This window comes from Molossus molossus, unplaced genomic scaffold (genome assembly GCF_014108415.1).
Source record: "Molossus molossus isolate mMolMol1 unplaced genomic scaffold, mMolMol1.p scaffold_m16_p_21, whole genome shotgun sequence".
Lineage (NCBI taxonomy): Eukaryota > Metazoa > Chordata > Mammalia > Chiroptera > Molossidae > Molossus > Molossus molossus.
Genome location: NW_023425357.1, coordinates 48,797,592 through 49,262,912, shown reverse-complemented (window position 1 = coordinate 49,262,912; position 465,321 = coordinate 48,797,592). Strand labels below are relative to the sequence as shown.

General features: G+C 51.6%; 6 protein-coding genes across 24 annotated transcripts; 2 read left to right on the top strand and 4 right to left on the bottom strand.

Annotated features, from left to right (window-relative positions):
- Positions 1-550: 550 nt before the first annotated feature.
- On the bottom strand, positions 551-10,510 carry LOC118639474 (histone-lysine N-methyltransferase SETMAR-like). 2 transcript variants are annotated; one of them, XM_036275922.1, is made up of 3 exons: positions 10,394-10,510; positions 6,815-6,905; positions 551-1,498 (listed from the first exon to the last, which is right to left on the bottom strand). In XM_036275922.1, the coding sequence occupies exons 1-3, from the start codon at positions 10,457-10,459 to the stop codon at positions 1,122-1,124; spliced, it is 534 nt and encodes a 177-aa protein (XP_036131815.1). In that variant the 5' UTR covers positions 10,460-10,510; the 3' UTR covers positions 551-1,121. The 2 variants fall into 2 exon arrangements, 1 of the variants encoding a protein (XP_036131815.1); XR_004961179.1 differs by lacking the exon at positions 10,394-10,510 and adding an exon at positions 2,143-2,263 and having other exon boundaries at positions 1,435-1,498; positions 6,815-6,906.
- Positions 10,511-22,250: 11,740 nt separating this feature from the next.
- Positions 22,251-47,282, top strand: GPT2 (glutamic--pyruvic transaminase 2). Of its 3 annotated transcripts, none has more exons than XM_036274366.1 (11): positions 22,251-22,747; positions 33,927-34,016; positions 35,737-35,845; positions 37,694-37,827; positions 38,822-39,065; positions 40,829-40,908; positions 42,188-42,324; positions 43,404-43,578; positions 43,973-44,128; positions 45,423-45,535; positions 45,695-46,427. In XM_036274366.1, exons 2-11 carry the CDS (start codon positions 33,984-33,986, stop codon positions 45,933-45,935), a joined length of 1,422 nt encoding a protein of 473 aa, XP_036130259.1. In that variant the 5' UTR covers positions 22,251-22,747; positions 33,927-33,983; the 3' UTR covers positions 45,936-46,427. The 3 variants fall into 3 exon arrangements, with proteins under 3 accessions (XP_036130259.1, XP_036130258.1, XP_036130257.1); XM_036274365.1 differs by lacking the exons at positions 22,251-22,747; positions 45,695-46,427 and adding exons at positions 25,922-26,182; positions 46,610-47,282; XM_036274364.1 differs by lacking the exon at positions 22,251-22,747 and adding an exon at positions 25,922-26,182 and having other exon boundaries at positions 45,695-46,428.
- A 7,817-nt stretch (positions 47,283-55,099) lies between these two features.
- Positions 55,100-68,685, bottom strand: DNAJA2 (DnaJ heat shock protein family (Hsp40) member A2). Its single transcript, XM_036275576.1, has 9 exons — positions 68,531-68,685; positions 67,082-67,141; positions 66,565-66,788; positions 64,065-64,145; positions 63,690-63,823; positions 61,261-61,457; positions 57,018-57,162; positions 56,742-56,869; positions 55,100-55,897 (listed from the first exon to the last, which is right to left on the bottom strand). The coding sequence occupies exons 1-9, from the start codon at positions 68,606-68,608 to the stop codon at positions 55,706-55,708; spliced, it is 1,239 nt and encodes a 412-aa protein (XP_036131469.1). The 5' UTR covers positions 68,609-68,685; the 3' UTR covers positions 55,100-55,705.
- A 35,051-nt stretch (positions 68,686-103,736) lies between these two features.
- On the bottom strand, positions 103,737-122,710 carry NETO2 (neuropilin and tolloid like 2). The gene is made up of 7 exons (XM_036275387.1): positions 122,660-122,710; positions 119,767-119,907; positions 118,666-118,914; positions 114,693-114,820; positions 111,323-111,551; positions 106,317-106,430; positions 103,737-104,495 (listed from the first exon to the last, which is right to left on the bottom strand). The coding sequence occupies exons 2-7, from the start codon at positions 119,879-119,881 to the stop codon at positions 103,915-103,917; spliced, it is 1,416 nt and encodes a 471-aa protein (XP_036131280.1). The 5' UTR covers positions 119,882-119,907; positions 122,660-122,710; the 3' UTR covers positions 103,737-103,914.
- Positions 122,711-143,657: 20,947 nt separating this feature from the next.
- On the bottom strand, positions 143,658-239,343 carry ITFG1 (integrin alpha FG-GAP repeat containing 1). 2 transcript variants are annotated; one of them, XM_036275034.1, is made up of 18 exons: positions 239,148-239,343; positions 237,023-237,095; positions 236,239-236,384; positions 234,789-234,846; positions 233,310-233,384; positions 222,815-222,909; positions 204,583-204,644; positions 192,871-192,952; positions 181,059-181,153; positions 178,612-178,784; positions 167,625-167,775; positions 165,989-166,097; positions 160,079-160,122; positions 152,539-152,617; positions 150,379-150,503; positions 149,744-149,826; positions 146,371-146,488; positions 143,658-143,863 (listed from the first exon to the last, which is right to left on the bottom strand). In XM_036275034.1, exons 1-18 carry the CDS (start codon positions 239,341-239,343, stop codon positions 143,804-143,806), a joined length of 1,824 nt encoding a protein of 607 aa, XP_036130927.1. In that variant the 3' UTR covers positions 143,658-143,803. The 2 variants fall into 2 exon arrangements, with proteins under 2 accessions (XP_036130927.1, XP_036130928.1); XM_036275035.1 differs by lacking the exon at positions 239,148-239,343 and adding an exon at positions 238,081-238,114.
- Positions 239,344-239,623: 280 nt separating this feature from the next.
- On the top strand, positions 239,624-343,841 carry PHKB (phosphorylase kinase regulatory subunit beta). 15 transcript variants are annotated; one of them, XM_036274193.1, is made up of 32 exons: positions 239,625-239,709; positions 241,791-241,903; positions 254,777-254,866; positions 255,732-255,870; positions 263,180-263,279; positions 268,041-268,148; positions 268,616-268,696; positions 272,907-273,022; positions 287,332-287,395; positions 292,606-292,701; positions 293,462-293,659; positions 295,735-295,792; positions 296,339-296,416; positions 298,261-298,419; positions 307,458-307,552; positions 315,878-315,933; positions 316,407-316,500; positions 319,229-319,312; positions 319,737-319,841; positions 321,093-321,175; positions 321,353-321,443; positions 323,507-323,568; positions 323,653-323,815; positions 324,767-324,848; positions 327,922-327,979; positions 330,016-330,106; positions 333,354-333,556; positions 338,600-338,734; positions 339,552-339,681; positions 340,929-341,036; positions 342,474-342,614; positions 343,149-343,835. In XM_036274193.1, exons 2-32 carry the CDS (start codon positions 241,849-241,851, stop codon positions 343,287-343,289), a joined length of 3,264 nt encoding a protein of 1,087 aa, XP_036130086.1. In that variant the 5' UTR covers positions 239,625-239,709; positions 241,791-241,848; the 3' UTR covers positions 343,290-343,835. The 15 variants fall into 15 exon arrangements, with proteins under 15 accessions (XP_036130083.1, XP_036130084.1, XP_036130089.1 ...); XM_036274194.1 differs by lacking the exon at positions 239,625-239,709 and adding an exon at positions 251,688-251,795 and having other exon boundaries at positions 241,794-241,903; XM_036274190.1 differs by lacking the exon at positions 241,791-241,903 and having other exon boundaries at positions 239,624-239,709.
- The last annotated feature ends 121,480 nt before the right edge of the window (positions 343,842-465,321 follow it).

Below are 465,321 nucleotides of genomic sequence, written 5' to 3'. Positions count from 1 at the left end.
CACCTAGCTTTTGATCTAGCAATCCCATCCCTAAGAATTTAAAGAAAAGATATCTGCACCAAAATCCATGTGTGCAAAGGTGTTGCACTTTGCAGCATTCCTTGTCAGAGCAAAATCAGAAACAGCCCAGGTGTGCACCAACAAATTGCTTGGGGAAACTAAGGTATGCATACAACAGAATATCATTGCAGCTCCGCCAAAGAATGAGATAGGCCTATATAAAGTGATAAAATGACCTTATATAATTCTAGAAAAATAAGGTACAGAACACTGAAGGGAAAAGAGGAAGACTTGTTTTTCATTCCACATCCTATTGTATTATTTGAATTTTCTACTAGGTCAACCTCAGGAGCAGATGGTTATTTTTAGTATCTGAGATACTTTTCAGTCTTCCTGTTCTGCCGGGGTCTGGGAAATTACCAGGTTGAACATATGCCTTTTTGTAGGCCAAAATTAAAATGTTTTATTTTTGAGAAAAACAACTTTATTCAAACAAAATATGCACTATTAGCATTAACGGCTTTCCCAAAATGATAAATATCCCCAAATATTAAATGATATATACCATATTTATAAAATTAAGTAATGTTAAAATATCCCCAAATCATTCAATTACTACTTCTTAGTTGGAGAATGTTCTGTTTCGTAAAGGTACCAATGACAATAAAACGTGGTAATCTGTTGAAAAAGTCAGATGAGTATGATGAACATGCTAAATGTCTTCGTCCAATTCAGTTATCTTCCCCACAGTGGTCTATGGTCAACTGCTGTCCTGGAAAAGCACAGGTCCACGGCTGCTGACCAATGCAAAGTGCTTTTGAGAGATCTGGGTACGTGATTTCAACTGCTCGATAATGCCACTGTTAGTTTTAAAACAGCAAAAGTACTTTGGGTTAAAAAGCAGTAATGAAATACCCTTTTTGCACACCACCAACAGTTACCAGATCCTTTTTTGGTTGAACGATGGTTTCAACACATTTGGGAACTTCATCAACATTCAACCATTGTCCAGATCACTTTCAGTTCCATTTTTTGTCACAGCTTATGAAGCTCTCGTAAGGTCTCTGGTCTTTCAAATCTTCTTGAGGGATGAGCATATCACTAACCATCTCAGCTTATGATCAACCATCACCTGGTGTTACCCACTTGTCCAATTTTTTCACCTTTCCTATTGCAGCCAGGTGTCGAGAAATTGTTGTAGCAGAAACTCCTAAGTCTGCCGCAAGGCCTCGGATTGCTGTTTTGGGGTTAGCTTCCACCATGGCTCTCAATTCATCTTCATTTAAAACAGACCTGGGTCTCCCTCGAGGCTCGTTTTTCAGGCTCAGATCCCCAGAACGAAATTTTTCAAACCACCACCGGATAGTCCTTTCACTAACAGAGCCTTCTCCAAAGACAGAAATGATGTTTCTACTTGCCATGGCTGCACTATGTCCTAGTTTAAATTCATATAAAAAAAGTATTCGCAGATCTTTCAAAGACACGGTGTGGTTCACTTCTGTGGAGAAAATAAACATAAAACTCAAATCATCAGAGAAAACGGAAGAGCATATCATCATTACAAATACTAAGCAACACAACTGAAAGCAGACCTGACATCAACTTGACCATCACAGTTACGTTTCAACTGGTCAGGTATCAGCAATCTCATTTGGAGGATGTGTTTGGATCACTGTCCTCTGCTGCCATCAGTATCTATCAGGTGGATGTTACTATTAAGTCTTTGGCTTTCCAATAGACAACTGCCAGTAATTTTATAAGCATCTACCACAGAAAAAATACTTTTGAAATAAAATGAGTTGTGCTTTTATTTTTTTAATGTTTTTATTGATTTTTTAGAGAGGAAGGAAGGGAGAGATAGATTGAAACATTGATGTGAGAAACATCAATCAGCTTGCCTCCTGCACGCCCCCCCACCAGAGATGGAGTCTGCAACCCTGGCATGTGCCCTGACTGGAAATTGAACCAGGGCCTCTCAGTCCATGGGACAACACTCAATCCACTGAACCACACCGGTTGGGCGAGTTGTGCTTTTAAAATCCAGGAACTCAATGCCTACCAATTTTTTCAGTGCTATCAAATTAAGATCTCAGATCAATTTGATGCTTGGAAAAAAATTCTCCCATAATGGGTTGAAAATACCTGTTTCTTAAGTTTTCTGACAGTGTTTTTAGGTCTTCCTCTTCCTTGTCTCATAATCTGAATGACTGCTACTTCATGACCTCTTTGTCTTCTGTGCCTTTTCACTGCTGTTGGCTTCATTCTTAATTTTGGTGTAGATGAATAAAAATAATATATTATAGGGATGTGAAAAAACTGTCTGCCTAAGACTGTATTCTACATGGCACTAGAGCCCAGTGACTAGTGTATTGTTCAAAACACAACCATAGCCCTAGCTGGTTTGGCTTAGCGGTACAGTGTTGGCCCATGGACCAACGAGTCACGCTTTATTTCCAGTCAAGGGCATGTACCTCGGCTGCAGTTCACCCCCGCCCTGGTCAGGGTTGTGCAGGAGGCAACCAGTCAATGTGTCCCTCTCACGTCGATGTTTCTCTCTCTCCCTTTCTCTCCCTCCCACTCTATCTGAAGATAAATAGAAAATATCCTCAGGTGAAGATTTAAAAAAAACCACGATAAACATGTTTCCTAAATCCACCAAAGGTTTTTTGTTTTTTTTAAAGGGAGAGATTCAGCAGAATTCAATTCTGGACAATGTTTGGGGTAAATTGGGGGGCAGTAAGGGACAGGGCTTTTCTTCCAAAAGCTTTAATTCCAGCCCCTTATAAGTACATATCCCTCTGCAGCAACTATTCTTCCTTTGTCCTCCCCTCTGCTTCCAAGATGGTCAAGTACCCTTAGTTAAATTCTAAATCAAGCCATTTATATAAGTCAATAATTAATTTTCTATTACAAGAGTAGAAAAAAACCTGACCTCAACCATAATTTATTGTTACCAAAAAAACCAAAAATATAATTTGCAATATAAGATAATATTAGGAAAGTTAGTAGCTTTATTTTAGTCCCTAATGTACGAAAAGCAATTTACCCTGCTGTTCCTAAATGGAATAGAAATTAGGAAAAAGTGTTTCCTGTAGCTATAGATTTAATTGGTGCAAGAAGCCACCTCTTGCCCTGGCCGGTTTGGCTCAGCGGTTAGAGCATCGGCCTGCGGTCTGAGAGACCCGGGTTCGGTTCCCACTAAGGGCATGTACCTTGGTTACAGTTTGTCCCCGGCCCTGGTTGGGTTGTGCGGGTGGCAGCCACACAGGGATGTGTCCCTTTCATGTTGATGTTTCTCCCTCTCCCTCTCCCCCTCCCTCCCACTCTATCTGAACAAAAAATGGAAAAATGTCCTCAGGTGAGGATAGAAAAAAAAAAAGCCACCTCTTCCCCTTCAAATAAACATGCCAGTTAAGATACAACCAAAAGACAAGACTTGTTTTTTTTGTTTTGTTTTGTTTTGTTTTTTTAATCCTCACCCGAGGACATTTTTCCATTTTTTTGTTCAGAGTAGGAGAGAGTGAGAGGGAGAGAGAGGAACAGAGAGAGAGAGAGAAACATCGAGGTGAAAGGGACACATTGAGTGGCTGCCACCCGCATGACCAACCAGGGCCGGGGACAAACTGCAACCGAGGTACGTGCCCTTAGCGGGAACCAAACCCGGGTCTCTCCAGACCGCAGGCCGACGCTCTAACCGCTGAGCCAAACCGGCCAGGGCAAGACTTGTTTTAAAACAGAGCTAAATCAAAAAGCAAAAGTCCCTGGCCGGTTTGGCTCAGCGGTTAGAGCGTCGGCCTGCGGTCTGGAGAGACCCGGGTTCGGTTCCCGCTAAGGGCACGTACCTCGGTTGCAGTTTGTCCCCGGCCCTGGTCGGTCATGCGGGTGGCAGCCACTCGATGTGTCCCTTTCACGTCGATGTTTCTCTCCTCTCTCTCTGTTCCTCTCTTTCCCTCCCACTCTACCTGAACAAAAAATGGAAACTCAGGTGAGGATAAAAAAAAAAAAAAAAAAAAAAAAAAAAAAAGCAAAAGAATTTCTCAAACGCATAAGGGCGGGGGGGGGGTGCTCAAAGCCACTGTGGTGAAGGGAACACAGGAATAGAATTCATACCTCAGACAACATACAAATAATGGAACAATCTAAAACAGAGACATTTTAAGACAAGTTAAAATAAAACATTATAAACCATGGCTTAAAAGTTCAGAGACAGCCCTGGCCAGTTTGGCTCAGTGGTAGCAGGCCAAAGGGTCTCGAGTTTGATTCCTGGTCAAGGTCATGTGCCTGGGTTGCAGGTACAATCCCTGGCCCCAGTCTGGGTCTTGGGGGAAGCAACCAATAGATGTGTCTCTCTCACATCGATGTTTCTCTCTCTCTCCCTCCCTCCCAATCTATCTAAATATCCTCAGGTGAAAAATAACAACAACAAAAACATACAAAGAGAACACAGATTCCATTAGGCAAAAACAGGCCACTGTGAAAGAAAGAAACCCCGCACTGTAGTTTCTTGCCCGGTCTCCGTGGTCTCCTCCAATCTCTAACAGTGCCTGTCTTCCCTTATCTTCCATGACCTTGACTTTTATGCAGAACACCGATTGGTTGGTTCTTTTGTCTTTTGTCAAATGTACCTCATTTGAATTTGGCTGTTTTCTTTCTATTTCTTTATTATTTTTTAGCTGATGTTTTCTAATGACTGGACTAATATTATGCATTTTGGGTAAGAATACACAAAACTGATGTGCATATCACAAGTTTTATGATGTCAATATGTTTTATTATTGTGATGTTCACCTTGATCCCTCATTAAGGCATGTTTTGACAGGTTTCATCCCTGTAAAGTTTTTAGCTTTCCCTTTGTAGTTAATGGAGATCTAAGGGAAATACTTTTTTTTTTTTTTAATCCTCACCCAAGGACATTTTTGCATTTATCTTCAGATAAAGCAGGAGGGAGAGGGGTGGGGAGAGAGAGAGAGAAACATCAATGTGAGAAAGACACATCGACTGGTTGCCACCCACATGACCCCAACTGGGGCTGGGGACAAACTGCAACCGAGGTACATGCCCTTAGCACAGCAGTTCTCAACCTGTGGGTCGCGACCCCTTTGGGGGTCGAACGACCTTTCACAGGGGTCGCCTAAGACCATTGGAAAACACATATTTCCGACAGTCTTAGGAACCAAGATACTGCTCCTCAATCCATCTCCAGGCAGGTCTGCCCACATGCAGATACGCCCACATACAACATGAGGAACTGTATTAAAGGGTTGTGACAATAGGAAGGTTGAGAACCACTGTCTAGCAGGAACTGAACCTGGGATTCTCTGGTCCGCAGGCCGTCGCTCTAACCGCTGAGCCAAACCGGCCAGGGCAGAATACTTTAATTCTATACAAATTTCATTTCTCCTCAAATTTTCACTCGTCAATTTTACCATCCATCAGATCATGCCTGCAACATTTATTACTGTTTAACTAAAGCTTATTTTCTATTACCCTCAATCCTTCCACAGTAATTCATTGAAATTCTACCGTAGGGAAGAATTGTCCCAGCCCTGGCTGGTGTGACTCAGTTGGTTGAGTACTGTCCCCTGTACCAAAAGGTTGTCGGTTCAATTCCCAGTCAGAGCACATGACTGGGTTGCAAGTTCGACCCCAGGTCAGGGCATATACAGAAAGCAATTAATCAATGTTTCTCTCTCACATCGATCTTTCACTTTCTCCCTCTCTCTCTCCTTCTTCTTTCTAAGCATGTTCTCAGGCAAGAATTAAAATTAATTAATTAAATAAAGATAAATATGTATATATACTTACTGAATAAATCTAGATTTGTCAACTTTAAAGAGAAAGCTACAAAGTCAAACAAAATTAAAACCAGCAATTTTCTAGATAAATCTAAATTAGTGAATTGAACAAAATAACCAGTACTTTAGCCCAACCGGTGTGGCTCAGTGACTGAACATCAGCCCATGCACCAAGAGGTCGCTGGTTCGATTCCCAGTCAGGGCACATGCCCAGGTTGTGGGCCCAATCCCCAGTGGGGGCATGCAGGAGGTGGCCAGTTGATATTCTCTATCATTAATGTTTCTATCTCTCTGAAATCAATAAAGAAAAAAAATTTTTTTTAAATAAAGAAAAAATATAACCAGTACTTTAAAATTTATATGAAGCCCTGGCTGGGTGGCTCAGTTGGCTGGAGTGCCGTCCCCATACACCAAAAGGCTGGGGGTTTGATTCCTGGTCATGGCACATACCTAGGCTGCAGGTTTGATCCCAGGTTGAGGCACATATGGGAGGCAACCAATTTGATGTTTCTCTCTCACACAGATGTTTCTCTCTCTCTTCCCCTCTTCCTCTTTTTCTAACATTAATAAAAATATATCCTCTGCCTTGGCTGGTGTGGCTCAGTTGGTTGAGCATCATCTCATGGATCAAGAGGTCACCAGTTCGATTCCTAGTCAGGGTACATGCCCGGGTCACAGGCTCGATCCCCAGTGGGGTGTGCAGGAGGCAGCTGACTGATGTGTCCCTCTCACATGGATGTTTCTCTCTCTCTGTGAAAAAAAAAAAACATGTAGCTATATATATATATATATATCTATAGATAACAATATTTAGAAGGAGTTAACGTTTAAATTGGACAAAGAACAAATCAATGTCATAAATTGACTTATTGTATCTAATAAAAGCCAAAAATGTACTTACATAGATTTTAATATTATAATTTCACCAGAAAATAAGTTTAACTCACAAAAATTAATTTTTAATCTATATACAGTAATAGAAACCTTAAAAGATGGAAAGATGGTAAACTTGCAATTACCTGTAAAAGGTGATGATTTCTCTGAAGTTTTTAGAAGTTTCCTATTAATGAATATATAACCACAGGGGCAAGATTTACATGCAACAGGAACCTAGAGGGAGAAAAAAGAGAAAAAATACATTACATTTTGCTTTTATTAAACTTTTCAAGTGTTTCTGTGCTCTCAACTATACAATAAGTAACTTGAAGAAATCATGTTTATATTTAAACTCCATTTCCTCATACAAATTGAGATAAGAATCATATCTATTCTCCTAGTCCTTTATAATTCCATGCATAGAGCAAATGTTATAATACTAAGTGCAGTCCTAGCCAGTTTGGCTCAACAGTTAGAGAGTCAGCCTGTGGACCAGAGGGTCGCAGGTTCGATTCCTGGTCAAGGGCACATACCTAGGTTGCAAGTTCCATCCCCCATCCTGGTTGGGGTTGTGGGGGGAGGCAACTAATAGGTGTATCTCCCTCATATCAATGTTTCTCTCTCTCTCCCCCCACTCCCTTCTTCCCTTCCACTCTATCTAAATATCAATGGAAAAATATCCTCGGGTGAGGATTAACAAATAATAACAATAATTATATATTTTTTAAATGCGAAGCACAAAAATCATTTTCTAAAATGTCAGTGTCAGAATAGTTACAACATGGATTAGAAGAAAGGAAATGGTTTAGGAAATTATTACATGAATTCCAGGATGAGAGGCTGTTGGCCTGTTTTGCCATGTTAGTAGGGAGAATGTATTTTTTTTTAGGTATACATTTGACAGACATTTCAAAGGAAGGAAAGAATAAGACTCGGACACAAACGGATTACTGATGATAAAACAGAACTGAAAATGAGCCTAAAAGTTCAAACAGAAGAGCAGACGAGGGCCAGACACTAACAGGTTGAAAGAAAAAAAATAAAAAGAAACACCATCATGGGATAATGTAAATAAACAAATAAGTAAATAAATATCTGTCCCCGTTTCTGGCACAGAACTCCTATAAGTCTTGCAATTTCCTAAGTGATAAGAGCGCTGGGAGCATCCTCTGTCCAATACTGGGTCTTCGATCCCAATTCCTGACAGAGTTCCTACATCCCTTTGGCATTTCCTGAGTCTTTCACCTTTCATGATAAAACACTGAAATGAGAAATCAGAAATGGAAGGGAACTTCCTCAATATAAAATGCACTTAGAAAAACCCACAATAACATCATACTCCATAGGAAAGACCGAAAGCTCTCTTCCCAAGACCAGGAACAAGACGTGCATATCTGCTTCTGCTGCTTTCACTCAACACCGCAATGGACAGGCAGAAAAATTAGGCAAGGAAAAGGAAATCAAAGGCATTCAAATTGAAAAAGAGAAGTGAATCTATCTCTGTTTGCAGGTCACATGACTTTATATATAAAAAATCCTTGCCCTGGCCGGTTTGGTTCAGCAGTTAGAGCATCGGCCTGTGGTCCTGAGAGACCCGGGTTTGGTTCCCGCTAAGGGCATGTATCTCGGTTGCAGTTTGTCCCCGGCCCTGGTTGGGTCGTGTGGGTGGCAACCACTCGATGTGTCCCTTTCACATCGATGTTTCTCTCTCTCTCTCCCCCTCCCACTCTATCTGAACAAAATATGGAAAAATGTCCTCGGGTGAGGATAAAAAAAAAAGAAAATAATTCTATGTATATGACCATCAAAAAATAAAATAATCGGAATAAATTTAACCAAAAAGATGCAAGGCTTGTACACTGAAAACTATAAATCATTGCTGAAAAATTAGAGACCTAAATTAATGAAAAGACAACAATGTTCATGAATTGGAGGACTTAATATTGTTAAGATGATAATACTTCCCAAATCGAGCTACAGATTCGATGCAATACTTATCAAAATTTCAATGACCTTTTTTTCCTGGAAATAGAAAAGCTAATTCTAAAACTCACATGGATTTGCAAGGTACTCTGAAAAGCAAAAACAATCTTAAATAGTGTGGGGAACAATATAGTGTGGGGAACAAATAGTGTGAGTGTTGGAACACTCATTTCCTGATTTCAAAACTTACTACAGAGATACAGTAATCAAACAGCTGAGCACTTGTGATTTCCAGTTCCAGATGGAGGGGAACATGAAAGTCACCACTTTCATACAGAACAAACTGAAAAGTCAGTAATTCTTCTTAGCTCTGTAAGAGAAGTGTGGTCCCAGGGCAAACCACGGCCCCCCAAATTAGTCAGACACGTGAAGATAGATATTTTCGACCTACCAAGGCAGAAATTCAGGGTCAGGGTAGGAAAAACTCAACTATAGCTGACAAATTGCTGGAGGCTCAGTGTGGACAAGTCTGAGAGTTAAAACTCCGGGGGGACCCAGTCATAGGATGTCCCCCACACTTTTGTGAGTTTCACCTCCAGAAGCTCAACCGGGTCCCCCCAGTAGTGTCAGGGGAAAAGGAACCGCTTGGAAATACACGAGAACACTCTATTAAGGTTAACCGAAAGGTGAACAGAAATCCTCCGTAAGAAAGGCCTCTGGTTAACCTCCCGGCACTCTGGGCCGGCCAGCCCCACTTCCGTGGAGTGTCAGCTGTGTTACTTAGGAGACACTATTTATGGTAACCACGACCCCTGCTGGCATCTCACCTGGTGACAAGCCCTGGCTCTGGACTTCCTAGGCACAGTATCATCACTCCGTTCATTCCCTGCAGAACCTGGGAAGCCACAGGCTTGCTCATGCGCGGAAACACCACCTTTCTCAGCCAGTCGCTCTTGCTACACTAGCAGCATGGTTAACGTGTCTTCCACCTGAGCTGTGCTTTGCAGAGGCAGACAAAGCCTCGGATGCTCTGAGCATCCTGGAGACCCCTTCGGAAGCTGCTCGGCCCGCAGGCAGTGTTTTCTGTCACCTCGGAGCCCTCCTCAGGCTGAACCCTGGACACTGGTGGCCATAAAGCCACTGATGGCCCGAGGACTTAGGTTCAGAAAGGAGACATTAATTCACGAAGACGCATCTCGGCAGGAGTGGCCAGTTCCTCTTTTAAAAAGGTACAGCAATACACAGCATTTAGAGAAAGTGCCTAGAAAAACAGAGCTTAAATGGGAACTTAGTACTCATTACTGTTCTACCCCAAATTGACACCCACTTAAGAATTATTTGAGTATGAAAATTATTAGAAAGCATATTCATATCGGCAAGTTACTGACGTTTAAGAGGAAAACGTCATTCCACTGGGCCCGTCGGTCACACGTGGGCGTCCGCCAGGGCGCGGCGGGGACAGTCGGGCCCCTGCACGTCTGGTGGGAACAAAGCCACCCTGAGGCGCAGACGGGGCGCCCGGGGCCAGGACCCGGCTCCCGGCCGCCACGCGCGCACGCCCGACGGGGCCCGAGGGGCTGCGGGGCCGGACCCCGCCGCTGTCACCGGAGCCGGCCGCCGCCGCGGGGCCAGCCCACGCCCCCTTCCGCGCCGCCGGCCACAGGACGGACACCCGCCGTCTCTCCGCCGCCAGGTGCGCGCCGCCCGGCCGCGGCCCCCGCGCTCCCCGGACACCCTGGCTCGGCGCGGACCCGGCGACGCGGCCTCCCCCAGCCCACCGCCGCCGGCCCGCCGCCCACCTGTTGGTCGCACTCGGGGCACGATTTGGTGGCCATCTTCACTTTCTTGGCTCGACTCGCGGACATGCTCCCCGGCGGCGACGGCGGCGGCTCGGGCCCCTCCCCTTGCACCTCAGCGGCCCGGCCTCCGCCCGCCAGGTCCCGCTGTCCAGACCGAGATGCTGACCGGTGCTCGCGCGCGTGCGCCAGGGCGGGCGGAGCCAGCGTGCGAGGGGGCGGGGCGCGGCGTGCGCCTGCTCGGTGGGACAGGACGGCGCTCCCACCCACCTCGTGCGGGCCCCGGAGCGCGTCCGGATTCTCACGTGAGCGGACCGGCGGGCGCACGCGCAAGACAGTGGCCACGCCCCCTCTCGGCTCGGCGGAGGGTGGGGGCGTGGCTACGGCGGGACGGGCGTTGGGCTCGACCAGTGCGTGCACGGGATGCAGAGAGGTGCACAGCACGCCCCCTGCGGGAGGGAGGAGAGCCCGAGTGTGAGAGGGGTGCGGGCGAAGCTCCCGGGACAGGTCCTGGCGTTTAGTTAACTTCAGTAACCACAGCAAGTCTACTCAGACCGGGAATGGAACCAGCAGTTGTGGCCCAGTTGGTTGGGCCTTGCTCCATGCACCAGGGCGTTGCCAGTTTGATTCCTAACCAGGACACATGCCCACGTTGCAGGCTTTACCCCGGGTAGGGGTTGTGCTGCAGGCAGCTGATCTGTTTCTCTGTCATCCATGTTTCTATCTCTCCCTCTCCCTTCCTCTGAAATCCATAAGAAACATATTTTTTTTAAAAAAGGAAACTGTAGCCTTGGCCAGTTTGGCTCGGCGGTTAGAGCGTCGCCCATGGACCAAAGAATCGTGGGTTCCATTCTGGTCAAGGGCACGGACCTTGGTTGCGGTTTGATCCCGGCCCTGCCCTGGTCCAATCTTGGCTGTGTGGGAGGCAACCAATGGATGTGTCTCTCTCACATCAACGTTTCTCTCTCTCTCTCTCTCTCTCTCTCTCTCTCTCTGTCTGAAAATAAATGGAAAAATATCCTCGAGTGAGGATTTTTTTTTAAGTTAAGTAAATAAAAATAAAAAGGAAACTGTACACTTTGCTCAGAGAAAACGTGCCCATCAGTGTTTATGACAGACAATGGCTATTACACTGGTAACTTGTTCTACCATTGTAACTAAAACATAGGTATGAATGACATTTCTATTGTGTATATTAAATGCCTGTAAGCACATTTGGAATGAATACAAGGTATATAAATATGTAAAACTTTCAATGTGATAAATGAGATTGTTCCTTCTTTGGTCATTTATCTAAACTAGGTTGGATTGATAAGTTACTTTGCAGAGGAAAATTTATGTCTAAACTATTTCTAAGTTCTCATTATCAATGAAAGAACATCCAAACCTATAGAAAAGTTTCATGAGTTTATTGGAGCCAAGTTTTTGAGGACATGCCCAGAATTTAAGATCTCAAAGGATCGCTAAAATGCTCCGGAAAATGACAGTTTTGCATTTTGAATCAGAAGAGAAAACGTAAGAAAGGTACATGACATCTATTGGTGGTATATTAAGGAGGTAGGAGGAAGTCAAACAGGGAAAACTCTAGGATTAGATCAAAGGCAAAATGGAGAAACACATATTTCTTTTACATCAGCGGTATAGGATAGTTAATAGTGAACATTTACAGCACATAGAGATAGCATGAGAAAAACAAGATAACAATGAGGGGTTCTGTGGTCTCATGGTCTCATGGTCTTGTGCCATGGTGCCTGTGGCTGTGCCTTCAAGGGATCTGAAAAAGAAAATTACTCTGGCATTCCAAAGGTGTGTTATCCTAGATGCACAAGAAAAATGGACAAGGAGCCCTGGCCTGGTTGGTCAGTTGGTTAGAGCATCATCCAGATATGCCAAGGTTGAGGGTTCAGTCTCCAGTCAGGACACATACAAGAATCAACCAGTGAATGTATATAAATGGAACAACAAGTCGATGTTTCTCTCGCTTCTTTCCTCTCTGTCTCTAAAATCAATCAATCAATAAAAAACAATGGACAGGTTTGCTTTTTATTATTTTTTTTTCTTTATTGATTTGAGAGAGAGAAAGAGAGATGAAAGCATCGATGAGAGGGAACATCAATTGGCCGCCTCCTGCATGCTCCCCACTGGGGATGGAGCCCACAACCTGGGCACGTGCCCTGACTGGAAATAGAACCAGCGACCTCTTGGTGTGTGGGCTGATGCTCAATCACTGAGCCACACCGGCTGGGCAAATCTGTGGATATATTTAAAAAGCTCCACACTGATGATGGTGGGAGGCCTCAGTTCCTCACCACGTAGGCCTCTCCGGAGGACTGCTTGAGTGGCCTTATGACATGTCCGCTGGCCTCCCACAGGGCAAATGATCCCAGAGAGCATAAGACAGAATTCACAATGTCTTTTATGACCTAACTTCAAAAGTATACTCGTTTCTACAACATTGTACTGGTCACACAGGTCAGCTTCATTGAGAGCGGGAAGGGACTAAGTCAGGCATGTATCGCAGGAAGCAGGGGTACCTGGGGGTCATCCTGAACGCTGGCCACCACAAGCACTCAAAAGAAGCAATAACTCATTCTGCCAGGGCATGCTGGGGAGGGCTCCACAAGGAAAGTGACTGAGAGAGGGTTTTTGGGGTCCCACATACCCTGAGAAAATTGAGAATGTTCCCCAGAGACCAGAAGACAAAAAGAAAGAACCGGGACAGGCCACAGGCTTCTGATGCTGTTTCTGAGCGTGCTCCTGTCCCGCGCACTGCTGCAGGTGCGCCATTCTCACGAGGAGAAATCAGACCAGGCGGGAGCTTCTTTAATAGCAGCTTGATGGACCACAATGGCTATTCAAACCTCTGCTGAGCTCCCTGTAATCAGATGTGAGCTTCGCAGGGAGACAGACCTCAGCTACAGCAGCCCCGCCTCTCCTCCGGTCGTTTTAACATTCAGAACACCAAGTCTCCACCGAGAGCCCTTTGAAATGTTTACATTTTGGTGGGAGAAGAGAAGAACAGTGGGAAGCTCAGCAGATCTGTAAATTAACACATTTCCCATTTCTCTCAGAAAACCAAAAATAGCTCAAGTTACAAATTAGAGGTCTTTGTTCTTTCTTGTTTTTTTTTTTTTTTTCTTTTTTGTTTTGCTTTTTTCCCCAAAAACTTTGGAATCGTCAAGAAGGAAGAGCCCGACTGCAGAACGTACAGAAATGAGGGGCGTGGAGAAACGTAGCCAGGTGGCCCACGTGACCGTGTGCCTGAAGCCCATCGTGTGCTTGGCTGTTTTGGTTACATGGGCCAATGTGAGAACGCAGATCTGGTTGTGTGCTGAGTCTCTCCCCTTTTTCTTCCTTCCTTCCTTCCTTCCTTCCTTCCTTCCTTCCTTCCTTCCTTCCTTCCCTCCCTCCCTCCCTTCCTTCCTTCCTTTCTTTCATCTTCACCCAAGAACATTTTTCCACTTTTGTTCAGATAGAGTGGGAGGGGGAGAGAGAGAGAGAGAAACATCGACAGGAAAGGGACACATCAAGTGGCTGCCTCCTGCAGGACCCAACCAGGGCTGGGGACTAATCGAAACCCAGGTTTGTGCCCTTGACAGGAATTGAACCCGTGACTCATTTGTCCTTGGGCGGCCAACGCGCTCACTGCTGAGCCAAACCGGCCAGGGCTCCCCTTTATCTTTCACGGGTTTACCTTTATGTCCTGGAAATAAACCTCTTGTACTCCATCACAGGAGTCACTGACACAGCCCCTCGCACCGGCTCCGGTCCCCGCGTGAAGTGCACGTCCTTCTGCAGCCAGATCCCTTTGGGCCTGTTTGTACTGATTCCCAGGGTGCTCTTCGCACACCAGCACCTCGCTCGTGCTCAGGGACGGCTCTCAGAGCCCTGGGATTAGCCCAGGCTGCAGCCGAACGAACGTTCGCAAAGGCCAGGCTCGGGTTCGGCCCCCTCTTCCCACCTGAGCAGGACTGGCAGGTTGAGAATCACAATGCCAAGCTCCTCGCCATCTGAGACACAACCTACCTTCCCAAGTTCTCCTGCGGGGTCAGACCGAAGCTGCCCTCCACAGGGCTTGCCGGAGACACACCTGTCCCGGCTTCCTTCCCTTCTCTGTCCTGCTTCTCCCACTCCACTTCCCGCTGGCCCTGCCCTGGGAGCACTTCCTCAACAGATCTCCTGCAGCGACCCTCCTCCAGGGACCCACCAGGAGCCAGCACCTGGGGCCACAGCACCCTCAGGTGGCGTCTCCTGCAGAACAGCTCCTGCCGTGTCCTGCTCCTCCCTTTGCTCCACCAGGCCTGTGGCGGTAGCTGCTTCCTACTGCCACTAAGTCCGGCACGCTTCCTGGGTCCCTTCCCACTCCACTGCAAGTAGCCCTTGCATTAAACAGCCGCCAGCCACCCCTCTGGACTGTGCTACTGTTTCCTGCCAGAGTCCTGAGTCATAAACATCACCATTATAGGATTTTTCAAATTTTCTATCTCTATCTAATTCAGAGGGCCCCAGTGGTTTAGAATGAGACACAAGTTTAGCTTCATGAAATGAACACCCTTTCCCCATCCTGTCAATGTGGCGCTGGGAACTGTGTGTATAATAATTCAAAATAGAGATGACATCAAAAGTCTGATTTTGAGCCCTGGCCGGTTTGGCTCAGCGGTTAGAGCGTCGGCCTGCGGTCCCGAGAGACCCGGGTTCGGTTCCCGCTAAGGGCACGTACTTCGGTTGCAGTTTGTCCCCGGCCCTGGTTGGTCGTGCGGGTGGTAGCCACTCGATGTGTCCCTTCACGTCGATGTTTCTCTCTCTCTCTCCCTTCCTCTCTCTCCCTCCCGCTCTATCTGTACAAAAAATGGAAAAATATCCTCGGGTGAGGATAAAAAAAAAAAAAGTCTGATTTTGAGGTTCTCCCTCATGTGAAGGCAGAGGTGACGGCCTCCTCCCTCCAGTGGGCCCTCAAAGGCCCTAACCAGTAAACAACTTGCAAAAGGTGACACCTGGCACTAGATGGCAGCCTTGACAAGCCGCTGCCCTTGCTCCCAGAAGCCATTGCAAGTTCCAGCCTGCCTGGCTCTTGTCTCAGGTTTCACAGTCGAGCAAAGCCGGCTCTCCACTCCCAAATCAGGGCTGTCCCACATTCCTCCACACAAAACCTGGGGCACCGGGGCCCCCTGCCCTGCCAGGGCCACAGAACGCTCCTTTGTGCCTCCGGCTACTGGCCCTCCTCAGTGCACCTGTTGCTAGACACCCATGCAGACCCAAGGGTCTGGGTCTCTGGGGAAGAGGCTGTAGAGGCTTAGGAGGAATTTTCCTGGCACAAGAAATACTGGTGTGTTTGGGCTGCCCCTCTCTCTTGCTAGAAGACCGACCTCCACAATTGCTTTAACTGGTGTCCCCACCGCCTTTGGCTTTAGCAGAAGAGTGACATGAATTAGAGTCACTGTATTAATGAAGGCACTTTTCGTTGCAAGTAACCAGAGCCCTTTGAAAATGAGCTTAAGCCAAATAAAAAAATGGGAGAATTGTTAGTCAGTAGCTTTAAAGGTCATATATAGTATTTGAATTTAGACACAATTATATCCACGTGAGTTTCAGGCAAAGCTGGATCCAGGTGCTGGAAGAAAATCACGAGACATCTATTTGTCTCCACCCATCTCTTCCTTTTCTCTTGAGCACAAACTCCCAAGTCCTGAAAGAAATCCATGTCTTTCTTCATTGTTCTGGGAGTCTTTCTTCTAAGACTCCCAGACCTGACTAGGGTCCAAAGTCATCCCTAGACGAACACACGGGAAGAGGCCTGAGAGACGACACGTTCAACTTGGCTGGGTTAAGTGCCCGTTGCTGGAAAGAGGCACAGGTCAGGAGGAGACGGGGAGGCTTGGCTCCTCAAGAAAAATGACCAGGGTACCGTCGCCTGAAGAAGGGACCGAGGACAAGCCAAGTCAGGAGATGCCTACTTTCCCGTCCACTCACTCACCTATCTACTGACTCCTGGCCAGCGGTGACCTCCCCGCCCACCTGTGGAAGAGACTGGTCCATGACACACCACTGTCTCTCCACAACGGGACCTGGGCTGGGACGGAGGGACTTTCTGAGAACCCCCCTCAACAACTGTCTGATCTTAACTGACGTTCATTCTGATTTGAATTAGTCCTCCTCCCTGCTTCCTGCTGTGGTTTCTGGAACAGGCTGTCGGTGCAGAATAAAACACACTGGGCTTCGCATGCCACTGGCTGCCAGGCTCTGCGATTGTCACTGAGAAAGGGGGGTGGGGAGCTGGTGAGGGCAGCCGGATGCCAGGCCGAGACAGGGGCACCGGGAATTCAACATTTTGGGGATTTGAAAAGAAGGCCTAGAACACAAACCTTGTCTGTTCCTCAGGCTTCTGTTAATGACCATGTTTGAGACCTGGGATTTATGAAGACAGCGCTATTCAGAAGGACAGTCCCTGCTTTGTTGTAAAGAAAGTTCAGTCAGGGTCCCCGCCTCCCCCCGCCGGGGACCTGGTCACGTGTGGCCTGGCGGTGGCGAGGAGAGCCATAAATAGTTCACACGTAAATCAGCGCCTCTTCACAGGCTGGTAGGGGAGTCTCGGATCACAGTCTAAAGTTCTAGGACCATGTTAGTGGGTCAAACGTCATAATGAATGGGTGGTCCTCATGCCATTCAGCAGCGCTGACCTCACCCCAGAGACCCCCAGTGGGAACCACACCAGGCCGGCAAATGCACAGGGCCTGGGAGCACCTGTCCCCACAGACCGGACCGGGGCTGAGCTGGGGAGCTGACTGAGCCTTAGGCAAAGAAGCCCTCCACTCACTAGGAGTGTCTTCGGCAGGCTCTCCTGAGGACATACATCTCGTTTGGATAATCCTCACCGGAGGATATTTCCCACTGATTTTTCTTTAACAGAGTGGAAAGGAGGAAAGGGGAGAAAGAGAGAGCGAGACATCGATGTGAGAGACACATGGATTGGTTGCCTCCCACGTGACACATCGGGGTCAGGGATCAAACCTGCAACCCAGGCATGTGCCCTGACCAGGAACTGAACCCGAGACCCTTCGGTCTGAGAGCAGACACTGTAACCGCTGAGCCACACTGGCCAGGCAGACTCTACATCTTTCAATAATGACAGAGACTCACCCAGACCTCGCCCCACACCAGTCACTGTGCTCTGTGCATACGAATCAGGTTTATGTCACAACAATCGTATGGGGGTACTATCAGTCCCCACTTTTCAGGTGAGGACGCTGCGGCCCAGATGAGGCAGGGCAGGACAAGGCCAGGACAATTCCTTGGCAAGTGGAATAGGGAAACTGAGACAGAGCCAAACACACTGGCCGAGCAATTGACAGCCAGAGACAGAAGGTCACCTCCCCAGAGATGACATCCAGGCCTCAGCTGTTTCAGCTCCAGGCCCAGAAAAGCAGCAAAATCAGGTGGACAACCAGTGACCCCTGCTCGGATGCTGACCGATCAGTGGAGAGCAGGACCCCAAAGGACCACACCTGAAGAGCTGACGAGCACGCTGCGGAAACCCTCCCGAGACTCCTCTAGGACTCCTGCCTGCGAGAGAGAGAAAAGCCTCCAGACAAAGCGCCCCACAGGGCCTGGCCGGTGTGGCTCAGTGGCTGAGGGTCGACCCATGTACCCATGTACCCTGTACCAAGAGGTTGCCAGTTCAAGTCCTGGTCACGGCACACGCCTGGGTTGCGGGCTTGATCCCCAGTAGGGGGCGTGCAGGAGGTGGGCCATCTACGGTTCTCTCTCATCGATGTTTCTATCACTTTCTCTTTCTCCCTTCCTCTCTCTAAAAATCAATAAAAATATTGTTTTTAAATATCAAAACAAAGAACCCTGCAGGAGCTCTTTCTCCGGGGAGCGGGCCCAAGCCTCCCTTTCCCCATCTTCTTCCCCCAGAGGCCTGCATCTTCTAAACTCTAAGGGACCCCACGAGACTTGCAGCCAGGGGAGCAGTGGGCAGCGACAGCTCATCCTGGGCGTACCCCCTGAACCTGTCTCCAAGGCCCCCTGTTCTCTGACCCCCCCAGTGAGCTAGGCAGCCCAGCCGGGCTCTCCTGCTGCTTCCTCTACGCTAAGCCCTTCCTTGTTTCGCGTCCCCGGGTGTATCAAACGTACTCTCTGTTTTCTGGACTCATACTGTGGAATCGGTCCTACACGACGGTAAGAACCCACCCACGACCAGCAGGCCTGAGGCAGACCCACTCAGGGCCAGGTCCCCTGTCCAGTAACACAGAGGTTTGGTGACTTGCCCAAGGTCATACAGCCCTTAAGTAATAAAGCCAATCTTATTTTTTAAAAAAATTTTTTTTTCTTTATTGATTTTAGAGAGTGAGAAAGGGAGATGGAGAGAGAGAGAGAGACAGAAACATCGATGAGAGAGAACATAGACTGGCTGCCTCCCACATGCCCCCGAATGGGAATTTGACCCACAACCTGTGCGTGTGCCCTGACCAGGAATTGAACCGGCGACCTCTTGGTGCATGGGTCGCTGCTCAACCGCTGAGCTACACTGGCCGGGCAGTAAAGCCAACATCAGAACGAAGGTCAGGGGCTCTGAAGCACTCTGACACGCTGCCTTGCCTCGCAGGGGCCTCTAAGCCAGGCTGGGTGCCCCGCTCTGCCAGCTGTGCCCGACTCCCTGCATCCTCCTCGTTCTGGAGGTCCTGACCAGGCACGAGCCCGTCAGCACACCAACATTCCCCTGACCTCAGTCACTGGCCCAGGCTGGCCTGCGACCCAGTCAGAACCAGTGAGTCGAGATGGACTTTCCCTGGGACTTCCAGGACAGAGAGGTCCTCTGTTCTCTCCTGGTTTTGGTGATGGAAGGAGGTGATGGGAGACCACAGAGGGGAGTCAACAGCAGAGACAGCGGCACGAAGATGGGGACCCCCAGCACTGGGCACTGCCAGGGTGCACAGTGTTGGGCTCATCCATACAGTACAACAGGGCCCCCGGGAGTGGGCCAAGGCGGACCACCTGGCCTGATCCGAGCCCAGAATCACCAAGTACCTCCATGCCGCTTGGTGCCATGAGCCAATATATCCTTTGTTTCAAAAAATATTTTATCTTTGTCCAGCCGGTGTGGCTCAGCAATTGAGCACCGACCCTGCACCAAGAAGAGGTCATCAATTCGATTCCCGGTCAGGAAATCGAGAGAGACATCGATTGGCTGCCTCCTACATGCCCCCCACTAGGGATCAGGCCTACAACCTGGACATGTGTCCTGACCAGGAATCGAACTGGCTACCTCTTGGTGCAGGGTCGACGCTCAACCACTGAGCCACACCGGCGGGACCTATATATCCCTTTTAAAAGCCAACCTGAACTTTGGCCGGTTTTGCTCAGTGGTTAGAGCATTAGCCTGCAGTCCAGAGAGACCCAGGTTCGGTTCCGGCTAAGGGCACGTACCTCAGTTGCGGTTTGTCCCTGGCCCTGGTTGGGTCGTGCAGGTGGCGACCACCTGATGTGTCCCTTTCACATCGATGTTTTTCTCTCTCTCCCTCCTTCCCTTCCACTCCATCTGAACAAAATATCAAAAACATCCCTGGGTGCCGTGACCCAGCCCTCGCCACACCGCAGAACCGACACCGGGCCCGTGGCTCAGATCCTCAGCTGCCTCCACTTCGACACTTGGTGGAGACTGAGGGCGCCAGTAGCACAGCCGCCCCCACAGTGGCTGCTGGTGGGTCCACGCTCACCCGACATCTGACTGGTTAATGTCAAGGTGACCCGGAGTGCTCACTCAGCAGGCAGAGGGTCAGGAGCCAGGGTGTGGGAGATGGGCAGAGTCAGCCAGGCATCAGAAAATCCCCAGGTCACCGGAGTGGCCAGGGAGGACTTTAATCTCATCTCTGTGTTACTCTCTTAGAAAGGACTAAATCTGTAAATTATTCACATAATTAAAAATTAGCTTTAAAATGGTTAGGGTGAAATGACAAGTCATGTAGTTACACTATCTTAGATGAGTGTTGGCATTCTCTCTTTTTTTTTTATCCTCACCCAAGGACATTTTTCGATATTTTGTTCAGACAGAGTGGGACGGAGAGAGAGAGAGAGAGAAACATCGACGTGAAAGGGACACATCGAGTGGTTGCCACCCAGGGCCCGGGACAAACTGCAACCGAGGCACGTGCCCTTAGTGGGAACTGAACCTGGGTCTCTCTGGACCGCAGGCCGACGCTCTAACCGCTGAGCCAAACCGGCCAGGGCTCTTTCTTTTTTTTTTTAACTTCACCTGAGGATCTTTTTTCCATTGCTTTTTAGATCGAATAGAAGGGAGAGAGGGCCCTGGCCAGTTTGGCTCAGCGGTTAGAGCACTGGCCTGCGGTCCGGAGAGACCCGGGTTCGGTTCCCGCTAAGGACACGTACCTCGGTTGCAGATTGTCCCCAGTCCTGGTTGGGTTGTGCGGGTGGCAACCACTCGATGTGTCCCTTTCACATCGATGTTTCTCTCTCTCTCTCTCCCTCCCACTCAATCTGAACAAAAAATGGAAAAAATGTCCTCGGGTGAGGATTAAAAAAAACAACAAAAACAAAAACAAAAAAAAGATAGAGTGGGAGGGAGAGAGAAAGACAGAGAGAAACATCGATGTGATAGAGCTATATGAACTGGTTGCCTCCCGTATGACATGACCAGGGCTGGGGACAAACCACAACGGAGGTACGTGCCCTTGACTGGAATTGAACCCATGACTCTTTGGTTCACGGGACAACGCTGTAACTGCTGAGTCAAACCGGCCAGGGTAACAACATGGACTCTTGAAGCTAATGGACCAAGTTCCATTCCACAGATCTATGAACAGTATAAACTGGTATTTCAACGCCAGCTAAAAGACATTTCAAAAGATAAAAGATATCCAAGATTCACATACATTAGAACTAGAAAAACATGGCAATTAAGCAATGAAACTCCATAAAAAATTAGGAGTAAATTAGTTATTTCAGAAATGAAACTAAACCAGAAAGACAACAAAAGTGAATATATGCGCCCTGGCCGGTTTGGCTCAGCGGTTAGAGCGTCAGCCTGCGGTCCAGAGAGACCCGGGTTCGGTTCCTGCTAAGGGCATGTACCTCGGTTGCAGTTTGTCCCCGGCCCTGGTTGGGTCGTGCGGGTGGCAGCCACTCGATGTGTCCCTTTCATGTCAATGTTTCTCTCTCTCTGTCCTTCCCACTCTATCTGAACAAAAAATGGAAAAATGTCCTCGGGTAAGGATAAAAAAAAAGGTGAATACATGCTACAGGTACTTCCTAATGGGAAATAGGTTTTAAAATTAAAAATAAAGAAATATGCTCGGTGGTAGAGTGTCAGCCTGCAGACCAATGAGTCGTGGGTTTGATTCCGGCCAAGGGCACGTACCTCGGTTTCTGTTTGTCCCCGGCCCTGGTCAGGTCAGTCGGGAGACAACCAGTTTGATGTGTCCCTCTCACATCGATGTTTCTCTCTCTCGCCCTCTCTCCCTCCTGCTCTATCTGAAGATAAATGGAAAAATATCCTTGGGGGAGAGAGAGAGAAGCGAGGTTCCTGTAACATTAGTTGCTCTACGTAACCCCAGGGAAACCACAAAGAGAACAGCTCCACAGGCCAGCACAGTGACTGTAGTTAACATACTGGACTGTGCACCTGAGAGTTGCTAAGACACACAAAGAGGTAGTTATGTGAGGTGCCGGATGTGACAACTATGTTGTAATCACCCGAGGATATGTCTTCATTGATTGTGCACCTGAGAGTTGCTAAGACACACAAAGAGGTAGTTATATGAGGTGCCGGATGTGCTAACTATGTTGTAATCACCCGCGGATATGTCTTCATTGATTGTAGAGAAAGGGGAAGCGGGGAGAGAGAGAGAAAGTAAGAGAAATATTGATTGTTTGCCTCCCTGCCTGGGAATCGAACCTGCCAACTTTTGGTGCACAGGACAATGCTCCAACCAGCTGAGCCACCAGCAAAGCAACACAAAGCCTGGCTTGTCTGTCCTAACACCGCTCACCTCTGACCTGTGTCCCAGTGCTGTCTGTCGGTCTGTCTGCCCTGTCGTCACCTACAGCCTTCTGGGAGCTCCTCAGACCTCTGGGCCTGAACTGAGATGGATGTCAGGGAACCGGTCCTGTGAGAGGAGGTGGGAGGAAGCACGCCCAGCAGGAAGGACTGACGGCGGCCTGGCTGTCCTGGGAAGCCCTGGGGCAAGTACTGCACGCTGATGTCCGGAGTCTTGCTCGGTCGCTGAGCAGACTTCTCCAGGCATGGTGGCCCTGCGCAGGTGACTCAGACTCTGCTCGCACTGACAGGCGGAGACCGCCTACCGACTGCACTACGGTTGAAGGCAAGTCCTCCCTTGACAGGTGAGAGCACGGTCCCTTGACCGTACTGCTGTCCCACGTCATCCGGCCAGGTCTCGGGACAGCGAGTGCAACCCTTTCTGAGGGAAACCTTTGCGCAGACCTCTGGCTTCTTGGCTGTCGTAAAACTTGGCTCTTCTCCCCCCAGCAGTGATCACAGTAATCACACATTTGCATGTGCGATGATCTACATGCTATCTGATTATCTACATGCTATCTGTCGTCCCTAAGAAACTGTATGTTCTGTGCAGGCCCAGAGCTCAGCCTGGTACCTCGAACATGGCAGGTGCCCAGTGAAGATTTGTTAAGGAGCTCTGGCCAGTTTGGCTCAGCAGTTAGAGCATCGGCCCGTGGACCAGAGAGTCCTGGGTTCGGTTCCCGCTAAGGGCATGTATCTCGGTTGCAGTTTGTGCCTGGCCCTGGCAGGGGTCATGTGGGTGGCAATCACTTGATGTGTCTCTCTCGCATGGCTGTTTCTCTCTCTCTCTTCCTCTCTCTCTCCCTCTTGTTCTTTTTTTTATCCTCAACTGAGGACATTTTTCCATTTTTTGTTCAGACAGAGTGGGAGGGAGAGAGAGGAAGAGAGAGAGAAAAACATCGACGTGAAAGCGACAAATCAAGTGGCTGCCTCCTGCACGACCCAACCAGGGCCAGGGACAAACTGCAATCGAGGTACGTGCCCTTAGTGGGAATCGAACCCGGGTCTCTCTAGACCGCGGGCTGAAGCTCTAACCGCTGAGCCAAACCGGCCAGGGCTCTCCCTCCTGTTCTATATGAAGAAAATACAAAAATGTCCTCTGGTGAGGATTAAAAAAAAAAAGATTTGCTAAGGAGCGCAGATTGGTGGCACGTCTATGAACATATGACTCTCCGAACTGTATGCAGCATCAGGAGCTTGCTATGTGCTTGGAGCTGTCATTCAGTTCCCAGGGAGGGCATTCATGATCCTTTCCATCCGGTGTTATCTTTAATGTTAGGAGCCTACTCCTGCCCCACCCTTACCTGTTCTAGAGGGCCAAAAAGGGACAAAGTTGACACTATTACCACCACCCATTACCACAGCTACCACCCAAAAGCCTTTCAAGGGCTCAGCATTACAACACACAACTCAAATTTCCCAACCCAGGGAGTTGCTCAAGCCTGGTCCCTGAGCATAAGGCCTGCAGCCCTGGGCTCGGAATGGTGGTCCCCGCTCCACACTTAACTGTGCCACTCGAACAAATCACTCCATCTCTTTGAGCCTCATCTGTAAAACGGGGATGATGCCTGCCTTTTCTTCTTCACTGACGTCCGTCAGGTTCAAATGCAGTGAGAGGCAAGACAGTGCTTTGCAGACGGTAACATGTATTTCACAAGAAAGCAAGGAAACTTTCTTTTCGTGCAACCGTGACAGGTTGGCAAAGGACACTACTGGGGCAGGAACTGGTTTTCTACAGTGATGACGTGGGAGCCCATGCAGATGGGCTGTGTGCTGCTCACTGTTTCTCCCAGTTGTGCAAATAAATGTGTACTCAAGTGTCTCAGCCCGCCCTGCCTCCCAGCTCCTTGGCCCCTTCCGATCAGATCAGGCCTAGCGTAGCAGGAAGTGCACGGACCCTCGGGTGAACAGTGAGGGACTGTGCTTCCGTCATATGCAGGTCAAGGCTAAGTGTGTTTTGGAGGTGGAGGTGGAGGGAGGTGTCTGGATGTGCGTCTCCCTAACAGGGCAAGGTGGGGGAGACCATGACACTGAAGGCAGTGGAGTCCTTAGAAAGCTAAGGCCCCTGGGAAGACTCACCCTGAGGCTGAATTCCTGGCCACTGAGAAAGAGGCTGGGAATGAACTGGTATTGACACAGAATTTCCAAGACAGGAAGGGCCCTTAAAGGTCCTCTATGCAATCTGCCTTGCAGATAGAGTCTGAGGCCGACAGGTAATCCCTCCCACGTCCTTTCGTGGATTTGAGCTTCTCAGACCGGGTGTCTTCCACGCCTCTTCTTCTCTCTGTACTCGCTCTGCGCGAGCCAGGAAGCCTTTACCTGTCGAGACCTTTGCGAAAAACAATAGCCACCCTGTGTTAAGCATTCATTCTTCGGCCAATCTTTACTGAGTGGCCACTCTGTGCTGGAACCCCTTCGAGGAGCTGTGAATGACATGGAGGAACACGCTGCCCTGCCCTTCTGGGCTTCCATGGGGATGGACGGTAAACCCGCGAAGAGAATCTGAACGAGGTCATTTCAGACACTTGGAGGGAAATATAAAGAGGTCATGGAGGTGGGGCAAAGCCTCCACGGAACGGCCAGGACAAGGTCCACCACGTGCTATGCCAGGGGCTGGTCCTTCAATCTCACAACCCCCCTTTGAGGCTGGGGGCAGGTCTCCGTTTTGCAAACCACGTTCAGAAGGGGTAAGAGTGGCAGTCAAGTCCCGAACTCTGAACCCCACTTCCTACCAGCCCTTGCTGAGCAGCCGCGGCCACCGGGATGATGAAACTCGGGTCCAGTACTGCACCATCTTTCAGCCTGCGTCCTTGCGGGGGGGAAGGGGGCGGAACACGCCTCCCGGGGAAGCTGCAAACAGCTTTTAATGCCAAGAAGGCTGAGAGCACGGCCCCCGCCAGGCCCCCGCCAGGCCCCCGCCAGGCCCCCGCGGGGCCGAGCCAGACCCCGGCTCCCGCCTGCTCAGCCTGGGCAGAGCCAGACTCTCTCCCGCCTCCGCCCCGCCCCGCCCCCGATCGGGCCGGCGCGGAGCACTATGGGACTTGTAGTTCAGCCCGCCCGCCACACGCGCTCCAGAAACAGACTGCGGAACTACAAGTCCCAGGGGCCAGCGGGCTGCCCTGGGCGGGCCCACCGGCTGGGGGTGTGCGCGTGCTGAGCGCCCGGTGGTGCGGGCGCCTGGCGCTGGGCTGCGGCCGCGGGCGCCGGAGCCGAGGAGCAGCGCGGGGCGAGCGCGCTAGCCCGCCGGGCAGGGCGGCCGGGCGGCGACAGGCACGTTGCGTGCAGGCGTGCGCCGCGCACGGCCTGGGCAGCCCCCACCGTGCGGAGCTGCGGCCCCGCGGCGGCGCGGCGGAGGGTCGGGTCGCGGCGCCGGGGGATGGGCACCCAGCCCGGAGCCCTTGGCCGGGCGTGGGGCAGGCGCGTGGGCGCCCTCCGTGGGCTGTGCGCGACGTGTTTCCCTTTCTCTGTGTGCCCAGGTGTCCCCGGGCGGGTGCGCGATGCAGCGAGCGGCGGCGTTGGTCCGGAGGGGCTGCTGCCCCCGGACCCCGGGACCCTGGGGGCGTCGTCAGAGCAGCGCGGCCGCCGAGGCCCCGGCCGTGCTCCAAGTGCGGCGCGAGCCGAGCCGGCGCGAGCGCATCCTGACGCTGGAGTCCATGAACCCGCAGGTGAAGGCGGTGGAGTATGCCGTGCGGGGGCCCATCGTGCTCAAGGCCGGCGAGATCGAGCTGGAGCTGCAGCGGGTGAGCGCGGGCCGGCGGCGCCGGACTTCCTTCCACCCGCGTGGCGGCGGCTGCGTTCGGCCAGGCTGGACTTGAACAGCACGGTGCCCTCCTCCCACCCCTTCGCCCGCCCGGGCCCGGCATGGAGTCCGGCCCTCAGACGCGGGTCACCTGTTGAGTGCCCTGTAGTGCCTGGCGCTGTCTTCCCAGCCTGGAACCCGTACCTTGCGGGGCGGTGGGGCGGGGAGGGCAGGGAGACCGTTTGCGGTGAAGAGATCAGGACAACCTCAGAGGTGAATAAGTCCTTTGAAGAAAGTAAAATGGAGGGGCAGGGGGATGGGGTGCTGGGTGGCAGTGGAGGGAAGGTGATCGCTAGGGAGGAGGGGGGTTTGTACCCCAAGCCTTTTCTCTTTATGTCTGAGACCTTTCGGGTGCCAGTAATGAGTTCTTGACAAGAGTAGGAGCCAGGAGATCCCTACCTAGTTCCTTCCTTTAGGCCCCTCTGGAACCTTGATTGACAGCTGCATTTTGTTCCTTCTGGGGACACAGCCACCCCTCAGTACGTTGTGGGGGAGACTTGGGCCTTTGGGGCCTTGGTAGAGACTTTCTTCCTCTTGGTGGCCAGCTGGCTGAGATCTTGGCTTGAGTTCATAGCTGCCTGCAAAGTGACCACACACCCAGGTGTGATATCTACCTCCCGACAAGCAAGAACAAGCAACTTATCTGGCAAGGGCTGAGAGGCCCCTGGAGGGCTTCTCACCTGGTGAGCTGTGGGAGGTGGAGTCAAGAGGGCAATGTCTAAAGGTAAACACTCCTAAGACTTTAAGAACTGATTAGAGAGTTTAAGATGCTTGACCCAGCTGGTGTGGCTCAGTGGCTTGAACGTCTGGGCAATGGACTGAGAGGTCCCGGTGCGATCCCGGGTTTGGGGCTGGATCCCCGTGGGGGGCATGCAGGAGGCAGCTGATGGATGTTTCTCTCTCACATCGATGTTTCTGTTTCTCTCCCTCTCTCTAAAAAAATCAATGAAAACATATTTTTTAAAAAGTTAGTTGAACAATGTTGCTCAAGATAGTTCTGACCCAGAATGGGGGTGGGGGAGGTTCAGAACTGGACTTCTCGGTGAGGTGGTCACGCAGTGTCCGAGAATGCATGGAAGGAAGCCATGGTGGGACCCAGCCACTTGTCCCCGTTCCCACAGGGACTTTGAGGGTTTGATGAGCTCGTGGCCGGCAGACAGCTCATCGGGACACCCAGTTCTGCTGACTCAAAACAGTGAGCTGGACAAGTCCGAGTCCAGTGTCTCCTCCTGGCTCCTTGCAGGGCTATGTTTAAAGCTTGGCTCGGAGGTGGGCCCGGGGAACCCGGTTTGCGCTGCTCTGTTCCTTGTTGATGTTGGGCAGGCTGGCGCTGGCTCAGCTGAGACAACAAACAGTCTCCTTGTTACAACAAAGCTGAGGTTAAATTGTTCCCGGTTTATCACTTTTCAGCTGATTTCTCTGGTTCCAGAGCTGAGCAGAGGTCAGGGGTTATCTCTCCATTTTGCTCAATAGCAGCTTGGGTGTGGGCTCCTTGAAGCGCGAGGGTGATCAGGGCCAGGAGGGACACTGCTTTGCCTTCGGGGAGCTGACTGTCCTGTTCTCTGGGTCTGAGCCTCCTCTTCCCTGTTCTTTAAGATCAGTGCGAGTTCTCAGCAGGCAGAGAAAATGAGAGAGCAGGGCTGTGGGCAAAGACGGGAGGTGGCATGTTAAGGGCATTTGGGGAGGGGGATTGATGCTGTCTGGAGACCGCGTCGGGTGGAGGGTCACAAACCGGGGGAGACGGAAAGACGAATGAGAGATTTATATGCAGGGCTCAGGATCTTAAGGTGCAAATTTTGGATGTGAAAGTGGGGAACCAGGAAGGATCTCCAGCAGGGTACGGCTCTCTGATTGCAGGTGAACAATCAGTTGAGCCAGAAACACGCTATGATTTCTGGGACAGATGTCCCACGCACCGTGCCCTACCTGGGTGAGCTGAGATGTTCTTTCTGCCCACCTACCTCCTCTGGTGCTCTCAGGCTCATTCCTTCTTGTTCGCCCTGTGCCTTTGTCAGGTTCTAGGACCTGGCTGTTGGCGCTGAAGAGACAGCCCTGGCCAGGCCAGCTGGAGAGAGGCCTCTCCGAGCCTGTTGCTCCGGGGACAGTCTCTGCACTGTGCTGCCTTCAACAGTGCCCCCCTCAGAGAGCCTTGGATTTTCCGTCCTTTTTTTTTTTTTGGTTTGGCTTGGCCCAGCTTTGGTTTCTGTACCACTGTTTTGAAATGTAGCAATCAAAACTGGACTTCTATTATAAGGAGTTCAGTTTGGTTCTAGATGGGATGGGCGAGAATTTGCAGGGAGTGGGGTGACTTGGGGTGAATCTCGCTTCCTTGTGTGTAAAAAGAGAGGTGTCTGGGGGACCTGAGAGGGCCCTTGGTGGTACCAAGACCTTTATGCTGCCTCAGTCACCAGGTGCTTTGCAGACAGTAATGGCGTTTGGCTGGACAGGGGGCTCTGTGTTCAGCTGTGGGGTGGCTGGCCCAGCGAGTCCTGTCCTTCCTGTTTCTGTGATAGGCGCTGGAGAATGCTCTGGAGAGCTGAGGAGGAGGAGGGGGGCTAAGCGGGCGTGAAAGGGGCCATTCTCCTCCAGCCCGGTCTGGGCTCGCTCAGGAATCCCTGTTTCTCCTTTCTCCCTGAGTAGCACTTAAAAATAAGCTGCAACCCTGGCCTGTTTTGCTCCGTGGTTAGAGTGTCAGCCCTTGGTCCGAAGAGTCGCAGGTTTGATTCCTGGTCATGGGCATGTACCCCGGTTGCAGTTTCGATCCCTGGCCTCGTTCGGGGTCGGGGTCACAGGGTTGTGCAGGAGGAAGCCAGTAGATGTGTATGTGTGTGTGCCCCCCCCCCCAATCCCATCTAAAGATCAGTGGAATCATTCCTCAGGTGAGGATTAAAAAAAAGGTGCATTTAGCAGGAGTTTGAAAAGATATCAGTTCTTTCTCAACCTACTTTTCCCTGCTTTCCCGGGAGGGGGGGTGGAAGTTGGCACCCGAGGAATGGCCTTGTTCTGTTGTTTGTCGGGTCCACACAGTTGGGGCAAAACATTCCTAGCTGGAGGGAAGAGCTGATCACTGCTGTCAATACAAGTAACCACAGAGGTGGCATCGCAATCTGAGAACCAAGATGGGGAGGCCTGGGTGGGCCAGGCCCAGGTGATGAAATCTGATTGGCCGTTTCCTTTAGAGTTTAGATGCTACTTTAAAAGAAAGACATTTGGCCCTGGCCAGTTTTGCTCAGTGGTTAGAGCGTCGGCCTGTGGTCCTGAGAGACCCGGGTTCGGTTCCCGCTAAGGGCACGTACCTCGGTTGCAGTTTGTCCCCGGCCCTGGTCGGTTGTGTGGGTGGCAGCCACTCGATGTGTTCCTTTCACATCGATGTTTCTCTCTCTCTCTCTGTTCCTCTCTCTCCCTCCCACTCTACCTGAACAAAAAATGGAAAAATGGAGGATAAAAAAAGAAAAAAGAAAGACATTTGTGCCCTGGCTGGTTTGGCTCAGTGGTTACAGCGTCGGCCTGCGGACCAGGTTTGGTTCCTGGTCAAGGGCATGTGCCTAGGTTGCAGGTTTGATCTCCGGCCCCGGTGGGGGTAGTGCAGGAAGCAAAGAGTTGATGTGTCTCTCTCACATCAATGTTTTTCTCTTTCTCTTTCTCCCTTCTACTCTATGTATCTAAAAATCAATGGAAAAATATCCTCAGGTGAAGATTAAACAGTAAATAAATAAATTGCCCAGCTGGTATGGCTCAGTGGTTGAGCATTGACCCGTGCACCAAGAGGTTGCCGGTTCAATTCCTGGTCAGGGCACATGTCCAGGTTGTGGGCCCGATCACCAGTGAGGGGTATGCAGGAGGCGGCCAGTCAGTGTTCTCTCTCATCGATGTTTCTCTCTCTGTCTCCCTTCCTCTCTCTTTAAAATCAATAAAGAAAATAAATAAAAGAAATTCAGCCCTGGCCGGTTTGGCTCAGTGGTTGCAGCATTGGCCTGCGGACCGGAGAGTCCTGGGTTCGGTTCCCACTAGGGGCATGTACCAAAAAAAAAGAAGAAATTGGTCCCCTTGACCCTCGTGTGATGCTGGGCCAGTGAGAAGGACCTTGGTACCTCCCCACTGACACTCTCTGAAAGCCTCTATCCTCAGAGTCCACACCCTGCTCCCCCATCCCTACTTGAGCCCAGTGGTGGGAAGGGAACCCGTTGGGCAGGAGCTCATCTGAGTGCCCCACAGGGAGTCAGCTCGGGGAGGATGTGTGCAGGTGGATCACACGGTGGCTCGGATGCGGGGAGGGGACAAGGATGCTGTGTGCTGACCCGGGAGGATGTGTGCAGGTGGATCACACGGTGGCTCGGATGTGGTGAGGGGACAAGGATGCTGCGTGCTGACCTGAGAGGCCTCTGGGCTGGGCTGAGGCCAGGCCACCCTTGGTTGTACCTGCCAGGCCTGGAGGAGTCCGTGTGGGCGGGAGTCTGTCCAGAATAGTCTCCTCTGTACCGTGGCAGGCTGGACCCTGTCATTCAAGAGAGCCAGCTTCCCCCGTCCCAGCCCGTCTGTCATGGCAGCCAGGCCCGAGAAAGGAGAGAAAGGAGGTGCTCGGTGTCCCCAGCTCCTGTGGGCGGGCCCTGAGCGGCGCAGGGGAGGGCCCAGCACAGGGAGCTCCGGACCCTGCTGCAGGCCTGCGCTGGCCCCTGGCTCTCAGATGTGACAGATGTGTCCCTGCCAAAGAGTGGACGGTGCCCAGGCCATGGAAGTCCTGCATCGGCTGGCCAGGCTGACAGAGACTGTTCCAGGGCCCAGGCCAGGCCAAGGGTGTGTCAGGCCCGCCCCTCCACACCTCTTGGCTCCCACCTGTGAGCCGAGCCCTGAGGCTGCGCTCCCCTGGCCTGTCTCCAGGTGCCTCTCACCCGGCCTAGTCCCAGAGCAGTGGGCAGCACCACCCTGCCTTGGCCTTTAGGACACTTTGGCCCCTTCTCCCTGCCCCCGGGACTGCTTTCTGTGTTGGCCAGCCCTGAAGAACTCGGCCGGAGGGCAGGAGGCAATTGAAAGGCCTCTTTCCCCCCGAAACAGCTTTTGGAGACTTATCAGGCCCTGTTGATGAAGGTCCAGGCCATTTCTGGGGTACCCTCTTCAGCCCCCCATGCTTCCTCCAAAAGCAGGTGAATGTCTATGGGGGAGGGGCCGAGGGGTGGAAAGGAGAGCCAGGGACACTTGATTGGCAGCTGAATGTCTACGGGGGAGGGGCCGAGGGGTGGAAAGGAGAGCCAGGGACACTTGATTGGCAGCTGAATGTCTACGGGGGAGGGGCCGAGGGGTGGAAAGGAGAGCCAGGGACACTTGATTGGCAGCTGCTTTCATCCCTTAAGCCCACTGGCTTTTACTCCAGGTGTATGTCACCGATTGAAAAAGGGAGAGTTGCCCTGGCCAGTCTGACTCAGCGGTTAGAGTGTCCTGTGGACTGAAGGGTCATGGGTTCAATTCCCAGTCAAGGGCATGTACCTGTGTTGCAGGTTTGATCCGTGGCCTCGGTCAGGGTCCTGTGGGAGGCAACCGATGATGTCTCTCTCACACTGATGTTTCTCTCCTCTCCTCTCCTCTCCCTCCCACTTTACCTAAAAAAGCAATAGAAAAATGTCATCAGGTGAGGATTAATTAAAAATAAAAAAGTTGCCCTGGCCGGTTTGGCTCAGCGGTTAGAGCGTCGGCCTGCGGTCCAGAGAGACCCGGGTTCGGTCCCCGCTAAGGGCATGTACCTCGGTTGCAGTTTGTCCCCGGCCCTGGTTGGTCGTGCGGGTGGCAGCCACTCGATATGTCTCTTTCATGTCGATGTTTCTCTCTCTCTCTCTCTCTCTCTCTCTTCCTCTCCCTCCCTCCCACTCTATCTCTACAAAAAATGGAAAAATGTCCTCGGGTGAGGATAAAATAAAAAATAAAATAAAAAATAAAAAAATAAAAAATAAAATAAAATAAAAATAAAAAAGTTAATGCCCTGGCCGGTTTGGCTCAGCAGTTAGAATGTCGGCCCGCGGACCAGTGAGTCTTGGGTTCGATTCTGGTCAAGGGATGTACGTCGGTTGCAGTTCGTCCCTTGCCCTGGTCGGGTCTTACCGGAGGCAACCAGTCGATGTGGCTCTATCACATCGATGTTTCTCTCTGTCTCTCTCTCCCCCTCCCTCCCACTCTGTCTGATATAAGTAGAAAAATATCCTTGGGTGAGGAATTAAAAAAGACAAAAGTAATAAAAAATAAAAAAGATGAAAAAGGGAAAGTTTTCTAAAGCTGATTTTTTCCTTTTTTTTATAAACACAATTGGTACTTTATTTATTTATTTATTTTTACCCTCATCTGAGGACATTTTTCCATATTTTGTTCAGATAGAGTGGGAGGAAGAGAGAGAGAGAAACATCAATGTGAAAGGGTCGCATTGAGTGGCTGCCACCCGCGCGACCCAACCAGGGCCGGGGACAAACTGCAACCGAGGTACAAGCCCTTAGCGGGAACTGAACCCGGGTCCCTCTGGTCTGCAGGCCGACGCTCTAACCACTGAGCCAAACCGGCCAGGGCTAAAGTTGATTTTCTCCACACATTGTGAGAAATGGAGAAAAAAGCTAGTGTTGAAATGATGGAACCCCATCTTTCCAGTTTCTATGGGTGCCTTGGGGGAAAGGGCAGCCTGAGATGGGGTGGTGGCCGGGTGGCCCTTTGGTGCTGCCGCCGCCTTCCTCCTCCACCGTGGCCCTGGCGGCCGCGATCTCGGTCCGGCTTTGTAAGATGATGATGTCTGAGCTCTGCCAAGTGGTTCTCACACTGTTTATCTCAGATAATCCTTCCAGCTGCCCCAGGAGGTGCTTGGATCTGTTTGTTGATTCTAACTCTTCCACCGGCCATGTCTGGATTTATCAGGGAGCTGGGTGTACTTCCCGCGTTTCCTGATCCCCACCGCCCCCCACCCAAACCCGGGTGTCCTTGTCCCCTCTCCAGTGGTGTCGTCACTGGGGCCTCTGATTTCTCTGCTCTCCGGCATCTCTTTTCTGTGCTCTGGCCGTGGCCTCGATTTTGCTCTCGCCAGTCTTCTCCTCCCTGATGCTGTTTGTTTTGATGTTACAATCGGCCCCTAGTCTGCATTCTGCAAGGCCAAGGCTGCGGGAACAGTCCTGAGAGGTCCCTGCTGATGGGCGTTTCCTGGGAGGCGGGTCGCGGTCCCCTGGCCATTTACTCGGGCCGCCCAGGCAGAGCGGTCCTGGGGTGGGAGCGGGGCCGTGGGACCCTCTCCCTGCTGACCTTGGCCTCCCTCCGCCCGTCGGCCCCGACCCTCACTCAGACGTTGCTCTGAGGCTGCCCCGGTGCCCTGGCAGAACGGGGGGTGCTTCCGGCCTTTTCGGGAGGAGCGGTTCCGAATGCTCTCGGGGCCTGGCTTCCAGCCTCAGCACTCGTCTTCACTGTGCGTGTGGCCTTGGGCAGGTGTCTCTGCCCGTTGAGGCCTCACCGCCCGCACCTGTGAAATGGGACTCTCCCTAATTCCTCCTCGTGGGGTTGTGAAGGTTCAGTGGGACCAGGCACGTCAAGGGCTTGGCCCTGTGCCCAGCACCTGGCGGGGCTCAAACAGGGCTGCGTGTTGACATCCTGTGGGATCCTTGCTGGTCTCCGGAATCCAGGGTCTGGGAGCCGCGGGTGTAACCAGCTGTTGCCTTCTCTCTGCCCAGGGTATCAAGAAACCGTTCACTGAGGTCATCCGTGCCAACATCGGAGATGCCCAGGCCATGGGCCAACAGCCAATCACCTTCCTCCGCCAGGTGAGCTGGCCTCGGGAGCCGCGGCCACGGGGAGGCAGGGAGTGAGGCGGCCTCCTTGCCTCTCCAGCCGCTCAGGCCACGGCAGGCACGCAGACCCCGCAGGGAGGCGCCCCTCAAGCAGCACCCTCTCCAGTGCCCGATGCCCCTGGCTCTCTCCCTGAGCCTCCTCCCCTTTCTAAGTTGTCTACGATTTCCGAACCCATGGTGTGTGCTCCAGTGGACGAAGCCCCAGGAAGGCCCTGCCATGGTGTTTGGTCCTGGGGTGGGTTCGGAGCTTGGCTGGCGAGGGCGCTGGAGAGAGAGGTGGGTAGCGGAGGCTTCCCAGCTGAGTGTTGGTCCAGGTGGCGCGGGGGGCGTGAAGGCCTGGCGCTGCCCAGCAGAACACGCAGCGGCCGGCCTCTGCCCTCCCGCTGCCTTGCTGGTGCGACCCAGCCTGTCCTGCCCTCTCGGGAGGCCGGCTTCAGGGTTCAGTGTGAGCACCAGCTGTAAAGGTGCTGTGTGGGCCACATCTGTGGGGTTGGCGGGTGGGGCAGAAGCCAGAGGGCCTCCCGAACAGCGGCTGCGGACAAGCTGGGGTGGAGGCTTTTCCCCATGAGGACTTGGGGCCTGTCTGGGAGCAAACAGTGTTCCCTGTGTGGCCCGGGGAGCAGGTTGAGGGAGGCAGGGAAGCAGAACACCCCGGCTCCCTCTACCCTGCCCGCTGTCCGAGGGGCCAGGGGCAGGGGCTCCGCCTGCAGGGGGTGTCACAGGGCGCGGAGTAGAACAGACAGGGCTGGCACTGACCTCGGGAGCAGGCCAGCTGCCCATGCACACAGCTGGGCCGGGATGAGAAACGGATCAGACCGAACTGGGCGGCTCCGCCCGGGAGGTGGAGGCTGGAGGTCAGAGGGCTCTGGTTGTCCTGGAAGCGTGGCCTCTGTCAGCAGCCCCCCCCCCACGCCTGGGGCCCCAGCATGAATAGGCTCCTGTTGCCTCAGCCATTCTGGTTGGCTGACATTTCCAGCGCTGGCCTGCCATGGCCGGGGGCCACCGGGTGCTGGCCTCCTGCAGCCCCCGCCCCCTCTTCTGACCGGCAAAGGGCCCCTGGGAGGGGGGAGGCTGGGGCACTGCCCGCTGTGCAGAGGGAGAAAAGCCGGCGGGGAGGCACCCCGCGGGGTCAGAGCCGTGAGCCCCAGCCCCCAGCGCCCCTGTCTTAGCCCTGAGCTGCCAGTTTAGACTTGTCTGGAGAGCTGGGGCTGACTGGCACTTGTGCAAACATTTTCTTGCTTAATCCTCTTAATTTGTGGGGTTAGGGTGATTTTCTGTTACCGAGATGGGAACGCTGAGCTGGTCCTCAGTTCTGGCCAGGGAATGGGTGATGGGCGGGAGGTCCGCTGGGAGTCTGCCCTCTCAGCCCCGGCCCCTGCCCAGGAGACCCCGGGCTCCGTGAGCCTTTACGGGGAGTCGGGCCTGGGGGCTGAGCAGCACCTCCTTCAGTTCCCAGGCTCCCCCTGTGGCAACCCACTCCTGGGCTCCAAGCCCAAGCACCCCACCTGTCCTGTCTCTCCTGTCTCCCCTTCTGCTGCAGGGAGCCCAGTGCCCTCCTCCCCACCCCTCCCCAGCGCCCATGGGCCTCAGAGTTGTCACCTTCATACCATGTCCTGCCCAGGGTTCCCTGTGCCCCTCCAGGCGCTTCGGGGTGGAGGGTGCTGGGAACCCAGCCTCTGCCCCTGTCCCCCAGGTGATGGCACTCTGCACGTACCCTAATCTGCTGGACAGCCCCAGCTTCCCAGAAGATGCTAAGAAGCGAGCCCGGCGGATCCTACAGGCCTGTGGTGGGAACAGCCTGGGTGAGGCCCCAGCGCCAGGTCCCAGAGGGTGGGCAAGGACCCTGGGCAAGGACTCTGGGCCTGGGCCTGGGCCTGCTGCCCGCGGGGAGTGTATGGGGGGGTTGCGGCCGGCGTGCAGAGTGGTGCGGACAGTGTTCCCGTCGGCTGTCCGCCTCCTGTCTGCTGAGCCCGTGGGGTCAGTGCCACGTCTGGTGGGTTGGGAGCCTGGAGGTGCAGCGCCCGCCTCGCTGGATCGGGGTTTGCCTCGGGAACTGGCTTGGACAAGCCCTCTGCCAGGAGACGGTTTAACCAGTGCCCGGCCTCGGCCACAGTGGGCAAAGTGGAAGCTCCGTGCCCAGTTCTGTCCATCTCTGCGGCCCCAGCTTGTCCCATGTGGCCTGGGGAAGGGTAGGACTGTCATAGGCCTCTGGCCCCCTTTGGTGGCTTCAGCGTTCCCAGCATGCCACCCACCCTTCCGCTCCAGTGTGTCCCCGGCCCCCCGGAGCAGCCCTGTAGATGCCCCGCTGTGTAGATGTGTTCACCCTCCCTCCCCGCGGAGACGGGTTTCCAGCCCCTGGGCCTCTGCTCTTTGTTCTCATCTCCTGTTTGTCTGTTTTCCTGTTTATTTTTGCCCAGCGCTACACAGGCGACCAGGCCTCCCTCTGGGAGGAAAAACAGTTGCTCCTGGAGCTTTGCTAGGAGCTGTGCCCCAGTGTTCCGGAAAGTGGGGCAGGGATTCTTGCGGCTCGCCCAGCAGGGGCTCCGCCGCCTCTCCTCCCCCTTCTTCTGTCCCTTTATCCGAAGCCCCATGCTCACCTTCCTGGCTGTGGTCACCCCACCAGCCCTGAGTCCTGAGTGGCGGCCCTCTCGGGAGGGCGGGCCCAGCAGGGGACAGGTGCTCACGCCGCACTGCACAGAGCAGGCAAAGGTCCCTGCCCTCGAGGAGCTTACGGGCAGCATGTCAGCGGGAGCGGCAGGCTCCCTGCGTGTAAGATGCAGAACCTGGGGGAGGAGCAGCCCGGAGAGAGGCCGGGGGGCCTGTGTCTTTAGCAGAGACCCGGAGAGACTAGAGTGAGCTCTGGGGGTCAGTGTGGTTGGGAGCCCGACAAGGTCTAAAGGCAGAGGCCAGAAGGTCTGGCCTGCAGGACAGGGAGCTGCCCTGGGCAAGGGCCTGGGGATTCCTGGCGGCGGGGAGCCAGAGGCGGGAAGACAGCTCCTTTGTGCCCCACCCCAGCCGTCCACTGTGCTAACATCCAGCACAGCCAGTGGCGGTCCGGATTTTATCCTAAATGGCCGCCTGAGGGTAGTGTTGACACGGGCTGGGGAGTAGGTCATGCCCTGCAGCCCCAGGGGCCTGTGCTTGGTTTCGGGCAGGGCTGCAGACTTGGGGCGGGCAGGCGGTGCGTTGTGGGGCGACCCCTTCTGCAGTGTGGTGGACCGTGTGTAGGCCCCCGTGATGAAGCAGCAGTCCCAGCCGTCGTGGTCTCTGCTGTCAGAGGACCCAAGCCCCAGGGAGGAAGAGGACGCTGGATGGGCACCAGTTAACTGGTTGGAAGCCAAGGCCTAGAATCATGCTTGACACTGGGTTGCGAGTGAATACTGGGTGAATGAGTGGATGAGTGGGTGGCTGGGTGGGTAGGCGAACAGATGGGTGGGCAGGCAGGTGAGCGGGTGGATGGGTGGATGAAGCCCAGGTAGGCGGTTAAACAGTTGGCCCAATTCCAGAGCTGAGTGGTGGGACGTGGGCCCTGCTGAGACCTCCCAAACCCCCTCTGTTCAGCCCATGTGTGGATGTCACCGACGGTGCAGCGGGACGCCCTTCCTCTGGTCACCCAGCCTCCGGTCACTGTCTCGCTCGCTGTCCTCCAGGGTCTTACAGTGCCAGCCAGGGCGTTAACTGCATCCGTGAGGACGTTGCTGCCTACATCACCCAGAGGGATGGCGGCGTGCCTGCGGACCCGGACAACGTATACCTGACTACTGGGGCGAGCGACGGCATCTCTGTGCGTGTGCGGGCTGCCCGGGGACCCACGTGCAGGGCAGCCTTGCCTGTTAGGGCGAGCGTGTGAGCTCGCTGGCAGGGAGACAGGCCTGGAGGTGGGGTGGGTCCCCCTGGTCCCTGCTGTTCTACCCATCCTGGGAGCCTGTGTCCTGCCCACGGCCAGTCTTCAGGAGCCCGCACGCTGCTCGGCCTCAGTTTCCCAGGAACTGGACGGCGCGGAGGCGCTGCCGGGCCCTGCAGGATGTCCAGGGGACACTGGCCTCTGTCCCCCTCAGCACGCACCATGACCTCCTCTGCCAGGCCCTGCGCTGGGGGCATGGAAGCATTTATTTGCTTATTCTTTTTTTCTTCTTTTTTCCCTTTATTGATGTTAGAGAGTCGGGAAGTGAGAGGGAGAGAGAGATAGAAACATCGATGAGAGAGAACATCGACTGGCCGCCTCCTGCAGGCCCCCCACTGGGGATTTGGCCCACAACCTGGGCATGTGCCCTGACTGGGAATCGAACTGGCGACCTCCCAGTGCATGGGTCAACGCTCAACCACCGAGCCACACTGGCCGGACTTTTTTTTTAATCCTCACCCAAGGATATTTTTATGTTTATCTTGAAACAGAGTGGGAGAGAGAGAGAGAAACATCGATGTGAAAGAGACACATCGAGTGGCTGCCACCCACACAACCCCAACCAGGGCCGGGACAAACCGCAACCGAGGTACGTGTCCTTGGCCAGAATCGAACCTGGGACTCTTTGGTCCGCAGGCCGACGCTCTAACTGCTGAGCCAAACCGGCCAGGGCTGTTTGCTTATTCTTCACAGCAAACCTCAATCCGCAGATGAGGACAGACAGTGGGACTGGGGAAGTGACAGTCACACCGGTTTCACCGGAGGCCGGCGGGCGGCTGCGGAGAGGCTGGGCATGGGCCCTGGGCTCTGGCTGCCTGGCAGCCCCAGGCTGGCTGAGGCGGTGGCCCTGCAACACGTGGCGTCTCTGTCGCAGACCATCCTGAAGATCCTGGTGTCCGGAGGCGGCAAGTCGAGGACGGGGGTGATGATCCCCATCCCGCAGTACCCCCTCTACTCGGCGGTCATCTCCGAGCTCGATGCCGTCCAGGTGAACTATTACCTGGACGAGGAAAACTGCTGGGCCCTGAACGTGAACGAGCTCCGGCGGGCCGTGCGGGAGGCCAAAGAGCACTGTGACCCCAAGGTGCTGTGCATCATCAATCCCGGGAACCCCACAGGTGTGCGCTCCCTTCCCTGGGGGGCGGGGTGCTGAGAGTGAGGGGAGCCCCTCTGCTCTGGCCCGGTCCCAGTCCAGCTCTGCCAGCGTGAGAGCCCAGCTGGCCGCTGCCGCCGCCCTCCAGCCTGGTGGCTGTGGGCGAGGTCAGCTGTCCTCCCGTTCCTGCATCTGCCTCTCCTGGACTCGCCCCTCATCGCGGGCCTCCGGCCCGGTTTCTGAACCAGGCCCCAGAACGCCGGCGTGTGTGCGTGTTTCTAGACACAGCACGGCTGTGGACCTGGAGACCCAAAAACTAAATGCCATATTTAAAAAGGCAAAGGAACCCAAAAACTATTCACTCTGAATTTTGCATATTTTTCTTAAAAACAAACAAGCAGCCCTGGCCAGTTTGGCTCAGCGGTTAGAGCGTCGGCCTGCGGTCCGGAGAGACCCGGGTTCGGTTCCCGCTAAGGGCACGTACTTCGGTTGCAGTTTGTCCCCGGCCCTGGTTGGTCGTGCGGGTGGCAGCCACTCGATGTGTCCCTTCATGTCGATGTTTCTCACTCTCTCTCCCTTCCTCTCTCTCCCTCCCACTCTATCTGTACAAAAAATGGAAAAATATCCTCGGGTGAGGATAAAAAAAACAACAAAAAAAACCAAAAAAAAACAAACAAACAAGCAAACAAACCCAGTCCTGCCTGTTTCGGCCTCTGGGTGGCTGGCTTCGCAGGTCCTGATGCTGTTTGGATGCCGAGAACCAGGGCTGCTCTGTCCTTTGTTGGGATGGATTGGGTCAGGGCCAGAACACGCTGGCGTGACTGGAATCCGCCGGCATCAGCTGCGAGCCCGTCAGCGGCGAGCGCCCCCTGGGCCGCGGAGCCCAGAGGACTGGCAGCGGCTGCAGTGGGCGTGCGCGGGCATTCTAGCCAGCAGCTGGAGGGAAATGACCGGAGCCAGCTTCTGCATCCTGGTCGCGCATCAGAATCACAAAGGGGCTCTTTAGAAAGGCCAGGCTGCACCCAGAATCCGGGAGGAGAACCAGTGTTCTCAGCTTGTGTGGAAACAAGCCCCTGCTGGGCTGGGCTGGGCTGGGCTGGGCTTCGGTGGACTGGGCTGGGTGGGCTGGGCTGGGCTGGGCTGGGCTGCGGTGGGCTGGGCTGGGCTGTGCTGGGCGGGCTGGGCTGGGTGGGCTGTGGTGGGCTGGGCTGGGCTGGGCTGGGCTGGGCTGGGCATCTCTGACAAGCTCCAGCTCCGGCCGCTGGTCCCTCCCTGGGAGCTGCAAGTCCTGCACTTTAGGAAATTCTCTGCGTAGCAGTTTATGTTATAGGGGCGGAACTCCTCGGCCAGGTGTATACACAGACCTGCACCTGGCTGTCTGGGAAGAACGTTTTTTTTTTACCCTCACCTGAGGACATTTTTTTAAAAATTTATCTTCAGATAGAGCAGGGGGGAAGGGGGGTAGAAACATGGACGTGAAAGGGACACATCCAGTGGCTGCCACCCACATGACCCCAACCAGGGCCGGGGACAAACTGCAACCGAGGTATGTGCCCTCAGCGGGAACCGAACCCACGTCTCTCTGGTCCGCGGGCCGATGCTCTAACCACTGAGCAACTGGCCAGGGTGAAATAACTGTTTCTTAGGGAAAAAAACAGGAAAGACATACCCATCAGGCACAGACACGAGGAAAGGGGTCCTTACGGTCACCTGGTCGCTGGGGTGAGGTTCTTCCTTGGGGACAGTGCAACAGCGGAGCGCCAACACCCCAGCTCTCGGGCATTTCAGGGCAGGTGCAGAGCAGAAAGTGCATAGAAGACGTGATCCACTTCGCGTGGGAAGAACAGCTCTTCCTCCTGGCTGACGAGGTAAGTGCGTGACCTCTGGCTGCACTTCCCAGGTTGGGAGGAGAGAGCCCACCCGAGGCGAGGATGTGCAGGGTCACCACCGCTGAGACTGTGACCTAAGTCACCCCACCCTGGTTACAAATTCCAGAAATCTAACCCAAACCGCTTAAACTTTCAAGAGAAAAGGTGCTGGGCTTCCAGGCGGGGGCTGGATCCGGGGGCTCAGCACTGGTGCAGTGGGGGTCACACCCATCGCTGACCCACTCCCTGTGGTCGGCTGGTGCGAAGTGACCCAGCCCTGAGCCGGCCGTGGGGCCTCCGCCCTGCCCTCCAGACCTCCAGGGCGCGCCGGGCTCTTTCTCAAGCAGGGAGAGCGGGTGCTGGGTGGGCACAGCACTGCCATGCTGTCCCCACGGTGTCCTGTGGGAGAGGGTCTTAATGACCCCAGCTCTGGAGCCAAGGCCGGCTGTTCTTTTCCTGCTTGGCACGGAGGAGATGGATGTCCTGGCCAGTCCTGTTCTGCATCTTCATTTCTGAGTGATTTCTGGTCAGAGCATCCGGCACACTAGCTTTCTCTGTCCTCAGTCCCTCCATTCACACTCGCGTGCACACTTGCACACACACGCTTGCCACTCAGCTGTGGCCACGGTTAGTAGCAGATGGGCCTGCGATCTTCATCTCTAAGAGGGGGCAGCAGACTGCCCGTGGGCTCCCTCTGCACCCCTCCCCTCCCCTCTGCACCCCTCCCCTCCCCTCCTCTCCCCTCCCCTCCGCACCCCTCCGCTCCCCTCCGCACTGGGTCTGGGAAGAGGAGACGGGTGGGAAGACTTGCCAGCTTGTTGAGGGTGCAGCCGGCCTGGCCTCCGCCGGCCCCCAGGGCTCCCAAGGGGTTGGCAGGTGCATCTGCGGGGCAGAGTGGGTGCTTGTGTGCCGAGGGCCACAGGCCAGGAGAGGGGTGGAGCTGCTCTGGGGGGCGGGGGCGAACGTGGACGGAAAGGACAGGTCTCCCTGGGTGGGTGTTGAGGCCGAGGGAGCGGCCGGGACAGGCACAGGCCCTGCTCTCGGTACCTTACGAAGGACGGAAACGTCACTTCCGAAGGAGCAGCTGCTGGGGCACAGGAGGTCGGAAGGTGTGGGGACTGTGCGGGTGCACGTGGGAGACGTCAGTCTGCCCGGCCCGAGGCCTCTCCTGCTGGAAGGTCCGCTCGGGCACCACGGCTCATCCCTGGTCGTGGCCTCGGAACCGGGGCTTCCCGCACCCCCGGCTGCGGTGGAGCCTGAGCGCCTGTCCCCTCCGCAGGTGTACCAGGACAACGTGTACTCCCCGGACTGCAGGTTCCACTCCTTCAAGAAGGTGCTCTCCGAGATGGGGCCCGAGTACTCCAGCAACGTGGAGCTCGCCTCCTTCCACTCCACCTCCAAGGGCTACATGGGCGAGTACGTGGTTCCGCCTCCCCCGGCTGCGCTGTCCCCGGGAGCCCAGCGTGAGGACAGCTGGGCCGGGCTCGTCGGAAGCCGGTCCAGCCTGCAGACAGATGGCGACGAACACGAGGCCGGGCTGTCTGCTCGCTCTGGGGCGTCCAGTCCAGGGGTCAGACGGGAACCTGCCTTTGCCGTTGATGCTACCGAGGCGCGATTTATTGAGGGTGTCGTCACACCGGCGCTCAGGTTGAGGTGTGGGGGGCAGAGAGGACGGTGAGACCAGGTTCGGGCCTCGGGCACCTGCTGGCGAGCAGGCGTTAGTCTGAACCTGTCAGTCACGGCTCGGACGGAGGCACAACCCAGAAAGTACCTGTCGGAGCTCCTGGTTCTGACAGTGTGTGTTTTCACGCATGTATGTTGCAGCGTATTTGCATGATTCCACTTTACACCGCCCTGCATGCTTTTAGCAGTAACAGGAACCCATCCATTTCAGGAGGAAGTCCGGGAGCGAGGCTGGCTGGGCTTTGAGAAGGCGGCGGGACCCTGTCTCTGCCCTTCCTTCGCCTCCTTTCTCAGCTCTGCTGGGTTGACTTTGTTTTCAGGCAGCAAAGTCCTCGGGCAGATGCTCCAGTGAACTGGCCAGCCTGGCGCAGGGGGTGCCAGGCCTGAGTCTGTGCCCCTTTGGGGCAAGGCTAGTGTATTAGTTGGGGTTCAGGCTCAGCTACTATAACAAAGAGTCCCCAGATACAGCCGCACAGACGTGAAAATGACAGAGTCCCAGGTAGGGGAGTCCAGGGCAGGCTGTGCCCCTCGAGGCCCCTCAAGGACGGGCGGTGGGGCGGCCCGCCTTCCCAGCGTGGGCATCCGTCTCTGGCTCTGCGGCAGCTGCTCCAGTGTCTCCGTTTCTCGGGAAGTGAGAGGAAAGAGACAGGAGAGAGCTGCTCCCTTGTGAGGGGGTCACGTGGGGCTTGCACCTTCCACTGGCAAGAATCGGCCGCACCTGGCCACTCAGTGTCGGCGTGGGGTGCTTACAGCAGCTCTGGCTGACCGACCGCACGCTGCTGAGGTCTCCCGCCCCCTCTCCAACCCTCCAGGTGTGGCTACAGGGGAGGCTACATGGAGGTGGTCAACCTGCACCCTGAGATCAAAGGCCAGCTGGTGAAGCTGCTCTCGGTCCGCCTGTGCCCACCCGTGTCTGGGCAGGCCGCCATGGACGTTGTCGTGAACCCCCCGGTGCCAGGAGAGGAGTCCTTCGAGCAGTTCATCAGGGTGCGTCTGTGTCCGTGGCCCGTCTGCATCGCTGCCCAGCCAGGGGCACCGTCTCGGTGTGTTCGGGGTCTCCATGGCCAGCCTCTCCAGGTGGCCTCCAGGGGGCGCTCTTGGTTCCTCGGGTACCTGAAGCCCCCAGGAGGTGAAGTGAGGACGCCCTGGGCGGGGGTGGGAGTGGGAGGGCCGTGGCGGCTTTTCCTCTTCCTCGCCTGTGGGCCCCGCGGCCGGGCACCCGGAGCACAGGGCTTCTGTGTGGCCCTTCTCCCAGCGGGCTGCACGCACGCAGGAAGCTGGCCTTTGTCTCGTGACCGGTGTCAAAGGGACCGCGTCCAGTGGCCGCCGCCGTGCCCTGACCTCCGGAGATGCTGACTCTGAGCTCTCTCTGTCCTCTCAGGAGAAGGAGTCTGTCCTGAGTAATCTGGCCAAAAAAGCTAAGCTGACGGAAGACCTGTTTAACCAAGTCCCGGGAATTCACTGCAACCCCTTGCAGGGGGCCATGTACGCCTTCCCTCGCATCTTCATCCCGCCCAAAGCCGTGGCTGCCGCTCAGGTCAGGGCTGGGGGCTGCTGCGCGCCTGGGGGCCCCGAACGTGGTGGGCCCTGCCCGCTGTGCCGATGGGCAGTGGGGGCAGCGCCGGGCCCGCGGTGCCCTGGAGGCAGGTGCCAGGAACGCGATGCCGTTAGGGCTGAGCACAGGCTGCGGAGCCACAGGAGCCAAGGCCGGTCCCCTTACCCCCTCTGCCCGGCCGCTGCCCCGGAGTTCCACTTCTCCAGCTGTGACACTGCTTTGGACCAGGAAGTCTGCCGGGGCCGATTCCGTGTTTCTAACAATGTCTCAGGCGATGCCACAGACCCTGCTTGAGAAGCAAGCGTTTCTGGGTGTTGTCCTCACCGCCCCACAGACCTCCCCGGTACCTTGTAAACATTGTCTGCCCCTACCCAGACCTACTGAATCGGAATCCGGGCTGGGGCCCGAGAACCACCCAGCAGGTGCCCCAAGTTGTGCAAACTGAGGAGCAGGAAGCGCTGACGACAGTGCCCCAGCAGCGTGTTCCCTCACAGCCCCTGGGTGCAGACCTCGGCCCCGGACACAGGGCTATGTGGCGGGGTGGGTGGGAGGCCACCGCAGTCAGCTCCTGCCTGGGGTGGGCCCAGAGGTCAGCTGGCCCTCCGTCTCGAGGATCAGACGGTGCCCAGCGCATGGCTGTCCTGTCGCCGTTCAGGGTCCTTGTGTTCTGCACCAGCTACAGCAGCGTCCAGTGTCCGGCCAGTCCTCATAGAAAGGGGACAGGAGCCCTGGCCAGTTTGGCGCAGCAGTTAGAGTGTCGGCCCGGGGACCAAAGAGTCTCGGGTTCAATTCCGGTCAAGGGCATGTACCTCGGTTGTGGTTTGGTCCCGGCCCTGGTCCGGGTCATATGGGAGGCAACCAGTTGATGTGTCTTTCACGTCGATGTTCCTCCCTCCCTCCCTCCCTCCCTCCCTCCCTCCCTCCCTCCCTCCCTCCCTCCCTCCCTCCCTCCCTCCCTCCCTCCCTCCCTCCCTCCCTCCCTCCCTCCCTCCCTCCCTCCCTCCCTCCCTCCCTCCCTCCCTCCCTCCCTCCCTCCCTCCCTCCCTCCCTCCCTCCCCTCCCTCCCTCCCTCCCTCCCTCCCTCCCTCCTCCCTCCCTCCCTCCCTCCCTCCCTCCCGTCTGAAGAGAAATGGCAAAGTGCCCTCGGGGGAGGACCGGGAAGGAGAGGGTGGAAGGCCTTGTGGGAAAGAACCTGTTCCCACTGTGCTTGCTCGAGTTTTCAGTGGAGTGTGTGCAAAGCTGGGTGTGAACCCCGCGTCCTGCCCTGTTCCCGCAGGCCCATAACATGGCCCCCGACATGTTCTACTGCATGAAGCTCCTGGAGGAGACTGGCATCTGCGTCGTGCCCGGCAGTGGCTTTGGGCAGAGGGAAGGCACCTACCACTTCAGGTACCACCTCTCCGCACCAGGGGCTGCGCCCAGGCTTGTCTTGGGAACCAGGGCTCCTGAGCATAGGGCACAGTCTGGCTTCAGTGACGTAGATGTAGGCAGTGCCCAGCTCCCCCTCGGTCACCACTGCCCCCGCCGCGCCCCCATTCTGTCCTCCAGAGCCAAGCCGAGACCCTGTGTAGGGTCGTTTCCTCGGCCACTGGGTCCCCTCCGCTGCCTCCATCCCTCACGTACCATCTGGAATGTGGCCGGTGGTGCGCTTCCTTCATCTCCGTTCCTCCTCCAGCCTCCGCGGGCTCAGCTTGTCCACTGCCCCACAAGCCTGCTGAGGTCCTGCATCCAAACTCTGAAGGAACCAGCTGTCCCTTATGACGGGAACTCGGGGGACGAGCGAGCTTGAGGCCAGAGCTGTTCAGCACAGCACCTTCTCCACGCAGGGCCTTCTCAGCTGTCCCCTGCGCAGACACTAAATAAAGAAACGTCATGAGTTTAGTCAGCACTGGGAGCCAAGTGTTGACTCGGTCAAGGTCGCGGGCAGCGTGCCCCAGTGGACAACATGGACGGCTGGCCACTCCGCCCTCCGGGGCTCACCTCGCCGTTCGGGGGTTCCTTCAGGCCTGGGAATCATGCTGAGTGTTGGGGAGGACTTGGGGATTCCGCAGAGGGACAGCTGTGACCGGAGGCGCTCACTGTACGGGCCCCCCGGGCGGGGTCGGAAAGGCCTGTCCAGGCAGAGTGCAGTCTTCGTGTCTGGGAAACACGGACAGCGCGCCCCGCCAGGCGGGCCGTCTGCCATGACGGCCGAGGGTGCTTGGCCTGATCGCTGCCACCGGCTCGTTGCTTTTGCTCACGTGTCACGTGGGTGAACAATTATGTGTGGAGGACAGAACAGTGGTCCGAGAGCCAGGTGTGTCGGGGCTGGAGCCGTGGCCGTGGCCAAGGCAGGCCCGTCCACCCTGCAGCTGGCCCACACCGCCTCGTCCCCACGGCTGCAGGGGCACCGAGCCGGGGGGTCACCCTCGCCCTTTCTGCAGTGATTTGTGTCCAGGCTGATGCCGCTCTCTTTCCTGACAGAATGACCATCCTCCCCCCCCTGGAGAAGCTGAAGACGGTCCTGCAGAAGGTGAAGGACTTCCACTTACAGTTCCTGGAGAAGTACAAATGAGGAGCCCCGGGGCCCCAAGGGAGCCTGGTCCTCAGCCTTCCTGATGCCCCGGACGGAACCCGCCCCCCCAGCGACTCTGCCTCAGGCCTCACAAGGGCCACTGGTCGCTGTCGTCACTCTGCCCCAGGACACTTCTTCCTTGTGCCTTGAAGTTGGGAGCACTTCTCTTCCGAGCCAGTGTGAACTGGGGATGTCTCAGAAGCCTGTTTGTTATTTTGATGCAACCAAAGTAGAGGGTCTTGGCCAGCCTGCGGCGGCGCGCTCTGAATCTGCGGCTGCGCTCTTGGACAGTTCGTCTTGGGGTCACAGCAGCACGGCTGTGCTGGGGGAAGGCTGCAGATCTGGAGAAACACGATGTTGGGAAATATGGCTTAACCCTGGATTGGCCTGGAAATCCCCGAATCAGCACGTGATCTGTGAAATAAAACGCTTGGTGCAGAAACCTAGCCTTCCCAGGAGCGCCCGGAGCCCACTGCCAGCTCAGAGGGCCGCCCTCCGGGCCCGGAGGCAGACAGCTCTCAGGCCAGGTGGTGAGGCGGGGCGCACAGGTCGCATGGATGCCAGGCTGGGTGGCGGTGGGCAGTGGGGGGGGGGGGGGCGCCAATGTTCTTGCCTTCTGCAGGGGACAAGCAGGTGTGAGCCAGGCTCTGAGTGAACCAGGCAGTGAGGATCCGGGCACACATGAGGGCTTTGGGGGGGTCCCTTTGAGCAGGAGTAGGCTGGGACGGAGGGCACAGCCCAGCAATACCTCAGTCACCTGGAGGGATGCTGCCTGGTGGCACGTGGATCCCTCCGGCTTTTCCCAACAGTGGTTCTCAAGGGCTTGATTGAACCTTCGCACACACCGCCCTCTGCTGGCGACAGCAGGAACAGCGGAACAGAAAATGTCCTAAGGACAGAAGAGCCTCCTCAAGACTTGACAGTCACCCCTGCCCCCAATGTCTGCTGAGTCTTTCAAACTGCATCTGGTCCATTTCCTACCCGTTAGTTGGCCCAAGTGCCTGGCAGCTCGGCTGCTGTGGAGAGTACACGTATCGATTTGAAGTGTGTCAAACTTGAACCTAATACAGTTTTCTGCCTCCACACTTGCTGCTGCTCCCCTCCCGGACTACAGACGTGTCCTATAGCATCTCCCCTCGCCAGGCCGGGGGGTTCTCCCCCAGCGTGCCGCTCCCCTGGCTTAGCACACCTGGCTGCCCCCCCAGAAAGCGAGTGCTATGGGCAGGAGCAGGTAGGGAACCCAGGCCAGCTCGGGAGTCTGGAGACCCAGCAAGTCCCAGAATGAAACGGAAGGAGCCAGGGAGAGAGAGACAGTAAACTTGGGAAGCAGCCTCCTGTGCTCAGCCCTCCGTGCAGGAGATGCTATAGCAGAGTTCCAGCTGTCACCAGTCACTGGCATCCCAGTGCCTACGAAGAAGGCAGCCAGTGTCGAGTAACGATATCTGGGAACTTGTCTTCCTTAACAAGACAGACGCGCTTGGTCACACCGAATGGTACGTAAGCCAGATGTGTCCCAGAGCTGAGATTTCCGGTGAAACGGTGGAGGCTAGTCTATTTTTTATATTTTTGTAACAACTGCTTTTTTCATGGGTGGAGGGGTGGGCTAGTATTTATAGTCTTAACAAGTCCAGTAGTTTTTTAAAAATAAATCTCTTCTGATTATAACTAACCCCCAAAACTGCAATGTTTACACGGTTTTTAAAAAGATGCCATATACTCTTGGTTTGCTTTTAAAATAAGTGAATAAAATCAAAAGGCGCGCCAGTGTAGGAGGGTCGCTTCAGGTAGGGCTGCTTGCTGATGACGATGGATCCTTTCTGCGGAGTCCGTCCTGGGGTCTTTCTGGGCACCAGGGGAACGCTGTGGGCCATGCGGGGTCGCACTGGAAATGGACACCTGTGAGGACTCCCGTCCTGTTTAGATCTGTACGCGGGGGAGACGGAGCTCACCCTGGGTTGCCCATCCCCTCACACCCGGAGGCAGGGCTGGTTGTCCCGTGTGTGGGTTTGAGGAGGAGCCGATAGGCCGGCCTGTTTTCCAGTCTGGATTCTCACAGGTGTCTCCTGAGCAAGGTACCTCATGATGATGGCTCTGCTGGAAGTTTCAAAATAAAATACGTGTCAAAAATGGTCACCGAGCTCTGCTTTCCTTGCGGTCGAGATTGAACCACCGAGCGGAAGGCTGATTGTCCACCTCCCTCTGTAAGTTACATCTCTAGCATGACGAGCACTTCCCCCAAGTACTGGGACAAGGATGTATAGAGATGGGAACATTTTAAATTTTATTTATTTATTTTGGTACGTGTCCCTAGTGGGAACCGAACTTGGGACTTTCTGGTCTGCAGGCTGGCGCTCCAACCGCTGAGCCAAACCAACCAGGGCATGATGGAAACATTTTTAAACAACCACAGACCTCAAACGCAGAGGAAATCATTATTTTCAACTTAGTGTGCATGCTCTCAGCATAGTTGTGCAGGCATAGATCTTAAAAATAGCAGCATATTGAACACATCTATTATATAATTAGCACATGTAAGACACTCTTTACAACATTGTTTCTTAACAACCACACAGTATGCACTGACAGCGTGGTGAAATGTAACGGGGATGTTTGGGTCATTTCCCCTCCCCCCTCCTGACGATCATAATCCATCCTTCAGGGGGATTCTGGTACTGAGCCTGGTTTTGCACAGTCATTGTGTCCCTGAGATGAAGGGAGTTTCCAGATGGAAAAATGCTTAAGCACCAGGGGAGCTGGTCACCTACGGGATCCTCACCAGCAGTGTTATTTAAATTAAAATTTTTTTTATTTTATTTTAGAGACAGAGAGAAACATTGTTTGTTGTTCCACTTATTTATGCATTCATTGGTTGATTCTTTTTTCTTTATTGATTTTTAGAGAGGAAAGGAGAGGGAGAGAGAAACATCGATGAGAGAGAACATGGACTGGCCGCCTCCTGCATGCCCCCCACTGGGGATCAGGCCCACACCCTGGGCAGGTGTCCTGACTGGGAATAGAACTGGAGACCTCTTGGTGCAGGGTCTACGCAACCCCTGAGCCACACTGGCCAGGCCATTGGTTGATTCCTGTCTGTGCCCCCAGGGATCGAACCTGCACCCTAGGTGTACTGGGATGACTCGGCCAGGGCTTGGCAGTGTTTTATTTAAAAGCAAACCCACGCCCTCTAACTTAGCAACCAAGCCCATCTCAAATGTTTTTCAGCTTCGTAATGACACCTGGTCACACAGCTCCTAAACAGGGCCTGGTACCCAGCACCTCTTAGTAAGACAAGGTGGATTACACAGACATTATGCACATGTGCCAATTACATGATTATAGACTCTGCGCATGGCCAGGGCGGGTGGGGGAGGGTGGACACGCACCAGAGTGCAGGCGGGAGCACGGCCTCACCTCTGGATACTCACCGGGCAGGCTTCCGAGGTCAGGTGATGGTCCTGCTACAGTCTCACTTGGCACCCAGCTGGTGGTGGTGACCCTGTGGCTGGGGGACTTGAGAGCGCTGTCAGGCTCCTTCCCCAGGTGGCAGGGAAAGAGGAACATAACGAGCAGCTGACTTGCCCCAGAGGTTAAGATACTAAATCAGGGGTCCTCAGGGCTGCGGCTGCCCCACATTTGTCAGCAAGGGTGCCCTGGGGACACCCTCCTAACACTCCTGCTGGTCAAAGATGACAGTGGAAATCAACAGAAGCACCAAGGCCAGGACTAGAGGCGACACCCACTCCCCGCACCCCCCATGTCCACAATGGATGTTTCTCAAACAAAATGCTATATGGCCTTCCTTCCAATCCATAGCCCCTTCTACATGGAAATGGGGGCACCACCCGGTCATGTCATTTGGTGAGAATGGCCCTCCTTCTGGGCTCATGGATGGGCACGTGCTCTGGGCCTGGTGACCCCTCGCCAGCGACTGCTTCAAGGATGGTGTGCTGACTGACACTAGGCCAGTGAGATTCCACGCAGGGCTGCTGCGGGAAGTGTGGAGAAAGGAGCAGCTTTGACGGGGGCTGCTGAGGTGGTTGTGTAGCATCTAGCATCGAGGTGAAGAATGTGGCCCTGGGGGCTTGGGCTTGCATTGGAATCCTCTCTCCCTCAGTCAGTGGCCACGTGAGGTTTCTGGAATGCCTTCATGTTGCTGACACTGGCTTCCTTATCTGTGAACTGGGGCAATAAGCAGGGCGTGGTTTTCTTAATGATGTAACTCATGTAAACACTCAGCCTGGCACATGTCGGTCACACCGGCCTGGCTGCTGCCCCGAGCCGTGGGGACAGCCAGCTTCGTCATCCCGTCAGTCCACAGCACTCTCTCACAGATATCAGGAGTGTGTATGACCGCCCCGCTGGTGCTGCTCAGTGGGTGGAGCATCATCCCCGGGACTGAGAGGTGCCAGTTCCACTCCTGGTCAGGGCACAGGCCCAGGGTTGCCGGCGGGATCCCCAGTAGGGGGCGTGCAGGAGGCAGCCGATCAATGTTTCTCTCTCACATGGATGTTTCTCTCTCTCCCTCTCTCTAAAAAAATCTAAAATAAGCCCTGGCCAGTTTGGCTCAGCGGTTAGAGCATTGGCCTGCGATCCAGAGAGACCTGGGTTCGGTTCCCGCTAAGGGCACGTACCTCGGTTGCAGTTTGTCCCCGGCCCTGGTTGGGTTGTGTGGGTGGCAGCCACTCGATGTGTCCCTTTCATGTCAATGTTTCTCTCTCTCCCCCTCCCCCTCTATCTGAACTAAATAAATAAATCAACAAAACGTGTTTAAAAAAAAAACCAGAGTGGGTATAATCAGTACCTGGGACAAAATACCCAAGTCCTGATGATACAACTGTCGAACAGTAACTCCACGTGGCCTTCCCAAGTAAAGCATCAGGTACCAGACGGGGATTACAATGTCCTACCTACTCCCCAGAGACAGTTGACTCTTGTTTGTAAAAAAGCAACAACTATACCACAATGAACATCGGTACCTTTTCCTGTGTTATACATTTTGGTTAAAATTCTTTATATGACACCAAAAGCATAAGGAACAAAAGAAAGATTAAAAAAATAAAAGATAAATTGGATTTCCTCAAAAATTTAGAAAACATTTGTGCTTCAAAGGACACCATCAAGAAAGACCACCCATAGAATGGGAGAAATATTTGCAAATCAAACATACAAGGAATAAATAAACCACAGAGTAAAATCTTAGGAAAAGGTATGGGTGAATCTTAAAGGTATATTGCTAAATGACAGCTACATACTATCTGATTCTAATTCTATGAAATCTGGAAAAGGCAAAACAGTAAGGAGTGGTCGTCATGGGTTCAGGAGAGGAAGAGGAGAGGTGACTAGATGAAGCACAGGCAATTTTTGGGGTGCTGACACTATTCTTTACGACTGTGATAGTGGGTACAAGACACTGCATTGGTCAGAACACACTGAATCGAAAGCACCAAGAGGGACCCTTAAGGTATGCAGATTGTTAGAAATCATTTAGGAGATGGTAGCGTGGTTTCCTGGGGTGGATACAGAATGCAATAGCACAATGCAACTCTATTAAAACACATCCAACAGGCTCCCTGGAGGGGGTTGGGGGAAGGTCCCGACCTAGGTGACTTGGGAAATGAGTCTGTGAACTTAAAGGTGTGAGACACTGTACTTAGCACTGGTCTGGCCAGCTGCTCCACTCGGGCGTGGGTTAGCAACGCTCTCACTGGGACGGACAACTGCACTAATGGCCGGCAGGTGCCGAGGACAAGGCTTCTTGGTTTCACTGCTCTGATTCACTCGGGTGGGACTGGCAGAAACAACTTTTTTGTTTTTATTGAGTTTTTAGGGAAAGAGAGAAAAACATCCATCAGCTGCCTCCTGCACGCCCCACACTGGGGATCGAGCCCACAACCTGGGCATGTGCCTTGACTGGGAATTGAACTGGGACCTTGGTCCATGGGAACAACACTCAATCCACTGAGCCCCCCAGCCGGGCTAGAAACAACTCTTACCCATGTAGTATTAGTAGGGGGCATTCTATAAAGTACCTGATGGGTATTCCTCAAATTGTCTAGGCCATCCAAAACAGAGTGAGAAATACGCCAGCCAAGATGAGCCCCACGCAGATAAGATTAAGTGTAGTATGGTCTCCTGGAAGAGAAAAAGGTAAAAACTAAGGATATCGGAGTCAAGGATTTGAACAGACCGGTCTCCAAAGACACACGAATGGCCAGTGAGAGCGGAAAAAGATGCTTAACGTCCTTAGTCGTCAGGGAAATGCAAACCACAACACCTCATACCCACCATGGTGGCTGTAATAAGACGTCCGTGTCGGCAGCTGTAGATGAAAACCCTCCTACACTGCTGGTAGGGTTGTAAAATGGTGTAGCCATCCGGTAAGTCTTAAAAAAACTAAACGGTTACCGTGAGACCCAGTCATTTCACTCCTAGGCGTACGCCCGGAACTGAAAGTAACATCCACACAAAAATCTATGCATGGATGTCCACAGATTACCCCAAACAGAAGAACCCCCGTGTCCACCAGCTGACGGACAGGGACACCGATGTGTGGCGTATTTGCAATGATAGCGTTTGGCGGAAATGGAATACTGGTACACGCTACCACAGGGGTGAGCCTCGAACACAGAGTAAGTGAACACAAAAGGCCACGTATTGTTAGAATTTTACACCAAAGTACAACATGGGCAAACCCTTAGAAACAGACACCATTCGTGACTGCACTAGAGGAACGGAACGGGGAGGGAATGCTAAGTGGGTCTGGGGTTCCTTTCCTGAGGTGATGAAAACGTCCCGGATAGTGGTGATGGTTATTAACTCTGAATATACTAACCCTCCCAAATAGTACACCTTTTGGAAAGGGTATCTTTAATGCCATATATACATTATATTACAGTGAGGCTCTTTGTGCTGGTGACACTACAGATGCTTACTCTCACAGGGGCGCCACTAGCAGAACAAGTAGACCACAGGGCTACCAGATCCTACAAGGTCTTAGTCCCTCCCCCTCCATATGGTTTATTAAAAAACCCTGGGTATAGGAACGGAAAGAAAGACTACACTGAACAGCTGTTTCATAAACCTTTATTGGAAAGGATTTTCTTACGCTCAAAGTGGTTGTGGGGACGTCACCTTGGGTACAAAACTACTCCACTGTGGACTTGCCCAGGCTTCTGTAAAATGTTTTTGTACAACGGAGGCAAAGTGGATAGGACAGTAATTTAAACCTCGCAGGCTGCGATTCATGCCGGGACACGTTTTTCCGTTCAGGTTCTAGACGACCTGGAAATAAACTACAAGTATTATGTTTAAGTCAGAGATAGCATAACACATTTAAAAACTTTCATTTTCAGTCCCCACATTTGCTCTTTTACAAATGCAAAACGCACAGCCGAGGTCTCTCCTCCTAAGTGAAGTGTGTCCTGCAAGCGCCCACTCTGGGGTGGAAAGGTCAGCGAGAAGTTGGAAAGAGCACACGTCCTTTACACAGTAGTTCCGCCTGATTTTTCCTACCAGTCAAGTCTCGCTTTTCTCTAAAACATCAGTAATAATCAATGCTTTCCCCAATCTCAAATATTCCATTTAATAAAGACAGAGAATCTTTAACTTAACATTTAATGAAAACAGAGCGTTTTAACAGGTTCTATGCAGACATGGTTCTAATATTGATTTGCTGTTTCCTTCCGTTTAAAAAGGGGTGTTGGGGCGGAGATACAGAAGCTATGTCACCCCAGGGCCCAGGGTCGTAACGGAGTTCATATAACTGAAGATGTCCTTGACTTTACAGAGCATCAATTGAAGCCAATAAAGCCTGTTTCTACCAACACATCCAACTTTCGTTTGCCTTTTAAAACTATCCAATGGGCAGGTGCCTGAGGCATCAGCTTCAGGACAATGGGTTTTTAAGGGCTGTTTAAGAACCAGAACTAAGAATACACCTTCCAGTTTAAGGACACATTTTACAGTTCAAGATATATTCTTCCTCCTGCCCTGGCCAGTGTGGCTCAGTTGGTTGGAGCGTGTTCCCTACACCAAAAGGTGGTGGGTTCGATTTCCGGTCAGGACACATACCCAGATTGCAGGCTTGATTACCGGTTGGTGCATGTGCAGGAGGCAACTGATCAATGACTGATGTTTCTCTCTCCCTCTAAAATAATTTCGCTGTATTGATTTTAGAGAGTAAGGGAGAGAGATAAAGACATCGATGAGAGAGAACATCAATTGGCAGCCTCCTGCATGCCCCCCCACTGGGGATCAGGCCCACAACCCTGGCATGTGCCCTAACCCCAGCGACCTCTTGGTGCAGGGGTCGATGCTCATGGGCTGAGCCAAACTAGCTGGGCTTTAAAATCAAGTTTAAAAGAAAATGTGTTCTTCCTCCTAAAAATGTGACACAAAAATAATTTACATCAACTGCATTTTATTATTGAGTTTTGAAACCTTTCACAAGATGATAAAAAAAAAGGGAAAAAAAACAAAACCCAACCTGACAACCACAGCTGATGTAACTTCCCATTGTTCCCAGTCAGCTCCAAACCCACTGTGTGCAAAGCCCATTTCCATGCACCTAAACAAGATACAGGCTCTGAAATTCTTTATTCTATTTGTAGCAGCTTATTATGCAGGTGCAGCCAAACACAAAGCTTCAGGACAAATTGTACACAAACTTTACAATGTGGGCTTTGAATTGCAAATATGAAACAAAAAAATCTACACAAAACTGATAAAAACCGAGCACAGACCCAGGACTGAAACTTGTAACTCATGTGTGAGAGTCCTGCCTCCTGTCAAGTGCTTTACTCTGCTACAGAACAGTCAGGATGAAGACGTAGAGCTTTGTGGTTAGTTTAAATTATACACTCTGTAGATACTACACCGATTTTAAAAGTTACACACAGACCAAGAAATGTCCATCAGTTCGTTCGGATTGATCAGACCCTCCAGCTGGATCGCTGAAAATAAACCAGGAAACGTGGAGAGAGTCCACCTGTGCGACGGGGTGCAGTTTACTGATGGGCACACTGCACTCCTGGTCCGTGGTGGCTGCTGCTTTCTTCATCCGAGCTGTCATTATAGGCCTCACGCCTCTGCCCACCTCCTGAGCCCCGAGTGCTGTCAAATTCTTGAAGCTCTACCTCCTCTGTGTCTCCAATTATGTTCGGGACTTCTGGTCTAGATGGCAGAAGATCTTCTAGTTCCTTCATTAAAACAAAAAAGGTTAGCTGTAAAATACCTTCATTAACTTCCCTTTTCATACTACAATCCAAGGTGCATACTTCTTCGAAATTAAAATTGGTGTCTTTAGCCCTGGCTGGTTTGGCCCTGGCTGGTTAGAGTGCCGGCCTCCGGTCCAGAGAGTCCTGGTTCGGTTCCTGCTAAGGGCACATAACTCGGTTGCAGTGTGTCCCCGGCCCTGGTTGGGTCGTGCGGGTGGCAACCACTCGATGTGTCCCTTTCACGTCGATGTTTCTCTCTCTCTCTCTCCCTCCCTCCCCCTCTATCTGAACAAAAAATGAAAAAGTGTCCTTGGGTGAGGATAAAAATATATAAATAAATAAATTGATGCCTTTGCACTTTAAGCCAGAGACCAAAACTGACAACCCACAGGCCAACCCTACATACATCTTTTGTGCAACCCATCCATCGCGTAGGAAAAACAAAACAGCTGCCCGCTGTGAAACACTGGAAATGTGACGGCAGACATGCCTTCCTGCTGGGAGAGCCGGATGCTAGGTGGGGAACGGGGGAGGGGTGCGTTGGCCTCCTTCAGGCAAGGGACCTGCTCCCCGGGAGCCCACCTCACCACGCACACCACAGTCGCTCTACTCCTTTACTGCCTTCCCCCTGACCCCATAAACACGGACACCAGCAACCCTCGTTTCAATAACAAGGATAGCCCACTGATCACTCAAAATACTTAAACAGCAAAACTTTATATATTGTGATCTAATCTTGGCACCATAAACAAATGGAAGGTGACAAACACAATTATTATTCAACTCAAGGTCAGTCACCTGTTGCTTAAATGGAGGAGAAACTTACAGAAAGCTTATCTGGGTTGATCCAGTTGTTTTCAGGAAACTGCACATCAAACTTGATGTAAAGATCACCTTTTTCAAAGGGATTACGATACTGCGGCATTCCTTCACCTCGAACCACACGGACACACCCTAGTACGTGAGTAAGTCATGGGGGAAGTATTAAAAATGTTATCCAACAAGAAAAGTGCTCAATAGTATTACTTTAAGAATCACCTACTATAAAAAACACATTATAAACAAGCACATGGAATCCCGGACCAGAGAAAACAAGGCGCACCTGGTTCGATGACTTTGCCGGGGGGGTATCTCACCACAATCTGCCGCCCATCCAGGTGCTTAAACGTGAACTGGAAGCCACAGAGGGCTTCGACAAGTCCTATCTTATATGTCATGTGCAAGTCATTGCCGTCCCTCTGGAACACCTGCAAAGCAAGCACATGAGACACATTTAAAAAAAAAAAGACTGCGGAGTTACACTCTTGTGCTTTGTTCCTTGAATCCACTTTAAACCTTAACTTTACCATTCACCGCAAAAGCCAAACTGCCACCATCCGTAAATCCCTAAATTTATGTAAGAAAACCTAGCTATCCTCAAGTTAATACGCCAGAAACTTCTATCAGGCAAACACTAGAACTGGGAAAACAATGGCTCACACACGAGTCATAGCTGAGGCTCCAGAAACAGACACAGGTACACTCTACTCTACAGGCCCATTTCCGGACCTTGCCTTGGAGCAGAAAGGTGCAGAAGGCCCAAGGGGATTCTGCAGAACCGACTCACCCTTGGAGTGTTCCCCAGATGTGATCCTAACAAGGGCAAGGGTTAGAGGGCCAAAGTTCAACCAGCAATGCTCAACCACCGAAGGAGCTTAAGTCCCAAGCTTCACACATGTATAAACGAGCTTCATCTCACCTAAAATTCCAAACCTGCTTAGAGGAATGCAAATCACACAGAGTAAACCCGTGGACTACACAATACAAAGGTTATTCAATAAACATCAAGAATGTCTCCAAGCTTTCAATGCACAGAAAAAAATACATCCAACTTCACACGTCTGACTTGTAATTTTGGCTTATGAGAGCTTACAAATATCATACCCATAACTTTTGAAATTTAAGATAAAATTAACGGTAGTAAAAGGTCACCCAGATTTTTAAAAATATAAGTCTCTCTTCCAAAGAATGTTGGATAGTTCACTTGGAGAAAAGAGAAAACCTGAAAGATATTCTCTTTCCCCAAATTATCCTCCTAAATCTACCCATGAAGAAAAGTTCATCTCTAACCATCATCTTGACCAATGGTCCTGGACCAGCAGCCCCAGCAGCCCCAGGAAACTCCAACCATTTGAAACCAAACCTCCTTTAGTTAAAGCTGTGTTAGTGCCCTCTCCCTCCCGGGAGCTCGCCCATGCCTTTCTTCCCTCCTAGGCCTGCATCTCCTAAATCTAAAGGACCCCACAAGACTTACAACCAGGGGACCAATAAGCAGCGACAACTTGTCCCTGACTAACCCCCTGAACCTGTCTCCAAGGCCCCCCTTCTCTGATTTTCCAGTGAGCTAAAGCAGCCTTGCCTAGGCTCTCTCCTGTTGCTTCTTCTGTCCTAAGCCCTTCCTTGTTTTACTGTCCCCAACTTTAATAAACATGCTGTCAAAAACAAAACAAAAAAAGTTATGCTAGAAGTAGGAAACAAGAAGGGTCCCATGTTCTTGGATTGGTGATTCCAATAAAAAATGTTACCCTGGCCAGTTTGGCTCAGTGGTTAGAGCGTCCGCCTGAAGTCTAGTGAGACCTGGGTTTGGTTTCCGCTAAGGGCACGTACCTCAGTTGCAGAGTGTCCCCGGCTCTGGTTGGGTCGTGCGAGAGGCAGCCACTAGATGTGTCCCTTTCACGTCGATGTTTCTCTCCCTCTTCCCCTCTCTCCCTCCCACTCTAGCTGAACAAAAAATGAAAAAAAATGTCCTCAGGTGAGGATAAAAAAAAAAATGTTATCAGGCCCTGGACAGTTTGACTCAGTGGCTAGAGTGTCAGCCTGTGGCCCATCCCTGGCCCCAGTTGGGGGTGTACAAGAAGCAACCAATCAATGTGTCTCTCTCACATAATGTTTCTCTCTTTCTCTCTTCCTCCTTCCTTCCCTCCTTCCCTTCCACTCTATCTGAAAATAAATGAAAAAATATGGTCAGGTAAGGATTAACAACAACAACTGTTTTTGGGGTGGTGGTTAGCTAGCAAACCACTTAAAAGCTACATAATTTCTGAAAAACAAATGCAGAGTATAGAGGAGGGACTAGTATTACCAGGTCCTTTGGTCCTTTGTGCACAAATGCACTGTGGCAGCCAGACCACCAGCACACGTACACAGGCATGCACTGAAAGATGAGTACATGCGATATACCACACTCCCCAAATTCAATGCTTTTCGTCAGAAGATTTATCTACTGTTTCGGGTAAGCACCCACCCTAATCTCACGGCCTTACAGTCACTTCAGCACAAGTGCTGGGAGCGAAAGCAAAACAAAACAAAATACAAGATGTTTCATGATCTAGTTCAAACTAGTCAAGTTTTCTTCAGAAGCTTCAGAATATTTTCAGTGGTATAAATTAAACAATTACCTAAACCTCATCTTGAGCTTAAATTTACTTTACTGGTCATAATAAAACCAAGAAGGAACAACCCTGACCTCTTCCTAGATGAACTTCCATGCTGACTTTTATTTACTATTTCCTACTTTCTACTTTAGACAACCAGTGACATCTACTGTCAGAAATCCCATGCAATTCCACAGCTGCCAACAACTTATAGTGACTTATCTCCAAACCCACCACGGCCCACGAAAGCAAAGCAGCATCACCTCATCTGACTCAGCAATGGCCTTCTGAGAGGACCGGCTTTGGTTTAGTTAGGCCAAGCCCAAGGGAGGCCAAAGCTGGTGAATGGGAACCTAGGTCCTTTGCCAAAACACCAAAACCATGATTTCTACTCTCCTCTGACTTCCTCACCACCCTTCCACTGCTGCACTGCTAGACACCATGGGATAACCATCCCCAAACCCCACCCCCCGAGATGTGTCCACGAGAGTACCCACACGGCTCATAGGGCTTGCTCTATGCCCAGGCGGACTAAACACCTCAATGCCTTGGCTGTGTCTCCTTCTGCCTTTGCTGCCCTGTATGGTGCCCTGTGCTGTGCATGGAAGGCAAAGCTGAACAAATGAGGGAGTGGCTCGGCGCCAGTTCACAGAGAATCTTGTCAAAGTTAAATATTTTAACATATAAGACCCTAAGGCAGAATTCTAGAAATTACTATTTTTCAGCAATCTAAGAGACCCTTGCTTTTCACAGGATTGGCAATATCCACAGACAGCCAAGATACATACAGTAATTTACATACAGCTTCGCTGAGGCACGAAGTTTAACCAGTACACCCTGAGAAAGGCTAGGGCAGGACAGCAACTCGTAACCCAGTGAGGGAATGAACACAATCAAATTCCCAGATTCTGCATCTTGATGTGAATTCATCCTACTGAGTTCTTGAAGTGATTTTAAACACTTTATTTGTAGAAATCACCATCAAATGGGAGAATGTTTTCATGTAAACTAAGAAGGTGATGCCCAGCCAGTGTGGCTCAGTGGACTGTACATTGTCCCATGGACTGAGAGGTCGTGGTTCGATTCCCGGTCAGGGCACATGCCCGGGTTGCAGGATCATTCCCCAGTAGGGGGCGTGCAGGAGGCAGCTGATAGATGTTTCTCTCTCCCTCTCTTTCTAAAAAGTAAATAAATAAAAATATATTTTAAAAACAGGTGGTTGACCTGTAATATGAAGACTTTCAGAGGAACTTGAGTCAACGTGACCAAGGACAAAGCCAGAGCCCTGTCAACTGCGCCTATATTCAAGGATTTGGGTGATTACTAAAGGGCTGTTACATGAATAGCTCCATATATTCTGCACGAAAAGGTCTACAGTATACTATAGAAGCACCTTAAATACAGGTACAATGGTACAAAGTAACACACACTAGACCACACCATTGGACCAGTTAATTCTGCCTGTACACACTCAATGTAGTACATACTCAATGCAATACACACTCATTAAGAAGTTTAAAACGAAACAAACAAACAAATCTAAAACTGCAGAATCTTTTAAGAAAAGTTCGCCTGGATACCCAGTGTGTAAAGCAAACCAACAGATCAGCTGAGGACTGAAGCCATGTCCACCCACCACCCATCAAAGGAATGCCACGGTGAAAATAAGCTGCCCTGAATCATCTGGTCCAGAGACAAGACTACACAGGGTTACAGTGCTGGTCAATGGCCAAGTTGGGACTAAATCTGACCCCTGCAGTGCTTCTGACTATACCTGCCTTCTGGTCTACCAAACAAGTCAGCTCTATGGACTCAGCCAGACCACTTAACTTCATTCTATGCTCAGTGTTGCTCCAGGAAACCCAAACACATCTAACCTGTATCTTGCACACAACACACATTTCTAAATAAAACAAACATAAAGGAAATTACCTCATGTTCTTTTTCTTGTAGCAAAAGAACGATGTCTCCTGGTTCCACTCCTGGGGCCTGGTCTGCTTCCCCAGTGAATGTAATTCTCTGTCCATGTTTCATGCCTTTGTCTACGTGGACTTCGAGAATCTTGACTTCTTTAATCACCTTCTTCCCTTCACATTTTTTACAGCGGTCCTTTTCATTAATGACCTCTCCTGGAAAAAGAGGTCATTCAAACTTCCAGTGAGACTACTTGACTAAACTCTTCAGGAAGACAGTTCTTGCTATGCCTTTATTAACTAACTACATTCTCTGAACTTCCTTTAATGGCTATCTAAGGTTTGTTTCGCCCTGGCCGGTTTGGCTCAGCGGTTAGAGCGTCGGCCTGCAGTCTGGAGAGACCCGGGTTCGGTTCCCGCTAAGGGCGCGTGCCTCGGTTGCAGTTTGTCCCCAACCCTGGTCGGTCGTGCAGGTGGCAGCCACTTGATGTGTCCCTTTCACGTCGATGTTTCTCTCTTCCTCTCTCTCCCTCCCAGTCTATCTGAACAAAAAATAGAAAAATGTCCTCAGGTGAAAATCAAAAAAAAAAAAAAAAAGGTTTGTTTCAAGTATCATTCTTAATTAACAAAAACTCACATCTTACTTATGGTTACCTGAGGGACTGAGCTACCCGTCTCCTCTATTTCAGAGTATGATGAATCTTAAAATACTCTCTTGGCTCCTGACTCTAGTTCCTAAAGCGAAAACAAAGCCCGAGGGTCATGGAAACAAAATGGGTGGTCAGATGCTGGACTTGTTCTTCATTTTTTGTTTTCAGTCTGTCTTATGAGTTTAACCACTGAACAGAGAACCCAAATAATTTCAGTATCATGGCTCGTTATTGCATTGTACAGTTGGCAGTGGATTTTATATATTTCCAGACCCCAAACTGCTCAAGTGCCCTGCTATGGACCCGCTGGCTGAGGTTCACTCTCACTGACAATTTCTGACCCGCGGGCGAGGGCAGAGTCACCCAGCACCAAGGACCTCCACACCGTGTTCAGAACATTGTAGTTTTTCTCCCCTATGCATTCTTCCGAAATGTTTGGTTAGTGTCTAATAAAATAAAATTTAAACTGTATATAATAGATTGTAAAAAATGTCGATTTCTAATGGCTGATTATTGGAACACTTTAATATTTAGGATATGTATAATCAATAACTTCGGAGACTGTTTCTGAACACTGATGGCAAAATACCAGTTACTCAAAATAGCATTGGTACTTGGGAAGATCTGGCAACTTTGGGTTTCTGGATAGTGAAACTGCCAGGGACTATGATAACATAAAATGCACTGAGACCCTTTAGCAAAGAACTGTAATACGCAGCTCCTCCAAATTATCCCATCATTTCCAGAAGCAACCTGGGGAAGGATGTTCTAAAACTGTGTTATCCAACATGGCAGCCACTAGCAAGCCGTGGCTATTTAGGTTGGAATGCAGTAGTTAGAACGTAGTTCCTCAGTCACACTAGCCACATTCCAAGGACTCAGCAGCTACCAGAGGCTTGTGGCTACTGTTCTAGACATCGCATATGCAAAACATTCCCGTCATAGAAAAATTCTTTTGGATCGCACTGCTCTAAGGCCCGCAGGCCAAACTGGGCATGCCCTTGTTTACGTAAGTTATGTTTACCTGGAAGAGAGCCATGCCCAGTGACTTCCCTATTATCTCTGACTAGAAGAGCACTAGCGGGCAGAGGTGAGCAGCAGTTTCAGAAACCATTCAAAGCTCGAAATATTTACTTCTGTGAGATGTTCAATTCCAGTATCTAGCCTCAAAAGCTAAAGCTTACAGTAAAACCGCCCATCAGAATGGTAACTAAACAGTTTGATGTTTCCTTCTTTATCAAATATAACCTTTTATTTCATTTTATTTTTTTTAATCCTCAACCGAGGACATTTTTCCATTTTTTGTTCAGATAGAGCGGGAGGGAGAGAGAGGAAGAGAGAGAGAGGAAGAGAGAGAGAGAGAAACATCGATGTGAAGGGACACATCGAGTGGCTGCCACCCGCACGACCAACCAGGGCCGGGGACAAACTGCAACCGAGGTATGTACCCTTAGCGGGAACCGAACCCGGGTCTCTCCAGACCGCAGGCCGACGCTCCAACCGCTGAGCCAAACCGGCCAGGGCTCAAATATAACCTTTTAAATCAGAAGGGACAAAACACTTTGTCCATCTTTTTGTTGTTAGAAAAGAGGAACACTTCACTGAACATAATACAAATTTACTGTTCACCTGTGTTCACCGGGCCTATGGTGGAACAAGTATTTTCACATTTCTCGTTTAGAATTCTCTGTAGCTTTTCTTTAATCAGATGACACAAACATGCTGAGAAACAAACGCCGCATGCCCCTCCCATCTCTGTGCTCCCGCCTGTTCCAGCCCGACAGCCTGGCACACGCACCTTCTCCGTTGCAGTCGGAACACACAGACTGCATCTGCTGTACCATCCCCGGAGCCAGCTGTCTGATCATGATGCGGACACCTCGACCCCGACAGGCACTACACTTCTGAACAGCCCCTGACTTTCCACCTTGGCTAAATCAAGCAAAAGCATCAATTAGATTTTTGCCCACAGACCACGATAAACAGGAACTGTGCTTTTCAGCTTCAGCTTCCACCCCTCGATGACTGCTCATTAAACTCATTTTCGGAGAGATCAGAAAATGCTCTCTGTTGGGCAGTGAGTTTTACATTGTGAACAACGTGTACCTGAGATAGACACAATGTGCCACTGAAAGAGCAGAGGAAGTTCATTTCATAAACAACACACACTCACCCGCTGCATGCGCTGCAGAGCACGTTCTTGCTGAGTTGTAGTTTGGTTGTCTTGCCATTATACAGGTCTTCTAAAGACACTCTGGGGAGACAAGAATGAGGTTCAACACAATTTTGCCAAGTTCTGTTAGATACACGACATAAATGATAGTCCAAACAGTATATTCCACTATAACCTTTTCAAACAAAGATTTAAAAAATACCTTTCATTAAGCCAACTGACTGAGGTTTTATTTTGGGGTTCAAATTAGCAGAAAGACTTGATGGCTGTGGACAGTACAGATGGCACTCAAAGCCAGAACCTACAGGACCAACAGTTTGCTGTGCTGCATTTCCTGACAGACTCAAGTGCCACCACCTTTTTCGGGCCTCAGGCAGGAGCCCTTCACCTCATCTAGTCCTCAGGAGGAGGCACCCCCATTATACAAGACAGAACAGGCACAGAGAGGTTAAGCAAGGCCACGTTCCCTCCACGGACAATTTAGAAAGGCTACAGTACTAAGTCCTATTATAACTTACGGGAGGCAGAGTGCGTGTTTCAGAAAAGAAAGTGGCCTTATCTACAGTGTGACAGAGGAGGAAAAGGACAGGTTTTTAACAGAGAGCCTACAACAATGTTTAAAGCTCTGAAGAACCCAGTGAATTATAAGCAAAATTGTATAAACAATTCTTACCAAATTTTCAGAAGTCTATAACCCAAAAAAGATCAAGTTAAAGTCTCTTAAAAATATACAACTGATAAAGGCCACCTTGCCTTTATTCATATAGCATACATGAATCACAGGACATTCGTTTCCAAAGTAACCTCAAAACCCCTACACATGCCATGTCTCAAACCACTCTTCATGCATTTAGTTTGGTCTTATCCTAACTATGTTTGAAAATCTCCTTCAGTAGTACAGATTTAGTTTAAAATAGAAAAGCAAAAAATAGTTGGAAGTATTTTGCAAAGAACATTATCTTTTGTGGTATTTAAACTTTCTCAAAATTGTTATATTGAACTAAAACTTTATACGTTCTAGGCAGTACAAAAACAAAACACTAATGGACTTACCAGCACTGCCAAGTAATGCCATACCTACAGATTCACTTTGGACAAAAACACCTGGTTACACCTTTTATATTTCGTAAAAACCTTTAACCATTTACAGAAAACAAACAGGTAGGTCTTTTCCTCTGACAAATTAAATTATACTTAGTATGCAAAACCACTATCTAAGAGGCCAGAAAAATCCTCAAGTCAACAAACATGGCCAAGAAAGGAAAAACGTGGGTAATGGTCCGGCGAAGCTGGAACCCTGTACCAGCGGGACTCAACTGGCACAATTTCTACAAGGAAACTGAGGTGTATTTATCTGCCTCAAAACACTGATGCTTGCCTGGGAACCTCTGCCAAAGAGACAGCTGCATATAGATACTCACAGCAGCATTACTGAGTGTAGGAAAAAACTGGCAACATCCGATAGGAAAGGTAAATGATTGATTAACCATGGAACGAAATATCATAAAGCCATCCAAAAAGAAATGCTCCCTTAACAGGGAAAATAAAACAGTACGAAATAAAACTGCATTTACTGCATAGTATGAAACCAAATTTTTAAAGGAGATATAAAGAACTATAAGGTACAGCAAACACTCTTGATCCTATTCACTTTAGACCATTTCTTTGTCAAGAAAAATATGTCAAAATAAACCCACACGAGTATTACTGCATGAAATTATACCGCATAAAATGTTATATCCAAATGATCACTTATTTCTGAGAGCAAATTCTTTTAAAATACAAATTTAAGAACGAGGCTCAAACAATGTAACAGATTATGCTTTACGTCTGCTAATCTGCTCAAATGAATAATATGAAGTATTTCAAATATTTGAAATTCAGCCTCTAGCATTTGCTGATAAAACCATTACTAGTTTATGAAAAGTTAACAGGATACACGAATTCACAAATTTTACAAAGTACAAAAGCTATTTTCAAATTGAGGCAGGCTCATAAAATCAGTCTAAGATCAAGGTCAGACACCATTCATATGTTGGCAGGTTAATGTCAGGCTTGAAGCCAGCAAGCTCCATGGAAACCAATCAGAGAGTTCTTGCTGAGGATCAAGTAATGAGTGACTATAATATGTAAACAAACTATCCAGGTAGTCACTAAATTTGTATGTCTTTATATAAAAGGTAACTTGGAAGATTTAAATACTTCAAAAAAGAGAAACTTCATAATTGAAAATTCAAGCCATACAGTATGCCTCAGAAGCATATCAACAAAACCATCTTCCTACTCAGTAAAAACACCTTTTAAGATTTGTAGGAAAATGCAAACACCCAGGTTATCAAATTCAACTTAGTCACCGAATGAGAATAGTAAGGCTAATGGAAGGCTTTATTTTCTGATGAAGACTAAAACATTTTTTGATACCTTTTCTCTCCTATTGAGAATTACTACTTGAAAATAAAAGTACTTAATTTTTTTCTTTTTAAAGAAAAAAGATATTCACTTGAGTGGATGCATCATGTCTTCTCCTCTTCTTCTGCCATTTCGACTTCTACTCTGATTGCCCATGAAGCCAAACAGCCCCCCACCAAAAATGTGAGAGAAGATATCATCCATGCCACCGCCTCCGCCACTGCCTTCCCGCAGGCCTTGCTCTCCATATCGGTCATACAGCTCGCGTTTCTCAGGATTTGATAGCACTTCATACGCAAAACTTATTTCTTTGAACTGTAAAGAAAAAGGAAAACATTGGATTTTCAAACAGAAGAGGGGGGAAAGGCTACGGGACTCCAGAGCCCACTTCATTCTGAAAGCTGCACCTTGCCTTTGGGTTGCTTCCTGCCCTATTTATCACCTACCACTGCCCCGAATGTTAGTATTCCTGTTACAAAACCAAAACACTTAACATGAAAACCTGGGTCAGGGGCATAAACGGACTTTTCTTACAACATTCGTTTTATCAAGGAGGGCAACTAAGTTTTAAACTGAAACCTCAGGGGGGGACGTCTCAAATAACTTACTTTGTCACCAGCATTTGGGTTCTTATCAGGATGGTATTCCTTGGCTAACTTCCTGTATGCCTTCAATAAAGAATAAAAAAAGGGGGGAGTTATATACAAAAACCAGTCTACAGATTTCTGAATATTAACTTAATAACCACTTTTCTGAGAAACAATGCTCTACGTTCATAACCTTCCCCCAAAAGCTTTTATTATTCACTGGGATGATTGGTGTTTTCCACCTTAACACTGTTCATTCCCTAATTTAATACAATAAAGCAGACAGCAGTTACACTTAAAAACAGGTTATACTGAAGCCAGACACAAACAATGAAACAATGACACAGAAAGAAAAAAAAAAAATACTGAAAAACTCTGTATTTTCACTACTGTCAAATGTCTTTGATGGCCAGCAACGGGGTCAAGAGGACTCCAATGAACCCGACCCAGAAATGCTTGTTAAGGTTTACAAACTGCAGGACGTTATTGGTAAAAACCCGGCCAAGGTAACAAGCCCGGCTCACAATGGCGCCTCTAATTGTAACATCAGGAAAAAGCCAAGAGGGGCTCCCCGGTCACGTTCCACTTCCACGCGGGAGGGCCAACCCGGGGTCGTCGTGACGGGTGACCCCGGCCTCCCAAGGGAGGGGGCGTACACGGAGGGGGCCGAGCTCCCCTGCACCCCGGGCTCCACTCACCGGCGTGCATTACATAATAGGCCGGCATTTCCGGTAAGGCAACAGGAAGTCCCTTTGCCTCTCCGCGGTCCCCGTCCCGCCGCCCAGGGAGCGGGTCCGGGTGCTCTGGGCCCCGGAGGAGGCCGCGGGGGCGTCGTCGGGCGCCGGGGCCCTGCGCCCCCAAGCTCCCCGCGCTGCGCCGCGCGCCCCGAGGCCTCGCGTTTATTTTTAGTCGGCGGACACTCAGGTGTTTGGCCGGGACCCACGCTCCTTCCGGAAGCGGGTGCGGACCCGCCGGGCTACCTGTCCAGACCACACGCCCGTACGCAGGCCCCCGCCGCCCGGGTCGCCGCGCAGGGGGAGGACGTGCGGCGCGGCCGCGGCGCCCACGAACAGCCGCCTGCCCCGCGGCCCCGGCGGCGGCGCGACCCTCCCTCCGGCCTCCCTCCCGCCGGGCCCGGGCCCGCCCGACGCGGGTGGACGGCTCTCCCGGCCGGGTGCGCGGGCGCCTCGGTCCAACCTGTTTTTCCAGGCTGGTGACCCGGGCCCGCGGCGGGAGGAGGGAGCGCCCCGTGTGCGCGCAGCGGTGGGCTGGGTGCTGCGGCGCGGGCGGGCGGGGCGGCGGCCAAGGTCAGGCGAGGCCGGGGCGCGCGGCCCGCAGCAGCCGGGCTGGCCGCCGCCGCCCCCGGCCTGGGCCCGGCGCCGGCTCGCGGGCCCCCGGAGCGCGGCCTGGCCGCCCCGCCGCGCAGGCCCGCGCCCCGCACTCCGCGCCCGGCCGCTCGCTCCCCGGTACCTTCTTCAGCTCGTTCTCGCTGGCGCCGGGCGGCACCCCCAGGATGTCGTACAGCTTCGTGTCCACCACATTCGCCATGGCGGCCGGCCGGGCAGCGTTCGGGCAGCGAGGCGGCGGAGCGGACGGAGCGGCGTCGCGGCAGCGCAGGCCGAGGAGACAGCGAGGAAGAGGCGGGGGCGGGGCTCAACTTTGACCCGGCGCACGGCGCGCCGTGACGTCACCGCGCGGGGCCCGCCCCCGGCGCGCGTCGGGTGGTGACGCAGCGGGCGGGGCGCTCGCCCACCTCCGGGGCTGTTCCGCGGCCGGGGTCGGGCCGACCCGAGCCCTGGGCTCCCGCGAAGGGCGTTCGGGGCCGCTCCGGCGGGGAACCTCGGAACCGCAGGCCCCGGCGGCCCCTCGGGTCCGGTTCCCTCGGGGCTACGGCGAAAAGCGGCAGCTGGGGGCGCGTGGCCGTGGGCTTCGCATCAGGGCATTTGCAGACGTTCAACACGGGAGAGCACAGCGGTCACGTGCTACCAGTTGCGATTGCTCGACCCCCCACATTTCCTCCCCTCCCGTGTGTTGAGGGAAACCCTTTCATTTCTAAACACCCTCCGAGCGTGCACCGCACGGATGACGTTTGAGGCGCAGCCGCCTCCCCGCTTGATGAAATGACCTCCTGCAGCCCTGGTCCTCGCTCGGGTCCCCCCAGGGGTCTCGGGTCCTTCGCGACCGTTCGCGCCGCTAGGGCCCCCCCCAGTCCCCCCCTTGGACCCGGGTCATGGGTTTCAGCCCCTCACTTGGCAGATTTAGAGTAAGCAGACCCCGGAGGTCTAGGGGTACGAAGCAGCCTGGCTGCCACACCGTCACCCGTGTCGATGCCCGTTGGTTCACGCTGGCAGCAGGAAATGTGTGCTGTGCCCCCGCCACGTGCTAAGATGAGCAGCCGCCTGGACTGGGGGAGGGAGGGAGTGTTACAGAAGAACAAGCCAGGCAGTGCCTGCCTTCACCCCTTCGGAGAGACGCGGACGCACAAGACACAAGATGTTCCGATGCTTTGATACCTGCACGAGGAGTAAGACTCCGGCATCAGCGTCTCCGGACACTCCCTCCTCCTTGGCACTCCCTAAGGCGCAGCTGCGGAGGGCCTTGAGCACCTGCCAAGGAGTTTGCACGTGTATCCTGGGGACCCTGGGGAGTAGCGGATGGGAAACTGGGGCACTCCTTCCCCCAATGTCTTCCCCTTCCCACAAATCCACTCTGAAATGTTGCTCCTTCCGTGACATCTTCCTGGGTTCCACAGCCCGGTGGGTGCTGCTGTCTCATGTGAGGCCGCACGACCCTTGGCTTGTGCCTTTTGGAGACACGCCTGCCGTGCAATTTCGATGGTATTTTTTAAAAATAGGTTATTATGGCCCTGGCCAGTTTGGCTCAGCGGTTAGAGCGTGGGCCTGCGGTCCTGAGAGACCCGGGTTCGGTTCCCGCTAAGGGCACGTACCTCAGTTGCAGTTTGTCCCCGGCCCTGGTTGGTCGTGCGGGTGGCAGCCACTCGATGTGTCCCTTCACGTGATGTTTCTCTCTCTCTCTCCCTTCCTCTCTCTCCCTCCCACTCTATCTGTACAAAAAATGGAAAAATATCCTCGGGTGAGGATAAAAAAAATAATAATAAAAAATAAAAATAGGTTATTATTGATTTTCAGAGGGAGAGAAAGGAAGACCGAGAGATAGAAACATCGTGAGGGCGAAACGTTGATAGGCTGCCTCCTGCACATCCCCTGCTGGGGATTGAGCCCAAACCCTGGGTGTGTGCCCTGACCAGGAATCGAACTGGCAGCTTCTCAGTGGACCAATGGCGAAACGTTGATAGGCTGCCTCCTGCACATCCCCTGCTGGGGGTTGAGCCCAAACCCTGGGTGTGTGCCCTGACCAGGAATCGAACTGGCAGCTTCTCAGTGGACCAATGCTCAAACAACTGAGCCACACCAGCCAGGGCTTAATGGTATTTTGCCGTGAGTCTGGACTCCATGATTAGACTTTAGGTTTCCTGGGGGAAATTCTGTGTCCCACACGATCTGGATTTGAGTGCAGTGACGCCGCAATCATTTCTGTCTCCCCACTTCCTTTTCACGTTTTGAGATGTTCACAAGAGGCGGTGTTAAGTGTGGTGGAGTTAGAGTGTGTGGGTTGCTGGCCTGACTCAGCAGTTTATTAACAACGGGCTTTGAGCAAGTTACTCTCCCAAGGCTGTTTCCTCATGTGTAACGTGGGATTTACTAGTATTTATTTCACTGGCATGTTTTGAGGATTCAAACGCTTAATACGTACCGAGTAGCTAAAACTGGGTAAGAATGAGCGATTTTGTTTTCTGTCCATGTGCCTATATAGGCTGTCTTCACATCTTTGTTCATTGTCTTTATTTATGGCTTCCTTAGTGGGATTTCCCAGTTTCCTCTACTGCTGTGTGGACTGCCCTTCCATCCTTTTTCATGATGTCACCTCTCAAGGTCTCCATGCTTGTCACTGACCATATTCTCCTCCTCCATCAGGTCTTTGAGTCCTATCCAGCATGTTGCTCTTTCAGCGACCTTCACATAGTTTATCTTGTTTTCTTTCTGCCCCACAGAGTCAAAAAGAACTGGACTTTTCTCATTTGTTTCAGTTTTACTTTTTTTTTTTTTGCAAAGGGAAAAACCCTCACATGTTTCAATTTTGGCTCCTGATATCCTAGTGAAGAGTAGCTGGATAAATTCCATCCTGCCTGGCTGGTGTGGCTCAGTGGATTGAGCATCATCCCATGACTGAGGGGGTCCTGGTTCAATCCCCAGTCAGGGCATATGCCTGGGTGGTGGGCTCGATCCCCAGAAGGGTGTGCAGGAGGCGGCCGATCGATGTTTCTGTCTATCTCTCCCTTCTTCTCTCTAAAAAAATCAATAAAGACATATTTTAAAAAAAATTCCATCCCTAACTCGTAAGTTTGTTTCCCCCTGACTCTATACCAGTCACCACAGTTCATATTTTTATTGTTTTCATTTATTTACAATGCTTTCTCCATTTCTGAGTGTAGGTGTAGTCAGCATTGTTCTTGGCCGGTTTCATGGGTCAACAAGTTATTTCAGAACATTCCCTGTGCTTCGGTGACACATCCCCTCCTCCCATCCTACCTGTCACCAAACACTGAGTCAAACCTGTGTCACTGTGAGCACTGTGGTACTTCAGTTACCAACTTCATGTTTTAAAGGAAGCTCGTTTATTTTACTCCACATTTAGCTCATGCCATGGAGGAGCAAGACCATTATCTCATTTCCTGGCTCAGGCGCCACAAAATGCTGAGTCACAGTGCTTCTGAGGGCTGCCCTCCCGGGCCAGTGATTTCAGTTTGAGGCTGGAGTGATTTCAGATTCCTGCCAGGCTTATGTTGTTCTTCAATTCCTTTATAAATACTTAGTGTTTTTGTGTAACTGTTGGGGTGGAGGTGGAGAGGAGGTGGAGGAGGACTAGGGAGGGAGGGGATGAGCTATAATATCTTTAAGGATGTTCCTTCCAACTGTTCACCATGAACAGTACAGACCCCTGCAGTCTGTTGGTTTAGCCAGCCCTGTGTATATGATGCAGGTGGGTCCGGCAGTGGTTCTGCTTCCTGCCTTTTGTATAGCTCATCTGGAACGGACAGTGTCAGCAGTGAAAGTATTTTTCAGGGGGTGCAGGAGGAGGTGCTACGGCTCTTGTCCTGAGGATATTAGGGCCACAGAAGTGAAGTGCTGGTGCTCTGGGAAGAAAGAAATGTGGGGTTTGGATGACTGGAAAATCTCTAACTTCCTTGCCATTTCTGAACGCGGTTGTTCAGCGATGGGCAGCATGGTTGTGTAGTGTGTAGCCTGCTGTTAACCTGTCCGACCTCCTACGTCAATGGAAGGCAGGGTAGTAGGAAGCGAGGAAATTCCTGGGCAGGCGGAATGGGGACACTAGGATAAGATAATTAAACAAGGCCAAACAATGTGAACAACTCACAGCCAGCTAGTGGGTCACAAGACCTTATCTTTCCCCCCAAGGACACTTGAGCGCAAATGGTTTGCACCTCTCCTCCCTAACCAGAGAACGCATCGCTTAAATCACCCTGGCTGGGAACATCGAGAACAGAGACCCAGTGAGTGCCATCTGTGCCAGCCAACCCCAAGGACGGATAGAGTCAGGGGAACAAATAACAGAAACCTGACTAGAGCCAGACCCAAGATAAAAGTAAAACTGTGAGGCTGACCGGGGAGTAACCCATACTCCCCTAAACGCTCATTTTGATGCTTCAGCATATTAAAAACGCAGCTGGAAAGCTGATGATATTCTGCTGAATCCCCACCCCCGCTAAGGTTCTCACCCCCAGAAGGGAGAGAAAACCCTGGAGACAGAGGATACGGGCAAGGCTTGCTTTATTTATTTCTTTATTTTAAATTTTCTTTTTGTTGATTTTTAGGGAGAGAAGGGAGTGGGAGAGAGAGATAGAAACATCGATGAGAGAGAACATCAATTGGCTGCCTCCTGCGTGCCCCCCACTGGGGATCGGGCCCACAACCTGAGCATGTGCCCTGACCGGGAATGGAACTGGCGACCTCTTGGTGCAGGGGTCGACGCTCAACCACTGAGCCCACCAGCTGGGCAAGACTCACATTAGAGCACAGCCATGCCCCTTCTCAGGCATGAACTTTGTATTTCCTTCTAAACTCTAAGAGCCCCAACAAGACTTGCAACCAGGGGCGGTGGGCAGCGGCAGCCCCCCCAGGGCTGACGCCCTGATCCCGTCTCCCTCTCCAGTGAGCTCACAGCAGCCCCTTGGCTCACTTTCCGGGACCATTTCTGGGGAGCAAAGCAGAGCACTGCGTAGGCTCCCCCGTTGCTGCTTCTGCCCTGAGGCCTTCCTGTGTCACTGTCCCTAGTTTTAGTAAACATACTCTCCAAACCCCCTGGACTCGTGTTGTGAGCTCTTTCCTGCACAAAGTCAAGGACCCACAGACTGCAGGCCGGTCCCCGTCTGGTGACAAACCGGCACGTCGTAAAGGTTCAGTTTGCTCGTAAGTTGCAGTGCTATAGTACGCAGAGAAGGTGGCTGGATTCAGTTAGTTATCTGACCTTTGTGTGGGGAAGAGTGGAGGAAGTATGTCTATATGTCCATTTATTCAAGAAATGATGGGCCCACCGTGCGCCAGGCACTACTCGAGGCTGGGGTACGGGCATAAAACAAACCCCTGCTCTCGCAGGACTTACATCCTAGTGGGGAACACAGGCAGGACGCGAACAGGCAGGTACGTAACAGGTCAGGAGTAGTGTGCTCCGGAGAAAAAGGAGAGGGGTAGGGGGCATTGGGGTTGATCCGGTTTTTATTTAGGAGTTGGGAAAGACTTCATGGATGAAGTGACATTTCAGCGTCAGTCTAAGGGACGTGAGGGAGTTAGCCACGAGGGCGTCTGGGGGGACCCCCCAGGCAGGGGGCCGCAAGGCCATGAGGCAAACATCCCGGCTTGGTACACGGGGAGGCCGGCGGGGCTGGGTAACCAAGTCAGGGTGCAAGTGGAGGGAGGGTTGTGAAGTCAGTTCTGGAAGACACACTAGGTCCGTTTAATTTTCTTATCGGTCTTGCCTTTCCAGTGAATTTCATTAGGTTAAAACAGCAGTTTTCAACCTTTTCGGTCTCAGAGCGGACAAACGAATTACAGAAATTCTGTGGCACACCAAAAAATATATTTTTTGCTGATCTGACCAAACAGTAGGGAGGCATACTTTTGATTTATTCACGCTGGGTGGCTATTGCTGTGTTGGCTGCTGTCATTTTTTAATTTTATTTGACAATCTAAGAAAAAAGAGGTGCGTACCCTTACCTAAATAGTCAGGTATTACATGTTTTATTATTATTATTATTTATAATCCTCACCCAAGGATATTTTTACATTTATCTTCAGACAGAGTGGGAGGGGGAGAGAGAGAGAGAGAAACATCGATGTGAGAGAGAGAGACACCAACTGGCTGCCATCCACACGACCCCAACTGGGACCAGGGGTGAACTGCAACCGAAGTATGTGCCCTTGGCTGGACTTGAACCCAGGACTCCTTGGTCTGCGGGCTGATGCTCTATCTGCTGAGCAAACTGGTCAAGGCTTTATGACTTTTTCATCGGCAAGCTCTCCTTCCTCCCGTTCACTGACTTCCACCTCCCTTCCCACCCCCTTTAACACGGACACCAGCCAGCTTTCAACCTCACCAGACTGGACTTAGCAAAGCGGATGCGTAGTGAGGGGGCGCGAGGGCCATGGGGGAGTGCAGGGCAGAGATGAGGGTGCTGAGCAGTGGGGTCAGTGAGAAGGTGGCACTGCCACCCATCCTGGTCCTGTAGCGCTCGGCCCCAGATTGGATGTGGCTACTGGAAAGAAGGGGAACATCAAGGTGATGTCTAGATTTTAAAACATTATTCTTTCTTTCTTTATTTTAGACAGGAAGGAAGGGAGGGAAAGAGAGAGAGAGAAAGATCAATTTGTCGTTCCACCTATCCATACATTCATCGGTTGCTTCTTGCATGTGCCCTGACCAGGGACTGAACCCTCAACCATGGCATATCGGGACGATGCTCTAACCAACTGGACCGCCCTGCCAGGGTAAAATAACTTCTAGATTTTTGACTTGAGGCACTAAGCTGGGGGCAGAGTCATTGACAGAGATGAAAAAGACAGAAAAGAGCCGACTGGGTGTTTGCGCGAATCAATAATTTATTCTGGCAGAATAACATTAGAAATTCCAGCCCTGGCCGGTTTGGCTCAGTGGTTGGAGCGTTGGCCTGTGGACCAGAGAGTCCTGGGTTTGGTTCCCGCTAGGGACACGTACCAAAAAAAGAAAAGAAAAGAAAAGAGAAAAGAGAAGAAAAGAAAGAAATTCCAGAAGCTAACTAGAGATGTCGACTCAGACCTACGCACTTGGGGCTCAGGGACGAGGCCAGGGCTGGGATAGGAATTCTGCAGTAGTTACTCCGGGGTGGCATTCAAAGCTGGGGATGGGTTGGAGTCACCTGCAGGCCCAGGGATAAGGGGAGATAGAGCCACAGCGAGAGAGGGCTGTACGTTTCCATTCGAACAGGACAGCAAAAGGAATGTTCAGAGAAGAGTTAAGGCTATGGGATTTTTGATGGACCGTGAATTCCAGGAGGCACAGAAGAAGAATTTCAGGCTTATGATAACTCTGGACCCAAATCACAGAAGTTTAAACTTCTAGTACCAGTCAGCATTGCTCTGTTTTGGATCTGGTGTGGTCTGGCTGCATAAATCCTAGGATAATTTATTGCAGAACTTTATGTTGAAAGGTATCAGATATTTTCCCAACTCTAGCTGAATCAAGAGACCTAATGCTTTCTCTCTAAATTTCTGGATCTGAGGGGTTGACCAGTATCTTGAATGGAAAAGGGGAAAAAAGAGCTTGATTTAGTCTACCTTAGAAAAATTCCGCTAAATGACTTTCGAAACCAACTTATCATTCACAGTTCTAGCAATCTCCACTTGAATATTTGTTAGACCTATGAATGTAGACATCTTACTTACAAGAAAATTAAGATTAAAAATATTTTTATTGCTCCGCCCGTGTGGCTCAGCGGTTGAGCATCGACCCATGCACCAAGAGGTCGTTGGTTCGATTCCCAGGTTGTGAGCCAAATCCCCAGTGGGGGGCGTGCAGGAGGCAGCCTATCAATGTTTTGCTCTCATCGATGTTTCTCTCTCTCTCTAAAAAAAAATCAATAGAAACACACAAAACATATTTGTATTAATACATTTGTTATTCAAAATTATACAAATTATACAAAGAAATCTTGCTTCCAGCCCCCATCCATTCTAATTCTGTTTACCTCACCCCCATCACCTATATTTCTTTATTATCCTTTTGTTTTGTTAATTCTCACTCGAGGATATTTTTCCATTGATTTGGAAAAATATAGGTAGAGTTGAAGGGAGGAGGGGAGAGAGAGAGAGAAAGAGAGAAAGATCGATGTGAGAGAGACACATTGATTTGTTGCCTCCCAGATGATCCCAAATGGGGCTGGGGATCGAACCTACATACCCTTGATGGGGAATCGAACCCAGGACCCTTTGGTCCTTGGGCCGACGCTCTAACCCCTGAGTCAAACCAGCCAGGGCTATCCTTTTATTTTTTCATGCAAGTCAAGCAAATACAAATTTATATTCTTATCTCCACTCTTTGTTAATAGAAAAAGTAGGATACTATATGCACTGCTCTGTACTGGCTTTGGTGAGCTAATAAATCCTGAAAATCTGCCTCAGTGCATAGATTTTCCTCATTCTTCTTTTTTCATTCCTTACCTAAGGATATTTTTCTACTTATTATCAGATAGAGTGGGAGGGAGGAAGGGAGAGAGAAACATCCATGTGATAGAGCCACATCGACAGGTTGCCTCCCGCACAACCTGACCAGGGCCAGAACGAACTGCAACCGAGGGACATGCTGTTAACCAGGATCAAACCTGCGACTCATTGGTCCGCAGGCTGACGCTTCAACTGCTGAGCCAAACCGGCCATGGCTCGTTCGTTCTTTTTTTTTTTTTGTAAACGTTTTATTGAAATATAGCTACATTCATTGAGAGGGTGGACCATGATTCATTTAATCAGTTCTTTACTGATGGACAGTTGACTGGCTGTCTGGTAATTAAGATATGTATCTATGCCAGAAAAGAAAATGCCTTAGGGATCATTCTTGAGAAAAGAGGATCCGATTCTTCAGGGGCATTCGGCAAGGCTGAATCAAGTTCTGAATTTATTTTTGATAGCTTAATATTTTTTTTTAAATTTCTTTCATTGAAAGAAAGATGTACATTTTCCTTCGTACAAAGGGCATTCATTGTAAGTATCCTGAGATGAAACAGCGCAGGGGACTACAGAAAGCATCAGCATTTGCCATTTGAGCTCAGCGTCAGCGTCCTCCTATGATTCGGGGAACGATACCTCGAAATCGCACCATGAACAGTAGCTTTGAGTTACAGTTTCTAGGTCAGTGTAATGGAGACATGACTTCAGTTGCGGCTGAGCTGTGTGGACTTGGCGAGCAGATTTTCCCTACGAAAGAAACAAGCTGCTCAGGTCTGCCTGGAAAAATACACGGAAGAAATTCAGGGGGCTGTTGGCCTTGGCGAGGGAAGCCCTCTTCCCCTCTAAAAGAAACCCGGTAAGGTACCTTCAGGGAGATCTCCTTGAGCGATGGAACTCACCGAGAGGGCTGTGTTGCGAGTCAGTCTCCTTGGAAAGAAGACCCCGTTCTGAACATTCCTCTCAGCAATCCACTCGAATACTTTTTCCCTGGCGGAGGAGCGGACTGGCGGACCGAGAAGGGCCATGGCTGAGTGGCCCTCCTGATTACACAGCCATCACCTCGGTGGTGGCCCGCAGGCGGTGCTCAGCTCTCACCTCCTGAGTCCTCTGTCTCTTCTTAGCAGGACGGACGCGGCTCTACAGGGTAGCTGGGCCCGCTCCTCTCGAGGCTGCTCCGGCCAAGGCCACGGTGTGGCTCCGTGGTTTGCTGAGGGGTCACCGGGAATAGCTACCATCTGCGGGCGCTCGGTCTGGCCGGCCTCTCTCCTGGGAGACCTTGCGGTGACCCAGCTGCAGCACCGCCCGTTGCCCGGCACTGGGTCCGAATGTGCTTCGCCACCGTTACGGAGGATTTCGTTACTGCTTTTCGGAGATGCTTTCCTTCCTCTCGTTTCAGAAGTGCTTTAGAGCTGGTGGGAAAGAAAAGACCCTCCAGTGGCGCTTGGTAAAGCGCAGCAAGGAAGACTGGACTGGAGGCGGGACTGTTGGGAACGGTTGGGGACCTCCGGGGTGGGATTTATGGGCTCTCGCAGTGAGGGAGACAGAGTGGGCTCCCGGTGGGGAAAAAACCTCCTTGAGGAGCTGAAACCTACTCTGCACAAGGATGTGGAGCTCGAGTTTACTCTTCCTGCCAGCTGCGGGACCAGAGAGCCGATGACTCAACGTGAAAGCTAGTCACAGACAGGAAACTGTTTGAGTCTTTAGGACACGCCAACTCTGACCTGCTCTACAGGGCCGTTTCCACAGCCAGAGCTCACAGGACACATGCGTGTGCACGCTCTCTCTCTCTTTCTCACACACACGTGCACACGCACACGCACACGCCTGGGAGAGGTGAGCTCACGTGGGTGAAATGGATACACCGTTGGAGGCTATCAGCAGACACGGTCCTGAAAGAATCAGTAGCTCCGAGGATTTGAGATGATTGAGCAATGTCAAACGGTCCTACCAAAAAAGAAGAGACTTCATGATCTGTGCATCTGGGTCTCCTCTGGCCTGCACAGGACACCGGGCTGACATGAGAGGAAAGATCAGAGGAGCTGAAATGGGCACTGGGCGGAGGGACAGCTGCTGGCACTGACACTCATGGGTCACCGTACGGAGGAACAAATAGAAGGGCTCCCTGTCGCCATAGCCCAGGATCTGTTGCAGGACCCATCTGCTGGGGAGAAGACGTTTGTCAGGAGAGAGAGCTCAATAGCACAGGCTCAGAAGCATATAATGTCACTGTGCGTCACTTAGCTGGTTGATCTGTCCCTGGGACACTGACCCGCCACTTGTTTTCTTAGTCATCCTTCACAACGTGGCTGCAAAGTGTCCTCTTGGTGAGACCTCTCTGCCTGACCCCACCCCAGGCTTGACTGTGCTCCTTCCTCAATGTGCCTTTGGTTCCTGTCCATAGAGAGTCTGTCTAGTAACCCCAACGAAAAGGCTACAGTGGCTAAGTCACTGGACAATGACCCAGGGTCTGGCCTCTGGGGCCAAATAATGGGATGTCCAGACAAGTGAGGTGACCACACCTCGCACATTATCCCTCCTGACTTGTGCACAGGGACTAAGTCGATTGTAAGAAGCTGATACACACACAGTCTTGATGCCAAAGAGGCAAATACAATGAATTTATTAAGAAAAACCTCTGGGTTGCAGGTTCTATCCCCAGCCCCATTGGTGTCATGTGGGAGGCAGCCAGTTGATGTGTGTCTCTCTCATCAATGTTTCTCTCTCTCTCTCTCCCCCTCCTTCCCTCCCAGTCTCTCTAAAAATCAATGGAAAATCAAACAAATGATGGCGAGAGTGTGGAGTAAAGGGGACTCTAGCACACTACTGGTGGGAATGCAGACTGGGGCAGCCGCTATGGAAAACAATTTGGTGTTTTCTCAAAAAATTAAAAATGGAACTGCCATTTGACCCAGTGATCCCACTTCTAGGCATATACCCTAAGAGGCCGAAACACCAATCAGGAAGAATATATGTACCCCCATGTTCATAGCAGCACTACTTACAATAGCTAAGACCTGGAAAGAGCCCAAGTGTCCATCAGTAGACGAATGGATAAAAAAGCTGTGGTACATATACACAATAGAGTACTATGCAGCTGTAGGAAAGAAAGATCTCTTATCCTTTGAGACGACATGGAGGGACCTGGAGAGTATCACGCTGAGCGAAATAAGCCAGTCAGAGACAAGTACCACATAATCTCACTTATTTAGGAAACGTCATGAAAAAATAAGCTGTAGACCAAAATATGTCCGGAATCATGGAAGTGGGGAACTGATTGACAAACCTCAGATGGATGAGGGGTGGGAGGGGTGGGAAGAGATAAACGAAATAACTTATATGCATCTATGCACAACCAATGGACACGGGCATTAGGTTGGGGAAAGCAGGAGGGGGGTGGGAGCAGGGAGGAGGGGGACAATGGGGAGAAAAGGGGGACATCTGTAATGCTTTCAATAAAATCAATAGCCCTGGCCGGTTTGGCTCAGCGGTTAGAGCGTCGGCCTGCGGTCCTGAGAGACCGGGGTTCGGTTCCCGCTAAGGGCACGTATCTCGGTTGCAGTTTGTCCCCATCCCTGGTTGGGTTGTGCAGGTGGCAGCCACTCGATGTGTCCTTTTCGCGTCGATGTTTCTCTCTCTCTCCCTCCCACTCTATCTGAACAAAATATCGAAAGATATCCTCGGGTGAGGATAAAAAAAAAAATCAATCAATAAATATCAATGGGAAAATATCCTCAGGTGAGGATTAACAAAAAATCCCCACACTTCCCTAGGAACAGAGCCTAGCCCCGTTGTCTTGCGGTGGCGTAGAGAAGACGTCATTGACTGCTCTGCTCTCTGATGTTGTGATACCCTTCCCACTGTCCCAGTCATTGAATCTGCCTTTCCCAGCAGTTTTTAAAAAAATTCTGTGGGACGTTTCTATTTTGTTTTGGCCAACTCTGAAGGAGAGACTCGTTAGGAGAGCCAGGAGTCTCTCCCTGAGTGTGAAGCTGGGCTGTAGGCTAACACGGATTTCAACGTTCTCTTCGCTGTTCCGTTAGTTCTGCTGCTGCGGCTCGCGGGGATCGCGGGGCGGTGCAGAGGGTCGTCCGGGCTCGGCGGAGACACGGCTGCACGGATGAAGCAAGCCGCTGTCAGGACGGGCTCCTGGCCTGGTAGAAGTGTTCTCATTGTGAACCCAGCTTTCGAATGGGGAAAGGCGTTTGTTAGAAGCAAAGTCGAGCACGCTCCAGTGTTGAAATCAGAAGCAGGGCAAGAAATTCATAAAACACCCGGTGATCAGCCCTGGAGAGTCCTGTTCACCAGCAGCATCGCCCTCCCAGATGCGCTCGGGCTCCGCACCGGCGGCAGAGATGGCTCTGCTGTGGGGAGCCCCTGTGATTCCAGTCTGTGGGTGCCCCCAGACTGCAGCTCTGGGCCGACTCTTCCCGCCGGAGGGAGCCCGCAGCACCCGGGAGCCAGAACTGTTGCCGCGACATTGGAAAATGAACGCCTTTTCCTATCAGGCCACGTGTGCTGGGTGAGGTGAAGGACGCTCAGTCCCTGCCTCTCGGAGGGTGCAGTGCGAGGGGGCACAGGACGAGAGGGGTCCACAGTGCACGTGATCATGGAGACAGATTTAATCATCGGGACAGAGATTTAATCAGTAAATAAAGGACTTTATATATTGGGATGTTAAAAGTCTTGATTTCAAGTAAGACAGGCATGACTTAAAATAGACTGGTAACTCATTGTTTAAAGAGAGTGGTGAGCCCTGGCCAGTTTCTCAGTGGTTAGAGCACTGGCCCGAGGACCAAAGAGTTGCGGTTCGATTGCTGGTCAAGGGCACGTACCTCGGTTGCAGATCCCCAGCCCCAGGGTTGTGTAGGAGCCAACCAATAGATGTGTCTCTCTCACATCGATGTTTCTCTCTCTCTCCAGCCCTCCCTCCCACTCTGTCTACAAATGAATGGAAAAATATCCTTGGGTGAGGATTCAAAAAAAAAGCACATGGTGAAATTGGGCCGTGCTCACAAATGGAGCCTCATGGGGCCATTCTGCTTGGATTTGGGAATACGGCTGCTCTGTATAAATGGATCTTCACTCTCACCCAGGCCCCAGACTGACTGAATTACAGCGGTAGAGGGTGGGGCCCAAGAATTTTGAATTTGAGAACTGCTGGATCTTGGAGAAAATGTTCAGGCTTAGGGCCAGGCAGATCTGGTTTTGAATCTTTTTTTTTTTTTAAACTTATCTTTATTGTTGACTGTATTATAGATGTTCCTCATTTTTCCCCCTTGACCACCTCCCCCCATTCCCGGCCCCCTCCTGCCTTTCCCCACGCTGTTGTCTGTGTACATTGGTTATGCATATGTACATATAAGTCCTTTGGTTTATTTCTTCCCACCCTCCAAGCCCCCCTTCCCTTTGAGGTTTGTCAGTCTAACAACCAATTTATACTTCTTAATCCCTTCACCTTTTTCACCCATTCCCTCAACCCCCCTCCCATCTGGCAACAAACAAAATTTCTCTGTATCTATGAGTATGTTTCTGTTCTGCCTGTTCATTTTGTTTGTAGACTCAATTGTCGATAGATATGTATTCATTGCTATTTTGTTTGTTCATATTTTTTATCTTTTTCTTCAAGAAGACCCCTCAACATTTCATATAATAATGGTTTGGTGGTGATGAACTCTTTATATGGCCATTGATTCTAAATGACAGCTTTGCAGGATAGAGGAATCTTGGTTGTAGATTCTTGCTTTTCATCACTCTGAATATTTCTTGTCATTCCCTTCTGGCCTGCAAAGTTTCTTTTGAGAAAACAGCTGACAGTCTTATGGGAGCTCCCTTGTAGATAACTAACTGCTTTTCTCTTGCTGCTTTTAAGGTTCTCTCTTTGTCTTGAACTTTTGCATTTTGATGATGATGTGTCTTGGTGTGGGCCTCTTGGGATTCATCTTGTTTGGGACTCTCTGTGCTTCCTGGACTTGTATGTCTGTTTCCTTCACCAAGTTAGGGAAGTTTTCTGCCATTATTGTTTCAAATAGGTTTTTGATTTCTTGTTCTCTCTCTTCTCTTTTTGGCACCCCCAAGATGCGAATGTTGGCACGCTTGAAGTTGTCCCAGAGGCTTCTTATACTATTCTCATTTTTTTGGATTTTTTTTTTCTTTTTGCTGTTCTGATTGGGTGTCTTTTGCTTCCTTATATTCCAAGTTGATGTTTTGCTTCTTGGCTTTATCTACTCTACTATTGAATCTGTGTAAATTATTATTTATTTCAGTTAGTGCCTCCTTCATTTCTGACTGTGCATCCTTCATTTCTGACTGGTCCTTTTTAATGCTCTTGAGGCCCTCACTAAGTTCGCTGAGGTTCTCACTAAGTCCATTGAGCATCCTTATAAGCAGTGTTTTGAACTCTGCATCTGTTAGGTTGCTTATCTCCATTTCGCTTAGTTCTTTGCCTGGAGTTTTGTTCTGTTCTTTCATTTGGGACCTGTTACAGTGATACCTCGGTTCTCGAACGCCTCGGTTTTCGACCAAATCGGTATTCGACCAGGAGATTCGAGAAACTTTTGTCTCGGAATCCGAACAAATATTTGGAACTCGAACTTCCGAGATGAGCCGAGTTGAGCCAAATGGCGTTCATTCGGCCCAGCGCGCCTTGCTTGCGTCATCAGTGTGAGTGCAGAGAGAGAGTCACGCTTTGTGGAGTCACGCTTTCCTATTGGTTTCATTGCTTCGGTTCTCGAACAATTCGGTTCTCGACCGTCCTCCTGGAACGAATTATGTTCGAGAACCGAGGTATCACTGTACTTTGTCTCCTCATTTTGGCTGCCTCCCTGTGTTTGTTTCTGTGTATTACTTAATGAGAGGTACGGGGCTAGCTGAGACCAGATGCTGCTTGTTTGAAGGAATTTAGGAAAACCTGAAGCAGGATCTAAAACAGGCAATCTCGCCCTGGCCGGTTTGGCTCAGCGGTTAGAGCGTCGGCCTGTGGTCCAGAGAGACCCGGGTTCGGTTCCCGCTAAGGGCATGTACCTTGGTTGCAGTTTGTCCCCGGCCCTGGTCGGTCGTGCAGGTGGCAGCCACTTGATGTGTCCCTTTCACATCGATGTTTCTCTCTCTCTCTCTCTCTCTCTCTCTTCCTCTCTCTCCCTCCCACTCTACCTGAACAAAAAATGGAAAAATGTCCTCGGGTGAGGATTAAAAAAAAAAAAACAACTAAATTAAAACAGGCAATCTCATGGTAAAGCAACTGGCAACCAGCTTGGGTGGGCCTGAAAGTTGGGTGGGGCGGGGCCTCAGGGAGTCACCAGGGCGGGGCTACCAGTGTGAGCCAGGTTGCTGGAGTCCCAGGCGGCTGTCTGCTGTCCCAGGGAAGGGCTCACCAAAGGAACAAAGGCTCTGAGAGAGCACGTCTGTCCAGGAGAAAGCCCCCTCTCCAGCCCTCATCTCGAGGCCAAACAGCTCAGTTCTTCCCTGTATGTCTTTGGTGCCTTTCAAGCTGCCTCCCCCACATGGGAGCCTGGAGGGTGCGAGTCCAAGTAAGTCCGTGCGCGGGCCCTTTAAGAGGAGCTGCCTGGGGCTCCAGCAGCCTCAGCCTCCCTCAGCCTCAGTTCCCGCTGGTTTTCCAGCCAGAAGTGATGGGGACTCTCTTCCTGGCACTGGAACCCTGAGCTGGGTGTGGGATGGGGACCTCTCAGTACTCAGAGAGGACCTTCCCAGCCAAGGTGTCCTCCTGATTTTTATCCGCCACACGTGGGTGTGGGACCAGCCCGTCCGCCTCCGCCCTCCTACCAGTCTCGATGTGGCTGCTGCTTTAATGTCTTAGTTGTAGGACTTCCATTCAGCTCGGTGTCAGGCGGTTCTGAATGATGGTTGTTCTGCAGTTTAGTTGTAACTTTGATGTGGTTGTGGGAGGAGGTGAGCCTGCATTTCTCTACGTGTCACCTTGACCTCTGGTTTTGAATCTTGCCAGTGTGACCTTGAACAGGTTTCTAGACTCTTCTTTTTTTTTTTTAATCCTCACCTGAGGACATTTTTGCATTTATCTTCAGATAGAGCGGGAGAGTGATGGGGGGGAGAGAGAGAGAGAGAAATCAATGTGAGAGAGACACATCGAGTGGTTGCCAGCCACACGACCCCAACCAGAGCTGGGGACAAACCACAACTGAGGTACGTGCTCTTAGTGGGAACCGAACCTAGGACTCTCTGGTCTGCAGGTCAATGCTGTAACCACTGAGCCAAACTGGCCAGTGTGGTTTCTAGACTTTTCTGAGCTTCATAACCTCTAGGAAGAGTAATTGTAGGATGAATCAATGAGATGCCAAAAGTCTCAAAGAGTTGGCACCGAGGCTGGACATTATTGGGCATTTGGCTACTGTCTGAGTTCATTTGGGTTGCTATGACAAAAATATTGTATGTGCCCTGGCCGGTTGGCTCAGTGGTTAGAGTGTTGGCCTGTGGTCCAGAGAGACCCGGGTTCGGTCCCCGCTAAGGGCACGTACCTCGGTTGCAGTTTGTCCCCGGCCCTGGTTGGGTCGTGCGGGTGGCGACCACTCGATGTGTCCCTTTCACATTGATGTTTCTCTCTCTCTCTCTCTCTCTTATTCTCTCTCCCTCCCACTCTATCTGAACAAAGAAAAAAAAAAAAGGAAAAAATGTCCTTGGGTGAGGATAAAAAATGTATCTATGTTGTATGCCAGGTGTGCAAAACAACAGATGTCTGCTTCTCCGGCTCTGGGTGCTGGGAAGCCTGAGATCGAGTTGCTGCGGATTTGGTGTTCAGTGAGAGCTCTCATCCTGGCTCCTAGGAGGTTCTTCTTGCTGCATCCGCACATGGCCAAAGGGACAAGGAGCCCTGGGGTCTCTGTCAAGGCAGATCCCATTTATGAGGCTTCACCCTCGCGACCTGATCACCTCCCAGCGGCCTCACCTCTAATACCTTCACGTTGGGAATTAGGATCCCAACATAATAATACTTTTTTTCTCTCCAATTTTTATTTTTTAAAAATTTTATTATTTTTTTATCCTCACCTGAGGACATTTTTGCATTTATCTTCAGATAGAGGGGGAGGGAGAGAGGGAGGAAGAGAGAGAGAGAGAAACATCGATGTGAGAGAGACATATTGACTGGTCGCCACCCACACGACCCCAACTGGGGCTGGGGACAAACTGCAACTGAGGTACGTGCCCTTAGTGGAAACTGAACCCGGGACTCTCTGGTCTGCAGGCTGATGCTCTAACCACTGAACCAAACCGGCCAGGGCTTCTCCAATTTTTATTAATTTATTTTTGTTACAGATGTTTCTCCTTTTCCCCCCCTAGACACCTTCCTCCTCATCCTGTTCCCCTAGCATTGTTGTCTATGTCCATTGGTTACACATACATGCATATAAGTTCTTTGGTTTATCTCATCCAACCCCCCTGCTCCCCCCCAACCTAATAATTCTACGGGGATACAACCGTTCAGTCCACAACAGTAACTGTGGGCTGCCCATGCCTTCCTAAGTCTAGTACACGGGGCTCCTTGGAATTTCTGTGGACATGTTGGTGCCCAATTAAACCACAATCTGATGGCCACATAGCAGGTCAAGCAGCCGGCCAAATCGCAGAGAGGAGGTGCTTGATGCCCTGGTTAATTCTGATAACCTCAGGTTGAACCTGATTCAGTGTGTGGCTGCCAACAGCCAGATGGAACCCGTTGAACAGGTTGGCACAGCCTCAGGACTTCTGATCCACTGACGGACGTCACCTGTCTTGGGTTCCCAAGCATTTGATTATCACGCTTCACGCTCACAGGCCCTTGAGATCTTCAAGGTTCACTTGATTTTCACCGTAATTGTGTGAGGATGCTCTGTGGGAAATGGTCTCCTGACAGCACCTTTTTTGGGTTCAGAAGACAAGGGAATGCAGGGGCATTTGGAGCCACAGGACAAACATACCGTCCGGCCTGTGTGGCTCAGTGGTTGAGCATCGACCCTGCACCAAGAGGTCACCAGTTTGATTCCTGGTCAGGGCACATGCCCAGGTTGTGGGCCTGATCCCCAGTGGGGGACATGCAGGAGGCGGCCAGTCGATGTTCTCGCTCATCCATGGTTCCCTCTCACTTCCTCTCTTTTTAAAATCAATAAAGGGGGGTAAAAAGAGACCAACATGCCTAGATTTCCCTGATTGTCAAATTTATTCAAATCCTGGAGGAAGCAGCACTGTTTTCACACTGTTTAGTGTTGGCTTTGTGCCAGGCACATTTCTCCTACTAACAGTTCTATGAGGGAACCCTATGAAGTAGGTGCTATTACCACCCTCGTTTTACAGATGAGGAAAAACCAAGAAACAGAGATGAGGTAACTAGACAAAGAGGTATGAGAGTGGAGTGAGGAGTGTGAGGAGAGAAGGCAATCTTGGTGGCGGACACAGCATGTGCAAAGGCCCTGAGGCTGAAAGAAACAGTGATGCTGAGGACAAGAAAGCTAGGACAGCAGGTGTGTAGAGAGCACCGCCAGATCACGCAGGGCTCAGGGCCGCAGTGATTTTGTCTGTAATAAAAGTAATGCGAAGCAACTGAGATTGCTTTTTTTTTTTTTCTAATCCTCACCTGAGGATATTTTTCCATTTATCTTTAGACAGATTAGGAGGGAGGGAGAGAGAGAAAGAGAGGGAGAAAGAGAAACATCGATGCCAGAGAGACACATTTACTGGTTGCCTCCCGCACGATCCCAACCAGGGTCAGGGACAAACCGCAATCGAGGTACGTGCCCTCGACTGAAATCGAACCCGGGTCTCACTGGTCCGCAGGCCGACATGCTAACCACTGAACATACTGGCCAGAGCTGAGATTTCATTTTTTTTTTTTATCTTCACCTGAGGACATTTTTCCATTTTTTCTTCAGATAGAATGGGAGGAAGACAGAGAGAGCGAAACATCGACGTGAAAGGGACACATCGAGTGGTTGCCACCCACACGACCCAGCCAGGGCCAGGGACAAACTGCAACTGAGGTACGTGCCCTTAGTGGGAACCGAACCTGGGTCTCTCTGGACCTCAGGCCGATGCTCTAACTGCTGAGCCATACCAGCCAGGGCTGAGATTTCATTTTTAATTAGCTTTCATGATGGAACTTTTGTGTATGTGCATGTGATAAGAAGATGAGAGACCCAAGGCACCATCACCCAACTTTAACAATCAGCCATTGAAATGTTTCAAGAAGGAAAGTAACATGATTGCCTTTATGTTCCAACAACCACCCACCCACCCACCCTCCCTGTGCTCCTGTGGAGAAGGAAGTGGAGGGAGGAGGGCTGACATGGAGAGGATGTTTGGGAGGTCACTGCAGTGGTCTAAGCAAGAGTGGACACCTGCCCTAAAGCCCTCCCGGTCTGTGTCATCTCCGGGAAGGCAGGGCCGCCACCCTCCCTGGGCTCCTGGAGACAGCCTCCTGCCCGGCCTTGGTGGGATGGAAGCAGAGCAGATGGCCTAACCCACGGATGTCAGGCTGACCTCTTGCCGCCCCCACGCCCACTCCCCCAGCCCGGCAGAGAGAGAGAGAGAGAGATTCTAAAGTCACCTGAAGTCGTTTTCCATCCCCATCTCCAGTTTCTGTTTCAACAGTTTTCTCTGTGAAAATAAGACCCTAAGTTTACCGGTGGATATTAAAACAATGAATCCCCCCAAATGGAGACAGGAAGTGGCTGGAGCTTTGTCACCGGGGCACTCGAAGTCAGCGGGGAGCAGTGGGCCGCGGAGGCGGGCCTTCTAGCATATTTCCACGTCTATTTACGGCAAGGTGCCTGGGCTCCCCTGGAGCCAGGCAGCCTCTGGAAGACACTGTTTCTCACCGTGAAAGTCAAGCCAAGTTTCCAAACACAGGCAGATGAATGAATTAGACCTGCCAGGCACAGAGCCCTGGGCTCCTCAGCCCAGTGACTGCTTCCTTGCTGTGCGTTCTCATTAGACAGGGGCGAAGGAATCACGCGGCACCACTGCTCTCGAGAGAGGAACCCCGCAGGGGCCCTGGGGACAGCGGAGGGACCCAGGAGCCCGCCGCAGGGGGAGCCGGGCAGGCTCGGGCTGTGGGTCAGTGCTGCCTGGTCACGGCCTGACTTCGCACCTTCCTGGGCAGAGCCTTTCTCCTTGTCTCGTGGGTACAGAAGGGACGCGCGTTGAGCCCCATCCGGCTCTTGGTGCTGAACCAGGGCGTGTCTGCCGTGGGGCAGGTGTGGGGAGAGCGGAAAACATAGCAGAATGTGGCTTTCATTATGGTGGGAAATCAAGCGTCTGGCCAGGGAATTCAGTTTACACGTCTTTTTTTTTTTTTTTTATCTTCACCCGTGGACATTTTCCCATTTTTGTTCAGAGAGAGCAGGAGAGAGAGAAACATTGACGTGAAAGGGACACATCAAGTGGCTGCCACCTGCACGACCCAACCAGGGCCAGGAACAAACTGCAACCGAGGTACGTGCCCTTAGCGGGAACCGAACCCGGGTCTCTGGACCACAGGCCGATGCTCTGACCGCTGAGCCAAACCGGCCAGGGCCATTTTTCACTTCTTTAACCCACCTGTTTTGCATGGTGAAGTCACAGACTGAGAGATTCTGATTTTCTACAATCTCAGGGCTGTCTCATTGAGGGGTGATGGCCAAGTATTGAGCCTCAGGGTGCGCATGAGCCCCAGCCCCAAAGGGCCAGGATGTGGTACTGATGTGTGCCAGTGGCCGGGGGACGGTCTCGCCTGTCCTATTTGCCCTGCAGGGAGGGGGAGGGGAGAACACTGAGTGGAGATGGCATTTCCCTCCATCCTAGTGTCTTGCTGTAAGCAGGGGGTGAAGAAGCTGAGGGTCCCCGGGCATCCCCAGGAATTTAACTCCCGGGGGTGGCGCCTGCTGGCTGCCACCTCCGGCTGTCCTGCTGCCGGAGCAGAACACCAAGGACTCGGAGTCCGAGATGGACAGTCTGATATCGAAAACGACTAAATTGGTTCCAAACGCAAGGGCCTTGCGAAACGGTGCTGGTGCCGATGGCCTCGCGCGGCCCCACGCCCCACGTTTTCCGGCCACGTGCGCAGGACGGTGGCCATGCAGCCCTGTCCGGCGTGGCTCCCGCACATCCCCGCCGACGCGTCCTAGCAGCGCTGGAAAGACACCAGCCCCGGGCACGGCGAGTGGGGTGGCCCCACGTCCGGTCGTGGGCTCCCCGGAAGCCCTGCTCAGGAGGTGGCGGAGGCTCCCACAGGTTGTGTGGTCGTCTCGGCGCCGTGGGAGAGGGAGAACGCAGGAGCGCAAAGCCGCCGCGGGAAACACCGGTGGCCACAGCTACCAGCGGGCAGCGTCGGGGCATGCGCACCGCAGGAGCCCCATTTCTCCGGCGACTGCTGCCGGCCTCATGCTTGGGCCCTGACGTCAATGGACGACGTCTCAGGTAGGCTGGGTCACTGTCCCCATTTTACCACTAAGTGCAGGCAGGCATGACCCACGACAGCTTGTCCTCGTCAAACCCATTCTGCTGAGACCATACCTTCCCGGTGCCACGGAGGAGACACAGGAGAGCCGGCTTCTGCCCTAAGGATGTGGGACGTGGTGCTGTGCCCTGCAGACTCAGGGGACACTGGAGGGAGGCCCCTTGTGGTGGAGGGGCCCCAGGGAAGAAGGGGGAAGGGGGCGCTTGAGCAGGGCCTTGAGAACAGGTGAGCTTCTCTCCTCGTTCCCAACCCCTCATACCCCAGGGTGTGAACGTAAGTTCCAGGCAAACATGGGGCTTGCATTGCTGTTCTGTGTGGTCCCCAGACTGTCTGCCCTGCCCCAGCCTCTCTGGGACCTCCTTGCCCAGCCCCCCCAGCCCTACCCCGCACCGTGCCCAGAGGGGCTCCTTACTCCCTTTGGGTGGGCAGGCAGCTTCAGGGTGTCAGTTAGGTTCCGATTTCTGATAAACAACAGGAAAAAATTCTTTAAGTATTACCATTCAATATTTGGAACATATACTAATTTTTTTTTTAGTTGTTGTTTATCTGAAATTAAAATTGATCTGGGCTGTCTAGTGTTTCACCCAGCAACCCAATGCCAGCCTCTGGGTGGCCCCTCAGCGCTGCGGGCCCGCGGCCAGGCCCCGCGGCCAGGCCCCGCACCCAGGCCCGCCTGGTGATGCCTTCCCTGCTTTGCCTGAAATGAGTTGATCTGTTCTTCAGAAGTGAATGGAGCACCCACCCTGCAGACAGCTCTGTGCTCTCTGGGGGTGAGACTACTGGCAGGGTCCCCCCGGAGAATCTCCTGCTCAGTAGGAGGGGGACACGTCTGTTAGCAACATGTCACAGAATGGGACGTGCCGCGTACCACCCGGGACACCGAGTGGAAGTGGGCTGGGGTGGAAGGTTTGGGAAGAGGTGGACCTGGGGGAACCTTGAGGGAGGGGTTGTACCTGGTGGCCAGGGAGGGGGAGGGCAGGTCAGTGCTCGGGGCTGGGCTCGGCGTGTTGTAGCCTCCTGAGCACATGCCTTCCTGGGCTGCACTGGGCCCGGTTTTGAGTGGAAATAAACACAGCTGGTCCCTGACTCTGGCCACCAGAGGGCGGGCTGGCTTGTGAAATGATTTTCCTCCACCTCCCCCGGCCCCGCCCCGCCCGGCCCAGTCCCACCGGGGAGGAAACCCCACTGAGTTGCACCAGGGCCGGAGAGAGATTCCCTTTTCCTTTGCTCTGAAACCAAGTCAAAGAGGAGAAGCCCAGGGCCCACTCTGCTCTCAGACAGCAGGGTCTGCCCGACAGGTGCGTGGGAGCAAGGGCTGCCTCCTGCCCCCTGCTACACGCTAGAGAGACCCAGGGCTTTACTTTCTTACTTCCAGTGAGACGCTTTATTCATGATCCAACAAGGGACCTGAGCCCACAGGTTCGGCCCGCCCAGAGGGGACATTCCAGTGGGCCCAGCCTGCACACCGCCAGGTCCCCTGGGGTGGCTGACTCTCCCTGGTTATTTTTATCCTCACCCGAGGGCATTTTTGCATTTATCTTCAGACAGAGCAGGAGGGAGAGAGGGGGGAAGAGACGGAGAGAAACATCCATGTGAGAGAGACACATTGACTGGTTGCCACCCACATGACCCCAACTGGGGCCGGGGACAAACCACAACCGAGGTACGTGCCCTTAGCAGGAACCGAACCCGGGTCTCTCTGGTCCTTGGGCTGACGCTCTAACCGCTGAGCCAAACCGGCCAGGGCTCTCCCTGTATTTTTGACGACAGCCTCACGGGCCTTGTGTGGTTGGTTGGGCCCGGCAGGGCAAACCTTTGCCCCGCCCCATTTCCCGTCTCAGCTCCTCACCTGTACAGGGGTGCTGGGCGTGTGGGGGGCAGGGCTGAGCCGCAGGTTGGGGTCAGCGCTGAGCAGACACAGAACAGTGTGGCAGTGACCTGAGTCTCCCTCATTCAAGCCGGAGACGCCAGCAAGGGCAGGAGGTGGTCCCTGAAGGCAGCCAGCCCCCAGGCATTGTGGGAGGGACAAAACTGATTTCACAAGGACCCCAAGGTGCCAACCGATTTAACTCAAATTTCAAAGAACAGCATGACTGTCGCTGGCATCTGGGTTATCTGCACAATCGCGAGAGATGGGGTGAAGGGTCTGTGACCCCTCTCTTCATAGGATAAATTGACCCCAGAGAGATTAAGACACTTGCCCAAGGTCTCACAGTGAGCGTGGTCCTGTGGGATTTGAACCACCTGGTCTAAAATCACCCTGAGAGGATTTGTCCTCCCCAGATGTAGTTCCTGGCCTCGGGGTCCCCAGGCTGCCCTGGCTCCTGTCCCTTCCAAGGCTGGGGGTGTCTGTTCGGCTCTGTATCTTCATCTGGGAGCTGCCTGGTGAAACACCTTCTGTGGCCTACATCAGCGAGGTGTCTCTTAGCTGTTGAGGAAGCAGCTCAATGGACGGGAGGTGTGAGGCCTACCCGATGCCCTGCCGTGGCCGGCCATGGGCACGCAGACCCAGCCCCTCTCCTGGGTGCGCTCAGAGTCAAGGGAAGAAACAGCTCTGCTCAGAAGGAAGCTGATGGGAGGGGTATGGGCTGCCCAAGGCCTCCGTGACCATCGTCCTCAAGGAGCTGGGCCGGAGCGGTGGGGAAGGGGGAGGAGGGACACGGGCCGAATTCCCCATGGGACTTGGATCAATAAATAGCCATCAGAAATAGAGACGGAGGGACAAAGGGAGGAAGGGAGAGGGAGAGACGTCACTGGTCTCTCTTACGAGAATTCCGCCGTGGCCTTTTCTTCCGTCCGAGACCAGCTACTTGAGTCTATTCAAACGGAGAAAACAAAGCCCACCTTGAACTACCGAGGGACCCGTGTGGCCCCCATGCCTCCCGGGACGGCCGCAGGGTATGGAGGAGGACCGTGGGCACCAGGCCCCCTTCTCCCTCGACAGGCACCACACACGAATCAGCGCCAGCAGCAGAGGGGCCACATTTGTCGGCAGCTCTGGCTTTGCCTCATTCAGTCGCTGGCACCGGCCAACGAGGTCTGCCCGGCGCCCCTCGCTGAGACGGCCAGTGGAACACAGCCAGAGTGTTTCGGAGGCGACGATTCACAACGTCCACGCACGAGACCTCGGCTGCCCTCCGGCTCCCGGTGACCCTTCTCTCTCAGCGCTGAGGCAAGCGGGTTCGATCCCTGTGCCCTGCCTGCACTGGCAGGTGCGGACCACTGGGGGGCGCTCCTGGCAGCTTCCTGTCTGTCTGCCTACCTGGCGTGCCCACGTGGTGGACTCGGGGTCAGTGAGGGACCTGGGGAAACCCGGGTCAGGCAGGACCCACAGCCGAGCCCCACTTGGCCACAGCCTGCTCAGGGCAACAAGATTGGATCCAGATGTCAAAGAAGGGAAAAGACAAGTCCAGCTCGGGGACACACGGAGCGTGCCACCTGGAGGGCCCCGAGACTCGCCGCCTGACTGCAGAGTGTGCCCAGCAGGTGACTCCTGCTTCCTCCGCGGAGCTGCCTTGCCCAGGCCTTGCCCCTCCCCGGGCAGTACCAGGAGGGCTGATCCAGGAGGGCTTGAAATCCCATCGGCTGCGCACAGGACCCCCTCAAGGGCAGTTCTCCCTCCAGAGCTTCCCCACCAGGGAGACTGCGGCTCTATGGGCAGCTGAAGGCTTCCTCTCCCAGTCCTGTTTCCTGCTGCTCCCAGTCACAAGGGAGGGTACACCCCCGCCTCCATCTCCCCGCGTTCCTGCGAACCCAGCCTGCGACACCCCCTGTAAAGGACAGTGTGGGCATAGGGGACTTCGTTGCTGTATCTATCTGTAGGGACCTCTCTAAATAGACACCTGTGTATCCAGGTACAGAGGCGATGTGTCTCCATCTGGATGAAAACAGAGAAACCTACATATGTTGGGGACAGAGAGAGACAGACAAAATAAATATGGCAAAATGATACAGTTTGTGCATCTCGGGGAAATGTTGACAGATGAGCATTCTACTATGTCTTCAACTTACTGTGGTTTTGTAACTTTTCAAAATAAAAGTTGAGGGGGAGAAATAAATCTGTGTGGTGCCCAGGGCTCCAGAAAGGGGCTCAGTAGTCAGTAAGTAATCTAGGCTGGGCCCACTGGGTCTCTTTTTGGGACTTTTTAATTTTGTCTTTAAAATGAAGGTTCTGGAAGGATGCAAACATGCACGAGCCTGAAGAAGCCCGCGTGCAGAGAGAGCAGACAGGAGCAACACCAAGAGGAGCAGACATGTGCAGAGACAAGCCGGGGGGGGGGGGGGGTGCCACGCTCCAGGGTCCAGCCCTGCTCCTGCAGGACTTCCGATGACACCAGTTTTCCCAGTATTCTTTTTTCTTTTTTAAAAAAATATGTTTTTATTGATTTTACAGAGAGATGAAGGGAGAGTGAGAGAGAGAGAGAATCATCATCGATTGGCTGCCTCCTGCACGCCCCCCACTAGGGATCGAGCCCGAAACCCAGGCATGTGCCCTGACCAGGAATCACACCCGTGACCTCTCGCCCTGGCTGGTTTGGCTCAGTGGTTAGAGCGTCGGCTTGTGGACCGAAGAACCTCAGGTTTGGTTCCCGGTCAAGGGCACATACCTCAGTTGCAGGTTGGGTCCACCATATATGATGTTTCTCTCTCTCTCTCTCCCCCCCTCCCTCTCACTTTATCTAAAAATCAATGAAAAAACATCCTCTGGCCCAGCCGGAGTGGCTCAGTGGTTGAGCGACGACCCTGCACCAAGAAGTCGCTGGTTTGATTCCCAGTCAGGGCACATGCCCAGGTTGTGGGCCCGATCCCCAGTGGGGGGCGTGCAGGAGGCGGCCAATCCATGTTCTTGCTCATCAATGTTTCTATCTCTGTCTCCCTCTCCCTTCCTCTCTGTCTAAAATCATTAAAGGAAAAATATTTAAAGAAAAGAAAAAAGAAAAATATCCTCGGGTGAGGATTAACAAAAAACAAAAACAAATAAACAAAAACACCCAGCCCCCTTTTGGTACATGGGATGATGCCCAAGCAACTGAGCCACACCGGCCAGGTCAAGTCCAAGAGCCTTGATCAATACAAACGCTTTGTGCGCGAAGGCGGGAGGTGTACAACCATCGTTAATTGTGTCCTGTCTCTGACGAGAAGGCACTTTCTCCCCAAGGGGCGGCCCCCCGCACACCCAGCAAGGTCCAGGGCTTGCTGATTTCCCACGCCAGGCTCCCTGGGGCCGGCCCGTGTCTCTGCGGTGACGTGATCCGCACCGTTCGCTCCATCAAGCAGAATTCTGGCGTCTGGAGTCTGGGAGCTGTTTGAAGAAACAGGCGCGTTCATCCTCTGGTTACCGGGAGCTGGTTCTGCTCTTTCATCCCCAGCTCGGCGCCGCGCGAAGGGGCCGTGGCGTGAGGGCCCCGAGGACGGGCGCGCGCGCACAGGCATGTTCTGGGTGTCAGAATAATCGCGTGGACCCACATCCTACTGTCTTGGTCATCACAGGCTTGCTTGCTTTTTGGAGCACACCTGGGTGGATGGGACTTCCCCAGGGGAGGCCTGTGCTACACTCCCCGTCTGGTCGGAGAGCTGGTCACATGCGGTCAGACACACGACAAGCTCCCAGTTTATTGTTGGCCGGTGGGACGCCCTGTGACGGAGTGTTCCTGTCGTTGGGGAAGTCTGCCGAGTCCTCATCGGGTGTCCTCACCTCCTTCAGGAAAGGGCTCAGAACACTCGGAAAGTCTGGGTCCCCTTCAGGGCCCGTGCACCCAGCAGAGGTGTTCCTAACATGCGCCCTATAACACCATCGAGCCCTGTGCCTTTCGTGGGGGCACGAACCTGTCCTCCGACTTCCTTTCAGGACATCACAGAAGTAAAAGGGGCTGCAGGGTGGTCTAAGAGCTGGCGCGGGGCCTGCTCCACTGTCAAGGTGAGGATGGGGGGGACCCACCTCGTGGCGTGTGATTTCGTGGGTAGAAAGGCTGAGAGCTGTGACCGATTTTGGGTTTTCAATTTCACAAAATTCGTAGGACTTCACAGGGATCTTCTCTACTCTCCATTTCACTGGGCTCTAACCTGGATGTCTATGTCCTCCAGCTTTGGGTTCAGTCTGTTCTTCCTCGAGATGTCAAGTGAGCCGATCTGAGATATTTTTAACGTGTTTTTGGCTACACACGTCCGTTAGCACGGCTTTCGCCGCACCCCGAAAGTTTTGGTAGGTGGTGTTTTTATTTTCATTTGTCTCAATTTCCATGTGACTTCTTGGGCCCGTTGGCTGTCCAGTGTGCTGTTCACTTTCCACATTTCCGTGGATTCCCGCATCTCCTTCTGCTGTGGATTTGTTTCCTTCTGTGGTGGTTGGAAAGGCTGCACGATTTCACCCCTCCCAGATTTAAGGATCGCCCATCCTGGAGAACTGCGCGGGGGGAACGCGCGGTTCCTTGACTCGACTGGGGTCAGGTGCCGAAGTCTAGTCCTTCGCCTTGGTGCTGCCCTGCTCCGGCCTGCATCGCCCAGTGGCAGCAAGAATCTTGCTAAGCCAGTTTGGAGAGAATTTGCCCCCCCCCCATCTGATCGCCCTCAGCCTCTGATCAATTTCCCACCCACCATCCCCCGCGATGTCTGGCTTGATGCCTGCATGAGAAAATGGGCAGGTCAGCCACCAAACTAAGACATCGGGTGCTGGCATATCACTTCTGACCAGTGCACACCTGGGGGCGGTCAACACCCCGTTCAGGGCCCTGGGGCAGGCGGGGAGGAGGGAGGTGAAAGCGGAAGGGGGGGGGTCTCTGCGCCACGTTACCTTCGGCTGGGAATTCCCGCTTCTGGTCGCTTGGGCTCTCGGTGGAGCATCTCAGGACGGGCAGTGGCTTCCCTCTGGGCAGGGAAGCATTACTCAAGAGCTAGCAAGACGGGAGCGAGTCTCCTCACCTTCTCTCCGAAGTGACAGGTCACTTGGGCTGTCCTCTGTTCACTAGCAGCAGGTCACTAGGGCTGGCGCACTCAGGGGTAGGGGCTGGCACACGGTGGCGAATCCGGAGGCAGGATGACCAGGAGCCACCTCGGGGCCCTCCTGCCACCGCTGCCTTCTCTGTAGTACTGGCTGGGAAGTGAGGCTGCTGCCGCGACCCGGCGACGTGGGAGGCGGAGCCCGGGCACGTCAGCCCCGTGCAGTGGCACTTGTGCGGTGTTCACAGCTAAATGGTCTTTTGAGATGTTATACATAACAGTGAAAAATAACCCGAGGATAGAAAAAATGCTCTCCCCTACAATTCACCTATTTCTTGGTTCAAAATGCGTGCTACTTCTCTGATACACCCCTTCATACAACAGACCAGGGCACCGGGGGAGGTGCAGCCCGCCTCGAGAAGCGTGGCTCAGTACCCCGAGTCGCGAAGGAACGCCCTGTGGCCACCAGCAGTTCTCACGTGTCACTGTGTAGGCTCAGTGGCCCAGAGTCTGACAAAGCTGGGACAGCGAGAGCACGTTTAGATAAAAGCTGTTTCTTCATCTGAAACAACAAAGTAAGATTTATCTGAAACTATCTGCAGACAGACCCGTGCTCAGTACCTTCTCCTCGCCTCTTCCTTTGCTCCGTGATCCACGTGATGGTAAATCTCAGGAGCTGTTCACCTTCTGTGCTTCCTCCTTGGAGGACACCTTTTATGTGGGCCACTCATCAGTCCTGATCAGTGGCTGTGACCGATGCCCTCTGCACTTCAAAGGGTCAGCGTGTTGTGACAGCCACTCACTCTGGGACCCCACTCCAGTGAGCGGATGTGGCAGACTGCACCCTGCAGAACCTGAAGACTAGTTTTTAAAATGTATTTATTTAAAGAATTTAAAAAGGTGTTTACATTATTATTTTTTAGAGAGTGGGAAGGAGGGAGGGTGAGAGAGAAACATTGTTTGGCTGCCTCCTGCATGACCCCAATCTGGGCAGGGGACTGAACCTGCAACCCAGGTACGTGACCTTGACCAGAATCGAACCCAATACTCAAGGGCTGACACTCTAACTGCTGAGCCAAACTGGCCAGGGCTAAAGTAGTTTCTTTTTTAAAAAAAATTCTTTATTGATTTTGAGAGAGAGGAAGGGAGAGGGAGAGATAGAAACATTGATGAGAGAACATCGATTGGCTGCCTCCTGCATGCCCCCCACTGGGGATCAGGCCCACAACCTGGGCATGTGCCCTGACTGGGAACCGAATCGGTGACCTCTTGGTGCAGGGTTGACTCAACCACTGAGCCACACCAGCCGGGCAGCAGTTTCTTTTTATAAAGTTCATCTTTACTTGAAGATTAATGTGAAACTTTCAAATGGTTTTAAGTGTAATAGCCTGAGGCTGCTTTAAAAAATATATATAGCCCTGGCCGGTTTGGCTCAGCGGTTGGAACGTTGGCCTGTGGTCCAGAGAGACCCGGGTTCGGTTCCCGCTAAGGGCAGGTACCTCAGTTGCAGTTTGTCCCCGGCCCTGGTTGGTCGTGCGGGTGGCAGCCACTCGATGTGTCCCTTTCACATCGATGTTTCTCTTTCTCTCTCCCTCCCACTCTGTCTGAACAAAAAATGGAGGAATGTCCTCGGGTAAGGATATGTTAATATATATACACGTATATAATGATTATTTTACTTTGGAAGCTCTGGAAATTGAGGCAAGCAAGACAATCAAAATACAAGTTTTTCGTTCAGGTTCAGAGGTCAAATTCTTTACTGTGAAATGTCAAATCCAAGATTAGCACATGAGAATTCTCATGTGGTCTGAAAGTTCGTCTCTAAAAGGAAAATCCATTGTTTTAAAAAAAAAATTTACTCAGGATAGTACACACTAAACTCATCCCCTAGTCATTCGTTTCTGGGGCTTCTGGAGCCATCAAGCCAATCCCAAATATATACGGGAACGCTACTAAAGAAAGGCAGGTTCCGAATCTTGAATGTTGCTGGCAGAGGTGTAAGGAACACGGGCAGTGGGTGTTGCTGGAAAAGATAACCACAGCCCACCTGTCCTTCGTAATGGCTCCGGACTCAGCTCCTTCTCCACGCTCGAGAGATACAGCACACAGACGTTTCATTGCCAGAGGACACATTGTTTCCTTCAGATGTCAAAACGACCACCAAAGCAGAACACTGAAGCTCTTTGTGTCAAACTTATACATTATTAACAAACACTGTTTACTGAGGAGTCACAGTAATTGTCTGTGAGTTTGTAGGTGCCAAGAAATCATGGCACCAAAACTGCAGAACGACATAATTTATATAGATAAAGACAAAACATATAAGATACAATGCTGTGAAAGAAACAGACGGTTGGAAGGTCAATGACGTTTTCAATCAAATGATGAGCTTCCATGGACTGTGGGGACGGCTGCTGTTTAAAGCGGCGTGGCCCGATCGATATTTCTATCTCCTTCTCCCTTCCTCTCTCTCTCTCAAAAAATAAATAAAAACATGTTTTAAAAATAAAACTGCTTAGCTCTGAGAATTCAGAGCACGGGAGCAGAACCAAGGGCAGTGCGGGGCGAGTCCGGAGACGCGGTGCCCGCTTCTCTGGCTTCGGTCTCAGGCACAGAGCTGGACCACGTGACCTTGGTTGGCTCTTACAAAATCCAAGACTCGAAGTTCCCTCTAGTCAGTCTGCTGAGTCGGGTCCGAGACACAGTATCTTCAGCACCTGAAATAAAGTAACATGAGCTGCGCAGCAGACACCTCCTTGCAAGGGGACAGCCTTCCTGACCACGAATCCCTCTCGAACGGCCACCGGGCACTTGCTGTCCCGGCTCCTGGAGGGCACACCCAGACGAGAAGGCACCGGACACCAGCGGGGCTCCGGGGCAGACCCCCAGGAGGCTCCTTCAATGCCTGTCCATCGTGTGAAACATGACTTGTGACGGGAAATGTGGACAGTCCTTTGCTTGTGGTCACACCGTTAGGCTGAACGCTTCCCTCACAAGAGGCACTGCACACTGTCACCACGCACTCCCGACGTCGGGGCTACAGGCTTCCTGCCACACTGTGGGCTCCGCTGTCAGGGGAAGACGAGAGGACTCCAAGGCCGCGCAGGCCCGAAGGTGTCCCCGATCGGCATTCCCTCTTGTAGGAACACTGGACACCGCGCCTCGACGGGGTACGGACCCCCCAGCATGGCTCCATTTCGTCTCCCGTTACTAAGACACGGCTTTTACCTTCATCAACGGTGCAGTCTTCTCACTGACCTGGAAGACGCCAGTCGAGCGAAGAGCATTGTGCTGAAATAACGCCTAGTGCCTCAGTCCCAGCCTCCCCTTCCTGTCACGGCTGCCACGTGTCTGATCACAAATCCACGAGAACGAATGCCCGTCTCCAGTTTGGTGACGGCACGTGGCACGCGGTGGGCTCAGGCTGGCTTGGCTGGCAGTCACCTGGTTCTCCAGCTCTGTCCCTGCAGAGAATGACCAGAAACCAGTGTCCCCAGGCCACGCTAAGCCGTGCTTCACTGGGCTCAGTACCATCACGACCTCCCTCTGCCTTGGGCGTCTTTTTTAAGTTCTGGGGCAGTGGCACCTGGACAAAGACCCCCCTCTTTATTTAGGCGAAGAGAAACCAGCACCTGTAGGCGTCTGGCTTTTGTACTGTGAAGAATAAACGCGATTTCATTGGTTCTAGAAGCCAGACGATTTAGAACCTAATCTGTTGTCCAAGCTGTACTTGCTGCCTTGTGCTGTTTAAATGTTAAATGTGTTTGCCCTGGCCGGTTTGGCTCAGCGGTTAGAACGTCGGCCTGCGGTCCAGAGAGACCTGGGTTCGGTTCCCGCTAAGGGCACGCACCTCGGTTGCAGTTTGTCCCCGGCCCTGGTTGGGTTGTGCGGGTGGCAGCCACTCGATGTGTCTCTTTCACGTCGATGTTTCTCTCTATCTCTCTCTCCCCCTCCCACTCTATCTGAACAAAAAATGGAAAAATATCCTCGGGTGAGGATAAAAAAAAAAAGACTGTATTGTATAGGCCTCTTCATGCCCTTTGAAAATGATACACATTTCAAAAATAAAGTTACAGTGACTATAGATAAGGTAGTCCAGCACACTGTATTATTTTCGACTATATTTTAGATGTTAAAGATGAATAGCACTGTTTTCACAATGGATATGATTTTACAAAGCAAACACACGAGTTTTCCTTTCATCATCGTGAAGAATGAGATGAGCTATTATTGTATTAAGTATCTACTGTGTTCTTCAAATGCTGGCTGGCAAGTTACCTATTAAAAGACCTATTCAACACAGCGATGGAAAGAATTTAGATGCCTAATCTGGCTCTGGATCACTAGTTCATTGAATGCTACATTCATTAGTCTTTTTACCTTCCCAAGTTGTATTTTTAAAACAAGAAATTATGGTGACTTAAAAAAATTAAATCATGAGCCAGGCCGGTGTAGCTCAGTGGACTGAGCATCGACCCATGGACTGAGAGGTCCCACAGGGCACATGCCCGGGTTGTGGGCTCAATTCCCAGTAGGGGGCGTGCGGGAGGCAGCCGACTGATGTTTCTCAGATGGATGTTTCTATCTCTCTCTCCCTTCTTCTCTCTCTAAAAAAATCAATAAAAACATATTTAAAAAATTAAATCATGAATACATACTACGTGTAAGTTTTCTTACCTTCTGGATATTATGTACTTAAAAAAAAATAAAAATAATGTGATCCAAGACTCATTTTGAAGGAGTATTATATATATATCATTTAAGGACACAGTTTTCACTAGTCTGAGATGTGATATTTAAAAGAATGAACAAAATCCATTCTAGTAAAACTTCAATTTCTCATTTCATTGAGAATTTACTATAAAAAACAAAACAAAAACCACATAGGAAATGAGAATCTACCTTGTTTGAATGGCATGTCTGTATTGGTTATCATTCAATAAATGGATTCCTTCCCATGTCTACGATCCCCAAACTCAACGCCATAAATAACGTGACTGAGGAATCCTGTAACAATGTATAGTTTAATACAAGACTTGTGTAGTGATTTAGAACAATAAATATCACAGAGTGAAAAGTTTTATCATATACCAAAGGCAATAACCAAAGGAAACAAAAAGCGTATGTACACATTACCAAGGTCTTTACAATAAATTACAATGTGTCCCTGGCCAGTTTGGCTCAGCAGTTAGAGCACTGGCCCAAGGACCAAAGGAAGGGTCGCAGGTTCGATTCCCAGTCAAGGGCACGTACCTGGGTCGCAGAGAAACACTGATGTTTCTCTCTCTGTCCACCTCCCTCCCTCCCTTCCACTCTCTCTAAAAATCAATGCAAAAAATATTCTCGGGTAAGAACTAACAAAACCAAATAAATTACAGTGCACCTTGTCCCCTCAGGGCATATTTGTTTACAGAGCTGCTAATGTGAGACCTGTCATGTAGGTCTTCAATCTCCATTTAATAAACTTCGTACAGTATCAAATAATTATCAAAAGTCTAAAAAAAAAATGAGTTTTTGTATCATGTTTATAAATTACTATTTTTATACCATTAAAAAAAAAAGGTCAAAAGTGCATTGGAAAAGAAAAAGTGGAAATTGTTATTCTCGGTAGGAACTAGAAAAAAGGCGTGTCCCAAGTAAGATGCGATCTAACAGCTGCTACAGTTCCTTAGTTTTCCGTTAAGTCTCGCAACCGTGGTCACCACGTGCTGTAAGATGAGCTGATACAAAGGGAGCTAAATACGCTTTTCATAAAAATAATGGGCAACACATCTGGGGATGAGAAACACTGCGAATAAAATTACAGGCTCTTCAAAAGGAAGGCAATGACTCTGCTCACAGGGATGAATGGGTTACCACCGAATGTGATCAAATTTGGGAAATTTCAAAGGATTTTCTAGACGTTTTCATCTTTTTCAAGGTTTTAGTCAGAACTGGCAATGGTTCATACACCCCAGAGTTATGAACTTTTGTATAAGAACATCACTAAGACAGCATGACGTACAGATGATAAGTGATACCATGTCATCTGCTTCTTACAGAAAATAAAGGCGGAGGATCCAGTGACTAAAACGCAGGAAGAAATTAGTCGGGAAGAAACAGATGGGTGAAGTATAACTCCGGGAATTAATCGACACTCACCACAGTAACAATCGGGTTTTGGCAAAGCCTAGAACAAAGGCCCACGTTGAAGTATGTGCAGTACTTTAACCTCGTGTATTTATGGAAGAAAATGAAATGGTAAAATTACTGGCTTACACAACAAATAATTTAAAGAAAAAAATTAAAAGGAATGTAAAGAAAAATCTTATCTTTAAACTTCTCGTGGGATCAAAATAGCGACAGACAGAGCTGTCGATGAAGGGCAGGGTCCCGCGGCTACCCGAGCAGGTGGCCCGCCGCTCCCCTGCCCGCGGCCCCTTCCAGTGCCATCCCACTGGGCTCCGTGTGTCACACCGAGCAATAGATGGGGATGACCCTTCCCGCCGCATGGAGTAAGTTCCTTGGTTGGCTCAACATACACAACTGCCTGAGATCATAAAAACGTCACTGTTACAACAGGTGGCCGGGACGTGAAAGGCTCTGCAGATTGGACAGGAGCAAAGGGCTGGCCGCTGAAGACGCTGGGTGCCCTGGAGGCTGCGGACACACGTCCTTGGCGACCGGGGGTCGTCTGCAGGGGGAGGTTAGAAGTCGATGGAGATGGACGCCTGTGCGGAATCTTCTCGGCCCCGGACGTAGATTTCGCACGGGATCTCCTCCATCACTCTGTCTTCCAGGGCCTGCTCGGGGCACTCGTGCGCCTGCTTGAACGTGTAGCTACTCTTTTTGAAGGTGCTGTTGAACGTTTTCATGGGCTGTGGTTGTGCAAAGTCGTTGCGGAAGGGCAGCTCCACGGAGGCGAGGTTGGTCCGGCTCTGCTTGCCGCTGGCGGCCTGCGACCCGCAGTGATGGTCGTGCACGCAGCGGGAGGCGGAGGACGAGCGGCGCAGCTTCTGGTAGCCGTCCAGCTCCTCCGACAGGTCGGCCAGGTCCGAGGACAGCTCCTTGTCCCGCAGGGAGAACAGCTCGTAGTGCGGCGGGTCGAACACCTCCTGGAACCCAGTCTTATTGAAGGCAGCTTTGCAAGCCATGACCTTCTTCCGAGGCTGCTTCACTTGCACTAGAATAGAAATGATGAGAAGGACCAAGACGACCCCCGACGTGATGCCGATGATTGTCCCGTGAGTCCGAGTGAGTTGTTCAAATAGTCCTGCCTTTTTCTTTTCTGCGGGAAGAGAGAGAAATGCACAGGCTTTCAATGCCCATTAAGGACCCGTCACGGATGGGGCAGGCGCCTCCCGCTGACGCAGGGCGATGCGTGAGTGAAACACTGCAGATAATACAATTTAAAATGAGTGGCTTTGGGTCAATCCTCACCCGAGGATATTTTTTCCATTGATTTTTTTTCAGAGAGGTAAAGGGAGGGAAGGAGAGGGAAAGAAAGAGAGACAAGAGAAACATCAATGGGAGAGAGACACATGGATTGGCTGCCTCCTGCTGACCCCAACCGGGGCCAGAAATTGAACCTGCAACCCAGGTATGTATGTGCTCTTGACTGGGAATCGAACCCAAGACCCTTCGGTGCACAGGCCGATGCTCTGATCACTGAGCCAAACTGGCCAGGGATAAAATTAGGTTTTAAACTCCTGAAAACAGAATAATACTATTATGATTTATGATTGTAATAAGTAACCAATCATTGAGCTAGACAGATTACAAAAATGAAAAAGAACTCGGTTCTTTGCTCAGAAGGCACAGGAAGGCACACAATCTGCAAATCGAATTAAATATGCGCACACAGAAAACGCCAAAACAAATGCTTAGTTCAGTCCTGACCAGCCTTCTGCTCTAGGGCAGGTCTGGAGACTCAGTTTTTCCTTTTCTTTCTGTTTTTTGGTTAATCCTCACCTGAGGATGTTTTTCAATTGATTTGTTTTTGGAGTGGAAGGGAAGAGAAAAACATCATTTTGAGAGAGACACAGGATTTGTTTGCCTCCAGCATGACCTTGACAAGGGCTAGGGATCGAACCTGCAACCCAGGTACGTGCCCTCGACCAGGAATCGAACACACGACCCTTCGGTCCATGGGCCGACATGCTAACCGCTGAGTCAAACCAGCCGGGCCCATTCCCAGGTTTTTCTACAGAGGGCCACCTCATGAGAGAACTAAGATGACCAGGCTAACCCACAAGGTCTGTGCTATGGTTTTTGACAGAATGATCACCCGAAAATGCTTTATGTCAAGTATTTAAAACAGCCATGTCAGATTCCATTCACTTTTCATAGTGAGATATTTACTGAACCTTTGGAGAGTAAAAGGTAGAAAAACTGTAGGACTGAGCCAGTGATCTGATAACCAGCTGTGGACACTCAACTATGACCACAGCCGTATGTATCTTTTGGGGAATACACAGTGGAAAGAAGATGCAGGGGATTTTATGAACTGAACACAAGCAGTTCTTTTATTCTTTAACATTTTTTAACTGATTTTTTTAGAGAGGGAAAGAGAGAAGAAACACTGATGTAAGAGCAGAACATCCATCAGCTGCCTCCTGCATTACCCCCACACCCCAGGATCGAGCCGGCAACCCAGGCCGGGAATCGAACTGGCAACCTTTCGGTGCCTGGGACGACACCCATCCAACTGAGCCACACTAGCCGGGGCAACATGCAGTTTTTATAAGTAGTCTGCTTTACATTGTAAGACTGAATCCGTCAGTTGATTTTTATTAAATAGTGTTGCCATATAATTAAAAAAATACTACGACTTTAGGTCACTTTAAAATAGTTTTCAGAAGAAGGGTATCTCCAATGACTAAAAGAATAAGGGCAAAAATCTGATGAGCTTCTGCGCAACTGGAGATAAAAACCATAGTTGGAGAAGTGGTGTATTTCTTCGTGTTCACACCCGAGGTGTAAGATTCACTTCAAAGGGCGCAGATATTGTACGTCTGCAGTTCTGCCGAAGCAGCTGCCAGGCGCAGGGGCAGCCGGGCACGCGAGGCCGCCCTCCTCCCCAACGGCTTGGCCCTCGCTGGGGACTCACCTTTGCAGTGGTTTTCGTCCCAGGGGTACGCGCAGTTCTGCACCCCGTTGCAGACCAAGGAGTTGTTGATGCACATGTTGCTGTGGCAGAAGAAAGTGCTGCCCGTGCAGGGAGCTGCGGAGAGAGGACACGTTGTTGCCAGGAACGGACAGTACACAGACTGAGTTTATTCTGGTGGACTCCGCACTCGCCGTTAGGAAGTGACTATGTTGCCTTGGAGGCCTTCCCTGCCCCGGAATACCCTTCTCGGACTCGTGCCAACTGTTCTTACACTGATTCCAAAAGGTTGCTGCCAACGTGATGCCAATATGAATCTATTCCCAGGGTTGTTCTGAAACTGGTACATAGCCTGGTAAATGTTTTCAGAAGGCACGAAAGGGTCACTACTGTACCATCCCACATACATGAGGTGCCGAGAGCAGCCAAGATCATACAGAAAACCGGATCGAGGCTATCGGGGAGCAGGGTGAGGGGTGGATGGGGACGGGTTCAGTGGGGACAATTTTGGCTCGGGAGGATGGGAAGTCCTGGAGATGGCTGTCCAGTGTGCATGGGCTTCGTGACAGCAACTTGGACACCTGCCACAGTAAGTTTTAGGTTACACAGATTTGACCATAAGAAAAAGAGAAAAATAAAACACTCTTGGGAATTTCTAATTTTTTTTTTTAAATGTTTATATACCACATACTTGTATATGCTGTTCTTTGTCTGAAACATCTGCCTCCTCCTCCTGGGGACCAGACTCCTCTGCCGGGGCCGCCCCACACGCTGTCCTCTCTGTGAAGAGGCCCCTCAGCTCCCTACAGTCAGAGACCCCTGCACGACCCTGCCCCGCTCGGTTCCCCTCTACTTATCTGGCCTGGGACGGCAGCCCCGGTTTGCTAGCCTGCGGTGCGGGGGGCTTGCTTCTCTCAGGAGGCAAGTCCTGGGTGGAGGCCAAGGCACCGATCCGGGACCCCCTGGATTTCCGGGACACCCGCAAATCCAGAAGTGGGCAGCTTACTCCCCCACCTAGGCAGGCGTATGACAGCCTCCAGTCAACAAACACTGACTCCCAGAATGTAATCACACAAAATGTATTTCCTGCCTAAAAATTCTACTTTTTTTTTGCTAATCCTCACCTAAAATCATATTGGTTTTTAGTGAGTGAAAGGGAGAGAGGGAGCGAGAGGGAGGGAGAGAGAGAAACATCAATGTGAGAGAGACACACCCACTGGTTGCCCACCCCCACATGCCCGACCAGGGCCGGGGATCAAACTCGAAACCCTTTGGTCTTCGAGCCGACGCTCTAACTGCTGAGCCAAACTGCCAGGCACACTCTACGTTTTTTATTTTCAGAAAGTCCCTGTTTCACCCAGAAGGAAAGCGGAGGTTCTGCTGCGAGGCAGGAACTGGAACCATCGATGGACAGTACCGAGCAGACACCGGGCCGGGGGCGAGCGGTCCACCTGGAGTTGATACCCTCCTCCTGGGCCTCGGCTCCGTGGACACGAGTGGCTGGGGTGCAGCTGCTCGGACCCGGGCTAAGAGCTGACGGGGCTGTTACATGACCCAGAAAGGCTGGTCTCCTGCTCCGTCCACGTGTACCAAGACGGCACACCCAGAGGGCAAGTCCCCAGACACCACCAACCTGTCAGAATCCTATCATCTAGACAAAAAAATATATATACTTTTTGCCAGTCTGACAAAAATATAGGTATAATTTTGATTAATTCACACCAGACGGCTATTGTGTTCGCTGTACTCATTTCTTCCTTAAATCCTCACCGGAGGCTACTCCTTCCGTTTGTCTTCAGATAGAGGGGAGGGAGGGAGGGAAGGAGAAGGAGAGTCACTGAAGTGAGAGAGACACAGCGACTGGCTGCCTCCCACCCGGCCATGACCAGGGCCAGGGACCGAATCGCAACCGAGGGACGTGCCCTTGACCAGAACCGAACCCGAGACTCATTGGTCTGAGGGCCGACGTGCCAACCACTGAGCCAAACCGGCCAGGGCAGCTGTTCTCATTTTTCCCCCTCGTTTTATTTATTTATTTTTCTTTATTGATTTTAGAGAGAGGAAGGGAGAGGGAGAGAGAGAGAGAGAAACATGGATGAGAGAGAATATCGATGGGCCGCCTCCTGCGTGCCCCTCACTGGGGATCAGGCCCACAACCTGGGCACGTGCCCTGACTGAGAACAAACTGATGACGTCTTGGTGCAGGGTCGTCGCTCAGCCACTGAGCCACACCGGCAGGGCTGTTCTCTCTTTTATTTGACAGTCTCAGGGAAAAGAGGTCAGTGCCCCTGGCTAAATAGTCAGGTACTGCATGTGTTAAAAATTCTCGCAGTACAGCGGTTGAAAATCGCTGATTTGAACTACTAAAATAAGAATTTCATGATTCTTAAAAAATGCTTGGTTTTAGAGCTCCTCATAAGGCTACATATAAGCCATTGGACTGAGGACAGGAGGCCAATGAAGATGCATGGTGGCATTTTAAGTATGGAATTAGCTAGTGTACCCACCTCGGTTGTGCTATGTAATAAAAAACCGTAGTACCTGAATGTGTGCACTTGAGAATGTAAGAACACAAAGCCTTTTTTTTTAATCCTCATCTGAGGATATTTTTCTGTTTATCAGGAGATTAAGTGGGAGGAAGGGAGGGAGACAGAGAGAGAGAGAGAAATATCGATGTGAGAAGGACACATCGATTGGTTGCCTCCCGCACAACCTGGTGACCCACAACCGAGGTACATGCCCTTGACTGGTATTGAACCCACGACTCATTGGTCTGCGGGCTGACACTCTAACCACTGAGCCAAACCGGCCAGGCCCACAACGCCATTTTGAATTCATTTCTAAAAGCTGGAGTTTTGTTTCTGTATCATACATGCTTCTGTTTCCCACTGTATCGTGTTACAGTGGAATTCTAATTTTCCCTACAGTATCCAGTGCACAGATGGGGACACGGAACAGAAGCCAGGGAGGTTGTCAACAGCACTGCAGCTTCTAGCTACTCCGATTTTCTGAGTCAAACTATCATCAGTTCTTCAGGTTTATCCACGATACGTTATGTGACTGCTCTTACAGTTTCAAAAGTGGCAAAAAAAAAAAAAGGGGCAGGCCTTCTGCTCAGGGTCTCTCGTGGAGTGACGGGGAGCAGCCGGCTGGTTCCAGAGCCCTGACCACGGCTGTCCACGTGGAAGGACTCTAGGGAGCGGCCACGACCCGGGCCGGTTCCGCAGAAATGCGAGCTTCTTTCTAATCACGAAGGTCCCGGCTGTGCGGGCTGGGACGGACGAGCACAGTGCGGCCCGGCCACCAGCCGCGGGCAGAAGGCTAAGGCCACGCCGGCACTGGGAAGTACGGGGGCACAGAGGGCGCTGCCGTGCCAGGCGGGAGCGGGGACTCGGCCGAGGCTCTCCGTCCCCCTGCGCCGCGGCCGTGGCTGGGCCGGACTGTCCTCGCCGCCCGCAGGCCGCGGGTCACGGAAACCCGTTACGGGGTCACTCCGACAAAAACGTGTCCCCCCGCGTTCACACCTCCAGCCCTCGAAATCGCGGCCCTAGAACCACGAACCACGCCCTTGCCTAGACCGAGGGGCGCATTATGGTCAGCGCCCGGGGAGAAGGACGCGTTCTGCTGGCTGTTCTGCTGCAGGACTGGAGCGAGTGGGGCCACTTTAGTCTGGTCCCTGCAGAGAACCCTCTCCTGCGACGCTGGCCGAACCACGGAGAGAGCAGGTGGCTGACAGTTAGAACAGAACGCAAGAAGAGACTCAACAACAGGCAAACTGAAGAGGTGCCGGAGGCCGGAAGGGGTCTCACGCCAAAGCAGGGACTGTGAGCAACAATGATTGCTCCGGAATAATATAACTTACAGGTTGTATAAATGAATAACAGACTCACTCACGAGCAAACAAACAGCTCTCCTCTACAGCGGGGCTATAATCAAGACGTGTGGAAGGAAGGAGGGGAGCGGAACCCCTCCCAGTGAACAGCACAGCACTGACCATCAGGGCAGAAACTGGCTGACTGAGATCACCAAGCACAAAGATACTGGCGAAGTCTCAGAGACACTAATTATTCATCAGGAAAACGTTCCCGAGTCGGTGGCGGGGAGCCCCGGCAGACGCGAGGCACAGGCGCCCCCCACCTCACTCACAGGGGAGGAGAACGGAGAGAGGGATCCGGATTCCTGGGCATCTGGGACAGAAGTACGTGAGCTCCTTAAACCCATGAGAAACTATCAGACAAACCTAAACTGACGGACCAAACGACTGGGCAGTTCCCTTCAAACGCATACAGGTCACGGGAGGCTCAGAAGTGTCACAGGTGGGACCCTGGAGCAGGAGGGACATTCATGGGCAGCCAGGGACATCGAGTGAGGTCTGCATGGTTGGTCAGTAATATGATGTCAGTGGTAATAGTTTCGCAAGATGTCAACATTCAGGGAATCTGAGGGAAGGGCTTACGGGAACTCTACTATTTTTACACCTTTCCATAAGCTGAAATTATTTAAGAATAAAAAGTAAAAAAAAGAGTCCCCGGCCCTGGTTGGTCGTGCGAGTAGCAGCCACTCGATGGGTCCCTTTCACGTCGAGGTTTCTTCCTCTCTCTCCCTCCCACTCTGTCTGAACCAAAAATGGAAAATGTCCTCAGGTGAGGATTAAAAAAAATAAAAACAAAAAGTAAAAAAAAGAAAAAGAAAACATAGCCAATCTAAATCTTCAGTGATCACAGTTTACTGGATTCATAATTATTTATCAAGCAGAATCACTACCACTGATCATTCTTTTTAATTTTCAAAATCTTGAGAGAAGACTACCCTGCCTGGTCTCCCTACCCTGCGGTAGCTACTCACGAACCAACATCGCTGTTCCACTCACGAGAATCAGGTTCGTGGGAAGAGGGACCAAGACGCAGTCATTTCTACACCCTGTGACTTGCAGTCTTTGTCTCAATCACTGTTCTGCATGAACGAAAATGATGTAAAAGATCTCATGTCGGCAGGGATTGTTTACTTACGCTCCACAAAGGAGGTGAAGAGCATTCTGAACCTGCTGAGCCGGCTGCCTTCGTCCGCCCACATGCGGACCACGCCGACTCCTGTTTTGAGCATGACGTCATTGGCCACCGTGCTGCAGAACTTGGCCTTCAGGTTTTCAATGGAACTGCTTCCGTCATAGACGGCGACGAAGTTTCTCTTGCACTCGTTGGAGTGCTCCATCTGATAGTCTAGGAACCTCAAATAGATCTGCGGTGTTGAAACAAAGAAAAACACTGCTTTTAAAAAGACAGCCAGGCCCTGGCGGAGCTCAGAGGGTAGGGCATCACCCCGATATGCCAAGGTTACGCGTTCGATCCCCAGTCAGGGCACATACAGGAATCTACCAAAAAATGTATAAGGGGAACAACAAATCAATGTTTTTCTCTCTCTCTCTCTTTCAAATCAATGAATACAAATTTAAAAAATGAAAAGATACATCGGCTTGAATGTTCAGTTCTATTGCCCATCTACAATGTCGACTGAACTGAGTCATGACAGCTGACAGATAAACAGTAAAGGGGAGGCTGCTTCTTTAAAAAAAAATTTTTTTTTTCTTTATTGGTTTTAGAGACAGAGGAAGGAAGAGACAGAAACACTGATGAGAGAGAACACTGACTGGCTGCCTCCTGCATGCCCCCCACTGGGGATCGGGCCCACAACGTGCGCATGGGCCCTGACCGGGAATCAAACCGGCGACCTTTTGGTGCAGGGTCGCCGCTCAACCACTGAGCCACCCCGGCCGGGCGAGGCTGACTTCTAAGTGGTGAAAGCACTCAGACTGTTTCTTTGGTTAACACACGGGAACCAAGCATTAAGGACCCCAGAGATTGTGTTTCTCCATAGAGAAGAGACGCTGGCCCCATGAGGCATCGCTGTCGTACACGTTGTCCTTGTAAAAGCAGTCTCATGGAGACTGAGTGCGGGAGAAAGAACCTCCGCCATGCCCACCTCCACTGCCTCGGCCCCAGCGCGCACTCTGGGTCGTGTTCTCAGGCCTGTCTTTCATGACGGTGCCGTTCACTTGTCGAAGCTCCCGCTGCTTATTTTACAGGGCGCCCGGCCGTTCTCCTTGCAGGACACTTAGGGACCCCCGTCCACAGAGGGGCTGTCACACCCGCTCTCACTCCAGATGGGGTCCATGTAGTGCGTTCTCATTTAGGCTGTGGGCTCACGCTCGGTGTGTCATCTACAGTGACCCTGTGGCCTCCAGTCAGTGACGTGGTCTTTGTTTTTGCCAGGCGCCGCAAAGGTGTTAGGAGCTCAGCATCAGTTTGTGAATTTTGGGGCACGTGGCTCCTGGCTTGAGCGGGGAATGTCAGTTCACATCTCAGATTGTCCATCAAGACAGGTTTCTAGGTATATAGGTTTAGGGGAGACCCCAGACGCCCCCCATCCTGAGACTGAGCCCAGAAAGGTAAACTTGTCTTCCACCTGTGCTGGTGGGAGGGTGGTCCGCTCTGCCCTCACGGTGACCCCCTCTGCAGGTGCCGGTCCACGTGGGAGGCGGCAGAGAGGTCACACGAACCCCGGGCCTTCCCGCTTCTGTCTCAGTGTGGCTGCGAACACCCCTCCGGCCGGCCGGGTCCGCCCCGAGGCATCGGTCACTAAAGTAGCACTGGCGTCTCCACCTCAATTTCAGCCGCCAGTTTATTGCTCCAGGTTACAGTTCTCTCTCTCCATTTCTGTTCCATAAGAACGACCTCCTTGCGCTGGCCGGTTTGGCTCTGCGGTTACAGCGTCGGCCCGCAGACCAAAGAGTTGTGGGTTCGGTTCCGGCCAAGGGCACGTACTTCGGTTGTGGTTTGGCCCTGGCCCTGGTCGGGGTTGTGCAGGAGGCAACCAGTCGATGTGTCCCTCTCACATCGATGTTTCTCTCTCTCTGTTCCTCCCTCCCTCCCACTCTACCTGAAGATAAATGGAAAAATACCCTCACGTGAGGATTAAAAAGAGAACTACCTCCTTTTGGGGAGCTTAGCAATGCTTAAAAACAGAACAAAACAAAAACCTGTTACATTTACCCAGCGTCTCCAGGTGTTTTGTCACAGGTGGGTTTTAGGTTACCGAATTTGACATATTACCTAACTGTAAATTGGGTTTTCATAATTTATTCCATTTTTCTTTATTGATTTTAGAAAGAGGGAGGGAGAGAGAGAGAGAAACACTGACGACAGAGAACATCGATTGGCACCTCCTGCACGCCCCCCACTGGGGATTTTGGCCCACAACCAGGGCATGTGTCCTGACCGGGAATCGAACTAGCGACCTCAACCCCTGAGCCACACCGGCTGGGTGGGTTTTCATAATTTCTTAAAGGTTTGTTCTCCCACCATACTCTCTCTTTGACTCTTTTTACATATGTACAAGTTGAGTATACTTTTAACTGCTGAACGTCCTAGAAGCAGAAAGCAGGCGTCGTTAGCAGCCGATCTCAATCTGTCAGTCACTTCGAAACCCCCTTTCCCGCGGTGCTTTCTGGGAAAAGCTGTGACTAGCGGGGGAGAGCGGAGCAAGAACACAGAACTGAGACTCAGTGTGCTGGGTCTGGCTTGACGCTGCCGCGGCCAACTCTGACCTTTAACAAGACGCTTTAACTTCTTGTGACCCATTTTCCCTCCTCCTACAACGTAAACGTTTTTTAATCTTCACCTGATATTTTTTCCATTGAATTTTTTTAGAAAGAGTAGAAAAGAAAGGGGAGAAAGAGAAAAACATCGATGTGAGAGAGACACATAGATAGGTTGCCTCCTGCACAAGCCCCACCCGGGGCCAGGGATCGAACCTGCAACCCAGATGGTACATGCCCTTGACAGGAATTGAACCCGAGACTCTCCGGTACATGGGCCTGACGCTCTAACCACTGAGCAATGCCAGCCAGGGCCCAAGGATATGTTTTTATTGATTTTAGAGGGGGAGAGAGACAGACAGACAGACGTCACATCGATCAGTTGCCTCCAGCAGGGTCCTGACTGGAATGGAATTGGCAACCTTTCGGTGCACGGGATGACGCTCCAACCAACTTAGCCACTTGGCCAGGGAAGTAAAACATTTTTAATGAATCTATGATCATCCTGATCAACACTTGCACTCTTCAATTAGGAATCCACAGATTTTAAGAACCTTAAAATTCTTAAAATAAGAATCTTCAAGTAGGTGTGATATTCCTGAAATTTACATTGTAACTTGTTTAACAGCAATGATGCTGAGATCTTAGGAGGTACTTTACAATGTAACCAAAAGAAAGTTGTAATATCAGTTTATAATCAGTAAGTACCTGCACAAACCAAACTAACACATTATACGAATCACGTCTTAGGTTCTTCTTCGAAGCGACTGCGCAGGTACTTGTACCTTGGCCTTCGGAGTAGCCCTGATTGTCCATATGCAGTCCACCGCTTGGCCGGGCTTCGTCTTCTCCTCCTGTTCCACCTGACTGGATCGCACTATCCCATCCGCTCCCGAGAGCTCGAACTGGCAATCTAGAAAGAACAGATGAGTATGTTCCAAGGGAAAGAAGACAGATCAAACAATGCCATGAGGAAAACAAGGGTAATATACTAAACCTGGGATGGGATTTAAAATACCTCCTAGGTAAGTAAAGTCTGGGTCTGTAACAGAAAAAAGAAGAATGTCATTGGCATTTTGAAACACAGTGGAGTCGCTTTAAGGCGTGACCTCTTAAGTTACGCCTGCCGGTACATTTCATAACAGTGCAAGAGAAAGCTCCCTGCTGCAGGCTAGGGATCACCGGTTATTTATGCGCACATTCAACGCCCACTGATAGGATCAGTGTCTTTAAGTGACAACATACATACTTTTGATCTCATCCTACGTTAATAACTTATTTGTGCTTCCTGAAAACTCATCACTGCCAGGAGCAGGAGGTAGCCCACTGACACATAAAGGGATACACAAAATGTTGTCACACAACACCATGGAGTGTTCCACAGCCTTGAAAAGGAATGAAATTCATCCACATGCTACAGTATGGATGAGCCTTGGAACACGGCTGAGTGAAATAAACCAGATGCGAAAGGGCAAATCTTGTGTGATTCCACCCCTATGAAGTATCTAGAATAGTCCAATTCGAGGCGGTAAGTAACAGGGGCTGGAGGGAGGGGGGATGGGAGCTGCTGAATGGGTCAGAGTTTCAGCTTCAAGGACAGTGGTGATGGTGGCACAACATAATGCATGTACTTAACACGTTGGCTTGTACACTTGAAAAGGGGTAAAATGATGAAAGTTCGGCTGTTTTTTCCCCCAGAGGCAGGAAAAGAGAGACGACCAGGGGGCATGCAGGTATTCTGCCCCAGGAAGCAGCTAGGGGAGACTGAAAACCACCAGTTTATGTCAAAATAACTGACTTCATTGAATCGCCAGAGTTTGATTTTTAGGAAGGATATCAATGAACTGAAGTAACCGATCCCTGAGCGTCAGAAAGGCAAGTTACAAAATCTTATCTACGAATCAGGTCTTTGCAAACAAGCAGAGGCATCAAAAGCAACCCTGTTCACTATCTGAATAATGTTTTAAAATATTAGAAAACAAGATCAGGCAACTTTATGTGGAAAGATTCTTATTCTGAAGAAAATTAGCTCTTTTTCTCTATTAGTTGTTTGTATCATGAGAGCAACCTTACGTGGCTTACAGATGAAATACAGCCAATTAGAGTAACGTGCTTGGGATTTCTCGACTATACCACCCCACATTTGCATTTTACAGTGCTTCTGACTCTTTGCGTACATCGTGTTTGATATCACGCTAATGAGAGCGGTGTCAGGAGGGTTAGGTCATATTCCGTTTTACAAACGAGGAAACTGAATCAGAGAGACTGTGGTTTCCTCAGGTCATATAACGGCAAGGCCAGGGCTCCGGTCCAATTCCCTACACAGTTTTTCTTACTTTACCGTGTGGGTGAGGATTCCACAGTTTTACCCCTATGAGAGAAGGAAAACAAACACAAAAACATGGCAAAATAAAGAGGCAACGCATAAGTAGCTCAATTATGACGGTGTCTAGTTATTTAAAGTCCTATTTATAACATACCTTTTATCTAGGAACTGGTAAATCTGGAAGAAGCCTACTAACAACGATGAAAAATTAGTATTTTTTAAAATGAAATTCTCTAAGCTACCGTGATATCTGTCGAGGCAGAGGCTCCTAACGACTGTTACTTCCTGTATGTAACAGGGATGATTCTGGAAGTTTTCGTGCAATGATGACAACACCCTAGAATTCTTGCCCCTACAGGAAGAAATTCTGATTTCTTTGCCAGATAACTCCTATGACTTTTACTCCAAAGCCGCGTAAGATCGAAATTTCTCTTTGACATTTATCCTCAGAAGAGCTGAAGTATCTTTGCCTCCCTCTAGTTGGGTTTGGTTTATTAAGCTAAAAATTTCCTTGCTACTTTTTTCAACTCATAATTTAATAACCATGATAAAGGATCTGGAGTTAAAAATAACTTTATCAAGAATCGAACACCCAGTTATATATAATAAACTGTGTCTTAAAGTAGGTGTTGAATGTTAACTAAAATTCTGAGACTTTTTTTTTAAGTTTTCTTTTCTTTTTTCTTTTTATGTTATTTTTAGAGAGAGAGAAAGGGAGAAGGGGAAAGAGATAGAAACACCAACGAGAGAGAACATCTATTGGCTGCCTCCTGCATGCCCCCTACTGGGGATTGGGCCCACAACCTGGGCATGTGTCCTGACCGGGAATTGAACCAGCGACCTCTTGGTGCAGGGTTGATGCTCAACCACTGAGCCACACCAGCCAGGCTCTGAGAGATTTTAGACTAGCAATTTATTGCAGTAAAATATATATAATGTCTACTCTTTTAGCCATTTTTAAGTGTACAGTTAAGTGGAATTAAGTATATTCACAATGTTGTATAAATATCACCACTACCCATTTACAAAATAAATTCAAAAAATTTTAGTATGATTCATCAATTGTGCTCCTTGGTTTTTTACCAAAATTTAAAAACTTCTCCACACAAAGATCTGAATATGAATGCTTATAGCAGGTTTATTCATAATTGTTAAAACCTGGAAGCAGCCAATAGAATAAATAAAATGCGGTGTATCCAGACAACGGATTGTTATTCAGGGTTAAAAAGAAATGAGTTTAAAGCTACTAAAAAACATGGAGGAACTTTAAATACACATTCCTAGGTGAAAGAAACCAGTCTGAAAAGACTGTATGATTCTAACTCTACGACATTCTGGAATAAGCAACACTATGGAGACGGTGAAAAATCATTGGTTGCCAGGGGCTGGGGCAGGAGGGATGAACAGATGTGCACAGAGGACTTTTAGGTCAGTGGAAATACTCTGTGTGCTAATGTAATGTAGACAAATGGTACATGTGTCCAAACCCATAGAACATGTGATGCCCAACAGTGGACCCTAATGAAAACCACGAACTTTGGGTGAAAGTGATTTGTCAATGCACGTTCATTGACTGTAACTACTGCACCGTCTGGTGGGGAGGTGCTGGTGTGCGAGGTGGCTGTGTATGTGTGCTTTGTGTTTATGTGTGTGGGGAGGTACATGGGAACTCTGTACTTTCTGCTCAGTTTTGCTGGGGCCCTAAAACTGTTCTAAAACCTATAGTCTAATTATGAGTAATGGTCCACTGTCTGGGTGGACCACCTTTTACCTATTTTATTGAAGGATATCTTGGTTGCTTCCTAGTTTTAACAATTACACATAAAACTGCTACGAATACCCACATGCAGGCTTTCTGTGGAGAAATCTATCAGATGAATTTAACATTTTGAAAAGTTAGCCTCTTTGCAGTTGAGAATCTAAATATCAGAGCAACACTAAAAAAATCCCCATGATGTTTAGTAATAGAGAAAAAAATGTTGACCAGGAAAAAAAAATGTTGACGATGCTGTTTGGGCAAAAAAAAGCAGGCAATAAAGCCGTGTGTACACAGACAAAAAATAAGTCGAAACAGAAAAACAGCCGACGGGATTCATGCCTGACCACTAACACTGGTTTTATGTCCAGGGCAGTAACACGGTGGACGCTTGCTTTTCATTCCGATACGAGTGCATTTATTTCAGTTAACAGATTTCTTGCAGGAAAACCGAAACAAAAGCAGAAGGACTGTACCCTCGTTCACTCCGTTACGGGGTCACCTTGCTGGTGTGCGGCTCCTTGAAGACAGAGCAGTGACATGCACCTGGTTCCCATCAGGGACCGAGAGGCTGTCAGTGGACAGCCCGCGGCCCCAGCGTCAGCGACCAGATGGCCTGTTCTCTACCTGCCGGTGCTAAGCAGAGGCGGGCCTCCTGAGCGAGAAGGCCTCCTACCTGGAATGAACGAGTACTTTGCTCGAAACCCCAGTCCTTCGAGCTCTTCGTCAGAACTGAACTTGACCCACATGAACCGCCCTGTGGATCTGATCAGCGGAGGGCTCTTCACGCCGCAGAACCGATCGATGAGCGGAGAGAAGCCAAACGGCCCGTCCCGAACTTCCAGGTGATCGAAGCGACATTCGAAAGACGGTTCTATGTAGAAGTGTTCGTCGAAGGTCAGCTCTACCCTCTGGCGGGGGGCAGCTGGAAGGTAAGAGCAGGCCGATCAGGGCCACGCGCCCCAGAAAAGGCACGAACGCCCGCTCACAGCGGAGCGTCCTCACCAGGACGGTACACATCAAATCCACACCGAACGCGTTTCCCACGCATAACGCTGCTTGTGGCCCTGGAGTCACCCTTCCCCCGGCCTAGCGACTTGGGAAATTAGTGAGACGCAGTCGTGGATTCTCCCTAGAGCCCAGAAGCTAACGCGTGGTCCACGAGACACAATGCCCACGAGCAGACAAACGGAAGAAACAACCAACCAAGGAACCACGGTCGTGAATTTGCATAAAGCCTAATAGGAGATGCCAGTTCGTTTAAGTTTCTTTTTTTTTTTTATCCTCACCCGAGGACATTTTTTTCATTTTTTGTTCAGATAGAGTGGGAGGGAGAGAGAGGAAGAGAGGGAGAGAGAAACATTGACGTGAAAGGGACACATCAAGTGGCTGCCACCCGCACGGCTGGGGACAAACTGCAACCGAGGGACACGCCCTTAGTAGGAACCAAACCCGGGTCTCTGTGGACCATAGGCCGATGCTCTAACCCCTGAGCCAAACTGACCAGGGCTCGTTTAAGTTTCTCATCAGAGAGATTTCTCATCCGCACTGGTGCATCCAGCGGAGTGCGTCTCAGGATATCCAAAACTCCGACATCGTTTCAACAATTATCTTGTTAATGTGTTTGGTATTCAGAAATACTTATAATTACCACAGCTCAATTCAAATGCATGTTCAATTTTGTTCAAACTGGCTTAGACGGGGCATTTTACCACTGGATTCAATTTTACAATAAAGTAGACAGTCACTGAATAAAAGAGAGAAATGGGTCAAATACCTTCCAAAATGTAGATGCATTCCTTGTTTGGCGGGTATGAGTCAGGATAATTTGGGGAAGCAAAGTGGCCCCCATTGCTGGTTCGAACCCAAATGCCGCACTGGGTGGCGGGCATGTGCTTGATTCCAATGTTCTGTCCACCTTGGGGGAAAAGAGCAGGTGACGACGTGAGTCACAGCAAAGGGGACCGGCATTCTCCTTCCCCGCAGCTCCCCAGCCATCGCCCTGCTCACGCATCCACCCAGGTAGGCACCACCGGCGGACGCAGCACACGCCGACCCCAGCAGAGCAGAAAGCCGAAGTCTGCAGCCGGCTGCAGAGAACCGTGGTGCTGCAGGGCAGGTCCACGTGGGAGCCAGCAGCGGAAAGAAACGCTTGGGTTCAGCAGGCAAACCCACGTGGGAGAAGCCGACCAATCAGCACCAGCATCAAGTTCCGACCAATCAGCACCAGCGTCAAGTTCCGACCAATCAGCACCAGCGTCAAGTTCCGACCAATCAGCACCAGCGTCAAGTTCCGACCAATCAGCACCAGCGTCAAGTTCCGACCAATCAGCACCAGCGTCAAGTTCCGACCAATCAGCACCAGCGTCAAGTTCCTCTGACGTAACACGGGAAGGATTCCGGGAGCCCCTCTGGCACGGGACCTCTGGACGCCGTGTATCAGTCAGTAGGACTCAAAGGGCTTTAAGACTGTAACTGGAACCCAATTACTCGTTCGCTCTCACTTTCTCACATCCCCGAGACAACAGTAAAGGTTTTCTTTCTTTCTTCTTTTTTTTTATCCTCCCTCGCCGGAGGGACCTTTTTTTCGTTTTTTTTTTTTTTGGTCAGATTAGAGCTGGAGGGAGAGGCAGGAGAGAGAGAGAGAAACATCGACGTGAAAGGGGACACATCGAGTGCAGCCTGCCACCCGCACAACCCAACCGGGGCCGGGGACAAACTGCAACCTAGGTACGCGCCCTTAGCGGGAACCAAACCTGGGTCTCTCTGGACCGCAGGCCGACGCTCTAACCGCTGAGCCAAACAAGCCAGGGCAAAGGTTTTCTTTAAAGGGCACAAACATCTCAGTCTAAGAGGCAGCGAGTGACACTCAGTGGTGACAGTGCCACAGGCACACCCCCCAGTGCTGATGTCTGGCCGTGTGTGTGTGGGGCAGGGGAGAAAGGAGGCTTCCTGAGAACACGAGGCTTGGTTAAAAGTCTATTTAGAATCAGTTTCTGTTCCAATGCCCTCCCCTACACCACAAATACTTGTAGCTGCTGCTCTATCAACCCATCAGAAGTGAGGGGATTTCTTCCGAGGGGATAAAACAGAGTAACCGGGCGGGAGGACACCAGGCATGACAGGGTGACCATGTCAACTTGCAACCAGGGAGGTGAGGTCAGTGTGAACACACCGAACGACCCTCCCTGTCTCTCCCTACAACTCCCCAAAGTCTCTGGTCAGAGGCGGGGTCTCCAGGCAGGAAACACAAAGTCCTTCTCTGGGGACTCCATGAGCCCACAGGAAAGACCTGGCGATGCAGACGAAGGGGCTGGTCCCCAAGGTCACTGCACTTGAAAGTTTGCGGCAAGCAGGCCCCGCCCACCCCCTGCCGCTGGTCAAGTTTGGTGTTTCTCTTGTAAACACAGCAGACAACAGTCACCGGACATTTGAGGAAAGCATCCGGACCAGCAGAGTGAAAACATCAAGCAAGCAACTGAGGAAATAAATTACATCAAACAAACAAACAGCGGTAACAGCCACTGAACAGACCTACCATCTCATCTCAGAGAAAAACCTCCCCGACCAAACAAGAACAAGGACAGAGGGGTACATCAGAAGCATTCGGAGAAACAAGAGAAAGCTGCTAACAGTGGAAGGGATGAAAGAACCAGAGGGGAGCTCAGCGCCGGGCCTGGCCGCTGCGGGACCACAGCGGTTCACTGGCCAGGCCCGTGTCCACCCACTGGGGACCGTCTGCTGCTCTCCCACTAGACAGCAGAGGACGGGGGAAGGGAAAGGGCCAGAACACTTTCCTACACTGAAGGAGAATTTTCACGGTGAAAACACTCGCCGAAGGGCCTAAGGTAAGTCCAAGCACGCATGTTACCAGATTGAGGGCGTGACTGTGGGAAAAGGGGGACAGACTGGAAGGGTCAGGTGCCCAGCCAGGGGCGGTGGGGCAGCGCCGGGAGAGCCAGCAGAGCCACATTCTCCCTTTCTGTGTGGGCAGCCACCACCTGATCCCCAGCCACGAGCTACTCTAGAAGTAACGGGAAGCATGGCGTTGAGCCAGGCAGGGAGGCAGAAGGGATCGGCCACGTAGCGGTGACAGCCACGGAGCCGGACGTGGCGCAGGGCGGGGTGGGGCTCGGGGTCCTCCTAACCGACGTCTGTTTAGAATACTTGGATTATTGTCATGTGCAGGTAAAACTCTGATGAGAATGAAAAATAAGTCAGGTCATGGAAGAAATGCATTCGGCTCTGACGTGACAATCTGAAGTGAAACCGCACCCGCTGATCTTTCGCGGACAAGGACAACCAGGAGGGCTCCGGACAAGGTATCGACGGGGTCTAAGGTATCATCGTTTGTCTAACACTGGGAAAACTGGTTTTATTTCTGCTTAGTGATACAGCAGGAACCCCATCTACCTTTTGGACACAACCCACAGCGCGCCAGGATCCTGGTGATGCCCATTCACACAATTTCTCAGGGCAACACTTCACGTCGACCATTTACTCTGGTCAACGGCAGCTCAACCCTGTTTAGTGGAGGCTGACAGCTTGACAGGAGCCTCGGGTCATCGGAGCACCGCGGAGGGTGACGAAAATGGTCCTCAGCACTTGTGATCCTTTAGGATGAGCCCCTTCCCCGCCGCATGTTTGGGTTGTCACGGTGACTACTTTACCTTGGGTCTTCTGGGCCACGGCGATCCCCTCCACCACCAGCACGGTTATTAACAACACTAGAGGAAAAACACAGAAGTTAAAATAGTGAACCTACTTTACATTTTACTCAGTTTATGAGGGAAATTGATTGACGACAAAGAGGCACTAAAACCACTGTTTCTTACTAACATCCACTCTCAAGATGTTTAAGGGTTCAACGTTCTGTCCTGATGAACCATCTGACACTGAAGACAACCTGGGAAAAAACATGCTCGACACTGTGCGCGTTTGTACAAGCCCTGAGGATACATGGCACTGAAAGCATCTTCCGATTTATGATGGATTAAAAGAACACATTAAAAAAAAAAAAGGTTTTTAATGATTTTCTAGAGAGAAAGGAAGGGAGCGAGAGAGAGAGAAACATTGACGTGAGAGAGAAACATCAATCAGCTGCCTCCTGTATGTTCCTTACTGGGGATCGAGCCCACAACCCAGGCATGTGCCCTGACCAGGAATCGAACCGGGACCTCTCAGTCCATGGGATGACGCCCAATCCACTGAGCCACACCAGCTGGGCCATAATTTTCTTTTTACAACAAATTTTGCTGACCCCAGTCATTCCCGTTTGGATTGTATTCTGTCTCAGAGCTCACATGCGTTACAGCTGACTCTGCGTGCATCATGCCAGCCACCATTCACCGAGATGATCCGACTTCAGAGACCATTCGTAACGACAGAAGGAAGGGGGCAGCAGCCTCCCAGAAACCAGCCCAGACATTGCACAGCTGTGCGGGACCGCGTCCCGGGTTACAGAGGCTGGTGTACTCGGAAATCGAAGCGCTTTTTCCCAAGTCGAACATTTCTGAGACAACATAATGAATTACTTTACGTTCTGAAGATTCTTTTAAACACCTTATTTTTATGAATGGTGCCTTGAAGCTTTCATGATCCCCTTTAATGGAAATCCCACCACCAGCTGGCCCCCAAGGCCCGTGTGGACTGGAGAGTTCATGACTCAGTCAACACACACTTACACAGGACCTACTGCAGGCCTCAGGGGTACACAACGAGGGAGGGGAAATATTGCAAAACAATTGAGGCTTCAGATGGATCTAGGATGGGGTTCAGGTTTTGCCATGTGCCAGCCATGGGCCTTTGAGCTCAGTTTTCTTTTCTTTTTTTTTAGTCCTCACCCGAGGACATTTTTTGATATTTTGTTCAGATAGAGTGGGAGGGAGAGAGAGAGAGAAACATCGACGCGAAAGGGACACATCGAGTGGTCGCTACCCACACGACCCCACCAGGGCTGGGGCCAAACTGCAACGGAGGTACGTGCCCTTAGCGGGAACCGAACCCGGGTCTCTCCGGACCGCAGGCTGATGCTCAACCGCTGAGCCAAACTGGCCAGGGCTGAGCTCAGTTTTCTTAATTTGCAAACTGGGGATGTTGTCCTAATAGCACCAAGCCCCTCAGGTTGCTGTGGAGATGGAGGAGGTGATGGGTGCAGCACTTTTTACGTGCTGCGCACGCTGCTGAAGAAAACAGATGTCCACACGCACAAGCCACTATCCTCAAGGAGTCAAGCTACTCCATCAAAGACAGTGCCCAGTACAAGGGGGGAGGGGCTCCGGGCCACACAGAATACAAAACAGAAGCAGAGGAGCCCTGGCCGGTTTGGCTCAGCGGTTAGAGCGTCGGCCTGCGGGCCAGAGAGACCCGGGTTCGGTTCCCGCTGGGGGCACGTATCTCAGTTGCAGTTTGTCCCCGGCCCTGGTTGGTCGTGTGGGTGGCAGCCACTCGATGTGTCCCTTTCACGTCGATGTTTCTCTCTCTCTTCCTCTCTCTCCCTCCCACTCTATCTGAACAAAAAATGGAAAAATGTCCTCGGGTGAGGATAAAAAAAAAAAAAAAGAAGCAGAGGAGGGAACATTCATTCTGCTATGGGCTGAGAGGAACAGAGTGAGAAAAAATTCAGAAAAAGAAGGTATGGTCTGGTGGGACCTTCCAGGTTGTCAGTCCAGGAGAGGGAAAGAGCTTAGACCAAATCATAGAGGCAAAGCCCTGTCTGCAGGGGGAGCGAGCGGCGGAGCGAGCAGTGCCCTTGGCGGGTGGAAGGCAGAGGTGTAACCAGGTTAGAGACGGTTGCTGAGCCCTGGCCAGTTTGGCTCAGCGGTGAGAGCGTCAGCCTGCGGACCAATGAGTTGCGGGTTTGATTCCGGTCAAGGCATGTGCCTCGGTCGGTCGTGGTTCATCCCTGGCCCTGGTCAGGGTCATCCTGGAGGCAGCCAGTCAATGTGTCTCTCTCTCCCTCCCTCCCTCCCTCCCACTCTATCTGAAGATAAAGAGAAAAATGTCCTCGGGTGAGCATTAAAAAGAAAGAAACAGTTGCTGAGACTGGAGTGTTGGATGCCACTCTAAGGAGAAGCCACTGTGGGTTTTTTAATTAGACTGACATTATCACATCTTTGTTTCAGACCAATAACCCTGAGAGCTGGGTGGAGTTCACACTGTTGAGGAGAAGAGAGGGCATTTTGAAAGCAAAGGCGACAAGGCCCTGGTGCGGGGCAGGGGCAAGAAGAGATGGGTAACATGTTTCCTAGGCAGAGGCCACTGGAATCGGGACAGGATGAGGAGCTGGGGGCGGAGGCATCGAAGAGGCTGATGGTCCGTCCTGCCGTGATTCACTCAACAGCATGTCCTGAGGGTCTACCACCCAGAGTCACTGGTGGACAAAGACAGTTCCTGCCACTCAGATGTTTACAGCTTATAACCTAATTATTTGACCCCTTCGTCTTTGGTCTCCTGTGTCCTTGCTGACCTCCATCTCCTCTCCTGTCTTCTCTTACCAACTTTAATCTCTCTCCCTCCCTCCCTCCCTCCCTCCTCCCTCCCTCCTTTGGTTGCTAGCAGGGAAGACGTCAGGTTTTGTAGGAATGATCCGTCCTTCAGACTCTTCACGTCTTTGCATTAGGCCAGAGTTAGAGGAATGGAATCCTGAAATATGTATTTTTTTTAGAAACAGAAGATTTATGATCAAGAAGAAAACCCAGGGTAGTGCTAGAGATCTGACAATCCATTTGTACCAATTTGTCTCATTAGAGAACATGATTTCCCAGGACGTGATACAATTTCCCATTCAGAGGACACAACACTGGTCTGAACTGTGCACTCAGAGCACCGTCCCTACCAAACGGCGGGCGTGGTAAGATACCGGTTTTCACATTCGTAATCCACAGCACAAAGCCAGGCAAACAACACAAAGCCAGGCAGACAGGGCAAGTAAGAAATCAACCCGCTGAAACCGGGAGAGCAATAGTGAAACTGGCAGAAAGATGAATCGTGCCAGAAATATCATATTCTGTAACGGCCAATACAACATTTTGGTTGTGTAAAACAACTGATTTACGAAATCTGCACAGAATCCACAATTAAGGTAGAACAAACATTGAAAAAATAAAGTGACAAGACCAAATAAGCCTATATTTTTGTCCTACTTTATATAGAGAGCTGCTCACAATTTTCTTTTATTTGAGTATAAATCAGGGGACAGGAAAAATAATTGATTTTTTTTTTCTTTTCAGAGACTCAGCTACTACTCTTGACTTTTCTCAAGCTGGCACGAGTTACCTTTGTTAGTCATTGAATGCGCCTCCACCTAAGCCTCCCTGTTGTGAGTGGAGAACATAAGGTGTGTGAAGTCTGTCGGGAGACGCCAGAATGTAACAGCCACCCACCTGGTCTGCTGCTACTTGCGAGTCTCCACAACGAAGCGGACGGAAGTCAGTTCCACGAGTCCACGTAGTACTGCTGGTCAGAGCAACGTGTATTCGATCAACTATGCTCCGAAGAGCAAAAAAGTACCCCGATTTAATCCAACTCAATTTTAAATGATTCGTTACGAAAGAAGATGGACTTTGGGGAACTTTGGGGTCACTCCAGCCTGTGTATGCCTATCACACTGCCAACCACTTTTACAAGACAGAGTAACTGTGCAGAATGTGCCAACTCCTCGTTAGCGCACGATCCTATGATGCTCTAATTACACAGGCGTCTTACTGAGCTGGCCACAGCAACTGCCATCCAATCTTACCATGACCAGCTCCCATTCTGGGGACTATCTGATACCTTCTCACTCACTAGGTGCAGAATGAAGCCAACATATTTTAATGTCACTTTGACTAGGAAGACTTGAACTTCCAGATAGTCCACACTGTAATTTTCTGACTGATATAACAAATAGATTAAAAAGTGGTGGTTTTACACAGCTGGTGTGGTTCAGTGGTTGAGCATCGACCCATGCATCAAGAGGTTGCCGGTTCGATTCCCGGTCAGGGCACATGCCCAGGTTGTGGGTGGGATCCCCAGTGGGGGGCGTGCAGGAGGCGGCCAATCGATGTTCTTTCTCATCGGTGTTTCTCTCTCTCTCTCCCTCTCCCTTTCTCTCTCTCTCAAATCAATAAAGAAAAAAATTTTTTTTTTTTTTTTTTTTATCCTCACCCGAGGATATTTTTCCATTTTTTGTACAGATAGAGTGGGAGGGAGAGAAAGAGGAAGGGAGAGAGAGAGAGAAACATCGACATGAAGGGACACATCGAGTGGCTGCCACCCGCACGACCAACCAGGGCCGGGGACAAACTACAACCAAAGTACATGCCCTTAGCGGGAACTGAACCCGGGTCTCTCCGGACCGCGGGCCGAGGCTCTAACCGCTGAGCCAAACTGGCCAGGGCAATAAAGAAAAAAAATTTTTTTAAAAAAAGTGGCAGTTTTTTGTGGCCACTTAGATGAGCCATTCGAGAGCAAGGCCTCACCAATTAGGGCAACCTCGCTCTCATCGGTTTTGTTTTTAGTACCCCTCACGTGGTTCCTCGGGGGGATTCGATCACTACTTCGGATTTCTCTTCCAACTCAAAGACCATAATAACCAGTATCTCCACGTGCCTCCGGGATTTTATATCGACAAGAGACTGTGCCCTGGGTAGTAATCAACAGCAGACCTCGGCGTATGTTTCAGGACCTCCGATAGGAAGGCCACGTGTAGGCCTTCCCGTGGGCTGCCGTGGCTCTGACCGGGCTCGTTTCGCGATGCGCACGTGTGTGTGTCACAGGACCGGACGTTTCCCATAACGGGAGCTTGGTCTCAAAACGTACGCGGACTGGATTTCGGTTTTGAGTTTACTATAATAAAGCTATCGTTTATTCTGACTTTCCAATGGACAGAATGTAAAAATTTTCTCCAACTCTTAGGAGAAAAAGCTGAAAAGTTAATTTTTAACAAGGTTGGCCCTGGCTGGTGTGGTTCAGTGGTGAGAGGTCCGCCCACACACCGACGGCTTGAGGGGCTCTATTCCTGGTCAAGGGCACTGATGGGGTTGAAGCTTTGATCCCCAGTCTAGGCACTTGTGGGAGACAGCCAATTGATGTGTTTCTCTTACATCAACGTTTCTCTCTCTCTCTCTCCTACTCTCTAAAAAATAAGTGGAGGAAAAATATCCTCAGGTGAGGATTAACAAGAAACAACATTTTTTTTTTTAGCAAACTGGATCCAGCAATACATTAAAAAGATCACATACCATGATCAAGTGGGATTTATTCTGGGGATGCAAGGTTGGTACAATATCTGCAAATTAATAAATGTGATACAGCACATGACCAACATGAATAAAAATCACATGATCATATCAATAGATGCAGAAAAAGCATCTGATACAATCCAGTACCCATTTATGATAAAAACTCTCCGCAAAGTGGGACTAGAAGGAACATATTTCAGTGTAATAAAGGCCATATATGACAAACCCACAGCCAACATCATACTCAGTGGGCAAAAACTAAAAGTGTTTCCTTTAAGATCAGGAACAAGACAAGAATGTTTGCTTTCACCACTCTTATGCAACATGGTGTTGGAAGCCCTCGCCATAGCAATCAGACAAGAAGAAGAAATAAAAGGCACCCAAATCAGAAAGAAAGAAATAAAACTGTCCCCCAGGGCACAGAAGTGTGCCACCCACAGGGACACCACCCCAGCTACGTTAGGCGTCAGTCTGTTACTGATTCTGGTTTTCCACACTGGCCAGAAGGAGTTTCAAGTTTGTTACTTTAGTTGTATGGAAAAGCTGGAGAGAAGAAATTCAAGAGGCGATATAGAGAACTGTGGAGAGGTAGACTTTTTTTTTTATACTGTTTTAAACTTTCAAATCTCCCTTGCAATACCCCTCAGCAAAACTGGGATCACCTTACATTTGAGTCCTAACACTACCCTGCATATAATGGGGCGATCTCTGAATCACATTATTTTGAACAACTCCGTGCAGTGTTGGGGTGGCGGCGTGGGAGGAAACACATATTAATTTCAAATAACACCAATCAATCCTACTTTCTGGGCTTCAAGGAGTCATGTGAAAAAGTCTGTTTAAAAAGAGAGGTCAGAAAGCCCTTCACTGGAGACTTGTGCCTGGAATAGACCTTCCTGTGGTAGCACCAGCAACGCATTAAAGCCCTGGTGACGACGATGTGCTCTGGAAACAGGTGACTCAGAAAGGTGTCCAAGACGAGTTTGAGAGTACTGGATACAATCGTTTTATAAAATATGAGTAGGAAAAAACCCAATATTTCTAGATATCCCAATGCTATTTAAAATGTTTATGTACTTCATTTAGTAAATTAAACACTTATAGCCATTTGAAAAAAAAGAAAAGAAATAAAACTGTCATTATTTGCTGATAACATGATTCTGGACATAGAGAACCCTAAAGATTCCACCAAAAAAAAAATACTAGAACTGATCAACGAATTCAGTAAAGTAGCAAGATACAAAATAAATATCTAGAAATCTGTTGCAGTTTTATACACCACTGATGAACTATTAAAGGGAAGCTAAGAAAACAATCTCATTCACAATTGCATCAATAAACAAAAATCTAGGAATACATTTAACCAAGGATGTAAAAGACCTGTACTCGAAAAAACTGGGAATCAAACCAGGACCTCTCAGTCCATGGGACGATGCTCAAGACACCGAAGAAAGAAAACTGAAGAAGACACAAGTAAGTGGAAGCATATATTGTGTTCATAGGTAGGAAGAATTAACATCATTAAAATGTCCACATTCCCCAAAGCAATCTATAGATTCAACACAATTCCTATCAAGATACCAATGGTATATTTCACAGAACTATAACAAATATTCCAAAAATTTATATGGAACCACAAAAGACTTCGAATAGCCACAGTAGTCTCTCTCTCTCTCTTTTTAAATCCTCACTTGAGAATATTTCTCCATTTATTTTCAGACAATGGGAGGGAAGTGAGGGTAGGGAGAGAGAGAGACATCGATGTGAGAGAGACATATTGACCAGTTGCCTCCTGCACAACCCTGACCAGGGACTGAACTGCAACTGAAGTATGTGCCCTTGACAGGACTCGAACCTGAGACTCTTTGGTCCACAGGTCCATGCTCTAACTGCTGAGCCAAACCAGCCAGGGCTTAATATGTTTTTATTGATTTTTTTTTTTTTTTTTAAGGGAGAGATAGAAACACCCATGTGAGAAAAAGCATTGATCAGCTGCCTCCTGCATGACCACCACTGGGGATCGAGCCCGCAACCCAGGCATGCACACCAACTGGGAATCAAATCAGGACCTCGCAGTCCATAGGACGATGCTCAATCCACTGAACAACACCAGCCGGGCACCACAGCAACCTTGAGAAAGAAGAACAAAGTTGGAAAAATCATGCTAACTGATATCAAACTATACTATAAGGCCATAGTAATCAAAACAGCATGGTACTGGCACAAGAACAGGCATATAGATCAATGGACGAGAATAGAGCCCAGAAATAAACCCACACCTTTACGGTCAATTAATATTAAATAAAGGAGGCAAGAAAATACAATGGGGTAAAGATAGTCTTCAATAAAAGCTATTTTGATAAATGGACATATATGTGCAAAAAAAACTAAACTAGGCCACTTTCTAACACCATACACAAGAATAAACTCAAAATGGATTAGACTTAAATCAAAACCATTAAAATCCTAGAAGAAAACACAAGCAGTAAAATATCAGACATTTCTCACACCAGTATTTTTTCTAAAATACCTCCTTGGGCAAGGGAAACAAAAGGAAAAATAAACACATGGAACTACATCAAACTAAAAAGATTTTGCACAGCAAAGGAAACCATCAACAAAATGAAAAGACAACCCACTGAATGGGAGAACATATTCACCAATGATACATCTGACAAGGGGTTAATATCCAAAATTTATAAAGAACTTACACAACTTGATACCAAAAAACCAAACAACCCAACTAAATAATGGGCAAACGACATGAACAGACACTTCTCCAAAGAGGACATACAGATAGCCAATAGACAAATGAAAAGATGCTCAATATCACTAATCATTAGAGAAATGCAAATTAAAATCACAATGAGGTATCATCTTACACCTGTCAGAGTGGCCACCATCAATAAATTAATAAATAACAAGTGGTGGCGAGGATGTGGAGAAAAGGGAACCCCTGTGCCCTGCGGGTGGGAATGCAGATTGGTGCAGCTACTGTGGAGAGCAATATGGAGTTACCTCAAAAACTAAAAAATAAAAAAAAAATAAAAAATAGAACTGCTTTATGACCCAATGATTCCACTTCTGGGAATATATCTGAAGAAACCCAAAACACTCATTTAAAAGAATATATGCACTCCTATGTTCATTGCAGCGTTATTTACAATAGCCAACATTTGGAAGCAGTCCAAGTGCCCATCAGTAGATGAGTAGATAAAATAGTTATGGTACAATTTACACAATGGAATACTACTTGGCCACGAAAAAGGAATCTTACCCTTTGCAACAGCATGGATGGACCTGGAGAGCATTATGCTAAGTAAAATAAGCTATTCAGAGAAAGACAAGTACCATATAATTTTACTCATATGTAGAATTTAATGAACAAACTGACCTAACAAATAAAAAAGAAACACACTCATAGATACAGAAAATAGACTCATAGTTGTCAGAAGGGAAGGGTTTGCGGGGCTGTGTGAAAAAGGTGAAGAGATTAAGCAAAGCAAAAAACTCCCCCAAACAAAAAACTCATAGACACAGACAACAGTATGGTGATTGGGGAAAAGGGGGAAGGGAGGAGGCAGAAGAGGGTAAAGGGGGGCTAAAGGGTGATGGAAGGAGACTTGACTTGGGGTGGTGAACACACAATACAATATACAGATGATGCATTATAGATGGTACACTTGAAACCGATATAATTTTATTAAACGATGTCACCCCAATAAATTCAATAAAAATAAAAAAAGAAATAGTTTTTCAATACTGTACTTATTTCTGTAGTGTTTGCTTTCTTAGATATGAGGCTTAAGAATAAAAGACAGGAATTGATATTCGTCATAGTCTCAAATATAGTGCCAAGGGATATTTATGCTTTATCACATGAAATTTAACCACAGTGCACAGATTTAAATATAACAAAGTCTAATAGGATTCTCCTGCAGCCAGTGTGCAGAATGAATAAAAACTGTAAAACAATGATTTATAATCCTGATACAACTATGATGCCTAACTATGAGGGTAAGTCAAATTTTATAAAGCCTGGAGTGATCACAAACAATTCAAAGTGAATTCTTTAGCTGTAACAATATGGGGAAGGTTTAAAAAGCCTAGAGTGTTCTTTTGTTCTCAGTGCTGAAAGTAGAACAGAAATCAATGACATCTTAAAGAAATCAGCTTCTACCTAAAAGCTCACACACTCATGATGGCTGATTTGTTGTCGTAGAAACTGACCACAACGTTCCAAACAGGGCTTTGAGTAGCTATGATTATGCAAATGTTAAGGGACCGTTACCAATAAGAACCTCTCCAGGTTGAAGTGATTCCCCTTACAGGATACTTACAAGGTACTTTTCCACGCCCTGGTGCACACTATGAATGGCAGCTCCGGAAAAAGCCAATATTTTAAAAGGTAATTTTTTAACTTTAAATATCAATTTTTGTATAGGTAACATCCATTGGGTAAAAAAAAAAAAAAAAAAAAATCAAGTGATACATATGGGTGTGCAGTGACATATCCATTCCAATCAGTAGGGGACAGTGAAGCCTTCACTGGGGGTCGGGAATAGGGTTTCTTTGGTCAGTTTCACAAGCAACTTTGTACCCCAGTCTTCACATCTCTGTATGTACATTTTAATGTAACATGGAATATACCTTTCACTCTTGTTTCTCAATGTTCGTTAGCAGCGTCTCTTCTCAGAATCCACTTTCCATTTCCCGAATCTTTCCAGACCGCTATTTACATCTTGACAATCACAGACACATACACTTCACAAGTCTTAAAAACAGCCCGCTTTCTGACTGGTAAGCCCACAACAACACCACTTTGGCTTAAGCATGTAAAAATAGTGCAGGTCGGGGAGCAGAAAAAATAAAAAAGAGAGCGGCAGAAAGTCCATCGTCTTCACTGGGGCTGTCCCTGGAGCCCCGCACAGAATTCCTTCCTGAAAGGCGCGCAGCCCCAGCTTCAGCACGCTGGCCAGAGAGGGCGGTGTGCACCCACGAGCCGGGCGAGGCTGCACCTTCCCCATCCAGGAGCCAGGAGACTCTGTCCTTCCCAGCCCCGTTCCTGCAAGTTCGCAGGCAAAGCCGGACCATCAAGCCAGGGACTTCTCCCCAGGGGCCACCCTCAGGGCTTCGCTGTCCCCTCCCGATGATGACGATGACGATAAACCCACCGACATCAGAGCAAAACGCCGGGGAACACTACCGGAAATCCTATTCTGCGTGTTGCTTTGAAAGAGTAAAACGAAATCTTCATCTCCAAGCAACGGCTCTGCAGCCGAGGAGTTACGAAGGGGGAAAACCACGGAATGCATCCCAGCGTTTTCCATTTTAATAGAACGTGGGAATCACTAAGAATTCACGGGGGGGGGGGGCGCTGAGAAACAGTCACTAGCTGGGAGGTACTGGGCTACCTTGGTGCAAACTGTACACAGAAGTGCCCAGCTGGGCAGTGCACCGCTTCACATTCAATTACTGAAATCTCAGTTATGAGTTTGGAAATAGCTCGAGTCGAATACTTATCCAACTAAGATTTAAACGCAAAATCACACTGGATTTTCTAATGCAAAAAATTCGAAAAAAGTGTGGGCATGGAGTAGGAAAAACACAACACCCCCTGTCACTGCACAGATACCGAGATACCAGGACAAGCGCTACACGACACGAATGCAATGCCGGCCTCCCCTCCTTCCCCGATATAAAAAAGGGGGAACGTTTCGTGTCACACACACACACAGCTATTCAACGGTCAATGCCAGTCGTCAGGGGAAGCCCTCACTGGTGGTCTGTTTTCCTCGGAGGACGGGAAACAGATTGATTCGGTAGGAGTTTCAGAAGCAACTTTGTATCTCCCCTTGGCGATGTGTCTCTCCGTACAATTGAGTGGAAAACGCCCCCAGCCCCGGGCGCGGAGCTGCCGCGGACGGAGGGCGGCAGCGCCCGCGCACCTGCCGGCCCACGACCAGCGGAGCCCCGCGGCGGCGGCAGGGCCGAGCGGGTGGCGGCCGCAGTGGTGCCGCAGCCTCCCGGCCGCTGCAGGGGGGACCTGGCCGGGCGCGCAGGCCGTCCCGCCGCCGCCCACCGCGGGCTCGTGGACCGGCTCGGCGACACCGCGGCGGGGCGGTCCGCGATCGCGGGCCCCGGCTCGGTCATACGTGCGGGGGAAGCCCGGCCTTCGCCGCACTGGCGCGCACCCCACAACTTTGCAGAGCGATGCCCGCCCCGGGTCCTGTCTGTCCCCCGGCCCCGGCCCCGCGCGCGGCGCCCACAGACAAAGGCGCGCGGGCGCCGGAGGGACGGAGCGCCGGCCTCGGCCCGCAGGGGGCGCCGTGCTCCGCGGCCCCGGGCGCTTACCTTTGAGGACCGAGCCGAGCTGCTCCAGGGCCATGTTCCCGGCGGCCCGGCGCTGGCGAGGGGCCCGGGCGGCGGCGAGGCGGCGGAGGCGCGGCGCTCACGGCCCGGGGCGGCGGCCCCGTTCCGTGCCCATCGTGGCCACCGGGCGGCCTCCCCCGGGCTGCGCTCAGGTCCCGCGGCGCGCCATCCCCCGAGCCCCCCGGCGGCCCCCGCGCTGCCCGAGCCCCCCGACGGGCGCCGCCTTCGGACCCCCGGCGCCCCGTCCCATCGACCGGCCCCGAGCCGAGCGGCGCGGCCGCGAGGGACGCACGGGCGCGGGCCCGACTCCAGTGGCGGCGGGCGCGGGGAGCCCCGGCTCATTTAAGCGGGGAGCGCGAGCGCCGCGTGCCGGCCGCGCCGCCTGCGCGCATGTCCCGCCCCGCCCCGCCCTCCCGCGCCCCTCGCGCCTTCCCGGCCAATCGCCCCCGGAGGGCGGCGCCTCCGGCCCGCGGCCGCTGCTCCGGGGTGCGGGCGGGGGCCCGGGGGTCGCGGGCCCCGCTGGGGGTCGGCCGCAACCCCGCTGCGGGAGGCTGGGGCCCAGGCAGAGGGGCAGCGGCTCCTCGGCCTCCTGGAACCCGAGTTCAAGGTCAGAACTGCCCAGCTCAGCCCTGTTCGCTGCCGGCCTCGGGCAGCTCGGGCCCCGCGGGCCTGGCCTGGCACCGCCCGTGGCGCCAGGTGAGTTACCCCGACCCGCCGAGTGGCCGCCCACACTGCGCGGACGCCTCCTGGGCTGCCGGGCGCGGGGCCGAACACGTGCCGTGTGAGCCGTGTGACCCTCGCACTCACCTCCCGCGGTCGGTGCTGGCACCGGGCGGAAGACGAGGCCAGAAAGGTTAAGTATCTGCCCGGAGCCACGCAGCCCTGAGCGAGGCCGGGCTGTGACCCCGGGGCAGCCGTCCCGGGACCCTGGCCTCTTAACCACTGAGCCAGGCTCTCGGGGCCCTTTGACTCGGGGTAAAAATCCCTGAATATGCAAACTGCTGCGTAGTGTTTGGTATCTTCTCCATAGTAATTTGATCGCGCTCTGAAATGACCTCGGGCATCTACTTATCATTTGTACTCCATTAATAGAAGCTGGTTGAAGGCAGGGAGGCTCATATAGTCACTCAACATACACTGTTAGCCATGTTCAGAAAGCGATGGTAGCTGCCGGCGAACAACCCTCCCGTAAGAAACAATATTTGTGCCTGTATCTGACACATAGTAGGAACTCCGTAAGCGTTTGTCTAACAAGGTGTAGTTAGGGGCAATGTCAGGCAACTGAAAACATCTTCCAGCGTTGTCAAGGTCTTCTCTCTTTCCTTCTCTCTCTCCAAGAAGGCACACAAGTAAATATCCACAGGGTTTACTAGTGAATACATAATTAACACCAATAAATATCAAAGTATTTAGCCCTTTACCATATGCTATGGGAGGTATCAAAGATGTATATGTGTGGGCTCATGCAAGTCACCTGTGGTTAAATTGAGATTGTACGCAGGAATCAAGTAGTAAGTAAAACAGTGGGGAGTCTTTTCCACAAATACAATAGTGACACATTGGGAGATCAGGACAGTAATAAGAGTGTTAACTCTATACGTCCCAGACAATGGTGGACAAAAATAATTGGGAGGGAGGAGCTGTCTCTGCTTCTGGAACATAATAGGTTCTTAATGCACAGTGTGATGTCATCAGGTAACGAATGCTCCGTGAAGGAGGTGACACACCAAGAAGGAAAAGGCTGCGGATGGCGAGTGGAGAGGAGAGGAGAAGGGGTGAGCACCCCGTTTGGGGCGGGTGTTGTGTGTAGTCGTAGCTGTTATGCCTGACTGTGGTGGGTTTTGATTTGGAGAGCTTCCCCTGAATATGGAGCAGAGGAGTCTGCTCTCGATCCACGAGGCCAGAGGTATAGTTCGTTGTTGTGTTTTAAAAATATTTTTTCTTTATTGATGTTAGAGAGAGGGGGGGGGGGGAGAGAGAGAGAGAGAGAGAGAGAAACATCGATGAGAGAGAACATTGATTGGCCGCCTCCTGCATGCCCCCCACTGGGAATCAGGCCCACAACCTGGGCATGTGCGGTGACCGGGAATCGAACTGGCTTCCTCTTGGTGCAGGGTCGACGCTCAGCCACTGAGCCACACCAGTGGCATAGGTTTTGACAGTGGAAGGTTAAGCTGGCAGTTGAGCTGAGGCTTAATAAGCAAGGAGAGATCAGAATAACGGCCGTGATTAAACATATACACACACAGCACGTTTTCATTCAGCCGAGAGCTCCTCCTGGTAGTACCATTTTGACGAGACCTAAAGCGTGTTTCTTCTCTGGTGTTTTGGCTGGGGAGTAGATTCCCGAGGAGTAGGTTGGGAATGTTCCTTTTGTGGCTCCCTTTGGAGACACCTATCTTTTGTATGGACTAGGGCGACCGTCGGGAGGGGAGTTTCCAAGGAATGTGGTAAAGCACAGGTCATGGCTGAGACTCCTGTGCGGCCATATGCTCAGGAAACCAACGGAAAGCAGTTTGCGTAGCTCTCCGCTGGGCGTTCTGTAGCTGAATCACCGTTTCTCCGGAAGACCACCCAGGAGCACACAGTCTGTTCCCAGATTACCTGCCAGCTCCCGCTGCTCTGGTTTCATTGGCTCCTGCCCCATCTCCCTGGCACGGGACTGGCCTCTCCAGCCCCTCCCAGGACCATGCCTGCAGGCTCACTTGGTTTTCTGGCCGAGTCCCTGGCGGCACCTGAGCAGTGATGCATGGCACTGACTTACTCTTGGAATAAATCATTTCGGAAATGCAGCATTTTATCTCAGTGCTTCGGCCCCAAACGGAGTTTTGTTTTCTCTCTTTTTTGCTAGCGCTTGGGAGGTGTCGCCCTTCATTAAATGACAGCATAGGAAGGCAGGTTGTTACGGGTGGAGATGGCGACGGACTGGGTGTGTTTCCCTCCGAACTCCTATGTGGAAGCCCTGTCCCAGTGCGATGGATTCGGAGATGGGGCCTCTTAAGGTGAAATGAAGTCATGAGTGGGGCACTGATCTGATTGGATTCGTGTCCTTCTAAGAAGAGCACCAGAGACACCAGCCTGGAGGAAAGGCCACCCGAGGCCAGGAGAAGGCAGCCGTCCAGCCAAGGAGCGCGCTCTCGGCGGAAGCAGATGGATGGGAGACTTGCTCTTGGACTTCCAGCGTCCGGACCGTGAGAACATCAGTGGTGCCTACGCCACCCCGTCTGCGGCGTTTTGTCACGGCAGCCGGAGCTGACTGATACAGAGAGATACCCGAGGAAGGAGGGGGGTTCCGCACAGCCAGACCGATGTGCAGAAACCCGTCTGTAGTGAAGTCCGATAGGGGTCCCACGCTGCTTCATTGCAGTGTGCTCCTGTGACAACAGGGACGGCGAACATTCAGTGGAGACAAAATGACAGAGGACCTCAGTGTGTGAGGATCTCGTTGTTGTTATACCGCTGTAGGCTTTTTTTTTTAGGGAAGGAAGAGAGGAAAATTATTAAGATTTTACTCATCATATCAATCTTTCGGGCCGCCATAACAAAATACATAGACTGAGTGGCTTAAACCACAGAAGTTTATTTTCTGGCCGTTCTGGAGGCTGGAAGCCCAAGGTCAAGGTGAGACCTCTCATCCAGGCTTGCAGACTGTAGGCTTCCTGCTGTGTCTTCACAGGGCCCATCCTGTGTGCCCCACACACTTCTCAAGCCTCTTCCAAAGGCACTCATCCTGTCGGGTTGGGTCCCATCCTTATGACCTCATTTAACCTTAATGACCTTGTTCGCCTTGTCTTCAAATATGGTCACACTGGGGTGAGAGCTTCAACATGGAATTTGGGGTGGGGAACAGTTCCGTCCGTATACTCACGAACTCTGTTCCTGTTGGAAAAGAGCTTCCTGCAGGAAGTCAAAACCAGTTCTCTGAGTAACTGTCACCTAGACGTGTTTCCAGATTTCTGCTGAGCGTCATTGTTGCTAGAAATGTTGAAAGGAATATTGCCTACTACCAGTGCTAAAGTATTTCGACTTTATAAAAAAAAAAAAAATTCGGGTCATCCAGTTGCTTTCACTTGATTGTAAAAATCTAGGACAAATGGTCCTAATTATATTTCTTAGAATAACATTGCTTACATATATGGGGTTTTTCTTAAAAGCCCAAATCCCGTTTTGAAAGGAGATCTATTTACTTTATGCTTAAACCTGTTTACTCTCAGCTTAAACGCATGCTCGTTAATTGGTACAATGTGAAACCATCATATTAAAGTGTAGAATTCTCTCCTTCTAATGGTGTCTGTGATGAACAGAAACTACTCATTTTAATGTACCCCAATACTTCAAAACGTTCCTTACAGATTGTGTTGTGACTTTAATAAGATGCCAATCCCTGTCACAGGGTCATGAAGTTATTTACATATCGAAATACTACAAGTTTATAAATTTGCATTACACATTTAGGTCTTTGATCCACCTGTCTCTTCACTGATTCTACACTGTCTTCATTATTGTCCCTTTATATTAAATTTTGATATCTGACAGCAATTTCTTGTTCTTTTTCAAGATTGTTTTGGCTGTTCTTGGCCCTTTGTATCCCTATATACATTTTAGAAACAACTTATCAAGTTCAGCAACAACAACAAAACCCACTGGGATACTGAGTGCAGTTGGGAGAGATTTGACACTGTCCATGAGCATGGTATAATGGTGCATTTATTGAAGATTTGTTTAATGTCTCTCAGAAGTTTTACAGTCGACCCAGCAGAGATGTGGTACGTTTTGTTTTCATATGTACATTTTCTGTGGTTATGTCTCTCTGTTCATTTCTGACATCGGTTATTTGTGCCCATTTTTCTCTCTCTTTTTGTAGTCATAGATACATCTAGTTAAAACATATTTTGCAAGCAGAATGGCATATAACAACCGTATGGCTAATAATTTACACGATCTGTAAATCATAGCTGAACTGGACATTTACTTTCTTGTAAAGAAATATGGCTATTTATGTAGTGATTGAGAAGAACTGTGTTACAGAAAAGGGAGCTTTATATTTTGATTATGTAGGTAAGCAGTGAAATTAAAGTGGTCCATAGTGATTGATGGCTAAGCATTCTGCGACGATGTAGACAGTCGTAGGTAATGTATGTTTGCTTATTTATTCCCAGGAAAACAGTTTTACAAGTGCCAGCCCTAGTGTTGGTATACTGTTGACTTATTTCAAATCCATCCCAAATCGGTGGAAACTATAGGTATGAGTAATTTTAAATTCTAAAATATGAGTGTTGCTCTCAGATTTTCCATCTAAGTTTAAATGTTGCAAATAGCATAGAAGACATTCCATTTTCGTCTGGCCGGTGTGGCTCAGTGGTTGAGCGTCGACCCCTGCACCAAGAGGTCGCCGGTTCGATTCCCGGATTCCCGGTCAGGGCACATGCCCTGGTTGTGGGCCCGATCCCCAGTGGGGGGCATGTAGGTGGCGGCCAGTCAGTGTTCTTTCTCATCGATGCTTCTGTCTCTCTCTCCTTCTCCCTTCTTCTCTCAAGTAAGTAAAGGAAAAAAAAACAAAACAAAACATTCCATTTTCTTTTTTCGATTGAGACACTTGGGGCCGCCTGTAGCCAATGGTCAGTGAGTCGGGGGTATAAAGGCCCAGCCTTCCTACCTTAACTTGGGACAGTTGGGAGACGGGGGAGCTCCTCCCATCTCAGAACTCCGTCGGCTTGTACCAGGCCCACTGAGAAGGTATCGCAACTCTTCCCCCTCAGCCCAGCCTCGCCTGCGTCCTTTCCCCTGCCCAGGTGTTGATCAAGCGCATGCCTTCGTTGACTGGTTTATTACTATCCGTCTTTTAGAAGAGCTGCCCGGTGCTGGAAAGCCAGCTGCAAGTCATCACAACCTTGGCTCCCTTAGTTCAGCTCCGTGTTGAGGAGTCGGCCCTAAGTGTGTAGCTGAGCCCTCAGTATACCTCGTGCTGTGGGACACAAGTCACGCTCTTCAGTTTCTTTTCTGAGTGGTTCTAACGATTTGTAACTGGTTTTATTCTTGCTTAGAGGTTTTCTAATAAACAAAAGAAATTTTTTAAAACGTGGAGTCAAACTCATTCTCTTGCAATGACCCTAAGAATCCACTGGACTCCTGTATACATCTAAGATTTATCCGACGAAGCCAAGGCCTGTTTCCCTGTGATGGTTTAGTAACCCCAGCCTGTGAGATGCTCTGCCTAGGTTTATAGGACTGTTTAGTAATGTGGGGGGGTGAATGCCGAGGTATCTCCAGATAATGGGTCCCCCCTTTTCCGTAGCAGGAGTGGGAGGGGGGAGGGAAGCATGGGTGAAGGTTGTGACCTTTAGTCCTGAGCGCTAGGACTAAGAGCTGTTTGGGGAATCAAGCTTTTGAAAACATATCGTTTTTTTGGCTGGTAGATGGAGAAAGATAAAGGGCTAGTCCAAATAAATGGTGTGTTAACAAGTATTTACAGTACAGTTGACCTTTAACAACATGAGGTTTAGGGGCATCAACCCTCACCCCCTTGCAGTTGAAAACCCTCATATAATGTAAAACATTTTTTTTTTTCTTTATTGATTTTTAGAGAGACAGGAAGGGAGAGGGAGAGAGAAACAGCGATGAGAGAGAACATCGATTGGCTCGCCTCCTGCATGCCCCCCCCCCATGGTGATTTAGTGCACAACCTGGGCATGTGCCTTGACCGGGAATTGAACTGGCGACCTCTTGGTGCATGGATCGATGCTCAAACACTGGGCCACACAGGCCGGCCTTCTCATATAACTTCTGACTACTAGCAGCCTACTGTTGATTGGAAGTCTCACTGACAGCATGAACAGTTGGTTAACACGTATTTTATGTTACATGTATTATATATTGTGTTCTTCCAATAAAGCCAGCTAGAGAAAATGTTATTAAGAAAATCATGAGAAAGTACACTGACAATATTTCTTGAAAAAATCCACAATAGACCCTCCAAGTTCAAACCTGTGTGAGCTGTATTACGGATACTGTCATTTTTACCTCAAAATGATTAAGACCTTCTTCTCCTAGCTCCCCAGAGGAGGAGGCTACAGAAGCGTAGACGAGCGGAGGAGTCAGAAAATGTCGTATGGTCACGGCAGTGGGAAGTGGGAGGGCAGGAAGGAGCCAGCAGGTACCATGCCCCTCTGTGCCATCTGCCCTGAGAGACCCAAGGCAGTCCTGCAGGGAGGTGGCACTCAGCCCGGTTTTACGGATGAAGCTCACAGAGGACAAGGACGGAATGAAAGTCTCAAAGTGGACAGTTAGGCCCTGAATCCAGATTTGTCTAACCTCGAAGTCTTGTGCTCTTTCCACTACAATATTCAAAATTAATACGAAAAGGTGTTTGTGTTGCCCTGGCCGGTTTGGCTCAGCGGGTAGAGCGTTGGCCTGCGGACCAGAGTCACGGGTTCGATTCTGGTTAAGGGCACGCACCTCGGTTGTGGTTTGGTCCCCGGCCCTGGTTGCAGTCGTGCGGGAGGCAACCAGATGTCGTGTCTCTGTCACATCGATGCTTCTCTCTCCCCTCCACCACCCCAGTCCCACTCTGTCTGAAGATGAATCCTCAGGTGAGGAATTTTAAAAAAAGGTGTTTGTATTTGAGTCTCCATGTTTTGCGCCTGCTGGCCCTTCATGACACTGACGTTGAGCTGGAGGTCAGTACCAGACTACGAGGTCACTGTGGCTGTACCTGTGACTGTCAGTAGCACCGGTCTGCCTGTAGCACTGTCCGGGCGGTGCCATGATGGACCCCGAGCCCCGCTGTCTCAGCTCAGCGCTGCGGCCGGGACCTGCCGTGGGTTGGACTGACCGCTGCACCCACGGCTGCCCGTCCGCCCTGGCCCCCGGGCCCCTGGGCCGTCCCTTCCCGTCTCAGCCCAGGCAGGGGAGACCCTAACCCCGCACGCCTCCTCAGGCTCCGGAGTAAGCACACACTCACCGAACGCCCTGGGAGTACAGGGTGTTTATTGACATCAACATGCTTAGACACCAGTGAACCGCTTCACGCATGCCGTTCTCAGTGAAATACAGAGCAGAACATAACAGGAGAACAAAAGTAATTGTTTTCGGTAATTTTTAGGTTTTAGAGCCGTCACATGGCCATTATTAACGCTGAGATGTAACCCCTCCCCCAGCTTAGTTACAAGTTGAAACAGCGCAGCCCCGAGGTGAGGTTCGAGGTGAGGTTCGTGGGCCCTGCACTGAGGCCCGAGTGCAGTTCCAGACCCCACGCTTCCAGGACAGGAATGTGGCTGCCGCTGCCCCTCCCCAGACCCCTCCCCACGTGGCCTGCACAGTCCCCACCCAGGAATTCGAATGCTCTTCATCACCACACGATGAGAATCCGGGTCCAAAGGACGTTTTGGGGCACACTAATTTTTGGAGGGTGCTATAGTATTTTTAGTTACAGTTAATATGCGCAAGTAATAAACCCTTCTGTAAGATTATCAACCACCAAGAAGCTAGGTTTTCCGAACACGATTCCCTAACCCCGAAAACGTTCTGTCCAGTCTGTCTCTTGAGTCCGCTGCAGGCGTCTGAAACCTCACCCGACAACAGTGAGGACAATGCGCACTTGCTCGGGCGCCACTCCGAGCTCAGCACTCACGCAGCTTCCCACTTGAGGCTCACAGGAGCTCGGCCGCTGACGAGCAAGGACACGGGCTCTCGTGGAGGCCAAGTGCTGGCCGCCCGCGTTCCCGCGGCCTGTGGTGGCACCGGGAGGGGAAGGCAAGCCCGTGGGACTCGGTCCCAAAGCCCGAGCTCCGGTCCTGGCACTGACCTGCCGCGAGGGAGGGGGGTTAGTAACTTCATCTGTGAGACAGTCACAAAGGTGTTACTGGCATCTTCAGGGTAAGAAGCAAGACCAGTTCTAGAGGGAGATCAGAAACCTGCTTGTTGGAATGTTTTATGGACAGTCTTCCCCATCACCGTTACCCTAACAGGTTAGAAACACACACACCTGAGCACAGGCACCACACCCACCGGGAGAAATGCACAGCGCAGCCGGACGGGGAGCCAAGTCTGTCTACAGAGGGCCTTACAAGACAGCTGCGACACATTCAGACCATATTTATTTGAATACTTTCCAGTAATTACCAAAGGATGCATAATTTATAAATAATATTCAAAATCCCCCAAATTTAGCATTTCAGTTAATCAAGCAAGTCGACGTTCCATAACATGATTAAAGGCAGGTCACATGGCGTCGAAGTGGAATCGGTGGGCTTCTTGTCGCTTCTCTCGGTCGTCTGCTTTCTGCAAGAGAATGTTGGACTCGTTTATAAATGACAGGAAATGTCAAGAAGAGACTCGTTTCTGAAATTAAAGTGGGTAATTAAAAAAAACCCTCAGCAACTCACCGCTAACGGGTGTGGCTTTGTAACAATTGTATCACTGTTTTTGACATTTACAGGACTGATTTTATAATTAATGACCCACTAAATTAAATCTAAAAACCAGCAAGAGATGCACTGATGTTAATAGCAGATCTGAATTAATTGTTTTAAACTGCATTCATTATGCTGGGTTACCCCACTGAGTTAGCAGATACTTATTGACTCTGCTGCCAGCAAAGCCCTGTGCTCGGCACTTGGAGGGACTACAAAGACCCTCCGCTCTGTGACTTGTTCTCAAGGGATTCAAAGCCTGGAGAGAAAAAGCCAAACACACGGAGCAGTGTTTCCGGAGGGAAAGTGGACGATGTTACCAGTGTTCTGAGAGAGACCCCTTTAGGCGGGTGAGGGGGGATGTCTGGAAAGGGGTGTTCCCGGAAGGGTAGGACGGCTGCAAGGGGGCCCTGGCGAAGACCCACAGGTCCCTGGTGGGTCCCCGAGGTCTGAGCAGAGGGGTGACACGAGGGAGGCTGGCTTCCCTGCGGAGGAGAGGAGAGGGGACAGGGCGGAAGGGGGGACCAGGTGGTGTGATGGGCCTGGGCAGAGGTTCCGAAGGAGCTGGAGTCAGGAGGGCAACTGGCCGAGGAAGGAGGAGAGACGAGAATCCTGGTTTAAGGGACTGGCAATGACCCAGGTGGAGAGGTCAGGGCGGAGCTGAGGTGGGGAAGAGCCTGCAGGGAGAGGGCTGGGCAGTCTGAGCTCCGGCCAGAGCTGGACTTGGGTGAGCGTGGCGGGAGGAGACCCACGGGGCGGGGCGGGAAGAGACCCACGGGGCGGGGCAGGAGGAGACCCACAGGAGGAGACCCACGGGGCGGGGCAGGAGGAGACCCACAGGAGGAGACCCACGGGGCGGGGCAGGAGGAGACCCACAGGAGGAGACCCACGGGGCGGGGCAGGAGGAGACCCACGGGGCGGGGCAGGAAGAGCCCCACAGGAGGAGACCCAGGGGGCGGGGCAGGAAGAGACCCACAGGAGGAGACCCACGGGGCGGGGCAGGAAGAGACCCACGGGGGCGGGCAGCACACACATTTGTATGTGAAACCTCAGTTTTTAGCCAGGCAGCATTATTGTGATAAGCCCACAATGATGAGAAATTAATGAAATTAATTTCCTTGATTTAGGCCTAGAGCTATGTAATATTTCAGACTATGATCTGACAGTTCTGGACAGATCTGACCTCCTGGTAAGGTCACCCTGGGTCTCACCTCTTAAGTTGATCTTAAAATGACCTGAGTATGTAATTTTGTTATCATATTGTTTTCTTTTTATTTTTTTAAATCCTCACCTGAGGATATTTCTCCCCATTGATCTTCAGACGGGGGGGGGGGGGGGGGGAGACAGAGAGACAGAGACAGAGAGAAGCATCGATGCAAAGAGACACATGAAATGGTTGCCTCCCGCACAACCCGGACCAGGGCCGGGGACCGAACCTCAACCGAGGTACATGCCCTTGACTGGAATCGAACCCAAGACTCGTTGGTCCTTGGGCTGATGCTCCAGCCACTGAGCCCAACCAGCCAGGACTTGTTAGCATATTTTTGATCGGAAAGGAGTGATATTTTTGGAGAGACAAACCCATGAACATTTATCAGAACAAGGAACATGTTCTTTTTCATACGTTAAAATAGCAAGGATAACACTGCCGGTGATTTCGGTTAAGAAGGGTTGTGACGAGCATGGCGGTGCCAAGGGAGCCGGTGTGGGAAAGAGACTTTCATGACACAAAGGAGCCCTTTGGGAAGACTGCTCAGACCTCCTAGTTGTGTGCTTCATGTTCACGTACGACTAGGAGTCAGCCTTCTCAACGTCCATCTGGACGGCAATACATTTACGGTGGCCTCTTTTCTCCTCACTAGTACGGTGTGAAAATCCACCTTTCTGGAGTTTTGGTTTTACTCTTTAGGGTGCTGCACTCGAGTGCAGACATCAGGCTACTGCAGAGTCCTTGGCAGGCGGCGAAGAGGGGTCACCTGCTGCTTCCCGCCTGGACCGAGACACGCTCCCTCTGCCGACTCGGCCGAGAGTGTCACCTCCCTCGAGGTCATGAACACACCCACTCAGAAATGAGTCTCATTTTTTCAGGCCATTATGAAATTGTTTCTAATTACATTTTTCTATAGGCCTGGTGCTTTTGGGGTGGTAACTTTACCACTGCTGTACAATATCAAAGTTTTAAAGTAAATGGTCTCCTGTGATTTATATGAACTGCTAGGAGACACAGTAACTTCAGGGGATAAAAGAAATGATCAGAATGGAGAGAACTAGAAACGTCAAGAAGTCTTACTCCTTCACAAAAGCTTAAACTGGGATGTTTGTACAGAGCAGTGTCACGCGACAAGCTAGCGACGCGGCGCTGACACGCGGACGCACCTTCTCCTGCCAGTGCAGGACTCCGATGATGGCCAGGATGAACACGCAGACGCCGACAAGCGCCACGGCCGTCAACAGGACGATGTTGCTCGGGGTCAGGTACAGTTTGGCACTCCAGCTGCGGGCGGAGACAGGGTCAAATGACAGCTTTGACTTAAAGACACAACTCCACGGACACCGAACGCAAAGCGGCTTGGCCACGGACGGTCCATCCGCTCAGGTCACTTGCCCACTACCCATTCGTTGGCAACGGGGCGAAAGCAGTTACGTGTACACAGGACTAGGTACCGATGAGCCCAGGGTTCAGATGTCCCCCCGCGACCGAAACAGGCCAGGGCTGTTGGTGAGACGCTGTGATATTTCTCCTCGACCCTGTGAGAATTATTCTTAGGTACCTTTACCAAGGGTACTTGGGACAATGTTAGACATTGTTCTCACATCCTGCTTGACTTAATCGGAAACCTTGAACTCTGCGGCTGTACAGCCAGATGATTTCGATAACATTTCTGTAGCATCTGTTTTTAACCCCCTGTTCACATATGTGCCGTGACTGACGACAACAGCCACACGTCCGGGTGGGTTAGAGAGATGGCCTGTCGTGGTGGAGGGTGGCCGGTCCCGCAGACCTGAGACCTCACAGAGCCGTGCGGAGTCCGTCTGTGGTGACGGCAACACACAGACTTTGTGAACAGAACCGGGCTGTCTTCTGAGCCAGCCCACGCTCCAGCGCGTGCGCCCGGGACGCCCACACGGGTCACCAGGACTGCAGGTGGTTCTGCACAGATCCCTCTTGTTCTCCCCAAAGAGAGGTAACGGGTGTACTTTCATTTTAGAAGTTCAATAAAGGTAAGATGAATTCTCACGAATGGCAAGTAACGATTGACTTATTTGGGGATAATTAAAATGTATTGATTCATGAGGTAGTCTCTAGTGAGTAAATCTCAAAATACGCCTCAACCTGAAATCAATTTGGCTTTTACTATGTACATAAATCTGAAAGAACGTTTCTTCAGAAAGAGCGAGAGAAACGTGACCAATGTTGGGACGGTGGAGGGAAGCCGGACAGAGTTCTCCAGGAAGTCAAGAGTAAGAAAACAGTGCTGCTGGTTAGCGGAGGCTAGCTAGTCTCAGCATCTACCGCACACTGCACAACAGTTCTTTCCTGAGGACTTTTTTGAAGTTTGACTTTTTAAAAAGTTTTTTTTTTCTTTATTGATTTTAGAGAGAGAGGAAGGGAGAAGGAGAGAGAGAGATAGAAACATCGATGAGAGAGAACATGGACTGGCCGCCTTCTGCACGCCCCCCACTGGGGGTCGGGCCCACAACCTGGGCATGTGCCCTGACCGGGAATCGAACCGGTGACCTCTTGGTGCAGGGTCGACGCTCAGCCACTGAGCCACACCGGCTCAGTTTGACTTTTTACATAGATTTAAAACCCCATGAATCCAGGAATGTTGGTAAGAAAACAGCAGAGGAAAGGCCACCCCTCGGGCCGACTAGGAGCAGGCTCCTTGGCAGCGCAGTGCAGCCCCGAGGCGCCGGACGGGACACGTGTGCAGCTGCCGGGAGCACCTCTGGCAGGGCTCAGGCCGGCCTCTGCGCTCCCCCTGCTCCTGCTCACCGTGCCGAGGACGCTCCGTGTCCTGCCCTCGCACCACACAGAAGCCCCGTCGTCGACACAGCTTCCCCTGCTCCTGCTCACCGTGCTGAGGACGCTCCGTGTCCTGCCCTCGCACCACACAGAAGCCCCGTCGTCGACACAGCTCCCCCTGCTCCTGCTCACCGTGCCGAGGACGCTCCGTGTCCTGCCCTCGCACCACACAGAAGCCCCGTCGTCGACACAGCTCCCCCTGCTCCTGCTCACCGTGCCGAGGACGCTCCGTGTCCTGACCTCGCACCACACAGAAGCCCCGTCGTCGACCCAGCTCCCCCTGCTCCTGCTCACCGTGCCGAGGACGCTCCATGTCCTGCCCTCGCACCACACAGAAGCCCCGTCGTCGACACAGCTCCCCCTGCTCCTGCTCACCGTGCCGAGGACGCTCCGTGTCCTGCCCTCGCACCACACAGAAGTCCCGTCGTCGACACAGCTCCCCCTGCTCCTGCTCACCGTGCCGAGGACGCTCCGTGTCCTGACCTCGCACCACACAGAAGCCCCGTCGTCGACACAGCTTCCCCTGCTCCTGCTCACCGTGCCGAGGACGCTCCGTGTCCTGACCTCGCACCACACAGAAGCCCCGTCGTCGACCCAGCTTCCCCTGCTCCTGCTCACCGTGCCGAGGACGCTCCGTGTCCTGACCTCGCACCACACAGAAGCCCCGTCGTCGACCCAGCTTCCCCTGCTCCTGCTCACCGTGCCGAGGACGCTCGTGTCCTGACCTCGCACCACACAGACGCCCCGTCGTCGACCCAGCTTCCCCTGCTCCTGCTCACCGTGCCGAGGACGCTCCGTGTCCTGACCTCGCACCACACAGACGCCCCGTCGTCGACCCAGCTTCCCCTGCTCCTGCTCACCGTGCCGAGGACGCTCCGTGTCCTGACCTCGCACCACACAGAAGCCCCGTCGTCGACCCAGCTTCCCCTGCTCCTGCTCACCGTGCCGAGGACGCTCCGTGTCCTGACCTCGCACCACACAGACGCCCCGTCGTCGACACAGCTTCCCCTGCTCCTGCTCACCGTGCCGAGGACGCTCCGTGTCCTGACCTCGCACCACACAGAAGCCCCGTCGTCGACACAGCTTCCGGCTCGGGGTGCAGGTTCTCTGGGTTTGTCACACGTTTTACGCACAGAAAGCTCACACACATCACGCAGATTTTGTGAAGAATGTGGCCTCGGACCGTTTCTAGCCGTTGACTGTGTCCCGCCTCGAAACGTAGCAAAGCACAGCCCAGCCCCATTCTGAGAAGAACCGTGACGTGCAGGACCCACTGGTCACGTTTCAGAGATGCGTTCTCCCATTTCTCTCTGGTTACTTATCACATGGATATCAGGCCAGCCTTAGAACGTGTCATGAATAAAAATCATGTTATGTTTTTCTACACAAAATTTAAATGTTAGTAAATACCTTTATCATATACTTTTTAAAAAGATGGAACTGCCCGGCCGGTGTGGCTCAGTGGCTGAGCGTCGACCCTGCACCAAGAGGTCGCCGGTTCGATTCCCGGTCAGGGCACATGCCCAGGTTGTGGGCCCGATGCCCAGTGGGGGGCGTGCAGGAGGCGGCCAGTCGATGTTCTCTCTCATCGATGTTTCTATCTCTCTCCCCCTCCCCTCCTCTCTCTCTAAAATCAATGAAGGAAAAAAGAAAAGGAAGAGAACAGATGCAGCCGCGCCTGTGACCCGGGGCCTCAGCGCCCCCCCCCCGGCCGGGCGTTACCTCCGAGGGACGTCGTGCGGGTACGGGATGACGATCAGCTGGGAGTTTGGGATGATCGCCGTCCACTCCTGCTTCCGCACAGACTGCAAACAGAGGTTAGGTACACTTAACACCGGACGCTCTGAAAACACAGCTGCTCTAAACAAATCAGGAAAAGACAAGTGCTCTTTGGATTAATGGAAATTCTGGGCAAGGATGAGGTTACATTTACGTATGTCAAGCCCCAAGCAGGGATCCTGTGCCCTGTTGCAGATGATTCTGATCTTTCAGGGAAGGGTTCCGATTCACCTCGGGGACGCCCTGATTCAGCAAACACTTCCTGAACACTCTTAGGCAGCAGTCACTGTTCACAGGTGAGGCAAGTGACAACTGGCAAATATGACAGCTTGTTAGACAGTGAGCAGCAGGAAGGGGCAACAGGCAGTCGGGAGGTTCACGGCAGAGGAGGCAGAAAACGACTCAAATTATGAAGTGCTCCGTGCGGGATAAAGCTCAGAGGTCACTGCCAGTCAATGTGCTTGGCTCTTTCCAGGGAAAAGAATGTTTGAATTACTGCAATTTAACTCAACTGAACTCAGATGTTTGAACAGTGAATATCAGGACAGAGTAATGGCGAGCGAAATCTCCCCACGCACCTTCTCTCCGGCTGGGCGGGGAATGCCGACGTAGAGGTGGTCCAGGAAGTTGGCGCTCCGACCTAAGCCGAGCACGTTGTACGGCAGCTGGAGAGCCAGATGCGCCGACTGGCTGAGCTGTCCGGCTGAAGGTGTTAAAGAAAAGAAAGGCGTCCTTGGCAACGTCGCTCTCATCACAGAGCAAGATGATAAACTGTCAGACATGTCAACGGCACTGCACGGAGCTCTTTGGTTCCTGTTGGCACTACAATTCCTAATGCTCCTTCTGTGACTTCCCAGAGTCTGTCTTTGGCTCATCTGCATCTGTGCAGATGGAGTTCTAATTGCTGAACAGCTGAAGAAGCTGCAACCTTTTAGAGTTTCTCAGACTTCCTGTATGTTTTATAATTCATTCATTCTTTCAGTCATTCGGTTTCTGTGATTGTATCAAGAGGAGGTACCAGCATCTCCCTCTCCCCTCCCTTTCCTTTCAGTGAGAAAAGTCACCATCACCAGCCGAGTCCCTCCCAACCCCCGTATCTGTCGATGGGCTTTCCTGTCCGATCCTAAGGGCAGCGGTTCTCAACCTTCCTGATGCCGCGACCCTTTACTACAGCTCCTCCTGTTGTGGGGACCCCCAACCATAAATTGTTTTTGTTGCTACTGCATAACTGTCATTTTGCTGCTGTGATGTCTCAGGCGACCCCTGTGAAGGGTCGTTCCACCCCAAAGGGGCCAGGACCCGCAGCTGGAGACCGCTGCTTCAGGGGAGGAGGAACTAAGGAAAGGGAAGATTCCTCCGGCGGAGAGTCCTGCTCTCAGGGAAGGGGACGCCGTGGATGTTCCGGGGGATGTACACTTCTTTCCATTTTACTTTACCGATTCGTGGCTTTCTTTGGACACAAAAATATGCCTGATCACTCTTTGCTCAAGCTAAAAAAGAGAGAACACCAGCTAGTCCTGAATTTGTTTTGTATGCTTTAACATGTATGTAAAGTACAATGGAAAGGGGTCATTAGTTCACATGGTCTGTATCCTTATTTGTTAGTTTCCTTGACGAACATCGCAGATCCCCCCTGGGGACAACTGAGTGGGTCAGTTCTCCTGGAACTGCCACAGCTCTCGTCTGCCGAAGCGGCAGCGGGGCCCAGTGCGGTCGTGCACAGTCGTGCGCAGTCGTGCGCAGTCGTGCACAGTCAGCTCAGGGGACACTCGCTCTGGTGCGTTTACGTGACGCCACTGCGTGAAACAGGAACGGCCACGCAGTGCGCTCTTCGTGTTTCTGGGTCCACAAAAGTGGAGAGTAAAGCAACTCTGTGTATACCTCATGGTTAGGACTCTGGGTGCCGCCGAGAAGCACGCTAACGTGTTTGGGTCCCTGTGGTGTTGCTGTGATCTGGGTGTCCTCCAAGGCACACAGCCTTGATTTCCTGCGTCTACACTGCATTTCCCTTTATTTATTCAGAAGTATAACCAGAGTTTTAATTTTTTTGTTAATTCTCACCTGAAGATATTTTCCCACTGATTCTAGACAGACCAGCAGGGAGGGAGGGATAGACAGAGAGAGAGAGAGAAACATTGATGTGAGACACACATCAATCAGTTGCCTCCCACAAGTGCCCCCAAAGGGGCCGGGGATCGAACCTGCAACCCAGGTATGTGCCCTTGACCAGAAATCGAACCCAAGACCCTTGGGGGGAGGGCCGGCACTCTAACCACTGAGCCACACTGGCCAGGGCTGGAGTCTTTCTTCACGATCATATATCAAAACGACCTCTATGTAATATTCCAGCTTCTATTCCACTAGGGAAAAAACTAGGATTACTTTAGGCTGTGGACTGGATTCCTAACTTTTACTTCTCTAAGATGAGCTTTGTCAGCTAGTTTACCACGCCACAGTTGGATCAAGATGTCATTTCTCTCTCTCTGCTTCTTCCATGGACAAACAGGGTAACGACTTGGCTCCGTCACAACAGGGACAGATGAGAAATTAATGCCAATGTACTTGTCATGAGGACCTTCTGTGATCTACTGATTAAGTCTACAGAGAGACCGAGTATAACATAGAAAGTGAAGACTGTGTAAAGGGTGTGAAAACACGGTGAGTTTGTCACCCAGTGCACCCTGCCAGTGTACCAAGGAAAGGTGTTCTGTGCATTGTGGGCACCGTGCGGGTCTTACCTGAGCCATTTTTCGGATATCCGTTGGCATCGACAGTGGTGTACATGATGTAAGGGCCAGGCTGGTTTACTCCGAAGGGCTGCAATGAACAAGGAACAGGTAAGCTTGGACAGCAAGGGAACCACTTTACGGGACATTTCTAAGATGTAACATGGTCTCTTATCGGAGGGTAAATGTTTTAAGCCATTCTCCCCAGAGAATGGTCACTGATGGACCGCCCCGAGAAGCTCCATTCTCAGCGTGTCTTTACTGCACAGACTGAGGTGCTCTGTGTGAGCAGCCCTGTCAAACTGGACTGTTCGTTGAAAACAATCTTTAGCAATTGTTTACGCTGAAGCTGCCTGAGGCTGTGCTATCAGTTTGGGCTAAGGAGAGGCTGACCAAAGGAAAAGGGCAAATGAGATGCTCAGAAGGGCTCTGAAACACTCCGACACGTTCCTGGGCATCTAACAGGCCACACACAGCGCAACTGTTTCCAGACCAAAGACACGAGAAGGCCCTGATGCTCACCTAATCATTCATTCCAGGCTAGGGTGGGGAATCTTTTCTCTGCCAACGGCCTTTTGGATATTTATAACATCATTTGCAGGCCATACAAAATTAGCAACTTAAAAATGAGCCTGCTACATTTGGTCAGGCTAACCTGGTGAGGCTGTGATGTCAGCTGGTATTTCACAGGCCTGGCCCATGGGCCAGACGTTCCCCACACGATCAAGAAAACCTCTTTCTGATCATCCCTGACCAGGAAGCTGAGGACAGATGTCAGTGGCCTCACACAGCAGTTCAGAATCCGTTCCGGAAAGTCGCTGCACAAAGAGCAGCAGCAACAACCAACAGCAGCCACAGAGCCGGGGACCATTCCAAGGGTTAACACGTGGTCTAAAATGCCCGTTTTCAACGGAAGATTACAACACACACAAACAGGAAAGTATGAGCCATGCAAAGGACAAAGAGAAAGTAGTCAATAGAAACTGGCCCCAAGGAACCCTAGATGTTTGACTTAGTAGGCCAAAACGAACTCGGCTGTTATAAATTTGTTCAAAGAACGAAAGGTTATCATGTTTGAAGACTGAAGGAAATTATGAGGACAGTGTCTCCCCAAAATAGAGTATCTATCACATGCACACAAACACCCCACTTCCAGAGTACAGTAAGTTAGAAATTCACTAGAGTGGCTCAACAGCCGATTTAAATCGGCAGAGGAAAGAAACAAACACGAAGATGACCCAGTCTGAGAAAGAGGAAAATGAAGAGCCCGGGCGACATGTGCTGGTGGGCTGGGGGCCCCTCTCTAAGACCCACTGATCTGCTGGGGCAACACTGTGTGCATTTTATACAAATGGGCAGCTTGGGAGAGTCTTTAGTGTCACTTAAACCTTTGTATAATAATTGGAATTGATGGAATACAAGAGAATAAAACCATTAATTCAGTTGAGTGCACAAAAAACAATAGAACACCTCTTTTCAGTTGCTTTTAGTGGTGCAAACTTTTGTTTTATTATTATTAGGGTTTTTTTTGCATTTAAAAAATTTAAATTTATTTTTATTATAGCTGTTTCTCCTTTTACCCCCATTGACACCCTCCTCCTGCCCCCCCCCCCAGCATTGTTGTCTATGTCCATGGGTTAGGCTAATATGTGTCAGTTCTTTGGTTTATCTCCCCCCCCCCCCGCCTCCTCTGAAGTTTGTCAATCTGAACCTACCTCTATGTCTCTAGGTCTATTTTGTTCATCACCTTAGTTTGTTCATTATATTCCACAAATAAATGAGATCACGTGATACTTGTCTTTCTCTGACTGGCTTATTTCACTATTATTGTTTTTAAAATGTTTTTATGAATTTTTAGAGACAAAGGAAGGGAGAGGGAGAGAGAGTCAGAATCATCAGTGAGAGAGAAACATAAATCGGTTGCCTCCTGCACACCCCCTACTGGGGATTGAGCATGCAACCCAGGCATGTGCCCTGACCGGGAATCAAACAGGTGGCCTCTTGGTACAGGGGCGGACACTCAACCACTGAGCCACACTGGCCGGGCAATGGTGCAGACATACATACATACATACATCATACATACATATATTTATTTATTTATTTTTGTTAATCCCCACCTGAGGATATTTTCCCATTGATTTTTATATAGAGTGGAAGGGAGGAAGAGAGGCACAGAGAGAAAAAGAAACATTGACATGAGAGAGAGACATCGATTAGTTGCCTTTAGCACAACCCCAACTGGGGCTGGGGATCGAACCCGAGACCGTTCAGTCTGTGGGTCCCTGCTCTAACCGCTGAGCCAAACTGGCCAGGGTGGCGCAGATTTCTTAGCAGTAGCAACGCTCCCTTGTCAGCCAACACAAGTACGAAGGGGTGAAATGAGAGCTCACAGCTGAGATTTTACAGAACTAAAAGGCAGAGAAGGATGAGCTGGGATCATTAAGAAGCCTTCTGAATTGTGATATAATCTGTAATGTTTAGATTTATTTATTTATTTAATTATTTATTTTTTATCCTCACCCGAGGACACTTCCATTTTTTGTTCAGATAGAGTGGGAGGGAGAGAGAATAAGAGAGAGAAACATCGATGTGAAAGGAACACATCGAGTGGCTGCCACCCGCACGACCAACCAGGGCCGGGGACAAACCGCAACCGAGGTGCGTGCCCTTAGCGGGAACCGAACCCGGGTCTCTCTGGACCACAGGCCGACGCTCTAACCGCTGAGCCAAACCAGCCAGGGTTGTTTAGATTTATTTTAATTTATTTAACTCTAAAAGGCATGATCTCTTTTTTTTAATCCTCACCCGAGGACATTTTTCCATTTATCTTCAGACAGAGTGGGAGGAAGAGAGGGAGAAAAGGGGAGAGAGAGAGAAACATCAGTGTGAGAGACACTGACTGGCCGCCTCCTGCACGACCCCGACCAGGGCCGCGAACGAACTGCAACAGGTGCGGGCCCCTGGCCAGAATGAGCCCCTGCCTCACTGGTCCGCAGGCCAGGGCTAAACGGTATGATCGTCAGGTACTCACTGTGTCTGCTTTTCACCCGGCCTAACTATGATGATATCAGCATTCTCAGTCTTTCATCCTTTATTGTAAAGGAAACTTGAGATTTTCCTCTTACAGGCGAACTGAGGTTGTCTGTCATGTAGGTATGTAAGTGACATTTGGGTGATAATGGAATGTGACTGGGGCAGAACTGCCTTGACCAGCGAAAAGGCACGTGGACTGCACCAGAAAATGTAGATCTTTCAGCATTAAGTGACCTATATAAAAACGTATAAGCACATTTTAATTTTCAAGGATAAATCAGATGAAGAGAATGGCCACAAAGAGGAAAGTGGTCTTACGGAGTATTTTCTGGAGTAAATACAGAGTATTTCAAACGACAGGACCCTCTGGTCTATGCAGTGCCACCAAAACCGTGCTGGAGGATTTGAGAGGACAGCTCGGAGAAGCACACTCGGGAGTCGTCGGCGCACAAGTGGCGAGAGGAAGCCGGGAGAGGGCTGGATGACGAGAGCACCGAGTGAGGGAGCCTCACGGCGAACCCCGAGGAGCACCGACGTCGACAGGCGATGGAAGAAAAGTGCGCAAGGAACCGGAAGGGCTCCAGAGGGGGAGGGGGAGGGGGGAGGGGCGTGAGTGCGCGCAGCCCCTGTTCTTTCCTTAGGGGACAAACGACAGCAGAGGAAGGGTCGGCCTCTGCCGGCGCGGTGACGAACAGTGAACACCGTCTGACTTCTGTCAGACAGACGGAAGACCCATCGTAAAGGTCTGTGTACCTCAGTGTCTTTACCCACTGCAGCACGCCTGGCCTTCAAGAAAAAGTGTTGAGGCTCGAAGGCAGACGAAGTCTGAACACAAAGCAACATCAGAGCGAGACTCAGACAGACATGCGGGATGTTGGAATGATCAGACCAGAAATGTAAAGTAATTGTAATTAATCTGTTAAGGGCTCTAATGGAAAAAAGTAGACAACATGCAAGAACAGACTGTTAATGTACGGAGAGAGAGGGAAACTCTAAGAATCAAAAGAAAATGGAAGAAAAAATTTTAAAAACCAACAGAAGTGAATGCTTTTGATGGGCTCATCAGTAAGCGAGCCAAAGCAGAGGAAAGAATCAGTGGACTTGAAGATAAAGTCATGGAGACTTCCAAAGGCAAAAAGAAATGAAAAGGCGCAGAGACAATTACCAGAGGTGTAAAGTGTGTCACGGGGCTACCCAAGGACAAGGAACGGAACAGAAGAAATATTTGTAATAATATAAGATTTCCTCCAAATCAGTGGCAGACACAAAACCACAGATCCAGGAAGCTTCGGGAACACCAAATGAGACAAATGCCTAAAAGCCTACAGCCCCGATGACCCTATTTAAGCAGTAGAAACGCAGAGGGAAATCCCGAAAGCAACCGCAGAGGAAGGGAGGGAAGAGGTCTAGGAGCCCGGAGACTGCGCTACAATCGAGAATGTGCATTTAGGGCGGAGAGTATGAGGGGGGTGCTGTGTGCTTTTCTTCAGAGATGCCCAGGAGCACGGGTTCCGAGGGAGAGACGGCTGGACGAGCACAGGGCGGTCAGAGGCGGGCAGTGGAGGCAGGGTTTAAAGTGAGCGGCAGACGTGATGGGTGACTCATGTAGGTAGCCGACTGAGGAGGGAGGTGGAGATGCGGGCGGGCTGGTCCGGGTCAAGAGCCCGATGGCGGGATCAGGCCCAGCTAGAGCGAGAGGAGAGACAGCTGGGGATGCAGGTGGTCAGGGAGCTGGAGAAAACCGGTCGCAGGTAAGGGCAGAGAAGGGCTGTGGGAGTGAGCTATGAAGCTGGATAAGGGCGAGACTCGGGGGCTTTCCAAATGAAGACGAAGGCATCTGGGTGGCATTGGCTGCAGTCCGGAGTAACCCTTCTTGTCCTCGGGTATCAGACAGGTTGCCGGGTCAGGTGGGTGGGAGAAGAGCCACTCAGGAAGGAGCTCGAGCAGGGAAGACACCGCGTGACGCGAGCCTCCCCTCTGGGGCGTGTGTGACAGAGCACTTCCCGTCATGATGTCACAGCAACATGAGGGATACCCACTCTCCCACGAAACAGGCCTTTCACAAGCAGGCGTGCGCCCGGCGCCCGGCGCGGGTCCCGGGCAGGGCGGTTGTCGTGCAGTGTGATCTGTTGCGTCAGCGGGGAAGGAAGATGACAGGGTGTGAACTCCCGAGGAAGGAATGGCGGGCGACCGGGAGGCGATGCACCCCTGCAGAGCAGCCGCAGTGCCGGGCGGGCCGAGTGTCGCTGCGGGAAGGGCTCTGCCGGCGGACTCTGAGCCTTCCGCAGTGACTGTTTTCCCTACGCCAGACGTGGCCTTTCAGACGAGGAGGCGGGGGCACTGTTGGTCTTAGAAGCACAACCTGCCTGAATCACAGTCTCTCCTGTCACACGTTCTGCTCGCACCCATGGGGAATGAGTGGGCTCGATCTCAGCTTCGCCACGTTCTTCACTTGACCAGTGCGGAGAGAGCTGCGTGGCAGCCGTGAGGGACAGGAAGAGGGACAGGGCCGGGCAGTCCACACACTGGGCGGACGAGACCCACACAACCGAGCTCTCTTCAGCCTCTGGCTAATCACGTCGCGCTCGAACTCTCTAAAAGCTGACTGTTTTGAGCAGTTTAGATTCGCCGCACAATGGAGGGGAGAGCAGAGAGCTCCCGGACACCGTCCGTGCGCACTGGCCTCCTCACAGCCCCCGCATGTCCACTTGTGATGAAGGAAGCAGGTGGCTGCCAGGCACTCACACACGTTCACAGGGCACATGCTGAGGCAACAGCCAGAGCTCCCCTCGGGGACGGAGACACTGAGTCCCTGACTGCTCCAAGCATGGGCTGCTGGGGGCTCTGTCGGGGGCCTGGCCTGTGCAGGCTGTGCCCCTTCCTGGGGATGCATGCATGCCCTGCTGGCTGGCACACAGCAAAGAGGCCTGGCCTGTGCAGGCTGTGCCCTCCCTGGGGATGCATGCATGCCCTGCTGGCCCGCACAGCAGCACAGGGGCCTGGCCTGTGCAGGCTGTGCCCTCCCTGGGGATGCATGCATGCCCTGCTGGCTGGCACACAGCAAAGAGGCCTGGCCTGTGCAGGCTGTGCCCTCCCTGGGGATGCATGCATGCCCTGCTGGCCCGCACAGCAGCACAGGGGCCTGGCCTGTGCAGGCTGTGCCCTCCCTGGGGATGCATGCATGCCCTGCTGGCTGGCACACAGCAAAGAGGCCTGGCCTGTGCAGGCTGTGCCCTCCCTGGGGATGCATGCATGCCCTGCTGGCCGGCACACAGCACAGGGGCCTGGCCTGTGCAGGCTGTGCCCTCCCTGGGGATGCATGCATGCCCTGCTGGCCGGCACAGCAGCACAGGGGCCTGGCCTGTGTAGGTTGTGCCCTCCCTGGGGATGCATGTATGCCCTGCTGGCTGGCACACAGCACAGGGGCCTGGCCTGTGCAGGTTGTGCCCTCCCTGGGGATGCATGCATGCCCTGCTGGCCGGCACACAGCACAGAGGCCTGGCCTGTGCAGGCTGTGCCCTCCCTGGGGATGCATGCATGCCCTGTTGGCCGGCACACAGCACAGGGGCCTGGCCCTCGGCCTCCACTGCAGCCAGCAGTGAAGGGCCATCCTGGCTCCAGTTCCCCCCGCATCCACCGTCGACTAGCTCCTCCCTCTGCGAACCTGCTTTCCTCACTAGTCAGAGTCCCTGCTCTCAGGTCGAGTCTGGACTAAATCTGCATGCAAACCCCGGGCCCAGGTCTGTTTCCACGTGTCTCAGACGTGGGAGGTTCCCGACCACGTGCGAGATGTTGGGAATGCAGCGCCTCAAGGGAACCCTGAGAGTACGAGGCCGGAGCCAGAGCACCTAGCTCTGTGTGCGTGTCCCGCTGCTAACAGCTCTGACCCTGGACCACCGAGTCTGCTGAGCCTCCGCTTCCTCGTCTTCACACGGGGGTGATTCCTTATAAAACCAGGGAAAACCAACACACACACACACCTACGCACACTTCCAAATACAACGTAACCTTGCAGTGGACATGAATAGGCCACTCCAAACACTAAGCCTAATTATCTTCACATTTCGTTGTTTCACTGAAACATCTCATTAGACAGCAAGTCAATATTAAGACTGAACAAAAAAATACATACAAATCCCTACGCTTGACGGTGCTATGTGCCAAGTATACAAGGAGGCCTGGCGCTTGGCCCCCAGGGGGCCAGTCCGGCGTGGCGAGGCGCATGAGATCAGCAGGTGCGCTGATCAAGCGGCACACGCGCTCAACGGCAGCAGCCAGAAGTGACGGAGGGCGGCCATTTCTCCAAGGACATGGGAGAGGCCTTCTGCAGGAGGGGACCTCAAGGTGACCAGTCTGTCAGGGAAGGTATTTCATTCCCAGAAAACTCTTCTTGAGCACTGAAGGATACTTTAAATCACTTCTAAAGAGTAATCATTTGATAATAACCAATAGCAACTATTTTGTGTGTATCTATCATGCAAAGAATGTTCTCAGAAATACTTGTGAGTTTACTTACCGTTATCTTACGAGGACAGTCATTAGAGCAGAGGCCACTAAGAACTGTGGAAAAACAAAGAAAAGGCTATTTATTATGACAGATACAATGTAAATTTATATTTAAAGTAAACTCTTACTGTTTACCTAAAATCTATTAATATGCTCTTTTGGTTCATGATCACAAGTAAAACCAGTTCAATTTCTTTAGATCTGAGTAAATTAAATTTCTGTTCTTCACTTTGTATAAATATTTTTTCCTTTAAAAAAAAACGTTTTATTGATTTTTAGAGAGGGGGAGGGGGAGAGAGAGAGAAACATCAATCAGCTGCCTCCTACACGCCCCCTACTGGGGATCAAGTCTGCAACCTGGGCATGTGCCCTGGCTGGGAATTGAACTGGTGACTTCTTGGTACCTGGGGTGATGCTCAACCACTGAGCCACACTGGCTGGACCACTTTGTACCAATATTCCAAAAGCCTCTGTTAGGCAGCCAACATGCTAATGTATAGGTGCGATAGTTACGGTTGCATCAAGCTGTATCTGCTGTTGGTCTTATTTCCCACCGGTCAGCTAAGCTTCAGGGATGGCTGAGAACCTGACAACAGTGCCAAGTGCAAACCAACTACAATGTAGACTGAGGGGCAAGCAGAGTGTTTAATACTTTATGTCTCACACTGGACTTGCCCCATGTACACAGGTAAAGTTCCTGGTCACGGAGGTGGAAATGTTTGATAACTGGTGCAGGTAACACAACTATAAAATAATTGATGAGTCTATAATAAATATACACTGATAATGACACATTTATTCTATAATCAAAAAAGCAAAGGCTGGATTGTCTGAGCAGACTTTACATAAGAATACGAGCTCCGAACAGCTCTCTCTGGCTACTGCGTGTGCGGTTACACCGTGAACGAAAGCAGACGCGAGGTGCTATTAAATGTCTCATATGTTACAATTGGAGAGCCGACAGTTCTGCTCAGTGTGCACGAATCATTTCAATAACAGTTGTGAATATGTGTCCGTTCAAATATACCCACGGGAAAGTGGCTTCTTCTATTTAGTTCTATTCTGTGATGATACATGACAATTGCTCCAACAGAATACACTCAGGAAGGGGTGACAACACAAAGGCGCTAAGAAATGAGCGTGACATGTTTCATCATGAAGGAAGAGAGCTGTCCATTCACACTAAATACACATGTAATTAAAGGTTTACATTAAACACGATTTGAGGAAACAGTGAAGTGAATGTTTTATATTTTGCAAAACAGTTTTTTTAAACAGCAGCATTTATTTTATTTACTTACTTTGTCGGTTTTTTAGAGAGGAAGGGAGAGAGAGAGAGAGAGACATTGAAGCGAGAAAGAAACGTCGATCAGCCGCCTCTTACATGCTCAAGCCTGCAACCTGGGCATGTGCCCTGACCGGGACTCAAACCAGCGACCTCTTGGTGCATGGGCCAACGCTCAACCACTGAGCACACCAGCTGGGCTCAAACCTGTGTTTCTAACCAGCAGGCAAGCTCTGCATTATTTTAGCATCTTCTCAGGGCCTACGCCAACGTATTTGCTCAATACACACTTGTTAAAGAAGGAAAATGATGGGTTACTCAATAGATGGTACTGGATAATTGGTTACATGGAGAAAAATGAAGTTAGACTTTAACTTATAACATAAAAATTACCTTTGGTAAGACCCAAATAATATAAAGAACTCTTACACTTCAATAACGAAAGGACAATAAATTTAAAAATGGGCAAACCATCTGAATAGGAATTTCTCCGAAGAAGATAGAGAGAGGCACAAATTCATGAAAAGATGCGCAACAGCATGAGCAATCAGGGCAATTCAAGCCCAAACCACAATGAAATGCGTGCTGTTCACAGTCTCCGAGAGGGGAAGCAACCCAGACAAAGGTCCCTCAACAGAGGGTCACACAGAACGAGGTCTGCACACGCCACGCGGTATCACGCAGCTTGCGAAGCAATCCTGCCACAGGCTACACCGCAGATGGACCCGGAGGACGAGATGCCGCGTGAAGGGAGCCAGGCACTAACGGACAGAGGCTGCACGACGCCCTGTGCGCGGAGCCCAGGGGGTCCCTGTGAGAGAGCGTAGGGCTGCGTTACACAGACTGGAGTTACTTCGGGCTCTGTCCTGGGCTCAGCGTGTGCAGCCACTGCACGAAGGGGCCCCATCTAGCAGGAGAATGTGCAGGCGAAGGGGGATTTCAAAGATGAGAATAAAATGGAGCGATGTTTACAGAGCCCTAGGCTGGCACAATTGGTGTTGACATGGGGGAAGAGAAAGGTATTTCAGCACATAGCAGTCCTCAGAAAGTGCACTAACCTCTACCTTTCCGAAAATAATGCGAGGGAGAGCCCACCACGAGAGGCAGATCAGGTGGAGGGAAACGCGCCTCGGAAGTAACACGGCGGCGGGCAGCTGACCGCCTGCCGGGGGGAGCAGTCACGGCTAACCTGCCTGAGAATCCCCGGGAAAGGGTCCGTAAAACGTGAGGCACGGGAGGCACACTCGTGTGGGAAGCAAACGGAAAATACTGCTCCAGTTTTAAAGTTCCAGGATAACCCGAGTTCATGCATGTTTGCTACAGGTCCGAGGTGAGTACCGGTACACCAGAACTGGGGTGCAGACCTCCAACTGCAGTTGACAAGAGTCAGCAAAAACATCACAGCTGAGAAGTGTGACTTAGAGAAGCCAAGGAGCCCCCCAGTTTTGCAATCCTCAGGTCCCCCGTCTTCACCCAGGGGCCTGGGAGGGTTCTCTGCGTCTCTGGTGTTGTGGGAACAGGCAGCATGTAGTTTTACCTGAAGTCTCCAAACTCCCTTACCTGAAAACATGGCATTTAGCACAGGCTGGTTTGAGCATCACTCACAATAGTTTTAGATCAGAAGCGACCCGGACGTGGAAGACGGCTCTGAAGGGTCACTGCAGACCAGACACTGAGACTGCAGGCCGACTGCCAGTAATCAGAGGAAAGGGGGGAGGGCGCCTCAAAACAGCCAGGTTACTTCCCCCCGTGATTGCTTCAAATCGGCATCTCATTTCCCATGACCTTTCTGTAGATCACGTTATTAATATTCATGTTAATAGCTTTAAGGCAAAGTTATCTTGTTTCCTAAAACAAAAACCTCGCGCACGGCCGTGGCTGGGCTCACAATGTCCGTTTTCTGCGGCCGCGGGAGCACCGAGATGGGGCCGCCCTGGTTCATGCAGAGAAGAGGGACTTCTCTAGAAAACTGTCAGAAAGCAAAATCACACGTTCCACCACTTCCATTTCTCGAATCTCCCAATACTCATTCACATTTCTGTTGCTTGCCTGTGTTGAGCTAATTATGACCGTTTCAAAGCTGTAATATTTATATGAAACACGTGTCATTTCGTTAAGAAATGACTGATGTAGCTGCCATGATGTCAACTATAATAATAACAATAACAATAACAGAAAAAGTTACCTTCTAACACCAATTCATGAAAAATCTCAGCAAACTGGCAACCTCCTGAGCACAACACAGAGCGTCTACAAAACCCACGCTCGGAGCGTAGCTCACGGTGGAAGACAGACTGCCTCCCCTAGGACCAGAAACAAGGCACCGACGTCCGCTCTCACCAACCTCAGCACAGGAGTGGAAATTCTAGCAAGAACAAAAACATGAAAGAGAAAAAAAAAAGGCATAGACTGGAAAGAAATAAAACTGTTCCCCTTTGCAGATGACATGACTGTTTGTGGAGAAAATCCCAGGGAATCTGAAAAAAAAAATGTGGAAACCAAACCTAATAACAAAAACATTTATAATCCCTGCAAAGAAAATAGCCTGGCCGGTGTGGCTCAGTGGTTGAGCATTGTCCCATGGACTTAGAGGTTCTGGTTCGATCCCCGGTCAGGGCACATGCCCAGGTCGTGAGCTCCATCTCCAGTAGGGGGCGTGCAGGAGGCAGCTGATCGATGTATCTCTCTCACATAGATGTTTCTCTCTCTCTCTCTCTAAAAAAAACTCAATAAAAAATATATTTAAAAAAAAATAAAAGAGGCCCTGGCCAGTTTGGCTCAGCGGTTAGAGCGTCGGCCTGCGGTCCGGAGAGACCCGGGTTCGGTTCCCGCTAAGGGCACGTACTTCGGTTGCAGTTTGTCCCCGGCTCTGGTTGGTCGTGTGGGTGGCAGCCACTCGATGTGTCCCTTCACGTCGATGTTTCTCTCTCTCTCTCTTCCTTCCTCTCTCTCCCTCCCACTCTATCTGTACAAAAAATGGAAAAAATCCTCGGGTGAGGATAAAAAAAAAATAAAAAAAAATAAAAAAAAATAAAAGAGCCCTGGCCAGTTTGGCTCAGTGGTTGAGCATCGGCGAGCGTCGGCCTGTGGACTAGAGAGTCTCGGGTTCGGTTCCCACTGAGGGCACGTACCACAAAATAAATAAATAAATAAATAAATAAATAAATAAATAAAAGAAAACACAGTACGTAGGCAGACACTAACAGAATGTGTACAGGATTTCTGTGATGAAGCTGGGTGTCAGGTGGAGGAGACAGCAGGCATCGGTGGGAACAGGTAACAGTAAACAAATACATATACTGAAGAAAACGGGGCTGAGTTTCCCACTGCTAGAGAAGATACCTGCAGACAGAAAGAGTAGAAAGAACCTTTGCAGTGTGTTGGATTATAAATGGAAGTCATGCCCTGGCCAGTTTGGCTCAGCGGTTAGAGCGTCGGTCTGCAGTCCAGAGAGACCTGGGTTTGGTTCCCGCTAAGGGCACGTACCTCGGTTGCAGTTTGTCCCCAGCCCTGGTTGGGTTGTGCGGGAGGCAGCCACTGGATGTGTCCCTTTCACGTCGATGTTTCTCTCTCTCTCTCTCTCTCTCTCTCTTTACCTCCCACTCTATCTGAACAAAAAATGGAAAAATGTCCTCAGGTGAGGATTAAAAAAAAAAAAGAAATGGAAGTCATGATATGAACTCATGATTTTATTATATATAGTTATATGTGTGCATATCTGTGTGCTGTGTGAAGCCACACTTGTATTTTCTAGCTCTGTCCATTGAGAGAACCTAGAAGAAATGACAACCCGGTAGCAACCAGCATACTGAGGACCAGAACTTGGTTTCTAAAGACCATCCTCTAGTAAAGGAACCAGGCTCCTTGGAGAAAGGTGAGGTTCTAGCGCAGGGCACCCCGCCAGGCCACGGCGATGTCCGAGACAAAGGAGACAGCCGGACGGCGCCCTCCCTGCTGCCCTACAGGGAACGTGAGCATGAAAAGAAACGACTTTGTTTTAGGTAAAACACCAACTCAGATCTGTGCTGGAAAGTGAACACGCGCAGACAGGACAGACGAGCAAGGTCTCCCGCGGCAGAATGCCAGCGAACCAACGCAGGGGCGCGGGAACAGCATCCTCGGCCGGCCCCGGGCAGGAGGCCGCGGGGCAGGCGCGGTGAATGGACAGCGGCTGGGGGCGGAGGCCTGGCAGGGAGCAGTCATTCAAGTATGTCAGCGTCCATCGCCCTCAAACAATCAGTTAAAGGGGGAACCCGTGACCCTGAGGTAGGAACACCTGGTGGTCATCAAGACGACCAGATGGTCAAGGTGGAGTCACGCCGCGTGGTTGCAGGCGGGCGCGAGGAGCGCACAGCGCGGGCCCCACCCCACGCGCGGTGTTTCCGCGGGGCGCGCACAGCCTGGGCTGGCAAGGGGGCAGGTGCGAGGGCTGCGTCCGGAAAGGAGGCTGCAGGGGACACGCGGCGGGCCTTCCCGACAGGCTCCGGGAACAGTCCCTGCTGGCAGCTGGGGAGCAGTCGGGCGCGGGCGGCAGCGGCTCCTGATGTGGACAGAGCCCGCGGATGGGCGCCGACGAAGAGAATACGAAATTAAATGTTAATACTCAATGATAAAACATACAAATCAAACACTCACCAATGACTTTGACAAAATAGGCATCTGCTTCGAAGTTGTTTTTTAATGCGTGGATGGCAAAGTTGTTCTTGGCGGGCCCTTTACTTAGTACCACGATGTCCAGGATCCCCTGGAAAAACACAAACAAAGCGGTAAGAACAAACCTCACTGGCTGAAAATGCTGGGCCAGGATAACACAGGTTCACGTGTGTTCAGAATGTTCGTCCTGTAAATGTAAACCTTATTTATTCAACTTGGTGTGCAAAAGAAAAATACCATTTGAATGATATATAACCTTGAATAGTAAAATACAAAACATTGGTAATGTTAATCTCTGCAGGTAACAGTTAGCAGTGTGGTACATTTGCATGGATTTCTGAAGGCCTACGATGTGGACCCGCATCGTCTCCAGGACTGGAGCGCCTTCACCCGCCCTGCCCGCCGCTGCCCCCTCGTCCGCCCCGCCCGCCGTGCCCACCGCTGCCCCCTCGTCCGCCCCGCCCGCCGTGCCCACCGCTGCCCCCTCGTCCGCCCCGCCCGCCGTGCCCACCGCTGCCCCCTCGTCCGCCCCGCCCGCCCTGCCCACCGCAGCCCCCTCGTCCGCCCTGCCCACTGCTGCCTCCTGTCACCTCTGCCCCCAGGAAAGGGGGCGCGTTGCTGATTCCCTGGAGGAAAGCAAAGTGTGCTCAGTTAAGCTTCCAGGTGCCGACTGAGGTGAGGCTGACCATTCACCATAATTTTCAGGTATCAGCCACCCGTGTTTTTCCTACAAATTGACTGTGTTCTGTTTCTTGAGAGGGAGCTTTGGGGATTTACATCTGTTTATACAAACACTTCGTACAGTAAGAATATTAATTATTTGATTCTTTCATAGCAAATTTATTTCCTAGATTTAAAAACAATTTTAAATTTCATTAATGGTGTTTTCTTTATGTACAGAAATAAAAAATTGATTTGTAGTCAATTCTCTTGGGATATTTTTGCCAGTTACTTTTATGCTTGAAAACTGCTAATAAAAATGCAATTTGACAGCAGAGATAGGAAAACAAGGACCTCGATAATTCCATAATTGAGAACCAGCCCCTTATAGAAAAACAAAAGCCAAAGGGGCGGGAGAGACAACTGTCCTGGCGGGCACTTCCTAGAACAAGGTACCGCGAGGGCATACGTGCCGCGTTCACTCTGGGCTTGAACACGCCTTTCAGAGCACATTCTCCTTCCGAGTGGTCAACGGGCTTCCCATAGGAGAAAGGAGGGAACGGGCCCCGAGTGCCTCCCGCGTGGACCTGCAACTGGAGACCAGCGCAAGAGCCTGGGCAGAGAGGCGCCCTCGAGCCCACGAGCGAGAGGAGAGGCTGAACTCACTCTCCACGCTCCTGGGTGGGCTCCGCGTCACCCGCGGGCTGTGCTCGTCGGCTGGTCTCAGAGCAGACTCTCTAGGGGCTTAAAGATGCAAACAATGAGGTAAAGGCGTATTCACACTCCACTGTCCTGAGCAGCCAGCGTCAGTGAGTCTGTCCCTCTGCATCGACACCAGGAGGGCCCTCTCCATGAACTCCTCGGGACCTCATCTACGTCCTCTGGCCAACGGGGCGGGGTGGGAGAGGGACGCGGTGGGGCCCCGAGACCCCGGCACACAGCAGCGCTCGGAACTCACGTCTTCGTAAATGTCGAAGAAGGTGGCGACCACGGCGTCTCTGATCGGACTCAGGCCCACCAGCTCCCAGTAGACCTTGAACATCCGATGCGCCCCCTCGCAGCTGGCGTTACTGCAGGGGACGTTCTCCAGTAGGAAGGCCTGCTGGCCGCTGTAAGACACAGAGCAGGCGTTTATGGGGCGGACACACCCGCGCAGCACGGTGACTGCGGCCCAGACCGCGCTGCGTCTCTGCTCGGACTCAGGCCCACCAGCTCCCAGCAGATCTGGAACATCCGACGCGCCCCCTCACAGCTGGCGCTAGTGCAGGGGACGTTCTCCAGTAGGAAGGCCTGCTGGCCGCTGTAAGACACAGAGCAGGCGTTTATGGGGCGGACACACCCGCACACCACGGTGACTGCGGCCGAGACCGCGCTGTGTCTTGACGCCGCCCTGAGAAGCAGAGCGTGGGTGGTCGTGCCCTGACAACAGCCATCAGACAATGGTAATTATGTGAGCTGAGTGTAACTAACCTTAATGTAGCAAACATTTCACTGTATACAGCTGTGGAGCTCACGACCTCGTACAACTTACACTTATACAATGTCATGTCTGTTATGTCTCATGAAACCGGAAAAATCATAACAGATATATGGCAAATCCCCAGATTTGAAAATTAAATGAAATACCATTAAATAACCTATGACTAAAAGAATGAATCAAAAGGGAAATTACAAAGTACTCTGAATGGAACAAAAATGAAGATATAGCATATTACTATTGGTGTTGTGTCACTAACGTAGTATTTAGAGGAAAATTTATAGCACCAAACATTTTATTAAGAAAGAAGAATAGCCCTGGCCGGTTTGGCTCAGCGGTTAGAGTGTTGGCCTGCGGTCCAGAGAGACCCGGGTTCAGTTCCCGCTAAGGGCACGTACCTCGGTTGCAGTTTGTCCCCGGCCCTGGTTGGGTTGTGCGGGTGGCAGCCACTCGATGTGTCCCTTTCACGTCGATGTTTCTCTCTCTCTCCCTCCCACTCTGTCTGAACAAAAAATGGAAAAATGTCCTCGGGTGAGGATAAAAAAAAAAAAAGGTCTCAAATCAATGACCTCAGTTTCTTCCTTATAAAGCTGGAAACAGAGGGGCAAGTAAAATATAAAATAAGCAGAAGAAAGGAAGTAAGACAGACGAAAGCAATGCAGTAGAAAACAGAAAAACAATATCTATAGAAAATCAATAGAACAAAAGCTGATTCTTTACGAGAAACAGTTTTAAAATGGACAAACCTTCGATCAGAACGGCCATTAAACACCACAACGAGAGAAGAGACACAGTAAGAGGAGCAGAAATGAGAGCGGGAATGTCACTGTAAGTCACTGGCGCTCAAGGGTACAAGGAATGCTGTAAGAGTGGCCCTGGCCGGTTTGGCTCAGCAACTGGGTGTCAGCCCGCGGACCAGAGAGTCCGGGTTCGGTTCCCACTGAGGGCACGTACCTTGGTTGCAGTTTGTCCCAGGCCCCAGTTGGGGTCATATGGGTGGCAACCACTTGATGTGTCTCTCTCACATCGATGTTTCTCTCTCTCTCTTCCTCCCTCTATTCCTCCTGCTCTATCTGAAGATAAATGCAAAAATGTCCTCGGGTGAGGATAAAATAAATAAAAACAAACAAACAGTGTCAATACAGTTAACAAGTTATATGAAATACATTTCTTGAAAGTCACAAACTACCAAAGCTCACTCAAGAAATATGTAAATTGAAATTGTACTTTTAAACCTCTTATAAAACCCAAAAAACTCCAGGCCCAAATGGCTTTACTGATGAATTCTACCAAATTTTTAGAGAAGAAATAACACTAATTTACACAGCCTCTTCAGAAAATAGACAGGAAGACATACTTCCTAACTCATTTGAAGAAGTCCCATCACACATCAAAATCAGACATTATAAGACAACTGCAGAACACGGATGCAAAACAAAATTCTGGTAAATCAAACCCAACAGTACAGTAAGAATTTGCTTTCCACTAAAAGGTATGCAGTCTGGAACCATGTCTCTGATCACGCAGAGAGGCTGTGGTCCTGAAGTGGACAGGTTTCAGTGGGCTAAGCGACTGCAGAGTGAAGACTTCAGGAACATGAAAAAGATAAAATCATGGCCAACTTGGGTTTATTGCAGGGACACAAAATAGCTTTCATATATTTTTTTTTTCATTAATCCTCACCCGAAGATATTTTTTCCATTGATTTTTAGACAGAGTGGAAGGGAGGGAGGGGGAGAGAGAGAAACATCAATGTGAGAGAGAAACATTGATTGGTTGCCTCCTGCATGACCCTGATGGGGGCTGGGATCGAACCTGCAACCCAGGCACGTGCCATTGACTGGGAATCAAACCCAAGACCCTTCAGTCCTCAGGCTGATGCTCTAACCGCTGAACCAAACTGGCCAGGGCTGCTTTCATATTTTAAAATGAGTGTAATTCACTAGATTAATAAACTAAAAAGGAAAACCATATGATCATCTCAATAAAGGTAGAAAAAATACTTGACAAAATCAAATACCCATTCTGATCCAAACTCTCAGCAAAGTAGGACTAGGAGGAACTTCGTCAACATGACAGAGGACATCCACAGACCCACGGTGAACATCACTCACAGCGAGATGGAACGCTGTCCTCCTGACAGCCTTGTTCCCTCAGGCAGGGGTGTCTCTCACCCCTTCCACACCACACGGCACCACAGGGTCCCGCAGGCAGGGGTGTCTCTCACCCCTTCCACACCACACGGCACCACAGGGTCCCGCAGGCAGGGGTGTCTCTCACCCCTTCCACACCACACGGCACCACAGGGTCCCGCAGGCAGGGGTGTCTCTCACCCCTTCCACACCACACGGCACCACAGGGTCCCGCAGGCAGGGGTGTCTCTCACCCCTTCCACACCACACGGCACCACAGGGTCCCGCAGGCAGGGGTGTCTCTCACCCCTTCCACACCACACGGCACCACAGGGTCTAGCCATTGTGAACACGTGAGAAAAAGAAAGGGTCTCTAGATTGGAAGGGAAGAAGTAAACTGTTTTTATTCATAAATTATTTCATCACCTGTTTAGAAAATCCAATAACATCTACAAAAAAACACATACAAAAAAATAACTACTAGAATGAATAAGTTGAACTAGGTGGCAGAATACAAGATTAATATACAAAGTCAATTGTATTTCTATGTACTAGCAAACAACAATCAGAAATTAAAATTACTACCAGTGATAATCGCATCAAAAAAGAAATACTTGGGTATTTGATAAAAGATGTACATTGAAAAACTATAATATGCTGCTGAGAAAAATGAAAGACCCAAGATAAAAGGACACACACACACACACTTTTAATGGGTCAGAAGACTCAATATTGTTAAAATGTCAATTATCCCCATATTGATTTAGATTCAATGGAATATTAATCAAGATCTCAGCACTTTCTTTTTGTAGAAATTGACAAACTGATGGTAAAAGTCTAAGGAAATGCCAAGAACCTAGACTGGATGGATAATACCGGGAGGGAATAAGTTGGAGGACTTACACTGTCTGAATTCACTCCTCATTATGAACCAACAGTAATGAAACATCGTGGTACTGCTGTGACTATGGAGACGAGGCCGTTAGAACAGAGTGGAGAGTGAAGGGATGGACCCACCGAGACACATAATTGGTTTTCACCAAACATCAAAGGCAATTGAGTGGAAAAAGGAAGTCTTTTCAACAAATGGTGTTGGAACAATTCACCAGAAAATGAACTTGGATACATATCTTGTACCACATAGAAATATTAACTCAAAATGGATCATAGACCCAAATGTAAAATGTAGAACTATAAAAATTCTAGGAGAAAGCATAGAAGAAAATCTTTGTGATTTAATTAGGTAAACGTTACTTAGAACACTAAAAATTACAGTCCATTAAAGAAAATTGATAAAGTGAACTTTTTCAAAATTAAGAGTTTCCGCCCTTTGAAAGACACTGTTCAGAGAATGAAAAGACAAGCCAGAGATCAGAAAAAAATATTTGCAAACAACATATCTAATAAAGGAGTTAGTTGTATATAAAGAACTCTCTAAACTCAATAAGAACACAAATAACCCAAATAAAATGTGGGCAAAAGACTTGAACAGACACTTCACCTACAAAGACATATGAAAGGCAAATGATCCATTAACAGATGCTCAAAACCCATCAGTTATTAGAGAAACTGAAATTAAAACTACATAGGGACAAACTACAAACAGAGTAGCTAAAATTTAAAAAGACTGACCAGCCCAGTTGGTGTGGCTCAATGGCTGAGCATCGACCACCTGCATCAAGAGGTCGCCAGTTCCATTCCTGGTCAGGGCACATGCCCAGGTTGTGGGCTCGATCCCCAGTGGGGGCCTGCAGGAGGCAGCCAATCCATGTACTCTCTCATCAGTGTTTCTATCTCTCTCTCTCTCCCTTCCTGTCTCTCTAAAATCAGTAATAATAATAATAATAAAAAAAAAGAAGACTGACCAGCCCTGGCCTGGTTGGGGTCGTGCAGGAAGCAACCAATTGATGTGTGTCTCTCTCACATCCATGTTTCTCTCTCTCTCTCTCCCTTCTACTCTGTCTAAAAAGTCAATGGAAAGAATTTCGTTATTGTTGTTAGTCCTCACCTAAGGATATACATATATTTTTTTCACTGATTTTAGATAGAGAGGGAGGGAGGCAGGGAGAGAGAGAAACATAGATGTGAGAGAGACACATCAAACGGTTACCTCCCACATGACCCCAACCAGGGCCTGGGGATCAAACCTGCAACCTAGGTACGTGCCCTTGACTAGGAATCGAACCCATGACCCTTTGGTCTACAGGCCAACACTAACTGCTGAGCCAAACCAGCCAGGGTGGAAAAATACTCTTGAATGAGGAGTAACAACAACAGAAAGACTGACCATACTAATGCTGAAGACGACGTGAAGCAACGGAACGTCGGGCACTGGCTTAGAGCTGAGCAGTGCCTTCGCAAGCCCCGCCTTTCCGCTCCTCAGTGTCCACCCACCAGCCCTGGAAGCGTGGGCCCCTGCTAAATGAGTGAACCGCATGACGTGTGAATTATCTCTCAATGAAGCTGTTAATGAAAGAAATAACTGCAGATCATCTGAACCCATTAAAAAAGCCCACGGGAAATGTTTAAGTGACATAAGATGTCAGTGTGCATGTCTAATGCCCCTTCTTGGAATGGGCCAATATTTATACAACCAGCTACTGGCTTTGGAGGCTGGCTGCAGCTTCTCTTCAAAGGCTGACTGACACTGGTGTTTCTCCACACTCACCGCTTGACGAAGTTTGGGTATTCTAGCTGTTAAAATGCTGCCTCCATCTGTCTTATTTTTCATTAAGAAAGGTAGCCGATGGTTCATTTAACTGAAGTTGGATTTTCTCCCTGGCAGCTCTAGGAGCCATGAGGCCACCTCAGCCGTTCCCACCACCATCAGGCCTGCGTGCGGAGCTGGCCCTGCGCGGAGCTGAGCTGGCCCTGTGCGGGGAGCTGGCCCTGCGCGGAGCTGAGCTGGCCCTGCGCGGAGCTGAGCTGGCCGTGTGCGGGGAGCTGGCCCTGCGCGGAGCTGAGCTGGCCCTGCGCGGAGAGCTGGCCGTGCGTGCGGAGCTGGCCCTGCGCGGAGCTGAGCTGGCCGTGTGCGGGGAGCTGGCCCTGCGCGGAGCTGAGCTGGCCCTGTGCGCGCGGAGCTGGCCGTGCACAGAGAGCTGGCCGTGTGTGCGGAGCTGGCCCTGCGCAGAGCTGAGCTGGCCGTGCACGGGGAGCTGGCCGTGTGTGCGGAGCTGGCCCTGCGCAGAGCTGAGCTGGCCGTGTGCGGGGAGCTGGCCGTGCGTGCGGAGCTGGCCCTGCGCAGAGCTGAGCTGGCCGTGCACGGGGAGCTGGCCGTGCGTGCGGAGCTGGCCCTGCGCGGAGCTGAGCTGGCCGTGTGCGGGGAGCTGGCCCTGCGCGGAGCTGAGCTGGCCGTGTGCGGGGAGCTGGCCCTGCGCGGAGCTGAGCTGGCTCTGTGCGGGGAGCTGGCCCTGTGCGGGGAGCTGGCCGTGCACACGGAGCTGGCCCTGCGCGGAGCTGAGCTGGCCCTGTGCGGGGAGCTGGCCGTGCACACGGAGCTGGCTCTGTGCGGAGCTGAGCTGGCCCTGTGCGCGCGGAGCTGGCCGTGCACACGGAGCTGGCCCTGCGCGGAGCTGAGCTGGCCCTGTGCGGGGAGCTGGCCGTGCGTGGGAGCTGGCCCTGTGCGCGCGGAGCTGGCCCTCAGCGCTCTTCCCCGACCCCAGCCTCATCCTCAGTCTGGGCTCGCGCGGAAGGAAGCTCTCTTCTGTCTTTCTGCATAAACCCCAAGAAAGGCAGTTCCTTTACACACAGAAGAAAAGCGAATTAAGAAGAAAAGTAAGTCCGTTAGGAATTCTTCCAAAGTCAAGTGATATTTTGGAGTCGCTGCTCTGAAACCTCTGCTCCCAGATGCTGGGCTAAGCAGACACAGTCGACCCGCCACTTGGCACTTCGACTCTCGGGCTTCACTCTGTCGCGGTTATGGAGGGTGAAGTGCGAAGTGGGAGGGACAACTGTGAACATAAAGAACCCTACTTCGCAGAAATCCCTGATGGCGGTGGCGTGGGGCACTGGGTGACCGGATAAACGCACTCGGAAATGTGAGCACCGACACGCGTCGGTAAGGCCGCTCGCTGACCATGAGGACGCTCCAGGGGCTCCGCGGCTCCGGAGCCCGACAGCGCCGCATCGGGACAGCCCGCGGTGCTGCGGGTGGCAGGAGGAGCGGCCGCGGGCGAGGCAGTGCACAGGCCGCTCAGTGACCGCGCCAGAAGTTCCCAGCCAGGGTCGGGGCCTTTGTCATGCGTCCTTCACCTCCACTCACAGGTGTTCTTTACATGGTGAACTTGGGCACGACGTCTACTGTCAAGGTTTTGTAACATCTGTGTTTCTATTATGTACAATGAGACATAATGGTCCCCGTGTCTGCTTGTGGTTAGCGGTGCGCAGGACCCGCTGAGGGAGGAAGCAGGACACAGCGCCCGACCGCGCAGGCCATGCCCGGGGAGCGCGGCCCCACCCACGTGGGTGTTTGAGAGACGGGCTGAGGGTGGCAGCGCCTGGCGCCCATGAAGGACAGGTTTGGGGTGCGATAGTTGAGTCCACCGGGCAGTGACACAGGCGTGAGGCCCCGTACAGGGAGTAGAAGTCCCAGGCTTGCCAGTGGTGACGAAAACGGCCACAGTGGAGGGCGGACACTCCGAGTGAGAGCAGAGGCCTGAGATGGAGCCCCCAGAAACAGCGACGTTGACACGGTCACGGGGAAGGGGTCCTCAGGGCAGGGCACAGGAAGCCAGAGAGGCCACAGGGGAGCCAGAGGAGTTGGAGTAAGCCACCAACCCCCGAAGGTGGGCAGGAAGCTGGCACCTGCGGACGAGGGCCGCCCATGGAGCCTGTCGGTGGAAGTCCGGGCACTGAGCCGCAGCGGGCAGTGTGGGCAGAGGCCGGGCGGGGGCCGGGCGGGGGCAGGGTCAGGTGGATTGGGGGTAACACAGTAGACAGCTGTCCAGAGGCACAGAAACGTGCTTCCAGGGTGGGGAGGCTCGCGCACGGTATTTACATACATCTCGGGGAAGAGGGGGAGTAAGATTCCTAAGGCAGGGCGAGGGCAGGAATCCTATACACAGAAGAGACAGGTGCCGTTGAGATGGAAGGACGTCAAATAGAGAAGAGACATCCACGAGGAACGGGGGACAGCTCAGGGCCAGGAGCAAGTGCGTGAGCGGGGTGGCGGGAGAAAGGACCAGAGAAGCTCGGAGCACACGGTGAAAGGCGGCACCTGCTGGGGGGGCGGTGTCAGAGGCAACTGCACTTCCCTCGGCCGACAGGACCTGGCCAGGACCAGGACGGCGCCTTGGCAGTCCGCGGGGAGATCACAGGAAGAGTCGGACTGAGAGGGGGGAGTTCCGTAGGCTGGGTCCTAAGGTGCGCTTGAGCAGGCGGGCAGACCCCAGTGTGGCTCAGGGGGCAGGTGAGGGGAAGGCCTGGGGGTACCCCCGAGCCCAGGCGGGCAGACCCCAGTGTGGCTCAGGGGACAGGTGAGGGGAAGGCCTGGGGGTACCCCCGAGCCCAGGCGGGCAGACCCCAGTGTGGCTCAGGGGACAGGTGAGGGGAAGGCCTGGGGGTACCCCCGAACCCAGGCGGGCAGAGCCCAGTGTGGCTAGGGGACAGGTGAGGGAAGGCCTGGGGGTACCCCCGAGCCCAGGCGGGCAGAGCCCAGTGTGGCTCAGGGGACAGGTGAGGGAAGGCCTGGGGGTACCCCCGAGCCCAGGCGGGCAGAGCCCAGTGTGGCTCAGGGGACAGGTGAGGGAAGGCCTGGGGGTACCCCCGAGCCCAGGCGGGCAGAGCCCAGAGTGGCTCAGGGGACAGGTGAGGGGAAGGCCTGGGGGTACCTCCGAGCCCAGGCGGGCAGACCCCAGTGTGCTCAGGGGACAGGTGAGGGGAAGGCCTGGGGGTACCCCCCGAGCCCAGGCGGGCAGACCCCAGTGTGGCTCAGGGGACAGGTGAGGGAAGGCCTGGGGGTACCCCCGAGCCCAGGCGGGCAGACCCCAGTGTGGCTCAGGGGACAGGTGAGGGAAGGCCTGGGGGTACCCCCGAGCCCAGGCGGGCAGACCCCAGTGTGGCTCAGGGGACAGGTGAGGGGAAGGCCTGGGGGTACCCCCCGAGCCCAGGCGGGCAGACCCCAGTGTGGCTCAGGGGACAGGTGAGGGGAAGGCCTGGGGGTACCCCCGAGCCCAGGCGGGCAGACCCCAGTGTGGCTCAGGGGACAGGTGAGGGGAAGGCCTGGGGGTACCCCCGAGCCCAGGCGGGCAGACCCCAGTGTGGCTCAGGGGACAGGTGAGGGGAAGGCCTGGGGGTACCCCCGAGCCCAGGCGGGCAGAGCCCAGTGTGGCTCAGGGGACAGGTGAGGGGAAGGCCTGGGGGTACCCCCGAGCCCAGGCGGGCAGACCCCAGTGTGGCTCAGGGGACAGGTGAGGGGAAGGCCTGGGGGTACCCCCGAGCCCAGGCGGGCAGAGCCCAGTGTGGCTCAGGGGACAGGTGAGGGAAGGCCTGGGGGTACCCCCGAGCCCAGGCGGGCAGACCCCAGTGTGGCTCAGGGGACAGGTGAGGGAAGGCCTGGGGGTACCCCCGAGCCCAGGCGGGCAGAGCCCAGTGTGGCTCGGGACAGGTGAGGGGAAGGCCTGGGGGTACCCCCGAGCCCAGGCGGCTGCGGGATCTGAGCGGAAGGCCGAGGGCAGACAGGCAGGAAGAAAAGCCAACAGCTCAGGCTTCCACGGTGGAGTGTGCTCAGGAGACAACAGATACAACTGAAATCCCCAGACCACCACCCAGAAGTGTGAGAGACACGCTCTTACAGCGGACGGGAGAGACCTGTCACCCACACCAGAGGAGTAATTTCTCTGTGTGAACAGCAGCCAAATGTGGCGCCTCCCCTTCTCCGAGTCCGGCGGTCACTCCCCACGGAGGTGGCTCTTTCAGAAGAACTCCAGAGCCCCGAGCACGAGTGAAGGGATGTCTGTCCTACCACGGTGACCCCTCCGGACGCCGAGTCATCCGTGTGGGTTATTTTTAGCTAAATGTCAGTCACATTCATTTACAGTTGGGGATATCAATGGAATTCAATCAAGGAATACACCTTTGTCCTGTCCCCAGCCACATTTTGTGTTTACACCATATTCTAAAGCCAATTTCTAGGAAATATTCATTATTTCATTAAAGGTAAGAAGTTCTATGTACTTGAATACCTGTGAGGCAAAAGAACTAACCACATTTAAATTTCAATTTTATCTTCTCGGGGAAAGTGTGACAACATGCTGAGTTAAGGTAATTATGTACCTTAAAGAAAGGGCATTATCCCATCAATGAAAATGCATTAAAACAAGATTAAACCAAGAATGTATACACAATCACCTATTAAACCCTTTATCGAACAGAGGACAAAACATTTAGATAATTAACTAACACAATTAATTAGTGCTTCTATGTCATGAAAAACTTCTCCCTTGTCAGGTCTTTCTTGGCCTTGAGTGACCCCGTGACCCCATTGAACATTCACCCTCATCATCCCAGGCTCCTTCCAACCCTTCCTGGGAGGTGAGGTAGAATTCTGAGCTCTGGAAATAATCATGACTTTACAACGCCACGTAATGGCGCACCTGTGATAATGCAACGTACAGCGAACATCACTAATAAAATGTGACTCCCAGGTTAGGGTAGTCATGGTAACGATGGAGCTGTTGAAGATATGGAGAGAAGTTCGGGGACTACATACATAAAGAAATAGGATCTGGCCCGGCCAGTGTGGCTCAGTGGTTGAGCATGGACCCTGCACCAAGAGGTCGCCAGTTTGATTCCCGGTCAGGGCAGATGCCCAGGTTGTGGGCCTGATCCCCAGTGGGGGGCGTGCAGGAGGCGGCCAGTCGATATTCTCTCTCATCGATGTTTCTCTCTCCCTCTTCCTCTCCCTTCCTCTCTCTCCTTTTTTTTTTTTTTTTTTTAATCCTCATCCGAGGACATTTTTCCATTTTTTGTACAGACAGAGTGGGAGGGAGAAAGAGGAAGAGAGAGAGAGGGAAACATCGACGTGAAACATCGAGTGGCCGTCACCTGCACGACCAACCAGGGCCGGGGACAAACTGCAACCGAGGTACATGCCCTTAGCGGGAACCGAACCCGGGTCTCTCCGGACCGCAGGCCGACGCTCTAACCGCTGAGCCAAACCGGCCAGGGCTCCCTTCCTCTCTCTCTAAAATCAATAAAAGAAATTAAAAAAAAAAAAGAAATAGGATCTGAGCTTGTCCTGTTTGCTAGTTAAGGGCTGTACCACATGTAGGTGCTTCAGTTACAAGTGTCGCAGTGACGCTACTTCACGAGCACTCCACCTGACCCCATTTCCGTACCTGCCGGAGGTGTTCCTCAGCACGGCGAGGGCGTCCGGGTAGCCGTCCATGTTGTAGTCTCCAATGTGCAGGGTTATTGGAACTGGTATTTCCGCTGGCCGCTGTTCACGCACAAATGGCACGAAGCCCCAGAGGGTACCCTTGTTGCTGAAATCCTGTAAGACTGGAACCCACTAGGAATGGGAGGAGAAAGTGAGATTTTACAAAAAAAATTCACCATTTGCAAAACAAGTGATCCATTACAAGTCCGCAAGATGAACATCATACTTAAGTTCTTCAAGTCTACACTGTGGTACGGAATTAGAATCGACTTGGTGAGTAGGTAGCTGATACTCTGGGGAAAAGTTCTCTTTACAATGTATCACTAGTCACATCGAGCCTTAGGCTTTTCACAGAATCACAGAAGCTTAGGATTAAAGTGTCGTTCATAGTTACATTGTTGAATTGCCCATCTTAAAATCTGTGTTGACTGGACATGTACCTCAAATAAATATTTAAAACTAGAGCAGACTGCTGTGTTCAGACGGACGCCCCTTCGCGAGGACCAGCGCGTTCCATCTGACACCTGTTCTCCGGCTGTGCGGCTCACACGACGAGGACCCGAGTCATCGTGTTCCGAGCCGACAGGCCAGCCCGGGAGGACGAGCTGTGTCACTGAAAGGGCCGGAAGCTCCAATCGCAGTGAATTCTTTATTTCTATACTAATTATAGTGAACGGAACAGAGAGAATGGGCTGATTTCGAAATGAGCTTTCGCACCCTGACACACACTAGAGATCGAAAACGGGAAAGATGCCGTTGGAACGAGAGACGTGCCCACAGTGAGCCAAGAGCAGGGACCCTGGCACGGACCTGGGGGCGCCCAGGCAGCAGCAGGCACAGCGGGCTCGAAATGGCAGGGGGCCGAACACGCCCCCAGAGGTTCTTTCTACAAGGGCGAACTACATTACAAATGGCTTCCTGCAAAGGCCGCAGCGCACGGCGCGGCGGGACGGTCTCCGGATCACCCCAAGAAAGCACGATTTGCCGGGGGACAGGAGAGAGACTTACAGGTCCGTTTATAGGAAACACGCTGTTTAAAAAACTTGTCTGCATCTTTAATCACTTTTTAAATCTTTTGTAAAGCACAAAAGTATTACATATCATCAAAATATTTTAATGTTTGATTTGACTGAAAAAAAAATTGGTTTTGTTTTGGAAGATGGAAAATTTGATAAAATGCCAAGTTATTACAAATTTCTGAAGAGGCTGCCAGTTTATTAATGAGGATGAAGTATTCCTGTTAAGATAGATGCATTAGGGTCTGAACAGTAGAAAGTCTTCCCATTAATGTGACATCCTTCACAGTCATCAAATAATTGTGACATTTGTCTTGCCAGAGACAGAGAGAGGGAGGACTGTATAATTTGAAAATATTCTTACAGTAGGCTGTCTGTAACTTGAAGACAAGCTATTATTATAGGTTTACTTATACCTATGAGTCAATGATGAGGTGTTATTTGACCTAATATCTTCGGTGATTCTACCTTAAAAAAAAAAGTTCAAGATAATAAAACTTATGAGTGCAATAGTTAAACGTTTTTAGAATGCTGACTGTATAAAGACTTGTTTTCTTTAGTGTCTTAGTATAAAATGTAATGTTTCTACTTATAAGGGCTATAAAGTCAATATGTTCTTCTATGCTTTTTATCCCCAAGTAGAAAAGAAAGCGGATCGCTTCCACTCAAGGACTGGCTTCTTGTCAGGTGCTGACCGCACGGAGCAGCTCCCAGCGTCACGAGCTGCCATCCCCGCATTACTCGGCTGTGACTACTGGCTTCTACGCGGTCCTCCTGCAGGCTGGGGAGGAGGCATCGGGAGAGAATGAAATCGATCCCGGTACCACAGACAGGAAGCAGATTAGCCTGGAAGGCAGATGATGTCCTCCCTTGTTAGAGTTACGGTGTGCTTCACCTTTTCCCCAGCACATAAAATGCTAAAAGATCATTTAATTACAGAATCAAGACGGGTTTCTTCACCAGAAAGTACTATAACAGCACTTTTCCCTCAATAAACCAATAAAAAATGGACTGAAATGCATTTCATTAAGTGAGGAAGTCAATAATTTATTTTTGGTTTCTCTCTGTTCCGATTCTTCAGCTTATCTTTTCTAACTTCTACAGATTGTTTTTCAAGAATGTGGTTCTAGGCCCAGCCAGAGTAACTCAGTGGCTGAGCGTCAACCCTGCTCCAAGAGGTCGCCGGTTCGATTCCCGGTCAGGGCACATGCCCAGGTTGTGGGCCTGATCCCCAGTGGGGGGCGTGCAGGAGGCGGCCAGTCAACGTTCTCTCTCATCGATGTTTCTCTCTCTCTCCCTCCCTCTCCCTTCCTCTCTCTCTAGAGAGGAACAATCCATTTGAAAAGAAGACGAGAACGCGCTTCCCCGCGGTGAGGTGGCGCCCACGCACCTGCTTTGCTCCATGTCTCGCTAAGTAGATGGCGCTCCTCTGGCAGCTGTCATCCTCACAGCCCGGGAGCAGGTGGTCCACGTGCCCGTCTCCATCTGCCACAAGAAACTTCGAGTCCATTAACAGCCACACATCGAGCGTTTTCGTATGGCAGATTACACTTCCTCTCTGCTCAGTGTCTACATCAACCTGGACAAACTAAAAAAGTGGACGCGTAACTCTGTAATAAATGGGGTTCAATTAAAAATTACGCTGGCTCTTGCTTCCTATTACCTGGACTGCTTCTTGCTTTAAATACTCATTTTCCGTGGTTAACTATTTATCCAGTGTTGGAAAAAAAGACCCCATTTCAGGCTCTAAGGTTAAAATCGCCAACTTTTAGAAGATGGGCTTCGACTCATTTGCATAATCACCAGCGCTGCCGCGGGAGAAAAGGAAGCCTGTCACGAGTCACCCCGACTAGAGGGCAGTTTTCAAGGGTGTTCACACCAGTTCATGTTCGCGTAGACGGCTCAGTGCCTTTTGTGCAGCAGGCGCTCTGTGGCGGAGCTCTGGCCCTGACTCCCAGCAGCAGCAGTACATTTCACCCGAACAAAGCAGGTGCAGGGAACGCAGACGGCACTTCCCGCCGCCGGGTTTTCCGAAACAGCGCCTGCCAGGACCTCCAGAGAGGGGGCTACTGAGGAACCTGGAGGCCCCCCAGCGCTCCCTCCCGCCTACCGTCCCGAGTCAGATGGGGGGCGGATTCTGATGCCCTGAGCTCACACTCCCTGCCGGGACACCCCTGTGCAGCGGTCCCCCAATCCGGAAGCTGGGCTGACCGTGCTGTTTTCATCACCGGGTGCTGATGCAGGGCTGTCGCTTGTCAGGATGGACCAGGAGGAACAGTAAAAGGATGTCCTTCCACCCTGGCCGGTTTGGCTCAGCGGTTAGAGCGTCGGCCCGCAGACCAGAGAGTCCCGGGTTCGGTTCCCGCTAAGGGCGTGTGCCTCAGTTGCAGTTTGTCTCTGGCCCTGGTTGGTCGTGTGGGTGGCAGCTAGTCGGTGTGTCTCTCTCACATCAATGTTTTTCTCTCTCTCTCCCCCTTCCTTTTCCCTCCCACTCTGTTTGAAGATGAATCCAAAAATATCCTCGGGTGAGGATTAAAAAAAAAAAAAATTATGCCCTGGCCTGTTTGGCTCATCGGTTAGAGTGTCAGCCCACGGTCCAGAGAGACCCAGGTTCGGTTCCCGCTAAGGGCATGTACCTCGGTTGCAGTTTGTCCCCGGCCCTGGTTGGTCGTGCGGGTGGCAGCCACTCGATGTGTCCCTTTCACGGCAATGTTTCTCTCTCTCTCTCTGCCTGCCTCTCTCTCCCTCCCACTCTGTCTGAACAAAGTATGGAAAACTGTCCTCAGGTTAGGATTAAAAAAAAAAAAGTAGGTTTACAGTTGTGAGTACACAAAACAGTTCATTCTTGTTTTATTGTATTATTGTATTTATTTGTATTACAGTTGTAAACCTACTTCTGCCCACCCCTGCATATTTCAATTTTGTCCACTGACCCTAATAATGTCCTTTACAGTCACATGTGCTCGTCGAACACAGGGTCCAGTCTAGGGTGGGAACTGCATTTGGCTATTTGTCTTTAGATAAATGTGGACTACTTTGATGGAGACTACTTTGATGGAGACTACTTTATTCTAGACACTTTGATAGAGACTACTTTGATCGAGTTGATCGATACTACTTTGATGGAGACTACTTTATTCTAGACTACTTTATTCTAGACTACTTTGATCGAGACTATTTTGATCGAGACTACTTTGATGGAGACTACTTTATTCTAGACTACTTTATTCTAGACTACTTTGATCAAGACTATTTTGATCGAGACTACTTTGATGGAGACTACTTAGATGGAGACTACTTTGATGGAGACTACTTTATTCTAGACACTTTGATGGAGACTACTTTGATCGAGTTGACCGAGACTACTTTGATGGAGACTACTTTGATGGAGACTACTTCCAGAGCTTTCTTTGTACTCCGCACTGTTTTTTACATCTCGGATCATAGGGACCTTCCCTTTCCCACCAGCCAGCCTAGGGAAGGCAGTGCTTGAGGACAATCAGTTTCACACGAATCAGAGGTCTGAGGCCGGGAACCAGAATGTGCCCCAGCAGACGTTGAGAAGTCACGTGACTTCGTCAGCAGCCTCTGAGAGGCCGAGCTGGTGGAGGCGCCACCTGACCCAGACCACGGTCCTTGCCCAGGTCCCAGGAATCAATGTCTTTGGACCGCCCTCTCCTGGGCACCACAGCACAGTCATTGCGAGTTTTCTCGAAGCTAAAAGTCCTTCTTAGAGACTGCACAACACTGTAACAGAAGAAAGGCCTTCTGCCCTGGCTGGTTTGGCTCAGTGGTTGGAGTGTCGGCCTGCGGTACAGAGAGACCCGGGTTCGGTTCCCGCTAAGGGCAGGTACCTCGGTTGCAGTTTGTCCCCGGCCCTGGTTGGTCATGCGGGTGGCAGCCACTCGATGTGTCCCTTCACATCGATGTTTCTCTCTCTCTCTCTTCCTCTCTCTCCCTCCCGCTCTATCTGAACAAAAAATGGAAAAATGTCCTCGGTTGAGGATTAAAAAAAAAAAGTACAGACAGAAGAAAGGCCTTCTGATGAGCTGGTATGACCTGCAGGGTAACAGCGGCCTCTGGGATGCCGATCATGAGACTGAAGTGCGAGGGAACAACCTTAAAGTCCGCCTGATGTTAACCGTGAGCCAGTTTCAATGAACTTCTTCTCTAACAGAGGCGTCATTGTACTGAAATAGATTTAACAACTCAAACCAACTTTCTGAAAAATTTTAATTTTGAAACCAAAATGACACTAATGTAGTTGGTATAAAAATGAATTAATAGCCCAGCTGGTGTGGCTCAGTGGTTGAGCGTTGACCCTGCACCAAGAGGTTGTTGGTTCGATTCCCGGTCAGGGCACATGCCCAGGTTGTGGGCCCGATCCCCAGTGGGGGGCGTGCAGGAGGCAGCCAATCCATGTTCTCTCTCATCGATGTCTATCTCCTCTCCCTCTCCCTTCCTCTCTCTAAAACCAATAAAGAAAAAAACATTTTTTTTTTTTATCCTCACCCGAGGACACTTTTTCATTCTTTGTTCAGATAGAGCAGGAGGGAGAGAGAGAGAGAAACATCGATGTGAAAGGGACACATCGAGTGGCTGCCACCCGCACGACCAACCAGGGCCGGGGACAAACTGCAACCGAGGTACATGCCCCTAGCGGGAACCGAACCCGGGTCTCTCCGGACCGCAGGCCAACGCTCTAACCGCTGAGCCAAACCGGCCAGGGCAGAAAAAAACATTTTAAAAAAGAATCTTAAAAAAAATGGGTTAATAATGAATTTCTGTATACTAGTTTTTCTGCTTTTAATTAAGCAGGAGACGAAGAAGACACACTTAATAAAGGGTCACATATATATTATTCTCTTAAGCATTCATATTTCCAGTCTCATGAAGTTAATGGATCTACAGTATTAAAGCAAATCACCACTCATTGTTCTGGCCCCAGATTATCAATCCAACTTTGTAAATCACAATTTCTCTAACGCAGCGATTCTTAAAGTGTGGTCCCGAGCCCCACAGCCTCGTACCACCGGGAGCGTGTTAGATACGTGACTTCTTAGTCCCCTGCACAGATCTACGGAATCAGAGCCTTTGAGGCTAAGCCCAGCAATCTCTACTTTCCTAATCCCTCTGACAAGTGCAAATGGTATTTCGCCATTGTTTTAATTTTTAGTTTTCTTATTAACAATGTTGTTGTTTTTCTTGCCAATTGTAGGAGTCCTTCCTACATTAAAAAAGTTATTCTCTTGTCTGTGATTTATTATTTTCCTTTATATCTTTTAAATCTGCTTTATAACTTAAAAGGGACTTCCCAATCACAGTACATGGGGACACTATTTCTATGTTTAGTCTTAGACTCACCTGGAATTTATTTTAGCTTATGATGTGAGTGAGGATCCTACTTTAATTTTCTTTTTCTTTATTGATTTTAGAGAGAGAAGAATGGAGAGGGAGAGAGAGAAACATGGATTGGCCACCTCCTGCATGCCCCACGCTGGGGATCAGGCCCACAACCTGGGCATGTGGCTTGACCAGGAATCAAACTGGCAACCTCTTGGTACATGGGTCGATGCTCAACCACTGAGCCACACCAGCTGGGCACCTACGTTACTTTTTACAGATGACGTATCTAGTTGTGCACACCACTTAGTGAATGGCCTACAGTTTTCAGAAAAGAATTCAATACCTCTTGCATTAGTTTATCTTTTTCTGTAAAATGACCAACAGGAACGAAATTTGGTTACTGCAAGGGGTCCGTCACCGTGAGGATTAATTGTACTGAGACTCCCCCACCACGGTGGCACGCTGCCACTCAGGACGGTGCACGCTGTGCCCAGCAGGCAGGCAACGGAATGAAAACGCGAACTCCCAGAAGCCCAGAGTGCTCCCGTTCAGGACCCGTGGACGCTCGGCCATGCGAAATGAAAGCGACAGGTTAGGTTTGACGAGTGCTGCTCCTCAGATGGAGGGGCACTGTAAGTAGGATGGTACACATTTGATCCGTAGCTCGGAGCTCTGAGTTCAATAATACAAATAAATGGAGTGATTTCTGAATCACAGCGCAGAACATGCCGCGACAGCCCAGACGGGGTAAGTCAGAGCGACTCCTCCCACACCTGGAACGTTCACTCGTGTGCGGCTGTGACACACCCACGATGGAAATACCACAAGTCACACGACTAATTGATGGTGGAAAGTTCCACACAGATTTCAAGGCCTTCTTTAAATTGTAACACGTGGGCCCTAAAGCTAGAAGATTTCCATACAGGATTTCTAAAACGGCATTTCTTGCCAAAACAGATGCAGAGTAAGGGGAGAAATAGCAGCTTTCCCATCATATTTGTCAAAAGACATGGGAGATATATGACTGGTAATATATTCACACATAAAACTACACTTTTTTTGTGGTTTATTATTAATAGAAGGCTGGAAATATACATACTAAAACATCATTTACTAAAAATCCTTTTTGTTTTTACTTCCACAGTAATAGATAAAGTGTATCACTTTATATTTTTCAGAAGCATACATCATTAACATGAGAGAAATTACTGGCACAGAAACAAATGGAATATGATGCAAAATTATTATATAATGGACGGATTAGATTTTCTTTTTAGGAAAACAAAATTCGGAATTTCAAAATAAACTTTTCATTTAGCAAAGTATATTAACTACAATAAGAAATGGGTAAATAACTCTGTAAGCTCATAAAGTAAGGCAGACGGGCGCTGGAATTCAAACCAAGGACCGTCTGGCTTCAGGACCACAGCAGGTCCCCTAGCCCCGGGCTGGTTTCCCGGTTCAGAGAACTGTGGCCTAAGGGACTGGCCCACTTTCCCTTGCTCTTCACGCAGGAAAACAAATGTCTTCTTCATGCTATTTGGGTATTTACTGAACAAAACACAATGACCCAACTTTAGATTTCACAAGTCAACAAGTGGTGAAGTCCAATCTGCATGGCTTCCCTATAGATCGCTCTGTGTCGCAGTAACTTAGACGTCACAATGGCAGTGAAGCACGGTGTTGTGAAGTGACAGTGTTACTATGTGACAGCTCTGAGTGGCGTCCGTTCGTCCGCTCACTCCCTGACTTTGCTACGTGCGGTGAAGCCACGAACGCCACTCCCACCCACGATGCTCCCCTCCACGCAGGGGCACCTGCTTCTTAGCTCCTTGGTAAACGAGGTTACTTCCTGGCAGGATGAGTTATCGTTACAGAAATTACATTTCGTTCCATATTAAATAAACACCTGAATCTAGGTGCAATGAACCCTTAAAAAATCCTAGAGCAAGTCATTTCAGATTTCTCCCCATGAATCATTCCTTGAAGCCTTGTTTCTGGGCAAACTGTCCATCTCTCTGTGGGTGAGTTTCCAATGCTGAAACTTGGGTCTACGTAACTTCAACCCCGACAACTAAGAAACTCCTGCAACCTCTTCCAAACACTGAGCTACAGCAAATCATCATGTCAACATTAGTGTGACCGGTTAACGAGTTCCATTTTATTTTTTATTTACTTTTGTTAATCCTCACCCAAGGATATTTTTTTTCACTGACTTTCTTTTTGGGAGAGAGAGAGAAATCAATGTGAAAGAGATACATCGATCGGATACTTCCTGCACGCACCCTGAATGGGGCCAGGGATCAAACACGCAACCCAGGTATGTGCCCTTGACCAGGAATTAAACCCTCCACCCTGAGGTGCAAGGGCCAGTGCTCTAACCACTGAACCATACTCGCCAGGGCTGAGTTCCATTTTATGATAGTACTTTCCCTACACACAAATATTATGATCAGAAAATAATCTAAGTAATAAAGTATTCTGAGTTGACCAAAAAATATATAGTTTTTAAAAACGTATTTGAAATAAACTTCAAGTGGATTATAGACCTAATTGTAAGAGGTAAAATCAGAAAATTTATGGAAGAAACACAGGAGAGAATCTTTCTGTCCTTGAGTTAGTCACTCGTCACAGTGGGTCAGCAGTGAACCGTGGCAGATGGTGGTCCTCAGGACTAGAAGGGAGCTGGGAGAGCCCCTCCTGTGACCTCGGGCCCGAGTGACACGTGGAGCAGCGCAGTGTGGCCGTCCCGGCGTGAGCAAACCTCCCGAGCTGCCAGTCACGGGAGCAGAGCGCGCAGTTACGTACAACACAATGCTCGATGATGAACCAGTGTTACCGGTTTATGTATTTACTACGCTACACTATTTTATTCTTTGTTAGTCCTCACCCAAGGGTATTTTTCCATTGAATTTTAGAGAGACTGGAAGGGAGGGAGAGGGAGAGGAGAGAGGGAAAGATCGATGTGAGAGACACACATCGATTGGTTGTCTCCTGCATGATTCCAACCAGGGCTGGGGATTGAACCTGCAACCCAGGTTACCTGCCCTTGACCTGAACTGAACCTGCGACCCTTCAGTCTGAGGGCTGAAGCTCTAACTGCTGATCCAAACCGGCCAGGGCCACTGTACTGTACTTTTAATCATTACTTAGTGCTTTCTTTCTACTCATACAAAAAGTTCCTTGTAGCGCCGTGTTGCACCAGCAGCTGTCTCGGACGCCTCGTGGTCACAGTGTCTCTGACGGCATCACTTTCTCCTGTGCTGGACTCAATCTTGCCATCTTGTAACTCCGGCGCAGCCTGAGTGTCAGGGTTCACGAACTCTACAGCAGTGCCTAGTGATGTCGAGGTCTTCACCACCCCACTCACGCGCCGCTCCCCAGAGCAGCCCGTCCTGCGGGCTCCATCGCCTACGTTTCATTCTGTATTTACACTTCTGGATACAGAAACACTCCCCCTGGTGTCACCACGCCTACAGAATTTAGAAACATGCTGCACACGTTCATGGCCTGGGTGTGCACACGGCGTTCACGCAGGGGTAGAGTCACCAGGCCGCACCCTTCACAGCATGTGTCCTGGGTGTGCACACGGCATTCACGCAGGGGTAGAGCCACCAGGCCACACCCTTCACAGCACGTGTCCTGGGTGTGCACACGGTATTCACGCAGGGGTAGAGTCACCAGGCCGCACCCTTCATGGCACGTGTCCTGGGTGTGCACACGGCATTCACGCAGGGGTAGAGTCACCAGGCCGCACCCTTCACAGCACGTGTCCTGGGTGTGCACACGGCGTTCACGCAGGGGTAGAGTCACCAGGCCGCACCCTTCACAGCACGTGTCCTGGGTGTGCACACGGCGTTCACGCAGAGGTAGAGTCACCAGGCCGCACCCTTCACAGCACGTGTCCTGGGTGTGCACACGGCGTTCACGCAGAGGTAGAGTCACCGGGCCGCACCCTTCACAGCACGTGTCCTGGGTGTGCACACGGCGTTCACGCAGGGGTAGAGTCACCGGGCCGCACCCTTCACAGCACGTGTCCTGGGTGTGCACACGGCGTTCACGCAGAGGTAGAGTCACCGGGCCGCACCCTTCACAGCACGTGTCCTGGGTGTGCACACGGCGTTCACGCAGGGGTAGAGTCACCAGGCCGCACCTTCACAGCACGTGTCCTGGGTGTGCACACGGCGTTCACGCAGAGGTAGAGTCACCGGGCCGCACCCTTCACAGCACGTGTCCTGGGTGTGCACACACGGCGTTCATGCAGGGGTAGAGTCACCGGGCCGCACCCTTCACAGCACGTGTCCTGGGTGTGCACACACGGTGTTCATGCAGGGGTAGAGTCACCGGGCCGCACCCTTCACAGCACGTGTCCTGGGTGTGCACACGGCGTTCACGCAGAGGTAGAGTCACCAGGCCGCACCTTCACAGCACGTGTCCTGGGTGTGCACACGGCGTTCACGCAGAGGTAGAGTCACCAGGCCGCACCTTCACAGCACGTGTCCCCGCTGGGAGCAGCGCAGCAGTTGCTTGCTTCCTTCATCCACTCAAGGTTCCTGATTGATTCCAAACCACGCTGCCCACCTCACTTTGGATACAGTGTCATTTTAAAGAAGATTTAAAGATATCTTTTTTTTTTTATCCTCACCCAAGGACATTTTTCCATATTTTGTTCAGATAGAGAGGGAGGGAGGGAGAGAGAAACATCGATGTGAAGGGACACATCGAGTGGCTGCCACCCGCACGACCAACCAGGACCGGGGACAAACTGCAACCGAGGTACGTGCCCTTAGCGGGAACCGAACCCGGGTCTCTCTGGACCGCAGGCCGACGCTCCAACCGCTGAGACAGACCGGCCAGGGCTGAAGACATCTGTTAACATCTGTGTCAGGAGCTAAGAGCGTCGCCATGGCTGGAGAACGTCTGTTCCTAGACAACCCGGATGAGCGGGCGCCGCTCCAGCCCCTGTCTGAACAGGAGTCTCCCTGGGAGCGACGGCGCTGACTTAGCATGTGCTTCTCCCTTCACCGAACGAATGCGAATTTCTGGAATCATGCCGACTTCCTGCCTGTCCGTCACTTCTCTTGACTTGGTTCAAAGGAAGTGGGAGGGGTGGAGGACGGGGGCAGGATGCATGTCACAGATTTATTCAAATGTATAGAAAAATGCGTATTTTGTATATATTAATATTCATAAACTTAGTGAATGCCATCTGCTTTTTTGGATTCATTAGCAGTCTTGCTTTTTTATAATACCCAACTACTAAGAATACATGAAGTTTTAATGATTTGTTTTTTTTTTTTAGAGAGAGAGGAAGGGAGAGGGAGATAGAAACAACTATGTGAGGAAGAAACAACGATCGGCCGCCTCCTGCATGCCCCCCACTGGGGATCGAGCCGGCTGCCCGGGCATGTGCCCTGACCGGGAATCGAACTGGGACCTCTCAGTCCATGGGATGACTGCTCAATCCACTGAGCCACACCGACAGGGCTACATGGACTTTTAAATACACATTGTGGGATATTTATCTAAAGTTTACTGATGCATTAAAAAAAGTTTACTGCCCTGGCCAGTTTGGCTCAGCAGTTATAGAGCGTCGGCCTGCGGTCCGGAGAGACCTGGGTTCAGTTCCCGCTAAGGGCACGTACTTCGGTTGCAGTTTGTCCCCGGCCCTGGTTGGTAGTGCGGGTGGCAGCCACTCGATGTGTCCCTTCACGTCGATGTTTCTCTCTCTCCCTTCCTCTCTCTCCCTCCCACTCTATCTGTACAAAAAATGGAGAAATATCCTCGAGTGAGGATAAAAAAAAAAAAAAAAGTTTACTCAGTCCAACCTATATCTCCCTCTCCCTCTAAAAAAAAAAATCAGGGGGTGGGGTGGGGGGTGCCAATGGGGTAAAAAGGTAAAATATCTGTAACAAAAAAATAAATAAATAAATAAAATTCAAAAAAAAAAAAAATCAATAAAAAAAATATTAAAAAAATGAAAAACTTACTTACATTTAAAGCTATTAAAAATAGGGGAGAAGGCCCTGGCCGGTTTGGCTCAGAGGTCAGAGCGTCGGCTCGCAGAACAGAGTCGTGGGTTCAATTCTGGTCAAGGGCAGGTACCTCGGTCGCGATTCGGTACCGGCCCTGGTCGGGGTCGTGTAGGAGGCAGCCAATCCATGTCTCTCTCACATCGGTGTTTGTTTCTCTCTCTCTCGCTCCCCCCGCCCCTTCCCACTCTATCTGAAGACAGATGGAAGAGAACCCTCAGGCGAGGATTTAAAAAAATAAAAAAAGGGGAGAAATACAGTTGTTTCTTCATTGACTATATCCTATACGCTGCACATTTTAAAAATAGCAACATGTAAATGTCTGTTTTTATAGTTAGTGCAATTAAAAAATTTAAAGTAAAGCTACTGATAATTTTGTTAAAAGCAAGGCACTTCATCATACAAAGTACACAGTCACAAGACAAAGACCTTTACCTTGGAGGTTCTCAGCCAGGTCAGGCTCGGGCGGCCCGGGCCCTGAGAAGCACGCGGCGCCTACACGCTTTCTGCTCTAGAGAGAGGCTTGCAGAGGGACCTGTCATTAATCCTGCTAATCAGGTCAATCAGCAAATTAAAACAAGCAATTCTGTGTGTGCTGTCGCTCGACTGTTTGCAGTGCAGGTTAAAATCAGGCTCGAAGCAGGCCCTAGACGTTTGCTCAAGATCAAGGTAACACTCAATGTCAGGACACCACACCCCAGCGCAGAACGGAGAGCGGCTGGGTTCCGTCCAGGGACACTGCGCACCTCCTGCGGGGGCTGCACCGGGACGCGTCGCTACGCCGACGCCTCCAGGCATCTAAGAGCTGCAGCAACAAGGCCGCCAGGCGAGTCCAGCGCATGGAACAAACCTGTCACGTCTCGTGCTCTTCCTACGTGCGGCTCTGCGTCACTCACAACAGCCTTGCGAGGTGGGCGTCGTCACCCCGTTTACAGAGGGGAGATGGAGGCTCTGGCGTGGTGACATGTCACCCGCACTATGAGGAAAGGTTGAGGTGTTTGTTGGCAGAGTGAAGGACAAGCAGGAAGCGTGAGCTTTCAAGTCGTAGGTGGTGGTCACCCAGACCACTTTCCCTCCTAATACCCAAATCCTTTGAATTATTTATTTAAATGTTTTAATCCTCACCCGAGGATATTTTTACATTTATCTTCAGACAGAGTGGGAGGCAGAGAGAGAGAAACATCGATGTGAGAGAGACACATCGAGTGGTCACCACCCACAGGACCCCAACCAGGGCCGGGGTGAACTGCAACCGAGGTACTTGCCCTTGGCTGGAATCAACCTGGGACTCTCTGGTCCACGGGCCGACGCTCTAACCACTGACCCCAACCAGCCAGGGATACCAAGTCCTTTCATTAGAACCATGAGAACTCACAAAAGAGCCGTATATGTTTTGGAAGTTCCTAACAATGTGAACTTGACTTATAGCATAGAATCTACAAAAAATGGAGACTCACATGTCCTCCGGTAGTGAATTCATAATGGATGTGACTCTTCTTTGGCACTAACGTGTAAATAAACATGGCTTTCAGCATGCACTTGTCCAGAGGTCAGGCTAACCCTTCCGCTATGAGCTGGCCCCACTATAACCCGGCTGTAGACTTCCCTGCAAACGGGTGCCCCTGGATTCAGCCATGACAGACACACGTGGCCCAGAGGGCTCTTCCCCGCGCCAGGAGTCGACCGCGCTCCGTCCACAACACTGGAATAGCATCTGTAAAATCTGCAGTAGTTCTGAAGACACTGGAGTCATGTCCTGATATGGGGAATTAATGTGACTAGGGCAGAGGGCGGGGAGAATGTGAAAGATGGAAACAATCTTACCAAAGTCTGCAAATGCTGACTGGCCAACCACCACCATATTTTGAGGTTTTTCAAATATAGTGCGGAGAGAGAAATTTCCATCCTGTGAGAGGCAGAAAATTTTGGATTAGACCATCATAATTCATTTGTCAAGTGTGAAAGAAAGCATTTTAACTAAAGCAGGGAAATAAATAATTTTAGGCTCTTGTACTGCACAAAAACCGTTCCAGTTTCCTGTTCCACTTTTACCACAAAACGGAGGAAGCGCTGTGAGTCGAAGACCCGCCTCGGACGGCCTCCCTGCTGTCGATCCAGTGCGCAGTCTCACCGAACCGTCACCCTGACCTCAGACACTGAGTGCCCTCTACCCCATGCACCATAGCAGACGCTGGAAACACCCAGAACTATAAAAAATAGCTCCTGCCCTCCAAGGGCTCACAGTCCCACTAGGAGACAGGACCTGACTCAGGAAAACAGGATTTCTGAAGGTGACCTACCAGAGGTACAGTCAGCAGCAAAGACACCATGTTCTACAGAGTTTGAGGGGAAAAGATTCTGTTGAGGGCAATTAAGAAAAGATATTCAGCCCTGGCCGGTTTGGCTCAGCGGTTAGAGCGTCGGCCTGCGGTCCCGAGAGACCCGGGTTCGGTTCCCGCTAAGGGCATGTACCTCGGTTGCAGTTTGTCCCCGGCTCTGGTCAGTCGTGCGGGTGGCAACCACTCGATGTGTCCCTTCACGTCGATGTTTCTCTCTCTCTCTCTGTTCCTCTCTCCCCCTCCTACTCTACCTGAACAAAAAATGGAAAAATGTCCTCGGGTGAGGATAAAAAAAAAAAAAAAAAAAAAAAAAAGAAAAGATATTCAAATGAGATGAGAATTATTGATTCTTAAAGGGCCCATTCATGCCCTGGCCGGTTTGGCTCAGCGGTTGGAGCATCGGCCTGCAGACCAGAGAGACCCGGATTCGGTTCCCACTAGGGGCACGTACCAAAAAAATAAAAAGGGCCCCTTCATGATCGGCTCCAGCTTCCGTACCGCGAGCGGGGAGGAAAGGCTCACACCCTGTCCCTGCTAACCAGAGGGGGTGAAGCTCAGGCGAAGGAGAACCCGCCAGAAACCCGCCGCTCAGCTCTCACCAAACGCGCTGGACGCGCTCAGACGACTGCCTCCCTTCACAGCAGTTCAGACCCCACACGAGGAAACGCGCCAGAACACACATCTGGGGTTCGAGCTCTGGGCCTTCCTGAGCTCTCTTCTTGCCACTTGATATACTGACTCCCGCACCCTTCACAGAGGTCACCTGTCTATTCCAGAGCGTTAAACACACAAGTGCTCTGCTCCTCCACAGATCTGTGCCTCTGCCGTCCCTGCAGGTGGGCTTCCTGCGGTTACCTGCGGTCACGGAGGAAGGAAGACCACCTGCTGGAGGACCACGAGCCAGTGCCTGGACCGCGCCTGCGACAGGCGGTCTCCAGCCGCGGTGGCCACCCTGTCCGCAAGTGGCAACGCGCTCCCCCACTGCCACTGAGGTGTCCGATGCGCTGTCTCAGTGGTTTCCCTACAGAATTCTTCTTTCCCAAACGGGGTCCCCGTCTTACAGAGTGCCTGAGAGGACAGCAGAGACGCCCAGAGTGGCCAGGCTTCTGACTGCAGAGTCATGTGTCTGGCATTCGGGAAAGGTCAGAGCACCGGGCCCAGAGGGGACACCATGATTCTAGAATGAACAGAAAATCTCTCTTAAACGGCATAAGCCTCATGGAACACAAAGCTGGATGCCAACCCCTTACAGTGACTCCAGTGAACATCCTGCCCACGAAGCTGCTGAACGTGGTCAGTACACCCAGGAAGGTTTCCACTATGACCATGACGCCGCCTCAGGAACCAGTGAGTCCTTCCCAGGTGCCGGCCTCCCTGAGATGCCTCCCTCCCTCCCGGGGCCTCAACGGGACCCTCCTGCAGCTGGAGGAAGAGACCGTTCTGCCAGCGAGGACGTGCGGGATGCATCACACACGACGTGACGGGGGCAGCACCCCGTGGGCCTGACCCTCCCATCGCCGTCACTGCGGTGATGACTCCGTTCTGCCAGCGAGGACGTGCGGAATGCATCACACACGACGTGACGGGGACAGCACCCTGTGGGCCTGACCCTCCCATCGCCGTCACTACGGTGATGACTCCGTTCTGCCAGCGAGGACGTGCGGAATGCATCACACACGACGTGACGGGGGACAGCACCCCGTGGGCCTGACCCTCCCATCGCCGTCACTGCGGTGATGACTCCGTTCTGCCAGCTGAGGACGTGCGGAATGCATCACACACGACGTGACGGGGACAGCACCCCGTGGGCCTGACCCTCCCATCGCCGTCACTGCGGTGATGACTCCGTTCTGCCAGCGAGGACGTGCGGAATGCATCACACACGACGTGACGGGGACAGCACCCCGTGGGCCTGACCCTCCCATCGCCGTCACTGCGGTGATGACTCCGTTCTGCCAGCGAGGACGTGCGGGATGCATCACACACGACGTGACGGGGACAGCACCCCGTGGGCCTGACCCTCCCATCGCCGTCACTGCGGTGATGACTCCGTTCTGCCAGCGAGGACGTGCGGGATGCATCACACACGACGTGACGGGGACAGCACCCCGTGGGCCTGACCCTCCCATCGCCGTCACTGCGGTGATGACTCCGTTCTGCCAGCGAGGACGTGCGGAATGCATCACACACGACGTGACGGGGACAGCACCCCGTGGGCCTGACCCTCCCATCGCCGTCACTGCGGTGATGACTCCGTTCGGCCGCCCACACCTACACAGTTCAACTCCGTTCAGTGAATGTCAATTACGAATTTAGTATTTGCTAAACATGACTCGACAAACTTCGTAATCAATGTTATTACTCTTAGTAGATACCACATTTTGGTGCATTTAAAACATTTTTTTCCTTTATTGATTTTAGGAAGTGAGAGGGAGAGAGAGATAGAAACATCGATGAGAGAGAATATCGACTGGCCGTCTCCTGCACACGCCCCACTGGGGATCGGGCTCACAACCTGGGCACGTGCCCTGACTGGGAATTGAACTGGGGACCTCTTGGTGCATGGGTCGACGCTTAACCATTGAGCCACACTGGCAGGACAATAGATACCACATTTTAAAGTGACATGTGACAGCACTTACTGTCAATATACCTACTGCACGTAGGAAAGGCACTGTGGTCAGTACTCCTGTACTGAGCGCATGGAAGTCTGGTGGAAGGGCCCTGGGCATCGAGTTAGAGGACACAGGCCTGCTCTCACGTGTAAGCTATATCACTGCGGATCAGCCACCTGCCGCTCTGGGTCTCGGTTCTCCGGCTGTTCGAGGGGAAATGAACTATTTGTGGAGTGATCGACTGGAAAGTGTTCTGCTACACGTGAACTTCCCACAGCAGTTCTGTGCTCATGAGTGGCAAGCGCTTTTCCCATGGGCTGCTGTGTGAAGCCTTCAGTCTGTCCCATCCTCTGCCACTGCCGTTCTGGCCTTCACTGTACTCCTGCAGCCCCTGCACCCCTCACTGGGGAGCTGCTGCAGCTGCACCCTGTGGCTTCCTTGGTCTGAAGGGCTGCACCGTGACTTCAGGGTAGAAGCTCTAGAGACCGACTTCTAGTTGAGCTCCCAGCTCCACTCTTTGCTTAGCCTGGAGGTCTGAATAAATTACTTCTCATCTAAGCATCCATATACTCATCTCTAAAACATATTTGTACAAGGCTTTTGTGGGGATCAGTGAGATGATGTGTATAAGGGGCTCACTAGCAAGTGCACGCAGCGTGCATTTTGTTAGCACCTCAATGGAACAGCAGTCACACCACCACCACCTCCACCTCCTCCACCACCACAAGCTCCATCTCCTTCACTTCCTCCACCACCACCTCCACCACCACAACCTCCATCTACTTCACCTCCTCCACCACCACCTCCTCCACCCCCACCACCTCCTCCACCTCCTCCTCCTCCACCACCTCCTCCTCCACCACCTTCTCCTCCACCTCCACCTCCTCCACCACAAGCTCCATCTCCTTCACTTCCTCCACCACCACAACCTCCATCTACTTCACCTCCTCCACCACCACCTCCTCCACCCCCACCACCTCCTCCACCTCCACCTCCTCCTCCTCCACCTCCTCCTCCACCCCCACCACCTCCTCCACCTCCACCTCCTCCTCCACCACAACCTCCATCTCCTTCACTTCCTCCACCACCACCTCCACCACCACAACCTCCATCTACTTCACCTCCTCCACCACCACCTCCTCCACCCCCACCACCTCCTCCACCTCCTCCTCCTCCACCACCTCCTCCTCCACCACAACCTCCATCTCCTTCACTTCCTCCACCACCACCTCCACCACCACAACCTCCATCTACTTCACCTCCTCCACCACCACCTCCTCCACCCCCACCACCTCCTCCTCCTGCACTACCTCCTCCTCCACCACCTTCTCCTCCACCTCCACCTCCACCTCCTCCTCCACCACAACCTCCATCTCCTTCACTTCCTCCACCACCACCTCCATCACCACAACCTCCATCTACTTCACCTCCTCCACCTCCTCCTCCTCCACCTCCTCCACCTCCACCTCCTCCTCCTCCACCTCCACCTCCTCCTCCACCAGCACTCAATCACTGCCCACAGCGACTGAGAGGTAGCCACCTGCATTTTCTGCTTGGACCCCACAGTGCTGTGCTGGAACAAGCACTGTTCCATAGCTGGCTGCCTGTGCTTGGGTTTGCATGCGTTAACATTTAAGATTAAACGCTACATTTATGATGTTAGAGAATGATAAGGAAGCACGCGAAATGACTGCCATCTGTCCACATCTTTATTCACGGGGTTGTTTTGTTCCCCAGGGGACGCGGGGCGATGTCCGGGACACGGCTGTCTCAGCGGGGAGATGGCCACTAGCACCAGGGAGCAGAGGGCAGGGTACGGAACAACCCGTAGTGCACAGGGCAGCTCCGCAGACCAGGCACGAGGCCTGATGCGGCGCCGGTGCCGAGAGCAGACGTCTGGCCCTGAGGGTGGCGGTGCTGCCAGGGTCTGGCTTTGCCTTTTCACTCTCCCGTCACAACACCCAGCCGCTCTCTTCCCTGAGCTCCAGTCCCACCTTCTAACTGTGCTCTTACTCTTTTATCTAAATTACTTTTCTTTCCTGGTCCAGCATACTTCCTTTTGTCTTTTCTGCTATTTGCCACCAGCATAAAACACATCAACGGTCATCCTGTCTTCTCACATCTATCCCTTCATGTGTCATTCACCCCTTCCCAGGCTGCAGGAGGCTCCCCCGAGCCACCCCCCACTCCCAGGTCTCCCACGCAGACCTATCTGGAACGCAGCGGCCACACGAATTCGATACGGAAAGCTCTAATCAGCTCACTCTCAGTCCCAAAACCTTTAAAGCTTATAAATAAAAATTTAAAAGATCAAATTTCTTAGTTTAGAAGTGAAGGCCTTTGCTGACCTTGTCAAAACCAATTCTTCTAATCTCACCTTCCAGCATCTTTCCGTGTCCTGGCCCCAAACCAGCCACTTCCTCCTCTTTGAACATGTCCCGTGTGCCCTGTGCACCTCCTGGCCCATCTCCTCCCTCTCCCCTCCGACCGTGAAACCCTGCTCCTCTGTTCCAGCTATTTCAAATGCCACACCGCTTTGAAGGCTTCCCTGATGCCCCTGGAGGGCCAACTGCTCTGTCTTTACCTCCTGCAGCAGCCAGCCGCCTACACTCACATGGTCGCCCAGCTCCTGGCCCACAGGTCTGTTCCCTGCATCCTCAGAGCGTCTTCCACGGTCGTGTGCACAACGAACACTGCCAAAGGATTTGTTGTAGCTCTTATTCTTCTACTAGCGAACATGGTTTCACAGGTGTGAGGGTTTTGGCCAATTCATGTATTACTGCAAATTGTTGCTCCAATCTCTAAAAACGATCCATTTTACAAAACTCGCTCTCTACCTGAACGGGTTAGTTTTGAGTCTGCATTTGCCTTTCTTCGCACAAATGGGTCCTAGGTACCGTACTGACCTAGCTGTTTCATTGCAAGATCCATCCTTACTGTCTATTGTCCAATAGCCAGTTTATTAGTGTTTTTTAAAAAGAAAACAAGAGTGAAGGGAAAGATCTCAATCAAAATCTAGTCTCTCCATGAAGATCTCCCACTGAGTTGCTTCACTTTATACCTTTAAGTCGGCCTAGGCTGAGAGACAGCAGTCCTCAGTGTTCCATGAATCATATATACCTTGTATCTATTTGCCAAGGCAGTCCTCAGTGTTCCATGATTTCATATATACCTTGTATCTATTTGCCAAGGCAGTCCTCAGTGTTCCATGATTTCATATATACCTAGTATCTATTTGCCAAGGCAGTCCTCAGTGTTCCATGATTTCATATATACCTTGTATCTATTTGCCACGGCAGTCCTCAGTGTTCCATGATTTCATATATACGTCATATCTATTTGCCACAGCAGTCCTCAGTGTTCCATGATTTCTCATATATATTGTATCTATTTGCCACAGCAGTCCTCAGTGTTCCATGATTTCATATATACCTTGTATCTATTTGCCAAGGCAGTCCTCAGTGTTCCATGATTTCATATATACCTTGTATCTATTTGCCACAGCAGTCCTCAGTGTTCCATGATTTCATATATACCTTGTATCTATTTGCCAAGGCAGTCCTCAGTGTTCCATGATTTCATATATACCTTGTATCTATTTGCCACGGCAGTCCTCAGTGTTCCATGATTTCATATATACGTCATATCTATTTGCCACAGCAGTCCTCAGTGTTCCATGATTTCATATATACCTTGTACCTATTTGCCACAGCAGTCCTCAGTGTTCCATGATTTCTCATATATATTGTATCTATTTGCCACAGCAGTCCTCAGTGTTCCATGATTTCATATATACCTTGTATCTATTTGCCAAGGCAGTCCTCAGTGTTCCATGATTTCATATATACCTTGTATCTATTTGCCACAGCAGTCCTCAGTGTTCCATGATTTCTCATATATACATTGTATCTATTTGCCACAGCAGTCCTCAGTGTTCCATGATTTCATATATACGTCGTATCTATTTGCCACAGAAGTCCTCAGTGTTCCATGATTTCTCATATATACATTGTATCTATTTGCCACAGCAGTCCTCAGTGTTCCATGATTTCATATATACGTCGTATCTATTTGCCACAGCAGTCCTCAGTGTTCCATGATTTCATATATACGTCGTATCTATTTGCCACAGCAGTCCTCAGTGTTCCATGATTTCATATATACCTTGTATCTACTTGCCAAGGCAGTCCTCAGTGTTCCATGATTTCATATATGCCTTGTATCTATTTGCCAAGGCAGTCCTCAGTGTTCCATGATTTAATATATACCTTGTATCTATTTGCCACAGCAGTCCTCAGTGTTCCATGATTTCATATATACATTGTATCTATTTGCCACAGCAGTCCTCAGTGTTCCATGATTTCATATATACCTTGTATCTATTTGCCAAGGCAGTCCTCAGTGTTCCATGATTTCATATATACCTTGTATCTGTTTGCCACGGCAGTCCTCAGTGTTCCATGATTTCATATATACCTTGTATCTATTTGCCACAGCAGTCCTCAGTGTTCCATGATTTCATATATACCTTGTATCTATTTGCCACAGCAGTCCTCAGTGTTCCATGATTTCTCATATATATTGTATCTATTTGCCACAGCAGTCCTCAGTGTTCCATGATTTCATATATACCTTGTATCTATTTGCCAAGGCAGTCCTCAGTGTTCCATGATTTCATATATACCTTGTATCTATTTGCCACGGCAGTCCTCAGTGTTCCATGATTTCTCATATATACATTGTATCTATTTGCCACAGCAGTCCTCAGTGTTCCATGATTTCATATATACGTCGTATCTATTTGCCACAGCAGTCCTCAGTGTTCCATGATTTCATATATACGTGGTATCTATTTGCCACAGCAGTCCTCAGTGTTCCATGATTTCTCATATATACATTGTATCTATTTGCCACAGCAGTCCTCAGTGTTCCATGATTTCATATATACGTCGTATCTATTTGCCACAGCAGTCCTCAGTGTTCCATGATTTCATATATACGTGGTATCTATTTGCCACAGCAGTCCTCAGTGTTCCATGATTTCATATATACCTTGTATCTACTTGCCAAGGCAGTCCTCAGTGTTCCATGATTTCATATATGCCTTGTATCTATTTGCCAAGGCAGTCCTCAGTGTTCCATGATTTCATATATACCTTGTATCTATTTGCCACAGCAGTCCTCAGTGTTCCATGATTTCTCATATATACATTGTATCTATTTGCCACAGCAGTCCTCAGTGTTCCATGATTTCATATATACCTTGTATCTATTTGCCAAGGCAGTCCTCAGTGTTCCATGATTTCATATATACCTTGTATCTATTTGCCACAGCAGTCCTCAGTGTTCCATGATTTCTCATATATACATTATATCTATTTGCCACAGCAGCCCTCAGTGTTCCATGATTTCATATATACATCGTATCTATTTGCCAAGGCAGTCCTCAGTGTTCCATGATTTCTCATATATACATTGTATCTATTTGCCACAGCAGTCCTCAGTGTTCCATGATTTCATATATACGTCATATCTATTTGCCACAGCAGTCCTCAGTGTTCCATGATTTCTCATATATACATTGTATCTATTTGCCACAGCAGTCCTCAGTGTTCCATGATTTCTCATATATACATTGTATCTATTTGCCACAGCAGTCCTCAGTGTTCCATGATTTCATATATACATTGTATCTATTTGCCACAGCAGTCCTCAGTGTTCCATGATTTCATATATACGTGGTATCTATTTGCCACAGCAGTCCTCAGTGTTCCATGATTTCATATATACCTTGTATCTATTTGCCAAGGCAGTCCTCAGTGTTCCATGATTTCTCATATATACATTGTATCTATTTGCCACAGCAGTCCTCAGTGTTCCATGATTTCATATATACCTTGTATCTATTTGCCAAGGCAGTCCTCAGTGTTCCATGATTTCATATATACCTTGTATCTATTTGCCACAGCAGTCCTCAGTGTTCCATGATTTCTCATATATACATTATATCTATTTGCCACAGCAGCCCTCAGTGTTCCATGATTTCATATATACATCGTATCTATTTGCCAAGGCAGTCCTCAGTGTTCCATGATTTCTCATATATACATTGTATCTATTTGCCACAGCAGTCCTCAGTGTTCCATGATTTCTCATATATACATTGTATCTATTTGCCACAGCAGTCCTCAGTGTTCCATGATTTCATATATACGTCATATCTATTTGCCACAGCAGTCCTCAGTGTTCCATGATTTCTCATATATACATTGTATCTATTTGCCACAGCAGTCCTCAGTGTTCCATGATTTCTCATATATACATTGTATCTATTTGCCACAGCAGTCCTCAGTGTTCCATGATTTCATATATACATTGTATCTATTTGCCACAGCAGTCCTCAGTGTTCCATGATTTCATATATACGTGGTATCTATTTGCCACAGCAGTCCTCAGTGTTCCATGATTTCATATATACCTTGTATCTATTTGCCAAGGCAGTCCTCAGTGTTCCATGATTTCTCATATATACATTGTATCTATTTGCCACAGCAGTCCTCAGTGTTTCATGATTTCATATATACGTCGTATCTATTTGCCACAGCAGTCCTCAGTGTTCCATGATTTCTCATATATACATTGTATCTATTTGCCACAGCAGTCCTCAGTGTTCCATGATTTCATATATATGTCGTATCTATTTGCCATAGCAGTCCTCAGTGTTCCATGATTTCATATATACGTGGTATCTATTTGTCACAGCAGTCCTCAGTGTTCCATGATTTCATATATACGTGGTATCTATTTGCCACAGCAGTCCTCAGTGTTCCATGATTTCATATATACGTGGTATCTATTTGCCACAGCAGTGCTCAGTGTTCCATGATTTCACATATACGTGGTATCTATTTGCCACAGCCGCTCCTCAGTGTTCCATGATTTCTCATATATACATTGTATCTATTTGCCACAGCAGTGCTCAGTGTTCCATGATTTCATATATACGTGGTATCTATTTGCCACAGCCGCTCCTCAGTGTTCCATGATTTCTCATATATACATTGTATCTATTTGCCACAGCAGTACTCAGTGTTCCATGATTTCATATATACGTCGTATCTATTTGCCACAGCAGTCCTCAGTGTTCCATGATTTCTTATATATACATTGTATCTATTTGCCACAGCAGTCCTCAGTGTTTCATGATTTCATATATACCTTGTATCTATTTGCAATGAAGCTTCCTTCACCCAAGGGATCAAGTTAATCAATCAAAATGATTGATTTTCTCACCTTTTAATACCTCAAAATTCACTTGAAGTATTATTTCCAAGGCCACCTGAAAACAAATATCCCCAGCAGGGGAAGATTTCATGTATAATAATCATTACGAATGTAACAACCACATTTCTATCATCAGAAAAACAAATATAATGATTTTTTAAAGTAGTACAATGAACAAAGGCAAGTCTTTGTGCTGTAAAGTCTCTCTTCCTTTCCCATGCCCCGTTTTAAACAAAGGACTGGCGGCTCGGCTCAGGAGTAAGCAGCCCCTAGGAGCTCAGACCCTGCGCACGCAAGCTCCGCCCTCGTCCGCGCCCTCCCTGGGGAAAGTGGACAGAGATGCTGACGATGAATCTCCTTCACAAACTTGTGCTTCACAGTTTCTAGCTCTCCTTATTTGTCATCAGTAATTTAATACAAATCTATAAATGTTATGGATTTAATGCAGATCGAATAAAAGACAGTCAAGAAGGTAACTGGAGATCAAGAGACCTAGAACTACAATCTGCCAGGTGCCTAGGTGTGCCAAGCATGCTACACACATTGTTTCCTTGATCTTCGCGAACATCCTGTGAAGGAGACCCTCATACACCCGGTTCCGCACGAGGAAAGGGAGGTCAATACCTGGCCCTGGCTTGGTGCGTGCCGGTCGGCCAGTCTGGCCTGTCCTCAAATCCTGTCCTCTACTAAAGTAGCTTGAAATTCAACCTTAAGATTTGGGTGATTTATTCTTCATTAATTACTCTTTCAGATAATCTATGTCAAGCTAAAAATAAAATAAAATACATCATGACATCAGTTTGGGAATCTTCTATTTGCAATAAAAAATATATATATATTGGGAAAGACTCCTTAATCTTGGTCAACTTGGCAATAAATTTAGTATCTGTTTTTTTATTGTTTTTATATAGATAAGCCTGAAGCCAAGGAGGAAAAAAATTAGTCTTTCAGAAAGGGTTTTCTTCGATAAATCATCATGCTGACAAATGAAATGACAGCGCCCTCCCTCCCCAGCTGACAGGCAGCCTGGCGGGGGCTGTGAACATGCGCTCGGGCAGGCTGACTGGTTTAATTGGCAGTCGTGCCTCAAACCTGTGGAGGAACTGATGCTGAACGAGTCGGCTCCTTCAGTGATATTCCGCAGTTTGAATGCAGCAATCCAACCAAAGGCTCTTAAAGTTGTTCTATTTATTGTTGAAACCAACCAACCAAGTGACTACTTCCCTTTTATTTTCTAAAATTGTGTGCTTTTACTGAAAGCCATCATTTAAACATGCTTCAAAGAAAAGATTTCTTACCAGATTTTCCCATATCTCAAACTGGGAGGTACCAGAGGCAGACACTGTCGTGAGGAATAAATCTAGAAGAAAAACAACCGCATTGTAAATTTTGTGGGCAATGTGTATACTTAAACACAGGAAAAAATGTACGTACAACGGTTATTCATACAGTTGTACGTAAACATGTTCTAAGTGATAGTTCAAGGAGCTTGATCCCATCAAAGAAGATGACCCTGTGCTGCTACAATGAAGGACATACAGTGAGGGGGGCGTTTGAGAGGGGTCTCCCGAAGCATCCGAGCACCAGTGAGGACGTCTCTGGCCGGTCCTCTCCATCCTCCACAGAAAGAGGAGGCTGTCCGAGAAATAAAAACCCTCCCCGTCTTAGATGCCCAGGCCCCCAAACAATCCTTTCTTTCCCTTTGCGACAGCTCCCTTGCCCCACCCTCCTCATGAAACCTCCCATTCTGCATGGCCCCTCGGAGGGCCCTTCCGGTTGCTGCCTGATTGGTGAGTCACTTGGGAAAGCAGTTAGATCTGCACATTTCCTCGGTGGGATTTTGTTCTACCAGAAGGCAGACTACATCTTAAGAGACGGCCTCCAGGCCATGAGCACACCCGCCTCCTGGCTCTGACAGCGGCCTGGACCTGCACGCCACCTCGGGCTCCGGCCTCACTCCCCGCCCGTGTGAGGACCCGGATCCCCACTCATGTTCAGTCAGCAGGGAGTCAGAGCCAAGTGTGAGCAGTGCGAAGGATCTCCATATACTCTAGCTAAAAGAAGGTGCTTAGTGAACAATACAATAACTTTGATGACATTAAAAACACAATAGGTTAACAGTGAATCAAACATCCTGTTCACGGGAAGGTCAGATGAGCTGCAAATCTCTCCAGGAGCAATGCGTATTCTCTGCACGATGGAAAATTCTGCTCAGTGAATAGGGGAAGGTTTAAATGATGAGCTGACTCATAGGAATATTAAAACGATATTATGCTTTTGTGCTTTAAAAAGTGAAAATTATTCAGTGATGTGAAGACCATGACTATTTTAAAGAAAAGGTATTTTCCCCCATTAAATATGTTTAGAAAACTGTCATTCATATTTTGTGCTTTCTGTAAAGATTTCATATAAATTTAATGAAGCTAATTTATGTAGTAATTACAATAAAGATTTTCCAAAAATCCCCAGGAAGCTAAGCAATTTGCTCATTTTTATTATTAGTTGAACTCAAAACTCCTGACTCGAGTAAGGTCACCCACCTGTGTCAGGGCCCACGGTCTGCACGCACTCTCACCACACTGAGAAACTCCTGCCGTGTCAGGTCACCCACCCGTGTCAGGGCCCACGGTCTGCACGCACTCTCACCACACTGAGCAACTCCTGCCGTGTCAGGTCACCCACCCGTGTCAGGGCCCACGGTCTGCAGGCACTCTCACCACACTGAGAAACTCCTGCCGTGTCAGGTCACCCACCCGTGTCAGGGCCCATGGTCTGCACGCACTCTCACCACACTGAGAAACTCCTGCCGTGTCAGGTCACCCACCCGTGTCAGGGCCCATGGTCTGCACGCACTCTCACCACACTGAGAAACTCCTGCCGTGTCAGGTCACCTGCCGTGTCAGGGCCCACGGTCTGCACGCACTCTCACCACACTGAGAAACTCCTGCCGTGTCAGGTCACCCACCCGTGTCAGGGCCCACGGTCTGCAGGCACTCTCACCACACTGAGAAACTCCTGCCGTGTCAGGTCACCCACCCGTGTCAGGGCCCATGGTCTGCACACACTCTCACCACACTGAGAAACTCCTGCCGTGTCAGGTCACCCACCCGTGTCAGGGCCCACGGTCTGCAGGCACTCTCACCACACTGAGAAACTCCTGCCGTGTCAGGTCACCCGCCTGTGTCAGGGCCCACGGTCTGCAGGCACTCTCACCACACTGAGAAACTCCTGCCGTGTCAGGTCACCCGCCTGTGTCAGGGCCCACGGTCTGCAGGCACTCTCACCACACTGAGAAACTCCTGCCGTGTCAGGTCACCCACCCGTGTCAGGGCCCACGGTCTGCACGCACTCTCACCACACTGAGAAACTCCTGCCGTGTCAGGTCACCCGCCTGTGTCAGGGCCCACGGTCTGCAGGCACTCTCACCACACTGAGAAACTCCTGCCGTGTCAGGTCACCGGCCTGTGTCAGGGCCCACGGTCTGCAGGCACTCTCACCACACTGAGAAACTCCTGCCGTGTCAGGGCCCACGGTCTGCACGCACTCTCACCACACTGAGCAACTCCTGCCGTGTCAGGTCACCCACCCGTGTCAGGGCCCACGGTCTGCAGGCACTCTCACCACACTGAGAAACTCCTGCCGTGTCAGGTCACCCGCCTGTGTCAGGGCCCACGGTCTGCAGGCACTCTCACCACACTGAGCAACTCCTGCCGTGTCAGGTCACCCACCCGTGTCAGGGCCCACGGTCTGCAGGCACTCTCACCACACTGAGAAACTCCTGCCGTGTCAGGTCACCCGCCTGTGTCAGGGCCCACGGTCTGCAGGCACTCTCACCACACTGAGAAACTCCTGCCGTGTCAGGTCACCCACCCGTGTCAGGGCCCACGGTCTGCACGCACTCTCACCACACTGAGCAACTCCTGCCGTGTCAGGTCACCCACCCGTGTCAGGGCCCACGGTCTGCACGCACTCTCACCACACTGAGCAACTCCTGCCGTGTCAGGTCACCCACCCGTGTCAGGGCCCACGGTCTGCAGGCACTCTCACCACACTGAGCAACTCCTGCCGTGTCAGGTCACCTGCCGTGTCAGGGCCCACGGTCTGCACGCACTCTCACCACACTGAGAAACTCCTGCCGTGTCAGGTCACCTGCCGTGTCAGGGCCCACGGTCTGCAGGCACTCTCACCACACTGAGCAACTCCTGCCGTGTCAGGTCACCCACCCGTGTCAGGGCCCACGGTCTGCACACACTCTCACCACACTGAGAAACTCCTGCCGTGTCAGGTCACCTGCCGTGTCACGGCCCACGGTCTGCACGCACTCTCACCACACTGAGAAACTCCTGCCGTGTCAGGTCACCCACCCGTGTCAGGGCCCACGGTCTGCACACACTCTCACCACACTGAGAAACTCCTGCCGTGTCAGGTCACCCACCCGTGTCAGGGCCCACGGTCTGCACACACTCTCACCACACTGAGAAACTCCTGCCGTGTCAGGTCACCCACCCGTGTCAGGGCCCACGGTCTGCAGGCACTCTCACCACACTGAGAAACTCCTGCCGTGTCAGGTCACCTGCCGTGTCAGGGCCCACGGTCTGCAGGCACTCTCACCACACTGAGCAACTCCTGCCGTGTCAGGTCACCCACCCGTGTCAGGGCCCACGGTCTGCACACACTCTCACCACACTGAGAAACTCCTGCCGTGTCAGGTCACCTGCCGTGTCACGGCCCACGGTCTGCACGCACTCTCACCACACTGAGAAACTCCTGCCGTGTCAGGTCACCCACCCGTGTCAGGGCCCACGGTCTGCACACACTCTCACCACACTGAGAAACTCCTGCCGTGTCAGGTCACCCACCCGTGTCAGGGCCCACGGTCTGCACACACTCTCACCACACTGAGAAACTCCTGCCGTGTCAGGTCACCCACCCGTGTCAGGGCCCACGGTCTGCAGGCACTCTCACCACACTGAGCAACTCCTGCCGTGTCAGGTCACCTGCCGTGTCAGGGCCCATGGTCTGCACACACTCTCACCACACTGAGAAACTCCTGCCGTGTCAGGTCACCCACCCGTGTCAGGGCCCACGGTCTGCAGGCACTCTCACCACACTGAGCAACTCCTGCCGTGTCAGGGCCCATGGTCTGCACGCACTCTCACCACACTGAGGATGCTTTACCCCTGGATACAGAACTGTGTCTTTTACAGAGACAGTCTCTTTACTCTGTCGAACGTCCACTCGCAGTGAAGTTTCCCTTCCAGAGGCCCCTGGGGAAACTCCCAAACGCAGCCTGAGACACGCGTGAGGACGTGTCCTTCTCCCAGGCGCCCTCCACGCTGCCACCAGCATGATCACAACACAGAAGTCAGATCTGATCTCTCCTTGTCTTCCAGGATGCAGGGCAGCCTGTCACCTGTCACGGAAGGCCTACCTGCCTGTTTCCAGGCTCACTTCCTGCTACTCCCTCCCGAGAACGTGCTCTCTGCAGAACCAGCCATCTGGTGAACAGAGTCTTGAAATTCAGCTCAAATGTCCGCACCCCTGCTGAGGCCTTTCCTCCCAGGCGAAGCTCCCCCTCCACTGTCACCACTGTCACGTCTCTGGTCATGGTGATCACTATATACCACGATGTTCTGTTTCATATCTGTCTTCCCTGAACTTCTTGGGGGAGGAGTCGTGCCTGCGTGAGCTCTGCATCTCTGTGGCTCCTACGTGCTTGGGGACAGCAGGTGCTCAGATGCTGTCGGACGACTGCGCACTATACACCCGCATCTGCCTGGCCTGCCTAAGGGTCGCTGCCTGCCTGCACCTTCCGACGGGGAGTCTTGGAAGGGCCTATGTCAAAGCACTTCATTAAAGTGAGTATTTTTACCAATTGCAGTGACTACTGTACCAGGATTATTTGAAAGCTGCTCCATTTTTACATGATCTGAAATGCGGATGATTCGCACAAGAGAGTGGTCAGAGGTGAACAGGCACAGAGTGCCGGAGAGCCACGGAGACCACGTCGATGCCAGTGCTGCACTGTGTGAAGCAGCCACGTGCAGAAGAGGGGCAACACTGCCAGTTCCGCCCGAGACGCAGGCGAACCTGCTCCGCGGAAACGTCATACCGCTGCAGTTGTCAGCCCGCTGGAGAACGCACCAGGGGGCGTCCTGGCGACAAGGGCGCACGGGCTCACGGACCGGTGAGCCAGTTAGCTTTACTGAATCCAAGAGCTTATTCTACTACCACGGATGGCCACGCAGAAACAGTGCGGGGAGTAGGGGCGGCCACCAGCAATCCCTCACCATTCCTGGAAAACAATGACATTCCTTTTTTCTGTTGATGTTGCATTAGCCTCCAAACATTTGCATAAAAGATGATGTATTATGAGCTTCCTACTGCCTCATTCAGTTAGAAACTGAAGAACTACCGCACACCATCTTTGCTGATCGCATCTTCATAGCTTCACTAGCTCTTTACGAAGGCTTTGGAAGTCAGTGACGCGAGATAAGGGAAGTACCCTGTAAAATTGATTTTAAAAATTCATTTCGCTATTCAATTATATACAGAGGTTATAGAAAATAAATGATTCATTATGTGGAGAAGTAAAAATAGAGACAATTAATTATTAACAATTCAATATGAACAATCGTGCCTCAGGCTTCGGATGACATGAGAATGGACGGACGAAACGTTCTGTCAACAGCAGTGCCGTCTGCCCCTCCCCCATGGTGACGGGCAGCTCCCACAGGAAGAGGAAGGACAGGGACCCGTGCGGCTGGAAGGGGGCTGTGACACCCACTGCTCCTGGGCAGGAACGAGGACCGACTCCCTCCGCAGCTGGAGATGCGCTGAGACAGCCCAAGTCCTTTCCGGATCAGCTCCGGCCGACAAGGACCACCTTGCCGAAGGCTGTCCCTGCGCTCGGCTGCATTCAATAAACAGTCAGTCCAGAGGAATCTGCGCTAGACCCCATCACAGCTCAGCGAGTCTGCAGGGCCTTTCCTTAAAAAAATTTTTTAATTGATTTTTTAGAGAGGAAGGGAGAGGGGGAAAACATCGGTGTGAACCCAGAGCAGTGTAGTGATCGATACTTCGAGTATGATACACCCCACAGCTGGGGAGAGACATCGGTGTGAACCCAGAGCGGTGCAGCGATCGATACTTAGAGTATGATACACCCCACAGCTGGGGAGAGACATCGGTGTGAACCCAGAGCAGTGTAGCGATCGATACTTCGAGTATGATACACCCCACTGCTGGGAGAGACATCGGTGTGAACCCAGAGCGGTGTAGTGATCGATACTTAGAGTATGATACACCCCACTGCTGGGAGAGACATCGGTGTGAACCCAGAGAGGTGCAGCGATCGATACTTCGAGTATGATACACCCCACTGCTAAGAGAGACATCGGTGTGAACCCAGAGAGGTGCAGCGATCGATACTTAGAGTATGATACACCCCACTGCTGGGGAGAGACATCGGTGTGAACCCAGAGCAGTGTAGCGATCGATACTTCGAGTATGATACACCCCACTGCTGGGAGAGACATCGGTGTGAACCCAGAGAGGTGCAGCGATCGATACTTAGAGTATGATACACCCCACTGCTGGGAGAGACATCGGTGTGAACCCAGAGAGGTGCAGCGATCGATACTTAGAGTATGATACACCCCACTGCTGGGAGAGACATCGGTGTGAACCCAGAGAGGTGCAGCGATCGATACTTAGAGTATGATACACCCCACTGCTGGGAGAGACATCGGTGTGAACCCAGAGCAGTGTAGTGATCGATACTTCGAGTATGATACACCCCACTGCTGGGGAGAGACATCGGTGTGAACCCAGAGCAGTGTAGTGATCGATACTTCGAGTATGATACACCCCACTGCTGGGGAGAGACATCGGTGTGAACCCAGAGAGGTGCAGCGATCGATACTTCGAGTATGATACACCCCACTGCTGGGGAGAGACATCGGTGTGAACCCAGAGCAGTGTAGTGATCGATACTTCGAGTATGATACACCCCACTGCTGGGGAGAGACATCGGTGTGAACCCAGAGCAGTGTAGTGATCGATACTTAGAGTATGATACACCCCACTGCTGGGGAGAGACATCGGTGTGAACCCAGAGCAGTGTAGTGATCGATACTTCGAGTATGATACACCCCACTGCTGGGGAGAGACATCGGTGTGAACCCAGAGCAGTGTAGTGATCGATACTTCGAGTATGATACACCCCACTGCTGGGGAGAGACATCGGTGTGAACCCAGAGCAGTGTAGCGATCGATACTTAGAGTATGATACACCCCACAGCTGGGAGAGACATCGGTGTGAACCCAGAGCAGTGTAGTGATCGATACTTCGAGTATGATACACCCCACAGCTGGGAGAGACATCGGTGTGAACCCAGAGCAGTGTAGTGATCGATACTTCGAGTATGATACACCCCACTGCTGGGAGAGACATCGGTGTGAACCCAGAGCAGTGTAGTGATCGATACTTCGAGTATGATACACCCCACTGCTGGGGAGAGACATCGGTGTGAACCCAGAGCAGTGTAGTGATCGATACTTAGAGTATGATACACCCCACAGCTGGGAGAGACATCGGTGTGAACCCAGAGCAGTGTAGTGATCGATACTTAGAGTATGATACACCCCACTGCTGGGAGAGACATCGGTGTGAACCCAGAGCAGTGTAGTGATCGATACTTAGAGTATGATACACCCCACTGCTGGGAGAGACATCGGTGTGAACCCAGAGAGGTGAAGTGATCGATACTTAGAGTATGATACACCCCACTGCTGGGGAGAGACATCGGTGTGAACCCAGAGAGGTGCAGCGATCGATACTTAGAGTATGATACACCCCACTGCTGGGGAGAGATATCAGTGTGAACCCAGAGAGGTGCAGCGATCGATACTTCGAGTATGATACACCCCACAGCTGGGAGAGACATCGGTGTGAACCCAGAGCAGTGTAGTGATCGATACTTAGAGTATGATACACCCCACAGCTGGGAGAGACATCGGTGTGAACCCAGAGCAGTGTAGTGATCGATACTTAGAGTATGATACACCCCACTGCTGGGAGAGACATTGGTGTGAACCCAGAGAGGTGAAGTGATCGATACTTAGAGTATGATACACCCCACTGCTGGGAGAGACATCGGTGTGAACCCAGAGAGGTGCAGCGATCGATACTTAGAGTATGATACACCCCACTGCTGGGGAGAGATATCAGTGTGAACCCAGAGAGGTGCAGCGATCGATACTTCGAGTATGATACACCCCACTGCTGGGAGAGACATCGGTGTGAACCCAGAGAGGTGAAGTGATCGATACTTAGAGTATGATACACCCCACTGCTGGGAGAGACATCGGTGTGAACCCAGAGAGGTGCAGCGATCGATACTTAGAGTATGATACACCCCACTGCTGGGGAGAGATATCAGTGTGAACCCAGAGAGGTGAAGCGATCGATACTTCGAGTATGATACACCCCACAGCTGGGAGAGACATCGGTGTGAACCCAGAGCAGTGTAGTGATCGATACTTAGAGTATGATACACCCCACTGCTGGGAGAGACATCGGTGTGAACCCAGAGCAGTGTAGTGATCGATACTTAGAGTATGATACACCCCACTGCTGGGAGAGACATCGGTGTGAACCCAGAGAGGTGAAGTGATCGATACTTAGAGTATGATACACCCCACTGCTGGGAGAGACATCGGTGTGAACCCAGAGAGGTGCAGCGATCGATACTTAGAGTATGATACACCCCACTGCTGGGGAGAGACATCGGTGTGAACCCAGAGAGGTGCAGCGATCGATACTTCGAGTATGATACACCCCACTGCTGGGAGAGACATCGGTGTGAACCCAGAGCAGTGTAGTGATTGATACTTAGAGTATGATACACCCCACTGCTGGGGAGAGACATCGGTGTGAACCCAGAGCAGTGTAGTGATCGATACTTCGAGTATGATACACCCACTGCTGGGAGAGACATCGGTGTGAACCCAGAGCAGTGTAGTGATCGATACTTAGAGTATGATACACCCCACTGCTGGGAGAGACATCGGTGTGAACCCAGAGCAGTGTAGTGATCGATACTTCGAGTATGATACATCCCACTGCTGGGAGAGACATCGGTGTGAACCCAGAGCAGTGTAGTGATCGATACTTCGAGTATGATACACCCCACTGCTGGGGAGAGACATCGGTGTGAACCCAGAGCAGTGTAGTGATCGATACTTCGAGTATGATACACCCCACTGCTGGGAGAGACATCGGTGTGAACCCAGAGAGGTGCAGCGATCGATACTTAGAGTATGATACACCCCACTGCTGGGAGAGACATCGGTGTGAACCCAGAGCAGTGTAGTGATCGATACTTCGAGTATGATACACCCCACTGCTGGGAGAGACATCGGTGTGAACCCAGAGCAGTGTAGTGATCGATACTTCGAGTATGATACACCCCACTGCTGGGAGAGACATCGGTGTGAACCCAGAGAGGTGCAGCGATCGATACTTAGAGTATGATACACCCCACTGCTGGGAGAGACATCGGTGTGAACCCAGAGCAGTGTAGTGATCGATACTTCGAGTATGATACACCCCACTGCTGGGAGAGACATCGGTGTGAACCCAGAGCAGTGTAGTGATCGATACTTCGAGTATGATACACCCCACTGCTGGGAGAGACATCGGTGTGAACCCAGAGAGGTGCAGCGATCGATACTTAGAGTATGATACACCCCACTGCTGGGGAGAGACATCGGTGTGAACCCAGAGAGGTGCAGCGATCGATACTTAGAGTATGATACACCCCACTGCTGGGAGAGACATCGGTGTGAACCCAGAGAGGTGTAGTGATCGATACTTCGAGTATGATACACCCCACTGCTGGGAGAGACATCGGTGTGAACCCAGAGAGGTGCAGCGATCGATACTTAGAGTATGATACACCCCACTGCTGGGGAGAGACATCGGTGTGAACCCAGAGAGGTGCAGCGATCGATACTTAGAGTATGATACACCCACTGCTGGGAGAGACATCAGTGTGAACCCAGAGAGGTGCAGCGATCGATACTTCGAGTATGATACACCCCACTGCTGGGAGAGACATCGGTGTGAACCCAGAGAGGTGAAGCGATCGATACTTAGAGTATGATACACCCCACTGCTGGGAGAGACATCGGTGTGAACCCAGAGAGGTGCAGCGATCGATACTTCGAGTATGATACACCCCACTGCTGGGAGAGACATCGGTGTGAACCCAGAGCAGTGTAGTGATCGATACTTAGAGTATGATACACCCCACTGCTGGGAGAGACATCGGTGTGAACCCAGAGCGGTGCAGCGATCGATACTTCGAGTATGATACACCCCACTGCTGGGAGAGACATCGGTGTGAACCCAGAGCGGTGCAGCGATCGATACTTAGAGTATGATACACCCCACTGCTGGGAGAGACATCGGTGTGAACCCAGAGAGGTGCAGCGATCGATACTTCGAGTATGATACACCCACTGCTGGGGAGAGTCTGGCTCCGCTGCCCTGCCGAGAAGGGCGTGGTAGACTGAGGGTCTTCACCACGTCCCTTCACACCACCCCGCGTTCAGCACCGTAGGCACCTCCTGTGCCCGCGCTCAGCCAGGTATCGGAGGGACAGTGAGGCGCGCCGTGCCCTGAAGGGACTTTCCGTCCCGGGGCACACGGACGTGGGGGCACCACGTGGCAGTGGCTGTGTGGAACTGTGGACACGACCGACGGGCTGAGAGGGCAGAGGGGCTCAGGGAGACGGCCACGTCTGTGCTGATCCGAAGCTTAAGAGTTAACTGCACAGTGTTAGCAGTTATGATACTGACATCAGGGAAACGCTGATACGCCCACCATGGGACATTTTATTGTGAATAAACTTTATAAACAGAATAAGTTAAAGCCAAATAATCAGATCATTAAGAAGCTTCAATTAAAATAGTAAGATATACTCATGGTCTCTAACTCACTCAAAAACAAGTATTAGGTAAAGCTTACTTTACTAATGTAATATACACACTACATACACTTGACAATTAAAAAACTGCTCGTGTACCTATCCAAACTGTACAAAGTCAGAGTCAACAATAATTCTGAGATGTAGATGTTTTCCTCAAGACTGCAGAGCTGATTAGTGTAGGGCCTCAGCCTCACGAAAGAAACTGCAAACATATTGCCATTGAAGCAGAAACCAGCACGAGAGTGATTAACATGAAGATTAAGTGTATATGAAAGGCATTGAAGCTTTCCTTCAAGCAGCTACATGGACTGACTTAAGGAACTTCATGTTAGCTCCAAAAGCATATCTCTAAGGTAGACAGTTGTAATATAAGTAGCAGCCCTTCTAGTGATGAGTAATCCTCTAGTTAACCTTCTCTTTACCGTCTTCGCTGCCTTGGAAGAGTCGAATGTAGCCTCTAAGAGCAGGATGCTATTTATAGGTCAGGTTAAGAGTATACGATGCAATGAGAAGAGATTTAACCTTTCTTTTTAATGTCAAAGGGCCTTACATGAGAATCCAACCATCATCTCTTACAACTCAAAACCTAAATAAAACACTGTAGCACAAATAAGAAAATGGCTTACTAAGCCAGATAGGAAAGTTCTAGATGCTTCGTAAATGTATCGTGTTTTACTTAAGCCATGTGGAATTTCAAGGATCCCCCAAATAGCCAAAACAATCTTAAAAAAGACACAGCAGGTCATGCATTCTGGTTCAGTTGAAGCACCAGGCAAAACGCTGCATTTGAGTCTGTGTTACAATCCAGAGTCATCAAAAAGCAGTAACAGTCAGAATGTCAGCACAATGTTTGTAATTATTGATAAAGATTGAAAGAAATTTTTAGGAGATTAACTCTAACTGTTTGGGGTATATTAGTACATGAAAACCACTATATAATAGAAGTAAAACATTCTATTTTTTATTATTATATAGTCAGTAAGAGCTGAGTATCTAAGGGAACCTAATGCTATTTAAAAATAAAGTTTCTCTTCTTGAGTTCTACTAATAATAAAAATACTCCATTTCAAAATGTTGTCAAAAAAGCTGAATTTCAAAAACTCCCTGCCATTCGCAGAAGAGAGTCTTGTTGCCGAGTGTCTGTGACCAGCAGCACGCGATCCCGGTGTCGGGTTAGAAACACATCTATATTCAGCAAGCAGGTATGAGAAATGTCAGACCTTGTAACATAACCCGCTACTCAATGTAACACCGGTGTCTTGGTCAACATCTGCCATGTTTTGATTCCCGATGACCCTGTTTACATCGACGCAGCGAGCCAGACTGCTCCCTTTAGTATACGTGATAGGAGCAGAAAACACATGGCCCCTTCCATTTTCTTAAGTACACGGGAGGTGGGGGAGGCTGCTGAGGTGGAGGCCCGCGTTTGCTTCCGAAGCACTGCGAGCGAATACACTGCTGCCCGCCCGGCGGGACGCCAGCCCGGCCGCTGGGGCCGCTGAGATGTGTGCCCTGCTTTCTTCTCCCAGGGTAGCGGGTGGGAGGGAGGAGAGGGGAGAGAAGGGGAAAAGGGGGGAAGGGAGTGAGATAGAGGCCCCGACACACATCAGGGCGAGAAGGGAGACTTCAATTTCAGTGACAAAATGAAGACGGAGCTCAGGAACTATGAGAGGGTGAGGCTGAGCTCAGACACCCCTCCTGGCCCAGTGGTTACAATGTGTTTCCTTCAGGCGGCTGGTATCCTAGGATCCGAGTGTCTGAGTGGGAGAGGATCAGGGAGGTTAGTCGGGAGACGGCAGTGAGGCCCGTGGTCAGGGAGAGAAGTGGAGAATGGAGGGGTGTGGGGCATAAAGCATGCCAGCTCCCCACAACAAAAGTACCCAGTTTGCAACGTCACTGGAGCACGGTGAGACCCCAGGTCGAGGAGACGGCAGGGGCCCGGGGAAGAGCAGGGGTCCGCGCAGCACAAGCGGTGCCAGTGGGAGCGGCCCGAGCCGCGCGTGCGGCCGAAGGAACAGCGTCCCGTTCAGGAGAACGAGGAGCCACGAAGGTCCCGAGCAAAGGGGCCCTGCGACCCTCTGAGCCGGGAGGCTGTGATGGGGGCCTCGCCCACACTCCGCAGTGGACAGCGCCTGCAGCAGGGCTTCCTCTCCCTGATGCTCACCGGCCCCTCGAACAGGAGCCAGGCCCCTGTCTGCTCCGCACAGGCTGGGCAGAGAACAGGAGCGAGGCCCCTGTCTGCTCCACACAGGCTGGGCAGAGAACAGGAGCGAGGCCCCTGTCTGCTCCGCACAGGCTGGGCTGAGAACAGGAGCGAGGCCTGTCTGCTCCGCACAGGCTGGGCAGAGAACAGGGGCGAGGCCCGTCTGCTCCGCACAGGCTGGGCAGAGAACAGGAGCGAGGCCCCTGTCTGCTCCGCACAGGCTGGGCAGAGAACAGGAGAGAGGCCTGTCTGCTCCGCACAGGCTGGGCAGAGAACAGGAGCCAGGCCCCGGACAGGCCTGTCTGCTCCGTACAGGCTGGACTGAGAACAGGAGCGAGGCCCCCGTCTGCTCCGCACAGGCTGGGCAGAGAACAGGAGCCAGGCCCCTGTCTGCTCCGCACAGGCTGGGCAGAGAACAGGAGCGAGGCCCGTCTGCTCCGCACAGGCTGGGCGGAGACTCGGGCCGGGGCTGCCCTGCTTTTCGTGCCACACCCGCAAGTACTCAGGTCCGAGAAGAGCGTGGGACCGTACCTCTCTCCTCACTCCTAGTGTCTGTTTAGAGGTGCTGGGGAACAAAGAAATGCCGGGAGCATGCGGCGGACAAGCATCTACATACTTCCTGAGAAATGGCCCCGCTCCATTCTGGGAATGTGACAGCCGGACGCGGGCCGCCTAAGCCCGGCTCAGGAGCGCGGCTCACACTCTGCGGGCTGTCCCGTCGGTCCGCTTGGCCCACTGCGGCTGGCAGGGACATCCGATGATGACGGGCACTTATAAAAGCCTGAACACAGCCAAGGCGATCTGTTTCTAAGAAAAAATATTAACTTGACTCAGGCTGCCTTCTCTGTTCCTCTCCCTGAAAATAAATTAGACACCAGGCAAGGTCACCAAGGCAATAATGCACCCAAATAAATCAGATCGTCTCTGACAGGGGGAGAATTCAATGCACCAGTAGGCATTCTGTTCGGAATGATAATCTGGACGGTGCCACTAGTTCCTTCTCCAGCGGAGCCCGTGGAGCCGCGGGGACACGAACAAGCTCACGGTCTCAGTGGTGCTCTCTGGACCCAGGGAGAGCTCACTCCCCAGACGGTATGGCAGTGAACAAACAGAGTGAGATGCCCAGCCCTCCGAAACACATGGCCGGGTCAGGGAGACAGGACCAGGACGGGAAGGCCCCTCACAGGAGGGGCATGGCTTCTCTCCCCAGCCCTCATCAGCTCGGGGGAGGCGCTCCCGTCTCTTCCCAGACCGGGTTTTGAGGGCCAGGGCAACTCCGACAGACTGCATGGGCACAGGAAACGCTACCCAGGTGCACGCCAATTAACTGGTCTCATCTATTAATAGATTATAAATTCAGTGAAAATAAGATAAAGGGTGAATGGAGCAATAGCATTAAGTGAATCTTCAGAGAACTACATTTTATTTTCCTTCTTTAAGAAAACACTTTAGCCCTGGCCGGTTTGGCTCAGCGGTTGGAGCGTCGGCCTGCGGTACAGAGAGACCTGGGTTCGGTTCCCGCTAAGGGCACGTACCTCGGTTGCAGTTTGTCCCTGGCCCTGGTTGGTTGTGTGGGTGGCAGCCACTCGATGTGTCCCTTCACATCGATGTTTCTCTCTCTCTCTCTCTTCCTCTCTCTCCCTCCCACTCTATCTGAATAAAAAATGGAAAAATGTCCTCGGGTGAGGATAAAAAAAAAAAAAAGAAAAGAAAAGAAAACACTTTAACAGATGGACCTTAGCAGCAGAAGTTTCCATCAGAAAAAGGTCAGAACCTCCCATCCGTTAACAGCTCTGATTAGGTCTCCCTCCACCTCCCACAGCGCACTCAAGTACGTTTCAACACTCGCGGCCAGGCTCCTGGTGCCCTGAACAAGTACAGATTTGGTTTGACCTCACGTGCTAATTATTTTTATCTATCTATCTGTGTGTGTGTGTGTGTGTGTGTGTGCATAGATAGATAGATAGATATTTTTAAGATAGAGTGGAAGGGAGGGAGGGGGAGAGAGAGAGAAAAACATCATGTGAGAGAGACACTTAATTGGTTGCCTCCCGCGTTCGCCCTGCCTGGGGCCAGGGATTGAACCTGCAAACCCAGGTATGTGCCCCAGACCAGGAATCAAACCCCAGACTCTTCGGTCCATGGGCCGATGCTCTAACTGCTGAGCCAAACCGGCCAGGACTGATACTTGTGTTTCTCTGGCTGGGCAGGCAGCTGCCTTCTCCAATGTTTCCAGGGGGCAGGGCTACATGTACTGGACGCCTCATAACCCCAATGTGAAGGAAGCAGGCTGTCAGTGAGGTCACGCGGGCCTCTGCACGTGTGTGCTCTTAACACCAAAAAGAACAGCGACGATCAGGTGCAATACTTGGACAGACTCTTTTGGGGGAGGGGCAAGGAAGGGGAGACACCCCTGGGCGAGGTCCACGTCCTGATAATAGGTACTGACAGTTAAGAAATAAGCAAGGGTCATGTCACCACAGCAGACTGATACCTCTGAAGTTTCTTTCAGATGTGTTTAGGACTAAACATGCACAAGTATCAGAGAAGTTGCAGGATGCTTACAAAAAACATTTCCTGTTACTTTGTCTCCCTGGCGCCCTGTCCTCATCAGAGAACAGGAGGATAACATCAGAAACACAACCATGGTTTTCAGTAAATAGGTCTCTTCATCTTTGCCGATACAGATCAGCTATTATTTACAACAGAATCTGAATCTTTTCAAATGGAATGCATTTAGAAGTGATTTATGATAACCTTACGATATCTTAAGGGTTGAAATGGTTTAATTTGTATTTTTTAGAAAAATGGACAGAATTCTTTTATTTTTAATCCTCACCCGAGGACATTCCTCCATTTTTTGTTCAGATACAGTGGGAGAGAGAGAGAGAGAGAAACATCGACGTGAAAGGGACACATCGAGTGGCTCCACCTGCACGACCAACCAGGGCCGGGGACAAACTGCAACCGAGGTACGTGCCCTTAGCGGGAACCGAACCCGGGTCTCTCTGGTCCGCAGGCCGCCGCTCTGACCGCTGAGCCAAACCGGCCAGGGCTCAGAGCGCACTTCTAAGTCCACTGCAGGCCTCAGTGAGAGATCGGTGCCGTCGAGTGAAGACACGAAGGAGGTGACGCGCAGCTGGAGAGAGAACCTGAAAGAGGCGACACAGGCACCTGACAGAGAACAGTCACTGGACCCTACCCCGAGACAGGGCTTCTCTTCGCAGTGTTCACGGAAACGGATGAATGGGTGAGAAGTGGGTGATGTTAAAGGAGTTTTCGGGTCACGCTGAAGCGCAACTCGAAAGCGCGCGGGTTAGAACGGCTGCGTGGAGAAGACAGAGACGGCAGGTGCGGGCGACGGTGTGCGGGTCAGGGACGCCTGCGCACTGCGGCGGCCACTACGGAAGGAAACTGTGCAGGCCCCTCGGAACCTGCCAACAGAGCTGCGTGACTAGAACCCCACGTCGGGGCTGCACCCGAAGGAACTGAAAGCCCATGTTGAGGTGCTGTCTGCACCCCACGTCCGCTGCAGCAGCATCCACAGCCAGGACACGGGAACGCCTGCGTGGAGTATGACCTGCGATGGAATACTGTTCAGAGGTCCTACCGGGTGAAGTCAGCCAGTCACAAAATAACAGACACAGTATGGTGTCACCTACTGGGGGTGCTCAGAGCCATTGAGATCAGGGCCGAAGAGAGGAGTGCTCGGCGGAGGTAACAGGTCTCTCGGTTTTACAGGATGAAGTCAGATGCCGGTCGGCGTTATGAACGTACTTCACACTACTGAACTGCTGGGAGGGCATCTTATGTGAGGTGTGTTTTACCACATATTTAAAAACGGGAACAAAATGGCAGAAGGATGGTGGAAAATCAAGCATTTAACCCGCCTGCCTCAGCTGTACCAGGGGACTGCAGAGATGATGATGGAAGTCCCCTTTTGTTAACAGCTGATTGTCCGTGCAGAGGACGGAGAGCTTTGGGTGCCACGTTCTGTGACTCCTGTGGACACAATGGACCCGACAATGGCCACCAGCAGCTGCTGAGACCGTGAGGAGACTGTTACAATGAACAGCGCTCCGGGAAGCCAGCTACCGATCACCCTCACGTCCCAGCAGAGAACCCCAGTCATGCGTCTCCCCGCGGGCCGAGACAGTAGCAACCGTAGGAGGTCTTCTTGACCAGCAGGTCTGATTCTGATCAGACTCCCATCTATCCACTGCTTTTGAGGAAGATGGGGGACAGGGTCACATGTCAGCACCATGGGGGCAGAACTGGCAAAGATTCAGACGCTGTGAAATTCTATAGCACAGATGATGCTTTTTCTGTGGATGGATGCAGCTTGTTTAGCTTCTGATTTGATAAAAACATTTAGGAGATAATTGGGGCATTCTGAGTAGTGAATAAGTATCTGATGATATTAAGAAATTGTTGCTGAATTTTTTTAGGTTTGAAAATGATCTTGTTGTAAAAAAAGTGCTTATCATTTACAGATACAGCTGAAAATTTTATAAATGAAATGACACAATGGTCAGGATGTTTCTGAAATGATCTGGGGTGGGAGGGACTCAGGGGTGGTTGAACAGGTCAGCCATGTATTGACGATCGTTGAAGCCATGTGATGATTAAATGTGTGTTACCATACCACTTTGTCTGCTTTTCTATGTTTAAAATTTCCCATAATAGACCTGGCCGGTTTGGCTCAGCGGTTGGAGCATCGGCCTGTGGTCCAGAGAGACCCGGGTTCGGTTCCCGCTAAGGGCACGTACCTCGGTTGCAGTTTGTCCCCTGCCCTGGTTGGTCGTGCAGGTGGCAGCCACTCGATGTGTCCCTTTCACATCGATGTTTCTCTCTCTCTCTCTTCCTCTCTCCCTCCTGCTGTATCTGAACAAAAAATGGAAAAATGTCCTCGGGAGAGGATAAAAAAAAAAAAAATTTCCCATAATAAAATGTTTTCAAAGCCTTTGAAAAATTTTAATATATGAGTTAAATATTTTTCTTATAATTAACTTTATAGCATTTATTAGTGAATAGTTTTTAAGTGAAAAGGGAAAGAAACATCAGGCAACATCTGTCTAAATTACCATGAATTCTCAGTAAGTGGAAAATTCAAATTTTCCTGTGGTCCACAAAGAATAATAGCAGTAAGTAGAAAATTATCCTATCTATACTTTTCCATGTATCCAATTATCAGTGACTTCCTCATAATTTTTAAACATTTTGGTTTTAAACATGCAATTTAAAAGAAAATATTTGCTAAGAACATAGTAAATAAAGTCTCATCATCTTTGGCCGTTCAAAAGAAATATTTTACATTTATGTGCAGCTCACCTGCTGTGAAATCTTCAGTCAGATCAATAAACGCGTGAGAATGTGGAAGTCTCATTTTATGTTTAGTGGTCAGCGCAAGGTGCCATGATAAATTCCTTAGAGAAAAAGAAAAGATTTTCTTAAGGCAAACATCAAGTGAACATTGTTTTAAAACAAAGCAAAACAAAATCTGTGTGTGCAAGGCATTTGTAACTTATTTATTTTTACTGAGCGGTTTACATCCCCTGAAATTCACCCTTTCAGAGTGCACAGTTTCGTGGTTTTTAGTTTGTTTATTGTGCAACCATACCACTGGCTAACTCCAAAACATTTTCCTCATCTCAAAAGAAACTCTGCATCTGTGAGTCATTTCTCATTTTCCCCTCCTCCAGCCTCCAGCCCCCACAACCCCTAATGCGCTTTCTGTTGCTACTGATTTCCCCTTTCTGGATGGACATTTCCTATCAATGGAATCATGCCACTTGGCATAATGTGTTTGGGTTCATCCATGCTAGCATGTATCAGTATTTCAGTTCTTTTCATGGCTGAGTAATATTCCACTGTATGGCTATACTTTTTGTTTATCCATTCATCTGTTGTTGGACATTTGGCATGTTTCCACTCTTGGCTATTACAAACAAAGCTGCTATATATATTCATGCGCAAGTTTCTAGGTGGACATACTTCTTGTGGGTACACACCTAGTAGTTGAATTGTTGGGTCTCATGGTCATTTTATACCTAATTTTCTGAGGAACTTTCAAACTGTGTTCTAAAGTGGCTTCACCACCTTCTATTCTCACTAGTGACGTAGGAGCGTTCCAGTATCTCCATTTCTTTGTCAATCCTTATTACTGTCCATCTGTTTAATTGGAACTATCCTAAAGGGTGGTTTAGAATTTCATGGCTTTGATTTGTAGTTTCCGAATGCTGAACATGTTTTCATGTGCGTATCGGCCATCTGTGTATCTTCTTTGGAGAAATGTCTACTCAAATCCTTTGTTTTAAAACTTTCATTTTTGAGTTGTAAGAGTTCCTTGTAGAGACTGAATACTAGATCTTTATCCAGTGTATGATTTGCCAGTGACTATTTTGCCTTTTGTTGCTTGTTCTTTCAATGTCATACGTGAGAGTTCATTTCCAAATCCAAGGTTATGAAGATTTACTGCTATGTTTTTTAAAAATGTTTTTATTGATTTTTAGGTAAAAAGGAAGGGAGAGGGAGAGGGAGCTAGAAACATCCATGGGCTGCCTCCTGCACGCCCCTTTCTGGGGATTATGCCCCCAACCCAGGCATGTGCCCTATTAGGAATCGAACCGGGACCTCTTGGTGCATGGGACGACACTCAACCCACTGAGCCACACCGGCCAGGCTCTTCTGAGAGTTTTATAGGTTTAGCTCTTATATTTATATATCTTTTTTAAGTCTAAGAGAAGATGATGAAATACTACGTTGTTTTCTAGACTGTAGAGAATGGTTATCTTTTATGAACATTAATTCCAAAGTCTGAGCTACGCAGAAGAATGCATTTTGACCCTACCACACACCCAGTAACAAAAATGAACTCAAAGTGGATCCAAGAGCTAAAGCTATAAAACTCTTAGAGAAAACAGTGACAAGTCTTCACGATCTCAGACTTGGAAATGGGTTCTTAGGTCTGACGCCAAAATAATAAGAATAAAAAATAAAAACAGAACTGGATACATTAAAATTAAAAAGTTTTGTACATCATAAGACAATAGTAAGAAAGTGAAACGACAACTCCACAGAATGGAAGAAAATCTTTGTAAATCTTATGTCTGACAAGGGTCTAGTATCCAGACCACATGAAGAACTTTTACAGCTCAACAACAAAAAGTCAAAGAGCCTGATTTTAACAGGCCAAGGACAGACACGTCGCCTAAGAATATAAACAAATGGCTACCAAGCACAACAAAAGGTGCTGAACATCACTGGTCACCGAGGCAGCGTGAACGAAAACCGCACGAGCGGCTACTCACACCGCCGGGAGGGCCATAATCAACAGCCAGGCAGCAACAGGTGCTGGGGACCACGCAGAGATGGAACTTGCCGTGGGACAGGAAATGGCACACCCGTGGACACGGCTGGGCAGACTTCCCACGGGAGCCTGCAGCCCACACGGAAGCACCCCCCCAGAACTGAAGGACGAGCAAGCTTAAGTAAGATCGCCCCCCACAATTCCTCGTCAGCAGGCATTCCCATGGATCAAGGCCCCGCTCAGATCCGCTTTCTCCAAGAGGCCTGCGGTCTCCTACTGTTTCCCGGGAGCACTTTCTCGACTACCAGCTCTTTGGTTTGCACTGACACCTCCGCGGAGCCACCTCTGAGAGCGCGAGCCCTCGGGATCAGCGAGGCGCAGCCGGGACCTGCCCGGCCCTGGCTGCTCGCGGGCTGGACGGAGTCGGTCTTCAGTAGCACCTGTTTTCTATTTCTAGTGAGAATTTGCCATTTCTTTCATAGTACTAGGGTCCCATCCCTTATGGAAGTATAGGCATGTCATCTCTGAGGAGCAATTTAAGGATAATTAAGTCCAAATTAACGATCCACCCAGTATCCAACGCTCTGTGTAGCAAACGAGTTTTATTTGTGAATTTAGTTTTGATGTATTTTGAAAGTGGAGAGAACAATTCACTAATTTGTCCTTGGCAGGCGGAATCTGGGGAAAAGAACAGGCATTCGTTAGGAGAGACTGTTCTCCACACAGACGGTCAGTGTTCTGCACAGAGAACTCCACCCTGACAGGCCCCTTGGACACGCCTTCCAGCACACACTGGGCCTCGCTGTAACCTGAACACAGCAGGAAAACAAAACCAAGCAGGCTCCGCACAACCCACCTTTATTACTTTCACCAACCCCATGCTATAAGGTCACGGTAAATACTAAAGTAAACTGAGAAATGGTGCTCAGCACTTGTCGTGGGTAACTCAGTGCCAGGCATCCATGCCTGCTCCTCCTTCCGACGGCACAGGTCAGACGTGCTTAAAATAATTTCCACTACGTTCAGTGTAACATGGCTGGTTCACTTCTTCTTAAGACAGGTCAGGCAGTCATCGGTTCTTACATCCTAAGCATGCATGTATTTTTAATTACTAATAAAATAATCAGACACAGGTTAGAGATTCCATGACAAGTTTAACCCAAAGTAATTTCAAAAGAGCTTCCTGGTGTTTCCAATGAGTTTGTCACTGTAGGCCAACGTGAGTTAGAACACACGCTTTCACCAAGTCAAGATGAATGGGGTTGTCATGCGGCTGTGTAACTGCACCAGGGCAGTTACTGAGCTCGCTCCCCGCAGAACTCTTTACAGGTCTGCTTTCAAATGAGTTGTAATAGAACTGTGGAAAACCTCCAACAACTGGTGATATTTGTCCTCGGAACTATTTGACAAGGATGCGTTTCAAATGAAGAGTCCAGGACAGCGACAGCAACAGTCACAGAGATGAGGCCCAGCGCAGCGGCAACATGTTTCACTTGACCCACACGCTGTTTTGTAAGTTTTGAATCCACTGCTAAAACTTAAATAAAAGTCTGAGCCTGCGGCTTCTCTGGAAACAGCGGAAGGTCTGGCACCCCGCTGGGCAGTGGTGGAGGCGGCCTCTGGTCTCCTTCGGCGGGGGGACCTCCCAGTTAGCAACTCTCAACAAAATACTCACTGTGACCTTGCTTTTCTGAACATTTCAAATCAACACTGAAGCTCATCGCAGTAAACATTTATACTTGCTGCCCGCACTTCGCTATTTTATTTATTTATTTTGTTAATCCTCACCCAAGGATATTTTTCCCATTGATTTTTTCAGAGAGAGTGAGAGGAACAGCAACGTGAGAGACACGTATTGACTGTTTGCCTCCCACACGTGCCCTGACAGGCTGGGGCTCGAACCTGCACCCAGGTACGTAGCCTTGACTGGGAACCGAACCCGCGACCCTTTGGTCCTCGGGCCGATGCTTTAACTACTGAACACTCTGGCCAGGGCTGTGCTCTGCTATTTTACATGAACACTTCTTAAAGGCAGTTAACTGATCCCTATATTTTATGCACAGTGTCTATTTACCCTTCTGATGTGTACCAAAGGTGTGGTGCATTTCAAGATAGCTGAAAACTGAATATACAGTTGTCTATCACAAATTGTTTAAAATGTTATAATTCAAAATAAAATTCATTTTTCCTTCTACATTTAATGTTGCTCTTGGTACATATCCTAGTTTTTCAATAATAAGAAGCAAACACCATATTTTTCAAGCGACTATGCTCATATAATCTATAATCTTCTCATACGTGCTCAACTCCATTTGAAGTCCAAGGTCACAAGTACAAAGTGTTCTGATTACAAAGGAAGACACAGCAGAGATGAAAAGTGGGCAGTTCCGAGCCGTGCTGAGTCTATTTGTTGACATTTCTTGACCTCTGTAGAAAATTCTAGTTATTAGCTCACTCCCCACCCCACACACAGGACACATAACTATGTCAAGGTGTTCTAATGTGTGGGCATCATTGCCCTTAACCTCGAAGAACAGCATTTACCAAAGAACAAACTTAAATGTAATTAATGTCAACTGTAGCTTCTAGTTGCCTATGGCAACTGCTGCTGAAATGACTCCTAACCCACCCACTTTCCGAGGATCAGCCTGTGCTGACTCACGACAGCCCAGGAGACGCGGTGGCAGGAAGGGGTCTGGCACGGACGGGGCGGCGTGCTTCTCCCTGCTGCCTGCTCCTTTGGTCCAGTGGTCCACACATTTCTGCTCGGGCTCTAAGAAAAGTCTGAAAATCTACGTGCCCCCGAACGCACTTAAATTCATTTCTAAGAATGTAACCTAAATGTTTTCATCAGCTTAAATAGCTACAAAATAGGTCATCTTCAACTCTATTAGAATTGTTGACATTTTAAAATAAAATGATCGCTCTTGAAAATGCAGCCAGTGGAATGTAAGGGCCACGCTGAGCTGTTGCTGGGTGCCCACACACAACCATGTCAAGCTCCTCTGCAACTGTCCGCCTTTCCCTTCACCCCTGAAGTTGTGCCTCTACCCCATTTCCTTATAGGGCTTCTTCATGACATAAAACTTTTCTGTATCTGAAGTCTTTTTAGTGATCACTCTATCATATGTCTGGAAAAAAACCGGTATGTAAACCAAAATTGGTATTTCAGTGATTTTGTTTACGTATCCATGTAGTTAAAAAAAAAACAACCCTATGAGTTTATTTTAACTACTAGTGTACAATTGATAAGAACACACATTAGATAGTTTGATCACTTATTAAACCAAAGGTAAAATTTTACTGGAAAAGCTTTTCTCAAAGGGATGAATAGGGCTTTAAGATGTATTAGTTTATTCGTCCTTATGACGTTGATAGAATGGGACAGGACTCAGCAGTCTGTTCCCACCCCCATCTTTGCTGGTCTAAGTGCTAAGAAACCTTGTTCATATACTCTATTAAAATCTCCCTGGAAATATAACACTAAGAAATTAGTCTTAATTTTTAGGCGTGATATATATGTATAGTGTTATGTGTTTCTTCAATCCTTCTGTTTCAGAGACATACGCTGACATATTTATGGGCTGAGAATGTCTGGGGGGCAGGAGGAGAACAGGGGTGGGATTGGGCCTTGCACTGGCAACCACAGCTGGGGGACCTGCACCGCAGGAATCCGGGCTCTGCTCTGCTCCTACCCGGGCTTACATTTCCATGATAAAAGCACAGAGATGAAGAGCTGCTGATTTAGCTGCTGGTTCAGTTCAGGCAAAACATCTGCCACACAATCCAATCCACAAAGCCAGGCCTCACTGTCAAAGCAGCCTCAAAATGGGAGTTATTTCTGTCAGAAAGAGTCTGACCTCATTTCTTCATTTCAAATAAATGTGTTAATATGTATCTCAAGGAACAGGATAAAAACTGGGGACAAAAGGACAGTATATGGTGTAGGGCAGGTTACTAAAGCAGTCAGTGTTAAAATAATGAAACTGATAAAAGGGGTTATCTATTTTTACTCAATAAAAAAAATTTTTTTTCTTTATTGATTCTTAGAGGGGAAAAAAAGGAGGAGAGATAGAAACATCAATGAGAGGGAACATCGACTGGCTGCCTCCTGCACGCCCCGCACTGGGGATCGGGCCCACGACCTGGGCATGTGCCCTGACCGAGAATCCAACCAGCAACCTCTTGGTGCAGGGTTGACGCCCAACCATTGAGCCACACCGGCCAGGTGGATTCATCTGTTTTCATAAACTAGGTTATACAAACAAGGTGGTAGAGCCACATGTTCACCACCGGTGAGCGTCTAGAGATGCCACGTACACAGCCACAGTCATTCCAAACAGGAAGTAACCGACAGGAGCTGTGCAGCCCTTCAGGGAATGTGCATGAATGCTGGCTTGATGTCTGGCTTTTGATACAATTAGATACAGCAGAACGGAAAAATGAGAAGTAATACCATTCCTTTCTTATTTCTCTAGATATCACAACACTTTCTTGTGACTTCAACATGGGAAGGGATATACTGCGGAAATTATTGGGCTCAGAAGCTAGCATGTCAACTTATTTCCTGTTAATAGGAGAGAGAAGATCGTAAATATTTCATAAGACAACATAAGGTGCTTGACTTTAAATGGAATTTTTTGGGACATGATTTGATAAAATAGGTTTTAGCTACGTTATGGAGAAATGCATACAAAATATGAAAGAAATTAAGTAAAAGTTTTAGCCACAGGTCTGGTTGTCCTAGAGAATATTCCAGTCCCATTCGAGACGCTCGCCTTCACCATCCGCACCACCCTGGTTGAAAGGCAGCTGCCCTCCTGCCAGCGGCCTGCCCTGGGAGCGGGTCCGAGGGCAGCGCAGGGGCCTGCTCTGCGCGTGGTCTCCGAGCCCTCCCCCCACAAGAACAGGCTCTTCGACACAGCGGGGGGAAGAGGCAAAGCCACCGAAACAAAAGCTGCCGTTACTGCACAACCCACTGCAGGCAACTGAAGCCAGGCTGCCGCAGGGGGCCAGCGCCTCCTGGGGCCCACAAGCTCCCTCCCAAGAGAAATAAGTGTGAGGAAAGAGAAAGACAGAAAATTCTGTCAGTTTGGCACATCTGTGTTTAGTGCCCTGCGGGTCTTCACTCCCTGGGAAATGCACCACTAGGAACACTCAGGGTGGGTGAAAAATGTGGCCTTGTCATGGGAGAGGGGTCAGGTCCAGCGGACACAGGCACATGCCCGGGCGCATCAATCTTGGCTTAGGTGGGAGCACCTGGGACCTGAGGGCCAGAGCAGTGGTCTCGGCCTTCCTGAGCCGCGGCCCCGTGACGCAGCTCCTCATGTTGTCTGTGGCGTATCTCGCGTGGGCGACCCGCCTGGAGACGGAGGGACAGTGTCTTGGTTCCTAAGACCATCGGAAATGTGTGTTTTCTGATGGTCTTAGGCGACCCCTGTGAAAGGGTCATTCAACCCCCAAAGGGGTCGCGACCCACAGGTTGAGGACTGCTGATCTAGAAGGTGATTCGCTGAAATGATCTGAGCTTACATATGCCTCTGTGAGTCTTTACTTTCAGTAAATAAACAGTCGGCTGTCTTGTTTCCAAAGACGGCCGTGCTATTTCCCATCTCACATGTTCTTTTGCCCTTTTTTGCCCTTTTTGTTTTTTTATCCTCACCTGAGGATACCAACCCCCCCCCCCCCAATTTATCCTCAGATAGAGTGGGAGAGAGAGAGAGAGAAACATTGATGTGAGAGGGACACACTGACTGGTTGCCTCCTGCACAATCCTGACCAGAGCCGGGGATAAACCGAAACCGAGGCACGTGCTCTTGACTGGAATCGAACCTGGGATTCATTGGTCCACGGGCCAATGCTCTAACAACTGAGCAAACTGGCCAGGGCCCTTTTGGCTGTTGATTTTGCCCAGATCAACAGGTAGCGTCTATAGTCCTGTAAGCCTGTGGGAGCATTTAGCACCCTATTTAAAGATCTTGCAGATTTTCCATAACATTGAGGTGCTGGCCAAATTTAAATAAATTTAAGATAATCTTGGGTCTGGCATAGGCATAAAGCACAATATTTACATTAAAAAAGGTAGTTTCGCTTTCTCAATGAGTGTGCCGAGGCTGCCCATCAGCGGTCCTGTGCCCAGTCTGGAGCGTCCATGGTGGCGGCTTCCCCACCTCTGCTCTGCACGGTCTGCGGCCGGGAAAGCTGCAGGGCCTGCGCGTTTCCCTCCGCTTGGTGAGGCCCAGTGCTTGTCCCCACAGGGCCACGCTCTGCGCTCGTGGCCTGGGTCGCGGCACTGCTGGGCTGCAGGCTTCCCGACCGTGCTGTGGACAGAAGCCCTTTGCTGCCGATTCACGCTTCTTCCCTCTTGCCACTGGCACCAGGACAAATCTTGGAAACAAGCTCGTAACTTACGATATGGTCAGCTACTGCTGCGGAATCTGCACTGACATTTAAATAAGAAATCGCACCCGAGCGCTGCTCCCGCATGCGGGAGCCCACCAGTCTAACATGCCAGAACCGAAAGTGAGCAGGTCTTTGGGCAGAACGAGTTTTCTTTCATTCATTCATTCATTCATTCATTTCCTCACCCGAGGACATTTTTCCATTTTTGTTCAGATAGAGTGGGGGGGGGGGGGAGAGAAACATCAATGTAAAAGGGACACATCAAGTGGACCCCAGCCAGGGCCGGGGGCAAATCGCAACCAAGGTGTGTGCCCTTGACCAGAATCAAACCTGTGACTCATTGGCCCATGGGCCGACCCTCTAACCACTGAGCCAAACTGGCCAGGGTAGAACGAGTTTTAAAAGCTACGGTTTCCAAGGATCATCAGAGAAGAGAGATCTCATACCGAATTCACAAGTAAACAAGCTGTGACGCTGCCACATGACATTCTGAGCAGGCTTCTTGTACACTAAGCAGAAACCCACAAAGATGGAGGCGGGGTTTCTGAGCAGTCCCAGCCCAGCGCAAACTCGAGGACCTCGCTGCGGCAGCAGCGGCCTGTGCGGTCCCCGCCCACCCACACGCGACTCCTAGCCACAAAGGCGACGCAGGACCTCGCCCAACTGGCCTCTGAAACAGGGTTCTCTTCCTGGTGCCTTTCAAAGTTTGGGAGAAAACAGTTTCCTCATTCAGGCTTCACAATCAGTCTTCCAAAGGTCACTATAAATAGCATCAAAACACCCAAACTCTTTATCACAAACCTTCAAAAAAAGTGATAGGAAATAGGAGTTTTCTTCAGAATACCTTAAATTTTGACAATGTACTCATCTGTGTGCCTGTGAGTCACATTTCAAAAACTAATCATAAAAATACACGACTTCTCCAAAGTGCGGAAGGAAAACTCATTAGCTTTCCAAGCACCTGGGGAAGAGACTGAGAAGGCGTGTGTCTGCCCCGGCTGGGAAATGAGTGTGCTCTGGGCTCCTGAACCGAAAATGTGCCTTATCAGACACAAAAGAGACAAACCGAGGAACGCACATGCACATATGCATGACCCATGCTCACCAACGACAGTGCAGTAAAGGCGGGGGGTGGGAGCAGGGAGGAGGGTGCCCATGGAGGAAAAAGGGGGACATCTGTAATACTTTCAACAATAAAGATACATTAAAAAAATTAATTAACAAAAAAAGAAATTAACCACGTTCAAGGTATCTGGTGACAAGTGTCTTGCCGTCACGAAGGCTCGCGTTAGGACAATTCTATTTTGAGCGAGAGGAATTGCGATGACGATACTGCAGGATCCCAGGTGGTCTCACCCGGGAATGGCAGGCCCGGACGGCCGGAGTCCTCACACATACTGGTCAAGTGTACAGTGTACACGGAGAAGCTTCCAGAGCCCAGGGAAGGAATGTTTACACTTACAATCACCGACTGCTCACTGAACAAATAAAAGAAGAAAGGGCCCTGGCCGGTTTGCTCAGCGGTTAGAGCGTCGACCTGCGGACCAGAGAGTCATGGGTTCGGTTCCCGCTGAGGGCACGTACCTCGGTTGCGATTTGTCCCCGGCCCCAGTTGGGGTCGTGTGGGTGGCAACCACTCGATGTGTCTCTTACATCGATGTTTCTCTCTCTCTCTCTTTCTCCCTCTCTCCCTCCTGCTCTATCTCAAGATAAATGCAAAAATGTCCTTGGGTGAGGATAAAAAAAATAAAAGAAGAAAGGAACGAAGCTTATCACTAAGAGTCTGGGAGCTACCACGGCTAAGGTGGACAGTCAATGCACAACGTCACAACCACCTAACGAGCCGACATTTCAATGGGGACCTGGACAGTCTGCATCTCTGGTTTCCAGAGGGACGGAGGGATTCGGCTGGCTCTCCACAGAGGTACTTGCAGATCACACCCAGACTGGGAAGCTCGCGTGGCCCAAACGCTCCCTCAAAAAGCTTTAAGAGCAAGGATTCCCAGTGCGCTGGGTTTCGCCACAATGTCCGAGCAAGCAGGTCGCACAGACACAGCCCCCGCGGCAGTAACACCTACAGTTCATCACATGGTCACACGCATATTCTTCACTCACCCTCCTAGTAGTATCTGCGGCTGGTTGGATTCACTGGTGACACCAAACACATCAGGAATTAAATCACCATTGAAGCTGAAAAGAAAACATTAAGCAGCTATTTTATTAAATTCTCTAACTCAGCTTCAAAGGAGGAAGGACCTTGAGGCAGTGTGGTGGACATTACAGTGCTCACAGTCTCTGCCGTGGTCATGAGACGTCAGCAGAGGTGACAGTCTCTTCCAGGCACAGTGTTGAGCTTTTGTAGCTGGGCCCCCAGCCTCTTTCCAGGGCAGAGAGAGGAGCAGGTGTCCCAGGGAGCCCAGCCCCACCGACGACCAGGCCTCTGACAGCCTGGCCCCCCGAGTGATGGCATAGGGGACACGGAGGGGGTGTAGCTGGGCCCCCAGCCTCTTTCCAGGGCAGAGAGAGGAGCAGGTGTCCCAGGGAGCCCAGCCCCACCGACGACCAGGCCTCTGACAGCCTGGCCCCCCGAGTGATGGCACAGGGGACACGGAGGGGTGTAGAGATAACCTTGTGTTCTAAAATTTGGGGGTTGTCTGTAACCTCCGCACAATCTAGCCCACCCATGAGTGATGAGGAGACATCACTGATTTCAGAATCATGATCCAACTTATTTGTTAGATGGACGTAGGATAAATGACCCACAAAAGTAATCCCCGTCTGGTACAGACACTCAAAGTGGCCGCTGAATGTTGCAATAACAATGAACTGTACACAATGAAAAGAATCACATTGAGTGCCTTTAAGAAGAGCAACCCATGAACATACAGACTTCTAATGGCCACTGACCTATTAACACTATGACTGAGATTTTAATAAATAAGAAAGGACAAGAATGGGGTCACACACCGCATGAGTCCCCCAGTGAACTCCACCTCTTTACCAGAAATCTGGACATTTGTACTAATTTTATCCTGGTATGAGCCTACATTGAGTAAATGAGTAATAAGATGAAGGGAGAGCTGTAAAACAGGACACAAGTTCCTCCTCAGTATGGAAATCTGTGCACATCGCTGGAGGAAACCCTGTACTCCTGATATCTGTCTATTAAGCACTCACAGTTTTACCCACAAGCAGTTTTCTGAATTCTCTGACTAATGACATGGCTGGAATCAACACAGATGCATAACAAGACACATTCAAAGCTACTGAAACGTAAACAAAATATAAACCTCTTCTTCTATCCAAAATACTGACTTTATTGTTTCTTTCCTGCATCATAGCAACTAAATATTGTATCACCATGAGCACAGGCCCTTAGCATCATAGCAACTAAATATGGTATCACCAAGAGTAAAGGCCCTTTGCATCATAGCAACTAAATATCGTATCACCAGGAGCACAGGCCCTTAGCAGCTTTAAAGGGAGAACGAGTTACGTGTCAACACTACTTAGCTAAGTAGATTTTTATGTGAAATTTTTTATTTCAGGCTTGTAAGTTTAAAACTACTCAAAGGGAAGCAAACACACACTTACTCCATAATTAGAGGTTCATCTTGAAAAGTCCTATTGAGTATGGTCATATTATTGGGATCTGTGAAGAGAGCACATACACAAATTACAGAAATTTTAAATTATTTTTGACATCACCCTTAGGGAAAAATATTATTTGATTCGTCTCTAACTAATTCCAACTATTAGCATTAATGAGACATTATAAATCTAAATCAAATGGACACCAAGTTCATAAAGACAAAACACTGGGGGAGTTCATTCTAAGTGAGGACCAGCATGATCTCCGTTTGCTTAGAGCCCCCTCTAAGAACCTCAGGTGCATCTTCTTTACATGCAAGTCAGCACCAGAGCAACTGACGATGAAGGTCTCTTGGCAGACAAGACAACATACGCAACACTACTCGACTCTGAAATGTCCGCTTTCCACGGTCCTCCTCTTGCAGATCTTTACTGCCTGCGGAAATCTGAAGTATTGCGAGGACTGCCTACCTTCCCAAATTACAGAAAACAAAGCGGTCCCCTCTGCAGACAAAGGTGTCTGTTTGGGTATGATTAATTCGTTGACTTTCAGATAAGATGTGGAGGTTTGCGAGTGGATGTGGCAGACTGACTCGCAACGCTTCACCCTCGCTACGCTCTCCTGGACCGCATGGCTCAGCCACCCGAGACTCCGAGTCCAGCGCCAGCCTTGCCCAGTGGATGCACCGAAGCAGGAGCGCGGTGACGCTGTGCTTCTGCCTCGCCTCCTCGGGTCTGACCACTGAGTCTCAAGAGGCAGGGGTAGGGCGTCCAGTTTGCTGGGAGAATCACCGTGGGCACGGTGGCATCCTGGCAGCTGCGCAGATGGCCACTTTCTGATAGTGACATTTTGGCTGTGGCTCCCCAGGAGGCTTTGGGGACGGTTTTAGAAAGTTCAACCTGGAGTCTGTTCTTCAGCCATCCAAACCCTTCAGTGACTCTCTCTCCTCCTCAAGACAGCCAGACTGAAGTTTGTTTTCTGAAACTGACCTCAGACCAGGTCTCGGTTGAAAATGAAAAATCAAAAAATGGACTTTCAAAAACATGTTTTACAGATAATTATTGACACTCAACGATTGAATTCTTTTTTTTTTATTCCCCACCTGAGGATATTTTTCTATTTATCATCAGATAGAGTGGGAAGGAGGGAAAGAGAGAGAGAAACAGAGAGAAACATCGATGTGATAGAGCCACATCAACTAGTTGCCTCCCACATGACCCAACTATGGCCAGGGATGAACCAAAATCCAGGCACGTGCCCTTGCCCGGAATCGAACCCATGATTCATTTGTCTGCGAGCCGACGCTCCATCCGCTGAGCCAAACCAGCCAGCACAACAAGTGCATTCTTTTAAAGTGGCTTCAGAGCAAAATTTTTGTTACATGAAAATATCAGGCACATTTTTCCTTTCCTATCCAATGACAAACATTAAAAGCTCCTAAGACAAACTCACTTAATGTTTGATTTTGTCCCCAGATGATCACAGCCCCTAATTCACCGCCAGCATGGTTTTGGGGCAGATACGTCAGGAGGACATCCATCTGAGAGTCTCCATCGTAGTCTCCCGGCACTACGCCCGTGATCAGTGCGCTCTGGTTCCTGCAGGAGACAAGCAGTTCGGAGGTCCAGCCGAGTTAGGGTAGAAAAGGACACCTCTATATCTGTACCACTCCAAAACAGTTCCAAGTTAACATTTCACACAACTGATTAACTTCATTCTCTTCTCAATATCTTATCATCCTTCACATACGTAGACCTGTTCGGTCTACAGGAGAATTCAGGGCGAATGCAAAGTTAGTCGTCTTAAGAAACAAGACCAAGCTGAAATATATCAAGGAAAACTTCAGTTTTAGGCTCAAGCATTGGCAACAGAGTGCTTTCACTTAGGTTTTTTTTTTTTTTTTTCGGTTAAGGGTACCAAGATATTTGGAAGGTGTTTATAACAAGTGGAGGCTTACAATCATTAAAGCAGCAGAGAGTATCACTGTCATTTATCAATTAATAACCCTTGTATTATTTATAAAAGATTTAATTTTGGATATTAAAATTTATTTTAGAGACAGAAGAAGGGAGAGGGGGAGGGAGGGAGGGAGTGGGAGAGAGAGATAAATGCAACTAGTGGTTTTATGTCAACACCATATTGGGTAAATTTTAATTTGAAGACAATCCACCTGGGTATTACATATCCCTCATTATGCTACTGACTGTTTTACAGAAACAAATACATTTGTACTTACTTCAAGGAAACCTTCACTTTGGGTTTAAAATAGGGTGCATTCTGGTCTGCCAAGAAGACGATTAAATCATTTCCTAAAAGAAGCAAATATATAATATTAGAATACAGTTGTCCCTCGCCACTTTGCGCTTCGACTTTTGCAGCTCCACTCTATCGTGTTTTTTTCAAATATATTCATTAAAAAGTTGATCGAGACAGTGAAAATGATACAGCATGCGCTCGGTTGTCTGAGTCAATTTCACACCCCTGTATTACAATTAAATTAGAATTACTGTATGTGTGGACTGTAGTCCTACGTATTCGAGCACCCTAGGAATCCTTCAACGCCAGGTGCAACCGCTAGAGTCTGGAATGGATTAACTGCAATAAACGAGGGCCGGCTGTAATGTTCCCTGGTAAGACACCCAATCAGTGTTTACAAGGATTTTCTGGGCACTGTTCTCAACAAGAAAACTTTTATTTTACTCTAATTCATGTGCCCTTCCAAAGCTACGCATCTGATGAAATGAAGATTGCTAGCAGTATTATCACCAAGTCAACATTCAAAAGGAAGGATGAACATGGACAATGTAGTTGGTCAAGACGAACTGAAGCAAAAGAACAGCTTCAGCCAGGAGTCAGATCAGTTGACTTAAAGGACATGCCTTGTGGCTCAGCAGTTGGAGCGTCAGCCCATGGATCAAGGAGTCTCGGGCTCGATTCCGGTCAAGGGCACGTACCTCGGTTGAGGTTGTGCGGGAGGTGACCGATCAATGTTTCTCTCTCTCTCCCTCCTGCTCTATCTGAAAAACCGGTGGAAAAATATCCTTGGGTGAGGAATAAAAAAGGAACATGTCTTATAACTATATGCCAAGCCCTGTCTTCCCCAAACCTGGAAGACTGTCTAGTTCATAAGATGCATCGCCCTAAGGACATGGGAACGCCTACAGTAGGTACCCAACTAAGAACATGACTTCGCATGTCAGCAGGAAAAGCTGAATCTGCTGAGACCCTCCTCTTGTGGCTCCTGTAGAACCTTCCCCCAGGTTGATGCATTCTTGGAACTCAATGAGCACTCACCGGAACAGACTTTTAGAATCATTTAATCAAACATAAGCCGCCTTTAACGTTAGAAGAGTCTCTGTGTCCAGTCTGGTGGGAGTAGCTACAGGTTTGGGAGTACGCACCCTTTTGGCAACATACGGAGTCATACAAAGAGAGGAAAATATAGCCAGGGTCCACAAGGGGCTCTGGGGGCTTTGCAAGGGCCCCAAGAAATCTGGGCCAGGATCCTGTCAGTCAAACTCTGTGTGAGTACTCACTCCTTCCTTTGTGGCCTTGACCTTAAACAGTACCTGGTGCTGTGGCTTCTCAAGAATGCCAAGACCCTCTAATGCCCATCGTCAGCATCAAGATGCACCAACAAAGTTTGCTTAGGATGGTTAAAGCAAGGAACTCGCAAACCTCAAGTTGGCAAAGAAGGCAGAGATATGGTAGTGACCAAAGCAAGGAAGGGTCAGCTGCATACAAGAGATGAGGCAGCTCAGGATGGGAGGAATCTGCAGGTGCAGAGTCCTTTCCCGAGTGTACTAGCGGCCCATGCAAAACAGCTCTGGGAGCTGTGGAGTGTAGGCGATGGGAGGGCCCAGAGGGCTGGGACCCTGACAAAGGAGGGGCAGGTGACTGAGGTGCAGGTGGAGGCTGGGAGAAGCCCTCTGAGAAGACGTCGTCAAGATGCACCTTTTCCAGTTCACTAAAGGGGAAGGAAAAGGGAGGGAGAAAGGCAGAAAGCAACGGAGGGGCCTTGGGAGGGGACGTGGCTCAAGACTCCTGTGAATCGGGAAGGGCTTTGGAAGGCAGGTGGTGCCACGGGGAGGAGGTGCCTGAGTGAAGGCCGCGGGCTCCTCAGGAAAAAACTGGGGTGCTTCCAGGGGACAGCTCCCCCTGGGGTGGCCAGGCCAGGACGGCGGGGGCACGGGGGAGATGGAGGAGACAGGCAAGCTGTCAAGGATGCTGGCGATAAAGAGAGGGATTCGGGGCTGAGAAAGGGGCCCGGCAACACAGGGGAGCCAACCCTCCGGGCAGGGGACGTGGGGGTCCCGGGAGGGGCACCGGGGCACGGCGGAGGGGGCCGGGCGAGCACTGACTTTCCCGCAGCACGAAGAGGTCCGTCTGCTTGTCGGAGTTGAGGTCTCCGAAGGCCGCCAGGGTGCCCCAGGCCTCGGCCCCAAAGAGCTCGGCCGTGACGTTGTGCAGCGCCCGCGCCGGGGCCGGCCCGCCGCCCAGCAGCGCCAGCAGCGCCAGCAGCCCCCAGCAGCTCGGCAGCCGGCCCGCCGCCGCCATGGCCGCCCTGGCCCCGCCCGCCGCCCGGCGCCGCGCTTGACGGCAGCCGGAAAGCACCGCGCCGCCGGCCCGCGGCCCAGCGCGCAGCCCGCCGCCCGGACGCCGGCTCCCTCGCCCTCGCCCCTCGGGCCGCTCCTCGGACGCTCCGGAGGCCGAGGCTCTGCGGGGGGAGGCGCGCGCGCTCACTTCCGGCCGGCGTCCTCGCGACAGTGTCGCGCGGGCGGGGCCGCCGGGCGGCATTGACAGGCGGCCCGGGGGCGGGGCGGCGGCCAGGCGGCGGCCCCGGCGCGATGGCGGGGGCGGCGGGGCTCATGGCCGAAGTGAGCCGGACGGTCTTGGAGCGGAGAGCCCGGGCCAAGCGCTCAGGTTTGGCAGGCCGGGGCGCCCCTAGCCCGAGCGCCAGGGGCGGGGGGCAGTGGGGTCCTGGAGCGAACTTGGGCCCGCGTGCGCCCCCTTAGAAAGCAGTCGGCGGGCCGACCTTCCGCCCGATGTCCCCCACCCCTAGAAATGAGGGGGTGCCCCCCACGTTATCCCGTGTGTGTCCCCCAGAAAGTAGGTGGTGACACCGACTTCACCCGAGACTTCCTCCTTAGAAATCGGGCGGCGACCACGTTCCTGCCAACCAGAGCCCTTCTGTGTGTCCCTCCCCAGAGTCAGGTGGCCTCACCCCTGGGTGTGACTGTGATCTGCTCGGGGCCTATGTCTCACCCCTTTTCCATTCCTCCCACATTCCGAGCCCCAGCCAGTTATCTCTGTGGCAGAAATGGAGGGGACAGGGCTCAGGCCGCGAAGGGGGCCCCGTGGAGCACAGTCGGGGCTCAGAAGGAAGTGGGTGCCTTCCCTAGACAAGCGGCCCCAGGGAGCCCAGTCTCCAGGTGTGGCCCCAACTCCAGGCCTCCGAGGTCCCCAAACGCCGAGCAGGCAGTCCTCATAGTTCAAGTGTCCTGAGCTGACTTCTTCAAACTGCAAAGTCACGACACCGACACCGAAGTTAGCCCTGGAGGCTGACAGCTCCTCCGAGAGCCAGGGTCAAAAGGTCTCCGAGGCCGGCTGGCTGGACAGAGTCTCGAGCCCAAAGTGTCCATAAACAAGAACAGAAAGTCTCCAGCTGAGAATCGTCCCCTCGGAGGGACTGATGTCACTATACGATATGTTGGGAGATGCTGATGCCCGTGTTGCTGGCAGAAGGGCAAGGCACAGCCCTAGGAAAATGAACCGCGTTTGCACTGATGTTAAGAATGTTTTTTTTTTCTCTCAGCTGATACGTTTCCATGTGCTTTGGGCTCTTCCCCTGTATGAAGTTCTTAGTTGTCTGTTGTGCATTCTCCTTTTTTTCGAAATTGAAATGATCTAATTTCCTAAGTCACACAGAAGAAATTTACTCAACCTTATTGCTAATTTCATTTTGTTTTTTAAATCTTAAAAAAAAGTTCTGTGCTTCCTAGGTAGGAGGATACCAAAACTACCAAGAAAGTAGGAGAGAAGTTCTCCAAAGTAGTCCTTAGGACATTTTAATTAATACAGTTCCTTGGAATAGTCACATATATTTTTGTTTCACACTTTTTCTTAAAAGCTTTGCGTTATGTTGAAGTATTGAGTTGACCACTAACTATGTATCTGGGTTATAAAGAGTGTTATTGGATTGATGATACAGTATCTGGTCACAGAGAGTGACTGCGGCTTCTTACAGGGCACTGAGCTCTGCCCTCAACATGTTTTAAAAGCATTTCTCTTTTCCCTTAATAAGCATAGGGTTTATTTTCTTCTCTAGTCTATTTCCTCTGAAGTGCATGTCACAATAACAAGCTTTGAAAACCTACCTTCTCTTCTTCAACTGAGAAAAAATTCAAATTTCATTTAATTTGTTGAATGTGGTCACTTTAATTCAGTTTCATGTGCAAAGTAGTTTAGTGCATAGTATAAATGTTGGATGTTCTCATATGTTTACATCATAGTAGTAAAAGAGATAATGTTGAAGTCATTACTCAAATTAATTGAGGTTGCAGATTCTTCTGTTAACTCTGAAGTATAGATTCTAAAGTTTCTTGAATGAATCATTGATGTCACGTGTCATTAAAATAATCAACCTGAGTTTTGTTACTTTTATAAGAATATACAAACTGAGCTTTGTTTGAAACTTGGGCTAACCTGACTGATATAGACGTCACTGCCAAGTTCTGAGCATTGTTACATAGTTGCATAATCACTTCACTGCTCAATAGAGGATGTTACTCTTAGCTAATTTTGAGAAGTGGATATTATGTATACGTTATCTATATAAGCAACTGTAACTTACCAAAGCAAAGTAAGTTTTCAAGTCATAAAAGGAAAATAAAATGATAATGAACCTTGATAATTATCTTTTTTGCACACTGCATCATGTTAATAACTGCTCACACTGCTTTCAATTAATCTAATCCTGATTGCTTCTAACCTTCACTAAACAGTTCTGAAAATTGCTGTAGTTTAGCCTGTGACGCTTATGATTAGAGCCAACAATTTGAAATGGCCAGCTCACCTGATGCAGTCGTCTCTTCTCCGCCAGCTTTCTTAAGGTCTGGTAAGTGTGGAGACCCCCAAAGGGGGTAATTTTAAATGCCTTTGTCTGAAGTTTGATGTTGCCATCTGACAGCATTTGGATTTTGTGCCTCTTGGGAGAGCCCGAGTCTGAACACCACTGTTCTGCGGCTGTTAGGCTTCAGTTTGCACTATATTTTGAATGTGACCTGTCATGTTGTTGTGCAGGCGTGAGAAGTGACAGTTGAGCCTCAGTTGTCAAATGGATACAAAGAAAGCTTCTTAAATGATTTTTGTTTTCCTGCATCATGGAAATAACTTTTATAAGTTGGGAACTTTTGGTCGGCATCTCACTGATTTACGCTTTATCAGCTCCCTGTGCCATAGGTATTTTTATACATGTTCATAGGCAGGAAGGGGAAGCTCACTTGGTGAAGAGATGAAGCAACTTGCCTCAGTCCCGGGACTTAAGTTTCAAAGCCATGTGCTTTGCCTTGTGTCCCATGGCTGCTTAGTGGAAGGGCGGCGGGAGGGTGGGCCTAGGGGCTCTGAGACTGTCTGCTGGTAAAACTCCTTGCAGGCGGGTGAAGGCTGTGGAGCTGCTCCTCCGGTGTGTGCCTGGAATGTTGAAAACGGGCTGGAGGAGGTTCATGCATCCGGGAAAGACCACGGGTGGATTCCCAAATTGCACCCGGGCCTTTGGATGTGTCCAGTCTCACTTTAGAGAAGAGAAGGGCTTGGTTCAGTGGCCAAGGAGCTGAAATGAAGACTGGAGTCTTTAGGGCTTTTTCCGTAGGTTGTGGCCACCTTGGGCCCCTCTGGGAGAAGCCTGTTGGCGAGAGGCTGCTTTGTCCCTAAGGTACTATAAGCAGCATGTTCCAGCCTCAGGACCCATTAACAGGTAGATGTGAGCTGAGCCAGCCAGAGTGGCAGCGAAAAGGTCCCTCACGGTTTCACCATCACCATTCATGTCCATTTAGATTTCAAGTCCTGTTTTGGCAAGATGGACGAGAAAAATCTCGAAGAAAAGAAATAAGAAAACAGCTCAGGGAAGAATCTTAAACAGGCGATAACAAAGCTTCTACTTTAAGGAACAAAAACGATGCGTGTCTTCAGTTGTCATCAGTTAAATGACAAAACAGTAGACGTAACATCACCACTTTTTGATTTCTGACTTAATTCTGAACTAAGAGAAAAGAGGACATGCAGCCTGGGCTGTGTTTCCCTGCCGTTCAGCACAGGCTCTGGTTCCCACCGCGGCAGGCCCCGTGGGCCCGGCGAGTCCCCCGCACCGGCAGGCATTTGGCAATCCCGGGAAGCAGAATGCTAATGATAAGATAAGCTTCCATGCTTCAGCAGCCCTGAGAATCTCAGCACCTCCGAACTGTGCTTTCACGGTACACAGCACTTGAAGGCACACACAGGAAGCTTTTCCAGCACCGTATCATTACACTGAAACAGAATGTGCCAAGAAACAAAATAGAAAAATACTGAACTTCGCCGTAAGCCATTTTAAAGACGGATTCCTTATAAATGACTTGCAGTATTTACACTATTTGGAGGTTCCTCTAACCAAAACTTAGCGATGACTCTAAAGAAACAGCGAAGACTTTTATCTATTAAAATAAATAATGAGAGGGGTTTGCATTTATAGGTTTTTGACTAATTTAGAATTACTGCATTTATGCTGGAAATTATTGTTTTTCCCGATTGTAGTGCCTTGGACATTATCGTTGTTGGAGAGTATTTTACGGAGTCCTTTTAACAGTCCGTTTAAAGCATGGGTTCGCAGCTGAGCTTTCCCTGGTGCGAGAAACTATTCAGTTGACCCCCCAAAAATGAAAGCCAGTGTCTTGCTTTTGGAAAATCAGTTTTCCACATACCTAGATTGTTTTATGTATTTTAATCTTGATTCCTCCTGAAATGGTGTCTGCAATTTTGCCTCTGTGTCTGCTCTTTGAATGGAGTGTGTGATGCCTGAGCTGTGCTCTGACTGCTGATGAGTCAGTGAGTCTGTGGTTAGGTGGCCTCACGTGGAAGCCAAGGCGAGCAACCTGGAACTCCAGAGCGGGTGTCCTGTGCGGCAGGAGGCTGCCACGCCGCAGGGGAGGGGACAGCTGTGCCCCACTGGGTGCCATTTCAAACCTTCATACTTCTCAATATGTTATTAAAAACAGTAATTTTAGAAATCTTATCTAAACAATTTTATTGGGTATTATGCTAGGCATTGGCAGACAGTATCAATCATTTCTACTGATAGTCTTTCCGCCTTGATGGGGATTTTTTCCCTTTCAGATTGAGCCCTTGTTAAATATGGCTCATCTAAGCTTGTTGATCTTAGACCTTGACCCCTCATTTGCAGTAAACATCTTTTAAATGGTCTGCTGAAAACAACGAAGTTTCTGCTAAATGTCTTTAAAATAGAGGTATTCAAAATAAGAGCTGTTTGTTGTTTTTTTTTTATCCTCACTCGAGGACATTTCTGCATTTATCCTCAGATAGAGCGGGAGGGAGAGAAATGGGAAGAGAGAGAGAGAAACATCGACGTGTGAGAGAGACACATTGAGGGGTTGCCACCCACCCGACCCCAGGCGGGGTTGGGAACAAACCTCAACCGAGGCACGTGCCCCTAGCGGGAACCGAACCCGGGACTCTCTGGTCCGCAGACCAACGCTCTAACCACTGAGGAAACCAGGCAGAGCAGAGCTGTTTCCCTAATTTACATATATTTCTGGGGGTAATTATCTTTGCTTTGTAGAGTCTTTCTTTAAGTTTTATCTTTGTTTCTATCAGTTCAGAGATCCTGGTGTTTGCTTGTTATCTTGTTTTCATGGAAATACACAGTGAAGCTCAATTAATTTTTTATACCCCCTTAATCCTAATTCTCAGTAGGCTTGTAGCTTTGATAATTATCATTTGTTCAGTAACCACAAGGATAAAAAGTTCTAGCAGGGTGTCATGTTAATTATCATAATTTCAAGGAATAAAACCTACTTGAGGATTAGACATGACCATTGGACTCTCTGCTGCTGTATCACGCTGTATTGCATTGGTATCTGTCCTAAGACCTGCACCCAGTGTAAGCCTGTCCTCAGGCTTATCTGTTCTGCCTTTCAAATCCTTCTTGACTAGGTCCCCCTCTCTGCACCCCTCTGTCCCTGTCTGAATTCAGGCCTTAGGGTGAATGTTACAACCACAGGACTCCTGTGCCGGCGGCTTAGCTTCTCCAGCAGGCCTTCTCTCGCTGAAGTGTGGGTCACGTGACGCCCTTACCCGAACCTTCCCACAGGACAGCATGCAGCACTGACCATTCTGCTCCGCCCTCTGCTGCTCCACGCACGGACCCCCTTCCAGCCTCCTCCCACCATGTTCTCTGCTGCGCGCTGCCCATCTGTGTGCGGCTCCCAGACGTGACGCTGTCCTTCTGGCTCACACCTTTGTCCCAGGCTCCCCCGGTGCAAAGAGCCTTTCTCGGGAAGCTGGTGCGTGTCCGCGTCTTCCATTCTGCTGCAGGGATCGCGCATCTTCATGTGCTTTCTGGCGAGCTGCTCCCTCTGCATCCCAGGTTCAGTTCCTTGCTCTGCTGGTTCCGTTTGGCTCTGACGTCATGGCACCGCTATCGGATAGGTGGCTCCTTTCTAGGCTATGAGATTCTTCAGGTCAGAGACTGAATCAGCTGTAGCTTTGAGTCAGTAGCCTGGATACAGGGCTCAGTGCTGGGGACTTAAAGTTGAATGAATGAATGAATCACACTAAAAAGAATTAGTGCAAATTTGGTACAGAATGAACTTTCCAGAACTCTATGTTGCCTATCACATTTTTATTTTGTAAATAAAATTTGGTGCATTTATTTTCTAGCTGTTTTTTTGTTTTTTTATCTTCACCCAAGGACATTTTTGCATTCATCTTCAGATAGAGCGAGATGGAGAGAGAGAGGAAGAGAGAGAGAGAGAAACATCGATGTGAGAGAGACACATCAATTGGCTGCCACCCACATGACCCCAACCGGGAACAAACCACAACTGAGGTACGTGCCCCTAGCAGGAACCGAACCCAGGTCTCCCTGGACTGCGGGCCGACACTCTAACCGCTCAGCCAAACTTGCCAGGGCCAGCTGTTCTTTAATAAGGACATTTTCATGCTAAATAGATATCCTCCACTAGTCAAGTCCAGAAAAATTCAAATTCAAAACAGAAATCGAGTAAGTGAAAGAAAATAGTGACCTTAGTGTAGAACAACTGTGATTTGGTGCGGGCACCCTTGATGTCCCTACCTGTGGGCAACCTCTCCAGGGCCAAACGGCTCCCCGGCTACCTTCCCTGGCTCAGCACCTTCAGCAGTCTGGGGTGCTGATTTTGGCTTTCCCTGAAGGGACTGGGGGGAGTCACACAGGTATTCCCCCCCTGCATGGTTGTCAAAGTGCATGTCATGAGGAGCATGTTTATTTCTTTACACCTAGAGAAGGTCCGCACTGTTCATTGGGCCTTGTCTATCCCGGTGTGGACTTTACCTAAGGTACCAAGAAATTTGGATTTGGCATTACATTTCAGAAATATGGTAAGGAGGGAGAGTAAAATGATGGGCTTTTAAATAAAGTGGGAAGAAATTAACTTCTTAAATTTTGCCGTTTAGAGTAAGCTCAAAATTTGTCAGAATAATGCCCTGACCGGTTTGGCTCAGCAGTTAGAACATCGGCCTGTGGACTGAAGCATCTCGGGTTCGATTCCTGGTCAAAGGCATGTACCTCGGTTGCAGGTTCGATCACGACTTCAGTTGGGGTTGTGTGGGAGGCAACCAATCAATGTCTCTCTCTCATCAATATTTCTCTTTTTCCCCTCCTCCTTCCCTTCCATTCTATCTAAACATCAATGGAAAAATATCCTCATGTGAGGATTAACAAAAGAAAAAGTCTGTCAGAATGAGAAATGATACATTTATGTCTGTACAAGTCCTAGACACAGTGAGAAGCAGCGCACTAGAGAAGAGTGTTTTCGCGTGAGGCTCTTCAGGTCAGAGCCCGGCGGTGACCGCGCATCTGACCTACAGGAGAGGCTCCTCTGCGTCAGGGTCACCTCGAACTAGCAGGAGTGAGGGACGTGAGAGCCCGGCAGAGGACAGGTGTGCCACGGGTGCGCGGCTGAAGCAGGGTAGTGACGTGGACCAGGGCGGTCAGTGCCAACGCTGCTTGGCAGAGAGCTCAGTGTTTGGGGGGAAATTGTTGTCAAAGCAGTATTTCTGATTTAATGTTAGTGTGGAAGCATATATTGCTGTGAATCTGTATTATTTTCATTTAAGAAATATATATATATTTTTTTATCCTCACTTGAGGACATTTTTGCATTCGTCTTCAGATAGAGCGGGAGAGAGAGAGAGAAACATCGATGTGAGAGAAACACACTGACTGGTCGCCACCCACACAACTCCAACTGGGGCCGGGGACAAACTGCAACCCAGGAACGTGTCCTTAGCGGGAACCTAACTCAGGTCTCTCTGGTCTACGGGCCGACGCTCTAACCGCTGAGCCAAACCAGCCAGGGCAAGAAATATAATTTTTAAGAGAAGACCAGAAACAATAACTTTATCCCTCCCCACCCCCCGAAACAACAACAACAAAGAAAACCCAAAACATACCTCAGTGTGAAGTCTTGGCTCTTCCGCTTGCTCACAGCACGGCCTTGGACAGAGCACCAAACCTCAGCTGCTCTCATCTGTAATGCGTGAATAGTAACAGTACCTGCACAACGGAGTCGTGGGGGTAGACGAAGTCAGGCATGTGATGCATGTAGCACAACACTTTGCACATGGCAGATGCAAAACACATGAGCTGTTTTATGATATGCTGGTAATAATGAGATTATTCTTTACCTTTCTTTGGCTAAAAGTGCTCACGTGTTGATTTTTACATTTACATGTTTACATTCAGCCTGACAACTCCCACTAAGAGTGCTGACTGGGTCAACATCCTTTTTCAAGACATAGAGGCCAAAATAATTAATGTAAAAAACAAACAAAAAAATCAGCCCCTGAAGAGGGAGTCAGAAGATCTTGTTTATAATGTAAAATAAAGGGCTTAGACCAGGTGCCTGTCCATGTTCCTTTCTGCCTTCAAGCATATGGCTCTGGACCAGGAGTGTCGGCAGTCTGTGGAGAGTATCTGTCGGGTCCAGGGCAGGACCTAGGCCAGTGATGTTGAGACAGATTTTGAAGGTGGGGAGCTGACAGTTGGGGTGGGTGTCACAGTGCTTCAGGTCTTGAGGCTCGGCTCAGTGGACGACGGTTAGTCTTGATGGTGAGCTCTTTCGTTGGTCATGGTCTCACCTTCTGGAAGTTGTAGGGTTGGATTCTTCTAAGAGGACAGTGCTGCAGTTTGATCTTGATCCTTTCTCCTTCCCCTCTCTCGTTTCTTATGAGATGGAGCCCTGGACCTCCTTAAAATGCAGCACAGACTCAGCAGGTCTGGGGTGGGGCCCAGGAGTTGCAGTTGGAACAGACTTCCAGGGGGGCCCTGGCGGTGCGGTCGGAGGCGGCTTCCAGGGGGGCCCTGGCGGTGCGGTCGGAGCGGACTTCCAGGGGGGCCCTGGCGGTGCGGTCGGAGGCGGCTTCCAGGGGGGCCCTGGCGGTGCGGTCGGAGCGGACTTCCAGGGGGGCCCTGGCGGTGCGGTCGGAGCGGACTTCCAGGGGGGCCCAGGAGTTGCAGTTGGAGCAGACTTCCAGGGGGGCCCTGGCGGTGCAGGGACCACTCCTGGAGGAGCACAGTTCTGTCTGTTCTGTCTGTCGCACCAGACTGGTCCCTTGTAACATCTTCATCTCTTGTGTTTCAGATTCTAGATCTCTGGCTCTGATGGAAGCATCCTTATATCCCAGTCCTTAACTTAGTCTTTGGGTAAATATGTTGTTATCAGCGTCCCTGGTCTCCTTAGGCTTTCCCCACAGATGCTGTGTGTGACCTTGGCTGTTTCTGCAGCCTCCTTTCTTGAGTGTGGCTCTCTGACTCTACTTGCTGGGCTCCTCTGGGCTTTGACTTCTGGCCTGGTTTACCTGCACCAAATCCTTGCACTCAGCCGAGCCAGTGCACTAGAGTTGGCAGTTCAGGACTTCCACTGTGAGGCCTTTGATGTACATTAATGACATAAGTGACATTTCCAGCAGATGTCATTGGAGTGACTGGGTGTCATTCGCATTTCCTTCTAGTCTCTACCGCGCGTGATCTCAGTAGTTACAGTTGGCGCCCTGCGTGCGAGATGGCGCAGTCCCCGTCCAGTGGGCAGCTCTGCCCTGGAGGTGATGACTGTCTCCGTCCTCGGAGGTCCAGCCGATGGAATGGAAATGACAGCCGTCATTGGTCAGTCCTAGAAGTTAAGCTGATTTTTCTGCCAGTCCAATTTGTTTCCCATGGTATTTCTTTGCAAAATTGAAGTGCTGATTGCTTAAAGACCTCTGGGGAGGCCCTGGGGGGCGGGGGTGGGGGCGGGACCAGGGAGTTGGCCTCTCCTCTGACTCGGGTGGCCGGGGGCATTGAGAGCAGACGGATCAGTAGGATCAGTACCGCTGGCGGGGTCTCCTCTGAGGCGCCCTGTAAGACAGGACTCAGCAGCCACAGACTGAACGTAAAAATGAGGGTAGGACTTCAAGTGATGGAATATCATTTGGTTTGAGAAGAAGAGGGAACAGCGAGCAGTCTTTAAATACACTACGAAAAACTAGCAGGTCCGAGGCTGAGTTCCATCGTGGTCCCATGTTACAGTAGGGGTGCACTTTCACTCGCAGTAGTATGAGCTGAATACCTTAAGCATCAGTCGCCGTGACTCCAGTTTTCATTTCAGTTTTTTGCTACAATAAAATCCTTATAACTAAATTGCAATGCTGATTAAAGTACAGCAAAATCTTAATAGTCTTAGCATTCGCTCAGTTTCATTCTTTCAGTTTTGCGTTCCATAAAAAACTAACAGCCCATAAAAAAATACGGTGAAGTTAAGCTGCGCTTGGAACAGACTTGCAGCCTTTTAAGCCCCCCCCCCCACCGGGTCGTCTGACTGGGTGCAGCTTGATGGAAGCAGGAGCACCCAGAGTTCCAGTGTCCTTGGGGCCAGTTCCGGAGCTTAAATGTGCGCCTTAGAAAGGGGGTTCATTTGCATTTTAATATAGTTCTTCAGCATGGTGTCCTACATTTCTTAATGAAAGATTTCATTCTGCTCCCAGGGGTCTTGCGTTCACCTTGTCTTCCCAGAGACAGAGTGACTTTCTGGAAAGCTTGACCGTTGGCCCTTATGGGACTTGGAGGTTGTTAGTGACTTGTTAGTGAAGTGAAGGTTAGCTCTGAATAGTCACGCTTCAGAAGTAGTTTACTTTGGTTCTGCAGTGTCACTGCAGACCTGTCAGCATCCCTCCTGCGTAGCGCAGGGCTGGATTTCGGGAGCTTGTCTGCCTCTTCCCCCAAGGCAGTGCTCCCTCCCTGGCTGGTCAGGGAGAAGGGCCAGCTTGGTTTCCTGCACTGGACCACGCGCAACCCGCGCGGCATTGCTGTCCCGTTACAGCTCAAATTCCACTCAGTCAACTCTTATGTTTCTTAAAAATTACTGATTGTTTCCGTTGCTGGTGTAAAATCACTGTGTGGGCACCCGCCTTGCACTGACCAAGAGGGTGCTGATGTGAACTGACAAACCAATTCTTCCTGAATCCTGCATTTCCTGTTCGTGCCCCAGCCTGTGCCCAGTGCGGGAGCAGATTCGGACATGTAAGGATGGGGATGGGCAGACACTAGTGTTTGTGTTGTGTACTGTGTTAGTGGCTTTGCTGAAAATATCCATTTGAGTCTCTCAGCAACCCTGTGAGGTTATATAACCCCCCACCTTGCAGGCGAGAAGCCTCGCCCAGGGAGAGCCAGTCTGGCCGTGGTGGAGTGGGTTAGCTGTGGTTGCTGCCCAGGTCTGTCTGCTTTCAAAACCCGTGCTCTCTCCAGAGCCTCTTTCCTGAGACAGTCTCCCGGTCAGGGAGGACGGGGTGGGGGTGGGCGACAGGCAGTGTAGACCAGGCAGACCTTCGCTTGATCGGACCTTGGGCTTACTCTTATTCACTGAAACGTGAAAGTTGGCTTGTGAGATAATTGACTTGGATTCCATACAAGCTGGGTCAGAACCTCAGGACAGCCTTGGAGGAGTCACCACGCCGGGGGGAGGGGGGAGTGAGGATGACATGCCACCTCTGCCCACTTCGCTTGCCCCATGGCCTGCACCGGGCTGCCTTCTAGTGAGAAGGAAGTGCTCTCCTGTTCGTTATCTGCAGCGTCTGTACTGGGGAGAGTCCGGAAGTCTTTCGTTTTTTTCTGGTTATGAGTATTTTTATTCCTACAGTCATCTGACTTGACTAATTCATTAGTTTATTGTGATTTTTTTTTTTTTTTAATCCTCACCCGAGGACATTTTTGCAATTTTTGTACAGATAGAGTGGGGGGGGGGGGAGAGAGAGAGAAACATCGACGTGAAAGGGACACATCAAGTGGCTGCCACCCACACGACTGACCAGGGCCGGGGACAAACTGCAACCGAGGTACGTGCCCTTAGCGGGAACCGAACCCGGGTCTCTCCAGACCGCAGGCCAACGCTCTAACCGCTGAGCCAAACCGGCCAGGGCTGATTTTTTTTTTTTTTTGCTTAACATTTAAGACTTTATTCATGCCTACCATACAAAGTGTTATCAGAGCAATTTTTAATTAGTAGTAATAATATTCGTATTAAATGCATCGCTGAACTTGACTGAGATAAGGAATACTGACCAGGTTTCGTCAGAGTGTAAATGATAAATGGAAGTGGTTTGGTTTCATTTTTCAGAATGCTGAACGGCTTGAAACACTTCTGTGGGACTTGTGTGGAAGAACATATACACAGCAAAATGCCCAGTGCACATGTTTTCACAACTATAACAACAGATGACATCATGTAATAAGTATCTCCTGTGAAGGTTGGGAAGTGTGTACAGTGAAGCTCTTTCCACCTCCTCGTAGTTCTGTTAATGTTGAACCAAGACTCTGTCATTTAACTCAGAAGTTTGGAATTCAAAAATCCCACTGGAGTATACGTATGAAACAATGAATGACTCTAAGTTTCTCTTGAGAAGTCTGACATGTTCAGATTAGTATTATCCTTTATAAAGTGGCTCCCTTGGAAGGCTAGATACATTTATTCTAGGGATCCAGTAATTTTTACATCATAGCCTGTTGTGAGCTCACTCAGCCTCCTTGATGAGGAGGGAGAGCAGGGCAGCAGAACAATGTAGAGAAGAACACGTGGAAATACTTGCTGGTCACAGCTGAGGTCATTGATGAGTGAGTCATACTTCACTGCCTCTTAGTTAATTACGATTGCAGCCGATTCTGAGCAGCTTCTGGCAGATCCTGGACATCAGAGGGTATCAGTTCCGTTTGTTCAATAAATATTTATTGAGTGCGCGGTGCCAGAGGCTGCTGGTTGGGGCTGTGACAGGACACTGCTGCTGTTGAGGACATGTAATGACTTTGCCACTTCTGAGTGCTTTTTTTTTTTATAAGGAGGAGTTGTAAAAACTTTCAGAAAGGTTCGAACTGTTTGAATGCAGCCGTGACCTCGCAGGAAGCAGACTGGGGCAAGGTGTTCTCCTAGACCGTACACAGGAAGACGGAATAGCTCCTTGAGCGATTGGTGTTCATGAGGGCAACACACGAAACAGCAACAGATTTAATATCCTTACACAGATTTTATAGGCTGTGCTCCTTCTGTAAAGGTCACCGGGAGGACTTAATACGTTTTCATCAGAAATAAAATGGAAACAGCGGAGCGGCCTTTTCACATCTCATTTGGATACGTTGAATAGGCAAATTCCACTTTATTTTTATAAAGTTGTGTTGTTTTATATTTGCCATTTCATATTTTACATTTAAATTTTCTTTTCTTTATTGATTTTAGAGAGAGAGGAAGGGAGCGCAAGAGATAGAAACATCGATGAGAGAGAACATGGATTGGCTGCCTCCTTCACGCCCCACACTGGGGATCAGGCGCACAACCTGGGCATGTGCCTTGACCAGGAATCGAACCAGCAACCTCTTGGTGCAGGGTCGATGCTCAACCATTGAGCCACACCAACTGGGCTTTTTAAAAAATAATTTTTTTTCTTTATTGAGTTTAGAGAGAGAAAGGGAGAGGGAGAGAGAGAGAAACATCAATGAAAGAGAACATTGATAAAAATACATTTTTTACCCAACTTGCCATGGAGAAACATATAGACTTAAAAAGTTGAGGGTTCTGCCTGGCTGGTGTGGCTCAGTGGTTGAGCGTCGACCCTGTACCAAGAGGTCGCCGGTTTGATTCCTGGTCAGGACACACGCCCAGGTTGTGGGCCCGATCCCCAGTGGGGGGAGTGCAGGTGGCGGCCAATAGATGTTCTCTCTCATCAATGTTGCTTTCTCCCTCTCCCTCTTTCTAAAATTAATAAAGAAAAAAATTTTTTTTTAAAGAAAAGTTGAGGGTTTTGCCTTGGCAAGTGTGCTCAGTGGTTAGAGCGTCGACTCCCCTCATCTCGTACGAGCTGGCTCCAGCATATCTGTGCAGAGGGATGTTTTGCAGTGTTGTTTGTGATGGCAAAACTAGAAAACTACATACCCACGTGGGGAGCGGGTGACTGAGCCGCACTGTGTCGGAGATTTCCATGAGTGCCGTTAAGCGAGAGGGTCCGGAGGCTGGGATGGGTGTGTTTCATGATCCCCCTTTACAAACCAAGCAGTCACACTGCTCCGCCCTTCACTAGAGCCCGTTCTGGTGTCACTGTGGAGACTCTTCTTCCGAGAGCCTCTCCCCTCAGAGGGGTGTCTGCATTTCCTGTCTTCACCCGCAAACCCCTCTGCAGCAGCAGTGATGGGACCCGGCTGCAGGGTGCAGGTCCTCGCCCGTCTGCCCGAACAAAGGGCTCCCAGGGCCTGGCTTCAGACTAGCGTGCCGGACACAGCCATTTGATGGACGCGAAGGCTTTCATTATTTCAAAGTGACAGGTTCTTTATGCCCACGCCCTCTCTCCCCACCCCTGCCCGGCAGGTCACGGATTGTTCTTGTGCTTGTCGCCAGACTCGGCGACCTGCGTTCTCTGAGTCCAGAGGTGGCTTAATCGTCACCTTGAGTTTATGATTTCTGGGTGCTTTTAACATGAATTGGAGACATTACTTAGTCTGATGGCTGAGGGTTCCGATATTTTCCTTTCATTCAACAGTTGAGAAAGTACACTAGTCAAGTGAACAATTTTCTGTATCCATTTTGTGGCCAGTTACCGTGATGACTGTGTGTTCTGCAGCGTTCGGGCAGGGTGCTCCGCTACCACTTTGGAGCAGTTTCCATGGCTGAGAAGTAGAGATAGTTTCTGCGTATAGACTATGTAATAGGGGCAGTGTGTTATCTACCTAGGAGACGGGAGGCTGCAGAGTTTCCGTGTGAAAGCGATCCAGATACTCGAACCGATGGCTTGGAACAGGGCAGTGCTGTCTGTTTCCTTGAGGTTTTGGGGTGTGAGCATTTCACAGACAGTTGCCTGAAGAAACTTAAACATAGTTTGGATAAAGTTTGGATTTCAGGGCATTTTAGAAGATGTATTTCTCAAGCGGCACTGCAATTACTGAGCTGTTGACTAGCCCCTGAGTTTGAGTGTTGTTTGAGTTGTTGGACTGACTGCGGGGTGAGGGGGAGGGTAACTCCTCACAGTCAGACCTTTCCATCCTTTTACAAGGGTGTTCTTCTCTCTCCTTCCCCCACCCCAAACTCGAACCGTAGTGAAATACGATCATTCATCTATGAAAACAAAAATTTGATCGCTAAGTAGTGCTTCTTCATTTGTCCAGAAGTTTTCTTGGTTGATGTTGGTGAAAATGACTGAAACTGATGAGTGTTCATTTTTCTTTTAGGCTCAGTGTATGAACCCCTTAAAAGCATCAATCTTCTGAGAGCTGATCATGAAACCCTGTGGGATAAACTGGATTATTATTACAGAATCGGTAAGCCAAGTCTGAGGACAGCAGATCCCCCCGTGGCTGTGGGTGGTCTTTGTTCTGCCCTAGTTGCCACGCGTTCCTGGGGGTGCTCCCCCGCTGGGGCGTCGCGGCAGCTTCGGAGCTCGGGCAGCTCCGTGTGCCAGTCGCATGTCAGGCCCGGGCGCAGAGGGAGCGCAGCCAGCCCTCTCTGTCCCCAGACTGCTTTTAAAACTGTCGCCAATGTCTTCGAACGTGGCCAGACTGGGGAGCCGGATGCTTTCCCGATCAGCACTTACACAGACTGTGGAGCTGCCCTCGCTCATTTCCTCACCGTGGCTCCCAGGCGGTCCCGGGCCTTTCGTGGCGATTTCTAACTCGTCGAGATACAAAGGGAATCTCAGGTCACTGAGACTAATACTGGGTCCCTATTTTGTTGTTGTTGATTTGTTTTTGCCAGTGTCAGCCCGGAAGGTTTAGTTTCCTAGGTGTGTGCGGCTCCTCTTTGTTCATCAGACCCTAAGGTGGAAACGCCTGTTAGTTTTTTCTCAGTTCTCTTCATGTGCCTTATATAAAATTTAATTTATTTGTCTCCCCTAAGGGAAGGATTTTTTTTGTTCCTTTCAACTTCACGTAAAACCTTACTTCACCTTATTTTGGTCAAGATTGTGGTATATATATTTTATGTTGCCCTTTTATTTTCTTTGTAGCCATAACTAGATAAAGAGATTGACTAGCGTGACTTATCGTGACGTTGTGTCTACATCTCCAGAAGTTTTACGCCACAGCTAAGTTTAGAAACAGCAAGGTGGTCAGAAGCAGGCTGCGGCTGCAGCAGCCAGGGGAGGTGGACGGCTGTGCAGTTCATGCAGCTTCTCGCCTTTGCTTGCAGTCAAGTCGACGGTGCTGCAGTACCAGAGTCCCACCACGGGCCTCTTTCCCACCAAGACCTGCGGCGGCGCCCGCGAGGCCAAGGTCCAGGACAGCCTGTACTGCGCTGCCGCCGCCTGGGCCGTGGCCCTCGCGTACAGGTGAGCCGCTGTGAGCGCGGGCCACGGGGTCTGGTGGGAGGTGTGTCCACCCAGACAAGCTGCCGCTGTCTTGGGCTCGGCTGCTGACTCACGTGGGACACGGCACGTCATCTGCTGTGGGGCCTCTACCCTCCAGATGTCCTAAGGGTGCACACGAGACCAGTTTCAGTGCCTCATGACCAGATTCCTCATCTCTAGGCTTGCAAGTCAGCATTAGTTTTTGCAGATGAACTTCCCACACTCGTTCAGTTGCCTGATGCTGATCACAGGGAACGGACGATGACTGCGTTCTGCACGTGACCTAACAGGCCCGGAGCAGTCAATAGATCTGTTCAAACTGAGCAGCGAGGTGACGGTGAAGCAGGGCGGGCCCCTCCCCTCACCCAGGCCAGTGTTTCTCCCACTGCCCTTCATTGGGCTTTCACTCGTCAGATCTGGTTGGAAGTCAAGCAGTTTCTTTATAAAGAAAGAAAAATCCTTGAGCAGTGCAGAATTCCTCCTACTCTATCGATCCCATTGTATACGGAAGCACCCCGTGCGTGTCCTGACGCGTGGTCAGCCGTCAGAGCGCTGACCGTTACCCAGACCAGGTTTCCGAGCCGCTTCCGAAGGCGCGTGCGCCCGCACTCCCGTTGACAGCTGCGCTCCACACGGACGCCGTTCCTCGGTCTTCGGGCCTGGACGGGTGCCCGGTAAAGGAAAATCAAAGACCTGTGGATGGAAATGTTTCTGAAGGATGCGTTGTAGGGAACATTGCTTAAAAAAAAAAGTACAAGAGTGTAGTCTTTTCCCAGAAGACTTTACATATCTGATAGATACATCACATCAACAAAATAAATGATTTTAAACATTTCATATGATCTCAATAGATGCAGAAAAAGAGTTTGACAAAAATTTAACATCCTTTTACAATAAAAGCTCTTACCAAAGCGGTGTCGAAGGAACATGTCTCCACACGACAAAGGCTGTGCATGCCGAGCCCACAGCGACATCAGACCCGTGGAGAAAGTGGAAGCCTTTCCTCTAAGGTCGGGAACAGGCCAGAGGCCCACCAGCCCACTTCTGTTCAACGCAGCATTGGAAGTCCTCGCCACAGCCATCAGACAAGACAAAGAAATAAAGGGCATCCAGCTGGAAAGGAAGACCTAGAACTCTCATTGTTTGCAGATGACATGATGCTATAGAGAGAACCCTCCAGACCTCACCACAGAAACTATTAGAGAGAATGAATGACTTCGGTCAAGTTGCAGGACACAGAATCGACACCCAGAAACCTGCCGCATTTCTGTGTACCAGTAACAAACGACCAGGAGAAATTAGGAAAATGATCCCATTTACAGTTGCATCAAAAAGCATAAAATACCTAGGATTGAATTTAACCAAGAGGTGAAAGACCTGTACTTAGAAAACTGTAAGACACTGAAGAAGGAAACTGAAGATACAAATAAGTGGAAGGATATACCTTGCTCATGCATTAGAAAGATTAATATCGTTAAAATGTCCTTAAAACTTCCTGAACTCCTCAGTCTTACAAAAGCTGTTAAGAGAAAGTTGAACCTATACTTTATGTCATATTAAAATGTGTCATGGAGGGTTTTTGCAGTTTGTTTCAAGAATAACTTCTGGGGGGAAAATCATGACTTTATATTAGGGTTTAAATATGGATTCTCATTATTTAAGAAGAGTGGTGATTTTTTTTTAAAGGACTCCATTTATTTATTTATTTATTTTCCTCACCCGAGGACATTTTTACACTTATCTTCAGACAGAGCAAGAGGAAGAGAGGGAGGAAGAGGGAGAGGAAGAGAGAGAGAGAAACATCAATGTAAGAGACACATTGAGTGGCTGCCACCCACATGACCCCAACAGGGGCTGGGGACATACTGCAACCGAGGTACGTGCCCTTAGTGGGAACCGAACCCGGGACTCTGGTCCTCGGGCTGACACTCTAACTGCTGAGCCCAAACCGGCCAGGGCGAGAGGTGATTTTTTGAGTGCTGATCTGAAAGTGCACGTTCGGACTGGTCGAATGGGTGTGAGTTGCACAGACGAAGGTCCAGGCAAGCCTTGGGGAGGCGCGTTGCAGCCGTGGCCCGGGAGGAAGGAGCTCTCCTGCAGGGCCTGCTCCTGTCCCCGCCTCTGCTTCGGAGGTGGGTGCAGCAGGCGTCCCCCCTGGAGTGGTGAACAGTGAAGTCACATCGCTCTGTCTGCCCGACAGTATTCTGATTTGACTTTCCTTGAAGTTTGCCTGTGGGGAAATAATGCACCAATGATAGGATTCAAGTATCTACTTTTTTCAGCAGTTATATATTTATAAGTAGGGAATTCTGATTTAGATATAAAATTAAGGCTTCATATTGTAGAAATATCTGATCACTACTTACACAAAACTTGAGATCAATAAATTGACTAGAATTAAATTTAAAGTTGTTTCACTTATTTTTTTAAATTAAAAGTATTCTTTAGCTTCCATTAAAACTTGAATTTGCATATATATAGCTTGCTGAAAAAAAGTTGAATTGCCAGTTCGCAGTAGAAAGGAGAGGAACTCTTTCTGCTCACTAGGTTCATAAACATCCCGATGCCCGAACGTCTTTACTCAGACGCAGCTGCTCTTTTACTTCCTCGGCCGGAAGAGAAATATGATGGTTCCCGTTTTATTTGCAGGAGAAAGGAGGAACAGGAGGACGTCATTCAAACAGAGACTCTTTACTGCGGCTGAATTCTGGAATATTTTAGTCGTGGTTTAATGCTCGTTGAAATCAGAGGCAGAGAATTATTTTAAAGACAACTTCAGGAAAATTCGATTTTGTTGTATTTTGAATTATGTTTTACATGGGATAGGAGTTGTACACAGAACATCTCACTGAGTTCATTATTCTTCAGCTGCGTTGTCTCCTCCATATATCAATGTCTGGTCCACTGTTATTTATGCTCTAATTTGCCTCCATTAAAATGCGTGTGTCTGACATCTGGGTGAAAATTGAGCACAGCGGAAAATCATACTAGCCCGGCTGCTGTGGCTCAGTGGATTGAGTGTCGCCCCATGGACGGAGAGGTCCTGGTTTGATTCCTGGTCAGGGCACATGCCCAGGTTGTGGGCTTGATCCCCAGTGAGGGGCATGCAGGAGGTAGCCGATTGATGTTTCTCTCTCTCCCTTCCTCTCTAAAAAATCAATGAAACTTATTTCAAAAAAAGAAAATCCTGCTAGTTTTACTGCACTGCCCACCGATGAAAGGAGGAAGGATATTCTAACGATGGGTAATTCAGCTTTTCACCGACATCACTGTACTGTGTCACAGTGATCGTCATTCTTCCTGCTGGTGGCATATACGATCTGCAGTTGGAAGGTGAAGTCGTCATAGTCTAACGTTTAAGGACACAGGAGATACTTTCTGTCCAGTGGGGATGGTCGCCAGATCTCTTAGTTAAGATTGAGTGAAGCAATGAATAAGCTCTCGTCCACCTATGGAAGGTCATTGATCCATAAGAAAGATAGGAAAATCTTAACCTGGTTTAATAGTTAGATTTTAGTTCTTCTTTCTTTTTAAAAGCAAGGGATATAAACTGTGGTCAATTGATTTTTTTTTTTTTAATGTTTTTATTGACTTTTTTAGAGAGAGAGGAAGGGAGAGAGAAATAAAAACATTGATGTGAGAGAGAGACATTGATTGGCTTCCTGACCGGGCATGTGCCCTGACCGGGAATCAAACTGGGACCTTTCAGTCCATGAGACGATGCTCAATCCACTGAGCCACACTGGCCGGGCTGATTTTAAACTAAGACCTGGGAATATCAGACTTTATGCCCAGAGACAGAGACTTCCGGTCAAGGCGGCATAGGTAAACACAGTCTCGCCGCCTCCCTCAACCACATCAAAATGACAACTAAACTACAGAACAAACACCCTTCAGAACCGCCTGACACCGAGCTGAAGGGAAGTCCTACAGCTACGACATTAAAGCATCTGCCACATGGAGACTGGGAGGAGGGTCGAGGTGGACGGGCTGGTCCCACTCACGTGTGGCGGATAAAAATCAGGACACCTCTGTTCTGAAGGTCCACCCTGAAGCATGAGGGGTCCCCATCCCACACCAGGTGCCCAGCTCAGGGTTCCAGTGCCAGGAAGTGAACCCTCATAACTTCTGGCTGTAAAAACCAGTGGGAACCGAGGCTGAGGGAGGCTGAGGCTGCTGGAGCCCCAGGCAGCTCCTCTTAAAGGGCCCGCGCACGGACTTACTCAGACTCCCTCCCTCCAGGCTCCAGCTTAGGGGAGGCAGCTTGAAAGGCACCAGAGATATACAGGGAAGAACTGAGTTGTTTCGCATCAGGGCGAGAGCTGGAGGGGCAGCTTTATCCTAGACAGACATGCGAGTGGGGCCATTGTTCCCTTGGTGAGCCCTTTCCCCTTTGGGTAGGCAGACAGCCCCCATATCTGGGACTCCAGCAACCTGGCTCACACTGCTTGCCCCGCCCTGGTGATTCCCTGAGGCCCCGCCCCACCCAACGTTCAGGCCCACCCAAGCTGTTTCCAGTGGCTTTACCACAGGATTGGCCTGTTTTGGTTCCTGCTTCAGATTTTCCTAAATTCTCTCAAACAAGCAGCATCTGGCCACAGGAAGCCCCATACCTCTCGCTAAGTGGCCCCAGGCCTGGCACTAGAAGCAACCAGCCTTGGTTCACAGCTGGGCTTTTCCTGGGCACCTCCAAGCCCATACAAGAAGCAGCCATTGGCAGATCACTCTGTAGCTTATGCCTGGTGGCCCCGGGTAGAACATAGGCAGTGGCTGACCTCGCCCCAGAGCCAGCACACCCAGTGGACAGCTTCAGACCATGTCGAAGCACCACCAGCCAACCACCTCCACAAGTGATACACTCAATGAGTGGACTCAGTGGTACCAGAGACCTGCCGAAGTAAGTCTTGCTCTGTGTGGTGGGCCCTGCACAGCTGATCATCCAAGGTAGTCAGAGGTCAGTGATTAGTGGGCACAGCCAGTCCTTGCAGCTGATCAGCCTGAGTAAATCCCTCCCATTGACCTGCCAACAGCAATCAAGTTTCAATTACAACATAAGGGTGTACAGTCCACACTAGGTGTGCACCTTGGAGGTCCAGGTGAGTGACCAGGGAGCCTGTGCCATTGGACCTTACAGGACACCTACAACAATAGGTCACCCTATGAAGCTTAGGAGACATAGCAACTCTACCTAATACATACAGGGAGCCAGCTGAATTGAGAAGACAAAGAAACATGTTCCAAATGAAACATGTTTATAAGGATGTTCAATGAACTCAGTGAGAACGTCAAGGAACTTAGTGAGGACTTCAAGAGCATAAAAAAGGACCAGTTAGAAATGAAGGAGGCACTAACTAAAATAAAGTATAATTTACAGGGAATCAGTAGTAGAGTAAGTGAAGCCAAGAAGCAAACCATCAATTTGGAATGTAAGGAAGCAAAAAATACCCAATCAGAACAACAAAAAGAAAAAAGAGCCCAAAATAATGAGGACAGTATAAGGAACCTTTGGGACAACTTCAAGCATGCCAACATTTGCATCATGGGAGTGCCAGAAGGTGAAGAGAGAGGGCAAGAAATTGAAAACCTATTTGAAAAAATAATGATAGAAAATTTCCCTAACTTGGAGAAGGAAACAGACATATAAGTCTAGGAAGCACAGAGAGTCCCAAACAAGATGAACCCAAAAAGGTCCACACCGAGACACATCATCATCAAAATGCAAAAGGTTAAATATAAAGAGAGAATTTTAAAAGCAGCAAGAGGAAAGCAGTTTGTTACCTACAAGGAAGTTCCCATAAGGCTGTCAGCTGATTTTTCGAAAGAAACTCTGCAGGTCAGAAGGGGGTGGCAAGAAATATTCAAAGTGATGAAAAAGAAGGGCCTACACAACCAAGATTACTCTATCCTGCAAAACTATCATTTAGAATCGATGGCCATATAAAGAGTTTCCTAGACAAGAAAAAGCTAAAGGAGTTCATCACCACCAAACCAGTATTATAAGAAATGTTGACAGGTCTTCTTGAAGAAGGAGGAGGAGGAGAAGAAGAAAAATATGAACAATAAAATGGCAATTAATGCATATCTATCAACAATTGAATCTACAAACAAAATGAGCAAGCAGAACAGAAACAGACTCATAGATACAGAGAACTTTTTGTTGGTTGCCAGATGGAAGGGGAGTTGGGTGAAAAAGACAAAGGGATTAGGAGGTACAAATTGGTTGTTCGACTGATGAACCTCAAAGGGAAGGGGGGGAGAGGGCAGGAAGAGAGAAACCAAAGAACTTCTATGCTTATGTGCATAACCAATAGACACAGACAATAGTGTGGGGAAGGCAGGAGGGGGTGGAAATGGGGAGGAGGGGCCAAGGGGGAGGAAAAAAGAGGGACCTCTGTAATACATTCAACAATAAAGACAAGTTGTTTTTTTTATCCTCACCTGAGGACATTTTTCCATTTTGTGTTCAGATAGAGTGGGAGGGAGAGAGAGGAAGAGAGAGAGAGAGAGACATTGACGTGAAAGAGACACATCGAATGGCTGCCATCCGCACGACCAACCAGGGCCGGGGACAAACTGCAACCGAGGTACATGCCCTTAGCGGGAACCGCACCCGGGTCTCTCCGGACCGCAGTCTGACGCTCCAACCGCTGAACCAAACTGGCAAGGGCTAAAGATAAGTTTTTAAAAAATAGAAAAACAAATAGTTTACAAAACATGAAAGAAATATAGTAGAACATGAAAAAATGCCACAAAAAACTTTATGCCCAAATCCATCATGTGTCATACTGGCTTGTGTTTAAAGGTGTCCTTGACTGACATGCCCACCTTTCACTATTAAGTAATAATTATTTAATCATACATGGCAGAGCAAAGAAGGCCTGTGCCTACCTTAACCTTGAATCCAGTGGCCACCGCACGACCTAAAGGGTTGATGTTAACAGTGCCTGTGCTCTGTGCTGTGAGTTTAAACGTCTCTTGGTAGATTTCTCCAATATAGAAATATTGTTTAAGACTTCAGTCAAGTCCATGTGGAAACATGGCATGCTATTTTTAAAGCAGTTGGCTTCCTTCCTCGAAAGAAGGAGAAACCCACACGAGTTTCATCATGGGATTTCTTTTTTTATTGGAGCATTCTGCATCTGCTTGGAAAACGGAGTTTCACTGCTAGAGAATTAGTAGATGTTGCCGGAATGTAGGATTAGCCAGATAGTTAAATACTTAATTATCAAAAGCTCTGCTTCCTTTTCAAATCCGTTTCCAATTTCTTTCATGAGTTATCTCTCTCGCCCAGGCGCATTGACGACGACAAGGGGAGGACCCACGAGCTGGAGCACTCGGCTGTGAAGTGCATGAGAGGGATTCTCTACTGCTACATGCGGCAGGCCGATAAGGTGAGCCCGTGGCGGGGCGCACGCCCCCTGTGCCCCGAAGGGCTGTTTACCCCGCAGGGCGAGGAAGAGCGCACGGCCCGAAGGTAGCGCCGCATCCGGGCACGCTGAGCCCGTGGCGGGGCGCACGCTCCCTGTGCCCCGAAGGGCTGTTTACCCCGCAGGGCGAGGAAGAGCGCACCGCCCGAAGGTAGCGCCGCATCCGGGCACGCTGAGCCCGTGGCGGGGCGCACGCTCCCTGTGCCCCGAAGGGCTGTTTACCCCGCAGGGCGAGGAAGAGCGCACTGCCCGAAGGTAGCGCCGCATCCGGGCAGCTAGGTTAGCGCAGCCTCTCCTGCCCAGCCACGCTCCGGAATGCCGACGTGGAAGGATGCTCGGCCACAGTGACCGAGGACTGTGACAGGGTCAGCTTGTCTGTCTTGCCTCTGTGTTCGCCTGATAAAGAGTTTCTCAGGAACTCACAGTGTCCATGACTCTACCCGATAGTATATTACTCGAGAAAATCCTTATTAAAATTCCCTTTGGACATGTGGATGCTCTGGCTTAAGTAAACTTAGTTTGAAAATATAACACTTCATTGACAGGTGAAGAGCACAGGAATGACAAGCTTAGTGCAGAAATTAAAGAAATACTGTGCATAATAAAACTGTGTGAACTGTAAAGCACTGTGCAAATACAGTGAGATACTTACCCACATGTCTGTGCCCGCAGGTCCTAGTATAAGTATCCATACATGTGTGAGTGTGTCCCACGTCGGAGGCCCCCCACGTGGCTGGTCCGTTAGCAGAGATGCACACCAGTGACCGAATGGGTGATTGGCATAATGTACTATTGTGTGTTTTTATCACGTGAACATTGTATTGTTTTAATTTATGCTCGAAAAGGGGGAAAAATGTGATGCACATTTTTTTTGAGACCTGTACCTGAAGTTAAAAACTTAAAAAGAAAGTCATCTATATCCTGTCACCAAAATATGGCAACAGGAAAATGCCACTTTGCGGAAGAAGTAGATTTATCCACAAGCTGATAATAGAGAGATGTGACAAACCTATAATTTGTCTACTGAGATTTGACTTTGCAAATTATTAGTGTAAAGGTTTCTCCATGCTTGGGGTAAAGTGCTCTGTCTGGCTGACATACTGAATTAAACTAGTGTGTCATATCGATTGAAGTAATTACGACGGAAGCTATTTTGTCCTCTGTGTGTGAAGTCTGCTGTTTACCTGACGTGTCATGTCGTGACGCCTAACGTCCGTGAATTGGGCTCTCTCGGGAGCTTTGGGGGCCATGAACAGCATGTGTGCACTAAGCAGGCTGATCGGTCCACATGAGACTCGTGTCAGAAGGAAGGCAATGATGTAACAAAGGGTTTTCTCTGTGGCTTGTTTTAGTCGATTCTTAATTTCCCTAAATATTATTCACCGTTACCATCCAGTCTTCACAGTTATGTTGTCTTTTGAATACAGCTTGAATGTGACTGAAGCTGTCTTGAAGTCCTTAAGTTATAAAGGATAAGCATTTTCCCCCTTCTGTATGGTGGAGATCATTTCAGTCAGTGAGTTGTAAGAGGGATGACCGTGGGATCGGGTATTTATGCATACCACAGTGCAGGGTTTTAAAAGTTTAAAGCATTTCATGGTTATACTCTTTCTTGATCCCCACACCTGTTAGAGCAGGGATGCCTGAGGGGCTGACTCAGAGAGACTGAACCCTGCGCCCCCCTCTCTGCCCCATACCTTCAGCCTCTTACCGTGCTCGCCTTCCCTCTCGAGTCCACGGCAGTAGGGAATGGCACCATGTCTCAAAGTGAAATATGTATCTTTTGGTCTGTCTTTAAAACTAAAGGAAGCCTGTTTGTAGTGTTCATTTGTCATTTGACCTTAAGGCTCATCTTCTCTGTCTTCTTTTTGTTGTTAATCTTCATTCAAGGATATTTTCTCCATTATATTTTTTTTTGAGAGAGAGAGAGAAAGGGAGGGAGTGGGAGAGAGAGAGAAACATTGATGTGAGAGAGGCACACTGATTGGTTGCCTCCTGCCCCCTGCCCAGACCTGGGCCGGGGATCAAACCTGTAACCCAGGTACATGCGCTTGACCGGGAATTGAACCCTCGCGGTGCTTGGGCCGATGCTCTAACCACAGAGAAACACTGGCCAGGGCTCTCTGTCCTCTTACACGAGATCAGGACTTAGGAAGCCTAAGGCTCTCTACTGTCATTGATTTCTCATTATAGAACACATGTCCAGACATATTTTCTAAAAATGCTACTGAAAAGAGATATTTTTAACTTATTATGCATCTGAGTGCAAATAGTTGTCCTTGACCTGCAGAAGGTAGCGTAATCTGACTTCCTTTTGTTATTGTTCTGCACGTCTTAATGCTTACTCATCAACGTCCTCCACACATGCGTGTACCTGCTCTCGCACTCACCGTGCTCGTTACTTAGCAACGTCAGGAATCCTCACCTCCACACGTGCGTGTACCTCTTCTCGCACTCACTGTGCTCGTGCCCCTTAAGGAGAAGCAGTCGGCATGTTTCTGCAGCGACCCCGTCTGCAGGCTGGAGCGTGGAGATTTGCTCTCCACTGTGCTGTGTACACTGCTGTCTTTATCTACTTAAACATCTGTTTGTTTAAAATGCCACCGAGTAATTTTCAGTTCACAGGAACATTAAACTTTTATAAGATGTATTCTTCCAGGATTGCCCCGTGAGGCGGCTTTCCCTGCCTGAACGTGTGTTTTCAGGCTGTGCATTAAGAATGGATGACACAGTGCTCGGCTGCCTTTTCCTGCACGCGAAGCTACTTATTTACGATGATTAAAGTTTTAAGAAAAATACAAATAAAACAGAAGCAGAGAAGGCACTGTTCTAGATTTTTTTTTAGTCTGGCAAAGTTTGCTTTAATCATTCTTTACTTTTGCTTGCCAGATGCCAGAGATCATAAAAGACGAATTGCTCTCTCCTTGCTTTTCGCTGCTTTCCAGGGCACTTTGTGTCTGTGATTCACATGCCGTTCGCCTCATCGCATTTCAAAGCTGATAAGAGTTTGGGTCTTATTTTCTCCTGAAATTTTAAATTATTTGCCTTTTAACAGCTTTGAGACAAAGCAGAGTCCGTCGCTTCCCACTTGAGCATCTTGAGTCGTTCAGCAGTTGCTTTCCCCCGACACAGGGCTGGATGTGGATCCTCCCGTTGGGCGCTGTGTGTCAAGCCCAATGCGACACCTCCCCCAGAGCCGCAGCAGCCCTTATTGAGCGGCTAAGACCACATCCCTTATAGATCCCGATCTAGTAGGCGAAAGGGATTGTGTTTTAATCCAGCCATTATTTGTCTAGGCTCCCGGAATACTGTTCAGCGCTCTGAGATGGTAATCGTGGTGGGGAGGAAGGAGCGGCCACGTTGATTTCTGTCTGTGTAGTCTGAGGCCATGGCCAGGGGTCAAGATAGACGTGAAAGCCTTCTTGCCTTCACTTAACACCGCGCGGCTCGGCCACCTTGTAGCTAGAGAGCGTCCCCTGCTTCTTCCTTCTCTCATTCCTGATTTCCGGCCGGTAGGCCCTGACTTTCAGCGTGTGGGTGTCAGTGCTGGGGTGGGCTGGATCTGTGCGAGGTGGGGTGGAAAGGTGAGTCAGCCGTGTAGCACGGTACTGCCCAGGAAACTTCTGTGATGTGGGAATGCTCTGTTACCGTGTCGAGCAGCACACGGCCACTGCTCCGCTGTGGCTGCTGAGCACTTGGAACGGGACCAGTGTGACGGAGGGGCTGGGTTTCCAGCTGTGTTCCACGTGCTGTTCGCCCCCTGCTCCCGCTCAGCCTGCGCTTCCAGGGACCGGCCGGCACTAGCACACGGCTGGTGTCCGTGGTGTTTGCCGGGTGAGTCGAGCAGGACCTCAGTGAGGAGGGATTCTGTCGTCCGTGCAGTGTCTGTTAGGCCATTTAGTTTTCACTTCATATTCTAAAACGGTTAACTTTTTAAAAAAATACATTTTTATTGTTTTTATTTTAGAGAGAGAGAGGAAGGGAGAGAGCGAGAAACATCCACGTGAGAGAGAAATGTCGATTGGCTGCCTTCTGCACGCCCCCTACTGGGAATCGAGCCCACAACCTGGGCATGTGCCCTGGCTAGGAACTGAACCGGGACCTCTCAGTCCATGGGACTGACGCTGAGCCACACCATCCGGGCTAAAATGGTTGCCTTTTGTGTTCAACTAATAAGTAAAGGTGAGCTTACATTCCCTTAGTAGCCAGAGCGTAGGTAGAAAGGAAAGGAAGAATGTCAACAGGAGCCTGGGCTACACCTTGTGGTCCCGAGAGAAGGAAACAGCGTTTTCGTTTTGAACACTTACTGAATGCAGGCGTGGCCTGAGGCACTTTTTCATTGAGTGCTACGTGTTTCCAGAGAGCAGGACAGTGGGAGACAGACCCAGAATTCCCGTCCCACAGAGCAAAATCATTATTTCACTCTAAAATTAGATGCAAAACATTGCAAAAGCCGTTGTTGCTACATTAATGTGTTCCCCGTCTACGCTTGAGTTGCTGTGCTTGTGAAATATCAACCAAGTATTCAGTGGTCCTATTAACTCCATTAGATTAGTCGTTAGGAGTTTTGTCTGCTTCTTTAGGGAAAGTGACATTTCTGCTTTGTCTTTCGCCTAGAAGCTGTAACTTTCCTCATTCAGGTTTCATGAAAAATAACTTATGCTGTCTCATCTCGGATGAGAATGTGAACGACCAGCACTGTGTACATTTTACGTTCAATTCCAGGTCCAGCAGTTCAAGCAAGATCCACGCCCAACAACTTGTCTCCACTCGGTTTTCAACGTGCGGACAGGGGACGAGGTCCTGTCCTATGAGGAGTACGGTCATCTGCAGGTAAAAAGACATGACCAGTCCTCTCTGTTTACAGTCCGCAGCAGAGACGATTCCAGGCTGTTTACAGTTTTTAAGGAGCAGATTTTATGAATGGTTCAGAATAGAAGAGCACCGGCCGTGAGCCGAGGGAGGGCATGTGGAGCTCGGGCCGAACGAGTCAGTGTGCTGAGTAGACCTGACTGCGCCCTGGTCCGCAAGCAGAAGGGCAGCGGAAGGGCTCCAAGGTCAGGCCGTCTAGAAGGAGGAGTCCTACAGTTTTCCCAAGACAAAGTTTATACTTATCAAATCTGAAAGAATGTCAGCGCTTGGGAACTAAACCCCAGCTCCTTTGTTTCACACTGGGAAGGGGAATGGTTTCTCCAGGCCCCGGTGAGAGCAGATGACTCGTAATTTTACTCTCACGTTGAATTTCATCACGACGTTTCTGCCGTCTGCTGTCACCTCCTCACCACGCTGTCTGTTCCCAGATCAACGCGGTGTCCCTCTACCTCCTGTACCTGGTGGAGATGATCTCCTCGGGTCTGCAGATCATCTACAACACGGACGAGGTAGGCGCCTTCGGTCCTCGGAGCTGTTTCATCTTTTCTTTGACTCTTTAAAACGTAATTTTAGTTTTATAAAAAATGGATTATTTTTCAATTCATATAATCAGATACTGGATTTGGGATATTGGATCAAAAACTCTTGCCCGGCCAGTGTGGCTCAGTGCTTGAGCGGCAGCCTGTGGATTGGAGAGTCCCGGGTTCAGTTCCCACTACGGAATATATCTCGGTTACAGTTTATCCCCAGCACCGGTTGGGGTTGTGTGGGTGGCAACTAGTCGATGTCGCTCTCCCCCCACCCCACTCCCTCCTTCCCGGTCTATCTGAAGATAAATGCAAAAATGTCCTTCTAATTTTGAGAATTACAAAAAAAGAAGGGGTCGCCAGTTGGATTCCCCGTCAGGGCACATACCCAGGTTGGGGCCCGATCCCCAGAGTGGGACATGTGGGAGGTGGCCAGTTGACGTTCTCTCTCGTCAGTGTTTCCCCTTCTGCTCTAACTTTGGTGATCTGAAATAAACAACTTTCAGAAAATTTTAGTAACCATCAAAGTAAAATAGCATTTGCAGAATTTCTCAGTTATTATGTTTTTTTTTTAACATCATTTCTTTTTGTAAACTATCCTTTTAAAAGTAGAAATATACCTTTATCATATTGTATTATTTTTATTTGTGGGGCCTCTCAGTAGGGTTCTTGATGCATTTCAAGAGAGAAATACCACGTTCTTACTCTTATTGGAAATTTGAACTGAATTTCCACCCACAGTTGAGGAGTGTTTCTCTCATAGGTGATAATGCTTGAACACAGACACACCTTCGACACACTTCAGCTGAGCCCCAGTGGGGACACAGGCTCTTGTCATGAGACAGTACGCGCAGTGGGGACACGGGCTCTTGTCATGAGATGGTACGCACAGTGGGGACACGGGCTCTTGTCATGAGATGGTACGCACAGTGGGGACACGGGCTCTTATTATTGAGACGGTACACGCAGTGGGGACACGGGCTCTTATTATTGAGACGGTACATGCAGTGGGGACACGGGCTCTTGTCATGAGATGGTACGCACAGTGGGGACACAGCCTTTTATCGTGAGATGGTACACATAATGGGAGGTCCCCAGAGAGGAGGCATGTTGTGTGGACTAGTCATTCTTCCTCTCCCATGACCCGTTCAGGGAAAACACGGTCAGACACTGACTGCCAGGACCAGCAGGGGACTGCACAAGACCGCTGGGCAGTGGGTGTGTGCAGCCCCGCCCTCTTGTGGCTTGTAGTCTTGTAGGTCCTTCCAGCTGTAGTTTTTATTATTTTTATTTTTTTTTATCCTCACCCGAGGACATTTTTCCATTTTTTATTCAGATAGAGTGGGAGGGAGAGAGAGAGAGAAACATCGACATGAAAGGGACACATCGAGTGGCTGCCACCCTCACAACCCAACCGGGGCTGGGGACAAACTGCAACCGAGGTTTGTGCCCTTAGCGGGAACTGAACCCGGGTCTCTCTGGACCGCAGGCCAACGCTCTGACCGCTGAGCCAAACCGGCCAGGGCTCAGCTGTAGTTTTTAATGACAGTAAGTGTAATCTATTTAGAAGTGAAGAGAAACAACAAAGAGGAAATAATGATATGAAGAAATTAATAATAACCATGAAGGTTTCTTCTGTTTGATTCATCAAAGAATTACATATTTTCTTTTCATCTAAATCATTCTCTCTCTCTCTCTCTCTCTCTTTTTATTTTTGTTTATCCTCACCCAAGGATATTTTACCATTGATTTTTTTAGAGAGAGTGGAAGGGAGGGAGGGAGAGAGAGAGAGAAAGAGACATCAACGTGAGAGAGACACGTCAGTTGGTTGCCTCCTGCATGACCCCGACTAGGGCCAGGGATGAACCTGTAACCCAGGTTCATGCCTTTGACTGGGAATCGAACCCGAGACTCTTCGGTCCATAGGCCGATGCTCTGACCACTGAACCAAACCGGCCAGGGCTAAGTTGTTCTCTCTCTCTTTTTTTTTTAATCCTCACCCGAGGACATTTTTCCATTTTTTGTTCAGATAGAGTGGGAGGGGGAGAGAGAGAGAAACATCGACATGAAAGGGACACATCGGGTGGCTGCCACCCGCACAACCCAACCAGGGCTGGGGACAAACAGCAACCGAGGTACTTGCCCTGCCCTTAGCGGGAACCGAACCCGGGTTTCTCTGGACCGCAGGCCGATGCTCTGACCGCTGAGCCAAACCGGCCAGGGCTAAGTTGTTCTCATTTTCAATAATATTGTGAAATACTGGTATGCAGATATCTCAGGTGGGGCTGGGGGACTCCTGTCGCAGACCAGTCCTAAGCAGCCTCCTGAATAGGAAACAAACGAGAGAGGGGGACTGACCAGGGAGAGGAGGCCCCAGCTCCGGCTTTGCAGCTTTCCCGCCAGAGGCTCCGGACGGAAGCAGAAGGGGCGCAGGTCCCAGCAGGGCGGGGGGACCGTTCGCCGTGAGCAGCAGCTGACCCCGCGGTTGCCAGTGACCTGCCCCGGTGTCCCTGGTGGCGGGCGAAGCGCCTTCAGGGTGTGGCTTGGTTTTGTTTGCCGTTTTATTTTCATTATCCAGTTTTATCATTTATTTTTTGCTTTCTCGACATCTGCCATAGTTCATTTTTGACCTTCGTCTGTCAAACGATGTTTTGTATAAGTATGATCTTGCTTTAAGCTTTGCAGTGCTTTGTCTGGCTTATCTATACTTAAGCAATTTTGGTATTTTCTTCTTAAATTTAGTTTTTATTGTTTTCTTATGCTTCTCCCTGGCCTTGCAGGCTTTATTTGGTAATATACAGTTTTTATGCGGCCAGTATCACTAAGCCTGCAGCATGTGCACGGCCACCCCGGGACGATCAAGGGTGCCGCTGCTGCCCGGCAGCTTTCCCTGGAGAGCCGGGCTGTGTCGGGACCATCAGTGAGGCAGCGGGGCTGTGCTGGGACCATCAGTGAGGCAGCGGGGGCTGCGGGGGCCTTTCGGGGATGGAGGTCCTTCAGGACGCGGTTTTCCTCCTCTACACGAAGACCTGGAGACGCCGCGCCCTGCCACCGCGCAGGGAGGAGGGCTGCGCCCACCGCTCCAGAGGGCCTGGGGGAAGGGTGGGCGGAAGCCTTCAGCTCACCACGCTGGACCCACATGGCGACTCCTCTGAGCCTGTGATCCGGACCAGCAGGCCACTTAGAAAATGCCTTTATGAAAACAAATACACTTGTTTTAAATGAGAACTGATCTTAATCTTTGCTTTCACAGTTATTTTCTTAGTGTAAATTTCATCAACTTTTACTTGGAAGTCGTGGGACTCCGGCCTGTTGCTTGGAGCCCAGCTCCACTGTCAGCTCTGAGTGTACAGGAATGAGCTCTTGTTGCTATGGAAACGCAGGGGGATGATCTGATTCCGGGGGTGACAGACGCCAGACTCCAGGTTCGCCCAACACGGGACTGGCGTGTTGCAGAAACTATCACCAAAGTTTTACTTATCTAACATTTCAGATGGCCATTTGAGATTCCAAATATTATCTACTATAAAATAGTGCTTTATATTTTTCTTAATTCTTTTTTTTCCCTTCTTTATTGATTTTTAGAGAGAAAAGAAGGGAGAGGGAGAGAGATGGAGACATCGATGAGAGAGAACATCGATTGGCCGCCTCCTGCATGCCCCCCGCTGGGGATTTGGCCCACAACCTGGGCATGTGCCCTGACTGGGAATCAAACCAGTGACCTCTTAGTGCATGGGATCGACACTCAACCAATGAGCCACACTAGCCAGGCTATTTTTTTTTCTTTCTTCCTTTTTTTGGTACATGCCCCTAGTGGGAACCGAACCCGGGACTCCTGGTCCACAGGCCAATGCTCCAACAACCGAGCCACACTGGCCGGCCTATTTTTCTTAATTCTGAAGATGCACAGTACTCATGAATGGTGACAGATATAACACTGAGGAGTTACGGTTGAAGCATTGACAGGATTTCAACTTTGTTTATGTGTGGTATAATGTTAGGTTCTCACTTCATATTACAATAACCAGGCAGAACACAGTGTTCACAATGATGTAATCGTCGTGAGAACTTCAGCGCGTGAAAGAAGTGTTGGTAGGCAGGTATGCATTTGGAGTTCAGATGGTATCTGATTATTCTTACAATATCTAAGCCTCTGTCACTACCATGCCCTATGTTCATTCTCTTCGTTCAGGTCTCTTTTATTCAAAACCTCGTGTTCTGCGTGGAGAGAGTGTACCGCGTGCCGGACTTCGGTGTCTGGGAGAGAGGGAGCAAATACAACAACGGCAGCACGGAGCTGCATTCCAGGTAATTTGCATATTTCTGAGGGTTTGCTTTTTTTTCATTTAAATATGTGCATTTGAATATGAATGAAAATCAGAGTATTCGATTGGAACTGTGGTTGCGGTGTTAATTTTCATCTCCTTCTCATTCTATATGTGATGCAGATGAAATTCATTTCAAATTAAAGTAACAGTCAGTTCTGAGTGCCCGTGAGCAGGTGCAGGGGACGAGCAGGTGTCCTTCCCAGCCCCCCACTGTCAGCACTGGCGTGTTTGCCTCCCACCCAGGGCCCGGCCTTTCTGCCCAGCTCCGTCCAGCTCTCTCTTCTCGGCAGGGATGCCCTTTGAAGGTCAAGTCCATTGAAACTGCCCAAAGGCAGCGCGAACGCCCTGCGTGAGGAGACCTGTCAGGGGTGCAGAGCTGGTTTTACCCTGACCGGATGCACTCAGACCTCCCAGCCCACGGAGCTCTTGTTTCCTAGAAGAGGTTCGGCCAGCCTTGGGGGCTGCTGGTTAGTGGGTGTGAAGAAACAGCCGTGGCCGCTGCCTGGTGTTAGGGTGGGGGGTAGCTTCGGTGACTGCCTACCTTTCAGACACTCGGCATTGATGCCCAGGAGGTCATCTTCTCACTAAAAAGTATAGCTCAGTTGGTTCTGTCCTTATAAGCTGTAGGTCAGCATAGATCATTGAGACTTAAATGAAGTAGCAGTTTAGGAAACACTGGTGAAGAGGGGTCGGCCGCTCTGTACGTTTCGATGGAAGACGAATCACAGAAAAAAAGTAAGCTGATAGAAGGTCATTAGTAAATGCAAGACTGGCCGCAGATCACTAGCTGTATGTCTCTGATGCCTCGGTTTCCCCATCTGTAAAATGAAGGTAACGATAGTTTCTACTTTATAAAGTTGTAACGATTACATTAACATACAAATATGAATTTTTTGGCTATTGGAAAGCAAACAGGAAAACTGTGTACTTAATAAATTAGCGATGTGGATATAGGCCCAAATGGAAGGAAATGCTTTTGAAACATTAAATGCTAAATAGAATGTTACCGAAAGACATCAGAGGAGGATTCCAAAACGGTGGCGGAGTGAACAGAAGCTACACAGACCGTCTCCCAGGACAAACTGGAATTACAACCTAAACACAGACAAATTGACGGGAAAAAGCAACAGAAAAGCAGCTTGTGAGGACCATATAACCAGGGACACTGACTCGATCCCGGTAGGGTTGAGGAGGCGTGAGAGGGGGCTGGGAGCCCACAGACAGCAGCGGCCTTAACTGGGAGCAGCGCCCTCGGGTTAAACTCCCAGGCGGCTCCACAGCGCAGAGCCAGGACAGAGGCTAAAATAGCCACAGCTACTCACCTTGGGCTCTGGCAGAGGGAGAGCAGACTGGACAGGAACTGTGTGGGGACACTCAGGATTTGGAGGGCACTCAGAGCTTTTGCTGAGTTGCAGCCATGCAGGACGGTGGTCATCTTGCTCCTTCCCAGGGTTCTAGGGAGAGGTAGCGGCCCCTCCCTTGGAGATTCAACCCCACCCAGGTGGGCCATTGAAGTGCAAAATGAGGCTCATTAACAACCAGCGTCTGCCCCACTCTCCGGAAATCCCCTTATGCTGAGCACCTGAGGGAGTTTTTCATTCAACTGACAACCCAAAACTCTTCAAGTAACCGCTACTGCTAGCCTCCAGGCAAAAAGCTAGAGAATAACTACCATTCCTGGGCTAGCAACTCTAACCAGGAAAGTAAGACTTGACAGTGGTGTTTAACGTGGGTAATCCCTCGCTCATACAAACACAGGAGAGGGAGCCACAAACAGCAGATTACCAACACCCACAGGGAAAATTTGGCAGGCTCCAAAGCCCACTGTGATAGCCAAAATGGTGAAACACAGAAACAAAAGCCAAATGAAAGAACAAGAGACCTCTACCGAAGATGAGATAAATGTGGAGCAGTTAGGCAAGTTAACAGAGCTAGAATTCAGAGCAATGATCTTGAGAAAGCTCAACAGCATGAGTAAGGACATAGAGATGTTGAAAATCAACCAATTGGAAATTAAAAACCACCAAGAAGAAATCAAGAATGAATATCAGAAATAACACATTGGAAGGTCTAAACAGCAGAGTAGAGGAAGCTGAGGATTGGATCAGTGAATTAGAAGACAGGGTAGAAAAAATCAACCAATCAGAAAACCAAAAGGAAAAAATGATTAAAAAACAGGAAGACAGCTTAAGAGAACTGTGGGACAACTGGAAACATAATAACATTCGCATCATAGGAGTCCCCGAAGAGGAAGAAAATGGGCAAGGGTTAGAGAATATATTCGAAGAAATAGTGACAGAAAACTTTCCTAACTTGGTGAAGGAAGAAGACATTCAAGTTCAAGAAGCAAAGAGAGCCCCAAATAAGAAGAACCCAAACAGGCCTACACCATGACACATAGTAATTAAAATGCCAAAAATTAAAGACGAAGAGAGAATCCTAAAAGCAGCAAAAGATAAGCAACAGGTTACCTACAAAGGAACCCCCATAAGGCTTTCAGCTGACTCCTCAAAAGAAACACTACAGGCCAGAAGGAAATGGCATGAAGTAATCAAGGTCATGAAAAACGATGATGTGAATCCAAGACTACTCTACCCAGCAAGGCTGTCATTCAAAATAGAAGGTCAAATAAAGAGCCTCCCAGACAAAAAAAGGCTAAGGGAATACATTAGCACCAAACCAGCCCTGCAAGAAATGTTAAAAGCACTGCTGCAATGAGTAGAAGAAATAGGAAGAAAAATAGAACCAAACTAAACAAAAATGTCAATAAATAAGTACATATCAATAATCACCTTAAATGTAAATGGATTGAATGCTCCCATAAAAAGACACAGAGTAGCTGATTGGATAAGAAAGCATGACTCATCTATATGTTGTTTACAAGAGACCCACCTCACAACAAAAGACTCACATAGGTTGAAATGGAAGGGATGTAAAAAAATCTTCCAAGCAAACGGAAAGGAAAAAAAAGCTGGGGTAGCAATACTCATATCTGATAAAATAGATTTCAAAATGAAGGCCATAACTAGAGACAAAGAAGGCCACTGCATAATATTAAAAGGATCTATCCAAAAGGAAGATATAACATTGATAAACATATATGCACTCAATATAGGAGCACCAAAATATATTAAAAATCTTCTGGAGGACTTCAAAGGAGAAATCGACAGCAATACAATCAACAGGTGACTTCATTACCCCGCTGACACCACTGAATAGATCCTCTAGACAAAAAATTAGCAAGGAAACAGAGACTCTAAATGAAGCACTATACCAAATGGATTTAATAAATATCTACAGAAAATTACACCCCCAACTACAGAATTCACATTCTTCTCAAGTGCACATGTGATATTCTCAAAGATAGATCACATGATAGGACACAGACTAAATCTCTACAAGTTCAAGAAGATTGAAATCATATCAAGCATCTTCTCAGATCACAGTGGCATGAAACTAGAAATCAATTGCAACAAAAACATACAAGGACATTTGAACACATGGAGGCTAAATAGCATGTTATTAAATAATCAATGGGTTACCGAGGATATCAAGGAAGAAATGAAAAACTTCCTGGAAACCAATGAAAATGAACACACAACACAAAATCTATGGGATGCATCAAAAGCAGTTCTGAAAGGGATGTTCATAGTACTACAGGCCTACCTCAAGAAACAAGAAAAATTTCTAATTGACTGTCTAACCTCACAACTTAAAGAATTAGAAAGCAAACAAAAAGAAAACTCCAGAGCAAGTAGAAGGAAGGAAATAGTAAAGATCAGAGCAGAACTAAATGACATAGAGACCAAAAAAACAATTCAAAGGATCAGTGAAACAAAGAGCTGGTTTTTCGAAAAGATAAACAAGATTGATGGACCCTTAGCTAGACTCACCAAGAAACAAAGAGAGAGAACCCAAATACACAAAATCAGAAATGAAAGAGGAGAAGTAACAACTGACACCACAGAAATACAAAAGACCATTAACAGCTATTATGAACAATTATATGGCAACAAATTCAACAATCTAAGCAAAATGGACAAATTTCTAGAAACACACAGTTTCCCAAAACTGGACCGGGAAGAGATAGAAAACTTGAACAGACCAATAACAACTAAGGAAATTGAAGAGATGATCAAGACTCTCCCAGCAAACAAAAACCCAGGCCCGGATGTCTTCACGGGGGAGTTTTACCGAACATTCACAAAAGAACTAACACCCATTCTCCTCAAACTATTTCAAAAAATTCAAGAAGAAGGAAGGCTTCCAAACTCATTTTATGAGGCCAGCATAATTCTAATTCCAAAACCAGAAAAAGACACTACAAAGAAAGAAAACTACAGGCTAACATCCCTGATGAACATAGATGCCAAAATATTGAACAAAATCGGATCCAGCAATACATCAAAAAAATTATTCACCATGACCAAGTGGGATTCATCCCAGAGATGCAAGTCTGGTACAATATTCACAAATCAATAAATGTGATACACCACATAAACAAAATGAAGAATAAAAACCACATGATCATATCAATAGATGCTGAAAAAGCATTAGACAAAATCCAGCATCCATTTCTGATAAAAACTCTCAGCAATGTGGGAATAGAGGGATCATATCTCGACATAATAAAGGCCATATATGAAAGACCTACAGCCAACATCATACTCAATGGGCAAAAACTAAAAGCATTTCCCTTAAGAACTGGAACAAGACAAGGATGCCCACTTTTGCCACTCTTATTTAACATAGTACTGAAAGTCTTAGCCACAGCAATCGGACATGAAGAAAAAATAAAAGGGATCCAAATTGGAAAGGAGGAAGTGAAACTGTCATTTTTAGCAGATGACATCATATTATACATAGAAAACCCTAAAGACTCCATCAAAAATCTACTAAACTTAATAAATGAATCTGGCAAAGTAGCAGGATACAAAATTAACGTCAGGAAATCGACAGCATTCTTATACACCAATGATGAACTCACAAAAAGAGAAACTTAAAAAACAATCCCATTCCCCATCACAGCAAAAAAATTAAGATATGTAGGAATAAACTTAACCAAAGAAGTAAAGGACCTATTTGCAGAAAACTACAGGACATTGGAAAAAGAAATAGAGGAAGATATAAAAAAAGTGGAAGCACATACCTTGTTCATGGATTGGAAGAATTAACATCATTAAAATGTCCGTATTACCCAAAGCAATCTATAGATTCAATGCAATCCCCATCAAAATACCAACGACATATTTCACAGAACTAGAACAAATACTTCAAAAGTTCATATGGAACCAAAAAAGACCTTGAATAGCCACAACAATCTTGAAAAAGAAGAACAAAGTTGGAGGGATCACATTACCAGATTTCAGGTTATACTACAAAGCCACTGTAATCAAAACAGCCTGGTACTGGCACAAGAACAGACAGATAGACCAGTGGAACAGAACAGAGAACCCAGAAATGGACCCAAGGCAATATGCTTAATTAATATTTGACAAAGGTGGCAAGAGCATACAATGGAGTAAAGACAGCCTCTTTAATAAATGGTGTTGGGAAAATTGGACAGCTACATGCAAAAAAAAATGAAACTAGACCATCAACTTACACCATACATAAAAATAAACTCAAAATGGATAAAAGACTTAAATGTGACCTGTGAATCCATAAAAATTCTAGAATAAAATGTAGGCAACAAAATTTTGGACATCATACACAGCAGAATTTTCACTGATACATCACCTAAGGCAACAGAAACAGGAAAAAAATGAACACATGGGACTACATCAAACTCAAAAGCTTCTGCACAGCAAAAGAAACAACCATCAAAATGGAAAGGCATCCCACTGTATGGGAGAACATCATTGCCAATGATACATCAGATAAGGGGTTAATTTCCAAAATATATAGAGTACTCATACAACTCAACAAAAGGAAGACAAAGAACCCAATTGAAAAATGGGCAGAGGAGCTGAATAGACACCTCTTCAAACACGACATGCAAATGGCCAAGAGACATATGAAGAAATGTTCAACATCACTAATCATCAGAGAGATGCAAATTCAAACAACAATGAGGTATCACCTCACACCTGTCAGAATGGCCGCCATCAACAAATCATCAAACAACAAGTGTTGGCAAGGGTGTGGAGAAAAGGGGACTCTAGTACACTGCTGCTGGGTATGCAGACTGGTGCAGCCACTATGGAAAACAATATGGTGTTACCTCAAAAAATTAAAAATTGAACTTCCATTTGACCCAATGATCCCACTTCTAGGAATATACCCTAAGAAGCCTGAAACACCAATCAGAAAGAATATATGTACCCCCATGTTCATAGCAGCACTATTTACAATAGCTAAGATCTGGAAACAGCCCAAGTGTCCATCACTAGACGAATGGATAAAAAAGCTGTGGTACATTTACACAGTGGAGCACTACGCAGCTGTAGGAAAGAAAGATCTCTTATCCTTTGAGACGACATGGAGGGACCTGGAAAGTATTATCCTAAGTGAAACAAGCCAAGCAGTAAAAGACAAATACCACATAATCTCACTTATTTGTGGAATATAATGAACATAACAGTCTGAGGAATAGGGTAGTCCCAGAAACATGGAAGTAGGGTACAGACTGACAACCCTCAGAAGAGGGGGAGGGAAGAGGTAAACCACAGAACTTATATGCGTGTGTGCATAACCAATGGACAATAAAGCCGGGGACGAGGCGGGGGGGATGGGGAGGAGGGTTTAAAATAAATAAATAAATAAATAAATAAATAAATAAATAAATAAATAAAATGTTACCTTTAAAAGCATACTATCATTTTTTTTTTTACTTTATTTGCAACTTAAAGAGGGCTATAGATGGAAAAGAATTTAAATCTGATTTTTCTTTCTTTTTTTTTTTTTTTTTTAAATCTGGCTGTACGTTCTATTCTTTCGGCTTTTCTAGTAAGGAAAGCCATCCCTAAACTAGCGGATAAGTAACCATCATCACACCATTTACCCAGCTTAAGATGCTTTTAGTGACCATTTCATTCCAGACAGTGCTTATTATTCAGTAACTGTTCAGTCTCGAGCCATTTTTGGTGTACCAGTCTTTGAACCATGGTAGAAGCAACTGTCCATCTCTTCTGCTTCATTCTATGTATTTTCGCCAGACTGAACAATCCACGGACATCCATTAAAGCCACAGTACGGCTGGCCTCTGTTCTTGTAGGACAGTGGTTCTCAACCCTCCTAATGCCACGACCTTTTAATGCAGCTCCTCATGTATGTGGCGTATCTGCATGTGGGCGACCCGCCTGGAGACGGATAGAGGAGCCGTGTCTCTGTTCCTAAGACCATCAGAAATGTGTGTTTTCCGATGGTCTTAGGCGACCCCTGTGAAATGGTCGTTCGACCCCCAGAGGGGTCGCGACCCACAGGTTGAGAGCCGCTGCTGTAGGACGTGTGGCTGGTAGCTCAGGTTGATGAACATGTCAGTAAGCAGGAGGCTGTGAGCCCAGTCCATGCTCGCCAGGTAGCTGTCTGGAACCCATGGTGGCTGAGTGCATCGCCTGTTCTGAACCCACTGTCTTTGTAGAAAAGTGCTGATTTATACAGCAAATCACTTTATTACAAACTGTCTCCCAGGCCCCTCACTTTACTTTAGCCCTCTTACGTGAAGGGTGAGGTGATGCTCAACGAAAATCAAGGGGGTGAATGTTCTGTTGGCAATAGCCACTGAATATTAATATATGCAATAGCTCACAATAGAGCAGTTTCTAAGACTGCCTTGTGCTAGTACCCATTTTTCATTCTAACAGCATTATGTGTTATATTTTCCAATGAAAAGATCACATTAGGAGAGTGTTTCATTTTCTGAATAGCTTGCTGTTGCCAGAGTTTTAAATATACAGTGGATAATAAATTAACATATTTGTACATTTCAATTAAGTTTAATTATTTAACCAGTTGTATTGGGAAAGAAGATTAAAGTGGAAAGAATTTAACATTTCCTCTGGTCCAGGATCAGTGTCTGTGTCTTTTGTAATGCTCAATTAGGAGACAGTTTCCAGATTCGTCCTGCAGCTGTCTTTCCGTCGGTCAGAGACGGACCCTTGGGCTTGCCGCGTGTGTCTCCTCCAGCACGGACTCTCTCATGGGCTTGCCTTTCGAATAAGTCACTGTTCACACTGTGTGCAGAACATGTGTGCCTCACTCTGACCCTGGAGGTTCCGGGTGTTACTCAGTGAAATGCATGTGAAAGTTTGTGCTTTGGGGGCGAGCGGGGTCCTAGGGCCTCAGGAACACACCCTCACAAGCAAACGGGCTGACAGTGGACGTTTCTACATGAGCTGTCGTGCACAGCCCTCGGGCTCTCGTAGAGGTCCGGTTGTCTGGCTGCCTGTGAGCGGTGTGCATTTGTAGTGTGCACGGCCAAGGGTGAGCAGCCGGCCTGCTTGTTCTGGGTGCGCGATAGAGTTAGGGACCTGACTCAGGTTCTTTTCTAGTTTCCTGTTGTTGCAAGTAAACCACCCCAAATTTAGAGGCATAGAACAGCAATCTTTTACCATTAATTCTCATGGCTCTGAGGTTTGACGAGGCTGAGCAAACTGGTTCATGCTTAGGGTCTCTTACGTGTTTGCTGGGGCTGGGGCTGGGGCCAACCTGAAGGCGTCTTCACTCTGGCATCAGATTTTTTCCTGGGACCTTGGCAGGAGCCAGAAGACCCATATGAAGTTTTTCCATTCAGGCTTCCTGACAGCATGGTGGCTGGGTCCCAAGGTCCAGCATCCCTAAAGAGAGGGCCCGGTGGGTGGACTGCCTTTATGACCAGTACGAGGTGCAGCACGTCCTGTTGGTCAGAGCCAGTGAGACCAGGGTCTCCTCCCACGCGTGAGCACGCCGGTGCCGCATTCTTTAGCCTTCCTCGTCTCTGATGAGCAATTCAGGCTCATTCAGTTATCCCCCGACAGGTTGCGAGTTTTCTCTGGATACTTGCAAGATTTTTGTCTTTGTCTTTGATTTTCAGAAGCTATGATGTGTCCCTAGCATGGATATTTTTATTGTATTCTGTGTGAGTTTCTTTAGCCGCTTGAATCGGTAGTTTTGTTTTTTTTAATTGTTGAAGGTGTTATAGATGTCCCCCTTTTTTCCCCATGACCCCCTTCCCCCCCCGCCCCCGACTCCCCCCCCCCGCCCCCACCTTCCCCAGCCTAGTGTTGTGCACATGTGCACACAAGTTCTCTGGTTTATCTCTCCCCACCCCCCCCACCCCCTGAATCTGTAGTTTTCTGTCTGTTGCTAATTGGGAAGTTTTCTGCCCTTATTTCAAGTACTTTTTACTTTGATCTCACCCTTTTTCTTCTCTCCTTCGGGGAGTGAATGATAAGAATGTTCTAGTCCTCGAGGCTCTCTTTATTATTTTTTTCCTAGTCTGTTTTCTCTCGTTTGTTCAGATTGGATCATTTCTATTGTTTTATCTTCCGATTCAGTTATTTTTCTGTCTCCTCCCCTCTGCCACGGATCCTGCTCGCCGAGCTTTTAAAGTCCGATGACCGCGTCTCTCACTGCTGAGGACTTCACTGACACTGCCTCAGCTGAGGCTGGCTGTTCACACTCAGTCCCATTCCTACTCGATCCTTGGCTGCTTTGAATCTTTGCCGACACTGCCTCAGCTGAGGCTGGCTGTTCACACTCAGTCCCATTCCTACTCGATCCTTGGCTGCTTTGAATCTTCGCTGACACTGCCTCAGCTGAGGCTGGCTGTTCACACTCAGTCCCATTCCTACTCGATCCTTGGCTGCTTTGAATCTTCGCTGACTCTGTCTCAGCTGAGGCTGGCTGTTCACACTCAGTCCCATTCCTACTCGATCCTTGGCTGCTTTGCATCTTCGTCAGATAATTCTGACGTCGTTTGCGTCTCAGGGTTACCATCTGTTGATTGTCCTTGATTATCCAGTTTGAGATATTCTTGGTTCCAGATATGATGAGTGATTGTGTACTGAGACAGGGACGTTTGGGTACCATGTTCTGAGACCATGGATCTTATTTTAATTTCCCGCGTCAGCTGCATTTCTTGCCGCCTCCGGCAGGGGCGGGCAGGGCATCGCCTCCCCACTGTCAGAGGAGAATACAAGGCCAGGACTCTGCCCACAGCCTGGGAGGGAGCCCCTTAGTGCTGGGTCGGGGGAGTGCAGCTCCCTAGTCGGCCTCCATGGGTGCACCCCTGGCTGGGAAGGATGAGGGCTGACTCCCAGCTGTCCTCACATACAGGACAGGGAGAGGGTGTGGACCTCCTCTGACGCCATCCCAGAGGACGCGGAGGTCGCCCACTGCTGATGGGAGGTGGCCATCCCTGCAGGACACGGAGGTCGCCCACTGCTGATGGGAGGTGGCCATCCCTGCAGGACATGGAGGTCGCCCACTGCTGATGGGAGGTGGCCATCCCTGCAGGACACGGAGGTCGCCCACTGCTGATGGGAGGTGGCCATCCCTGCAGGACGCGGAGGTCGCCCACTGCTGATGGGAGGTGGCCATCCCTGCAGGACGCGGAGGTCGCCCACTGCTGATGGGAGGTGGCCATCCCTGCAGGACACGGAGGTCGCCCACTGCTGATGGGAGGTGACCATCCCTGCAGGACACGGAGGTCGCCCACTGCTGATGGGAGGTGACCATCCCTGCAGGACACGGAGGTCGCCCACTGCTGATGGGAGGTGGCCATCCCTGCAGGACACGGAGGTCGCCCACTGCTGATGGGAGGTGGCCACTCCTGCAGGACGCGGAGGTCGCCCACTGCTGATGGGAGGTGGCCCATCCCTGCAGGACGCGGAGGTCGCCCACTTGCTGATGGGAGGTGGCCATCCCCGCAGGACGCGGAGGTCGCCCACTGCGGGATGGGAGGTGGCCATCCCCGCAGGACGCCGGAGGTCGCCCACTAGCTGAGGGAGGTGGCCATCCCTGCAGGACGCGGAGGTCGTCCCACTGCTGATGGGAGGGTGACCATCCCTGCAGGACACCGGAGGTCGGCCCACCAGTGCTGATGGGACCGGTGCCATCCCCGCAGGACGCGGAGGTCGCCCACTGCTGATGGGAGGTGGCCATCCCCGCAGGACGTGCAGGTCGCCCACTGCTGATGGGAGGTGGCCATCCCCGCAGGACGTGCAGGTCGCCCACTGCTGATGGGAGGTGGCCATCCCTGCAGGACACGGAGGTCGCCCACTACTGATGGGTGGTGGAAGTCCAGGCTCGACGGGGTGCCTGCTGACACTGAGGAATGTGGGGGAGCCCTCCTACCACCCCTGGCAGTGAAAGTCCTGGCTCCCTCCTTGGACCTCTGGGAGCACAGAGCTAAGGGGCTGGGGGCGGGTGCTCCTCGCTGCAGACCCGGCTGGAGGTCCAGGATCCACTCCGTCCTCTGTTCCGCTGCCTTTCCAGGACCTTGGCTGCAGAGAGCAGGCTTCTGGGGGCCTTCCTTTGTGTGGGCCTTGCTGCTCGCTCCAGTCTGGCATATGCGGGGCAGGTAGAGGGTTCCTGGCCGCCCGCCTGTCTGTCTTCCGGAGCCTGCTCAGCTCTGTCTGTGTAATGCCAGGATTTTCAGTGGCACTCGGTGACAGGGATAGGGAGAAGCGTCTCCTCCACCTTCCCACCCGTGCCCTGTGAGCTTCCCACCTGCTCAGTGCCCTGGGATACAGGCAGTGCCGCAGGGAGAGCGCCCCGTGAGCCAGCGCAGGACGCGTAGGCACCGTGACGTGCACAGCTCAGAGCAGTGGTCCCCAAGCGTCCAGCATGGGCCAGCACTGAGGGGGCCGCGCTCCCAGGGAGGGGCTGCCGTGCTGCTGCTCTGGGGACCCCGCCCTGTGAGTCTGCTCTGGACACGGGCTGAAACGATGGCAGGTCGTTTGTTTTATTTGACATTCATGGCGTATGAAGTTGCTTTTAGAAAAAATATTGCAGTCAGTAAAACAAACAGGATATTGCATCTAAAATACTTAAAGGTTGTTATTTATGACAGTGTTGTATTTTTTTTTTTTAATCATCACCCGAGGATATTTGTACATTTTTGATCTTCAGACAGAGTGGGAGGGAGAGAGAGAGAGAGAAACATCGATATGAGAGAGACACATCGCACACGCGGGTCCGGTACAAACCACAACCGAGGTGCGCGCCCTTGTCCGGAATCAAACTCGCACTTCCTGGTCCACAGGCCGATGCCAACCGCTGAGCCAGACCGGCCAGGGCGACAGTGCTGTATTTGTGATGAAATCGGGTCTTCCCGTCTCTCAGCACCATCGCACGTGGCACTCGAGGGTGCAAGAGCACACGCATTCCGTCACACAGGGCAGGGTGCACACAGCAGTGGGAGGCGTGCTGTGGGCGGTTTTGCACATGGGACAGTGCCCGTTCCATTAGTCCCCAAGCAGAGAGCGCTTAACGGGCATATCAGACCACGGTCTGTGGCCAGTTTATGACGTGCGAGACCTTTTAAGGCTCACAGTTGATGTTAGAAAAGCTCCCAAATGGCCATGAGACATATGAAGAAATGCTCAACATCACTCATCATCAGAGAGATGCAAATTAAAACAACAATGAGGCATCACCTCACACCTGTCAGAATGGCCACCATCAACAAATCATCAAACAAGTGCTGGCGAGGGTGTGGAGAAAAGGGGACTCTAGTGCACTGCTGGTGGGAATGCAGACTGGTGCAGCCACTGTGGAGAACACTATGGTGTTTCCTCAAAAAATTAAAAATGGAACAGCATGACCCAGTGATCCCACTTCTAGGAATATACCCTAAGAAGCCTGAAACACCAATCAGAAAGAATTTGTGTACCCCCATGTTCATAGCAGCACTATTGACAACAGCTATGCTCTGGAAACAGCCCAAGTGTTCGTCAGTAGATGGGTTGATAAAAAGCTGTGGTAGCCCTGGCCAGTTTGGCTCAGTGTTGGAGCGTTGGCCTGTGGACCAGAGTCACAGGTTTGATTCCGGTCAAGGGCATGTACCTCAGTTGCAGTTCGGTTCCCAGCCCTGGTCAGGGTCATGCAGGAGGCAACCAATCAATGTGTCTTACATTGAAGTGTCTCTCTCTCTCTCTCTCTCTCTCTCTCTCTCTCTCTCTCTCTCTCTCTTCTCTCTCTCTCTCTCTCTCTCTCTCTCTCTCTCTCCCTCCCTCTTTCCCTCCCTTTCTCCCTTTCACTCTTTCTGAAGATAAATGTAAAAATATTCTCAGGTGAGGATATAAAAAATAAAAAAGATGCGCCCTGGCCTGTTTGGCTCAGTGGTTAGAGCATCGGCCTGCGGTCCAGAGAGACCTGAGTTCGGTTTCCGCTAAGGGCATGTACTTCGGTTGCAGTTTGTCCCCGGCCCTGGTTGGGGTCGTGCGGGTGGCAGCCACTCGATGTGTCCCTTTCACATCAATGTTTCTCTTTTTCTCTCTCTCCCTCCCACTCTATCTGAACAAAAATGGAAAAATGTCCTCGGGTGAGGATAAAAAAATTTTTTAAAAAGATGGTGTGTATATGTGTGCTTGGGAAAAAAAAAAGCTGTGGTACATTTACACAATGGAGTACTATGCAGCTGTAAGGAAGAACTATCTCTTACCCTTTGAGATGACATGGAGGGACCTGGAGAGTATTATGCTAAGCAAAACAAGCCAATCAGAGAAAGAGAAATACCACATGATCTCACTTATATGTCAAATATACATGATGAACAAAATAGACCCAGGGACATGGAAATAGGGAACAGACTGAGAAACCTCAGAGGGAAGGGGGTAGGGAGGTGTGGAAAGAGATGAACCAAAGAACCTACATGCATAACCCATGGACACAGACAACAGTGTGGTGAAGGTAGAGGGGGCCGGACAGGAGGGGTCAAGGGGGACACCTGCCGTACTTTAACAATAAAGGCAAGTTAAGAAGAAATGCTGTTTTGCATCGCTCTGAACTGCTGATGCCCAGATCATCGCTCTGCACACGCCATTGTCATGCACCGTCCTCTGCAGTTCGACGCCATGTGTACGTGCGTCGGTGAGTGTTAATGGCGCCAGAACCAGAACTGCTCCCATCAGCAGTGTGGCCGTTAGTCTAGATCAAGGTGAGCTTAGCGACATTTCCCCCAAAGATCACTAACTATGAAAAAGAAACATTAAAATAGTGCAGTGTCGTTCTGAAGTCTCTCAGACTTCTTGCAGAAGCTGTAATAAGTGTTAATAAAGAATCTGCCTGTGCGTGTCCATCAGATGACGGGCCTTGTTTTGAGCCAGACACGTCAGCTGTGAAGCATTTCCTCTTCTCTTTCAGCTCCGTGGGCTTAGCAAAAGCAGCTCTCGAAGCGATCAATGGATTCAACCTCTTTGGCAACCAGGTAAGAAAACAGCAGTAGCAACAAACTTTGATTATTTAAAAAAATTTGTTTAATTAATTGGGCCACTCATTAACCAAGTCATTCCTTGTGATCAGAGAGTGTCTGAAATTTATGTAGCATGGTTGAATAGGCTTCCCTTTGAATATGATTTGCCAGTTAAGTTTTAGTTTCCTAACTAAAAAAATTGCTTAATTACAAATACCTTTTGGTGAAGGATCCTTATTACCTTAGTTCAGTGACTTCTCCTTCCAATCCCTTGATGAGCTGTCACGTTTTAAGGCGTTGAGGCCGCATGCGCCGTGTGTTTCCGTGCCAGCGCCCAGGCTCGTTTCGGTGTGATGGGCGTGATGTGCAGCTGCCGTGGGAGGACTCGTGTCCGTGTGCAGCACCGGACGGCACGCTCTGACCCCGCGCAGCCTCCGCTGGCTGAGTATGTCTCCGTCTCATTTTCTGGGGAGTGAAAGGGGAACCCCGAGGTTGCCTGAAATGTTCATGAGAGCTTTCGCCAGTCTCTGCACATCATCAGGTAACCATGGATGGAGCTGGCGATGGAGGGGAATACAGTGTAAGAATACAGGGTCCTTCTTCGGATCAAGAAGTAGGCTGATTTTCTGTAACAATTTTTGTAAAGATTTCTAAGTGAAAGGGCAAAGGAGGCTTCCAGCTGACCTCGTAATGAGCGTATGCTGCTAGCCCGCTGAGCCATAAAGGTGCATTTGAGGGAGTCACACAGCCGTGCAGAAGTGGGGGTGCTGGCACGGCTACAGGGCTGTGCCCGCCGGCACCAGGCCGAGGCAGTTCCCAGCGGCAGCGGGCGCGGTGTCTCCCCTCCCTGCGGACACAGCCCTGGTCTCCCCACACCACTGCCTCTGGGGGACAGACTCTGACCACAGCCAGGGCCGGAAGGACGACGAAGGACCCCACAGGAGAGGACGGGGGAAGGGGGCAGCACGTCCTCTGGGCACTCACAGGCAGCCCTAAGTCTCCCCTGCCCACAACCTCCCCTCCTGCAGGGACGGGGGAGAGCCTGTGGGGGCCATGGCTAGTAATGTCCTGCCTCTCCTGCAGCGTCTCGGTGCCTCTGCATCGATCCTTGGCTTACGTCAGCACTTCTCCTCCCGGACAGTCCAGTGCTCACAATTCTCTGCGCATCTTTCAATGTTTCCTTGCACTCCTCCTCCCTCTCTATACATCATTCATTCATTTATTTTTTATCTCATCTCTCCCCCCTGCCCCTTACTCTGAGATTTGTCGGTCTGAACCATACTCCTTTCCATGTCTCTGGGTCTATTTCGTTCATCAGCCCAGCTTGTTCATTACTGTACATCATTTAAGTGTGTGTGTGTGTGTGTGTGTGTAACAGAGAAATAGGAGGCTAGGTAGAAGGAAGGAGTTGGAGGGTAGTGTGGTAATATGGCATAAATAATGCATTGTAGCCTTATTTACAACAGCCAAGAAAGTTGAAAACCCCAGTGTCCATTGATGGATGATTGCTTAAAGAAAATGTGATATGTATATAGATATATAGATACACACACACATACGACACACACATACCTACACACATGCATACACACATACATACACACACCAGGCACATACACACATACATGCATGCACCCATGTACACACAACACACACACGTACACACACACACACATATGCACAGTAGAATATTATTCAGTCATAAAAAGAATAAAATCTTGACAACAGCCACCTGGATATACCTTGAGAGAATTATGCTAAATGAAATAAGTCAGCTGGAGACAAAAGACAGTACTGTGTGTTCTCAGTGTTGTGTGAAATGTAAACAAAACAACTAGAGCACCAAGGTCACAGATACAGAAAACGGATCGGTGGTTCCCAGAGGTGGAAGGTCGGCAAAATGAGTGAAGAGAGTCAAAGGCACAAACTCCCAGTTATAAAACCAGTAAGTCCAGCCCTGGCCAGTTTGGCTCAATGGTTGGAGCATTGGCCCGTGGACCGATGAGTCTCGGGTTCGATTCCAGTCAAGGCACGTGCCTCAGTTTCAGTTTGTCCTGGCCCTGGTTGAGGTCGTGCGGGAGGCCACCTGTTGATGTGTCTCTCTCCCTCCCTCCCTCCTTCCCAGTTTATCTGAAGATAAATAGAAAAGTATTCTCCAGTGAGGATTAAAACACAAATTCCATGAGTCCTGGGATGTGACGTAATGTTGCGTATTCCCGGAGCACAGCCACGGACACTCGGGCTGGGGGCCGAGCTTGAGCTGTCGGCCTAGAGACATGCTCTCACGTGGAGTTGGTGTCAGGGCAGAGCCGTGAGACCGGGAAATGGAAGCTGAGATAAAGCATCTGAAGTCCATCAGATACTCTGGGTGACATGTACTTACAAAACAGTCTTTCATATTTTTGTCTTTAATTGGAGAATTCTCAACACGGCCAGAGCTGAGGCCGGATCTGAAAGTGACGCCGGGGAGACTGCTCATGTTACGCGTGTTCAAAGCAGAGCAGACCCGGCTCCTTTCCCTTGAAATCTGAGGGCCGAACAGGAATGTGTCTGATCACCTGCAGTAGGTGATGGTTCATTCCGTGTGCACGTGCTCCATGCTGGTGCTTTACAAAACACTCTGGACACGAATAGCTGTACGGCCGTGGTGGTTTCATCCCGTGGCTCTGGCCGTGTCCTGCAGCAGGTCGAGTTCTCCAGAGGACGGCAAGCAGCCCAGCCCACTGCCTTTGTCTCGGTGTTAGACATGGTGATGGCATGAGGCCATTGTTCCTGCACATACTTCTTCGAGGCCGGCAGAGGAAGGGCCCGGAACAAACAAGCCATTTATTTTTGGCCAGAAAATAGAAGTTGGCTGTTTATGTTAATCAAATAACAGCAAGAATTGCCAAATTTACCATTTCGCTTCATTATTTATAAATTATCCTACTTAGATTGTGTCTTCAACATTCCAACCCCAGGCAGGCAGGCCGACGTGGCAGGCGGTGAACTTTATTCGTTACCAGCCCAAGAACAACGATGAGCCCTGCTCTCTGTTTCTTCCGAGGCTCCCGACGTTTCACACTAATTCCAACCCCAGGCAGGCAGGCCGACGTGGCAGGCGGTGAACTTTATTCGTTACCAGCCCAAGAACAACGACAAGCCCTGTTCTCTGTTTCTTCAGAGGCTCCCGACGTTTCACACTAATTTCTCCGCCGTTTTGTTCTGATCCCCTACTTGCTCCCTTCTCCCCAAATTCAGATCCTAGCTGTGGTCCTCACTTTCCCAGGAAGTGCCCCAAGTTCCCTGTTTTATTTCTCTCTGTCACTTAGAGGTCTGTCATCATCATGCTCCCCCCATCTGAGCCCCGCACTCGGTCCACAGTCCTGCCAGGGGTGGCCTTTTTTTAAAAAATCCTCACGCGAGGACATTTTCCCCCATTTTTTGTTCAGATAGGGCAGGAGGGAGAGAGAGGAAGAGAGAGAGAGAGAGAGACATCGACGTGAAAGGGACACATCGAGTGGCTGCCACCCGCACGACCAACCAGGGCTGGGGACAAACTGCAACCAAGGATACGTGCTTTTAGCGGAACCGAACCCGGGTCTCTGGAGCAGGCCAACGCTCTGACCACTGAGCCAAACCGGCCAGGGCCCCAGGGGTGGCCTTGGTTGTGTTCAGTGTTGTCTGGTCCGGGACTGCATGTCACCCGGGTCGGCTCCTTGAGGACAGAGGGCACGCTCCCCTGCAGGGGCCACCCCGCAAAGTGTTGGGTCCTCGGGTCTGAGTAGACGGCGTAGGAAGGGACAGCCTCCCGCACCGCGTGCTCATCGCCTTGTCGGAGTTAAAAGAGATTTAAGAAATGATACCATGAATGAGAGATCGTTCCCTCTCACGACCATACTCATGTAGGGACACGGGTTAACAGAAGTACACAGAGATTGAGTTTGATATGTGGACCCAGGACCTAGAACCACTAGACTGACTTCCCGTCTAGGCGATTGATTGACGGGCGTACATCAGCGTCAGGGTGAGAGATGGGATGGGATTTGGAAGGTCGTACGGAACCAGCACGATTCTCCAGGCAGTTCTCGGCCTCCTTGCCCCGTGGTTTCTGAGTGTTCCCGTGTGACGGAGGTGGTCTTCGTGTTCCCGCTTCATTCTCTTTGATTTCCAGAGTAGTAGTCCCCGAAGAACAAGGCCATGTTGACTTACAGCTCTGCTCTTGAATACGGAGAGCACTGATGGCTAAATAGTCAATTTGTTTAAGTGGTTAAACTTCGTTAGTAACCAATTAGCTTTTTTTGTTACAGCTGTTCTTTTTTTATCCTCACCCTAGGATATTTTTCCATTTTTTGTTCAGATAGAGTGGGAAGGGGAGAGAGAGAGAGAGAAACATCAACGTGAAAGGGACACATCGAATGGCTGCCATCCGCACGACCCAACCAGGGCCGGGGACAAACTGCAACCGAGGTACATGCCCTTAGTGGGAACCGAACCCGGGTCTCTCTGGACCACAGGTCGACGCTCTAACCGCTGAGCCAAACCGGCCAGGGCTGTTACAGCTGTTTTTTGTTTTGTTTTGTTTTGTTCAAGTTTTTGGTTCTTGAAATATTTTATCTCGTGTGGGAAATCGTGTAACTTAAAGAGACTTGATTTTGAACCCCTGTTGAATTAAACTAAGATTTGGTACCTTTTCAGTGAAATGGGAATAGTAATATCTACTCTAGGGATTAGATGAGATAGTCCATGTGAAGCCAAGCCCAGAGCCGACACAGAGGGAATATTTGTTTGTGTTATTTGCATTATTGTTTGAGATTCTCCTGTCTTCATATTTTAATCAAGAATTATATCCATAATTCTAGATTGTGCTTACATTTGTTGTTTGATCATATAATCAGTATTCTTTATAGGACTGTACAATGAGGTTTTATAAATCTGAGTGAGTTTTTGCATCATTCCTTGTCAAAAATGTTAGCTAAAATAGTATTTGTATTTTTATTAAAGTAAATATCTTTAATTGATTAGTTATACTCAATACATTTTGGTTGATAATAAAACTAAGGAGAAGCGGGGAAAATAAAAAAATAACTTTTCTTATGATTATAAAATGAATGTGTTTATTGCAAGATATTTGAGAAATTCTGACTGTATTAAAGATAAAATTAAACCACTCTCAGACGCAATCGGTGTAGTGCTTTTGTGAGATTTCTTCACAGTGCCCGGCCCCTCCGGCCCTCTCGTTCCAGGGCTGCTCGTGGTCGGTCATATTCGTGGACCTCGACGCTCACAACCGCAACCGGCAGACGCTGTGCTCGCTGCTGCCCCGAGAGTCGCGATCCCACGTGAGCCTCCTCGCAGTGCGCCTGCGTCCCGCCCACCTCTTTCGCGGCTGTCACGTGCCCCACAGACTTTGCAGCTTTTCCTAGGGGTTATTTGTGGCTCCGTTTTTAGAAAACACCCCGAATGGAATAATTTAACTATTTAAAAATAACTACTGTAGATGAGTAATACAAGATTTTGATAAAAGAAAAGTAAAACCCACAAATATGGAGCCATGGTATAATCCCTACTCGTTACTTCACCGGTTTTCATGGTGGGGTGACACACTGTGTCCACAGGTTCCCCGAGCTCATGTGCGTATAGTATTTCCACCTCTCAGCCCTGGAAGAACGTTCTCCACAGTGCTCGGCAACCTGGTTCTGTGAACGGACGTGTTTCCCATCACACATGTCTGCCGTGCAGGGTTCCGTGCTGCTGAGCTCCTCACCTAACTGCTGGACGTGTAGAGTGGTTGGCGTGCTTCACTGTTATGACAGATTGTTAGGACAGACTAAGTCGTCATGGCTAATTGTTGGTGTTAGGTTTTACGCGCTGCCTTAATTAAGATCTTCAAGTCTGAGTTCAGTGTTGAGCCTTGAAGATGCTCCTTATTAATGGATAAAGTTCTGTCTCCGCTGTGCGGTCCATGCCCCGGGCCACACACCGCCGCTGTCCCTCGGAGCACTGCGCGCTCGCCGCTGGACCCCTGGCGGCCTTCCCACGGTCTCCTTGGGCTGGTCTGCGGTTGTGTCGCTAGGCGCTCACGGCCCCCCCTTGCACCAGAACACAGACGCCGCCCTGCTGCCCTGCACCAGCTACCCTGCCTTCGCGCTGGACGATGAGGCGCTCTTCCTGCAGACACTGGACAAAGTGGTTCGGAAGCTGAAGGGGAAGTACGGGTTCAAGCGTTTCTTGAGAGACGGGTATAGAACATCACTGGAAGACCCCAACAGACGCTACTACAAACCAGCCGAAATTAAGGTACCAAAAAATATCCCCCCTCAGCCCTGGCTCGTTTGGCTCAGTGCTCAGAGTGTTGACCTTGGACCCAAGAGTCTCGGGCTCTATTCCTGGTCAAGGGCATATACGTCAGTTGCAGGTTTGATCCCCAGCCCCGGTCAGGGTCTTGTGGGAGGCAACCAATCGATGTGTCTCTCACGTCCATGTCTCTCTCTCTCTTTCTCTCCCCCCCTCCCTCCCACTGTATCTAAAAATTAATGGAGAAATATCCTCGGGTGAGGATTAAAAAAATCCTAAATCAGATAGCATAACAGAGTGGTCAGAAGTGCAGACGAGGAGGCAGACTTCTTGGGTTTGAATTCTCGCTGCCACCGACTAGCTGTGGGCAAGTCCGTCAACCTTTCTGTATCATCTACTCTTCACGGGTACATAACAGTGCGTGCTGCTATGGGCCTATCATCGAGGTCTCGTGAGGACTAGATGAGTTCATACGTACGAGTGCTCAGATGGTGCTTAGCACTCGGTGCGTGTCTGTTTTACCCCGTTGCTCCTGGGGCCCTGCTGTTAGCTGGGTGGCGGTCTTCCTACTGCACTTTCGTCCTTCGCCTGCCGCTCCAGACCCGCTGCCTCGTGTGATGGAAGCACCTGTGGCCCGACGTCCCCCCGAGCAAATGCTCTTCGTTTCTGCTTCACGTAGACACTTCCCTTTGCCGTGCAGCCCCCTAAGCACTGAGCTCTAGCACTCTCTGCTTCAAATGCACACGCGTACCGCTCGGTCCAGATTTGTGCCTGCTGCTTTTCAGCTCTCTAGAAAACTCTAACACCCCCAAAAAGGTGAGCATTCACCCCACTGCTGAAGATCAGCTCGAGGGGTAGACTGGAAGTGGTGAGGATGGTCGTAACGAGACTCGCCTGCTAAAGGCAGGGAAGGTCTCGGGCATCTCTGTGTAGACGTGTCTCGGCGACGAGTCTCCGAACCCTCCCAGCACAGACCCTTCCACAAAGGTCACGTGGCCCAGGATGTCAGTAGCGCCGAGCCTGAGAGCTCAGTGTCCGCTGCCGTCCTGTCGCTTCGGGTTGCTCCCAGCACCTTCCAGCTGCTGCTCTTACTTCCAGCCCTGAGACTGTCTCCCGTGCCTCCGGGTCCGTCCCGCGGGTGGATCTGAGAAACGAATCGGGCCCTGCTCAGTATTCCCCGTGGTTCCGGATCAAAGTCTGCGTCTCCCCGCGTGACTTCCCGGGCCCTCCCCAACCCGGCGGGCGCAGCCAGCTGCTGGGCGCAGTGCTCACCATTTCCTCCCTGCTTGTCAGAGACACCGAGTGGCTGCTGGCTTCTGAACGAGCTCTGTGCTCCCACGCACCTGCCCTGTGCGCTGTGGGGCGGCTCCCTGGCCTCACCTCCCTGGAGAAGCCTCCGGCAGTGCTGAAGGCTCTCCTCTCTCGGCCCCTCTCTGGCCCTCTGACGGCCTCGGGCGTCTTCTTCCCGGGGCTCCTGATACCACGGTAGATGTCGCAGAAGCTGCGCCCGGTGGTTACTTCCGTGCCCGCCGCCCCAGTAGCCTGAGAGCCCGTGAGGGCAGGCGTCCGTCTTGTCTCTCAGCACCCTGTCCAGGTGATGGCAGGCACTGCTGCGGGCTTAGTGTTTACTGGATGGACGGTGCTGGGCGAGAGAGGAGACAGCTGAGCTCTGGAAGAATGAGTTCAGAGAAGTACAGTTTTTTTTCTTTATTGATATTACAGAGAAAGGAAGGGAGAAGGAGAGAGAGAGAGAAACATCGATGAGCGAGAACATCAATCGGCCGCCTCCCGCACGCCCCCCACTGGGGATCAGGCCCACACCCTGGGCACGTGCCCTGACCGGGAATCGAACTGACAACCTCCTGGTGTAGGGTCGACGCTCACCCACTGAGCCGCACTGGCCTGACAAGTTCAGAGAATTTAAAGAACAACGAAACTACTTATGAAATCAGCCCATGTGTTATTACTGTAATACATCTTTCTGTACATCCTCACTAATATCTCATTAACATGTTCTTCTAACTGATGTAACCATGCTGATTGTCATGAATTTTGTAATATTTTATTTTCTGTTTCAGCTATTTGATGGCATTGAATGTGAATTCCCCATATTTTTCTTGTACATGATGATTGATGGTAAGTGAGCATTTCTCCTGAAGTTTAAGCTGCAGGATATGTGTTTAAAGACTAATAGAAATGAGGTCTGACTTCCTTCAGCACCGCGGTGCTATGCGCTGCTCTGCATGTTTGTACAATTTTCTGCCTTCGGACGGAATGTCAAATAATTTAAAGAATGAAAAAAAAATACTATGAGTTATCTTAAAAATGATACAACTGTCTTTTCATATTTACAAAGAATATGTTTTTTAGGAGTAGATACCATGACTGCTATAACCTGGAACACGGTGACTACCTGTAACATTTACACTGAAGAATAGAGAAATTTCAATCAAAATTCAGTTTTCAATTCTAAATGCTGAGATGACCTTCTAAAATCAGTTTTCTGGGAAAATATCATACACTTTTCTTTTTTTTTTTTGGTTTTACCTTTTTTCAATTGTATTTTTGTCATTTATGTAGAGAATTACCAGAATAGTTATAATTGGGCTGATCGACGTTTCTAAGGTGGGATTCCAGGGCGCTGAGCTCAGACGCGACCGGAATCTGTGTTCTGCGTTGCAGGGGTTTTCAGAGGCAACCCTAAGCAAGTGCAGGAGTACCAGGACCTCCTGACCCCGGTTCTTCACCAGACCTCAGAAGGTAGGGCTGGGCCGTCTGCTCGGGAATTCTTCCGAGCCACTCCGCAGTGTTCCTGTGCCGTGCAGACGGCTCCTCGTCACAGGGCCATTTATCTGACATCGAAAACGTGGGTGGGGCCTTGAGCGAGTGAGAAAGAGTAATCTGTTAATGTGTCGCAGTCATGTTTTTATGAAAGGAGAGCGTTTGGCAATAAGGGTGGTGACGTGACGGTGGTCGGGCTACAGTGAAGGCAGAGTGGGCTGCCAGGCGGGCAGCAGTTCTCCCTCTGCACCCCCCCCCCCCCCAGCTCCTCTGCTCCCGTGTGACCCAGGTCCCCGGACATGCTGCGTTCGGGTGGGTGCTGCCCACCAGAGGCCGCCAGCGGGCTCTGCCCCGGCCTGGAGGTGCGGCGTCTGCGGGAGCACGCTGGCCTCTGTGCATCGGCTCCAAGGCCCTTAGCATGTCCTTCTGAGTGTCTGCCATGGTCCCGAAATCCACCTCTGAGGGTGGGCGGAAGGCCCCATCTTAGGAGCAGTATGATGGTCTCAGTTAAACCAGAAGGACCCGTAGAAAACAACTGATTTTTCTGTGTGACTACAAAACTATTTCTCAGAGGAATTTCAGAGAAGTTCCCGGTGCCTTTGGTGTTCGGAACTGTTTGCAGAAAAAGAATATATTCCCCCGAGTGAACAGCTTTGAAAACGTGTTTGTCTGAAGTTAAAAAGTGTTAGGTGTTGGTAAGGAATGAACGGTCTCGTGGATACAGAGAGTGGCAGTCACAGCCCTGAGCCCCTTCCTGTCTCAGGTGCAGCGGTGGTGTCCCGTAGGGTTCCCCACGAGAACCTTAGAGCCGGCACCCCACACTGGTGCCGCCCTGTGACATACTGCCCGTGTCAAACAGAGAAATGTCTGTGGGCAGGCACTGGGTTCCAAGTGTGTGTGAATTCTACAACCAGTCACTTGGTCTTTATGCCCCAAAGAACCATCGTCCAGTGTGAGAAATAGCACAGTGATGTGAATTTGAGCCCTTGAGTCGGGTCAGCCAGAGCCCAGGCCGTCATGCATCGGGCGGTGGTTGGAAGGACCACACTCCAGGCTTCACAATCAGAGTGGGGTCCACACCGTTCTGTGTATAAGAGACCTTTGTGTTGGTTTTCGACACAAACATCACTGTTGATTGATGCACGGAGGCGTTTTAGGGAATCTCGTGCGATATTATTAGGAGAATTAAGTTTCCCGTGGGCTGGCAGCGCAAAAAAACTCAGCATGTTGTTGTCTTCCCCTTTATATCATCCGCAAAGATTCTAGTCTTTAATAATAACTTCTGATTTCTACCAAGGAATATTTTTAAATTTGTTGGTCACAGGGGAAGGTGGATTTTTTTCTCTTCAAAGGCAGTGCATGGTAGATACTGAGCTTAATGTATAAAATGAGGATTTCTTTGCTCTAAGCAATGGTTTAGGGTTATAATTCTTCATTTAAGATTACCCAGTATCTCATTTGTAAAGCTTCCCCAGACTAATCCTCTTAAATATAGTTTCTTCTGTGTCTCTAAATATTTGCATGCAGTGTTTGCTGATTCACTGGAGGTGCTGAAAGGGATGTTGCTGGGGGGGCTCTGTGGCAGTTCGGCGACAGCTGACACACTGTCAAACCAGGGTTTCAGGGTCCAGAAGTGTCCTCCACGCTCGTCACTGGCAGTTTCTGAAAGGAGCCCCAGTGTGCGGCTTTCTGTGCCCATCAAATCCGTTATCTCTGCACAACCTTGTCTCTCTCTGCTCTGCAACATTGCCGTTTCTTGACGGGGAGCTTGGGGAAGGACACTGATTTGTTGAATTTTAAATATTTACTTTTAAACTCCATAGGTTATCCGGTCGTCCCAAAGTACTATTACGTGCCAGCCGATTTCGTAGAACTTGAGAAAAGAAACCCTGGTAGTCAGAAGCGGTTTCCTAGCAACTGTGGCCGCGATGGAAAGCTGTTTCTTTGGGGACAAGCCCTTTATATCATCGCAAAACTCCTGGGTAAGTGGAGAAAGTTGGGAACATTCCCCCCCCTATTATCGAGCCCTAGGAGTGAGTATGTCTTCACTGACATTTTCTTGGATGTTGGCATTCCTGCTGTGAGAGGTCTAGGGACAGTGTCTTTGGATGTGAAGATACATACATACGTCTCTTCCCCTGCTTGGTGAGGGCATTTCCGGGAAGGCAGCCAGAGCGGTGCGGGCTCCGCGGGACGCGTCGGAGCTGCCTTCAGCGCAGTGGTGGGTTCTAGCAGAGGCTGGGGGGCTGTGATTTACTTTATATAATGTAATAACATTCTCATTTAATGTGAGGGTCATATTTGGCCACAGCTTTAGTAAACCACTTGCCAAAAGGAATTGGTTATCTGAAAGTTCTCTTCTAATAAATGCATGTTGGCAATTTACTCAGTTAGCTAGATGCTTAATGGGACCATTCTCCATGAATAATTATTTTCCAGCTACTCCAAAAACTTCAGCTGAAAGGGACTGCTCTGGACATGTGGAAATGAAGGCTAATTTAATGAGCACAAAAAGCACTCAGCATCTCTCTGCGCCATTCCTGGCTAAACTTCCAAATGTCACTAGCATTTCCGTCCAAAGGGCTGTCATCTCAGAGTCGGGTTCCTCCCCGGCTAGCGGGCTAGGACATGGGCACGCGCTGCGTGGGGCGGCGGACTGCCCGCGGGGCCGGCTGTCTGTGTTCCAGCTATGGCCGTCGGACGCCGGGTCGGGGTGCGCGGCAGGAATGGTCACCTCTGGTTTCTTCTCGTGCATTCCATCAGGGGAGAATATTTCAGAATCCCGATACCCAGTTCCAGCTGCACGCTGATAATATATAAGAGCAAATAAAAGCTAGCCAGAGAAGAGAGAACTAAGTTAATGCAATTTTCTCACTTTCTAACTATTTTCTGGGTCTCCATATAAACTTAATGCTAATTTAAGAAACTGTAGAAAAAATTTCTTCCATTACATGGGCAGCTTTTGAAAAGGAGCTCATACAGATTTTGCTTTTATATTTTGCAAAAGAAAAAAATGCATACATGGATTAGTTTTCTTAGAATCAAGCTCAAGTTGGTAAGGTTATCTCTGGTTAGAATGTTATTTTTATACAAAGAAGCCTTGTTGATACTAGATAAAAAATATTTTAGTAGAGGAGTAGTTAACTTATATAAGGACAAGAATTTTAACATCAGACTCATAAATTCCTATGGACTACACCTGGAAATTACAGATGAGCATGATGAAACTCTTCCGTGACTGAGGCTGGAAACTGGTCCCTGGAAAGGGGCTTGCGATCTAAGCTTTCATCTCGCTGCGTGCTGTCTGTCCAGCCTGCCACCGGATGTGCACGGCTAGCAGGAGTGCTCTTGGAGCACAGCCTCTGGGTGCAGTCGAGAAGTCTAAGGACTCGGGAATGCAGAATTGACCATACTCTACGTAAGCAAATTGAGCTTTAAAAAAAAAAAAAGATTGAAACCAGTATCAGTCGGTACAAAGCATCGGCCCTTCCTTATGCCCAAACCGATGCACTGCATGTAGACAGAGTCTGAGTGTAAAGAGCACTTTCTTATGCTTCCCTGGTGCTACTTCCCCGCTCATCTGCTTGGTGACGGCTCTGTGTGGTCATTGTGACACCCAGCACCCCTGAGGCAAGAAGAAGGTGGCAGCCTAGGGCACTGTGTCTCTCTGAGGTCAGCCTCGTCGTCCTGATGCACAGCTGCCTAATCCCAGTGTCTGCAGCCAAGACAGTCCATTGGCGTTGGATTTCATTCACCATATTTCTTGCCCAATTGACCTCAAGTATAAAAGCCACTGACTAAGCCCGCACACGCATGAGCACAGAAGCGGGGTCTTGATCCCCTTGGTCTGTTGACTTCGGGCGCAGTTGACTTCTCACTCAGTGTAGCACATGGTGTTGCTGCCAGCCAGTTACAGGTAAAGGACTGGTGGGGTGTACAGGTGTACGTCTGCGTTGTGGTTGCTAACACATCTCCCAGCCGAAACTTCAAGAGGAAGACGTCAATGTCTGAGCACCTTTCCCTTTCCCTAGTGTCTGTGATCGCTGGTGGCCTGAGGTGGGAACCCGAGCAGCAGGCACTGCACACGGCTCGAGAGCACGCGTGATACAGTGCCCCTGTAAAGCTTCGCCTTGGGGCATTGTCTCCCTCCCCCCTCTTGTATAAACGACTGACTTTCTTAAAACTAAAAATTCTGGTTGAATTGCTAGGAAGGCTAGAACACTTACATACAAATGTATGATCCCATCTCAAATATATCAGTAAACTTGAACTCGAAGGCAGTGGGTCCTGGAGGCTCAGGGAAGAGCAGCACCTGCCTCGAAGCAGAGCACCAGAGTCTGTGCCCCTGCCCTCCCCAGCGCACCCTGCGCAGCCCCTCCCCCATGAGCACCGCCCTCCCCAGCACAGCCCCTCCCTACTGAGATGGGCACCGCCCTCCCCGGCGCAGCCCCTCCCTCCTGAGATGGGCACCGCCCTCCCCGGCGCAGCCCCTCCCCCTCCTGAGATGAGCACCGCCCTACCCGGCGCAGCCCCTCCCTCCTGAGATGGGCACCGCCCTCCCCGGCACAGCCCCTCCCTCCTGAGATGGGCACCGCCCTCCCCGGCACAGCCCCTCCCTCCTGAGATGGGCACCGCCCTCCCCGGCGCAGCCCCTCCCTCCTGAGATGAGCACCGCCCTCCCCGGCACAGCCCCTCCCTCCTGAGATGGGCACCGCCCTCCCCGGCGCAGCCCCTCCCTCCTGAGATGGGCACCGCCCTCCCCGGCGCAGCCCCTCCCTCCTGAGATGGGCACCGCCCTCCCCGGCACAGCCCCTCCCTCCTGAGATGGGCACCGCCCTCCCCGGCGCAGCCCCTCCCTCCTGAGATGAGCACCGCCCTCCCCGGCGCAGCCCCTCCCCATCCTGAGATGAGCACCGCCCTCCCCAGTGCAGCCCCTCCCCATCCTGAGATGAGCACCGCCCTCCCCAGTGCAGCCCCTCCCCATCCTGAGATGAGCACCGCCCTCCCCGGCGCAGCCCCTCCCTCCTGAGATGGGCACCGCCCTCCCCGGCGCAGCCCCTCCCTCCTGAGATGGGCACCGCCCTCCCCGGCGCAGCCCCTCCCTCCTGAGATGGGCACCGCCCTCCCCGGCGCAGCCCCTCCCTCCTGAGATGGGCACCGCCCTCCCCGGCACAGCCCCTCCCTCCTGAGATGGCACCGCCCTCCCCGGCGCAGCCCCTCCCTCCTGAGATGGGCACCGCCCTCCCCGGCGCAGCCCCTCCCTCCTGAGATGAGCGCGGCCCTCCCCGGCGCAGCCCCTCCCTCCTGAGATGAGCGCGGCCCTCCCCGGCACAGCCCCTCCCTCCTGAGATGGGCACCGCCCTCCCCGGCGCAGCCCCTCCCTCCTGAGATGGGCACCGCCCTCCCCGGCGCAGCCCCTCCCTCTCCTGAGATGAGCGCGGCCCTCCCCGGCGCAGCCCCTCCCTCTCCTGAGATGAGCGCGGCCCTCCCCGGCGCACCCCCTCCCTCTCCTGAGATGGGCACCGCCCTCCCCGGCGCAGCCCCTCCCTCTCCTGAGATGGGCACCGCCCTCCCCGGCGCAGCCCCTCCCTCCTGAGATGGGCACCGCCCTCCCCGGCACAGCCCCTCCCCCTCCTGAGATGAGCACCGCCCTCCCCGGCGCAGCCCCTCCCTCCTGAGATGGGCACCGCCCTCCCCGGCGCAGCCCCTCCCTCCTGAGATGGGCACCGCCCTCCCCGGCGCAGCCCCTCCCTCCTGAGATGGGCACCGCCCTCCCCGGCGCACCCCCTCCCCCTCCTGAGATGGGCACCGCCCTCCCCGGCGCAGCCCCTCCCTCCTGAGATGGGCACCGCCCTCCCCGGCGCACCCCCTCCCCCTCCTGAGATGGGCACCGCCCTCCCCGGCGCAGCCCCTCCCTCCTGAGATGAGCGCGGCCCTCCCCAGCACAGCCCCTCCCCCTCCTGAGATGAACACTGCACCATCACTGAGGCTGGGGGACCAGCGGCCCCCCGAGGTCATGAGCCCATGACTGACGGGGACTTCAGTGATTATTCGGGAATCTGCCCGGTGACTGTATCACCTAGAACCTCTGTGGCATTAAATAGGCTCACACGTAGACACGTGCTAACTGGATACGATATTACTTTGTTTTCGTTTTCATTTACATGCTGATTATTTAAAAAACACATTCTTGGCCATTTCTCTGTCCTCTGTAGTGTCTAGTTAATTTGCTTTGCCCATTTAACCATGGTTCTGAGGTTTTCCTTCTCAGTCTGCATATGTGTTTTATATGTTAAGTGTGCTAAACCTCTCTGGCATTTTCCTAGTTTGTTTACTTTTAAACTTTGCTAATGCTGGTTTTTTGATGAATACAATTTAAAATCTTGATATATTCAGGTCTATCATTTCCTCTCTATTTAATTTTTACATCAAATTTAATATTTAATCTTAGAAAGTTCATCCCTGTTAATCAGTTGAGTTAAATATATATACACACACATATGTATATATATATCTATATGTGTGTATATATATAAATTAAAATTTGGGGGTTATAGTGTATGAGATTGAAGATCTACATTATGTTTTTCTCCACAGCTCATATCTTTTTCATTTAAAAAATTTTTCAGTTACACTTGACATTCAATATTAATATTATTTTATGTTAGTTTCAGATGTGTAGCACAGTGGTTGGATGTGTGTGTAAGTTACGAAGTGACCCCCGATAAGCCTGTCCCCACCTGGCGGCACTGTGGTTGTGCAGTGGTCCTGCTGGTGCCTCTGTGCTGTAGCCGCACCCTGTGGTCTCCGCAGCTCACTCCACAACACGCATGTGACTCACGTGTCACGCCGCTGAGTCCCAGTTTGGCTCTGCCGCACCCAGTCTTACCCTGTGAAATACCTGCTGAAATACTGCAGTGCCCTGTGATAAAACAAAGATGACTCGTTCTGTTAAATGTTTTTTTTTGTTTTCTATCCTCACCCGAGGACATTTTTCCATTTTTTGTTCAGATAGAGTGGGAGGGAGAGAGAGAAACATCCACGTGAAAGGGACACATTGAGTGGCTGCCACCCTCACGACCCAACCAGGGCCTGGGACAAACCAAAACTGAGGTATGTACCCTTAGTGGGAACTGAACCTGGGTCTCCCTGGACCGCAGGCCGACGCTCTAATCGCTGAGCCAAACCGGCCAGGGCTGTTAAATGTTTTTAAATGGTCATTTCATTGACGAAACAAAAATTCTTAATGTACTCCTTTTAGCCGCAACAATTATTGTTTGAGGCAAACTCAGGGTATATTTCATAAACCTTTCTGTGCTTAACAAGCACCAGTGTCAGTGACCGAATCTGCCCCGAGGATGGGAGCCGGCTGCTGTGTTTATAGGGATGATGGGTGTGAGGTGTGTCCTGCTGGGCAGTGCAGGAAGCCGTCCCCTTTATCCTTGTTCTCGTCACTTTTAGCTTCTGTGTGCGAGCAGGTGTAAGTTCTCGCAGGCTTGTCCCTCTTCACCAGAAAGCCAGCGCCACACAGTTGGCACAGGAGGAGCTCGGCCCTGCTTCCAAATGACAAAATCAGTGCAGTGCGGAAAACTTGATTAGCTGACCTCGGAGGTATTGGTCCCTTCCACCATTATGGAAATGAGAGCAATGGCTACAGCAGTTAATGTTTCCAGATGTGCCGGCCCCTCAGGTGCCTGCTGCGTGCCAGGTGCACAGCAGCCCTGAGGCAGAAGCGTCCGGCGGGGGGCAGGGGTGCCCACGAGCCCTCGAGCCAGACACGCAGGTGCAGGGCTGACAGAGGTGAGGGCAGCGTGCGAAGAATACGCTTCTCACGAGACTTGGTTGACTGTTTTATTCATACAGATTTTAATGGAGTAGCATTTATGCTTTCCAAGGAGATAAGATTTCTTAATTTATCTGTCACCATTTACAGTTAACAAAATAATAAAGACAGAATTTCATATCTGTGTCATGACAGTGAAACATTAATTATGTAAAATACTTGTTGGTCGTGGAAATTTTCCCACATCCCAGTGATCAGACAAATGAGATAGGGAAATAATTTGCTGCTGTTTAGAATATCACTGTACTAATCAACCCTGCACCAGGAGCTAAACTGATATGAATACATTGAAGTTATAGTTGATATTGGCCATAAATTAATCCTATGTTGATTCGGTTTAAATTTTGCAAAAGCAGCCCGGTCGGTGTGGGTCAGTGGATTGGGTGTTGTCCCATGGATTGAGAGGTCGCTGGTTCGATTCCGGGTCAGGGCACATGCCCGGGTTGTGGGCTCAATCCCCAGTGGGTGGCATGCAGGAGGCAGCTGATCGATGTTTCTCTCTCACATTGACGATTCTATCTCTCTCCCCCTTCCTCTCTCTAAAATGTCAGTAAAAACATTTAAAAAGAAAAGAAGCCTGGCCCTGGCCAGTTTGGCTCAGTGGTAAGAGTGTCGGCCCGTGGACCAGAGAGTCCCGGGTTTGGTTGTCGCTAAGGGCACGTACCTCGGTTGCGGTTTGTTCCCGGCCCCGGTTGGGGTTGTGCGGGTGGCAGCCAGGCGATGTGTCTCTCTCACATCGATGTTTCTCTCTCTCTCTCCCTCTCTCCCTCCTGCTCTGTCTGGAGGTAAATGCAGACATGCCCTCGGGTGAGGTAAAAAGGAGTGAGTGTTTTTCTGTTTGTTATTTGATGTCATTCAGTTCCTTTCGCGTTTCTGAGTATAACACGAAGATCACTTGGTGGGTACACGGCCGCCGAGTCCGAAAGTGTGTTCTCCGTACATTTGCACAGATTCCAACAACCTGTCCTCCAGCGAGGACATGCAGGGTCGCACCCTCACTCCCAGGTTAGTCCCCTCGGACCAGGGACAGTCCGCGCTCCTGTGAGCCTCGGTGCTTATGGGTCTCAGGTGTGAGAGCAGAAGGCAGCAGAGAACCACGGACCCAGCATCTTGACCGCCCCCCGCCCCCTGCCCCCCGACACACTAAATTGCCTTCCTTGGGATATCTTTGGAGGTCAGCAAAGATTCCAGAAGGAACTGCTCATGAAGAGGGCTCCCACGTTTCCAGGACGCAATTGAAGTGAGCGCCTTGGTGCTGGGCAGTGCCCCAAAACACCGCCCACCTGACATCAGAATTTAGTGTCAGGAAACACTTTGTGTCTCCGCCCCATTTTTATAATTTTTTTTAAAATCCTCACCCGAGGATATTTTTCCAAATATCTACAGATAGGGGTGGGGAGCATCGATGTGAGAGAGACACATTGACTGGTTGCCTCCCGCACGACCCTGACCAGGGCCGGGGATGAACTGCAACCGAGGCACATGCCCTTGATCAGAATCGAACCCAAGACTCTCTGGTCCGTGGGCTGACACTCTAACCACTGAGCAAAACTGGCCAGGGCCACTTTGTCTCCCTTTATGAACGCATTTCTTTCCTTTCAAATGCAAGGACGTCATTTTTAGAACAGCTCTATTGAGGTATAAGGTACATACCATACATTTTACCTAAAATGTACAGGTCAGTGGTTTTCAGTGTATTCAGAGAGAGCTGTGCAACCATCTCTACCATCAGTTCTAGAATATTCTTATCACCCCCAAAACCATCCCCTTTATTTATCACTACCCACCTCCCCCTCCTCACTTCGCTGTTACCCCCCAGCTCTGGACAATCATTGGTCTATGTTCTGTTTCTATAGATTTGCCTCTGTGATTTCACCTCCCTCAAATCATGCCGTGTGTGGCCTTTTCTCCCCCATCCATCCGCACTGCACCCCTTTTTACAGCAGAGTGGCTTTGTACTGTGTGTGTAGGCGGAGTTTGATTTACCATTCATCTGGGCTCTTCCTGCTTTTTGCCGTTATGAATCCGGCTGCTATGAACTTTCACGTACAGCTAACGGTTTGACATAGGTCTTCACTTGGGAGAAATTGCTGGGTCTCATGGTAACCCTGTGTTTAGCATCTTGAGCAATTCCAGGCTACTTTCCAAAGTGCTCACATTCTCGCCAGCGATGTGAGGCTTGTGATTTCTCTACAATTCAGTGGTTCCCCACCCTCCTGGTGCCGCGACCCTTTAGTACAGGTCCTCCTGTTGTGGGGACCCCCAACCATAAAATTATTTTTGCTGCTACTTCATAACTGTAATTTTGCTACTGTTATGTCTTAGGCGACCCCTGTGAAAGGGTCGTTTGACCCCCCCCAGGGTGAGACCGCTGTCCTTTCCAGCACCTGCTCTTGTCTGTCGGTCATCCCTCTGGGTGTGCGGTGGCACCTCACTGTGGTTTTGATGAGCATTTCCTAAATGGCTAATATTGTTGAGCATCTTTTCATTTGCTTGTTGGTAATTTCTGTATCTTCTTTGGAGAAATAAGCTATTCAGATACAGTGGCCATTTTTAAATTAGGCAGTTTGCCTTTTTATTATTGACTTGTAAGAGTTCTTTACATATTCAAGATGCAAGTCCCTTACAAGATACACGACTTGCAAATATTTTTTCCTGTTCTGTGGGCTGTCATTTCACTTTCTTGATGGTGCCCTTCAAGGGTCAAAGATTATACTTTTTAAAAATCTTCACCCAAGGATATATTTCCATTTATCCTCAGATAGAGTGGGAGGGACGGAGGGAGGGGGAGAGAGAGAGAGAAACATCGATGTGAGAGAGACACATTGACTGGTTGCCTCCTGCATGACCCCAACTGGGACCGGGGACCAAACTGCAACCGAGGTACGCGCCCTTGAATGGAATCAAACCCATGACTCTTTGGTCCTCGAGCCGACGCTCTGAGAGCTGAGCCAAACCAGCCAGGGCTCAAAGGTTGTAATTTTGACAAAATCCAATTTATCTCGTTTTTTCTTTTGTCACTTAATGTTTTGATGCTGTAGCTTTGTCTAATTCAAAACCACAAAGATTTACCCTGGTCGACAGTGTTCTGTGCGTGCCTGTCAGCCTTTTGCTGGTGTATCGTGCTGTACGGATGCTCCACCTCTGGGTCATGCTCTTTCCTCCCTTCTTTTCCAGCCGAGGAGCTAATCAGTCCTCAGGACATCGACCCCATCCAGCGCTACGTCCCGCTGCGGAGTCAGCGCAACGTGAGCATGCGGTTTTCCAATCAGGTAAGGGCTCCTTTCTCTCTCAGCTTAGACGGAGGCATTTAAAGCTTAATTGCAGAAGAAATTTTATTCCGAATGAGGTGTTTATTGCTCCTTCCGAGGGCAAGGCTTCTCCCTCTTCAAGTTAGTCAAGCTTTTCTTGTGTGTATGTCAGCTGTACTTCCGCTTTGTTTATTTATTATTATTTTTTTAATCCTCACCCAAGGACATGCTTAGAGAGAGGAAGGGGGAGAGAGAGAGAGAAACATCAATGTGAGAGAGAAACGTTGATTGGTTGCCTCCTGTAGGTGCCCCAAGCAGGGATTGAACCCACAACCCCGGTATGTGTCCTGACTGGGAATCGAACCGACAACCTTACAGTGAATGGGACAATGCCCTACCCACGGAGCCACTCCGGCTGGGTGACTGTACTTTAATTTTAAACATTGCTTCTGGTAAAGGGCTGCGTGTCGGTGAGGAAGTAGGAGTCAGGTGTGTCCAACGAGCTGTGTTCCGGGTGAACATCGTCCTCTCCACAGGGTACGTGGAAGGTGTCAGACGTGTTTGAGAAGGCGCAGTGTGCGTGGGGGGCGGGGTAGGCGAGATGGACTGTTATCAAGGGGAGTGGGTCCCCCGAAAGGCCCCGTGATGAAGTCTCCCGGTGCTGCGTCTCTGCACCAGAACTGCGTGACTAGCAGAGTTGTTCCCAGGACTTGGTGACGTGTTGGATGGGGAATATTTAAAATTTTTTACCCTCATTCCTACGGATTCAGACTATGTTGTGTCAACAAAATAAGTGTTTGCAGGATCAGCAAGCCTGAATGTCAGGCTGAGCAAATCCTCAAGCACCGGTGATGAGGCTGCTAAGACGGAAGAGCTGTGGACCGTGCACCCCTGAGAGGCGAGGGACCGCGCGGCCCGCAGCCGGTTCCCGCTCCTTGACTAGGAACAGCAGGAGCAGCACTTGCAGAGGATGTGCTCCCACGTGTAAACACTCCTTTTATTCTGAAAATGTGCACGTGCACACTCGCATGCACGCACACACACGTACACACATGCGCGCACACGTACACACATGCACATACATGTGCTTGCTTTAATGAAGGAAGGGGCGAGCCGACCGGATCACGAAATTCTGTGACACCATTTCCCTGATTTCTTTTGATGGCCTTCCACAAGACGCGTATTACTCCAATAGATCAGAAGCGATTTGGGAGACTTTTAAATACAATACAAAATCCCTACGTTAACGCGCGATGGAAATGTTTCCCTGGCCTGTTGGCACCTGTGTCAGGTGGGGGGACTCAGCAGGCAGGTGCACCTTGCCAGGGTGTGGGTGACACCGATGGAGTGAAGGGGGGTTCAGGGAAGGCCGAATCCAGCTCGGCGCTAACACCGGCAGTGGACGTGAACATGGGGAGAAGCTTGACTCTGAGACCGCGGCTCAGGAAGACTGACCGCCTAGTTGTCTGGAGGAAGAGCGCAGAATGCGGGCTTTCGGGTGCTGGTCTGCACGCCTGGCAGGGTCCCCAGAGTGCCGTCTGGCACGGTCTCCAGCCATCTGCAGTGCGGGTCACTGGTCTGTGCGATTGCTCTTCCGGGTTTGATCTGTAAATCTCGTAGCACTCCTGCTGCTGGCTCCTGTGGTCTGGGTTGCTGAGGGCCTGGGGGCCATCGTAGTGGGAGTGTGGCCGGAAGCCAGACTGACGGCATCAGAGGGACGGAATGGTGGAGACCCACTGTGCACAGGGAGTGCGCTGCAGCCGGGGCGGTTCCCGGCCTCCCCCATTTCAGGGAGTTCATCTGTAGCGCTCCCGCCACACGGACTTATCCCTGCATCCCTTTTTCATTCTGTGTCAGAGCTGTTCAGGTTTTAAAGGTTCACTAATCTTCGGTGATTTAAGGAAATTTTGCATAAGGCTCAGTTTTCTTTGGTTCACTTCATTCTAATGCTCTCAAGTAGTTTAACCAATTTGAGACCATTTCTACTTAAAGGATTAAAAAAAACCAACTTCAGTTTATTAGCTTGGCATAGAAAGAGTTTGTGTGGGTCGAAGAGCCAACTTTATCTCACGCATGGGGATGAATCTGAGTACTGAACAGAAGTTCTTGTGATTGTTATAATAAAATGGAATAAAACAGTCAAGGCATCAAAAATGCTCCGCAATCCTAGCCTTCATAAGCCTCAGCTACACAGATGTCTTCAGTCTTTATGGAAACTGAGTCTCTTATCAATTAGTGTTTATACCCAGAGCCAGTGAAAATTAAATGCCTTGATCAAAAATACCCAGAACTGAGAAAAAGTTAAGTTGGAAGTTTAAAAAAATGAGCTTAATAATAGTATCATTCCAATTAACCCACTGAACTTATTAAAAGTTCCAATAACAGGCATGAGAGGTAATGAACTATTTCCTCTACCAAATGAAGTCGTCTTATAGTCATGACTGAAATGTAAAAGAGATGTAAGAAAGCAGGGTTTATGGTCCAGAGTAAATATGTACAAGAGTATTATACTCAGGTATCATTTTAACAAATTTACTGCCGATCTCAATTCATGCCCCAGCTCTGATCCAACTCACCCAGCCCATCTATATTCCTGGCATTTTATTCTGAGGGAAAAAAATCATATTTATTCATAAATATAGATAACTACCTGGGACTTCCCGACTCCCTTTTTTCTTTCTTTCTTATTTTGAACCTATTAACAGTTTTTAAAGGTCTAGGAGTCTTTGAAGAAAAACCTATCCTTTAATGCTGTTATACCGCCCTCTTATTTAATGATCCGTGGAACAAGGAACTGCCCTGTTCTTAACCCGAGGACGGGGACGGGGACGGGGATGGGGACGGGACGGGGACAGGCGGTGGGAGCCCCCCCCTCCCAGGTCCTCGGACAGTTCCAGGTGCTTTGCCATTGTCCTGTGAGTAAAATGTGAGCGACTTGAAGCAGTATTTCCACTGATGGCTTATTATTGCGACGGAGCCGATCGGGGTGTCGAAGACCCTTGAGGCCACTTAGTTTCCCATTGATCGTTTTTGTGACACCCCAGCTTTGAATCTGAGAATATGCCAATTAAAGTGGATTGATCTACTTTAACAGTCTTTGGAGAAAAGACAGATATGAAAGGAATGCTTTTTAGTCCTAAGAGCTTATTTTCCAAGCTCCAAAAGTCCTTAATTTAGGATGAAAGTCAGTATCTATTTACTGAATCGTGTGCATATTTATGCAGGTCTGAGCTAAACACGTATATACTTGTTAGTCTCTCACTGTTCAGAGGAATGAAGAAAAGGGGGCTGGTGCTTTGTTCTCCAAAAATACAAGGTCATAAAATTTTGCATGATTTGTTTTCCTGAAGATGAAAGAATAACACATACATATGTAATAAATTTTTATTTTTAAGAAGGTGATGTAGTATAGTTTCTCTGTATCATACAGGATGGCTACCAGTCTCGTGTGCTTACTAACTGTGAGTCCTTGGACAGTTTCTCTGGGCCTCACTTCCTTCATCTACTAAATAGGGATGATAATTCCCAGCTCACGGTGGTCACATCTGATTAAACGATACGGTATGCAGAGCCTTAACACAGTTTCTGACGCATCATAAGAGCTAAAGAGATATTACTGATATTTTTATTTTATTTCAAGTAATTATTTTATAAATGATATTACTGTCCCATGAATGAGGATGATAAAAATCCTGAAAAGTCTGGAGGAAACACATTTTTTAACATTTTGTCTGTTACTGGTTACAGCCTTGTTGGCCATTGTTTTGCTTGTTTATACCATCATAGGCATTTTTCATATTATTTCTCTAACATATTATTTTAAAGGTCTGTATAATTACTTTTCATTTGGTTATATCAAGGTTTTCTTTACCTTACACCATTTAACGTAATGATTTCTGTTCTAGAAGTTTATCCTAATAAGTTTATCCTAATAAGAGCCAATTAAGTAAACATGAAAATTATATGTTGTATCTCATACTTCTTAAGAATGATACTGAGTTAGAAATGTCAGAATATAATACCTAAGAAGTATATCTTTTGAAAATCACTCTGAGAAGCTAGGAGAGGGCCATATTCATACAGTGCATGTAATTTTCATGTAATTACATAAGTAATCTTTATACATGTTACGAACTTTCACATGCAGGGTGGGGAAAGAGCAGGTTCACAGTTGTGCGCACACAGGACACAGTGTCTTCTTGGACTGCTATTTGTTAATTACTGTATTGTTTTCCATGCAAATGACTGTCACCCTCCTGCTGCCCCTGAGGGGACATCCGGTGGCAGCAGGTGCGTGGGGGGGAGAGCAGTTTGGAGCCATCTCGTTGTGACAGTGATGCCTGCTTTCCCTCCGAGGCATCTGCAGCCACAGAAAGTACTGCCCTCGAAACTGCCTGAGGTACTCGTCAGGCATTTCAACCGCGTGTCTGAGGTCCGGGACTCAAATGCATGTGTTTGCTTCCCAACTGGAGAGCTTATATCACCGCTGACGCCTGTCACCCTGGGCTCCTCCAGGGCGGCTCACCGGCCAGCTCTGTGCTCGAGCCCGCCGAGCCTTCTGACCACGCTGCTGGCATCACCGCTGTCTGAGGTCCGGGACTCAAACTCATGTGTTTGCTTCTCAACTGGAGAGCTTACATCACCGCTGACGCCTGTCACCCTGGGCTCCTCCAGGGTGGCTCACCGGCCAGCTCTGCGCTCGAGCCCGCCGAGCCTTCTGACCACGCTGCCGGCATCACTGCTCGGATGTTCCCACGCACCTTTCCTCCTCTTCCCGCTCGTTCTCTCCGTGTCGCTGCTTTGCTTGGCAGCGCCCGAGCGCGTGCCAGGGTGCCCTATGTCCAGGCGGCTGGGGCCTGCCCTCGCTCCTGCAGGGACACGAGTGGCGTCTTCACCTGGGATTGAGATGTACAGAGTGTCTGCCTGGTCCCTTCAGCTAATGAGATTTCACTGAGAAAATGAGAGTCATGAAAAGTGCTGCATGTTGGCAGGACCTGCTGATGAGAGCTAATGAACGTAAATGAGTTTCTGTGAGGCCCCAGAGCAGGGGCCCAGGACGTGTCCAATGCACTGCCTTAGAGGACCAGCCTCGGATGAGGGGCCATCCTTCATCTGTGGCTTCTTTCTTCCTTCCCTTCTTCCCTCCTCCCTTGCCTCCTTTCAGCAGCAGATCTGTGCCAGCCTGCCACAGCTTCTTGTGTGTGCAGCACCGGGCACAGCCCGTGAAGCTGCACGGACCCGGGCTCAGCACAGGGTGTGTGTGCAGCACCGGGCACAGCCCGTGAAGTTGCACAGACCCGGGCTCAGCACAGTGTGTGTGCAGCACCGGGCACGGCCCATGAAGCTGCACGGACCCGGGCTCAGCGCAGGGTGTGTGCAGCACCGGGCACAGCCCATGAAGATGCATGAACCCGGGCTCAGCACAGTGTGTGTGTGCAGCACCGGGCACAGCCCATGAAGATGCATGAACCCGGGCTCAGCACAGTGTTGCAAAAGTGAGAACGAGCTTTAAATGCTGTGTGCATTATTTAACAAAAGAGGTAATTTTAAAGTTTAATTGCCGAGAACTGAAGAATCATGTTCTATCAAAAAGCAGATAAGAAAAGAGATGTCTCCTGAAACCTATATAATTTTATTAACCAATGTCACCTCCCCCTAAAAAATTCAGTATACATTAAAATAAAATTAAAAGGAAATAGGTATTTTGTAGACAACACTTGGAGGTCAGTTTTCTTAAAACATTATCTCTAGTGGATGAAGAGTGGACTTCTGGTGGAATACACAGGCTGTTGCTCCTCCTCTGCCCCCCACTATTGTAACACGTTCCTGCAAGCATGTGATGGTCGATCTGTGTGTGGGCTAGACTGGGACATGGGTGCCCGATACCTGGTCGGACATTCCTCTGGACGAGGGTGAGGCGTCTCTGGATGAGTGAGAGACTGAGCAAGTCAGACTGCCTTACTCAGTGTGCGTGGGCTTCACCCACGAAGGCCTGACCGGAACCGTAGGCGGATCCTCCCCCGGCAGAGAGGGTTCTGGCTGCTGGTGGCTTCCAGCCCGGGACATCAGCTTTGCTCCTGCCTTTGGTCTGAACTGGGCCTTGGCAGACTGCCCAGCAGTTTGTTCTCCCGAAACCCTCTGCAGCTCTAGCGAGGGACAGCGGTCATGTTCTCTGCAGAGCTGATACATCAGAGGCCGCTACGGCCATCAGACTACACACTCCTGAGATGAATCACGGTCTGGCCTATGAAATGGGCCTGCGGCTGTTTAAATATATAGGAGGCGAAGATGTCACAGGGCTTGAGCGGTGTGTGTGTGTGCTTTGCGAATTTAGAAGCAGACAATAGCCCTGGCCGGCTTGCTCAGTGGTTAGAGCATTGGATCTTGGACCAAAGGGTTGTGGGTTCAATTCCAGTCAAAGGCACATACGTGGGTTGCAAGTTCGATCCCCAGCCCTGGTTGGGGTCATGCAGGAAGCAACCAATCAATATGTCTCACATCCACGTCTCTCTCTCTCTCCCCCCCTCCCCCTCCCCCTCTCTCCATCCCTCTTTTTCACTTGTCTAAAAAGGTCAATGGAAAAATATCCTCAGGTGAGGATTTACACCCCCCCTCCCCGTAAAAGGCAGAAAATACCACAATATTATTAAGGAAACCACCATTCAGAAATATAAGGTATTAGTTAACACTAGGACGTTCTCCGAGAGATTTCATGGGTTCAGACAACGGTGTTGGTGGTTTGAAGGAAACGGTGAAAACAGGGGAAGGTGGTTCCCACTTTGTCAGTAGAAGCAGCCGCCGGGCGGGGACGCCCATGCCGAGTTCTCTCGTGGGTGGAGAGTGGGCGGAGGGCCCCACCTGGGCTGGGGTTGGAGGGCGCAGATCGCGAAGGCAGATGGTTTGTGAGGGGAACTTCCTGAAAAGCTGTTTTTACAGTGAAGGAGTTCTTCCGCCTAGTCTCCTAACCAGATGCTTACTTCTAGTCACCAGGGTAGTGGGTTTTAGTCTGAGGAGTCTGTTATGCAGATGAAGCAGCGTTATCCTCAACAGGCCTGTGATTCACAAGGACACCCGAGTGCTAATTAGGAGCTGTAAGCTGCCTTATTTATTATTATTGAAATACCGTCTGCATTCTAGTATACAAAGTCACTCACTCGCTTTTTATGTAAGGACTGACTGTCCGCAGACTGGGCGACATGCCCCGAGGCTGCCCTCCTGGTGGGGCAGACCCTGGACTTCATCCGAGAGGAACGAGGCCACTGCTGTAATTTGTCGTCAGAAATCTCCATGGGCCTCTGAATAATTCATTTTTTTTCTCATCCTTTCGATGAACTGTTAAGGTCTTTATCAAAGAAACATAGAATTTATAGCATTTTTAATATAAATTTATTTCTGTCGGGTTGTTACATCATATTTTCTCTTAAACGTTCTATTGAATCACGTGGCCATCTGCCTGAATGACATCTTCATGATGCCTCTGGGGACGGCGCCTTGGGCGGCGTGACTCCTGCGGCTGACGGGCGTACTCTGGCGTGTCTGTCTCCCGTCATCCATGAATCCCAGCGGCGCCCTCAGTGCCCTGCGGGACCAGCGGACAGTCATATGTTTACAGCATGCTCCTGGGCATGTTGCGTTCATTACTACAAAGAAATTATATTTGATCAGTATTTTCAGAGCCTCCTAATACTGTCATTTATGGGTGCTTCTTAATGTTCTCTGTTCATTGTGTACTGGCTCAGTGTGTACTGTGTGCTAGAGCGAATCTTCTTCAACAAAGCCGAGCAGCCACGTCCAACACTGTCTTTGATTAGAACGATGAAGCCCAACAGCTTGCCCCTAATGGACACCGTGCGTCACCTGGGTGGCTCCTTCTCCACCGTGGGAACTATGTATTAGGATAAAGCTGTTTTGATGTGTAAGGTTTCAAAGGAAAACTGGCTGACCAGGAAGGAAATAGCCTTATCTGCGGTTAAGGTGTCAAGTGAATAATTTTAACTCACAATCATTTTTTTTTTTTACAGAAAATACACACATTGGGCTTTTAGTTTTAGTTCTTCCCCTTCCCTTCAGAGTTAAATGATGGGACGTGACTCTCCGTCCCCAAACTACTCTTATGCATCCTTCCAAAGAGCCCTGACAGGCTAGCCCTCTGGTGCTGGTCAGATCCGGGGCTTTCCGTGCCTTGGTGTCCGTCACTCTGTCCGCACCGGGATCGCTGCGCAGGCGGCGGGAGCACGGAGGGAGGCGCCGCTCACGGCAGCTGTGTCCATCACTGGCAGGGACAGGACCCGGCGCTCACGCAGCGTGACGACCAGATCCAAACATCCCGCCTCTCCTGTGTTGCAGGGCCCCCTGGAGAACGACGTGGTGGTCCACGTGGCACTCATAGCGGAAAGCCAGCGGTAGGAGACCGGGCGGGCGGTGGTTCTTGAGGGGGGGGGGTGCTGGGTGCTGCGTGCTCACGATGTTGAGTGTGGTGGTCGAGATTCAGTTCATAGAGCCCTTGACGGGGTTCGAAGGTTGTCATGGACGTGCCTGTAAGGACCGGGACAACATTCTTTTCATGCTCAACCATCACTGGTGTCCGTCGATGTGCATCTTCTTGGCTGTAACCAGTGGCGTTGTTGCCCCGGGTGCAGTTTTGAGACATCAGTATGCAGATTACGGGGATCCCCCAAGTCAGTGCCCGCCCTGCCGGCCAGTCCCCAAAGCTCCCATCTGACGTTTTGTGAAGAGCCTCTGGGTTCCAGGGCAGATGGCTGCTGCTTCCCTGAACAAATGAAATGGGCGCCTGTCAGCACGGTCTCCTCCTCCTCTGCCGGCTCCCCGCTGCTCCCCGTTGTCTCCAAGTCTCTCCTTTGCCTGTGTTCTTCAGCCTTCAAGTTTTCCTCAACACGTACGGAATTCAGACGCAGACTCCTCAGCAGGTGGAACCCATTCAGATCTGGGCCCAGCAGGAGCTTGTGAAGGTGGGTGGTTCTGCCCCTTACTGTCCACTCTGGGGGGTGGGGCAGGAGCCGGGGGGGGGGGTCAGGCTTAGAGGACAGCCAAGATGCAGAGTGACCCTCCACTTCTAAGACAAGGGCACTCATCCAGAGTCTCTCTACGTGAGCTGAGAAACCCACTTTCCCGGACGTGGCTGCTAAGGAAACAGCCGTGTGTGCGTGTGCGTCCTGTCCACCGGCTTGTGGCTTCCACTCGCGGTGACTGACCCAGGCTGAGCCCTTACATAGAATCGCCTCAGTTTTAGTAGTGTGGAAAATTAGCCTTCACATTTGATCTGACTGTTCCCCTTTTATTAACTGAAGGACACCTTCGCATCTAATATTTATTGGTAATAACTACTCTTTCTGTTGCCTTACTATTTGCAGTCCGAAGTAATTCCTAACCCTTTGGTTTGCTGGGTCTCAAAATAATGATAAAGTTACCTCTGGGTTTGTCTCTGATGCAGCACACACCTGTCGGATTGGAGAAAGGTGACGAGGCCTTTTGCACGCACTGCTCCGCAGGTGGACACACGTGTGTGGTTAGGGATGTCCCTGCTCCGCAGATGGGCACACGTGTGTGGTTAGGGATGTCCCTGCTCCGCAGGTGGGCACACGTGTGTGGTTAGGGATGTCCCTGCTCCGCAGGTGGGCACACGTGTGTGGTTAGGGATGTCCCTGCTCCGCAGGTGGACACACGTGTGTGTGGTTAGGGATGTCCCTGCTCCGCAGCTGGGCACACGTGTGTGTGGTTAGGGATGTCCCTGCTCCGCAGGTGGGCACACGAGTGTGTGGTTAGCGATGTCCCTGCTCCGCAGGTGGACACACGTGTGTGTGGTTAGGGATGTCCCTGCTCCGCAGATGGGCACACGTGTGTGGTTAGGGATGTCCCTGCTCCGCAGGTGGGCACACGTGTGTGGTTAGGGATGTCCCTGCTCCGCAGGTGGGCACAAGTGTGTGGTTAGGGATGTCCCTGCTCCGCAGATGGGCACACGTGTGTGGTTAGGGATGTCCCTGCTCCGCAGGTGGGCACACGTGTGTGGTTAGGGATGTCCCTGCTCCGCAGGTGGGCACACGTGTGTGGTTAGCGATGTCCCTGCTCCGCAGGTGGGCACACGTGTGTGTGGTTAGGGATGTCCCTGCTCCGCAGGTGGGCACACGTGTGTGTGGTTAGGGATGTCCCTGCTCCGCAGGTGGGCACACGTGTGTGGTTAGGGATGTCCCTGCTCCGCAGATGGGCACACGTGTGTGGTTAGGGATGTCCCTGCTCCGCAGGTGGGCACACGTGTGTGGTTAGGGATGTCCCTGCTCCGCAGGTGGGCACACGTGTGTGGTTAGGGATGTCCCTGCTCCGCAGGTGGGCACACGTGTGTGGTTAGGGATGTCCCTGCTCCGCAGGTGGGCACACGTGTGTGGTTAGGGATGTCCCTGCTCCGCAGGTGGGCACACGTGTGTGGTTAGCGATGTCCCTGCTCCGCAGGTGGGCACACGTGTGTGGTTAGGGATGTCCCTGCTCCGCAGGTGGGCACACGTGTGTGGTTAGGGATGTCCCTGCTCCGCAGGTGGGCACACGTGTGTGTGGTTAGCGATGTCCCTGCTCCGCAGATGGGCACACATGTGTGGTTAGGGATGTCCCTGCTCCGCAGGTGGGCACACGTGTGTGGTTAGGGATGTCCCTGCTCCGCAGGTGGGCACACGTGTGTGGTTAGCGATGTCCCTGCTCCACAGGTGGGCACACGTGTGTGTGGTTAGCGATGTCCCTGCTCCGCAGGTGGGCACACGTGTGTGGTTAGGGATGTCCCTGCTCCGGAGGTGGGCACACGTGTGTGTGGTTAGGGATGTCCCTGCTCCGGAGGTGGGCACACGTGTGTGTGGTTAGCGATGTCCCTGCTCCGCAGGTGGGCACACGTGTGTGTGGTTAGCGATGTCCCTGCTCCAGAGTTGGGCACACGTGTGTGTGGTTAGGGATGTCCCTGCTCCAGAGTTGGGCACACGTGTGTGTGGTTAGGGATGTCCCTGCTCCGCAGGTGGGCACACGTGTGTGTGGTTAGCGATGTCCCTGCTCCAGAGTTGGGCACACGTGTGTGTGGTTAGGGATGTCCCTGCTCCAGAGTTGGGCACACGTGTGTGTGGTTAGGGATGTCCCTGCTCCGCAGGTGGGCACACGTGTGTGTGGTTAGCGATGTCCCTGCTCCGCAGGTGGGCACACGTGTGTGTGGTTAGCGATGTCCCTGCTCCACAGGTGGGCACACGTGTGTGGTTAGCTATGTCCCTGCTCCTTGGGGACGGACCTTGGTGACTTGCACTCGTTATTATAAACTACCAGTCTTACTGGGAAACTGCTCGATACAGAAGCCAACTCCACCATGTTTGGTGGGAGTATTTGGAACACTGTCTCTCAAGCGATCGCGGTCGGGTCACCAAGGCCGCCCTCAGAGTCTTTGCCCAGAGCCTGTGCCCCAGGGAAGGCCAGCTTGGAGAAGGGGTGCACCCTTCACGGGCCGCAGGGCCTCGGAGGTGCCGCCTGCACCTCACCCCCGGCCGCACCCAGACCCGGTGCCAGTCCCCAGACCAGCTCTTCGGGCGTCCTCCAGCATATGCGGGCTCTCTTCCCAGCCAGAGAGGAGGCTGGGCAAGTCGGGCTCGGGGCCACGGAGGGGCAAGCGAGGACACGCACGGATGCCTGCCTGACTGATTCACGTGTGTCCCGCAGGCCTATTTCCATCTGGGCGTCAACGAGAAGCTCGGACTCTCGGGGAGGCCGGACAGGCCCATCGGCTGCCTCGGCTCCTCAAAGGTGCTCGTGAACTCCCTCGTGCGTGGGGCTGGAGGCACCGCACACACTGAAACGCTCATGCGTGGCGCGTTCCCTAGTTTATTCTTTATAAGTCAGTCTTGTATTTGTTTTGCATGACGTCACGAGAGTCCTCTAGGAATGAGGAAGCACCCCACTTGCTCTGTCATTACGAAGGGTCATAAGACACCTGGCCCCGACGGCATTGCTCAGAGGCTGTCCCACCGGGGGCGGGGCACTCGTGGGGGGCACTGTTTATTGGCACGCAGGCTCAGTCAAGGGGCTTCAGAATTTCTTAGCACTGTCTGTTTTCACAAGACGCTGTATTTGCTTGTCCAGCATTGGACAGCAGCTGTCATTTCCCTTGGCTTCTGTGGCCGCCCCTCCCCTCTGGCGGGTCCGTGTTCACTCTGGTTTCCCCGCACAGATCTACCGCATTCTGGGGAAGACTGTGGTCTGCTACCCCATCATCTTCGACCTGAGCGACTTCTACATGTCCCAGGACGTCCTGCTGCTGATCGACGACATAAAGGTGCACCTCACAGAGACGGGCTCACCTCCCCCTGTGTCCTCACGCCGGGGCTCCCGGGCTCTGCCCTGGGGCGCAGTGTGAAGTGGGAGGGAGGCGATGGCTGCAGGGCCGCGGGGAGACGGGGTCACTTCACCGTGTGTCCTCACGTCGGGGCTCCCGGGCTCTGCCCTGGGGCGCAGTGTGAAGTGGGAGGGAGGCGATGGCCGGTGGGCCGCAGTGTGAAGTGGGAGGGAGGCGATGGCCAGTGGGCTGCGGGGAGATGGGGCTCCCTTCACCGTGTGTCCTCACGCCGGGGCTCCCGGGCTCTGCCCTGGGGCGCAGTGTGAAGTGGGAGGGAGGCGATGGCCGGTGGGCCGCGGGGCAGACGGGGTCGCTTGTGGTCTAGATGAGAGAAGGGTGTTTTATACCAAGTTGTCTGGCTTTGCTTCGAAACTATGTACCCGCAACACCGATGGATTCTCTCCTTTTGAACAAAAGCTGAGTTTGCAGAATAATTTTATTTATGGAGAATGTCAAGGAAAACCTCCCTAACTCATGACACCCAGCAGTTAAACCTCCCCACTCCCTCGCCCACCGTCACCGTGGGGAAGCTCAGCGGACCAGAGCGTGGCGCCTGCAGCCGGCCTCACTGGTAGAACTGGGGCCCACCCTCGACCAGCCGTATGGCCTGGGGCAGGTTACTTAACCCCTCTGTGTGTCCCTGTTTTCCCATCGTTCTGTTGGACGAGGACGTGTTGTGAGGACTAGATGCGTTAAGGTGCGGGAAGCGCTCGGAACAGGCCTGGCGCGGTGCGGGCAGGCCCGTCTGACCACGAGGACAGTCGGAGCCGAGGTGGAGAAGGCCTGGCTTCTGGAGGCCTGTGCAGGTTCCGCCCGACCTCTTCCACCTCCTGCGATACGCGCTCGCAGTGCAGTGGGAACTGGTCCGGGGGATCGCCGGGCTGGCTCTCCTGCCTGGGCCGTTCTTGAGCGGCGTGTGTGAGCCACAGACAGAGCTCCCTCGCGTCTCCCCGCGGAGCTTACCCTAAGGAACAGAGTTGAAAGTAAAAGGTCTTTCTGCCTCAACTTGTCCACACGCTGCTTGTATGCTGGTTGTACGAGAACACGTCTACCCCGAGCAGTCCCCATGCTCCCGGGAGGGACTGCGAGTGACCCGCTGGGTCCGGGTCCCGTTGGCCCTGTGCCATGATGGCTGAGCACCGGTCAGCGTGGACACCAGGTCATGCACCCCGCCTCGCTCTCGTCCCACAGAACGCTCTGCAATTCATCAAGCAGTACTGGAAAATGCACGGGCGCCCCCTCTTCCTCGTCCTCATCCGGGAGGACAACATCAGGTCAGTGGACGGGAGACGTGAGGTGCCCGCGTCCCGCCGCCATCAGCGCGGGGCCTGCTGTCTGTCCCGCCCGGGCGGGCAGGGCGCTTTGCGTCTGTAAAGGGCTCTTGGTATTAGACGGTGAGTTTCTCGTTCAGTTGTTAATGTGCACGTTCTGTCCATCCGTTTGTACCTCAGAGGTAGCCGGTTCAACCCCATCCTGGACATGCTGGCAGCTTTCAAGAAAGGAGTGGTCGGAGGGGTCAAAGTGCACGTCGACCGTCTGCAGGTAGCCTTCTCCCCTGCGCGTGCGTCTGCTGTCGGGACGCTTCATCCGTCAGGAAGCAGCTGTTTCCTTTTTTTTTTTTAATACTCACCCAAGGGTATTTCTCCAGTGCTTATCTCAGACAGAGGGGGAGGGAGCAAGAAAGAAATATCAATGTGAGAGAGAGACACTGACCGGTTGCCTCCCGCACAACCCCAACCAGGGCCGGGGATCAAACCCACAACCGAGGTACGTGCCCTTGACCAGGAATCAAACCTGCAACCCTTTGGTCCTCGGGCTGACGCTCTGACCGCTGAGCCAAACTGGCCAGGGCGAGAAACAGCTCTGTTTCCTGATTCGTGTTCCAGTGAAGGTTCTGACTGAGGCTTGATTCCCGTTCCTGTGTCTCCCTGGTCCTTCAGTCTGACGCCTGGTCCTTCAGTCTGACGCCTGGTCCTTCAGTCTGACGCCTGGGCCAGTGCAGTGACTCCCCAGGGAGAGCTTCGGCCTCCAAAGCTCCTCTCTGGCCTCAGTCCTGCATGTGAGGGGGCTGGGCCGGAGGGCTGACGTGGCTTTGACAGCCGTGGGCTTGTGGGCATGGCTGCGTCTCGGAGAACGGAAGCTCTGCCCACTAAGCAACCCCTCCCCACCACCCAGCCTTTGTCTTCTCTTCGAGACAGAAAATGGAAGTGGCCTCCCTACATTTCCTCTGGATTTTAGTTCGCGCTCTCCAAGATTTCCCTAGCCGGTCCCTGCTCACGGGACTCATTCTAGTCGGGGAGCCTAACGGGGAGCAAAGCCAGTGGGGTTGCGGCATGATGGGGGCGTGGTCTCAGGTGGACATTCGGGTGGAAAGGACCCGGCAGGATGCACCGGAGTGTCACAGAGCAGGAGGCCTTGAATATCACATTGCATTTGACACATACATGACTGTTTGTTTGATTACCACCAAAACTAAGGTCAATGCCTAGCAAATTGATTATAATGCTTTTTATCTGACTAATTCAGGAACCTTTGCAACCAACTGAATTTTTTAAATTAAAAGCTCTAGAGACTGTTCATGGAATTTAGTATTTGCCTGTTAACTCCAATCAGACATTTACTTTATGGGCTAAATTAGTACATAAGGGTGGGTGGGCCAGTAAAATAGAAAATAGAAATCAAAATAATGTTCTTAGTTTTCAGTATCAGTTATCAGCTTTGAGAATTCAGTATTGACTCTTCCCTTTCTTTATACCCACATTACAGTCCATTATCACATCGCTTTTCTTCTTAGATCATATCCAGAGTCAGACTGCTTCCCGTTCTCCGGAGCACTGACATTGTGGTCCGAGCGGAACTCATCTGTCCCCTGGGTTTTGACAGCCATGTCCCAGCTTCCTCTTGGCCCTGGGGCACTTCCCCTCCCCCCGCTCTGCCTGGTCAGAAGGTGGAGCAGAGTCTGCCCCACGGCCTGAGCCTCCAGGACCCCCTCTCACACACCGAGTGGACCGGTCCTTCGATGGTCCGTGCTGTCCATGCAGGGTCTGGACCTAGCGATTTACATGCTCTTTTCCCAAAACAATTGCAGCATTTCGTGTTTTCATCTCAAAATATTTTTAACATTTTAGCCTGGCCGGTGTGGCTCAGTGGTTCAGCGTCGACCATGCACCCGGAGGTTGCCAATTCGATTCCCGGTCAGGGCACATGCCCAGGTTGTGGGCCCGATCCCCAGTGGGGGGCGTGTAGGAGGCAGCCAGTCCATGTTTCTGTCTCTCTCTCTAAAATCAATAAACATATTTAATATATATATATTTAACATTTTAATGGGTCACGAATTTTATGTCAGCCTAAAAATAACCGCAGTTCTAAGACCAGCGAGGAAGTGCTGTTCCTCCGTGCAGGCTCGGGACGGCTCGCGTGCTGCTGTGTGGGGTCTGCGGGGTGTGCAGACCTCTCTGATGTGAGAGCGCCCACTTAGAAACAGGAGAGTTGTGTAGTTCTGAGGCAGAGTTTTTGGAGTATTACCGTGCTCACAGTGAAGTATGTGCGCAGATCATAGGGCTGGGCTGGGTGAATCCAAGACTCGAGCCCTGGTCCCCTTCCAGACGCTGATATCCGGCGCGGTGGTGGAACAGCTGGACTTCCTGCGCATCAGCGACACGGAGCAGTAAGTCCCTTCGGGCTGTTCTCCTGCTTCTTGCGGTCACACCGGAAGTACGGGCAATCTGAAGCTTTTCCTCCTGGTCTCTAGGCTTCCAGAATTTAAGAGTTTTGAGGAACTGGAGCTTCCCAAACATTCAAAAGTCAAACGACAGAGCAGCGCCTCCAACAGTCCTGAGCTGGAGCAGCAGCCAGATGTCACCGTGGCCGAATGGAAGAACAGACCCACCCAGGACGTCCTGCGGAAACTGCAAGTGAGGAGCAGCCACTGCAGGGTGGCCGAGGGGGGCGGAGGGGCCCACGGGGCCCAGGGCAGGCCGTGCTTCTGATTGGCTCTCGGAGAGGGCGCCGTACACGGCGGATGGCCTGTCTGCCCGGGGCGGGTTCTCTGGTCGGAGTGAGCACGGGTGGCTCACAGATGCTCACGCAGCGGGGGTGAGTGGGTCTTGCGGGCACAAGTGTTGCGGGGGCCGCCACAGAAGGCGCGTCATGGCACTGGCTCCAGGACCTCCAGCCGCGTCTTCCTGTGGCAGCCGGCCCTGCCTCCTGCCCCAGCCCTTCGCCTCTGCAGTCCCTGTGGCCACAGCCATACGAATGTCATGTAGCAGCCTCGACTCCTGTCCCTGCAGTGGCGAGGTGGAGAGCAGTGCTCACCAGAGAGACGCAGCTCTGGTGGCAGGGCTGTGCCCACCGCCCCCGCGCCGCCGTGGGGTGCGGGTGTGTTGGCTGAGTGTGCGCCCTGCAGCCAGCCCGTCTCTGTTACCGACCAGTATTACCGACGGATCCACATGAGCTTGAATCCGACACACCAGACCTAAAGCGCACAGTGCCCATCCCTGCCCCTACCCATCGCGCAGCTCCAAGGCCGCGCGGTCTCCCGTTACCAGTACGTCCAGGCAGGAAGCAGTGGTTAAGGGTGGGCAGGTCTCCGCGTGGCAGAAGCATGAACGCTCATGGAGAACTTATTTTCTGTCTGTTGCTTCTCTTGTTTCCTGGGCAATTTGATTATTAAGTCCTAGTAGCCAGGAAGCCAGCTGGTCTACCATCCGTCTCCCCGATATCTAAGGTGAATAGTTGTACCACCTCATGCTTAGTGGTAGGGCCGTGACATGTTCTCTTTGCTCAGTGCCTGGCAGAGTCCCCTCTGCCTCGGGTGGCTGTGCGGTCATTCACCCTGTCTGCCACTCCCGCGATCTGTGTTGCAGGACTGCAGCTGTCTGGCAAGCCAGGTCATCCTGCTGGGCGTCCTGCTCAAGAGGGAAGGCCCCAACTTCATCACGAAGGAAGGTAAGCGCGTGTCTGAGAACACGCCAGACAGAGGGCCTGCTCCGCTGTCAGACATCCGCCAGACACACGTGACGAATGTCCACAGCATCACAGGTTTTATTCTTGAAATCTTCTCAGACACTTTGAGTGGGAAAGGCTCAGGATAACGCCCAGGGCGGAGTAGACCGTGTATGTGCGAGCACTCGGTCACTCAGTGACGGGAGGGCGTTTCTCTGACCGTTCAGACGGAATTCTGCCTGAGACTCGTTTTTTTTTATCCTCACTCAAGGACATTTTTCCATTTTTTGTTCAGATGGGGGGGTGGGGGGAGAGAAACATCAACATAAAAGGGACACATCGAGTGGCTGCCACCCGCACGACCAACCAGGGCTGGGGACAAACTGCAACCGGGGTACATGCCCTTAGTGGGAACCCAACCCAGCTCTCTGGACCGCAGGCCGATGTGCTAACTGCTGAGCCAGACTGGCCAGGGCCTGCCCGAGACTCTTAACCACAGTTGTTCACAGACAGTTTCTGTTTCCAGTATCACTTTCTGGATGTTTTCAAGAACAGAACTGAATTGTTATCCTATAAAAACAAGCTAGCGGCCACATGGTCCGCAGCAGCCATTTGGGCTGGAACGTGGCACCAAGATTGTTCACGGAAGTAAATCACTTCGGGTGGTGCCCATGGCCACTCTGCGTCACTGGAGCCCAGTGTCCCTGATCCGTGTGCACTCAGCTCTGCCCGGTGCCTTCCCTGCATTTCCTCGTACAGGGTCACATGGAGCCCAGTGTCCCTGACCCGTGTGCACTCAGCTCTGCCCGGTGCCTTCCCTGCATTTCCTCGTACAGGGTCACATGGAGCCCAGTGTCCCTGACCCGTGTGCACTCAGCTCTGCCCGGTGCCTTCCCTGCATTTCCTCGTACAGGGTCACATGGAGCCCAGTGTCCCTGACCCGTGTGCACTCAGCTCTGCCCGGTGCCTTCCCTGCATTTCCTCGTACAGGGTCACATGGAGCCCAGTGTCCCTGACCCGTGTGCACTCAGCTCTGCCCGGTGCCTTCCCTGCATTTCCTCGTACAGGGTCACATGGAGCCCAGTGTCCCTGACCCGTGTGCACTCAGCTCTGCCCGGTGCCTTCCCTGCATTTCCTCGTACAGGGTCACATGGAGCCCAGTCCAGTGCTTCGGGTCCAGCTCATCGGGAGTCCCCTGTCCGTGGGGCGTGCTGACTTTGTTAGAGCTGGAAGTCGAGTCAGTGTTTAAACATCAGTGTAATTAATAAGACTTATAGTTTTGGTAGTGAACTAAACATAATTCCTTATTCAAGTAAGGTCTACTTAGTTTTTACATTATTGTAGCTAAGAGATAACCTTGAATATTATGCGTGTGAATGGAATCATCTTAATTTTCTTAACTAATTAAAGGCAAAAGAACTAAGCAAATTTGAAACAGAATTCCTCATTTCTATTTAGTCTTGAAACTGTAAGTATAAGCAGAATCCCAGTTATATTGAGGACATTCATCGAAATTTATCCTTTAAAACAATAGAATTTTAAAAAGGCAAACATTTTATTAGGAACCTGGATTCTAGAATGGTTATTTTAGTAGTGCTTTAAAATAAAACAATACTTTGCCCTGGCCAGTTTGGCTCAGTGGTTAGAGTATCGGCCCACAGACCAGAGAGTCTTGGGTTCGATTCCAGTCAAGGGCACGTACCTCAGTTGTGGTTCAGTCCCCAGCTTGGTTGGGTCGTGCAGGAGGCAACCAGTCGATGTGTCCCTCTCATGTCGATGTTTCTCTCTCTCTCTCCCTCCTCTTCCCCCTCCCTCCCTCCATCTCTGTCTGAAAATAAAGGAAAAATATCCTTGGGTGAGGATTTAAAATAATAGTAATAGTAAAATAAAATAAAACAATATTTTTATAAAATAGTTTATCATGAAAATGCTGAGGGAATAATTTTTAAACCATTTTTGTAAACGGGAGTAATTCTTATCTTTCACTTAGATATTTGAAAGAGTTAAATGTTTTAAATCTGTAAAACCTTATGATATATTGGAAATCACACGCACGTAGAGAATCTACATGTGATTTTATCCAATTTGTTCTAAAACTATAGAAATAAGTTCAGGGTAAAATGAAGATCTCACCCCTGACCCCAGGTCTCTTGGTGCTCTGCCCCGTCAGGGGGTTAGCTTACGGGGTTAGCTTACGGGGTTAGCTTACGGACAGGGCAGACCTGAGGCCCCACCTGAGAACTGGCCAGGGCGCGGCCTCTGGGCAGTAGCTGTGTCTGCGCGCCCGCGCCCCTGCTCTCCGCGCCCCTGCTCTCCGCGCGCCCCCGCCCCTGCTCTCCGCGCCCCTGCTCTCCACGCGCCCCCGCGCCTGCTCTCCGCGCGCCTGCTCTCCGCGCGCCTGCTCTCCGCGCGCCCCACCCCTGCTCTCCACGCTGTCCAACGATGGAGTGAGGCTCATCTGTATCCGCAGTCCGCAGCAGGCGCTCCACTGGCTGTAGCTGTTTCTTATTTTCTGCAGTGAATCAAAATAACTTACTCTTACTTGTTAAAAACTTAGATCGCATATTAACTAAGAAAATAAATTTTGAGCCCTGGCCTGTTTGGCTCAGCAGTTCGTGTCGGCCCACGGACCAAGGAGTCACGGGTTCAATTCCAGTCAAGGGCACTACCTCAGCTGCAGTGTGTCCCCGGCCCTGGTTGGGGTCATGCAGGAGGCAGCCAGTTGATGTGTCTCTCTCACATAGATGTTTCTCTTTCTCTCTCTCTCCTTCCCACTCTCTGAAATAGATGGAGAAATGTCCTCGGGTGAGGATGAAAAAATAAATAAATAAATAAATTTTGAGAAAGTACTCCCTAAAATTATATGCTTAAACTAGTAACAAGGGTAGGTACAGATACACTATTTATTTGGGTTACATATTTAAATATTGCAGGCAGTTCAGAACATTAATGAGTATGGATGTACCAACTCTAGTGGAACAAAGTGGAAATTCAAGAGTGATTTTTTTTAAAGGAGAATGAATGTTAAGCATTTCATGAAAACCTCTTTCCAACAAAGGCTCTCTTCTCCGACTAGGTACCGTTTCCGATCACATCGAGAGAGTCTATAGAAAAGCTGGCAGCAGAAAGCTTTGGTTTGTATCAGTGTCCTTGTCATTGTGTTCATTCCTTGTGCTAGTCGGTAGCCGGAAGATAACGGGCCGACCTCAGAGGTGGTGTTTGTCCTGGCTGCACACTGCAGCTCCGAGGACGCAGCTCTGTGATGCCTGCATTCCAGGGCACCGGGGCTCTGACAGTTTAAATGCCCGGCGAGAAAGACCTCCGTCAGGCACAGGCCTGCGATTGCTCGCGGGAGGCACCTGAGTGGCCTGGCCCTCCTGTCCCAGCAGGAGCGCGAGGCTCTGCTCTGAGCTCAGGGCCCCGCCCTGCTGTCGTGGAAGTCACCGAGGGCCGTGGCTCCCTCCCCACGAGCACAGGAGGGCACCGGGAAGGCAGGTCTCTCCCCACTTAGCTGACTGGCTCCCGGGCCGGTAGCTGCTTCGTGAGAAATGACCAGTGTTCTGCAGGGGTGGTCTCTTCCCAGGGGTTGCAGCAAAAGTTGGGTAAGTTAAATAAAACGGTTTCAGTTCACTGTGGGTAATATGCCTGAATGCACGGCTCTCTGCACTTTGAAGCAATTCTAACAGTCTTACTAGCAGAATCTAACATTTTGAAAGTAAGAGTATATGTGTATTTTTAGGTGACCCATTATTTTCTAAGTTTGGAAAAAAAAAAGTCTCAAGAAATGTAAGATACTCCCTTAACCTGAGTGAGCCTCAGGTGTCTATTCCCTAAAATAAGAATATTGATGAAACAGTCTGTTAGCAGTATTCCAACTCTGATTATACTGAACATACCACTCCAACCCAGAAGAGGTCATGTGATGAGCCCGTGGTTAGGGCTCAGTGTCTCACGGTAAATTCTCAGCACAGGAAGGCGTGCAAGCTACTCGGTGTTGCCCTCTAGCTGGTGAAGGTCAGACGTGGTCGGTGTCTTCCGCTGGCTAAGCAAACCTGTTTTTGCTTCATGTGTCACACTTGCATTTTAGATCAGTCATTGACCAGCAAACATTGACAGTGCTATTATGTTTAAAAGAGCAAACTCCCGGAAGTTTTATTTACTGTATTTTCCCTTCTATGGCTCCGCACTGACACACCCAGGTTGGCGGTTCGCTACGGGGCTGCATTTACCCAGAAATTTTCCTCCTCCATAGCCCCGCACATTACCACCTTACTGGTTCACGGGAAGCAGGTAACACGCGCAGCGTGCGCCAGGTGCGGCTTGACGTGTGGGCTTTCTTGCATCTGAGGGTTAAACACCTTTGGTCTCCGGTACAGGGGCCCGAGCTTTCTAAGAGTGGGAAGTGTCTGTTCACTAACTCTGTCTGTTATTGACTGAATTTTTACTCTTCCATCTGCTTTGAGATGAAGGATTGTGAATGCTTTTTATAGGTCACCTTTCAGAGTATCTTAAAATACAAGAAAACAGTTTTAAACCTACATTTAAATTTTTTTTCATCTAAAAGTTCCACATGAATTTTCACTTTTTTGGGGGGGTGGGGAGTCTTATGTTTTGCATGTGCTATGCTTTAAAAAAATCTGTTCTCCTTATAGTCTAAGACTTTTTCAGGAATGTAAAAATAGCAGTGTGAATTCCTTCCTCCAACATTCTGGCTTTATCGAGAGGAAAATGCTGGTATTTCATTGTAGCACTTCCTAAAGCTGAGGACTGAGCTCTGTAACCCAGGGGTTTGGTTATCGGGGCATCGGAAGCCATGACTTAGAGCGGTTATAGGAACCGAGGACAAGCCAGCTTTGGTCACGATTGCTTAACGCCACTGAGCTCCCCTCTGCCCCGCCCCATCAAAGGCACAGCGAGGCCCCTTCCTTCCGTATCACTGATAGTGGCACAGGGATGCTGTGGCCGAGGTTTGGCCCCTCCTGGTCCTGCAGGTCGGTCCTGCATCTGGGAAATGTCAGCTGTTAGGTCCAGTGTCTTGGGCTCAGCGTTCCCTCCAAATTATTATGTGAAGACCTAATTGTGCCTGTTACTAAGTTCTCCCTCCCTGGGCCCCCTTCACTCGTCATCTGCTAGATTTTGAACCTCTGGCCTGCTCTCTTCTTGCCCCCAGGTCGGTTGTACGCCACGCAGCAAGCCTCTTAAATAAAGTAGTGGACAGCCTGGCCCCCTCCATTACTAACGTTTTAGTGCAGGGCAAACAGGTAAGTGCCCGGTCTTCAGACTCCTACTCGGTCGCAACCACAAAAGCTCCCGGATAGGACCCTTGGCGTTTAAGTCTGACACCCTCCGTGGCGTCGGGCCCCATAACCACACCACCAGTGACTCAGGCATATCTACAAAAGGATCTTCCCCAAGCAAAGCCTCGTCTTAGAGATGCAGTCACTGAACAGACAGACCAGCCCTTTCTCCTGCTGCAGCGCAGAGCTGTTATTTCAGTCCCTGGGTCAACTCGAGATTAAGGAAGGTACTGACCCAGAAAATGGAATGCCTGCTGAAGCCCTCCGGCCAGGCTCAGGGGAGGGGCGGACAGGTGCGGAGCAGACGCCTGTCCCTTCTCCTTCACAGGAGACTTTCTCCCCCCTCAGGGTGCATTGTCTCCCCAATCTTTAACTCTCTGGACCACTTCTCCCCTTCCACACGGGTCAGCTCTTGTCAGCTGCTCCTCACAGCCACATCTGGGTCCTCCTGGTAGGCCCGTGACCCTTCTCACAAGCTGCCCTGGATCCCAGTTCCTTTGAAGGATGTCTGTCACCAGAGGGTTGGCTGTGAGCCCCGGAGGTCAGGGCCCAGGTCCTGTCCGGCACTGTCCAGTGTGCCTGGCCTGGGCTCTGGCCCGAGGGGGCACTGGCGGACGTGGGCTGGATTGAGCCTGTGCATGTGCTCATGCCGAATGGGACGCGGCTGCTCGGTTTGTCTGTGAGCTCTGATCACCTGGCTGATTCATTTGGTTGGAATGCAAACCTGTGTGCTTTCTTCCTCTTCTTTGGGAGTATGTGTGCTTTGTTGTGATTTCCTGAAAGTTCACCCAGGGATGCACCGAGCTTTAGAGTTATGAAGGATGTTACTCTCTTTAATGAAATCAACCCATTGTTCCTGCTCCAGGGCTCTCGGCTCATTATGGTTGAAGCTATTTCATCCTGATGGCCAGCTTTCGAAATGTTACCAGTTATTTATTGTATCCTATAATAATAACAAGGAAACATTCCTGTAGCCCAGCTAGGTGGCTCAGTTGGTTGAGCGTTATCCCATACACCAAAAAAGTTGTGGGTTCGATCCCCAGTCAGGGTGCGTACAGGAGGCAACCAATCGATGTTTCTCTCTCACATCAATTTCTCTCTCTCTCTCCCTTCTTCTCAAATGAGTTTTTAAAAAAATGATGGTAGTAATAAGAAAATGCCTAAAAATAAGTTACACCACTTTTCACATGTTATTTTTTCTGTCTTCTTCAAATTAGTAAGAGGTAGAATGTCCATCCCCATTAGTCAGATCAGCAGTCCAGGGTACAGGGAGTAACTCATGCACCCCCCACCCCCCATGCGGTCCTTGTCTCCAGCAGAGTCCTGTGCCGGCGCCCTGCTCCGCGCCGCTTCTGAAAGGAAGTAACCAGGCTCTGGAAGCTGTTTTCCCTGGGTCAGGACCCTGCACCACACCTGAGAATACAGTTAGTTCCACTACAGCTGAGCACATGAGGTTTCCAGATCTTTGGGGCCACTGCCACCTGACACCTGGGGAGAGGGCAGCTTAGAGGGGCCATGTCCACTCTGTGCAATGTCCGTAGGTGCTTGTGGGCAGTGTCCAGTCTGTGCACCGTCCTTAGGTGCTTATGGGCCGTGTCCACTCTGCACCGTCCGTAGGTGCTTGTGGGCCATGTCCACTCTGTGCACGTCCGTAAGTGCTTGTGGGCCTTGTCCATTCTGTGCACTGTCTAGAAGTGACCTGCAGCCTGTGATCTGTGACCCTGCTCCCCACATCCTGGAAGCCCCAGAGCCTGTCCTGAGGCTGTGGCTGGACCACAGCCCATCAGACCAGCACATCTCCCAGGGGAACAGTCCAGTACACAGCACATTCACTGGCTTCGTCTTCCTTCCTCACAGTAAGGAAACTAGAATGGGGCATCCAAAGTCTGCATTCGCTCGTTTCTGAGAACTGAAGTGATATTTCTGCACAGTACTCTCTGGTCACTTCGAGCTCTCTGGAATGAGATGAGGTTCAGCTGTTGCTTCTGGGGGCACCTGTTCTGTTTTCTTCTTCACTCACTGATATCTTAAGAAACGTAATCACACTCGGCCCTGGCTAGTCTGGCTCAGCAGCTAGAGCATGGGCCCGTGGACCAGAGTCTTGGGTTCAATTTCAGGTCAGTGACACATGTCTGGGTTGCAGGTTTGATCCTCGGCCCCGGTCAGGATTGTGCGGGAGGCAACCAATCAGTGTGTCTCTTTCACATCAATGTCTGTCTGTCTCTCTCTGTCTCCCTTCCTCTCCCTCCCTTCCACCCTTCGTCTCTATCTAAAACTCAATGGGAAAATATCCTTAGGTGAGGATTAACAAAAAAATAACCGTAATCACACTTGATTACTGGTCGGCTCCACTCTCGATGTAATGAACCAGAAGTCCTTGATTTCCAGCCATCACAAAATTGGGGCAAAAAGCCCCATACTCTGCTCTTTCCCCCATCCCTTTGGACACGAGAGCCCTAAGCTGTACTCCGCCTCTCTGAGCCCTGTACAAAGGGGGGGGGGGAGGGAATGAGGAAGGGGGCCTGCAGACCCTTCTGGGGGCACACACCAAGGACAGAGCAGAGCAACCAGAGATTCTTCTTGCCACTTTCTGCTTTGAGTTTTCATTGTCAGCCCCTCTGTGCGTTCCGGTCTCCCTGCTTCGTGGGCGGCCTCATTGACTCCCCTCTGCAGGTGAGAGCTGCCAAGTATTTTAGAATTCACCAGGCACCTAGCACTCTGCCAGAGCTGGGCGACCTCATACTTAACCTTGAACAGGCTGCAGTGTTGTTAAAGAGCAAAAAGTTCCATCCAAGAAACTAAAAAAGAAGCGAAAGACGTCCTCTCAAATGTTAAGTTGTGTGGACTGTGCAGTAAAGTAAAACTATTTGATGTGTTCTGGTTTCTCTGGGGACTTTCCAGTGCTAAAGTCATTCAGAATTGTTTTATCTTAATAGTTATTTATATTCCTTCCCTGCTTTTAGCCACTCACTTCCACTCCCCGAGCTGGGACCCTCACGTGCCCTTAGATTCCAGGCCAGGCTGTGAACCGTCACGAACCCCAGTGGGAATCACGCTTTCAAAGCCATTTTAATAAAAAGTAGGAGCAGTTATTCTACCTAATTCCCTAGCTCACGTAGAGTCATTTCAGCCTGTCAGTCATCCCAAGCCCTGAATATTTTTCTCTCTTAGTAGCTAGAAGATTTTTACAGTAAAACCCTACCACTCACAGGTAACTCTGGGTGCCTTCGGGCACGAGGAGGAGGTGATAGCGAACCCTCTGTCCCCGAGAGTGATCAAGAACATCATCTACTACAAGTGTAACACCCATGACGAGCGGGAGGCGGTCATCCAGCAGGAGCTGGTCATCCACATCGGCTGGGTCATCTCCAACAGCCCCGAGCTGTTCAGTGGCATGCTGAAGATACGCGTGGGGTGAGTCCAGCTTCGCATCTGGGGACAGTGGGTGGTTGTGCTCCAACAGACTGGGCCTCCGCGGCGCTGCCCAGACCAGGTGGGCGTCAGAGGGGCGGTTGCCCTGAGTCAGAGGCGGCTTCTGGCCCGTGAGGACATAAACACCGGTGCCTGAGAGGGTCTCCTGTGGATTTAACTCCCACGTGTCTTCTCTGGTGAATCCGATTCCAGGGATCGAAACAGCTGTGAAAAAACAAAACAAAACGAAAACACTAAGCACAATTGTTATAAAAATTCCTGTCGATAAAATGGATAAGCCTTCAGAGAAGAGATCTGGGACAGCGGGGGGGGCAGGAGGACACACTCGGAGAAGCACTGGGCCCCTGAAAGACACTGTGTCCGTCCTCTACCCCGGCCTCTGCCGCTGACCGCCAGCTCGAGCCCCTTCCCCTTCCCCTTCCCCGGTCGTCCGGCCAGGGCACTGGCTCAGCGACTGCCGGGCGCCCGGCGAGCGAGCCCAGCCTCAGCGCGGCGGTCTCGGCCGGCAGCGACTCCATCTGCCGTCGCACCGACGTGTGCCCCGGCTTGTATGCGGAGAGAGCAGCTCCAGGCAGCTGCCCGGGGCGGTGTCCTCCGGCTCCTGCTGCTGGCGCGTCCCCACCACCCGGCGTGGCCCCAGTGCCCCAGCTGCTGCGCACGGGCCGCGCGGGACGCCGTGCAGCCGGGGAGCAGGCGAGGCTCTGCCCTGAGGTCCTCGGCGGCCGGACACCCTGCGGGTCGGAGAGGAGGGAGGGGGCGGGGCTCCTGCCTCTGCCGCCCGTTGAGATGAGATGGGGCGGTGGGCCTGCACCCAGCCACCCCCAGGACACGCCGTTCGCCTGGTGAGCGGGTCCCTCCGTGTGTCCGTCCGCACCAGGCGCGGTCCCTTCCCGGAGCCCTCGCGTCTCCCATTGGGCGGCTCAGTGATGTCCTCGCAGCCCTCCCGTCTCCCATTGGGCGGCTCAGTGCCGTGCTCGCAGCCCTCGCGTCTCCCATTGGGCGGCTCAGTGATGTCCTCGCAGCCCTCGCGTCTCCCATTGGGCAGCTCAGTGATGTCCTCGCAGCCCTCGCGTCTCCCATTGGGCAGCTCAGTGATGTCCTCGCAGCCCTCGCGTCTCCCATTGGGCAGCTCAGTGATGTCCTCGCAGCCCTCCCGTCTCCCATTGGGCGGCTCAGTGAGGTGCTCGCAGCCCTCGCGTCTCCCGTTGGGGGGCTCAGTGACGTGCTCGCAGCCCTCGCGTCTCCCATTGGGCGGCTCAGTGATGTCATCGCAGCCCTCGCGTCTCCCATTGGGCAGCTCAGTGAGGTGCTCGCAGCCCTCGCGTCTCCCATTGGGCGGCTTAGTGACGTGCTCGCAGCTCTCATCCCCTATTGGGCGGCTCAGTGAGGTGCTCGCAGCCCTCGCGTCTCCCATTGGGCGGCTTAGTGACGTGCTCTCAGCTCTCATCCCCTATTGGGGGGCTCAGTGACGTGCTCGCAGGCATGCATCCAATGAGTAGCAAACTGGGCAAATACGTCCTAGCATCTTGAAGTAGCTTCTGAATGGTTATTAAAGATGGTTTCTTGGTATGAATCGGTGCATTCTTTACGGCATTTTATTTTTCAGAAGGGCAGCTGTTGTGGTTTACGCTTCGCTGCATGTTGGAAGGAAAAGTGCTGCTGCACACAGTGTGCTCACTAACCTCACAGCGAGGGAGGGCTCAGGAGGATGAGCTCGGCCCGGACTGTGCGGGCCTCAGGCCTGGGCGTCCCCTCCCCACGCTGTCCGCAGGGCTGAGAAGTCCTTGTCCTCCAGTCCAACCTGGGTCCGCAGGGAGGTTCATCTGGTCAGTCACGTGCATCCGCCCTTCCCATTCGACTATCGGTGGAGCAGAGCCCTGGTTCCTTAGACAGGCTGGATTTATAAGGGCCTGGTCCAAGGACGCCCTTCATGCTTTCGACCTTCCGCATTCGTTTTTCTCCCCCACTTTGCATTAAGTGCTTTTCCATCGGAGCTGTCAAATCAGAAATGAGGGCAAGAGGTCAAACTTTCCCCTGCAAAGGAACCAGTGCCCTCTTGTATTGATTTTAACAATGGATCACAGCCTTTGATTCTCCTGTTCATCAGGGATTTAAGTCTCTGACTGCTATATAGTAGTTTCTGTCCAAGGCTATTTTGCTGATTTTATTTTGGTCTTTTGAAGACTTCCATGTCAAAAAGATTAGTTTGATATTTTTAAATAAAGAAATGTATTTCAGTAATCTAACAGGTGAGCTATCTTCATTGTGCTGCAGGGAGTGAGAACAGGCCCCCCCCCCCCCCCCAAGGTAATGGTGGAGCAGGGTTTTCTGATCTGCTGGCGTTGCTGAGAGCCTGTGGACAGGAGGGAGAAGCCGGAAGGAAATGTTTAGATCCAACTCTCTTTGTTTGTGGTGCTGAAGATTTTAAAAGGTAAATTCAGTAGACGATGTTTGGTTCTAATGACTCAAATTCTTGCAAGACTTGAAAAAGAATTTGAAAAATAAAAACGTTTCTTATTTTAGAAGAGGACCTCTCCTGATGTTAGTGGGGTGGCATTTACTTAAGTAGCACCAGACTTGAAGGAAAAATTGGATTACCTCCTTCCAACCTGAGTCTAAAAAGTCAAATAAAAGGAGTTTGCAGTCCCATGAGGACACATCACTGTGGTTCTGAAAACCAGTCTTGGCAGAAAGAAGGACTTGAATCTTTGGACCATTTCCACGCCAAATGTTCATCTCTGTACCTGCAGTAGCCTTATGGGTTGGCTTTCAAAAGGGTGTGAAGAGAAAGATAATGGCATACCTGGGTGTAGTAACTCAGCCAGTTTTTTATTATTTTTTAAAATTTTTACTAAATCCTCCCCCAAGGGTTTTTCCATGTATCTTCAATAGAGTGGGGGGAGGGGGGAAAACATCATGTAAGACACATTAATTGGTTGCCTCCCACACGACCCTGACCAGGGCCAGGGACCAAACTGTAACCAAGGTATATGCCCTTGACCAGAATTGAACCCGCAACTCTTTGGTCTGTGGGCCGATGCTTTAACCGCTGAGCCAAGCCAGCCAGGGCATAACTCAGCCACCTTAAATCACCTAACTGGACAGCTCTCCCTGTGGGCTTGCTCCACCGCCCCCACTGTGGGCACAAAGCTGCCTGGGTGAAGAAAACCTGACGCTCAGCTGCACTCCGTGAGTCAGCGTCTGCCAGCGGAGCGAGGGGTGAAGCCCAGGGCTCCGCCGTGGGAAACTCATTCCCGGCTCCTCCGAGTGGAGTGTGGAGCCCTGGTTCCCTGAGGCACAGTACCATTTCCCGCTTCCCTTGGTTTGCAACGCTGCTTTATCTGAGTTTTCCCTCAGAATATGGTAAATGAACGAGCGCAGATGAAACTGTAACCGTACTTATTAAAAGCTTCTCAGATTAAAAAATAAAATTACTTGCACATAAAATAATGAAATATTTTAGGTATTTCCAGGCATAAAACTGTACCACCTTGGAAAATGCCAAGCACACAAATTGTACTCTATAAATGCTTGCCTAAATAATTATATTAAAGCTATATCTGTAATAAAAATTATTTTATGAACAGCATTTAATTATCTATTAAAGAATAGATTCTTTGCCCTGGCTGGTGTGGTTCAATTGGTTGGGCATAATCCAGGGCACTGGAAGGGGGCTGGTTCGATTCCTGGCCAGGGCACATTTCTGGGTTGAGGGCTTGATCCCCAGTTGAGGTACATACAGGAGGTAGCTGATTGATGTTCTGCTCTCTCTTTCTCTCTCTCCCTCTCTAAGAAATCAGTAAATATACATACTTAGCATATATATACACACATTATATATATATATATATATAATTTTAATACAAAAAATATATATACTTTTTAAATCCTCACCCAAGGATATGTTTCCATTGATTTTTAGATAGAGTGGAAGGGAGGGAGGGAGGTAAAGAGAGAAACATTGATATGAGAGAGACACATCAGTTGGTTGCCTCACGCACGACCCTGGCTGGGGCTGGGGATCAAACCTGTAACCCAGGTACATGCCCTTGACTAGGAATCGAACCCTTGACCCTTCAGTCTGCAGGCTGAGGCTCTAACTGCTGAGCCAAACCAGTCAGGGCAGTAAAAATATTTTTTAATAAAGAATAGATTCTGGCCCTGGCCGGTTTGGCTCAGCAGTTAGAGCGTCGACCTGCGGTCCTGAGAGACCCGGGTTTGGTTCCCGCTAAGGGCATGTACCTCGGTTGCAGTTTGTCCCTGGCCCTGGTCGGTTGTGCGGGTGGCAGCCACTCGATGTGTTCCTTTCACGTCGATGTTTCTCTCTCTCTCTCTGTTCCTCTCTCTCCCTCCCACTCTATCTGAACAAAAAATGGGAAAGTGTCCTCGGGTGAGGATAAAAAAAAAAAAAAAAAATAGATTCTTTAAGTATAGGTACAATGAACAGCATTTAAATACCTATATTTAAATACCTATAAAGAAGATTCTTCTGAAAACTGTTGGTTAAAGAATATTCTCTAATACACTAATTGAGTTATGACTGTGTCCCTATGCTTCATAGGTAGGTGCTGCTCCTATGTCCCCTCTAATCACAGAGGAATGACTGCAAAGTAAAGGAAGTGGGTGACAATTCTGTCTTTCCTGGGAGAGGAACAGTTATGTAACAACATGTATCGCTTTGATCCTGTTGCTCTCCGCCGGTATCCTGCGTGAAGAAGTAGCCGTGTGACAGCTGTTGGCGTAGTGTCCTGTCGCGCCCAGGGGTGGAGTCTCATTTGGCAGGATCCTGAGATCTAAGCCTGTTTTCACGACTGCTGCCCGACCACGTCTGCAAGAGCAGGCCTCGGGTCCAAGAGTCTGATCCTGTCCCGTTATCTTGATGGAAGTCAGTCTCTCATCGGGTCCAGGAAGTTCCCACGGCCTTTTCTTCATCCTCTTTGGATGGCTCGGTGCACTGACTGACGTGAGAAGGCCGAGGTGACTTTATTCCGAAGGTTATCGATTCTCCTTGCCTGTCTGTTTCAGCTGGATCATCCACGCCATGGAGTACGAGCTGCAGATCCGTGGAGGCGACCAGCCAGCCGCAGACTTGTATCAGATGTCACCCAGTGCGGTCAAGCAGCTTCTGATGGACATCCTCCAGCCCCAGCAGAATGGAAGGTGGGGAGGCCCCTCTGGGCTTACAGGAACTCGTGTTTGATACATGCATGAAACAAGGTATCGAGAAGAAGTAAAATGCCGCGGAGTAGCAGATGGACAGCGCAGAGATACTCATTAAAATACCAGTTTTCAGTTGTCATTTTGTATCGATTTGAATTTTATACACTTGTCAGGTGTAGTTTATAAACACTTCTTAATTTTTATTATTCCGTGCAGAATGTAACACTGCACACATACTACTTTAGTCAGTTCCATTTCTGAATCTTCGCAGCACTTGCCACCTCCTCCTAACATTTTGGCTAAAGGTGTGGTTTGGTCATGTTATTAAAAGTAGGTTGCCCGTTACTCCGTCTCCCTCAATAGATGGTAAACCTCTTCAGGGCTAAACCTTTTCATAGACCTAATGTGCTTAAGTTAGAATGAGAGCAAAGCAAATACTTGTGGATGGCACTGAATAGAACTGAAGAACTTGTTTATAACAGAAAAAGCTGTAGTGTAATTATTCAAGCTGCTCCTACATTTTCAAATGGAGCTGCTTTGAGTATTAAGGTCATTTCATCGCTGGTGAGATTTTCAACCTTGTAACTTGGTAGCGAATAACATTTTGCCTGTTAAATTTTTTAAATCGAGGGATTATCTCCTTTCCTGCTCGCTCTGTTTTCTTTATCAAATATTTAGTAATGTCTGTAACACAGGCTAGAACATGCACCCTTGCTGGGTTCTGCTCTCTCCACTCACCCCACTGGACAGTCAGTCCATACTGCAGGCCTGGTTCCCACCAGGACAAGCTGTGTTTGCACTTCTCTGTGGTCTGCAGATGTTGGCTGAACAGGCGTCAGATCAACGGGTCCCTGAACAGGACGCCCGCGGGGTTCTACGACCGGGTGTGGCAGATTCTGGAGCGCACGCCCAAGGGCATCGTGGTAGCGGGGAAGCACCTGCCGCAGGTAGGGGCCTGGGGACGCCGCAGGGACCCGAGGAGCAGGGCACGCTTTCCCCTCTGCACTGCAAGCACCGTTCTGCTCAGCCCGTGTTCTGAGAGCCTCCCGGAAGCATCTGAAACCGGATAATGCAAAAGTGATGCTGATAAATACAGCTTGTAAGCAGATATCCACTTGGTAAAGCCAAGCTTCTGTCTAGAGGGACACTGCAGCTGAAAAATAAAAGTAACTCAGATCGGGGAAAAAATACTTCTAGTCCAACCAGTTAGACTTATTTCAGTATTTCCCCCCTTCCGGTATCTAGACACCCCTCCTTCAGATACTCTTAGAAAACGGAGCGTTACCTACCTGCCGTGGCATTGCAGATAGAATACAGCAGATGAGGCATTGTTACACCAGGCAGGGCAACTCTGCCGTCCTCTGACTGAAAGGGGCATTCCTGTGGGTCCCCAGGGGTAGGGAGTAGACACACCCTGTCCTGAGGCCGTGATGAAGTCCACCATCGGTCAGTGAGTACGACCCCCAGCTCTGCGCCCTGCTGGCCGTTCTGGAGGCTCCATCTGCCCCACCACACGCCTGGCAGCCAGGGCCCCCTCCGTCCCTGCCCACGGGCCTGGCAGCCAGGGCCCCCCTCCGTCCCTGCCCACGGGCCTGGCAGCCAGGGCCCCCCTCCGTCCCTGCCCACGGGCCTGGCAGCCAGGGCCCCCCTCCATCCCTGCCCACGGTCCTGGCAGCCAGGGCCCCCCTCCGTCCCTGCCCACATTTAGTCTATGTTCTGCTTCAGTTTGCCTCGTGAGATGTGGACAGAAGACTGCGGTACTCTAGCTTTAGAGGAAAGGTGGAGGGTCCAGCGTCCGGGTGTGCTGTGCGCTGTGTGCTTGCCTCCCTGCGCACAGCGCTGCCTGGCCTGCGCGTGCGTGTTCACGCTGCCGGCTCAGAAAGGACCCGCCACAGAGACGCTGTGAACCCGACAGCGATGGCTTTCCCGGGCTGGCAGCGTGACTGTGCTCGAGGTGTCGTCTCCCTTTCTGACTGTTCCTTCTGTGTGTCTCAGTGATGTTCTAACCTAGTCCCTTTCCCCTGAAAACACTCACTTGCTGACGCCGACCACTAAACGCAGGAGGGGCGCCCGTCAGTCGCTGGTCACAACGTGGCGTGGGAAGGCCAGCCCTGGGGCCGGGAGGCCCTGAGGCTCGCGGGGCTGACGCGGGGCCTTGATGAGCAGCGCGATGCTGGGTTCTCGTCTCTTCCAGCAGCCCACCCTGTCCGACATGACCATGTACGAGATGAACTTCTCTCTGCTGGTTGAAGACATGCTGGGGAACATCGACCAGCCCAAGTACAGGCAGATCATCGTGGAGGTTGGTGTCCCGACGTGTGGACGGGGTGCTCCTGGCCGCTCCCGGGAACCAGGGTCAGAGCGGCTGCGGGAGACCAGACATTCCCGCCTCACCGACCCAGGTCCCCCCACTTGGGCCGGAGGAGGACGGCCCCCCTGACCCAAGTCAAGTCGCATGAGCCTTGTAGAAGGTTTCAGTGGTTCAGAGCCTGGGGCAGGGAAAGGTGGGGCTGTTCGAGGGGTGAGCGCCTCCTCCTGCTGGTCGCCTTTCGACAGCTGGTGCCCAGCTTCGGGGACTACTGTGCACAGAGGGCTTCTTCTGTTTTGTTTTTTTCTTTATTGATTTGAGAGAGAGAGGAAGGGAGAGGCAGAGAGAGATGGAAACATCAATGAGAGAGAATATCAACTCCCCCCCCCCCCCCACTGAGGATCGGGCCGGAACCTGGGCACGTGCCCTGACCAGGAATTGAACTGGCGACCTCTTGGTGCAGGGTCGACGCTCAACCACTGAGCCACACTGGCCGGGCATAGAGGGGCTTCTTGCTGACCAAAAGGAGGCCATTCCCTTTGCAGACTTTGTTTTCCCCAGGCTCAAGCCCTCCCCCGAGGCCCCCCACCCCGCGAGCCCTGGGTTTTTCGGGAAGTGTTCCCTGTGGTTCTTTAGGTTCCGTTTTGGAGGCGTTGTCAGGAGATGCCCACACTGGGGACTACGAAGTCTTTTCCATGTCCCGTGTACAAAGTAGGAGCCATGCCCATCAGAAAGTCTTTACCAAGCACGACCTTTGTGTGTAGCCGCTTGTCATCCAAGGTGAACATTACTCCTTAGGGTAGATGCTGGGATAGACAAACTATAGCATGATGCGTTAAACTAAGAGCCAGGCCAGATCGGACCCATGTCACAAGGAGGGCAGAGGTAAGAGCATTCGTGTCAACATGACAAGCCCCGAGAAACTGCTGTGGGGTCACAGATTTATACTCACCGAGGGAGCTGGGCTCCAAGTCAGAGATCGTGAGCCTCAATGCAGCTTCCCGCCTCCCGCCTCTCCTGGCTGCTGCCCCCCACGCCCCGGGGCAGCCTCTGCCCCCCAAGCTGCTGGTGGGGTCCTGCCAGCAGGAGTAATGCCCAGGCGAGGAGGGTGCTGGCGCTGCGGGTGAAGGGGGCACTGGACCCCAGACGGGTCGGGAACCTCCCTTTTTCTAAGCCCCGAGCATTTGATTCCAAAGCACATTTCTGCACAGCCGCAGGGTTACCCACGAGGGAGAAACGTGCCGTCCCCCGTCCGAACCCAGGCGCTGACTTGCAGGGTCAGGAGGGTTCCAGCCAGACGACCCTGAGCCCGTCCTCATGCCGGGCACGCTGGGACGACAGGCCCGTCCGTCAGCGGAGGCGGGGCTGGGACGTCCAGACGGCGCCCCCTGCAAAGTCCTGCTCACTGGCTCCGACGTCCGTCTCTTCCAGCTGCTGATGGTGGTGTCCGTCGTCCTGGAGAGAAACCCCGAGCTCGAGTTCCAAGACAAAGTGGATCTGGACCAGCTGGTGAGAGAAGCATTTCAGGAATTTCAAAAAGACGAGAGTCGACTAAAGGACGCCGAGAAACAAGTAAGTAGAGAAGATAGCTTGTTGCCGATTTTTCGTAGTCTCAAGTCTTCGAAATGTCCCTGAGCTCTTGTGGTTTAACCGACAGAACAAAATGGAGGACTCGAGGAGTTAATTTCACTTTTTAGTTCATTACGAGTCAATTCAGCCATAAAGATCCGACTGAAAAGACATCTAGGAAGAGAGGCATCCCCCTGACAGGGCTGCGGTTAGTGTGTCTGGCAGAGAGGAGGCCTGATTCCCGGGGCTGCAGAATTCGCCTGGGGAGGGCATGCGGGCGGCTCCCCGGGTGCCCTGTGCTGTCCCTGCAGGCTCTGCGCCCTGTCCCTGTCCCTGTCCCTGTGAGGAGGCCCCTCAGGAAGCAGGCTCGGCAGAGAGGAGACTAGGGACGATGTCCGTCTTTGTCTTGTCCCCCGGGCAGATGCCCGGGACAACGAGAGCAAGCTCAGGAAGCTCCCCTTGTCCGGGAGGGACTCTGTGAACTGACCTTCCTAGTTGACACTGCTCTGACCTGTCCGCGCTTCACCGTCTCCCTAGGAGGACGACATGACCTCCTTCTACAACACGCCCCCGCTGGGACGGAGGGGGACCTGCAGCTACCTGATGAAGGTGGTGATGGATTCGCTGCTGGCCGGAGAGGTCAAGCCCAGCAGCGACGACCCGTGCCTGGTCAGCTAGTGCGAGGGGGGCCTGGACACGCGCCTGCTAGGGGTAGGTGGAGTGTGGTGTGGAGCTGGATGGAGGCCACCCAGAGCGCACGTCCTGCGGGGGCGGCTGCCCCCTGTGGCAGTCATGGCCTCCCGCCTGCCGTAGCCAGTCGAACTAGGAAATGCTTTGAATCAGGTGAAAGACTTTCTCCTATGACGCCGACTGCAGTCATCCGACTGAAGGTAGACAGCGTCCGCGAATGAAGAGTTCACCACTGCTTGTTGCGTGATCACGTAGCTCATCAGAATCAACCGCTGCTTCCCACTTCCTGCCAGTGCAGTGACTTCGCCACGTGTGGGGCCCACTGGGCGGCACAGCTTGGGGGGCCCCTCACGCTGGAGCCGCTCAGCCAGCGCGGAAGCAGACCGGCCTGCGGCGGCCGCCCTCCCCGAGACGCGTTGCTGGCGGGGGTTCAGTGCACAGCGCTCCGCTCCTGTGTGCCCTGTGCACGCCCTGGGGTTGCATCGTCCCGACTGCAGGGTGGGACTAAAACGAATAAATCTGATCAAACGTTTACGATGCTTGCATTATAAATCTGGTAACACCTGCTCAAAAATTTTCTTTGAGTTCTTACTAAAAAGAGGTTAACCTAGTTTGTATTAGTAAAAACAAAATTGAATGTTACTAAATTTCATTTCTGAATTAATGGATATATCTAGATGCATTCTTTGTTCTCATGTTCACAACATTGAGTTTATTACTCCTGAATATTTTTATTTTATTGGTCTAGAGATGGAAAGGAAGAGAGTCTGTGGTACCGGTCATTACACTTTTGGCTACAAAATTTTCTTAAGCAAACTTCAATAAGCACAAAAAGTAGATTAAACATTTAAAATAGGTTTTTATTGATTTTTTTTTTTTTTAGGGAGAGAGAGATAGAAACATTGATGTAAGAGAGAAACATTGATCAGCTGCCTCCTGCACGCCCCCCACTGGAGATCGAGCCCACAACCCGGGCATGTGCCCTGACCAGGAATCGGACCAGGACCTCCCAGCCTGTTGGGTGACGCTCAACCGCTGAGCCATGCCAGCCGGGCTGAACACTTAACTGTCTGAATTTATTCTTTACTGACTGTTCAGGCAGCCCAGGAGTTTGGCCCCGAGGAGAGATTCTTCGGATCAGCCTTACCAGGGAGTTCCACCTCAGAAGTCAGACTTGTCGCATTAAAAATGCAGCCTATTGCCCTGGCCGGTTTGGGTCAGCGGTTAGAGCGTTGGCCTGCGGTCCAGAGAGACCCGGGTTCGGTTCCCGCTAAGGGCACGTACCTCAGTTGCAGTTTGTCCCGGCCCTGGTTGGGTCGTGAGGGTGGCAGCCACTCAATGTGTCCCTTTCACGTCGATGTTTCTCTCTCTCTTCCTCTCTCTCCCTCCCACTCTATCTGAACAACAACAACAACAACAACAAATAGAAAAATGTCCTCGAGTGAGGGAAAAAAAAATGCAGCCTATTGAAGTCTTGAAAAGCTCTAAGAGCCAAAGGGCAGGTGGCTTCAGTGACCATCAAGCCGGTACCGAGTGCGTGGATGCGCGTGCACGTGCCTCCGAGGTGCGTGCCGAGCCCGGCCCGGGGGACCGAGGGCGCTGGCTGGCGAACCTGAGCAGCACAGTAACGTCCGACTAGACCGAGCATCTGAAGGGGAGGGACGCGGCAGAGAAGAGAATCTCTCAACTTGATGTACTCAGAGCGGGATGAAGCTATAAACAGATCATGATGAAGCCAGTTTGTGAAACACGCAGAAAAAAACTGAAACGTGAAGCCCATGGAGAGGGAGTTGAGGCCGACACTTCATGGGCTGGGAACTGGAGAGAGAAAAACATGAAATATTTAAAGTTCGCTGAAATCTGGAGGAAAGTGCACTGTGTTACTTTTTTTTTTTTTTATCCTCACTCGAGGACATTTTTCCATTTTTGTTCAGATCGAGTGGGAGGGAGAGAGAAGAAGAGAGAGCGAGAAAAACATCGAAGTGAAAGGGACACATCGAGTGGCTGCCTCCCTCCCGCACGACCCAGCCAGGGCCGGGGACAAACTGCAACCGAGGTACGTGCCCTTAGCGGGAACCGAACCCGGGACTCTCTGGACTGCAGGCCGACGCTCTAACCGCTGAGCCAAACCGGCCAGGGCACTGTGTTACATTTTTAAGAATTTTTTTACAGGTCTGATTAGCTGACCCTGGCCGGTTTGGCTCAGCGATTAGAGCTTTGCAACAAGGGCCAAAGGGTCGCAGGTTCAATCTCTGACCCCGGCCAAGGTTCTGTGGGAGGCAACCAATCGATGTGTCTCTCACATTGATGTTTCTCCCCCGCCCCTTCCACTCTATCTAAAAATTTATGGAAAAATACCCCCGGATGAGGATTGACAACAACACCGGACTAAGAAGAAGGTCTGAGTAGCTGAGCAAAGCGGCCGCCGGCGTCAGAGCCGTTTGCAGACGCGTACGTCCCCCGTGCGGCCCGGCTCCCTCTTCGGTGACGCGCACGCAGAACGCGGGGTTCCCCTGCTCCCGAAGGCCTCACAGTCTGGGCCGCGTGCGTCGGCTTTGCGTTTCGATGAAATTCAAAATTTATTGTTCGGAAGCATATGTCGGGATCGGTAAATCTGATGTTCGCCTCCACAGAAACCGTGTCTGTTTTCTAATTAGAAAAGCAACAACAACAACAAAAGAAGAACTGGAACACAGAACTCATGAATTTTAGACCTCCCATTGGCCCCACAGAGTAGACACGCTTTCCCAGCTGTGCAGACAGGAGGTGGGCGCCACCCGCCCGGGCGGGAGATGCCGCCTGACCCCGGCTTCCGCCGGGGCGGCCCTGCCCGGGCTCCCTGTGCAGCAGCCTCTGCTGGGAGCTCCTGCCTGAGGATCGACCCCAGCTCCGTTTCCACCCCACCCCCACCCTCCTGCAGTGCCACGTGGCGTTTTGCAGATGTCTCTCACTCTAACACACCTGAAAAAGCCATATTTCAACCTAAAACCACCAGAGCGCGGGGTCGTCTGGATGTCAGCCTCAGTGTGACGAGCGTGCGGGCCTGTGGACGGCAGGGGCGCGGACAGGACCCGGGGGGTCCCCACGTCGGCCGGCCCCGGCTGCTGAAGCGGGAGAGGGCGCACCGGAACCACGGGCCACTGGAGCCGCAGGCGCGCGGTTCACCAGGAGAGGCCGGAGCAGCTGCGCGGCGCAGCCGGGTCAGACCCCGCCTGTCTCAGGAACCGGACACGAGTGAAGGCCGAGGGGGAGGACGAGCAGCGGCATTCACGCAGGAGGCAGGGCCAGCCCTGGAAGGCTGTGCTGGCCGCCCTGCGGCTGGGCAGGGTGAGGCCCGGTCAGCAGGAAAATGATCAAACACCTGGCGCCTTCGGAGGGAGTCAGGCGGGGGTTCAAGTCAGCATCTGGGGGAGAAACAGCAAATGGCCCTGCAGGGTGGGAGCGCCTCCCCCACAGCCCCCCTGCACTGCATTGTTCCCCAGCCTTGTGGTCAGCAGCCCACACGGCCTCTGTGAGACTCAGAGACAGGCCCCTCGGGGCACACTCGGCCCTGTGGGCACCAGGTTCAGCGCCTTCGGCCATGTCTCTGGATGAGACAGCCCTGCCCGGAGCACACGCTGAGCCTCTGGGTGCCTCCGACCTGGGCTCCTTCGGGCCGTGCACGGGCCGCAGCACTGCCAGCTGTGCCCGAGGAAGGGAGAGCTGCCAGGAGCGGGCACTCCATCTGTCACCGGGGAGGGAGGCAGGCAGGCGAGCAAGGGTGACGGACGGCGACCCCCGAGCTCACACCTCTAACCACAGATGGTGTGAGCGCTGGACTGGCCAGGTCTTGTTGCCTGAGAAGGGCTCGGGGCAGTGGCGACGGGAGTGGACGAGAACCCTTTTCCCTGTAGTTTTGTTTAACTACTACGAGACCTGATGCGCCTGCCACTCAAAGATCCTGTGCGCAAGGACAGTGCCTTGCAGGTGAGGTTGTTCCCACACAGGGTCAGCTCGGGCTCTTGCTGAGCAGGAGGGACTCACTGGAAACGGCTGGGAGGGGACATAGGGCTCAGCATGGGGAGAGGGTCAGGAGACCCCCCACGCTGCGTCTGGGCCCCCACGGAGATCCCGTCCTGAGACTAAATGCTCCTTAGGAAGGGGAACACCCTCCATGACAAACGCTCCGGGGAAAAGGAGACACCAGAGACGGATGTAGACAGCACAACGAGGAGGGAACCTGGGGCCGAGGACGCAAGTCTCACACACTGGCAACAGCCGAGTGCGAGGTGCCCACAGCTGACCCGGGAGCCTCGGGGTCCAGTCAGCTCACTGAGCATCGCCTGTGTGTCCCACTGTTCGGCCTGTGACGGGAAGGAGGACGAGTCCCCTCTCCTCACGGCACTTAGGTCCTAGCTGGGGTTGGGAACATGGGTGATGCAGTCTGAGTGCTGGGGGGGGGGCAGACAGGATGGGAGGGCACAGTGGCAGAGCACCCAAGTTCCTGGGGCTGTGGAAGGGCCCAGACAGGGTGACGCGGGTCAGAGGACCGATCATGGAGAGTCAGAGGGAGACGCTAGCTGGGCTGGGTGGACAAGGGTGACCACCATGGAGAAAACCGGTCCCACAGGCAGAGAAGCCTACGTTTGACCTCCCCCCACAAAATCAAAGACATGATGTTTCCCCAGATAAGAACTAAATCCTCAGCTAAAGAGAACACACTATGTTCCAGAAAAATTCGGGCAACATTAAAATATCGTGGAGAAGTTGGGACCAAAAAAAAAAGTGTGTATGTGTGAGCCATTGTGTTTATTCTAGCAGTTTACCAGGATACGTGTGGAGATACATAAAGCCAGTGTCTGAAAACTCCAGGAGGAAACAAAGTAACATACCTGGGACCGATGAACTGCACAAACATACGGAATGTGCATGGGATGAATACAATTACTCAATTCCATACCCAAACAAGTGAGGTGACACCTTCCAGTTCTCGCAGCCCACGCCCACTCCCCAGCACCCCTGTTTCCTCGGCGGCCTGGGAGGCATCTTATGAACAGCACTGCGGGGACCCACGGGAGCGGTCTCCCCACACCGTGGAGCGGACGCCCTGCAGCTCTGGGAGGAGCACAGTAGTCTGCAGCCTGGCTCCCGCATCCTCCCTCGCGAAAGCTCGCCTGGGACGTATCACCGACATCCCGGCAGCCCCGTCCATCTTGCCGAAGGCATGGACGGGGCCCAGCGAGCACGAGAGAGCCCAGCGTGCGTGCACTTACTCTCTCCGTGACCCCACAGTAAATGAGAACGGAAAAAATGACAGCAGTCACTCACCATCCAGGGCCCACCCGGCCACTGCTCCTGTGTGTGGCGGACAGGAACAGGTGAGGTGGGTCACGGGTCCCACCTAGTGCCGCAGGGCTGGTTCAAGTGGCAATTTGGGTCCAGTGCCCACTGACCCAGCCAGCAGAGATGATGGATTCCCAAGGGGTTGGGCCATCGAGAGAAGGGTCTGTGTGCTGAGCCTCAGAGGGGGTGCTGAAGTCTCGGATGCGACACACCTCTCCAGCTTGTCAGATCCGACGTGTTTTGATGGAGATGTTACACCTTGCGAAAGCATCACTCATGACCTGGTTTGGCGGCTCCATCAAATCTCCCTTCTGGTCAACTTCACACGGACTCTGAGCTGAGAAGGAGCAGGATGAATCCAAGCAGAAATGAAATGCTTTGAATCCAACTTTTTCTGCCACTTTCTTATCCTGGGGAAAAAAAGGTGGGAGGGGCATTGGTTCTCCACATTCATCTGCTCTCCATGAAAGAGATGTCCTTTCATTTTGAGCTATTTTTCTGCTTTTACTTTTTGTTGTTGTTTCTCATTGACCCATGCAGAAGGACAGAGGACCGTCACTTTTTTAGTATTCATAATTCCTTGACTCCTAAGTTCATTTTACCCTAATTTAGAAGCTCATCATCGCCAGTTTCTTCCTGGTGGTCGGTGTTAATTAATCAGCATCCACCTTGCAGTGTTTTGATGATGTCTGTCCAGTGTCAGGACTCAAGTCTGGTCACCTGTTCCCTTCTAGCCTCATTCATCTTGTAAATAAACCTTCAACGCCTCCCTGGGATCTGCCTTTCTGAGTCCATCCAGGCTACTCCCGGTCTTCCGACACAGATGTGGTCCTCGTACCCGGAACACACTTCAACCCTTCTCTGACTGAGCCCTTCCATCCTCCGGCCTCCCCCCCTCCTGCCAGTGTCTGTCCCAGGATGCCCAAGGGGACCGCCACGTCCATCCCGTTACAGGCTCACTGTTGCTGCATTATTTCAGGAGGCCAGTGCTTTGGGGGAAGTATCAGCCTTCTGAGGCCCGGTGCCCAGTAGAGGCTGAACACATCGGGCGTCTCCAGTCCCAGCCAGCACCGTGCTGAACGCGCACAGAGGCTGGACAAATGCTTGTTGACTGACAGAAGAGAGAGCGGGTAACAAGTATTTAATCCGAATGGGGATTTCCCCCCAGGGGGCTGTAATTGGTCGTCGGAAACCGGGAAGGCTTCGGGGCCGTTTGGGCAGTTTTATAAATGACTGCGCAGCGGGCGCAGGAGAAGCTCGCCAAACCCGTCCACATTCATCTCGCCTAGAAAACGGAAATTAAAACCAGCTCGATGCTTGCGAGGACCGCTGATGGACGGCTCCGGTCGTCTGGAAGCAGAAAGCCGGGGTTCCGACTCTGCTCTGCCGTCCCGCACTGAAGCTGGAGGCTCTGACGCGAATCGATGATGCAGGTGATCTGTCACGTCTGCGGAGCAGGGAGTGTGTGGGTGGCACCAGCCGAGTCGGCAGTGCCCAGTCCTCGGGGTGCGGAAGGGCAGCACTGCGCCCCTGACAGGAGCTAGCTGGCCGCCGGGTGGTTAAAATACATCAGCCGGCGACATTCCCCTTGGCTTCTGTGACGGAGGAGAGACCCGGGCGCCAGGGCACACGTGGCCGGCGCAGACACCTGGCCGTGGGCGCCTCCCTCCTCCCCATCCGATGCCCCGGAAATGAGTCCTCACCCATCACCTCTCAGGGCCATCGTGGAGAAAACGGGCGACCGTGGGCAGGGCACTCAGCACGTAGAGGGGGCGTTCTCAGAATAAAGCTGGTCTGTCCCGGGCTATTCTGTCTCAGAGTATAAAGAAGTTTGTGTTGTCCCGGGAGCCCGACTTCAACACAGGCACCTTGGTATCAGCGGGCACAGCACCGGCCTCTGGCCCAAGCTCCCATACAGGCCTGGGGTCTGCGTGACCCGGACCACAGGCACCCACCTTCTCAAGGACCTCGCCCAGCTGCCACCCGCTCCGTCCTCACCGCTGCTGAGTCATGCCCGTGGGGTGCGTCCCTCTCCCGCGGTGGCCCAGTGTCCCGCCCGCCTGCCCCCTGGCTCCGAGAATTCGCCGGGTCAGGAGGCCGGAGGCAGGCAGCTGCTCCCCAGGTCGCCGCCGGTCTGCCCAGCACTGGCCTTGGGGAAAGTGATGTGTTGCTGTGACCCGGGCTGTCACCTCTCTGGGCGATGCTGTACTTCTGACCTTTTATGCCTCGGTTGGCCTGTCCGTGGGACTTGGTCATTTGTCATCATCAGGAGAAGATGAGGGATGGGCAGTCTGAACTGGGAGAGCAGGAGGGCTGGGAAGGAGGGTGTTTTGCTGCCTGAAGCAGGCAGGTCTCAGAGGTGCGAGGAGGAAGCCGGTGGGCAGGGCGGAGGCAGGGTCTTCTCTGACCGTCCTGTTCCGAGTTGGGGTGTGATGCGTGTGTGCGCGCGTGTGTTGGTGGGAGAGGGACTCTCCTCCCACACGCAGTGCATGGTGACGAGCCAGCAGTGCCCGCCGAGGCTCTCTGAGGACGCTCCCTGCCTCCGGCGTGGCGTGGGCTCTTCCTGGCTGGAGCTGAAGCTGGGCTGCTGCAGGTTTCTGGGGCAGGAGCAGCTCCCCTCCAGCGAAGGCCGACCTGCGCCCGCGGGTCTTTCCTCCTGTCTTCCCCCGCCTCTTCCCCATCAGCTGTCGCCCCTCCTCTCGGTTCTTCTCTGAGCCTCTCCCATTAGCATCCACATTGGCTTGCAGGGCTCCATCTTCACCTCGCCCCTCACCCCACGGCCCTTTGCCCCCCCCCCCCGTTCACAGCCAAAGCCCCCCGTCTGCGCATGTCTTTTCACGGCCTGTCTCCCTGAGAGGATCTTACTGAGGTCGTCAATAATGTTCACCTCACCCAGTCCAAAGGACATTATCTTGGACCTCATCTCTCAGCAGCGTTTGGACAATTACCTCTCCTGCCTTAAAGCGCCCTCTGCCCTGGTTTCCGGGCCACCGCATCCCTGGGGCTCTTCCCCAGCACCTCCACCAGCTTGATCCCCGCCGCCGCCCCAATGCGGCGTTCTGGTGGCTTTGCCCCCTGCTCTGCTGCCGTTCCCCGGTTGTCGAGACCTGTCTGCAAGACACCCGGGGTCAGTAACCTGCTGCACAGTGACCCCGTGCGCCTCAGTCCAGGCCTCCCCTCTGCCCTCAGACTCACAATAAACCATCGACCGACTGCTCAGTCTGCACACACTTCACTGTCAGCACGCCCAACAACCGAACTTGGAGTGCCCTCTCCCAACTCCGAAGATCCCGGCTTCCTTCCAGTCTTCCTGGTGATGTTTGGGACGCTTCCCTCCCACCCTCAGTCGGTTACCAGGGTCTTTCAGTTCAGGTCCCGACCAATCTTGAATCAACTCCCAGCTCTCATTGCCTCGGCCAACACCCTGCTTCCGGCCACCCTCCCCCTGCAGGGGGACTTTCGTGGTGGGCTCCTGACCAGCCTCCTGCTCCACCTTGGCCGCCCTCCCACCCCGCCTCCAGCCATCAGCAGGAGATTATTTTTGACATGAAAATCTGAGCATGGGGGTGGTGGTGGTGAGCGGAGAGTGGGGGAGCAGGGAGGCTTAGAACTTTTTTTTTTGAAAGCAAAGCAATTGTTCTAAAATAAAATCTAAAGTTCTTTTCTCAGTCCCTCAGACTCACCCGCAAAGCCTTTGCTCCTATTTTCTCTGCCGCCTCCTCCCGTCACCCTTTCTGCCTGGTTCTCTCCTACTCGCCCCCCAGCTCAGCGCAAACGCCACTGTGCAGGGAGCTTCTGCAGCCCGAGACCAGAGAGCCCCTCGGGCCGCGCGTCCTTCCCTCAAAGCAGCAGAGAGCAGTGCCCGTGGCAGCGGACGGACAGACGGACGGAGTGACCAGCTCCTCCATCTGCGGGACAGACGGAATGACCAGCTCCTCCCTCTGCGCGGCGCCCTGTAGGGCGGTGACAGTGTCCCAGAGTTGATTGTGATGATGGTTGAACAACCGCGTGAACCGATGAAAAGCCATTGAATTGTGTACTCGAAATGGGTGAATTGTGTGGTAGGTGAATTACATCTCAGTAAGGTTGTCTTTTATTTCCGAAAAGAAAATCAAGGACATAAGAAAACAGCCTGCCCTGCCCTGGAGCACAGGCTGTGCAGGAGGCAGGGACCTGCCCGTGGGGTTTGTCCCGGAGTACCCGGCACACAGCAGGTGTCTTGCTGTCCCGCTGGCTGACCAGTGCTGACCAGGGAGAATAAATGACAGAGCTTTGGAGTGGGTCTGCCCTTCTAAATGCTTTGGGTGTTTTTCTTAGATTCGGGAAAGAAAGGTCGGCTTGGGTCGGTTCCGCCCTGATGACTCTAATGCGTTTTGTGTAATGCCCTCGGACCTGTGCCCGGGGAGGCAGTGACCCTGAATTGAGAGGTTCCGAGCCCATCGGACCCTGGGGGTTCTGGGCTCTTGCAGCACAGGCCAGCTCCGTGCCCGCAGGGCAGCAAGTGCCCCAGCATCTCGGCCCTGGTCGGAGGTGAGTGCCCACAGGGTCCTCACCTGCAGCTTCTGGGGAAAGATGGCGGTGTTGGGGTCACTCGCCGGCATGGACACCTTACCTCCCCGGGGTAGCTGCCTGGTTGTTTGCAGCCGCTCCACGGAGGTACAACGGGAGTCGGTCCGGCATGGAGGGAGCCCTCGGGGAGAGTTCAGACAGACTGCATGCCCTTCTTTCTACCAAGCTTGGACGTATGATTATTTCAGACTCACTGCAAAGGGACCCAAACCCATTTGGTTCCATCTCTTCCTGCTTTCCTTTCCGGGTCGCTGACTGAAGACGAAACAAAACGGGCTGTGCCGAGACACACCGTGCGCACGCCGACCAGAAGACCGGCCTGGTGTGGGTTCCCAGGGGGTGACAGCCCAGGACATCTGGACGCTCGGGGAGCGGGCACATGAGTGGACTTCAGAAGGAGAGTCGGATCCCAGCTCCTCCTTTTCCTCACAGACGCCTCCTCCCCAAGGAGCAGCATCACCCTGGCTTGGGAATCACTGCCTGTTTGAGACACTGTGTTAGGGACTTTCTAACCAGCGCCCCTGTGGCCTGCTTATGAGATACTTAGGGGGTTGACTCCAGGCTGAATCTGTGGGTAACGTACCCAGGAAAGAAAGTGGTTCTGGGGAGGGAAGTAGAGCCTCTGGCGTTCTGCTCTGAGTGACTTCCTACAAACTGCTCTGTCTTCAGTTGGGTGGCCGCTGGGAGCACGAGGCAGGAGCACGAGGTGGTCTGGTCGGGACGTGCGCACGATTCCCTGGGGGCATCGCCAGGCCAGCGTCTTTGCACACACACTTGCCTGGCGGCCGAGGTTTTTTATTTCTGGACATGCAATTATTGTGACTCTTGGAACAAATTCATTCATGCATGCAAAAATATTGATTGGGCACTGTGCTAGGGGACGGAGATCTAGGGGTGAACGAGGCAGTGAGGTCTCCGTTCTCAAGGCGCGTATGGAGTATGTTCGAGTATGCGGAGACGACAGTAAACAAGCAGCGAGATGTAGTGATGTCAGATTGACGGCCCAGAAACAAACACAGGCTAGTGGTCACGAGGAAGGGAGGGAGCATGGGTTATTTTAGTTGGAGAGGGTCAGAAGGGCACCTGTGAGCAGGTAGCATTTGATGGAAGGAACCAGCCACGTGGAGATGTGAGAGCAGAGCAGTCAGGAGGCGGGAGCTGCGAATGCAAAGGCCCTGAGGCAGGAACGAGAAGCCATGCTGGTAGAACAGAAGTGCAGCTGGGCTGAGCACAGGGGGGGGGAGGGTAGATGCCAGTCTGCAGGGTGGGGCTGGCAGCTAGATGGGGGAGGGGTGCACCTGCAGTCCTGGTTAAGGGTTTGGCTTTCAGTCTAAGTGCAGTGGGAAGACGTGAGAAGGTTTAAGCAGGGAGGCGACATGGACGCCTTGGAGTGGGGGGCTCTGCAGGGCCGGAAACAGAGGGACAGCCCCCGAGAGGCCAAGGCCGGGGGAGGTCCGTGCGGCATCTGACCAAGTGCTGGATCCAGTGCTCACCGCCCGCCTCCTGGCTCCTGCGGGCGAGCTGGCTCCAAGAAAAGGCCCCGGAGAACACGGGCCTTCAGCCAGGGCCCCGTCCCTTCCAGCTGGTGCGCAATCACACTGGATTTCCACTCAAGTGCTGCTGCTTTTCATGAGGAGCGTCTGGCCGTAGCTGAGATGACTGGGCCACAAGTGCAGACTTAGCTTTCTGCTCTGACACTGCCGCACCGGATTCCCGGGTGCCTGAAGCCAGCCAGTGCCCCCTCCGGGGCAGGGGCAGGGGCCCCGAGGGCTGCCCCAAAGCCTCGCGCTGAAGTGTGGGCCGGGCTCGTTGACACACCGGCCGCGGTGTTTGAAGGCATAGAGCTGCCCATCATCCACGTCCTCTGCCTTGGGAATCCGTACAGACATCACTTCCTCAAAGCGAGCTGAGCCACTAATTGTTTCTGCTGATTGTAGATAAGCGATCAGAGCATTTCTGAAATCTGATGCTCTTGCAGGGGAGAAATGAAAAGCCAGACACTTCAAAGCACAGCAGCCTCCAGCTGTGCAGGAGCAAATCTGTTCTTTACACACAGGCACCGTCAGGGGCGGCGCGGGGTGGGAGGCGGACGTGGCCGTGTGTGGAGGTGGTTCTCCACATGCTCTGCGCACTTGGGAATGCAGCTCCCAACAGCGCTTTCTGGCGAGCGGACACTGAACGGTGGCTTTCTTCTCTTCAGCAAGGTCTCCTGACCAGCCAGCTACGGTGAAAGTAATGGGGGCCGGGGTGGGGGGAGAGAACGGATCTTTAACCAGCTTTCATGTTTGTGCAGACGGAGAAAGTAGGACACGGGGTGAGCTCGGAGGGAGGCCCAGGGACAGGGCCGGGCAAGAGGACCGACGGTTTTATAGACTCTATTCTGCACATTAAGAAAGTTCATCATCAAAGTGTTTTCACAATAGCCCCTCAGAAGCTGGACACGGTTCAGGGACCCGGCAAGGAGGCTGTAGCAGACACCAGGGAAAGGACAAGGACCCAGATGCTAGGACAGCAGGAAACACCTCTTCCATCCTGGGAGGCTTTGGTGGCCCTGGCGTTGGGCCTCGCTCGGCTCAGGAGAGCAACAGGGGGTCACCAGGCTCGAGGGCTCCAGTGTCCCCTTCCCAGAACGATGTCCTCACCCGGCTGTGCACTGGGTGGACATTTACCACCCTGATAGCCCTTCCGCAGAAGCCACCGTCTCTAGAAGGCTCAGTAACTGCAGGCTGAGGCGAATGGGACCAGCTTTGCTTGGATTAGTCACACCTGTTAGCGGTCAGGCCCTAAGGCAGTTTCCATCCAGTTCCTCTTCCCTTTCCCCACCTCTTCCCCACTTCTCATCTTGACTGCTCCAAGCACCTCTTGCCAACAAAATTTCTTATTTATTTTTTAAAGATATGTTTTATTGATTTTAGAGAGGAAGGGAAAAGGAGAGACAGAAACATCAATGAGAGAGAAACGTGGATCCGCCACCTCCTGCACGCCCCCTACTGGGCATTGAGCCCGCAACCGGCGCGTGCCCTGAGGGGAATCGAACGGGCCACCTCTTGGTGCACAGGATGATGCTCAATCCACCGAGCCGCACTGGCCGGGCCCCACCTGCCTTCCAAGCAGGGGTTTTGTCCTTTGGGCCCAGCTCCCCTCCAAGCATCGTGTCACCCCCTCTGCCCAGAAACCCTTTTTGACTGCTCATGGTTCACAGAATACAGTCCGGATTTCTTACGCCGCGTCTTGAGAAAAGTCCCCAATCTGTGCCCTGCGCCTGCCCAGCTCTCTGCCCCTTTGGTGTAGAAGCACGGCCCTGTCCCATGGCTCCAGACGGGTTGCAATGTCCGCGATGGGAACACCCCTGGGTTCCTCAGCTGAATTCTGGGGAGGCGCAGGAAGGGAAGGCACAGGCAGGTTACCCTGACTCCTTCCTGCAGCTGCGAGGAGCCTCTCTGTGGGGCAGAGATCACAATGCTTGGCTCAGTGGGCTCTGTGAGGTAATGGACACGAAAGTGCCACTGTCGGATCTGGGGGCCGCTGCAGCGCCACCCCACCCCCGCCCCCTTGCAGCATCACCTCACCCCACCCCCGCCCTCCCTGCAGTGCCACCCCACCTCCGCCCCCCTGCAGCACCACCTCACCCCACCCCCGCCCTCCCTGCAGCACCACCTCACCCCACCCCCGCCCTCCCTGCAGCATCACCTCACCCCACCCCCGCCCTCCCTGCAGCGCCACCCCACCTCCGCCCCCCTGCAGCACCACCTCACCCCACCCCCGCCCTCCCTGCAGCACCACCTCACCCCACCTCCGCCCCCCTGCAGCGCCCCCCGCCCCCCCCCCCCGCAGCACCACCCCACCCCCGCCCTCTCTGCAGCACCACCTCACCCCACCCCCGCCCCCCCCTGCAGCGTCGCCCCACCCCCGCCCTCCCTGCAGCCCTGCGAGCTCAGCAGGCCCCGGGGATGCCTTGTTCACTGGAAGCTCTTGCTCTTTGCTTGAGGCCAAAGCGCAGTAACATTTCCAGCCCAGCTACTTTGTTGCCATCCCCTGTATCTGCCGCCCAGGGTCCTCCTAGGTCTGCTCTGCTCCTGAGTTTATTTTCCGTTCTGTTCTGGGTTTGTAGAACCTTAGGCAAGGGGACTTCGACTCTCAGGAGCTACCACAACTGTGAGAACACCCTGTGGGAGGTTCCAGTAACTCGTGCACACTTCAGTGTAGGTCCTCCTGACACCAATGTTATTCCTTCAGAGCTGCCTGGGTTCCAGCCCCGGTGACGTGACCCCCCCGCCTCCACTTCCCAGCCCTCTGTTCGTCCTTGTCTGTGCCTCCCGGGGGGACAACCACCGACGGCGTCCTTTCTGCAAGGGCCTGAGCGAATCGACCTCCTGACATTTCAGAGGCCACCGGGCAGGCACCCCCGCTGCTGGGTGAAGGTGAACCCCAGCTCCGGCCCTGGTGGCAGGGAAGCCAGCCTGGCACCATGGTTTGGGGAAAGCAGATGACAGCACCTGCCACCTGTGGCTGTTTTCCGTCTGTTGTGGTCTTGCTCTCACACCCAGACCGGCTGCTGCCCTTTGTGTAGGTCAGCCTGACCTGTGAGCCGGCCCTGCTTCGGGAGCATGTGCCCCTCCCCCGTCGCGCTGGACGGACTGTGAGGGAGGGTCCTCCGCTCCCGGTCCAGCCCTGCCCTGTCCCCACGGAGGCGTTCGGTCCTGGCCCCTTCACCTCCCCGGTATGAGCGGGCAGCTGCTTCCTGTGCGAGACCTTCTCCCACTCAGTGCTCTGACCTCTTCTCCACGCTGTCGTGCTCCTCTGGTCTGGCTAGCCCTGAGCGGACGGAGAAGTCACCAAAGTAGGATTCTGACTTTTTGTTTATTAAAAAAAAATTTTTTTCTTTATTGATATTAGAGAAAGAGAAAGGGAGAAGGAAGAGAGAGAGAGAGAGAAACATCGATGAGAGAGAACATTGACTGGCCGCCTCCTGCACGGCCCCCACTGGGGATCGGGCCCACAACCTGGGCACGTGCCCTGACCGGGAATCGAACCGGAATCGAACCGGCGACCTCCTGGTGCAGGGTCGATGCTCAGCCACTGAGCCACACCGGCCGGGCCTGACATTTTTGTTCACTCACTTTGCTGCGGGATGTTCTTTCCCTGAGGCCTCTCCATGGAAACCAGGGCGTGGTCTCTCCCAGCTGGGCGTCCTGCCGGTTTCCGCCCTGGGAGGGGCCACAGCCAGCCTGCATCCCTCTCTGGCCCAGTCACACTGGCAGATGGCTGGCCTGGGGGCAGCAGATGGAAACAGGGGCTCTCACAGCACACCTCGTGCTTGAGGTTCACTTTGCCTGAGGGTGAGGGTGAGCGTGAAGGACAGTCTCAACAGAGGGGGAGCCACAGGTGAGGGGGGCCCCACGCCCTCAGCCCCGCCCACACCCTCTCAGCCCCGCCCATGCCCTCTCAGCCCCGCCCCATCCGCTCAGCCCCGCCCACGCCCTCTCAGCCCCGCCCACACCCTCTCAGCCCCGCCCACGCCCTCTCAGCCCCGCCCACACCCTCTCAGCCCCGCCCCACCCTCTCAGCCCCGCCCACGCCCTCTCAGCCCCGCCCATGCCCTCTCAGCCCCGCCCACGTCCTCTCAGCCCCGCCCACACCCTCTCAGCCCCGCCTCACCCTCTCAGCCCCACCCATGCCCTCTCAGCCCCGCCCACATCCTCTCAGCCCCGCCCCCCAGCCTCCAGCCCTTTCAGCCGCCCCCAGCATCACACCAGCCCAGCTCCTTCCCTGCCCAGCCCCTCCCTGGCTGAGTTGGGGTGGTAATTCCGATTTAATTACTGCCTCAACGTCATCGCGGCAGCCCATCCCTAGTTGCTTCTTACCTCCGTCTGTTGGAAGTTGCTTTAGCTAAAGCTGTCAAGCTACCCCAGTAAGGGATCGGAAGGAGATTAAACCAAGGAAAATAGTATAATAAATAATCAGAGCTGGCACCGACTGAACAGTGTGCTTCAGAGAATGTGCTCAGTGCTGTGCATGAATCATTGTTACTGCCTCTCGTCCTCACTGTGTAAGATGGAGGGGGTGTCTCCATCTCAGTGACAAAGGAAGCAAGGCTCAGGAGGTTCAGTAACTTAGTCACCGTCATAAAGTGGTACAGTTAGAATCCAGACCTAAGTTGGTAGCTTCCAGTCCATAGTCGCAGGCCTGCCTCCCCGTCCTCTGGGAGGAACTGGAAACCGGGCTTGTTTTCCAAACTGTCCAACAGCTTTTCTTACTCTGCATCTTCTCTCCTGCTTGTCCGAGAACGAATCACTGGCCCCCTGTGAGCGGCAAGGTCCCCACGTGGAGGGTGTGTCAGCGGCGGACAGGGATTGGGGAAGTGCTGGCTGCCTTTCTCAAGAGGAGCCTCTTGGTTCTTACCTGTAAAGAGACGTCTGGATGTGCACCTTCTGGGAAGATCTCTTTTGCTGGCCACTTTGTCAAATGATGCAGTCAGGGGCGTGGGCGATTCCGCGCGAAACCTTCCGTTGCAGTGGCCAGGGCAGCCCACCGGCTCGGCCTCGAGGGAGAGGAGGAACGGCGGGCCAGGTGGGCTCCCCGGAGGCACCTGCTTGCTGGAGACCAGACAGGGCTGGAGAACCGTTTTCATTCCACCCGTCACGCGGGAGCACACGGAGCCCGTGAGGTCAGAGTCTCTGTTGAAGTCCTGGGGCTTCTCCTTCAGTTTGATTTTCCCTCCTGGTTTTCTAGGGGCGGGTTCAAGGGAGGCTGAGCAGTCCTGCGGCGTAACTGGGGACCGGCGTCCTGTGATCGAGACGGAGAGGCCAGGCGGTCTGCGGGGTGAGCTCCGAGGAGAGCGTTACTCCAATCACCTGCGAACTGCGGTTGCCGCCTGTGGGCTGCTCTGTGCTGTTAGGACTACGGGGTTGCAGTTATATGCAAAAACTAGTGGGGTGTCTGAATGATCCCCCCTGAATCTAACTCCATGTGGGCTGTGTCACATGAAACGTGTGCCCTGCTTTGCGGGTGGTGCTCCCTGCGTGGGATTCAACCACCTGCGTGTGAATCTGAAACCAGGCTGGTTTCCTGCCTGAATTCTGCCACGACCTTCGAGCACGACTGGGGGCGTGAGAAGAACACCCTAAAAATCCGACATATTCCAAGCCGAGAGGCGAAGTACTTTTTGATTACTTGGCGTTTTGGAAAGTGTGCCACCATTGTATCGAAAAACCCAAGATCACGTTTCCCTTAATTTTTGCAAATCTCGGGCGTGCCGACGATTACAAGCTTGTGCGTGGCTACCGGGGACGCGGACGCTCTTGACCACGGCGGGTGCCACGCGGCCGGACGGCACACTGTTCACGGGAACTTACCAAAAGGCGCTTGTGGGTCCTGGACCCGTAACACTTGGGACCATTTCTTCTCGGGACTCACCTGGTCCGGGTGTGGTGCTGTGAAGCAATGACAACACGACCCTACTTACTACAAGCTCTCCCCCCAGACTCAGGCAGCGGTTCTCAACCTGGGGGTCACGACCGCTTTGGGGGTCGAACGACCCTTTCACAGGGGTCGCCTAAGACCATCGGAAAACACAGATTTCTGATGGCAATTCATAACAGTAGCAAAATTACAGTTATGAAGTAGCAACAAAAATAATTTTATGGTTGGGGGTCACCACGAGATGAGGAACTGTATTAAAGGGTGGCAGCATCAGGAAGGTTGGGAACCACGGAAGACAGGGATGATTTGATGAAACACATACAGCAGGGTGTGTGGGGGTGCATGTGGAAGAAGAGAATAAACCTTATAATTAGAGCTACCATATGACCCAGCTATCCCACTTTTGGGGGGCTGTCCAAAGAAAAGGAAAGCAGTATCTCAAAGAGAGAGCTGCACCCCCACATTCACTGAGGTGTTATCACAGCAGCCAAGGCATGGAGCAACCTTGGCATTCATCAGCAGATGAATGAAGATAACGTGATACATGTGACGAGTACGTACACACACACACACACACACAGTGGCACACTAGTCACCCTTACAACAGAAGGAAACCTTGTCATTTGCGACAACATAGATGAAACCGGAGGACATGATGCTGAGTGAAATGAGCCAGACGGAGAAAGATGAAAGCTACGTGATCTCACTTCTATGCGGAATCTAGTCAAAGTCACAGACAAAGGGAGTAGAATGGTGTTTCCAGGGGTGGGGTGAGGGGCTGGGGAGCGGCTGTTCGAGGGGTACCGAGCTTCAGCTATGCCCGATGGGTAAGGTCTGAGTATCTGGTGCACAGCATGGTGACTGTAGTGAGCAATACGTACCTTATACCTGAGAGTTGTGAAGAGGGAAGATCTTTAGTGTTCTCACCACACACACACACACACACACACACACACAGTAATTATGTGAAGTGATGGACGTTAATTTGTTTGATTGTGGTGATCATTTCACAATGTATGTATATCAAAGCATCACGTTGTACACCTTAAATATATGTTTTGATGTCAATTATGCCTCCCTATAGATAAATAAAGGGGGTCCCTGGGCTCCTGAAGGCTACGTGACTCTCCCGTGCCTTCCCTGGAGAAGACAAGCCCGGTGCAGCCCCGTAGGTGGTGCAGAGACCCCGCCCCTGGCTTCTGTAATTCCTGTACATCTGCCAACAGCCTAAACTACAGCGGAACTAGAAGCCCCCAAATGCCCGGAGGCTTATCATGTATAAAAGGCGGCTGGAACCCGGGCAGGGGCTCAGCCTTTGGAGGTGACTCCGCTGGGCCAGCACTGGTGCACATTTACAGTCCTTTCCTAGTCCTCCGAGCGCGTGCAGTCTGTCTCTTCCCGCCGACCGCATTTCTGCCACAATACCTGACCTGCCCAACTCAGTGACTCTTCCGTCTGCCGTGGTTGGTGACTCGGGTCCACAGCTCCATCTAAACCTCGTCTCTTCGCACAACTGACCTACATGCCCCGGTTCGCCGGCACGTCCCTGACTCCCCAACCCCCTGCTAGCTCCTTGACAGCAGTAACGACAGGAGAGGGCGTCTCTGTCCCTTGTCATGCCGGGGACAGAGTCCACATGTATGCCACGGTGTCTCACCAGCAGAAGTGCCCCTAGCCTCCGGCGTGCCTGGAGGTGAGACTGCCGTCAAGCCGGCTTCTCAAAATGAACCTTCTTACTCTTTGGGCTGCTTCTTAGCCTGAGAGCCACCGCCTTGCTCAAAAGCCACAGGTGGACTAGCACTGGGGTACGCTGCTGGCTTTGCTCCCTTGGTGGCACACTCGGGCCCCCTGGGGCTGGAGAAGTCCTGCAGTCCAGCCTCTCGCCCTGCAGGAGCGGCCAGGGCACAGGCCCCTGGTGCCAGGGGCTCGAGAAGCCGCGTGGGGCCCCAGCCTGACCTGCGACACACAAGCTGGCTCTTTCCGCTCAACAGCAGGCACTTCTGGTGCACAAGTGGGCCCTTCTGCCCACGGGCAGGCCTTCTGTCTCACAAACAGGCGCTTTCAACTCAACAGCAGGCGCCGAGGTGCGAGGTGCGGGGTGCAGCAGGAGCAGGCGCCTGGCCTGGAGCGGGCCGAGGCTCAGAGTGGTGGCCACCCCCTCCTGCTCCCTCTGTCCCAAGGCCAAGGATCGGGGACCCTGCAGGCAGGCCGGAATTGGAGGGTCCTCAGCTCGGGCGCTCACCTGCTCCTCGGTGGAGACTCCCCTGCTCCCCAAGGGCTCCTCCCAGCTTCCCTGTTCCTCTCTCTCTGTTCCTGGTCACAGGCTGTTCATGTGGCACTCGGCTGTCGTGCAGGACAAATTGCTACCTGCAGTTCTGACTTGCTTATGGGAGGGGCGGGTCAGCGTTCTCCTGGACCCCGCCGTCTTGGAAAAGTAACAGAAAGCAGGTGAACTTGGATATGTTTGTGCGTAAGGATCCCATTGGTTGCATCAGAAGCCTGCTGGAACTGTTCAAGGGGAAAGTAAGCAGAGGGATTTGGTATAAGGACAGGAGTAGCTCATGGACCCTGCCCAGCTGGGCTTCACAAGAAGGGAGCCAAGGATGGGGATGTTCCTGAGGAGAATCCCTTGTCTGCCTTCGTGGGGTTCCTGGGCTCCGCCTCCCCCTCATCCGTGTCCTCGCCGCCTCTGTTCTGCTGTCCACCTGGGGGACCGCATGGCCCCCAGCAAGGCCTGGTTTTTCGTGCTGGGGAACTTGCTCAGGTGTTCTCGCCTGCATTCCCGAAGAAGGGATTGTGCTGGGCTCAGCCTGGAGGGCTGGAGGAGGACCTGAGAAGCTTCTGCTACTCGAAGGGAACTTGCTCCGTGGAGCAGGAAGTTACCCCTCCACGGACGGGATAACACGCTCTGAAACTCCGGAATGACCCCAGCACCCCAGAGAAGTGGGGACACCAGAGGTTGTACGGACCCCTTCATTCACGTAGCACCTTTACTCTCTAAAGGAGAAGTTGCAGACTCAACTGCTTCTCAGTAATAATGATAACAATAATAACGATGATAATAATAATAATGATCATAATACCTGAAGGAGAAGCCAGGGCAGCAGTGACTAGCGTCGTTGATTTTGTCCTTCTCTCTCTGAAATGCAGTGCAAAGCATGAAAATTATATAAAGAAATCCACTCCTGACAGCCCACTACAGACGAAGGGAGAATTAAGTAAATAACCCACAGTGAGAAGACAAGCCAGGTGCAGACCCGTAGGCAGTGCAGAGACCTCGCCCCTGGCTTCTGTAATCCCCTTCCGTCTGCCAACCGCCTAAACTACGGCGGAACTAGAAGCCCCCAAATGCCCGGAGGCTTATCATGTACAAAAGGCGGCTGGAACCCGGGCAGGGGCTCAGCCTTTGGAGGAGACTCCGCTGGGCCAGCACTGGTACATTTACAGTCCTTTCCTAGTCCTCCGAGCGCGCGCATCTGTCCCTTCCCGCCGACCGCATTTCTGCCGCAAGAGCAGAAGTTGTCTCGTGACGTCGGGGACCCAGCCTGGCACACAGACAGAGACGCTCCAGCTGAGGTCCCAAAGGTGAGGAGACGAGGTGGAATGTGAGACTGGTGAGGGGAAGAGGAAGCTGTTCATGAGCCAGGAATCTGGAAAGTGGTTGCTGAGAGTCTGCCTTCGCTCCCCTGAGGTGAGATCTGGGGTTGTTGGTAAAAGCACTGAGCTCGGGTTGTTTGAAAGAGAAGAGAGGAAATGTTTTAACATGCACCCTGGGGTGTGCCTTTCTCCCGTACTTTAAATTAGATAACCCTAATGAAACACATAACGCGTGAGAGATCACGTCATACAGCTTCCCTCAGTAAGGGCGATCGAGAACAACGGCACAGATGTTGTATGTTCAAAATGTTGCAGTGAGAGTGGATTTGAGGACCGAGGAGTTGAAGTGCCTCATGGAAGAGCATGTGACTATATACTGTGTGAGTATACAAATACCCCCACCGGACCCTAGGACTCACCTGCTGACCTTGGCCAAGGTGTTTCATAATCCATAGGGCCAAGGGTCAGTCGGCCTTATGATTAGAACTATATCCTCGGGCTCTTCCTTGAGATCCCCCAAAATGTGATTGTACCAATAACTCAAGTCCTTGGGACGCGTCCAGGGGTCCTGGAACGTTGCCTTGGAAGGCCGAGAAAACGCACATCCGTGTGTAGGGAGGAATATTGACGTTCCTCACCCTACTTGTCTTGGGGTGAAATCTTCAGGTCAACTTGTCAGGGTCCTACAGCTTGCCTTACTCTGGCTCTGTTAAATCTAACAGACAGGCTAACAGACAGGCTAACGGACAGGCTAACGGACAGGCTGTTCTCTCCAGAAAAGTAAAGCTATACCTGCTCCCAAACAGTCTTAGACGAGTGGCGATTCCTACCAAGTCCTCATGGGTTCACACAGGCAGACTTGGAAGCTTCTCCCTGGCCCCCATCCCCTTCTCTCCTTCCCCTCCTTACGGTGCAGTCCGGCCCTTGCCACAATGCATTAAAATAAATGTGAGCGGTACCAGAACAAGAATCTATTAAAAAAATTTTTTTTTCCTTATTGATTTTTAGAGAGAGAGGAAGGGAGAGGAAGGGAGAGGAAGGGAGAGACAGAAACATCGATGAGAGGGAACATCCACTGGCCACCCCCTGCATGCCCCCCACTGGGGATCGGGCCCACAACCTGGGCATGTGCCCTGACCGGGAATCGAACTGGCAACCTCCTGGTGCAGGGGTCAATGCTCACCCACTCAGCTGCACCAGCAAAAATAACCCATTTTTATTGAGGCTTTTGTCTTCAAGGAAGGCTGTTTGGAAAAACAGATCTTGCTTGGTGAGGTCTCAGAAATGAGAGCAGAGAAATACCACCTCTTACCACCTGGGGCAGTGGTGGGACTGGGGTCTTTGTCTTAAACGCGCCCTCTCCAGGGGCCCCAGCTGCCCTTCAGTTATGCTGATTGAACTATTTGCGTAAATACATCCTGGCTGCTCCAAGCCATAAATGCCACCACCTCCAATGTCTGCCTTCACATTAGGAAAACCTCTACCTCTCCTAGTGGGGAAGTAGGCCCTCCTACCCTTCTGCGGAAAGCCAGCGATCCAGAGACAGGTTGAATCACTCTCTCACTTCGTCAATGACTTCTTAAATGGCCTATACACTCCAGGGTCCCTGTGACTCCTGAAGTAGCCAGTGCTTTAAAAATGGGTCTAACCCTGGCTGGTTTGGCTCAGCGGTTAGAGCGTTGGCCCACAGACCAGAGAGTCCTGGGTTTGGTTCCTGCCAAGGGCTTGTACCTCAGTTGCAGTTTGCCCCCGGCCCTGGTTGGGGTCGTGTGGGTGGCAACCACTTGATGTGTCTCTCTCTCATCAGTGTTTCTCTCTCCCCCTCCTCTCCCTCCCATTCTGTCTGAAGAGAAATGCAAAAATGTTCTCAGGTAAGGATAAAAAACAAAACAAAAAATAAAAATAAAAATGGGTCTAGCCCTGGCCAGCTTTGCTCAGTGGTTAGAGCATTAGCCTGTGGTCCAGAGAGACCTGGGTTCGGTTCCTGCTAAGGGCATGTACCTTGGCTGCAGTTTGTTCCCAGCCCCGGTTGGGGTCATGTGGGTGGCAGCCAGTCAATGTTTCTCTCTCTGTCTTCCTCCCTCTCTCCCCTCTTGCTAAAAAAGGAAGAAAAAAAATGGGTCTAAATTATTCTTTTTCAAGACGTTGCCATGTATCACCCACATGCTCCATCTCAAGAAAATACTAAGGAAATAATTCATCACCAAAAAAAAGTATAGAGAACTTAGTTGGGGTAAACCAGAAAAACGAGGTGAATAACAGAATATCTAGTAATGGATATCGATAGCTTGACATTGTGAACTAAAGGAGAAAAAATACCGAACAGTTTTCCAACAGAAAGGGTATGGTGGTGGTGGCGTTAGTGTAGGTGGGTTTCTAATAAATACTCAACGAATGTTTGCGCTGGGAGTGAGATGCGGGTGAAACTTGCGGCAGAAATGCGGTCGGCGGGGAGAGACAGATGCACGCGCTCGGAGGTCTAGGAAAGGACTGTAAACGTGCACAGGTGCTGGCCCAGCGGAGTCACCTCCAAAGGCTGAGCCCCTGCCCAGGTTCCAGCCGTCTTTTATACATGATAAGCCTCCGGGCATTTGGGGGCTTCTAGTTCCGCTGTAGTTTAGGTGGTTGGCGATGGAAGGGGATTACAGAAGCCAGGGGCGGGGTCTCTGCACCGCCTACGGGGCTGCACCGGGCTTGTCTTCCCAAAACAAGACATTTTTAGAAGCCTGACAGTGGCGGTGCTCAGGGTGTGTTTAGGCCGGTGACCCGGGCTTGTGAAAGAATTCACAAGCGAGAGAAGAGAGAAAAGGAAGGACATTTATTTCACCTTCCCCATAGACAGGGAAAGGACCCATGCACTGATTGGCCATCCTGGGGCAGAGCAGAAAGAGCGAGTTGCTGTTTTATTGGGGGCTTTTGGGAGTAAAGGGCAGATGTGCCGGGGGGGCGGTTCTGGTATCTTCTTTAGCCTGTAGCATACGCTGGGAAGAGAAGGAATGTGGGCCGGGGCTGCGGGGGCTGGTGCGGTCCTGGGTCCTGGGTCCAGTGTTCCGATAATCAGGGTGTTAGTCTTTGTGAGGTCAGGCAGGCCCGGGTCCTCGGATCAGGACAATGGACAGCGTTCCCCGGTGCACTCAGAGGCTACACCTGCCAGCCGGGTCGGAGCCGGCGTTCCTTCACTCTGAAGCAAGCAATGGGATGACCCTTGTAAAGGATGATTAACATTTTTCTAGCCATGGTTAGCGCCCCACTGTGATTCGTTTTCTTACTCTTCTCACATTTTCTCTCAATCTGACATTCCTCCTGTCCCTTCCAGTTGGGTAGAAGGCCGTTTGAAGTTGCAGACACCAGCCACCTGTTTCATGACCGGCTGCTTTTCATAAATTGTGGGGAAAACCATAAAAAAAAAGAACAGCTTGTTTTCCGTCCTGACGATGTGACTAGGAACGAGACGGTGAAGAGGGAGAGAAGGTCAGAGCAAGTGTATCAGGGTCCCGTTCTACCGAACCCGGGCGTGGTCAGGTAGAAGTTGGGCGCACGTGGCCCCCTGACAGCCCTGTCGGAATTAAAGTGGGGCTGGAGGGTGATCGCACTAAAGAAGATTAAGAAAAGTCATATTATGTAATGACAAGGCAAATGCATGTGCACCAAAACCAATAGCAATTAAAAACAAGAACTAAGAGAGAATTGATACGAATGTAATGAAAGTGGACACTTTGAGCACCTCTCAGAATTGTATTGATGGTGTTTGAAACATGTTCTAACCTTAAAACCGTTTTAGAGAAAGAAGAGTTGTGACGCCAGAGTTCACAAACACCCACAGGCAGTTTCTCCTGTGAGTAACATCCTAAAAGGTCTGAGCCGGCGGGAGGTCACGTCCACAGCGCAAGGCCAATGTAGAGCAAAACGGCCTCATTGCAGGCGCCTGGGTGCAGGCGGCTGAGCTGAGAAGGGTTCAGCCTCGAGTCAGGGTTGGGGCGTCGGGTATATACTCTGCTTTTAGCTCCCCACAGTTCCTGCTGATGTACTTAATCTGGCCCGTAGTCCACCTGCAGTAGGGCTGGTCAGGTATCTCGTCCGGCATCTGCTGGGTTATCCATTGCCTTGTGGGTAATCCAGATAGTCCTTATCGTACTCAACAGAAGGCTGAGCAGAGGTCATGCAAGCAACACAATTTCCACAGTGTCTGCCTTTTGCAAACTTTTACCTTTACCCTTTAAAACATTACTGACCCCCTTTCTGGTTTGTCTTCCTTCCAACAGAAAACAACAACAAAAAAACATTACTGACCCTTTCACATCCCACATCAGTATGGAACACTCGTCAGCTAATTAACCAACATTGATGCGTTCCTGAAAATACATCATTATTTACATTCTTCATATTTTTTTAGTTTTGTATCTAATGTCTTTTTTAATTTTTCTTTTGTTCCATTATTACATCCAGGACACCACATCATATTTAGTTTAAAAATATATTTTTTTAAATATTTCTTTATTGATTTTAGAGAAAGAGGAAGTGAGAGGGAGAGAGAGATAGAAACATCGATGAGAGAGAACATCACTGGCCACCTCCTGCATGCCCCCCACTGGGGATCATGCCTACAACCTGGGAATCGAATTGGCAACCTCTTGGTGCATGGGCTGATGCTCAACCCCTGAGCCACACCGGCTGGGCAACCACAGTCTATTTTATTTTATTTTATTTTATTTTATCATTTTTTTAACTCATCTGTATTGTTGAATGCATTACTGGTGTCCCTCCTTTTTTTCCCCATTGACCCCACCCTCCTCCTGAATCCCATCCCTCTCCTGCCTTCCCCACACTGTTGTCGGTGTCCACTGGTTGTGCATATATGCATTGAAGTTCTTAGGTTTATCTCATCCCACCCTCCCTCCCCCTTCCTTCTGAGGTTCATCAGTCTAACAATTAATTTGTACTTCTTAATCCCTTCATCTTTTTCACCCATCCCTCCAGTCTCCGCCCATCTGCAAGCAACTAAAAGTTCTCTGTATCTATGAGTCTGTTTCTGTTCTGCTTGCTCATTTTGTTTGTAGATTCAGTTGTTGATAGATATGTATTAATTGCCATTTTATTGTTCATATATTTGTTCTTCTCCTCCTTTCAGAAGATCCTTCAACATTCATATAATACTGGTTTGGTAGTGATGAACTCCTTTAGCTTTTTCTTGTCTGGGAAACTTTTGGTATGTCCATTGATTCTAAATGATAGCTTTGCAGAATAGAGTAATCTTGGTTGTAGGTCGTTGCTTTTCATTACCTTGAATATCTCTTGCCACTCCTTTCTGACCTGCAAAGTTTCTTTTGAGAAATCAGCTGACAGTCCTATGGGAACTCCTTTGTAGGGGCTGCTTTTCTCTTGCTGCTTTTAAGATTCTTCCTTTGTATTTAACCTTTGGCATTTTGAGGATGATGTGTCTTGGTGTGGACCTCTTTGGGTTCATCTTGTTTGGGACTGTCTGTGCTTCCTGGACTTGTATGTCTGTTTCCTTCACCAAGTTAGGAAATTTTCTGTCATTATTGTTTCTTTTTTTTTTGGTACGTGCCCCTAGTGGGAGCCTAACCCAGGACTCTCTGGTCCACAGGCCGACGCTCCAACCACTGAGCAAAACTGGCCAGGGCTGTCATTATTGTTTCAAATAGCTTTTCAATTTCTTGTTCTCTCCCTTCTCCTTCTGGCACCCCCATGATGCTCATGTTGGCACGCTTGAAGTTGTCTCAGAGGCTCCTTACACTATCCTCATTTTTTTGGATTCTTTTTCCTTTTGCTGTTCTGATTGGGTGTTTTTTGCTCTAACCGCTGAGCCAAACCGCCCAGGGCACTGCTGCTATTTTTATCAACAACAGTTTATAGTTTTCAGTGTGCAGTCTTGCCTCTTTCCATTGATCCCTAAAGCATGTTACTTCTTTCATGCTATTGTAAATAGAATAGTTTGTCATTCCAGCTTCACATTGTTCACTGAAAATGTATAGAAATGCCACTATTTTTGCATATTGTTCTTGTAACCCCGACAAACTCATTCAATAGCTCTACTTGTTTTTTATTTGTTGTTACAAACCAAAACAGCGTTTGCGATATCGTTTAACTAACTGCATCGTTAACTTTATTTCGTCGTGTGGCTTCAGGTTCCAGTCTAGAGCCCTTTCATTTCGGCCTGAAAGGTCCCTTTAGCGGTTCACGTAGGGCTGTCTGCTAGTTTGTACACTGTCCCTCAGACGGCATTTGCCTGATTTCCTCCTCATGATTAGACTGGCGTTACTTACGGTTTGGGGGAGAAATACCAGAGGTAGAGTGCCCTTCCTGTGACCTAGCATCAAAGGGACCTGCTGTAGAGTGACTTGGAGCGTAGGTGTTGCCCTCGGCTACCTGCCCAGGTGCCGTTTGCTCGGTGTCCCTGCTGCCGGGACATGTCCTCCCCTCTGTCCACACTGCTCTGTGCGTGGGAGCCCCTGGCTGCAGCCTGCCCTTATGCAGCGGGGTTGCGCTCCGTGTCCTGGAGGGGAGGTGTGGATTCTGCACGGGAGGTCTGTCTGTCCCCATCCCCGCCCCACCCCGCCACTATTTATTTATCCAGCCATTGGCTTTTATCAGTACAGACGGGTGGAAACTGACTTCGTGTCTTAGGTTACGACCTCATGCTATTTTACTTTGTTGCTGAAACTGTTCGAGTTCTGGCCGCTGGCTCCCCTTCTAGTTGGCTCCATTCCCTTTTGGGGAACAGATTTTATTTCTGAAAAAGGAATTGATGTAGTGGAACTTGATCGTGCTCAAGTTTGATTTCATAACTGTATATGGAACTTTACATCCTTCAAATACAAAAGGTTTTTCTATGTTCACGTATATGTTTAAAAAATGAACTTGGACTCAGTCAGTGTGGCTCAGTGGTTGAGCATCAACCCATGTACCAAGAGGTCGCTGGTTCGATTGCCAGTCAGGGCACGTGCCTAGGTTGTGGGTCCGATTTCCAGTGGGGGGCGTGCAAGAGGCGGCCAATAGTCCTGGCCAGTTTGGCTCAGCGGTTGAGCATTGGCCTGTGGACCAGAGAGTCCTGGGTTCAGTTCCCGCCAGGGGCACGTACCACAAAAAAAAAAAGAGGTGGCCAATAGATGTGATGTTCTCTCTCATCAATGTCTCTAACTCTCTCTCCCTCTCCCTACCTCTCTCTCTAAAATCAACGAAGAAAACAATTAAAAAAAAATAACTTGGCCATGAATAATACCTTAAATATTTCTGACTGTATTCTCTGATTATAATCCAGTGAAACTGGAAGTAAATAACCCAAGGGTGAGTTTAAAATTTAATGACTTGGAAATTAAAAAACACATTTTTAGAAGATCTTGACTTAGAGAAGAAATTTGAGAGAAACCACGACCAAAACAAGAAGGCCCAGCACAGCGGAAGTCTCAGGCGTGTAGAGTTTTACATGCCTTAATTTCTAAAGAAAAAAGGACAAAATGATGATAGGAACAAAATGCTCATCATATAAAGTTAGAAAAAGTAACCAAATAAAATAAGAAGAGGGAATTAATAGAGATAAAGATGAAAATAATGAAACAGGAAAAGATAAATAAATCCTGAAATTGGTTCCTTTGAAAAAGCCAATAAAGGAGAAACATTTGCAAACCTAATTAAGATGAGACGAGAGCAAAGACAGGCACGATTTGAAATGAGTGAGGGGCTATACCCACGCAGAAGTGACGGGAGACTACCTTGTGCAGCTCCGACACCCAGATTTAAGACCGACCTCAAACTGGCTGGTTTGGCTCAGCGGTTAGAGCATCAGCCTGTGGACAGGAGAGCCCTGGGTTTGGTTCCTGCTAAGGGCATGTACCTCGGTTGCAGGTTGTTCCCGTCCCTAGTTGGGGTCGTGTGGGTGGCAACCACTGGATGTGTCTCTCTCATATCGATGTTTCTCTCTCTCTCTTCCTCCCACTCTATCTGAAGATAAATGCAAAAATGTCCTCGGATGAGGATTAGGAAAAAAAAAAGGACACAGATGATTCCTAGACAAATAGAAATCACTGAATGTTACTCAGCAATTGGGAAACTTGAATAAACGAACCACCACAGGAAAAACTGGAAGAGGGTTGCTGTTTGAGATCATCCCACAAAGTCACCGTATTTAAATCGTGGATGGGAATAGTCAGATCTCGGACATAGAAGACGGGCTTCCGACTTCAGGCGCTTTGACCTGAGGTTTCTTCACTGCGATGGGATGAAAACAATACCGCTCAGTACAAGTCGTCCTTCGAATTTCAAATTCAGATCTTTCCGGAGGGTGGCGGTGGGGCTGGGGACACAAGCGAGCCAACAACGTGTCGTATTTAAGTTCTTCACATAATATTCCTTAACTAGCATTTTCCCATCTCATTAAAAATGTATCGGTAATCATTTAAAAAAACAAACAAAAAAACGACTTCCCTCTGCTTCTGATTTTGTAGGCCAGGAACGAGGAAGGGCTCAGCCGGGCGGTTTGCCTCGAACCCGCCCCCGTGTCCCGCTAGGTCGGCTGCTCGGAGGGGCACCCGGGGTGTCTCCTCCACGGCTGGTGCCCTGAGCAACTCCAGCCTTTCACTGGTCAGTGGAATCTCATCTCCAGGCCTCCTTGGGCTTCCTCACAGCACGGGGGTCCCAGGACCCCCCGCTTACCTGGTGGCCCGCACCCAGGAACTGGGAAGGGGCGGTCGCCAGGCCAGTTTGGGGCTGTGCACAGAACTGGGGTGCGGCAGCCATTGTGTGCAAAGGCTCGCTCGGGCTCCGGGGCCGGAGGAGGGACGTCCTGATGAGAGTGGCCAGGCCCTCCCAGCGCAGGCAGGACGGGTGTCACTGCGGCATCTTGGGAAAGCGCAGTCCGCCACGGCGTCGTATGAGTCCGTTTCCGTGAGTACCAGCGTTTCTTTACATGTGGGAATCTAGGGGAAAACAGCGACGAAACGATGTTTCCGTGGGGGCATCGCATTTTGAGTGGACACTGCTTTCTGCCGCAGGTTCTTCGGGGTTTGATTTTTGCAGTGAACACGAATTTCTTTCATACACAGCAACAGTTTAGAAACCCCAACTTTGATATGGAGGAGATGTAGGTTGTTCCAAGCTGTTTGCTCAAAGAATTGGCTACGCCGAGAGCCTGCATTTAAACGGAGGGCACTGGTCCCCTGCGGGAGATGTCAGCAGGGACCTCCACACCCGAGCCTCCCCACCCGCCCTCCCTATCCACGGAGCAGCGGCGGCCCTGGCTCCTGGCGGGCCTGAATTTCCACGACCGCAGCCATTATTCGGATGAGCTGAGGCAGCCCCACCCACCCGGAATTTAGGTCGTGCTCAAAACTGAAAAACGAAGCCGACCGAGAACTTCAGGGAGGACGGGCAGAGGGGTCGCGAAAACGATCCCACTCTTTAGCGGGCGGCCGTCTGGCCTCTGCTTCCTACGTGGGCACCATCGCCCCCGCGGCTGTGAGTTAGGAGCCGAACCCCGAATGTGTCTTCCGAGATCTCACCGCCATCAGTGTCCTCGTGGACACCACCAGAAGTCATGACGCTGGGCTTCCACGGACACTGTCATCCCCATGGAAACAGCCCGGTGTCAAAAACATGGCATTATGACTTCTCAGCAGGAGGAAGCAGATGGCATTTTGGTCCATAAGATGTATTCAAAACACAAAAGTCTTGGAGAATAATACCTAGGTGGGGGGCGGGGGCATGGGGCTGCCCTCATCACACGCATGGCTTGTCTCGTTTATTTTTTTATAATTGTTTTCCAAGGATTTGTTTGCTTCCGGCAAGACGGGTTGTCTCCTTTCTCATTGTGTGCTGCGCGCTGTCACCCACGGCTGCGCACCTGCACGGGCCGCATTTCCGGGGGGGGGGGCCCTGCTGAGGGGTGACCTGCACACGTTAACAGCCCCGTGGAAGACGGAGTTTCTCTGACCCTGTCATTTCCCCTAAAATAGCCCGGGGACATAGCACACTTGTTTTATGCACTCTTCTGTTTGTACATTATATTTCACGGTAAAAAAGCAAGAGGATGCCTATAGACAGCCCAAGGAGGGCCGTGGTCATTCCCTGCTGCCGATGGGGAGGCAGAGGCAGAGGTGGTCAGGGAGTCGCCCCAAACAGCGCTGCCTGGTGCAGCCGTGCAGGTTTGCCCCCGGGAGCTGGGGCAGCTGGGCAGCCAGGCTTCTGCGGGCTGTACCTGCGGAGCAAGGGACACCTTTCCTGCCTTGCTCGGAGGTGCCTGTCGGGCGGGGAGCAGCCCGGTGCCCAGGGTGGGCGGCTGTGCTGGAAGCCAGGCCAGGTCTGCGAACCGTGGCAGCTCGCTGTCATGCGCTCCGTCCATGCCAGTGTCCCCACCCACCTCGTCTCTGTCCTCATCTCCGCCTGCAACCCAAGCCTGCCTCTGAACCCAGCAGCCTTGGAGAGGGAGAGACGTGGTCGCTATAAATGGAGGTGAGACCGGGAGTGTCCAGGCTCTTTTAGAAACAGCCCCGCCCTGGATGGGGGCGCAGTGCAGGGAGCTGGGCGTCTCCCCAGGCCCATGAGGCGGTGAGTGCGCTTGCTTCTCCCTCCAGCCTCGGGCTCCGGGCTCCCCACCGCGCAGCTCCGGTCCGGGCGGCGGCCGTGCTTAACTCAGTGATTCTTGTTACCCAGCAGGTCCCGGAGCAGGTTTATGCACCCCGTCTCGGTGCACCTTCCTTGGGTTCCCTGTGACCTTCCTGCTGCTCCCTGCACACTGGAGTCTCCCTGGTTCTCCTTTGTTCCCTCCAGCCTGCTGTCCCTGGTGGGGTTCCCTGAGGTCCAGGGGGCTCTGGGCACCCGGAAGGGCTCCCTCTCAGGCTCCTTTGCACCTGCACTGAGTTCTTGTCCTCACTGTCTCCTGCCCGGAGCTTCCTCTCTCCCAGCATCTCCCTCCTAGGGGGGCCTTTCCGGGCCCTGCTTCCCACTGCAGAGACCCGGCAGGTCAGAGCCTTCCTCCCCGCCCCTGGTTTGCTGGCAGACGGAACACGACTTCTTGGGAGTTCGACTCTGCAGAGGACACAGGAACAGAGATGACGACGGTGTCCCCTGCAGCCGTCTCCGGCCCGCCCCAGGCCCTCGGGCCCTCCTGCAGCCCGCCGCTCCAGAGTCCAGGAGGGCTGCCGTCCTAGCAGGCCCGTGGCTCCTGTTGCTTGCTCTGGCCCGGGCTCCAGGACACACACAGACCAGGGCTGGGCCCACAGACGGCTCGTTCTGGAGGCCGGAATGCGTGAGGTCCAGGTGCCGGCAGCCTGGTTCGTGGTGAGAGGTCCCGCAGGCCTGCTGATGCCTCCCGCTGGCTGTGCGCACGGCCCTCTGCGGTGTGCAGACATCCCGCCTCTGAGGAGGGCCGTGCTCCCTGTGAGGGCCGCACCTCCTGACTCCGTCCGAACCTGAGCACCTCCAAAGCCCTGACTCCTGGTTCCATCACTGGGGTTAGGGCTTCAACACACAAGCCGGGGGAGGACACACATTCAGCCCCGAGCAGCTCAGGGCTGCCCCGGCCTCCCCACCCCCGGCTCCGAGGGAGGGCAGCCAGTGGTGAGTGGGGGCGTCTGCGGAGGGAGGGTCTCCCGCACAGCCCTGCTTCCCCAGGACAGAGGCCTACACACTCCATCATCAGAGGTAAAACTAACGATAAACCCGAGAAATCTTTAGAAGGATTCAAACCCCACTTTCCTGTCGCCTTGAGTGTTCCCGAGTCGCCGAGCCTCCGGGTCCCCGCCTGAAAGCCAGAGGGTCTTGGGAGCTGGGCGGAGACCAAGGGGGTCACAGCCCTAAGGGGCTCCGTGTGTCACTTCACCTGTACACACATGGCACATGTAGGGTTCTGCGGCTGATGTCGTGTTGTGTTCGTGGCGACAGGGTCTTTTCGCGGCTCCTTGTCCACAGTCTTTGATGACCCAGGACCATCTCTTTCCGGCCCTCTTTGCCCTCCCCCCGCCGTGGGAGTGAGCTCCTGTCTCAGCCCGTGGGAACCCAGGAGTCTCTGGGAGGCGCCCTGCGCTGGTGTCGGCAGGATGCCGCCCTCGGGCCGCCCTGTGCGGCTGGTCTGCCTCTTCACCTCCGCGCTCCGTGGACAAGCCCCTCCCTTTCGCCCCGGGACAGGCTTCTCCAGGCTTCCTGGCTTTCCGTGCGTGGCCAGTGGACATGGTCCCCAGAGACCGGAACACTGGGGCCCGAGGGACAGCGTGACCCGGGGACCTGGGGCAGGGAGGGGGCTTTCAGGCCCATTTCTACCGCACGTTCCAAGGTTCTTTTGCAAATTCTTAGATCCCGGAGCTCAGAATTCCCAGGGCCACCCGTCACCCGCCTTCCCCGAAGACGGACTCCCGTTGTTGTTGAGATACTGACCCTCACAAGGTCACCTGGCTGGAGCCCAAGACTTGGCCAGAGACTTGGGTCTTCCTCCAGGTCAGGGGGATCCCTGGAGGAGCTGTTCTCTCTGAGTGAGCACAGTCTCCGAGAGTACTTTGACCCCCTCGATCTCTCTCCTCTCTGTCTCCCCGACCTCAAACGCTCAACCCTCCGCTCTGCGTCCCTCCCTCTCTGTCCCAGTCTCTCGTGCTGTGAAAGCCAGGGCCAGTGTGTCCCATGTGGACCATGAAGAGGACCACAGAGAAGGCAGTGGGGGAGGGGCGGGCCTTCCTGACTTCCTCTCCCACCCCCAGCCCAGCTGGCTGGTTGCGGAACCTGGGTCTGCCTGGGCGGCAGCTGGGGGCTCCCCTCCTGCCGGCTGGGGCTCCTCCGCGAGCCGGGTCCACCTCTGTGGGCATCACCGCTTCCATGACTGCGAGTGGCCTGGAGACTGGCGCTCAGGTCTGCGCTTCTCTCTGAGTCTCGCCGCACACTCAGGAGTGAAGCAGCTCACGTTAAAGGCGTGCGTTCCCGGGGTGTAGACGCTGCTGGAGTCGAGCTCCCCTCCCCTGGATTCAAGGAGAACACTTCTTCAGGGACCAGGCCATTTCTCGTAGAGTTTTCCCCGTTAGAGTTTACAGGGGTGGTCGGTGTTTCTCCGACGTGCTGGGTTGCCCGTGTGCGAGGATTCAAGGAGCCGCTAACCTGGTGTGGGACCCCTGCTGTGCACGGACACCTTGGCAGTGTGGACGACCGGTAAACACGGGAGAAACGCTGCCGAGAGGAGGCTGTGTTTGTTTATTTCCGGCTCAGTGAAGGGACTTGGAATTCTGAACATTTGCATGTGAGCTTCAGCTGCCGCGTATCTGGGCATAAATAATACATCGCATCTCTGTAGCGGAGCGTTTCAGGAGCCAGGCGGGCTCGGCGAGGATTTGCATTTAATTCTGGTTTAAAAAAAAAATGTTCGCTAAAAATAAGATAGTTCCAGACATGCAAAGCAGCTAAGACCGTTGGAGAATTTGCAATAGGAAATGCTCCGTCCCACTCAGGCCTGTGTCTTAAACCATCGTGGGACTCAGACACAGGAAACGGTCACTGGGGGCCGGAGGGGGAGCTGCCGGCCTGTGCTCTTCGAGAGGCCCCGGTCCTGCTGGGCGAGGGACCCCTCGCGTCCGTGCTAACCTTCATCCCCTCGTTAAAGGCCCTGTCCCCGAGCACAGCCACGCCGGGGATCTGGCAGGAGACGGAGTTCAGCCCCCGACATGGAAAGTGGCCTCGCGTTGGCTGAGCTGCGGGTCCAGGGAAGGTGTCAGGGATCCGCCCTCCCGTTCCAGCCCCCATTTGGCTCGAGGGAGCGTATCCGATTTCCTCCTGCAACACAAGGTGGAACCACAAAGTGACATTTATGATCCGACTACGTTCCGGGGTACAGTTGTCCTCCACACTCAAACCAGACGGACATTCCTGGGGCTTGACCCAGCTCTATTCCCAGATGACTTTGCTGCCTCCAGCGACTCTCAACTTACCCAGTGATAAATATTCCAGACCCAGTGCTGGGAACCGGGGGCACACAGCTGATCATAACCTGGCCCTCGTATAGGGATCCTCCCAGGCCGGTAGGGCAAAAGCTGTCGTACTGGAGAGTGCTGGGTCGGGGGGGCGGGCTTCCAGGGGCCAGCTCCTCCTTGATGAGACGGACAGCTCCCTCTGCCAGTGTCCTGGCAGCTCGGCCCAGCGGACCCACCACCATGTGTCCCACACACACCCGGTCTAGGCTTCTGATCTATCTGTGGCATAGGTGTTACTTTTTTTAATCCTCACCTGAGGACATTTTTGCATTTATCTTCAGATAGAGTGGGAGGGAAAGAGAGAGAGAGAAAAAAAACCATCTACATGAGAGAGACACATCGAGTGGTTGCCACCCACACGACCCCAACCAGGGCCGGGGACAAACTGCAACCAAGGTACGTGCCCTTAGTGGGAACCGAACCTCGGACTCTCTGGTCCATGGGTCAACACCCTAACCGCTGAGCCAAACTGGCCAGGGCTAGGTGTTACTTTTTTTAATGGAGATAGTTTTATATCATAAAATTCACTGTTTCAAACGTTTCAGTGTGTACAGTCCAGCTCTAATGCTCTTGTAACGTTGGATAACCATCACCCCGTCTAGTTCCAAACATTTTTATCACCCTAAAAAGCAGCCGCTACCCCATTCTCTTACCCCCAGCCCCTGGCGGCCACTCATCTCTGCTTCCTCTCTCCATGGATTTGCCTGCCCCGGACATTGCGCAGGAGGGGAGCCAGGCACGAGGTGGCCTGCTGTGTCTGCGTCTTTTCACTCGGTGCCTGCATAGCTGGACTTCATTTTTCTTGTGCCTGAACAACATTCCACTTCATTGATCTGCCACATTTCATTTATGCATCCATCAGCTGGGGGACATCTGGATAGTTTCCATTTGGGGGTTAGTGTGAATAAGGCTTATGAACGTTCATGTACAAGTTTTTGTTTGAATATATGTTTTTAATTCTCTTGAGTATATGCCTAGGAGTGGGATTTCTGGTAACTGCGTTTAATGTTTGGAGGAACCACTATGCCCACCTGACCGGTGAGGAAATAGAGGCAGACACGGCTGGTAAGCGCAGAGCTGGGTCCCCAGTAGAGGACCCCAGCGGCGTCGTGGTGCGTCTGACACCCGGCCCGGGAGGCGGCGCTGCAGCTGGGTTCTGGAGGCTGGAACCTTGGTTGCTGGAGCAGGAAGGACATTCTGGGCAGATGTCCCAGGAGTATGGACTGGGATGGGTTGCCAGATGAGAGCGGGAAGGAGCCGGACCCCGAAGGGATGGGGGACCATGCCTAGAAGTTGAGTGCAGGGAAAAAACAAAACAAAAAGGAGAGAGAGAGAGAGAAGTATCTGTACGTAAAACAAAAATAAAACCACAACTCAAATGAAAAGGCAAACACACCAAGAAAACATCGCTGTAGCCACTTGACATTGAGTTGATACCTTTGTTATATGAAGAACTCCTAAACCTGGTCATGAAAACATTTTCACTGAGCTGGAGGCCTGGGCAAAGGATGTGACAGACGATTCACAGAACGTGAAGTGCAAAGCAGTACACACACCAGGAAAACGCGCGACCTCCCGTCGGATGGAAGACGCCCCTAACGACGGGGAGGGGCCGTTCTCCGCCACTCGGATCAGTGCGAGTTCGGCAGGACGCTCACGGGCTGTCCGGGCAGTGAGCTGCAGGATGAGCTCCTGCACACCCGCGGCTGGTTCCGATCCGATGCCCACGACCCTTTCCGGGCAACCGTGGTTCCTGTAATCAGCCCACTGCGAGGTTGCATCCACGTGTGTTTACAAGAGAGAAACACTTGGAAAAAGAAGGCAGAGGCTGCCGCCCTGTGCAGAACCCGGTTCCCGAGCGGGCAGCAGTGGGTTGCCCCTCCTGGTTCTCCTCGGGCTTCAGAGACACCTGAGCCTGGTCCCACTGTCCCCCAGGTCCAGGTTTTGTTCACGGTGCCACTGGCTGCATTGGGACCCAAGCCCTTCCCCCCTGCTGTGGTCTGAATGTTTCCGTTCCCCCAAAGTCGTGTGTTGGCGCTGGGCACGGTGGTTTCGGTGGGCCTTCAGGAGATGATTGTCATGAGGGGGAGCCCCCATGGGAGGGATGAGTGCTCGAGGGAAGGAGACCCCGAGAGCCCTGGCCCCTGCCCCGACGTGAGGACCAGCGAGAAGGCGCTGTTCCCGAACCAGAAACGAGCCCTCGCCAAACACAGGCCGCGCCAGGTCCTGGGTCCACCTCCAGTATGTGAGGTGTGCAAGCCACCCAGGCTGGGTGCTGTGCCGTCGCGGCCCGACCGGACGGGGACAGTCCTCCCGCCAGCTCTCAAGTGTGTCAGCGACCCCAGAACGTCTCTTCAGTCCACACTCACCCTCCCGCTATCACCCTCCCGGTGGCCTCGCCCTAAACCACTCTTCACGCCCACCCTGGGTTGTTTGCAGAGACTCCTGGCAGAGGGCCAGCACCTGGGGGGGCCCAAGGGAGAGACACAGGGGAGGCTTCCGCAGTGTCGGTGAGTGTGTGCATGCGTGTGTGTGTGTGCATGTGTGTGCGGTGTGTGTGTGTGCATGTGCATGGTGTGTGTGCATGTGGTGTGTGTGTGTGGTGTGTATGGTGTGTGTGGTGTGTGTGTGGCGTTTGTGTGGCATGTGTGTGGTGTGTGTGGTGCGTGTGTGTGTGGTGTGTGTGTGCATGCGGTGTGTGTAGTGTTTGTGTGTATAGTGTGTGTGTAAGAAGACCTGGAGCAAGGAGCCTAAAGGTCAGGGCCCATTGAATCTGCGGTGTGAGCCGGATGCTCATCATCTCTCTGAGTTTGGAAGATTCAGCCGCACTAACAGTTCCCCAGACGTGCACCGGAGCCGCTGCAGACCTCGAGCCGATGCTCGTGCCCGACTCCCGTCCGCCCCGCTCTTGGTCTGCAGACCTCACTCCCTCCTCACAGCCGAGCTCCAGCAGCCGCCAGAGCAGAACTCTCTCTTGACCGCAGGCGGATGCTCTAACCGCTGAGCTAAACCGGCCAGGGCCCAGAACTCTCTCGATGTGCCCCAAGCAGAGGCTGAGCTTGCTTCCTTCACGAAGGTTCTCCGGGACGGTTGTTCACGACATTCACCACTGCTCTTACCCTTGCTCTCAACTTTGTTTCCACTGTTTCTTCTAAGGGACTGAGCTCCTGGAGGCCGGGCTGCCGTCCCCTTCAGTTCCGCAAGTCCCCCTGCGAGGGCAGTTTTGACAATATCGGCAGCCCGAGGGCACTGTTCAGTGAGGTCCTTAACCTCCACAAGGGCCACTTGAGAAACGAGCACGGAGTGAATGTTAGACACTTTGGATAACAAACGAGACGGTCATCAGAGACCCACTGTTGGAACAGATCGAATCCACGGAAAGAGGGTGCACATTTCAAATGTCGAGGGCAGTCTGTGCGGCAGCCAGCCAGCCTGGCCTAAGCAGGCGTGCCGCTGGCCTTTGGTGGCCCGGCAAACGGTGGCTTGCAGCCCAGACCTGTGCTTTGGGGCCCATGATCCAGTCCCCCGGCTGCTGGGCGGGTGGCAGCCAGTGGGCCTCAGCTGGGTCACTCTGGGAACTGCCCTGAGCCCTGTCCGTGAGCCTGCCTGAGGGCAGCCCCGCCAACCACGGGTCAGTGAGGGAGGGCAGGGTCCAGCCCGCCTGCCTCCAGGCTGGACATCTCCACAGGGCCCTCCCGTCCCTGCACCGGAGCTCCACTCGGGGCCAAGGGAGGCCTTTGTGTCTGAGACAAAGCTCACCCCCCACTTCCCCTTCCTTCACCCCCAAGCAGGTGTCGCTTCCAAAGTCCCCCCATGTATTTCCAGTGAGCAGTCTCCATTCCAGAGCCTGTTCCCCAGGTAACTGGCCGGAGATGACCGATCCTTCGAGGGCTTACGTGTTTATCCCAGTGTCCTCTCTAGATTAGAAAACAGAGCCTGGGACGCAGCAACCAAGACAACTGCACAGATTCTTGAAGACCCTTCAGCCCATTGGGAATTTTGTTAGTGGCCCCACAGGTACTACCAAATGGTCCCACCTCCTCACCTATGACCTGAGTGATTTTATTTTATTTTTTGGTAATGATTGAGAAGGTGTTACTTATTTGAGTCATCTTTTGTCATATGGAGGTCTGAAATTAAAATAGATTTTTAGTGGTGAACTAAGAGGGGGCAGAACACTTTGAAATTTTTTGTCTCTCTCTCTCTCTTTTTTATTAATCTTCACATGAGGATATTTTTCCATTGACTTGCAGGTAGAGTTGAAGGGAGAGAGGAAGAGAGGGAGGGAGAGAGGAGAGACACATCGACTGGTTGCCTCTCACAGGACCCCTACTGGGGTTGGGGATTGAACTTGAACCCAGGTACCTGCCCTGACCGGGAATTGAACCAGCGACCCCTCAGTTTATGGTCTGATGCTCAAACGGCTGAGCCAAATTGGCCAGGGGTGATCTCCTTTGTCGTGAAGCAAAAATAGCCTTGACGGGGTGTGTTTTTGTTCCCAGTTAGCTGAGTTAGAGGTACGAGCATCTGCTTACTTCGCATCATGGAAGTCTCTGGAGACAAGGCTGTGGTTTCACAGGTGGCCAAGGTATGTCTGGGGTTTTTCATTCATGTCCTGAGTGCCAGTCGTTTATTTGGAGTAGCAAAGGTGGAGGTGGTCAGCTGTCCAGCCATGGAGTGTTCGCCCCCGAACATAACTCCCAGCAATACCTGTGCTCACGCTGAGGTTGCGGCGGCTGTGCGGGTGCGTTGGAAGGTGGCTTGAGCCTCTGTGGGGGGTTCTGAAGAGCTCCTGTTAGAGGACAGGCCCTCCTACCAACCGCCTTCCTTTGTCTGCTGTCCTCCCTGGGGCTTGGCCCTCGTTTCTGACGCTCGGCTCCAACAGGGCCCCTCTCTCTAGTCCCTATAGCTTCTGCCTCTTCATCCACACTCCTGTTCATGTCGGGGCAGGTTTTGTCCAGGTTCCTCAGTTCACTGTTTCATAAAATTGTTGTTTAATATTTATGAATTCCCTGGGCAGGCAGATCTGGCAATTATGGACAAGACTGATGATTGGGAGAAACCCTCCCCCCTCCCCCCTCCCCCGGGGCAGTGGACCGGCACCACATGTTAATCAGTCAGCAAGTGTTGGGCTCAGTTGTAAACAATTCACACGCCGACTCCTACCCTCTTTCCAAAGATTCCAGCTCACCTTGCTGGTTCATTCAGATCCAGGAGACATCCTTAGAAGCGGTCCTCTTCCTTACTCGTGGAGAGTCACGGAGACATTTAAGGCTGCTTGCTATTTTTAGCTTCAGATGTCTTTGCCAAAGTCTGTTTCCAAAATTTGATCACTGTCTGAGGAAAATAGTGTTTGCAGAAGCATATGGATATTATCGCTGTCGGTCTGCATTCATTTCTGAAAACCTTGTACCTAGAGTAGTTCTAGAAATATTGTAAATACTCAGTTGTTATGATATTGAATTAAATCCTAATGTATTCAGTACAGTGCAGTAGTCAATTCAAGAATTCACAGGGACGGCAGATGGATTTTCGTATCGTTCCAAGTGTCTCAGCTCAGGCTGCTATCACAGAACACCATAGGCCATGTGGCTTCCAAAAAACAGGAATGAACTTAGTACAGTTCTGGAGGTGGGAAGTCCCAGACCAGGGTCCAGCATGGTTGGGTTCTGGTGCGGACCCTCGGCTGGGTTGCTCACTGCAGACTTTTTGCTTTATCCTCATCTGGCAGAGAACACAGAAGGGGTTCCCTTATAATAGCAGTTCTGTCTGGGGTGGGGCCATAAGGTATTTTTATTTTCTTCTTTACTTATCTGTATTTCCAAAATTGACTAGTGACTCCTATAAGGGCCCCACCTTCATGACCTCAAGATGAATCCTGAGCATCTCCCCCAGGCCCTGCTTGCTAATGCCATCACGCTGAGGGGTGGGGTTTCAACATACGCCTGGTCACCAGAGATAGCAAAGGAGCAGATCTTACCGGGTGGGGGTATCTTAGTGACTAAATGAATTAACTAATCTCTCTGCAACTTCTTTAATGACATAATAAGCTTTTGCATTAAACCGACACACATTTGTGCTTAAAAGTGGTGAGAACTTTCGCGGAGTTTGGTGGGCAAAGTTTCCCACCAAACTTTGGGGCGGCCTCGCTGTCCGCGGTGCTGAAATAGTTTTCCTTCCAGCAGGCGTCTGAGCAGAAATAACTTTTCCGCGGTCTTCATTGCTGAGAGATATGTGAGTCTCAAAACTCTTTTCACACATATATTATTCTTGAGAGTTTTGTAAACTTTGTAGATGGAGAATTTTTGGCTGGAATTTAAAAAAGGTTCTAGTTCTTTCAGAATACGGGAATAGTATATAATTGTGGGTTTGTACCATGATTTATGACCATTTTTGTTAGGTACTTAGATAATTTCTCCCCTCCCCCCTTCTTTTGGTTAATTCTCACCCAAGATGAGATATTTTTTTCTTTTTAGATAGAGTGGAAAGGAAGGAGGGAGAGGGAGAGAGAGAGAAACATCTATGTGAGAGAGACACATTGATTGGTTGCCTCCCACATGACCTTGACTGGAGCCAGGAATAGAACCTGCAACCCAGTAGGTGCCCTTGACTGAGAATCAAACCTGCAATCCAAGGGAGGATGCTCTAACCACTGAGCCAAACCAGCCAGGGCCAGTATTTAGATAACTGCTATTGTCTTTGTGATTATATAAGCAATTCTATGATAAGAACTTGTGTAGCTAAATGTTCATGCGTATTATTATTTCTTTCTTTATAAAAGTGCTGGACTTGGGATTGCTGTTCACATGACTTAAGGTCTTTTGGTCCCTGTTGACCAGCCGCTCATTGTCTCTGTAGTCACACACGCTGACTATGAGTTTTAAATTCATGGGTGAAAATGGCATCGTTTTGTTTTAATTTGCATGTCTTCCATTCCTAGTGAAATTGGATATTTTTTCAAGAACTCTCGGCCATTGACTCTCTCTTTACTGAAATTCCACCTTCCAGTCTTTGCCTACTTTCCTAGTTAGCAGTTGGAAGTCCAAGTCTTTTGACTCTAAGCTCAATGCTCTTTCTTTGAGGTACAAGGCACAGCCTTCATGAAAATACATAAGCAGGTCTGGTCCTCGGGTTAGAACGTGTTGCTTGCCTTTTGGGCCCTTGCCCCTCAGACTCCCCGAGCTGCTCCAGTCCCAGCTGTGACGACTCTCAGGTGTCTCCATTGCTGTATTAGTTACAGATTTTCTCATCCAGTTCTCCCAAGTCCCGAGAGGCAGATGGGGCCCACCACGGAGTGTGTGGAGGAGAGGCCACGCACTGAGTTGAGGGAGATCTTGAAGCAAGATCTCTTAGGAGTCTAGTGGGAAAGTGATCTGATGAGCTCATCACACTGAGGCTCAGTGACTCATAATGCAGTATCTTTTCCAAAGTTATTTGCATTTAAATAGAGGAACCCGAAGCAATCACTACTTAATGTGCCCCGTCAAGCCAGGAGAAGAGCGGTTTGAGGTCTGGAGCCTGCCCACTCCTTAAATCACACTGTGTGGACATCCACCTGCTCCACGTACGCACGGGCCTGGCACTTCTGTCTCAACGTGGGTTGACGTGAAATACCAACTACGGCAATCTGAACATGCCCACTCTAATGCCAAAAACAAAAAGACAATTGACATTGTATGTATTATTCTAAAAATAAAAGGCCTTTCATCAGATAACAGGTTAATCTCCAAAATATAGAGTGCTCATACAACCCAAGAAAAGAAAGATAAAGAACCCAATTAAAAAATGGGCAAAGGGCCCTGGCCGGTTTGGCTCAGCAATTAGAGTGTCAGCCTGCGGTCCAGAGAGACCCAGGTTCGGTTCCCACTAAGGGCACATAACTTGGTTGCAGTTAATCCCCTGCCCTGGTTGGGTCATGCGGGTGGCAGCCACTTGATGCGTCCCTTTCATGTTGATGTTTCTCTTTCTCTCTCTCTTCCTCTCCCTCCCTCCCACCCTATCTGAACAAAAAGTGGAAAAATGTCCTTGGGTGAGGATAAAAAAAAAGAAAAAATGAGCAAAGGACCTAAATAGACACCTCTCCAAACAGGACATACAAATGGCCAAGAGACATATGAAAAATGCTCAACATCACTAATCATCAGAGAGATGCAAATTAAAACAACAATGAGGTATCACCTCACACCTGTCAGAATGGCCGCCATCAACAAATCATCAAACAACAAGTGCTGGCGAGGGTGTGGAGAAAAGGGGACTCTAGTGCACTGCTGGTGGGAATGCAGACTGGTGCAGCCACTACCGAAAACAATATGGTATTTCCTCAAAAAAGTAAAAATGAAACTGCCATTTGACTCAGTGATCCCACTTCTAGGAATATACCCTAAGAAGCCTGAAACACCAATCAGAAAGAATATATGTACCCCCATGTTCGTAGCAGCACTATTTACAATCGCTAAGATCTGGAAACAGCCCAAGTGTCCATCAGTATACGAATGGATAAAAAAGCTGTGGTACATATACACAATGGAGTACTATGCAGCTGTAAGAAAGAAAGATCTATTATCCTTTGAGACGACATGAACGGACCTGGAGAGTATTATGCTAAGCGAAATAAGCCAAGAAGAGAAAGACAAATATCACATGATCTCACTTATTTGTGGAATATAATAAACAAAATAAGCTGATGAACAAAATAGACCCAGAGACATACGAGTAGGGTGCGGACTGACAAACCTCAGAGGAGGGGGACAGGGCGAGGGGACATCGGAGATACACCACAGATCTTACATGCATGTACGCATAACCAGTGCACACAGACAACAATGCTGAGGGCCGGGGGTAGGGAGGAGGGTCAATGGGGAAAAAGAGAAACACCTGTAACAGAAGTACATTAATAAAAATAAAATAAAAGTCCTTTCAACGTGAGAGGCAACAAGCATTTATTTGAGATTAAAAATAAAAGAAGAAGAATAGCTATTTGGGAAGCGTTGACTCAGGCTGAGCCCAGACAGTGTTCGGATGAGGACACGAGGGCAGGGGGTGCTTGTGAGACGGGAAGGGGGATGATTCCATCCCAGCAGGAAGGCATTTCTGTCGGTGCAGATGACAGGACAGGGCGACCCCGATTCTGAGCCGTGGTTTTCATTTCCAGTCCCGTAGCCTTCGGCCCAGGAGGCGTAACATCTGCTTTCTTTACAGACGGTTCCTGGGGGCACACCGTGATTTCGCTGTTGGACCATCCCAAAGGTTTGAGGCATAAGACACGCGAGGCAGTTTCTCTGGCGTGCAGCTGCGGCTCCGTTTAGCGCTATTATTATTTTTGTATATTCATGTGCAGAAACCGTGCTTTAAATTTTCTTCACAAAATCACGCAGAGCCTCCTTCCCCTCTCTCGAAGTTGGTGAATTACTGAGTGCCTCTCAGAAATGTTCTCGGCACCCAGAAGAACAATGCCTGGGTCTCTAGGGAGCCACGGACACCGAGCCGTCAGTGAGTCCAGGCTTCTGTTTGTCCCAGCTTCCCTGGCCCGCACCAGGTCGAGAGCCACCGTGGATGGTCAGAGCACCGGCCTCGTCGGAGCAGGTAGGGTTGTCTCCGGACACCTCCCCTCCGGCGCTCTCATTTCACGTTGTTTGAGATGACAGGACACGTCCTGACCCCCCCCCCCGGGACGCTGGCTCTCCACTGCGGGCTCTGCCCTGGGCCCTCTCCGAGACGTCCCTGTACGGACTTCACGCATCTGAGAGGGGGCTTTGCAATTGTTATGTGTGGGATATTCTTTGCAAAAACGCTTTGGGCAGTACTTTGCTGGTGTCTTTTAATAATGATTGAAGAGAATTGCTTATTTCAGTGTCTGTCCAGTGCCCTGTCTACAGTATCGTTGCTTAGCTCTGTACTGGCTTTCGAAGAATTTCCTAAAGGTATTTGTTGGCACTTCAATTTTTGTGGAATTAACACACCGATAAGGAAGGACTAGGGGTGGTCTCATATCTCTAGGGGGAAATAGTCAGGTAGGAGATGACGCCCATTGATCCACACACCTCCCACTTGTGTGTGCATGTGTGTGCGCGCACCACGCATGCATGTGTACATGTGTGTGCACGTATGTGTATGCATGGGTATGCATGCGTGTGTCTGTGTGTGTACAGTTAGGGTCAATCCTAACACACCCTGGACCTCTTCATGGTCCACAGGTCTCCATCACGTGGTGACAACCCTGCCTTTTAGCCTCACAGAATGGAAGTCGAGTTTACAAAGGAAGGACTTTGCGAAGGAGACAGTGCTGCATACACGTAAAGGCTCATGGGAGCAGGCGGGGTCACGCAGGGACCTGGGGTGCACGGCAGGCAGGCCCGCAGACTGGGTCACTGCGACATCCAGGCGAGGAGCCGCGAGGCCCCGGAAAGACAGATAATCGAGGATCGACTTGGAAGGGCCCCTTTCCCAGCCAGACAGGAGCCACGTGGCTGGTTTCCGAGAAAGGCCCGTGGCAGCCACGGGCGCCAGCCTCCGGCCGGTGGCCCCACCCGCGCCCAGAGCGTGGTGGAGCTGCCCAGGAGCAGGGAGGCCCCCAGCCTGGGGCAGACACCTGTTCCTGCTGGAGCCGGGACAGCACTGTCCCCTGGTTTCGCCAGAAACAATGTGTTATTTTGGTAACTCTTTATTTTCCGTGGCAGCTTGCCCTGTAATTACTGAAGGCAATTAGGAGTTCCGTAATCACTCAGCTTCCGTGCCTCTGAAAGATGGAAAATGAATGATCGTGACAGTCCACGGGGCAAAGCCCCTCTACCCAGAGAGTGAGCCAGGCTCCCTGCCTGCCTGCAAGGTGTCTAGTGTGACACCGCGGAATGTAAACAGGGTTTCCCTCCGCCCGCACACGCGTGAAGCCGAGCACCACGCGGCGGGCCCCTGGCGTGAGGCCCTCACCTCGCCGCCCGGAGCCAGGGCCTCGGCTTCTCAGGGCCTCCTGTTTGTCACCCCGGAAACGTGGGTTCCAATGAACTGCCAGCACACCTCAGGGGCGGGGGCCAGGATGAAATGGTTAACTCTGACACACACGGACGACCGCCAAGAGCTGTGCGTCACCCAGAGGCAGGATTTTCCCTCTTGGTTGTGTTTCACGGACAGTCAGTCTCGGCTGTCACTCGGGGATGAGAGGCAGGAGTGACGCCCTTTGTTCCCGGGCAAACGGGGTCCCCTGTGGACCCCTCCTCCCGGGCGGGCAGGGCTCACCCAGCGTGCGCAGCGGCGGGGAGGCTGCTCTGCGTCCTTGTCCCGCACGCCACGGTCTCGTGTGCCGGAGCCACGGTCTCGTGTGCCGGAGCCACGGTCTCGTGTGCCGGAGCCACGATCTCATGTGCCGGAGCCACGTCGGGGGCAAGGAAACCATGGCCTCCGTGCTGGCGGGTGTGCTGGGCAGGCTCCTCGGACTTGGGGGGGCGGGGTGCTGACAAGGGTTCCCCGGCAGCCTCCCGCATGTCCTCTGCATTTAAGTGGCCACACAAGCACCTCTTCTTTTTTTAAGTCTATTTTTTTATTGTTTAAAATATTTTTTCTTTATTGATTTTAGAGAGAGGAAAGAAGAGAGAGAGAGAAACATTGATGAGAGAGAACATGGACTGGCCGCCTCCTGCATGCCCCCTACTGGGGATCAGGCCCACACCCTGGGCATGTGCCCCAACAGGAATTGAACTGGTGACCTCCTGGTGCAGGGTTGTTGCTCAACCACTGAGCCACACCAGCTGGGCTTCTTTTCTTTTTTCTAAAATTTATTTTATTTATTTATTTTTATCCTCACTTAAGGACATTTTTGCATTTATCTTCAGATAGAGTGAGAGGGAGAGAGGGAGAAAGAGAGAGAGAGAAACATCGACGTGAGAGAGACACATCAAGTGGTTGCCACCCACACGACCCCAAACAAGGCCGGGGACAAAGCACAACCGAGGTACGTGCCCTTAGCGGGAACCAAACCCGGGACTCCCTGGTCCGCGGGCCGACACTCTAACCGCTGAGCCAAACCAGCCAGGGCCAGGCTTCTTTTTAAATGTTTTTATTGATATTTTAGAGAGATAGGAAGGGGGAGAGAGACAGAAACATCAATGAGAGAGAAACACCAATCAGCTGCCTCCTGCCCGCCCTCCACTGGGGATCGAGCCCATAACCCAGGCCCTGACCGGGAATCGAACCGGGACCTCTCAGTCCCTGGGATGACACTTGACCCACTGAGCCACACGGGCCGGGCTGAAGCACTTTCCATTTTCCCGGTCTTGGCCTCTCCATTCTCTCCGTCCTGAGTCCAGGGTGACACGGTCGAGGGGAGAAGGAATGACATCAGCACCCCGTCGCTGTCGAAGCATCTGCTTGATCGGTCAGCGGCCCGCAGGTGCGACTGTGCTAGCTGGCGGTGTCGCTGTCTGAGCACCTCGTGGGGAGACCTACGCAACACAGCCGCCTGCGGCCGTTTGCCGAGGCCGAGTGGCAGGTCTGAGGGTCCTTAGACCAGGGCCAGCGTTTCTTCGGAAGGACCGAAGCGTGAAGGTCCAGGCGTTCAGGCCGCGAGCTCTGCGCTGCAACTGCCCCTCCCACCAGCGTGGTGCGAAAGCAGCCCTTCGGGTCCCGAGTGGATAAGCGTGGCCGTGTCCCAGTGACAACACACACACAGGTGGCGGCCAGCTTTGGCCCGTGGCCAGAGGGCCGAGCCATGCTGTATTCTGTCTAGATTAGATGTGTTAAAATTTCCACCGTAAAACCTTCCGCTGCTTGTGCCTGAAGTTATATGTGATGTTTCTAAAAAAGAGAGCCTGTAGTTTAAAGGTGTTTCCCTCCGTTGCTACCACAGAGCAAGTGGTCAATCAGCCATAGTGCGATTTTGGTGAAAGTGAGCTTTCCCCTTACGACCGAAGTGGAATAGTCAGCAATGATCCAGAAAGTGCTGGAGACAACTAGGTAGTGCTTCTGCAAACAGGGGTTTAAAAAGATCTGATTTTGCCTGAACTGTTGAGACGGACCAGTGAGGCTGAGCAGGGTGTGGGGGTTGGATCTGGCAGAACCCGTCTTACTTCCCAAAGTCACACTGTGCAGACGCCCGCGGTGCGTCCGAGGCCTGGGGCAGGGCTGCGCAGGGAGCCACGGCCCGCTCTGCTTCTGTGGGCCACACGTCCAGTTCTCACTCCTCTGCTGCTCTTCTGTTTCCATGGAAATGCACCCCGGCGCAGCTAGAACCCGGTCACTGAAGTTTCGCAACGCTGGCTGCTTGGACTCAGTTGCTATGGAGATCACAGTGCGCAGTCAAGGAGGAGCGTGTAGGTCACGGTCCTCACCGTCTCCTCGCGGCCCAGGCTCTGCCCACTTCTTCCCTCTCACTCCCTTCCAGGAATTACGTGGCCCGGACCTCAGAAGGGAGACAGAGCCTGCCTGCCCCGTGCCAGTGGCCACAGAATGGGGTCGGGGATGCACACGCCACACCCAGCCAGGGGAAGTGGGCCCCGCGGCACCAACTCCCAGAGCTTTGGCTGAGTTAGCGGGGAGATGAGGCCCCATGAGAACGTCTGGAGTCCTGGGATGTCGGGGGACCTACTCCCAGTTGCATCGTGGGCGTCCCAGGTCGGCCTGACCTAAAGCTCGACGGGCCTCGGGACTGTTGGCTCACGTGAACCCACTGTCTCTGTCGGTGGAAGGGAGATTTCCGTCTCCTGCAGCCCAAAGCATCTGAGCTCCTGTGCGGTGTTCGGTAAGTGACTTCCCTCGTCTGAGCCTCAGTTTCTGCCTCTGGCTCACGAGGGGCGGGGATGACCGGTCATTCACGCTCTGGGACTCTGAGACTCGGACCTTCGGGCCTCCGGTTCTTCGCAGTGCACTCGGCCACTTTTCCGACGAGACCGAGGCGATGCGACGGGCCTCTCCCTGCATGTAGGTGGGGGCGGGAGGTTGGAGAGACCACTCGGAAAGAGGCCAGCGAGGGGGCGCTCCGCCGGCAGCGGGGGCCGGGGCAGGGGCGTGTGGAAGGAGGCCTGTCCAGGCCTGAGCCCATGCGCCACCCTGTCCCTTCCGGAAGACGCGCCCTCCCTCAGGCAGACGCTCTCCGCCACCCTGTGACTGCGGAGTCCTTGAGGACAGAGGCCGTGTCTCCGTCAGCTCGGTGCCTCCACAGTGCCCAGCACGGTGCCCCACGGTGAGCTGAATTCCAGCTCCCAAGATGACCCGGGCCCCAAGCCGGGGAAGGACATCAGGCTGTGGCACGGAAAAGGTGACAGGGCTGGAGCGGGGACTCGGGTTGGAGAGCAGGTGCCTTTGGAGGGAGTCTCCAGTGCCAGGTAATGTACTGGGGCCGTAAGTTCCCTTTATAGCAGGTGCTAAATGACGAGGTTGTCAAAGGGCCCATTTGTGCCGCCAGAGCGCATGCAGCCTCTATCTGTCCAGCCCGCTGACAGATCATCTGCGACAGGGGATCCACGTGAGTGGAAAATGCATTGCGCCCTGGAGACAGCGTTTGCTCTTGGCAGCCTCCCAAGAATAATCAGTCATATATTTAGACTCATTCCCCACAGGTGTGGACAATCAGGGTGCTGCTGGAAAGGATAAATCAGGCTAGGAATGCACACGGTTATTGGGGGCGGCCCAAGCGCTGGTCTGCTCTCCGCCTCTGTCCTTCTCCACACCCCAAGTCCTGGGGGACCTGGAGTCCAAACCGGCTGCGAGCCCCCCGTTCGAGGCCCGCACCCACTGTACCCAGAACCGAACTCATTCCTGTCCCCCTCAGCCCTCCGCTCCTGAGTCATGTGTTTCCCCTCTTCTGTTTCTAACGGCACCAACATCTCCAACTCCAGGCCTGAAAACGGCAGTTGTCTCCACCGGTGGTCACTGCCCCTCGTCCGAGCGCTGTCCGCGTCTGACCGACTTCACCTCGTCAGCCTGTGCTGCCCCGTGAGGCTCCGACAGCTCCGTGCTCGTATTCTCTCCAAGGCCCCTCCGAACAACGGTCACGATCCTGAAGCAACCTCACTTCCGAAACAAACTCAAACTAAAGAGAGTTGTAAGAACAATCCAGACCGGCCCGGCCCGTGTGGCTCAGTGGCTGAGGTCGCCGGTTCGATTCCCGGTCAGAGCACATGCCCAGGTTGTGGGCCTGATCCCCAGTGGGGGGCCTGCAGGAGGCGGCCAATCGATGTTCTCGCTCACCAATGTTTCTCTCTTTCTCCCTCTCCCTTCCTCTCTCTCTAAAATCAATAAAAAAAACAAACAAACAAGCAAACAAAAAAACAAAACAATGCAGACCTTTTGGGAATAAGTTACTGGAGTTACCACAAAAACCACATACAACCACCCAGTTCGGGAAACTGCTTTACCAGCCTACCCCCGGTTCCCAGCTGTTCCCACGTCCTTTCTGTAGAGCTCCCAGCTCGTGGTCCCAGGGTGCACACGGTCTGTTCAGTCTTTATCGGGCCTTCCTTGGACTTTTATGACCTTGGCACTTGTGAAGATCATGGGCCACTTTGTAACAGGTTCGTCAGGTCTGTTTGATGTTCTTCATGATCAGTCACGTTGAGCTTCTCCGGCAGGAATACCACGGATGTGATACAATGTACCCCTTGTCGCCTCTCAGTGGGTGGCCCGTGGTTATAACTTCCTCCGTTACTGGTGACGTTAGCTTTGAGCATTAATAAGCTGGTGTCTTATCAGGCTTTGAAAACGATCCCTCCCTTTGTGGCTGACAAGTTTCTCTGGGTGGGAGGACACTTTGACACTGTGCAGTTCTCTGTACAAGATACTGTGGCCGCTCTGTCCTCTGGGCTGCCCAAGGCACCAAGGTTCTTCCTCTCGGCGCGCAGAGCCGGCACATGGCCCGCGTGTGGTGATCGCCGTGTCTGCTGAGTGAGTCCAGGCACAGGCTTGTCAGCAGGTGAGGACATTGAGACAGCGTCTCCATCAGACTGGGCGAGGCCACCTGGCCCAGCCGTGGCACGGCGTGGGGTTCTGCCAACGGAAGGCCTTCTGCTGGCACCGGGACGGGCACATTTCTTCACAGTTACACACACATTCATCCTCATGCGTCCAGAAACAACAGCTACATCTCAGACCTGTGCTTCATGAGTCTCATTGCTTCTCGTAAGTAAAAGTCCGTGAGTCAGTTTAACTAAAATTATTGCGTGAAGGGTACAACCGGTGCTACGCGGACACGGTGACGACCCCAAATGGCCAAAGATGGAGCGAACCGGGCTAGCTTTCAGCCTCACCCGTGGACAGTGTTATAAACTGAGGTTCTCAATGACATTTGGAAAACGCTATTTTCCGTGGATCATTCTAATTTTCAGTCTTCACTTGCAGGAAGGAATGGGGTGCCCCGGGGAGGGGAAACAAAGGCTTCCCCACTCTGTGTCCACTGTTTTTGGAGAGGCTGCCTTCAGTTTTGTTCCGAGGGGGATTGAGGAGCCGCCCGCCCGGAGCGCACCAGCTGGCCCTTCACAGCCGGGCTCATCGCCTCCTGTGGCCCAGCGAGGGTCTTCCGACAAGCGGTGCAGCTCCATCAGCCTCTGTCGGGGCGTCTGTGGGACACAGTGACAAAGATGGGGTTAGGGGTGGCTTCCACGTCACCCAGCTGGAGGTCCTCTTTTAGAGGTGTTGTGTATGCCTAATGCTGTCCTTACGGAGTGGAGGGGGTGGGGCAGGTGGCACCAGGAGGGTGGGGCAGGGGAGGAAGGGCCCCATGGCGCAGGGGCAGTGGCGTCTTTGTATTCCAGAAAGGGGCTTTGCCTTACGAAAGGGTTAATCAGCCCTGGCCGGGTTGGCTCAGGGGTTAGAGCATTGGCCCAAGGACTGAAGATCATGGGTTTGATTTCGGTCAAGGGCACATACCTGGGTTGCAGGTTTGATCCCCAGCCCCAGGTTGGGGTCCTGTGAGAGGCAACGGATCGATGTATCTCTCTCACATCAATGTTTCTTTCTCCCTCTCCCTCCCCCCCTTCTACTTTCTCTAAAAATCAATGGAAAGATATCCTTGGGTGAAGATTAACAAAACAACAACAACAAAATCCCCAAAAGGATTAATTACAGGGTTTCTTTTACACAAAGTTTTATGCATTTTAAAAGAGGATTTGAGCCCCGCTGGTGTGGCTCAGTGGTTCATGCACCAAGAGGTCACCAGTTTGATTCCCGGTCGGGACACATGTCCAGGTTGGGGGCCTGATCCTCAGTGGGGGGCATGCAGGAGGTAGCCAATCGATGTTCTCTCTCATCAATGTCTCTATCTCTCTCTCCCTTTCCCTTCCCCTCTCTCTAAAATCAATCAATAAATAAAATACTGTATTTAAAAAAATAAAGAGGATTTGATTTGCAAGAAACTGTTTAGGCCCAGCCAGTGTGTGCCTCAGTGGATTGAGCATCATCCCATGGACTGAGAGGTCCCAGTTCGATTCCTGGGTCACGGGCTCGATCCCCATGTAGGAGGCATGTAGGAGGCAGCCAATGGATGTATCTCTCACATCAATGTTTCTATCTCTCTCTCCCTTCCTCTCTCTAAAAAATCAATAAAAACATATTTAAAACAGAAACTTTTTAGAAGTGCAGCTGCGGGGCAAAGCAAGCTGTGTCTGGGGTGTCGGGGGGGGGGCGGTGATAAAACACCCAGTTTTCCACCCAGGACAGATATTGGCCAGGACAGCCGGCGCCGAGCCAGCGTGCTCTGCGGGGAGCGTGGGAATGTGCCCAGCTCCAGTCCTGATCCATTTCTGCTCCTGTCTGGCTTTTGCTGTGACGAGCTTTGTGCTTCACAGCCCGAGGGCCACGCTGGTTTCACAGCAGCCTGTGTGGGGTACCCCAGCTGCACAGCATGACCGTCCCGGTGGCCTCGGGGAGGGGCAGACCCAGGGCGTCTGTGGGCGAGAGCAGAGGCAGGGCCTGCAGGGCGGAGATGCCTCTTTGCCTTGGAAACAAGCCTCAGGGTTTCTATTAAGCCCCTTTCTCTCCCGTCCAGACTAATAATAGTCATCACCCCAGATCACCCGGCCCATCACCCAGCCCATTGCTAGTCATGATCACCGCTGCCTTTGGGGAGTTCCAGGAGCCCTGGTCCTGAACTGACCCCCTTCCCCGAGCTGCGGCGGCCCCACCGCCATCAGCCCGAGAGCCTGGGACAGAGGCCGCCCGCTGAGTGCACCCCTCAGCCGGGCAGGGAGCCTGGGGGCCTGTGCTCCCAGGGTCTGAGACCCACCCTGAGTGCTGCCGGGGTTTCGTCCTGGAGCCGGCAAGGTGAGGACATAGAAAAGGACTCCTACTCCGCCTTGGCCGGTCTGGCTCAGTGGTTAGAGCGTCGGCCCATGGTCCAGAGAGACCTGGGTTCGGTTCCTGCTAAGGGCACGTACCCCGGTTGCAGTTTGTCCCCGGCCCTGGTTGGGGTCGTGTGGGTGGCAGCCAGTCGATGTGTCTCTCTCACATCGATACTCTCAGATGGTCCGGGTCTTAGAAATTCGATCGCTGCCGATGGCGAGGTTTGCTGGGTGTCAGAGGGGTGGAGATTTTCTAGACGCTGTTGTGGAATTCGGGGGGAAACAGTGGAGACTGACCTCATGGAGCTGACAGTCTAAAAGGAGAGAAGGGACACCGTAGCCCAGGCCTCTGTTCCTCTTCAGCACACCTGTGCCCCCTCCCTCGTCCTGACCACGTGACTTGCATGGCCGAGACCTGTGCTTTGCTGGGCTTTCTTCCTTCCCTCAGGCAAGCACAGGGGCTCTTGGTCACGGTCCTGAGTGGGAACGAGAAAGGTGACAGTGTCCCCGGCCCGAGCAGAGCCCCAGCTGACCTGCGGTCCACACAGCCCGCCCGAGACGAGCCTCGGGCAGTGTGCGCCCTAAGGTTTGAGTGGTGCCCCCAGCGGAGTGGGCCCCGGGCGCACACCTGGGTCCGCTCCGAGGGGCGGCTCAGCTTGACCTCGGGTGGTCTCCGCTGAGCGATACCCGCTTCTGACAGGCGCCCAGGGAACCAGGAGGCAGACAGACTCGGGGAGAACAGAAGGACCCAGGCCGCTACCATCGGCCTTCTGCTGGGTCCGCCTGTTCGTGTCTCTGTCCACCTCTCATCCCTCTGTGCATCCGTCAGCGCCGTCTCGTTTTGTGCAAGCCACACAGGTGCTTTCAAATGACTGTCACTTATATTCCTTTTCCTGGCCTGGGCCGCACCGTCGCGGGGTTGACTCCTGTGACGGTGAGGCTCAACCGAGATAAAGAACATTTAAAAAGTTAAAGGCTGTGTTCAAACACGCTTATCAGACAGATGTTCATTGAGAAGGTCAGTGACAGGATCAGCTGTGTGTGAGGTCTCGGACACAAAGATCATCCCTGTCGTGCACTGGAGGAACCTGGGCTTCACTGTGGGGACGAGGGTTCTGCGTCCTGTTCCCATGCGGACACCCGCGGCTTTGATACAGCCTCAGGCCGCCGTCTTCACCGTGAGCAGACACTGGGCCTCACTTCTTTGCTTCCTGGTCCCTCTCTTGCAGTCTCCGGGTGTTCAGTCCTCGGCCGCAGTGCCGAGACACAGGCAAGGACTGGTTCGAGCGCGGTGGTACCCACCCTGCAGGCTCACGTTGGTGTGAGCGCAGGAGGCGGGTGCAGAGTGGGAGAGAAATCACTGATCAAAGAGATGGCATGGCTCTGGCTGGTTTGGCTCATGGTTAGAGCATTGGCTCATGGACCCAGGGGTCATGGGTTCGATTCCCGGTCAAGAGCACATGCCTGGGTTGCAGGTTTGATCCCTGGGCTGGGGATCGTGCAGGAGGCAACCAATCGATGTGTCTCTCTCACATGGATGTTTCTCTCTCTCTCTCCCTCCCTCCCTCCCTTCCTTCTACTCTATGTAGAAAATCAATGGAAAAATATCCTCAGTTGAGGATTAACAAAAAAAAGAAAGAGAGAGAGAGAAAGATGACATAGACTAGAATGAGCCCTCCCATCTCAGAGTCCTGAAATGCCTTTTGTACTTTCAGGACCAGTTTTGGAGAAGGGGAGGGAGGTCCTCCTTGGCCAGCGTGAGTCAGAGCAAAGCCTGTTCAGGACCAAGGGGCCGAAGAGGCAGCAAGCTGGGCGCATGGTCTCCATGGCAACAGAGGGCCCTGGTGAGTCAATAACCCTGCTTTTCAGGCGCCAGCCACCCTCCCCTGGTGCAAAGAGGACTGGGCTTGGCTTCCTTTGTGATGCTGACGGCTCTCCCGGTGGGTGCCTTTGTCCCGGGCTCCCATTCCTTCCTGTCACTCAGCGGGCTGGCTCAGTGGGCCCCGAAAGGCTTGAATAGACCTGGGCTCAGGGCTCTGGGCAGCCTCTGGGTTCCCGAGGGACACAGAGCAGTGTCTGTTGCATTCGGCCTTCTGAACATGCATAGATGGACTCATTGCTGCACCCCAAAGTCCAGTGCGCCTCTGGGCCACATCAACCCACCTTAATCCTGGCGCCTGAGCCCACGGCTGCCCAGTCCCTGCAGGGGTTAGACTCGAGGTGACAAGCTATGTTCACATCCCAGCAGGGCAATGACCACTTCTCCTCCCTGTGGCTCAGCCTCCTCATCTTTACGATCGTGGGGATGCTGGGTGGGCGCAGAACCCCTGTCCAGCGCTAGAGCAGAGCCCCCCGTCTGTCCTGGTACCACATTCCTCCTCTGGGGCTTTGCTGGGGCCGCAGGCCTGCGTGCCTGTCAGCTGCGGTTGTGGTCGCCGCCCAGAGGTGGGTGAGGGGACACAGGAGGATGAGCTCGTGACTCTGTGGAAACCTGCGGTCTTCTAGGCTTCCCGCCCGCCCCCTTGCCACAGCCGGGCAGTCCTGTGCCCCCTCGCGTGCCCCTCTTCCAACCCATCACCACAGCCCGTCAGCTCTTGGATTAATGATAAGTTCCTTCCAGAAACGGGGGTTGGCGTCTGCTGTGTATTAGGCATTTAGTGCACCAGTGAACAGAGCAGTGTGAGTACCCCACCTTCACGAAGCCGGGGGGAGCAGAATAAACATAACAAACGGGTGATTTCTGCGGTGTTGTCAGTGTGGAGCCGAGAGAGTTGGGTTCATTGCTCAGTGCGCCCCGGAGATGCCCAACGGCACCCAGCAGGACAGCGACATGTTCCACTGCGGGCACCTCTGGGCGCCGCGTGGCCACGGGCACCGGCGGTTGCTTAGAAGTCAGTGTTCTAGGAAAGCAAGGCAGTGTGGAAAGGGGAGGGGCAGCAGTGGGCCTGGGGCAGGTTTCGGGATCACGGGTGACCACGGGAGCCTCCCAGGGAAGGGGAGCTTGGAGCCAAGGGGCGAAGGTGGTGAGGACATCGCTGGTAGAGGCACCAGCCCGAGAGTGAGGCCAGTGTTGCTGGAGCCCAGAGGGTGAGCTCGTCGGAAATGAGCAGGGAGGCAATGGGCCAGGTCCGGAGGCCTGGTGAGGACCCAGGCGGGGGAGCAGATGGAGGGTCCCGGGCTGGGCGTGTTCTGACCTGGCTGCAGCTCAGCAGGGAGGTAACGGGCCAGGTCTGGAGGCCTGGTGAGGACCCAGGTGGGGGAGCGGATGGAGGTCCCGGGCTGGGCGTGTTCTGACCTGGCTGCAGCTCAGCAGGGAGGTAACGGGCCAGGTCTGGAGGCCTGGTGAGGACCCAGGGGGGGAGCAGATGGAGGGTCCCGGGCTGGGCGTGTTCTGACCTGGCTGCAGCTCAGCAGGGAGGTAACGGGCCAGGTCTGGAGGCCTGGTGAGGACCCAGGTGGGGGAGCGGATGGAGGTCCCGGGCTGGGCGTGCTCTGACCTGGCTGCAGCTCAGCATGGTTGCTCTGCCTGCTGAGTGGAGGGCCAGACAGCCAGTTGGAAAGTTATTGCATGGAACCCCCTTTCTCCCCATTCCCTCTCCCAGCACACTGCACTGTCCAGGGTCCTAGCCCATGTATGCAGTCCTGCCTGACTTGCCCTCCCCCTGGGCCCCGGGCCCCGGAGTGTGCTGTTCTGTAAACCCCAGGTTGAATGGCACATCCTTCCTGACCTCCCAAACCAAAGATGACATGGTCCTGTCTTGCGGTGTGGTACCATCCTCCCACACGCCCCCCGGGTCACTGCTGGAGGTGTTGGAGGGGGTACTCATTCCCTCCAGTTCTCTCCCCTCCAGCCCCTGCAGACACACTCACACACACACACAGAAACACACAGACACACACACACTGACAGAAACACACATACACAGACAGATATACACACAGACACACAAACGCACACACGGACACACACACAGACACACACACGCAGACACATGTACACACATGTTCACAGACACATATATGCACACACACATAGACATGCACACATGCACGCACACACCACACACATGCATACACACTGACACACAGGCACACACACTGACACACAGACACACACTTAGACATACAGATGCATGCTCACATGCACAGACACACACACATGCACACACATGTGCACACACACGCACGCACACACGCACAGGCTGTACCTCCCTATAGGCAGCAGCTATGCCCGTCTTGATGACGCTGTGGTTCTGGGCCCAGCCCTGCCCTTTACAGTTTGCATTTCACATGGAACCGAGGAGGCTCGTCAATGATCCCCGGTTCACAGAGGATGGAGTAGAAGCTGAGAGGCCCTGCCCAGGGTCCCCGTTGTTGGGGTGACCCTGCCCACCTTAAAGGGGCTGGAGGGCAGCATGCAGCTATGCTGGGCACATGTCACTTGCTCCCCTGCCCTCCCTTCTGCCGCCCTCCTCTCTGGGGTGCTGTTGGTTTGGAGAACAGCTGCCCATCCGGAGGCCCATCCGACCCCCGCAGGGTGGGCTGGCCATCTGGGTCACTGCACCTCAGAACCCATGAGCCCCTGTGACAACTGAGGCCCTGGTGAGGCTGGTATTCAGTCCAGCTGGTCCCCAACTCCTTGGACTTCCCAATGTGACCCAAAATACTACCTCACAGGCCTGGCCCCCCAACATCCCTGTTGGAATCCTGCCTGTATCTTTCCCTGTGCCCTCCGCTCCTCCCCTTGGCAAACCCTCCCCCACATGGCTCTACTGGATGATAATAACCCGCCTTCCATGGAGAAAGGCCTTCTGTCTGTAAAATCCTACTCAGCCTTTAAGGCCAGGCTCAACTTCGACCTCTCCTGGGACCTCTGTGGTTCGTCCTCCCTCTCCACCCGGGGGTCCGCTTCTCAGCGCTTGTCTGCCACCTTGAGCCCTGGACTCACTGTGCCCACTCGGCAGGTGAAGGGAGGAGAGCAGCCTGGAGGAGGGCAGGAGGGAACGGGGGGGGGGGGCGAACACCCCGAAGCGGCAGTGCGCCACGTGGGCATGCGGCTCGGCTCTGCCACGCCTGACAGCTAGAGACGTGGCGTCGAGTGTGAGTATCCTGTCCTTTGAATGTCGGCAGCAAATTCGACTAGGAAAAGATACGCATGAGGACAGGCAGACTGTGGCTGGGGCTGTACCAGTCTGTGGCCCTTTGTTAACATTGTTTTTTTGGGGGGGGGGGTTAATCCTTACCCAAGAATATTTTCTCATCGATTTTTTTCTAGAGAGAGTGGAAGGGCGGGTGGGAAGGCGAGAGAAAGGAACATCAATGTGAAATGTGAATGACGCGTCCACCAGCTGCCCCTGCACCCCCGGCCCCGCTGGGAATCGAACCTGCAACCCGGCTGGGCGCCCCTGCCCGGGAGTGGACCCTGTGACTCTTTGGTCTGTGGGCTGATGCTCTAACGCTGAGCCAAGCCAGCCAGGGCCCTTTGCTGCAGCTCTGTCTTCCCTGAGATGACCGGTGACTTGAGGGTGAGACCCAGGTGTCCGATCTGCCGACGGTGGCTTAGTCCTCTTCGGGCAGGCTCCACTCCCAGGAGCTCCGTGTCTCATCTTGGGACCATCGGGCCACCCCAGCAGGGGTCCGTGTGGGGCTCGAGGAAGCCAGGGCCCGGAGGGCTGAAACCTTCCAGTCCTAACTGGGTCAGTGCCTGGCACCCAGTAGGTGCCCGATACGCGTCTGTGGAGAGGGTGCACTTTCCAGGGGCGAGTTCACTTGCTTGGGAGCATCAGGGGTGCTTGGGCTCCGGGAAGGAGGACAGAATAACTGGGCCGAAATGTTGGCGTCTCCATGTCCAGGCTGCGAAGTGGGGCAAGTCATTTATGTCACCTCTTTGATTCTGTTTATCATCTAAAAAGAGATGGTGTCGAGGTCTCAGGAGAAACCAGCCCTGCCCACCCGTTCCTAGGCTGCCCGCCTCCAGCTGAGAGTGCAGTGCTGCGGTCTGGGCTCCCAGCCTGCGATGCGTTGTTGCCGCAGCCCCAGCACCTGCCTCGGGGTTACAGCTTGTTTTTACCAAACTCGGCCGGTCAGCCGGTCAGCCGCTCTGCTTTCTCTCAGGAGAGATTCGGAAGGTGCCGATTCCCAGTCATGCGATGAGCCACACCTTCACCCCCCGCTGGGCTAGGAGGAGGCTAGGAAGGGCATCACTGGGCAACCATGTGACTTAGGATTCAGAATGTGTTTTCAAGAAACCTTTGTCTTCATATCGCAATGAAGGAAAGTATTTGTGCAGCGTCCACATGGCTCTGCAGTGATGTCCCGGTGTCTTCCGACAGTCACCTCATCTGCTTTTCTTTAAAAAATATTTTTTTTCTTTATTGATGTTAGAGAGCGAGGAAGGGAGAGGGAGAGAGAGAAACATCGATGAGAGAGAACATCGATTGGCCGCCTCCCACATGCCCCCCACTGGGGATCGGGCCCACAACCTGGGCATGTGTCCTGGCCGGGAAGTGAACCAGCAACCTCTTGGTGCAGGGTCGACGCTCAACCACTGAGCCACGCCGGCTGGACTCGTCTGCTTTTTCTTTGGAAATGTTTGCTGTGGAAGAAAAAAGAAATCTTCCTTCTTGAACTAAGTGAATTAGATTTGGGGACCATCAGAACCCTGTGTGATCGGCGCTAGAGCAGAGGCAGTCACGGGGCCTGGGAGGTGAGGGGGATTTTTTGGAGGCAGTGACATCTCAGCAGACCTCCATGGCTGGTGGGAGGAGGGGATGACAGAGCTGTGCCCACGAGCAGGCTTGTTCAGAGGACCAAGGTGGGCAGGTGGCTGAGCTCTGAGTCCCATCCCCTCGGGGTGCCTTGTGGGGAGACTCTGCGTTCAAGGTCAGCTCTCAATTCCTACTGAGAAACCTCTGTCCCTACGGGCGTGGCTGAGGCGCCTCTGTCCTTCCTTCTACCTTGTAAGTCTTCCCCCCTCCAGCTCCCGTGCAGGTGGCTGCCGGTCACCAAGCAGCAGCAGACACTGCGTCCGTCTCCAAAAGAAACCATTTTCCAAGACGAATTTGAGCTGCATTTCGTGGCCCCTGTTCCTCCTTCACCTTGTAAGAGTCTCCAGTAAGGATTGTCCTTGGCAAGGCGCAGCCTCCGTGAGCAATTCCCATGGTTCTCCTCCTCCTTCTCTACGCCCTAGGCAGCTGCCTGGGACAGCATGTGCACAAAGGGAAACGGACGTTTTCCCGCGAACTCACAGCTGTGGGTTTTATTCCGAACATCAAAAAAGAACCGGCCCAGCAGGGCCCCCAGAGCTGGCCGAGGGGGCGGTGCCGGGCGTTGATAGTCACAGGCTGGACCTGGCTCTCCAGAGGGACGTTCAAAGGGCTCGTGTTCCTGCCTCCTCCTCCTCCCGAACCTTCACTGTTGTTTTCTAAGTTTTCTAAGTTTGCGTACATTAAATATAGGAAAAGCAAGCTTGTCTCTTGAAGGACAGTTTGGTTTCTCAGATCTCCCGGTCCCCCTGGGTTGGTGTTGCCGCCAGGGCACGAGCCAGCCTTTCGTTCCTGGTCCCGTCTCGGGACAGCGCGAGCCAGGCGAGCGGAGCCGGAGCCCGTCTGTGCCCTCCGAGGGGAGCAGAGGTGCTTTCCCACGGTGCCCTTTCAGAGCCGGGAGGGGGGGGCCGCTCCCAGCCTTGGACGGTCTTGGCGGACGGTCTTTCAGAAATAGGGGAGTGTTCACCAGGTGGCCCTGATATTTGTGAGAATGCCCTTTGGATTCTTTACGTTCTGATTCTTCTGAATTATTTACGACCAGAGTATAGCTTTTGCAACGTGGTGAGATAAATCACAGAGGTTCAGAGAATTTGTAGAGGCAACTCTGAGTACATTCAGAGAAGCTGAGGGGGAGGGACGGCCAAATGGCACAGGTTGTCTGTACTTCCCGGAAAATAAGCCCAGAAGTTCAACAAACGTTTATTCCACCCACGTTCATCGAGGACTTATTTTGTGCACTAGTTTGCAGATAATTGCCTACTTAGAAAATTCAAGAGAATAAGCTGAATAACTGTTCATTTCCATGAGTGTTTAGTAATACGGTCAAATGAAACATCACAAACATGGTCAGTTATCCTACATATCAATAATATCCTACATATCAATAATAACCCCTGAGAAATGTAAAGGGGGAAGAATCCCACCCACAGAAGCAAAAGCAAACCTAGTCAGGGGCATGAGACTACGTAAAAGAAACCAACGGGCGTAGAGGAGAGTGAACAAGTGGAGCTACATCACACGTCCTTAGGAGATCTCTCATGAATTCATCCCAATTACACTAGAAACTCTCCCTTATCAAATCGCAATTACAGTCACAAGAGGGAACGCAAAATGGTTTGTCTATTGCATAAGTGGAAGAGAAAATGGTCCCAAACTATCTGAAACAAGGGAGAAGCGGTTTGCCCTACAAAGCGGCCACACTGATGCCAAAGGCCCCTTTAATGAGCGGCGGTAAACACTGCAGGGGGAACCCCGGGGGGGGCCGCGTGACCCCGAGGGCAACGCACAGCTGTGAGGTGCAGGCGAGGGCGGGGGCAACGGAAGCGAACACAGGAAGCCAGAAAAAAATAACAGGAACAAAATAAAGAAAAGAGGCTAAATTAAACGAGTGAAAATTAATTTCTGTTAATGCAATAGAAAAGAAACTATATTTGCCCTGGCCGGTTTGGCTCAGCGGTTAGAGCGCCCGCCTGCGGTCCGGAGAGACCCGGGTTCGGTTCCCGCTAAGGGCATGTACCTCGGTTGCGGTTTGTCCCCGGCCCTGGTTGGTCGTGCGGGTGGCAGCCACTCGATGTGTCCCTTTCACATCGATGTTTCTCACTCTCTCTCTTCCCCTCTCTCCCTCCCACTCTGTCTGTACAAAAAATGGAAAAATGTCCTCGGGTGAGGATAAAAAAAAAAAAAAAAAAAGAAACTATATTTGATTAATACAATCATATTGACGCGAGGTTAAAAAACACTAGAAAAGACAAATAATCATGCAAGAAACCCAAAAGGCAGTCAAAGGTCATAACCCTGAAAGTATACTACTCCCAGTTAATTTAATGAACACGTCCTGCTAAGCCGTTAAGGAATGGACCCTTTCCATCCCCATGTTACGTACGTACACAATGACCACCACCCAGTGCGTGGATACACGTACTCTCAGGATTATGGGAAAGAATGTTGAGGGTTCTAACGTATGGTACGAGTTTATCACAGTTGCTAAAGTAGTTCATGTAATATAACAAAGAATGAAAGACAGTCAATATTGGTCATGGACATAGACGCAGAGAGTCTGAGCTGGAGGTGTTGGCTGGGAGAAATCCAAACAAGAACGATACCAGGACTCACCCCTCCACGACATGAAGCGTGGAGACCAAGGAACATGACAACGTGACCAAGTGTGGTCTGGTGCCTCCCGACACCTACTTCAGCAACTGGTAAAGAAAAAACACTCTGTGATCATTTCAGTCCATTCAGGAAAAAACAAACACACCCAAAAACCAGTTTATAAAATCAACACTCATGTCTTTAAAAAAAGCAAGCCCTCAGTAAGCTAGAAATGGAAGGAAAATTCCTCCATTTGATCGAGTGTGGCCATCAGGAGCTTCCAATGTTGTTCTACTTAGTGGTGAAAAATGAGAGGATTTCCACTAAAATCAGGAACAGGGTGAAAACACCCACGGACACTCTGACTGTTTGCGGTGGAGAGCCTGGCCCAGATCTGGGAGACAGAGTGCTGGGTTAGACAGAAGCCCCTCATCTGCTGGGCGAGAGAGAAATGACTCAGGGGAGGGTCACCTTCTGGCCTGGGCACCTGGGGAGGGGGGCCCTCTCAGTGAGACCCGGAGCACAGCCAGGGCTGAATGTAACAGGACGCACTGGCCACGACAGCCCCATCGGGGTGACGATTGGAGACCAGAGGCGGAGCTTGAGGGAGTCCGAGCTGGAGATGGAGATTTGGGAGAAACCGGGACAGAGAGGCTGCAGGAGGCCGCGAGGGTGGATGATGTCACCCAGACAAGGTGGCTGCTGTGGCCCAGGGGGGTCCACATGCCAGCTGCCCTCTCATCTCCGTGCGTTTGCTGACCACCAGGGACCCCACGCGGCTCTGCTTCCCCTTGGCCAGCCCTTCTGGCCCCTCACAGTTATCTCAGTCGTCACCATCACGTCCTTCTTGGACCACACGGAAAGATTAGGTCCTACCGTCTGTGCCCCGTGGGCCAGGGAGCCCGCACCGGGAGTCAGGTTCTGCCGTACCTGTCGGACGGGCGTCCCAGCACCCGAGTTCTTCTCCACCCCTGGGTGCCCGGCGGCAGTGGGGCGGGTCCCGCGGGTCCCTCCCGCCTCTCCTTCGGTGAGTGCTGCTGTCACGGCAGGGGCAGGGGTGGCGCAGCAGAGCCAAGCCGCAGCGCACGGAAGGCCTCTGCTTCGTGGGGTCTGCCGCCGGCCCCTCCGCCGCTGCAGGTGCAGGGCCATGCCCAAGGCCAGAGGCGGGACGCGCAGACCCACAGGCGGGGCCATACAGCTCCATCGGGGAGGCGTGGGGAACTGGGAGCGACAGTCCCACCCACCACATCAGAATCGAACCAAGTCTCCCCAGAAGCCCAGCCTGGGGACCTCTCCCAGGTCCCCTCCGCCACCCACGCTTCCCCACGCTGGCCCTTCAGAGAGAAGCTGGTCAAGTGTCTGCCGCCCCGTCAGTGGCCGGGGCAGGAAGAAGCCTGTCGAAGGCCAGCAGTGGGGAGGCTGTGGAAAGCCGACCCTGCCTTGTGTCTTCAGGGCACCCCGACACGGGACGGCACCCCAGGCCTCATCAGATACTGACGGCCACGCGTGGGAAGCCTGCCCGCGAACCCATGAGCCGCCTGCTTCCTTGCGGAGGCTCATCAGTCTGTTCCCTGTGATGCGAGCGGGGTTGGGGGGGTGGAAAGTGTAAGCTGTGGCCTCTGCGTGCGCCCCTCCCCCGGGCCGACACTTTCCCTGTCGTTTCCTTCCCTGTCTCCCTCACAAGGGCTCGGAGGGGTTCATCCTGGAGGCCACTCCTTTGCCTCCCGGCTTGGCTGGCCCGAGGCCGCTCGCAAAACTGTCCTGCCAGCGAGGCGGACACGGTTCCTGCTCCCTTCCAAGTCGCTGCTTCGCTCCAAGTCCCTGTCCAGCTGCTTGCCGAGGGCCGAGCACCGGGCTGGGGACACGATCCTGGACGGGCTCAGTCTGCTCCTGGACAAAGACGTCAGAGGGGAACCAAGACTCATCGGGAAGTGGTCCGCCACCCACTGCGAGCAGCTCGTGACCGCGGGCTTATCTCCACTGCGGAGACCAGACCATTGCTCCCGGGGAGCCCATGGGTTTGTCCTGCGGACTCACTGGCGCCAAGCGCGGGAGCGCCCTGTGAATCCGGGCTGCGTAGCCGGTAGCATTCTCTCTGCTAGGCACCGGGAAGCCCTTCCCCTTCCCGGGGGGTCGAGCAGTTTCCTTTGGGTGCCACAACGTATTTTGAAAATGAACGGAATTATCTCTCTTCCAGACCTCCAAATGCTCCAAGTGGTTTTGTGGAGGTGGTGGGAGAGGACTGTTGATGCACTGTCCCGACTAGATGCACACAGGCACGCACACACGAACATACACGTGCATGCACGCACACACACACTTGTGTGCACGCACAGATGCACACACATGCGCGCGCACATACATGCACAAACGAGTGCACACACCACACGCACGCACACATGCATGTGCATACATGCACACACACGAACACACACTTGTGTGCACGCACAGATGCGCACACATGCACACACAAGTCCCACACGCGCACGTTCACATGCACTCATGTATGATACTCATGCATACACATGCACACCCCCACACACACGCACGCGCACACACACGAGTAATAGCTGTTGGCCGCCTTTTGTGAGCCCTGCTTTCTCTGAGGGTGTGTTTGCACCGTCAGTGCACATGATGTGACTTCCGTCCTCGGCCTCACCTCAACTTATTTGCCGTGATGTAGTTGTCTGTTCAGATCCACCGGTGGTGAAACTGCGTTGTCCTCATCCATGGAGATGTCCCAAACATGAGGGGTCTGGAGAAGGCAGAGGCTTCAAGGCAGGGAGAGTGTGTTTATTTTCTGAGCATGTGTGTGTGTGTGTGTGTGTATCTGTGTGTGTATGTATATCTGTGTGTGTGCCTCTATGTGTGTGTGTATGTATATCTGTGTGTGTGTGCCTCTATGTGTGTGTGTATGTATATCTGTGTGTGTGTGCCTCTATGTGTGTGTGTATGTATATCTGTCTGTGTATTTGTGTGTGTGCCTCTATGTGTGTGTGTATGTATATCTGTCTGTGTATTTGTGTGTGTGCCTCTATGTGTGTGTGTATGTATATCTGTGTGTGTGCCTCTATGTGTGTGTCTGTGTCTGTGTGTGTCTCTGTGTGTCTCTGTGTGTGTGTGTATGTCTGTGTGTGTCTCTGTGTGTGTGTGTCTCTTTCCGTGTCTCTGTGTGTGTGTCTCTGTGTGTGTGCCTCTATGTGTGTATGTGTATCTGTGTGTGTATGTATATCTCTGTGTGTGTCTGTTTGTGTGTGTGCCTCTATGTGTGTGTCTGTGTATGTGTGTGTGTCTGTGTGTGTCTCTCTGTGTATGTCTCTGTGTGTGTGTGTCTCTGTGTGTGTGTGTATGTCTGTGTGTATGTTTCTGTGTGTGTCTCTCTGTGTGTGTCTGTGTGTCTGTGTGTGTGTGTGTCTATGTGCATGTGCGTGTACCTTATTTACATAATGATACCCTACATGTCTACATGTCCTTTTTCTGTTTCAGGGCCTGCTTTTTCCATCCCGCTCGGGAGAAAGTTTGTAGCTCCACAGAACATAAATTTTTCACATATCTAGTGATTATTGGGTAAAAAATCCCTGGTGATAAGAGATTCCACCTTTAATGGTCTCTTCAGTGAGCAGTTTTCTATAAATATCACCTAAGTGTCTTCAGGGAAAAGCACTGCTCATGTCTGGGCTCCTGTGTGACCCCATCGTGGTGACAGAACCCGCCAAGACCCCGCTGTGGGGTTCCTGAGCCCCTCTATCCTGTGGGCTCCGGATTTTTGTGTTTTAGTGGCATTTCTGCAAGACCCTGGAGCCAGGCCCTGATGTTCCATGTGAATGTGTGACCTCGACAGCCGTCTCTCTGGCTGGTGCTCTCAGTGTGTCGGCACCTACTTCCTGGGGCTGTGGTGGGAGCAAGCGAATCCGCACGGTCCTGCCATCAGAAGAGCGCCCCCTGCAGGCAGTACGTTAGATGGCAGCCCAGAATCACCATCGCTCAGCCAAGTGGTGCTGACCTCAACACACATGCGCTGCGAGGATCCCAGCGAGAACTTGTGTGGGGCCCCCCAGGGCCCGAGTGCAGCAGGAGAGGCTCCTTGGTCTGCTTTGGGCGGGGTAACAACAGTGTTTACTGCCCAGCGTGGTTGTGAGGGTTGGATGAGTTGGTGGCTGTGAGGATTAACGCGACAACTCACACACGGTAGGTATTCAGAAGAGCTGCCCTGGCCGGTCTGGCTCATCGGTCGAGCCTCGGCCCTCGGACCAATGACTCATGGGTTCAATTTCAGCCAGGGGCACGCACCTCGGTTGTGGTTCATCCCCGGCCCTGGTCAGGGTTGTGCGGGAGGCAACCAATCGATGTGTCTCCTTCACATTGATGTTTCTCTCTCTCCCTCCCTCCCACTTTATCTGAAGATAAATAGAAAAAATATCCTCGGGTGAGGATTAAAAAAGAAAAAAAGAGCCGACTGTCTTACTAGAGCGCTTGCTCACCTCTTTAAAGAATTTAAATACGCTAAGCAAACTCAGTCAATCCATTCCCCCTTCCTCAGACACTAGTGTCTCCAGGGCACCACGCTGCTCTAACCGCAAGCAGATGGAGTGTGGGTCACCAGGGACAGCGATGAGGTCCTCACCCCATCTGTTCTCGTGGGAGGGGGCTGACAGCAAACAAACACGTATCAGTGTCGTGTAGTAACAAGTGCTGTGAAAAACGTCAGGAAGTGTTGAGGTTAGGAGAATGAAGCTGGTCAGGATAAAGGAGGGGATGTTCAAATAGACAGGCCGGCCTGGGGAGGCCTCCCTGCGGGGGTGACATTTGCGCAGAGACCAGAGGACACGAGACAGTGAGGAACGGCTGGGCCGCTCTGGGCAGAGCCATGAGAGAGGGAACAGTGAGTGCAAAGGCCCTGAGGCAGGCAGGGTCTTCTTAACAGTAACATTCCTCCCTCATTGTCCACTGTTTTCTCCATGTTCTCTCCAGCCCTGGAGCTGGAAGTCCCCGAGGGCACCGTGCTCCAAGAACAGCGGACCTCAGAATGCTGGGGAGGCCAGCGGTCAACGGCTTAAGACTTGACGTCGCTAGCAAGCTCCCCTGTCACCTCAGGGGTAGCAGCCACCCCGGTGCAGCTCCCTGTTTGGTTCAGAGGGTCGGCTACAGTCTGAACTGCTACAGGCACACCTGCTGGGGAGCTCACTGCCCTGTGCTGTTGGTCCTCGCCCGTGGGCGATTTGTTCCTGTCCTCTCGAACCATCCCTGGGCAAAATATTGTTCGATGTGACTTTTTCCCCCTAAAAAGCTGCGAGTGACGTTATTTCATTAAGATTGTGTCAAAGTGTAACTCCATCTCCCCCTTCGGCCCTTTTCATTTCGAACATGAACGGGTTCCTCTGGGAAGGACGTACAGAAACTGTTTGTCTCTGTTGTTGCCGAAGTACGAGTTTCAGCGATCGACCTCTTCCCAATGCATATTGTGAACTTGTCGCCAGGACTCTTTGACGCTGCAAACGCCTGGCCAAATCTAATCCACGCTGGGGCGTAGCTGGACTCCACTGATGCCAACGTCTCAAGGAGAGACCAGAGTCGGTGGGGACTTTGGACCCGACTCTTCATTTATTTGTCCAACTCGCTCATTCACTGCGTATTCACGGAGACCCCTGTGTGTGCACAGCCAAAGAGAAGGCAAAGCTGTAGTCCCTCCTGCTGGAGGACTTGGAATAGCAGAAGCCGTTCACGGAGAGAGGACTTGGCGCCCCCAAATTCCATTTGTTACTCCCGAGGAGTGCCCTTCCCCCCGCTTGTCCACACCCCCAATGCCCTGCACGTTCCCCAGGTCGGGTCCCTTCCACTGGCCTTCCCTGGACATGACACTCCTTGCTTGGAATTCTTTTTTCCAGCTGAGTTTCCTCCGGGCCATCTGTGTCACAGTTTTATTTCACTTGTCTATTGTCTTATTTCTGAATTAAACGGAAGCTTTTCGGAAGGCTTGGACCGTATCTTCTACCTCTCTGTCTCCAAACATCTGCCCCCTTATGTCTCGCCGAGAGCAGGCACTCATTCAATAGGAAATAAGCTGACCTGATGCCCCTCAGACCATCTGATTTGACTGTTAGAGTCTGCTTACACCCACCACCCCCTTCCCGCCCACCATCCCTCCATCTGTCGGTCGCCCATTCATCTTTCCGTCCACCCTCCCCCGTCACCTACCCACCATTCATCCCTTTGCCTGTCCACCATCTGCCCATTCATATTTTCACCCACCACCCATCTCTCTACCCATTCATTGATCCCCCAAGAAAAGTTTATTAACATCAGCTCAGTATGGCAAATGTATAGTTTTAAGACCCCTTTATCTTTGGACTAATGTTCATTGCTGTATCGGGAGAGAGAATCAGCACAGAGAGAGGGGACCCGGAAGGGCAGCAGGCCGCCCGCCTTGCTGACCTCTGTGCTGTCCTCCGCCCCAGGCCCCTTGTTCGCTGACCAGCATCGAGGCGACGCCGACCATGCAGCGTTTCGGACCGAGAATTCCCAGGCTCCGTCTCCTGAGGGTTCTGCAGCGAACGCACAGCTGTAACTGGAGACATTTAACCTCCTTTCACACACTCTGTCTTCGCAGCAGACAATGTCTGCCAGTAGGACTGTCACACTGAAAACGGCGCTCACGTAGGGTTTCTGAGGCCCACGAGCCGCTCATAACTCCTGTGGTCATTAGTCACACACAGGAGAACGCGACACAAAGCAGGTGTTTCTTCTCTTGGAAACAAAAACCGCTCGAAAGGACAGAAGCTCACCCATCAGTTCCCCAGGAGAAAAATGCCAAACGGACGGTGTCCTGTGACACGTTGGCGACAAGAGGAAGCCGGAGAGAAGGAGGTAGAGACGGAGGAGGTGGGGAAGGGAGGGTGAAGGAAAGGTACTCTGAGCGGCTAAGGGGGAGAGCGTGCACCCCGACCTCACAGGAGGCCCTGAGCTGCCGGCTGCAAGGAAACCTCTGCCACCTGCCTTCTCTGGGTGCCGGTCAGTCACAGGGCACTGGGCAGCACCTTCCTCATAAAGCCACCTCACCCTCCCCGTCCGAGACCCCTTCCTCCCAGCCCGGCCGGGCGCCCTCTGCTGACTCACAGGCTGCGAGCCCAGCAGCACCCAACACGGTGGATGGACTCCATGCCCCCGGGCTCTGCCAAGCAGGGCTGGGCGGCCGAACAGCCAGGGCCAGCAGCCTGCCAAGGCCCAGAGAGGAGGGCGGCTGGCGTCTCCTGGCGGAAGCCGTTGGCCTGCACTGCCCGTCAGCACTCCCCACCTCCCTGCTGGAAGAAAACGTCAGAACAGTCCATCCGTTATTTGGGGTGAGAATTTTAGTCATATATTTAATGGGCACAGAAAAGAAGACACTGGTAGAATAAGGCCACAAGCTAAAAAGGAAAAACATATCCTGTTTTATTCTTCCTCCCCTCCCCTCCCCTCCCCTCCCCTCCCCTCCCCTCCCTTCCCTCCCCTCCCCTCCCCTCCCTCCCTCCCCTCCCTTCCCTCCCCTCCCTCCCTTCCCTCCCCTCCCTCTCCTCTTTCTTCTTTCTTTCTTTCTTTCTTTCTTTCTTTCTTTCTTTCTTTCTTTCTTTCTTTCTTTCTTTCTTTCTTTCTTTCTTTCTTCCTTTCCTCTTTCTCTCTCTCTCCCTCCTTCCCTTCCTCTCTTCCTACTTTCCTTCCTTCCTTCCTTTTGTTGAAAGTATTACGAATGTCCCCCCTTTTTTCCCATTGACCCCTCCTTCCTGTTTTATTCTGGAAGGATCTGGTTACCAGCCTTTGCAATGCTGGAGGACACATTTCGGGAGACCCCGGTCCTTTCCTGAGAGGAGCTGGGGTGGGCTGAGAGGCGGGTGTGCCCCTCGGCTGAAAGGGGGAGACCGGCGGGGGATGGGCGTGCGCCCAGAGCAGCAATGCCCTCGGGCCAGACCACCTGGAGGAAGTACAGGGTTCTGGATTCTTGGCCTGGGGTTGTGCCATCATTTTTAACTACGTTAAACGATGACTTTGCCGAATTCCCTTTCTCTGAAAGAGCTTGTAAAGAAAACATGTAACAGCAGTACTTGTCTCTTGCTCCCCAGTTTTATTTATTTATTTAACTAAATAGAACCGCGCTGAGAGAAAGCCCAGGGTTCTCTCGGATTCCCAGCCAGAAGCTTGAAGCCTGGGTGAGGGCCAGAGCGGAGGCAAGGTCTGTCTCTTCCTGCGGACACGTCCTCCTCTTCCTGAGTGTGTGTGTGTGTGTGTGGGGGGGGGGGTGCCTGGGCAGAGCTATCCTGCTCCTTCCTTCTCGTTCTTGTGGAAATATCATCTAGTGCCTCGAAATTCTCTTTCTCTGTAGCCAAATTGGTAGGAAATTATGAAAAGTAGAATCAAGTAGCAACAGCTCTGGGGCTGAGATGGCATCTCAGCTCTGATTTGCTGTGTGACCTTGGGTAAGGTGGTTCATCTCTGTGCCAGTTTCCTCATCTACAACGTGGGATAATAATCTTCATGCTTCCTAGGGCTCATGGAAAGTTCACAAAAACACACTTGTCGTCGGCCTGTGTGGCTCTGGGGTTGAGCATCAACCCTGCACCAAGAGGTCGCTGGTTTGATTCTCAGTCAGGGCACATGGCCAGGTTGTGGGCCTGATCCCCAAAGGGGGGCCTGCAGGAGGCAGCCAATTGATGTTCTCGCTCATCGATGTTTCTCTCTCTCTCTCCCTTCCTCACTCTCTAAAATCAATAAAGGAAAAAAAAAATTTTAAAACCACACACACTTGTACACACATACTTGTACACACACACTAGTACCTGATACGTAGTTAATGCGGGATAAATACTAACGATTATTGGCTCCCAAATAGCAGTCCCCACTCTTATGCGGTGCCCCTTATAGGACGCAGATTTTGTACTCTTCAAACACAACGTTCCGTTTATTCAAACCTAGTTTATTCGTTGATTCATAGATCGGGCAGCAGCCCATCTAGCTACTTGAAAGGCGCTCGGAGGAGATGTAGCAAATGGGAGGCGGAAGGGGGAGGGAGCCCAGAGGAGGCTTCTAAGGAAGAGTGATTGAGGCGAAGTCACCTTCCCTTGGAGAGGTGTGGGGTCTACAGGGAGACAACCTCACTAGAGCTGACCAGGTGATTCGAGATTGGGCAGAGGTCAGCCTCCTGGCAGAGGCTGAACGTCAGTCAGGTTAGATGTTAAGTCAGGGTTTGCTGACATGGGCTTGGCACAGGTGGCTCTGTGTGGGGCCTGTTGTCTCTCTAACAGCACCAACCTCTGTAAACTTGCTGCTTCCAAAGTTGTTCATCTGTTTTCTTTCTTACACAACAAACGTTTTCTTTCTAATTCACATCTCAATTTTTTTTTTTTTTTGGCAGCCATTGCTTAAGCGCGAGTCGGTTTATTCTAATCTCTGTGAGGCCATTCTCACCGGTAGTCCCTGACAATATCAAATTTTAAAAAAGGCTTCCACACGTACAGCGGCCTTACGCCGGCTTCCCTTGCCTTCTCTGCGTAGATCATTCTCTCCGGCTTGGCAATGGGTCCCTTCCGCTTCGCCGTGTTCCACCCGGAGACTGGCCTCCTCGCGTCCATCTAGTGGTGCTTTCACTCTTGTTCACACAAATGCCTGCCCAGAGCCAGCAACGAGATACTGATTCCTTTTCTTGTCATTCTGTTCATGGCAAATGGTACCAGATGTTAGACCTCAGCCCTTGAGTTTGGCTGAGGAAAGAACTCAGAGCCAGGAGCTCAAAGGCAAGCACACGTTTATTTAGAAAGTCACAGGTAGAACAGTGAGCCAGCTGGGCTGCGTGGGCTCAGGAAACACATTGCAGAGGCAAAAGAAGGGCCGTTGGAGCTTAGGAGAAAGAAAGCAAAGGTACACACCTGGGGGAAGGGCACAGGCGGGGCGGGGGGGGGGGAGAGAGAGAAGAGAGAGAGAGAGAGAGAGAGAGAGAGAGAGCGCCTTGCTAGGATAGAAGGGGGTGGGGAAAGGTATGGCTGTGCTCGAGAGGGAGAGAGAGCCAGGCTGGGTCCTTCCTCTTAAGGACTTTTATCTGAGGTCTCAGGAGAGGATCTCATTAGAATACACATCAGCTGTCCAGGTGTGTCTCCTCAGGGATCACTAGTCGTCAAAGCGGAACCTGAGGTCAGCCACGGTTTTGCTGGTCTGGTTTTGCTGCTTCCCTGGGTCTGGAGCTGAAACACAACTGAGGCCTCGATGTCATCTCTAGTTTGACCAACAGACCTGAGGCTTTGTTCCTAAGGTTATTTGATGCGGGTCAGAACCTCACTGTCCTGAGGGCTGCATGCCTGAAGGAGGGGTCACGCGAGAGCTTGTATGGGAGCCCCAGGAGGCTATTGTCCGGCTCCCCTGTTCCTCCTCCAGGGGTGCCTGAACCCTATGGCCAGCAACATGCCAGGGGAGGAAAGGTGGAAGGGGGGGTCCCAATGCTCGGGGAGGAAAGGTCACCCTGGCAGGGAGGTCCCCCCTACAACACTTCTGTGCTGGCCGTACCTGGCCCACTGTCCCCGCTCTGCTCAAGTCTAACTGCCTGCTCTTTCAATCCGACAGTCTCATGGAGACCCTGGCAGACCAATTTACAAGTGATTGCAAAGTGCTTTGGCAAATTGAGAGTGTTTTTGAGCAAGAGAGAAAAATACAGACGATGAAAACTTCACACCTTTCAGCTGGATTGTCTTCCCGCCCCACAGACGTTCTCCTAATGAGTATTTGCAGCCGGCCTCTGAAAACCCCGCTCCCCGTTCCATCCTGTGATTCACAGGGCTCCCGCCCCCGGCAGGATGTCTCCTCTCTGCACCTCGCGGCCCCGCTGATTCTTCCCTGCCCCGAAGTCCTTGCCCCCAGGCCTGCTCCTGGCTCAGGGGTGAGTCTTCGCAGGCGGACTTGCGGGAAAGCACCACCGCGGGGTGAATTGGCAGGTTTCGCTTCTCCGGCCCTGGCAGGCCCTGGGATTCACGGTCCCCCCCAGGGCGGAAGCCAGGAGCCCCAGAGCAAAGCCACAGCCTGGTCGCACCGTTGCGGGTTATTTCTCAGCCCTTGGCGCGGAAGTCTGGCCGGAGGCTCCCGCTTGGGGTCTGTTTTCCTTGCGCAGTGCGATTTGGAGACACAGAGACGAAGGGTAATTTTCCTCCTCTGGTGACGGTGTTATTAGGGAGGGGGAAGGACGAGGGCCCGTGCTGTGCTAAGGGCCGCTTCTCATTTCATCCGGCAGCCCCGGGGACGTGGGGATGTGAATGATGGTTCCCGGTTCCCACAGCCTCACCTGGGGCCCCTCGCCCTGGGGGGGGGGGGTGTGATGCTAATGGCTTTCTCTGCAAATCCTTCTCCCTGCGGGGATGTGGAACCACACCGTCTAGACACCCCGGGGAGCGGGGAGCGCTCAGGTCTCCTGAGCCTGTGTGTGCTTGTTCTGCTGGCTCCCTGGCTCACCTTGGCGAGCAAGTGTGGGGACTAAGGAGAGGCCAAGTTCACACCTTGACCGTCCCTGCCCCCTCCTGCGTCCTCCCGCACCCCAGGCACATGCAACCCTGGGTCCCCGGCGTCCCTTGGTCTGGCCCCTCTCAGAGCCCTGGGAAGGTTCCCAGCCGTGGCCACTTCTCCTGCCTCCTCTCGGCTTCTAATGCCCGCCGGGCCCCGCCTGCCAGTCGTCACCGCACCTCCACCTCCGCCCTTCTGGGGCTCAGAACCTCTGGTTTTCCCCGTCAGCACCGTCCCAGGCTGCCAGTGTGGGGGAACAGCAATATTCATGTTTTCCCTCCCTCCTTCGAAGTTCTTCTGGCTGGGCAGATAGATATCCAAGCGAACAGATATTTAACAGGAGGAAACGAGAGGGTCAGTACTGTTTTAAAGGGTAAGGGTAAAAGTTTGCAAAAGGCGGAAACTGGAAACTGTGTTGCTTGCATGACCTCTGCTCAGCCTTCTGTTGAGTACGGATAAGGTTTATCGGGATTACCCGCAAGGCAATGGATAACCCAGCAGATGCCGGACGAGATACCAGACCAGCCCTACTGCAGGTGGACAAAGGGCCATGCAGAATATGTCAGCAGGAACTGCAGGAAGCTCAAAGCAGAGTATATAACCGACACCCCAACCCTGATTCGAGGCTGAACCCTCCTCAGCTCAGCCGCCTGCACCCAGGCGCGTGCAATGAAGCCGTTTTGCTCTACGTTGGCCTTGCGCTGTGGACGTGACCTCCCGCCGGCTCGGACCTTTTAGGAAATCAAAGTTTAGGACACACACATGGGCAGTTCACACAGACGAGCCAAATACATGAAAACTCCCAAGACGGTGAGGCAACACTGGGGACACATGACATTTGGGGACAAAGGAAGAAGGGGCAGGGGTTCTAGATTTCCGAAGCGAGCACGGGCGATGGACAGGTAGCTGGAGAATGTGGCAGGCTCCTCCAGTCTCCTCCTGGGGGAGTTCTCCTCCCGAGTCTCCTGGGCAGGAGAGGGGAGGGGCCAAACGTTCTTTCTGAGTCTTTAATTTCTTGATAAACGGCTTAACATCAATATCCCCCAAGCCAGCTTCAGGGGCAGGACTTTGGTCCCTTCACCGTTGACTGTGCGCGGATGTGTTTGGCTCCATCGCGAGAGCGGGTGGCCGGCGGGGCTCGCCAGCCCCCAGGGCCACGGGGACTTCTGCACCTGCCCACCGTGGGTGACGGGATGTGGCAGGAGAAGGCGCCCACCAATCACAGCCCACCCCTCTCCACCTGACTGTGCACAGAGCCATGAGGAGGGAACTCAGCTGCATCCTGACGGCTGTGTTTCCAGTGCAGACCCTCGGACGGGACCGCAGGCGGCCAATTCACCTCGGGGCTGCGGGGTGTGTGTGCGCGCAGAGCTGTTCGTGGGCAAGCAGCCTCTTCAATACCCCGAGGGGAACTGCAGGCTCAGGGAAGCCTGTGTGTGCATGGGAGGTATTCCCCCGAAGGGCACAGACCAAAACCGCTTACTTTTCCTCATTCTCTTTTTTAACGTGAAAATCCCTTTATTCTCCATTCCTACGTCCCGATGACGCAGTTGCCCGGGTGTCCCCGGAACGTGGCAGCGTCGGATCTCCCCACATTCGCTTGGAAAACCCACGCCTGAGCGGGGCCTCTGGACTGGTCTGCAGCGGCGCGGGCGGCAGGAGAGCCTCCGGTTTGGAAACACGGGGTCCTGACTGGAATCGCGGACCCGCCCTTTCCAAGCTGCACCGACTGGAGCAAACTGTTTAATCTGCCAACCATCAGTTTCCCCATCTGTAAGGGGGGCGGTTAACGCTACTTCTCTCTCTCTCTCTCTCTTTTAATCCTCAGCCAAGGATATTTTCCCATTTATGCTTAGATAGAGTGGAAGGGCGGGAGGGGGGATAGAGAGAGAAATATCTGCTGGTTGCCTACCGCACAGCTCTGACCAGGGCTGGGGATGAACTAACTACAAGCCAGGAACATGCCCTTGGCCCGAACTGAACCCACAACTCTTCGGTCCTCCGGCTGACACTCTAACCGCTGAGCCAAACTGGCCAGGGCGTGACTTCTCTCTTAAGGTTGTTTTGGGGAGTCAATGAGACAAGCATTTGAGAAGTCAGTCTGATCACGGCCCCCCCTCACTCAGAACCCTCCAAGTCCGCGTGAGACTCGGGATAGGGTTCAGGATCCTCGCGCAGTGCCGTTGTGCGGCCTGTCAGCCCCTGCCCACGTCTCCGGATCCGTGGCCCCGCGCACCTGGGTGCCGGCTGCGTCCTGCGGCTGGGACCCCGCCTTCCCGCGGCCACCGGCCTGGCCCTCACAGCCTTCAGGTCTGTGTGCCGGAAACCACAAGCTGCCCGGCCTGCTAGGACACCTCGGTCACACCTCTGCGCCCCTCCTCTTCACAGCCACGTTCTGTCCGCCGTCACGTGGGCGTTCATTTGCTTCCCGTCCGTCACCCTCAGTGGATGGAAGGGGACGGCAGGGTCATGGCTGCTCCCCAGTTCCCGGAACAGTGCCTGGGACTCGGGTACTCGCCCAGAAGGCCCGTGAGGAAAGTTGTCTCGCCCCGCGCGTGGCACGTGGCAGGAGCTCAGTAGATCCGGGTGCCTTCCCCCACCCCCCCTTCTCGGCACGGAGCTCCCTCTCCACGCGGAGGACGAGACGGCCGGAGACGGCGTTTGTGGACTGGGCCAAACCACACGGACTGTTTCCATCCCAGTGACGACACCCCACAGAGCCTGACAGGCAGAGCCCCCATTTGAGGTTGCAGTTAACTTGTTCCACGTGAAGTATGTCTGGGGTGATGAGAGCAAGCGTTACAAACAGAACAGCGCCCGGACAGTTGATGGGATTTGCTTACCAGCTCGTTCCCTGCGGCGAAGGGGGCGCAGGCTCAGGAGGCTCTTCCTTCTGTGGGCCCCGCGAACCCCCGCCGGAGAGGCGGCACAGGAGCCGTCTGTCTGTCTGTCGCTCCGGGAAGGAGTTGTGCGCAGTGGTTTCCCTGCTGTCTCGAGAAGCATCCCGCGCGGGCACCTGCTCTGCGCTCCTGCTCCCCGATCGCCTTGGGAGCCCGCGGAGCACGGGTACCGAGCCTGCGTGACGGATGGAGATGGGGAGGTGAAGGAGGAGCAGACAGACCGGGGCCTGGATCCAGTGGTGGGGGCCAGGGGCAAGACTGGGGGACACTTGACAAAGGAACGCGTGTTCCGGCTGAGATTTCAGATCTGGTAGTGCTGACCAGGGCGAGAGCTTGGTCTGGGAGGGGGCAGAAGAAAAGCATTCTGGGCAGGGCCAGGGCAGGGCGGAGAACTGGACCCTGGGTGCTTCTCCAGCCTCTGCCCGCGGGCACCCTGCCCTCTGGGCCTCAGGGTCCCCAGATGTAACGTGAGGGCTGGGTTCGATGACCCAAGTGCTACCGGAAAGAATTCCGTCTGCTTCCTCAGAACTCTCTCCTCTCGCTCCCCACTCCTGCGCTGCCTCTGCCTCCGAGCTCACGTCCCCTCTCTCCTTTGACCTCTTCCCTTTGCTTCACCTGCCACGTCGCCGAGGGCAAAGGGAATATTATTTAAGGTCTCTGGGATTCTGCGGCAGGAGGCATGGTGGGCGGCTGCCTCGGCACCGATTCTCGAATTCAGTCGAGAGAATGACGCTTGCAGAGGCAGAATGTAAGTGGGGAAACCTAAACCCCCGGTGGTGGAGAAGATAACCCGGGTCCTGGCCGGGCCGGGGTGGCTCAGGGGCTGAGCGTCGACCCTGCACAAGAGGTCGCCGGTTCGATTCCCGGTCAGGGCACGTGCCCAGGTTGTGGGCCCGATCCCCAGTGGGGGGCGTGCAGGGGGCGGCCAATTGATGTTCTCTCTCATCAATGTTTCTCCCTCCCTCCCTCCCTCCCTCCCTCCCTCCCTCCCTCCCTCCCTCTCTAAAATCAATAGGGAAAATAAGAGGAAACCTGGGTTCGGTAGGAGCAGCCTTCGGGTGAAGAGAACTCTTTTACGAGATGGACAGACTCTCTGTGATTGACACGAACCACCAAAATCGCTCAGGTTCTTTCTGAGTTCCTGGATCATCCCGCAGAATGTCAACATCAGTTGGTACCCCGATGTAGAGGTGGGGAGACAGGCCCTGGGTGGACACTCCCCCACCAAGCCGCAGAAGCAGGTGGGCTGTCGCAGCCGGGTCCCAGAGTCCGTGTGTCCCGACCCCACACGGTCCGGCCTGCCCAGGTGTGCTGTGTGCTGACCGCGGGATCCTGGCTCAGTCCCGTCTTCTCTGGGCCTCGGTTTCCCCAGCCGGTCTCTGCAAACTCTTCACCTGCTCCGACTTTCTGATGTGGTTGTGAGCCCCCGTTCTTCCCGAGTCTGAAGTCACCCTGAGGTAGAGGGGACCTGCGGGAGCCTTGTGGCTCTGGGGGAGACGCTGTGAACCGCTTCAGTGACCAGACGGCACTGGACTAAGGGCAGAGGGAAGGGCCGGCTGAGTCTGGGTATGCTGGGTAGTTAGCGGGGGACATCTCGAGCGGATGACAGTTCCAGGACCACACGGAGCACAATGAAAACCAGATCCTGCCTTGGGGAAGGGGCCTCCCGTTCCATCTGGGCCTCATTTGTGCCCAGGGCGTCGGTGTGGCAAGGGGAGGGAGCCTTGGTCTGTTAGGTATGAAACAACAAATCATTAATAATCTGGCTCCTTCGTCATGGCTGTCTCGGGGGTGCCACAGGCCTAATTCACATTTCCTCTTCTGGTTAAGTGGAGGTTTGATTCTAGGAGAATGTGTTTCATAGCTACTGGTAAGCCTCCAGAAGGTTTGCCGGAAGGTAGCTCCAGAGAACGCCCCCCACTTCCCTTGACAATGTAGGAGCTGGGGTTTGGGGAGGAACGAGAGACCCTTCCACACGGAGTCTGTCCTGGCCGTAAGAGCAGGTCTTCCCCGCGCAGGGGACACGCTCTCAGAAGGCCCGATGGTCCAGGGTCAGGAGTATAACAGTGTGTGTCAGATCACAGGTTTCCGGCTGGCTCTTTTGTTACCTCAAGTCCCACGAGATCGAAGAGGCGATGAGACGTTAGATCTGCCTGGAGAAACAAGGGCATGAGTAGTCACCGGGGGCCCACGAGGAAGTGAGGGGGGCTGGATTACGGCGCAGGCGAGCGGCGAGGTTTCTGAAAGCATGAGACTGGGGCATTATACATAACATACAACGATGTGAGCACCTGGCCACTTCCCGTCCGCGTTTAACATACGCCAGGCGCCCCCACGTTCGACATCGCCCCGGAGTTGAATGGTCCTCCGGACGTAGCTTTACAGAATTAGCAGCCGTGTCTTGTCTCCCATTCCCTACAAAAATGCTTGAAAAATATCCCTTAACAAAGAACAACCGAACTGACACTTTTAAATACAAACCACACGCCCAGTAACACAGACTGTTAAGAGCTCTTTAATAAATGCGTACGCTTTAAATGCCTCAATGTACACACTCATTTCAAGTACATTTTATGAAATGATTTACTCTCCGTCTGTTTTGAATAATTGTACAAAAATAGTTCCTCTTTAACATCCCCTCCTCTCGCAAGCTGTTCTTGAAAGTCTCAAGTCGAAGATTATACTTAATGGACTTGTCTGTCAATTTCCATCATTATCACCGGGGGACAGATGGATGTCTGAGCATTTCATGTGCAGAAAACCCTGTTCCTCTCGACACCGTGATGGGTGGCGTCCCTTTTGAAGAACGGGTCCCCTCCAACACCGTACTTTGTGAGTCATTACAAATAATTATATTCAGACGAATGTTTTCCTCTAATTTGTTCACCTCACCTATTAGCATTTGGAACGGCGCTCGCTTGGGGTGCGCTGTGTATGCACTGGGTTCGGAAGGGATGTGTGCAGAGCTCCCAAAGCCAGAGCCACCAAGAGGCTGGACGCCCGTGGGAGCGTGGTTTGTCCGTGGCTGTGGGGTCTGCGTGGCCCAGCTCCCCAGCGGCCGCATGCCTTTGCTTGGGAACTCATCCATCAACCTCTTTTTCTCTCCATCTGGAAAGTAGGGACGAGAGTCAGACCACTGTGAGAACGAAAGGCACCTACCACGCCCAGGCACCTCAGGGAGGCCAGTGGAGGGGCCCGGTCCATTCCGGCACCTGGTGACCCATAGGCATCCAAGAAATGTCTGGCGAGTGAATTCATGGCATGAAACAGAAGATAATCAACGAACGCTTTCAGTGCTTAATTGCGAGAGCTCTTTAATAAACGCGCACACTTTAAATGCCTCAGTGTGCACACTCATTGCGAGTGCTTAGCTGCGGCGCGGACCCCCACCAGGTGCCTGGCAGCTGTGTGCCCCTGGGCATCGACTTCCCCCGTAGCCTTAGGTCTGCAGTACAGACAGGAAGGTCATAATACACCTACATCCCAGGACTGTTGTCATAAGCTTCTACCCACAAAGCGATCGGCCCGTTGTGAGCTTCACTGCATGTAGTGATGATGTCCACACTCCCCAGTCCTCCCGTCTGCCCGGCGTCCACTCTGTGCTTCGCTTACGCACAGCCACCGGGCGGCGAGGGAGGCGGAGTGTGCAGGGACCTGCCCTGCGGCCCGGCCCTTGGACCCTGGGATCTTAAACAGTGACGGGCACCAGAGGACAGCAGTGTTTGCTTCACAGACATGAAATTTGCACCCGCTGTCCCGCCATTGCGTGGGGTGGTCTGCGCACCGCACCCGGCAGCGAGGCCCCGTGTGAGCCTCACCGTGTGCCGCAGGTGGGTCTTCATGAGTGACCGCAGTGGGACCAGAAACGCCAAAATTGGCTCATTTAATATCATTGCTTTTACCTCCAGGTAAAGAGAGCTTGGGGCTTTGTTCACATTACAGCTAATGAGACTGGAAAGGTAGTTTCATTAGGAAGGCAAAGGCAGCTTGTAAATTCTGTCCCCAAAGAGGGACCGAAGACGGAGCACCGGGCCCTCTGCAGCCCTGGGCACCATCTCCCGGGCGGAGAGCCCCTGGCCCCGCGGACCGCTGCCCGCTCTTCGCTGCTTTGTCCCAGGGGTTGAAACCCCACACCCGCAAAGGCTTTGGAGAGCTGACAATCCACCTTTCTCTCTGACATGGAATTGAGAGCTCACCTCCTCCTGGAAGCCCCCCCTGCTTACCTACCATCGCCTGGTATGCTCCGTGCCCCTCCTGCACGCCACTGTCAGACTCAGCGTCAGGTTCCCCCCAGAGTGAGGCAAGGACTAGGGGTGGGGCTTCACGTGGGGTGGTCCCCGGAGCAGGCGCGAGGGGCTGGGGAGAGGGAGACGGGCGGTGAGGAAGAGCAGTCCGAGGATGTGACAGGTCACTGTCGTGCGCCCGGGGCGGGGTTCCGGCATCTCCGGAGAAGCCTGCACCACACTGTCCTGGACCGTGGGCAGAGGGAGCAGAAAGGCTCCGGCCTCTGCGGGGCACTACCCCCCCAGCCACAGGCACCGCTCGGGGACCCCGCGGCACTCAGGGTGTCAGAGAAAGCCCTGCAGGGGCTGCAGCTGAGAGCCCGCAGGAAGCGAGCCAGGCCACACGGGCTGCGCACCCCGAGGCGGCTGCAGTCGGGCGCCGGGCACTGGAAGAGGGTGCCCGAGGCCCCGCGCCGAGGCAATGACGGGACGGACACAGCTGAGGGCTTCCATGGCACCCACTCAGCCACTCACCCTCGGCCGACGTCCCTCCGTCCGCCGATACGATACCACGGCGAACAGTACGAAGTCAATAGATGGCAGTTGCAGTTGGGGAAAGTCTGCGGAAAAGGGCAAAGCAGGTAAGGGGACGGAGTGGCAGCGATGGGACGTGGGTATTTTAGATAAAGTGACCGGGGAGAGGCAGCATCGAATCTCATTGGAACAAGCCAAGAGAAGGTGGGGGAGGGGTGAGAACCATCTAGATGGGAGGAAGCCAGGGCCCCAAGGCGGGAGGAAGGTCTCAGCCTGGGGCTGAGTGAGCAAGGGGGAGCGTGGGGGAAACTGAGGCGAGAGACGGGCAGGTGAGGCTGTGCGGGCCCTGCTGCTGTGCCCGGGGCTTGGCCGCGTTCCCTCTGCGATGGAGCCGTTGACAGTGGCGTGAGATGACTAGGCTTTTCTGGAAGAGTCTGTCAATCAAGCGTGCCCCACATGCAGGGCGGGGCGAAGGTTGTGAGTACACGAGACAGTGCAGTCCTGTGTTATTAGTTCCTGATGAACTGTTGCATTATTCATTAGCACTGTTCACCTACTTTCGCCACTCCGTGTTCGTTCTCATTTTAGTCCTTATGACGTCCCATGCGGTCCTAAGGCTGGGGGAGGTCAGCGAGTTCCCCCAGGGTCACCCAGTCACCAGGTAGGGTCTGCACCGGAGCCGGGTCTCATGCCGCTTTGTCCTCTGTGTCCACTGCCCGTTCCCTGGGACTGTGCCCTGGATGCCCACCCGGCGCACCCTCTTCCAGGCCACAGGTGTTCTTTCCTTTTCTTTCTACCTCGAACGGCACGGAGTCCTGCTCGCACCTGCTGTCCGGGTTTTGGGTGGCCTGGGTGGGTGCACGGCCCAGGCGCAGGCGGAGGTGACTGCCGGTTCGTCCTGACGTGGGCACTGCCCCTGCCCTCCTGGGGCCGAGTTCCTGCGGCACATGGTTCCCCTGGACCAGTGCTTCCAGACCACGCCTGCTCCGGGCGCGGGCAGGCCTGTCCTGGGGCCGAGGCACCAGCCAGCTGAAGGATGAGTAGAGACCCGGGAGGGGGGAGGAGGGAGGGATAGGCACTTTGCGATTCTCCCGTTCATAAGAAGAAACTCAGATGACCTCGACCACGTGATCTGAGCTGCCGGTCTGATCTCTGCACGCCCCCCCCAGCGCCTGGGAAGGAAGGGTTGGTCTTGCCTCTGCGTTCAGCAGTTGTCCCGATCAGCAAGGACCTTGGGTCAGCTCGCCCTCTCAAAGTGGCAGCTCCAATTCGGGAGATTTAAGTTCGGGGACGCGTGCTCTCTCCTCAGCGCCGGCGCAGACCACCAACGCGCTCACCTCGCAGGAGCGGGCTGTGTGGTCCCCAGACGCTCCCAGTGGCTGTCGTGAAGGCAGAGCGGCCCCTGCTCACTGCCGGCAGGTCGACGCCTCGGGTGGGCGAGCGGCCCGCTCTGCCGGTTCTGAGGAAGCACCTGGTCACAGAGGTGACTTGCTCCAGGCACAAGGCAGGTGGCCCCCAGCGAGCTCCAGAAAGCCCCCGGTCAGTCCTGCGGCGTCCGTGCTGCGCAGTCCGTGTCTGCAGGGGTCAGCGAGGGGCCCTCAGACTCAATGACCGAAGGGCCAGAGGCGGGGGGCCTCCCTGTGATTGGGTCCCAGCTCCCCAAGGGGAGGCAGACAGGTCTTACCTGCCAGCGCTGAGAACAGCAGTAGCAGACGTGCCTGCTGTGCCGAGGACGAGCGAGCAGAACCACCAGCCTCCTTCTGCACCACCAGCCCGGGAGGGCAGGACCCGGGAGGGCAGGGCCCCGGGAGGGCAGGGCCCCGGGAGGGCAGGGTCCCGGGAGGGCAGGGCCCGGGAGGGCAGGGGCCCGGGAGGGCAGGGCCCGGGAGGGCAGGGTCCCGGGAGGAGGTCTGACCAAACCACGCCCTGCGGCAGGTGGAATAGGTCGCGGAGAGGAACTCCTCTGGGCTCTGGCTCAGGTGGGAGGACCATGGGACCCGTCAGAGGACAGCTCTGCGGGTGACTGGACGAGGAGCCGACCGCGGGGCAGTGCGGTCTCTGGTGTTGGTGTGAGTGGCTGTGGTTCTGGTGACAGGTCGAGTTCCTGAGCCTGCAGGTGCAGAATGCAGTCGTGAGCTGGGATCAGAGTCTGGGGGACCTGAAGAGGTCCCTGAGCAGCAGCAGTTGTAGCAGCTGTCACGGCTGCGACAGACAATATCCAGTGTCCTTACCGGTCTCCGCTGTCCCTGAGGTTTGGGCTTTTTTTTGAGAAACTTTCTGTACCCATTATATGCATTTGGGGGGGGTGTATCAGTCTGTGTTTGGTATGTGTGTGTGTATGTTTGGTGTGTGTGTGTGTGTGTGTGTGTTTGGGGTATCTTTGGTGTGTGTGTGTGTATGTATGTTTGATGTGTGAGTGTTTGAGGTGTGTGTGTGTTGTGTTCATGTTTGGTGTGTATGTGTGTGTGTTTGGTGTGTATGTGTGTGTATTTGGGAGGTGTGTGGGGTGTGTGCGCGTTTGGTGTATATGTGTGTATATTGTGTGTTGTGGTGTGTGTTTGGTGTGTGCACTTGGGTTGCGTGTGTGTATATCTATGTATTGTGTGTGTGTTTCGGGGAGGTGTTTGCAGTGTGTGTGTGTGTTTGGTGTGTATGTGTGTGTATTGGGTGTTGTGTTGTGTGTTTGGTGTGTGCAGTTGGGTTGTGTGTGTATGTCTATGTATTGTGTGTGTATTTGGGGGGGTGTTTGCGGTGTGTGTGTGTTTGGTGTATATGTGTGTGTATTGGGTGTTGTGGTGTGTGTTTGGTGTGTGCACTTTGGGTTGTGTGTGTATATGTCTATGTATTGTATGTGTGTATTTGGGGGTGTATTTGCCATGTGTGTTTGGTGTATATGTGTGTGTATTGGGTGTTGTGGTGTGTGTTTGGTGTGTGCACTTGGGTTGTGTGTGTGCATGTCTATGTATTGTGTGTGTATTTGGGGGTGTATTTGCCATGTGTGTTTGGTGTGTATGTGTGTGTATTGGGTGTTGTGGTGTGTGTTTGGTGTGTGCACTTGGGTTGTGTGTGTGTATGTCTGTGTATTGTGTGTGTGTATTTGCCGTGTGTGTGTGTGTGTGTGTGTGTCGGGGGAAGTGACGAGAGGACTGGTGTCCTGGTGGACTGTGAGCTGACCGAGATCAAGACCTGTGAGATCGGAGGAGGACTCCCACCCCCTCTTCCCGAAGCCCAGGCCAGGGCGGGTCTGTCCTTCAAGCGCCGCCCGGGGAACAGAAGAGACCAGTGGTTGTTAGCATTTGGGGACAATCAGGATGTGAGGGGGCACTTGTGCGCCTGGCGGCAGCAGGTCATCTGCCGAGAGGGTTTGGGTCCGTGGCAAAGAGCAACCTGAGAGAGAGTCTGTGCTGTGAGCAGGACGATAGAACACACGTCATCAGGCGTCGGGGCTCATGGCACCGAGAGGGAGGCGAGGTGGGTTCATCGGATCAGCAATGACCCTGAGCTCAGGGAGGGCACAGCGGACGGAAGGAGAATGCAGACACGTCGTTTCATGTCTTCTGAATAAGTGCGTTGTGCCGAGACACAGCCAGACTACTCATCCCTCCATCTGCTTTTGTCTGAATAAATTCAGGTTTTCCACAGCGTCATGAGTTTTCACCTTGTCGTGTGCTGTCTGCGGCGTGTGTGGGCAGAGCGGAACTTGGATGCTCTCCCTGCACCCCAGGTGGGGCCTGCAAAGCGTCTGGTCTCACAAAGCATCAGCGAGAGGGGGGCTCTGTCACGGCAGCTGTGGGACAGGGTGTCGCCTGGCCCAGGTGGGCAGAGACAGACTGTGGTTCGGACCGGTGGCGGGGACAGAGAGGGACGGTGGCCCGGACCGGTGGCAGGGGCAGAGAGGGACGGTGGCCCGGACGGGTGGCGGGGGCAGAGAGGGACGGTGGCCCGGACGGGTGGCGGGGGCAGAGAGGGACGGTGGCCCGGACGGGTGGCGGGGGCAGAGAGGGACGGTGGCCCGGACGGGTGGCGGGGGCAGAGAGGGACGGTGGCCCGGACGAGTGGCGGGGCCTCCATAGCCAGTCGCCAGAGGGGTCTGTTCCTCTGCAAACGTGGAGTGAGATGAAATGCATCGGCTCTGCCCCCCCCACCCCCCCCCGTCGATCACTCATTTTCCTCCAAGTCTTCATGATGGTTTTCTCCACCAGCAGCTCCAGCTCCAGTTCTTCAAACCCCGTCGCTCTGTACGACTCACTCATTTATTTCCCAGTGTCTTCTTCGACAGCTGAGGACGCAGGCGTATCCCCCTCCCCACGTACTCGGGGACTCCAGCCCTGCGCTCAGATGTTGAACTCCTGCTTGTTTCTCCGGAGAAGGTGGCGGGTCCTCCTCTTTCCTCCCTTTGACAGATGTTCCCTGGCAGCCCCTCGCTGTGTCTGTGTTTCACAAGCACTGGGAAGTAAACGGGGAGCAAAGTGGGCGTGGTCCGTGGGCTGTGGGCTGCGGGGTTGATCGGGAAGACGTGTTCAGTAGTATCCGCCCGAAAAATCGGTGACTGCTGTGGCGCTAATTTTACGTGTCAGTTTGACTGGCCGAAGGGCACCTGGAGCGCCGGTGAGCGTCTCCGTGTGTCTGGGAGGGTGTTTCTGGCTGAGGGTAGACTTTGGATCTGCGAACTCATAAAGCAGACGACCCTCCCGTGTTGGGTGGCATCATCTAATCCTTTGAGGGCCCAGGGGAACAAAAGGTGGAGGAGGGGCAGGTTCTCCTCTCGGCGCGAGCTGGGCCTCTGTCTTCTCCTGGCCTTGGACTTGTGAGTGCCTGGCTCTCAGGTTTTCGGACTCAGAGCGAGACTCAACCATCTGCTCCCAGTTCTACCGGTTCTGTTTCTCTGGACAACCTGACTGATACGGTTACAAAGTTTACCAAGTGTCAAATTTAAGTCAGTGTTATTTAGATATAATTGGATACAATAAAACACGCACCTTTCGAGGGTACAGGTCAGTGACTTCTGACGCCAGGAACCAGCATCCCAACAGGACAGAGCATTTCCATTGCTCGCCTGTTCCCAGTCGGCCGGGGACCAGGCTGGATCCGGTTTCCGTCGCTGCAGGTAATTTTCACCTGCTCCTAGAATTTCACATAGATGGAATAGTGCAGCATTTCTCTTTTATGTCTGGCTTCCTGCACTCAACCTGATATCTGTGCAGTTCTCCGGTGTATTTGCAAGTAATCTGTTCCTTTGTGCTGCTGAATGTACACGAGACAGACGCTTGGGCTGTTTATAGCTTGTGAAGAAAGCTGCTCTGTTTTCAAGACTTTCTGCGGCCTGTATTTTCATAATTCTTGAATAAAATCCCGGAGTGGAGTCGCTGTGCTGTATGCTAGGGGTGTGTGTAGCTTTCTAAGAAACTACCGAAGTGATTCCAGGTGGCTCATAGACCTACACCTAAGAGGAAAGTCAAACTATGATACCTCCATTCTATCAAATACTATGTAGCAGTGAAAACGAACATTGTATATCTATGTCTGACAGCATGGGAAGACCTCCAGGACATATAATTACATGTGAAAGGTGAATGTAAGTACAAAAATGTCCTATAAATGGGACAAAAATGCATAAATAAAATTTAGAGGACAAAAAAAAAAAAAAGACCTTTCTGTGTTTGTGTTACAAACTTCCAGAAAGTTATATACTAACCTGCCAGCAGGGCTGTCTTTCAGGAGGTGGACAGGGTGGCATGTGTTTATTGAACATCTCGTCCTCCATCTACAACATATTAATTTTTACCATTCAGGCATTCGGAGAAATTTTAAATTGCAAAACCGAAAAGGCAAAACGTATGGAAAACTGCTCAGCCACCCCCGAGGTTAGATACAAAGCAGCAAAGGCTGCAGACTCAGAGCAGCTGACATTAAGCGTCTTTGTTGTTTCATGATATGAATTATGTTCTCTGCCGAATGGGTAGCATTTTTTTTTTAATCTCAAATCAGAACTGTGAAGTGTAAAATTATAACTCAGCAAAACTGACAAGTACAACCTGAGTTGGTGAAATATTCCTATTAATGGTAATGTTGGGCTTATTGGAAACTAGTCATATTTCATTTTATGCTTAGTTGCTCCCAAGTTTTAATAAAGAGCCCATAATATCTGCTATTTACCGAGGGAATTTAAGAAATCTCATCAGAATGCCTACAAAAGAACAAAGATGAATTGCACGCAATGAATTGCAGCATTCTTCCAGGCATGCTAATGGAAAATGACAACTTTACTGAAAATTGCTATCCCGTGTGTCCTTTTTCTGTTTTGAAAAACTCAGAGTGACTCATAGCATGGTATTTCAGTACCTTGCCATTTGGCCCGATGAGGTCTTTCAAAGACCTGTAATCACAGGCTTTGTGCTTCAATCACTTAATTCTCCATGAAGAACCCGCTCGCTGAGGAGATGCTGCCCAGAGGTGGCGTCAGGTGGGCAGGGCAGTTTTCCGTGATGCACCCCGGCCATCAGATGAAGCAGAAATGTTTGTCATTCTCATCGTGCCCCTGGAATGCACTGTCATTGGTTTTAGTCCCTTACCATGCTGTCCAGTTCCACCCGCCCACTGCAGGGAGTAAGATATATCCACCACCAGCTGTGGGACCTTGTCTAAGTCACCCATCCACGCTGAACCCCCTTTATGAAATGGAGGAGCTGCTCAGCTAATCATGGTGAGCAAAGTGGGCTTGTCTTTATTCTAGCTTCTCTCATGAAAAAGTCACTGGGGTCCTGGCTGGGTGGCTTAGTTGGTTGGAGCATCGCCCCATACACCAAAAGGTTGTAGGTTCAATTCGCAGTCAGGGCACATGCCTAGGTTACAGGTTTGATCCCTGGTGGGGGTGCGGACAGGAGACAGCCGATGAATGTTTCTCTCACACAATGATGTTTCTCTCTCTCTCTCTCTTTAAGAAAAAGGTCAGTGGGAAAGGTCTGCACTGGTCGTGGGACTTGGCTTTAACCAATAGAATCGGAGGCAGTGACATTGTGCCAGTCAAAGCATAAGCCCCCAGAGACCTTGCTGCTTCCTCTCTCTCTTTGAGAAGCGTGCTGGTTTCCATGAGAACGAGAGCCCACGTGCAGCAGAGACGAGCCAATGCAACGTGACCTCCATGAGTCAGCTCACCCAGGGCAGAAGAGCCACCAGCTGAGCCCATCTTAAAGGGCCAGCCTGCAGAGCTGAGTGAAATAAATGGTTGTATTTTCAAGCCACTGAGTTACGGGTGGTTGGTGACACAGCAAAAGCTAATTGGTACAATGATAGATATAGAGACAAAATGAGTGTTAAGGCCCGAGTGAAGGTCATCGTCTATGATTTCCAGTACAAACACTAGCGACGCCTTCATACCAATTCCTAACATTTATCATTAAGTAGGAAAATGTCACAATAAAAAAAGGCTTCCTGAAGATCAAAAGATGGATATGACATGCTTTTGGTGAGGAGGTGATAAAATACATGCTCATACATTTACGTGGGGATTATCAATCGGTACATCTTTGGAGGATGATTTGGCAATATCCATCCATTTAAATGCACATAACAGTTTCCCCAGGAATTACTGGGAATCTATCATACAGCTACGCTTCACAAGTGATATATGTGTAAGGATGTTCACTGAAGGGAAAAACTGGAAACCATGTAAATTTAAGAAGGACCTGGGTAAATAAATCATGCACTATTTTTTACAGCGAAACAATACACAAATATTAAGATAGGTACATAGTGGTACGAAATGATTAATCCATGTTGTGGACTGAATGTGTCCCCCCACCCCCCGAATGCGTATGTTGAACCTAATCCCCAGTGTGATCGTATTGGAAGGTGGGGTTCTGGGAGGTCACTGGGCCCTAAGGATGGAGCCCACGAGATGGACGAGCGTCTGTGAGAAGAGATGAGTCTGCGTCCTCTCTGTCTGCTCCCCACCGCGGGAGGTCACCATGAGAACACAGCCATCTGCAAACCAGGACGTGAGCACCCTCAGACGCCACCTCTGCCAGCACTTCCGACGTCCAGCTCCCCAGACCGACTAAGACACCTTGTGAGGTGTTTGGTTGCGTGAGAAACAGGCCGAGCACTGTAACTTGCCGCCACGTAAGTCAACATTCGTATGTGCACAAGAAGCAAAAACACGAATCCACGGATGCAAAGGGAGAACCCTAGACGGGAATTTGGTCCCGGAATGTCCTTTCATGTCCAAGTCAACTCGCCATCTGGTGCAGACGTCTACGCTGACTTTCTGTCACCCCCTGGGCTTTGGAACAACGTACCGATGAGAGCTCGTGGCCTGTGTGTCTCCAAAGAGCCACCTGGAGTCCTCCTGACACGGAGGAGCTCCTGGCGTGGGGGGAACTTTGACTTATCTTCAACGGAGGCTTGACATCTCCCGGGGAGCAAGGACCTGCAGGAAGGGGCTACCGGACGGATCCCTCGGAAGGACAGGGCGTCCCCACACTGCCGAGGTGCTCCTAGAGAAGCCGTGATCCAGGGCAGAGAGCAAGGCTTTGAAGTCACGTCAGGTGGCCCATCACTCTAACAGGCGTCCGGGCCCAGAGTCGTTTCCAGTCGGCCCCCTTGGATCACGCCCTCACTGCGGCGGACAGGTTTATACACACGCAGCTTTCCCCGCCAAGGCCGCTGGGTCGGCCCACCTGCGTCCCCGCCCCGAGGGTCTCCTCCAAAGCCAGGGCTCCCACCCAGCTCCCGGCAGGGGCAGCCCAGAGTGAGGGGTTTGACGCCCAGCCTTATCCTCTGAAGGGACAATTCGGAGACGCGGTCCTCAGAGTCTGCCGTGCAGCCCAGCGGCCCACCGCTGTCACCAGCCCAGCGACACCCCCTGCGTGGGCTCTCCCTTCCTTCCTCCATCGCTCTGCCCGCTCCCTCGCCTCTCACTGGGACCCCCAGTTGGCACTCAAGTCTTTGCCTCGGGTTCTGATCTGGGAGCAAACCAATACACTTACTCACGTTCTCTAAGCTTTGCCTTTTGTCACCAGTAAGGAACAAATCATACAGACACACGTGTGAATATGTACGCACATGTATGTACACACATACACATTACGGTGTGAGACCGGGTCAGTCCCTCCATGTCTCTGGGACATGGCAGGTGTTCAGCCAACAGTGACCGCTCCCCAGGCAGCCTCCTTCCCTGGGTGCTGACCAGGCCCCGGCTCCCCTGAGTCAGCCGCTGCTGTGTTCCTGGAGCGCCACCTGCTGCGAGCAGGGCACAGTGGCGCGCAGCCCTCGGAGAAGCTGCCTTGGCGTTCGGGCGCGTGGCTTGACCTTCAGCCTTCTGTGGGCTGTGCTTTCAAGTTGCATGTGTGTGGAGCAGGGCGCAGTGCCCTGGAGGATCCTGGGGAGCACAGGCAGTGTGCCATCTCCCCAGGGCACCTGGCGCTTAGGGAGAAACCTGCTCCGCGCCTCAGTGGGCAGCCTGCTGGGGTGTGGGCAGGGTTTGCAGAAGCCAACAGCTGGGAATCCAACGAGGAGCCGCGGTGTGTGTATCTATCGGGTGAAGGATCGTAGTTATCTCCGGTGACCCTGGCAGGCGGAACTGGTTTCCAGTTGACTGCACTGTGCTTAATTTAGGGCACGCATGCCTTCAGGGTGGCCCGTGCCCCTTATCTGTGCCTTGGAGAAAAGCGCTTCGCTTTCTTCAACGGAGCAGCCATTTCCTAGGTTGTCATGTACCGTGAAAGTAACTTGGGGTGTGGGTGTGGGGGGGACAGAGGGGAGAGAGGGAGAGAAGAAGGGAGGGAGGGAGAGATGGGGGAGAGGGAGGGAAGGAGAGATGGAAGAGAGGGAGGGAGAGATGGAAGAGAGGGAGAGAGGGGAGAGGGGGAAAGGGAAGAGGGGAAGAAGGAAGGAGGGAGAGAAGGAGGGATGGAGAGAGGAGGAGAGGGAGAGAGGGGAGAAGGGGAGAGGGAGGGAGGGAGGGAGGGAGGGAGGGAGGGAGATGAGCAACTTCCTCTTGGACAGGGGAAACCTTTCTCCTGAGGGAGGAAGGGGCTCTGCAGTTTCAGAGTGTCCCCCCTGCCCCCCTGGTCAGAGCAGGAGAGTTTTCCCTGATATTCAAGTGAGAACCCGCTTGAGCTCCTGGAGGTAGAACTCACAAAATTGCCTCTGGGTCCCTGGAGTGTAACTCAGCCTCGTGCCTGCTGCTGTCCAGGAGTGTGGGTCAGAGCTCAGGTGCCCCCACCCCGGGTGCGCGTCCCGCGGAGGTTCTGCCCGCTGAGCTGGGCTCCTGCAATCACCTGTCCGGCTCTACAGTTTCGGCTGCGGTTTGCCCTGCGGCCTCTCTTCTCCGACAGACCTAAGAAGAGCTGTTGGCTCTTTGTCCCTCCGGCTTTGTCCTTGTCACCGGGTGACCTTCAGGCTCCTTGCATGCGGGACCCAAACCGGAAGTCTAAGAATCTGTGCAAAAATACCTTTACCTAGATGACAAGTGAGTCCGAATAAAAGGACATCACTAGGTAACAGTGCGATTGCTGTTCTAATAGCCTCTCCTCGGGACACCCTGGGCCCTGGTGGGTGAGCAGAAATAGCCTCCCTCTCCCTCAGCTCTTGCACTGCTAACGGCTCCGGTGCAGACGCCTCCTCCCCCCGAGCCCCACGCGTGCTGGCGGCCACCTGCCAGTGCCCCGGAACCGCAGGCGCAGCGAGAGCCCTGCCCGCGGCTGTTCCAGCCCCCGCTCTGGGGCAGCGGTTCGGGCTCAGCACCGAGGGCAGCTGTCCTGATGTCCTGCTGTCCTGCTGCCCCGGCCGCCCCCGCGGAGCGCATCCCTGTGCTGACTGTCCCGACCCAGGGCCCAGGACTGCGCCCTGTCACTGTCCACCCACGTCACCTCCAGCACCTCCCCCTTTCCTGCTCTCTGGAGGGGACCCTGTCTCAGCAGGACTGGGCTGCTCAGCCTCCTTGCACACTCGTAAGGCTCCCCGGGGCACCCCAGTCCGTACCCACGTCCCTTCTGCTGCCTCTGCCCATCATCCTGCCCCACCATTTGCAGGGAGTCTGTCCTGAGAGGGCAGAAACAGGAGGATGGGGTCAAAAGACATGGATTTCAGTCCTCGTTTTCTGCACATGATGTGTGTGTGTGTGTGTGTGTGTGTGTAGGGGGAGACCCTTGGGACTGGCAGGCTGTTCTGAATCGAACGCCCTCTGTCCTATCAAAACCTGATCTCCATCGGGGAAATACCTGTCGTACACTCTTGAAGAGACCACCTCTTCCGATAAACGCCTCTTACTGTGGAAGTCGGGGGGCCCAGTCCTCCCTCTGCCTTCCCTCTGTCCCCTTCCAGCCAGGGACGGGCAGCCGATCCCTCCTATGCCCTTGCGGGTCCATCAGTAATCACTGGGGGACCCTCTGGAGCTGGGATCCCTGCCCGTGGTAGGCAGTGTGGCCAGCCCGGTCCTGCTGCAGGACCTGGGGTTCCTGCCTCCCCCAAGCCTGGTCCTTGGACTTCCCGCTGATTCTTGGGGTCCCCGTGGCCTTTCCTTACAGTCCCCGTTTGCCCCAGAGAGCCAATCTGTTTCTGGTTGCCTGTGTTTGCTTGGTTTGTTCCACCCAGCAGTCGGCCTCGGCACCATCTTCGGGGGCAGGGTCCGTTTGAACTGCCTGTCCGGACGCCAGCTCACCAGCCTGGCCGGGTCCAGTGCAGGCGGAGGCCAGGCCGGGCCCTCAGGACCGTGGCTCCCACAGCCGGCTCTGCTGGCCTCTGGTGCTGTCTCTTACCAACCCTTCGGGCTGGCAAGCGCTCTGCAGCTCCAGGCCTGCCTGGGAAAGACCCCCAAACTGCAGGGCCTCAGCTCAGGCCCCTCCTTCAGCCTCTGGCTTTGGGGTGCGTGCCTTCCCCCACGGGAGGAGAGAGGGCTGGGCTTCCCTGCCCCGGCCTCTGCGGGCTGTCCCCTCGCCAGCCCATCTCTGCCATTTGGGGAAAGGGGGGAGCAGGACCCCCTGTCAGACTTGGCACAGGAGCCCCTCAAGTGTCCTGGGCATCAGGGCTGTTCTCTTTGCATCTCGCCCTCCCCCCAGGGCCATGCAGTCGGAGATGCTCGGAAACCTGTTGAATTCGATGGTGGACGGCTCCGGAGCCAAAGGAAGGCCGTCCCTGGTGGCCGACTCCATGTCCGATCAGAGCAGGGGGACACTCGCCCTCCGCCCAGAGCCTGCATTTCGGAGCAAGGCCGTGCTGGACACCAGGGGGGGAGACCGCGGAGGTGGGGACGCCGGGGGCTGGGCTGGGCTGGGGACAGACAGCAGAGGTGACGCTCGGCGGTGTGCCCTGCGGGAAGGGCCAAGTCCACCCTCCCTCCCTCCGCAAGGCCCGGGCTGTCGAGCTGGCTGCCAGTGTTAATTGGGCACAACTCCACTTTCTGTGCCGGTTCGAGCGCCCCCGCCGTGACCCTAAAGCGCGGCTTGTACATCAGACGCGAGCTTATTGTGTAAGCGCTCCGTCTTAATCATATTAATTGAAGTTTCAGAGCAGATGGGATTCCTTTTCAAGCCACATTTTATTACATTTCATTAGCGGCCTGTTAATGGCAGAAGCTCTGGACGCTAACCCGTTTCCTGATGGCTCATCTACATTTCCTGTGCCCTTAAGTCCAATGCCAGCCTGGTCAGTCCGGATTTCTCCACCGGGTGAGGCCGCCTCTCTGTGTCTGCAGAAACCCAGACAGAGACGCTGGGGCTACAGCGCTGGACCGACCCTACCCTGCTGAGAGCTGCTCCAGCTACTGAGGAGTCTGGGTCCAGAGACTTGACTGGTCCTAGACCCCCAAACTCGACCCCTCTCCTCCTCCTCTCCCACACTCCCTCTTCCTCCCTCCCTCCTCCACTCCTCCCCTCCTCCCTCCCTCTCTCCTCCTCCCTCCTCCTCCCACTTCTCCCTCCTCCCTCCCTCCCTTCTCCCTCCCTCCTCCTTCCCACCTCCCTCCTCCCTCCCTCCCTCCTCTCTCCCTTCCTCCTTCCCACCTCCCTCCTCCCCTCCCTCCCTCCTCCTCTTCCTCCCTTCCTCCTTCTCCCCTCCTCCTCCCTCCTTCCTCTTCCCTCCTCCTCCCTCCTCCTCCCTTCTTCCCTTCCCTCTCTCCCTCCTCCCTCCCTTCTTCCCTTCCCTCTCTCCCTCCTCCCTCCCTTCTTCCCTTCCCTCTCTCCTCCCTCCCTCCCTCCCTCCTCCCTCCCTTCTTCCCTTCCCTCCCTCCCTCCTCTCTCCCTTCTTCCTTCCCACCTTCATCCCTCCCTCCCCCCCCTCCCTCCCAGCCCCCTCCCTTAACTGTATCTGTGTGAGGGTAAACATAAATGGGACTGGTGTAAAGGGCCCCTTGAATTCAAATCCCGACTCTGTCACTTCCTCACAGCGTCACCTCTCTGAGCCTCAGGTCCCTCATCTGTAATGACATCAGAGTTCTGTCCTGATAAGGCTGTCGTGAGGGGTAAAGGTCAGGTGCTCGGGCAGCTGGGCTGTGGGGAGAGAAGGTGGAGAGGAGCTGGGCTCGGCACATCCCCAAGGTTCATGGCGGACCTGGCTTTGTCCTCAGGGATTCCCAGACCCCGGGCTGTGAGCACGAGGGGCAGGGAGCCTGTCCTGACCCGAACCAGGAAGACTGCCCCGTGGAGCGGGGGCCGCCTCTCTGCCCCTCGCCTGCTTTGTCGCAGAGGAGGTTCGGCCCAGCTGCTGCTGAGCAGGGCTCAGGTCACTCCGACAGGTGTGGGGCAAGTCACTCAGCCGCCAGTCGACCGGGCATCCGACTGACGAATAGCTCAAGTCTGTGTGTCGCTTTTCATGTCCTTTACAGCTCTCGGCCCCCACACTCTCCTGTGCATTAGACAGAGCATTGAATGGTCCCATTTCACGGGCAGGCAAACCGAGGCTGGAGATGCTAAGGGATGGGCAGCCCAGGGCACACACTTAGCGGTTACTGTGTGAGGCCTGGTGAAATGCAGCACCCTCCCATCCGTGGTTCCAGTTACCTGCTATCAACCAAGCCCAAACATAGTAAATGGAAAACCCCAGAAATAAACAATTCTTAACTGTTACATTTTGCGCCGCTCTGAGCAACATGATGGAATCTCGTGCCGGCCAACTCGGACCACCCGGGGCCTGGATCGCCCTCTGTCCAGTGTCGGCACGCTGCGTGCGCCCCTGCCTGTCCGGCGCCGGGCGGCCGCTCGGTTATCAGATCAGCGGGCAGCGTCAGGGCACAGCTCTCGGCACACGGCAGAGAGCGTCACTTTCATCTCGGGCACAGCCGTGTGTGTGTGTGTGTGTGTGTGTGTGTGTGTGAGGCAACCTGGGAGGGGCTGGGGAGGGGCACTGCATCCGGGGTCCCTGAGGACCCTGCAGCTGGGAATCCGTCCCAGTTGTCAAGTCCCTGTCTTGTCACTTGTCAAGCAAACGGGCAATGTCACGGGAGGTGATGCTGGCACCCAAGAGAACATCCCGACTGAAGACACATCTGAGATTGAATAATATTCGTCCTCAAAAAGGGGTGGTTTGGGGGCAGGTGTCGTGGGGAGGTCGGGTAGGCGGGGTGGGTGTACGTCGTCCTCTGTTAACGACATGGGGCAGCGCTGTGGCTGGTCACGGGATGGGCGTCTCGGAGAACCACCCTGGACTCTGCACGAGCAGAACAGTCTGGAAACCTCCAGTGGGCGAGAGACGATGCCAAGGACGAGGTGCCTGAATCGGAGGTGGCGGGCGTCTCCCCTGGATCAGATGTAGCCCTTGGACAGACGTTTTTCTGGGAGCCCCTCAGTGTTTGAAAAATATTTAAATTGTGACCTACATAGAAATCACAACTTTAGATGTTTGGCTTTTCTGGCAGGTTTGGGAGATCTGGCGATTCGGGGCCCTGTTTCCAATGTGGGGGGGGGGTGGCTAGCTGAACAACAGCTGCCCCTTTAGATAGAGAAGGGACCCTCCAGAGGTTGCGTTTCTCCGCTCGTTTATTCAGACACCTGCCTCGCCTGTTGGCGGTCAGTTTGCCGTCCTGGTTTAGTGTGAGGTCCCAGTCCCACACCGGTACCCCCAGGGCAGGACCCCCGAGGGCCGCTTTGCGTCTGCCCAGAGGAGGGCCCCACCCCTGGGGCTTCTTGGGGAAGAATAAAGTCTTGGGAAGGGTCCCGAGAGTAGAGCAGAGGCCTCCTTCCCAGCTGGTCCTGAACCAGAAGAGAAACAGTTGCACAAAGTAGAGAGAAGCAGCTTCGCATTTGTTTCAAACTGCAGATGTGGGAGGAGGGCCCCTCCCCCGCCAGTGGGTTCTGCTTGTTTTGTTCTTCTAATAGCAGGGGAGGGCGACGGTTAACACTGTTTCCCCGGAATGACTTTCTTCACGCATGAATTCATTCGCATTTAAATGGTTCGAACGGGAGACGCTGTTCTTCTTCTCCTTTTCGTCTCCGGTGGAAATGATGACTGTTTTCAGCGCCAGACACGTCGCTGTCAGAGCGCATGGAGCTGATGGGCAGGCCTGTGTCCCCACGGAGTCCTCTCCGCAGCCAGCTGCGCTGGGCGCGTCCCTGGATCGGCGCTTGTGCCCAGGGGTGCACAGGCGTGCCCAGGGGTGCACAGGCGTGCACAGGCGTGCCACAGGCGTGCACAGGCGTGCCACGGGAGTGTCACAGCCGCGGAGGTGCTGGGTGCTGCCGGCGTGGGACGAAGGCCCAGGAGAGGCTGCGGGCCGGCGCTCTCTCGTCTGATCCTCACGGGAAACCTTCTTTTTTTTTTTATCCTCACCCGAGGACATTTTTTGTTCAGATAGAGTGGGAGGGAGAGAGAGGAAGAGAGAGAAACATCGACGTGAAGGGACACATCGAGTGGCTGCCACCCACACGACCAACCAGGGCCAGGGACAAACTGCAACCGAGGTACGTGCCCTTAGCGGGAACCGAACCTGGGTCTCTTGGGACCGCAGGCCGACGCTCTAACCGCTGAGCCAAACCGGCCAGGGCGGGAAACCTTCTTGGAGTAGGTGTTATTGTCATCGTTTTAGGAGACATAGAAGCTCAGAGAAGTTAGGCCGCTTTCCCAAGGTCACCCAGCCAGGAAATGGCAGAACTGGTGTTTATTTATGTATTTTTTATTATTATTGTTTTTTTTTATCCTCACCCAAGGACATTTTTGCATTTATCCTCAGATAGAGCGGGAGGGAGAGAGAGAGAAACATCGATGTGAGAGAGACACATCGAGTGGCTGCCACCCACACAACCCCAGCCGGGGTCGGGGACAAGCTGCAACGAGGTACATGCCCTTTGTGGGAACTGAACCCGGGACTCTGGTCCACGGGCTGATGCTCTAACCGCTGAGCCAACCGGCCGGGGCAGAACTGGAATTTAAATCCAGCTGTGCCAATCCCTAGTCCTTCACCATACAGGCTGCCACGGGGCCTGGCCCCCTTGCGAGGTGGGGTGATCTGAGGCCTGTGGGCACACGCTGGGGACACGGTGAGCCAGCAGGGACCGTCCAGAAGCAGTCTACAGCTTGAGGGGAGCCTCCGCTCGGAGCCAGGCCTGTGCCGGCTGCCGGGGCACAGATGTGGACACACAACCTGCCTTCTGAGCCCACCGCGGAGGGGACAGACCTGCCGACACACCAGCCATGTGCCACGTGACAGGTGCTAAGTGAAGACCACCTCCCTCTGCCGGGGCGGTGTGGAGTCCCCCGGGAAAGGTGGGAAGCAAGGTGACATTGGGATTTAGGAGCCAGTGAGACCTCCAGGTGCACAGGGGCCACAGGGGTGCCCCGTCTCAGTGTCCCAGGAGAGAGCCTCGCTGGCTGAGCTCGGTCACAGCCAAGCCCTCGTCTGCGGGGGGTGCAGGAGGGGGTGGCAGGAGGAGCTCCTGGGGACCCCTACAGCTTCCTGTCCCAGCGCCCTTCGACCCGGTGGGGGAGTGGCAGTGTCCCCAAAGAGACAGAATGGACACTTCCACGGAGTGTACTTTCTAACCCTCCTCTTGATGGTCCCCACTGAACCACACCCCCATACAAAGTTGGGGTGCAGTCCGAGGAGAATGGGCCCCAGAGCCAGACATGGGCACCATGTAACCTTTCAGGCTCCTTATCTGTATAATGGGCACGTTGCGTCCAGTTATCAGGGTTCTTGTGAGCAGTGGAGACGACCTCTGTGGAGGGCGCTGCACGACCTCTGACCTACAGCAGACCCTTAATAAGTGGCAGCATCGCATCCCTTCTCACGAAGGAGCAGCGACAGACCTGCCCCTTGCTCCCACCACCCCCGGGGCCTCCGTCCTTCCTCCTGATGGACAATGAGCTCACCAGCTCTCCGAAGAGAGGAGGCATGCCCTGGCCGGTGTGCTCAGTGGTTAGAGCATTGGCCCAGGCACCGCAGGGTCACAGGTTCAATTCCCAGTCAAGGGCACGTACCTGGGTTGCAGGTTTGATCCCCGGCCCCGGTTGGGTCATGCAGTAGGCAACCAGTCACTGTGTCTCTCTCCCTCCTTCCCTCCTTTCCACTCTAAAAATCAGTGGAAAAAATATCCTTGGGTGAGGACTAACAAAAACCAACAAAGACAACAAGAAGAGGAGGTACTCGTTGTCCCTGTGTGAACTGGGTGTGAACTAGAGTCTCAGACACACTGGGGAGGGAGCCTGCCCACAGGGGAGCCCCTGCCGGCCGGGTGCCCAGGCTCCAGGGAGGAGGGGCTCTGGTTACGCGCAGGTGACGTGTGTGCACAGATGCTCCGTGGCCCTGGCCCTGCGCAGGGTGCCGCACACCGAGTGTCATTCCACGCGGCCGCCCACGCCGGTGCAGCCCCCTCGTTGAGTCCTCAGCTTTCCTGTTCTTCAAACAGACCTCTGTTCTTGTGTAAAAGATGTTTTCTGTCCCTCTAACAGCCATGGGCTGAGTTCCCGGCCCCTGCCGTCCTCAGAACGGCCTGGCCCCGAGGTTGCATCCGAAGCCTTTGATGGCGCTGTAGTGCCAGGCACGGAAGGAGGCCTTCCGGTCTGGACAGCGCTGGGAACGAAGGCGCAGCTGGCACAGGCCACCACGCGCTCGGAGCTGTGCCACCATCCACCTCGGAGCAGACGGACTTTTCATGAGGGGTGCAGGCTGCAGCCTCCGGGGAGCCCACCGCCGTGGGCCGCCACAGAGATCTGACTTCTCTGCAGATGATTCCCGTTCTTGTCTCCACCCTTGGATCAGAGTATCCACAGACTCAGATTCTCTTTTTCTCCTTTGCCGGATTGGAATGCTAGACGTATGTTGGATGCAACAGCTTTCTTCCCAGCAGCGTGGCTTGGACTCCGACACCAAGGCCACATGGCGGGTGTTGGGCGGGGACCGCCGTGTGGAGTTGCTGGCACCGATGTCCACAGAACCTCCAACGACAGCAGGTTCCCGACTACCATCTTGGCGTCGCTCGCGAGACTCCCAGGGGCCCGATGGCCTCCGGGCTGTGAAATCACCCTGAAAATGCTCCCTTCCTCATTATGGAGTTCCTCCCACCTCTGAGCGCCATGTCTGCCTTTTCGCAGGTGTATCTTGGCCTTTAAATATGGAGGAAGCTCAGGCTTCGTCCAATCTCTTCTCTGTTCGCTCATTAATCTCTTCTCATGAATTTCATCCACACCCGAGACGGCACTGACCTCCCGTGGCCGACGGCTCACAAATACTGGTTTGATGAGCCCGAACCCACGTATCATCTGCCCTCCTCACATGCCCCTGGGGTGTGTCAGAGGCTCCCCAGCTTGGCCTGTCCAATCTGAACGCAGTGTCTCCCTCCCGGGAGCCGGTCTCCAGGACACCAATTCCGGGAACAGTGGCCCCGCCCACTAACCTTCAAACGGAGGACCCGGGTGACTTCCTCGCCAGGCGGCGCCAGGCGTCCCTCCTGCCCTCGCTGTGCTGCCGTTCATCACCGCACTTCTTCGCCGGACGTCTCACCGCGGTCCACTTGCTCGTGCCCACCGCTAGCTCTCTGCTCCATCACCCTCCTGGCCAGCTGTCTGGTTCAGCACGGCCCCGACCTGTTGTCCGTGCCGTAAGCTTTCTGAAACATGACTAATGATGTCACCCTCTGCCGAAGAGCTTCAGAGTTTTCCAGTTGATTTTCAGATAAGAACTCACATCCGTGACGTGTCCACCAGGCCATGCCTGGTCCGACCCCTCTCCAGCCTGTGTTTCTGGCTGCACCGCTGGCTTGTCTTCCCTTGGCCTGTTTACGTAACCGGCACATGGAGGCTGTTCATTTGCTCTCTGCCCTGCATTGTGCACCCCTCCCGTTATTTTGGAGAGGTTTACCCTTGTTAGAGTGCTGCTCAGTTAGGGCTCCCTCCAGGAGGGCTCTCCCCTGCCCCTCGGGAGCCCCCCAGCCTCCCTACAGCACTCGCCATAGCGGGTCTGTGGGATTCTCTGGCTCCATGAAGGTAGGAGTGTCTTCTTGCTCGTTAGGTGTGATGCCCAGTTTAGTGACCGTACACATAGTAGGTGCTCAGTAAGAATTTTGTTTAAAAAATGTTCAATGTTTTGAGTGAGAGAGAGAGAGAGAGAGAAAGAGAGAGGTGGAAATCTGGAAGAAACTCATGCCATGTAAGAGTTCAGCCAGAAAACATCCATAGGAACTCAGATTCCAGACAGAAGCAGAGAGGAAAGGGGACAATACTCAAAGTCTGGGGGACACTGTGGTCTCCACTCTTTATCATGAAGTCAGCCTATGTCCAGGGCGCCTTCTGCAGAGATCGAACACTGAGTTTGTGATGGGAAGGAATGTCCTATCAGAGTTCTGTGGGAGACCTGTCGGTCACTAAGGGGTAGGTCCCCCGTGTCTCATTCCTGCGCTCCCTGGATTCCAGGGACCCAGCCTCGCCGGAAGGCCAGGGCGAATGAACAGGAAATGGAGAAATCCAGAGTGTTGTGGCACCAGGCGAGAGGTCCAGGGTGACAGGCAGCTCTTCCAGTCTCTCTAGATGGGGGGCCTCCAAGATGATTCTGAGTCCCTCTGAACCCGAGGTTCTTACTCCGTAAAGTGGGGAGCACGAAAGCAAGGCGTGTTCGAGGATCCCGAGAGACCACACAGCTGGGGCTGCGCACGCTGAGAGGGGGCTGTGGTCACAGAGTCCCTGGGGCCCGAGGGGTCTGAGAAGGGGGGAGGGGGAGCGGGGAGGGCAGGTGAGTTAGAAGGAGAGCCTGGGCTGAGTCTTGGAACATGCGCAGGTACAGAGTGGAGAAGAGGGGGAACAGGAAGGGGGGAGAGGAGGGCTCAGTGAGCAGCGGCGCCAGCAGGAGGGGAGCCTGCGGGTGGGTGGGACTGGCAGTGGGGTCCCACCAAAGCTTGGATTCCGCGCTCCGGTGCCGGGGCAGGTCTGTTAGCGGTGGAGGACCCCGTGTTTCCTGTGGCAGGGCTCTGTACTAAAAATAAGGCGGCCAATGAGACCGACGGTGTGGAGCTGGACCTTGGGCGTGTCAAGCAGTTTCCAGTGCAAACAGACGAGTCATTGCTGGGGATCCGTGCTCAATACCTTGGCGCTCGGTGTTACCAGCGAAAGAGAAGAAAGCACTCCGGTGTTGGTGGCTAGCTATGTCATGATAACATGGCGTCACGAACCTTTCCCAGCCTGTTCTCACTTCTTTGAAACGGGATTAAAATGCCACCTAGCAATGATAAATGGCTTCCGTGTGCCGGCCCTGACGTGCGCTACGGAGGGAAGATGCCCACCCTCGAGCACTGGGCCGTGCGCCCTGCAGGAATCGGATGGCATGCAGCTGTGGTGGGCTGGTTATTGTCCCCGTCTTCGTGGGGCACAGAGGTTAAGGGAGCTACCCAGGCCGACCCAGGAGGCTGGGCCACCCGACTCACCGCCGCGAAGGGCTGCACCAGGGACACCGGGCGCAGCTCAGCGCTCAGCGCCGCGGGTTCTCTCGCAGCTGATTGCGTTTAGCTCCGTGATTCCGCGCACACGTTCCCGAGCCGGTCCACGTGTTTCTTTTCATCTGGCGACACGGGAGATGCCTTTCTTTGAAAGAGGAGGGGCTGTGGCTTGAGTTTGTCCTGTAGCTTTCGCGCCCGTCTGGAGTTTCGCAACATTTAAAAAAGTGAGCTGAGTAAATGCTCGCCAGCTGACTAAATGAAGGATTTAATTTTAAAAAGCAAATGCAGAACACGGCTGATTGGCTTTTATAGCTTCTTATTTATTCTCCCCCACCGAAGTCTCAGAGAGGATTTGAGGAGGAGGATAAAAGTATGGAAGATTCCGTAGGATAAAAACAAGTGAGGAAATCGGACTGAAGGGAAACGGAATAAAACAAGGAACGTTTATTTCTTTGTCATTTCTTGATAGAAATTTGTCAGCAAATAGCCAAGCTGAAATCTCGATGTTTTGCCAAGAACTGAGACTTATTTCTGCGGAATGTTCCTTGGCCTCTGATGAGACACAGCTTGAACCTCAAAGGCAGAGGGGGGTTGGGGTGGAAAACAGGGAATCTGGGACTTTCTCTGGTCTGGCCTCTTGGTTTCTTCCTTGAGATCAAGGCTCCCGGTTCTCACTTGATAAAGAGGTAGTTTTCTCAAAGTGGAGAAAATTGCATCCTGCTCAGCTCATTTCTATTTCTGCCTCCTCTCTGAGATCTGTCAATGCCTGCAAGGCCTGGACGAGCATAATCAACCACCCCTCTTCCCTCCTGGACTTAGGGTACATTCATAACGGGCACAGTAGGGTCCTTGGAAACCAAGGGCAGTAGGCTGAGGTTACAATGTTCCTTCTGTTTAACTGGTCCTCTCCCTGTAGTAATCTCTCTAGACCAGCGGTTCCCCATCTGGGCTGCAGGGGAGAATCCCCTGGTAGCTCTAAAACACTGCCCGGTGCTCACGCGCCATCGGTGGAGTGTCTGACTCAACTGATCCGGGCAGGGCACCATTATTCTGTAAGAGCCTAAAATGATACAGTTACGTTAGAAGGTTGAATGTAAGAGAAGTAGGGTATCAGAGAGCTCTGTTCACCTTGAGAGGGCATTGTATTCAACATGGAAACATCTGGAAACATGGAGTAAACAGAGGACACACAGCTAACATTGTTAGAAGCACTTGCCTCTAAGAACCAGAGCAAGGGACGGGGTGTCATACAGAGCGGGGCAAAAGTAGGTCTACAATTGTTCACATGGAAAAATAATGCAATAGTTAATAAATGATAATACATATTGACAACGGTAAACCTATTTTTTTGTTTGTTTCTGGTTAATTCTCACCTGAGGATATTTTTTCCATTGATTTTTAGACAGAATGGAAGGGAAGGAGGGAGGGCGAGAGAGAGAGAGAGACAGAAACATGGATGTGACAGAGACACATTGATTGGTGGCTTCCTGCACAACCCAGACCGGGGCCAGGGATCAGACCCACCACCCAGGCGTGTGCCCTCGACTGCGAAGCAAACCTGCGACCCTTCCGTCCGCTCTAACCGCTGAGCCGACCTGGCCAGGGCTGTAGACCTACTTTTGCCGCCCCCCCCGGGACTGCTGATTTCTTTGGACAAGGTTTTAAGCACTGACTGAGTTTTTAATGATGTGAGTGTGCTCCTTTGATAAATTAAAATCAAGAGGAAAAGGAAAGCCTGCCTGAGCACCTACTTGCCTACTTAATTTATGAGCTGGATCTCCACCACCGGCTTTCGTCCAAGCCCATCTCTCGGCGGCTGCGGGTCATCGGTAAGAACTGATGCTTGGGGGAGGCGCCTGGTTGGTCTGCGGCCAGAGAGAGAACCGCTTGCTATGAGAGGAGCTAGGCTCCGGCTTGACGGGCTCAGGCCTCTACCGGAGGGGAGGGAGGGGGGCTTCCTTCCGGCCCCAAGCCCTGGAGTAACCCCCCCTTCGCAGTGCAGCCTGCCCGGGGAGTCACCTGCACTGATGGTGAGAGTCTTAGAGAACCATCCTTTCAGCTGAGAAAGTGCTGGCGCCTGCTCTCCGTTGTCATAGAAACCGCGCAGCTCTGGTCTCTCTGTTGCTTTGGTAACCCACCCCCATCTCTTCACAGCACGACCGTTGGGGTATTCTGCTGCGAGACAATGGCCTCTATTGTGGATGAGTGTGGATGGGTGGTGCCCTCCCCAGCCCCCTCCCAGCCAGCCTCCTCAGCTCCACAGTCGAAGGCTTGGCCAAGTGGCATCTCCGTGAGATGCTGATAGACACTCAAATCAGAAGAAGAGGAGCTGCAGTATCGGCGGTGGGGGGAGGGGGGGTCCTAATTAAGGAGGAAGGAGAGTCAGCTCCTCATCTTGAAAAGGGGGGAGCCATATTAAGAGCTCAGAGAGGCAGGGACGGGGAGCTCCGTGGTTAGCGGGCCTCCGTGTGCGTCAGGGTCTGAAGGGGGCCCCCGGCTGATGAAGGATAATGATCATAAACACAGCTTACTGGGTAATGACTAGGCTGGGTGCTGGGTTAAGTGCCTTACGCTCATTTAATCCCTAGTTTACAGAAGGAGAAAATGGTACGTGACCTAGTCAGGATCGCACAGGTTCAAACCCGAATCTTAATCACTGCGCTGCGCCTCCGTGCACGGAGCGTGGGGAAGACACGCTGTCAGAGAGTCCTTGCCCCAAGGAGCTCACTCAGCTGCAAAGGGAAACTCCAGGCACAGGGAAAGCGAGAAGGCGACTCCTCGCAGGCAGGGCGAGTGTGAGGTCAGGTGCCTGTGCACCAGCAGGCTGGGTGAGCACAGAAGTCACAGCAGCCTCTCCCCAGGACCGGAAAAGGGAGACACGGCGAGAGACTCCGGCAGGGGTCAGGGTCACCTCCCTCTCATGCCGCCTCTCTGCTCCGGGACACCTTCGTCCCTCTCCTTCCTTGTGTCCTCAAGCCCTAGGAGGTCCAAGCTCTGACTCATTTACTTTGAAATACAAACAAAAATTGGACTTTCGTATAAAGCTGTTTTAAATTTTATGGCTCTCAACCTCACAATCCAATAATTCTGTTTGCTTTCCAAGGAAAACTTTTTTTAGCTATCTCGAGTCCTCATGCCATTAAGTGGAGCATAAATCTTCAGAAATAGAATTTTTAGAGTGTCTTGATATTTTAAGAATCAGGATTATAACACTTAGACGTGTCCTTCTGTATCTTCTGATTTGCCTCCCTGTCCTCCTTCCAACACTGCTGGGCATGGCGGCCTCGGCAGCGGCTGGAGGAACCACGCGGAGTCACAGCGAAGACACCAAGGCTCCGAGGGGGCTCAAGGGGAAGCACCCCGTGTTCCCATCTGCAGGGTCTTTTTAAGCTCAAAGCAATTTGGTGGCTCTCTGTTCTGAGCTCTCTCCAGTCACCTCAAAGGACATAAAAATGTTCAATTGTTAAAATGGAAAGGGAACCCGCTATTTGGGAGAGCATACTTGCCAACAATACATCAGATAAGGGGTTAATCCCCAAAATATATAGAGTGCTCATACAACTCAACAAAAGGAAGACAAAGAACCCAATTGAAAAATGGGCGGAGGACCTAAAGAGACACCTCTCCAAACAGGACATGTAAATGGCCAAGTGACATAGGAAGCAATGCTCAACGTCGCTAATTATCAGAGAGATGCAAATTAAAACAACGAGGTGTCACCTCGCACCTGTCAGAATGGCCGCCATCAACAAATCCTTAAACAACAAGTGCTGGCGAGGGTGTGGAGAAAAGGGGACTCTAGCACACTGCTGGTGGGAATGCAGACTGGTGCAGCCACTATGGAAAACAATACGGTGTTACCTCAAAAAATTAAAAATTGAACTTCCATTTGACCCAGTGATCCCACTTCTAGGAATACATCTAAGAAGCCTGAAACACCAATCAGAAAGAATATATGTACCCCCATGTTTATAACAGCACTATTTACAATAGCTAAGATCTGGAAACAGCCCAAGTGTCCATCAGTAGATGAGTGGATAAAAGAGCTGTGGTACATGTACACAATGGAGTACTATGCAGCTGTAAGAAAGAAAGATCTTGTATCCTTTGAGATGACATGGAGCAACCTGGAGAGTATTATGCTAAGTGAAATAAGCCAATCAGAGAAGGACAGATACCACATGATCTCACTTATTTGTGAAATATAATGAACAAAAAAAGCTAATGAACAAAACAGACCTGGAGAGATAGAAAAGAGTATGATTCAGACTGACAAACCTCAGAGGAAGGGGCCTAGTGTCCGTGTTGATTGGTTGTGCATATATGCATATAAGTTCTTTGGTTTATCTCTTCCCGCCCTTCCCACCCCCCATCCCTCTGAGGTTTGTCAGTCTGTTCCCTACTTTTAAGATTCTGGGTCTCTTTTTGTTGACACCTTATTCTGTTCATTATGTCCCACCAACAGTGTACTAGAGTCCCCTTTTCTCCACATCCTCACCAGCACCTGTTGTTTGAGGATTTGTTGATGGCGGCCATTCTGGCAGGTGTGAGGTGATACCTCATAGTCATTTTAATTTGCATCTCTCTGATGATTAGAGCTGTTAAGCATTTTTTCATATGTCTCCTGGCCATTTGTATGTCCTGTTTGGAGAAGTGCCTATTCAGGTCTTCTGTCCATTTTTGAATTGGATTGTTTGTCTTCCTTTTGTTGAGTTGTATGAGTACTCTATATATTTGTAATATTAACCCCTTATGTGATGTATCATTGGCAATTATGTTCTCCCAGAGAGTGAGTTCCCGTTTCATTTTTGCTGGTGGTTTCTTTGGCTGTGCAGAAGCTCTTTAGTTTGATGTGGTTCCATGTATTGATTTTGCCTTTGTTTCTCTTGTCTGGGGCGATATTTCAGTGAAAATTCCACTACATATGTCTGAGATTTTTCTGCCTCCATTTTTTTCTAGGACTTTTATGGTTTCATGGGTTGCATTTAAGTCTTTTATCCATATTCAGTTTATTCTTGTGTATGGTGTAAGTCGGTGGTCTAGTTTCATTTTTTTGCATGTAGCTGTCCAATTTTCCTATCACTATTTATTGAAGAGACTGTCTTTTCTCCACTGTATTCTCCTTTGTTGAATATTAATTGTGCATACTTCCTTGGGTCAATTTCTGGGTTCTTTGATCTGTTTCATTACTCTATATGTCTGTTCTTGTGCCAGTACCAGGCTGTTTTGATTACAATGGCTTTGTAGTATAACTTGATATCTGGTATTGTGATCCCTCCCTCTTTGTTCTTCATTTTCAAGATTGCTGTAGCTATTTGGGGTTCTTTATGGTTCCATATAAACTTTTGGAGTATTTGTTCTAGATCTGTAAAATATACAGTTGGTACTTTAATAGTGATTGCATTGAATCTGTAGATTGCTTTGGGTAGTATGGACATTTTAATGATGTTGATTTTTCCAATCCATGAACATGGTATATATTTCCAATTTTTTTTTTTTTTTTTTTTTTTTTTATCTTCCTCTATTTCTTTTTTCAATGTCTTGTAGTTTTCTGAGAATAGGTCTTTTATCTCCTTGGTTAAGTTTATTCCTACGTATTTTTTTTTTGTTGTTGTTGTTGTTGCATTGGTAAATGATTGTTTTTTCAGTTTCCCTTTCTGAGTGTTCATTATTGGTGTATAAGAATACCATCAATTTCTGGATGTTAATTTTCTATCCTAAAACTTGCCAAATTCACTGATTAAATCTAGTTGATTTTTGATGGAGTTTATAGGGTTTTCTATGTATAATATCATGGCATCTGTGAATAATGACAGTTTCACTTCCTCCTTTCCAATTTGGATCCCTTTATTTTTTCTTCTTGTCTAACTGCTGTGGCTAAGACTACCAGTACTATGCTAAATAAGAGTGAGAAAAGTGGGCATCCCTGTCTTGTTCCTGTTCTTAAGGGAAATGCTTTTAGTTTTTGCCCATTGAGTATTATGTTGGCTGTAGGTTTTTCATATATGGCCTTTATTATGTTGAAATATGATTCCTCTATTCCCAGTTAGCTGAGCATTTTTATCAGAACCGGGTGCTGGATTTTGTCTAGTGCTTTGTCAGTTTCTATTAATATAATCATATGGTTTTTATCTTTCATCTTGTTTATGTGGTGTATCACATTTATTGATTTGTAAATATTGTATTAGCCTTGCATCCTTGGGATAAATCCCACTTGGTCATTGTGAATAATTTTTTTTAATGCATTGCTGGATTTGATTTGCTAATATTTTGTTATGGATTTTGGCATCTATGTTCACCCGGAATATTGGCCTGTAGTTTTCTTTGTTTGTAGTGTCTTTATCTGGTTTTGGAATTAGGATTATGCTGGCCTCATAAAAAAGTTTGGAAGTCTTCCATTGTTTTGAGTTTTTTGGAATAGTTTGAGGAGAATAGGTGTTAGTTTTTTGAATATTCAGTAAAACTCCCCTGTGAAGCTGTCTGGGTGTTTATTGATTACTTGTCAATTTCCTTAGTTGTTATTTCTCTGTTCAAGTTTTCTGTCTCTTCCTGGTTCAATTTTGGAGGATTGTGATTTTAGAAATTTCTCCATTTTACCTAGATTGTCCAATTTGTTGGTGTATATTTGTTCATAGTATTTTTAAATAATCCTTTGTATTTTGTGGTGTCAGTTGTTACTTCTCTTTCGATCTGGTTTTAGTTATTTATGTCCTCTCTCTTTGTGTCTCGGTGAATCTTGCTAAAGGTTCTTCAATCTTGTTTATCTTTTCAAAGAACCAGCTCTTTGTTTCATTGATCTTTTGAGTTGTGTCTTTAGTCTCTATGTCATTTATTTCCACTGTGACTTTTACTATTTCTTTTCTTCTACTTGCTCTGGGTTTTTCTTTTTGTTTACTTTCTAGTTCTTTAAGTTGTAGGGTTCGATAGTCCATTAGAAATTATTCTTGTTTCTTAAGATAGGCCTGTAGCGCTATGAACTTCCTTCTCAGGACTGCTTTCGCTGCATCCCATAAATTTTGTGTTGCTGAGTGTTCATTTTCATTGATTTCCAGGAAGTTTTTATTTCTTCCTTGATCTCCCTGGTAACCTATTCAAAGAAATGGTTTAATAACATGCTATTTAGCCTCCATGTGTTTGAATGTTTTTGAGTGTTTTTATTGTAGTTGATTTCTAGTTTCATGCCATTGTGATCTGAGAAGATGCTTGATATGATTTCAATCTTCTTGAACTTGGAGAGACTTAGTTTGTGACCTAACTGTGGTCTACCTTTGAAAATGTCCCATGTGCACTTGACAAGAATGTGAATTCTGAAGTTTTGAGATGTAATTCTCTGTAGATATCTATTAAATCCATTTAAATTAGTGCACCATTTAGAGTCTCTGTTTCCTTGTTAATTTTTCATCTAGAGGATCTATCCAGTGATGTCAGCAGTGTGTCGAAGCCCTGCTATGATTGTGTTGCTGTCAATTTCTCCTTTGAAGTCCTCTAGAAGTTTTTTGATGTATTTCGATGTATATATTGGGTGCATATATATTTACCAAGGTTATATCTTCCTGTTGGATAGATCCTTTCATTTGTAGTGGTCTTCTTTGTCTTTTGTTATGGCCTTCATTTTGAAGTTTATTTGATCAGATACAAATATTGCTACCCCAGCTTTTTTTTTTTTTTTCATTTCCATTTTCTTGGAAACTTTTTCTTCATCCCTTTACTTTCATTCTGTGTGAATCTTTTGTTGTGAGGTGGGTCTCTTGTAAATAACATATATGTGAGTCATGCTTTCTTATCCATGTGGCTACTCTGTGTCTTTTTTTTTTTTTTTTTTTTTTTTTGTACAGATAGAGTGGGAGGGAGAGAAAGGAAGGGAGAGAGAGAGAGAAACATCGATGTGAAGGGACACATTGAGTGGCTGCCACCCGCACGACCAACCAGGGCCGGGGACAAACTGCAACCGAAGTACATGCCCTTAGCGGGAACCGAACCCGGGTCTCTCCGGACCACAGGCCGACGCTCTAACCGCTGAGCCAAACTGGCCAGGGCTCTTTTTTTTTTTTTTTATTCTTACCTGAGGATATTTTTTCATTTATTTTCAAAGTGGGAGGAAGGGAGGGAGGGAAGAAGGGTGGGGGTGAGAGAGAGAGAGAGAGAGAGAGAGAGAGAAATATGTGAGAGAGACACATCGATTGGTTGCCTCCCACATGGCCCTGACCAGGGCCAGAGACCAAACCACAACTGAGATATTGACCGGAATTGAATCCTCTACTGTTTGGTCCATGGGCTGACATTCTAACTGCTGAGTCAAACTGACCAGAGCTACTCTGTGTCTTTTGATTGGAGCATTTACTCCATTTAAATTTAAGATTATTATTGATATGTACTTATTTATTGCCATTTTTATTTATTATGGCTATGTTTCTCTCTCTACTTTTTCTGCTTATTACAGCATTCCTTTTTAACATTTCTTGCAGTGCTGATTTGGTGCTAATCACCAAAAAGGCTAGTCCCTTAGCCTTTTTTTTTTTTTTTTTTTGTCGGGGGAGATCTTTATTTCACCTTCTATTTTGAATGATAGTCTTGCTGGATAGAGTGGTCTTGAATTCAGATCCTTATTTTTCAGTACTTTGAATACTTTATGCCATTTCCTTCTGGCCTGTGGTGTTTCTATTGAGAAGTCTAGCCTTATAGGGGTTCCTTTGTTGGTAACCTGTTGCTTATCTCTTGCTACCTTTAGGATTCTCTCTTTGTCTTTAATTTTTGGCATTTTAATTATGATGTGTCTTGATGTGGGCCTTTTTGGGTTCTTCTTACTTGAGGTTCTCTGTGCTTCCTGAACTTGTATGCCTTTTTTCTTTACCAAGTTAAGGAAGTTTTCTGCCACTATTTCTTCAAATATATTCTCTAACCCTTGCTCTTCTGGAACTCCTATGATACAGATGTTGTTACGTTTCATGTTGTTTCACAGCTCTCTTCATCTGTCTTCCTGTTTTTTAATTGTTTTTATTTTTGGTTCTCTGATTGCATGATTGTTTTCTACTCTGTCTTCTAATTCACTGAACCAATCCTTGGCTTCCTCTAATATGCTGGTTATTGCTTCCAATGTGTTCTTTATTTCTGCCATGTCATTATTTATTTCCACTTGGTGGTTTTTCATTTCCCAATTGGTTGATTTTCATTGTTTCTATATCTTTACTCGTGCTGTTGAACTTCCTCATAATCATTATTCTGAACGCTACCTCTGATGACCTGCTTAATTCCAGTTAATTTAGCCCTTCTTCTGTAGAATTCTCTTTTCTTCTATTTAGGATTTTGTTTGTTTGTTTGTTTCACCATCTTGGCTGTTTCAGCAAGGTTTGGAGTCTGCCAAATTTTTCCCGTGAGTGTTGGTGTTCCACTGATTGTGGCTTCCTCTGCTGAGTTTGGATAAGTATGGAAGGGACCATGTTAAACACCAATGTCTATCTAGTCTTACTTTCCTGGGTAGAGTTGCAGGCCAAGCAAGGACTCACTTATCCCAGAGTTTTTGACTGCAGGCTGACTACTAGTCTCAGTTACTTAATGGCCTCAGGTTATAGCCCTCAGCTGAATGATAATCCCTCAGGTGGGCAGGGTAAGAGGATTTCTAGTGTATGGGGCAACTGCTTTCCCCTGGGCTAAAGTAGCTTTCAGAAGGAAATGGTTTCTGCAGTATGGGTTATTGGCTCAGCGCAGGGACCTAGGCCTCAGCCTTCACAGCTCAGTCCCCAGAGCCAGGACACCCAACACTGAGGGCCAGGCCCAAGGCTCAACGCCTTCAGAATCTCGCCTCTGCCTACTTGCTGGTAGTCTGGCTGTTAATGAGCCTCAGGTTGCACTTCTCCAGTGGGTGGTGTTAAATTCCCATGGGAGGGGCAGTTGCTTCTCCCCTGGGCTAAAGCCACTCTGGGAAGGGGCTCTTTGAGGAATATGGCTGCTGTCCTGTGGGGGAGTGACTCGGCATAGGCCTCCCGATGGCCTCCTTCCCAGCTCTCTCCCCAGTGCCACAAACTCCTAATTCTCCTCACTCAGTTCCAGTCCAGTCTGCCCTCCGTCTGCTGGAGCCTAAGGTGAGCGGCTATACCTGCAATTTAGTGCACTGGCCCTTCTGGGAAGTGCTGGTGTTCCCTGCACCTCTCCCTGCTGGACAAAACCTCTGTTCTGGTGATTTTCTCAGCCAGGTGTTATGTGGGGGCCTTTCCCTGTTCTACCACCCTGTGCTGGGGAGCTGGCTTAGGGTGTTCACCCCCAACTTCTCAGAGGGAACTGTTCACAGCTAAGACAGCCCTCAGCTGCTGCCCATGGGCACCCAGCCAGCTCTCCGTGCCTCCGCAGCTCCTACCAGTCTCAATTTGGGGCCCCTTTTATGCCCCTTATTATAAGGGTTCTCTCCAGCTGCCCTTCAGTGGTTTTTTCCAGATGACTTGTCTTTATTTTAGTGGTAATTCCAGGTTGGTCCTGGGAGAGACTCTGTGTGGCTTTCATTCACTCTTCTGTCATTTTGGGTCCTCCGGTGGTTTTCATTCTTGAACTAAGGAGTCCATCGGGTACGTAAGGTTTTCAGGAAGAGCCCTCTCCATTGGCGATGGCTTCTTTCCGTCAGTCTCGCCTGTTTCAGCATATGAATCTGAGAACATTGCTGTCCCGTCTCCCTGCAGAAGCGCACAGTTACATCATGTGGGACATCCTTGACACTAGGCCCTGCCCATGGAGCAAGTAGCTGCCCTTCTGCCCCAAGTGCAGGCCTTGAGTTGGTTTCCTCTCTCCATGGTGCTGAACCTCCCTTGAAGCGTGTGCTTTTCCTCCTCGGAATAAATAGGGTGGTAAATAGGAGTCCTCTGAAGATTAATTTGTCAGAATCTCTTGCTGGAGCTTGGAATGACATTATTTCTTTGACCTGTCGAGTCCTGTGACTTCCCAGAAATGGATTTGGGTAATGAGTTGTCAATATGAGTAATTAGCCCTTGTGGAGATCTGAGAAGAAGACCTGTTTTTGTTTTTAAGCCTTGGAAACGTTACTAGCCTTTGACACTTCTGCTGAGGGTGCATGTTTGGTAAGGGGTGAGTTAAAATCATGAAAATACAGGTTATCATCAATGCCCATAATTAACCCTCCATCATCCTGAAAGAAATGAGTGATTCCCTAGATGAATCTTCCAGACTAGACCAGATTCCCTGTAAACTCTTCAAATTAAAGTTAGCATTTATAAGTTGGTATTTGGAAGCAAAGAACAGAGCTCCAATTTTTATTTCTTGTTCAGTGTGTTTGATCACGCACCAGAGGGTCTGTGAGTGCTGACTTCTCCTAGATACCAATTTACGAGATGTTGGAAAAATAATGGATTTTAAATGTTGACTTGTCCAGTCCTCTCATTTTACAGAAGAAAACTTAAGCCCCGCCCCCAAAGATAAAGTGACTTTATATCTTAGTGCTTGGTTCATGTGTGGAGATTGAGCCGGATAGCCTTTAAAGTTCTTGTCAAACAGATGGTCTCCAGAGTAAAGCATTTTCAGCGGGTTCAGCACTTGTCAGGATTTTGTGAGCTCACAATAGCGTTGATCAGATTTAGTTCTATTAAGACAAATTATGGCAAGTTCACAAATGGATTGTCTCAGTTTAGACAAAGTAAGCACTTCATCTGTTCTGTTCTGAGGGCTGCACTCTAAACTACGTGCAGATTTAGACAAAGGGGAGACTTAGAGGACAGTCAGGTTTGATATTCGGACTCCATCCCCTAATAACTATATAACCTGAATGACTCTTTACTTCTCTTGGGGTTAGTTGACCTCTCCCTAAAGCAGGGCAGCTCAAAGGATGGTTATCATGATCAAATGAAATAATGCAAACATTTTAAAACTGTGTTGAGCTATTTCTAAAATATCAGCTCCAAGAAAGCAGAGATTTTTGTCTGATGGTTACTGCTGTGTCCCCAGAACCTGGGACATTGCCAGCTCACTGTCGGCCCTCAAATAATCGCAGATGAATGACTTGTGGTGACTCAGCACACTTCAGGCCGGGCAGAGCTCTGTTCGGGTGGCAGATTTACCTTGACTGCTGTGCGACCTTGGGAAGCGACTGAGCACCCCTGACCTTCCTTTCTCTTCCAGAACGTGGAAATGCTAATATGTATCTTATAAGTTGTGCAGAAACCAAAGGGTAATATATATAAAGTTCTTGGCATTTGGTTGACAGTCGAGGGTAGCTATATTATTGGCTAGAAGCTTGATAACTGAAGGTAGAAGAAATATAGAAAGCTCAGAACCCATTCTGAAATCATAAACATGTCTGATAATTGGATAAGAATACGCCATACTTTCCAGAAAAAAAATATACATATTATCTATAAAGTATCCCAGAGCATTTCAGAGTTTATCCTCAAGCCATTTATGGACCCACAGTCATTGACCTTTGTAAGTCATAATTTTTTTTAACATAGTAGATGATTGGAAACAAGACAGAAATGAACAAATGCTGATGTAACACACTGACTGACTCCCACTGCCTAGAAATAACTAATATTAATACTCGGTGAACATAAGCATGAAGTAAGGGGAGAGATGTGTGAGGGTACATGCTTTACAGAAAATAACAATATTTACATTTTATTTTGTATGAATTTAACAAGAGGAAAAGAAAACTGATGCAAAACTGAAGGAATTTTCAAACTTCTATTAATGCTTTAAAAAAATTTTTTTTCTTTATTTATTTTAGAGAGAGAGGAAGCAAGAGGGAGAGAGAGATAGAAACATCAATGAGAGAGAACATGGATCGGCTGCCTCCTGCATGCCCCTCATTGGGGATCAGGCCCACAACCTGGGCATGTGCCCTGACCGGGAATAGAACCAGCAACCTCGGTGCATGGGTGACGCTCAACCACTGAGCCACACCGGCTGGGCTATTAATGCTTTTTATTATAGGTGTAATTAATTCCCAAAAGAGTTAATTAATTCCCAAAAGATACTTCTATGATCAAGAAAATAGAACGCCTTTAAGAGTTAAGTCTGTTGCTGATTCTGTTTTGGATTTTGAGGTGACTCTGATCCCTACTGTGGTGGATACATTGATTATCTGCTCATGTGTTTGCCTCCTTCCTCCCCTCACCACTCAATTTTCGTTGGCTTTTAGTTTATCAGGATGCTACATGTTTGTAGTCTATATGGGAACCATCATCCTCTCAAGAACGTAATGTTAGTCTATGTTCCTGAATTCTCGTCAGTTTTATAGTACGCTTTCTGTTTACTGCAAGTCAGGTTTGATTTGGGGGGATAGTACATTGAGGTGTCAGGATACAGATACTAAATTGTGTTTTTTTCAAGTGGCTCAGAGGGTGCACAATATTAACCTGAAGTATTGGGCCCCTGGAAGGGAAGTTAGGGTGTAGTCTGCCCAAGTGATCGGAGGCAGGCCTGTGAAGGGCTGGAGCCTGGGCCTGCTGGGCACCCGCGGCTGTGGCGAGTTGGCCCTCGGTCCTGGGCGAGGCTGCTGGTTACCAGTTCCCTGGAGAGAGGACCACCCGCTGGATCCCATCCTCGGTCTTCTCCCCTGAGTCCCTCGGCAAAGGCTGCTCTTCAGGGCCCGCTGAGGAGCCCCTGTGGCATCATCTCTAGTCTGCGCCTAAGCCCATTGCCTGGCAAATAGCTTCTCTTTTCCACAAATGCCAATAAAATGTTTAAAATGAGGCCGTGAGCGCACCTCACCCAGCCTCACTCCCAGAGGCGGACTTCCTGTCTACCTAGTGTCCACCCACGTTCAGCCAGTCTCCAGGGTTAGGGTCTGCTGTCAGCTCCCTGTCGGCTCACACTGGGGAGGTCCTGCCGTGTGGAGAGGGCCGAGGGCCCCGTGGGGAGGGGGCGGAGCTGACGGCACCTGCTCTGCCTTGGCAGGTGCTGCCCATCAGCCGCACGAGGGAGACTGGATGCTGCGCCCCGAGGCATTGTGTGCACAGGTGCAGCTCCGTCTGCACGAAACATGAGGACCTTCTGGTCTGTGCTCTCTAACCTAGCTGGCACCATGCCTGGGGATCCCTCATGGAGGTGACCCTCAAAATAGGAGCGTCTCCATGGACACATGGGTCTGCAGGGCCTCTAGCTCACCCACCCCACTCTGATCTCGGTCTTGGCTACATGGGAACTTGCTGGGCTGCTTTTTGTTGTTGTTAATCCTCACTGGAGGATATTTCTCTATCTTCAGACAGAGCGGGAGGGAGAGAGAGAAAGAGAGAGAAACATCGATGTGAGAGGGACACATCGACAAGTTACCTCCTGCACGACCCTGACCAGGGTCGGGGATGAACTGCAACTGAGGAACGTGCCCTTGGCCAGAATCGAACCCACGACTCATTGGTCTGTGGGCTGACGCTCTAACCACTGAGCCAAACCAGCCAGGACTGCAGGGGAATTTTTAACAACACCAGGCTCAGCCCCAGGAAGTGACAGACGATTAGATTATCTGTGGAAAAGCCATGCCTGTGCCTGTTGACAAGCCCCCACGGGATTCCAGGGTGCAGCTCGGAGGGAGGGGCCGGCAGTGCCTCCCAGCAATGTCGGCTGTCCAGGCGGGCAGGACCCGGGTTCGGACCCCACTCCGGCACTCTCTGGAACACCCCACGCCCTGTTGTAACCAGCCCTTTGGCAAGAAGAACTGTTCTCTCCTCATTCCTTCCGCGGGGCAGACGTGGACTTCAGCGCTTGCGACCAGACAGAGGACACCTGCAGAGTGTTCCAGTGGAATTCATCCCATCCAGAGCCCTGAAGATTAGTCAAGAAATGGACAAAGATGTTCAGGAGAAACAGCCCGAGGAAGCCTACAGTTTGAGAGAGGATGTTGTACCACATTGTTTCGTTGAAGGCAGGTCTGCCCAATTCCTTTCCGTGGCGGTGTCTGGCCTTCGCTCGCATGGCAGGGGCCGTGGACAGTCCGCTGAGTGGACCCTGTACCCTGACAAAGCTGGTGTGCTTTTAAATCAGACGTGGGGAAGTACGTGCCTTAACATGGCTCCTTTATTGCCTTGGGTGCCAGGAAGCTCAAAGTGACATTTTACACTTATTATAGTCTAGGATTTTACAGGCATATTTTCTGTTTCTTCTCTGTCACTGTGTGTTTTGTGTTATTTGCGTCTCACTTGCACATGCTTAACAGACGTGTGTCCTTTGGTGTGAGCCGCCGCCCGTCTTCCGGAGGGTTGTCGGGGTGTAGATGCTGGGTGGCTCCCAGGCGCTGGACGGCCGGGATGGAATGCCGGCCTGGCCGAGCCCAGGCGCCCCTCCGAGCCCCTCCCCATCCGGGCTCCTTGGAGAGGTCCTGAGGACCTAGGAGCTGTTCCCCCCGAGGAGCTCGACATCCAGGCCGCAGTCCGACTTCCAGGGGATCCCTGCCTCCCGGGCACTCCAGCGTCTCGGCGCGGGTGGAGGGAGAGAAGCAGGGCGGGTGGGCGGGGGTCCTGGGGGTCCGCTCTTACAGCTCTGGGCGCCGGTGCCGGGGCTTACTTCTGCTTTTTTGGTTTGTGAATCTTCACCCGAGGATATTTTTCCATTGATTTTTTAGAGAGAGTGGAACGGAGGGATGGAGGGAGGGAGAGAGAGAGAGAGAAGCATCGATGTGTGAGAGAGACACGTCGACTGGTTGCCTCCCACGTGACCCCAACTGGGGCCGGGAATCAAACCCACAATCCAGGTATGTGCCCTTGACTGGAACTGAACCCGTGACTCTTGGGTCCGAGGGCCACTGCTCTAACCACTGAGCCACGCCTGCCAGGGCTCAGCTGTGCTCTTGTGAGGAAGCCACGGTCCCCTGACTTGAGGTCCCTGAGGACGTTCCTCATTTTGCAGGTTTGTGCTGATTAAGCCAAAGGGAGTGTCTCCCAGCTCTCTCTGCGCTGTGCTGAGAGGAGGCACAGGTGGTTCACACTGACCACGGCGCATGGGGATCACACCCCATCTGGGAGGGTCCTCTGGCCTGGGCCGGCTTGTTCGCAGTGTCCTCATGGCCAGTGGTTCACGTCGAGACGTGATCGGACCTGAGCAAAGTCCACACCTCAAACGACCGCTCACAGCAGTCGCTGGCCTGGTCAGCCGGGTGGCCATGAGTATCAGGCGACAGCAGCCTCTGTCATCTGGGGGTGCAGGTGCCAGTCCAGGGAGCACACGGGGACGTGAAGCCCGAGGCTGGTGTGCTCTTGTCTGCTGACTTGCTTCTCCGGGAGGCGCTCTCTGCGTGTCTGTCCCAGGCTGTGAGTGTGGCCAGTGGCCTCTCTAACGAGGCGGGACCTTGGCCACAAGCAGCGGATGTGGCTGCCCGTCCTCTCCCGTGGCGGTGACTGTCACGTCAGTCTCTCTCGCAGGCTGGCTGACGGCGTGTTGGCGAGGAAACTGCACCCCTTCTCCGTGGAAGACTTGACCCTTCCCCTCCTCCTGCCCCTCTGCCGTCTCTGTGAGGGTCGTGGGGCGGGGGAAGACTCCGTCTCCGCATGGGTGTGTGGACGGGTGTGCGACGAGGACCAGGATGTTGAGGCGTCCCTTGTTGTCCTGAAAGCCCATGAAAAGCAGTGTTTATGTAACTCCGGCGGTCCATACTGGGGCAATGAGAGCCTGAGTTTGGGAGGCAGGTTGATCTGGAGTTGAATTCATGCCCCGCCCCGGTACACACAGCACCTACTAAGTGTGCGACCTCGGGCAAGCGACCTCTTCAAGCTGACTCGCTTGTGGACGAAATGAGGAGAATCAGAGCATCTGCCTCGCCGGGGTGTTCTGGGGGACGGACTGTGTAAAACCACATGCACGAGGCTTAGCCAAGCGTCTGGCACATGGTAGGTGCTCAAGGAAGGGGTAGAGGTCACGACCCGAACATGGATGGGAAGTTAGAGGTCACGACCTGGAGATGGATGGGAGGGTAGAGGTTACGACCTGGACATGGATGGGAGGGTAGAGGTCACGACCTGGACATGGATGGGAGGGTAGAGGTCACAACCTGGACATGGATGGAAGGGTAGAGGTCACGGCCTGGAGATGGATGGGAGGGTAGAGGTCACGACCCGGAGATGGATGGGAGGGTAGAGGTCACGACCCGGAGATGGATGGGAGGGTAGAGGTCACAACCTGGACATGGATGGGAGGGTAGAGGTCACGACCTGGACATGGATGGGAGGGTAGAGGTCACGGCCTGGAGATGGATGGGAGGGTAGAGGTCACGCCTTGGCCATGGATGGGAGGGTAGAGGTCACGACCTGGACATGGATGGGAGGGTAGAGGTCACGACCTGGAGATGGATGGGAGGGTAGAGGTCACGACCTGCACATGGATGGGAGGGTAGAGGTCACGACCTGGAGATGGATGGGAGGATAGAGGTCACGCCTTGGCCATGGATGGGAGGGTAGAGGTCACGACCTGGACATGGATGGGAGGGTAGAGGTCATGGCCCGGAGATGGATGGGAGGGTAGAGGTCACGACCTGGAGATGGATGGGAGGGTAGAGGTCACGACCTGCACATGGATGGGAGGGTAGAGGTCACGACCTGGAGATGAGTGGGAGGGTAGAGGTCACGGCCTGGAGATGGATGGGAGGGTAGAGGTCACAACCTGGACATGGATGGGAGGGTAGAGGTCACGACCTGGACATGGATGGAAGGGTAGAGGTCACGGCCTGGAGATGGATGGGAGGGTAGAGGTCACGACCTGGACATGGATGGGAGGGTAGAGGTCACGACCTGGAGATGGATGGGAGGGTAGAGGTCACGACCCGGAGATGGATGGGAGGGTAGAGGTCACGACCCGGACATGGATGGGAGCCGCCCCACAGGCCTCCGCAGGGCCGGGCTCTGGCCAACGCCGTCCGGGGGACTCTCCGAGCTCCCTGTCCAGCGCTCCGCGTCCTGTGGGATCGCAGCCCCGAAAGCCCACCTGACGCGCTGTGTCCGCCACACTCGTGGGTGCAGTGTGTGGCCTCAGGCAGGCGTACAAGAACCGGAGGGGTCAACACTGGTCTAAGAACAAGCAAAAATCAAGCTTTGTATTGAAGGCTCAGCCGCTTACAGACTGAAGTTGAACAGGGTGGTCTGAAGGTCAGGAGTGGGGCTCCCTCTGCTAGACCGGGGGGTGGGGGGCAGGGAGAGGGGGAGAGAGCATCTTCCTCCACGGCCCCTTCCAGGCCCTAACGCAGGAGCTCGTGCTGGGAATTTCAGGGATTCCAATTAAGCCCCTTCATTTTGATTTCTCATTAGATCCTTAGAATATCTGCAGAAAATTAAGTGGAGCTGGAGACCTCCAGCCAGGAGATTTATCTGATTTAATGTTTCGAAGGAGAGTTATTATCTTGTCAGGAGTAATTCGAGAATCCAGATAAGAGCAACGGAATGCGCAGTCCTGGGGCCGGGCGGGAGCAGCCCTCCTGTGGCTGTCACACCGCCGTGGGGCTTCCAGACCACAGTGCTGCTAGTCCGTCCTGCCCACCGCCCTTCCGCCAGGCCCTGTCCCCGCCCGAGAGACCCCGGCTGCCGCGCGGACAGACACCCCGATGGGGTTCCCACTCCCCTTTATGTGATGTCCCTGAGGTCGCGTCCTCATCCGTGTGCCCTCCCAGCGGTGTGTCCTGTTCCACCGGGTCTGGCTGGCTGTGCTCTCCGTGGGACAGAGTGACGCCCTCCTCCCTCGCCGTCTCCATGACGGGGGCTCACTGCTAGAAACAATGAAGTGGCTTCCAATGTAATTGGCCTTGTTTGTTTACAGCCTTCCAGCTACAGGCAGCAACTGCACTGAGAGACTGAGGGGTGCTGTGTCAGATACCCGGGGCCTCAGGTGACGCCAGTGGGGCGCTCCGTTGTGGGTTCCCTCGGAACCCCTGTGGAGACCATGCAGCACCCCTAGGAACCCCTGCACAGCATCCCTCAGAACCCCTGTGCATCACCCCTTGGAACCCCTTTGCAGACCACACAGCACCCCCCAGAATTCCTGTGCTGACCATGCAGCACCCCCCAGAACCCCTGTGCAGACTACATGGCACCCCTCAGAACCCCTGTGCGGACCATGCAGCACCCCTCGGAACCCCTGTTCAGCACCCCCTTAGAACCCCTGTGCGGACCATGCAGCACCCCTCGGAACCCCTGTGGAGGCCGTGCAGGTGCTGGGGTGCCCAGGGACGTGGCCTCAGTCCTGAAGGACCGGGCTCGCCGAGCATCATCCCTGCCCTGGGGCTGCCACTTCCCACAGGCTCCTGAGGTCTGCTGAGAAGGGGCCAGTTGGGGGCAAGACTAGGAGGCAGGTGGCCGCCTTCGGACTGTCACACACTTCCTCCAGCTCCAGTCCTGTCTCTGCTGGGTAAATGTCTGGTCGATTCAGAGTGTTTCTTCTTTCCCTCCTCTGGTCTCACTTCTGGGCGTGGGAAAGACTGGGGCCTGCTGGCGTGGGGGCCGGGCCACCTGGTCCACGTGCCGGTCTTTACTGTTGGTGGCCGGGCCGGGCCGATGGCCGACGGGTGTTGGCTTAGTGCCGTGGTCGCTGCCTCTGGGCACTGAGC

What these genes read in the sequence shown, in the direction of transcription:
- ITFG1 (XM_036275034.1), bottom strand. Translation starts at nt 239,343, where the DNA reads ATGGCGGCGGCGGGCCGGCTGCCGAGCTGCTGGGGGCTGCTGGCGCTG. An exon ending in GGGACAAAATCAAACATTAA is followed by an intron (nt 234,847 to 236,238) that starts GTGAGTTTGTCT and finishes CTCTCTTCACAG; the next exon opens with ATCCCAATAATATGACCATA. An exon ending in ACTGTCCTCGTAAGATAACG is followed by an intron (nt 152,618 to 160,078) that starts GTAAGTAAACTC and finishes TGTTCATTGCAG; the next exon opens with CCCTTCGGAGTAAACCAGCC.
- LOC118639474 (XM_036275922.1), bottom strand. Translation starts at nt 10,459, where the DNA reads ATGTCCGCGAGTCGAGCCAAGAAAGTGAAGATGGCCACCAAATCGTGC. An exon ending in GCCCCGAGTGCGACCAACAG is followed by an intron (nt 6,906 to 10,393) that starts GTGGGCGGCGGG and finishes TTCTCCCTCTAG; the next exon opens with GTTCCTGTTGCATGTAAATC. An exon ending in GAAATCATCACCTTTTACAG is followed by an intron (nt 1,499 to 6,814) that starts GTAATTGCAAGT and finishes TTTTCTCCACAG; the next exon opens with AAGTGAACCACACCGTGTCT.
- PHKB (XM_036274190.1), top strand. Translation starts at nt 239,634, where the DNA reads ATGGCGGGGGCGGCGGGGCTCATGGCCGAAGTGAGCCGGACGGTCTTG. An exon ending in CTTGTACATGATGATTGATG is followed by an intron (nt 295,793 to 296,338) that starts GTAAGTGAGCAT and finishes TCTGCGTTGCAG; the next exon opens with GGGTTTTCAGAGGCAACCCT. An exon ending in TGCTGATCGACGACATAAAG is followed by an intron (nt 319,842 to 321,092) that starts GTGCACCTCACA and finishes CTCGTCCCACAG; the next exon opens with AACGCTCTGCAATTCATCAA.
- GPT2 (XM_036274364.1), top strand. Translation starts at nt 25,940, where the DNA reads ATGCAGCGAGCGGCGGCGTTGGTCCGGAGGGGCTGCTGCCCCCGGACC. An exon ending in CTGTGGTGGGAACAGCCTGG is followed by an intron (nt 35,846 to 37,693) that starts GTGAGGCCCCAG and finishes GCTGTCCTCCAG; the next exon opens with GGTCTTACAGTGCCAGCCAG. An exon ending in CAATCCCGGGAACCCCACAG is followed by an intron (nt 39,066 to 40,828) that starts GTGTGCGCTCCC and finishes CGGGCATTTCAG; the next exon opens with GGCAGGTGCAGAGCAGAAAG.
- DNAJA2 (XM_036275576.1), bottom strand. Translation starts at nt 68,608, where the DNA reads ATGGCGAATGTGGTGGACACGAAGCTGTACGACATCCTGGGGGTGCCG. An exon ending in GCGAGAACGAGCTGAAGAAG is followed by an intron (nt 67,142 to 68,530) that starts GTACCGGGGAGC and finishes TCTTTATTGAAG; the next exon opens with GCATACAGGAAGTTAGCCAA. An exon ending in TTCCGACTGCAACGGAGAAG is followed by an intron (nt 61,458 to 63,689) that starts GTGCGTGTGCCA and finishes CTCTTTTTCCAG; the next exon opens with GAGAGGTCATTAATGAAAAG.
- NETO2 (XM_036275387.1), bottom strand. Translation starts at nt 119,881, where the DNA reads ATGCCCGCCACCCAGTGCGGCATTTGGGTTCGAACCAGCAATGGGGGC. An exon ending in AAAGTACTCGTTCATTCCAG is followed by an intron (nt 114,821 to 118,665) that starts GTAGGAGGCCTT and finishes TGTTCTTTCTAG; the next exon opens with ATTGCCAGTTCGAGCTCTCG. An exon ending in CTTCACCTCCTTTGTGGAGC is followed by an intron (nt 106,431 to 111,322) that starts GTAAGTAAACAA and finishes CTCTCTCCGCAG; the next exon opens with CTCCCTGCACGGGCAGCACT.